The sequence below is a fragment of the Monodelphis domestica genome, chromosome 4 (genome assembly GCF_027887165.1).
Source record: "Monodelphis domestica isolate mMonDom1 chromosome 4, mMonDom1.pri, whole genome shotgun sequence".
Lineage (NCBI taxonomy): Eukaryota > Metazoa > Chordata > Mammalia > Didelphimorphia > Didelphidae > Monodelphis > Monodelphis domestica.
In genome coordinates, this window is record NC_077230.1 from 121,122,538 (window position 1) to 121,650,959 (window position 528,422).

General features: G+C 36.5%; 2 protein-coding genes, 2 long non-coding RNA genes, 1 other non-coding gene and 1 pseudogene across 10 annotated transcripts; 4 read left to right on the plus strand and 2 right to left on the minus strand.

Moving 5' to 3' along the window:
- Nucleotides 1–489: 489 nt before the first annotated feature.
- EPB41L5 (erythrocyte membrane protein band 4.1 like 5) lies at nt 490–143,028 on the minus strand. Of its 3 annotated transcripts, none has more exons than XM_016433586.2 (25): nt 142,830–143,028; nt 136,508–136,695; nt 102,167–102,271; nt 85,368–85,410; nt 84,027–84,105; nt 79,620–79,664; nt 79,200–79,252; nt 75,325–75,445; nt 75,118–75,205; nt 73,543–73,631; nt 70,190–70,259; nt 66,871–67,040; nt 64,850–64,956; nt 64,210–64,237; nt 59,948–59,990; nt 59,259–59,368; nt 36,960–37,120; nt 27,449–27,546; nt 25,817–25,945; nt 24,931–24,992; nt 19,702–19,795; nt 17,447–17,521; nt 13,632–13,673; nt 13,105–13,232; nt 490–11,004 (listed from the first exon to the last, which is right to left on the minus strand). In XM_016433586.2, exons 2-25 carry the CDS (start codon nt 136,685–136,687, stop codon nt 10,935–10,937), a joined length of 2,190 nt encoding a protein of 729 aa, XP_016289072.1. In that variant the 5' UTR covers nt 136,688–136,695; nt 142,830–143,028; the 3' UTR covers nt 490–10,934. The 3 variants fall into 3 exon arrangements, with proteins under 3 accessions (XP_016289072.1, XP_007494114.1, XP_007494115.1); XM_007494052.3 differs by lacking the exon at nt 142,830–143,028 and adding an exon at nt 142,431–142,562; XM_007494053.3 differs by lacking the exons at nt 490–11,004; nt 13,105–13,232; nt 13,632–13,673; ... (5 more) ...; nt 36,960–37,120; nt 142,830–143,028 and adding exons at nt 52,634–55,809; nt 142,431–142,562.
- A 104-nt stretch (nt 143,029–143,132) lies between these two features.
- On the plus strand, nt 143,133–143,203 carry TRNAG-GCC (transfer RNA glycine (anticodon GCC)). Its single transcript has one exon. It is a non-coding gene; the product is annotated as a tRNA-Gly (tRNA).
- Nucleotides 143,204–168,164: 24,961 nt separating this feature from the next.
- PTPN4 (protein tyrosine phosphatase non-receptor type 4) lies at nt 168,165–427,798 on the minus strand. Of its 4 annotated transcripts, none has more exons than XM_056793751.1 (27): nt 427,055–427,701; nt 368,651–368,805; nt 336,216–336,323; nt 306,348–306,390; nt 306,171–306,249; nt 292,589–292,633; nt 290,829–290,881; nt 288,830–288,950; nt 284,534–284,621; nt 271,386–271,474; nt 267,990–268,053; nt 251,532–251,704; nt 245,354–245,422; nt 231,422–231,547; nt 228,498–228,656; nt 214,507–214,666; nt 211,542–211,625; nt 211,407–211,463; nt 205,858–206,014; nt 197,814–197,980; nt 194,628–194,718; nt 194,473–194,534; nt 191,956–192,102; nt 189,127–189,255; nt 186,828–186,976; nt 178,689–178,824; nt 168,165–177,299 (listed from the first exon to the last, which is right to left on the minus strand). In XM_056793751.1, the coding sequence occupies exons 2-27, from the start codon at nt 368,786–368,788 to the stop codon at nt 177,225–177,227; spliced, it is 2,769 nt and encodes a 922-aa protein (XP_056649729.1). In that variant the 5' UTR covers nt 368,789–368,805; nt 427,055–427,701; the 3' UTR covers nt 168,165–177,224. The 4 variants fall into 4 exon arrangements, with proteins under 4 accessions (XP_056649729.1, XP_016289074.1, XP_016289075.1 ...); XM_016433588.2 differs by having other exon boundaries at nt 306,171–306,270; nt 427,055–427,379; XM_016433589.2 differs by lacking the exon at nt 368,651–368,805 and having other exon boundaries at nt 306,171–306,270; nt 427,055–427,798.
- On the plus strand, nt 229,843–419,292 carry LOC103099397 (uncharacterized). The gene is made up of 3 exons (XR_008911163.1): nt 229,843–230,414; nt 243,926–244,036; nt 419,161–419,292. It is a non-coding gene; the product is annotated as an uncharacterized LOC103099397 (long non-coding RNA).
- Nucleotides 371,828–373,723, plus strand: LOC130453681 (heterogeneous nuclear ribonucleoproteins C1/C2-like; annotated as a pseudogene).
- Nucleotides 427,799–456,434: 28,636 nt separating the features above from the next.
- LOC103099270 (uncharacterized) lies at nt 456,435–479,413 on the plus strand. Its single transcript, XR_008911164.1, has 3 exons — nt 456,435–456,556; nt 456,740–456,905; nt 479,117–479,413. It is a non-coding gene; the product is annotated as an uncharacterized LOC103099270 (long non-coding RNA).
- The last annotated feature ends 49,009 nt before the right edge of the window (nt 479,414–528,422 follow it).

A 528,422-nucleotide genomic window follows, 5' to 3' on the forward strand; every position in this document is an offset into this window, starting at 1 on the left:
CAACAGTAGGCCTTTTTTTCTAGTCAGCTTCAAGACTTACTGGCATTTCTAATGACTTTCTAAAGGGATGTTATGATGATAGTATATATTTATGTATTATATAATATATCCTACTCGTCCTCTCCCCACTCAGGGGTCTCATATGAAATAATTCAGAGGGCTCAATTCTTCTTGCTTTCCTTATGATGCAGGAGAGGAATAAAATTAGCACAGCAGGTCAGAAGCTTAAGTGAGGGTGTAGACGTTACCAAGGAAGAGTGGTAGCCATTTGTGGCTACTGGAATGGCACTGGGATAGGCTACACCATTCCACGGGGAGTAACAAATCTCTTTCCTCTGGGATATGATGGATATCCCAGAGATATAGGTCAAGAAAACAGCCTTGGCTTCCATGAAATATCATGTACCTGATAAAAACTAGTAAAGACGATTTTGCTATTTCTGATCACCCTTACCTTGTTCATCAGAAAAGCCTCAACAGACTTGAAAATGGATCTGAAAGAAGTTTCATTTAATTAGTCAGCATACATGTTAGAAAATCCTAGTGTAAACATTTCATAAAAGATTTATTTTGGAGTGCAGTCACAAATTATAGCTCTTGTTCCAGTGTACAAATACATCTCAGTGTTTCTAATACAGATCACAGAGAAATTCTACTTGTGGTAAATACAAAGTGAAGGGTGCACTTGAGATTTAAAAAACAATAAATTACACTTTGAGAGCTATTACAAACTTTACACATATAAAAAGTAAACATAAAGTAGTAAGTTTTTATAACAGTCTAATACATCGAGCTGAAGATTTAAAAAAAGACAAGGAGTAAGTCAATCTGGGAAAATCCGGTTATGACAGTAATTCAGACAAAAAGAAAACAACAAGGAACATGAAATAGGATTCATAAACTGTTCTCTTTTCTTGAGGCTTCCACTACTGAGGACACTGGAGAGGAAATTCCACTCTGCTCTATATCTATATGGCAATTTAAAAGTTCTGCCACTCACACAAAGTTTCTCAGGAGGCAACCAGTCAGGATTTTGTAGGGATGGAAGAGTCAGGGTTGGAACACAACTCCCATCATGCAAGAACCAGTGTTTCAAATTACAGAAAAGGATAAGGAGAAGGGGAAGGTTGCTCTAATAAATAAATGGGTATCCTTCCACCTGGGGAGATCTAGATTCCCAGCATCTCAAAAGACCTAGGAAAGGCTGAACAAGGGGCAATCAGACCAACAGGAAGTAAAAAAAATTTAAAGCTTGAAGAGAATTTGAATATCATTAAATCTTATTCCTTTATTTTACAGATAAGGAAACTGAGGTCCAACTATTTGGTGGCAGAGTTCTGACCATAATGCAAGGCTCTTGACACCAATTCTAGTGATCTTTGCATTGTATCACACTGACATTTCATTCAAGAGCAGCTCCCCCCAATCCATGGAAAATGGTATCTTAATAGTTTTGCTCTGAGAAGATTTTTGCTTATACACATTAGAGTTTTTTATCTGTCAAAGTGAGATCCAACAACATGCTCCTTCATAGCAAGACCTTGGGGTGACATCAAGATTATTGATAGGGATACAGGCCCAAAGTCAGACTGAGAAATACATGGGACAAGAACTTTGAATGCAAGGAGCAGCTTTAGTATTTTTTTTCCTTTCTACTTGATTTTTCACCCAATAATTAGGCCATATGAAAAGATTAAGGATTAGGGTAAGGATAGAGATGCCATCCCAAAAGAAAAATATTATAGAAATCAGTCCTGCACACCCCCCAAAAAAGTAGTTCTTTATAACCTACAACTTTAGAAAAGGACCTGAGGGAATTTAAAACAAGTTCAAAAAGCAATGCATGGAGCTATCTAACCAATTGTTTGTGTTCTCAATAAGATGGTATAAAAATATTGTGTCCTTTGTTTATGAAGGTTAAACTAGTTGCTGCCCCCCACCCCGCCCAATGCTAAGGCATGTTTTAAGATGGGGAGCACAGCATACATGACAAAAACCTATAAATCTCATTTTAAAGCACTCATTTCAACTTTCTCCCTTTATTCCAGTCATTAAATAGATTGATAGTCAAGATACCACTCTATGACTCAACAGCCAGTCAAGCCATATACTAGATGCTGTACAAATACAAACTACAAAAGAATCAACAAGGGAGTTACAGCAGAAATAAAGATGATGACTGAATTAGAAATTATAAGAACTTTAGGGAAAAGTGACTATCTTACAGCTTATGATCAGGGAGAAAAAACTCACCATAGTCTGATAGATACCTAAGAGCAGGACTTAACCTTTTTTGGATAAGGGACCCTTTTGGTAGTCTAGTCAAACCTATGGACTCTTTCTCAGAATGTCTTTAAAAGTCCAGAATTACAAAGGAAACTAATTATACTGAAATGTAGGTATGAAAATATTTTTTTAAAGTTCATGGACTGCAATCTTTTTTCCTTGCCACCCCCCTTCCCCCACCAAGTTAAAACACTTGTCTTAGATTTTGGGAAAGGGATCAAAGAAAGCACCAGTTCTCCAGAAGAAATCTACCTAAATAGGATAAGAAGCTTTCATGAATGAAATTCTAACTGTGATTGTGAAGAAGAACAAAAGGAGGAGCTGTCTAAGGAGACCAACATGGAAGCATAAGAAACTCTTGTACCAATTTAGATGGTAAAAAGGCAGTTAAAATTTCTTTTCAAATATCAAATTTGTTTAATGGAATGTTATTGTGCTCTAAGAACCAATTAGAGGATGGATTCAGAGAACCCTGAGAAGATTTGTATCAAATGATGCTGATACAAAGTGTAGCAAACAAAACCAGGAGAACAATTTATATGATGACAAAAATAGAAAGACAGACAACTTTTTAAGGATTTCAGATCTCTTAACAATGTAATGATCAATCCTATCTCTATCTCCTAGCAGAGGTGCAGAATGAGACATGTTTTCAGAAACATCAATGTGTGAATTTGATTCACCTGACTACAATTAATTGGTTACACAGAATGGATTTAAACATTTTTTTTAACTGTGAACTTGTACAGCATATGAACATGATCATTTCCCTGTATGAAGAATAAAAAAGAGAATGCATACAAACCCACAAATGTCAATTATGTACAGCTTAAAAATTTGTAAGTATATAATTAACATAGTAATTATGATGCTATCCCGCTTAACTATTTTTGAACTATCTTCCTCTTTCTTCTGTAGCTGTTTCATTGACTTTTTTCCCTTTTGCCTATTACAATACACCTATTTTTTAAAAACCTTACCTTCCATGTTGGAATCAATACTATGTATTGGTTCCAAGTCAGAAAAGGGCAAGGCTAGGCAATGGAGGTTAAATGACTTGCCCAGGGTCACACAGCTGGGAAGTGTCGGAGGTCATATTTGAACCCAGGACCTTCTGTCTCTAGCTCTGTTTCTCAATCTACTGAGCCACCCAGCTGCCCCTACAATCCACTTCTTGTATAGGTCTTCCCTCTCCCAAACAAAAAGAACTAAATGCCTTCCTTATGAAAGGGAACAGAGGTTGGGGTGGGCCTAGGGATGGGGGTTAGTTAATAGTGATGCAGAAAAGAAAAGATCATCAGCACATTAAAATACATAGAGAAGAACAGGAATTTTGGGAGATACTGACAAGCAGTATTGGTACAATTACATTAAACTAAATATATCCTTTTGAAAAGAAGCCTGTATGTAATAGATTCAGTTTCACATATGGTCTTTTTATTTTCCTTATATATAGAAATGTTTACATCAAGTTCATAAAAAAGAAAAGACATGGAAGGCAGCACTGAGGGCAAATACAAGAATGACTACAAGAGTAGCAAGGTCCTAAAAAAAGTTAGCAGCAGCACAAGGTTCAGAGTGACCCAGGGCTGACAAAGAATGTCAAGGTTTTTTTAAAGGATCAATGGGTCAATAATAGATGAAAAAAGAAGAGTGAACCATTTAAGTCTTTTTTCCTAAAAGGAGAAAGATCGTTTGGTAGCAAAGGATAAAATACTTAGCAGGATAGTGGAACACCCAGATAAGTGATACCAGTAAGAGTACCCAGTAAGAGTACACCCAGCTGTCCTCAATGACTTTGGGAAACAAGCCCAAAAGGAATCACTTCTCAGGGATACATATGATTGCAGCCAACTGAAAACTGGCAGCTGTGATTACTGAGATACTCTCAAGTGATCTCTGGAACATTGTGAATGGGTAAGGCACCAAGATAGGATGTGGACAATTATCTTATGTTTCAATAAAGGGTAGAATCTTCAAATTTCAAATTGGACTGTAAATATGATTTTGATTCTTAGCAAAATTCTTGAATGTGTTATAAAAAAAGGGAGGTTTTCTAAACATTTTAAAGGGCAGGCAGTACTAGGAAAGAAGGGAGGGAAGGAAAGGGAAGGGAGAAAGGGAGGGGGGAAGGGACAGACAAAGGAAGGGGAGGAGAGAGGGAAGGGAAGGAGGGAAGAACACCCACAAACAGGTAGGCACTATTGTTATGTCCATTTTAAAGCTGAGGAAATTGAGGCAGATAGAGGTTAAGTGACCTGCCCAAGGTCATACATCTAGTAATTGAAGCTGAATTTAAACCTAAGTCTTCCTGACTCCAGCCCCAGCATTCTATCTATTGCACTAGCTAGCTGCCTCTAACTTCAAGAAACAAGTCATACTTCTGACAAAGAATGCTCTCCACCTCCAGAAAAAAGGACTGTTGGAGTCAAATGCAGATCAAAGCATACAATTTTTCACTTCAGCTTATTTGTTTTTCTTTGGGGAATTTTGATTTTATATGTGTACTCTTTTACAATAATGACCAATATGGAAGTAAATTTTGCATGAAAACATGAAAAAATATAATTGAGATCAAATTGCTTACCATCTCTGAGAGGGGAAGGAAGGGAAAGAGGGAGACAATTTTGATCTTACAATTTCAGAAAATCTATATTGAAAATTGTTGTTGCATGTATTTGTGAAAATACAATATATGTACTGAGAGAGAAAAAGAAATAGGTCATATCAGACAAGTCTCATTTTCTTTCTTAATAAGGATATTAAGAGGAAAATTTTATGAATAATCTCAATTTCATAAAAACCATTTATCTAAGTACCTCATCCTGAGCTGATGAACAAAATGGAGAAATGTGGTCCAGATGATAGCATAGTAAATTCAGAAATGGTTGAGCAAGGAATTGTAAGGAATTACTTGATGCCAACTTTGAGGTCTCAGCAATCTGTCCTTGAACCTATGTTGCTTAACATTCTTATCAATGACTTACATGGTAGGTATATCAAATCAGCCAATATGTACTTATCAAATGTGCAGGTGACACAGCTAGGAGAATAGTTAGTACACTGGATGACAGAATTCCAAAAATTCTGTAGAACGTTTAGAACAATGGGCCAATTCTATTTGTAAAAGGGAATTTAAAAGAGATAAATGTAAAATTCTAACTTGAAACTATTGGCTTTTTTAAAAAGTATACAATGAATTAACATAGTAATTATGATACTATCTTGTTTGAGTTTGTTTCTGACCTTCTATTTCTTTTTCTGTATTTAAGTGTTTCATTAACTTTTTATCCTTTGTCCTAACTATTATAATCCCCATCCCTGTATAATTCTTCCATGTCCTAAACAAAAGAAACAAAATGTCTTCCCTAGGAGAGAAAACAGAGGAAATGGACATAGTGATAATGCAAAAAAGAAAAGATCAATTAAACACTAAAATATATAGGTCTCAAAAGAAAATGTATGAAGTATAGAAGTGTTTATAGGGAAAAAATCTTCATATTTTAGGAGATTATGTGTTTTCTACAATTCAATAGTAGAGTGCATAAAGCTGCTTTTTTCAAAAGTCCAGGTTTTTAAGAAGCATAGTGCAACACTTATCAGACTGGCTAAGTTCCCCAAAAAGGAAAATGGCAAATGTTGGAGGGGATGTGGAAAAACTGAGACACTATTATACTGTTGGTGGAGCTGTGAACTGATATAATCACTCTGGAGAGCAATTTGGAACCAGGCCCAAAAGGCCATCAAACTGTGCATATCCTTTGACCCAGCAATACCACTATTAAGTCTGTATCCCAAAGGGATCAAAGATAGGAGGAAAGGGTCTACTTGTACAAAAATACTTATAGTAGCTCTTTTTGTAGAAAAGAATTATAACTGAGGAGATACCCATCAATTGGAGAATGGTTGAACAAATTACAATGTAATGTGCTGAAATACTGTTGAGTTATAAGAAATGATGACAGGGATAGTTTCAGAAAAACCTGGGAAGATTTATATGAACTGATGCAAAGTGAAGTGAGCAGAGGCAGAAGAACAATGTACACAGTACAAAAGTAATGAACTCATGAAGAAACATGTTGTCCCCCATGGACTCAGAGTACAGATTGAAGCTTACTTTTTTCTCTTTCTTTCTTTTTTGGATATGGCCCATGTGGGAATTTGTTTTATGTGAGTATAAATATTTATAGTAGGTTTTGTTTTTCTTGCCTTCTCAATGGATAGAGGATTGAGAAGGAAGGTGGGAGAGAATCTGAAACTGGAAATAAACTGAGTTTTAAAAAAAGAAGTTAGATACAATGATGTCGCTTTAAAAAAAAATAGAAGTACCAGAGCAAGGAAGATCAGAGTCCCACTATGTTGTGTCAAACTATAAATGGGTTGTGTTAAGTTCTAGGTAACATATTTTTTTTAGGACTTGCCACACTGATAAGATGAAGCAGACCCTGAAAGATATCAAAATAATGAGAGGAGGGGAGACAAAGAATCAGTTGAAGAAACTATGGATGTTCACTATAGAAAACAGAAAATTTAGAAGAGACAATTAATAAAGATCTTTCAAATGGAAAAAAAAAAAGAAAGAGTATTAGTCCTAGACAGGCAGATTCCAGTTTGATGAAAGAAAAAATATTAGAGCTATCCAAAATGAATTGGGATGTCTTGGGAAGCAGGTGAATTCCTCTTATTGAAAGGTCTTTGAGCAGAGGCTAGATGACCACTTGTTGAAATTATTTTCAAAGGGATTCTTATTCAAGCATGAGTTGGAGTAGATAGCTTAGAAAACAGTATGATACAACAGAATGAACACTGGATTTGAAGTCAGAGGATATGGTTCTAAAGTATATTGTCATGGTCCTTATTTTTGTGTGACCTTTAACACCACATGTGATCTTGGCAAATACCTTATCCTCTGTGAACTGTAGCTTTCTCATCTGTAAAATGAGGGAGAATTATACTATCTGGCCTCTGAAATCCCTTCTAATTCATGTGTGAAATTCTGGACATTCTTTTGCAAGGGATTCTTCAGGAACAATCTGAAATAACAAACTGGGGAGAAAGAGGTAGTTTTCCTCAAATTATACAGGTTATTCTACATTTTAGATTCTTGCAAATGTGTTAAGATGTACACATATTATTATCTTTGTATCTAATGGGTTAATAAGCAAAAAGCAAAAGCCAGATCTGCCTGTTGGCATCTGGAAATGACATAACCAGGGTAGAGAATCTTATGGCTGAAGCAGCTTGTCTGCCATTTTTGCCTACCTCAGCCTATTATCTCTGCTGTAAATTACATCCAAGTGTTCTTCCAACTCAAGAATCTGAACAGCTTTCTAAAATATGATGATCAAACAAACTATTTCCCCAGCTCTTCTCTTCCTCTGAATATGAAAACATGCTCTAATTACTCAAATTAATTAAAAGCTTCTGTATGGGGTTTTCATCTTGCTACTGAAAAGTTAATCAGTTATTTTGGATTGATACTTGGATATGATGAAAAGATTTTGGAGGTAAACCTAGTACCCCGACAAGAAATCAAGCTATGTGTTTAAAAATGTTACTAGCCTATTTTCACTTGCAAATATTCTGCTCTTCGTGCCATTTTTTCTACAATCTTAAAATTCTAGATAGAACCTTCAGTTACAAAATAAGTGTCCTTTCTTCCTCTCCATATACAATACATAGTGCCCATTTATCATATCTAAAAGACACTGACTTTTCTCCTTCCCAGTCTCTTCTGTTAATATATGACCAGCCACAGAATTCACATCCAAAAGAGCTAGAGGTACAAGGAGAAGCTATTCAAAGTACGCACACATTAAGAGGGAAAGGATGCCAAACGTTTTGGTGGCAGTTGAAATCTTGTTCCCTGCCTAACAGTTCCCATAAATATTAAGTGCCTGCTATATGCAAGGCATTATAAACTCAACTGCCTGGTCTAATGCTTACTAGTGAATGCTATCTCCATATTTAAGTATTGTGCAATGAGATGCAAAATCTTAAAGACACCATTGTTAAATCTCTCAACTGGAATTCAAATAAATTTTCAAATAAATCTTTTAAAAGGCCCTATCTTGGCCAAATAGGAATTTGAGAAAATGAAAATGCAAGGGTGAGATGATTTTTTCCCCAGCTATCCTGCACCTGTGTTTTAATAGGCCCTAGGTAATACGCTATTCTAGTAAGATCAATATGTGGGTCGTAATATGTATATTATAGATATATGTATAACTTTTTGTGTGACCTAAGAACAAGTCATATCAGCTCTCTGACTTTAGTTTCTTAATCTGTAAACTATAAGGACTGGACAAGATGAGCTCTAAGGTCCCTGCCAGCTGGATTGTTCTATGATTGCTGGAAAGAAAATGTAGTCTGCTTCACACATCTCAAGAACTTTAAAAGCTCAGTGGTCTGTGCCCAAACTGAATGTTCTGGTGCTTCCGGGATTAATCCCAATACCACTGAGAATGGGAGTGTTTTGCCCAATTCAACCTACCAGAGGCTAAACCCCAGATTCCAGGTGTGGCACCCGCTTGGGGGAACCCTCTAGAGCAGTGGTTCTGAACCTCTCTAATGCCGTGACCCCGCAATACAGTTCCTCGTGTTGCGGTGACCCCAAATAAAAACATTATTTTGGTGGCTACTTCAAAACTGTCATTTTGCTCCAGTTATGATTCGGAATGTCAATACCTGATACGCATTATGTATTCTCATTGCTACAAACGGAGAGGTTGAGAACGCTGCTCTAAGCAAACCTGACAGCAGGGAGCAGATCTTTCCTTAAGCCATGGTGGTTCCCCCAGCAAAGCCACAGACGAGTCTTTCGAGGTCACTTACAGAGCAGTGGTAAGGAGAAGTGGTCCATGGGAAGTGTCACGTTTCCCCCAAACAAAGGCAGTATGCGGTACAGGAAGGGGTTTAACCACTAACGCAGCTGAAAACAGCTCCCATCCTGCCAGACGCGGCCCTCTGTTTACCAGGCGCACGCCGGTGGAAGAACAGGCATTTGAAGCCAAAGCCTTTGATGTTCCGGGGGGCTGAACGGTCCAAGCGTTGGACAGTCCCAAAGATGGGCATCGCGGAGAATATTTTCGCGCAGCAGCTGAAAAGAAGCTTCTAGTGATAGATCCCAGGATCCACAATGACCCCAAATTTCAGAGAGCTGGCCACGGTTTCACTAAGATTTTCAAGTCCTTCCTCCCCATGTCCTGGCTCAGCCGGTGCCCGGGATTATCCTGGGAAGGCTGAGAGGGTCTTTGTTTTCCAAGTGAGCAGGCCCTCCAGGCCCAGGCCGGACTCATCCATCCTCTTAGGAAACCTATCCTGGGTGCAGTTAGGCATGGAGAAGTAGGTTTTCGTCTCGAGACTGCTCTGCACAATGACTGGGAATGCCAAGAAACCTCAGGGAAGCTATTGATAAATGCCACATTTCTCACTGCAATGTCAGTTCCTTCCTGGACCAGCAGTTTTTTCTAGATAGGCTTTGGGAGATGGCAGGTGCTCCAACAAGGACTCGGTGGACAAACTCTGTTTGCATTCAGCTCATTCTAAAAGGGAACCTAAACCCAAAAGGGCATCGGTGACTCGTGGCATAATCGTCCCCCTGGAGAGGCAGCCCGCGTCTCCTTATTTCCCTGAGTTTGAGACAGCCAGAGCTCCCGGGGAGACTCCCACAGCAACCCCTGCAGGTAACGTGATCAGAAGTCAATGGTTCTGGTCCCTGTCCCTGTCCTGTGGCTTCAGGGTCGGTCTGGGGCCCCTCCAACATCGGCCCGCCTCTAGAGCAGCCACCACGGACCACACTAGTCTCCAAGGGAACTCGGTGACAAGACCACAGCGGCGGGTGGGTCAGGCGGGAGTGCACGCCTGCCAGGACTTCCAGTGGCTCCTTTTATCCGAGCTCTGGTCAGAAGGATAAGCGCCCCTGAAGCAACATCCACAGGTACAAGAACTGCCTGGACCGGCTCTCCTGATAGACGCTGGCCAGCTCAGCGCCGCTAGTGCTTGTTCCACGGGCGTGTTGGCTCCCCCCCCCTCCCCCCCCCCCCCCCCGAGTTAGGATGCGGGAAACAAGCCAGTCAGTGATTGGGGTGGCTTTCCACAATTTTCCTCGCGCCTTTCCTAGTTGCATACTAGGCGTCCTGGCCTGCCTGGCTACACTACAGGCCCAGGTCCCTCGCCCAGCGCCCTCCCGTTTCCGGCTATTTCCTAGGAAACGTCAATGGCTCTCAAGAACATCAAGATTAAAAGCAAGCTTGAAAGGAAAAGAAAGAAGGAAGGAAAGGAGAAGGGAGTGAGACTCGGTTTGTACCATAAAGCCCCGCTGGGCTCCGGGACGCCATGACTGGGCACAGCCGCCAGATGGCGCCAGAGCCCTCCCGTCTCCAGCCACAGGCCCAGCATCCTGGCCTGGGGACATGGAGACTCTCCCGGGAAAGGGCAGAAGTCACGTCACGGGAGGAGAGTGGGTGGGCCGACGTGGGTGACAGTGCTGGTGGGTGGGGAACTTTTGCTTTCTTGCGGAGAAGGGGAGTCAGAAGGGCGTTTTATGAGTCTGTGATGGGAAGCGGAGCGCTGAGCACATCGACAGCCCCGGGCGGTTCTAGGACGGACTTCCGGGCAGGGCTGCGGGCATCTCCGTGGGGGGCCTCTCACAGCTCCGTAGTGAGCAGACATTTTCGCTGCTTCCTCAAGGCTTCCTCAGCCAGGCCCGGGACAGAGCTGCAAACCAAGAAGAAGGCTGTGAGGATGAGGAGAAGACTCGGCAGAGAAGAGGGAGGAGCCCCTCTTTAAAGACTCCTTCCACCCTTTGTTCAAGCGTACTCGCCTTTGGTGAGTGTGGCGGGAGCAACAACGTTTTCCACATCAAGTACATTTCCCAGATAACACAATTAAGTCACAACATCAATTTCCCCCAAACGCTGATGAAGGTGCTTTCTTGAACATGTTATACCCAACCTCAGGGACACCAATGCAGACGTGCCCTTGTGCAGAATCCCGTGATTTCCCCAGGAGGACGGCAATGGGTCGCAGGTAGCTTCATATATTTTAAAAACACATTTCTGTGGCCCGGGGTTCCCGCTTCCAGTGGCACTCCTGCGCTCACTAGTTTGTTGCTGCTAATCTATTGTGAGCCTGAAAATCAGACTGCCAAGCTAGTTAGATACTTGTATAAAAAGTAAGAGACTTAAAAAAACCTCAGGATGTGGTCAATAGCCGATGGGCACCGTGCTGGAGCTTATTTCTCTCTTAGGGCTGCTCAGAACTCATTCTGGGGAAACTTGCAGATTCCCAGCCCCAATCTAGATGACTGAAGGTGCTGGACAACATCATGGACTGGATTTCTTTCATTTCCTAACTCAGGGCTCAGCTCATTACTGTTATTGCCTTTAATAGTTTTTCCAAGGACTACATCCAGAAGAGATGGAAAAATTCCATCCTGGGAGCTCCATTTACCTCCAGTCCTCCTGGACAGTATCCTGACACACAACTGAGCCTTGCAGCAGAATTCTGCAAAGGGGCATATATGAATTTACAAGAAATTTATTAAAGGGGGTGGGGAGTATCTAAATGACTCAGTGGATGGAGAGCCAGGCCTAGAGATGGGAGGTCCTGGGTTCAAATAGAACCTCAGACATTTCCTAGCTGTGTGACCCTGGACAAGTCACTGAACCCCCATTGCCTAGTCCTTAACACTCTTCTTCCTTAGAACCAATACACAGTACTGATTCTAAGATGTAAAGTAAGGGTTTAAAAAAAAAAAGAAATTTAGGATAGGCCAGTGTTAACTTGTGCTTAGACAGACTGAAGATTATTGACAAAAATAAAATCAAAGTATTATTGGTTTCTCTCAAGATGGTCATTTGCTGAAAGAATTAACGAAGTGCTTTCTCACACTGACCAAAATTCTCTATACTAGATGCAGAAATCTGAGGGAAGTAGGCATGTAGAGTCAAGAGAAGTGAAAAGTGAAGGCCATCAAGACCAGAGATCAAAATAGGAGTGGTTAACGTGCCAATAAAGGCTAAGAACAAGGGCCTCAAATACCAAAAGCCATTTTAAGTGTAGTTCCTATCTATGCCAGGGACCAGGACTGGGCAATATCAGCCTTAGAGTCCTCATTGTAGTGCTGTCTTTACTCAGCCTGACAGTCCTTCCTTCTCTGATGCTCAAATATCCTATATTGCCCCTTCACACACATCCCAGCCCACCCCCAGCCTATCAAGGGGCAGAAGGAAGGCGGATCAGCGATTCCTGCCGTCCCCAGGAGCCGCAGACTTAGCCTTGCCCCTGGCTCCATGCCCCATTTCTGAGGAGGTGTACCATGCCCATCCTCAGTCCAGTGCTGACCCTCGGATAGCTCAGTCTGCCCCATGCCACTCGGACACCCGAGGGGACCATCTGACCCGCCATTGCCCCAAATCCTCCAAGTCTTGCCATCTGCTCGGCTACTTACTCCCTGGACTCCCTATCCTATGAACTGAACATAAACACGGATTCCCAGTTATGCGTCTCCTCCCATTAGAATGCGAGGTCCTAGAGAGCACGCAATCGTGTATCCCCAGCATTCGGCACACAGCAGGTGATGTGTAATTGCTTCTGTTTCATCACTTCCAATAGCTGTACGTAAAAACTGCACATGTGTTTCAAGTCAAGGCGCCCTCCATCAAGTATAAGCTTTAGTAAGAAATCATTGATAGCACCTGACCCAGAGAGGCAAGCCGCTAAGTGTGAATGGAAAACTAACGGCCAGCTGCACTCCCTGGTACTCCCTCCCATTCTGAACAGTCCCCTATGAAGAGCCATAGGAAAAGGTCTCACGTGGTCACAGCATCCACGAGGAAGGGCCCTGGCTGAGACACCAAGGAGAGCCCCTCTGGGTCACCACATTCCTCTTTCCTTGCTGGAGTCACTTCATTCCCTGAGATTCCATTGGAAAGGGTCCTGGTCTTTGGAGAAAATACAACAAACGAAAAACTGGCATCAAAACGGCCCCTGGTAAGAAGTACTTGTCTACATGGTCGTCGGTCACCGTCAACGTGATCCTTGAGAAGAAGTGTGAGGGTGAAAATCTAAGAGATATTTTAATAATTAGTTTTGCCTAGAGGGCAAAGTCCCTTCAATGATGATACTTATCTTAAATTTGGCATTCTAATCTGCTACCTCAGAGATATTTTTGTGGATTCCTCCCAACACTTCTGCATAGTTACAGCACATGGAAATGTTAAAAAACCAAAAACTAACCCAGGTCACCTAAATCATTATGAAATTTTGGTCACAATATTTAAGATTTTTAAGACATCCTGTAAGCTTTTCCAGCACCCATATTACAAGTATTAACAACTCACTGGTACAATCCACCGAGGTGTAACTGAGGATAAGGAAGACACCTAAAAGAATAGAAGGAAAACATTTTTTACTAAGGCACTGAAATATTTTTTTATTATTAAATGAATAATATAATAGGAAAAAATCCTTAAAGTTAATAATCAAGTTTTTAAGGGAATGTTCCAAGGACAGAATGAAATCCAAGATCCCTTCCCATAACAAATAGCCCACAATGCATGTGACATTGCCAGAACTGTAACAGTTCCTGGTCTTTTACTGGCATAACATAGGATTTCTACTACTCTACAAAGACTACAATCTATTAATTTTCCTGGTATACAGCATAAGATTTTCCTTTCTATGATTTTAGCCTATTATAATTAATTATAGTCTCCTCAATAGAAGTCAGAACAAGAACGTTAGACAAATACATATAAATGGAGGAGGGGGAAGAAAGGAGAAATCACCTATATGGTTAGTTTTCTAATCATCAATCATGGCTAAGGAAAATTATAAAGACCCTAAATACAAATAACTCCAGTTTCAAAGAAATTTTTCCTGTGTTTGAATTAGAGAATACCATTTCTCCTTACTGCTACTTCAATCTAGTCCTAGAATTGATGTCTGTTTTGTCATCTGGCATCTCTCTTTTGGCCTGGCATTGGAAAACTATACCCATGCTGCTCTTTGTTTCAGTTCTCTAAGTCAAAATGCATTTTATTCATAGAGATTCTACTACTCTCCCACAGGGACCACTTTTTCCAGTCAAACAATTTTATTTGCCATTTGCAAGAAGGTTTTTCTTTCCATACCTCATTAAGTCATGCCATTTTCCTCAAAGTTCCTTCCTCCCACCCCTTACTTATAAAAATCCATCTTTCCTGAGGGCCTAGTTCAAATCCTACTTCATCCATGAAACGTCTTCCAATCATATGACATGAGCTCTCTTTCCTCTGAATTCATTTGTTCTGCCTTTACCATATATTTATTATGGTACTGGGGAGGACACAAGGTATAAATGTTATATTATAAAATATAGATCTTACTGCCTTTTAGGAACTTACAGCCTGGTAGGGTAGACATGAGCCTATGAAGTATAATTTTTTTTTAAAGGTAGTAGATGATAACTGTGTTATGTGGTTTAAGTAAAGTGCTAGAAAAGCCCCCCCCCCCAAAAAAAAGGAGAGAAACCATATCTAGCTGGGTTGTTGAAGGTAGACAGAAGAACTTTTCATCTATACTTCAAATAATGAAGATGATATGATGTTCTTCCTATATGAAGAAGCCATTTCAAAGAAGATATTCCAGATAGTCTTTTTAGTAAGGGTGAGGTATTACACTCAGCCTCACTGCATAATTTACTTTTTTTAATCCTAGGAATTCTCAGATTTTGAGGTGGGCAGAGAAGGTGATCGAGGAAATAAATACTGAATTGAAAAGAGGAAAACAGATTTTATTTACTTTCACCATTAGAAAATATCCCCATTAAGGAATAACTCTGAGTGACCAAATTCATAGGTCAAATCCTCATTCTTGACCTCCCTATTGCACTGACCACCTTTGTTCAAACTTTTTATCTTAAATTATCCTGATTCTCCTTCTAACATCCTTTAAAAAAAAAAAAACCTATATAAAGGAATTTTCCCTTCCGGGTACTGTTTCCTGCCTTCTCATTTTCTCTCAATATTTATGGGTATTCGTTTCCATGACTTCAATAATCATTTTAATATAGTTGGTTCTCAAATCTTCATCTCCAGCCTTGATCTTTCTTTTAATTCTAGATTGTATTTTCAACTACCCGCTAGATAGCTCCACTTGGATGTCCAGCTGCTATTTAAAATTCAACACACTCTAAAACCTCAACTTCCTTTAAAAAATCTGAGGAGTAATTTGGAACTCTAACCAAAGTGCTATAAAACTGTGCATACTCGTTGATCTAATAATACCTCTACACTTCAGTCTTTCCAGCACTCAACTCTGACCCACACAGTGCTGCTAAACAAAATTATGCCTACCTCTGGTCATGTCACTGACCCAAGTCCACATACACATAAGTCTTATAAGTATAAGGACCTCATCTACTGAATGAAGTCTGAACTCCTCAGACCAAGTTTCAAGACTCTCCATACTCTGGGCCCAACCTTTTTGTCTGTCCTTGTTTTTCTATTCTTCCCTTCATTCTGAGCTCTAGCCAGAATGAATTATTGAAAGCACCTTCAACTGTCCCGCTCCTTTCAACTGGAAAATGCCCTTGATTCCCCAGGATTGCTTTTTTTTTTCAATAAAAATGTTTTTCTGCACCATCAAGCACTTTTTTCTCTCTCTCACCTCCCCCCCTACATCCCACTGGAAAAGAAAAATAAAACCTAAATCCTTACAACAAATATGCATTACTGAGCAAAACAAACTCTCATATTGGCCATGTTCAAAAAAATGTATCTCCTTTGGAATATCTAGCCCATGTCTTCTCTGTCAGGATAAGGGCTAGCATTCTTCATTATTAGGCCTCTGAATTGTGGTTGATCACTGCATGAACCAGAGTTCTGAAAGTCTTTTAAAATTGTTAATTTTTTCCAGGCTGCTAAAGCATAAATTGTTCTTCTGGCTTGGCTCTCCCCAGTACTATTTGTTCAGTTCTGTCTAAGCCATTAAGCTTTCCCTAATTCCCCATGCCAGATGAAACCCCTTTCCTCTGAAGTCCCACAGAACACTGGCATTTTGATATTCTTTTTATTATAGTTGTTTTTCAATTATATCTCCCTTTCTAGATCAAAAGCTCTATTAGGACAAGAGTCACATCTTATGCTTTTTAGGAGTCAGTATAGTGTACTACAAATGGTAGGTAATCAATAAATATGTACTGCATTGGCCTGATACTTTGTTTTACCTGTACGGAATATATATTGATTTAGACCTACTATATTAGACATGAAAAATTTTATATAAATATTGACTCTTTTACTTCTGTAACAAATGGCATCACTCTTTTTCTCCACATTAGAAACCATGTCATCTCTTTAGGAAAATAGGATTATTACAAATAATTTATGAAATGGCTTAAGACTTTGTATTGAGAACCTTCCAGTTGACCTCAAATTGATATTGTTCTCAATTAGGAGGGAAAATTTCCTAAGAAATAGGGCTGTCCAAAAGTGGAAAGGGCTGCCACAGAAGGTAATGGGTATCCTTTTCCTAAAGGTCTTCAAGAAGAGGTTTTCCACTAGTTAGGGCTGTCACAGAATTCCTATTTAGGCAGAAGTTGACATCTTTTTCTAACTGTGATTTAGCTTGGTCCAGGGGCTGTGTGTATCTCAAAGCCCACCTTTACCCTGATTTGTCAATATTGCTTCTTTTTTCATAGCACTTACGGTTGAGGACAAAAATAGCTAAATAGTTTTTATCATAACTCCCTTATGAGGTGGCTGACCTATATTACACGTAAGGAATCTGAGTTTCTAAGAGGTTAAGTGGCTGTTCATAGTCACATGACTGGTCAAGTGACAATCGAACTGGCATTCCGAATATAATACTCTTCCCACTATCTTATGAGCCAATGAAGCTCATTACACTCCATCTCATCAGTGCTATGAAGCTTTCTGTAGGCCTTATTTTCTCATCTAGACCATAAGCTACTAGAAGACAGGATGAATATATTAAATTTTTCTTTGTGCTTATAGCACTCTTAAAGAGATGGCTAGACACGACAGTAAGAATAAAATAAAGGTGATTGATTTGACTAGACCTTTTTTCTGATAAAAAAGCTTAAAAGAAGAATGATAGAATTGTTTGTTAAATAGATGTCCCCCTTTGTATGATTATTGTGAACCATAGTTACCGGAGGTACAGCAGCTAAATCAATCAGATTCTCTGTTAGGGATGATAGCAGGGCATCCAATTCATCAGTGGCACTCTATGTAAGACAAAAAAATTATTACAAACAATTTACTTCCTAATTTCCCCCATAATTTATTATTCTGACCCAGGTTGGTTTGGGTTAATCCTACTAAGGAATCCTGGGTTCAAATCTGGCCTCAGACACTTCCCAGCTGTGTGACCCTGGGCAAGTCACTTAACCCTCATTGCCTAGCCCTTACCGCTCTTCTGCCTTGAAACCAATTCCTAGTATTGATTCCAAGAAGAAAGGTAAGGGTTTAAAAAAAAAAAGATGATATATAACTTTTAGTAACTTCTCAACTATAATACTATGCTTAGGGTCTTACCTCTTGGACATTAGAAATTAGGATGGCAGGCAGAAGGTCAGAAAAGATTTCTAAAAGCTATTAGATCAAAATGACACTGTGAATTCTACTGTTTATAAAACTCTACTGGATGTTTATTCCATGAAGCCTCAGGATCTCTCCTTCAGGTACCCACAGAAGATATAACACTATCCTTGAACTCCTTTTCCCTCCACATAGATAAACAGATAGCCCAAGGCCATGGATGAAGTTCAGTTTTTGAGTACCTTCTTTAATTATCTCCACCAAACAGAAAAGTTCCAACTACTTTTTAGTCATTTTGTTAATAACTCTTGTGCTCTAATCATCTTTCATACTATCAGTGAATAGCTCATTTATGTTCTTATGTATACATCTAATCTTGGCACTCCTCAAAAATCTTCAGTGGCTCCAAATTTTCTACAGGTGCTGCAGTCACACCCACATAATGTCAGAGGGCTTAGAAGATCCCTTAGGAGAGACATTGAGCAGACCCCAGTGGAGCATTTAAGGGAGCCCACTGACAAAAGTAGTGCAAAATAAAAAGGCATCTATGTGTTGATATTTGCATCAGTTGAGTAAGTATGCACATCAAAGAAATTAAAGATACATCAAAATACTAAAGTTTAAACAGGTATCCCATTTTTTTCTAAACTATAATCTCCAAAAAATCTCTCCCAGCATCTGATTACCAGATAGTGCACAGTGATCACAGGAAATGATTTTTGCTGCTGCAGTCTGAAATTATAGTCAGTCAACAAACATTCACTGTGCTAAGCCCTGGGGATACAAAGAAAGGTAAAAAATATTGTCTGTTCTCAAGGAGCTCACACATCTGTTGATCTCTAAAATACTATCTTTTGGGGATAATTCCTTTGGCACCTCCATTACTCATTCAGTGAACTAGCATTTAATCATATATTTTATTGAAGAAACTTCCAGAAGAGGAATTTGCAAATAACATACTATCTGAAAATACCACAAGTAGTTATATAGATGATCACAGTATTCTGTATAAATTAGAGTGCCAAGGGAAATGAAAATTTAATAAAAATCTTTGAAATTTCATCTAAGTAATTTAGTTCTATACCCCAGAGTTTGGAGAAACTCAGAAGGTAAGTTAGTTTAGTATGGCTTAGTGCAGGAATTCTTAACTTTTGAGGGGTTATAGGCCCCTGTAGCAGTCTGGAAAAAGACTACGGACACTTTCTCATAATAATGTTTTTAAACTTACAAAAGAAATCAATTATGTGAAAATATAGATACCAAAATATTAAAAATAATGTTCAAGTTCAGCCATTTTTCAAGTTTAAAACTTAATGAATCCATTTGGGGTTTTCTTGGCAAAGACATTGGAGTGGTTTGCCACTTCCTTCTCCAGCTCATTAGATGAAATTGAGGCAAACAGGGTTAAGTGACTTTTCCAGGGTCATATGGCTTAAGGGTCTGAGGCCAGATTTGAATTCAGGAAGATGAGTCTTCCGGATTTCAGGTCCAGTACTCTATCCATTGTACAGCCTACCTGCACCATTAAAAAGAAATTCTCAAATACCAGGTTAAAGTGGTAGTTTATATAAATCATATATATATATGTATATGTATATATATACACATATATCCATATATTCATTCATTTGTTTATTCATTCATTTGTTCATTCATTCATTCATTTATTTATTTATATGATAGTTCCATAATAGGAATGATACCAGTCTGAAAGTCCTAAGATTTGGACTTTAAGTCTTCATTAAATTACTTAATCTTTCTGAGCCTCAATTTGTACATCTGCCAAATGAGGTTTTAGATCATCTGAAGTTCCCTGCCAACTTTAAAATTTGACAAATTCTTGAGTCTAAGAATGTTGTTCTCTTACCTTTAAAATGGAATTCTCTTCCACAGCATTTGGATGTGTGAGAATCATTGTGTGTTCTGGACTGAGGACTTTGTTGTCTTCTTTTAATACATTGCTGGGGAAGAAGGAGAGAAATGTCTTTATGTGCCCCAAAGATCCCATGAAATCAAGAGTAGGCAAAGTCCTTTATTCATGAAGTACAACAGGTCAGCGGGGCAGTGAACACATGACTAAATGTGGCCAGAGATAGGCCTGGAATTCGTTTGTATAAAAGACAACGCTCTCTCCTGTCACTGTAGCTGTGCATGCCTGTTGGGTGCTGGTCCAGTGAGCTGCTGCACTAGAGAAGCTGCTGAGGGTTTCCAATTCCATGGTTGGTTCTAGGGGTGATCTCAGACCCAATGGAGAGTACTATTGGGAGCCTTACGGACAATTGGCCCTGCTCTGAAAGCTACATTCCCCCTGGAGGTCACACCTGGATGATCACAAATCTGTCCCTGAACCACGCACCACGCACATCTCCCAACACCCTCTCCCTCTACCAGGCTCCGTCCTGAAACCTGCTTCATCCAACGCACTGTGGCTCTGCTTCTAATTGCCATAGGATGAAGCTACCCATTTCCTCAAAGTCAAAATAGAAGATCTGGAGGTTTCTGGCCCTGTAGATAAGCAAAGACGATTTTCCATGGTGTTGACATTCTTGACCCTTCCGTCAGAAATGGAGTGGGAAAGAGTTCAAGTATTTACATTCCAGAAACCAGTCACTATGTAGGAATGTGAACACTCTCAAGAACTGAGAGCTTTTGGTGTTTCCTTTAAGAGCAGCAGCTCTGCCCAGGAGCTAACGGTGGCAACGAAGAGATGATGTATTGGCCTTTGCTGATGCAGAGGACCCAAGAAAAGTGCATGTGGGTGATAGAATTCAGAACATAGTCATTCCTCTCCAATGATGCAGTCCTTCTTTTTCTTTGATTTTGATGCTGGTCCTTGTTTCTAGTTTGCCTTTCTTTCTAAATTATTCCTCCAATTTGCTTCCCGGAGGGCATCATTACAGAGCAGTTTGAACGGGCATATTTTCACAGGAGTCATAGGATCATCAGTCTTTCACCACCCCAAGTTGTCTTTTGTGCTGGCATCACAGGGAGGCTGTGACCAATCTCTGATGGCTACCCACCAGTGAATTTTCAATGGTATTGAAGCATTGCCCTAAGACACTCTGAAGAATGGATGCTACCAACTCTACTGTAGTTCAACAGGTACCATGATGTGTTAGGTGCACACTGCTGCACTTTTATGCAGAAGGAGGTTCTGTTATTGCAGTGATGAGCAGATTTTCGGGGACACAGCTGGGTCAAGAAAGGCCTAGATGCTGGGTAGATTAAGAAGGACTAAGAGAGCTCAATAGAGAAATAACTAAGGGTTGTAAGGAAGCATCTGACATTAGATCTTTTACTTTTATCAGATTCACGCTCACTTCAATCAAGATAGATGAAATTTGGGGTCAGAAGACTTAGGTTCAAATCCAGGCTCTTTCATTTACAACCTGGACAACCTCAAGCAAGTCTTTTCACCTCTTCTCTATCTCAGTTTCCTTAAATATTAAAAAAAAAAAGGTTGGATTAGATCAGGGGTTCCTAACCTGGGGCCAAAGAATTTATTTTAAAAATTTCTATATTTTATATATATATATATATATATGTATGTGAATATATATGCATTTTTGACAACTATTTCAACATAATAGTTCTATTATAATACTAAATATTTTATTTTACACATTTAAAAACATTGTTCTGAGGGGGGCAGCTGGGTAGCTCATTGGATTGAGAGCCAGGCCTAGAGATAGGAGGTCCTAGGTTCAAATCTGGCCTCAGACACTTCCCAGCTATTGTGAATTTTAAAATTATTCCACCCTAATCAGACCATTCTTTAGAAAATTTGATTTAGCTATTTCCTGATCAATAACAATAGAGATACTTGGAATAACAGAATCGGGTCTTGGAAACTCTAAATTTCTCCTTCTTTGTGTAACAAGATTTGGAAGGTCTGCATCAAACTCAAGATTTAATTATGTGAGGAGATGACCTTCAACAGATATGTGCAGAAAAAAGGACAGACCCCTGGGCTGTCCTAAGTCAAGCTAAGTCCTCATTGGTACAAATGAGACACAGAAAAGTGATGTAAAAACGTCCATATAAGACACATCACTTCCTATCTCTTCCTCTTTCCCTGGAGAGGTGACTCTGGCTGGCAGCGTGCTAGGCGTTCCAACATCTTGGGAGTGGTGGCAGTTCTTTGTATGGGTTTTGGCGGTGACTTTTGTCCTTGACCTGATTCAGGTTCAGGCATCTTACCTGAGCCCCTTTTGGAGTTCAGGTTGATTCCTTCCTCCTTCACACTCCAAACCCTTACTTTCTAGATCTTCTAATCTTCCTACCTGGTACCAGCCAGGCGGGGGGGAGTGCAGGGAATCCTTCACCCTTTCCTTCTCCCTTCTCCTTAATCTCCTCCACTATCAATTAAATCACCATAAAATTTCCAGCTGAGTTTTGGCTGTTTCTTTTTTTTCTTTTTCTTTTTTTTATAAAACCCTTACCTTCTGTCTTGGAGTCAATACTGTGTATTGGCTTCACGGCAGAAGAGTGGTAAGGGCTAGGCAATGGGGGTTAAGTGACTTGCCCAGGGACACACAGCTGGGAAGTGTCTGAGGCCAGATTTGAACCCAGGACCTCCCGTTTCTAGGCTTGACTCTCAATCCACTGGGTCACCCAGCTACCCTCTTGGGTGTTTCATTTGGATTTTATAAATAAAATCCTTGGTGACCAAATATAATTATTATATTCAGTCTCAACCATAATTTTAATCTTAACATTGTGTGACCCATTGCCTAGCCATTACCATTCTTCTGTCTTGGAACCAATACTTTGTATTGGTTCCAAGACAGAAGGTATGGGTTAAAAAAAAAAAGCATTATTCTGAGAAGGGGTCCATGACACAAAAAAATTATGAAGTCCTAGACTAGGTGGTTTCTAAGCTCCCTTCTACTTCAGAATCTATTATTTTATGATACTTTTTGGTCATCCTTGCCTTCAAGGGATACACACACATACACACACACACACACACACACACACACACACACACACACATTCTCACGCACATATGCACATGCATGCACACACACACACATATGCATGTCTGTCACTGTTTTAGCCTTCATAAACAAAAGCACAAGTTGCGTAACAGATGCACGCTCTGTGCAGAAAAACGTGGTTAAAGTGATCGCAATATGACAATTACAAGATGCCAAATATGCTACATTACTGTACAACAGTTTTATGCTATTTTAACCAAAGACAGCACCATATATAATGCCAGAGACTGAGCAAAAGAACAGGATAGGAAGAGATTAGAGCAGACATATTTTCTGGTAGAAAAAAATGGACTTTTATATAACATCTTAAGATGTGCCAAGTGTTTTACATACATTTTTCTCATCTGATTATACTCAGCAGAGTAGTATTGTATTTTCTCGCTAGGCAAAAGCTGCCTTCTCTTCCATTAAGAGACCATAAGAAAAAATGACATAGCAACAAAAAAAAAGTTGGCATGTCAGAATATCCAGGTTAAATGTCCTCCTCTGCTCTCTGCTCTAAGAGAGAATGGCACAGAGGAGAGAATACTGGATCCGAAGGCAGTGAGCTAGGTTCAAGCCTCCTTCTGCCACTCCTTCCATGGGACTTCTCCACTCTGCCCTTCAGTTTCCTCATTTGTACAAGGAAGGGATTGGCCTAGATGACCTCTAAGGGCGATGTTAGCCCCAAATCCCAAGTCCTTGGCTGGGTCACTTTAGGCAAATCATCTTACTTCTCAAGGTGAAGTTTCCTCACCTAGCAAAGTGGCAGGATTGGACTGTCCTGAAGATTCCTTGACACACGTCTAACATCTAGCTCTAATTTCTCATCTAGCCATTTATCTCCAGGACTATAATAAAGCCTAAAGCTTTTTCCTTAACCCAAAACATAAAGGGAAAGAAGGTGTTGCGTGTGAGGACACCAAAAAATACAATGGAACTATATTTCCCTTCTTGTATCTTACCAAAAAACCCAAAACAAAACCAAGCAAAAAACCCTCAAGGAAATGGGCATCTAAGAACCTAGTTGAGAAGGAGAAAAGAACATAATGAAGTTATTTTAAATTAGTTTTTGAAAATCTATCAGTTTGGTAGACTTCCTGGAACTGCCAAATGCCATTTCAATTCTCTACTGATTAGATGATCAGCCAGGCAATATTCCCTTTGAGGGTAGCTGTGATGTGCAAAGGCCTGTACATAATTTTTTTTCCTACTACTTAAGTGCAGTGGCAAAAATAATTAGAACTAGTTAAAGATAATTAGGAAAAGCATTCCTGAAAGAGGCAAATCTAGAGCAGGGTTTTAAATAAGAAAATCTCGCAAATTGGCCAAGAAATAACAAAGAAAGGAGAATGTTTAAAGAAAAAGGCAGAAGGAATAGGAATATGAAAAGAGGATAAGGGAGGGGGGATAATGACTACAATAGAGAGTTTATGTTTGAAAGTTATAAAAGAAACAATAGTGATAAGATAGAAAAGGCACCCTGAACAACTAAAGTGAAGAATATAGATTTCATAATACAAGTAGAGCACAGAACTGACACAATTAAAAAGAAGAAAAAGAGTCGTTTTAAAGAGAAAGGAGGACAGATTGGGGAAGGTAAAAAAATAGGGATATCAAGAAGAAAACATAATAAACCTATGAAAAATTAAGCAAAATATTGTGGTTACAAAGAGCTGGATTCTAGTCCTGTCTCTGACCATGGATGGCTAGGAAAAAGTCACTAAACCACTCAGTGTACCCAAGCAACTCCAAGACTAAAAACAATAGGCGGAGGAAGGTGCCATGCTATGAATTTCTTACAAGATGAAATCATATACTCTCACCTACATATATGTTGTTTTTAGAAGTCATCTTGTTTGAACCTTGCCGTAGTCTTCTGAAGTACATACCATAGAGAAAATGCTATTTTCCCATTTACAAATGAAGAACTGAGTCAGAGAGATTATGTGACCTGGTAGGATAGTAGGTACAGAATTGGACAAGGAGTAGATATTGCAGAAGTATAGTAATTGGCAAGATATGATGATGAATTGAATCCAGGATGCAAAGAAGAACATGTAACATTTAAAATGGAAATAAGAGGTCAATTCTGTCTGTTTTAGTCAGAACTATACCTGAAAACATTATCTTGAACATTGGAGTTTTTATGACTCAATGTTTCATCTTCTCTTGTGACCTAAAAAAAAAAAAAGAATTATAAAAATCTTGGTTGAGGTAGCTATGAAGGGAAGGAAAGTCTTTGACATCCCTCTAGGTTTTTGTTAGACCAATAAATAAGACAGCATTATTCCTTGGTTGCTGTTTTTTAAAAAGGTAATTATTTCATAAGTATTAGAATTTAATGTCAAATAATCCCATTCCAAATGAAGTAGTAAAAAAATCTGCTAGAATGTAAATATATCATAGTTTTCCTGAATCTCTGCTCTAAGGAATAAAAAACTAAAACTATAAGAGTAAAGTTAAGAAAGAGAAAGAGGAATAAGACAAGCTGAATGATTAGTTACATGGCTGTAATGAGTGAGGTAAAGTTTAGAAAGTACAATGATCCAGGCTTTAGCTTTTAGAGACACATTATAAAGACATAAAAATAGCTGGTAAGCAGTATAGCAGCAATTTTTATGTAGTTTTCAGAGAGTATGGTAAAGTTTTGTGCTGTCTTTTTTCTAGACAGATAATAGGTTTCCAATAGGAAATGGAATTAAAATATGGGGGAAAGAAACACATTGATAGGAAAGGTATCAAAGACAGTATGAGAAAAAGATTCCCATATACTTTGACCTCAATGAGAGATCACATCCAGTCCATGTCTGCAATCCATGAAAAAGACAATGACATTGAGATAGGAGGAAGGAGCGGAAAGAGTGTTTGGCAGAAGAGCAGGGATAAATGACAATCTAAAATAAATTTTGATGAGTTATTGATTTCATTCAGAATACACTAAAACCACATTGGCAAAGCCTCCCACACACCAAAGTAAAAAAAGGGAAGATGCCTTCTTACCTTATGAACCGCTTCCACTTGAGCTTTTAGGATGTTGCTCTTGATGTCCGGAGGAATCCTCAAAGAAGATGATCCAGGACTCTCAATGACATTATTAAGACATTTCTCTGTCAACTTCACAACTTCTTCCTAGAAATTAAGAACATAGGTTAGCATCCCTGAAAAGAAATATTTCATTCTAGACAGACATGACAGTTAGATTTATGAAAGCTCAGGCATGGAAGACTGATAATCACCCACATGAAGGAGCCATGCCTCTTTTCTGAAATACTTGATTCCCAGAAGTTCTGAACAATTAATCATAGAAACAGAAACTGCCAAGGAGTTTTTTCTAATTTTTTGCCTTCAACCAGACTGACTAAATCACCCAAAAAAGCTGTTTTTCCCTTAGGCAGTCAAGGATTCAATAGGATAATAAGAATAAAAGAATGGAATTTTTCTAGTCATAGAAAATGAGTCTAGACAGAGTACCATTAGAACTGATGCACAGTGAAATAAGCAGAACCAGGAGAACACTGTACCTCATAATAGCATTAATTGTGAAAATTTGGCTACTCTCAGCAATGCAATGATCTGGGACAAATCTGAAAAGACTTGGGATGGGAAATGCCCTCTCCTTCCAAAGAAAGAGTCAAGATAGATGCAGATCAAAGCATATTATCTTTTGTGTCAGTGTACTTATAGTTTTATTTTGAGGTTTTGTTTTTGTATGAGTGTGCTATTACAACAGTGACCAAGAAGTGTGCTCTGCATGATAATAAAACTTTTTAATAAAAAAAAAAAAGAATGTATCATAGAAGACCAAATTCATGTCTCTCTCTCTTTTTTTTTTAAACAAGACTGGTGGATCAAGATAATACTATAGCATAGATTAGCCAGCACTTCACAAAATGTCACGTACTGGTAGAAATGTTGGAGAAATGTAGGCTAGAGAAAAAATCCAGTTAGACATATTCAATAAAGACTAAGTAATAAATATAGCACATCTGCCTAACTCATTGGGACTGGAGTCTCAAGAAAAGCATTATGGAAGCTGATTATTTTATTCCAGGTACAACACCTAGCCCAAGCCCCATGATTAAGCAATAGGGTCACAAATAGAAAAAGATAGTCCTTGTTCTCAATTAGCTTACAATCTAATTGGAGAAGGCAATGAATGTAGGACAGCTCAGGTAGATGGAAAGGCGTAGAGACCTCAAAGATAAAACTACAAGTCCAACCCCAGGATCTAGGAATGCTTGTCCCCCCAGAAGCATCTCACTTTTCCTGGCAGGGAGAGATATAGGCCCAAGGGTCAGAGAGAAGAGATTTTTGTTTCCCATAGGCAGAAGAGAGAAAGAGTCAGTATATGGCCAAGAAGGGAAGAAAGGAAGGAAACAGTGGCACAAAGGTTTGAACTAGGTTCTGGTGAAAGGAAAAAGCCAAAGTTGAGTCTTGCTGGATGCCAGTTCCACTTTTTCTTAATTTCATTAGATAGCTCCTCTCCTTTCCTTCAAGGAAGCAGCTCTCCATGAGCACAGTGCTTAGAGAGATTTCTCAGCTAAGGCAAAGTATAAAGCATCACATCAGAGAGAGAAAGATCCCAAGAACTTGTAGAAAATGCATAAGTGTACAAAGGGGAAGCTTGGTTACCTGTTTGTTCACATTAATGTTGATATTGGGTTTAGAAGATGTTGAAGAACAGTTCTCCATCTCTAGTAGTTTGAGTTTCACAGAGGTATCACTGAATTCTGGGGAGAAAAAGTTGACAAATGACTCAGCATGCCAGACTGTCACAATTGTGTGTGGGACTAATATAAACTGCTCCTTTCCAGCTACTAGACATCATCAATTAAAGATAATTACCCCATTTACCATGGATAAATAGATTTTCTTTTTACTTAGAATGTAACTTTTTATATCTTGATCTTTGAGAGCTAACCATTAGGGAAATACATAGGTAGGTATAAGTAATCATTAGAGTCCTCTTCTGTATGGTGCTTCACGGTTTGAAAAATGCTTTTATAGTGTGTATACTGTATATGAAGATGCCACAAAACCAGGTCAAGATTGATTGATTGAATAAACATTTACTTGTAACGTTGCTCATGAAACAAGGCAAGTAACCTAGCTTTTATCCACTTCTTGTTCATTTACAAAAAGTTTGGGAGGATATGATCAGTCTTGGTTTATACTCCCACTACCCAATACACAAATTCACAATTCTATGAGTCTGTAAAATCACAGAATTATGATTTTGGTATTAGAACTGACAGAATGTTAGAGGCTATCTAGCTCAACTTTTCACCGAAGGCAAGAATCAAGTTACTCTCTATGTTGTAATCCAGACTTCCTGTATCATATGCCCTTAGGGCTTCATCCTAAAGCCTCACTTCATGCCTGGAGTTCACATACTGGAAGTACACTCTGTCCTTTTGGCCTCTCTATCTGAGTGGCTCCTTCCAGAACCCCCATTTCAGCAGGGCATCCAGGCTGACACAGCTCATTCTTCTCCATGTTGCACTCTACTTCCTCTAAAATGCCCCACTGCCCAGGGCCTTTGGCCCCTTGCCCCCACCCATTAGAATGGAAGCTCTTTGAGGGCAAGGACTGGATTTCTACTCGTACTTGTATTCTCAGTACTTAGTATGGTACCTGGCACATAGCAAGGGTTTAATAAATGCCCACTGACTTGAACAACTGAATCAAATTTTTAAAAATTTGGTAGGTGACCCAGACTCTGCCTTGTTAATGGCAGCTTTTATTTTTCTATCACTTACAATTCCAAATACATCCTTCCCCTTTTCCCCTCTCAGAGAACGATGCCTTATAACAGAAAATCATGAAGATTAAAAAACAGTTGAGTCAAATGAACACATCAATCAAGTCCAACATTCCATGCAGTGTTCCACAGCCATCATTCCTCACCTCTGCAGAGGAGAGGGCAGTCTAGTACATCTTAGGGGCCAAGTTTGGTCATTATATTTACAAGGCATTCAGCTTCCATTTTTGTAGTTCTTCTTTCATTTTACACTTTTATTCTCATTATGTCTACTGTTTTGTTGGTTTTATTTATTTCACTTGGTATCTGTCCACATAAGCCTTCCATGTTTCTATGTGAATCTTGTTGTATTCAGCAGTTCTTACAGTATAGCATATTCTATTACATTCACATACCACAATTTGTTTAGCCATTTGCAAATATGGGCATACATTTTATTTATTTTTAAAACCATACTTTCTGTCTTATGATTAATATTATGTATTGATTCTAATGCAAAAGAGCAGTAAGGGCTAAGCAATGGGGGTTAAGTGACTTGCCCAGAGTCACCTACCTAGAAATTGTCTTGAGGCCACATTTGAACCCAAGACCTTCCACTCTAGGCCTGGTTCTAGGCCTAGCTCTCAGTTGGCTGAACCATCCAGCTGTCCTCTATATTTTATTTCCTTTCATGGCTACTACAAAAAATAGTCCTATAAATATTTTGGAATCTCTGAGGAACAGCTTTTGATCTAAATATCCTCCCCATGTCTTATATCTTTTCAGGTTTAAACTTATAACTTAAGATATTCCTGGTTGCCACTGTCATGCAGGGCCCCATCCCCAGGACTACTGCACCTTCTTTGGTCTCTCCCCACTGTATAATTGAAAATCTGTTACCCTAAAAAAAAGAACCTCATTCGCCAGGAGCCCACTGACTTCCTGTCATTATGTACTTCCTGTAGATAGGGGATATTAGGCGGAGACATGGAAGGTCCCACCTCTTTACTTCCTGTCCCAAGCTTGGTGGTGGTAAGGTGGGTGTTTGAACTGGCTGATCAACCATGGGCATGTGGTTTTTATTTTGTATCCTCTTTATTCCTTAATTTCTAATGATCATTTAATGAACCTCATAAAATATAATATATTTATTAAAGATTAATTTTTACACCACTCTGGTCCCTCCTGCACTGGGCTGCTGTCAAAGGGACTGCCAAAACCCAGGTTTGACCACACACCCTCCCATCTCCCACTTGATAAGCTCCAGGCACCCTGTTACCGCCCCACCAGAATCAAATGTAAAATTCCATTTGGCTTTCCTACCTTTGGGGTATGAGGGATGTTTCTGTAAGAAATTATCTTCCCTGTACATTCTACAATCTAGGGGCTGTGAATCTTAAAACTGCTTAGACTCTACTTTGGAACATTTGGTTATGGCTATTCCCCATTTAAACAATGGAGGTACTAGATCAGGAATGTATTGGGAATTTTAACATTACTCCACCCATACTTAGGTATACTTTAGGGGAAGATAAAGTTGTAAAACTCCTTACTGAGCAATGAAAAAGTCCCTAACTCATACTTACAGTGAGGCCAAAACCTTAAGCTAGGTCTATTTTTAGATCTAATACAAAAGGGTACTAAGTACCTATGAAGGTCAAATTAATCACTAAAAGGTCAAGCAACTTACAAAGGGCAAGCTTAGCAGAGAGGTGTGAAGTTTTAATCTACTCAGATGTGAACTAAGAATAGTCAGTTCTGTGGAAAGCGTCTACTGTGATTAGTAGATGTGAAAATTTAGGGGAGGTGGCATAAGAGAAATTTTTCTTTAAAAGGAGCTGGCTCTCTCAACTTAGGTAGTTAGTTGGATCTTGGACTAGTTGGAGTAGCTGGGCCTCTGAACTTAGTTGGAGTTTTGCTTGGGACAAAATCTTGTTGTGAGTGGATAAAAGACTGACTTAGTTTTCTCTCTTAAAGAGAAAGACCTAGGCCCTAGGCCTTTTCCTACTATTTCCTCTTACTCTGTCTCTCTCCCTTCCCTTAATTCCTTCATTCGTATTAATTAAAATCTCCATAAAACCCAGCTGATTTGGGTATTTCATATTTGGGAATTTTTCCCATGATGACCACTTATTTTTTATTTAAATCAAGACACTAAAAATTATCTTTACCAGTGTGGCCAAAACCTTACAGTTTGGCCATTTACACATCTTTGTGGTCACAGGGCAATAGCCTTGTGGCGGGTCCTGGCACAAGGCATGCTGCTCTCCCATCTAGGCTTCCCTTCCTAGATCTGATGCCAGGTCCTCCTGATTCCAGGTCCAGATCCCCATTTCCTCACAGCCACCTTCTCCCAGAGGCTCATCCATACAGTTTGTGTTTTTGAACATTACTTCCCCATTATGATGTGAGCTTCCTGAGAAAGGGATTGTGCTGGCCTTTCTTGCGATCCACAGTTCTTTTTCTTTGTTTTTTGTTTTGTTTTTCCCTCCCCTCCCCCAACCTCCACCCATATCTGACACGCAATTCCCCTGGGTTTTACATGTATCATTGGTCAAGACCTATTTCCATATTATTAATATTTGCACTACGGTGATCTCTTAGAGTCTACATCCCCAGTCATATGCCCATTGACCCATGTGATCAAGCAGTTGTTTTTCTTCTGTGTTTCTTTTACCACAGTTCTTCCTCTGGACGTGGATAGCGTTCTTTCTCATATGTCCCTCCGAATTGTTCTGGATAATTGCATTGCTACTACTAGAGAAGTCTATTACATTTGATTGTACCACAGTGTATCAGTCTCTGTGTACAATGTTCTCCTGGTTCTGCACCTTTCACTCTGCATCAATTCCTGGAAATCGTTCCAGTTCACATGGAATTCCTCCACTTTATTATTCTTTTGAGCACAATAGTATTCCATCACCAACATCTACCACAATTTGTTCAGCCATTCCCCAATTGAGGGGCATCCCCTCATTTTCCAATTTTTTGTCAACACAAACAGTATGGTTCTGAATATTCTTGTACAAGTCTTTTTCCTAATTATCTCTTTGGAGTACAAATCCAGCAGGGCTATAGCTGGATCAAAGAGCAACAGTCTTTTAGTACCCTTTGGGCATATTTCCAAATTGCTTCCCATAATGGTTGGATCAATTCACAATTCCACCAGCAGTGCATTAATGTCCCAATTTTGCCACATCCCCTCCAACATTTATTACTTTTACTTTGCTATCATGTTAGTCAATCTGAGTTGTTTGATTTACATTTCTCTGATTATAAGAGATTTAGAACATATTCTCATGTGCTTATTAATAGTTGATTTCTTTATCTGAAAATTGCCTATTCATGTCCCTTGTTCATTTATCAATTGGGGAATGGCTTGATGTTTTTGTACAATTGACTTAGCTCCTTATAAATTTGAGTGATTAAACCTTTGTCAGAGGTTTTTGTTATAAAGATTCTTTCCCAATTTGTTTCTTCCTTCTAATTTTGATTGCATTGGTTTTGTTTGTAAAAACCTTTAAATTTAATGTATTCAAAATTATTTATTTTATATTTTGTAATTTTTCCTAACTCTTGCTTGGTCTGAAAAATCTTTCCTTTCCCAAAGATATGACAAGTATACTATTCCATATTCGCCTAATTTACTTATAGTTTCCCTTTTTATATTAAAATCATTCACCCATTCTGACTTTATTGTGGTGTAGGGCGTGAGGTGTTGATCTAGACCTAATCTCTCCCATACCGTTTTCCAATTTTTCCAGCAGTTTTTGTCAAATAGTGGATTTTTGTCCCAAAAGCTGGGATCTTTGGGTTTATCATAGACTGTCTTACTTACCCCCAAGCTATTCCACTGATCCTCCCTTCTATCTCTTAGCCAATACCATATTGTTTTGATGACCACTGCTTTACTGTACATTTTAAGATCTGTTACTGGTAGGCCACCTTCCTTTGCATTTTTTTTCATTATTTCCCTTGATATTCTTGACTTTTATTTTTCCAAATAAACTTTGTTATTGTTCTTTTCTAATTCAGTAAAAAAGATTTTTGGTAGTTTGATAGGTATGGCACTAAATAAGTAAATTAGTTTGGGTAGGATTGTCATTTTTTTATGTTAGCTCATCCTACCCATGAGCAATTAATATTTTTCCAATTATTTAGACCTAGTTTTAATTGTGTGGAGAGTGTTTTGTAGTTCATATCGTTCATAAGTTGTGTTCATATAGTCCCTGTGTTTGTCTTGTCAGATAGATTCCTAATTATTTTATAGAGTCTAAGGTGATTTTAAAGGGAATTTCTTTTTCTAACTCTTGCTGCTGGAATGAGTTGGAAGTATATAGAAATGCTGATGATTTATGTGGTTTTATTTTGTATCCTGAAACTTGGCTAAAGTTGTTGATTACTTCCAATAGCTTTTTAGTTGATTCTCTAGCCTTCTTTAAGTAGACCATCATATCATCTGCAAAGAGTGATAACTTGGTCTCCTCATTACCTATTTTAATATCTTCAATTTCTTTTTCTTCTCTAATTGCTACTGCTACTGTTTCTGGTACAATGTTAAATAATAGAGGTGATAATGGGCATCCTTGTTTTACTCCTGATCTTATTGAGAAGGCTTCTAATTTATCCCCATTGCAGATGATGCTTGCTGATGTTTTAAATATATACTGTTTATTATTTTTAGAAAAGGCCCATCTATTTCTATACTTCCTAGTGTTTTCAATAGGAATGAGGGTTGTATTTTGTCAAAGGCTGTTTCTGCATCTATTGAAATAATCATGTGATTTTTGTTGGCTTGCTTGTTGATATAGTCAATTATGTGAATAGTTTTCCTAATATTAAACCATCCTTGCATTCCAGATATAAATCCTACCTAATCATAAGGAATAATCTTCGTGATCACTTGCTGGAGTCTTTTTGCTAGTATTCTATTTAAGATTTTTGCACCTATGTTCATTAAGGAGATTGGTCTGTAGTTTTATTTCTCTGTTTTTGATCTACCTGGCTTTGGAATCAGTACTATATTTGTGTCATAAAGGGAATTTTGTAGAACTCCTTCTTTGCTTATTATGTCAAATAGTTTGTATGGTATTGGGATTAGTTGCTATTTGAATGTTTGATAGAATTCACTTGTGAATCCATCAGGCCCTGGGGATTTTTTCTTAGGGAGTTCTTTGATGGTTTATTCAATTTCTTTTTCCCACAGGGGGTTATTTAAGTATTCTGTTTCTATTCTATTTCATCTTCTCTTAATCTAGGCAATTTGTAAATATTCATCCATAATACCTAGATTTCCAAATTTATTGCCATATAATTGGACAAAATTGTTTTTAATGATTTTCTTCATTTCCTCTTCATTAGAGGTGAGGCCTCCCTTTTCATCTTGGATACTGTCAATTTGGTTTTCTTCTTTCCTTTTTTTATTGGGTTGACCAGTACTTTGACTATTTTATTTGTTTTTTCAAAGTACCAGCTTCTAGTCTTGTTTATTAATTCAATAGTTCTTTTACTTTCAATTTTATTAATTTCTTCTTTAATTTTTAGGATCTCTAATTTAGTTTTCATCTGAGGATTTTTTTTAAACCCTTACCTTCCATCTTGGAGTCAATACTGTGTTTTGGTTCCAAGGCAGAAGAGTGGTAAGGGCTAGGCAATGGGGGGTCATGTGACTTGCCCAGGGTCACACAGCTGGGAAGTATCTGAGGCCAGATTTAAGGCTAGGACCTCCCGTCTCTAGGCCTGGATCTCAATCCACTGAGATACCCAGCTTCCCACCATCTGAGAATTTTTAATTTGTTCACTTTCTAGTTTTTTAATTTGCATGCACGATTCTTTGACTTCTATCCTCCCTAACTTGTTAATATATGAACTCAAGGATATGAATTTCCCCCTTAGTACTGCATGGCTATATCACATAGATTTTCAAAGGATGTTTCATCATTGTCATTTTCTTCAATGAAATTATTGTTTCTATTATTTGTTCTTTAACTAATAGATTTTGGAGAATCATATTATTTAATTTCCAATTAATGTTTGATTTGTCTCTCCATGTACCCTTACTAATTACTATTTTTATTACATTATGATCTAAAAAGGTTACATTTATTATTTCTGCTCTTTTGCCCTTGTTTGCCATGTTTTTATGCCCTAGTATGGTCAATCTTTGTGAATGTACTATGTGCTGCTGAAAAGAAAGTATATTCCTTTTTTGTCCCCTATTTATTTTTCTCTATATATCAATTAACTCTAATTTTTCTAAGATTTCATTCATATCTCTTCTTTCTTATTTATTTTTTGGTTTGATTTATCTAGATCTGATAGAAGAAGGTTCAGGTCTCCCACTAATATGGTTTTACTCTCTATTTCCTCCTTTAGAAATCTGGATGCTATACCATTTGGTGTATGCATGGTTAGTACTGATATTTCCTCATTGTCTATAGTGCCTTTTATCAGGATGTAATTACCTTCCCTATCCCTTTTAATCAGATCTATTTTTACTTTAGCTTTGTTAGAGATCATGATTGCAACTCCTGCCTTCTTTTTCTCATTTGAAGCCCAAAAGATTTTGCTCCAGTCTTTCACCCTTAATCTGTGTGTCTACCTGCCTCATGTGTGTTTCTTATAAACAACTTATGGCTGGATTTTGGTTTCTAATCCACTCTGCTATTTGCTTCCTCAGTTCTTAGCATGCTATCTGGAATGCAGCAAGAACTTACCTACTAACTGCTTGTAACTGACTGAGAAAGCACTCGTAATAGGAGGTAGGGACCAGAGGGGCACTGCCATGTAGCTAATCTGGTTCTTCTGTTTAGTTTCTAAAGATCCAAAGATAATGACAGCAGAGGAAGCACTTCAGGAACAAGTGACTAAGTACTATGTTTTCAAAATCTCACAATAGACTGTTGTCTTCCTCTTATAAAAGAGGAAAATTACTTTGAAAATAAAAAATTCATTAACAAAGTTAATTTTTGCTTCCCTGGCTTTAGATTATTCACTCAAATTAAATATGATTATCAAAAGAAGTAGCCAGGCAAAATACAGATATCCTATTTTCACCAGTTAAGCAAAGTTTGTTCTTAGATATTGTCCTTGCAATGTGTATCTCTGACCCAATCAATCAGTGAAGATAACTAGAAAAAGTACTAGACAGTAGAGGCAACTAAGTGGCTCTGTGGATAGAGCTAAGCCTAGTGACGGGAGGTCTTGGTTTCAAATCTGATCTCAGACACTTCCTAGCTGTATGGCCCTGGTAAAATCATTTACCAATCCCCTGAATGCCTAGCCCTTACTGCTCTTATGCCTTGGGGCCAATATTTTGTATTGACTCTAAGACAGAAAGTGAGAGTCTTAAAAAAATGTGGCTAACAATAGATATGGAAGATGGAGAGCAAGGCATACATTTTCAGCTCTGGCCAAGATGTTTATTTACTTTCCTCAAAAGTGCTTATTTGTTACAAAAGAGGATTCTTTTGGTAGGGAGAAAAGGAATATGGCTGAGAATAACTGTTTTAGTAACAATTCTACAACAGAAGGACAAGGGAGTTAAGTGACTTGCCCAGCTAGGGAGTATCTGGGGCCAGATCTGAACCTACATCCTCCTAACTCCACACATGCACTTTATCCACTCTGTCACCTAGTTGCCCCCCAGAGATAATTTTTTTAAAAGAATATTCATGAAGTTTTTGTTTTTAAAAGTTTTTGTGTATGGGGGCAGCTGGGTAGCTCAGTGGATTGAGAGCCAGCCCTAGGGACGGGAGGTCCTAGGTTCAAATGTGGCCTCAGACACTTCCCAGCTGTGTGACCCTGGGCAAGTCACTTAACCCCCATTGCCTAGTCCTTACCGCTCTTCTGCCTTGGAACCAATACACAGTATTGACTCCAAGACTGAAGGTAAGGGTTTAAAAAAAAAATTTTTTTTTAAGTTTTTGTGTAGTATGTAAACACACTCCCTACCCTTTTCAATGCTATAATCACAGGAAGCCGCCATGACCTACTGACCTAAAACTTAATGATACAATATGAAAAACACAAAAATATTTAATGATTTTTAGAATTTTCAATGTTGACAAATAAGGGAGAAGCTCCAAGAAAGCATCAGAATGTCTGGACCAATGAATTCAAAACTCTACTCATAAGGCATATTGTGCCTATTTTCCCAGAGCCCTTCAATAGTTGTCATTTTTCTTTTTTGTCAACTTTGAGGTCTGACAAGTTCTACTCGATCTGGAAAGAAATTTGGAGCTATGCTCACAAAGTCACTCAGCTGTACACATACATTTTGGCCTAGTAATACCACTCCTGGGCCTCTACAGCAAAGAGAGCAAAGAAAGAGCTAAAAAGACTTGCATATACAAAAACATTTATGGCAGCTCTTTCTGGCAGTAACAAAGAACTGTTACTTACCACCACACTCGACAATAGCTTCCTTGAGACCAGGCTCACTGGCAGCCATACTGATTTCTTCAGGGGCCACAGATGTTCCCTGGGTTCCAGGAACTCCCTCAGTCTTCTCAGCAGTCACATCTAACAACTCACTGTCGTCTAGTAAATCAGTCAGAGGCAAGCTGTAATGATGGTAAGGATAGTATGATATGCTACTATTGATTAGGATCAATAAATTTCTCAAAAAGACTTAAAATGTTAATATTAACAAATATTTGTTGTTAGAGTACAGAGGTTATTTTAGTCTTCTTGTCTCCTTTATAAAAAATAGTACAAGATTAAAAAAAAAAAGAAAACTCTGACACTCTAAGCACAAGACTTTTTACCCAAAACAGGCTTGGCAACAGTTTTCCACTGACTTCTATTTTGAAATTTTTATTATTGCTGAAGAAAATTTATTTCACTTGCATAGCACCGAGCTCTTGAAATTCAAATGTGATATATGTCATATTTTAAAATAAAAAACTAAAATAAAAAGGTAGATTCACCTGATAGACCTGTTGATGGATTTTGTGAATTAGTTTAACCTTTCTGGAAAGCAATTTGTAAGGATGCGAAGAAATTGACAAAAACATGCACCATTCGACCTGGAGATGCTACCATTGGGAACATGTCCCCAAAGAAGTAGAAGAAAGAAAGGTTCCATATAAGCCAAAATATTCACAGCAGCACTTTTTGTGGTAACAAACAATTGTAAACTAAGTAAATGTCCACTGATAAGAGAATGGTTAAACAAGCGGTGGTAAAAGACTGATGGAATATTACCTCGGCAAATAAAACATGACTATGAACAATTTATTTAAGTATGAGATGATGTGAAATTATGTAGAATGAAGTAAAGAATATCATGAAAGCCACCTCTTGAAAATGTAAGTTCTCTCTCCCCTCTGGCAGCCACCACTCTAGCGCTGGACCTCATCAATTTAAGCAAATCTTTCCCACTCCAAGCCACCCTTCATTCAGCCTCTAAAATGACTCTGATCCAATCCTGCCACCCTACTCCCCCCCTTTACTCAGTAAAGTCCAGTGGCTTCCTATTGCTTCCAATTTGAAATCCTTCATTGCCTGGCTTCCTCCTACTTCTGCAGTCTTCTTACACCTTGTCCCTGTGACCAGGGCCATGAGACTCTTCCCTTCACAAGCCTCTTCCTTTCTTGGCTCTGGGCGTGCTCTCTGGCTGGAATGCTCTCCCTCCTCAATTCCAACAACTGATGGACTGCCCTGGCTTCCACTGAGTCCCAACCAAAATCCCATCTTCTCTTGGGATTTTAATTCCAGAGCTTTCCTTCTTTTACATCTGTTCTACTTATCTGGTATAAAGCTTACTTTGTCTGTTGTTTCCCTCCTAGACTGTGAGCTCTGGGAAGGCAGGGACTGTCTTTTGCCCCTTTTTGCAACCACAGTACCTGGCAGAGCGCCTGGTCCACAGCAGCAAAACCAAATAAAAGATGAACTGTGTGTGCCCACAGTAGGTTCTTACTGACTACCAAGGGCTGCAATAGAAATTCAAAATGCAGAGAGAAAGGGAATGCTGCATAATGATAATGACCAAGAGGCTTCCTAGAAGAAAAGGTACAAGGGGCTCCATTTCTTGTTGCAGAGCCAGTGGAGGGCGGCCTATTGATCTTCTGTCAGATGCACGCATTGCTGGCCCTTTCTAAAGCAGAGCCCGCAGAAAGGCAACACGAAGCCATTTCCCAGCCCCAAACAGCTTAGAAGGTCGGTTCAAGGACTATAGTGCACCAGGATAGAGGTGGAGCACGGGGTGCCAAGGCAGGCCCCACCAAGGCAGCAGGCCTTGGGCACAAATGAAGCAGCCGAGGCTTCAGGAACTCTCAGTCACAGGGGGCAAGGGGTGGGGGTGGGGGTCAGAGGACTGCTCAGAAGGAGATTACAGGGGTCCCTTTGCTGGCTCTGGGTGCAAGACTCTTACCACATCACCTATACACAGAACCAGGTTGCAGTCCTGGGGCCCAGCTGCAGGGTAAAGAGGAACCCCAGCATACACCAGCTCTTGCAGTCACAAGGGAGCAGGGAACCCTGGTCACAGTTCCATGGGTGAAAAGAATGCTTGGGGTAACTTGTAGACTAGAGCACAAGCTGGGTAAGTATTAAACATACCTCTCCTGGGGCAGCTGGGTAGCTCAGTGGATTGAGAGTCAGTCCTAGAGACGGGAGGTCCTGGGTTCAAATCTGACCTCAAACACTTCCCAGCTGTGTGACCCTGGGCAAGTCACTTGACCCCCATTGCCTAGCCCTTACCACTCTTCTGCCTTGGAGCCAATACACAGTATTGACTCCAAGACTGAAGGTAAGGGTTTAAAAAAAATAAAAAAAACATACCTCTCTTTACACTATACCACCTTGGAAGAACTGAAAGCAGATAGATCCCTAGTGCCAATTCTGAATGCAGATGCACAAAAAACCTGAAGCTTGGAACAGTGCTCCCTTCCCCAAAGTGACAGAAGCCAACCTTAAAAGCTTTTTAAACTAAATGAAAAGAAAAAGATAGAAAAATAAGCAAACAACAACAACAACAAAAAAAGAAATTCAACATAAACAGTTATTTTGGTGACAGGGCAGACTCAAACTCAGAATATAGTGAAGTCAATACTGCTATATCCAAAGCCTCTAAGAAAGATGGGAATTTTTCTGAAGCCCAAAAAGAGGAGGAGCTCAAAAAAGGATTAAAAAATCAAATAAGAGAAGTAGAAGAAAAATCTGAAAAAGAAATGAGAGTGCTACAGGAAAATCATGAAAAAAGAGTCAACAGCTTGGTAAAAGAGTCACAAAAAAATACTGAAGAAAGTAATATCTTAAAAAAACAGAATAGGTCAGTTGATAAAAGAGGTACAAAAATCCAAAGAGAACTCCTTAAAAATCACAAACGGCCAAATAGAAAAAGATATACAAAAATACACTGAAGAGAAAAACTTCTTGAAAGACAGAATGGACCCTTTGGGGGGAAAAAAAAAGAAGTACAAAAATCCACTGAGGAAAAAACTCTTTACAAAGTAGAATTGGCCAAATGGAAAAGGAGGTACAAAAGATCACTCAAGAAAATCATGACATAAAAATAAGAATTGAGCAAGTTGAAGCTAATGACTCCATGAGACACAAAGAAACAATAAAAAAGTCAAAGGAATGAAAAAATAGAAGAAAATATAAAATATCTTATGAGGGAAACATTTGACCAGTAAAATAAATCTGAAAAAAAATTGGGGGGGCTGCCTAAAAGCCATGATCATAAAAAGAGCTTAAACATAATTTTAAAGAAATCATTAAGGAAAATTACCCTGATATTCTAGAACCAGAGGACAAAATAGAAATTGAAAGAATCCACTAATCACCTCCTGAAAGAGTTCCCAAAAAGATAACTCCCAGAAATATTATAGCCAGATTTCACAACTCCAAGGTCAAGGAAAAAATATTGTGAGTGATCAAAAAGAAAAAATGCAAATATCATAGAGCCACAGTCAAGATAACACAGACTAAACAGCTTCTACTAAAGGATCAAAGAGCCTGGAATATCATATTCCAGAGGAATATTGAATATGATGGGATGATATAAAATAAAGTTAAATTAAGGTGAGAAAAAAATGAATTCTCTGGAAGGAAGGGGAAGGGGGAAATAGAATGGGGTAAATTATCTCACATAAAAGAAGCATGAAATAGCATCCACAGTAGAGAGGAAGATGGGAGGAAGTAGAAAGGGAAGTATGTGAACCTTACTCTCATCAAAACTTGTTTAATGAGGAAAGAACATATGGATATAGCTATCTTACTCTATAGGAAAATAGGAGAGGAAGAAGGTAAGGGCTGGGGATGATAGAAAAAAGGGCAAAATGGGGGAGGGAAAGGTCAGAAACTAACTAGGGGAGGAAATAATGGAAAGTAATACACAGTAACCATAAGGGTCCAAAATTTTTTAAGTGTAATAAAGGCCTCATTTCTTGAACACATAGAGAATGGGTTGAATATATAAGAATATGTCATTCCTCAATAGATAAATGGTCAATGGATATGAATAGATAGTTCTCAAATAAAATAATTAAAGCTCTTTATAGTCATGCAAAAAATGCTCTGAATCACTATTAATAAGAGAAATGCACAACTCTGAGGTACCACCCCATACCTAGCAGATTGGCTATTAAGACAGAAAAGGAAAATGACAAAATGTGAAGAAGATATGGGAAAGCTGGGACATGAATGACTTGTTGGGGGAGTTGTGAACTGATTCATTTATTCAAGAGAGCAATTTGGACCTATGTCAAAAGGGCCATAACACAGTATATACACTTGGATTCAGCAATACCATTATTGGGTTTGTATCCCAAAAAGTAAAAAAAAAAAAGGGGGGGGGAATTTATATGTACAAAAATATTTAAAGTGGTCTTTTTAGGGGGGCAAAGATTTGGAAAGCGAGGAGGTATCCATCAATTGGAGAATGGATGAGTAAGTTATAATATGATTGTAATGGAATATTGTTGTTCTATAAGAAATGATGAGCAGGAGGAACTCAGAAAAACCTGGAAAGATGTACACAAACTGAAGCAGAGTGAAATAAGTGGAACCAAGAAAAAACTTTGTACATTGGGATAGAAATACTGTACAAACAATAAACAACTGTGAATAATAGCTATTCTCAGCAATACAATGATCCAAAACTATTCCAAAGAATTTATGAAAGAAAAAAATGCCATCAACTTCCATTGAAAAAGAACTGTCTAAATCCAAACTAAAGCAAATTTTTTTTTACTTTCTATTTGAGTTTCCTTCTACAAAAAGATTAACATGGGGAAATATTTTTACATGATTGCACATATAAAATGAAATGAAAATGAAGTCAATGTCAAAACAAGAAATCATTGAAAATAAAACCTGCTTCCCTCTCCCTCTCCTCCATCAATAAGGTGGTTTAAGAGAAAAATTTCAGCCCATGTTTGCTCAAAGGGAAGTAAAGTAGAAAAGAGCACATAGAAGAGATCCAAGATCTAGCCCAGTATTGTGTCATTTAATATTTAGCTGTATGGACTCACACAAGTCAGTTAATGGTTCTGTTCCAGTTTCCTCATCTACAAACTGAGAGAACTAGATGGACTCAATGACCTCTTGGGTCCCTTCAACTCTAAAACTCTACAATCCTATGAATTCACATCATCTGCTCAAGTATTTAGTTTTCAGACCCTAATATTATAGGGATAAGAGATTTGACAAGTTTTTCTACTTACTCCTATCTCAAAAAGGACTTCAGGGCAATCTGTTTGAAAGCATTCAGGTCCCAGAGGAATCTAAGAGGAAAGGAGCAGGCATGGAAACAGGTGAGGAGAAAAGAGGGGGGAGCTGAAGCAGAAAATGAAATATGAACTTTCAGCAAGGTTTTACAAGGTCTCCAAAAATAAAAAGTAACTACTTATGATCTTGCTACAAAGCACTCTAGTGCCCTGCTCTGAAGAGATGGCTAGTAAAATTAAGAGTTCTCAAAATCAAAACCTTCTCTCCCCCCATCTTTTGGATTCTAGACCAGGCAATGACCCCCCTAGGAAACTCATACTCCACTGAAGGGCCTTTGAGATGACATACAAGGGCCACAAGGGCTTTGCTAATTTTGTATCTCAACCACACTTTGCCTTAAAGACTTTCTCAGTGCCTGTTATCATTCAAATAGTTACATAATAAAATACTACCACTATTTGTATTAGCTACCTCACAAGATTAGGCTATTTTAAACCACAAAAACAATACATAAAAATGAGTTAAAACTTCAAAAAGAGCTGTGATTTCATCAGCATAGATACTTTCCTCTACCAATACAGACAGCCATTTATGACTAAGCAAGCACAAAAGTAGCTGTCTTCCCCACTCTCCTGGGGGAAACAAACAAACAAAACAAAAACCAGGAAGCCCCAATTCAGGAATTTAAAATGGAATTAGGAGAAAAACAAAGAATACATCAGAGTTGGGTTCAGAAACAACAAGAGAAAGAGGAGGGAATTATGGGGGAGAGTAGATTAAAAAAGAGATTAGTCCTAAACAAAACACTCTAAGGAAATATAAAAATATTTGAGGTCCTTTTTGAGGTGTCAAAGAACAGGAATTGGAGGGGGTTCCCATCAGTTGAGAAATAGTTGAAAGATGTATGCCGCATTCAGAGAAGAGTAGTACCTCTTGGGTGAGGGCTTGCCAAGCCCTTTTCACCATCTTGGCAAGTTGGCTAAACTGGGATGAGAGTAACTTGATGGGCCTCAAACCTGTCAGTGATTTAGGGAAGTGTCTAGTCCAGGCATGTGATAACTCAGCCCAGCAGGGGTGGATAAGAGCAATTTGTTCCAATGGCCATGAAGGCAACAGAAGCAGATGCTGTGGACTGCTTGGTGGAAGTTTGGTTAGACACGGAAGAAACCAAGGTCATCCACCACGTCCTGAGTCTTTACCAGTCATCTTGACTTTGGTCTCGCCAATGTACTCGGATGACTTGGAAGCGAGGATGAAGCTGATGACTGTGCAAACTTCACAAATCCAATTTATGTGAGAATCATTTTGGTCATCTTCAAGTACACAGGATAACAATCGACCAATAAGAAATGCTGAGCAGTAATTATTAAGACTGGCTTAGAAACAGAAAAGTTCAGTGGAACAGAACAGATATACAATAAGCAGTAGTAAAAGATTAAAGTAACCTTGTGTTTGGCAAAGATCTTTAACCAAGCTTTGGGGATAAGAACTTGCTATCTGATAAAAACTGTTGGGAAAAGTGGAAAACACTTAATATCTTACACCAATTACTACGATAAGATCAAAGTAGATACGTGACCTAGACATAAATTGGAAGAACATAGACTATATTACCCATCAGATTTATTGATACAAAAAAGAAATTATGAATAAGAGATAGAATGAGATATAAATGGGTAATTTTGATTACATTAAATTTAAAATGTCTTGCGCAAATAAAACTAAGATAGCCAAGATAAGAAGGAAAGCAGAAAATTGGAGAAAAAATTTTTAGTTTCTTGGATAGAAGCCTCATATCTAAACTACACAGAGAACTTTGTCAAACATTTAAGAATATGATTCATTCGCCAAAGAATATGAAGTTTTTGAAGAAATCAAAGCTACATAAAGCCATGTGAAAAAAATTCACAAGATCATTACTTACTAGAGAAATACAAATCAAAATAACTAAGATATCATCTCATACCTGATAGACTGACAAAAATGATAAAAGAGCAAAAAGACAAATGCTGGAGGGAATGTATATTGGAAATCAATATGGAAGTATGCCAAGAGTTATAAAATTATGCATACCCTTTGACCCAGCAATACTGTTATTAGGTCTGTTTCATAAGGTAATCAGGAAGAAAGGAAAAGAATCTGTATGTTCTATAGTAATTATAGCAATTTAATTTGTAGTGGCAAAGAAATGGAAATCAATGGGATATTCATCAATTGGGAACAAAACAAGTTGTGGCATATGATTGTGATGGAATGCACATTAAGAATTAATGAGCAGTTTAATTTTTTTTTAAAAACCTAGAAGGCAACTAAGTATTACATTAGATAAAAGTGACAATCCTGAGGTTGGGAGAACTTGGGTTCAAATAAAACCTCAGATGCTTTCCTAGCTGTGTGACCCTAGGCAAGTCACTTAATCCCACTTGGCTAGCCCTTACAGCACTTTGCCTTAGAACTGATACTTACTTTTGATTCTAAGACAAAAAGTTTTTGTTGTTTGGGTTTTTTTTTAATGAAAACCATGCATGAAATTACAAAGAATGAAATCAACAGAACCAAGGGAACATTATATACAGCAATAGAAAATTTGAATAACTGAATATCTATAGAAAAAGAAATAATAGAAATATGAATGATATAGCTTTATGTATCTATATACATAGATATATAGTCAAATGATACCTTCTCTAATATGGGATGGAGACAGAGGGAGATATCTGGGAGCTTGAAAGTAACAAATGCAGAACAATTTCTACAACGGCAATAATAACACAACCTTGGAAGAATTGGGAACTCTCTTCAATGTAATTGCCAACTGTGATTCCAGAGGATTAATGATGAAATATATCTGTTCCTTTGTTGAGAGGTGAAGGACTCAGAATGTGAGACATATGTAGGGTTTGGAGGAAGGAAATGACCAACATAGACATTAATTTTGCTTTATTCATATTTGCAATACTTTATTTTTTCTCTCAAATGAAGTGAGGGGAAGAGGAAAAGGTAGATTTTTTTACTGATCAAAAAGAAAACATCCTAATTAAAAAATAATAAGCAAGAGATCTTGGAATATAATATTCCAGAGAAAAGGTAAATAGGGTTTAATAAAGAATAACTTCCCAGTAAAGCTGTGTATAATGCAGGGAGGAAAAATAGCTTTAATAGAATCTAAGATTTTTAAAGAATTCCAATGAAAAGCCAGATCTAAATAGGAATATTGAAATAACAATTACAGGAATCCACAGAAACCTAGAACAGAAATTTATTTGAGCAAATTGATGGAGCATAGGATGATGAAAGGTTAATATTCTAATAGGGGGAGAAGAAAACAATAGCAAAACTAAAAAGAAAAGCTAAAACTTTTCTTTTAGAAAAAGAAACTCCAGTTACTCATAAGTATTTATTAAGCTTTTAGGCAGCGTACTAAGCTCTGGGGATACAAAGTTAGACTACAACTCCTGCTCTCAAGGAGCTCAAAGTGGTGAGACAACATGAAAACTATGTACAAGCAATGACCACTCATTAACTGGTGAGGTGGGTATCATCAGTAACCACTTTACACCACTAAACTGTGAGGGTTTTGAAAGCAGAAATCATCTAAAGCCTTTGTTTGCCTCCAGGTCTTAAACAGTACCTGAAACATAGTAGGTATTGTGCTAGCTGACTAAGTGATGCTCCCACTTCCAACAACAACAAAAAAGGGTTGGATCTTTGAAATATTTTTCAAAATGCAGATAATTATAAAACAGATTTAACTGGAATAGTTTATTCTAGTTCTTATATGATACTTCTTATGCTGTAGAAATTCTTTATCTGGTGTTTCAATTCAAAATAAAAGCTAATAAAGAGAAAGAAATAAGTTGTTAGACTTGGAAAACTAGTTTTGGTGCAAGAGTGTAGACATCGGTAATTTGGTGTACAAAATTTTCTGGAGAGACCTACGTGAAATGATGCAGTGTGGAAGAAGCATGCATGCAAAGGACAAAAAGCTGGAGATTGATCATCTGTCAGTCAAATGAAGATTCCATTTGGAATGTGACTGGGAAACAGTTGGAGGCAAGAGCCATGGATTGAAGGTCTTTGGCTAATGGTGGTGGCTGAAGGAAGAAGCTGGTTTTATCTCTGGGATTTGGGATAATCAAGTTGCAGGTGGCCTGTCTGATGTGGAGGCAGAAGAAAGGACCTTATATCTCTGGTTCTGTTTCATGCTAGTGACTGAATTGCCATTTCTCTCAATATCCTCTAACATAAGACTCACTGTAGAGAAGAGGGATATCCCACCCCTCTTACCTCCATCCTCCACCCTTGTCCTGTCTTCCCCAAATAAACCCCTTGTTTGACAAAGAAGATTAAGAACTATTTCTTAGCTCACAGTGACTTGAGGGAGATTGAAGAAGGGGGGGAGGGGAGGCTGAAAGGCTTCTGAAGAGGGAGGTACAAAAGGGAGGAGGCAAAAAGAAGATAACTAATAATCCATCAAAACACACTCTCAAAATATCATCTATTACAGCAGGGTGAAATAAGCAGAATCAGAAGAACATTGTACACAGTAACAGCAATACTACATATGATCAACTGGGAAAGACTTGGCTACTTTGAGCAATAGTGATCCAAAATGAGTGGGATAAAGCATACTATTTCTTACATTCGTTTATTTATAACCATGAATATTATTTTGTAATTTTGGTTTTATGTGTTCACTTACAACAATGACTGATATGCAAGTATGTTTTGCATGATAATACATGTATAACCAGATTAAATTGCTAACCATCTCCAAGAGTAGGAAGGGAAAGAAACATTTTGGATGTTTATATTTTTGGAAAATATGCTGAAAATTACTGCATATAATTTGGAAAATATTTTTAAAATACTGATTTTACAGAGGGAAGTTCTTTTTAAAACTGCTACAAGCTTCAAAAAGGATCTTTGATTTTGCTTTCTCAGAGAAAATAATGGATGCTCCTGAGTATTTCTCATCTATATTTAGTCCCTTCCCAAATCCTTAACTGCAGTGATCTAACTTTCTACTTCCCTCCCTTCAATGTCCTATTCTGTTAGCCTTCCCTGCAACCTGACAAGATTCTCCCTCCCACCCTTCCTCGTTCCTGTTCAATTCTTAGGCTCCTTTGTGAGATCATTATATCCATCTCCCACATACTGAGGGTAGGACAGAAATATTCTAAAGCTCTGTCCTGGTTCTTTTTTGGGGGGTGGGGAAAGGGAAGTGGTGGTGAATGTGAGGAACATCTTATATTCTTTTGGAAATCTCATCAGATTCCATGGATTCAATAACCACCTCCAAGTAATTTGTCTTCCAAACCAATTTATATTCAGATGCAACTAAACTGCATTTCCCAAGTCAAATAATTGTTTACTAGCATCTGGACATCCCATAGGCATCACAAAATCAATATATCCAAACAGGAACTCCCTTTATCTTGAGAACACTGTGCTCCAGTTACATAGATCTCCAAACTCAGAATTATCCCCAACTCTTCACTTTCCTCTATGTCCCATACATCTAATCACCTAACAAAATTTGATTCTATCTACACAAAATTCCCCATATCCATAGTTTCTCTCCACTCATACAGCTCCTTATCACCTGGACTACTATAATAGTTCAACTACTTTCTCTGGTCAGTCTCTTTGTTTCTTCAAACTACTCTTTCTAAAACTGGCAAGTTGTTCTTCCTAAAATACATGTCTGACCATATCAAGAGTTTTCAGTGGCTCCTATTGTCTCTAGGGTAAAATAAGAACTTGTGAGTCTAACATTTCATGCACCTCCATGAACATTATATTCTAAACAAAGTGAGCCATCAAGATATTCTCCCAAGTCAACATTCCATTTCTTTATATTTTGCATATATGTTGGACATGGATTGAATGTCCTCCTTCCTCACCTATTTTTTAATAGAATCCCTAACTTCCTTCAAGGCCCAGGTGTCATTCTCCATATGAAAATTTAACTGGTTCTTAGGACTATAAATCCAAAAATAATCTTGCATTATTTAAGGATGCACGTGTTGTATTCTCACAATAAAATGTAAGCTCCTTGAGGAGAAAGACCTTTTAATTTTGCTTTTAGTCAACAGAGGTTTGCACAAAACAGACATTTGAGAGACAAGCCAAAATTGCCAAGTAGGGGATGGTATAATAGAGAGAGAAATCATGAGTCATTTTTGTAACAAAGGTCAAAATAGGGAAGTGGAGAACTAGAAAGGCAGCTTCTGAAATGTATTCCAGTGGAGGGATTCCATTGGGGATTGCCTACTCAGACCTATTGTGTTTCACTCTTGTCCTCTGTGGTTTTTATCATAACAATCTGAATTCCTTAGCTATTGTGATATTCCATGATTCACAAGCATATATCATAGGAAGAATTTTGGTGTAAAAAGTTTAGAGATTACAAAAGTACTAATTTGTTAAATAAAATCTAGCTGCTCTCTTCCTCTTGTCCTACTCGGTATGTTTTATTATTTTTCTGCAATATCTAAGATATGTATACTGATATTTCAGTCCTATAATGTATCCAACTATACAGCATGGTTTGAATCAAAGGCAGTCTGACTCCAGACAGATCCTGGCTCTGCGACCCTGGACAAGTAACTTAACCTTGTGGGTTTCAGATTCTTCTGTAAAATTTGGAAAAGGAAATAGCAAACCACTCTAATATCTTTGCCAAGAAAACCCCAAATAGGGTCACGAAGAGTGAGATATGACTGAACAACAAAATTTTTATATACTCTCCTTCAAACTTGGAGATGAATTAGTTTGGTAAACTCTCAAAGCACTTCTTTGGTATTCATTTAAGTCAGGAGTAAGTGGATGATTAGGAACGAAAATGGAGGAAGAAAGTCCCTTAGCAAAGGTAATGTTCAATACAACTTATATAAATTACATCTTACCACTCAGGAATGATGGTGAAAAATAGAGGTGGTAGCATAAAAGCATAAAAGCTTAGGATGAAGCAAACATTTTCTGATTATGTCAATCTGTTTTGCTTAACAGTAATTTGTTATTATACTTGATATTGTTCTACTTGATATCAGAGAGTCACTGGAAGATGGCATTGAAATGAGAATAAGAAATTTTAAAAGTTACTTTTAAATCACCCAGGAGAGGGAATAAGATAAAAATAATTATTTATACCAACGCTTTCTTCTCAGAATTAGTGCTGAGATCATTTTTAAATAACAAGGGAATGTTTTCTTTAGATTAAAATTCTGTATCATGCTTTTGAAAATTATTCAAGGCCAAAGGTTGTAGAGCAGCATCCGCTTGGATGTTACCAAAAGGAAAAAAAAAACCACACACAAGAATTTTATTTATTCAGCTTGTTTTAAAGGAAAATCAGGTGTCAAATCAGTTTCATCCCTGAGAAATTTCTTGCTGACATACTTAGCTCTGAAAAAAGGTCTTCTCACAGAAAAGGAGGGCAGCTTTGACACTGTTTTGAATTTGTTATAGACACTGTTTTGAATTTGTTATACACTTTTAAATAAGGCAAGTTGCATATAATAAATTTAGTTTCATATACAATTCTCTTCTTAGTATAAATGTTCATGTTTGTTGGTCAAGTTCAGAAAAAGAAAAGAAAATGAATAAGTTGAACTAAAAAAAAAGAAGAAGAAGAAGAAGCCGGTTCACCCAGTTGGGTTATTTCTTGTTTTTGCTACTATAAAGTTTCAACACTGATAAAGAAACAAAATGTAAAAAGATCATTCTAACAGCAACCCCCTAAAATGTAGAATTACAGCTTCTAATGAGGAAAGCCACTGACTTGACCTTACTAAGGAGAGCAGAACAATTCTTTCAAGAGGAAACAGGAAAGTTAATAACTTTGGCTGATGTGTACATTATTTTTCACTTACAAGAAGAAACTAAGACATAATGCATCATAAACAGCAGGAAGCTTTCTCTTTACTTCTGTGAGGTCTGAGTTCTTAATATTCTTTGTCTCTATGACCCTTTTTGTCTATCTTTTTTTCAGCACTTAGTAATATAACTTTTAACTCACTTTGTCTACTACAATAAAATGTATTTCCTAATTGTGTCTTGTCTCTTTCAGGATGGAATATTAGGGCTACTCGTAGGGTAGATTACAGATTCCACCAACAATAAACTACATTTCCAGCCTGGGCTGGTTTACCCCTCCCTCTTTAGACAACCACCTGGCAGACCTCCGCTCACAGAGAACACTATATTAATGCCATACAGTGCTGACACCTAATCATCTTAGCCCCACTATAGAACAGAAATCCTCTAGCTTCAGCTGGGATTACAAGCATGCACCAACATGCCTCAGTCCAATGGAGAGGGGAATGGAAGGAGCAAGTATGGAAGGAATGGAAGGAATTTCCTACTATGTGCCAGGCTCTGTGCTAAGCACTTTACAAATGTTATCTCATCTGATCAGTTTCACAATGACTTCAAAATACCTAAAAAGGTCGGTTGAATTTAAGGTTATAAGACCTAGAAGGAATCTTATTTGGTCAACCAGTCTATCACCCTAATTTTCTAGATAATAGCAGCTTATTTTTACATAACAATATTTATATAATATTCCAAGTTTACAAAGCATTTTCCTCGAAAATCTGTCAAGTGACATTTTGTACTCTTTGGAAACTGAGGTTCAACTGATGATTGGGAGAGTGACTAAATCTAAGTGCAGTGTTCCTTCTAATTCACCAAATGGAACATATCACATTCTACAAATGAGTTAAAAACACATAAAAGGGAATGATAAGGAAACACTTTCCAAGGATGGATTTGGGATCTAGCTTTCCCAATAGCCTATTGCACACAATCTAACACCACCAAGTTGGTATTATCTCAGTAGTTCTGTAATCCAATTTGTTTAAAGTGAGTGGGCAGGGTGACATTCAGTGGGGGTTAAGTGACTTGCCCATGGTCACATAGGTAGGAAGCTTCTGAGGCCAGATCTGAACCCAGGATCTCCCTTCTCTAGGCCTCAATCTCTCAATCCACTGAGCCACCCAGCCGCCCCCAGATTGGTCTTTGTTCATTAGGAAGAAATTAGCTGAAAAAACTAGTTTAGCAGAACCCATAGTTTCTTTTTTTAAACCCTTACCTTCTGTCTTAGAATTGATATTGAATATGGGTAAGGGCTAGGGTCATTGGGATTAAATGATTTGCCCTGGGTCACACAGCTAGGAAGTAGATGAAGCCAGATTTGAATCCAGGACCCCACATTTCCAGGCCAGGCTCTCCACTGAGCCACCTCACTGCATGCCTTTGTATATTTTACAACCAAATTGGAGAAGAGGAGGCACAAAGGAAAAAGATAATACATATAATAAACACTGCGATGTAAGTGAAGAGATCTGTCACATGGAAAAGAGCATGGTTTCAGACAACAACTAAAAATTAGATCATGAGTTGGCTCTCTATCCACTACACAATGCTACCTTTCATATAAAAAATAAAATAAAATTAAAAAAAACCAACTCACTAATAAATGTATATTAATGCAATATATGATAATGGAAGATTTTCAAAGCACAAAAAAGTCAAGATATAACTCCCTTTTTTGCTTATGAAATTGGAATGTAGTAGAAGATGACTTTTTAGGGACTTCCAAGTATTATGTGAGATAAAGTGCCTTGGTTGTGAAAAATAACTGTTCCTGATTCTCCACCTGCTACAGTAACAAAGAATGATTCCCATCTTCTGCAGTTCACACCTGTGAACTTGTTAAGACATTATTTGAAGAAAAAAAGGAACAGAAAAAGATTATCTTCTACTTAAATGTGTCTATACGTGCAGTCTCGGATGCTAATACCATGTTCAGTTAAAAACTGGACAAGGAAAGACAGTATATAAAGATATACTTACTATTTCTCAGTAATACATAAGCGTTCCAACACACCAACTGAGTAATAAAAGTATCAATAACAACGCATACTCAGAAGAACATATAATTAAGAATTTAGTTCATGTGATCAGTTCAATGTTCCACCCCCAAAAGGTTTGCCTATCAAGCTCTTTCAGGAGGAAGGAGTCTGCTTCTCTGTCTTTCATTTGTTCTAAAATGTCAGTGCATAAAGTTCCATCCAAAGACATATAGAGTGATGTTGATGGTATTGTTGCTCAGTCATTTCAGTTGTGTCATGACTGAGGTTTTGTGACCCCACTTGGGGTTTTCTTGGCAAAGAGTGGTTTGCCATTTCCTTCTCCAGCTCATTTTACAGATGAGAGAACTGAGGCCAACAGAATTAAGTGATTGGCCAAGGGTCACATAGGAATTAAGCCTTTGAAGTTTGATTTGCACACAGGTCTTCCCAACTTCAGGCCTAGCTGCTCTTCTGCCTATGCAACCTAGCTGCTCACAGGGTGATATCTTTCTTCTGTAATTCAAGAAAGAACTCCAGAAGGGATGTCTAGGTTATATTTATTATTTTTAAAATATTTTCAAGCATATGCCATAGAATCAGATTTTAAAGAGTTGCAAGGGACCGCGGAGGCCAACAAACCCAACTTTCATATTTCTACATAAGAGGAAACTTAAGAGAGGTTAAATGATTTACCCAAGGTCCTGAGGCAGGATTTGAACTTAGATTTTCCTGACTTCTAGTCCAGTGACCAGATCTACTACACCAAGCTGATTCTCTTAGACAGTTAACATCTACATAATACTTTCAGGTTTGCAAAAGTTTTATAAATAACATCTCACTTTGTCTTCCAAGTGAGATGAATGGGAGATAGTGCTATTATTAGCTCTATTTTTCAGATGAAGAAACTGAGGTGGAGAGAGTTACACAGCTAGTAAGTGATTCTAAGTCACACATTTAAACTCTTCCTGGCTCCAGATCCAGTTTCACTGAGGTACTTAGCTGCCTCTAATATGAAACTCATTTTCTATAAAGTAAAGGGCAAATGAATAAAACCCTACTTTTCTCTTTGTAAAATCACCCCCCTAGCAATTTGTAACAAAGATGAGCAAAAGCAGGAGGTAAAGTTTTCAAATATTTTGTGATAAACATAAAATTGAAATAATTGCAATCATTAGAAAGCAAATGACATTTGTTTTATATATGCTGGCAGGCAAGTAACTGAATCACTGTATCCTCTAACTCTTACTATCTATAAAGTAGGAATGGTCTATCACTAACTTGATTCACACAGACATTAGGATTTATAATTCTGCTAAATTAATTAAATCAATGCAAATTTAATCCCACTCCAGGCTTCCCTGAAAACAGCAATGCTTAAGCAGGGCTTAATTTGATCATAACCAAATAATTAGTTGCAGGAACTCATGTTTGATTTATTCTCTTGGTTCAGATCAAGCCTAAGGTTAGGAAATAAAGCTGGGAAGCCATATAGACCTGGTTTAACTACCAACTAAGACATCTTTTTCATGCATTAAGTAGTTTTGGTTTCTGAATAAACAATTGGTCCTTTGCTGATCACATTAATTTGAATAGCCTCAAAATTTCATTTAAAAGTCATGCATAAAAATGTTCTTCATTTAGAAGAAATTATAACTGTGCATTCATCATATTATTCAGTGTGTCCCTGAAAGATAAAATTAGCAGCTTCTCAAAAAAACATACTGATGATGGTCCATAGCAGCATGGCCAATCCCTGGAGAGATGGTTGTGACATAAGCTTAGTCTTTTATACAAAATTTGAGAAAAGCACACTATGGGGGCTCTTTCCAACTGTAAGAAACTAAACTGATTCTACACAGGTGTTACCATCAGAAAATACCACTTTCTAATTATTATTACCTCTCTTTAGTTATGCCCTTTGTTTACATTCTGCATTCTATTTGCTCTCTGCTTATATCCATTAACCCAAAACAGAAGCACTCTAAAAAACCCTGCCTTAAACCTAAAAGGTAATTTTCAGGAGCAGAAGCTTTTCATAAGATAGATAAGCAACATTTGTTTCCATCTCCTCCTGAATTTAAATTTATTGTTACTTTATTATTTTGAAGTATTATGAATTCTCAGAACATGATATACTCAAAGACATTAAAAAAAAAACCTTCAACTATTGCTTTCAATGAGACATTTCCAACTCAGTCCTAGCATAGCCTGAATTAAATTTAAAAGCTACTGAGAAATATTTTAATTGAAATAGAACTACAACATAGACATTAATTGTGATGCTAATTTGGTTTTCTAATTCAATATGTGGCCTGGCTTATAGGGATTCATTTCTATTTGAGTTATATATCACTGTTTTAGATTGTCAATTAGCATCCATTAACAGGATAATCAGAGTTAATGATATAAAAGAAATTTAGAGAGAAGGTAGTTTTTAAGTAATCATAAAAAAGTATACTTTCTTTAACTGGAGAAAAAATGGCCACACATTCTCCAATGTAGGTAAGAGAGAAAGCCATGAGTTCAGAATATCTCTGAATTAAATTGGAAGAAAACTATCAGATATAGTTGATTTGCTTCTAGCAAATGAACAAAATGAGTTTGACAATTAATGCCAAGGATTTATAGAGAATTCTAATAATCAGAATCAATGATCTGTTTCCATTTTAAAACTTTTTTTTCTTGTTAAAGTTTAAGAGGGGATACACAGAATACCTATCACAGTACATTCTACTGGACCTGACCAGCAGTCTCACCAGTCAACCTGGTGCTAACATGAAGAAAACTTTGTTGACCCCTCAAAAAGGTAGGAAACAAAAAAAGAAAATTAGTCTTCAATTAATATGATTATTCAGCAGTAAATTTATTTCACTAACTGAAATAGTTTGTCAAAATAATGGTTAGGAGTAGATTAAAAATCTCATTTTAGACATTTCTAAATGGTTGATTACAAGCAGCATTTTAATTTTTTAAATTAAATCACATTCTTTCCTTCAAAATATATATATTATAAACAACTAAAATAAAAAATCTTTTAGGTACACAGATAAAATAAATGCCATTTCTTCCAAATTTTAAGGCTTTTTGCTTTCTTCTACCAAGTAAGAAATCTATGATTTTTTTTTAAATTATGAGGTGAATGGCCCATCTTGTATGTGTATCCTTGTGTTTGTATATGTATACACATACATACATACATACACATATGTGTACATACATACACACAAAGACCTTCTGCTAAGGCACTCAATAAAGACCTAATACACTTAAATTAAAAAACCGTTAAAATAATAATATGCAAACCCTTTTCAATACAAGAACACTTAGCATTATTATTTGTGTCACATAACGTCTTATTCCCTTTCTCCAAAGGGCTCAGTACAAAAAAGCACCACACACAGGGAAACTTGGCACTTAAAACTGGCTTCCCCTCAACTTCCCTCAGTTTGATTTAAGGCATCTTGGTAAAAGAACACCACCAGATGGCATCACAAAAGCAGTCCCAATGCCTTAAATCAGGCTAACCACCAATTAATTATATGTCAGTCATGGCTGCATGGACAGTATAATCAACATCACGATGGACTCCTGAATTCTTCACATTGCGTTCATGGACAAAATCAGTGTAGTTTCTACAAGCAGCCTGGGGTGGTGGCAAGGCCCCTGTGCTCCACTGGGTTCCACCACGTTGACAGCGATCACTGGCATCAGATAGCCTGGATGGTTGGGGAGGTGGAGGGGAGCACAGTTAGTCATTAGAAATAGACAGGGTGGAAAGTACAAGAGGTAAAAGATCAGGTGACAAAAGGGGTTATGGGAAAAGCAAGAGTGTGCAGAGTGAAAACAAAGAGACACAAACTCCCATGTATCAAAGTAACCCCTTTATTACTGCCACATTACAGATGTCTCTATCAATGCCAAGACCAGTACTAAAAATTAAGTACACACATGGCAGTATTAAAGGAATTGACAGCTCAAAAATAGAAACAAATTTCTATTCCATGCAACTACAAAATTTAAAAAACAGTAGCATCTTACTCATTTTAAGGAAGAAAAATAGATACTCTTGGTATAAGGGCAGGTTTCTCATTTCACCAAAGAGCAAAATTATCACATTGTACCTGTACTTGATGTCATTTAAATTAAGAGCTGAAACAATATCTGGATGTTTGATAAAGATTATTATAATGTCCAGTCTTCTAATTGTGATTTTTGCCACAAAAACAAAAGATGTGAAAGAAAAGTCTTTTGAAAAAACTAACAAGAAGCTGATAGATGAATTTAGGAATCTTTATGCAGTAATAATTAATTTGTAGCACATAAATTATACTACAGCAAGTGAATTTTGAATTTCACAATTATCAATGATATGCTAAGGAAAGTCACAAAGAGTCAGCATTTCAAGGTTAACATTGGAGAATTCCCTCAAACTTTATTAAAAGAAAACATGAGGTAGGAGTTATCAAGCACAGCCAATGTCATAAGATTCTCTGTTCCTTTCCAGAAAATGAAGGTTTGTATGTGCATTAGTATCCTTTAACATGCACTATTCTATTGAATCACAACTGAAAAGTCAAGAAGAAAGGATTATGTAAGACTTAATATGTAAGATCCCTCCTTAATACTGATAATAGTCCTCCTTTAGAAATCTACTACTCCTTTCTTTTAAAGACAAATTTTTGTACACTAAGAAATAAGAGGCATAAGATAGAATAGATTTTTAAATGCATTAGAATCTCTATTTTCAAAATGGGTCCCTATAATTTTAATACAAAGTTACAGTAAAACCAATGTTATTCCTCAGATATTCAACAAATGATGTGGAGTAAACTTCACTGGAAACATGTTCATCTAAACTGAATTTAAATCCTCAGACTATGATTTTTTTTGACAAATCAATTTAGAAATTCAAGAGCTTCAAAAATGTTCCTTTGTGTTTAGGTACCTAATTTATTTTTTATCATTCTATGAAAGTCATTCACATGAGCCTCATTTTCCCAAATGTTAGTAGTTTTAAAATCTGATCTCCTGCATTCTGACCTTTAACACACCACTACAGTAGTACACAGGGGAACAGACCTTTTATTATTTAACAAAGAGAAAGAGAAACTTAATGGGTCACACGTCAGACAATTCTACCACTGTCATTCCTAATTTTTGTAGTGTGCATATTGCATTTCAAAATCCTACCAATGTACTAATTTCTAGAGGAGGACTATTTTTATATGAAAGAAACAAAAACTGACAATCAACAATGAAAGCATGCAAAAGAAATGAGCCAGTTATGGACAGTAAGCATTTTGGATTAAAGGCAGAAAAATCCATCAGCTCCCAAGAAATGACAGCATACATTCAGTTGCATCCCTCTAATTAGGCATGAGAGGGCTCAATATGTTTTGTCAGTATCACCACTTTGCTCCATTCCAGTCTAGTAGATCTCAGCACAATGTACAAAGATGACACACAGCTCCAAATTGTTCTTTTTTTAAACCACTGACACTCAAACTCAATACCTCTCCTCTTTCTTACAGTCATTTCTATTTAACTCAGCAAGAATTACAGATCATATTTAGCAGAATTATGGATCTATAAATTAAAGTTTACCACCTCAATAAATATTTTAGTGTTATAACAAAGGACACATCTCTATCACTATAAAAGTAACTTGCCTCAAAAGAATGACCTAGTGTCTATTTCAAGGGAAGTACTTTTGAGTGCAGGTTGTTACTTGTCAATGGGATTAAGTACTAATGAATATCCTAAGAAATAAATCCAATATGGCTGTGTTTTAGCCTTTGGAAAGGACATCAAGGAATAATTTAAATGAACTTAAAGGGAGGGATGATGAGGAGAGGCAATTAAATATGGGATTCAGTAGTCTTAATTCTAAATCATTTAGCATGAAAAAGAAGCCTAAGTCAGACCTATTTGGAGCTGAAGTCAAAACATCCCCACCTAATGAATTACCCAGGGTCCGCAAAGCACCTTGCAGTTAGGCCAAAAGAAAAGTTTAAAAAAAAAAATCAAATGGAGAAGACTGAACGAAAATAATCACCAACCACCGTTCGCCCACCACCGAGAAGGAAGAGCCGCTTGCATAAAGAGCCGAATGAAACCTTGAGATCACCACAGACAACCCATTAGGTTTCAGATACTAAATAAACTAAGAGCAAGAAAGACAAAGAAAAATCCATTTGATTATCGATTTTGCTGTCACAGATTAACATAATGGAATACATGCAGCACCCAATATAAACCACCCAAATTTAATCTTTCTAAGGAAGCTTAGCTTGCTTTCATTTCATTTGCTTGAAAAAAGAGAAGATCCATTGATTATACCCAAAAGACAAACTATTCATATCTATGTGCTTATTATCAATCAAGGAAAAAAAGATGTAAAATAGACAAAATGCAAACAATTCAAAACTTTGTTTTTGTCATTTTTTTTAAACCCTTACCTTCTGCCTTAGAATCAATCCAAGTACTGGCTCCAAGACAGAAGAGCAATAAGGGCTGGTCAAATGGGGTTAACAGGATCACATGGATAAGATGGGTCTATGGTCACATTTGAACTCAAGACCTCCTATCTCCAGGTCTAGCTCTCACAGTCTACTGATTCACTTCACTGCCCCTCTCATCATCTTTCAATTGCCTTTCATTTTGTAGAAAGTAATATTCCTGATTCTACATAGTTGATTTTGTAGCCTCATTTTCTCCTGAATAAAGCTTATTTTCCACTAGCTTCTCCTTTGGAGAACACTTGTAAAAATGTATATTCGTGTTACTTTGAAGAAAAAAAATATGTAAATAATAAGGCAGTTATCTATCTGGAAACTTTTTTTTCTTTTTAAACTTGGGTGAAGTAGTTAGGAAAAGGCGCCATGGGAGAATATCCTCTTGGGATATTCTGCAGTAAACCCTCCAAGAACATGTCAAGTGAAAGCTATGGGCAGTTAGCAATTACTTAAGATAAACATATTCTAGGATCCTTCTCACCTATAAATTTTACTTCCCTATCCTCCCAGGGTTAAACTGTTCACTTTTCTATTCACAAATATGAGTAGTTTGTCTTAAATAATATCTTATTATTAAATTCAGAGTAAGGTTAAATATTTGGATTGCATGCATAAGTTAACTTTTTCTCTGGAATCAAGGCTTTACAAACCATTTTCTGTCATGGTGGCTCATTCCTGGACTCCTTGGAAGATTCTCTATCTCCACCAGAATAGGACCGGAAGGAATAGAAGAGATTACAGGCAATCTTGTACCCCTAACCTAAGGGAACAAAACATGAAAATAATAATTTTACCTAAGTGTTTTAGATCAAGCAGCCTACATAGAAGACAGGAAAGAAGAATGCCTCTAACAGATATACAAACATCCAAAAGTTGAATACTGAATAGTGACTGAATGCAAGCAGTGACTTAAGATTTATAAAAACTAAGAGGAGCTTCAAAGAACTATTTTTTTGGTCTGGTGCTTTATTCATTGTGTTGACTAGCTGCTCTTTCAAATACTTTTCATCTAATCTCTCTTTGCAGAGGTAAGAAATTTCAAATATATGTTTACAGAGGGATCCTTTCAATACTAACCAGACACCAGACATAATGGTAAAATTATTAACTTTATAGAAATAGAAGTTGACACATGGAGTGACTTGCCCAACCTCAACCACTAATATTTCAGAGTTGGAATCAGATCTGATGTCCCTAATATCTGTCCACTGATTTTTTTCTACTAAATTGACATACATGAAGATGTAATAATAAAATAACATATAAAAGAAAAGTAAGTATACTGGCCTAAGAATTATTGTTATTTAGTATATTTCAAGAATCCTAAAGATGATCTTACTTGTTGAGATCCATTATTCTGGGTTGAAACATTCTTCTGGAGACTACAATTGAAAAAAATTCAAAATTAATTTTTTTAAATTTCAGGATGCATTTAGTTTTTAATAGTTCTATATCTATATTTTATTTGCATCAACACAAGCAATAAAAGTAGCAGATAGATTTTTTTTGCAGCAAAGTTAATTATTATAATCTCTACTTTAGAATATATTAGCAGGAATCATTTGCTTTTAAGCCAAGACTTGATTCAATTGGCAATGATGTGCTTTCTTATATCTAGGGCCACAACAAATTCCTGTAATCTCTCTTCTCTTTTCTTAAGAGATTTCTAATGGACTAAATAGATTTGGACTATGATATTACCAGCAGGTGCCACCATCTACCAAATCCATAATGTTTCAAATATATTTTCCTACAGCTACCCAAACAACTTCTTATGATAATCCTTTGCCAAATGTCACCATTTCACCATTTCAAGGTATCCATTCAGTTTCTCCGCTATTTCCCAATGTGCTCAAGGATCACCCTCACTGCTTTTCCCTTCTCTCCCTGTTCCTTATACCAGCCAGTGTTAGCTTCAGATCCTGAGAGTTTAGGGTGTGCATCTTCCTTCCAATAAATGATTTTTTAAAAAAAAGTAGAACTGGTTCTAAAATTGATCCTTGGGGGAACCATCAACTGTTTATACTTATTTAACCATAGAAAAACCCCTTAAGTCTTCCTTTAATGGCTTATTTCATTATAAAGTGCAGGTTTTATAGCTGCCTTTGAGGTCCAATAATTCTCATTTTTAGAGATGAACTACAGGAGACTAAAGAAATTAAACAAGTTTTGCAAGAACATCCAGGGAGTAAATGGTAGAAGCACAATCTGAATCAAGGTTTGATAGTTCCAAATATAGGACTACTTCTACCATACCACATTACCTTCCTTTCTCCCAAGCCTTTAGTTACTACCTAAAGTCATTTTGATATAAAAACTTGCCACTTCATTTCCTCCAAAACAAAACAATAGCTGGATATAATATTATATATATTCTCTATTTTGACAATTCTGAAAGTTTAAATTATTTTCCTTAATTCATTTGTATTAATTTTCAAATAAAAACATTTATTAAGTACCTACTCTCTACCAGATTCTTGGCTAGGGGATAATCTCAAAATGGCAGAGGGGGAGTCAGCATTTTTGTCCAGGTTAGAAAATGTGCCAGACCAAATTGTGATCAGGAAGCCAAGAAAAAGTTAGTGAGTAACTTTTCTGATTCAAGGAAACTTAGGAAGATAGACAAGAGCTCTATGGACACCCAGGGCAAGGGCTAACTAGGAATACTGGAGCAGTGGGAGAAGTAGCAACAATAACAATAAACATTCTAGCAATCAGGGAAGGGGATTAAGGCTGAACACCAGAGCTGGTATCAGAAGAGAAGAGATCCCAAGGGATCAAGTATTAGGACCAGGAAACAGTGCCAGCCGATTCCTATCACCCATTACCCTCTTCTGGGTCACAGTTCCAGGATGGAGGAATGGTTGCAATTCCAAGCAAGAGAGGTCCAAGTCATAGTCCTATGAAGTAAGAGTTCCAAAAACCTAGCTACAAATCCATTCTAATAATACTTCTATAATATTTAAAAGAAACAATTGCCACTACTCTAATTTTACTTGACTCTAAACTGTGGGGGTCCAAAGAGGATTTCCCCTTTTCTAAGTCTATCATGTAAAGAGAAGTACTGTTTTCTTCTTAACTCCATTCTAACCCATTTTTCTCATTTATATACTTTACCAACTACATATGCAATCAAACCCACAATTTCCCTCTCTATTTACCAACAAGGCTGGTTCTCTTCCAAATTCAAGTGAAAACGGCCAGATGCCAAAATGGGAACAGTTTCATTAAGCTAGGTAGTTTAGATTAGAAAATAATCATAACAGATTAATAATCATGAAAGAAGCAAGGGCATGAGAGAACAGATAAAGGTGTAGCCTTCACTGTATGAGTTTTTTAAAATAGGGGATTCAAAATCTGACCTCAGACACTTCCCAGCTGTGTGACCCTGGGCAAGTCACTTGACCCCCATTGCCTAGCCCTTACCACTCTTCTGCCTTGGAGCCAATACACAGTATTGACTCCAAGATGGAAGGTAAGGGTTTAAAAAAAAAAATAGGGGATTCATTCAACCCAAACAAAATGTTTAGGAAGTTTTTAAAATCAAACTTTTTTTATAAGAGCAACCTTCTGTTTGCCATGGCTCAATGAAGCAAAAATTTATATACATATGTATAATATAAATGTATAATAATAATGGAAACTAGCCACTACCATTATCTGAATTCAGAACCAAAGAGATACATAGTGATTCACATTCCCCTCTCTGATGATGTGAGTGATATTCATATACTACATGGAATAATTAGAGTGTCTTCTCATAACTTCCAGAGAAATCATTTTATCTGATAATGGTTTGTGGGTCTAAATCATTATACTTGATTGAATATAAACACAGGAAAAAAAATAGGAAACTACTATCCCTTTATTTTTTTTTTTTACAAAAGATGTAGTTCTTGAGCATTTTCAGGCAAATAAAACTTTAAAGAATTATGACAAAAATAAACCAACCAGAATGACAAGCAATTTACTTACTTATTTGACAAACCTGACAAATTAAATTTTAGGGAGAAAGAAAGTACTTGGAGGAAAAAAAGAGATTGCACTAGGAGGCATTGTAAAGCAGTATTTTCTTGTGCTAGTAAAGAACTGTAAACAAAATAGATGCTCCTAGACCATGGAACAGATGACTAAATGTGGTACATCCGTAACTTGTTCAGCCTCAGTTTTTTTATCTCTAAATTAGAATGAGTACCTAACTCATAAAGAGGACCAAATAAGTTAATATCAAGTGTTTTGCAAACCTTAAAAGTACTCATTAATACTAAAGCATGTAAATACCTATATATTACTCACTTTTTATTCTAGACCAATTACTTTTTATTTAGTTGTAATATGAAATTATAGAGAGACTCCATTCATACTATATAAAATCTACCTTCTAATTAAACAGGAGGCATTCCTAACAGTATCAGCAAATGGGAACTGTTTGCTTCAGACCATTTTCACAGAATCCTAACATTTAGAAAATAAATACATGATTCTCAGATCCTACCTGGATGATATCATCAGTGCTCCGATTGCTGTGGCCTCCTGAATTCCAAGAGGATCCCATCCTTTCCTTTAAGAGCTCAGGGTCTAGCTGAAAGTTTTTCTCTCAACTCCTGTCCTCACATACAATACTGCTACTCCATAAAACACTTTAATTTCAGTTCTTCCAAGTTAATAATTTCCCAAGAACTGCTCACCCAACTCACAAGTACATCATTTCCATGTGCTCACAAACTCTAAAATTCCCTTATCTGATGGCAATCTATTGTCATTCAACTTCTCCCCATGACCTGCAACCCCAACCCATCAGCTCTATTACTATCTGTCCTCATGCCTAGAATGCTTTCCCTCCTCACCTCTGGCTTCAATTTCCTGCCAAATCCCATCTTTTATACAAAGTCCTTCCTGATCCCCTTAATTCTAATGATTTCCTTCCTCTGAGTATCTCTAATTTATTCTGGATATATCCTGTTTATACACACATTGTATGTATTGGCATGTTGCTTCCCCAATTGGTTGTGTATTCCTTAAGAAGATAAGACTATTTTTACTTTCTTTGTGTTCCCAATGCTTAGCAAAGGGCCTGGCACATAATAGGTGCTTAATAAATGTTTCTTTACTATTACTGGACATTAGTAGAATTTTATTTTCCCCCCTAAGTCAGGCTGCACTGTGAACATGAACATACTCCCTTTTTTGCCATCTAATCTACTGCACAGGTCTCACCCCCAAACCTCATAAAAGTTACTTTTCTTTCTGTTACTTTAGTTCAATAGCACATAGATTGTAGGACGGTTCCATAGGGAAAATAAATATTGATCAGATATCAAGAGGCAAGTAAGCCATTGTAAATAACCACCTAAGTTCTAGAAATTTATCTAGAAGGAAGAATTAAAATCTGCTTACCTGGAAAATAGTCATGTTGTTCTTAGCACAGTGCCTGACACATATTAAGGATCTAGTATATCATGCTAACTCTTGGATGACCAAATTTAATTTTACATATGCTATCAAAATACCCTTAATTTACAGGATTCATTATTCCCCATTCCCCTACTCCCCAGCTCCAAAAGCAATCATTTCAATCCCAAAAGTTGATATATTGCTCACCTGGATTCATCAGGTTTTGTTGCATTTGCTGGGAGTAGGAAGGAAAAAAGATTACCTTCAATTAGTCTCACGATCATTATTTAACTTAGTTCATCAAAACAAAAGCTTTACTTGAAAACATAATTGTAAAGAACAAGAGTTAGCTATGATAAAGAACTAGGCACAACCCAGGGAAGAGTATTCTTTTGACAAGTATATAAAAGTTTTCATCTCTAACAGAGAAATCAGACAGGCATGTTAGGGCAGTAAGGGAAAAAAAAAACCCACTTAAGTGATGAAATGGATTCATATACAAAGGCCATTACTTACTATCCCTGTGACCAGAAGGTTCCAGCCTTTGTAAAATGGGGTCAAATACAATCTTTCCCATCTAGCTCAATTATAATAATTAAATTAAATAACACTTGAATATGCTTTGTGATAATAAAGATCTATGCAAATATCAGTATTTCATATGGCCTTTTCATCTCTGTCTAGCATGGACAATTCATTATAGTCAAAAAGAATTTTAGTTACAGAAATTCAGTGATAAGCCTCATTAAGCATCATCCTATGATGATGAAATCAATACTTTAAAAATAAATTATACTAGCTACGATGTTGAGTAATGATGGTGCTAATAGAAATGGTCATACTCTACCTTTCATCTGCAGTGTTCGTCGGGAATAACGTTTGCTGGGTCGCCTTTCAAAGGACGTGGACCTTCTTGCTTTATTGGTTTTTGTGGTCTGATACTCGGTTTTCCCACTACATTAGAGTAAAATAAATTGTGAGACACAACAGCGAATCCACAGTTGAGAATAACCTGATACATACAAGATAGACAGACACAATTGCCAGTTCATTTTCAAAGCCCCAGATCAGGTTTCATTTTCTTTGCATTCAAAGGATGACCAGCAGCCCTGAAGATATGTGGCAGGCCAGGTGACAGTGGAGAAAGACTCCAGAGTGATACTGCAGATCTGACTCTAGGAGAAAAGAACTATGAAGGGCAGGAGGAAGAATAATTTTCCAGGAACATGTAAACACACAATTACTTTGTTTCAAGGGCAAACAAAAGGAGGTTCCTAAGCTTTGCCATGTTCTGTGGAATGGGGGCGGAATGCCAGTGGCAACAAACAGGTAGTTAAGGATTCCTGGGGCAGGTCATGCTAGGGTTGTGAGGACATGGTGGGGTTGGACACATGAATAAGGGCCACAGACCAGGTGCAGAGAAACTTCAGGGACTTTTCTACTAATGCTCTGAATTTGTTCCTACACTGGACCTCAATTTGTATCCTACTTATACTTTGTCTATTAATAAAAAATACATTTTTTCAAACTGTTCATTGATTGCTAGTAGGTGAGCTGATAGAATAACCTACAAAGTGAGCTAAATTCTGATGTTCTCAGTGGAAACCCTGAGTAACATGTCACTTCCCTAAATGAAGATTTTAGTACTGAGAAGAGACCAAGACTGCAGATAACTGGACTTTGTTTAATTGTTAATTAATTATGGCTTACAATTATTAACTTGAACATTCACTCTTTTGACATTCTCGTGGTGAATAGGAAGGCAATCGACATTACCATGTTTCAGGTCATATTTATCTCAGGGATGACTTTAAAAATTGACTTCTCTCAAGCACATAGGCCTCACCCTTACCAAGGGATGTAAGAACTTATGAATTTTCGCTTTTGGATGGGAGTGAGGAAGAGACAGAAAATGAGTTAGCTTTTTGTAGGCCCCAATAAAATCAGAGCCATCACCTGGTTAGAGCTAGACAAATAGCTCCTACCACCCCCTCCAGCATGAGACCCCCTTCACATATACTGTATTTACTGCCAAGAAATTACCGGTGCAAGAATTCTATGAGAAACTCTATTAGATTGACATACTGACATATTGAATTATTATCCTATAGAAAACCCTTTCTAAGTTTCGGTGAGGACTGTCTCTATCTTGTAAATTATTATTAACCATTGTCCCTGCAAAAGGCTTACCTAATCCTTTAGCCTACGTCATTTTCCCTATACTCCAACTCATTAAACTTTATCATTGTTCAAAGAGATCTTTCTATGTGGTTTGTTGTCAGTCCTGTCAGCTTTTGAAGTCACTTTTCCTTGTGACAGTAGAGAACTGGTTTTAAAGTCAAAAGAACTGGGTTCAGTTCCCACCTCTGACACAAAATTGGCTATGCAACCCTGGGTAAGTCATTTAAATGCACTAAGGAAATCATAGGTCTAGTCCCTATCCCTAATGCCTACTGAGAAATATTTAAGGAAATCATTTTCTTTTCCCAACTTCTAAGCTACTAACTGTAAAAAAGACTTACTTCTGTTTGAAAATTTCCAGTAAAAAGAAACTCTAGTTTATAAGCCAGTCCATACTGGTTGTTTTAAATAATGAGCAGGAAAATATTCATGATTCTTTAAAGTAAATTCTAAAACCACAAAATTTAATTCTTTACTTCTGTCCTTTGTCCTCTGAGTCACTAAATGAAAACCACTTTTCTTCACCGCTCAAAAATAAGAAGGGGGGGGGGGGGGGGGAGAGAGACTTACTCTGGGCCATACATTCCATATCTATAATGAAGTGAAATGAATTAGTTCTCCAAGGTTCTTTCCCACTACAACATTCTATGATTCAATCAAAGATATAAAGTATAACAAGAAATTGACCTGTATCTGAATCGTGAACCTAAACGAATAAATCCTGATCGATTAGACCCCTTCTGTACAGGTCCTCTGAGACGGAAGAAGGCATGATGTTCCACAGCACATTTCCATAAATGTTTGCAAGCTTTTGGGTGTTCTAGTCTAAAGACAAATGTGTGCTCCTGTTCTTTGCCCTGGAAAAATAAAAAAAATTATGCAAGAGAGGTGTTTCATTAGGGCAAAGGTGAATCAATTTTTATTTTAAAATCTAGTTTGTTCTCTACTAAGACAAACTAAGATAAACACTTGTTTGCAAAAGGGAGTTTAGAGTAAGTGGTTCATGTTTCTAAATAATATATAAATACAATCTTTCAAAATATGTTCTTCATTTCTCTTTGCACACGATAAAAAAAAAATTCTCCATGGCACTAATGAGTAGTAAAATTGAGACCATTATAAAAATGAGATAGTATCATCTAATTCAATCATATTCTTCTCAATTAATTTTCTTGAAAAGAGGCTGTTAAAATGAAAACATACAAGATTAACAATAATGTCTTAAAAAGTTCAAATTAGAGGTAATATTAGTATCATTTGACATTGATGCCATATATAAAAGGCAATTTACTAGGTTTAAAAAATACAATGGTTTAATATTTAAACAATGTTTTCAAAAAGACAAATTTTATGGCCTATGGTTGATTGCTTGATTCTATTTTCAAGCTACGGCAGACTCAAAATGGCTATTGGCATTGTTTCACTATCATTTCGTTACTGGATACTCTTCTAAACAGTGTTAGCTTTCTTGTAAAACATACCACAGTAAGTAATATGTCTTAAAATTCCCTAAAACCTTGGAGAGTTAAGAGATGAATGCCTTTTATTTTACTTACAAATTAAATAAATGCACAGTTCATACAATGGAGCTAAAGGATATAATAGTTATTTAGTAAAATAAAGCTGTTTCCTAGATCATTAGTCATTTGGGGAGTTAAAATTATAATCCATATAGCTATTAAATAGAAGTTTATTAGGATATTGCCCTTTAAAGAAATATAATTTGGCAAGAATCATCTTTATATTAATTTTACTTTTGTTTTCACTACATTAGTATTGATCCAAGAGTATCTAAGTTACAGTGCATGAGTCATTACACAAGAAATCAACCCAAATAAGTACATGCTAATTGTACAGAATCCAAAACTTAAAAATTAAAATGCAGAATACATTTCAATTATTCTTTATGGGAAGAAAGGAACAAAAGTTTTGTACAAAGTACAAAAAAATTCCTAACCCTTAAAAATAAAAGGTGTTCTGTTTATGCACAAATTTAGGTCGTCAGTTGTTGAATAGTGATCATAGCAAAAAATTACTCTAACTTGAATTGGTGATTGGAAAGTATTCTAATGACACATATCAGTCCTGATGATATCTTTACTAGGATGTGGAAGAGAATGAATAGGGTTACTCCAGGTTTTTATCAGGAGGATGGCTTTTAAAAAGGATCTGAGAGATTCATCACACAGAATAATGGGGAAAAATAATCACCTCACTGAAAGTCTAGGTTACTTGCATGACCAGATCATCTGTGTATAAATAATATTTATCAAGATTAAGGCCATGCCTAAATATAATTCAGTTACCAGAAGCAAAAGTCAAAAACCTCTTTAGAGCTCTGGGGCAATATTTTAACTTCACAGAGCTGAAAAAAGTATTTAAGAGATTGAATACTTTAATACTTTATTTAACAAATAAAGAACCTAGAGACTAGGAAGACTAAAGGATTTGATCAAGAACAAAGAATTAATAAAGGAGTTGGTATAAGAACCCCAAAAGTTGAGTTCTTGTATGTTGCCTTCATTTTTGTGTGCCACTGACATAAAGGTCAAGGAAAGAATATAAAAAATTGCTAATATGTTAAATAAGATGATGTCAAGAGAGGGCTATTAGATTTAGCAGCCGAGATCCTTGTAATTCTGAGGTTTTGTTTTTCATTCTTGGGGTCTAGAGAATAATGAGAGAGGGGGGGGGAGGGGGAGAGGGGAGAGGGAGGGGGAGAGGGAGAGAGAGGGAGAGAGAGAGAGAGAGAGAGAGAGAGAGAGAGAGAGAGAGAGAGAGAGAGAGAGAGAGAGAGGGTGGGGGGGGGAGATATCATGGCTATGTCTATAGATAGCAATGAAAAAACTATTAGATAAGAAGGGCGACAAAGTGAGGGATACAAGGAGAGACTACATAATGACTGAGTAAATAAAGCTTGTGGCAGATTGGATTAAGGAGCACAAATGAGTTAGCCCTGGCAAGACAGGTCAATTTGGGATCAGTGACTAGTGAAGGAGAGATTAGAAGACTAAGTGAGGAAGACAGAGGCTCACAGCAGATGGGTCTCATTTCCTCAGTAAAATAAGAGGTAACATCCTCTCCTGAGAGGAAAGAGGTGGTGGGGAGAGGAGTCTTGGAATAGCCATTATGGGAAATGTTATAAAATATCTTAGGAAAAAATATAACTGATGAACAGAAACCCAATAGTACTATATAGTAGTATTCAATATTATCATGTGAAGAAGATATGAAGGGAAAAAATAAAGAGTGTATCACTAACATCTACAAATGAGAGAGAGAGAGATGAATATAACTGATGAATAACATTTTTTTGCAATGAGAAATAAATAGGTAAAAAAAACCAGTACAGGGAAAATATTTCTATGGAATATGGAAAGGTGACAAGGTAGATTCAAATAAAAACTTATTTTGTATTTGTTTAAGTTTCTGACATTTCCTAAAAAAGGTTACTTGGTAGGTGATGGAAAGGATATTGGATCTGGAATTGAATGGCTAAGATTTAAATTTTGGACTAGATGATAAATCTATGAACACATGAAAGTTCCTTAAACAATTCAAAAGGGCATTTACATGTATTACTAAGTGATACAATTGGTTTTCTCATATATTTTATTTTTTAATAGGGGTGTTAATCTAGGATAGTTTAATTAGAAGAAAATATAAGATCAGATCAATAGTTCCAAATCTATGAGCTGAGACAACTAAGGGAAAGAAGAGAATTCTTACCATAAAGTGTCCTCTATAACTGTGTTTATCTAGAATTATTCTCTTTACTTAGTACCAATAAAACACTCAGACTGAACACAAATATCATCCAATGAGAATTCTTGAAACTTTGTTCTGTTACCATGGGCTTGGCATATATAATATTATATGCTTTTATCTTTTTTTCATTCATTAAAAAATGGTCCATGAACCTGAATGCCTAAAATAAATGGGAGCCACTAAGAAAGATGATGTTTAAGCTACTTCTCAGCTCTATGGCAACTTATTAAACTCTTACCTGTTCATCATCTTCCACAACGACCAAAGTTAATTTGTTTTTCTTGAAGTCCAATCTAGTAATCTTGGGCCTATGAGAATAAGAGGAAGGTTCTTATAAATGATCTAAAGACTTTTGGCAGACAGCAATATAAATAACTTTTTTTCCTTTTTTTTTTAAAAGGCGATGGGGGGGTTAAGTGACTTGCCCAGGATCACACAGTTGGTAAGTGTCTGGGGCTAGATTTGAACCTAGGACCTCCCATCTCTAGGCCTGGCTCTCAATCCACTGAGCTATCCAGCTGTCCCCAGTAACTTCTTTTTTAACTGATAAAATGCAATGGCTGAACTACATGATCTCAAAAGCGCCCTCCAACTTCAGAACTCCCTTTATTGTAAGTAAATTTGACATTGTCTCTCTCCAGGAAACTCCACAGCAGTTCTTACACCATTTGGAAAGTTATCTGGATGGTCACTATAAATCCAGGATTAGAAAAAGATGGGGGGGGGGGGGGGGGGCGCTGAGGTACGTATGTTCACAGAAGGTTACAGTAGGGTGGCAAGGAGATGGCTATGGAGTGAAGTTAAAAAGTAGTTGGAGCTCACCTAAATGTAGTGAGTATGGTTAACTTTCCAAAACAAAATACTTGGGTACTCCCTTATATATGCTACCTCTCCCTAAGCTCCTTTAGGCAGGGCCTATCTTTACCTATATATTTGTATCCTCTATTTACAGAGTATAGAAAGTAATAAACATACAACCTGGCTTTGTAGACATTATAAATAAAAAGTATAGAAACATGCATATTGTGAACAGGGACAAGGAGTTACAGTCTTAAAGAGCTCCCTAGAACAGAGGTATTATCAAATTATAAAGAGATCACAAGACACATATTGGCTTAGAAAACTACAAATCAACATTATCTATGCAGTACTGAACTTTTATTTATTTTGTTAAACATTTCTCAATTACAGTTTAACCTGGTGCAGGTTACCAGGGTAGCTTTCTGGAGAATGATTTCAACACCTTTAGCCTAGGGCACTGGAAAGTGCAAAGTGATTTGCCCAGGATCCCACAGCCAGTATAGTTCACACAAAGGCAGGATTTAATTCACCAGGTCTTCCTGGACGCAAAAGTCTTTAGGTAAAAGGGGAAAGAACAAAAGTCTGGGGACCATGAATTAATAATCAATGTGTGGACAAAACTTATTTTGTTTATAAGATGACAAAAAAGTACTAGAAATGCTACAGAGGGAAAAAATATAGATGCAAGAGAAAGAATAATCCTATAAATATAATCTTTTCATGTACCAAAATGCTGAATATTCTCGTTTATCATCTAAGCCTATTTGTCTCAAAGCTGATACACGGTGAAAAGAGTACCTAAATTTGGAACTGTTGGACCTGAGTTCAAATTCCAGCTATGTGCCCTGGGGAAAAGCTACTGAACATTTATTTATGTATATTATTATTAATATTACATTATCTATTATTTATAAAATGAAACATTTGGAATAGGTCTCTACTACATCTGCATGTATAATGCAATAAGGTTCTTTCACTCAACATACTGCGTATTGTTTTAGAGTCTATGGGAGCATTAATATCTCTAATTTAATTAAAAAAAAAAGAATAAAAGAAATTTGCTTTATGTCCAGGGCTGAGCAAACTATAGCTCCCTGGTCTACTACTGTTATGGCCAACAAACTAAGAAGAATTTTTTAAAATCGTTTTAACTTTTATTGTATTTTAAAATGTAAAAAAGAGCTACAGAAAAAGGTTGTTGACCCTCCAACAGTACCCAACTTTTTTCTTTTAATGTGTATATTATGTTTCTTTATAATTGAAAATGGAAAGTTACTTCTTAGCACGCTAGATAAATGTTTTTGCATCCAAAATAAGTGAGATATAAAATCAAATACAATAATGAAATTTGTAGAAGCTTTTATAAGGAAAATTAGTAAAGAATATAATTTAGTACTAAAAATAAACAATAAAAAAACGTTCCTTTAAAGATAACAACGTTTTGCTAGAGGTTTAAAAAAAATTTAAAGGTTTAAAGAGAGAAAATGCCTTATAAGCTCATTTTTGGAACTTGGTGATTTTTTTTCCATTTATACCCTTCAAATCTTATACTATGCACCACAAAAAAATAAATTGTCATTGACCATAATAGTCAAGTGTGCAAATCAAGCTTATCCTAGAATCAATTTGTTCTTTTAAAAGTCTGCAGTTCTTTTTTTTTTTTAAACTCTTACCTTCCATCTTAAAATCAATACTGTGTATTGGTTCCAAAGCAGAAGAGGGGTAAATGCTAGGCAATGGGAAGTGGCTTGCCCAGAGTCACAAAGCTAAGAAGTATCAGAGACCATATTTGAACCCAGGATCTCCTGTCTCTAGGCCCGGCTCTCAGTTAACTGAGCCATCCAGTTGACCCCAAGTCTGCAGAAGGACCATATTGAGCTGTGCTCCTCTTATTGATGCCTGTACAGAATGTCTAGTTTCTACTCACTCAGAGACTGAACCCAGCGGTGCTCCTTTTCTCTGCCCCTGGCATTCTGTTCCACATTCCTTCCTACCCCAAAGAGACAGACCATCTTGCTGTCTCTGGACCCTACCTGAGCCTGGAGTACTGTTTCACCCTGTCTTCTGTTGGTTTTGCCATGTCAGGATTTGTTTTGAAGCATTTGGGGTTTGTTTGGGGTTGTCTAAATATAGGTTTAGTAGTGAGCTTGCAGGGCTCCTTATATTACTATCTTAGGTCTAAGAAGCAAAAATATTTGTTTAAATATTCCTATTTCATATTAGCCATGAGACATTTTACCCACATGTGGATAAGATAAGGGAGAGGGAAGGACAGAGAAGGGTTGAATAAAATTTAATAGAGGCACGGTATAGGTTAGTGGACTGATTGCTAAAGAATCAAAAATGTTATGCTTATAATACCTCTTAACACACATTAGCTATCTAACCAAGGACAAATCAATTAACTACTCTAACCCCAGGAAAATCTCACTATAAATGGTTTGATATCTATAACAGTTAAATTGATAAAATCACAGATTCTGGATATTTTGATATACTCTTTTTAAATCTTCATGTCTCTGTAATCATCTTCCATATCTGAACCAGGAGTGAAACCAGAACAGTATATTAATTGGTCACATGTATTTTCCTTCCCTCTCAGCAGTTTTCCCACTTTGGTAAATATATTAAAGTTAAAAAAAAATGTTAAGTCAAAATAACATCTTTTATCTTTTAAAGTAGTTTCTAGCATCAGGGAATGTTCATACATCATTCAAGTAATAAAAAATAAATAAATAGATAAATAAATAAAATGGGTGAAATATTTTTAAATGTTTTCAGTAAGCTTACCAAAAAAATAATCCAATTTTGGTTTCTCCTTCAAATACTAGGACTCCCGTTGGGGTGAGTCCTAAACTATAGTCATTTCCATCTCGAGCCTAATTTTATAAAAGACAAAAATAAGCATGTTTTATTATTATTACACATGAATAAATTTTCATATATTAATTGTATGTAATATAACAAAAAATGTACTGTCAACATGGAAATCTAGAGATCCCCAGTTTACTTAGTGTAAAGTAGAAACCCCAGGTTTTGATCTTGTCACAGGAGAAGTTTCCCCCTGAGGGAAGGTCCACTTCACCAGACAATAGACATCCACTTCAGGTGGGAGGTAGACTCCATCCAAAGTCAAGCAACTTTTGTCTCCAGAAGCCTTTCCCAGTATATCACGCCCCCCCCGCCCCCCCTTAGAGGATCGAACTCAGGACCTTCAGTTTGGGAGACTGATGTGTTACCTACCGGACCAAAGCTGAAGTGTATATCTATTGTCTGGTGAAATCGGACCTTCCCTCGGGGGAAACCTCTCCTGTGACAAGGTCAAAACCTGGGGTTTCTACCTTTACACTAAGTAAACCAGGGATTTCCATGTTGACAGTACCCAAAGAGCCACATTATCCAGAGGAAAGCAAATTATATATATATATATACATACGCGCGCGCGCGCACACACACACACACACACACACATATACACACACATTATTCCAATATAGTCACATCTCAAATGAAAGCACCTTAACAACCAATTTCAACCACACTTTTTATAGATCCCTCCTGTATTCTATTTCCCTCAGTATATCATGGATATTATTAAAGGAAATTTTCAACGAGAGGAAGATAATACAGTTGTTGTGTTCATTGGTCTGGCAAGTCCCTCAAAAAAAAAAAAAGCACTGCATTTTGGTTTTCAGAAATTATTTTTCCTTTGAAAAGAATCTTATTTCTGAACTAAGAAATGAAAAGAGTTTGACAATGTGACTGACCAAAAGCACTTAATAAATGCTTTCCCATTAATCCATTCAACTTTTCACAATGGAAAAATTAATTATAGAAGCACTTGCAGGTTCTTATGGGTCTAATATTATTTATCCATAATTTGCAAAATGGCATTTGGATTTCAGATATTATTTCATTTTTTGCTAGAACACTGACTTTTAAAATATCATCTATTTTGGTATTTAACAGAGGAATTATTTTTTTTTAAATATGCTGCTCAGCCAAAGAGAATATGCATGCATATAACTTACTTTAATGCTTCAAAGATCTATAATTTTGTGGATATTAATTGTATTACCTCCATAAATGCAGATTATAACCCCTTTTAAATTTGCAAATGGTCTCAGACAAGTGCTGGAACCAAAGAATTCATCATACTGTAGCTAACCAGAAATAATCCTCTCCTAATCTAGGAAGGTTCTTTGACAACAAGAGAGCATTAACTGGCCCTTATTTGATATACACAATACACTGCAATTATTTCATGTGAGTCACATGACATTGTTTAAAATACCATAGAATTAAGCATCATGTCAATAAATAGTGACATAAAAAGAGAAGAAAGTATTTCAAAGCTCTACTTGCCTTTACTACGTGCATATCCACTCCATACATTTCTAGCCACTTGGCTTTGTTCAGATAGTTGGTCTCAGCCTGTGCTGGTGTTTGACCCCTGAAATTGGGGGGAGGAGAGATGACAAACAACAAAACCTGAGTAATGACTCAAAATATACACTAAATAACCATTTAGATACATGAAAAACAATGGTCAATGTGTACTGGTGCGGGTACCTGTACTCTTTCCATTTCTCAAAAATGGCTAGTTCCATCTCTTCTGTCTGAATGGGCACAAATCTGAATTCAGACACGAGGTCAGGGCCATGCTCAGCAAGATCATAGTCACCAAGTTCAGCTACAAACACAAAAGTTACACAGTTAAAGTGTCTGGAAGGTCAGCATTATTGACATAGATACAACTGAAATTGCAGACAATGTTTACTTAAAAGTAGTTACATATCTAACCAGAAGAGATATGCAAATCAAAAAAACTAGATAGAAAGCATTTCTTTTATTTTGGTGCAAACATCCATTACAAAGAAGTCTACCTTAAATAACTCTAGGCCTTCCATTGGTAAATAAACCTTTCAAAAAGTAACTTTTTGGAGAAATCACAACCAGTATCAGAAACTATACAAAATTCTTAAGTCAAGTGATGGCCATCAGCCTCTATTAAGTACAAAGAAGCAGCAGGGTTTAACAGAAAAATCTTTGGCTTGGAGTCAGATAATTGATGTCTGATTATCCTGACTAAGCTAATAAGCTTCTCTGTACATCAGTTTCCCTATCTATAAAAAGATATACAGAAAGCATCTGGAAATGCCAGGGAGGAAGGGAAGAGGCCTGGAAGCTGTGCCCCTCCCTCAAGATGCACTCCACCTCCTGCAGCCCAGGGTCCAGCAGCTAGTTTCCATACTGGGAGTTAGAGCAGGCAGGAGCATGCTGACTGGCTTCTTGGGGCAAGGTTAAGCTCAGGGGTCATGGTACTCTAAGGAATGGCTGCACTCCTCTTTCCAGAAAGCTCTATCCTATTTGTCCTTAATCAGAAAGCCACTGCTGAGCTCCCATGGGGGAAAAACTCCAGTGATAAGCACACTGACATTGTGGCCCAGAAAAAAAAATACGTCGGAACCAGAAGGGTGCATGGGTCTCATTTAATCTGGTGACTGTGGAGACTGCACCCTATCATGTTCATGATTAATGCTTCTGAGCCCACTCAGCTATTTTTATTCTGTCTAGTATCCTTTCTGCAGAATAGCTAGCCAAAGCATTTGTCCTAATCTTCTTCAGAATAACCATAGATTATTTGCCAAGATTCTATATCTACCCTGATGCTAAAGTTCCATTCTGATACCTCATCACAGTATGGAGATAACCCTGGAAGGTCATGTCAAGTGGGAAAGCCTTCAGAAGTATGCATACAGTGGTTTGTTTGTTCTCTTATCATTTGAAAGCCAAAGTAATTTAAGATCATCAGAAAGGCATACAATAAAGTATAAAATTTTCAACAATAAAAATACAGATGGAAGAAAGCATCAACCAACATAAACAAAAGCACATATGTAAGACACAATTCCTGGGGCAGTTAGATGGCTCACTGGATTGAGAGGCAAACCTGGAGACAGTAGGTCATGTGTTCAAATCTAGGCTCAGACACTTCCTAGCTATGGGACTCTGGCCAAGTCACTTTACCCCCACCCCAGCCCCCATTACCAAGCTCTTACTGTTCTTCTGCCTTGGAAATGATACTAAAATACCATCTGCCCTTTGATCCAGCCATAGCACTGCTGGGTTTGTAGCCCAAAGAGATAATAAAGAAAAAAGACTTGTACAAGAATATTCATGGCTGCGCTCTTTGTGGTGGCCAAAAATTGGAAATTTTTCCCTTCAATTGGAGAATGGCCGAACAAATTGTGGTATATGTTGGTGAAGGAATAGTATTATAGTATTGTACTCAAAGGAATAATAAAGTGGTGGAATTTCATGGGGACTGGAACAACCTCCAGGAAGTGATGCAGAGTGAGAGGAGCAGAACCAGGAGAACATTGTATACAGAGACTGATACACTGTGGTACAATCCAATGTAATGGACTTCTCCAATAGTGGCAATACAGTGATCCTGAACAACTTGGTGAGATCTAGGAAAAAGAGCACTATCCACATTCAGAGGAAAAACTGTGGGAGTAGAAACACAGAAGAAAAACAACTGCTTGATCACATGGGTCGAAGTGATATGGTTGGGGATGTAGACTCTAAATGAACATCCTAGTGCAAACAACATCATTGAAATAGGTTCTGATCAAGGACACAAGTAATACCCAATGAAATTGCGCTTCAGCTACGGGAAAGGTGGATGGAGTGGAAGGAGGGAAATAAAGTGAGTATTATAACCAAAATAAATAAATGAAATTCTTAAAAAATAGTGATAATTGATATAAAAATACTTTTTCAGTTAGACTTTTCCTTCACTCTTTAGAAGTCTTCCAATAAATCTATAAAATACTGTCAAAATTTAAACATTTCCCCTGAAAGACAGAAAAAACTGAAGCACAGAATGCATAAATTAGAACTAATTTTTCTTAGATTGCTTTTGACTAAGATTGCAAACCAATACTTTGAAAAGCTAGACTCGGTTCACTACCACAGAGCAACTTAATCACTGCCCACATTAATCCAACAAAACTTAAAACAATTTCAATAAACATGACATTTATTTGACATGTAAGTAAAATTGTCTTTTCCTTTTTTGGAGGTAGGGATTAACATGGGTATGGATTCAGTCTATGTCAAATCACAAAGAGTAGTCAAGATTTGCACACTCATTCTGCTTATCTTGAATATAAATTCTAGACCTGTTATTAATGGTTTTAATTATTAATTCTCAATTGCACAGCAAAGAGAAGTAATATATCCTAAAAGACATCACCAAAAAGTCACTTAAATGACTCAGAGTCAACAACAAATACACCTTATATTGCCTGGCATTAAGTAAATCTAGAAACACACACAAAATTAGAACCCATAAACTTCTAAATAAATGTCAAATCATTAATTGAACAATAACATAACATCTAATATTAGCATAACACAACAGAAAGTTTAAGATTGAATCAGAGGGCTCTGTCACTTAAGTAGTACTTGAGTAACCCAGAGCCTGTTATATAACTACTTTGTCTATCTGTTTCCTCATTTGTAAAATGAAATGAGATCAACTTGAAGTTTCCACTTGGTTCTAAATCTCTAACCCTGTGACCTGGAGCATTACTCTCACTCTGGTTCACCATCAGGGTACACCAGAAAGCCTTTTGGATTTATTAGCAAGTTACTCTTACAAACTCATATATTATGGCCCCCCAAAATTTAAATACAGAAAGCTTACATCAAATTCACTTTGTTGGCATATGTACTAAATACTAGGAGGATAGAACTCTGATTTGGAACTACTGCAAGTCTATAAAACACACCACTGTTCCAGAGCATTGTCAAACTACAACAGAAGTATAGATTACTTATAAGACATGTCCCAAAAGTCTTGGTGCAACTTGAATTATTAAAATTTCATTCCTTTTAATAAACTATAGTAGTCCCCCCTTTCCACAAGGGATATCCCAGTGGATGCCTGAAACTCAGAATAGTACCAAATACTATATAGCTAGCTCTGGCTTTAACTTGAAACACCTATGTTACTTACTTTTACTATACAATACTGTGCTCTTGTTTCTCACCTCTATGCCTCACAGCCTCCAACTCCCAGCATCCCACCTTGTCCCCAGATCCCAGGGCTCACTTGTCCATGAGTCTTCTGACCTGACACTCCAGGTGCTAGTGTTCTGGTATAGGTAGCCCGCCCCTTTCCTGCCTGCCTTATCCCCCTGGAATTCAGAGTTGAACATGGGTAGCTGAAACCACAGATTCGGGGGTAGGGAGAGTTGGCAGTGAAAGCAAAGGAATAGTTATTATCCTTAAATACATGTCTAAACTTGAAATAAAATACAATTTTTAGAACACAATTTCTTACAGATTCTTTGCTGTTATTTCTTTAAATTCCTTGGCACAAACAAACAACCAAAAAGGCTAAGAGAGAGCTTTGATAAAGAGGAACAGCTCACCTTGCAATGTATAAGCTGCCAACTGGACTGCTGTGTCAAAAGGACATTCCAATCTGAAAATAAAACAATCTTCTTTAATTAATAAATAGTTTGTTCTTTTAGGGGAGGCTGAAAGGGCAGGATGGAACAAACAATAGAATCTTATTACAGAAAAGAATTTCTCTATCATATTCTTACAGTAGAATTTGAACTTTTTTCCTCACCCCCAAATTTTGACAACTATGTTAAATGAACATAACTGGTTTCCTTTATGATCCTATGAATTTTTTTTATTTTATGCATTTAAAAACATGATTCTAAGACAGGGCCCATAAAAGGATTAAAAATTGCTGAAGTCCTTGACACAAAAAAGTTAAGAACACCTCTTCTATAGAAAAATTATTTCCAAAAACATAAAAGAACCAAGCAGCTAGTACTTACTTTCCACTGAGAATATCTTGTTTTAACTGAAGAACAAATAAATACCTAAGAGAAAAAGAAAAGGCCAACAATTTGCATTAACCAAACATTTGTTTTACTAAGCAATAATCCTATCCCCCTAGGAGAGAAACATTATTAACACACATATTTTAAAAGTAGAGTCCAGGCTTTTTTCTGAGTTCAGACCAGTGCTCAGATACATTAGAATAGGATCAAAGACTTAAGAACTAGAAAAGTTCTTAGTAAACTCTTTCATTATGCAGATGAAGAGACTGAGGTTTAAAGAAGTTCAACAACTTTCCCAAGGTCCCAGAGACAGAATTTGAACCTTATTCTTTGGGTTCTACATCTATTATTAACCACTGTTCCATTCTGTCTCTGAGTTACTTGGAAAATTTGCTCAAAAGGACATAATAATGAAATCCCAAAATAATGTATACACCTTGATATAATAGAAATGAAATGTGTACCTTTTATTATCAAGTAAATACATAAATTTATTTATTTCAAGTTTTTGCCTCCTCTAAAAGGACAGGCAAAAGTAAATTATTTTAATAGAAACTTTTAGCATTATATTTTAGTCTTCTAATTTAAGAAAATGACTCTATAACCAAACATCTATATGTGCAACATGTGTCATAATAATCTTTATTTTCATCTCATTTTTATGAATGAAAGTTGCACTGGTCATTCAAATAAAGACACTGGACAGTCAAATTCATAGGTTATCAGCTCCTTATATACATCCTTCCCTTTGAATCACAGCATATCAAATCATGTCTGTGATTTGGTTAAGTTTCCTATTTGAAGAACTAAATGATCACCTCCCGATAATCAAAATGCCATGAATAAATGAAGTTATGATTTTAAAAGCATTCTTTCATTGCCTAAAGATGTGAGCAAGCAAAATTCTAGGATTCATATTTATTAAATGGTAATCCTGAGAGGTATTCTGTCAACTTTGTGGCCACACTATAAAACAGGGAACAAATACCACTATATAATCATAACATAATTGAAAGAAATCAAATCAGGAGGCAAATCAAAATGGTCTGAAACAAATGGGCTTTCCAAATTTAGAAACTTTTGCATTCAGACTACTATCATTGACATCGTCTCACTATTGTCATGCTTCAGCCTATTCACAGTGGTACTTTCTCATGTTGTCTCTTTGCTTCTTTAAAAAAAAAAAAATCAATCAAACAGGGGGAAGCTAGGTAGTTCAGTGCACTGAGAGTCAAGCCCAGAGATGGGAGGCACGAAGTTCAAATAAGGTGGCTCTCAATCCACTGAGCCACCCAGCTGCCCCCCCCCCTCTTTTTTTTTAAACCCTTACCTTCCGTCTTCGAGTCAATACTGTGTATTGGCTCCAAGGCAGAATAGTGGTAAGGGCTAGGCAATGGGGGTTAAGTGCCTTGCCCAGGGTCACACAGCTGGGAAGTGTCTGAGGTCAGATTTGAACCTAGGACCTCCCATCTCTAGGCCTGGTTCTCAATCCACTGAGCTACCCAGCTGCCCCCTTTTAACTATTTGATCTTGGGCAAGTCACTTGACCCCCACTGCCTAGCCCTTACTAATCTTCTGCCTTGGAACCAATACACAGTATTGATTCCAAGACAGAAGGTAAGGGTTTAAAAATAAATCAATCAATCAAACAAAAAGCATCTATTAAGGGCTTCAAAGTACCAGGCATTTTGCTAGCTGCCAGGGATAAAATAAAAGGTAAAAACTGCCTTGGGTCTTGAAGAATTTATATTCTAATAAGGGGAGATAGGTGTAAATAACTGGGCACATAAGATACATATATAGAGTAGATGAATGATATTCCTGAAAGATAAGACACTAGCTAGTAGAAGACATGGCATAGTAGAAAAAATACTGGGCCTGGAATCAGAAAAAAATCCTTAATCCATATCTAGGCTAAGACACTTAAACTGATTTCTTCCTCAGTTTCTTCTCTAACTCTAAAAGAAAGATAAGCTTTTTTTTTTGAGTCCCCAATTCTCTCCTTCCTTCCAGCTCCTCCCCCATTCACTAAGAAAACAAGTTCAATTAACCACATTAAATCATACAAAACACATATGTACACTATCAATATTGTCAAAAAAGGCAATAAAAATAAAGAAAGTAAAAAAATTATTTGTACTTTAGAATTCACCAGTTCTTTCTCTGGAGGGGGAAAAATCATGAGCCCTTAAGAACTGTCAGATCACTGTATCGGTCAGAGTAAGTGTTTCACAGTTAATCATCATTACAATACTGCTATTACAATATACAACGTTCTCCTCATTTCACTTTGTATCATTCATATAGGACCTTCCAAGTGTTACTGCTTAAAAATAAAAATGAGTCTGTAAAACTAATAAGGGTAATGGATTGATTATTAATTATAAACTGAATTCAGATACTCTGCTGAGCTCACAAAGTATTCTCAGTTTATATCAGTGAAGTGAAACTCATAAATGAACTTCTCTTCAGGGTCAGGTGCAACGACGCTAAAGAGACTCTTGTTATAAGAAATAAAATATTTATTGAAATATATAAGGATAAAAGGATTTCTAACTCTAAGTGATTCTAACTCCACCCAAATAAAACTCCCTGGTTCTGCAAGGAACTACTTCTCCTGTGTACACAGGCCACACTAATCCTTCGCAATCTGACTAACCCAAATTTTCCCTATTCTACAATAAACTAACACTCCTATCCTTATAATTCTTAACTTCCCTCGCCTCCAAGTTATAGACCAGGCCTTTCTTTGGACTTCTCAGAGTTAAACAATCTATAAAGACAGTAATAGATAGTCAATAGTGTTTCCCAAGTTGGATGGACATAGACACACACACAGACACCCTCCTTTAGGTCTTTACCTCAGACAGTGAGAGAGAGGCAAAGATATTATCAAAGCCATTAGAGCAGGTGTCTCTCTGTGTGACTCTGCCAACTGCCAGAGACCAACTGCCACCGCAGCAAATGTCACAGAAAAAAACATTAAACTGTCAACATTTGAAATTAACGCTCTCATATGCTTCAAACTCCAATTCTTTCTCAAGCCAGCTTCTCTACTTCTTATCTCTAAACTAATAAAACAATATTTATTTTCTAATATCATTCTTATAATTTAAACCATCTCCCTCATCATTTCTTCTACCACAATCACATGCCACAACTTATTCAGCTATTCCCCAATTGATGGGCATCCCCTCAATTTCCAATTCCTTGCTGCTTCTAGAATTACTCTGTGTGTATGTTGTATATGCCTAGTTATTTACACCTCTGTCTCCCTTAAGAGTGTGAGTTTTCTTGAGATCAGGAACTGTTTTACCTTTCATTCTATCCCTACTACAAAGAGCTGCTATAAATATTTTTGCATATATAGGAATTTTTCATTTTTCTTTTCTCTTTATGGGATACAGATCTAATTTGGTATTGAAGGAAATCATCACCATGCCATTTCAAAGTATATCACTCAGCTCACAGAATCCAGACACAGCAGTCTACAAGTTGCAGTGCAGGCTGAAGTGCATTTCTCCAAAGGAGCTCAATGACTCAAGGACAAAAACACAAAAGTCAAATAATATGCCAAGTCATTTCCTAGAAAAATGGCTCCAGGTACAATGTCCCCAAAGCAAGTAAAACCCTGCAAGCCAAGTGTATGACCCCAGAAATAATACAATACTGCTGTTCTAATGAAAAACCTTAAAGCTCTCTAATGTTTTATTTGGGGGGGGGGGGGGGGTGACTCAGCAGAAAGCCAGGTCCAATTTTAGTTTTTATTTTTATACAATTAGTTGAACAAGTAGGAAGGCAGGTCTGGGGGACTGAGCTTGAGTCATGATAGCAGGAAGAAGAGTTTTCCTCTGTAGTAGCAATAAGCAGGATGCTCCAGTTGTATATAAATAAATGCTCCAGAATAATGCTCCAGAAATAATGCTCCAGAAGTTGTATATAAATAATGAGACAAAAATAAAATCTAAGACTGAAAATTCAATTTTCTAGCTACTTCACACTATTTCCTGTAAAATCGTATTCATAAATCCAAATTAAGTGAAGACACCCTTGTGTTTCTAACAATATACATACAGAACTTTTTAATCCATCTACAGAACATTAAACCAATCTACTGGGATTAGGAATAAGGTCTAGGCCTATTGATGAATGGTGAAAAACGGGAAAAATTCATGTCATTTTTGTTCTATTTCACAATTTACCTCTCAAGCAAGAAGTAAAAGCACCTCTCCCAGAAATTCACTGAAACTAGGAATAATTTTAAGAGGTGAGAAGAAAATAAATGAGAGCTAAATTTGTAAAATCAGCACTATTGGAAAAACCTGGATGTGGAAAAGGTCATCCTGTTGTAATCCTTGCAACAGAAATCAAAAATATAAATTAAGTTTGTAGACTTATTACCTTGTCAGCTCTTCACGAAGATTGTTTGGTTCTGAGGAGTAAAACTTAACACGGAGGTGCAGACAATATGGTGAACCAACTAGAGAAGGGAGGAAAAGTCAAAAACAACAATTCATCAGTCAAATCAGGATTCTTTTCCTTTTTTTTTTTTTTTTAATTTAAAAAACCCCTTGGAACCAATACTGGTTAGGGCTAAGAAACGGGGGTTAAGTGAATTGCCCAGGGTCACACAGGAAGTGTCTAAGGCCAGATTTCAACCTAGAACCTCTAGTCTCTAAGCCTGACTCTCAATCCACTGTTTCACCTAGCTGTCCTCAAAATCAGAATTTTTAATCACTAGGTTTGAAAGAACCAGTGAATACTGTAGAACAGATCTTTGTCATGTTTTATATCGATTAACTTTGATATGGTTAATAGCAATGACACAAAATATTATTTGATAAATTCACTACTCCTTAATCCTCTCACATTAAAAATTGGTTTTGCCAAGAATGGGCAACTCTATACGAATCCTAATATTTCAGTGGTCTATATATCATACAAAAGCTTTAAGTTTTGGCAGTATACTTAGAATCCTGTCAGTCTGTATTCACCAGGGCTCTTAGGAATGCTAATCTTATTAGTGTTCATGGCAAATTCTCTCACATGCATTTAAACTTACTTCAGCTGAAGGGAGTTTTCTTTTGTTTTTGTTATTTTTTTAAAAATAAGATGAGTAAACTATTTTGAGATGTTTAAAGTTACAAAATATAGGACTTGTATTATGGCTTACTCTCCACCCCCAGCTTCTTTTAAAGAGTAAACAAAATTTTAAATTGTTTTCAATGTTATTCTTAATAAAAAATTATTAACAACTTTAAAAGTCTCTGAAGATATTTTGAAACTACAAAAATCGGAAACAAAAAAAAAGAAGAAAAAGAAAAAAGCTCCAGTGGGAGCAACTGCTAGATTTTTAAAGTATTTTATAGGAACTACTGGATAGAGAGCAATCTCAATATCTTCTCTAGCTAATTTTTATAAAATTTCTAAGGAAACCATCTTTCTGATAAGGAACTTCTCTCCTTCCTGCCACTCCTCTCCTTTCCCTTCTCCAACTTAAGGATTTTCAATCAGAAGCTCAACCAAGGATTAACAAAGTACCATAGGCATCACCTTCTAGGATCAAACCATAAAAACAAAGATAAAGAAAAGTACTCAGAATGATTTCAAATATGCTATACCCTTTTTCCAGGTATCACCTAGCCATGTGTTAAGCTAGAAACCTTTGGAATTCATGGACTGTAGAAAATAAATTAGGTTCCAAATTGTCCCCAAAAGACAAAAAAAAAAAACACAACTTACTTTTAACTTGTTTTTTGATGCTTTTTGTACTGTCCAACCAATGCTGAAAGAAAAAAAAATTAAAGTATTAGACAATAAAAATAACTAGCATTTATCTTGTACCTTCTTCTTAAAGAAGATAAGCCTCATCTTTAATAAGAATTAGTATTTTGCTTCTAAGACTGTCTTTAACATAGACATCCCTGGGTGTCAATTTACACTGACAGAGGGAATATACCCATGTCAAGAAGATAAGTTTACAGCAAAAATGAAGCTAAAAGAAAAATTTCAACATATCCATTTGGTAGACTACAATAAATATATTTTACAAAAGAGATATGCAATGCAAATTGCCCAGTGTCCACAGTAAATTAATGACAAATATGAAAAAGAAGTTTCTATCCTTCACAAGATAAAGTCATATGTGGGGGCAGCTGGGTAGCTCAGTGGATTGAGAACCAGGCCTAGAGATGGTAAGTCCTAGGTTCAAATCTCGCCTCAGACACTTCCCAGCTGTGTGACCCTGGGCAAGTCACTTGACCCCCATTGCCTAGCCCTTACCACTCTTCTGCCTTGGAGTCAATTATACATAATATTGACTCCAAGATGAAAGTAAGGGCCTAAAAACCAAATAAATAATAAATAAAATTTTTTGAAAGAATATTCTATTCTCACTGACTCCTTTTTGTTGAATTGAAAAACATTAAGAACATGAAGCTGTGTGAAAAGATACTTTTCAAGGTTTCTTCTAAAATACTTTTTTATATCTAAGCCTTTCATAAAGCTATAATTCACTAGAATGAGATGCATTATCTTTCCCAATGCACTTTATTAAATAATAAATGCTTTTCCCCAGTTTGTTTTCTAAAATTTTCAAAATATTTATATTTTATGTTCATTTTATTCAATGTATACTGTAGTCAATAAAATATCTTTGTTTTCTGTCTTTTATTGGTCAAATATTAGTTTTCTAATGTGTTTGAAAAGTATAAGACATTTTTCAACAGCTATTCACTTCAGTATACTCCTTGATCCTTTGCCACTTGTTTTTTCCATGTAAATTGCATCATGATTTTGTCTAGACCTATGAAGAAATCCCGTGCCACAGCCTCTCAAAATGTTGTATTCTGATTAATCTTTTGCTATCCATGTCTCCTCTTACTTCTTTCACCCTATTGCTCTCTCTATTCTCTGGAATTCTAGCTAACTGATAGCTCTCGCCTTCCTGTGACCTGTAATAGATAAGGTCACACAGCTAGGAAGTATCTGAGGCCAGATTTGAACCCAGGACCTCCCGTCTCTAGACCTGGTTCTCAATCCACTTAGCTACCCTATAGCATGTATTAATTTAAATAATGCTGATAACTTTATTTTCACTCTGTCAGATTGCTCTTTGAACATTATTTTTTAAGGGTTACTCTTTAGGGGGTTGCTAGTAATTCAGGAAAGGTATAGAAATGTACTTAGGGATTTTCCTTGTGTAGTTGTATAACTATTCTAGTTTATTGTAGACACTAAATACTTTTATTACAAATCTAATGCTCCTATGGGGGGGGAGGGGAATGTTCCTTTGGTTAGAATGATTTTTTCCTTAGTACTGTATTATTTTAGTATTGAATAAATATTCAAAAATAAATCAATAATTCATGTGATACAAAAAAAACCATGTAAACTCTCAATTCACATGCTTTCAGATCTTGCAGGAAGTACCTGCCAATTCAACTGAACTGATCTCACACATGTATTAAGGTATATATTATGTGCACAGGTACCGAGTGTAAGAGAGAAGTTGGAAAAGAAAAAATCAGATCCAGCAAGGCAAAGGAACAGCCCAAGCAGGGGAAGGGCAAGGAAGACTCAAGATTCCAGAAGGAACAGAGGAGCTGAGAGGATTCAAAACTTGACTTCTGATCAGCTCTCTCCTGGAATGGAGGGTCTTGAGAGGAGGACCTCTGAGACGGAGGATCCCTTTGGACACAGACTATCTTCAAGTGAACCCCTGAATCTTCGGTTACAACTGAAGACAAAAGTAGATTGGGACTTTATACTAAGAAGATTTCTCTTTCCCCAAAGTGTCCTGAACTTCAACTCATAGCCAGATTAGCTTAGGAGGAAAGACAAACCCAACAAATGACCAAAGGAGAGTCAGGCAGACCACAGCCTAAATCCCTCAGGATGGGGGGGGGGGTCCCCTAATCTATAGGGATTCCTATCTCCCACTTTCCTCAACCAAACACCCTCATCCTCCCTTCCCTGTGTGTCCTCAAGAATAAAGTGTTACCCTTTAGATCAAGTTTGCCTGCTTTCTGATATCAAAGGAGACTGAATATTGGGGGGGGGGGGGGGGGGAAATCATACTCTTCCCCAAAAGGAAGAATAGTTCAAGACCAGGGCTAAGGAGTGAACTAGGTCTCAAAGGGAAAGGTGGAAGTTGGGATATTGGGAGGAACCAGAGGCAGGAAATGTATCTTCGTCTCAAACACAGCTATGATCAAGAAGGGAGGTAGTGGGTCATTTCTCTAAGACCTTCTCCAGTCCTTAACTTCCACCTCCCAAACACAATCTGAAGAGACATTTTCTGTCCCTCAGGAAGACAAACTGTGTTATCTTCCCTAAGGGGAAGAAAGGGGAGGACCAATCTCTTCCCTCTCTCCATTTCTTCAGTTCTCTCACCCTCTCTCTCCAGTTCTCCAGTGTGTAAATGTGTGACCTCCTTCTGATCATATATTACACTGGAATACAGTCCTTAATCTCTAATTCTACTGGAAAAGGATTAAAAAAAAAAAACCACACACATACAAAATAACAGGGTGGGGGGGGAGACACAGACCAACAACTAAGAATATGAGAGGGAAAGATTAAGAGGTGGCAACTGAGTTAAATCTTCTAAGAGGTTTGAAGGAATATATTCTAAGACAACAAGGTTTTCCTATGTAAAAACCACAGAAGAAGATAGAAAATCAAAGTCAAGAAATGGCATGTTAGTCACATCACCTGAAAACAAAGTATGTTGAGGGCACTAGTGTAATAATGCTGAAGCAGTAGGCAAGAGCCATAATGCAAATGGTTTTAAATGTCAAGCAGACATTTCTATTTTATCCAAAAGGGAACAAGAGTAGCCAAAGATTTGGGGACAGAAGAACAATGTGAATGGCTTGTGCTTTAGAAAAATTACTTTAGTAGCTGTGAGGAGTATGGATTAAAGTACAGAGAAACCAGAAGCAGGAAAACCCATTAGGAAGTTAAGTACAGATAAGAAGGGGGGTAAAGACTTGAACAAGTGTGGTCATTGTGTGATTGGAGAAAAGGGGATGATGTGAAAGATCCATATAAGTGGAAGTAGACTGCCAACTGGATGAGAAGGAAAACCATAAAAGACAATGTGGAAGTTTTAAACCTGAATGACTAGAGAGGTGAGAACCTCATTAGATGTATAATAGTCAGGGGAAGATGTGTACTTGAAAAAAGGTTGGGGGGGGGGGGGAGTTCTTTTGAGGAGATACAGTTTAAGGAGTTTTTCTGTTAGTCTGTTCCCTCAACAATAGGCACTATTCTTCAGAATCATATTTGAAGATTTTTCAGTTTGGCAGAGCTGCTAACATAACCTCTATCTGAAAACACAGAACTAATTCCTAGACACAATGAGGCAAAGAATGATTTTCAAAGGTCCTATCTTTGGGCAACAGGTCATAAAAAGAGTACACACAAACACAGCTCCCTACATTCCTGTAACACTTAAAAAGAACTGAACGTGGGAAGTACATGCATATTAGACTCAGGGAAGATAGACCAGAGGTTGAATTTCACCAATTCTTACTGTTTGGTTTCAGGAAAGTCACTTAATTTCACTGAGCCTCAGTTTCTTCTTTTATAAAAAATAGAACCTGCAGTATAGTATTCACTTCCTTAAAGATTGTTAAAATATAGGCTGTTCTACAAAGCTTAAAGCATTATATGAATGTTACTGGGGGGAGGGGGGTCAATTACTTGAGACTACTTACTTGTCCTTTCTAAAGGGGAAAATGTTATAGTTAAACTTGGCTTTACATATTTGCTTTTACCTTTCTTTTCAGTAATCTTCTTTAATGTTATTCTATCAGATTACAAGGAACATGCTGTATTCTAAATGTTTAGAAATGAAGAAAGAGAAATCCAGTCTTTTCAAGGAATAAAATTCAATCAGGAACTGAAAAGGAGGCTGCCAGATAATTGAAATTATTCCTTTTCCATTATTATCATCATCATCTTTCTTCAAGAAAAGCCCTTAAGAATGAAAAAATAAGATCAGATTCAGAAGTGGAAGAATTCCCAAGTGACATTCTCTTATAGAAGGGCTGGGAGTTCATGTTTGCTTATTCTCAAGTCTGTTTTTTTTCATCTCCTCCACATTCCAGACCCAAGCTGTTTAGAGTAGAGACAGGCACTGAGAGTACTTTCCTTAAGTCAGTGTCTTTAAGACTTGTGTTTAAATTATGCCAAAAGTATTTTCATTCTAATTGATGAGGATATATATAGCTTTTGGAACCATATATGTTCCAGCTTCCTTCATTATACTTTCTTATAAAGGAATAAATCTGCTTTTAATCTCATTTCCAACAATCATGTTGATCATTAAAAAAAAAAACTCCTATACAACCTAAACTGAAATATAATAAGGACAAATTTTAGTTATTCACATCTTAATAAGGTCTGAAATGTGATAAACTGGAATTCTTTCTTGTTCTAGAATTCTTTGTTGTTTGTTTTACAGAAATAAGTATTTTATAATTACAACATTCCCAAATTACACATTGTATACAGAATAACAAAACCAAAATTGTTTTTTCAACTAATAAAGGGAAGTCTGCTAATAAACTCAAATTAAATGCTTAAAGCTGAAAAGGCTCAGTCATCACTGCAACCAACCCCACTTTAAATACTGGCTCCTCAAGCAATTAAACATTTTTTAAGCTTTAATTTTTATTCTGAAGCTAAATATGACTTTAGTACAAGAAAAAAAGGATAATTCCACTGGGCAAATGATCTGCTTTTTGTTATTTCTGCACGTCCATTTGTTCCAGATTTTAATCATTAGTACTTAATAGGTTTTGGCTTTCTGTTAACATGGAACCTCTTTTCATTGAATTTCCTTTGCTCTTTCCATTTAAAAAAATGTGCATATCATTTAGGTTTCTTTATAAGGAATATTAAAACTTACTAAGGAAATAAAAAGCAGACTAGAAAAGATTTTTACAAAAGTATTTCACCTTTTGGGGACAGAGAATTCACTGTATTTAAATTTGTTTTCTTTAAAAAGGTTTAGTGAATTCAGAAGACACTACACAATGTCTTACCAGATCTTTGTAAATTTTACAGGCAAATCATGTATTTTCATCTGATTGTTTACTAGAAACATTTCCACTTACTATTTCTTAAATTTGCGTTCATTAAAACACTTCCCCATATAACCACTGCCTCCTCCACCTACTTTGCAAAAGTGAAAAAAACTAAGGATGTGGAACAATGCACAAACAATGTTAAAGACTTTTTTAATGCATTATTTTTTTCATGAACTTTCTTCTCCCCTTTTTTATTCTTTGTTAAATGGATGGCTCTCTTGGAAGAGAAAGAGATTTCTGGGGAAATGTGGATGAAATTAAAATAAAGGAGTTAATAAAATCATATTTCAGAAATAGTGCCTCACTCTGGAAATTATAACCTAAAGTGAGGAGGGACCAAATATTTAAAATGATCTCAAGATATAAAACAATATATTTATTATCTTTGTTCTAAGATAGAATTTGGTGAGGCATTAAAATGTAATATTTTTAAGGTATAAGGTATAAGGTATATTAGAATAAGGTTTGGAATCAAGGGTTTTTAAATGAGAGAAGGGACCTTACAGGTTATAGTCACCCCAATCAACCCCCTTATTTTGCAGATGAGAAATCAGGCCTAGGGAAGTTGAGGAACTTGCCCAAGGCCACAGGGTTAAGTGGCAAAGTTGGGATACAAACCCTGATTCTAAAGCCAAACTAAGTCAATGCTTTCTATTATAGAATGCTCTCTCTAATCAGTGCTCTAAGTCTGTTTCCTTATCTATAAAAATCTATATCACCCTGCTGCACAAGGTTGTTGAGGATCAAATGAGATAATGTGTGTAAAATGATGTATAACCCTCAACATATTAAGGCAATCTATTAATGTTTTACTAAGAGACAACAGAAGCTTTGTAGATTATATTGACCTTTATCTTTGGTGGGGGCCCAGACTTAAAGTGCGATATCATATTGATGATACGAATCTGCAAGTCCTCTACAACTCACAAGTAAGAGCCACCCAGGGAACGCTAAGAAGTTAAGTCATTTTCCCAGATTAATAATTAAGACAACTAATATGTGTATAACTTATAAGACATTCATCTTGTTTAATTGATTTGAACCCTGTTGATCATCTGTAAATAACTGATAGCAGCACAATATAAACTAAAAGTCAGCTTTCATGAATACTAAAACATCTCAACTGAATCTATAATCTCATGGATTTGCATGTTTGCTACAATATAAATATAGATCCATCTATATCTGGCCATTCTAATTTGACTAGGGTCCTTGTTTTCCCGCAATTATATTGCAGTTCCACATGCTGGCAATGCCATGGATACCACTGGAGCTCCAATCAGGCCACCTTCAGGATAAGACCAGCCCTATTCCATTCATATATTTTCCTAATGACTTTCTTTACTCCATTTCTTTTCCAAATCTTCATTTGTCATACATTGCAGCCTATTCTTGTTTCTTGTGGATTTTTCCACTGCACTCAGTGTGGTAGTCATTTTTTATTTTTTTACAGATTAGTTCCATGACTTACAGTCATGCAACAATCCTGATAAAATAATGCTAATTTAAAAGACTGGCCCTTGTTTATGGGAGAAGTTCAAAAATAAGAGATTCAAGGTTTCACTGAATCTACCAGATCAAGTTGAGGGGAGAATCCATTTTTTGTGTTCTACTGTGTTTGTGTAAATACTCTTTTGGGGGGATTTCAGAATTAAAAAAAAACTATTTAAAAGAAAAAAAGAATTTAGTTCACTTAAGTGCTTTGAAATTTCCTGAAAGCAATTGAGTATACTCTTCCAATTGAAATTCTGGGCCCAACTAATCATCAATGTGATCAGTGTCTTAGACATATATATTAATGAGTAAGCTCTAGAAACTAACTCTATTTCATAATCTTGATTATACATATTCTTCATATTCTTGGTATTTTTTAATTTTATTTTTTATTATAAATATCAAACAATAAACATGAACTTTGAAATATATAAAAAAGAACCAAGAAAGGGCTGTATGTAAAACCATCAATTATCATGTACACGTTTTTAGATACAGTAGCAACAAAATTGTCATTTGTGTCCTGTTCTGAACTTTTTGTTTTCTTATGTATTTTTAATGTTTTACTCATGCTGTTTTTGTGGTAATTTCAAGGCCCCCAACAGAAGCAAACTTCATAGGTGAAAGCTTTAGATTCTATAGTCTAAGGCACTGGAAATTTTCCCCGACCTAAATAATTACTCAGCACTATATCAGTCCTAAGTTAAGTCAGTTCTTGTAATTAAACCTGTGTAAAATAGAGGTTTAATTTTCTCTTAATAACTTTATACATTCAAATTTAGACTTAGTTAACTGCCTTGGAGAAAATAGAAATCAAAGAATGCGTTTCAACATTACTTTTTATAAATAAGATACACTCTCAATGCCCTATAAGTATTTTATTCCATGATGGTTTTGAATCTTCCAGCTGATAGAAACAAATGACAACCCCTTATTTTCAGATGAGGGAGAGGATTTTAAAATTTTGCTTAGTTTAGAAGAAAAAAGAAAAACAGCACAGCAATGAAAGTTACATGCTATTTAACAAGAAAGTCAAGTAAAGGATTCTGTTTCATGCAAAATTCTCTTTTGGGGGGGATTCTACTTTGTAAATAGAAATGCTTATTTTATTTGAAATTTCAGTTTAAAATTTTTTAAATAAAATTCAAGACAAAACCAAACTCCCTTTACATCAAGACCTTTTCCCAACTCTGCTATCCTTATGAAAAATCTCAGTCTTTATTAAGTTAAGAGTTAATTTTAAAAGGACTGGCAAAATATACTGAAACTCAAGCAATCTATTAGCAGAGAATTCTATGTTGTTTACAGATAGTACATAGCATTTCAATAATTGAGATTTAACACAGTAATACTGAATAGTTATTATAATGATTAAGCAATACAAATTTGTGAGAAGTTCCCCAAAAGTACTATAGCTACAATAAAATTCCAATTTTTCTGCAAATCCTGGCAGGATGATTTCGTTCTATAGAAAAGCTTTACTAAGCACTCTGTTATTTCCATTTTTTAAAATTGTTATTTTCTGTCTTAGAATAGATATTACTAGGCAACTGAAATTACATGATTTTTCAGGGTCAAACAGCTAGGCAATGTCTGGCAAACTCAGGACCTCCTCTCTCCAGGACTGTCTCTCTATCCACTGGGCAACCTAGCTTTCTCCTTCCTTAAAGGAAAAGACCTATAAAACTACAAGAAATTCAGCAGGCCTTAGCAACCAATGTGAACCAAGAAAGTGCCAAATAGGTTATAAATATTGTACTTCAATGAATCTGACTACTAAATAAGGCCTTGTGAAAAAAATTGTTCATAAATAATATTATCAGCTGCCCACAAAATACAGGTTATTCACCAACAAAAGCAGCAAAATAGTCTTAATTAGTTCATTTTATCTGGCTTTTGACTAGATTCTCTACAGACCCGGTCTTTTTAACAATGGTCACGCTTCACCTTTCAGACAAAAGGGGGGGGGGGGGGCAGGGGGAGAGAACAGCAATCTGCTCCTAAATTCACCATTTTGCTCAAATTATTAGATGAAGCACTACCTAATTACATAATATTTTTTGTAATGTTTTAAAGGGGGGGGGTGTATTTTTTATTCTTATTGAAGCTAACTAAAGCCAACTCCATTAGTTATTTTCTCTACTTCCCTCCCACTCCTAACCACACCTCTATTTTGAAGTTAGAGATAACACTTAAGTACTGTTTTCCCAGTGCTTTTGTCAGGATTATTATATATTTATAAGATGCTTTGCTGATTACAAATGCTCCATATATTACTCAGATGAATAAAAGGGCATTAGTGTATTATGGAACACTTTTGCTTAAGAATAAAAAGTTGTCAGTTCATTCATCACAAGTTTATGTGCCTGAAAACCTGGGTAGATATTACTGTATTACTGTAGGGAAGATATTACTAACCAAATTAGAGGAAGAGCATTAAGACTAACGAATAAAATTGAAGTGATTTATATTTTCAAATTGTCAGAAGTGCTATTTAATAATGAGCACTTTTTTCAGTCATTTTTCACAAAATATGGTGTGGATACAATTCTTTATTTTTAACTTAAGTCTAATTACATGACTGAGTAATTTTGAAGACCATATTAAAGGAAACTGGTTTCTTGTCATCCTTTAGGCAATTTAAAAATTACTATTTGTTTTTCTACCCATTAAGCATGACAAATGCAAAACCAAAGTTTAGAAATGATTGTATTCTTTATTAATTATGACAAAAGGATGTAGGGAGGTTTCAGCAAATCTATAACCGCAGGCTAGAATCCCCCTCTTATAAATAATATTCAATTTGCTACTATGTCCGACCCCAGGAAAATTTAAGACTATAATTTTCTGGGACCTGATACCTCCAATCTCCCAAGATAGAGATGGCTAATATTGTTCCCTCGCCTCCTCTTTTTGAGAGCTCAAGCATAACATCAAAATAAAGGGCTGGGGGGGCAGCTAAGTAGCTCAGTGGATAGAAAGCTGGACCTACAGACAAGAGGTCCTAGAGTCAAATCTGGCCTTTGACACCTGGGTAAGTCACTTCATCCCAGTTGCCTAAACCTTACTGCTCTTCTGCCTTGGAACCAATTTTTACAGTATCGATTCTAAGATGGAAGACGAGAGTTTTTTTTTAAATCCTTGGTATTCAAAGCCTATTATAATCTACCTTCTCTCTAACCTTTCTAGTCTTCTTTAGACCTTAGAAACCCATCCCACCTCCAGTATACACACTCTTCATTCCAGTCAACATTGGCATCCTTGCTGTTCCTCCATCAAGACACTACATTTCTCAGCTCTAGGCATTTTCACTGGCTATCCCCTAAGCATGGAATGCTCTATTCTATCTCTGCCTCCTGACCTTCAAATTCCAGCTAAAATGTCACCTTTTACAGGAAGCCTTTTCCAAACCTACTTAATTTGTAGTGCCTTCCTTCTGCTAGTCATTTCCTATTTATCCTGCACATGATTTGTTTGTACGCAGTTGCTTTCATGTTGTCTCTCCTATGAGACTACTCAAGGGCCAGGCCTATCTATTATTGCTTTTCTTTGTAGGCCTCATGCTTAGTCAGGGCCTACCACAGAGTAGGCACTTAAATGCATATTCACTGATTGGCTCTTGAGAAGGGTAAGACGGTGGTCTTTCTTTTCATCTCCAGTACTTAGCACGGGCCTCACAACACTTAATAACAGCAGGCTTGCTTATTTGAGTGAGGAGCTAGCAACTGGCACAGGGTCCATGAAGGGTGAGACTCAATGAGGGCATATTGAAGAAAGAGATTATTCACAGATTGGAAAAAGCAGGTTAAGAGCAGGAATGGAACAAAGTACAAATTCTTTAGAAAAATACATGGACTGGAAAAGCACGAAAAAGCAACTACACCAAAGGATCATGAATCCAGAATTGGAAGCGATCTCAGAAACCTTTTAGTCTGGGGGTGCTAAGGACCATATACTGCTCTCAAAACTCCAAAGTAACACACCCAAACCATATTACAATGTCATTAAGAAGTATTAACAATTTAAGAATATAACTCAGATCATGTCAATTTGTGGGAATCATGCAGTCTGTCAGGGACCTGTATTTGAATGACATCACTATTCTAGCCCAATACTCTCATTTTGGAGGAGGGAGGCTATGATACACTCAAGATAGCACAGGGGAGGGGAGCAGCTGGGTGGCTCAGTGGATTGAGAGCCAGGCCTAGAGATGGGAGGTCCTGGGTTCAAATCTGACCTCAGATACTTCCCAGCTGTGTGACCCCATTGCCTAGACCTTACCACTCTTCTGCCTTGGAGCCAATACATATTGGCTCCAAGAAAGAAAGTTAAAAAAAAAAAAGATAGCACTGGGGATAAGTAATGGCAGGGATAGAACTTGAATCCAGGTCTTCTGACTCCAGAGCTGGTGCTCTTTCCTTTCTAGTCAGAAACCTCCTAATTTGGGTCCAAGTTGTGTACTCTTAAATGCCTTATTTTTATCTTGATATCCAATAAACAATAGAGAATAAGCAGGCGAAGTTCTTTTGAGTGGAAAAGTGGCTTGATCAGAGCAATTCCATATTCAATTTCTTTCATTTCTCTACTAGCACATTTCTCCCATATCTTCAACAAAATCTTTATTCCAACCTGTCACCCCATCTCCACTTTCAATCCTCACTTTCACCTACTTTCCCCTCCTTCAATCTGGCCTTCCTTCATTCCTATCACCACTTGACCCACTGCTTGGCCCTAACTTACCAAGAAATTACCAAGCACAAAATCCATTGTCCTTCTCTGACATTTTATAACACAGCTGATCAGTTTTCTCTTCAACTGTTTTTTGTTTGTTTTCTTAAAGCCCATACTTTCTATATTAATAACTCTTACGAAAGAAGGGCAAGGATAGGCAATGAGGGCTAACTCATTTCCCCAGGGTCACACAGATGGGAAGTATCTGAGGCCAGAAGCAAATCCAGGTACTCTCAACTCCAGGCCTGGCACTCTGTCCACTGTGCTCCTTGGTTGCCCCTAACTGGCGGCTCTTTATGGCCTATAACTATAACTCTGCTTACATTCTTCAAGATTCTACTGTGCCCCTTGGCTATATCACCCATTTATGTAACTTGAACTTGTCAGTTCCACATAAGCAGTTCTGAGGTCTAGAACTCTATCTCAATGCTATACATGGTTTTCTCCTTACTGCTTGGACATTTCCAGCTCAGAATCAAGATAACCAATATAGAAAGTCACATGGGCAATGGAAGGACTCTGGATTTAGGGCAGGGGATCTAGGTTCAAACACTAGCTCTGCCAAATGTTACCTGTGTGATGTTAGGCAAGGTATTTCACTGCTCTTTGCCTCAAATTCCCTGATCTGCAAAACAAAGAGGTTGGATTAAATGACCTTTAAGGTCCCAGTTTTAAATTTCTAATTTTATGGTCTTTCCTCTAAAACCTCTTTATAACCTATTCTGCAAAATCTCTGAGCCATCTTTTTCTCTTTCCTCATCCACAGATAAGAACCCCTAGGAAGTCATCTAGGACTTGACTGAGAGTCCATTCCATTTTTTGGAAAGTTTACAGATAAAGGAAAGGGAATAAGTATTTATACAGGTCCTACTACATGCTGGGCATTGTGCTAAGCACTTTACAATTTCTCTTATATAATTCTCAGGATGATCCTTTGAGGTAGGTGTTCTCACCGTTACTTAACAATTGAAGAAACTGAGACAAAGAGAGGTTTGTCCAAGATGACAATAACTTTTTAAAAAGCATTATTATATTTGTTTGGCCAACCTATAAGCAACTTATATTTTTTCAGTTACTTAGATTTTTCTTTATTTGTGTGAGAAGTGTTTTATAACCGTGTTAATATAGTTCCTAGGTTTTTTTGGCAGGTAGTTTCCTGAGTATTTTATTTTGGATACAGTTATTTTATAAGATTTATGTGAGTTTATTTTGTTTTATTAAAAACTTTGTCAAAGTTGTTAATTGTTTGAAATAGCTTTTTAACTGATTCTCTAAGCATGCCATTATATCATCTGCCAAGAATGATAGTTTTGTTTCTTTGCCTATTCTAATTCCTTCAATTTCTTTGTCTTATTGCTATAGTATTTCTGGTACAATATTGAATAATAGTGATGATAATGAACATCTTTGCTTCACTCTTGATCATATTGGGAAGGTTTCTAGTTTATCCCTATTACATGATACTTGCTCTAGTTTTTAGATAGATTCAAATTATCTTAAGGATAGCTCCATTTATTTCTATGCTTTCTAATTTTTTTTTAATAGGAATGTTTTATTTTGTCAAAAATATTTTAAGATAATCATGCTTTTTTGTTTTTGTTATTGATATTGTCATTGATATTGTCCATTACAATTAGTTTTCCTGACATTAAACAATGCCTGAATACTTGGCTTAGTAGATGTCAAAGGTAAAAAGTTAAGAACAAACAGGAAAGGAGTAGCAATGTGGTATAGTAGAGAAGGCATGGACTTGAAGTCAAGATTGTCTAAGCTCAAATAGAGTGCAGAAAGGCATGCTGACTTCTATACCATGTAAAGAAAATCTACATGATCAGTATAAGGCAGCAGGTGGTACAGTGGAGTGGATAGAACTGAGTTCAAATACAACCTCAGACATTTACTAGCTGTGTGACCCTGAGTCTTTCTGTGTCTCAGTTTCCTTATTTGCAAAACTGTATTCAATGACTCTTAAGGTGCTTGCAATTTTAGATCTAAGATTTATGATCTATAAGTAACATCATGGGCAAAGGGAAGGAAGCAGAAAGCATATACAAATGACAAATTGAATTTGGTATGCATAATGTTATAGATAAGGATGAAAAGAAATAAGATTTCACATAATGAATGGCCTTTCTTGAATGCCTATCTTCACTATCTACACAATCCAATTCACCTTGCACCTATGTGAATGACAAGCCTAGAAAGAAAGGCTGGAGCCAAACTGAAGGACTTTACATATCAAATCCTGAAGTCCATAATTTATCTTAAGAGGTAACAGAGAACCACTGAAATATTTTGAACTAGGGTGTTTTCTTTGCTTCAATTTGGCAACTGTATGGAGGAAGGCTTGGGGAAGGAATCTACTTCAGGCACAGCATCCAACTGGGAAGCTACTATAACAGTCCTAAAACAGAGGGAGAGCTATGTGACGTGAGCGATGTTGTGGAGATAAAAGAGAAAAGACTTGGAACTGGCTTGATATGGAAGAGCTAAGAGAAGAGCTGAAGACAAGTCTGTTGTTGCAAACTGGGGTGAAAGGAAATGATAGCACACCCCAACAACAATAAGGAATTTAGAGAGGGTATATTTTGGAAGGAAGGTTAACTTTTGTTTTAGAAACATTCGGCTAGAGATGCTTACTGTTATCTTTCAAAATGTACAGGCACTATATTAGGCAGTCAGGACTAAGGCTCAGAAGGGAGAATAGGCTTAGATATGAAGATCATATCAATAAAGATGATTAATTGAACCAATGGATACTGAACCAATGGATGAAGTCTAGGGAGAGGTCTAGTTTAAAGAAAAAAAAAGAATTAAGAAGAGTCTCAGAGATAGTCATAGTTAGGAAGTCTATACAATACTTTGGCAAAGGATCTCAAGAAGAAGAGGCAAGATAGGTATAGGAGAACCAAAAGAGATCATAAAAATTCAAAGGAAAGAAATGTTTGACAGGTGGATATTCCATGTCAAATATGCCAATAAAATAAAAAAGTATTCAAATGATAAATGCTTACTGTGGAAATAGGAGTTATTTGTGATTCAGCTTTCCAGACACAACTCTAATGCTACCTATGTGACCTCAGGCAAATAAATTCTGTGACTTAGTTTCCTCATCTATAAAGTAAAGGTTTGACCTAGATGACTTTTAAGATTTCCTCAGCTCTAAACACAATAAACTTAACAAAGGTGACACTTACTAATCATACCTCTTCCTTTATAGTTTTTATAGAAAGCTGTGAGTCATCTGCCCCTGTACTCACCCATTCTTCTCACCTGAATGGCAGACTTTCTTAGCTTGAGCTAGAAATAAATCTTATTTGATTCTTAATTGTAAGCTAACTAGGTCATTGTTACACCAAGGCACAGAAATAAGAATTTATTCTAAATCACCTGGGAAAAGGTCTACATGAATTGAAGCCACAAAATCCTTTTCAAAGAGAAAGACAGTGTTTAGTATCTAGGTAATACAGAGCATAGTGCGAGCCCTGAAGCCAAAGCCATGAATTGAAATCCAGTCTTAGCCACTTACTACCTCTGTGATATTGTCATTTATTCCATATATGGCTATAAAATGGAGTTATTGTGAAGATAAAATGAGACAATACTTGCAAATCTTAAAACCTAAAAAATCTTATAAATGCCAGCTATTATTATTATTATTCTCTGGCCTATATTCCTAATCTGACCTAGCAAGAATTGACAAATATGTTTCTATTCAGAAAAAGATCATTCTGCAAAGCACCCTGAAGGTAGAGGATGTCTGAAAAAATTATTATATATGAATATGGAACATAGCAGTGTATTAGAATGTAATGAAAGAGGAATGCATGAAAAATGTGGGAAAATTTATATGAAATGATACAGTGAACAATAATTTTGTATTCTTTTGTACAAAAATATTTATAGTAGCTTTTTTTTGCAATACCAAAGAACTAGAAATGAAGGGGGTGAATAGAAAACAAGAAATGGCTACAATGTGGTACATGAATGTAACAGAATACTACAAAGTGCAAAGTCAGAGAAATCTGAGAAAACTTTTATGACAAGATGCAGAGTAAAGTGAAGAAGACCCAGAAAACAATGTATAACAACCACATCATTTAGGAAGACAACTATGAAAGACTTTAAAACTCTGATCAATGCAATAGCCAAACCAGCATTCCAAAGAAGTTGAGAAAAGAGGCAATGAATTCAAGATGTAGAATAAAGCATGAATTTTTAGACGCTACCAACACATATTTTTGTATGATTATGTATATTTATAATAAGGACTGTGTTTCCCCAATGGGGTGTGGATAGAAAGAAAAGATAGGAATGGGACAGAAAAGTAAGGGGGGCGGGGGGAATAGGATTGCTGGGAGAACATTTTTTAAATAAATAGGAGACAGATGTAGGGCCAAGAAAAACAAAAAAACAAGCAGGACAACTTTGAAAGTTACAAGTCTGTATTATATAATTAAAAGGAAAAACAAGCTATATTTAATAGCCGTAATTTCTGCTTCTCCATTTAAAAAAAAAAGGAATTTAGTGTTTAAGTTTGGAATAAAAAATATATTTTTTTATAAAATTAATCAAGGGCACAAAATGATCAAAATGGGCCACAAAGACCATAGTGGATCTGAAAGGGGAAAAAAAAGACTCAAACAGGGGGCAGCTGGGTGGCTCAGTGGACTGAGAGTCTGGCCTAGAGATGTGAGGTCCTAGGTTCAAATATGGCCTCAGACACTTCCTAGGTGCGTGACCCTGGGCAAGTCACTTGACCCCGATTGCCTAGCCCTTACCACTCTTCTGCCTTGGAACCAGTACACAGTATTGATTTCAAGACAAAAGGTAAGGGTTTAAAAAAAAATTAAAAAATTTTTAAAAAGACTCAAACAAAGAAAGTAATATGGGTATAAGAAATAAAGTAGTAAAAAGATGGGAGAGGAGGAAAAGGAAGAATGAGGTAGAAAAGGGACTCACAGTCATACAGAATTCCCAGTAAAGACATATCCTCTCTCAATGCAACTAGCATTTGCTTTATACCTGAGAATCATAGTTATATCAATATCTAAGAGGTCACATGGCTTGACCAAGGTCACAAAGTCTTCTTGACTCTTAAGATCAACTATTTTACACACTACACCACAGCAAAGACAATACTGCTTGATTTAATTATCATTTGAAAGCTCAAGCTCTTTTTTACATATGGAATTCTAGAGATTAAATTTTACTCACTGCCACTTGTGCTGAATCCATGAATCTCAGTCCAAAGTAGTCACTTTCAATCAAGTCCAGATGGTACATGATCTGGTCAAAGAGAGCCTGTCCTTTGGCTTTTTTCTGAAATACCAAAAACAAATTATTATAAAGTGTGAATTAACAGAATCCTTACCTTTAACAAAAAAGGGAATATAAATTAACTATCTGCAATATCTTTGAAAAAGAAGTTTTTGAAATCAGTCAGAAAGTCAAAAAAATGGATTGGACATGGGGAGAAAGGTACAAGAAATAAAGAGATAGAGAAATATAGGATATTTAACCTGAAGATGCAAGAGACTTTCATAAAATGCAGACATAAAAATAATTTTTAAAATTGAAAACTAGATTATAACACATATGAAATGACTTATGTATCTGGATAGGTAAATAGCATTCCCCACTATAAGTCTTTCAGGATTGGCCCAGAGTATTGCATTGCTGAGAGCAGCCAAGTTTTCACAGATAATCACTGTCTAATATTGCTATTATTGTGTGTAATGCTCTCCAAGCAGTAGTGCTACTACCAGATGGATCAAAAGGTATATATTCTTTTATAACCCTCCAGAATTGCTCTCCAGAATGGTTGGATCAGATCACAACTCCACCAACAAAGCAATTTTGCCACATCCCCTCCAACTTTTACCACTTTCTTTTACTGCAATATTGACAGCTCCGATAGGTGTGAGGTGGTACTTCAGCATTGCTTTAATTTTCATTTCTCTAATCAAGAATGATTTAGAACATTTTTTCATGATTCCTGATGGCCTTGATTTCTTCATCTGAAAATTGTTCATATTCTTTGACCATTTGTCAACTGGGGAACAGCTTGTAGTCTTATAAATTAGACCTTTATCAGAGACATTTGTTATGAAAAATTTCCCCCCAGTTTGTTGTTTCCCTTATAATCTTAGTTAGATGTATTTGTACAAAAGCTTTTTAGTTTGTGAATTTTAAAACTACTCCACCCTACTCAGACCTTACTTTAGAAGATCTGAGTTAGCTATTTCCTGATTAGTAACAATGGAGATACTTGGTTTAACAGAATCAAGTCTTGGGAACTCTGCATTGCTCTACCCTACTTAGTTTAACAAGGTCAGGAATGTCTGCACCATACTCAAGGATTAAATATCTGAGAAAATGGTCTTCAACAGACATGTGCAGAAACAGCGGACAGACCCCTGGGTCGTCCTAAGTCAAGCTAAGCTATCATTGGTACAGATGAGACACAGGAAAGTGATGTAAAACCGTCTATATAAGGTAAAACCGTCTATATAAGGCACGTCACTTCCTCTCTTCGCCCTATTTCCCCACAGAGGCATCCCTGGCTGGCATCATGCTACGCATTCCCTCTTGGCATGGTGGCAGCTATTTGTCTGGGTTTTGGCGGTGAGTTTGCCCTCGAGCTAATTCAGGTTCAGGCATCTTGGCTGAGCCCTCTTGGAGTTCAGGCTGATTACATCCTCTTTTTCTCTCCAAAACCTTACCTTCTAGAGCCTCTAATCTTCCTGCCCAGCACAAGCCAGGCAGGAGAAATTCTACACCCTTTTCCTTCTCCCTCCTTAAATTTCTTTCCACTATATTAATTAAATCACCATAAATTTCCAGACTGACTTGGGTAAATTTTTGTTTGTTATTTGAGATATCCATGGCAGTCAATAATTAATATAGTTTAGGTCACAATGCTAAAATTATGCTTTACAAGTTTAACAATCAAAATTATTCATTTTATATCTTTTCCTACTCTTACTGCATCTGGTCATAAATTCTTCACTTCTCCAAAGATCTGCCAGGTAAACTATTCTTGTTCCCCCAATTTAGTATCACTCTATCTATCTATCTATCTATCTATCTATCTATCTATCTATCTATCTATATGTATCTGTATCTATATATATATATATAATATATCTATTTTGACTTTATCTTAGTATAGGGTTGTGAGATTGGTCTATTTTCTGGTCTAGTTGGTCTAGTTTCTGTCGTACTGCTCTCCATTTTCCCAGCATTTTTTTGTTAAAGAGCGAGTTCTTATTTGAAAAACCAGATCTTTGGGTAACCACTCTTTTCAACAAGAGAATATGGAGAAATCTTTCTCTCCTCAAATTTTCCTAGAGCACTATGCCTGTTATCTGTTTTATCTCCATCACCCATACCTAACTTGAGTTAGTTATCTGTATGTTTTCTCCCTTATTCTCTCTTCCTCCTCTAAAATGTAAACTTCTTGTGGCTTATATAATTAGAATTTGCTCCCCATGTTCCTCCTCACATTATGTACAAACATAGGGAGGATATAAGTTTTATCTGTCTGTGTCTCTCTCTCTCCTTCCCCCCCCCCCCCATTGTGGCTCGGAAAGCGGGCTTTATGTCAAGCAGGGGAATCTACAAACATGGGTTTACTTTTTGTTAGATAATTAGATTTGAACTTCTATTCTTTTGATTTATTTTATAAATTATAATAGTTGTAGTTATTGGATACTGATTTAAATCTTGGACTGTATCATGATTTAACTTTAATAACAATGCCTAGCACAAAGTAGATTCTTAATACTTGAAAAGGCGTCAAGCACTGGTGACTTTATGAATCTACTGAGGACATTAGCTTTTCTTCAAAGCCATGCTCTGAGAATTCCTTAAAATATGAAGGAAAGGGGCAGCTAGGTGGCGCAGTGGATTGAGAACCAGGCCTAGAGACCGGAGGTCCTAGGTTCAAATCTGGCCTCAGCCACTTCCTAGCTATGTGACCCTGGGCAAGTCACTTGACCCCCATTGCCTAGCCCTTACCACTCTTCTGCCTTGGAGCCAATACACAGTATTGACTCCAAGACAGAAGGTAAGGGTTAAAAAAAAATATGAAGGGAAAAAAGAACATATTCGTGTTTTTTTTAATCTTTTTTAAATAGGCCTAAATACAAGAAGTCCTGGGTTCAAATTTGACTTCCTGTATCCAAAGACAAGCTTCCTACTGGGCAAGTCACTTAACTTCCACTGCCTAATCTTTATTAACCCTCCTACCTAGGAAACAGTTCTTAATATTGATTCTAAGACAGATGGTATGGGTCATTTTTTAAAAAATAACTGTTTAGGATGGGCCATATTCATTTAGCACAAGACAGAACCAAAATACAAATTCCTTAAGCATTTTAAAAATAGGAAGTTATGACACTGTTTTTCACAAGTTATCTACCAACTACTGATATTATTATAGCACTTTGATTACCAAGCAATTCACATCTAATTTAATTCTCACAAGAACCATGTGATATGTGATGTCATTATAATAACTATCATTCTACAGACACTGTAACTCAAAAAACTAGTAAATGGTAGCACTACACAGTGAAACCCAGGCTTTTAAGGCTGGAAATATGTGTTCTTTTCACTATAGCTTAGCTGATCTGGAAGTTTGGCAGATAAAAGTACATTTGTGCACATATCTCCATCATTTTCTCAAATCTTGTGTGGCAATGGAATATCCCATTCTTCTTGATTTTTGTTGTTGTTGTTGTTTTTTAACCCTTACATAGAATCAATTCTGTGCATGGATTCCAAAGCATAAGAGTGATATGGGCTAAGTAACGGGGGTTAAGTAAAGTGCCTAGTGTCACAGATCTAAGTATCTTAAGGTCAAATTTGAATGCAGGTCCTCCTGACTCCAGGCTTGATGCTTTATCCAATGTGTTACCTAGCTGCCCCTAACACCTTCTAACAAAGAGGCAATGAACTCAAGATGTAAAATGAGGCATTTCTGAACATGTCAGAAGTGTGAATTTGATTTGAACATATTTATTTGTTAAATAGACTGTGATCTTTTTCCTTTTTTAGAGGACTTATCAATAGGGTTGCCATTCAATTTGGAACTATGCCCAAAGGGCTTTAAAAGACTGCCTGCATTTTATACCACTGCTGGGTTTATACCCCAAAGAGATTATAAGGAAAAAGACTTATACAAAATTATTTATAAGCCACGTTCTTCGTGGTGGCAAAAAATTGGAAAATTGGGGGGGGGGGCCTGAAAATGAATTCTTCACATGGCCAGAGGACTTCAAGAAACATGGTTAAGAGAAGCAATTGGGAACTTTTGAATGACTATTAGGAACTCTCAAAGCCATGGAAATATGAGGGAAAGAAATCCATCCAACATGTCTCAACATCAGGCATTTACTTCTCTTTACCACATCATGTCCTCCAGCTATCTATAGAAGTCCCTACCCCCATATTTATAGCCTCACTCTTTGTGGAGGCAAAAAACTAGAAAATGAGGGACTGCCTCTTCAATTGGAGAATGGCTGAACAAATTGTGGTATATGTTCGTGATGGAATACTATTGTGCTCAAAGGAATAATGAACTGGAACAAACTCCAGGAATTGATGCAGAGTGAAAGGAGCAGAACCAGGAGAACATTGTACACAGAGACTGATACAACACAGTGTAATGAACTTTTCTACTAGCAGCAATGCAGTGATCCAGGACAATTATGAGGGACTTATGAGAAAGAATATTATCCACATCCTGAGAAAGAACCTCGGGAGCAGAAACACAGAAGAAAAACAACTGCTTGATCACATGGGTCAATGGGGATACGATTGGGGATGTAGACTCTAAATGATCACCCTAGAGCAAATATCAATAATATGAAAATCGGTCTTGATCAAAAACACATGTAAAACTCTGTGGAATTGCTCATTGGCTACAGGAGGGGATGGGAGGAAGAGAGGGAAACAACATGATTCATGTAACCATGGAAAAATATTCTAAAATAAATAAACTCGGTCATGGAAACATCTTAAAATTCGCAGAAGGAATCAGAAGGAACTTCAAAGAAGTACACAGACAAGAACAGTAGCTTTGAAAGAAATAGGTTGAAATTATAATATACTTTTCTTTCTATCATCTTATTTTTTAAAATCCTTACATTCTGTCTTACAATCAATACTAAGTATCAGTTCTAAGGCAGTATAGCCTATTGGGGATAACTGACTTGCCTAGTCACACAGCTAGAAGTGTCTGAGGCCTAGGTCTCTATCCACTGACTATTATAAACTTTTCAGAAATCAAGTTGCACATAACAGATTGTGGTTTCTCAATGAAACCTATCTTTCTGTTGTACTTTGTATATAGAAATGTCCTTTCTTTTTTGGTATTTGCTACATTCTAAATTTTACAAATTTAATTTTTAAAAACTGGAGTATGTGATAAACTGTCATGTTCCATACATGAATAAATGCATCTTGGTGATGATATAACAAAAAGAACACTAATCACAGGGCTTTCATGGATAGCTATAAACTTTGAAACAAGTCACTCAAATTCTCGGAATCCTTTTTAATACTAGTATAAAATCTCATCAATGTGGACATTCCCTCCAGTGGCAAAGATTTCAACTTATCCATGCCTTGCTTGACATTCCATGCCATCTTTGCCCATATCTCTTTTGAAAACCTTGCATATAAGGTTTTGTCCATCTGACAGAGAGTTTCCTTTAAATTCTTAGCCAAATCTTCTATAAAATGAAGACAAGGCACTTGCAGAAATAATGTAGTGTTGAAATCTTTGCCACCTGAGGGAATGTCCACATTGATTAAGTATATACTCTGTTCTCAGCACAGGACTTTATAAGTAATGTAGTGCCTTGTCCTCATTTGGCAGAGGATGTGGTCAAGGATTTAGAGGAAACTTAGTGTCAGATCAGTGAAATCTTATATGCAAAATTTTCAAAAAAGTTATGTTTTATCTTGATAAGCATCAGCTGGGCAGTTATTGACTGGGCAGTTCATTTAATTTAATTCTGTCCTTACTTTACTGCCTCCTATAAAAATACTACCGAAGAATAAAGGCATGCCAATCTGCTATACATTAGGAAGAGCCCCATTATCTAGCTGCCTTTTCCCTGTAAAATGGCCCAAACCACTACCATTAATATCCATCATACAAAAATATTTGAAGAAAACTAAGCACTACAAATTTGTGTCTATTTCCTTACAATGCCAATAGACCATAACAAGGAGTTTGATCCAGCAATACCACTACTAGGTATGTATCCCCAAAGAGATAATAAAAAAGGGTTGTACAAAAATATTCATAGCCATGCTCCTTGTGGTGCCAAAAAATTGGAAAATGAGGGGATGCCCCTCAACTAGAGAATGGTTGAACAAATTGTGGCATGTGATAGTGATGGAATACTATTGTGCTATAAGGAACAATAAACTTCTTGATTTCCATACTTGCTGAGCAAAATGAGTAGAACCAAAATGAGGAGAATATTGTACACAGAAACTGAAACAATGTGGGACAATCATATGTAATCAACTTTGCTACTAATACCAATGCAATGATCCAGGACTATCTGAAGGGAAAGAATGTTATCCACATGGAGAGAAAGAACTGTGAGAGTAGAAATGAAGAAGAAAACATGAGTAATTACTTGTTTATATGAGTATATTAGGACAGTGATGGCAAACTTATGGCACAGAGTGTTCTCTTTGGGCACATGGCTGCCCCTCTCTGCCCCGTTAGAGTTTGTTACTAAGATACTCCCTTCCCCCTCTCCACCATACCTGAGGACATTTTTTCACATCCCTCACCCTCTGCCTAGCAGCCCAATGGGAGCACACAGGGGAGAAAGTGGGCAGCTCACAGGTGGCAGAGTTGGAGGAATACAGTGTTTGGACTGCTTCCTTACCACTCTCTAAAGACATTCCTCAATTCACCCACCCCCTCCACCCAGCAATTCAATGGAAGTACTTTCTCCCTCCCCATGTGGGGTAAGGAGGAATTGGGGCCTAGCACTCTTTCTCTAAAAGGTTTGCCATTTGATAGGGGGTTTGGTTTTTGTTTTAATTATTCTATTACAAAAATAGGTAAAAGTGGTAATACATGTATAACCCAGTGAAAATTGCTTGTCAGAAGGAAGAGGGGAGAGAACATAAATCATGTAACTATAGAAAAATCTTTTAAAATTTAAAGAAAGGTATATGAACAGGCAGTTTTCAGATGAAAAAAACCAAAGCCATTCATAGTCATCTGAAAAAATGTTTTAAATCACTATTAAAGACATGCAAATTAAAACAACTCTGAGGTAACATCACCACCATCTACCCTCAGACTGGATATAAGACAGAAAGGAAAATGATGAATGTTGGATGAGATATGGCAAAAGTAGGACACTAAAGCATTTTGAGGAGTTGTGAACTGGGCAAACCACTCTGTGGGACAATCTGCAACTATGCCTAACAGGCTATAAAACTGTGGGAGACAGAGAGAGACAGGAAAAAAAAAGAGGAAGAGAGAGAAAGAGGAAGGAAGGAAGGAAGGAAGGAAGGAAGGAAGGAAAAAAGGAAGGAAAAAAGGAAGGAAAAAAGGAAGAGAAAGAATGGATCTATGTGCACAAAAAATATTTGTAGCAGCTCTTTTTGGGTTGGCAAACAGTTGGAAATTGAGGGGATATCCATCAATTGGGGGATGGCTAAATAAATTGTTGTATATGATTGTAAGATATAAGAAATTAAAAAGATGATTTCAGAAAAACCTGAAAGACTGGAAACGAACTGATGCAGTGAATGTTGGATGAGTAGAATCAGAACATTATACACAGTAAAAGCAATACAACATGATGAGCAACTATAAATTCTTAGCTCATAGCTAGGATAATTCTGAAGGATTTATGATGAAAAAATACTATTTACCTCCAAAGAAATAACTCCTAGACTCTGCAGATAAGAGGATACTATTTTTAATTTTATTTAGTATGTTTCTATTTTAGATTTTGGTTTTATATGTATATTCTCACTGAAAATCTTTTTTCTTTTTTTTATTTAGAATATTTTTCCATGGTGGCATGATTCACGATCCCCCACCCCATTCTTTCCTCCTCCCTCCTAAAGCCAATAAGCAGTTCCACTGGGTTATACATGTGAAAATTTTTTTTCAAAGGTATCTGCCTTTAAGTAAACTCTGTTTCACTTCAATTTATATGCAAGCAAAGCAAGATTCATTGGACAAGATTCATTAGCAATGCAAGTGGGTGAGCTAGCTTGCTATTATAATTACCCTCTCTAATCATATCATGTCTACCATAACAAATTATAAGCTATTTGTTTTCAACCTAATTTCTATCAAAGCAAACAAGATACCAACAAAAAAATCATAATGGCTCTTCAGTTAAAAAAAAAAAACAATCCAAACAGGAGCCAAAAATCTGGCCAGATGATTTTTAATAGGCTTTTTTAGAAGTCCTTCAACCCAGTCCCTCTGCACCTTGCTGAATTTACATTTTATTCTATTCCACATACAATCCTCTCTCTAGATTCCATGTTTGGTTTTTTTTTCCAATGGCTGTCCCTCAGGACTTAAGATATAATACTCTTGTCCCCTTCCATCCACAGCCCAACTTTTCTAGCTTTCTTCTAACTCTGCTAAAACCCAACATTCTTCAAGAAACTTTTTCTGGTGTCCCTCAGGGCTCTACAGTCAGGTTTTTCCTTTGTCTTTTGCTCAATTTACCAATTTTAATACTATTTTACTCCTGGTGTCAAGTATATTGTTCCAAGACTGCAGTGGAGTCTGTGCTGGTGTTTGAGGTATGTCTGGCTGCCTTTAGAACCCACAGTATGCCCTTGAAAGGTTGGCTTGCTATGGGAGATGCTTACAGCTGTTTTGCCTAGCTGGATTCTACTAAATCTGTTGTTCAACTGCCTGGATATCTCCAATTCTATGATAATTTTCTACAGGAGGGCTTGCCAAGCTGGTACACTTCCCTAGGGCCACACTGGGTGGGCTAGTCCCTCTGGGCCATTCCTTAGAGAATTTATCTAGTACTTATCTTATATGTACACAGACAGTTGTTGGCATGTTTTCTTTGCAATGTGAGCTCCTTGAGGAGGATACAACTAGTTTTTTGGTTGGGGGGAGGGGGTGGAGTTTGTCATTTTTTGTATACCTAGCACTTAGCACAATGTGGTACATAGTATTTAATATATGCCTGTTGACTTGACAACTGGACTAGATAGCCTCCAAGTTTCCATCCACCCCTGTACCCCTTTCTCCTCTAGTCCCCTCTTAAACTCTTACTTTCTACCTTAGAATCAATACTAGGTATCATTTCCAAGGTTGAAGAGCATTAAGGGCTAAGCAATGGGGGTTAAATTACTTGCTCAGAGTGACACAGCTAGGAAAAGCCTGAGGCCACATTTGGGCCCAGGGTTTCCCATCTCTAGATGTGGTTCTCCATCCACTTAGTCATCTAGCTGCCCTAATACTTCTGCACTCCTTGAGTTTTTTGTTTGTTTTTTTTTTTAATTTAATTTTATTGTTTAAGAAAGAACATGATAAGGGGGCACCTGGGTAGCTCAGTGGATTGAGAGCTAGCCCTAGAGATGGGAGGTCCTAGGTTCAAATGTGGCCTCAGACACTTCCCAGCTGTGTGACCCTGGGCAAGTCACTTGACCCCCATTGCCTAGCCCTTACCACTATTCTGCCTTGGAGCCAATACACAGTACTGACTCCAAGATGGAAGGTAAGGGTTTAAAAAAAAAAAAAGAAAGAAAGAACATGATTCCTTCCCCTCTTCCCACCCCCCTCCCATAGCCAATTCCACAGGGTTTTACATGTCTTGGTTGATATTTGCACTAGGGTGATCATTTAGAGTCTACATCCCCAATCATATCCCCATTGACCCATGTGATCAAGCAGTTCTTTTTCTTCTGTGTTTCTACTCCCACAATTCTTTCTCTGGATGTGGATAGTGTTCTTTCTTATAAATCCCTCAGGATTGTCCCAGATCATTGCATTGCTGCTAGTAGAGAAGTCCATTACATTCGATTGTACCACAGTGTATCAGTCTCTATGTACAATGTTCTCCTGGTTCTGTTCCTTTCACTCTGCATCAATTCCTGGAGGTCATTCCAGTTCCCATTGAATTCCTCCAATTCATTATTCCTTTGAGCACAATAGTATTCCATCACGAACATATACCACAATTTGTTCAGCCATTCCCCCAATCGAAGGGCAGCCCCTCCCCTTTTCTGTTTTTTTTTTGGCACCATAAGGAGCATGGCTATAAATATTTTTGTACATGTCTTTTTCCTTATCTCTTTGGGGTATAAACCCAGCAGGGCTATGGCTGGATCAAAGGGCAGGCAGTCTTTTAAAGTCCTTTGGTTATATTTCCAAATTGCTTTCCAGAATGATTGGATCAATTCACAACTCCACCAGCAGTGCATTAATGTCCCAATTTTGCCTTATCTGCTAGGTGTGATGTGGTACCTCAGAGTTGTTTTGATTTGCACTTCTATTTGCAATTATATTCATTTGCAATGAAAAATCATTTGCAATTATTTGCAATTATAGGAGATTTAGAACACTTTTTCATGTGCTTATTGATAGTTTTTATTTCTTTATCTGAAAATTGCCTATTCATGTCCTTTGCCCATTTATCAATTGGGTAATGGCTTGATTTTTTTTGTACAATTGATCTAGTTCCTTATATATTTGAGCAATTAGATCTGTCACGTTTGTTATAAAAATTTTTTCCAATTTGTTGCTTCCCTTCTAATTTTGGTTGCATTGTTTTGTTTGCACAAAACCTTTATAATTTAATGTAATCAAAATTATTTATTTTACATTTTGTAATTTTTTTCTAACTCTTGCTTGGTCTTAAAATCTTTCCTTTCTCAAATATCTTACAAGCATACTATTCTGTGTTCACCTGACTTGTTTATATTCAAGTCATCTACTCATCCTGAATTTATCTTCGTGTAGGGTGTGAGATGCTGATATAAACTTAATTTCTCCCATACTGTTTTCCAATTTTCCTAGCAACTTGTCAAATAGTGAATTTTTGTCCCAAAAGCTGGGATCTTTGGGTTTATCATAGACTTTCTTGCTGAGGTCACTTATCCCAAGTCTATTCCACTGATCCTCCCTGCTGCCTCTTAGCCAATACCATACTGTTTTGATGACCACTGCTTTATAGTACATTTTAAGATCTGGTACTCCTAGGCCACCTTCTTTCACTTTTTTTTTTCATTATTTCCCTTGATGTTCTTGATCTTTTGTTCTTAATGTCTCTTTAGTAAACATTCTTCAGGGTAGTCAGATCAACCCCAAGTGTTGACCTTGGAGTTTTGACTCAAATCAAGATATTTACTAGCTAACCTAACAATCTAACTAACAAATTGAGTCATACTGTCCCATCAAACCTCACCATATCCTTAAGTTTTGAATAATACCTATGTAAGCCAGACTGAATTGCTTACCAGCATTAAGAGGGAGGAGGGAAAGAAGGAAGGGAGACAATCTGGATCATTTAACTTTTGAAAAATGTGGAGATTTGTTTTTACATGTGTAATATATAATGGGGAAAGGGGAGAATGGAAATGGAATCTCTTCCTTTTAAAGCAGGGACAGAGTGAGAGGAGGTGATGTTTAGTCAGAGGAGAGAAAGAAGACGGATTTTGTCTTTCCCCCCTCAGCCCTCTCTAACTAGAACCCCTTACTATAGTTGCCTTCAATTCTTACTGGCAGGCTCTCTGGGATCTTTGTTGGAAGAGGCTTCAAGTGGTAAGCTTCTTTCTTCTGGGGAGAGAAACTCCTTCTCTCTGCCCCCACCCCACCCCACAATTAAGGCTGTCTTCTAATAAAGCCAGAGCCAGTTCTGGGTCCTATTCACTGAGTTTATTCAAGGGAAGCAGGAAAGGGAGAGGGCTGAATGGTAAAGACTGAGATTCAGGAGGGAAAGAGGGAGAGGAGAGGGGGTCCTATCTAATAAACAACCTTCCCCCCTAAAGTAGCTCAAGTCTGATAATCTGAACCCCACAGGGGTTCAAGTGTCCCCAAGTTCAAGGTTCAAAAGGAGTTGTAGAGATCTTCTTTGTGGACTGCTTGTCTCTCAAAGTCCTTGTCCACTAACTGGGGTTCAGGAGGATCTGGGATCAGGAATTCAGAGAAAGATCACTGACTTTGAGATTTGGTCAGAGTCAAAAAAAAACCAAAAACCCTCTGCCCAGGTACTCTCCACCAGGAGTCTGGTTCAAATGTGTGGATCAGCTTTTTCTCTGCTCTCCCTCCAAGGTTCCAAGTTCCTTTTTGCCCATCCCCCCTTCGCTGCTTGAAGGATTTTTTCCCCCTCTTTAAATTTTTATTTGGTCATTTCCAAACATTATTCATTGGAAACAAAAATCATTTTCTTTTCTTCCCTCCCCCCCTCCCACCACCTCTCCCATAGCCCACACACAATTCCACTGGGTATCACATGTGTTCTTGATTCAAACCCATTTCCATGTTGTTGGTATTTGCATTAGAGTGTTCATTTAGAGTCCCTCCTCAGTCATATCCCCTCCACCCCTGTAGTCAAGCAGTTGCTTTTCATCGGTGTTTTTACTCCCAGTTTATCTTCTGCTTGTGGATAGTGTTTTTTAGAACTCAGCAGATTGTTCAAGGACACTGCATTGCCACTAATGGAGAAGTCCATTACCTTCGATTGTACCACAATGTATCAGTCTCTGTGTACAATGTTTTCCTGGTTCTGCTCCTTTCGCTCTGCATCACTTCCTGGAGGTTGTTCCAGTCTCTATGGAATTCCTCCACTTTATTATTCCTTTTAGCACAATAGTATTCCATCACCAACATATACCACAATTTGTTCAGCCATTCCCCAATTGAAGGGCATCCCCTCATTTTCCAATTTTTGGCCACCACAAAGAGTGCAGCTATGAATATTCTTGTACAAGTCTTTTTCCTTATTATCTCTTTGGGCTACAAACCCAGCAGTGCTATGGCTGGATCAAAGGGCAGATGGTATTTTAGTGCCCTTTGGACATAGTTCCAAATTGCCCTCCAGAATTGTTGGATCAATTCACAACTCCACCAGCAATGAATTAGTGTCCCTACTTTGCTGCATCCCCTCCAGCATTCATTACTTTCCATAGCTGTCATGTTAGCCAATCTGCTAGGTGTGAGGTGATACCTCAGAGTTGTTTTGTTTTGGATTTCTCTAATTATAAGAGATTTAGAAAGGAAAGACCCTTCTATTACTATGCTTTCTAGTGTTTTCAATAGAAATGGGTGTGAGATATTGAGATAGTCATGTGATTTTTGTCAATTTGCTTGTTAATATGGTCAATTATGTGGATGGTTTTCCTAATATTGAACCATCCTTGCATTCCTGGTATGAATCCTGCCTGGTCATCCGACCCTTGTGATGACTTGCTGGAGTCTTTTTGCTAGTATCCTATTTAAGATTTTTGCATCTATATTCATTAGGGAGATTGGTCTAGAGTTTTCTTTCTCTGTTTTTGACCTGCCTGGCTTTGGGATCAGTACCATGTTTGTGTCGAAGAATGAATTTGGTAGAACTCCTTCTTGGCCTATTCTGTCAAATAGTTTGTTTAATATTGTGATTAGTTGTTCTTTGAATGTTTGATAGAATTCATTTGTGAATCCATCTGGACCTGGGAATTTTTTCTTAGGGAGTTCTTTGATGCTTGAAGGATTCTTGCAGCTCTTCCAGGCTTATTCTCAAAGTTTCCAGATTTCTCTCTCTTACACATGTAATTGGCAAAATACATAAATAAATAAAACTCATATCCATAAAGAGGGGAGTACAAGCTCATACCTAGAAGAGAAGTCAAAGGGACTAGAGCAATTCTGGAAAATACAGGACATGATCTACCTAAGGAACATTCTATATCATGCCTCATCTTCATTTTGGGTTCTCCCTTCCCCTATTGGGCAAAGCCACATTTGGCAGGCTGCTAGCCAAGCTGTGCTGGTTCTTTAAGCAAAAGCAGACAACCTAAACCTGTCAACCTCAGAGTTATTCAAGTGTACTGTGACAGAGGCTGACACTAAAAAAAAAGTGCCAGACTGAAAAGTATTTGAAATTGATCACCTAGACGGGGGAAGAGCCTCAGGAGTGAAATCCTGAGGAGAGAAGACTCTGGCTGGAGGGAAGAGCAGTGAGGGACTGTTAGGTTTTAACCCTAATTCAAAAGAATGGGAAGGACATGTGAAGAGACAATTTCTCAAAGGCTGTGATAAGCACTTGAGAGATTTCAGGAATTAAGTTTCACAGCATCTCACTTAATGAACTTAGAGACACTGCCACCTATCTTCATGATAACAAAGTAGATCAAAAAAGATCCCCAGTCCTGGGGATGGGTTTAGCACCGATCAATATCAAACTTCCAATGACTTTCTATTCCCTGAACCAGAGACTGCAAAACAATTTAAGGGAGTGGGAACAGAAGAGTCTTTGATAATGAAACCTCATCCAAGGAGTTCTCAAACTGAAATTAATACAAACACAAACCTTCCCTCTGAGCAAGCTGTTAGCTCACAGACAGCAGTGGTCCAAAGTGATACAAATGCATTACAAGCCCTGGGGCAAGAAAGTAAAGATGATAATAGGAAATCTGTGTATGTAAACACCATAATAGCTCATTTACAAGAAACTCCAGAACCATATCTTGGGGCAAAAGTGGGAGAAAAAAGCACAAACCTCTCACTATATATAGGGGCAGTGGATCTGTACTGAAGTCCTTCCCAGAAGATACCATCATAAAGGGAATGGTTTCTATATCAACAGATTCACAAGAAGGAGTCGATACACAAGAACATGATCCAAAAGATATGGTAGAACCTGTGCACTCCAGTAATATATTAGCAGATCCACAAGAAGCAGTAAACCCACAAGAATCAAATTTGTCACCACAGAACACAGAATTAGAGCATATTACTGGGCAATAGATAGAAAAAGAATTGGGAAATACAGAATAACAACAGGTCACTGAACAAAAGCTAATGAAAGAACTGGAGAGTACAGAAATCAGCGACCAGGAGTCAGACTCAGACCCAGATGATACTGTACCAAATGGTACAATAATAGTTGAACAGAAAAGTGATGAAGGACAGGAACCCTATGAATACATCAAGCTCTATGATAAAGTTCACAAAGATTTAGATGAATGGGACACAAATTGGCATAGTGAACACCTGAATTCAGAACAAATATTTTTTCGGATTCTGATTCTGATGAAGCAATTGAAAACATAGGAAACTCAGAGGAAGAAATACTGTATATTACAGGAGTAGAAGAATTTTGTGAGAATATGACTTAGGAAACAGTGATACTGAATTGGAAGTAATATGATAAAGAACTTGGTGCCGGGACTGGTTTGAGTTCTATAGGATAGCAAAAAACACGAAACCTTATAAGAACCCAGGCTGGTACTAGGCATAAGATCTGACACATGATCCATGAAGAAACTTTAATCAAATCAGAAAAACCCCTAAGCCCATAATGATAATCCCTAGCTGAAAAAAAAAAAAAAAACTGAGACAAGTCCATAAACCGCAGTATAGATGAAAAACATCCAAGATGCTATTGGAGCATTTTACCCAAACAAAAATTATTACATGAAACCAAATTAGAATAATACCAAAGACATGCATGCACACATTAATCTTATATACATGCATGATCCTGTAGTTCTGGATACCTGAGATCATCTTTCAAGGTGAGATGACAGGCAGGTATATATCCTATAAAGGAGAAGGCACCCCGGACCTGTGACAAACAGACAACTGGAAAGAACTTTCAATCAAAGACACTATGGGGAATGAACTTCAGGAAAATGGATCACGCAAGATTAATCGCTGATCATATTAACTTCACATATGGGGAAGTACATCTGCATGTACATTGGAATAAATATGCATCCACCATGACATCTAGAACACAAACAAATTTCATACTGACATTAGGGGCTGTGCCATAAATAAGGACAACCCATAAATTATATATCTGCAAATAAATCTCTACTACCAGAAGATATATATGTACATATGTATTTAAATAATATGTGACATATGTAAATGTGTACAAATAACAGGCACGTATATATGTAACATAATAATGATCTAATCCAGTAATATAGATAGAAAGGAGAGTTAAAATACAAAGGGACAGAGTAGTTTAGGGTGGAAAAATGAATATTGTAACTAGAGAGGTAACACAGGGACAGAATAAATCAGATTTCATTGGATACAAGTTAATATATATTATATATATGTACCTATAAATGTTATGAATTGTTACATTGGAATTAACATTATATAAGGCATAGGATAGTTCAAGTTTACTTAAGAGTTAAATTTTATATTGATTGCAACAGGAATGACTTTTGTATTAAGAAATTGTTATATTGTAAAACTTTGTTGGCACATAATCCTAACCCTTTTCCCACAACTTGGTCTTAGTATAACATAGGACCTTAGATTAGCAAGTAGATTAGGATAAAATTTATTAATTTGGGAGGGGGGAAATTAGATGGGAACAATAAGTTAACTTAGATAGATTAGAACAGACATAGAAGATAAGTAACTGGCTGTGGGCCAGGGTGGCACCACACGAACAGGAAATGGAGGATTTGTGACAGAGGCTGGCACTAAAGAAGTGCCAGACTGAAGAGTATTTGAAATTGATCACCTCGATGGGGGAGGAGCCCCAGGAGTGAAATCCAAAGGAGGAGGAGACTCTGGTGGAGAGAGCAGTGAGTGTCTAGATCTTGAGATGTTGAAGAGAGAAGTTGGGAAAAAGACTTTCTCCTGAGGGTTACCCACTTTTCCTGTTGGTGACTGGAAATCTTTCCCCCCAACACTTCCCAATTGAGGGGACTTTCTTTTTTTTTTTTTGGTGATTTCATTTGTGTACTCTTCTTTTTCTTTTTCTTTTTTTTTTTAAATATATTTTATTTGATCATTTCCAAGCATTATTCGTTAAAGACATAGATAATTTTCTTTTCCTCCCCCACCCCCCACCCCCCATAGCCAACGCGTAAGTCCACTGGGCATTAGATGTTTTCTTGATTTGAACCCATTGCTTTGTTGATAGTATTTGCATTAGAGTGTTCATTTAGAGTCCATCCTCTGTCATGTCCCCTCAACCTCTGTATTCAGGCAGTTGCTTTTTCTCGGCGTTTCCACTCCCATAGTTTATCCTTTCCTTATGAATGGTGTTTTTTTCTCCTGGATCCCTGTAAGTTGTTCAGGGACATTACACCGCCACTAATGGAGAAGTCCATTACGTTCGATTATACCACAGTGTATTAGTCTCTGTGTACAATGTTCTCCTGGTTCTGCTCCTCTCACTCTGCATCACTTCCTGGAGGTTGTTCCAGTCTCCATGGAACTTCTCCACTTTATTATTCCTTTTAGCACAATAGTATTCCATCACCAACATATACCACAGTTTGTTCAGCCATTCCCCAATTGATGGGCATCCCCTCGTTTTCCAGTTTTGGGCCACCACAAAGAGCGCAGCTATGAATATTTTTGTACAAGTCTTTGTGTCCATTATCTCTTTGGGGTACAGACCCAGCAGTGCTATGGCTGGGTCAAAGGGTAGATATTCTTTTGTTGCTCTTTGGGCATAGTTCCAAATTGCCTTGAGGGGACTTTCTGAAGAGAAACCTGAGCAGACTTTACCTCAGCTCCTGTTGACCAGGGGTGATTCAACCTGACTTTCTCTCAGGGGGGCTCATGCTGCCAAAGGCCAAGTTCCCCCCAAACTCGAGGAGAGAGGAAAAGGGTTTAGAGACAGAGACCCCCTTTTCACACTTTCCTTTTCCTATTATTCCCTGCCTATTGTTCCTTTTGTATTCTCTGATTGATTTAACATTAAAAGTTAGCTGTTCCCCAAGCTGAGTGTGAGTGAACGGATCAAGGGGAGACCTTTTGGTCTCAAGTAGTGGAAGGGAGACAAGAGCGAACTGGGGAGAGCAGCTTTAGCTAAGCAGGGAAGGCAGAGGGGGGAAATCTTCAAATCCCCTCTCTTCTCTCTGAGCCAACCCATTATATCTGCTGTCTCCCCTGAACTCTGCTTTGAGAAGGGGGTTCTCTTCTCTTTCCCCCTCCCCATACAGAAAGTTCAAACTTCCTTTGGGGCACTTCTCTTCCCTTTTTTATCTTTTTTTAAGTCAGTACTCCACTGGCCAGGCTCTGGGATGTTACTTCTTTCAGCAAAAAAAAAAAAAAGTTCCCCAAGTCTAGAATCCAGAACGATATACAGGTCCATCCCTGAGTCCTGAAGGGATTCCTCTCTTAATTCAGATGGATGGCAACAAGGGGCAAAACCCCATAGCCAATTCATACAGCAAAGATTTATCTTTTTTCCAATAAACTCTTTCTTAGAGCAGAACTCTCCTCCATCAGATCGCCTCCCAAAAGTTTCTGTCAAGCTTGACTTGTTCTACTCATCTTGTCTTGGGATAAAACAGTTATTCTTTACTTCCTTTGTTGCTTTTTTCTGCCTTTGTTTACTGACTGGCTTCTGCCTCAAAGCAATATTTCCTGTGATGAAGTGACCTTAGAGGGAGAATCAAAAATTTACATTTTTGTCAGACCCAACACTGTATGTCCAGTTACCTCTAAGAGTTCCAGTAATTGGGATCACTAAAACCATCACATATTGGAAACAAGATACTTGAACCATCTTTGTCTTCACTAAGTCCCTCTCTCCCATGGTCTGCTTTCTCTCTGATCCTTTTAGTAGTTTCCTCTTAGAGGCTGCTTTTATCAATATTTCCCACACAAGTAAAGTTCCAATAAGAAAGGGGCACTATAAATGTATCTCCTTTCATTTTCATATCATCTTTGTGAGGTAGGAAAAACAGACTGTGCCTCTATTTTGCTGATGAGAGGAAACTAGGACCTGGAGATCACACACTTGAAACTCAAGACACAGATTTTCTAATCCCAAAAATCAAAATCAAGGCTCTTTCCTTTAAACTGACAAATCAGAAATTGATTAAGTATATTAAAAAAAAGAATCATATTACAATACCTTTAAACCATCACTGATCTGAATATTTGGGGTCCTAAAACATGCTGATATATCCCTGAAAGCTACTTGTGGGGTGGAGGGTTCTTAAATGTAACAGAAATAAAAAGGGTAATTCTGGAAAGTTCTGGAAGGAAAAAAAAGTATTTTGAAATACATATTTAACATGTTAGAGTACCTCTCCCATATTTACATCATTTACAACATGTAGAACTTCTTAGTTTTACCAAATTTGTAGAATACAATAAAATGTATATTCAATTTCTGAGAAATACATAAAAATCATACAACTATATACTATAACTTAATGAACTCATGGAAATATTCTCAAGATTCTATCCAAATAATTTTAATTATTGAAATATTGAAGTTACCACACTATATTATTACTTCAATCTTAATTATATCATTAAGAGTCTTCAAAACACTGATCAATGCAATAACAGACTTTAGAGGCCTAACAATGAAACAAGTGATTTTGAAGCCTTTAGGGAGATGGTGGTGTATAGGTATAATAATGTATGTATTCTCAAACATAACCAATGTTTTGATTTGATGGGATTTTATAATGGGAGTTGGGGGGGGGGGGGGGTAATGTGTGTTAAGAAACAACTGGTCTTTAAATTAACTCACTTATACTATCCCCTGCATGGGGAACACTATAAACTAATCTAATTGCAGAAAAGCCAAAAAATTACTATAAGCAAGACACTGGTATGTCACAAAACATTTAAATTTATATTGTAACTTGTTCTCTCTCTTGTATTGGCAGATTTAAAGGTCAGTTAATTTTATAACTCATCAAACCAAGTGAAGAAAAGAGCATCAAAGACAATGACAGACTCCAGATTAAAAAACCACAACTTCCTTATTACTTCCTTTTCCACACAGAAAATTCAAAATGTAATTTTAAACTTTCTAACCACCACTTTCTCAATTCTATCCCATAACTTCTCACATAATGCTACAGTGAAATAATTTAGTTGTCCTGAAAACCAATCCAAAATTAAGCAGGAAATGTTACTACAATTTTTTTAAAAACCTAGAGATTACATTATATTTCAAAAATATTCCAAAAGGGCACTACATTGTAATGAAGTGATGAATTTAGTCAGGTTGACCTCAATGCAAATATTTTCTCAGGTATTTACAAGTGGATATTACATATCACATGTATGATCATGGTTAACTCCTTACTCTGTGTCTCAGATTCCTCATCTGTAAAAAAGGGAGCCGGATTTGATGACCTTTAAGGTTCCTTCCAGCTCTAAACTTATGATCCTATGATCACTTAAAAAAAATATGCATTGATTGGGGAATGGCTGTGCAAGTTATGAATGTAACATAATATCACTTAGCAATAAAGAATGACAAAGTACAGCAGGGGAAAAAAAGGTACAATGACTACAATTATAACTGTAAACACGAAGAGACTAACTTGAAATGCCAATCACAAACAACAGTAAATGTTAGTACAATATAATCAAAATTAAAAGGCATATTTTTTCTTTCTGCTAATGACTGACAAACTACTTTTGGGAAATGTCCTGTGAAAAGAGTTAAAAGTCATCTAAATTCATTCTGTCTTGCTGCATCCAAATATATAAGGCCATCCAAAAGAACAAAATGGAAAGAGTACTAAATTACTTCCTGACAAAGTGGTAATGTACTTAATATGAAGAACATGTTTTGGGGTATGATTCACTTGAAAATTAATTTTGCTTGATTATGTATATTTGTTATGAGTTCTCTCAAGTGGAAAGAAAGGTGCTTCTTCCTATCCAAGTAATTCTGAACCCCTATCTGACACTGTAGAAATCCTACTCATGATCACTACTGCTTCACTTTTTTATCCCCCTCAGTACTATATCTCCAAGTGCCCCATTCCTTCTACTGTGCTCTCTATAATACCAGTTATATAGTTAAGAAACTTCTATTAGGCTTAAACCTCCTTTCCCACTTCCTCCATTTTCTGGCTCTCACCGAGATCTGTATCCCTCTTGTTGACAAGGCATTCCTGGCCAATCTTTCCAGATGCACTTTCACCTCTGACTCCCAGGTAGGGGTTGGAATATTCCTGTTCTCTATTGCCACTATCTACCACAAATTGGAATTCATTCAACCCATATTTGAAATTTCAAATATGATATTGATATGATATGATAGGGTGATATATTTGGGTTTTGGTACTAAAATACTTTCACTTTTGTTCCTGAATATGAGATTAAGGAGAGAAGGAGATATTATAGATATAGATAAGGGATTTATTTTTTGAGCATCTTTGGTCATAATTAAGCACTGCATCCAAACCATGCTTTTCTTTTAAAGATATGCTGCATTAGACTGCAAAAAAAAGTTGGAATTCTTGTAACATTTGTAAAAAATTTAAATGTGCTAAATTTCATTGGCTGCAACCTACTCCTGTGTAAACAACAAAATTAACAAAATTATTGTCATAGGTGCTCTGAAAAAAAAAATTAGCTACAATTGAGATTCTGGCAGCTATCACCTACTGATCTCCTAGTTACTTCCTTTTTTTTTTTAAACCCTTACCTTCCATCTTGGAGTCAATACTGTGTATTGGCTCCAAGGTAAAAGAGTGGTAAGGGCTAGGCAATGGGGGTCAAGTGACTTGCCCAGGGACACACAGCTAGAAAGTGGCTGAGGCCAAATTTGAACCTAGGACCTCCCATCTCTAGGCCTGGTTCTCAATCCACTGAGCCACCCAGCTGCCCCCTCTCCTAGTTACTTCTTGACTTCAAAGTCTGACTGACAGTCATTTTCTCTATCTCTCCCTATCTGAATAACTGCCCTCAAACTATGAGAATTAAACATAAACACTGGCATTCCCTCAGATACCCAACTTCTAACTTCCTCAATCTACTCAATTCCTGTGACTAGTACTATTCCATCCCACCTTAGCTGCAAACCAAGATGGTCAGGTCAGACCCTTAATCTTGGCATCATTCACAAATGTTCCACTTCCATATTCATGAAATCTAAAATTTTGTCATGATATTTTTTTCATTCCATATTTCCATATGCTTTACCCTTGTACCTCCTCTGTACCATGACCTTCAATTCTTCCAGTCCTCAGGTCTTTCCTAGCCCACCACCCCCAGTAATAACTATACTCTCTTCCTTTCCCTATCTTAATACACTGATGATTCAGCTCAACTCATTCTCACCAAGTCTTTTCACTCATCAAATCAATTATTCAAAACCTATTCTTCTCTTTTACCTCCTCCTATTCTCAAAGCTGATGATCTTGGGTCATACTTTACTGAAAAAAAAAAAAGAACATTAGCTGCCTCTTTCATCACATCCATGCTGAAGAGGAAGGACTTTTCCTTCACAAATCCATATACAGATACCCTTAACTCTATTCAGTCTCATCTTCTATAACAGATTGCCTACTCTACCATACTCAATTTCTCTCTAATCATAAATTTCTCCCTATTTGTATTCTCCAATGTTTTATACCCCTTTTATAAAGCTGTACTTTCTTTGTACAGCTCTTTGTGCTCTTCTCTTCTTTCACTGTAAGGAGCTAATGAATCTAGAATACAGTAATTGCTGTCAGATGTGGTCTCCGTGTTGCTTAGTTCCTGGAGACAACCCAGGATTCCGAGCTCAAAAGCATTGGTAAAAGATGGCATATCTAAAAATAACTGAGAATAGAAATGGCAATGCTTCCAGGTTAGCATTCTCAACTATCATCCGGGTAAGCAATTCCTATATAGATGCAATGTAGAAATTCTTGCTGCAGGAGTCATTCACACTTACTGAAAACCCAGAAAAGAAAGTTCTCAACCCCAAAGTTTTTAGCACTGGTAAATGGTTCAACATCAGAAAATGATAGGATTTTATCAATGGAAATGACATTTAAGAGACATCACCATCTGCTTTGCCTCTGTGCCCTAAAGACCATGGGACCTTTCCATCTGACTTGCTGCTCAACACTTTCTATGTGGTGACCTCACCTTTAGAATATGAGCAACTATTTTACACAAAGTAAATGCTTAATAAAATACTTTATTAATTTACTCATAAAAAAGGAATCAACTGAAATTAAAAACTTCCACATCTGTTTTTATTTAAAAAAATTTTTTTTTACCTCTGCTATTTTCAAAGGCCCCAAAGACACAAGTTGGCTTACACTCCTATTCTGTCAAAGGACCATTTGCCTGGACTTCAAGGATGTCAGTTAAATTCTGAAAACAGGAGTGGGAAGTTAGTTATCTCATGCTGCTTTTCCCAGCTGGAGAGCAGTCACTACAAAACAAAGTCTTGAAAGATTATGCACTGAACCCTTAAACACGGGGCTATTCCCGGTTAATAACCACTAACAAACCCAAATAAAGATTCTTGAAGATTAACAATGGTTTCAATTTTTTTAAAAAATCTTAATAATTTAGGAGTTTGGTCACCAAAGTGAGAATCTAGAAGAATAGTTATTAGGACAATCATCATTTTAAAAGACCCTAGGCAAAGTTTTATTATTTAACCAGTAATAGAGAACATTATTTCATGAGAATAGCAAATAACTTAGAAAATGAAGAAGTAGCAAGTATAGCTACAGCACTTTGATTTCAGTAAGGCTTTTAATTTTTTCCAGAAAGACACTGTCCCTGACAAACTGTGAAAGTATAGTCTTGATGATGCCACCAAAAGATGAATGAAGACTTGACTAGATTGACATCCAAAGTTATAAATGGTTTAGTTGTATAAGATTGGTACCAAGACCTGTTTATTTGTTATATCTTGACCAAGGACTCTGGAAAAGTCTGCAACAGAAATGAAATTCAATGGAGTTTCTAACAGTTTGAAAGACAAGGAGAAAAAAAACAGAAATGACTCTCATGTAGAAAAATGAAATCAATGAACTTAGGATGCAATTCAACAAATGAAAAATGACTGACATATACAAGGACAAAAAAAAATACCAAAACTATCCCATCATTTCTAACCAATTCCCACTTAAAAATGTATTACATATGCATATATACATATATACCTATCCTCTCTTATCCTTCCTCCCCACTGATTCATTTTATTTAAAATAAAAATCTCCAACAGATGTAGGAGAAAAAGCAATGCCCTAGCTACCATACTATTTCCTTCATTGCTATATGTCTTTATTGATATTTCCATTTCTTTTGCCCACTCGCATCAAATATTTTCTACAAATACCCACCCTAAGCAAAAATTTCTCCATCTTTTCAATGCCTACCACAAGAGCAGATATACCAATCAACCAATGGGAACAAGATTTGATACATGAAGCACTTTTGGATAAATGTATAAAGATTACAAGCTAGTGAAATAAGGACACCATATTTAACAAAATTGCTAGGAAACAGTAATACACTGTCAAAAATTAGATTAGCCCTCTTTCTCATACCAAATATATACATGACTCATGTGAAAAGTTACATTATACATATACACAAAGCACCATAAAAAAGTAGGTGCATGGGGACTCAGTGGATCGAATTAGGCCCAGAGACAGGAAATCCTAGGTTCAAATCTGGATTCAAACGCTTTCTAGCTGTGTGACCCTGGGCAAGTCATTTAAACCCCCCACTGCCTGACCATTGGAACTAATACACAGTATTGATTCCAAGATGGTTAAAAAAAAAAGTAGTAGTAGGTGTAAGAAAGAAATTACTTTTAGATCTTTGAAATAGGGAGAAAATTCATGACCAAGCATGGAGTATAAGATCATGTCGGATAAAATAGACAATTCTGATTACATAAAACTTAAAACATTTTTGCAAAAACAAAGGCAGCTAAAATTGAAAAAATTAACTGGGGGGGAAAATCTTTGCAGTAAGTTTCTCTAATAAATGTCTCATGACCAAAATACATAATGTGTTGATTCAAATATCTAAGAACAAGAACCATATCCCAATAGATTAATAACCAAAGTATACAAACTAAGCAGTTTTCAAATGAAGAAACTCAAGCTGTAAGCAAGCATATAAAAAACTATTGCAAATCACAAATAAGGAAGAAAAATAGAGTTGTTTTAATTCAATTTCATAATATTAGTAAAAGAGGGCAAAAAAAGAAAAATGACACTTGTTGAAAGACTGGGAGGAAACAGGTTCATTTAATGCCCTGCTAGATGTGTGACCAGGTACATTCATTCTGGAAAGCAATCTGGAACTATGTCCAAAGTGCATAGTTTGATTCAGCAACAATTACTGGGCCTAGAATCCAAGAGAAAAAAGATCCAATGTACAAAAATATTTATATAAATGTTTTTTGGTGGTGAAAAAGAACTGGAAACTAAGCAAATGCTAAATCTGTGAATGACTGAAGAAACTGTGGTAGATGAATTTAACAGATTACTGTACTGTAATGTAAAAATTGGTATGGCTAAATATGAGTTAAAAATATAAGATTGTGGTCACCATTTATGAAATTAATTCTTAAGTCACAAGTCTGTTAGCCGCTCTTAAATTAGTTTAATAGAGATATAGTAAAAGAGAAATGTAGGAAGGAAGAGAAAGCATTGCCTAGGTAGGTACCCTATAATTTCTGTCTGAAGGCCTGAAGAAGTCCAGCTCACCACCCAGCAAGGGCTCCCTCAAGTCCTGATCTCCACATGGATATGTGGTAGTCTCTTAAGCCAGGAGTCCCAGTGGTGTCTTCAGCAAGGGTTCCACCAACATAAGCCTCTTCCTTTGGCTCCAGTCACTCACCCAGCAAGCCTCTCCAGCACAGAAAGCTCCAACCCAGCACCTGTCCACAAGAAAAGCTTCTCCCCGAAAAATGAATCCTCTCTACAGAAGAGCCAAGGGGAGGAGAATGGGGGGGGGTGCTTATGGACTTTGGAGGTGTGAACCTTACTAATAAGTGACTCTTTACTTGGTGTTAAGTAGGGGTACTTTAAGTTCTTCATTGATTAAATCAAAATAGACAAAGGGAATAAAGAATTCCCTTTCACAGTAGGAAATGAAAAAAGGTTGACTGAAGAAACCTAGAGGAGGCTTACATGAAATGATTCAGAAGTGAATATTATCAGACCAATTTACAAAATAATCACAATAATGTAAGTACAAACAACTTTGAAAAGCTTATGAATACTGCTCGATGTAATGGCCAACCATGATTTCAAACAACAAATGATAAAAAATATTACCCATCTTCTAACAGTGAGATGGTTTCAGTGTAGCATAAAAAAACATACATTTTGGGGGGCAGCTGGGTAGCTCAGTGTGTTGAGAGCTAGGCCTAGAGACGGGAGGTCCTAGGTTCAAATCTGGCCTCAGACACTTCCCAGCTGTGTGACCCTGGGCAAGTCACTTGACCCCCATTGCCTAGCCCTTACCACTCTTCTGCCTTGGAGCCAATACACAGCATTCACTCCAAGACAGAAGGTAAGGGTTTAAAAAAAAAAACCATACATTTTGGGGGCACTTTTGTTATAAGAATTTTATTCTGCTTTGTTGTTTTTTTTTTTAATTGAGGGCAGGAGGTGGGAAGAAGGGGCTAGCAAAAGACCCTCTTTTTCCCTGCCCCCACCCCAAAACCAGAAGGAACACCAGAAGGTATTACAGATAAGCAGGAGCTTTGAAAGTTATATTCCAAATTACACACATGAAGCAAGCTCTACTTAAAAAGATTAAGTCTTATGTATAATCCTCTCCTGTTCTACCATGTATGTTCTACCACAAGATTCCATGAATATAGAAAAGATTATTTTGATGGTCTTTCAAAAATTCAGAGTAAAACTGCATTAAAATTTAAAATTTAAATCTGAATAGACTAAAACGGAATCTGAATTCTAGCCACTTGTAACTCCAACTGTCATGCTCTTGAAGGGCAGTGACTTTCAGCAAATTCCATTTGATGGTTTGAACATTCCCCTAATGAAATGCTCCCATTTTGTTTTTCTCCTTCCAATGTAAAAGCTTAGGGAAAACACCAATCTGGAGTATAAACTTCTTTATAAAAATATTGCAAGAAAAAGGTGGAAGATTATGAATAACATCACTTTACAAATTACAAAAAAGTACTAGAATGGTGAACTCTATAGAAAATTTGGGTAACTTCAACTAAGCCAAGTAACTCCCAGATCATTTAAGAATGAAACTAGCAGAAAGAATGCAACGAAATGAAAGATAAGAGTTGCACAGGTTTTTATACCAAAATTCTTTTCTCCATTCAAATAATAGTGAAACCACCACATCTGAACTAACATTTATATCTCTGATGTGCTATATAAAAGGAAACAGGAATGGAAATGAATAAAATAAAGAATAATTGTATACCAACAATATGAGATACTGAGTACATATTCATAAAAAGGATCCATGTTAACAGTCCCAAGATCATTAAAAGATTGAGTCCTTTAAGGCTTTTTTTTTTTTGAGAGCAGGACACCAAAAAATCATGGACCTTATTTAACAACAAAATCAATAACAACTAATCTACAAATAAGTCTAATTTTATAGAATGAACATGTTCATTTTAAGTATATCTGATGAAGGTATAAGAAGGAAAAAAGATTTCTATATCATATTTTTACAGTCACATAACTGCCTAAAAAGTATAAAGAATATAATCCTCCTGAACTTACTGGTTTGTTGACAACCTTAATACTGTCTATCCATAAGCACTTGACTTAAAGACACCCTTAAAGAATCTTGTCTAACAAGAGGTCTCCTGGGAACATGATAAAAACATTCAAGAGTCTCCAAAATGCGTGTCAGAGAAAACTGTTTAAAAACAAAACACTTCTGATCATTAATAATAGGAGGGGCATAAAAAATTTTGATTGAGTCTTATCCTCATCATGGACTATGCCCAGTAAAGAGTTCAATCAAAGGGGACAGACAGATTTCCTAAAGATACTGAGTCTTCAAGATGCCCTGGCTTCTTGAAGTGTATGACTGCTCACTCCATCAATCTATAGGACCCTGAAGAGCATTCTAAATAAGTCATCATTCATAACAATCCAGTCTTGTACTAAACCAGGTGAATGAAAAAAAATTCTTGTCCAGATCATGATACACAAATCACTTCTCATACCACACTAATTATATCCATTTGCTAGAAGTTAATTTTGACAGTTCTGAAGTAAATGGCTGCTTATTTTGAAGGTCATAAACTGTCATATCTGTGTAACATATGGACAACAAACTCTGGCATGCCGGGTAACATGATAAATGTATTTTAAGAGTAAAGACTAAATCCAGAGAAGTAGAGAAAAGGACAGATTTCAGAACATTATCTTCTAACCTTGAAGCTGATGGATTAAATTGTTGCTTTTGAATAGTCTAGTTTAGCAGAAGAATAAATGAGAGGTAAAAAAAATTAGAAATTATTTGGAGAGGATCAACTACTATAGTTGAGATATCATGCCCAGTGAGGTGCTAGTAAAGCAACATGTTGATAAGTCTAATTTTCAAGAATGTAGATATTCATTGAAAGCATACTTGATGAAGGAAAGTTGGGGCAACAAGGTGGTTCAGTGGATAGAGAGCCAGGCCTGGAGATGGGAGATCCTGGGTTCAAATGTGGCCTGGCACTTCTTGCCACTATCCCAAAACAATCCTTTTTGCATACCTCAGTTACATTAATTTTATGACCTTCCAATTTCATCATGTCACAATTACTTGTATTCCATGTTGACACTTGAAAATCACCAAAAGTACAATTTCCATATCCTTTCTGACTCATAAAACCATCTCATCTCTCCAAATTTCATTTCACTTTTTCCCTAACTCAAATCCTTCTTAATCCATGAGCAATAACTTCACTGTACTCCCAAATATACACTGTGATCATTCTATACCTTTACTACCAATTCCCATCTCCCCTATAATCTAAACAAAACCCTAGTCCATGTAAAAGTCCAAGTCAGGAAGCTTTCCTTTATTATTAGTGATCATGAGTATTTATAGCACTCATAGTCTACACTACAGAAGAAACACTTTGCTTCTATTTCATATGAATATTAATATTAGCCAACCAAAGAAACTAGATTTAAGAACACAAAGTTAAGACTTTCATATTTTGTCATTTCATGAACCCAAGTTTTCCATAAAATTCAGAGTTAAATTTTTTTAATTGATATCTTCTATTTAAAGAAGGGAAGATAGCAAAAGCTTAGAAAAAAAATCACAGCCCTTATTTTTAAAAGACGAGAGAAAATACTGATACATCACCATAAGTCTAATTTTCAAGAATAATGTAGATATTCATTGAAAGCATACTTGATGAAGAAAAGTTGGGGCAACCAGGTGGTTCAGTGGATAGAGCCAGGCCTGGAGATGGGAGATCCTGGGTTCAAATCTGACCTGATACTTCCTACCCTGTGACCCTGGCCAGGTCATTTAAACCCAATTGTCTAGCCCTTATCAATCTTCTGCCTCGAAACTGATGTTTAATATCAGTTCAAAAACAGAAAGGGTTTAAAAGAAAAGGGAAAAAAAGAAGAGCCAAGCTTTCACATATTACATTTTATAACAGATCATATCTTTACAGTCACACAATTGTAAGAAACAAAGATTCCATTACATATAAGAGAACTTCTGTTATACATAAGGAACAACTACTTCTACTTATTTAAAAAATATAGGGGGGGGGGGGGAGGAGAGGGCACCTGGCTCAGTAGATTAAGAGCCAGGCCCAGAGATGGGAAGATCCTGAATACAAATCTGGCCTCAGACACTTCCCAGCAGTTTGACCCTGGGCAAGTCACTTTACCACCAGTGCCTAGACCTTACTGTTCTTCTGCCTTGGAACCAATGTATAGTATTTATTCTAAGACAGAATGTTAAAAATATGTATGTGTGTGTGTGTACACATACATAATACACATAAATAAAAGAAGCCTGTAACCAAATTACTATTTGTGTCCTTTTGATTTCATTTACAGCAAGAAATATCTATGCTGAAAGAACAGCCAAGGATCTCACAGGGTACAAAGGGTTACTTTTTACAGATGGTCTAAAAACTATCTGAGGATTTCAAAGTAGACACTAGGAATTTTAGATTGTAATCTTTGTGAAACATGAACAGTTGCCATTTAACTATGCAGGTAAGCGTCTAGTGCTGGTAACACAACTCCACAAGCTGAAGGCACCAAAAAAAAAAAGTCCAGCAGCCTGCCTGAGGAGACAAAGGAAATATTAATTTCCAGAGAAAAGCTCTTTCACCTTTCCTATTCATCACTCTTGCAATGGAATTGGGGGGGGGGGGGGAGATCACAAATGGTCCTAAGAACTGAATGATGGCACTAATTTGATTTACATGACAGAAATGCTTTCCTTAGTATATCAGACTTGGGGATGGGAGGTAGGGAAGGAAGAGTAGTGTTAACAGCCATGTCTGTCATCAAACATTGACTACCAAACACACTATTATTGCCTAAAAATTAAAACCTTTTTCCTAGGGGTAAGAGAATTGAGGTAAAACTAAGGAGATGGGTTATCTATGGCTGAACTCTTGTTTTCTTATTTTCCTGAACTTCACACATAACAAGAAATACAAGCCTGCATAAGCCATGATGATGCACGGCACTATCCCCCAGCTTTTTTTTCCTTGGGCTTTTTAGGTTGAAAAGTAAAGAGTAAAGAGCTAAATAAGGTGAGAATTGTTATTTCTCTTTTTAGGAACTAACAATTTCCCTGTCTTTTTAGATGAAGTAGCTCTCTGAAGCCCATTTTATTAATCCCTTCTACAGTACTAGAAATCACTTACAGGACTGAAAAAAGTAATTGTTTAAATTTTACCAAGAGTTCAATAAAAATTCTTATTGTTTTGTTTCAAGCAAGCTTACAAAGAAAAGGCCTGCTGGCATTTGAGGGAAGCCATCAGACACAGCACAATCCTAATGGGTCACTTGATTCACTGCTTCAGGAACACTGAGCTCTTTACCCAGTGTTAAAAAAACAAACAAAAAAAAAGGTTACTTTCCACATTCTCCCCCACCACTATCAGCAACTTCATCAGTAATACTGAGACTTCATACTTCACACATTGGGTAATTAAAAGAACTATTTTCTATCTCCTTGCTTGTGCACAGCAACTTCAGGCTTTTCACCATCTTGGTTCAAGCTGTCACAAGACAACAGTACTCAAAACTCCCTTACAAGAAAAGTATTCAAAGAAGAGATGAATATGAAATTACCCAACTTGCCAAGAATGTTAGAATGTGAACCACTCAGAGCCCTCAGAAGATCTTAAGTACCCCACTTAAGCAAATACCTATTTATGCAAACCATCACAATATTCAATAACCAGATTTTTTTTTTACCATAAATACACAAACAAAATGTTCACAAAGATTACTTTAGGGCACTTCAAAAATCTCAATTAAAGGATCATGTCCAATATATTTTGGGAGTGAAGTACACTTTATTTTCATTTTTTTTTTAATTATACAATGTCCAATCCTAGTTGACAGTTTTAGGACCCTTTCTTCCTCCTTCCCCCTGCTATTATTATTCTCACTCCTCCCTTAACCCCATCACCATTCTATTTGTCTCCTTAGCCCACCTCACTCCTATTCCAATCTCATTCTCCCCTACAAGCCTAACTCAAACTTCTAACTAATTAAGCTACAGACACTTCTGCCTCATCTCACCAAGGGACCAAAGCACAGCTTCAGGAATCATCACCCCAAAGACTCCATTTCTCCCATTCTAGCCCCACCTACTAAGCAAGGAGCCAGTCTTTCTTGTCAATGCAGCCACAAGAAGGAGAGAAAGAAATAATCCCTTTTGTAAATATGTTGGATGAAACTAAGGCAAGGAATGGTAAGAAATTTGGAGCCTAAAAAAATAAGAACAAAGGAATATAACTAGAGGAACAGATCCTATTACAGAGCCAGAGGGAAAGTGTGCTATTTACTGTACTTTCTATTAAATTATATGTTAAGTAGTCTTTCTATATGCCAGCTACGAACCTAACAGGCACATCATTATATATGTTTATTGGAAAACTATTCCAAATCAGGTTTAAACACAATCCATCATTTAAATTGCAGCAGCATGATTGGGGGGAGTGGGGGAATAGACCTGGGTTATGAGTTGAATCCTGAATCTGTTTATTACCCCTATGTCTTTGGCCAAGTCACCTTACCTCTCCAGGGCTTAGTTTTCTCTTTATCTGTAAAATGAGAATCTTCTAATCAAATCCCTTCCTCCAATTCTAACATTCTATGATCCTCTATTAAAACATTTTCAGTTGGTAAAAATATTACATTGATTACATTCCATTCACAAGCCATATAACTCAATATTGATTAAAGATCTAAGTTCAGCACCCTGTGTTTATATAAAAAGACCGAATACAAACTCTGTCGTTAAAAGAACTCACAAATCTAATGGGGGGAAAAGTCAAATACATAAAGAAGATAAAAGGGAGTAAAATTAAGTTCAAAGGAAATATCTGGCTTTTGCCTGAAGACTCCAATAAAGATTAATCCTCTGGAGAAATGTTAGGGAGAATTACAGTCAAAACATAAATAATCCTATACTAAGAGGGATGGAGATTTGAAAGAATGATTCAGGAGGCAATAGAGTACAATAGATAGCCACTTTTGGAGGTGGGGCAACCAGCATTTAAGTCTCATCCTTGGCATATACCAGCCATCTGAATCTGGACAAGTCAGTATGTCCCAGGAAATTCTAGGGCTATCAGAGGCAGAACAGTTGCCAGTTTGCATTTGTAGTGGGAGTTTACTCCCTGGATGCTCCCTAATCTAATGAAGTTATCGTTCTGTTCAAAAACAAAGTACAATAACAACTGAACTGCATAGCTCTGTGCTCCTCATCCAGCAAAAATTACAGAAATTTTAATAAAGTGAAGGGGGGAGAGGGGAGAATATTTCCGCAGTCCTTATTTGTGTCCTACTGCAGTGGAAGGAAAATTCGGAGTGGAGCTTGAGCCAGACTCTGGAGATCTCTCAAAGTGGGGGTTTAACCTTTATTTGGTAGGCAACAGGGAGTTATTACAGGTTTTGGAACAGAACACATATTCATTCTGCACATATGGTCAGATCCAGATGATGTATTGACTGGTTTACTAAACCTGCTTTTCAAATCTCTTTTTAAATCTTTATTGGAAAAATTAGATCAGTAGTAGGGTAGAGGTGAATATTTAGAAATAAATGTAAGAACAAAAGAAATTTTAAAAATTTAAATTTAAAAATGGGAGGAAACTAAGAAAACATCTCTTGAAATTTGCTTCAAAAACTATTTGAAACTTGTACTTAAGTACAATTTAACATCACTTCCCTGCTATTTAGGCCAATAAAAAAAAAAACAGCCAGACTCAGTTCTGAATTCAAGTCCTACAAAATGCTAAATGAACCATTAAATTTCATTAAACAATTTACCAAATATTAGACATTTTAAAAACTAGATGTCCCCATTCACCTCAAATGTAGCATATAAAAAAAAACTCCTCCAAAAAATGTCCTTCTCAACCTTCTCTCAACTGCCCTGTTTCTGCTGACAGTATCACTCTCTTTCCAATCTCCCAAATTTGCAACTTGAATTATTCACTATTTGCCCTCTCCTTACTTCACACATCTTATCAGCTATAAAATCTCACTGTTTCTAATGTATTATAATACCTCACTGACTTCTCAGTACTCACACAGTCATCACTGGCTCAGACCCTCATCATCTCTTTCCTAAATGGTGACAATGGCTTCCTCCTTAATCTCTGTGTCAAGTCTTTCCCTATTCTAATCTATTTGCTACACAGTTACAAAAGTAATTTTTATAACTCCAGCCCACTACAATAAAATATGAACTTCCTTTGTTGTGTACTTAAAGCCCTACATAGTCTGGTTTCCACTTATCTTTCCTGACATAGTCCAAGCAAGCTGATCTCTCTGTCCCTGGGTACTCTTATCTCTAGTAATAGTTATCACCCTTGCCTGGAAATGTATTCCTTCTTTCCTTTCACCTCCAAAAACCTTATTTTCTTCAAGGAATCAGGCTCAGCTTGAACCACCACCAAGAAGCCTTATCTCCCACTTCCCTACCTGGATGCTAATCACTATTTATTATGTATACACTTGACTATGTACAAATTGTCTCCCCCACATACCCCCCAAAAGAATGTAAACTGCTTGAAAGCAGGGACCATTGCATTTTGTTTTGTATCCCCAGCAACTAGCACAGTACACAGTCCAAAATCCATAGCTGATGGCCTAAACTGTCACCTTAATGGGTTATAAAGGGTTTTCCTGCTATTAATATATAGCACCCTGTTGAAGAACTCTATGGAGCCATTTTAGCAAGTCAAATTTTCAGTGTGGCTCAGATTTACAAAGTTAACTACATCTAATAAAAAAAGTCCCCAAAAGCTAATTTCTATTTCTCTCCATAGTTTTAATGAATTTCCTATGATAATTAGATGTCATTTACTATGGCATATTGATCCAAGACAATACCCACAAGAAACAATCCATACAAAAGTGAAAAAAATCTACTTGGATGCTACATACCGGCAGATCCACACTAACATCAGTTCCATCTAGCAGCGACACCCTACATGTAATAATGGATTTGGCATCTCCAGCTGCAGGAATGTGTGTAGCAGCTCGCTGGGCTTCTCTTAGACGTTCCTTCTCAGCATGCTTTCGCATTGACCGGCGCCCAAGTGTTCGACGGAAAAAACTTAACATCTTCTTTGCTGAAAAATCAAAAGTAAAAAGAAAGTTAGGAATTAGTAAGGCATATCATATTTTCAAAAAAAGCCTAAACATCTGACAATAACCTTGCTGATGATTAACTAAGGAAATGACAAAGAACCTCAATTTATACACAGGCTATCATGCATACCTCCTTTGGAAATTTCAAATCTCCCCCAAAGAAAAAATGTTGAATGTGCCACTCAACATGTCAGTTATTTTGCACCCACTATACCAAAATACTATGTGAGGTGCTAAGGATACAAAATGAAAAAGAGCACAATTCTGCCTTCAAAGAGTTAATGACTTATTGTATTATACAGCTGGAGCGGTCATCTGATTCCTACAGTGTCAATAATATCTGTTTTGTTCCAAGACTGTAGTCTTCACCTTTAACCAAAGGCAGACACATTGAATATAAATGGAATCAACTATATCGCAAAAGGAGGTATGGTTATATCACTGAAACCCATAATTTCTATGCAACGTACAGGCCATTCCATTAGGAACCTCCCAACTTCCTATAGAAGAATCCTACATTAAGAATGAGCTCTAAGAAGCACATCAATATTTACTGAATGCCCATCACACCAGAAGCCAACAAACCAACAAACATTTATTAAACCCCTATGTGGTAGGTGATAGGGTAAGGGCAAAAAATATCTAGTCCCTGCCCGGAAAGAGCTTACAGGTTCAAGAAAAGAACATATACATATATAAGAGCAAAGTATATGGCAATTGGATAAAGAAGGTACTGGCAGCTGGGAGCAGATAAAGAAAAATAATGCATGAGCCAAGTTTTGAATGAAACAAGAAATCTAAATAAAAGACAGATTTAATGTGAGTGCATCCAGGGCCACCTGTGTATGAAGATAATTTTTAAAAAGGACAACATTTCAGGTACTGTACAAAGGTCACCATACAGAAAAGAGTAATATATAACATGAGTTTTAAAAGGTATATTAGAAAAGATTTAACTGGCAAACAAAGGAATTTTCTATTTTATAAAAGGGAATAGAGAGCCATCAGTCTAATGCATAAGGGAGTAACATAATCAGACCTGCACTTCAGGAAAACTTTGGCAGCATATGGAGAGGGATTAGAGAAGACAGAAATTTGAAAAAGGGAGAATAATCTGGAAGTATTTCAAAAGTCCAGACAAGGGTGAATGAGCACCTAAACTAGGGCGGTGCATAGGGAAAGAGACTGATGTAAGAGATACTTTTGTTCAGTTGTGTCTGACTCTTCAAGACACATGGACCCACAGCAGACCAATGTTGTTCATAGTTTTCTTGGCAAAGATACTAATGTCATTTGCCATTTCCTTCTCTAATACATTAAGGCAAACAGAGGTTAAGTGACTTGTCCAGGGTCATACAACCAGTAAGTGTCCAAGGACAAATCTGAACTCAGTTCTTCCTCACTCCAGGCCCAGCACTCTATCCACTGAACTGCCTCTTAAGAGATACTAGAGAATAGACAATTTTAAACAAATAGAGGAATTTATATTGGATCCTAGAGGCAACTGGAAGCCACTAGAGATTTTTGGGCTAGGAAATAACATGGTCAGACTTCTGAAGAGATAGAGGTAAAATGGTTAAGAAAGCAACTGACTGATAAAGTAGGGAGAAGGAAAGTAAGGAGTCAAGGATGGCTCAGAGGTTGTGAATGAGAGTGACTAAAAAAGATGCTGACGGAAATGTCAAAAGGTTGAATTTTTTTTAAACTTTCATCTTAGAATCAATAATACTATGCATTGATTCTCAGACAGAAGAATATGGGTTAGGCAATGGGGGTTAAGTGGCTTGTCCAGGGTCACACAAATAGAAGGCCAAATTTGAACCCAAGCCTTCTGATATGCAAGCCTGGCTCTCAGGATGGACTGAGTTTTCTGATGGATTCTCTTCATAATGAAGAATCTGAAATCCCTACATATCTAGGAAGAAAAATAATTTGTTAAAAATCAAAAGGCAACAAGAGAAAGAGATTATACTTTTATATTTTGGAGGAGGAAAAAAATTCTAGGAAGAAATGACAACTGAGGTGAACACTGAAGGACTGAGGTAAAGGTAAACAGCCTTCCTGATGAATAGAACTATGTGTAAAAAAACAGAACGAAGGAAAGCATGAATCACATTTAATGAATTACCAATAGCCCAGGCTGGCTAAAGCAGAGTACATAAAACAAAGAGGAATATAGTTTTCCAGAGTATAAAAAGCCTTGAATGTCATACAAGAAACTTGAACTTTACTCTATAAAGCTGTAGAAATCATTAAAGGCTTCTGATTATAGGTGTGACAGATCAGAATATTGCTTTAGGGGCATTTATATTTGGCATAGCCTGCAACAGAGAACTGTAGGTGGGAAAACTGATAGTAATATAGCCTAAGTAACTGACAAGGGCCCAAGCTAACATAGGGACAATGGGAAAAGAAAAAAATAAGGCCAAATTACCTAGAGAGGAAGAATCAACAGAATTAATCAGAAGAAGAAGAGGTAGGAGTCAAAGATGATGTAAAGATTTCCACTCTTCCTAACTGTGAAGGTAGTGTAATATTTAACATGAGTAAGGAAAATCAAGAAAATGTATCTTGGAGGAACAAAGAGTCTGTTTTTGGATATTAATAAGTTTAAGGTACTGGAGTATGATATCTGGGTAGATATGTTGAGCAATTAAAAGTAGTGGATCTAAAGCTAATGAGAAAGGATATGGCTGAAGAGTTGAGAGTTTAAGCACAGAGATATATGAAACTGTGAAAACGGAAGATTATCCCGAGAAAGCTAAGAAACAGAAAGGCATGAGGAGAGAAAAAGTTTATTAAGCACACCTATCCTGAACAGGGAGATTGCTCTTCCAATTCTACTTCTACCAGTTTAATTATATATACACAGGTACATAACATATATGTATACAAACACACATATGCAACACATCCAAAAGAACTCATTTTTTCTCTCCCATCAAGGGCACCACTTTTTTGTCACCAAAGGTCCAAAAAACAGAATCAATGGATGCCTCACTCTGCCTCATACCACATATACAATTAGTTGCCAGTCCTACTTCCACAATATCTCTCAAACAGTTCTTTTCTCTCCACTCATGCATATATCACCCCACTTCAAGTCCTCATCAACTTTTGCCTAACTTTTCCCTGTCTTAAGTCTCTCTCAGCTCCAATTCATTCACCACAATTCGGCCCAAAGTGAATCTCTTAAGGCCTTTATTAAAAAATAAAAGTCTGACCATGTCATTTCCCAGTTCAGAAAGCTCTAGAGATTCCCAATTGCCTCTAGGATCAAATTTAAACTCCTCCATTTGGCATTTAAATAAAGCACTGCACAACCTCGCTCCAATCTACATTCCCAAGTTTATTATACAATACTCTTCTTCATGTACTCTATAGTCCAGTTAAACTGGTCCTGTTATTCTTCATACATTCCATATCCTATTTCTGTGCCTTTGCATGCCAGGACTTTACTTCCACTTCTAAAATCCCAGGTTTTTTTTCAAAGTTCAACTACAATGCTATCTCCTACATTAAAGCTTACCTGAAACCTGTAGCAGTCAAGTCAGTGCATCTCCCACTAGTGCAAAAATTTCTTGGATTTTACTTCGTATATTCACATGAATATAAGATGTAAGCACCTTAAAGGCAGGGGCAGGTTTATTTTTGTCTCAGTATCCCCCAGCATCCAACAATTTCTGGCACTTAGTAGAGGATTTTAAAAGTACTTGATTTGCTCAGAAAGATAAAGGACAAAAGTAGAAAAGAATTTCAAAGATAGAATGGTCAATAATTACAAATGTTACAGAGAGGTCAGTGAGTAGGATAACTAAAAATGGTCATTACAACCCCTGGTGACCTTTGAGATAGAAGTTAAATATAGTGGTGGATCCAGAAGTCAGATTGAAAGAGGTTTGGCAAGGAGATGGATGGAATAGACAAGCTAGTAGACTAGGGAAAATAACAAAAGGATAAGAAAGCATTTATGTCAGTCTCTTCACTCAAACAGTTCACATTCTAAAAAGGGGAAATAACAGGTATTTTCTTTAAAAAAGATCTTTTTAAAGGAACAAGACATTTATTACAAGATACGAACTAAAGGCTAAATAAATTTCTTTTAAAAAATACAAAAACTGCTTCAACTAACAAGCCAGAACAGAGATTCTGCCACATTTTCTCTACTGTGGACACTTTTTAAAAAAACCCAACATTTGATGAGGATTTCGATGTTCATTTAGGAGTCAAATGACATTAATGGGGCAAAAAAAAACAAAAAAAAACCAAATGCTCACTGCCTCGTTTTATTTAAAAAAAACAAAACCAGTTGGCAGTCACTAAATTTAATAATCCCGGCTGATAATTTTATTAGAGGATCAAATGAAATCCAGAGGAACCCGTTAAATTAAAACCTCCTAAAATTCAGTTATTTCCCTTCTAATTCAGCGACGTCCCTTTTTACTAAAGTTAAAAATTTTATATACAGATTAAAAAATAAGACCGCCCCTTCTTAGAGCCATGTGCAGTTTTTAAAGCTAAATAAACAGAAATGGCTTACTAAGTCTAACTAGAACTTAGTTGGCTCCAGAGGGACTGGAGTGTGACTGAGCACAGAAGTAATATTAACCCAGCTTTTTCCCTTAGGGACTTTACAGCCTTTGTTTAAGGAAATAGGCAGAGATTCACAGCTAGGATATGCAGCACCAGTAACACCTGAAATGTACCTCTTAATTTCCATTGGTTGCAAACCACTCCCCTTTAAAGCAGCAATATTTGAACAGAGGTATGGGAAGGGTCAACATGTGGCTGCATCTGCCCAGGGACTCCCGCCTACAGGTTTCAGAGCAGACTCCAGGTAACCCCACTAGGGCTAGGCAAAGAAAGACAAGCTAAGGAAGAGCTCACTCACCTACCAAATGAAGCTTCTCTCAAGAGCTATCAATGAAAAGGGGCTACCGACACCCAGCCCAAAGACTCTTTTGCAATGTAAAGAGATGAGAGGGTAGGGGGAGGTGGTCAGAAAGGAATGCAGATTGTAGACAAGGCTTGCCTGGAGCAAAGAAGGCAGGGACAGAGGAAAAAAGGTGGTCCGAGAGGAGGAGGGAACAGGGAAGGGGCGGAGGGTCTGGAAAGAGAACCAGACTGAAGAGTTTACAGGACAAAGAAAAAACAATGCCCCTCTCTCCAGCCCGTTTTTCTTCGGAAGAAGGTGAAGGGACACAGAGGAGTAAACGATTTACCAATACTTGCTTAGTTTCAGGGAGCAGGACCCGGGGGGAGTAGAAGATGGTGAGAAAGGAATTTCAGTAAGGTGTGTGCGGGGGGGGGGGGGGGAAGAGGTTGAGATGAAGGTGAAGGAAGGGGCCAAAGTGGGGGGGGGGGGGAGGCTGAGAGCCTGAGGGGTTCTCGGGAAGGTTGGGGGGAAGGGCTGGAGGGCAGTAGCTGGGGAACTGGGGGGGGACGCTGGGAGGCTGAGAAGCCAGAGAGCGGCGGTGATGTCAGGAAGAGGGGTAGGGCGGCCCAGCAGGAAGGGGCCAGGAGCGGCACTGCTGGAGGAAAGCCGGGAGCGGGGCGGCGGAAAGCTAGGAGGAAACCTCGGGGAGCGGCCTGGCAGCGCCGGGGCCCAGGCGTCCTCCGACCGCGGGCAGGTTGCAAACAGAAGGCCCACTGGCCCGAGCCGGGGGCGGGGACCGCCAGCGGCGTCCCAGGCTGGTAACCCCGGCTCTTCGCTCACCTGGTGGCGGCGGCCGCAGCCGCGACGAAAGAGTCCAAAGAGGCGGTGGCACAACCGGTGGGGCGGGGAGCAAGGAGATCCTGGGCCCGGAGCAGCGAGCTCCGCTCCAGGCAGGGGTCCTGGCCAGCCGGGCGCAGGCGGCCTGGGGGCGGCGGCTTCTCCTCAGGGATTCCAAGAAATGGCGGCCCCGGCCGGCGGCGGGCGCACGTTAATCCCCCTGGGAGAACCTGCGCCTCTCCCTCCTCCCCCCCGACCCCTTTAAGGAGTTCCCCAAGTCCCGCCTCGGGGGCCGGGCCTCTCCTTAAAAGGGTAATGGCGCCTCCCAGGAACACCTCCCCCTGGGGTAGGAAGGGTTCTGGGCTCCAGATTAAAAGGGCGATTCCCGGAGAAGACACGCACCTGAGATGTCCCAGACATCTCATCCAGTTTCTGGGAGTTCCTTCTTCCTCTGGGCTTATTCCTTCTCCTTTACTGGGAGAATTAACACTACCTCGTCCCACCCACACAAAAATACTGTGAGCTGCGTGGAAAAGTTACTTCATCCCTCGGGACTTCTGTTTCCTCATCTGTAAAATAAAGGAAGTTGGACTAGTCTCTCTCCATTCCAATCTATCCTCCCTCTAGCTGCCATTCTATTTGCCAACTGGTGTTCTCAAGACGTTCGTTCTCCTTCCTTTCTCAAAAAGCTTGAGAGAGTAGAAAGCATGGGTGGTTCAGTGGTAGAATTCTCGCCTGCCACGCGGGAGGCCCGGGTTCGATTCCCGGCCCATGCAACTGTTAATTTTGGGGGCAGCTGGATGTTTAAGTGGACTGAGAGCTGCCTAGAAACGGGGAGAGGTAGGTCCTAGGTTCCAAATTTCACCTCAGACAATTCCTAGCGGTGGGCAACTCAATTAACCAGAATTGCACAGTTTTACCACTCTTCTGCCTTGAAACCAATACATAGTATTGATTCTAAGGCGGAAGGTAAGGGTTTAAAAAAAAAGTGACTTTTTCTCATATTACCTTGAGAACAAATTTCAAACTCCTCAGCCTCATCCCAACCTTTCTTTCCAAGTTGTATCATTTTTTTCACCGTTTTACATAAAATTTTAATGTTTCCTTTTTTTTTTAATATCACTGTAACCCATACTGGGTTCTCAAGTATCTGACATCTCAAAAAGCCTTCTAAAAATAACTCTGTATAACAAATAGTATTTCTAAAGACAGGAAAAAGAAAGGGAGGTCACCATGACTAATCAACATATCAAAAAAGTATGAAAAGTACTTGTAATGTACAACACTTGTGGACCTCTCACTTCTGCAGAGGGTGAGATGGTACTCAGATTATGTCATACTGCACTAACTAGATGTGCCCAGAAATTGATAATCTTCCATATCCATTCCTTTATGTGGAATGTCGTTCCCCATACCTGAAATTGGCTGCACCCCACCCCTGATTCTTAGAATTCATAAATTCATTCAACGTTTCAATCACATTACATACCTCTTGATCAAAACCTTTCCTGATATCTTCTTCTGTCCCCACTACTTAGTCTTCTCTCTTCAAATTATTTAGCTCATATTTGTCGGTGTACATGTGTACGGGTGAAGTCAAGTGAAACCTATGGATGAACCTTGTTAGAATGCTTTTACAAAAAATAGAGGAAAACAATTATATTGAAACATGGTTGTTACATTTTTCTTATGTTTAGATTACAGATCAAGAATCTATTACTTTATGTCTATATTTGTGCCACCAGTGAATAGCACAATTGCCTGCACATAGTAGTCACTAAATTAATTGACCAGATATTCCTTAATGTCTTTTCTAAGGATTCCTTTTTTGGCTTCCCAAATTTAGAATCTAGCACACTGTCAATGATACTTTTATATATTTTTAATTCAGGAATTGAGCACATACTGGTGTCACCCTTCTTTTCTTTCAGGTTGTTCAGGACAGAGTTGCTTGCCCAAAGGTGAGACAGTGTATCAAGAAACATGTACAAATGGTTTTCTACAGGCAAAAATTATCATTTGCTATATACCAGAAGTCATGAAGAATATTCTCATAACAACCTCATAAAATTTGATAATCTAAGCTTTATATCTGACCAGCATGAGAAACATTGACAATATTAATATACCCCAAAGAAATCAGAGGGGATACTTACAGAATCTCTTTTTATAATACTAAAGAACTAGAAATTAAAGGGGTTCCCACCAATTGGGGAAAAACTGAACAAATTATGGTACTGTATATGAATATAATGGAAGATTGATGTTCCACAGAAAATAACAAAAGGGACATTTTCAGAGAAACCTAGGAAGATTCATATGAACTGTAGCAGAGAAAATAAGCAGAAGGAGAATGATTTGTAGAGCTGTAATATATTATCAAGAAAAACAATTTTGAAAGCCTTAAGAACTCTCATCAAGTTCAGCAACCGACAATTCCAGAGAACCTATGATGAAATATACTACCCATGCCCTGACAGAGAATGGACATGGCCAATGCAGGAATTTACTCTGTTCAACTATGCATATTTGTTAGAAGTGTTTTGTTTACTTTTCTTAAGACCAGATTTTATCTCAGATCTTCCCAGCTTCAGTCTGTGGATATTAATCAAAGTTTTAAAATTTTAGTTTAATTCCCCAGCTCTGTTACTGGTAATACAATCAAGCATTTATAAACATTTATGAACTGTATCAACAAAGGAAACATTCATTCTGATGAAATCATGGGGCCATTCAAATAGCAATATTTTTAAAAATACCCTCTGAAAGTGACCATAAAGCCTTTGCTTGAGTAGATCCAGTGCAAGGATCTCCTTATCTATTGAATTGCCCCAATTTTTTATAGATCAAATTGTTTTAAAAATTTTTTTTTCCTTTACTGGAGCAGCTAAATGGTTCAATGTATAGAGAGCCAAGCTTGGAGATGGGAGGTCCTGGGTTTAAATCTGGCCTCAGGCACTTTCTGGCTGTGAGATCCTAAGCAAGTCACTTAACCCCAATTGCCTAGCCCTTACTGCTCTTCTGCCTTGGAAGCAATACTTATCCATTCTAAGATGGAAGATACAGTTTAAAAAATTTTATTCCTTTTTTAAGTCAAAGTATGCATCAATGTAATTCATGCCCATTGTTCTCAGTTCTTCTAAAAACTTATGTTTTTAGACATAAAGACTCTTTCATGAAAAGACAACCCTTCTAATATTTAAAGATTATAATTAAATCCCCCAAGACTCCCCTTAACCAGACTAAGCATCCTTCAGGAAACATAATGAAAATGAAAAGAACATTCATGTTGGAATCAACAGACCTGGACAGAACCCCCAACTCTTACATATATAATCTCTGAGCCTCAGTTTACCCATTTTAAGTAAAAGATAGAGACTGGGCCAGTAACTTCACTGGTATAAAGAACTCTCAAACTCCTTTACCATTACAGCATGGCACTTTCTCTGCAACTTGTAACCTAAAGAGCTAATTTATTTGCAAAATAGAACAATAATACTTGTACTACCTACCTCCCACATTTGCTATGAGACAAGTGTTCCATCAGCCTTAAAGCATTAGACACTTGTGAATCATTATTATGATATATTCATATATAATAGTTCCATTAAAAAAATAAATTTTCATTTTAATTTTTAAAAATGTAAACTGTGCCCACAACTGAACATTCTCTTCCCCAAGTGGTGTGACCTGATCAGGGCAGAATACAGTAAGACTTATATCACATCCTGTATTTTAGACACTTTATTCTGTGAATAAGTGTATCCCAAGGTCACATTGTTGACTCAATGTGTTCCCAGTTTACCAAAGCCCCCAGTTCTCTTTCATGGGAACTTTCTAAGTCATTATCTCCATTCCAGGTGTTTCTGCAGTTGATTTTAAGTTCGAGATATTCTATTTACCCCTATCACATTTCACTTTGTTGGAATCAGTCCATATGTAACAATCTAAGATCTTTTTGAAGTCAAATTCTATGATTTAGGAATTAGCTCTCCTGCTCAACTTTTTATCACCTGGAACTTTCACAGACATATTCATAGGTGCCTCTAAGTCACTCAAACACCTCAAACAAGAAGAGGACTGAGCATTGAGCCCTATAGTATGCCACTAGAAACCTCCTTTTTGTGTGTCATACTTTTTTAAGGCACAGATTCCTTTGGCAGTCTGGTAAAGCTCAGTATTACACTCTTAATTGGAGGAAATGCTAAATTTCAGTTGAAGGTTATAAAAAAAAAGTTGTAATTTTGTTTTCCCACATAAGTTTATACATCCTCTGAAATCTATGCATTGAAAGGACCCCTTCTGGGTCAAGAACCTGTTCTAAGATGATACCGTTCTGTTCAATAACACTCTGAGTGCAGTTGAGTGATCAGAACTTCCCTTTCTAATTACACACAAAATTTTAGTTTAATAATCTGATTAGAATTTTGCTAGGGGCTGATCTCATCTCCATTAATAAGCATTTTCTGTCTAGAACCTACTTTTGGGCTCAGTAGGGTATTTGTTCTTCTCCAGTCATCCAGCACTGAGCCAGTTCTCCAAGATTCCACAATCCTCATAAGAGCTTAGCAATCACATCTTTAGATTGTTTTCACTACCAAAAAAAGCAACTGGCCCGTGTGGAGAAACTTGAACTCTCAAACAACTAGGTGTTCTCCTAGTGGAACTTACTTTGCTTGATTAGGAAATTATTTAGAAAAAGTTTATAGAACTTGACACTGAATGCATGAAAATTTAGATTTGAATGATTCAAAGTATAGAGGGTACTTCCTGGGAGACCAAGTGTAAGGCAGAACTGAAGTGGAAGGGATGGGCCAGTAGGTCCACTGTGGGAATAACAAGTACAATGGTGGTCTTTGGGAGGAATTCAAAGGAAGGGAAATAGAATCAAAGACAAACCAGCTATACCATATCCAAGAGGATGTAACCATTGTTTAGGGAAATGTCTTTTGTACTGCTCTGGGCTCTTTTCTCCACATTTCACCAAATATTTGCTTAGGGCTTGGTATAATACCATTGATTTGTCTTTATCACACACACAAAAATGGTGTTAGTCCAAAGAGCATCACTCACATTAGACAAGCTTATATTCTCAGTTTGGGGGTTTTCCCCATAATGTTTTGACAGACTGCTCTAACTTCATGAGCAAAAGAGTCAAAATGCTTAGATTATTTCTAAACAATGGAGGGAAAAAAATAATTTGCAGACAGTGGTGGTATTCTCCATTCATGAGACCAGTTTATGAATTTAGAAAATGGGTTTATGAGCTTTAAAAAAAAAAAAAGCCTTACTTGGGAACTGAAGATTTGCTTTTACCAAGTCTTTTCCCTTTTATTTTTTTCATCATATTTGGTTTATTATACCAGCAATCTCAATCTTAATCTCTTCTCTAGTCCCATAATCCTTTGAAAGCTAAGTCTCTATTACCCAATAATGGAACAAAGATAGAAATTAGTGCTTGAATTAAATATCTATTTTTTGTTTCTTTTTATTTGACTGTTTAAATTTTATGGTTTATTAAAAAATCAAATAAAGCAGGGGAAAAGGCACTCTTCTATGCACTAGGAATACAAAAATGACTTCCTGTACTTGAGAAATTTACATTTTTACTGACAGCATTAGCAGAAAGAATAAGAATTTTAAAACCCTTTCTTAAGTTTTTACTATGTACCAGTCACTGAAGATATAAAGAAAAAGAAATGAGAGTTTTTGCTCTAAGGAGCTCCCATTCATTAGGGAAGATTTAAAAGAATCCAGATGCAGAGTGGATGGAAAGTCTTAAGATCTATTATCAATTTAGACAACCCTGCCCAGGAGTGTGGAGATCTAGCAGCAGGGCAGATGGTAAAGATCAGTGTTTTTTCCATTTTGCCAGAGAGTTTATAGTTCATCCATGTGGTGTTAGCAGCTATGTCACTTTTCATGACTCTTCCCACAAGGTCAGATCATTGGGTCTAGGTAACCTGAGCTCAGGGGAAGAACAAAGCATAGAGAAGGAGAAACCAAAGTACAAAGGGAAGCCAAGAGGGAAGAGCACCCCCTTCTGGTGTTTTTTTTTCTTCCAGATGTGCAAAAGTAGGTTGTCAGACTGCAAGAAGAATGGACTGGGCTGGGAGGATTGGTACTCAAAGCTTGCCAAGCAAGCTCTTTGTCTTACTCTTAACTGATTGCCTGTTCTCAGAGAGGTGATCTTGCTAAGGGAAACTATTTAAACCATCCAAATGGCTCTTCCATAAAATCAGAGACTCCACTAGAAAGGAGGTTAGTTTACATAATCTGCCTTCCTCTGCTTCCCTTGTTTGGAATTTAGAAGACTGAGGTCCAAAGTATTTAATCCAAAATCCAAAGGCTAGGTATTGGCAAAAGTATAACTAGAATTGGTATCTTCTGACTCTAAAGGACTTGTTATAAGAAGACTCATCAATTTTCATCTTCCAAGTCTTTATTCTCTGGTACCTTACTACCACCTATAAACGTTCCTACATTGACTTCATGCTTTCAAAAAAAATCTTCCCTTAGAATTGGAAATTGAGGGGATGTCCATCAATTGGACAATGACTGAACAAGTTGTTTGCAATGGAATATTGATGATGAGCAGGATGATTTCAGAAAAACCTGAAAAGACCTACATGAATTATTGCAAGGTGAAGTGAGCAGAACAAGGAGAAGAACACCGTACACAGTCAGAGAGATATTGTAAGATGATCAATTGTGGAAGTTTAGCTATTCTCAGCAATATAATGATCCAGGACAATCCGAAAGGTCTTAACGATGAAAAAATGTTAACCATATCTAGAGAAAGAATTGATGGAGACCGAATGCAGATCAAAGCATATTATTTTTCATTTGGGGGTGTGAGGGGGGTTATTTTGGCTTTTGTTTTATATGAGTCTTCTTCCACAATATGACGAAAATGGAAATAAGTTTTTCATGATCAAATATGTATAACCTAGATCAAAGTTCTTGCCATCTCAGGGAGGGAGGAGAGGAAAGGAGGGAGAGAATTTGGATCCCAAAGTTTTGGAAAATGTGCATTACATATTGTTATTATACATAAATGAAGAAAAATACAAAATGTTATTTTTAAAATATTTCTTTGAATTGCCATCCTCTCAAGCCAGAATTCAACATCTCTATTTGTCACAGCACAAATTTAGGTTAGAGTTATTTACTCCTGTTACCTCCATTTTCCTCACCTCCCACTCTCTCCCTTGTTATATGGCTTCTGATCCCATCATTCAATTTCGACTAATCCCTCCAATGTTATCAGTGTAGTATACTAAAAAGATTTGGTGGCAATCAAGTGAGGGTTAGATTCTCTGCTATGATACTCATTTGACCTGCCTAATCTTAGGCAACATCCTATTTGCCTGGGTATCTTGCCATCTGCCCTATGACCCTGTGTCAAAGTTATACCAGTTTGTATCACGTTTACTTCAATTGAGAGAGGATCACATCTCCAAAGAGCACACTAGAAAACAGAAGGGAAATTGTTCATAGAGAATGATAGACATTGCATTAAACACTGATATTTTTTCTTTATGTTTTAAAAATTATGTTTTAAAATTCCCTAAACATAATTCATCTATAGTCAGTATGTATAATTTCCTCTAATAGGAGACCATGGATTGTTTCATTCTCACTTTTTGTGAACCCAGTAATTAGCAGAGTCTGGCACTTAAAACTTGATTGATTAAATATTAAGTTTAGGCTTTTATACCAGGGGTTGACAACTAAAGGCACTGGAGAGGAACAAGTTAGAAAAAGAGATCTAGTAGGTCTAGGTTTATGAATTATTCAGCCAGTTTCTTGCTTGGTATGATTTGAGGAACACAGAGCAGGTTTCTTACCCTCAATATTCTTGGATACCAAGTCTATAACAATGCCTGAAACTCTGTCATATGCAACTCACCTACTGAAATGTATATAGATTATAGAAATAGCCAAGTATTTACAGGCTAATTTTTAGGAGGAATCAGTTTATCAAATCTTCCCCAACTTACTGAGAACTTAAGCTCTGAAAACATGAGAAGAGACTGCCAGGTGGGGTGGGATGGAGGCATGAAAAAAATACTCTTAACTGAATTTTCCCCAGGGCTACAGCCATCTGACTATAAAATTTCTCCCTACTTTATCATAAAGGTCTCTTTCGTTTCCTTTCTATTTCTTCCTTCTCTCTTATTTTCTCAGCTCTTTTTCTTTTTCCTCATTCCAGTCCCCTATGCACTGAATAAACTAACACTGTTATCATAGTGTACAGTATATATCCATGTATTTTAAAGGTATCCATGATATTCTGTCTAGATGTGGCTCAGAGAGATGCATGAATAGTTCTCTCTAGTCTCTTCTGCCCACTCTTGTTCAAAGAAGACTTTAATCCCCCAGGAGGGGAACAGGAGTTGAAGGCTATGAGGCCGGTCACTTTGCTCTCCTCAGAAAGAAGATATCAGACTATAATTATATCTATCTCTCTATATATCTCCATATTTTTAGTCTAGAAGGAATAATTTTAGAGTCAAGTTGTGCTCCAGACATTACCCTCTTAATGGAGGAATAATTTAAGGCTTAACTCCCTTCAATGATGATAGCATCATTACTTTTGGAAAGGGCATACCAATGAACTGTGATATGACTCCATTCACCATTCCTTTGACTTCCTAGACAAAATTTCCCTGCTCTGGCCCACCCCCTCCTCAATATGTGCTTCACCTCCTATTAGAATGCAAGCTCTTTAAGGGCAGGGTCTGTCTCACTGTTTCTTTCTGGCACACAATAAAAGCTTGTGCTTAACCAAAGCTTGTTTCCTTTCTTCTAAGAGGTTTTAGAATCTTGTCATTTGGGTGGAAGACCCAAGCTAGCACTAAAGAGAAGAGAAGAGCTTTGCTTAATGATGTTTATAGTATTCTACCATGTGCCAGTGACTCCAGGGCTCAGCAGCCTTATATAACTCCTGAGCAGTCAAGAGGTAGCATATTATCCCAGCCAGCATACCCAAGGTCCCACAATAATCATGATTATATCACTTCTTTGTAGTTGTTCAGCTCTAAATTTCCAAAGCATTTTCCCTAGGTTTTGGACCTTCCTTTGATACTCTCAGCTGCCTTCCTGGCTATTGTTATTTTAAAAGTGTCTTACCAGAGATTGATTTGGCTCTTGTTCCCAGAGTGGGAGAAAGAGATGAGAGAGAAGAGAAATATGGAAAGAGATGATCACAAATTAGTGTTCATGGCAATGGCAAAATGTGCCAAGAGGAATAGGGTTGTGAAGTGTGTGATGACAAAATCATGACCTTAAGGGCAACTAGGTAGTGCAATGCTGAGAATCAGGAGGAGCTGGATTCAAGTCTAACCTTAGACTGTGTGACCCTGGACAAGTCACTTAACTCCAATTGCCTAGCCTTTGGTATGAGCCACTCCTTCCCCATGAAAGAGGTAATCTTCTGATACTGAGACAAAAGGTAAAATTTTTTTAAAATAAAGCAAAAAGAAATGTTGGCCCTGGAAAAGAGAATAGGGAAGATACCTGTTTTCCTTCCCTAGAGAGTTAGGGGGATTATGGGCATAGGGTGTTCTGTATAATGTTAAACACAATCAGTCAAATGGTTTTGCTTCACTCCTTTACTTTTTTCTAAGGAAAGTTCACTGGGTCAGGGTGAGAGTAGAATGGAGATGAATATCCAGAAATGAGTGTAACATGTGATTGTAACAAATATAACAAATGATTGCAACAGGCTTCAATAAAACTATATTTTGATGATAAAAAATAGTAAAGTCAGGATCATCCTTTCACTAGCATAAAGCTTCAGAGGATGATTTTTTTTTCCATTTAAATACGTTTATTTAGTCATTTTAGAACATTATTCCTTGGTTACAATAATCACATTATTTCCCTCCCTTCCCTCCCCCCACCCTTCCCACAGCCAATGCACAACTTCATTAAGTATTACTTTTGTCCATGATCAGAACCTATTTCCATGTTGTTGTTTGCACTAGGATGTTCATTTAGGGTCTACATCCCCAACCATATTCCTTTGATCCATGTATTCAAGCAGTTGTTTTCCTTTGGTGTTTTTACTTCCACAGTGTTTCCTCTGGATGTGGATAGTGGTTTTTCTTGTAGATTCCTCCAGGTTGTTCAGGATCACTGCATTGCCACTAATGGAGGAGTCCATTACATTCAACTGTACCACAGTGTATCAGTCTCTCTGTACAATGCTTTCCTGGTTCTGCTCCTCTCGCTCTGCATCACTTCCTGGAGGTTGTTCCAGTCCCCATGAAATTCCTCCACTTTATTATTCCTTTGAGCACAATAGTATTCCATCACCAACAGATACCACAATTTGTTCAGCCATTCTCCAATTGAAGGGTATCCCCTCATTTTCCAATTTTTTGCCACCACAAAGAGCACAGCTATATTTTTGTACATGTCTTTTTCCTTATTTTCTCTTTGGGGTACAAACCCAGCAGTGCTATGGCTGGATCAAAGGGCAAATAGTCTTTTAGCGCCCTTTGGGCATGGTTCCAAATTGCCCTCCAGAATGGTTGGATCAATTCACAACTCCACCAGCAATGAATTAACGTCCCAACTTTGCCACATCCCCTCCATCATTCATTATTTTCCTTTGTTGTCATTTTAGCCAATCTGCTAGGTGTGAGGTGATACATCAGAATTATTTTGATTTGCATCTCTCTGATTATAAGAGATTTAGAGCACTTTTTCATGTGCTTATTAATAGTTCTGATTTCTTTAACTGAAAATTGCCTATTTGTGTCCCTTGCCCATTTTTCAATTGGAGAATGCTTGATTTTTTGTACAATTTGTTTAGCTCTTTATAAATTTGAGTAATTAGACCTTTGTCAGAGGTTTTTGTAATGAAGATTGTTTCCCAATTTGTTGCTTCCCTTCTAATTTTGGATGCATTAGTTTTGTTTGTATAAAAACTTTTTAATTTGATGTAATCAAAATTATTGATTTTATATTTTGTGGTTTTTCTAGCTCTTGCTTGATTTTAACATCTTTCCTTTCCCAAAGATCTGAAAAGTATACTATTCTGTATTCGCCTAATTTGCTTATAGTTTCCTTCTTTATATTGAGGTCATTCACCCATTCTGAGTTTATCTTGGTGTAGGGTGTGAGATGTTGATCCTAACCTAATCTCTCCCATACTGTCTTCCAATTTTCCCAGCAGCTTTTTATCAAAAAGTGGGTTTTGGTCCCCCAAACTGGGATCTTTGGGTTTATCATAGACTGTCTTGCTGAGGTCATTTACTCCAAGTCTATTCCACTGATCTTCCTTTCTGTCTCTTAGCCAGTACCAAATTGTTTTGATAACCACTGCTTTATAGTATAGTTTGAGATCTGGGACTGCAAGTCCTCCTTCCTTTGCATTTTTTTTTCAGGATTTCCCTGGATATCCTTGATCTTTTGTTCTTCCAAATGAACTTAGTTATGTTTTTTTTTCTAATTCAGTAAAAAAAGTTTTTTTGGTAGTTCAATGGGCATGGCACAAAATAAGTAAATTAATTTGGGTAGGATTGTCATTTTTATTATGTTAGCTCATCCTACTCATGAACAATCAATGTTTTTCCAATTGTTTAGATCTAGTTTAATTGTGTGGAGAGTGTTTTGTAGTTGTGTTTGTATAGTTCCTGTGTTTGTCTTGGAAGATAGATTCCGAAGTATTTTATTTTGTCTAGGGTGATTTTAAATGGAATCAGAGGATGATTTTAATGAGGGAGGCAGGTGGAGAAAATGAGACCTAAAATGTTAAATATATGTCAGGAAATCATTTTAGGAAGGAAACCATTGAAAATTTTACCCTACTCCTATTGGCTGTTAGCTTTCAGTTTGACTTCAGTGGTAAAAAACCCTTAAATGATGCATATGGAGCAGTTCTGGGACTCTTCCAAGAAGTCTGGTTTCTCTAAGTCAGATATTTGATTAAGGGAAGCCTGGCAAGAGAGGAAGAACACTGTATTTGGTGTCAGGGGGGAAATTTTGATAAATAGTGGGACTACAGCTTTTTTTTTTAAACAAGTTATTTTTTCTAAGACATCATATAGAAATTTCCTTTTTGGCTAGATTCAGACCAAAAGGTGGAAGTCTCTTAGTGAAGACAATTTTGCATCTCTTGGCAATCTATTCATGGCATACTTTTAGTGCCTTTCATTCATTTAGAGCAGTGGTTCTCAACCTTTCTAATGCTGTGACCCCGCAATACAGTTCCTCATCTTGCGGTGACCCCAAACCAAAAAATTATTTTGGTGGCTACTTCAAAACTGTAATTTTATTAGTTATGATTCAGAATGTAAATACCTGGTATGCATTATGTATTCTCATTGCTACAAATCAAACATAATTTAAACATAGTGATTAATCATAAAAACAATATTTAATTATATGTTGAGAAATATTAATCCAGCAGGAGGCAGCCTGAGCGCTGGAGTGGGAGGTAAGTCCTGCCTGGGGAGAAGGTCCACAGACGCTGCCTTCTTCTTCCTGCCATCTCCTTCCAGCTCAAGCTGAGGTTTCACTTTGCTGGGGTTACTGGGCTCTGTTATGGGATCCAGGACTCGGTCTTAACCCCTCCCATGCCAGCACCCCGGTGGGTGCTCTCTCTGGGTCTCTGATTGAGTCCAGTCTCCAGGCAACAAGGTACAGGCAACAGGGTAAATCCATCGCCCCTCATAGGGGGGAGGGCTGCTGATAGGTAACTAATATTAGTACAATGTGCGGGCAGCAGGGTCCCCATTCTTTCTGAGATCTTGCTGTAAAGTAGCTCAATTTCTCAGCAGCTAAAGTCATCGGAAATATGTATTTTCCAATGGCTTTAGGTGACCCCTGTGTTTTGGTCGTTTGACCCCCGCCAGGGTCGCGACCCACAGGTTGAGAACCCCCTATTTAGAGCCTTTCATTCAATAAGGTCTAAACTTTATTGCCTTCAGCTGTCTCTTACTAGCTCTTTGGGGAGAGTGGTTTTTTCAGAGCAATGAATCTAGGCTTGAGCTGCAGAACATAGAGGGTTTCTTGCCTTCCTCATTTAGAGACTTTCTTATGGTTTTTGTAAATGTCTTTGTACAAATTGGAAAATTTTAGGGTTCTATGAATCCCATGTGAAAAAGCACAGTAGTATCTTTCACTTCAGGTATATCGTATATTGTTCTTACCATTGTCCACAGTAACCAAATTAAGGTCAGACTAGAATTCATAATAAAATCTCCAACAGGCTTATGTCTTCTTTCTCTTTTTGTCTAGGTTTGCCTAGGGTGAGAGCAAAAAGAATGTCCCTTAATGAGCAGGAAGGAGACCCAGTCACGAGCTAAAACACCTTTTCTGTCCTTCATAGCATTAATATAGACAACCTCCCTATTCTCCAACCAGGTCATCAGCAGAGACTTCAGTAGCCATCTCTTTATCATAAAAAGTCTGGGAAAGAGATAGATGTTTGAACTTCAGCTTTGCACAGGCCTAGATCCACCCCTAGAAAGAACCCTGCTCATGGAGTTAGGGGGGAGTTATCCTTCCTTCCTTCCTTCCTTCCTTCCTTCCTTCCTTCCTTCCTTCCTTCCTTCCTCCCTCCCTCCCTCCCTCTCTCTCTCTCTCTCTCTCTCTCTCTCTCTCTCTCTCTCTCTCTCTCTTTATTCTTCTTTCTTTCTTTCTTTCTTTCTTTCTTTCTTTCTTTCTTTCTTTCTTTCTTTCTTTCTTTCTTTCTTTCTTTCTTTCTTTCTTTCTTTCTTTCTTTCTTTCTTTCTTTTTTCTTTCTTTCTTTCTTTCTTTCTTTTTTCTTTCTCACCTCCTGTCTTAGAATCAATACTGTGTGTTGGTACTAAGGCAAAAGAGAGGTAAGTACTAGACAATGGGGGATTAAGTGACTTGCCAGGGTCACACATCTAGGAAGTGTCTGAGGCCAGTTTAAAACCAAGGACCCACCATCTCCAGGCCTGACTCTCAATCTACAGAGCTACCTAGCTGTCCCCTTAGTTTTTTGAAAACTCCTCTTTTGAAAAAAGTATTAGATGTATCAGCCAGATCAAATTACCTTCCTTACCCCAAACTTATGAGAAAATTTGTTATTACATGTAATTGGTAAAAAATAAAAAACAAAAACAAAAAAATGACTATGTTAGGGAAAATAAATCAATAAATATCTTTTGGGGAGGGAAGAATTAGACTACCTCAAAAGTGTTTAACCTAGGTTTTGTTTTTGTTTCTTTTTATAATATTTTGGTAATTGTATTTTTAATATAATTGGTTTCCTCTGTAAATCTACATATGTTATTTTATGCTTCCAACAACATTCTTCTGAGAAGGGATCCATTGGTTTCTCAAACTGCCACAGGGCAGTAAAAAAATTTTAAAAAGTTAAAAACTCCTAGATTGGATGATTTCTAGGGTCCACTCTGGTTTCAAGTCTTTTAAATCTCATATTCTTTATGGTCTTATTTGATTGGCATGATGATACCCTATTAAAATTAACTTCTATCTTTGCCCAATTGGGCAAATAGTGTATCAGAAGAGAAGCACTTTCTTATCTACCCAGTCATTTATCCAGGAATTAGTATCTGAAATGGTCTCATTTGTAATTTATCCCAACCTCTCAGCACAGTTTTATTAAATACTTTTGTGAGTTTTGTAGGAAATACATTAAATTAATTCACACTAAAATGTCAGTTAATTATCCAATACACCTTTCCCTAAAGAAGAGGTATGCATAGGGAGAGAGAAGCAAGAGGAAAGGTATTAATATTCCCAAGTTCTTATCCTTTTTCTTTTTCTTTTTTTTTAATAAAACCCTTACCTTCCATCTTGGAATCAATACTGTGTATTGGTTCCAAAGCAGAAGAGTGGTAAAGGCTAGGCAATGGGGGTCAAGTGACTTGTCCAGGATCACACAGCTGGGAAGTGTTGGAGGCCACATTTGAACCCAGGATTTCCTGTCTCCTTATCCTTTTTCTAAAGTTTAATCATATAATCTATAGATTTCAGGGAAATAGTCACCTGAAAATTTTGGAAATTCAGAATTGGAAGGAAGTTGGGAGGTGACTTAATCTAACCCTTCTCTGGAACAGGCCACATCCCTAAATCTAGCTTCTTATCTCCAGTGACAGGCTTATTACTTGACTCTGTTTAAAGACTTCCAGTGATTCACAGCTTAACCCCGAAGGCCCAAGTCCAAAATATTCCTCAAACCAGCCTTTATTGCTAAGCAAGCAAAGTATTTGCGGGGTAGGAGGGAGAAGTGAGATGTCCTCTCTTGCCTCAGCTCTTCATCAGATTGTTGAACCGGATTAGTAGACTCGGTCATTCCATTCATATCACCACTTTAATTTTCATATCCTACATGAGATTTATATCGGTTTTGGGGTTTACAAACTTGGCTGCCTACATAATCTTTTTGATCTTTGCAATAACCCTGAAGTAGGTCCTATTATTATCGCCATTTTCCAAATGAGGAAACTGAAGTTGAGAGAGGTTAAGTGGCTTGTCCAAGATCACACAACCGAGGCAGAGTTTTTCTAGTGCTATGTCTACCCTGATCCTTGATTGCCTGTGAAAGGGAAGACTACAGAGTTGAAATGGAATGATGGAGACGCAGGAGTGACCACAGGACGGTGGGAAGGTTGGGGCCAGGGGCTGCTGGGAAAAGAACTAATGGCCGAGGAGTTCAGTTCTGAACCTTGGACTGAAAGCAGCCCTTTCCTATCTCAGGATTTGAAACCCGCCATTTCCGGAGGATTTCCCAACCGCATGCAATGGCCACTTTGACTGTGAATTGATCCCGTATCTCTGTTATCTCAAGATGGGTGTGGACTGACTGGACACTCAGCTGCCCGAGAGGGTTTGCCCTGGAGGGCAGGCTGAGGCCGTCCTGAAGGCAGAAACATCTCCCTCTGGGGCAGCTCCACCGGAAGACATTCGTTATTTCTTTAACGTTAGATTAGGCGAGCCGCATAGGAATCAAGAAGACCGAGAAGGCTTCCAGGCTGCGGCTTTTGGAGCAGTCTGTGTTTTAGCTTAGGGAACTCCTGTTTGACCTCTTCCCTAAGCCCATCATGGTTATCCCATCCCAAACAGGTAGTGTTTGTTTATGCCGTAGCCGTCCGATCCGTAGAGAAGAAAGGAAGAAGGGTGGTGGGTGGGTGGAGGTTTAATGGGGCGGAAGATCTCTTTCAGGTCCAGGTAAAGCAAAGTCCTGGCCCGAAAGCCATGGATCTTCCTTCCGCGAGGGGTTTGATGGGAAGGACACCCGGGTGGTCGGGTACACAAAATGTCCTGAGACCACGTCCCATCCTGACTCCCGTGGTGTTCCTGTCTGGTCCAGCCCTCGGCGTTACCTGCGCCTCCGTCTTATAGGTCAAGGACAGAGGGCAGCCATCAGCTCTCTGTCCAATCAGGGAGGGAGTATCCTTGGCGGGTCAGTTCATCGATACCTTCTGACTAACCTTTAAAACCGTCATCTCAGGGGTTCTCCTTTCCTTTTAACGACTGTAATGAACAAAGTTCATTATATTAACAGCAACCAACAGGCAACTGGCTAGTTTCTGCAGGGAGAGACCTGAAAAAGGGATAAACGTGCCAGGTCTTTTTGGGTCTTTTTTAACCCTTCCCTTCCATCTTGGAATCGATGCTGGGTATTGGTTCCAAGACAGAAGAGCCATAAGAGCTAGGCAATGGGGGTTATGTGCCTTGCCCACCTAGTGTGTGGCCATGTTTGAACCCAGGACCGCCTGTCTCTACGCCTGGCTTTCAGTCCACCAAGCCACCTCGCTGCTCCCAACCTATGCCGTGTCTTGAGAGAAGAATACCTCTCTCTGGGATCGCAAGCCCCTAAAATGACTTCGAAAGAGTTAGCAGATCTGGTTAGTGAAAGACAGAGATGACTGATTTATGGGAGACGACCCTGATCTCTGGCCCTGTCCAAGGGAACCAGGAGTCCCCATGGCACATCAGGCCACCTCTCCAGTGGGCGTGGGCGTGCTCTGCCCCCACGGACAGGCTACTCCAACTGCCCCAGAGAGAGGAAGTCACCAACCAGCCCTTCCACGAAGTTGGAGGACCTCCAGCGGTCATCATGTTCCTTGCAATCAAATCCTCAGCTCTGCCCTCGGTATTGTTACAGCCTCCAGATTCCCCGGACTGCTTTCTGACTTGCCGCGCACCCGAGGACCTGGAGGGCTCCCCACCTGTAATGCTTCTGCCCTCTTACAGGGCTTCTCTCCCCCAATCACTGAGCGAATTCCTTGACAACTAGGATTGCCTTGCTTTGCTATTTGCATCCATAGTGCTTAGCACATGGCAAGCATTCAATAAACAGTTATTGAGCACCTCCTATGGGCCAGGAGGCAGTCAGATGGGTCAGTAGAGAGACACCAGGACAGGAAGACGAGTTCAAATCCAGCCTCAGACACTCACTAACTGTGTGACCCTGGACAAAAAGCTTAACTTCTGTTTGCCTTAATCAACTGGAGAAAGAAATGACAAACCACATCACAATCTCTGCCAAGAGAACTCCATGGACACCACTGGCAAGTGATGGCACCAGTCATGAAAAGTTGAGCAGGATTGAACAACTGAAGGACAGCCACAATGTGCCAAGAAACTTAGTAGCTTCTGAGGATAGAAACACATACAATAAAGGAAGCAATCTCTACTTGTAAGGAAGTTATGTGTCAGTGAGGGAGAGAGTAGGACACATGTAAATGATAAGTACATACATGCAAAATATATGCATATAGAGAAAGAATATAAAGAGAATAAATACATCTTTAAGGCCATTTATAAATATCTAGGTATATGCATGCATATATAGAGAATATAAAGAGAATAAATACAAGGAAGGAAAGAAATAAGGATTTCTTTAGCACCTACTATGCACTAGTATTGTGCTAAGAGCTTTACAAATATTATTTCATCTGATCCTCACAACAACCTGGGAGATAGATTATCTACATTTTACAGGTAAGGAAACTGAAGCAAATGAGATAAAATTACTTCCCCAGGGTCACACAGCTAGACGTGTCTGAGACCGTATTTGAACTCAAGCCCCAACTCCAGGTCCAGGGCTTTATCCAGTGTGCCACCTAGTTGCCTCTAATACAGGTAACTGAAGGGATTAAGGGAAAGAGATGTTGGAGCTACCTTTTGAAGGGAGGGAGGGACCCTGCCCATAAGGCAGAGATGAGGAGGGAGAGCTCTCCTGGGAGCCAGTCCCTGCAGGGGATCAGAGATGGCAGCCTGGGAAGGGAAGATATGCAGTGAAGCTGGAAAGATCACTTGGGTTGTTTTAAAAGCTAAACAAAGAAGTTTATATTTTATCCCAGAGGTCATAGAAGCCATTAGAAGCTATCTAGTAGAGACATGTCACAGTCAGATCTACATTTAAGGAGAATCACCATGGCGGCATTGATGATTTCTTTCTACCCTGCCTAGTGGAATCAGATGAAAGGGAAAGAGGATTTTGCAGAGGGACCTTTGGGTGGGGATATGTATTGTCTGTCATTCTCTCCTTCCATAACACAGGAAACTACAGCATCACACCTACGTAGGGGGTAGTAGGCAGTTGAAAGACCATTTTACCAGCTCCTTATATGACACTGAGCAAATCATTTTCATTCTTTGGGTCTCGTAGGGGGTAGTAGGCAGTTGAAAGACCATTTTACCAGCTCCTTATATGACACTGAGCAAATCATTTTCATTCTTTGGGTCTCAGTTTCCTTATTTGCAAATTGTCAAGGGTTAGACTAGATTAGTGATTTTAAACTCAGATAGAAATGGTGGTCTATGAGTACAGATCTCTGTAGTCCCATATCAACTGACTTGTTTTAAAATGTAGCGTTTTCTATATTTTCTTTTCTTTTTATTTATTTTGTCAAATATTTCCCAATTATATTTTAATCTGTTTCACATAGCTCTTGGGAGAGTCATGTTTGTCCCTTCTGGACTGAATAATCTTTAAGGTTTTTTACAGAGCATTGCATGATGGAGTCTGCTCAGGCTATCTATCTAGCAGCGATTTTAGACATCAAACACCCTCAAAGGGTGTCTTGATTATTCTTCCAAGATTTAGTTCTTGCATCTGCAAGTGAGAATGACTACAGAAGAGAAAAAAAAAGGGCCTTGGGTTGACAAAGCAGATAGTCCTTTCAGAACTCAGTAACTTAAAAATTGTAATCATACAATCTCTAACCAATTAACTGATTAAATAATTAGTCAATTGATTGATCAATCAACCAATCATTACAGAGTGCCTGCCATGTGCAGGGTGCAGTTTTAGGGGTCACTTCAGTGACCCCTAAAGTAATCATTATCATAAAAAAATAAACCTTCATACTTTTGAAGGGCTGGTCTTTTGGAGCAGATATTCGAGGAAGCCTTGAACTTGCTCTAACAAGTTACTGCTTTTTCTCAAGGTGGTTTGGAAATTCCTCTGAGGATGACCTGTAAACTGCAATATACCGTTCATCAGATCCTTCATTGTGGCAAACTTTTATCCTTTTATTTTATTTTTTGGAAACAATCAAAAGACGTCTGGAATCAAGCTATATGAATAGGTTGTTGAGTTGCCAAGCCAAAATCTTAAAAAATTAAATACATTTCATATAAAATATACAAAGATATTTTAATCAGTGAAAATCTGCCTTTTCTCTCTTCATTGGAGGAATATATTACATACTTCTCCATTGAGAAAGTAAGAACAATAAAACCTGGGGTTTTTATTTTTATCTAAAACCAACATTAGTTAAAAAAATAATATTATGTGACCCATCAATTGATTCTTCAGGTTGTTCCCAAAGAAGCATTCCCAAAACATTGTAAGCAATGGGAACACTAGAGGAAAAGGTACAAAGCTTCCAAAGTAATATTTGGAGAGGACTCTACTTATTTAGATGGATTTGTTCTAATATCTTGAAAAGATCAGCCTTATTAGTCTTCATTAGAGAGCTAATATGTTCATTTATTTCCCAAGAAGGGTTGTAGAGAAAGAAGTAGTTCTAAGCTTAAGACCAGGAAAAGAAAAGAAAACCAACATTTAAACCAAGAAGGTCCCAGGATTGACAGAAATTGAAGATTAAAGGTTATTATTAAAGTATAATATTAAGAGGATGGCTGGAACAGAACACTAGATTCATGTTTAGGCTGAGATGCTCCAACTATTCCTTGGGGTAAAAAGATGCAACATTGTCCTGCTCTTGGACTTTGTAGATAGCATTGAAAATTAAATCATCACTGCTTAAAGGTCAAGGAAACGTGCAAGCAAAAGATCATAGAATCAGAATATTAGAGCTGAAAAGGAACCTTGCTGGCTGCCTAGCCTATTGTCTTCCTCTCTTATTAACGAGGAAGCTAAAGCCAAAAGAGATCAAGAAACTTGGCCAAAGTGATAAAGCCGGTAAGTGCTGGAGTGAGGAATTCAAGCCAAAACCTGAGCCCTGGATCCCCAAGCTTTTTGGTCCAGGTAAGAAGGCAAGAAATAGAGCAGACTCCAGAGCTAGGAGGCCACCTTCATTGAAGAATTCAGATTGGCAAAGATAGAATTGGACTAGGACACTGTTGTTTGCTAGAGATATCATGATTAGAGCTGAGACTCCACAGAAGAAATGTTGTAGAGTAGAGGAGTCCAGATAAACGGCATCATCTCACATGGAGGGAGCTTTAGCGAACTATTATCACCCACAAGGGCAAGGAAAGAATTGTTGCAGGGATGGAGCCCCTCAGAGGCTTTACACATCTTTCATCTGAGAAGAAGAGCCAGTATGATACCAATGGGTGACTGCCTGTCATCTAACAAAGAGGTAAATGGGAAATAAGAAGAGGAGTGGGGAAGGAAGGATGAGGAATAGGATAATACCTAATGGTGCTATTTCAGTTAGTAGCTAAATTGGGGGGGGGGGGGCTGGGATCATGTCAGTTTTCATAGAATAACAGATTGAAATTTTTAAATGTCATTGTATAATCCTCAACAAATGCTTATATGTTACTGAACGCTTCATGTTTGGATTCATAGGCTGTTAGAATTTTAAGGTTGGAAGAGTCTAGATTAATAACAAAGACAGTGACTGGATTGCCATGAAGCTTTAATTCTAGTTCACTTTGCAATTTACTAATTCACTTGTGTGATCTTGGGGAAGTTACTTAATCTCTCTGATCCTTAACTGTCTCATCAATAAAATGAGGGGGAGAGACTGGGTTGGGCTTGGAATTAGGAAGGCTCCTTCTAGATCTGACATTGCATTGCTTGAACCTTTAAACGTTCTATTCCTATTTTCTCAGCTTACGAGAACCTGGAACCTTTCCCTACATGTTGACCTCAGAAATCTGATCTAAATTTAAGCCACTTTGTGGTTGAATTTTCATTTTAAAGTATAGCTCACAAGTCTCTACTGATAGATTTACTTTTACTCAGTCAATCAAGAAGGAAACATTTGGTAAAAGCAGAATATATTTAAACAAATAGGATAGCAAATTAAGTGACAAGAAAAGATCACCCCTTGCTCAGGGGGTACATTTTACCACCACAAGCTGCCAAGAAAATTAAAGGTAGAATAGCATACATGTGGACAAAACATGTGGCTGGGAACATCCTTGGAAGGGAGAGGCATGGCCAGAGATTATGAGTGAGGGGCTACAGGGACACTGGAGTTGGAGTTATAATTTGAATCCTGATTCTGTTGCAATCTATGTGATCTTGGGCAAGCTGCTTAACTTCTTGGGGCCTCAGTTTCCTCATTTGCAAAACGAAATGGTTAGATTAGATGATCTGTAATGGGTCCTTTCCAAGCTCTAGATTTATGACCTACAATGGCTTGGTCACACAAGATAAAAAAAGGTGGGGGGGGGGGACTTTTTGGAGTGACTATACCTAATTAAAAAAAAAAGAACAAGAACCAATTTTCAGATCCTCTGACCTCTCCCTTCTCCTATTTTAAAAAAGAAAAAGAAAATCCCTGTACTAAATATGAAGTTAATCAATTTATCAGATGTATGGATAGGAGAATTTATGAATAACAAGAGTAGAAAGCATTGTAAGATGTAAAATGGATAATTCTGAATACTTTAAATTAAAAAGAGTTTGAATACATGTGGCCAAGATTAGAAGAATAGCAGAAAATTGGGGACAAGAGGACTCATATGTAAAATATAGAGAGAGCATTGTCAAATTTATAAGAATAAGAACTATTCCCCAAATGATAAATGGCCCAAAGATATGAAGACAGTTTTTGTATGAAGACATTAAAACTATATAAAACTATATGAAAAAAATGCTCTACATCATTATTGATTAGAGAAACACAAATCAAAACAATTCTAAGATATCATTTTGTCCCTATCATACTGGCTAAAATAATGAGGGTAAAATGATAAATGTTGGAAGGAATGTGGAAAAAATAGGGACATGAATACACTGTTGGTGAAATTGTGAACTGATTCAACCAATTTGGAAAGCAATTTGGAATTATACCCAGAGAGTTGTAAAACTGTGTACCCTTAGACACAGGAATACCTCTATTAGGTTTATTTCCTAAGGTGATCAGGAAAAAAGGAAAAGAACTGATATTGCTCTAAAATATTTCTAGCAGCTCTTTGTCATGGCAAAGAACTGGAAAATGAGGGGATGCCGTCCGGGGAATGGCTAAACAAGTTTCAGGTGTATGATTGTGATGGGGTACTACTGCACTTAGAAATGATGGGCAGGTTAAAAAAAATAAACAACCTTGGAAAGATCCATAGGAAATTGTGAAAACTCAAATGAGCAGAACCAAGAGAACATTATATACAGCAGCGGAAAAATTGTTTGAAGAATAACTTGTGCATGTCTATCTCTGGAGAAAGAATTTATAAATAGAAACAGACAAGACCCAGTTTTATATATTATACCTGTATCTTTTTGTTAAATGATGCCTTCTCTAATGAAGGGAGGGGAGGGTTGGAGATACCTGGGAATTTTAATGGAACAAATACATTTAAAAAATATTCAAGCAAAACAAATTATCTCATTAGCCTTGTCAAAAAAATATATTTCTCATTTTGCAGGAGGAGTCTATGTCCAGTTTGACCAACTTCAGATGGTTGGATTCAGTTCCCATGTTTGTTTAAGTAACCCATCTTGTTATTCTGCATTAGAGGAGAGCCGAGATATTTTGTTTTGTTTTTTACCTTGAAGAGTTGCTAAGACAAGAAATAGTTGACAATTAAAACTTGCCTGACAAAATGCTGTGCTCTGAGGAGATGCCCTCCTCACTCCCTGCCTAAGGGGCAAGGGCTGTGTGTTCAATAGCCGGCTCTGCTGTCCAATGAGCTGCGGCTCTTTACTGCCACCTGCTGGTGTTCAGCTATTCCGCCGGAAAGAGAACTGCAGGGAGCACAGGGCTGTGGAAGCATCCCCAGAAACTCGGTCCACGACGCCGAGGTGTTGCCCTGTGGCATCCCCAGCCGGGAAGCGGGTGGACTGGAGTTTGGCTCCGCTCCGGGCTGAGTTTTGGCTCCCAGGTCCCGGCCAATGAACGGAATCGTCATATAATGGAGGAATGAGATGCCCTGACCTGAGCTCTGCGCTAGTTTGGTGCCCCGGCTGTTGATGCAGAGAACAATTCTGTAGAGATGAATGCAGACGTTGTTCGTGGTCTAGGCACGCTTTCACCCTATTTATGGAGCACATTTTCTGCTTAGGATAAACTCACTTAAATTTGGTTTGGTTGATACTAACAGAAATCACTTGAACTGGACCAGCACCACTATTTATTTTTTTATTAAAAAACAAAAACAAAAAAAACCCACCCCCCTCCCCCTTAACTTCTGTAGTAGAATTCATACTCCTGCTCACAAGGCAGACAGATGGTAAGGGATAGGCTACTGGTGATAAGTGACTTGTCCAGGGTCACACAGCTAGGACGTAGGTGAGGGCACATTTGAACCCAATACCCTCCCCCCTTCACTCTATCTACTGTGCTACCTTGCTGCCCTAGCACCATTATTTATGAACAAAATCTCCATTGTGAATCTAGCTCTGTATAAAAGCTCCTAAGAGCTTTCATTCATAAGAATGGGAGATTAAAAGAGAAAATAATCCCGCATCTTTAGCTCGTTCACGTGGTCCCGGGATAGAAAGAGGATCACGTGCTAACGAGGTATAGAGGATAAGCTCCAAAAGGAGTTACCAGTACGCAGGATCCAGAGGTGGGGGCATTTCCCTACCCTCTCCAGTGAATGACTTGTCCGCGGTCGCCTCGTAGTTAGAGATGGGCGTTACCCCGGGTCTCCCCGACTCTGAGGCTAATATCCCCCCCCCCGCCCCCCCCTTTAACCCTTACCTTCTGCCTGATAATGGATACTATGTATTAGTTCCAAGGCAGAAGGGGGTGGGCTAGGCTAATATTCTTTTTGGTGTGGACCTGTGACGCCCAAAGGCTTGAGCATTCTTCTAGTCTACCAAATGTTCAGCGGAGTTAAATGGAAATCCTGCGGCCCATGTTTTGGTGAACGAGGAGAGCCAACGTCAGCCTCCTCGGGGTTGCTCAGGCTACTTATTCAGGATGAGAGTTGAGGATTACAGAAGTGGCCGTCTTGTCCGTCGTGTCCCAGTCTTTCAAAGGGACATTTCCAGAAGCCCGGGGCTGACCGGTCACTTCTCTGCCCCGCCACAGCGGCTGCTTAGGGCCTGAGCCGGGATCCACGGGGATTCCTTGGCTTTGGAAGTCTAGCTCCAGTCCGTCAGGATCTCTGGCACTGTCAGGCACTGCGGTCCCATGGAACGGGCCTCCTTGTTTCACACGGCACAGCCTGTTCTCTTTGCCCCTCAGGACAGGTGCTTTACTGGAAGGCATTCCTTCTCCCCTTGGCATCCCCGGTGTCTAGCAGGGCTGCACCATGGCAGGTACTTCATGCCCATAGATTGGGGCTGACAGACCCTTCTAGCCTGCTGTTCCTGTGTCAAAGCACACAAATCGTGGTCAAAGTCGGTGACACGTGACACTTTCCCCCCTTGAGTCTGTTATTCATTTACTCTATTCACAATCCAGCTTACCAAAAAAAAAAAATCATTTCTCTGGCTTCATTCCCTTGATTTTCCCCTCACCTTTAGTCCCGCTACTGATTCCAGAGCGTAACTAAGGGGTTATGTAGCTGGGAAAGTGTATAAAGAGCAGGGCAAATGGCAAGGTGATAAGGCTCGGGGATGCTCCGTTTTACCAGGCTGGATGTATTTGGCGATTCCCCATTCAACCAAAGGCTATGTGGTGGGAAGTTATGCTCTTCCACGCTAAAATGGGCTGGTGGCCTGGAAGGGCCAAGGCATATGGGGAGAGGAGGATCTGGGGATCAGAGTGAAGAGGAGAGTTTGTTGGGCACTGGAAGGAGGGCAGCGAAGGGTCGCTCCTCATCCGTGCTGACTGCGAGGATAGAGTGCCTGGTGGAATATTTTATTTCAGAATTGACAAGTGTTGCTAACTTTGTACTGAGTCTCACATATTCTAATATACCAAGGGTGCATAGTAATCTGTTAGTTATTGATAAGGAATGCCTCTGAAGTGATACCTAACAAGTGTGCGGACTCCCACCTATTAAATGTTTATTGGGTCACTCTCCTATGCAACTGCTTGGGCTGGTAAGAAGTCGGAACCAAATTTACACATATCACACTTTGGAAGATCCCTTCCAAAGGGCAAAAATTTAATGATTATGAATATTGCCAGAATATAATCCTCACATCTCCCACAAAATAACTGCCCCAAAAGTTTGAACTTTAAATTACTAAAGCACATCTTTATTTTGTAATTGAACAATTTTTACAACTATATTTTTCAAGTTTTACCTAAACAACTATTTTTCAACAGAAATTAAATATAGCCACAAAACATTTAACAGCATCTCACGTGATAAAATGAAATTGTCCTTAAGACTAAAACAATATTGGTTAATGAAAATTAGCATTTTCATCCTGGGAACTGCTGGTATTCTGAATATTATTTTGTTGTATTGATGGCAAGAGCTTTCATCATTGCTGAGATGAAGACAAAATACACAAGCCCCTTTTAAAAGCATACAGTAAATAGCTGCAGTGAAAAAAAAGCACAATGATAATTTCATGTTTCATAATTTCATTCCAGTGTTGATCAAATTCAAGTTAATACATTTTTTCAACTAAACTCTTTCAGTTTATTTAATAAGCTCTGAATGCAAATAGTATTCTGGGGTGGGGGGGGGGAAGTTTTTTGCAATAATAGGAAGTCATTTAAAAAAAAGTTAAGTCTAGAGATCCACAGGACTAATTTCAGCTTTGAAATGACCAGTTTATAAACTTGGGAAAGTCACTGGGCAATATCCAGTTCAGTGGAATCAGATAATCAGAAAGGGCAGAAGAAATATGAAAGTATGATCAGGAAATAATTTCTGTTCTGATTAGGATATGAATGAGATTATTCTTTTTATTTACACATAGGCTAGCACCAGAAAAACAACAACAACAAAAAAAAAACAATCAAAACCCATTAGGGTTCTCTACACACAAATACTCTTTTCAAAAATTACTATTTAAAATGAGATCACTGTTAAGTATACAGTGAAATATCTGTCCCAAAATTAAGCCTACACTGTAGAAAATAAAGACTAGTTTTTCTTATTTGATAAGATAACATGGATGGTAACTGCAGTGTCCTGATGCTGTAGGGCTGGGCAGTTTGTTTGTAGCAGATAGTTCTAACATACAGCAGAAAACAAAACAGCTTAATGTAAACTGTTTTAACCCCTTACGCCCCATTTTTTGGCATGTGCCTCAAGAGTAAAAAGGGTTAGGACTTTTTCTTAATTGTACTTTTGTACATTATCTACTTATCTTCAGTTATCAAAACCTAAAATAAGTTACAAATACAAAAAATACATATTTCCAGGTATTTATGCAATGTCAAAATAATGCAAAGCAGAAATGTTCAGAGTAAACAAAGCCTGTCTGCAGCTGAGAGAACCCAGAGTTCAGCAAGGGGAATCCCTTTGCCATTTTTGTGTTAAATAAATTGCTGAAAGGTGGACAACTAAGATGTTACTGACTTTTAGAGATATCCAACAAATTATAAACTGATATTGTCAAGCATTTTTATTTGGGTATGTCTTTAAAAATGCTACATGCTGATCAATTTAATCCTTTTTCCATAATTCTAATCCCCTCCCCCTGAAAAAGAAGTCAGTAGTTAAGCATATATAAAGTGCTACTATTAAATTTACAGTTAACATATGCTGAAATTTGGCTTACTAAGCAGAAAATTATGTGGCACCACTAATTTCAAACCCATCTATAGGAAGAAAAATACTGCTAAAACATTAGAAATGGATGAATGCCAGGAAACTTAAGAAAATGTTTGTAAATTTTCTAGCCCAGTATTCACTTAAGTAAAAAACTTGAACATAACATTTCCAGAGGAGTGCACAGATTTAAGGAACATGAATTTTCCATTTAAAGAACATGGCTGTTTGCAACTCATCCTTACTCTTTAATGCACAGAGTTGGCAAGTTTAAATCTTCAACTCTCTAAAGTCTTTCTGTTGATTTTGGGGATGAAGGCTCCACATAAAAAGGTACTTCTCTATAATTAAACTAGTATAATCAGAATTTGCTCATTCAAATAGGAGTGCCTCTTGGGTGAAAGATTTCACTCAGTAATGAAGCATTTAATTTATGTATGGCAAACACAACATCTAATTCACTGTATTTCTAAAATAATTCTAGGACTGGGAAACCTGATATTAGTTCTACTTTTTAAAGGAATAACTGTAACCAAGACAAAGGAAAAATAAGCCCCACAAATATTTAGAGCATTTCTCTCTCAAGGAAAACCTATTTGTTAAAAAACAAAACAACCAAAACCAAAACCAAAACCAAAAACTGGTCATTAAAACAACTGGAAGCTAACTAAGATGCTAACAGATAACAAGAATGAAGACAATAATGTTTCTGTGAGTAGGGATAAAAACTTACCCTCTAAGCTTTAAAAGTGACATGAAATGATCTACTGGGCTGCTATTTTCTAGAGGAATTGCTACATTAAAAAATCATTCCAAAAGGTTGATTTCCTGTTTAGTTTCTTTGCATATGAGCTAGTAAATCTTTTAGGATTATAAACAACCAATAATATGTTGTGATCATTTGGACAAAATAGTTTTGACTGTACATGACTTCTAGAATTTAAAAAAACCGTACCACTTTATTGCTTCAGTGTATATGAGTGACTTAATTTAAAGTTGTCTAGCTTAAAACCAAAGCTATAATCCTCAAAATGTTTGGATGACTTTGCATGCCAAGTCCCTTGAAATACCGTTTCATGTGAAATACACAAAATGCCACTGGAGAAAATCTGAAAATATTTTTGTTTTTTCATTATCTTTACGTATATATTTCCCTCTATCTTCCAGAGTTCAAGAATACAAATCTCCTGCATTGAAAAACATTACACTAAAATTTTAACAAAAGACACATGGCCCTTAGTTTTCAATTCTAATGCTAAAAGGAAAACAAAATGTAAAATCTGTACACATCTTACACTTCCACAAATTTCAACAATATTGCTCTTATTTACAATACAATGAAAACCACTTAACATTTGTTAAGCTGCATTTTGTCTAATGGGAACATAATAAACTTCATTTTTATTTTCTTTTCCTTTTACCCTCTACTGCTTTAAAAAGTGGTATGAAAATATGTGTAAAATCCAAGCAATAATCTTAATCACGTACATGTCTGAAATGTACATTCATGTTCTTTTATAACATGAATGACATACAAAAAATTCTTTTTTAAAGTGATAATTTATATCTAAAGTAAAAGATTTTAGCAATTTTGACCTTTTTTTGTCCATAATATATATGCATATATATATATATATATTTACACTTGTTAGGCCCTTTATACATATAACAGAGAACTAGGTTTAACTAAAGATTTTATGGTATAATAAGGCTTTCAAATCTCTTTAAAATTTGCCTTGGGAATTCTTAAATGTTTTCAAGAGCTTAAATAAGTATTTAAATTTTCTCCTATACTGTGGCTGTAAGTCACAGCAACTTCTAGATCATTTCTTTGTATTTCTTAAGTATGGTACCAAAAATAGCACAACTAATCAGGGTTAATGGAGAGAATTTTTCAGGTCCTCTGATTACCTTTAATAATTCAAAGAACAACTTCTCTGACTACTAAACTGTCAAACATTTTAATCTGCTACAAAAATAAAGCCCAGAAAAAGAACTAAAAATAAATATACGGTACCAATGCAAATTTGCCTCATCAAAATGAAATATCTAATTTACTGCTGAAGCAATGCTTGTATTTGGTAAGATTGAATTTCTTGCTGTGATGATCCAAGATATGTCTATTGCTATTAAACAAACAAACCTGCAATGCTTCTATAATAAAGGAAAGTTTGGGAGATAGTGGTGCAGATGACGAAAAGCCACTAGCAAAACAATCTGCTTTGGTCTGGAAATTTAAAGATTGAAACAAAACAAGAATTCTAATGTATAGTTTTGGAGATTTTCTAAGAGCAGAGGATAAGTGACTGGTTGATCAGTGGTCATATACCCAATATGTATCAAGTCTTTCTGATTCTAAAGCTGCAGCTCTCCTTTTGTCTACTGGACCAAAAAGCTATGGCACTGGGCTGTTATCAATACAGTCCCAAGTGTATTTTAGAAAACAAGTAATGTATGTTTATAGAACCACAACAGGCTAACGGACCAGATGTGCTATCATTTCAATGGCTTGGAATTTAGTTGTAATCAGTTCTTAACTTTACTCTTTTGGAAATAACATAAAAAGCTCTTCTGGAAAACCACCCACAAAATTCTGGCTATGGAACTGAAGGAGATTCAGTAGAAATTAAAGATCAAAGTTTGTTATTTTGATGAATGGGTTAATATTAAATGACTTAATATATATATTAAGTAACTTAATATATATTAATGAGACAATAGATGGATATGGACATCTATTATACTTTGGCATCAAATTAAGAAGACTACTTTTAAACACTGGTCATTTGACCAGATTTCTATTTCAGCAAATAATTACTGTAATGTACTCAGCCAATAATGCTTTAATTGTTATAAGCTAAAACCATATTAATACAAACTATAAAAATAAAAACATCACCTAGAGTAAAACTGCCTGTAACTATACTCCACATCATTGTGGTATGAACCATTCTTGTGAACACAAAACTCCTTTAGCAAAGGTACATAAGGATTATTTAGATACACAAAATACAAATGCTACATAGTACACACTTATAAATTCTTTTTTCCTTTTTAATTCCAGTATATATTCATGATATGAACATAAATACCTTGATTATAATGGACATCTATATTCTAAATCTCTGTTACAGATTTTTACGTGCTTTATTAAATTAGCCCTCTGTTATAATAAAATTGTAGTCCATAATGTTTTTATGTAATATGTCAACCAGTTTTCACAAAGTATGTCAGACTAAAGACTTTTACAAAGGCTAAAATCCCAGTAGGGAGATAAGTAAATTCATGAATGCGGATACTGCTCACATTTTTGAAGTATAATTATTTGTTCCCTTAAATGAGATCATGATAGCTGTCATCCAGTGAAAACAATGATTGGAGTTAGAAATGCAAAACTGCTATTCACAAAAACTTGTGGAACTTAAAGCATATTATAAATTATTAGCAGGAATATATGATTAGTCATAGGATCATTGTGAGTGATCCTTTGCCTAAGCATAAGATGGTGGATGGCATGGGGGCAAAGGCAGCAAGCCTCTGCTTTTAATGAGGAAGAAACCGAGGCCCAGGGAATTTAAGTGACATGCCCACTGTCACACAGGCAGGAGGTATCAGAGGCAATATTTGAATTCAGGTTCTTGGATTTCAAAGTCAGTGGTCCACTGGACTAAGATGCCTTTCTAGTTATCAGAAGGCAGTCTGAAAAAAGAATCAGACTAGAAGTTTGAAGTTAAGGGCTCAAGACCTTGGTTCTCCTATTGTGTTTAATTCTCTCCCCAACTCCCTCCTCTTGCAAGTTAATTCAACTTGTCAGGTATCAGTTTGCTCATCAGTACAATGAGGGGGCTTAATTAGATGACTTCCAGGTCTAAGTAGAGGGCTTTGGTTCAAATAAATATACTGGATTTGCTCATGTAATAAAAACATGGCCTTATATACGCAAGTGGCTCATCTTTTCCACCTATTTCTGGCATCAGTGAAATATATGTAGGCAGCATACATGCAAAATAGTTTTTTTCCATCAAAACTTGCCAACTCCAAGTGTAATGGCTTAAAAAAATTCATAAAATTAAAGTCAGTTAAAAATTAATTATTCTCTTTTGATTCCCCTAATCAAGAGGATCAACATACTTTTTAACTGGCTAAGTTGGGAGGTCATTAGAAAGGAATTTAATTCTGTTAGTCTATCTACTATGAATGTATACTTGCAGGTGTGTGTATATACACATGAGCTAATAGATACTGCTTTTTCTCTTATTGTGAACATATATTTTAGACCCAAACAATCACCCCATTTTCTATGGGGGGCAAAAACCCTATGAAAGAGAGGTGTAATGGTCAGAATGGGTTTGACTAAATTATAAGAGTAAAGAAAAGCTGTGGTTGCCTTTTATAGAAATTAACCCTGAAATCACAAGACTGTTATTAGCTCTAATAGCTTTATTATAGTAAGATAAAGATAACAAGAGAGGGAAATATAGAAAGGAGGTAAAGAATTACTCCCATAGTCTGTCTCTAAAACTCAGCTTCAGAACCAACCCCACCCTGCCACTGTTTCCTGCCAGATCTTGCCTTATATGCTGTTCCCTTCACAATTCCTCAATTAGCCTGGCACCATTAGGGTGGCAGTGCCGATGGGATCAACTCCCTGGTTGCTGATTGACCCAAATTCAAAACAAATGGAAGGTTAAGTCTAAATCTCTGATTGATCAAATCAAAATACAAATTCCCTTCTCTCGGAGGTGACAGGCTTTTCCTTCCTATGACAAATAAAAGCTCTTTACTGGCCTGATTTCCACTCAGATTAAGAGATGGTAATGAATGGTATTAAAATATTTTCTTTTTAGAAATAGTAGTGGTTTAGGCAGTGGGAGAAGACTTGGTACTTCCTTATAAAATGTTACTTAGGGAAGGTGGTGATCAGAACAACAATCTTGAAATTAGGGACTATAACTAGGACTTGTTTTTGAACTAAAGTATTTGATTTTTGAAAATTTCCGCAAGTATCAGATAAAATTACATATGTTCTGGAAAAAGGACAAAATAGTTATAATCATGAAAATGGCTTTAGAATCCTCTCTGTAGTTCTTTTGTTGAAGGATATTAATTACACTTGTTAGTTCAAGGAGGACATTCTACCTCAGAGACAAATGTAAAATTAAACTTAAGGATACTGCCTGATAAAAAATGTAAGAGTAAATAGATTAATGACAATTTAAACATTTTCATTTACTTATAGGCACTAATGAAGTAGTAAAAACTAAAAAAACAAACCCCACAATGATTATAGCTGATAACAATAGCCCAAGAAGAAACTTTCACTAATGAGAAATATCAGCCATGATATTTACACATGTTCACATGCATGTAATCTCGCCCTTCTTGGTCTTATTTTCACACTGGCTTTCTTTTATACAATGCTAAATTAAAATTTCAGTTTTAAAGGAAAAAATACATTAGTCAAACCTGTTATTTGGTATTTTATAGAGAAAATTATCTGATTACTTGACTGTATTTTTCACTTTTCACCAAGTTCTGTTGGTATTATATAGGAATCAACACTGTATTTCTCTGTGTTTGGTAGAGGACAGAATTTTTAAATAGGTCTAACTATTTCTTTATTGTTCATGTTGGGAAGATGATGTTATCTGGGCACAAAGTAACAGAATTTACCTTCAATTATCAGTTACATTTAACTTTACTATTTAGTATAATTCCTGCAAAACATCACGGGTCCTGATTATTTGAGACTTTTATTAACTTATAATTATTCATATAGATTATACTGAAATTTCTCACAGTGCGCAATATTTTTATCATCCTAAAATGGCATTCTAAAATGCCTACCATTTGAATCTACATTCTACATAATTTATTAAGACTAAACAAAAATCTTGAGAAAACCATTTGTAAATAGCATCTATTCTCAGTCATAATATATGTACATACATATACACACACACACACATATATATATATATATATATAAAATCATCTTTTCATCTCACATTCAAAATAGGTGAGTAAATCCTTATGTATATCAAACTGGGCAATTAAAAAAATCTTTCTTCCCACAGGCTACAAAAAAAGAACTCTGATATTATATCAGTTAGAGATAAAACTCTTCCTTCTGATATGTATATAATTTAAATAAGTAGTACATGCAAACAGGAACAATTTAATTGTACAACACAGTGACGAAAAACTACAGTCATAGTCAATAAGAAATAAAATCTGAAAACAAACCAACAGTGCATCATTACTTATTTAAAAGACACAAAACCAAACACAGCAGTGTGGACAAAGGATGAGTCAGTCAACATGAGTTTTGAAGTAAATTTTGTAGATGGGAAGAAAATAATCGTAATTCATTGTTATAAATTTAGGTTTGTAGTATCAATGTATTCTTCATATTGGCATTAAAAGGCAGGACAGGGATAAAATTAAGAACATCCAATCTGAGAAACCTAGTAGCTCTCACTGAACTGTACCCTCTCCCCCAACGGAATGTGCTGGATTTTAAAATAATTTCACAGCCGCAGAGAGCTCATTTACTAGTAAAATAGCTTTGTTTTTCACAGGAACAAATAAGCATTGAATAAAAAGGAAGGAATGGCATTTTCTTGACCCCTTCTATCACTATATATACTTGCAATACTAGTTACCATTAGAAAATGTGAACCCATTCAAAATGCATAAAAAGATGAAAATGTACACTATACACACCTTCCCCACAGGGTTGTATGAGTGCCTTTTCATTAGCCATTTGGGAAGTCTAAAGGCACTTAAGGGGTTAAGACATAATGCATGCATTCATTTACATAGTGTATGAGAAGTTACATGACTTGAAACAAACCACTTTTATGGACTGAGTCTGCCATGTTCTCCATTGCAAGGCATTCTGCAGGTTCATATTTATACTTTCTCTAAGATGCTGGCAAATGGGCATCTTCCTGACAAAAGAAATTTCCATTTTTATTCTAATAGCCAGTAGATCTATTAGGGGGGAGTGTTGAGTAAAATGTGCCACATCAATAGGCAGTGTATTGGCTAATATTCAGAATATTGCTAATGTTTTTTTTTAAAAAAAAGAACCAGTACACTGTAAATATATGAAACAGAAGAGAATGTGGCTAATGTCTGACATTTACTTATTTTTGTTTCCAAGATGCAAGTGTGTAACACAGATGGTGAGAATTCCAAGCCTTGTTTTCAGCAATTCAACCAGAAGATGACTGAATGAGCATTACCATGACATTTCATAAATTACTCTGAACCCATTTAAGTTCATTCATTTTTTTCCTTTGTTCGGAGCAAAGAATGAAAGAATGTCTTCAAAACATGAGAGTTATAGAGTTTGAGAGACTGACTTTTGTTTCAACATAAAGTGCAACAGTGCTGAATTTTCTAAGTCTTTTGTCAATTTTTCTCAATTCTTCATTGTTTCTCTGATGCCATTGTCTGTAAGTAGTATTATGGCAGCACAGTGGATATAGCCAGTTCTGTTATAATGGACAAGAATGTTTCAACAAAGATCCCAGCCCTTTTGCTCTCTTATTTATACAACTATGTTTTTACAGGTTTAATAAATCCTTCTTCATAAACCTTCAAAATTGCTTCACAAACAAATTTGTATTGACTCTGAAAAAGAAGAAGGAAATCAGTTAAAAAAAAGATAACATCAATATTGCAGGTCATGTTTTCTTATTAGAACATTAACTCAATTCCTTAAGATCCTTTGGTAAGTATAAAAACATTACAACAAAATCAAATGCCACAAAAAGAACTCATTTAAAACATGATGATTAAATTCAATGATCAAAAAAAAAAGGTTGACAGAACAGAAATTTTGTTATCTTTAAAAATTAAAAATCGGGAGGGGGGCGGAAGAAAAGAAAATGATCTTTGTTTCCAATGAAAAATGTTTGGAAATGACCAAATAAAATAATGTTAAAAAAATAAAAATTAAAAATCTTCTCAATATTGAATCACTTTTACTAATCTGTTATTAACTAAATCTGATACTGACACTTTCTAGGGGCTTTTCATTTCCACACCTTTAAATTATATTACACAAAATTAACTGAAAATTCTCTTCCAGTGTCAAGATTCTGCGATTCTCGCTTTAATGAAATTTAATTGTAGTCATCCACTAGCCTAATTTCCAGGGTATTTTATGAGAATGGAAATTTCATGATAATAGAAATAATAATTGCAACAGAGCTATTATTACATTGGAAACTCTCTTAAGATACTTCATTAAGTGACTATATGATTCTTATTGTTCTACATGATCTATATAGCACTTGTAAAAATGGAGATTTTGAACCCTAGACTTCAATCCCCAGAAGTCCTTAGTATTTCCCAGAATTCCCTATAATCTCACCTGAGTCTCCACATAGGTGAGATCACAATTGGTATTTAACTGGCAGTAATGCCTACCATGCTCTCTTCTCTGCCATTGCAATGATGTAGGAAGTTAGTGGTAAACTAAGCATGAGGATTCTGAATTGGCTAATAAACCATGGGCATGGGTTTTTTTAATTTTGTATCCTCGATTTCTAATAATCCTTAATAAACCTCATAAAATATAATATTTTTATTAGTAGAGATATAATTTAATTTTTACACACTGGACTGAGACAGTATATGCATTAAATAATCAATATGCTAGTTTATACAATTTCATTATATATAGTAGACAGCAGATTGGTTTTAATGTCAAGAAGGCCCGAGAGTCAGGTTCTATCTTTGGTATTATAGTGTATGTATAACTATAGGCAAACCACAATCTCTCCAAGCCTGTAATTCTCTCTTAGACAATAAATTACAGTTACTCATGGTTATAAATGGAGAGAATTTTTTGACTGGGATGGAATCAAAGATGCAGACAAAAAATAAATAAATAAATGAAAGAGAATAGCTCCAAAATACCTGAAAACAAAAAATTGCTTAGGAATTAGGGAGAAAGTAAAGTATAATGTGTAATAAGTTATTATTTGTATTAATCACAAAAAGCACTGTACTTACAGGTGTTTGAATCATCATGGCTCTTTGATCTCTCATTGTCCTTACAATATCCAGTGGATAAACTGGTTGATTGCACTCAATGAGACACATAGCTGTTTCCATAGTGATAAGAACCCCTGTTCGTCCAATCCCAGCACTAGAAAAAAGAAAAAAATTGGGTAGAGGACTTGGCTAAAAAATTTCGTGATAAATTCTTATAAATGAGATGAATTGTAGAAACATTTAACTGGAGCTATGATGGTCACGTTTTCTTTCTAAGCAAGGCTCTTTGCAATGGAATTTTAGTTACAGATATATGATTTTAAGGAGGAAATCAAAACAATAATGGTCTAAGATCTTGAACAAAATTATCTTGTTTATTGTTGCCACTTTTCCATAATTAGAAATAATGAACTGGTTAAAAATTTAAATTCATATTTAGCAACTTGATTAAAGGACAAGTATTTGTAGGCAAATTGATTTTAAAATATAAGCTGTAAAAACTATAATAAAATAAGAAACTACTAGTGCCTTCTTTCTAAAATTTCCTTGTAGTTATCTACTTTATGCTTATTCTCTTTATATTTATTCTGCATATGCTTTTATATGTCCTTATTGTCTCCCCTTATTATATATCCATATTGTCTCCCTTGTTAGCATGCAACTAACTACCTTTTGAGTAGGAATTTGATACTTGATTGACTAATACATGTTAGGGCTATGAGGTGACCCCTGCTTTCTATTGATGCCAACTTTAGCATTCTTTCCATCATGCTAAGGCTTTTTTTTTTAATTTTTTGAGAAAATCTGGGTATGTCTATAGGCAAATGAGAAGGTGGCAGCAGGGACCAAGAGAAAGAACATAATAAATATTTACTGAGTGTCTGCTATATGCAAGATACTTTGCTAGGTTCTGAAAATACAAGTCCATTCCATGGGAGACAGGAGGGAGGGATGAGAGACAAAGAATGACTGTCAAGAGTCCTGGAGGAAGACATGATAAAGGAGAAGGGAGTTAGCACACATAGATTAGTTTTAAAAAAGAATATCCTGGGACACTTCTGTTTCATCTGCGACAAAGAAGTGAAAATGAGTGATAATACTTAGAAGCTGAGAAATAGTGGTGAGAAAAAGAGGAAACTCCGTTTGGATCATTTCATTCTCCTCTGTGTCTGGCTTAACAAAATGCCATTTTCTCCATGAACCTCTTTCTTAATTGACCCTAGTTGGAAATAATTCCCCTTCCCCTGAATTTATATAGCATTTTGTTTATACTTCTCATCAACTTACATAACACAGTTCCCATTATAGATATTTCAACTGTAAACTTTAAGAGGGCAGGGCCTATTTTATCTTTCTATTCTCCTACAATGCATAATAGATGGCTCATACACAGTAGTGTTAAGGTCCGACACAACAGCAACTTGTACATAATTGATTTGTAAGTCTTTTACTTTCTCCAAAGTCTCTGGTCATGAACTATTTTTTATCCAAATAGAACATCTTCTTTTAAAAAAGAGGAGTGTCATTAGAAAATTTGAAAACATATTAACTCTAAAATCAAAGGATTGGCAGCTTTCATTTTCAAACTGATAACCACAGGACTAGAATTTGTAGAGTTGAACCTCACTAGAAAGCCAACAGAGATAAAAACAATTGAGCTATTTGAAAATGTTATGTGAATCATATTTATTCTTTTTTTAAGTCATAATTTGGGAAATTTTTAGTCAGTTAATTTAGAATATTTTTCCATGGTTACAACATTCATGTTCTTTCCCTCCCTCCCCTTCTCTCAAACCGCTTCCCATAGCTGACGCACAATTCCACTGAGTTTTACATGTGTCACTGATCAAGACCTATTTCCATATTATTTATAATTGCATTAGGGTGATCATTTAAGAGTCTATATCCCCAGTCATATCCCCTTAACCCATATATTCAAGCAGTTGTTTTTCTTCTGTGTTTCTACTCCCACAGTTCTTCCTCTGAATGTGGATAGTGTTCTTTCTCATATGTCCCTCCGAAATGTTCTGGATCACAGCATTGCTGTTAGTAGAGAAGTCCATTACAATTGATTGTACCACAGTGTATCAGTAACTGTGTACAAGAATCAAATGACATACATGTGAGATGTTGTGGAAAGGAAACAAGACTAACAGTTTGTGTGTGGGAGGGCCAACTGGGAGTGGCAGTTGGGTCTTGTGACTAGCACTTCCTTCCTGCCGGGAGAGAGCTGGCGTCCTAGGGTTGGAGGAGAGTGGAGCTTATTCAGCCCAGTCTGGAGTGGCATGCTCTTCTTGGTTCAGCCCAAAGACACAGGCTTCTAAAGGTTAGAATTGTTCTTGGTTGCTTTCTGTGTACTGCTAAGATTCTGAATTAGAACAATGAGAGTAGACGGGAGTGGGACAAACTCTCCGCCAGCCTCTGGGGCCTGGCCTCAGGTCTGAAACTGAGAAAAACTCCAATCTCAACTAGTTATTAAACTTTATATTATTTAAATTCGCAGTCAGATAAATGGACTATCTTTTCTGGTCATAGAGGGAGCTGAACTTCTTTTCAGTCATCAAGGCAATAAAAAAACCTTATCAGACCCCTGCTGTTTCCTCTCAGCAGGGGGCATCTCCCTCCCCTGCTTCACCAAACAATGTTCCCTCTCTCCCTTTAACTCCTCCTTACCCCTATACAAACCTACCATTATCCCCCTGTTTTCCAATCCCATTTCCTTTCCCAATAAATATTACAGTTTTTGGCAGAGCCAGCTAGGTTTTCCAACGTATTTTGTCAAGAATTTGAGAAGTTGGGCCTGCATACATTTCAAAAGCCTGTGTGACTGTCAAAAGTAACCATTTTGAGAGCAGTGTTGAGTGCAACTAATCTGCCTCATGATACCATGCCCAAAAGAAACCACTCCTCCTGAAGGGAGGAGGGGACTCTTAAAGGGCCAGACTTAAAAACATTTTTTTTTTCTGTTGCAAAAAGCTTTTCAAGATACAAGACGGCAAAGAAACTATTACTTGCCATGGGTACTCTAGCCTGGATTGTATATTTCTTTTATATGTTTTTTGACTTATTGTTTGTCACGATTCCGGATTATATTTATTTTCTGCTTAGCATCTATGAAACTTTGCAATGGCTGAATATAAGTATGTATCGCTTGATTTCATTCATTCCCACATATGCCGGAGCATTATTCATAGTAACCAAATAATACTATGCCCTAAAAATAGGTGTGCATCTAATTTTGGGGAAAAAAGCAAAAGATAATGAAATGGCTGTGACGATTTTAGCCATGAAAGAGGAGATAATGCAAATAAAGGAAATGATGAAGCAACTGACTGAAGAGAAACAATGTGGCAAAGGTATTAACACACAAAAAGACATACCTAAAAATAACAATGTAGTTCAGCAAGAAAATACAGATGGGGCTGAAGGGGGAATACCAATATTGCCACTAAGAGATCAAACAAGCCTACAACCAGATAGCGGTAGAATTCATATTAAAACACATAAACCATTTACAACAGCTGACCTTGAAAGTCTGAAAAGACGGATGCCTTCCTGGTTTTCAGAACCAACGAGATGTTTAAAAGAATTTAAAAGAGCAATTAGGCTTTATGATCCAGATTTCCAAGACACTGAAATTCTTCTCTCAGAATTATTTTCAAAAAGGGAAAAACAACAATTCCTTGATGAAACTAGAAAAAATCCAAATTTAACATCATGGTCAGAGGAAGGAACAGACTTAGAGTTATCTAATAATGAAAATCTATGTTATCTAAGAAAGGCCAGAGAAGATCTATTAGAGGCAATGAAGTTTTTCAAAAAGACCAGATACTTGGGGAAAATTTGAGAGACTGAGACAGGAGAGTGGGGAACATCCATCAAAGTTCCTCGATAGAGTGATTGAAGTAGCAGAGGATGTGCTTGGATTCGAAAATTTAACTGAACAAAATCTCCAACACATAAGGAGACAATTTGTGAAAGGCAGTAACACATCTATTAGATCATATTTTAAACTTCAATGCCCAGATTGGGAAACACTAAGTCTGGAAGATTTAAGAAAAACGGCAACTTACATATTTTCAGGTCATAAAGAAATGCTAGAGGAAAAGGATGAAATAATAAAAGACCTTAAAGCCAAGCTCAAGGAGGCAAATAGCTTAAGTAAATGTAAAGAAATTGAAGAAATAAAAAATCTAGCCACTCTGCAATCGTACAAACCCACAAGAAATTACACACAAAGTAATCAAAGGAGAAATTTAACCCAGATGTTTCCTCTGTGGAAAAATAGGTCACATGGTTCGAGACTGTTATTTAAAGGCACAATTATTCCAAGCTAATAACAAACCGAGGTCTTGGGAAAGCAATGTAAAGTATAGCAGCAATAATACACAAACAAATGCAAAATGTTGTGATTATAACTGCAAGAAATCATTGCAAGCGCCAAATTTAGAAACCATGGAGAGATATATCCAACAAGGAGCAAAACCACATTATTCGCAAGTAGTCTCAGGTGCTGCCAAACAAAGTCAGTTATGAAGCCAGGTGCATGGGGTAACATCAAAAGGGAAAAATGGAAAAGGAAAAGGGAAAAATGAAAAGGAAGGAGACTGCATGCAAATAGAACTTGGTGTGCCAAAAGCACAAAGTAAAACTAAAGAACAGATAGAAGAAGAAATCCAATTAGATAATGATGTAACAGAAATTAAAGAGAAAATTTCTGGAACAGTGGAACAATCTACAAAGAAAGAAGGAACAAAAGTGGCAACAGTCTGTAATACACAAACTGTAAATGAATTTATTGAAGCACATGAGCAAACAACAGAAGGGTCCAATGAGGCGGAAAATGCAATAACAGAGAACATTCAAATTAGCAGACCTCCTGGAGACAATGACTCTGAAAGCAAGAATGCTATCATACAAGAAAATACCAATGACATAATAGAAAAGTTAACCTTAAATCCTTATGCAGAAGAATTCCAACCAATAGTAAGTGCACAAGAAAAAGCAAACACAAACATTGTTATGCCATCCTTAAGTCTCCGTGATAATGCAATTCTATTGCAAACTGATGATGAAAATTGCAAAATGAATGTTCAAAGCAACAGGAAAAGTCTGTAGATGAAGAACAAAACTGGGATTTGAACAAAATAGAAATAGAGGCACCTATGGTCCAAGTGTGCCAACAAAATGAGAACACAGAACCAAGGGTTATGATAAAAGTGGGTAATAAGATCTACCCAGCTCTTATTGATACAGGAGCAACTAAATCTGTTTTAAAAACATCTCCTGAAGACAGCCAAATCACAAGTTACGTCCAAGTTAAAGAGCTTACAAAAGACTTGGGAAATATAGAGATCACCAAGCAAGAGTCAATGCAAGACACGAATCACACAGAATCACTATATTCAATAATGTTTGATTCAGAAAATGAAGAAGACCAAGAACCTTATGAATATATCAAACCTTACGATCAAGATCACAAAACTTTACAAGAGGGAAAGATAGATAATTACATTAACAACTCAAATCAAGAACAAACGATCCAGTCAGAAGAGTTAGTTAAGGAAATAAACTACACAATCACAATAGAAGAAATGCTGGCAGCATTGGGAGTCAAGAATTACGAAGAACTTTGTGAAAAGTATGTGGAAGTGGATAAAGTGGATAGAGACACTAAATTTGCAGTACAAGAAAATCATATACCTGATCCAAAACAAAAGGAAGAAGAAGCAAACAATGTAATGCTCCTATCACATCTTCCTTTCTCTGACATAGAACTTCTCACAAACTAGAATGTCAATTAACAAAATATATACAAGCTTTACAGACAAGAATAGCAGAATTGCATGAAATGGGCTTGATACAACAAGCAGTGCCCCTGGATTACAATTTGCACAACATCAAACCAGGAGACTTAGTATACTTAAAAAATTTCAATAGAAAATTGGCTACAGACATAAAATGGACTGGACCACATGAAGTATTGCTTACTACCCCAACAGCTATAAAAGTTGCAGGGAAAGACTCATGGTTTCACTGTTCCCACGTGAAGCCAGAAAAAGTTCAACACCACTGTAACAGACATCGAAGATAATTAGACAACAGAAAGGGCTGAGAAATGGAAACAAAAACTAATTAACATAAAAAGTACAACACAAAGAAATAATAGTGACACATAATGTTCGAGACAACTTTCCAGCCCAGAGGAAAAGCAACCCAGAGGAAAAGCATCCCAGAGGAAAAGATTTTAAACCAGTCCAGAGGAAAAGCATTAAGAAAAGATGCCAGAGACAAGAAACAAAGAAGAAAAGCTGAAATGGACAGCTAAGACTTTGAACTTTGTAAATTTGTTAATATAAGAAGAGGACAGATTGAAAACAAGACTTATGTGTAAGACTGAGTGTGTTGAAATAATAAAACAAAAGTAATTTCACATATTGGGGAAATAGCATGCATCACTACATAACATGGAAGAAAGAAGAGATCCATCAGTCAACATGAGAAGTGGAAATCTGAAGAAACTTGATAAGTATTAATTCAACACAACACTATTAAACACAAAACACAAAATCACTAACATATTGAGAGACCTTGTTTATATAAACAAATGTCTGAAATTGTATTTATGCAAAATGTAAATATGTATATAGTTTGTTCCTTAAGGTCTTAGGCAAACAGAAAGATCAATAGATATTTCTATTTGACTGACATCATGATGTGGAACAATGTGTATTGTTATATTATATGTAAATAATTTCTATAAATAATGTATTAGTTTTAGTTAACTTAGAGTAAGTAGTATTAGCACTAAGATTCAATTTCTTGTAATAGTTTTGTTCGACATTTTTGTACTGAATTTAATGTAAAACCCCAAAATTACCCTTACCCTTACTTTCCCGCAAAGAATCCTTAGAGTAGGTTTAGTAAATTGGTAACTATAATATAAATATGTGACCTTGGGAAGGTCACAACAAAAAAAGGGACGATTGTGGAAAGGAAACAAGATTAACAGTTTGTGTGTGGGAGGGCCAACTGGGAGTGGCAGTTGGGTCTTGTGACTAGCACTTCCTGCCGGGAGAGGGCTGGCGTCCTGGGGTTGGAGGAGAGTGGAGCTTATTCAGCCCAGTCTGGAGTGGCATGCTCTTCTTGGTTCAGCCCAAAGACACAGGCTTCTAAAGGTTAGAATTGTTCTTGGTTGCTTTCTGTGTACTGCTAAGATTCTGAATTAGAACAAGGAGAGTAGACGAGAGTGGACAAACTCTCCGCCAGCCTCTGGGGCCTGGCCTCAGGTCTGAAACTGAGAAAAACTCCAATCCCAACTAGTTATTAAACTTTATATTATTTAAATTCACAGTCAGATAAGTGGACTATCTTTTCTGGTCATAGAGGGAGCTGAACTTCTTTTCAGTCATCAAGGCAATAAAAAAACCTTATCAGACCCCTGCTGTTTCCTCTCAGCAGGGGGCATCTCCCTCCCCTGCTTCACCAAACAATGTTCCCTCTCTCCCCTTAACTCCTCCATACCCCATAGAAACCTCCCATTTATCCCCATTTTTTCCCAATCCTATTTCCTTTCACAATAAATATTACAAAGTTAAAAATTAGTTGCCTATATAGTTGCCTAATCAGGAACACAATTACAACAACAACAACAACACTACAAAGATAATCAACTCTGAAACACTTAGGAATTCTAGTCAATATAATAACCAGTTACAATTAATTCTTTCCTTCTTTCTTTCTCTGTGCCTTCCTTCCTTCATTTTTTAATATGGGTACTGAAGGAATTTGTTTAGTATCACTATACATATATGTAATGGGCTTTTATTTAATTTAATTTAATTTTATTTTATTTTATGCCTTCTTGATGATAGTAAAGGGTTAGAGAGGAGGGAGAGAACTTGGAACTGAAAATAAAATTGAATTAAAAAAATAGCTGCCTTCTCTGTTGTATAGGAAGTCTAACAATTCTGAGTATTCCTCTAGTCAACTAGAAAAAAGTAACTAGAGATATCTGTAGGCCTTAAGTTACCCTATGATGGCCAAACTGTTAATCATAACTTAAATAATCCATGAAAACATAATAGATATTTTTTGCTTCAGATGACCTATTTATTATTAGTCTGTTCATTCAAAAAAAGACATGAAATAAAATACCTGCAATGAACAATGATAGGCTCTTCTTTGCCAGCTCTCTTATTTCGTACATGACAGACAAAATCAAGAAAGTCACTTGAATCATCAGGGACTCCATGGTCAGGCCAGGCTATGTACTGGATCTGGGTGAGCTGACGACTCTCATTTTTCTTATTACAGAAAAAGAAATTGTGAGCAGATGACTTAGGAATGCTATTCAAATACAAAAAGAGTTCTTGTTACCTTAATTTTGAAAGCAAAGCAAAACCAAGCCAACAAAAATTATGAAATGCAGAAGTGAATTGTTACAAAGCAGGTTTTCCTATATTCTATGAAAAAATTAATGTCACAGAAATAGTACCTATTTTGTCTTTAATAATGCATGTAAAATTAATGTCTGTTCCCATTTGAAAGGTTAGTCCTATTAATAGCACTGATGTTTATGACAATAAGTGTAATAATAATAACTAGTGAGCATTTATATAACACCTACTATATACCAGGCACTGTGCTTTACAAATCTTGTTTGATTCTCACAGCTTTGAGATATAGGTGCTATTTACCCTCATTTTACAGTTGAGGAAACTGAAGTTGCAGGGGTTAAAAAACTTAAGATTATGTATCAGGTAAAACTACATTTGGTTTTGACTATACATAAAAAGTTTTCATTATGATGTCTTTCATAAAAGCAAAACCAAAGAAAAGCTACAAATGTGGAATAAACATTTTATGTTGTCCTTGGAGGAAAAGTAAAGACTTTTCATTTATTAATTTTATGGCATCTCATAAAATGATGACATTTTAGGTCTTAATTCAAGATATAGTATAGTCTATATATCAAGACAGGAAAAGATAGGAAAAGATATTTGATAGGAAAGAAAGAGAAGTACTGAAAAATAGGAAGAAGTTATTATCAGTTTGGGTCTCTGTAAAGGTGATGAACAAGACTGTTTAAAAGTCACTCAGAGTGGTGATTCCTGGACAGAACTGGTAAAAACATTGATGGGAAAATGTTTATGATTATGTGACTTTAGGATCGACACTCAAATTTTTAACTAAGACTTTTATTATCCTAGAATCTGAAAAGTTCAAAGATATTCCAATACAGGAGCATCTCAAAAATGAAAGCCAACTCACAATTTAGAAAAAGGCCCCCAAATTAGAAGGAAAAACCAAAAAATGATGTGTTGATGTTAAAATCAAATGGAAATGGGGTCACTACATAATGGATGCATATTGATTTAGAAAACCACATATTAACATTATCCACATTCTGTTGTTTTAATTTATTTTATTAAATACTTCTCAATTATATTTTAATTTGGTTCCAGATGGATTCATGCTGCCACTTGTAGCCTTGGATGATCAATTTTTTTTACCCTACAGCAGGGTTTCTTACACTGGGGTCCCTAAAACCTACTTAAAAAATTTTTTTTTGATTTAATTTAATTTAAAAAATTTTCCCCATGCTTACATGGTTCTTGTTGTCTCAGATCCCTCTTCTCTCTCCCCTCCCAAAGCTAACAATCAATTCCACTGGGTTATACATATATTATCACTCAAAATCTATTTCCATATTATTCATTTTTGTAATAGAATAATCTTAAACCCCAATCCCTAAAACATATACCCATATAAACAAATGATAAATGGTATGTTTTCTTTTGGATTTCTACTCTCAGAGTTCTTTCTCTAGATGTAAATAGCATCTTTCTCATAAGTCTCTCAGTGTCGTCCTGGATCACTGCATTGCTATTAGTGGCAAAGTCTATCACATTTGATACAATGTTCCAGTTACTGTATATAATTGAAATCTGCTTTTAAAAATACTTTAATAACTATATTTCAATATAACTGATTTCCTTTTATAATGTTATATATTTATTTTAAGCATTTAAAAGTTTAACATTTAAATTTTAAAGCTTAATTCTGAAAAAGGGTGCATAGGTTTCACCAGTCTCTCAAAAGAGTCCTTGAGATGAAAAAGATAAAGAACCTAAGTGCCAGAGGCTCAGTTCCTAAATAGTTTCCACTTCCAGAACTGTTATCTAAATAGCACAAAGAGAAAGGCTGGCAGTGGCTAGGAAAAGGACTAGTTAGTATTGCTTTTTAATTTGTTTAGCAACCTCCATAACACTGTAGTATTACTTCAGACAGCTTTAAAAGCAAGCTATTTTTTACTATATCACCAAGACCTGCTTTTAAGAGATCCCAAGTTATTAATAACATGGTTATCTACATAAAATTTTTTTTTTAAATCAAGCGCTAGATCAAGCCTTTTCCTTGAACAAAATTGACATTGCATGCAATGCATTCTCACCTCTAAGTTATATAGTGTTATGTTTCTGAAGACATAAGCAGAATTCCCTTCTTCAGAATGGCAGGTGACCTGGAAATTCCCATATGATGAACTTTCTGTGAGTTCTGGCCAATATTGGTGACACTTAACCTAAGGTAAAAAAAATCCCATAGGAATTTAGATTTAATTTCATAATTACTTAAATTTAAATTCATAAATGCTGAATCTGATTCAGAGCCTCTTGAACACATATATTTGGAAGAAAGTGCCTTATATCTGCCTCTGATATTACCTGGGAGGCCTTGAGCAAGTCACTTCCCCTCCCAGGGCCTTGGTTTCTTCTTTTATAAAAAAGTGTGAAAGGGAATTTTTTTATCTTAACTTAATCAAGTAGGAGGGCTCCACCCTTTAAGTCAGGAACTTGTGAATCTTTCTGTTAAGAGTTTACCACACCCTCAGGTAGATCCCACAGACACTGCCCTCCCCACCCTCAAGTGTTAGGCAAATTGAGATATTTTTATTGGTTCCTGAGATGTGATAGACCAGCCCACAGTGAAAGAAAGGAGGAACCAGAGATACAGGAAGTGACATGGAGAAAACTGCTTCTAAAAGTCAGCCAAGAGCATTCTGGGGCATTCCTGCCTCTTCTGCATTGGTGTCTCTGAGTTGGATTCTTCTGCATGGCACTTCTGCGTTAGAGAACTTCTGCTTTGGAGGCTGAGACTCTTCCACTCCTTTGGTCAGAGATTGGAATTTTGTAGGGGAATTAGCTAGATTTCTTTGGAGCAGACAAGAGTGGTAGGCTAGACAATTCCCCTATCACCTTCCTCTTTACTAGCTCTACCTTTCTGTAATAAAGTTACTGAAGCTGCTAACAGTCTCATGACTTAAGAGTTAATTTTATAAATGGGGACCACAGTAACTTTTAAAAAAATTCTTATATTTGTCAAACCCATTTTTGATTATTACAAAAGTAAGAGGTTGGACTTTGACCTCAGTGGTCCCTTCTAGCTCTACACGTATAAAACAAGTATCTCCTTTCATTCTCACAATAAACTTTTAAGGTATGTATGCACAAAAAAACTGACCACTTAACCTCCAACTGCCTGGCTCCTTGATGCTTTTCTGCCTTAGAAACAATACTTATTGATATTGATTTTAAGGTAGAAGTAAGGGTTTTGAAAAAATAGTAGGCTTTAATCAGCATTCAGGCTATTGGTTCCTTATATGGTGGTAGATAGCATTTTTCATGAGTCTCTTTGTCATTGCTAATAATATTTAAGTTATTCACAGCTGACCATCTTATAATACTGATGCTATTGTGTGGCTCCTGGTTTTGCTCACTTCACTCTGCATCAGTTCAGACAAGCAGCTGCAGGTTTTCTGAAATTGTCCTGTTTGTCATTTCTTATGGAGCAGTATCATTCCATTATAATCATACACAACTTATTCAGCCATTTCCCAAATGATAGACATTTTCTTGGACTTTTCTATAACCTACAGTCAAATTATTTTTTTTAACCTGTAGCCTTACACTCTTGTAATATCTTGGTTAAAGTTCTCCTAGGATTTTATTGGAGATTTCACTCAGTTGTTGAGTAACCATTAAGTATTAATATATCTACCACCATAGAGCCAGGAGAGGATATCCTCTTGGGAAGATGATCCCTATCCATGTTGGATATCATACTGACCCTTTTTAGTCATTCAACAAACAATAAAGCACTTAAGCTCTGGACAATATTCAAAGCACAATGGACACAGAGAAAGGCAAAAACCAGTCCCTGCCCCCAAGGACCATACATTATGATAATAGTTTTAACTGCTGTGATTAGACTGGTGGTAAAGATGTGAAAGTCTCTCATATAGCAGTTTAGTGGCACTACTGGATGGAGTGCTGGACTTGGAATCAGGGAGACAACCTAAATTCAAACACTGCCTTGGACACTTTACTTTCTGTGTAATCCTAGGCAGTCACGTGTCTCACTTTTGGTTTCAATTTCCTCAAATGTAAAATGGAGACAATAGTAGCACCTACATCACAAGTTGTTGTGAGTATAAAATTATATATATATATATATATATATATATACATATATATGCATACACACACAGATATATAAGCAAAGTTGTGCAAACTTTAAAATACTATACAGATTTTAGCTATTGCTCTTATTATTTAATCAAATTCATGAGAAAAGCAAGCAGTAGTAGATAGAGAGCTGGACTTGAAAGTCAGGAAGACCTGGGTTCAAATTCTGCTTCAGACACCAAGTATGTGATTCTGGGCAAATTACTTAATGTCTTAAATCTAAATTTCTTGAATTTAATGTCCTAAGGTTCATGAAGGTCTGTTAATGATTTTTATGATCCTTTAAAGAGCTTATACTCTAACATAGAATTCAGTGATATCAGTGGATATGATCAGGCAGTTCTCAGATGAAGAAATTAAAACTATAGTCATATGATAAAAATACTCTAAATCACTATTGATTAGAGAAATGCAAATTAAAACAACTCTCATGAGAGTATGACCTCACATCTATTAGTTTGACTAATATGACAAAAATGGAAAATGATAAATGTTGAAAGGGATGTGGGAAAATGGGGATGCTAGTACACTGTTGGTGGAGTTGAGAACTGATACAATCATTCTGGAAAACATTTTGCCTAACAGGCCATAAAACTATTTTTATCCTTTGACCCAGAAATTATGTACCATATATAATATATAATACCATGTCTATATCCCAAAGAAATCAAAGAAAGGAGGAAAGGACATTTGTACAAAAATATTTATTGCAGGTCTTTATGTGGTGACCAAGTATTGGGAACCAAGCTGTGACTTACTCTGCCTCGTTCCACTTGTGTCGTCAACATTACAACCACAGAGGAACCTTGCTCCCAAGTCATCTGCCAAAAATCCATACAAGTGTTTGGTAATGGTCCCTGACATGCAATGTACTGATTTATAATGCTGGAAGAAGGGATTTCCATCTAAAAGGAAAAGAATACAGGCAGAACAATTATGTTATTTAATTATCTCCTTTGGTCAACTAAGTATATAGGTTTTAAGGATGAAAAAGAATATGAAGGAAATGATATGATAAATTTTCTCTGTTTGCCCATGCGTCTCTTTGTAAAGTAAATTACACTGGAAAGGTATGTGTATTATAAGGAAAGAAAAAGATATGTCCTAATGTCTAATTCTAAGAAAAATAGACATGTTTAAAGTATATAGTTTTTGACATAAAATTTCTTGCTAATCAGCAGTCATTATTTTATTATTGCCAGCTTTATGAAAATAATTTTAATAAAAAAATTTACTAATTATAATGTGCTGATGGGTGACTCTTAACCCATTTGATGATAGTACAACAAATCTTTATTACCATTGTCTAATTTTATTAGGAGAGGAATGTTTTTGGCAGTGCTAAGCATCATAACATCTCATTTGGAGAAATCAGGAAGTCAGGCAGGAAGCCAGACTTTATTTACTTCAACAAACACATATTAAACAATTAACATGGGTCAGGTGCTGGGAATGCAAAGACAAAAGAGAGGCAGTGTCTGGTCTCAAGGAGTTTACATTCTATCAGAGGGCAGGAGAGAAACAATGTGAATACAAGGAAATGTGTAATAATTTCAGGGAGAGGCAGGGGGTTAGCAATGAATGTTTCATGTAAAACATAGTACTTGCTATTGAGACTTAAAGAAGGTTAGGGATTACAAAAAGGTAAGGTTATATTCCAGACATGAAGGACAGCCTAGGATGTGAAGATGGAAGATAGAATGTTGTGTATGAGGAAAAGCCCATACACAAATAGGCTGGTTGGGCTGGAAGGCTGAATATTTGAAGGAGAATCATATGCAATAAAGCTGGAGAGGTATGATAGAAAAGATTTAAAAATACTAAACGAAGACATTTTAATTTTATCCCATAGATAAGCAACTTCTGAAGCTGTGGAGTGACATGATCAGAGCAGCTGTAGGAAACAAATACCAATTTGGCAGCTGGTAGAGAAATAACAGAGGAGAATAGCCTTGAGTACGGGATACTGACTGAGGAGATACTGTAGTAACCCTGGCAAAGTGATTAGGATTTCATTTGTGTCCCAGGCTCTACTCCCAAACTCTCTGAATTGTCTCCACCTTGCCAGAGAAGCCTTCTCATCTTGTACGATCCCTCCACCCATGCAGTCTTCTGACCTAAGAACATCTCTGCCCCTCCAGAAACCTCAGGTTTTCTCTATTTCTTTCCTGTTTCTGACTCTACAGATTTTTTCATGTTCTCATTGTGGAGAGACAAAAGATAAAATGTTGTGTATGGGACATGACAATGTAGTCTTTCCCCCTCTTTTTGGCTCTGTTATGTTGTTTTCCCCAAAGAGATTAAGTTCCATAAGGGCAGGCAGAATAGTTAAATAAATATTTTTAAAACCATCTTAGAATACTGGGTATTGGTTCTAAGGCAGAAGAGTAGTAAGGGCTAGGCAATGGAAGCCTCCCTCAAGGTCACTCAGCTGCCCCCAGGGACTATATTTTTGTTTGTATTGTATTGCCAACACAGAGTGCCAGACACAGCTTCCTGATTTATGGTAGGGTGCAATCACATGGGTGGAGAAAAGGGGGCTATTGTGACAAATGTGGGGAAGAAGAATTAAAGTGGAAACTAAATGTATATGGAAGGGGGTAGCTGGGTGGCTCAGTGAGTTGAGAGCCAGGCCTAGAGATGGGAGGTCTTAGGTTCAAAATCTGGCCTCAGACACTTCCTAGCTGTGTGACCCTGGGCAAGTCACTTGACCCCCATTGCTTAGCCTTTACCACTCTTCTGTCTTGGGACCAGTACACAGTATTGATTCCAAGATGGAAGGTAACGGTTTAAAAAAAAATGTATATAGGGATTGAGGGAGGAAGAAGAGTTGAAGATGAGGTAAAGGTTTCAAACCTTAGTGACTGGAGTAGTAGGGCCTTTCAAAGTAATCAGGAAGATGTGCTGAATTAATTGTGTCTCCAAGACATAGGCAGCTGCTCTGGGAAAATTCTTTATTGTCCTAGTTATATCTCATATTGTTATAGATTTAGAACAGTTTTACAGAGAGCCAACTGTGTACTTCTTTGAGATAAGCAATCATTTATGGCTAGTTTCTTTTAAATTTTGTTATATGCTAACACAGACTATGTAGTTTATTAGGAGAATATGTTGTAAGGTTCAAGAATTTCTGCCCGTTTATTTAAATGAATAAGGAACTTTAAAAACAACTCTCCCTAAATGACAGTTCTAGCAAAAAGATTTTGTGTTGAGAAATTTTAAAATGTCCTACCCATTCCAAAAACACCACTGGTATAATAAAAAATTAGACTCACATTTATATAATTTGCATTGATATAGTCATCATTTTCCTTTAAAATGACCCGTGTGGCATCATCTGACAAAAAAAAAAGCATTAAAATAGTTATTTGGCAACCTTAAGTCAGAAAGACTAAAATATTAACATACTAATTAAAAAATATATACTTACAAGGCGAAATGTCTCTGTATCTATTTTTGGAAATATTTTGAGGTAATTTGGCACAAGACATTGTCATTCCAGGCTTTTTCCTATAGAGCTGCTATAAGAGAACAAGTCAGATGGTTCTGGTTACACTACAGGATCTGCATTATCATACAGACAGCATCAATATATGTACATGAGTAATTTCCAGACTGTACTACAAAGAAGAATTATTTTTTAAATTATTTTTTTCACAACCATGTGATAATTTGTGATACTCTTCTTGATGACTTGCTGAAAACAATGTTACCAAAATTTATTAATTTTTAACTATTCTTCATCATAAAATTGGACACTACATTTTGGATTTGGCTCTGCTACATAAATATATGGCTTGGGCATTTTTTTCATTTTCCTTACCTTTATTTACCAATTTTATTTTTTGTAAAAGAATTTGGATCAATAACCTTACACACCAATTACTATAATATTGTGATATAATGCTAATTATAACTTACAATTATGTAGAATTTAAAATTTTCCAAAGGAAAATTTCCAGAGGAAAGTGACTTGTCCATGCTAAACAACCACAGCAGTAAAACAGGTAGAAGAGCAACTTGCTCATGTTAAATAACAACAGAAAAACACAGGTAAATACCATGCTTGTACTTCCTTTTAAAAACCAAATTAAAGTATTCTTTAAGAAAAAGATAACTTACTGTAATAATAATAAATGTATTAATAAGGAGGATATATATAGTTATATACTTTGCTAGATGTTTACAAAGTATTCCAATTCTTCTCCTTGAAGGAAAGAAAGCCCAAGAGTAAACCTCCCTTAACTGGGCTCAGTGCACAAACTGCCTTGGAGACTATATATATATATATATATATATATATATATATATATAAATCTATTTATTTTTAGTATATAGTTAAATATAAGGATTAATATAACAGGATACCTTAACTCTAAGGGAACTAAATTCTCCACCCACTTTTCTTTCACTGCAAGGTGAATTTCTTCTTGGTCTTGGGAATTCACCCAAGCTACTTTTCCAAACTCCTTATCAATAACTAAATCCCCAAACCCTATCTAACTAGGCTAACTAAATCCTTATACATAAGTAAAATTATCTATATTAAGATTGTCTCCAAGTACACAAAAACAGCCAAAATGTCAGAGGCTCACTGAGCAGAATGTGGCTATGAGGTAGAACTCAGAGTACAGGCAAGCAGGTCTTCTGATCTTTCTTCCGCCACACAAAAATTGTCACAGCAGCAGGTATAAACCAGTCTTCTTCCTGATGTTTCCCACAGTGAGAAAAGGAAAAACCCTCAAGATATTTCAAGAGTTTTCTCTTCCTTTCACCTCACAAGCAGGGCTATGGTCAGAGAGAGCAGATGCTGGCTAATCCCCACAGTAGTCAGGGATTAACTTGACACAGAACTCTTCCTACCCTTTCCCCTTCCAATTCCAAGCCTTGCCTGGAATTCTTTTTGCCTCAGTCACTCTCCAACCTGAGAGAACCTTACAAAATTCCTTAACTTATCAATATATTCCTAATTTCAGCTCTATAATTCTGTACCACTAAATTACTAGGATTCGAAACTCTCACTACACTTTCCATTAGTTTCTATTATACTGTCCACACTTTCTATGTCATTGCCTATATTTTCCATTCCATAATTTGCTGTTCTGTAACTATACTGTCCTGATCACACCTTCATAATGCACCCTTTGCATCTCTAGTTTTTGTGCATTCCCACTAGCTACTTGGGAATACGTCAGGGATCTGATTTTATATAGTTTTGCAACTGCATTTAGGTCTGGGGCTTATAGTGAGTTGTGGCAGCATCCAACATTACAGTTGTTTGAGAAATTTGGTCTCTGGTATGCATTACTAAACCAATTGCTAAATCGGTTGTTGTATCCATAATTATTCTGCCTAAATCCACTGTAGTTGTTAAATGTACTGCCTTGGTTTCCCCTGTAACCCTGTCCTGAGAATTTTCTCTGAATCTACAGTCCCTCATCATGTGGCCAGGTCTGTTGCACAGATCAATGATATCATTCTTCTCATCTGATTTTCTGCCTTTGTCATACTGGTATATATATATATGTAGCAACTCTTTCAAGTTTATTTAGTCCCATACTAAGCCAATTTGAACAGCTGCACCTGAAAAAAATTTCTAACAACTGGGCAAGCATTTTTCACAAATTGACAGTCAATATGACTAATGTTGTCCTCAGTCAACAAATAAATTCCTACCCATTTTTCTCCACATTCTATCACACGCTCTAGAAAACTTGACAGGGTTTCTTCCACCTCCTGCCTAAGTTGTTCAAACTTTGACCAGGTCCCCAGGTGCTTAGAATTCAATCTCACGGTCTCAATAATCGCTTCCTTGGCCATGGAAAGGTCCCTATAAGATGAAATGGGGGTGGGTGGGGGTGGGGAGTGACTTGCCCAGGGTCACAGAGCTGGGAAGTGTCTGAGGTCAGATTTGACCACAGGACCTTCCTTCTTCAGGCCTGGCTCTTCATTTACTGAGCCACCTAGGTACCCCAATGATAGTTTAATCTTCGAATAGTTAATTTAAAACTTAAAAATAAAGGTCCACCTTTTTATTTATGAAAGGGATAAATATGTCACAAAGAGTTTTTGTTGGAGCTAAGTAGCAGACTTTTAGTATTATTTTTACTTGGGAAAAGTGATTTTTTAACTTAAAAAAATTATAGTCTTGGGCATTCTAATCAGGATAATTTTAAACTGCACAAAATTCCATTTATTCTTTAATGTTTAAAAAAGGGTTGTTTTTCTAAAGTAGAAAGAAATTTGTATAAATTGTTACAGTGAAATTTATAATAAAACATTTTGGTACTCAACACTTTTTGAAAATCAATTATTCAGTTACATACAGTAAAAAATATAAGATTGGTGGCTATATAAAACTCTTTTCAAACATCTTGAAATATACTAGTATTAAAATATACTGACACAAGGAAATATTATGAAGTTACATAGGATTTAATCCTTTTAACTCTTTCTCAGTGACAGTGAACATTTCAAGAGTTGTAAATTTATAGTTCATGGATATTAAGGTAGACTATTCAAAACCATGGAATTAAGACTGGAAAACTACTAAAGACTTTATGAAGTCAAAGACAAAAAAAAATATTTTCAAAAACACAAGATCCTTGTTACTTACATCAAACTGTGTAAGAATTGTTCCAGTGTCAAGACCCTCAGCAAGTTGGATCATTGATTCCCTCAAGGCATTATCATTTTGATGAACACCATCTAGTGGGGATTTTTCGGGGATATATTGGAAGTCTGGTTCATTCTCAAATTTTTCTTCTACTACATCATATACAGCTACAAAGGAATATGGAAATTATTAATGCCTTTGTCTTGTTGAATATGTTCCTTGGACAAATAGATTAAAGAAATATTAGTTTAAGAGATATATAAAATTTGGCATATATTACCAGTATAAGATAAATGGCCCTAGAATACTGAGTAAAACCTTTATAACCTTTGGTCTAAGATCATTACCAAAATGTAAATTAAAATCTATTCTAAAAATGTATCTCAGAGGGGTGAAAATTCAGAATTTCTTTAGCCTGCTTTGACTGAAGACCAACAACATGACTGGCAGTCAGCATTCTGCACAAAACAAGGAGGAACTTCTGATGGTAGAGAATGGTTTGAGTATGGATAGTGTTCTGACAGCTATTGGTGCAGGAGTCAACAGCTCTGAATCACCTCTAAAGGTTATTCTTTGAAAAGGTTCCAAGGATTCTTACCATGGATTCTAGTGCTTAAGCATAGACCAATGGCTTGCTTTTCCTGAATATAGCTGCCCCAACTCAAAATGGAGAGGAAAGACAATATTAGGATAGGATTTTGGCAGATTTTGATGACTAGAAGAAAGTAGGATTACCAGACTGTGACTAAACTCTAAGACAGAAGAGTAAGGGCTAGAAAACAAGTTTAAGTGACTTGCACAGTGTCACAAAGCTAGAAGGTGTCTGGGCTCTATCCACTGTCCTAACAAGTTACCCCAACATAATAGTACTGTAGAAGTGTCTAGTCCAGTAGCTGGGAAATCTCCCTGTATAAAACCTGAAGGGGGTATTAAAAATTCAACCCCTGCTTAAAAGAGGTCTGAGGTCCTTATCATACTCTTTTTGTCTTTTATTTATTTTTTTTAAGTCATTTTCCTATATAAAGGTAGAAGAGCAGCCTGGAAGACAAGAGGACACCTGGAGTTTTTGCTGGTTCTTTATTAGTATAAACTGCCATGAAGGCCTGAGAAACTGAGATCCAGCTCTTTGCTCTTTAGTTTCCTGTCTCACTAATCTCAGATGATTAAGGATAATATTAACCAGATCTCTTGTAGTGGCATCTTCAGATGGGATTTTTACAGTTAAGGAGTTGACAGTAAACATAGTAAAATGGGAAGAGTACTGGATTTGAAGTCAAAGGACTTGTATTTAAAACCCATAAATTGGATGAGATATTGTTAAGGTTAATTCTGGCTTGAAATGCCACAAACTTAAACAGTACATATATAAAGGCTGAGTAAGTTTTATGATTCTCAGTCTTGCTAATTAAAGGAAAAGCATGACAACTTTAAGGACTATGTAAACCTTTATAATAATTGCACACTTGACTTGAGACCAGATTTCAACTCAAGAAGATGAGTTTTCCTGACTTCAGGACCAGTACTCTATCCACTGCATTACCTAGCTGTACTGTCCAATGCTATATAACCAGTATCAAAGGCAGGAATTGAACCCATCTTCCTCATTCCAAGGTTGGCTTTCTGTCTACTATATCATGCTACTTCTTTCTGTACAAATGCGAGGCATTATTATTTCTGAGCCCTAGTTGAGTCCTAGAGTCTTCCTCTACTTTTCCTCTAAATATTTTCTGGAAAAGCCACAAGGAACAGTAAGGCAGAACAACAAATGATCCTTTAATCCTAGAAGCATCAAATTCCCAAATCTAACTCCCTTCAATTATGAGACTTCATGTTTTACATCTTCCCTAAAGAAAAAAATTCTCTTTTGGGAGGAGCAAACAGCTCTTCTCCTCTGCTAGCTTCCTCTCTTTAGAGGATGGTTTTAGCTCCTAATTTCACAGCGTGCTGCCTAGCAAGTTCTTTAGAAATTGTTTGAGGAAAAAATTCAAAGGTACAGGATCTAGATAATTATAGAATAAACCACAGTATCACACATGGAACAGACTTTTGACTTTCTCATTAGAGGCTTAGAAAAGATGCCTCCCAGACCACACCTACACTGAAACAGCCTTTACATGGCCATCCAATGCAGCTGAGGAAGTCTCCAGGTGTAATGACTTTTTGTGCCACTGGACCCAGGCTTCCAACGCCAAGAGAGTGGAACTGTCTCTGTGCATCGACTTTTCCACTTAAATCTCCTTCACGCACAAGTGTCTTTGTGCACACTCGTCTACATCACAGAAGAAAGCGTCATCATCCTTGGTTACCGAGAGACTACTACTATTGAATCATTCCCGAAATGTAGACTTGACGACACCACACTTCTATTGAATAAACTCCAGGGGGTTCTCTGGTCCCTCCAAGATTAAATATGTAATCCTGTTTGGCATTCTAGGCTCTTCATAATCTCACCTCTGCTTACGTTTCCAATGTTTTTACACCTCACTCCCCTCCTCTGTGTTCTCTAGGATTTAGTGACCAGACCTCTTTCCTCTGTGTTTTCTAGGCTCTAAAGACCAGACCTCTTTCTGTTCCTCACATAAGATACTCTCTCCAGACTCTGGGCACTTTTACTAGCTGTTCCCCATGCCTAGAATACTCTCTCTTCCTAGCCTCTGCCTCCTGGCTTCCTTACCTTCCTTTAAGCCTCATCTAAAATCCTACCATTCCACAAGAAAGCCTTTCTTTCTCTCAATGTTAGTGTCTTCCCTTGATAAATGTCCAGGTTACCTTATATATATAGTTTGTCTGTATACAGATGTTTTCAGGTTGCCATACCCATTAGACTGTGAGTCACTTAAGAGTAGTGACTGTCTTATTTTTTTCCCCTCTGTATTCTCAGTGCTTAGCATGGTGCCTGACACAATGCACATTGAATGATTACTGACTAGTCATTCATTTACCCTATTGCTGTATCCCTGTGCTCCAGGGTCTTTCTCTGCCTCCTCTTCATGTGGCTGCCAGGCTTTTCCATCCACACTGAGGCTGAGCCCTAAGGATTTCTGCACCTTGTTATTCACTATATGGCTTTCCTCTTCTTCTGCATGATGTCTCCCTTATAAGAATTAGATATAATTACAGAAACTCTCACTTTTCTATTTGTATCCCTAGGTACTGGAAAAAATAAGCACTTAATGTCTCTGTCTTTATTCTTCCTTCTCTCCCACCCTCTTCTAGCCACATTACTCAAGTAAAATCAGGATGGAAAAATTGTATCTTATTTCAAAGTGTAGTAAGCAAAGGAAGACTGTATCTATGAAGAGAAACTTGTATGAAGAAATCCTGGCATTAGAAGGAGTAATGGCAGAAGACATTTGAGTAAATATCAATGGAGGGAAAAATAAAAGTGATTATCCCCTGGATGAAAAAGGAAAGAAATTAGTTTGGTAAGTAGATCACAAACCTTGTATAGAGGTTGATGTAATAATTATGAAGTACTTTAAATTTTCAGTTGTCTACTGGAACTCTCTCTGAAAGCAGAGAAGCTAATCATTTCTTGCTTTGCTTTAATGATAATTTCATCCTTCAAAAGGCAGAAGATCTGATAAAAAGAATTCTATTCTGGATGTAATTCTCACCAATAGTGAGTAACTATCTGCTGGAGAGGAAATGGTGAGAATGTTGGGGAAAAGTGTTTGAACCAGGAGAATAATTTATGCAATAACAATATCACTTTAAAGTCAAACAACTTTGAAAGACTTAAGAATATTGACCAATACAAGATCAATTATATTTTCAGATTAGACATGCTATCCATTTCATGAAAGCAGAGTGATGGTTCCAGAAGATATATATTTTTTGGCTAAGTGTAGGAATTTGTTTTGCTTGACTAAACATATTTTTTTAAAAAACATTATTCTGAAATTAGCAAACCAAATAAAATGAGCATTTTCACATACATTTACATGGCAGAATAGAAAAAGACAGTACACAAAAGCTACAGACCTTTATTATGTACAGCTTTTTTTAAATATATAGAAAAAATTCAGCCTTTAATTTTCAAAGGTATCTTGTCTGTCCTTCCTTCTATTCTCATCTCTTCCTTCTTTCCTTCCTTCCTGCCATTCTATGCCTCCCTATGCATACATTGCACCCCTCTTTTGGGGAGGGAGAAATAGGATAACAAAGCCCTAGTAACAAATATACTATGCATATTTGTTACAAAGGTTTTGGCTTTTCTTTTTTTTCATTTTAGGGACAAACAAAAAAAGGATCATTGGAACGTATTTTTTTTTTAATTCACAAAAGAGAAGAGAAGGAAGGTCAGAAGAAATCACAGACAAACAGGACAGCTGAAAGCAACATGTTATATTTATTGTACACTTTTTTAAAAAAGCAAGTAGCTCATAATAGAATAAGCATAGTTAAAATTTTTTGTGTCATGGACTCCTTTTGGCCATCTGGTAAAACTGAATTACTACGGCAGTTTTTGAGTACATTAAGGAAATGCTAAATTTCCATTAAACATTAGTGAAAATAAATATGAAATTTCACAGGCCCTCCAAAATCAAATGATCAGTTAAGAATCCTTTTTGGTGTCAATACAATTTTTTTGTTTCCCACTTTCTTGCATATATAAAGTGCTTGTTTTAGTTGATTTTTTAAAAATTCATCACAAATTTTTAAAAAATCATGTAGAGTAGATGAAAGGAAAGAAGAAAACAGGATGGTTTGACAAGCCCATTAGATTTTGCAGGAGCTTACTTCAAAGATTTCAGATAAAGCATGGGACTAAAATTCTATAAGGAGAAACATGCCCAGAAGTGATGGAAAACTAAGATTTAAAAAACAAGCTTTACTGAGGCCTTTCATTTTTAATGATTTCTGGATGTACTTGAAAAAAATTCCTTTGTAAGGATAACAAAGAAAACTATTTGAGTAGAAATACCCAATAAAGGAACCATGTCTGACAACATATGGAAAAGAAATGAATCTTCATAAAATTTTTTTGTTTTATTGATTTGTTATAAATTAAAAAAAAAGAAAATTTTAGGAGACATAAAGAAACGATTCTGATTGAGAAAAAGGAAAATGGTCTAATGTGGCTACAGTAGAAATTTCCCAACCAATTTAAATTTTAAAAAGACAAAATGCAGAAAGAAATGAAGCAAAGAAGGCAATACAAAATAAATCTAAAAGGGTAACACACTCCACTAAGAACAGCATCAGCCAGTTAATCAATAAGAAGTCTTTTAAGAATGGAAGTTATAAAATAAACATTTATTAAGTGCCTAAATGTGTGCCAGTTATTGTGCTAAGCATGTTACCAATTTAATTTCATTTAATCCTCACAACCCTAGGAGGTGTTATTATGTCTTTTAAACACTGTGTGCTTTTTAGGCACTTACTCAAGAACCAGAACTTTAAAAAGGACTGGAAAGATAAAGGGTTAGAGAAGGGCAAATACTGTTCTAATTTTCAAAAAGTGGAAAAGAATGGAGTCAGAAAACAATAGGTCAGTGAGTAGGACTTTAATTCCTGGCAAAATTCTAAAATGTCAAAGGGATACTTAATGAGCACTTAGAAAATAAAGAGTCAATGTGACTTTAGCATAGTCTTGTTGGATTTTAATTCCTTCTGTCAGTATTACTAAACAGGCATGCCTTCATACCAAAGGTACTACTTCTCTACAGCCCTTTTCAGGGGTGCCTTCCTCCTTTGGTTTCCACCTGCCACCCAGCTCTCACCTGTGGCTCCAGAAGCTTATAGCATGCACAGCAGTCACATTTCTAGAAAACCATTTTGGCTGGCAGGCTGAACCAGGCTGAGGTAACCAATAGACCTCAAAACTGTTGTTGAGGTAACTGCTGATTCACATTCACAGTTTTCCTTTCCACAGGCATGGGAAAGCTCCCTCCTTATGTAAGAGGTGGATGAGAACAATTTGTTCCAATAGCCACGAAGGTTGTAGAAGCAGGTGCTGTGGAGTGCTTAAAGCGTGGTTAGACATCCAAGAAGCCAAGGTCACCTACTATATCCTGAGACATTACTGTGATTTTTGGTTTGTCTCTGGAAGGGGGTGAGGTTGATAACTTTGTGTGTAACTGTCTCTCTTAAACTCTATTTATGCATGTGTCAAAAAGACATCATCCAGTGATGTCATTTTGGTCCTCTTTCAGAACAATGAACACCAAAAACTAACCAACCAAATAGGCATATTAGAGAAATGTTTTAAATATATCTTACTGAGATTTCAGAAAAGCATTTGACAAAGGCTTTTGTGTTATTTTTGTGGAAAAGCAGGAGAAATGTGGCCTACACACTATAGCTGATAAAATAAATAAATTATTCTGAATATTGGAAGATGGCAACTTGGAAGGAAGTTTCCATATGGGATGCCATTAAGATCTATGTTTGACTATTTTTTCCCCATATTTTTGTCAATGGACTTGTTTCCAGAAGTGGAACTGCTTACTTTGATAGGTATAAAGTTTTCTCTCTTTAGAATGTTCAAGTCCAAGTTGGATAATCATGTCAGGTGTATTGTAAAACAAATTCTTTTTTTAAGTTAAGGGTTGAACTATATAGTACTGAGTGAAATTCCTTGCAAACAAATTTTGTGATTCTGTGAGAGGAAATTATTGCTAATATAGGTAATTAATTTTGATGCTTTGAGGACTTTCTTTTCACAACAATTGAAAGTATGAAAAATTTCCAGTAATTCCAAGGTAAAGGAACTAATACCAAAGAACAAAGCTGATTGAGGTTAAAGAGATTAAGCTACCATGGTGAAAGACTTTCAAGATCACTTTCTATATTACTTAGGACCATAAATGCTCAGGGGTCTACCAACATGGTACTATACTAACAGTTCCTAAGCATATCTTATAATATACTTAGTCCAGGCAAAGAAAGAAAGGCTGCAAAGAGAGGGGTGTTTTGGGCAAAATTTTGTTTTAATGTTTCTAACCAACTTACTTTACTATTCATCACACTTCAGAAATGGTGTGTATTTAGTTTGGTCCAGGAGAAGGATTTGAGAAAATTCATCTCTTTTTTTACTTTGCATAGGAAGGGAACTAAGGATTTGGAGTGTAGCATATGTTGTCAGATCTAGTGAGTTTGCTGAATTGCATCCTTCTTTTTCTTTTTCTAAAAAAAAGGGGGATCGATTACCGAGCAGAGGAAAGGGAAGGATATATTTGGAGATGAAGGTGACACAAAATTTAAAGTTATCAACAAAAATGAGATTTAAAGAAAATAAATGATAGGTTTTGGCTCTAAAGCATTCAAATGGAGAGAAATATCGTTTCAAGTAACAACTTGGGTGACTGGGGCAGGACAGCAAGAGATGATAAATATCACATTTTTCTGGTGCCTCATGACCTGATCTAGGAGTCAGTGGGCAACATTCTGGAGAAGACACATGGAAAAGTTAAGGTAAGGTGGCAGGTGAAGAAAATTTTTATTTTACCGAAATTGAAGAGAAATAGCAGTGACAACAGTCCATAGGGGGGAAAGGGAAATCTGGACCTGAGATTTCAAAGGAATTCTCTGGTGTGGAAACTTTCTTCACTTATGCAGATAACTCATTTGCAACACCTAGTCTTAGAGAATTTGTAGCCTTAAAGAGCTGCCTGGGGCACTATGAGGTGACTTAAAGGATGAAGAATTATTTCTGTTGGAGGCAGAGCCATCCTTCTATATAGTATGCCATTCTATCCTTCTATTTATATATAGGAACGAGGCGATTTAAGACTATTTCTGTATCAAGAAAAAAAGCTGGATCTTGACATTGATTTTCTATTTTACTAATGTCTTTTAACATCAACTCTTTCTGAAACTTTTTGTAATGCTGGTTATCTTGACTAATCTGTTATGTTTAGAGGGTTAAAGAATAAGATGCAACTAGAAATCTGTTCACAACTCTATAAAACATATATAAAAACACAACAATATTTTGTCAAAGAATTTTCTGGAGGGTGGATGATCAAGGTTCAATGAAATATATACACAGAGCTGAGAAAATGACGTCTCAAAAGTATATTAAAAAAAAATCACTCACCATTGGGCCGAACTAGGAGCACAAGTTCCCCTGAGTGTCTCTCACAGCTAGCTTTAATAAACATGACAACTTGATCATGCGTATGTTCTGCGATGTCCCTGCCATTAATTAGTACAACTTGATCCCCTTCATTCAATCGAGGGACACAGAGATCAGCCTAAAATATGATGCAAATAAGATTTCAGATTCTCAATTCTTATTTAGATTAAAACATTACATTTTTGATGGCAATATTATCAGGAGAACATTAGATCCAGAAATCTCAATTCTAACTATAAACTAATCTAAATACATCTTATATTTAGATTAAAAACTAGAGCTTAATTATTCCTTGACTGCCAGAGAATTCATTCTTTATTCATGGAAGGACCTAAAGCCGCTCCTTCTGAGGTTTTGTGTTACCTGTCTAGATTTTACAGAGAATTGCTGACCAGAAGCTAACTGTTTAAATGTAGCAGCAGTCAGCTGATATAGTTCGTTATACATTTGTTAAAATTTAGATGATTTTGTCTTTATTCAGGAAAAATCTAATGGATACATACAGTATCTCCCACACAATCTGAAAAGTGATAATATGTGTGATGACTTCTCATAACCCTTTAAATAAATAAATGAAAAACTTTCTCCAATTCTGTTCCTCCTGGTTTCCAAATAGGAGGACTGAACTTATAAAGGTATGATTAAAAGCTAATAAGGTGTTGTCAAGTAAAGATTTTCTCTTTGCCCATGGGGGGGAGGGGAGAAGAACCCTATCATACTTAATATACCTTTCTCCTATGTATGTTACCATCCTTCTTTTACATGGCATGATGCCAATGAAAATTAAATAAGACTCACATTTTATTAAAATCTCATGGAAGAGAACATTAAACTGAAAACTCCTGGGATATCAATTTGAGAACTTTTTAAACTTTCCTACATTGTTGTTTTGAAAAACCTCTAATTATGACAAAAGAATATGTTCTACAAAAAAACAGTTGATATATTACCTATAAAGAGTTCTAAAATCCTTCCTTTCTTCTCAATTATAATGAATGTGGGTGTTTTTTTGTTTTTTGGGGGGTTTTTTTGGCATGTAGTGGGGCTCAGTGACCTTCCTTCATGGAGTCTGAGAAAGATTATGTGATAAAGGGGAGCAGGCTATGTAAGACTTTTTTTCTTTTTTGAAGGCATAAAGCCCTGATCTGTCCTTGACCTTTGGGGAGGGGCAGGGTTTTTTTTTTTTTCCATTCTAGCTGAAGGGGCTGGAATCTCAGACCTTGAGAGTTTTGAAGGGTTAAAAGAGAGAACTACAGGAATCTAGGAGGGGGGAAACCAGGTTGAGTTCTGTAGCCAACACAGTGCTGATCCCTAAGGTGCTAAGGGGAAGCTTTCGGAGTGATCTTCAGGATTCCAAAAATGTAGAAAGGCTTGCCTAGCCATGACACTGATTTTGGACATAAATTTGGTGAGAACTATGCTATGTAAGAACTGTACTAAGTTCTGAACCTAGGAAAAAGTATGCTTTTGAGGTATTAGGGGAAAGGTTTTTATATTTATTCTTACTATATTTTTGAAGTAAATATTTCTTAGTAAAAGACTAAATAGTATTTCTGTTTAGCCTTTCAATAATAAAATTTGTGGATTATTGTGCTCACTCTAGTAAAACATTTGCTTAGTATGAAAGATATACTAAAGCTAAAAAAGATTTATATATTGTAGAAAAGCATCTGCTGTGATTGGTAGATATGAAAATTTAGAGGAGGTGACACAAGAGAAAAAGGTCTTTAAATAGAGGAAAAAAAGATTGAAGAGGACAGTCAGTCACCCAGGCTTGGAGTGAAGGATGGAGGAGCAACTGGAAGACCAACACCCAGACTTCTTTTAGACTGTTACTGATGGTGAGTGAAAAGCTGACTTAGTGACCCCAACTTTCTGGAGGCATGAAGCCTCCAGGTAAGGCCCATCTTCTTGAGACTCTCTTCCCCTGGCTGGGCTTAGAGATTCTAACTGGTATCAGAAGAAGCCAGAATTTTTTCTTTCTCTCTCATTCCTTAATATTTTCATTTTATTGTAAATATTGTAAATAAAACTACCATAAATTCCATTTACTTTAGTAATTCATTTTGGGATTTAGAAATTAAATCCCTGGAGACCACCTAATTAATATATTCAGAGTCCAACCACAATTAATTTTAACATTTATTCAGCTAATATAAATGCTCAAAATTAGGCTATATTTTCTAATAATCAATTGATAAAAAAGCTGGAGACAATAGTCAAGTAATCATTCAACTTAAAAAATAGCAGAATTATGAGTGATGAATGACTCATTTTGTTTTGACAGTCTAAGACTTACCAATATTGGACAGATTATAGTTATATTTTGTAGGCAAAAATGATTTGTGAATGATTTCTTTGAGTATATCTGTTTCACAGTTCTAGAATTCAAAATAAGGTTTGTCATTTAGTCATATTTCTGAGATTTGAATTGAATAAGAATATTAAAACTACAGAAAGCTATTATAATGTTCTCTAGTATGTTATAATAATGGAGCTTGATTTATTTAAACTATCATAATGGACTGTCCAGAGTACTTATTTTCTATGTTATACATCTTAGGAGCACTTAATGACATTACATTTGGTGCTATATTAAATAATGTTTTTTATTCCTATTCTATTTTATGTATTTATATCCTATAAACTTCTTATAAGTAGGAACAGTATTATGTGTTTCCTTTTGTATTAACCATAAAACCTAGGGATAATGTGATAGTCAAGAAATAAGAAGATGAAATTGCAGAAATGATTAAAAGCACAGGGTAATGAAATAAAATGTCTCAGTTATTTGTGCTAAGGCAAGGAACTGGTAGTATAGACAATCAATCCTTAAATATAATCTGTATTTAGGTTTTTTTTGTTTTTGTTTTTGAAAATCCTTACCTTCTATCTTAGAATCACTACTGGGTATTGGTTCCAAGGCAGAAGACTGGTAAGGCATAGGCAATGGGGATTAAGTGACTTGCCCAGGGTCACTCAGTTAGGAAGTATCTGAGGCCAGATTTTGAACCTAGGACCTCCCATCTCTAATCCACTAAGCCACCCAGCTGCACCCCGTGTTTAGTTTTTAAATGCATTATCCCAAAGCAAGTGAGCTCTGCTTGATCACATCCTCTTTCCTCAATTGAGCTATTAAATGGCAATGAAATAATTTCAACAGTTTATTGGGATGGAATAAAGAAAAATCCTTCTTATGGCAGAAGAAAATAATAAAATGCAAAAGTAATGACTAAAAACCTAGAAAGGTAGGAGGGATCAGGTTCAAAGCCTTTACAAGCTAAAGAAAAGAATTTATATTTGTAGAAGTAAAAGGGAGCCAACCACTGGAGGCTGCTGAATAATGGGACAACAGTCAATATATATATTTTTGGAAAATCACTTTAGCATCAGAGTAAAAGGCAGATTGTGGTAGGAAGAAGGAAAAAGCTATTTCAACAGTTTTGGGTGAGAAGTAATTGAGGGCCTAAACTAAGGCAGTCATGGCATGAATGGAGAGGAGATTTTTGCGAGAGATCCTCTGTAAATAATAATTTCGAAAGCTAACATCTATCTAATGTTTACTTATATGTGAGGCACCATACTACGTGCTTTACAAATATTACCTCATTTAATTCTCTATCACAGGTGCTGTGTGGATGCTACTAGTAATAGGGATGTAGGTGCTATTATTAATACTCCCAGGTTATAGACAAAAAAACAAACAGAAGGTAAGTGACTTGCTCAGGGCCCCACAGCTAATAAAATGTTTGAGGTCATATTTGAACTCAGGTCTTCCTGTGTTGGGCCAGGCACTCTATCCACCGTGCCACTGAACTACATAAAATAATAAAATTTGGCAAATAATTTGTCACGTGGGGTGCAGGAATGTCAGGAGTCAAGAATAACACTGAGATCACAAATTTTAATGACTGGAAAAAATGGTGGTGTTCTCAATCGTTTTAGGGAAGTTTGGAATAGGGGTGGGTTTTGGGGAAAAGGTAGTAAGTTCTGTTTTGGATATGCTAGTTTTAGAATGTCTATGGAATATCCAGTTTTAAATATCCAAAGGGCAATTGGTGAGATGGGACTGATGTTTAGGAAAAAGACTAAGGATGGATATGTAGATCTGGGAGGTATTTGCATAAAGATGATGGCTGAAGTGTACATAAGGTCAAAATGTGTGAGAAGAGAGCAGAGAGCCTAAGACAGTCTTGGCCCATAGTTACTAAGCATGACACATGATGTGGTGGCATTATCAAAGAATATGAGAGTGCTCAGAGAGGAGGAAAATCAGGAGAGAGCAGTTTCATGAAACCTCACAGAGTGGCCAACAGTATGAATGCTGTAGAGAGGACTAAGACAAGTGCTTTAGAGTAGCAAAACAGCAAATCTAACATTCTTTAAAAATTTTTTATTATTTTGTCAATTTTTTTTCTCTGAACCTCTGATAGCCTGTGCCACCTGATCCTCCTTCCCACTGAACCACTTTTTAAAAAAATGCACAGAAGAATAGAATAGATTAGAATTAGAACAAATAGAAGGAATCCCAATCAGAATACTTCTATAAGCAATGTGTGGAATGAATTCTATACTTTTTTAAAAAGTAAGGGATACAAAGTGAACTAATAGTTGGTTTCAAAAGCAATCCTTTTTTTGTCTTATGTTGTATATGAAAATTTGCAAAATAACATGAAATGTTAAAATAGAGGATGTTTGATTTGCTAATTAAGACAGTATTAGTAAGTTTGGAGAAAGCAGCTTCAGTTGTGTGATGAGGTTTCATAGAAGCCAGATTAACTGCAGTGATTATAGGGACAGAGAAGATGAGGTTCCGATTATAAAATGTTTTCTTCATAGTTTGCCTGAGAAAGTGGAGATGACAGGATTTAGTGAGAGTTTTTAGAAAAGGTTAACCATTGGGTATATTTCTGGACAGAAAGAAAGGAGAGATTAAAGATTAGAAAGAGAGAGGATGATCCTGAGGGCCATATTTTGGAAGAGATGGGATCAATGGTACATGAACACTAGAATGAAGAGGAATAGGTAACAATGTAAATAAGAATTTGAAAATAAGATCTGGTAAAAGTAAACTATAAATGAAGATTATCTGTTTTCCAGTAACTAAGAGTCATGTATCTAAGAGGAAATATGTTCCAATTTATTTTTACTTCCACTATTTTTTTAAAGGTAAAATAATCTAATTAATAATGAGAAATGCTAATAAATTATTTTACATGACAAATTTCAACTTGCTTTTACTTGAAGCGCAAACCTCACAGAGTTGACTTACCTTTTGATAGATGTGGTCAGAAAACTGAGATGGAAATTCACACAGATTTTTTAAAAATTTACCCCAAAAGAAAATGAAGGAATGTTTTCAATAGCATAGATTCAGTTAAAATTTCCATTGATTCATTGACAAATTTAAAGAAAAAATGGTTAATTTCCCTTTACTACAAGAACAAAAATAACCAAATAATATGCCTTTTAAACAACCCCCAAGAAATGGATGAATTTAGAAAACTTACTGATGTTCCTGGAGCCACACGAGAAACTATCACAGGCATCTTCTGATCATATCCACCCTTAGAAAATGTGGTACAGTTAGTGTCAATTACATGATGAAGAAAAATTTAACATAAAAATAAAGTTAATCCAATTACCTTTACATTGAATCCAAACCTTCCATTCTCATCGGGTTTCATTTTGATCACAACAAGATTATCATGAGGAATACCACCATTGGGCTAATAAAGAAAAAACGGGGGAAAAGCATGTTTGTATTTCTCTGACCCAGATATTTTATAAAATCAATTAATTAGTCAACAAGGGTTTTTGTTGTTGGTGGTGGGTTTTGGTTGTTAAGAGACAGAATCATCTCTCTATCTTACCTAGAGTAGAAAGAGTTATGCAACCCAGTAGGTTCACCCGTACGTATGCAAGCTAGTGGTCCCTCTCCCATAGGCTCTCTATATTAATAATGAAATCAGTGCAGACACCCCCTCCGTAAGCATAGCTCATTGAGGCCAAGTGACCAAATGGTAAGCTGGTCTTCTTCCTAGATAGGATTACAGGTGTGTGCTACCATATCAGTCTAATCAACAAGTATTTATTAAGTGGCTATTATGTACCAGGCATTGTGCTAGGCACTGCTCCTTCCTGGCTTCTCTTGATTTTCCTTCTACTTATTCCAACATTCCTTTTCTCAGGTTCCTTTACCAGAATGCCATTACTATCCTACTTAGTCAGCATAGATGACTCTGAAGGCTCTAATGCAAAAGACTTCCCTTATTTCTTTCAATATTTCCTTTCTTCATGATCTTATCAAGTCCTAGAAATTTGATTATACAAATGATCCTCACATCTATATATTTAACTATAAATTCTTTTAAGGAGTCCAGACCACCAATGGTCTGCTATTTATCTCCAATGGAAGCATCACATTAAGATGTACATCTTAAATGTATCAGATCTAAAATGGAACTTATTACTTATTTTCTTCTGATAAAACCATACCACCTCCAGACTTAAATGTTTTTCGGCTAAAGACTTCACCATATTTTTTAATCATTTAGCTTTGCAACTTCAGTTACATGACACTTCTCTTCCTCAATAAACAATCAAGTGTCAAGCCTTGTTAATTTGATATCCACATTTTCCTCTTTTGTTCTTTCTTAGACAACTTCACCGCTCTACACCACCTCTCCCAAGGATTATCGCAATAACCTTTCATCTAGTCTCTCTATTTACAGCCTCTCCTTTCCTCAATTCATTCTCCACAGCTGCCAAAGGAATTTTCCTAAAATATAGGCAATGAGTTGCTGTACTCAAAAATCTTCAGTCATTCCTTTCTATCTTAAGAGAAAATGGCTTAGCATTTAAAGTCCTTCACAAAGTGGTTCTAGCCTCCATCTCCAAATTTATTTCATATTTTTCACAAACACAATGGCCTCACCAAATTGTCATGTTTGGTGAATCAAACATTGTCCTGTTTCTGTAGCTTTGTAGAGGCTCTCCTCCAGGCCCAGGGCACACTTCCTTCTCATTTGGGTCTCTTAAAACACTTAGGTTACTTCAAATCTAAGCTAATGTTACCACCTTCCTCTTTTTAATGCTTTTTTCCTTTTTCAAAATATCTATTGTTACTCATGATAACATGTTGTATAACTTATTCATTTATTTAAAATGTTGATTCTAAAGCAGAAGACTTGCCAGGGTAACATAGCTAGGAAGTGTCTGAAACCAAATTTGAACCCAGGTCCTCTTGATTCTGGTTCTCAATCCACTGAGCCACCTAACTGCCCCTGTTGTATAACTTATTCGAATATTAGCTATTAAAAGAAGGAAGTGTTTCTATTAAAAAAACTTTTTTTTATTCGCAACACCTATTATACTCCCTTTTTCAGAGTAGGAGCTTAGATTTTGTAGAACTCAGTGCAAATGCTATTTTTGGCCTTCCTCATATGTGATGGCCTTTTTCTATTTTCTACATATGATCATATTTATCCATTTCTACATTATCTTTATATCTTGATGCCTGCTAATAGAGGGAAACTTGAAATTCAGTAAAATATTTCCCACTTAATCTATTAATGTGTAAATAGAGACAAAAATGCCAAAAGAAATGCACAAAATTAAACTTGTTAAAATTTCTAAGGTTAATGACCATCCAAAGCCGTGAGATGGTGATTAAGACTTTTTAGGTATTTGGACAATTTATATAATGGAAGATGAACACTCCTAGGACTGCCAATGAATTTTAATTCATTGCTTAAAATTATAATAAACTTATAATTTTAAGCAATGAATTAAAATTAAAAGTACATAAATTAAATTTCTTCCCCCATTCATATTTTTTTTAAACCCTTACCTTCCGTCTTGGAGTCAATACTGCGGAAGAATGGTAAGGGCTAGGCAATGGGGGTCAAGTGACTTGCCCAGGGTCACACAGCTGGGAAGCGTCTGAGGCTAGATTTGAACCTAAGACTTCTCGTCTCAAGGCCTGGTTCTCAGTCCACTGAGCTATTCAGCTGCCCCTCCCCTCCCAAATCATTTTGAAAAGAGTATAACTTTATTTGGGAATGATAAAGTCACTGTTTATATTAACCTCTGCCTTCTGATTTTCCTGGTTTTACTCAAGATTTACTTCAAATCAGACCTGCAAGAGGCCTTTCCCAGAACCCCCTACTGCTAGTCTCCTTCCTCTGAGATTATCTTTCATTTCACTAAACATCATATTTGTACAAGGATGTTGTCTTGTCCATTAGATTATGAGCTCCTTGAGGGCTGGGATCACATTATTTTCTTTCTTTTTATTCCCAATGCTCATCATAGCACATGTAAGTGTTTAATAAATGTGTTGACTGATTTCATAGGCATCTGAGATGTGCTGGGAACATTCTACATACTATGCAACAAAACACAACAGGCTCTGACTTCAAAACCCTGAAGTTTGATAGGAGGAATAGGACCTGTAAATTGGAATTTCAAAAATTCATCTGCATTGTAAAATGGTGGAAAAGTAGCATGACTATAATCAGATCCATTTATAAGCTATGCCACACATTTTTAAATACACAAAAATAATGGTAAAAATATAAAATTTATACATGTCAACTAATAACTGACTGTAGATTTTTCTGGTGAAGTAGGAACATCAAATGTTTCATTAATATGGTTGTCCAGGTCTTGCTGGGAGTATGAGAAATTAATCTGGTTCCAACTGTTCTTCTTAGATTGTTTAGGTGGTAAGGCAGGAGGCTGCCCATCTTCAGAGTTCTCTTGAGATCTAGAATAAAGAGGGGAAAAAATAGGAACGAGAAGACAATTTCCTGAAAATAGTCTAGTAGGCAGCACATCAAGTTAAAAAGGAGAGCCAACCAACCTTGTAGTTACAATGTTTACTAGAGGTGGCTTCAACATAGTAATTCAGCATTATCTAAATGAAATCCTTTAACTTTTACCTTCAGATAATATAGATCTAATATGTTTCTTTCTTGATTAAGTTCTGATTTTCACATATTAGTTTCCATATAAGGTAAATCTGCATAAAAATACATTTTAAGAGAAAAATTTTTGAATAAGGTGAAATACTTTTAGAATGTTCTTGGAAAAAATACAGGGCTGGGATAACATTATTTTCTTTCTTTCTATTCTCAGTGTTCATCATAGCACATATTAAATGTTTAATAAATGTGTTGACTGATTTTAATAAATGTGTTGAATGAGGTTGATTTTTTTTCTCTCCAGGGATTTGTCTTCCTTCACTTTTAAAAATTAATAATTTGTTTTCATTATTAATTTAATTGACAAAAATGAAAAATTTAACAATCACAAAAGAACACATGAAATTTTGAACTCCTATTATGTAGTTTAAAGATCCCCTTCTGGACTACTTTCTATTCTCTTCTGCTAAAGTCTTGGAATCTAGAGAGAATCAATTTGTAAAAAGGAGAAAGATAATAATAAAGAATTCTGAGGCCAGAGTCAAGGTCAGCATCTAGAACATTAGGCTAAACTAGAAGACCCAAGCAAGGTTTAGAGATGAAAGTAGGTTCAGGGGGTTCTGAAATTGACTACAGTGAGCACAGGCAGAAGACTAGAAAAGAATATAGGCAAAAGACCAAGAAGTAAGGAAAACAGACCCTCACACAAAATATAGGCAGAAATATATTTGAGGGATCAAGAATTCAGAGTGAGCATGAGAAGAGAAAATAGTTAGAAAAAGAAATAGCGAGATTAGGGAGAAAATTATTTTAGGATATTGAAATAATAGAGCATATTCATAAAAAAAGAAATAGCTCCCATTTGGATAGTACCTAGATCCTTATAGAAGATTTTACTTTCAAAAAACTGATGGGTAGTAGAAATTCCAATTTCCAATTTTAATTTTAAGAATGCAGAAACAGACTCAGGTTAGTTAAGTAATATTCTTGCAATCAAATGGCCACTAACTGGCTCAGTCAAGTGTAAAAACAATCCCTAAATCTAATGTTCTTTTATATTATAAACTGGACCTGAATTCTGATCTTGGGTAACATATTTTCTGCTCTTTGCCTGGCACATAGAGACTTTCTGTGCTTTCTTCATCCATACACTACTTTGATATGGAGGTTTGTGTTCTCTATTGTAGTGGCCACTCCCAGGGACAGGATCTGCTGAAGGAGGTGTGGGTAGGAACTCTTCTACTTTAATACTTCAAAGATCATTGATGTGGGTTCCTCCAAATGAATAACATTCCAAAAATTTATACCTTCTCATTCTAGGTGATTTATTATTCAAGAACCTCATCTGCTTTTTCACTTGTTCATATACCTCCATCAATCCACCACAGGTAGTCCACCTAGAAGCCTTTCTCTTTGTGTTTTAAGATTACATGGGTACTATTCCAAAGATAACAAAGAAAGGGAAAGGAAAAGTATAGAAATGAATAAGCCAAGCCAAGTCCTAAGTACTTTATAAATATCTCATTTGATCTTTACAACATTCCTGTGAGGAAAGTACTATCATGACCCCTATTTTACAGATGAAGAAACCGAGGCAGACATATTAAAAATGATAGATCCAGGGTCACACAATTGCCTGAGGCTTGATTTGAACTCTAAGCTCAGCACCTAAATCACTCTGCCACTTAGCTGCTCAAAAAGAAAAAAAGCATCCCAATATTCAAATATATTTATACAAGCTTTTTTTTTTTTAATTGTAGTCAAGATCTGGAAACCAAGAGGTTACCTATCAACTGGGAAATGGCTGAAAAATTTTTAATGTATACATTTACTGGAATAAGATTATGCTATTAGAAATGACAAAAGGGATGGGTTCAGAAAAGACTTCTTTGAAATGAAGCAGGGTGAAAGGAACAGAGCCAACCCTGAACAATTTGCAGGGATCTAGGAGAAAAAAACACTATTCATAAGCAAAGGATAAACTATGGGAGTGGAAACACCGAGGAAAAGGAACTGCCTGAATACAGCGGTTGAGGGGACATGACAGAGGAGAGACTCTAAATGAACACTCTAATGCAAATATTATCAACAAAGCAATGGGTTCAAATCAAGAAAACATGTAATGCCCAGTGGATTTACGCGTCGGCTATGGGGGGTGGGGAGGAGGAAAAGAAAATGATCTATGTCTTTAACGAATAATGCTTGGAAATGATAAAATAAAATATATTCAAAAAAAAAAAGAAAGGAACAGAGCCAAGAAAACTATTTTGTAAGAAGAATACTGAGAAAGAAAAATAAATGCTTGTTAATTTAAAAAAATTGTTAAAAAAAAGTATTTGTGTGTTTGTTCTTCAGTGCTGAACTCAGGCTGTACAAATGTTAGCTCTTGTTCTTGCTCTAAATTCTGACCATATATTTCTTGGATAATATCTTTTATGCTTTGTCTTGGTTGCAAATAGTTTTTTAAAAAGCTAATCTTATTTGCACCTATTTCCACTGCCCTTTGAGTACCTCATGATTCTGATTCTTCAGAGTTTGTGGTATTCATGATTCACAAGCATGTTGTTGTCTATCCTTCATTATGGAAGAGGATCAATGACATCACAAAGTGATGTTGGATTTAAGTGTGGCAGAATTGCACACACTGAGCTTCCCTCAGACTCATTGAAGTCCAGTGGCTGGACAAAAGTCATGACACCTGTCAATAATCTAGGATGAAGCGGATGGCCTTGGTGTCTTAGGTTTCTGCAACTGCTTTATCACCCATTCTGGCAGGAATAGTCTTCACATGCTTGGGGTAGATGACTCCCTATTCATGGATAGGTTTGAGGCATATGGGATACTGGGTTGTGGTGTGGCTGCTACCAGCTTCTTGGAGCCACTTGTGAGAGCTGGGTCAAAGTTGGACATCACAGCCCTCCCTGAACATGATTCACAGCCATAAATATTAAGCAAAATACTGATGTTAAAAATGTGTAAATTTACTATAAATTGTACCATTTTTCTTTTAAAAAAGGAAAATTATGAAAATCCATTTTGGTCTCAGCCTTTGATCGGTTGTGAGGACACCAGAGGCTTTGAGGGCCTCGTGGCTTCCTGGCTTCTGGGAAGACACTTGCCTCTTGTCCCATGTGACTACATCCAGAAGATTGATTTCTGACTCAGACTGAGATCAAGTCTGTCCACCTAGGGAGACTCAGATGGAGTGATAACACTGGAGTTATAAATTAGGGATTAAGGAAGTAGCAAGGATCTGGATGTGGGGATTTGCCTGATGGCACAGCTTGTGCATGGCCTCTGGGCTAGGAAGCAGTGTGCTGGCTTTTGACTTTTCCTGGCCAGGGAACTCACCCACAGTCTCTCTTGGCTACCAAAAAGACATGAGCTAAGTGGTAAAGTCAGATTAATTAGGCACAGCCATGTGAGTATGTACTTTTCTCTCCAACTTGCTTTCACTATCTAATAAATAACTATAAATTAATATATAATCTCCAGGGAATTTTAATAACAAAAAAGAGGTGTTGATTAGTGTGATATGTTTGAAAACACTATATAGCTTTCCAAACAGAATTCAATGTTATATTTTTTGCATTTTGAGGTCCAGCTCATTGTCCATTTGCCATGTCTGTCTAAGATATATGCTGGACCAACTTCATATGCTGAAGTATTCATATATTTGGAAGTTTCCATCCAAATGCATATTGAAGGTCAGATAATGGCCATTCTTCATCCACTTTGTTTTTCCTATGGAGATGAACAGACTGAGCTCAGGTTGTAGTATATTCTAACAGGATTAACTCAAATAATTTCAGTTGGAATTTATAGAAACATTCATGGAATACTGTTAGCACTGGATAATGGGAGGCTATAGATCAGGGAAAGTTAAAAGGTATCAGGACTGAAAATGAGACTGGGCTGGTGGGTAGATCATTGAAAGAGAGCATAACTAGGGGGTAGGAAGAACAATTAATTTATAAGTTGGACATATGGGTACTATGTATCTTAAGGGTAGAACCAAATCAGAATTTGAAGGATTAAGTCAATCTAGAAGATAATATTGAGATTCACAGTAGGTGATCTAGAGAAGGAATATCAAATATCAAAACAGGGGTTCCTAAGTGCCTCAGTGGAAAGAATCAGAAGGTTCCATGTGGACCACAATACTTCCAAGTATGGTTGAAACAGATTAAAATGTACTTGGGAAATGTTAAGTAAAAAAATAAGTAAAAATATTACAAAACATAGATTATGTTTATATGTGATTTTCTAAGTCAGTATGCCTCCACAGGGTTTCTTATGTATAATGTTTAGTGGTTCTTCTTTCTAATTAAGTTTGATACAACTGCTTTAGAAAAGGAGGGGCACAGAAAGGCATGGTCTAGGACAGGACAGGTGTCAACAGCTAGGAAGAGGCTATTGGGAGGAAAGGAATCCAAATATAAAGCACAGATTATGATTCAAGACAGGGATAAGAAAAGAGAAAGCAAACAGGACTATGAAATGGAACGGGATGATCTCAATGTATGGAATACGTGAACAAATCAATATAGCAGAACACAGTAAGTACTGTGTCTTCTGCCTTGGCTTTCCATTTCTGATTTGGTTAAGTAAAGGCTACCAGGTTTGGACGATAGTCCAGATTGAAGCAGTATTAAGTGTGGGTGGTTGAAGTGGGATGCTAAATCTTTGAGGCAGAGAGCTAAATCTTTAGGACAGCCTCCACAATGCTAACAAAGGTTCCCCTTCCAAGCAGTTAATGATTTTAAGACTTTTTTTTCTTTTTATTAAAATCACATATAAAAAGTAAATGAGATACAGTGGATAGAAAGAAATGACATTGGAGTCACAAAGAACTTAAGTTCTTTGGCTGACAGACACCAATTGTGTTATGACCAACTGGGAAATTGCTTCAGGAGAGAGATAGAATGATAAGCTACAGAGGAATAGCCTATCTAAAGTTTCTTACAGTAATGAAGTCACAGGTACTGACTGAAAAAAGAGAAAAAGTAACACATAATGCCTGTTAATTAACCTGAATTCTAGGAACCAACTCCTGACTGATTTGTATTATAACAACAAAACAATTAAATTTGCATCTTTTCATGCCTTAAATTCCTAAGCAGTTATGTTGACATGAACCTAATAATAAATGAAACTTTTATTTTTTCAAGTAGCTGTTATTAGTTATGTTTCTAAGATATATATTCAAAGAGTACTCACAAACCAGCGTAATCTGTACAGAAGCTATGTCTCTCCATTTAACATGTAGTCATTCTGCAGCTTACTTTTTAAAAAATGATCTGGGTATCTGCTTTAACCAGTGATGAGTTTTATAGGCAAACTAAAAATTATAATGGGGAATTATAATTAAGTTAAAATAGTATCACTAAATAGGCCAGTTCTAATAGAAGTTCCTATTTTGGGGCCAATGTAAAAAAAATCTTTCAAGTGTAATAGGGTGAAGAGACATTGTGTACTTGGCAAGGCAAGAATAACAAGGCATAGCAGTGGAGGGGGCAGAATGGAGGGTGGGGTGGTGAAGGTGACTCTAATTAAAAAAGAGATTAAGGCCTACCAAGAAGTTGTCAAATAGGGCCAAAGAGCCAAGCCCTACAGAATGAATTCCTCTGCTGCACAGTTAATTGTCTAAGTCTATCTTACTCACTTGTAAAAAGAAGTAAAGTATTTTCAATTAAAAAAACCAAACTATATCCTAAAAAGTTATTCATTCCTTTTGCATTTTTATCACATTTATTTATAAACATAAAAAAGCATTTTGGCAAAACCAATATACTGACCATTTCTTTTTCTTTTCTTGGTATCCTATTTATTAACAGTATAATAAAGGGGCCAGCTGGGTGGCTCAGTGGATTGAGACCCAGGTCCAGAGAGGGAAGGTCCTAGGTTCAAATCTGACCATATAACTTCCTAGCTATGTGACCCTGGGCAAGTCACTTGATCCCCATTGCCTAATCCTTACTGCTCTTCTGCCTTACAACCAATACACAGTATTGATTCTCAGACGGAAAGTAAGGGTTTAAAAAAAAACAAAAACAATGGTATAACAAACAATAAAACAAAGATCAAAATGATACTTTTACTTCAGCTGTGAGAAAGACTACAGTCAAAATCAATTTTAATTATTACAACTGCTAACTTCTCAATCCTGTAAACAGCGTCTTACTGTCCAGCTCTCTCAGGATGCTAATTAAAACCTCTTCCCAAGAATTCATGTTTCTTTGCAATATAAACTTGGATCTTTTAGGCAGTAAGTTGTCTTAGAATACATCTTAAATGCAAATGTGCATCTTTAAAGGATCACCTGTCATAAGGTGGATAGCACAATTTAATATCAATCCTCTGGAATCATGGTTGCTTATTAGATTGATCAGAGTTCTTGAATCTTTCAAAGTTGTCTTTGTTCATATAAGTTCATTCAAGTATCCCCAGGTTTCTCTGAAATTGCCTATTTCTTTGACTCCCCTCTCTCATTTTAAGTCCAGTCTTTTACTAAATCCTGTGCATTTTACCTTTGTAACATCTCTCATATATGCCTCCTCTCTACTGACACTGCCATTACTGTTGTGCAGGCCTTTATCAGTTCAAACCTGGACTACTGCAATAGATTTTTAGATAGTGTCTCTGTCTCAAGCCTCTCCTTGTTCCAGTCTACCATTCAGCTATCAAAATGATCTTTCTAAAGTAGAGGTTTGACCATATTGAGCCTATATTAAATAAACTCCCATGGTGTACTATTACATCCAGGACAAAAAGGGCCATAATCCCTATTTGGTTTTAAAGCCCTTCCTACTGTGAATCTTAAAACTACTCAGACTCTACTTCAGAAGATCTGATTAAGCTATTCCCCATTTTTAACAATGGAGGTACTTGATCAGGAATGTATTGAGAATATTTAAAATTACTCCACCCTACTAAGGCAGTGCATTAGGGGAAGATAAAGTTGCAAACTCCTGATTGAACAATAAAAAGTCCCCAACTCACACCTTATAGTAAAGCTAGAACCTTAAGCTAGGTCTACTTTTAGAACTAATACAAAAAGGTGCTAAGTACCTATAAAGGTTAAATTAGTACCTAAAAAAGGTCAAGCAATTTATAAAAGGCAAGCTTAACAAAAGAGGTGTGAAGTACTCAGAGGATTTAATCTAACCAGAGAAGGTGAGAACCAAAGAAGATGAGAACTAAGAATGGGCAGTCATGGGAAAAAGCATCTACTGTGATTGGTAGACGTGAAAATTTAGGGGAGGTGACATAAGAGAAAATTTCTTTAAAAGGAAGGGGTAAAAGGTAAGTTTGGAGTTGGAGTTTTTAGTTGGGGTTCGGAGTTGAAGTGAGGACATTTTGAATTGAGTTCGCAATTGAATTCAGTTTGGAGGCTAATTTCAGTTTGGAGTGAAAGAGCTTGCTTGGAGATGATATTGTGGTGAGTGATAAAACTGACACGCTCTCCCTTAGGCTCCCTTTTCTACTACTTGACTTCTCTGTCTCTCTCCTTCCCTTAATTCCTTCATTTATATTAATTAAAATCTCCATAAATCCCCAGTTGACTTGGGTATTTTCATATTTTGGGAATTTCCCATGGTGTCCACATATTTTAGATTTTAAGTCAAAACACTAAAAATTATCTTTACCAGTTTGGCCAAAACCTTTACAGTTTTGGCATTTACAATTTTTAACATTCGCAGTTTTAGCAACCACGCTTTGGCAGTTATACTACCTTTATTGTTCTCTTAGATTTTTCTCTCCTCCTCTGCTTCTGGGGCACCTCCTTCCTTTGGTTGGTACTGAGCTTTGATGAGTTCCTCTCATATTTTGAAGAGGGAAGTCAGGAAATTCACCTCATTGCTTCCTGCCTAGCTGTTCTGAATTCAATAATCTCCAGAAAAATAGTCATTCTGCAGAATGAATTCAATTTAGTATTTCCCACATCCTCAGATTATTTCTCACCCTGGCTACAGGATTCCATCACCCCCTTGTAACTGAATATTCTCATCTCCTCTCCATTTTTCAGCTATTCAATTGTCTTCCTCTCTTAACTTGTGAGTTCTATGAGAGCAAGGAGTATACCTTTGGGCTTTCTTTGTATACCTAGAGCTCAGCACAGTGCCTGGCACAGAGTAAGTAATTAATGCCTGGAATTCTCTCCCTGGCTTCCCTGTCTGCCTTCATGTCTCAGCTAAAATATTACTTTCAGCAAGATGCCCTTCCAAGTGCCCTTTAATGCCAATGGCTTCCTTCTGAAATTGCCTATAATTTGACATTTATCAAGCATAGTTTTTTACATGTTTTCTCTCCATTATATTGTGAGCCTCTTGAAAGCAAAGGTCTGCTTTTGCCTTTGTATCCTCAGTGCTTAGCATAATGATGGGCTCAGAGTAGGGGATTAATAAATATTGTTAATCTGACTTCTTATATATAGCACAATAATATCCTATTACGTTCATATATCATAATTTGTGTGACCATTTCCCAACTGATTAGCATTTTATTACAAACTCAAAATATTCTTCCTCTTTAATGAAAAGAAAGAAGAAAGTGAATTTCCTCTCTGAATTTATCTCTCTTGGTCAAAAATGGCTATTTTAATTAAATGACATTCAGTTTTATTTTATTATTTTCCCCCCTGTCATATTTTAAAAGAAAACTTTAGGTTCCCAATAGATAAAGTCCTCCTTTATAAGATCAGGATTAATTTTGATTTTAAGGTGACTCAGTGGATAGAGAGCCAGGCCTGGAGATGAGAGGTCTTGGGATCAAATCTGGCTTCGGACACTTTCTAGCTGTGTGACCCTGGGCAAGTCATTTATGGCAACTTCCCAGTCTTTATCACTCTTCTACTGAGGAATCAATACAAAAATAAGGGATTAAATTTTAAGTTAAAGTATTTACATTTTGGAAATACATTAATAAAATATTTCTTATAAAAGAGGTAATTCTTTTAAAACATCTCTTATTTTGAGATATTCTCCTCTAATAAAGGTTAATGAAAGAAGGAAGAAAGGAAATAAGTATTTAAATGACTTGATCTGTCGGGCCTGGTATTATGTGATTTATAAATACCATCTCACTGGATCCTCACAACCACCCAAGGAGGTTGGTGTTGTTAAAATTTCCATTTTATAGTTGAGAAAACTGAGGCACACAGATTCTGAGTTATTTGCTAAGGGTCACACAACTAGTATTTCAATGAATTTCTGTCTGGGTCTTTTTGATACGTGGTCCAATACTCTATCCACTACTTTTATATGCCTTTGAATGCCACAATAACTCATCTATATTTAACCTCAGGCCTCAGAGAAGGTTAGAAGAGAGTCTTTTCAAATTTTAACTTTTTAATGCAAGTTTGTTTATATTGAAATACAAAAAACTCAAAAGCAATGCCTCAAATTTAGTATTGCATTAATTTATATATCCAAAGTCAAAATTCCCCTGAACTAAAGATACATTTGGCAAGGCTTTCTGAAGATCCTAACAACTCCAAAATTAATCTGTTAAGCTATTATCACAGTGCCTTATTTTCCCTTTGCTCTCTGTAGCTGGAAGTTCCATAATCTAGGACCCCTAATACTCAGCACAAGAAACGAGTAATTAAGACTAAGGCAAAGAACTCATAGATGGTGGGGATGTGAGGAAGTATCGAGTTAGAGGGCTCCTCAAGAATACAGAATAATATGGTTTCAGAAGCTGGCCTGGGTTGGAGCTGGCTTGTGTGTGGTAAGGGCTCAAGTCCATAGCTGGGAGAGCTGGGATCTCATTAAGGATAATATATGGTCTCTGTAGTCCAAACCATAATAATATTTGCATATGTCTACAAATGATGTCAGCAGGTATCACAGTAAATATAACTGAAGAGACACTTTATATTGATGGACAAATAAGTTATTTACACTAAACTACTACAGTACTGGAAGGAAATAAGGTTGTTATAAATCATCAGAGTGTACTTATAATTTAGTTAGAATGGTATACATAATTTGGTTCATTTTTTTCAAATGGCTTTTGATTGCTTGGATATTAATGGTAGGGCTGGAGAGATAACATGGCTAATGTAGGGCTTTATTTTGCTTGATTAAGTATATATTTCTTAAGGTCTGATTTTTTCCCCCCACTTTCTGAGGAAAAAAGATAGAAGGAGGAGAATTCTAAGTTGAAAGCAAAATAATTTTTTTTTTTTAATTAAAAGCAGGCAACTTGGAAAGACCTTAGAATTCTGTACAATGTAATGATTCAATGATCATTAACCTTTGATGAGTCATGCTAGCCACCATCTTCCTAAAAGAGATGTGATGGATATAAAATGCAGTATAAATTATACATTTTGGGACATGGTGAATATATTTGGATTTGCTTTGTCGTTTTTTCTCTTTTTCACTGTGGAGAAAGGGGGATCTAGAAATAGTGCTGCAAAAAAAAAAGGAAAACACTGATGCATCTTTAAAAAAGTACACAAAAAGGGACAGAAGTAGTTCAGAGGGAAACAGACAGGCAAGACTATTTTGAAAATAATGGAAATATTCTTTTATTGGTGCTCATTAATTCCATAATTTTAATTTTTAAAAATAACTATAAACTAAGTCTTTCAATATTGTCTGTCTCTATAATGTTGTGGTTGTTATGAATCATTTTCCTGGTTCTGCTCACATTTACATCAGGTCTTAAAGTTTTTCCAGGTTTTTCTGAAATCATACTCAATCATTAATTGAATTACTACATTTTCTGTGTTGGAGCAGCGTTAATTACTATATCCAACTATAATGAAATAGTCTGAACTCATGAAATTTCAAACAAGGATTCATTTTCACACTGGTTAATATGTGGTTAATATGTAACTAGTACATTTTTATGGTTTAGATGATATATTATTGCTTACTTATTTTAGGTTGTTGAGCAGAAAATACTTTTGTAAATTGTAAAATATATAAATACAGTATTATGAAGCAAATTAGAATTCCTAGAGAGATACTATACATTCATCTAAAATACTGGCAAAATTAAAGCATTTCTAAATGTACTGAAATTTAATTGAACAAGTTCTTTCATAACTGTGAATATGGAATTGATTCTCCCCTTGCCTACTTTTAAATTTAATCAACCAAAAGTGAAAACACCCCTACTTAAAACTAAGTAGGGGAGGGATTCACTGCCTATATATTTTGGTCACTTCCTATGAGTCTCTCTCAGCAGCTTTGGGAGCTTTTGGCGGAGTTTGGCATGCTTGCGGCTTTGCGGATCCTTGGAGCTTATTGGGAGGAGCTCTGTAGTGTGGTTTAGGTGAGATGGTCTCCCTGAGTCGATCTTGGTGTGATAAGACTGACTCCCCTTTTCCTTGACCGTCTGAAGGCACTAGCCCCCAAGGAGGCCCCTCATCTTGGAGGAGGCCTCATGGCTGGAAGCTGAGCTAGATTTAATCTTCTGAGAAGGCCCCTGGGCTGAGGCCTTTAAACTCCCCTTGGCTTAGGCCAAGCTGGGGCTGATCTTCTACCCTTTCCCTCTTCTTCTTAATTTCTCTCTTCTATTGTAAATAAACCACCATAAAATCCCATACTGACTTGAGTATTTCATTAGGATTGAATTTGAATCCCTGGTGACCACTAATATAATATAATCAGTCTCAACCCCAAATTTTACCCCTAACAGTCGTTATGTGTCAGAATTACACATAAAGTCAGTCCTTCTCTAGGTTAAACTAGTTGGCATATAATGGGATTGAACTGGGGCCTCAACAAAAACCAAGTGCCCTACATGATTTAGAGATTTTTCTTTCAGTGTATTATCCTATGCTTTATCAAATAATTATTTTGTATTCTTTTCAGATTTAGCAAAAGAATAAACCTTAAAGAAATAGCTTAAATTCCACAATGATTTCTGTACAAGGTATTATGCCAGGTGCCAGAGATACAAAGACAAAAACAAAAGAAGCTCTGCTTTCCAGGAATTTACAAAGCGATGGAATTTACACATTTGTTGTCACATATTTAAATTCCAGAAAATAGTATGTGCAGAACACTACAGAAAAACAGTCTGTGGCACATAGTCTGTTAGGTTAGTTATGTTTGAAATTTCTCTTCTTTTAGGGAATAAAGTTAATTAGTATTAATTTATTATAAAGTATTTAAATTTTTACATTTACTATCACATTTGGAATTTTCTTATCTTCACTCTATAATTGAGGAAAATGAGATTGAAAATAACTTTCTCATAGTTATCTAGAGAATATAAGAGTAGAGGTTTGACTATAAATTCAGAATTCTTTCCTTTATATTATATTTCACATTTGAAGTTCAAACAGACTGTTAGATTAAAAACCGAATAAACAAAACTCAAATTAGTTTTATGATAATATTCAGACTGAGGGAAATCTTGAAGTTTTAATCAAACTTAATTTAGGTCCTGACCTTTACTGTTGAACTTTTTGTTTATTTGTTTAGGTCTGAGGAGGTGAACATTGAGATCTCTATCTATAATAGTTTCATTTCCTAATTGTCCTTGAAATTTGATTATTCTTTCTTTCAATTATTTCTGTATTATGCCATTTGGTACCTATACCAGTTATAAGGAGTGAGAAGAGGGAAGAGCTCAGTATGATTTTTAGGTGGAAAACCTGGGGTAGTCCTCAAAGAACAGCATATTCTTAATGGAAATAAGAAAATTAGGAAGAGAAGGCAGGTTTTGGGAGTAAAGGTAAAATGGTTTAAAAAGTCTAATAGGGAAATGCTGAGTTTGAGACATCTATAGTCCTACAAGATGGGAATTGCCAGATACAGTTAGTTAGAAATCAGGACAGTTAGAAACACCAATCTGGGCATTGTCTGCCCAGAGCCTCCTTACTGGAACCAATGAGAGCTGATAAAATTAGGAGTGTAGAGAGAAAAGAGAAGAATTTTTGGGACAAAGTCTACACCTGCCAAGTCTGATTACCCAATTCCTCTACAGCTGCCCCACAAGATATCCCTAAAGCACAAATCAAGCCTTTTTACTCTCCTCCTCAAGGACCTTCTGTAAACCTTTTCCAGAGAGATAGCTTAAGAGTTTATGGTGATTCCAGAATACTCTTAGTCTGTATGTAAGACATATGAGTTAGTAAATTAGTATTTAAGTTTTTTGATGTATAGGTATGCATTTATTATAGGACAGGTTGAAGAGGTAATTGTAGTGGTTAAGTACATACAAGGTTTTATCATCATATAGCAATATCTAGGTGCAGGGATATAAATATAAACATTCTGCATCACTGGTTCTTTTCAAGACAGAGTGTGGAAGACCACTGTCTCATATTTTTCCTGGCTACTCAACACTTTTCTGATATATCTCTTTCCATTTTCCATGCATGTAAAAAAATCAGAGTTGCCTCTATTCCAGGACACTTTCCCCCTTTTCTCTTATAACATTAGTGCTATGTTACACCCACAACAACCAGGAGTGTTTAATTATTATGCAGCTATAATCTGACTCAGTAAAATGATAGGAAAATTTCAAATTCTATACTAATAGGAATCCTTATATACAAATAAATTCACGTGAGGCACACAATTAATAAAAATGTTAAGCAAAATACAAATGAAATGCTACATTAGGTAGCATACCTTATCTTAACTTATGGAATTTCAGACACTAAAGAAAATGTTGGCAAAAAAATTGAATGAATTAAGAGCTTACGGTGATGATTCCAGAATGATGCTATTAGCCTGTGTTGATGAAGGAGATCTATGGTTCACAAAAACTTCACTCGGAGAGGTATGGACTATATGGTCTACCAAGTGTCCAACTGAGGATGGTCGTAGTCGAGTTCCCTCTTGGGTAAATGCAGAGTTTCGACTAAATAAAAATAAGATAAATTTTTTAAATTATATTTTTTAAAATTATAAAGTTATACCCAAAAGTTTTCTTTTCAAAAATTAAAGATTCTAAGTAAGTAATATCTCTTTTAATATTCCCAAATTTTCATTTTCTTAGGACTTATTTTAAACATTAGCAACTGACAGTCAATCATCATGGTAAAACTTTGACTATCATCATAACAGAAATGAACATGATGTTATTTATTAAATCACTGACACTACTTTAAACTTTCTACTTAATAAATTTTAAAAAATTATTTGTATCGAAATTGTGTTCCTCTGTCCCCCTGATTTAAGGGGCTTTGTTTCTTCCTCTATCTCATTCTTCACTTTTTTGAGTGAATCCCACATTCTGGAAATGTGATCTTCTGCATAGAAGCATTTTCCTTTAAAAAAAAAATGTGTTTTCCTCTAAGGTAGTTCAAATTTTTTTTTTTTTAGTTTCAACTACTGAGTTTTGTGTATGTGTGTGTTTGTTTATAATAATTGACCACATGGCCTAGCTTCCCTGGGACAAATAAAAAAAAAATCTATACTTGATGGGGGGCAGCTGGGTGGCTCAGTGTATTGTGAGCCAGGCCTAGAGATGGGAGGTCCTGGGTTCAAATCTAACCTCAGACACTTCCCAGCTGTGTGAACCCTGGGTAAGTCACTTAATCCCCATTGCCTAGCCCTTACCCCTCTACTGCCTTGGAACCAATACATGTCATTGATTCTAAGATGGAAGGTAAGTGCTTAAAAAAAATCTATACTTGATGAATGAGTAAATAGGAAACATTAGGCTCAACTGTATACAAATGATTAAGTACTGAGATATGGCCATTTATAATACTTCTAAGAGCCTAGAGTTTATCCAGGGAGGCTTATAACTGAGGTTCTTTTTTTCTGGAACACAAGAGAATTCCAAAGGATAGAAATTCCCCAAGTCCTAATATAGCTCTATATTATACATATATTACATATATATATAGCTCTAATATATATATATTATATATATATATATCTAAGAGAATACTCCTGCTACTTGTTCTGAGATTCCCAAGGCTCACTTCTTCCTGTACTATGGGTACACTAGCAGATTATTACAGTTAGCAATTATTTACAATGACTGATGATTAAGTTAGTTAATGATAGAATTGAAAACTGCCTGCAGCAAAATGAAGATTCACAATTTGATATACAAAGCAAAGGTTTGAGTTAGTTTAAGGAAATCCTTTCCCTTACTTCTGGGAAATAATTTAAAACTCTCTCTGTTTATTTTAAGTTAATCAATCAAGAATTTGAAGTACCCCTACTTAACACTTAGTAAGTCATTAACAGAAAAAGTTCACACCCCGAAGAGTACAAGCACTGCCCTCTAGGCAGTGACAGGTAAATTGGGAGGCTGTGATTGGCTCCTGTGAAGTCGGAGAGAGACAGGAAGTGAAGTGGAGTAACTGCTTATAAAAAAGCCAGCCCAAAGATTCCTGAGGAGCATTTTAGGAGGAATTTGGTTGAAAAGGAGGTTTTTTTCCTGTGATTCATTCTCTGAGGCACTTTAGGAAGACCCATTCAGCATTGGTGAGTTGGGCTGAAGAAGCATTCTGTGCTGCATAGATTCAGCATTGTGACTGGAGCTGAAGGAAGAGTTTATGCTAGTGACACCCTAGTTGAAGAGGCTACGGGACTTCCACGGAGAGATCAGAACTTTGTCGAGGTGCAAGCTGAATTTTCTTCGGATAGGAACTCAAGGGTGGTAGGCTAGAAAATATTTTCAAATTCCCTCATATGTTTCCCTCCTTTTACTATATTTATATTATATTAAATTATTAAGAGCTACTAACAACATTTTGACTTTAGAAGTTAATTTTATATGCCACGACCACAATCCTTTTTTTAAACCATTATTATTTTTGTCAAACCAAATTTTTAATTATTACACTTCCTTAATGGACTTAAGTAGGGAAAGAAGAAAACTGAATAAAGGGCTAATGTATTTTCATTACTTTGTTCAATTTTGTCCAACTTTGTATTCCCATTTGAGGTTTTCTTGGCAAAGACACTGGAAGGATTTACTCCAGCTCATTTTACAGATGAGGAACTGAGGCAAATGGTGTTATAAGTGACTAATCAAGGATCACACAGCTAGTAGGTGTCTGAGGCTAGATTTGAACTCAGGAAGAAGAGTCTCTCAGACTCCAGGCCTGGTGCTACACTGTGTCACATAGATGATTGAGGTGATGGTAAAAAATAATAACATAAGATTACAGTTTTACTTTTATAGGGCAGAAATTAATCTTAGAAAATGTGTAATAACGGAAACAGTGAGAAGCTGCAATAACTTGAAGAATCGAAGTCAGAGTTCCTGACCTTTTTAAAAGAGAGCCATTATTTTGAAGTTATAAGATCACTTTTGAGTTGGGGTGGTAGTACTGTTAATGAGAGCTGCAGCTGATTCCCTTTCTCTAGGATAGAAACTAGCAACTCATTTGGTTTTACAAAGTAAGGCTTTGGATCTAGTGGTAGGTAGTTGGTCACTCATGGTATAAAATCAACTATTTTGGGAAGGGTGAGATTTTTCTTTTCACCTATTCATGATATGATGGCAACTACTGAGCTAGATCAGATGATGTATGCAACAACAAATATACTGTATTGAGCTAAAATTGTAGTCCTACATTGTACTTTGGAAGATGGATAGCACTGATGATTAATATTTAAGAGGTCTGTACTAATGTAAACCTGAGGTCGTGTTTTACTTACTGATTTGGTGTTCCAGGTGGAGAGCGTGATGGTAAACTTTGTGTTTCTAATCTTTCATCAGACAATGAATTTCTACTCACTACTTCCCAATCCATCAATTTCCGTGCCAAAGGTTTACTTGGGGATCTGCAGAAATAACAGGAAATGGCTAAAATTGTAAAATAGGACCTAATTATCTACCCAAACCTTAAATGAAATCATAGTATTTCTTTCAGGTGAATGAAACATTCTCCGGAAGTAATTACATGCAAGAAATGAATGTTTTCAGTATTTTTCAGTGTTCTTTGTCCTCATTGTGACATCTTATCATCCTCCCCCCCACCCCCCCAGCCCTAGTTCTTTCCCATACCATCACTTTGTACTGGCTACATTCTCCTCTCTTCCATATCCTGAACTTTGGTAAACCAATTCAACTTTATATCATTCTTTTCTCTGGAGTTCCCTGCCCTGTTATCCTATTATCAGTTCTGCGTTAGTTTTCAGTTACTCTATCATCTTCTGCCTTCATTCCTATTCACGTACTGATGAATGAAACTGGAGAAAATCATGAAACCAAGTAGACTGAGTCCACTACAAATTTAGGTTAAATAATTTCAACTTGGCCCTCACTGGGGTAAGGTAATCCTTTTACACCTCCATAACTGACTCACTATTCCACTCACCAAAAAGGTTTTCCAAACTTTTTTCATTTCTCCTCAAACCATCTCTTTACTCAAAAAATTGAGACTATTCTTTTAAGATCTTCCTCTTTTGCCATCCTCATCTCATACCACTCATAGATTTCTTCTCCAACACTCTCCTTTTCCTCCCATCTCTATGAAGAAGTGGCCCTTCTACTTGTCAAGGCAAACTCTTCTATATATACAAATGACCCCCTTTCATCACTTCTTACTTACTAGATATTTCCTTGCTGCCTCCAAAGACATCCAGGTTTCATCTATCCTGAAAAAACTTCACTTGATTTCTGCCATCCCAATTAGTGAGAAGGCTGGTGCTTTAACTTCCTTTTCTCTCACTTATTAATATTCTTTAGACTGCCTTCTGAACACATGCTAATCATTCAAGAGAAACAACTCTCTACAAAGTTATTAATGAACATTTAACAGCAAATTTAATGACCTTTTTCTCAGTCTTCATCCTTTTAAACCTCTCTGCAGCCTTCAATACTGTCAAATAACCCACTTCTCTCTTGTGACAATGATTTGTCTTGATTCTCCTCCTAGCTTTTTTGGATCATTATTTATATCATGGTCTTCTGACTGTAGGTGTCTCCCAAGGCTCAGTCCTGGACTGCCTTCTCTTCTTTCCATATACTATTTTGCCTGGTGATTTCATTTCTTCTTATGAACTTAATAATGGTTTCAATACAGATAATGCAGATCTATTTATCCAGTCCTAACCTCCTCCTTGATTTCTAGTCTCACATATCTAACTGCCTATAAGGACATTTTAAAACTGGATATTTTTTAGACATTTAAAAACCAAGATATTCAAAACTGAAATAATTTCCCTCCTAAATTCTTTTTCTCTTCCCTATTACAGTTGAGGGGGTGCTACCATCTTTCAATTCAGTAAGGCCATTCACTTAACTCATCATTCTCTCACACACTTCCTGTACTCCCACCCATTCTTTTGCCAGATCCTGTCACTTCTACTTTCACATTATCTCATAGATATCACCTTCTTTCCTCTAACACTGCTGTCACCCTGGCCCAGACAACTCCAAGAGCCTGGTGTTTGGTCTCCCTGTGTCATTTTTCCCCACTCCATCTTCGACTCAGATGTCAAAATGATCTTCCAAAAGTCTAATCATGTCATTCCCCCATGCCATAAACAACTGTGATTTCCTATTACCCTCAGGATAAACCTAAAATCCTGTTTAGCTTTTACATTCCTTCATAACCAGGGTCCTTGCTATCTTTCCAGTCTTTGCATATATAATTCCCCTTCAAAAATTCTACAATCCTGTGAATATGACCTCTATTCTGTTCCTGAAAGAAGCATCATCTCCCTACTAAATATACTTTCACTGTTTGCCTCCCTGGAATTCTCTCTCTCCTAACTTCCAACTCCTGGCTCAACTAAAATTCACTTTCTTTTAATTTTTTTTGAGGGGTGGGGGTTATCATATTGCACTTAAAAAAATTTTTTTTTCCATGGTTACATCATTTATATTGTCTCCCTTTCCTCTTCCCTCCCCGCTCCAAGAGTTGAAAAGCAATTCTACTGGGTTATACATTATTATCTCTCAAAAACCCCAATCATATATCCATATAAATAAGTGATAAAGTTTTCTTCTGTATTTCTACTCCAAAAATTTGCTCTAGAGGGTAGATGGCATTCTTTCTCATAAGTCCCTCAGAATTGTCCTGGATCATTGCACTGCTATTAGTAACAAAGTAGCAACAACAACAAAAAATGTATTGCATTTGATTGTCCCACAATTTTTCAGTTGCTATGTATAATATTCTAGTTCTGCTTATAAAATTCCACTTTCTATAAAAAGTTTCTCCATGTACCCCTTAAATGTAAGATTTATTTTGACAACTTTGTGCCAACCTTTCAAAGCACTCTTAATCTGGGTCTGTGAAATTCTGTTCTTAAAAATTATTTTTTAATAATATATATCCTTTGTAATTATATATTGAAAGAATTTGGAGAAGGGGACCATGGACATCATCAAATTGCCAAAAGACCTCATGACATATAACAAAAGGTTAAGAACTGCAGCCCTAGAGATTAGGAATCACTATTCTGTGGCAGGAGTCAGCTCAGATTATTCTCAGACATTGACAAACAGTTCCTGAGTTATGGAAAGAGTTGAAATGGCAAATTTTACCTTTGGCAATTTCCTATTTCTCCCATCAGTGACCCCTTCTTTTCTCCTGACAAGCGTCTCCTCCTTTTTCTAGCATTCCCTTTCCTTCAACCTCATTCATCCCAGATCTCACTTCTGTGCATTCCTTTTAAGTAAATTGATAAATAAGGCATTAGCTAACGAGGTACAAGCCTTTCCAGGAGTGTATGCATTTGGTCAAAGGACCACAAAGTCTCTCAGACCCCAAAGAGAGTATGTTAACATTCTGTCTTTTCATTTGTAAGAGAAAATATTAACCTGCATGAAAGTCGTATTGCTAATGATCTACTGAAGATCTCTCTATTTTTTTTTTAAACCCTTACCTTCTGTCTTAGAGTCAATACTGTGTATTGGCTCCAAGGCAGAAGAGTGGTAAGGGCTAGGCAATGGGGTTCAAGTGACTTGCCCAGGGTCACACAGCTGGGAAGTGTCTGAGGCCAGATTTTGAACCTGGGACCTCCCGTCTCTAGGGCTAGCTCTCAATCCACTGAGCTACCCAGCTGCCCCCGATCTCTATATTTTTTATAACGCTCCTTAAAAGTTATCCACTTCATATCATTGGGTTTTTATATTTACTATCTTCTTATGGATATTTATGGATATGGATTTTTTATGGAATTTATTTGATGGAATTTTTTATGGAATTCTTATGGATATTTGACTTCAGACTTCTGGTTTAGATACCAAAAGAAACTTCATGACTGTACACAAATACAAAAGATATTCAACACCAACCACATGTTGAGATATATTTGCTCTTTCCATTACTCAGCACTAATAAAGGCTATAATTCCCAATCCCAATTTTGAAACAAACTAACCATACGGATATGCTTTTCCCTCCCATTTTCCTCTCTAATACATACATACCATACTCTCTTTTTTTTCTATAAGCAATAAAATACTGCTTAAGATTATATTTGCTATCTAAATACAATATATCAAAATCTTAACATCCCAAACCCCTGACTTTTTATTTATTTTGCTCATTTTTATAGAGATTAAAAAAGTAGGAACAAAGATGAGTCAGCAAAGTACTGGTTTTTTTTTTTACTGATCAATGGTTATCATTAAAAAAATGCTCTGATAGTGGGCAGCTGGGTAGCTCAGTGATTGAGAGCCAGGCCTAGAGATGGGAGGTCCTGGGTTCAAGCTTGGTCTCGGACACTGCCCAGCTATGTGACCCTGGGCAAGTCACTTAACCCCCATTGTCTAGCCCTTACCATTCTTCTGCCCTGGATCCAATACTTAGTATTGATTCTAAAGTGGAAAGTAAGGATTTAAAAAAAAAAAGGAAAAATGCTCAGATAAAAAAAAAATTTGACAGCTATACTTTCAAAGTATAGTTTTATATTGGAGGAGTAATGCTAACTGTAAATGTGAGAAGTTGACTAAATTAAAGTGGTGCTTAGAAGAATAACTTCTCACTATATTATGTACTTATTTAGGGAAGAATACTAAAAATTTCAAGTTATACTCTTACTTGGAACATTCATTTACCCTGCCTTCATCAGAAACTGGATTCATTGCCCAATGTTTAGAAAATTTTCAGGGGCAGCTAGGTAGCTCAGTGGATTGAGAGCCAGTCCTAGAGATGGGAGGTCCTGGGTTCAAATCTCAACTCAGAGGCTTCCCAGCTGTGTGACCCTGGGCAATTCACTTGACCCCCCCCCCCCCCATTGCCTAGCCCTTACCACTCTTCTGGAGCCAATTGGCTCCAAGACAGAAGGTAAGTGTTTAAAAAAAAAAAAGAAAATTTTCATTCTCTTATCCTTTCAATTCCAGTTACATAAAAATCTCCATAAGAATAAACCATCTCCCTTCCCCCAGCAAATGCCTATGTGCTCTTCAACCATACTCCTCTAAATGTCCCACCCTAGATTTGATCTTCCCTTCCACTGTGTTCAAAATTTTAAAACTTCCCTTAATTTGAAGACTTCATCCTCCCATGATCCTTTCATCTTCTGGAACTCATAGACAAGCTGTTCCTTTAGAAAATACTTTCCAATACTGGTTGAACCTTCTTTCATACCTCAAAACTCTCTGGTCCCAAAATGGGAGTGAGAATATTCTGTGTTCACCACTGACACAGATTCTAAATTACTAACCTTTTCTCTTTTAAATTCATTCTATCACTGTAGATCCTTGCTACTGTATCTCTTCAGCCACAATATTCTTCTTCACAACTCTAAACTCCCAAATCCTTAATCTACTCAACTCCCATTTAGCTACTCATACACTTCACTCAAGATACAAAATAGGACAATCACACTCTTGATCTTGGCATCTCCTAAAGTATTTCATTTCTGTAAAAACTCCAAATTTCCTATATAAATTGTGTAGTCTTTTATCCTTCCTGTCTCTATCCACACTTTATTCCTCCTAAACCTAAACATAGCCTTGATCAAACACCTCTATATGCATGATTAACCATATTCCATTCTATCTTCTCCAATAAATTGCTTCTTTCAACAATCCTTTCACTACTTTTTAGTCTCTACACCTGCCTACAAAAACATCCATGTCTCTCACTATCCTTAAAAACTCTTACTTAATTCAACCATTCCCAATTGCCATCATCTCTCTCTCTTCCCCCTATTTTTGGCTAAACTTCTTGAGAAAGTCTTTTATACTCCGTCTCCATGCATAAAATCAGTTCCTTATTTCAATCCTGACATTTAGTGATAAGTTAAAGACCTACTAATTGAACTCGATAACAACATTAAATTTCTGGGCAGGAGTTAAAAAATATAGCTTTTGTCTCCTTTGGAGGTTAAAGATTCATCTGAAGGAAAACAAAACACACTCACCTTATGTATACTAAGAGAATCAGGATTCCTTATTGCTGTTACTAACCTAAACATAATCTGAATTCTTTTGTATGAAAAGTAAATTTCAAGCATTTATTTTATTAACAGTTTTAACCTCAGGGACCCACCCACTCAAGTTTGCTGTCTATATTTCCTGTTATGTGTGGAAATTTCAGAGAAAAAATACCACATTGTATTTGTGACTTTGCAGTGTGGTAAGATCTATTTTCTGACCATGGCACTCTTTTTCTGCTGTGTGGGTATATTCTTTTTCTCTTTCCTCAGACAATAAAATATATTGAACACGGCTTGAAATATTTCTAGGAAGCTATAAAGCAAAAAACAAGTGAAGCAGAATATATTTGCCTAATTATTGTTGAAAATTAGTATTTTACAAAAATGTTAAGCAGAAATTTACTCTAGACTTTTGGAATATCAGTAGATATCAGTCAGATAAGGGTTCTATATCTTGTCAATATTTTAGTGAAATAAATTAATTTAGCAATTGTTAAAGCTATGGAGTATTCTTGAAGGTACAATAATTTCATTAGTTATTTCATAGAAAGTTTACAAGAAGAGAAGTTAAGGACCAAGTGTCATTGTCTAAAATAATGGATCCTAATTAAGATAATTTGAGTCCTACATTGCAACAAAAAATCTATTTAAAAAGATTTCCAACCTTTAGCTAATAGCCTACTATTCCAAGTGGGGCTTAGGGCAAATATATTATAGCACAATTAAATAATTAGGACAGTCCCCTAGAACTTACTCTAATGGATCTTGATCTGTACTGGTAAGACATTGAACTTGATTTATTTTGGTTATAAAAAAAATCTGCCAAGTTAAAGGTGAACTATTTTATTTAGTGACTACAAAACCAGCAATGTCTATTGAAGAAGTTCCAAATAAATAATAATTTTAAAAAAATATTTGTATATTTATGACAAGTTGTGATTTAAAAAGACCTCACTTATAAGGAAATATATTAAAAGTATTTTGTAGACAATATTAGCCTTGAAATATCATTTGATGCATATGTTTTGAGATTCAAAGAATTTTCAAAAGCAAGCCATGACATGGTGCATTCATCCAATTTTGTCTTTCATACAATTCTGTCAATTAATACTTATTGACTGCCTACTATGTGTAAGGCAGTATGCTAGGTAGGCACTTTAAGAGTTTTTACAATTAAAAAAATGTGATCTCTGTCTTTAGAAATGTATAATTTTTCCTGGGAGCCCACTAACTTCCTGTCATTACATACTTCCTATAAAGAGAGGATATTAGTGAGTGGGTGATCCTACTTTCTACTTTTGCTCTTACTTGGGCTTGCAGCCAGCATGGTGGTGGTCATGGGCATGTGGTCTTTATTTTGTATTTTCTTTATTCCTTGAATTCTAATGATCATTAATACATCTCCTAAAAATATTTTTATTATTGAGATTTAAGTTTAATTTTTACAGAAACTTTTAGTAAAGAGAAATGTGACATTCATACAAATGATTATAATGCAAAACAGAATGTGGCAAGTGAATAATAAAAGTATAAATAGAATACAATGAGAGCTCAGTGGAGACAGATTACTTCTGGTTGGGTGTATAGAAAACTATATTGACATTTGAGTTCAATTCAATGAAGACTGAGAACACTTTCTTTCTTTTATTTTTTTAAACCCTTACCTTCTGCCTTGGAACCAATTGGTAAGAGTGGTAAGGCCTAGGCAATGGGGATTAAGTGACTTGCCCAGGTTCGCACAGCTAGGAAGTGTCTGAGGAGAACAATTTCTTTAAAAAGGATTTTCACCTTTTTTAAAGTGGTAATGAAAAGGGCATTCAAAGTCTGAGAAGACATGAGTCCCAGATTTTCCCCAGTGATCAGGCTGACTTACCCTTACTTTCTCTGTTTTAGAATTAAAACTAAGTATCATATTCAAAGCAAAAGAGTGGTAAGGGAATGTAATTGGGGCTTGAATGACTTGTCCAGCCACATGGCTAGGAAGTATCTGAGGCCATATCTGAACCTAGGACCTGCCATTGCAAGGCCTGGTTCTCTAACCACTGAGCAACCTAGTTGCCTGGATCAGGCTGACATAATACTTCAGAAGTAGTGGAAGAGAACTGAATGCAGTAACTAATCATATAGATTATTGCAGCATCAACAGCAATAGCATATGTGACAAAGATGCATAATCAAGTCTGAAAAGAAGAATACGGCAAAGCCAATATACTGATTAAAAAAATGACATCACATATTGCTGTTACATAGGTAAAGAATACACTCTGTAAAATACATATGCAGTCCACTCTTCCAATACTCTTAAAAAAAAGTGCCACAAGGCATTCTGTTAATTCTACCTCCACATTATCTCATGTATATAGTTCTCTTCTATCTCTACTACCCTGATTATTTCTCATCTCAGCTTGGCAGGAGTCTAATTGGTCTTCCTCCTCCTCTCCTCTCTAATTCATCCTCCATATACAGGTATCAATAATCCATCCTCCATATACAGGTGTCAAAGTGATATTGCTAAGGCATAATTCTTACCATGTCACTCTCCAGCTCAATAAACTCCAAAGGCTCCTTATTACATCTAGAATAAAATATTTTTCTGACTTTTAAAATCCTTCAAAAGCAAGCTCTAAATTTACTTTTTTAGCCTTTTTACATTCTTTGGTCCAGTCTAACTCACTTTATTACTTTTTCTAACACATGACATTCCATCTAATATCCTTGTGCCTTTGCATAAATTATGTACAAGCCTGTAAAGCCCTTCTGTCCCCTCTTCTACTCCAGAGAATCCCTAGTTTCTTTCAAAGCTCTACTTAAATGCCATCTACTCTATATCTTTTAACACCTGGTGTCTCTCCGTCAGGTATCCAGACATTTAATAAGTCTTTATTTCTTTATTTTTGTCATTTGGCTTCAATTTAAAAAACAATTAATTTAAATCCTTTCCCATTACAAGTAAAAACAGTTTCAAATATTTTCAGAAGAATTTTGAATCCTGAATTCTTTCACAATCAAATGTAGATTTTACATGTATTATTTGCATATAAAACATTTCCCCATATTAACCCTTTTTTGGAAAAGAAAGAGACAAGTGAGAGAGCTACTTTGGTAGTCTAGTCAGAGGTAATGAGGATTTGTATAGTGTGAGTGGCTTTGTGAGTAGAGAGATGGGGAAACAAATGAGATTGTACAACAGGTTAGATACACGGGGATAAATGAGAGAGAGGAATTAGGAATGACACTGAAGAATGAGGCCATGCAAAATAGAACTTGCTAAAAATAGAATCATTTTTATGTACTTAAAAGAGCTAAGGCAACACTATTCTGGTCATCAAAAATTGTTAATGGCATTTATAATTCAACCTTTTAATAAATAATAAATGATTTGCTTTACAGAAAGAAAGGAATGACACTGAAATTAGGAGCTTGAATGACTAGAAAGATGATGCTCTGTACAGTAATTAGAAAATTTGGAAGATGAGGGGGAAGGTTTGATGTTAAAAAGCTGAGCTTTATTTTGGACCTGCTGAGTTAGGATGTCTAATAGAACATCCAATTCAAGATGTCCAAGAGGCAGTTAGTGATGCAGGTGAGTGATTGGCTGAATATCTCTGACTTATTTACATCAATATCTACCTTATGTGTATTTGTTACTGCCCTCATCTTGGAGCCAGTATTACATATTTATTTTTATATATACATGGAACCTGGCAAGCAGTTAATATTTACTGACTGACAAAAAGGTAATTTATTTATGTTAAAAGAATACAGAAGAAAAATGTAAGAAAATCTTATTCTTTTATTTGTAAGCAGATAAAACATCAAACCATTTTAAAATTCTATAAGGTCTTTCCTCCACTGGGCTCATAACATCAGTTTCAGTGGTTTAGGGTATTGGTCCTGGCACAGTTACAACAAACAAACAAACAAACAATAAATACATTGGAAGTGCTCTTTAGTTTCAAAACAGGGGCGGGGTGGGGTAGGGGGAAGTTATTACAGTCAAATCTTCAATTTAGGTCAATAAAAACGAATTATGTAAAAAGATTATACACTTCATCTAACTACTCAGAAAAGTACAAAACTTTATGTGCAATAAGCAATCTCCTATGACAAAAAACCTCTTGTACTAAGCCTCAGTTATGGGTAAAAAAAAAAAAGTTCTTTCAATCTAAAACCTGTGTCTGCTATAGGAAGGCTGAAGTCCTTACTTGTTTTAATTCATAGACTTTGCAATTATAGATTACAAATGATTTTAACAATTATTAAAGAAAGTTGAATTATACATACCCTGCTGAATTTAGAATTTAGGATAAATAACATTTAGTGTTTTGTGAGAAATAGGTTAGAATAGCATAAAATCATGAACCTTTCTAATACATTTAGCAAACTTCTCAAAACATAAGGCTCAGAGGCATCTAGGTGGCTCAGTGGATAGAGAGCCAAGGCTGGAGATAGCAAGTCCCGGGTTCTAATCTGGTCTCAGAGACCTTCCTAGCTCTGTGGCCCTGGGCAAGTCACATACCCCCACCAAATTGCTTAGCCTTTCTTGCTCTTCTGCCTTGGAACTAATATATTTAGTATTGATTCTAAGACAGAAGGTCTTTTTAAAAAAATTGTGGGCTCAAAACTGAACTTTTTTGCTGACACAGGTGAATTGTGAGCTCATTTATGCTAGTGTTTGGTAGCAAATATAATTATTCCATTCTGACATAAAGCCATAATTCTATGCCATTTATGAATTAAACTGAGGCCAATCACCTTCAATTCACAATGAGTAAGGCTTTAAATACTTACGATTAATCACATCCCCCAATTCCCTTATGGAACAAATTACCATATCTAATTTTCTCAATTCAAGTTGCCTTGGCCTCCCACTTCTCTAAGTATGAAAATTTCCCTCCTAGACTATAAGCTCCTTAAGGGCAGGAACTACCTTTCTGTTGGTGTCTCAGTCTCTGACTTATTATTTAAGTTTCTAACTTCCAATTTAATAAGTAATTATTGATGGCTTAGTAAATGCCAGCAAATAATAAAATTCCTTGTGCATAGTGCATGACAACAGAAAAATAAATTTTGCCAAATCATATAATATTAATTTTCTAAATTCTGGAAAATATTTACCATACATGGATAATTTAAGTTTAAAGGACTTTAAAATATCATTTTATTGTCATCATAATGAACAAAAATAGTACACTTCCATGTCTATAGGAATAAATTCCAGCTCTGAAAAAATCCTACTCTCACTTTTTCCCCTTATGTCTGCTAGGCTACAGAGAAGTGCTTGACAAAGTCAATGAACCAAGGATTTGATTCACTACAAACATGAGATCTCATTTTAACTGATCCCCTCACTGCTTCTCAGAAATAGACCTATTAATCTCTTCTTGATTATACTACTATATACTAGTTTGGCAGCAAGGTGATGGACCTGAAGTCAGAAGACTTAAGTTTGAATTGAATCTCAGACAATTAATATCTAAGAGACGTCATGGATAAGACACCACCTCTGTGCCTCTGTTTTCTCTTCTGTAAAATGAAGAGGTTGTACTTCATGACCCCACAACTTCTAAATATGCCCAGGCACACTTTTAACTGCAATATATATAATACTACTTTTCCTTCCTGACTTCTACCCCTTTCTCAGCAAATAATCACACCTCCCACTTTGCTAAGATGACAGCTATATCCTATTTAAGCTCCTCTTCTACCAAGAAACATAAGCTCTAATGTTGATCTTGTTCTCTTTCCTCCTGAATGCAGAAGAGGTATTTACATTCCTTTCCATGGTTAATATATTCCATCTTATTTCTTTTCTTACTTCCACTGGCAAACTTATTAAATGTACTCTATATACTCTTTGTTGCTACCTCTTTTCTTCTTACTCTTCCATAAACCCTAAAACCTGGCTTCTGCTTCTTCTATTCTATTAAAAGATCTCTGAAACATCACCAAATATTTAATGTTTCGTTGTTCACGTCATCTTCCAACTTCCAACTGGCTTATCGGAGTGACTTCTCCATTTCTATTAATGGTACAATTATTGTTCCATTTTTCCAGAATAATTACCTCAAAACTATCTTTGGACTCTCAAAATCATCTAAAAGTTAACATATTCAAATGAGAAATCATTATCCTTTCCTCAAAACCCAGCCCTACTATAGCAGTCACAGCATCAGAATCTTTCCAGTCACCTAGGTTCATAACCTCAGTGTTATCCATACTATTTAATCTCATCCAACACATACTACCAAATCTTGTCACTCTCTACAATATTGCTCAAATCTGTCCCCTTCTTTCCATTCACACAGCTAACACTACAGTTCATACTCTCAACAACTCTGGACTAGAATACTGACTACAGTGGCAGCTACGTGGTCCAATAGAGAAAGTTCTTAAATATGGGGTAAGGAAGATCTAAGTTCAAATCCAGTCTCAGAACCTACTAGTTGTAGGATATAGGCAAGTAATTTTAAACTCTGAATCAGATTCTGCATCTGTAAAATGGAGATAATAATAGCATCTACTCCCACAAGATTGTTGTGAAGATCAACTGTGATAATTTCTGCATAAAGTACCAAACACACAGTAGGCTCTCAAGAAATGCTTGTTCTTACTCTAATGCAAATACTATCAACAAAGCAATGGGTTCAAATCAAGAAAACATCTAATGCCCAGTGGACTTACGCGTCGGCTATGGGGGGTGGGGGGGGGAGGAAAAGAAAATGATCTATGTCTTTAACGAATAATGCTTGGAAATGATCAAATAAAATATATTTAAAAAAAAAAAGAAATGCTTGTTCTTCTTCCTTTACCTCACCTATAGGATCTTCCTACCTTAAGCCTCTCCCCTATCTGAACAATCATCCAAACAGCTGCCAAAGTGAATTTTCTAAAGCAAACAACCAAGGACTTCCAATTACTTCTAGGATAAACTGTAAGTTGCTATTTGACACAAATTTATTTAAAACCTAGATCCTTCCTATCTTTCTTCATAAATATTACTCTCCTTCATGAACTTTATAATAGAGCCATGCTGGTCTCTTTAATATTCCTTACACATGATTCTTCCTGTTTCATCACTGTACCTTTGCAATGACCCTATAGATTATGAGCTGAGGGCAGGGCCTGCCTTTTACACTTCTTGGTAGGTGCTTCATAAATGCTTACTGTCTATATCTTATATCTGAAGTGCAATCTCTTCTAATCTCTGGCTATTGGAAACCTTCATTTCCTTCAAGAACCAGCTCAAGCGCCACTTTCTATATATGAAGTCTTTCCTCTCTTCTGACTGCTAGTGCTGTCCTTCCCAAAATTGCCTTGTACACATTTTTAATATATTTTACATTTGTGCTTATATATATGTGCATGTGTACACACACACACACACACACACACACTACCTTCACTGTTAGAATGTAAACACCTTGAGGGTTTGGGGACTATTTCCATTTTTCTTTGAATATTTAAAACTCATCACAGTATCCAAAACACATTAGGCACTTAGTAAATTCTTGCTGATCGTCTGAACTGTGATTTCATTGTCCTCCAATTCAATAACCATGCCTTCTTAGATTATTCCTTCATAGTATTTCTTTTTATTCATTCTTTTACTTTTCATTACCATGGCGAACAGTGTATCACCTTATATTTTGAATGCTGCAACAGACTTACTCTTTTATCTAAACATTTTTGGTTTGTGCTTTAATACCTATAAGATTACTACAAGTGTCCATTTTATGTACAGCTATAAAGTTGATATACAATGTATGTTGTAGTTTCTTGCCTCATACTTTTGCAAATATTATTTCCTTCACTTAAACGGTTCCTTCCCTTCTGTCAGTTAATTGAAATCCATCACATTCTTAAGTCATGGGCTCAAATTCTACCTCTTCTCTCCTCCATGATTAATCAGCCTAATGTCTTTTTGGATATTTACAGAAGTTATTATCTGCATAATTATTTTCACAATCACATGCTACCTTGGTTTATGAACTTTATAAATATCTTGTAGTTTTCTCTAAATCACTGGTTACTTAATTTCACATGTATTTTTTAACAGGTATCCCAGTTTTTCAATTAAATGTTAAGTTCTTTGAAGGCAGGGGATACTTCTTTAAGTCTCCCACAATGCCTTTGGAATAGTATGTTTTAAATAAATATTTGCAAATTTGTAGATTTCTAGAATAGCCAAAAGAAATAATGTTTCTATAAGTAAAATTTTCATTTAAGGGCTAAAATATCAATATCTTACCTTGCAAATACCCTGTCTTTATTTGCTTTTTCTTTGCCATATTGTACAGACTGGACTTCTGTTCTCCCACTAAAAGAAACAAATTTATACAATAATGAAAAAAACGGCACTAACTATGCACAATATTATTCTGCTAAAAATCCTGCCACTTCAAAAATCTATTTTTCTTTTTTCAAACAGTAGATTTCATACAAAAATGTTAAAAAGAATGTCATATACTAAACATAAAGATCCAAATATAGCTAAAGCAAATAGTCCTAATGTAAAATGTGCAGTGACAAGGTCAGAAGGAATCATAAATAGTACCCGGCTAGAAAAAATTGCAGCAGTATCTTTAGTTGCCAATTCCTCCATCATTTTCACTTTTATTTCACATATGAAAAAAGCCATTTGTGTGTTATAATGGTATTGGGCTTTTGGATATATTAATGCTATTCTTTTAAAGCAACAATTCAACAGAAAGAACCAGTGGGGGAGAATTAAGAGTTGAAAATTTTATATAAACATACCTTTTACATTAAACAAATACAATTTGGAATTTCATGTTAAAGCAATAATGGATTCAATCTATATGTTATCTTAAAATCTGTAGGTAAGGAACTTTGAGGCTTCCCCTTAAGTTTTAAGATAATATATGGCAGCGATGGTGAATCTATGGCACAGGTGCCAAAGATGACACGCTGAGCTCTCTTTGGGCACTCAGCTTGTTGCTAGAAAGGCAGACAGACTCAGGCAGAGCTGCTCCCATCCTCCTCTCCACCATCCCTGATGACATTTTTTTCACATCTCCCACCCCTCCATCCAGCAGCCCAATGGGAGTGCTTCCTCCTTTCCCATGTAGGGTAAGGGGGAGGGCATATTAAGCATGTGGTGGTGGGAGGGGCCCAGCACTCAGTGGGTGGTGTGCGGGTATGGCATTTGATCTGGGGGGTAGGGTGGGGCCAGGGCCCAGCACTCCATCTCTAAAAACTTTGCCATCACTGATATATGGCAAAATCTTATCTACACCCAAACTGTAAACACCAAAGCTTATTCTTTGAAGATCATGATGTTATTAAGTAAAGTTACATAAAATACTTGGCTGGCACAAAAAACATGCCATTTTCAATTTTTTATTTACCTGTACAATCTGGTACCAAGGTACTTCCCTTAACTCAGGAAAAAAATACCATAAATATATCCAACAACCAAATATTATATTATCACCTTGTTCATCCATATAAGAAAGAAAAGTAAAAGCTGCAAAGAGTTTTCTATTCCTATTTTTCAAAAAATTAAAAAAAAACTTTTCTTTTTGATTCTGGGCCTCCTATACCATGGAGGCAGCTAAAGTTGCTTTACTTTTGGAATAATTTGTTATGGAAAGGTTTGAGAAGTTGTGGAAATCAGGTACTTCAGGGAATTTTCTAACAGACTGCTGTCATATCTAATAATATAAAATTAACATTTTACTTGATGCTGATACTTTACATTATTCTTTGAGGTTAGATTATCTCTAGATGAACAAGTAAAACTAAAGAAGAGTTCAAAGCAAGGACCAAAACATAATTTACTTTTGTACTTATTGAGAAATGCTCTAGTCTATGTCTATTTCATATTACACTTGCTTTTGATTTTAAAAATATTTAATAATATAGATAGCTATATACTTTGTAGGGTTGTTAGCATGCATGTGGGTGGTACTTTGTTAAAGGTTTTCCCTATATCTAAGATATCACCATGTGAATTTTGATATTCTGGTTTGTAACATGATCAGTTACACTGACTTCCTAATGTTAATACTATCCTTATATTCCTTCTTTAAATCCAGCTTGGGCATAATGGTATTTTTTACATGAGTTTCAGTAGTTCATTTTACAAACTTTTATTTAAAAAATTAAAATTGATATTCACTGGTGATATTGGCTTATGGTTCTCTTGTACTTTAGTCTTCTCTGGCTTAGGTATGAGGTCTGTAACAAAAAGAATGTGGTATGTTGTTTCCTCAATTTTTGAAAATAAATTTGTACTATAGGAATGAATTCTTCTGTAAAAGTTTGACAAAATTCCCCTGTAAATATATTAGGACCAGGAAGTTTGTTGAGAGTGAATAATTTAAGACCTGCATTGGGCCTTCTCTTAGTCTGGGTACTTTATATTTTTGAAGGTGTTTTCCTATTTTGGGTTTTTAATTTTGTTAGCATATAATGACAGAGAATAGTTTAGGATTATTTCTTATATTTCTCATTTTTTTCACTCTATTGTGTTCATGTTGTTTTGTTGACATAATTTTCTGTATTCTTTTTAATTGATTGGTTAAAGGTTTATTAATTTTATTAGAATTTCTTTTCAAAGAACCAGCTTTAAGTTTTATTTATCATTTAAATATTTTTCTGGTTTGGAGCTTATCTATTTTTTTCATTTTTTAGCTCTTCTTGTGTTTACTGTAGGTTTATTTGTTAATTTTCTAATTTTTTAAACATACAAGACCTCATTTTCCATGATCAATACTTTCCAAGACACTTCATGTAAGCTGAAAATCATACAAGTATTTCTTATACAAAAATACCTAGGTACTTTATTACTTTGTTTAGACTTACATAATTAGTCATACTTTGGAGCCATTATTAGCTAAGATAGCATTAATGAACCAAAGAGAATCATTGCTCTGAGATGAATATGATGTTATAAGTGAGAAAGCTGGACACAAAGACTGATGCAGGAGATAAAGTTTGGTGCAAAATAATGTAGTGACTCAATGCTTCTCAAAATGAGAATGAGAGTGAGTTAACTGTTGTAAAGACTTTAATCAGCTTGGGAAAATGGTGCAGATTTAGTGTAAAATTAAAATATTTTTATTTTACACATTTTTATTTTTTTATTGTCAATCACTTTTACATAAAACGAGGTCATTCTCTGTATCCTGTTGATTAATCCTCTCCTTTTATATTTTGCCAGTGTGCCCTTATGAGTACGCGATTTCCTCCCTGAGAACAGCTTTAGCTGTATCCCAAAAATTATGTTGTTTTATCATTATAATTTTCTTTAAAATAATTATTATTTCTGTGATTTGTTCTGTGACCCTTTCATTATTTAGGAATTCACTGCTAAGTAGCTATATAAATCTGTGACTTTTCTTTGCACTTCCTGAACTGATTACTGTTTTTATTGCTATGGAATATAAGGAATGTATTTACTATTTCTATCTTAAAAAAATTTTTTTTAAAACTCCTATCTAGGAATAAATACTAAGCAGGGATTCAAGCCCAGGATCTCTCCTGTCTTTTAGCCTGGCTCTCTCTCCACTGAACCACCTACTTCCCCTATTTCTTCATTTTTAAACATGCATTAAAAAAATTTTTTTTAGTTCCAAATTTTCTCCCTGCTGCTTCCCCTATCTACCTTCCTTGAGAAGGTAAGCAATTTGATATAGATTATATGAGTAAAGTAATGCAAAGCATATTTCCATATTAGCCATGTTGCAAAAAAGAAAGGCAACAGAGACAAAATAAAATAGGAAAAATAAAAATATTAAAGTATGCTCTCATTTGCACTCAGATTCAAACAGTTCTTTCTCTGAAGGCAGATAGCATTTTCCATCATGAGTCCTTTGGAATTCTCATAGATCATTGTATTCTTGAGAATAGCTAATCATTCATAGTTGATCACTGCACAATATTGCTATTACTGTGTATAAAGTTGTTCTGCTCACTTCATTTTCTGAAAGCACTTTAGCTTGTCATTTCTTATAACATGATAGTATTCCATCATAACATATGTTACAATTTGTTCATACATTCCCCCATTGATGGACATCCATTTGATTTTCAATTCTTTACTACCACAAAAAGAGTTGCTATAAATATTTTTGTACATACATGTCCTTTTTTCTTCTTTATTATTATAATTTTTCCCTATCTCTTTGGGAAAAAGATCTAGCATTAGTATTATTGAGTCAAAGGATATGCATAGTTTCAAACTGTTCTCCAGAATGGATGATTAGTTTACAAGCCCACTAACAAAACATTAGTGCCTCACTTTTCCTACATCTCCCTAACACCTATCTTTTTTGTCTTCTGTCATATCAGCCAACCTGATGAGTGTGAGGTGGTACTGTTTTAATTTGTGAGCTGTTTTAATTTGTATTTCTCTAAATGATTTAGTGAATTTTTTATATGACCCCAAATAACTTTGACTTCTTCTGAAAACTATCTGTTCATGTCCCTTTGAAACTTTATATCTGAGGAATGACTTATGTTTGATTTAGTTCTCTATGTATTTGAGAAATAAGGCCTATACCAAAGAAACTTGCTATTAAAAATTTCCCCTAGTTTCCTGCTTTCATTCTAATCTTGGCTTCATTTGTTTTTCCTGTGCAAAAAATATTAATTTAATGTAATCAAAATTGTCCACTTTAAGTCTTAGAATGCTCTCTATCCCTTGTTTGGTCATAAATTCATCCCTTATCCATAGATCTTACAGGTAAACATGTTTTATGTTTCCCTAGGACATGTTTCCCTAATTTGCTTGTGTTTCCCTAGGACATGTTTCCCTAATTTGCTTGTGGTACCTATCATGCTCCATGTCTAAATCATCTACCCATTTTGACCTTATCTTGGTATGTGGTGTGAGCCTAGTTTCTGCAAAACTATTTGCCTATTTTCCCAATAGTTTTTGTTAAATAATGAGTTATTGTCCCAAAAGTTTAGGTCTTTGCATTTATCAAACAATAGATTATCCTTGTTCTCTATTATCACAATATAATACCTACTCTATTCTACTGATTCATGATTCTATATGGATGGCTTTTTATTTGATTTAATGATTATTAAATCATAATTTGGTTTAAGACCTGGTATGGCTAAACTATTTTCTTTCCCATTTTTGCATTGATTCTTTTGGTATTCTTGACCATGTTCTTATAGGAGAGGATTTATTTCTAAAATTTTGGAGTATTTCTGGGTTTTTATTTGAGGTTCACATCTGTCCCTCAAACCTTCTTACTCATTCCTTTGTTCCTGGGAAATTCTAAGAATGCTCCACCCTAAAGTTTCTCCCATTGTAGGGTGATAGAAAAAGATTATGAGTTCAATCTTACTTGATAAATAAAAATTGGCCTAGGCCAGGTGTGTCTGGTAGCAGCAGAAGCGGGTCCTTAAATCTCCTATGGAGGAAATGGAAAATGCCATGCATAACCAGACTTGTTCACAGACAGCAGGGATGTGATTTTCCACCATTACTCAAGGAAATGGAGAGGGATGTCTACAGTAGGGCTGAATAATTAGCTTTTAAAAATGCATTTAGTGATAAACAAAGCATAATTTCACAGTCTTTGATCACTAAGAGAGATCATTCATCAATTGATTCATTGGTTATTACTAGTCAGATCAATAAATTAGTTTTCTTACCCTGAAGCCAGTATCTCAGAATTTCTAATCATCACAGATGAATTTTGTTATTATTTTTTTAGTTCAATAAATCAATTTTTTGGTAATTTGATTAGTATGGCATTGAATAAGTAAATTAATTTAGGTAGAATTGTCATTTTTACTGCATTGGCTTAGCTTAGTCTACCCAAGAACAATTAATACTTTTCCAGCTGCTTAGACCTGACTTTATTTGTGTGAAAAGTGTTTTGTAATTGTGTTCATATAGTTTCTGGATTTGTCTTGGCAGGCAGACTGCTGCATATTTTATATTTATATAATCTTAATAATATTTATATTTTAAATGGAATTTCTATTTCTAACTCTTATTGCTAGACTTTGCTGGTAATACATAGAAATGCTGATGATTCAATTCATGTACATTTATTTTATGTCCTGCAACTTGAGTAAGGTTAATTATTTCATCCTCTAAGTATACCATCATATCATCTACAAAGCAAAGAGAGCTTTATTTTTTCATCACCTATTCTAATTTCTTTTTCTTTTAGTATTGTTATCTAGCCTTTCTAGTTCCATACTGAAAACATGATAATGGACATTCTTGCTTTTTCATATTTTTCAATTTTACAAAGAAATATTAGGATTTGAAATCTATAACCAAAATTCACATAAGTAAAATTAGATTTTCATATGTTTAACATTTAAAACTCATGACCAAATACCAAAAATATTTTATGGCACCATAAACTAGAATTTGACTTTGAAGAAAGTATTAATATCAAAGCTTTAATCATGAAAGTAACAGTACTTACCAGTATCGGAACTTTGAACCCAAAGTAAAATAATGTGCAAAAAAATTCTTCTGAGGTGGCAGTGGTCTATCCAAACGGAAGAATGTGTGATGTTCTACACATGCTTTCCACAAATTCTTACATGCTCTATAATTTACCATATTGAATCCCAATAATGTTTCTCTAGATTCATGCTGTAGAGAATGATACCCCCCCAAACAGAAAAAAAAAACAGAAAGCAACTTGACAAAATGTAATAAATATTATTTATAATTATTAACATGAAACTTAAAATTTTATTTATTTTAATTCTTCATTAATTTTTATATCATTATTATTTACAAATTATATGAAATAAATTTCCACACAAGTTCTCCTAAGTTATAATCTTATAAGATCAAATTTATATCCCTTCCTCCTTTTCCTTTCCCCTACAGGTACAGGCAGGTGATTCAAGCTGGGTTATACATGTGTTATCATACAAAAGATATTTCCAAATTGTTCATTTTTAAAAGTGAGTAATCTTATAAAAAACCCAAACCCCAGAAAATAAGCCCAAATAAACAAGTGGAAAATCATATGCTTTCATCTGCATTCTGACTCCAACAGTTCTTTCTTTGGAGATGGCTAGTGTTCTTTGTTATAAATCTCTTATAATTTTCTTGGATCACTGTATTGTCAGTAATAACTAAGTCTATCAAAGTTGATCATTTCACAATAATTGATATATAATTGAGTAGGATTTACAGTTAAGCTGTTAGAGTACCAATACTAAATGGACAAATGAAATAGCATATTTAAATGTTTACAGTCCTAAGCACTGTGATAAACTTTGGGACTATGAAAGAAAAATGCAAGACATGTTCTTCTGAAAGAAGCTAGAACTCTAACAGAAACAAATAACACATAAGATCTGATGGAGGGGCCAGAGAAACAGAGGAAGAACCACTGCAAGTAGGCGTGCCTTTTCCCCATTCTTGCACTTTGCTCCTTCCCTGACAACCTCTGCAACCTACACACCATCTGAACAAGTAGAAAGAAAAGCAAGAATTGTAACACTATCTGGAGGATGTTTATGGTGATTCAACAAGTATAATGATTCTCGTGATATGGAAGACCCCCCAAGATATTTCATTGATATTGCCAGTATGTACTAGGGTCTGACATAACATATTGCCTTCTATATTATTCACTCCAGAACCAGTGACCAATCTACCCTGCCACAGAATCCATATAATAGATCCCAGACATTTCCATCAATCTTTTTTCTTTTTAAAACCCTTACCTTCCATCTTGAAATCAATACTGTGCATTGATTCCAAGGCAGAAGAGTGGTAAGAGCTAGGCAATGGGGGTCAAGTGACTTGCCCAGGGTCACACAGCTAGGAAGTGTCTGAGGCTGGATTTGAACCCAGGACCTCCCATCTCTAGGCTTGGCTCTCAATCCACTGAGATACCCAGCTGCCCTCTCCATCAATATTAAAAGCTGAACTAGGAGTCACAATCAGGATATCTGACAAAGCCAAAGTAAAAATAAATCTAGTTAAAAGAGATAAGGAAGGTAATTACATCCTGATAAGGCAGTATAGACAATGAGGAAATATCAGTACTCAACATGTATGCACCAAATGTCATAACATCCAAATTTCTAAAGGAGAAACTAGGGGAGCTCAAGGATAAAATAAATAGGAAAACTATACTAGTGGGAGACCTGAACCTTCCTCTATCAGAACTAGATAAATCAAACCAAAAAACAAATAAGAGGTAAGAGAAGTAAATTAAATCTTAGAAAAATTAGAGTTAGTAGATATGTGGAGAAAAATAAACAGGGACTAAAAAGGAATACACCTTCTTTTCAGCAGCACAGGGTACATTCACAAAAACTGACCATGTATTAGGGCATAAAAATATTGCAAAGAAGTGCAAAAGAGCAGAAATAATAAATGCAACCTTCTCAGATCACAATGCAATGAAAATAATTAGTAAGGGCACATGGAGAGGTAAATAAAAAGTTAATTGGAAATTAAACAATACGATTCTCAAAAACCGGTTAAAGAACCAATCGTGGAAACAATTGATAACTTCATTGTAGAAAATGACAATGATAAGACATCTTTTCAAAACCTATGGGATTCAGTCAAAGCAGTACTCAGGGGGAAATTTATAACCTTGAGTTCATATATTAACAAATCAAGAAGGGCAGAAGTCAATTAATTGAGCATGCAAATTAAAAAACTAGAAAGTGAACAAATTAAAAATCCTCAGATGAAGACTAAATTAGAGAGCCTAAAAATCAAAGGAGAAATTAATAAAATTGAAAGTCAAAGAACTATTGATTTAATAAATAAGACTAGAAGCTGGTACTTTGAAAAAAAAATAGACAAAGTACTGGCAAGTCTAATTAAAAAAAGGAAAGAAGAAAACCAAATGGACAGCATCCAAGATGAAAAGGGAGACCTCACCTCTAAGGAAGAGGAAATTAAGGTAATCATTAAAAACTATTATGTCCAATTATATGGCAACACATATGGCAATCTGTGAATCTTAAAATTTCTCAGACTTGTGAATGTTAAAAATTCTCAGACTCTACCTTAGAACATTTGGTTCAGACCATTCCCCATTTTAAACAATGAAGGTATTTGATCAGGAATGTGAGAACTCTAACATTACTCCACCCATACTTAAGCATACTTGTGAATTACTCAAAAGTTTAGTTCACTCAGGTGTGAATTAAGAATGGTCAGTCCTGTGAAAATGTCTACTGTGATTGGTAGATGTGAAAACTTAGGGGATGTGACATAGAAGAAAATTCTCTTTAAAAGGAGGTCAGAAAGGCCTCTGAAAGGAATTTAGCTTTGGAGCTGAATTGGAGGCTGGTCTCTCTCTCAGTGGCTGAAGTTAGTTGAGCTTTCTGAGCTAAACTGGAGGGTCTCTCTGAACATTAGAATCTTGCTTGGAACAAATCTTGTGGTGAGTGGATTAAAGACTGACTGGTCTCTCTTAAAGCTCAGGCCTAGGCCAATGGCCTTACAAAAATATAAATTGCCTAGACTAACAGAGGAAGAAATAGATTACCTAAACAACCCCAAATCAGAAAAAGAAATTGAACAAGCCATCAAAGAACTCCCTAAGAAAAAATCCCTGGGTCCTGATGGATACACAAATGAATTCTATCAAACATTCAAAGAACAACCAATCCCAATATTATACAAACTATTTGACAAAATAAGCCAAGAAGGAGTTCTACCAAATTCATTTTACAACACAAATATGGTACTGATCCCAAAGCTAGGCAGGTCAAAAACAGAGAAAGAAAACTATAGACCAATCTCCCTAATGAATATAGATGCAAAAATCTTAAATAGGATACTAGCAAAAAGACTCCAGCAAGTCATCACAAGAGTTATTCACTATGGTCAGGTAGAATTCATACCAGGAATGCAAGGATGGTTCAAAATTAGGAAAACCACATCATTTACCATATTAACAAGGAAATCAACAAAAATCACATGATTATCTCAATAGATGCAGAAAAAGCCTATGATAAAATACAACACTCATTCCTATTGAAAACACTAGAAAGTATAGGAATAGAAGGGCCTTTCCTAAAAATATTAAACAGTATACATCTAAAACCATCAGCAAACATCATCTGAAATGGGGATAAACTAGAAGCCTTCCCAATAAGACCAGGAGTGAAACAAGGATGCCCATTATCACCTCTATTATTTAACATTGTACTAGAAATACTAGCATTAGCAATTAGAGAAGAAAAAGAAATTGAAGGTATTAAAATTAGCAATGAGACCAAGCTCTCACTCTTTGCAGATGATATGATGGTTTACTTAAAGAATCTTAGAGAATCAACCAAAAAGCTAGTCGAAATAATCAACAACTTTAGCAAAGTTGCAGGATACAAAACAAACCCAACATAAGTCAGCAGCATTTCTATATATCTCAAACCTATTCCAGTAGCAAGAATTAGAAAGAGAAATTCCAGTTAAAATCACCCTAGACAATATAAAATACTTGGGAATCTATCTACCGAGACAGACACAGGAACTATATGAACACAACTACAAAACACTCTCCGCACAATTAAAACTAGATCTAAACAATTGGAAAAACATTGATTGCTCATGGGTGGGATGAGCTAACATAATAAAAATGACAATCCTACCCAAATTAATTTACTTATTTAGTGCCATACCACTGAACTACCAAAAAACTTTTTTACTGAATTAGAAAAAAAAAACATAACAAAGTTCATTTGGAAGAACAAAAGATCGAGGATATCCAAGGAAATCATGAAAAAACTGCAAAGGAAGGAGGACTTGAAGTCCCAGATCTCAATATACTTGTCATATCTATGGGTAAGAAAAGAGCTAGAAAAAAAATCACAAAATTGATGTAAAATCAATAATTTTGATTACATCAAATTAAAAAGGTTTTGTACAAACAAAACGAATGCATCCAAAATTAGAAGGGAAGCAACAAATTGGGAAATAATCTTTATTACAAAAACCTCTGACAAAGGTCTAATTACTTAAATTTATAAATTTACAAAGAGCTAAACCAATTGTACAAAAAATCAATCCATTCTCCAATTGAAAAATGGACAAGGGACATGAATAGGCAATTTTCAGTTAAAGAAATCAAAACTATTGAAAAGCACATGAAAAAGTGTTCTAAATCTATTATAATCAGAGAGATGCAAATCAAAACAACTCTGAGGTGCACATTGGCTAACATGACAGCAAAGGAAAGTAATGAATGCTGGAGGGGATGTGGCAAAGTTGGGACATTAATTCATTGCTGGTGGAGTTGTGAATTGATCCAACCATTCTGGAGGGCAATTTGGAACCATGCCCAAAGGGCGCTAAAAGACTATTTGCCCTTTGATCCAGCCATAGCACTGCTGGGTTTGTACCCCAAAGAGATAAGATAAGAGATAAAAAGAAAAAAGACTTGTACAAAAATATTCATAGCTGCACTCTTTGTGGTGGCCAAAAATTGGAAAATGAGGTGATGCCCTTCAATTGGGGAATTGCTAAACAAATTATGGTGTATGTTGGTGATGGAATACTATTGTGCTAAAAGGAATAATAAAGTGGAGGAATTCCATGGAGACTGGAACAACCTTCAGGAAGTGATGCAGAGCGAAAGGAGCAGAACCAGGAAAATATTGTACACAGAGACTCATACACTATGGTATAATCGAACGTAATGGACTTCTCCATTAGTGGCAATACAGTGTCCCTGAACATTCTGCAGGGATCTAGGAGAAAAATCACTATCCACAAGCAGAGGATAAATTGTGGGAGTAAATACACCGAGGAAAAGCAATTGATTGACTACAGGGGTTGAGGGGACATGTCTGAGGAGAGACTCTAAATGAACATCCTAATGCAAATACCAATAACACGGAAATGGGTTTGAATCAAGGACACATGTGATACCCAGTGGAATGGCGTATCAGCTATGGGAGGGGCGAGGGGAGAGGAAAAGAAAATGATCTTTGTTTCCAAGTAATAATGTTTGAAAATGATCAAATAAAATAATGTTTAAAAGGGAAAAAAAATAGTAGGAATATGAAGGAACACGTATCTATGCTACCCTTCTTAAAATGTAAATCCTTAATCATCAATTAACCCATTCCAAAATGTTCACATATCTATCTAGATCACCTATCTAGATTTCTCTAATCCCAAATCTTCACATTTCAGAATTTCTTCTCAGCTCTTATCTTTTCATCAGGAATACTTTAAAAGCCCTTTGTTCTATTAAAGATCTTTTTGTTCCTCTTTAGGATTATATTCACTCCTTCAGGTTAAATTATTATTATTATTATTATTATTATTTTACCATAAGCCTTCATCTTTTGCCTTTTTGAGAGAAATTCCACTTACTAAGATTTTTGTCTATCATAATTAAAGCAAAGAACATGAGTGGTGTCCCTTGTTATCTGAACCCTTTCTGGTTATTTGTAGTGGGTTTGCTTTTTTTTTCCCTTTGATTTGGAAGCTCAAGAATCTGACTGAAAATTCTAAGTGTTTTCAGTACAGATATTATCAGTAGATTGTTTATATTTTCATTTTACCCTTTAGTTCTAATAGTCTGGGCCATCTACTTTTATGGTTTCTTGAAAGATAGTGTTCACTTTTTGTTTAGCTATGGTTTTTTCAACCTCTACCTCTTTTCCAAATTTCTTACTCTTATTTTTAACATTTTAGTTTTTCACTGTGTCCTAATATTTCTTATTATCTCATGGAACCATTGTTTTCTTTTTGCTCCACTATATCTTTCAGAGTTCCCAGACCGATTAAGGTAATATACTTAAAGGTATAAATTATTCATTTTCTTTCCATTTTTTCTTCTATGCTTCAGATTTTATATTTTAATTTCTAAATTCTTACTTAATTTCTTTTAGTCACATTTGAAATCCTTATGACCAAATTTTTTTCTTTTTTTTTATCGTCAGGCAAAATACACTTCCATCGTGATCATTATTGTAAGAACACACTCATACATAAACAAAACCACAAAATAAAACTAAAGATATCCTGATGTGAAAGACAACTCCACTAGTTCTTTCTCTGGAAGTGAATAGCATCCCCCATCGTAAGTCTTTCAGGATTTTCCCACATCACTGCACTGTTGAAAGTAGCCAAGTTTTCTCAGATAATCATTGTGCAATATTGCTGTTATTATATACAATGTTTTCCCAATTTTGCTTTGCATCAGTTCCTGCAGATCTTTCCTGCTTTTTTTGAAATCATCTTGTTGATCATTTCTTACTGCATAATAGTATTATATTACCAACATGTACCACAATTTGTTCAGCCATTCTAATTGATGGCAGTCTCTCAATTTCTAATTCTTTGCTCCCACAAAAAGAGCAGCTATACAGATTGGCTAACATGACAGCAAAGGAAAGTAATGAATGCTGGAGGGGATGTGGCAAAATTGGGACACTAATACATTGCTGGTAGAGTTGTGAATTGATCCAACCATTCTGGAAGGCAATTTGGAACTATGCCCAAAGGGTGCTAAAAGACTGTCTGCTCTTTGATCCAGCCATAGCACTGCTGGGTTTGTACCCCAAAGAGATAATAAAGAAAAAGACTTGTACAAGAATAGTCATAGCTGTGCTCTTTGTGGTGGCAAAAAATTGGAAAATGAGGGGATGCCCTCTAATTGGGGAATGTCTGAACAAATTGTGGTATATGTTGGGATGGAATACTATTGTGCTCAAAGGAATAATGAACTGGAGGAATTCCATGGGAACTGGAACAACCTCCAGGAATTGAAGCAGAGTGAAAGGAGAAGAACCAGGAGAACATTGTACACAGAGACTGATACACTGTGGTACAATTGAATGTAATGGACTTCTCTACTAGCAGCAATGCAATGACCCAGAACAATTTGGAGGGACTTATAAGAAAGAACACTATCTACATTCAGAGGGAGATCTGTGGGAATAGAAACATAGAAGAAAAACAACTGCTTGATTACATGGGTCGATGGAGATATGATTCAGGATGTAGACTAAATGATCACCCTAATACAAATATTAATAATATGGAAATAGGTCTTGATCAATGACACATTTAAACCCCAGTGGAATTGTGTGTCAGCTATGGGAGGGAGTTTGGGGGGAGGGAAAGAATATGAATCTTGTAACCATGGAAAAATACCGTAAATTAACTAATTAAATAGAATGTTCAAAAAAAAAAAGCAGCTATAGATATTCCAAAATTTTTTTCTCCCACTTTGAGTTGGTCTCTTCTGGGTTTTCTAATTTCCCTTAGACCATTGTATAATTTGAGTCAATAGGTCACCAAGCATATATTAAGCACTAACTATGTGCCAGGCTTTGTGCTCAGTATCAGGGATATGAAGAAAGGCAAAATTACAATATTTGTTCCCAAGGAACTCATATATAATGGAGACAATATCCAAATAACATACATATAAGAAAAATATTGTTTAAATGGATGGAAATTTTAGGGAGAAAAATACTGAGGAGACCATTAAAGGCCTATTTCAGAAAGTCGTATCTGAATTCTTTTTTAAAAATAGATTTTTACAACTGTGTTTTGATATACTTTAAATTAGGTACCTCTTTGTCAACAACCACTTTGGGTTCATAATACTTGGCAGTCTAATTTCTGGTTCAAAGGGTATGGTTATCTTAGTCTTTTTATTGGCATAACTCCAAATTGTAGAGTTGAATTTTTAAGGAAGCAATGGAAGTAAGTGGGTGTGGGGGAGAATATTACAGGCATATCTGATTACTAAGTCATGGACTGTGGAGATGGAGTGCTTGTACATAAAAAGCTTTCAAGCCAGTCAGCAGAATTGTAGACTAGTATATTTGGTGTTTTCATTAGTTTACTCATATAGCCAACCTTTTGGTTCTTGAATTTGAAATTTGTACTAAGGGCAGGATCTGCCTTCAAAAGCATTTTTGGGTCAGTTGGGTAGTTTCTATTTGGTACTCATTCCACTTTAGTTGAGGTGCTGCTATCCTAAGGAAAGGGGTGTGGATGGAGGTTGCATGAGGCTCTAATCTCTGTTTCCAGCTCTAGCTTTGATCTTTACTTCCTGCTGGTCCACTGTGGAAACTGGCCTCAGTCCAACAACCATGGTCATCATCTCTACATTCTCCAATCAAAAACAAGTTTCATTTGGTGCTATCACTTAGACAGATCTGAGGTACCCATATCTTCCAATGTTTCTTGTGCTAGTTTCCCTGGCATATCTCTATCCAATCACTCTAAGTTTTAGGCTGGTATGCTATTGCTTATATTATCTTCTCTGGCATAGACCTTCAGATCTATTTCTCAGAGCTCATTCTGCTTTGTTTGTAAAAATGCTCTCTCCCAATTTCCACTAACTTCTGACCATCAGTTGTGCAGATCTGTACTAGATGAAGGATCTCATTTTCTGTTTCTCTTCAATTTTCTTCAACATGAGTAGGAGACAGGTTTAGATTTCGTGTTCCATGTTGCTATCTTAACTGGGACTCAACCCAAACATATTCTTCATTGTCACTATGATTTCCCATCTCTCAATGCCTTATTCCTTCACCAACATTTTAACCTTATTTTCCTTCCTTCAGTCTTGGTTCTAAGGCTTACCCATTCAACCAAACATTAGGTTCTACTGAAACCATTGCCCTGTTATTCTAGACAATCAGACCATAACATTTTTAGATATATTCTTTTTGCACTATAACAATATTTTAAAAATGAACAATTTATAAAGACTCAAGCCATCTGATCAAAACAATGATCAACCCAAAGATTAAGACTGTTACCCACTTCCTGACAAAGATGCCAGAATAAATATACAAAATAAGACATAGGTGAGATTGGATGTGGCCAGTGTAGCATTTGTTAAAATTGACTATGCATATTTAAGGATTTATCTTTTAGTTTTTTCCAGTGGATGAAGAAGTGTAAATAGGGAGAGAAAAGTTAGATAACTTAAAAAAATTTTAAGTTGCATTTTTTGGAAGGGCTTCTCACACTACCTTTCTCAGCATCCTTGACAATATATGCAACACTGTGCTTTTGTAGGCTTTCTGCCCATTTCTCTACCAAAAAGAGAAAAGCATTTTTTATCATGTATTCTCAAAGCCCAAAATTGGTCAATATAACTAATTTAGTTACCATTTATATTCCTGATTGTTCATATTAGTAAGCCTTATTGCCCTTGTTTTACCTATTTTCTCCACTCTATATCACTTCTCTTATTTTTCCTACATAAACAACAAGCATTTACTAAACACTATGTTCAAGGTGCTGGGCTAACTGCCAGGAATACATAGAAAAGCACAACAGTCAATGTTCTCTAAAAGTTCATAATCTAACAGAGGGGATAATTTAGCAAAACAAGACATACACAGGATAAACTGGAGATGATCAACAGAAAGAAAGCATGAGCATTAAGTAGAATCAGGAAAGATTTCTTAAGTTGGAATTTTCGTTAAGACTTGAAGGAAGACAGGAAAGCCATGAGGAGGAGTTGAAGAGGGAGAGCATTCCAGGAATGGGGAATAGCCAGTGAAAATGCCCAGAGTTGGGAGGAATGTTTGTTTGAGGTAGGGGGCAAGACCAGTGTCACTGGACCAAGGGGTACTTTACTTGGGGGAGAGGGGTAGAATAAGATATTTTTTTAAAGACATTAAGGGAGCCAGGCAAGTTGTGAAGAACACTGAAGAACAGGATTTTATATTTGATCCTGGAGATGACAGAGACTTCCTGATAGGGCAGTGGGAAAGACTGGCACTTTTAGAAGATCACTGATATCTAAATGGCTGATTGAAAGGTATGGGGAAAGACTTGAAGAAAGCAGATAAATCAGAACACTACTGTAATAGTCTAGAAATGAAGTGATGTAAGCCTACACTATGGTGACGTGTATATGGAGGATGTTGTGCAGGCAGAACTGACATGATTTGGTGACGGATATGGTTACTGAGAGAGTAGGTGAGGATGTCACCTAGTTTGTGAGCCTTCCTAAGGATGGTGATGCCACCCACAATAATAGGAGACGGTTGAGGTAAAAAATAATGGGTTCAGTTTGGAATATGGTGAGTATAAGAGGTCAATGAGATAGCTAGTCAAGATGTCCTTATAGGCAGTAGAAGATTTGAGACTGGAGATCAAAAAGGATGTTACGGCTAAATGAAAAGGTCTCAGTCTCAGCAGCCTAGAGGCTATAATTGAATCCATGAAAACCAGTTGCCAAATGAATAAGTATACAAGGAGAAAGGAAGAGGGTCCAAGAAAAAACCTTGAGGGAACATACACAGTCAGTGGGCCTGACTTTGACTTGGATGATGATCCAAAAAAGGAGATTGAGGAGAAACAGTTAGATAAAAGGAGACTCAGGAGAGAGTAGAATCAAAAATCTAGAGAAAAGAGAGTATCAACAAGAGGGCAAATCCAAAGTGTCAAAGGCTGCAGAGAAGTAAAAAAGAATGAAGACTGGGAAAAGGTAATTAAATTTGCAATTATGAGAACAGCGGTAACTTTGTAGAATATGTAACAGTTGAATGATGAGAAAGACTGAAGAATAGAAGTAGAGATGCCAATTACAGACATATTTCCTAAGGAGTTTAGCCATGAAAGAGAGTAGAACCATAAGATGTTAACTACATGGGGACAGCTAGATGACTCAGAGGATTGAGAGCCAGGACTACAGATGAGAGGTCCTGGATTCAAATCTCGCCTCAGACACTTCTAGTTGTATGACCCTGGTCAAGTACCTTAACTCCTATTTCCTAGCCCTTACTTCTATTCTGCTTTGGAACCAATTCACAGTATTAATTCTAAAATGAAAAGTAAGGATTAAAGAAAAAACATTAATTACTGGGGTGGCTGAATCAATCAAGGAATTTTTGAGAATAAGGGAGACCTGAATGTTTGAAGGCAACATGTAAATAGCCAGTAGACAGAAAGATTAACTGAAGATTAGTAAGGATGGTATCATAAGAGGAAGCAAAATACTGGAAAAGCAGTCATCTAATTTTTGCTCAACTGACAAGCAGCCATAGACTTCTCCAGGATGCCAAATGAACTCTCCAACAATGAAATACCACTTTCTAAAAGCTGATGCAGATGCAAAATCTGTCAAGAATTTTGTAGGAGAAATTTTGCCTTTCAAAGTAAGGTTAAACTATAAACAGCCAACATTCCTTTCTAGTATAGGATCCCATAATTCTACAATAAAATTTTGTTTTATCCTTAGATTTTTTTTAATTGAGGAAAATTTATAATATGTTAAAACTAGGAAAGAAATAAGTAAATTGTCCAGTAAATGGAATCAGATGATCACTTCCTAGCTATTTCCATATTATAATACCTGTATTCTAAACCATTTTCTGTATCCTCCTTCTAATAGAATCTTGCACTCTAGGATGCTGGGCTTTGATAGGTGAGGTTTTTGCCTTATCCTGACTGGAACTGAGCTTCCATGCCATTTCCTGGACATTTCCAAACCATATAACTTCTCCCCCTCCCCTGGATCTTCTCCATTAAAATGTAAATTGTTTGTTTGGGTTTTTTTGGGGGTATTACAAATGTAACAGCATTTGGCATACAGTAAGTACTTAAATGCTTTATCATTCATATTTATTGAATGTGCTTTAGAGCACAAGCAGGGTTTGAATTATCCAGTTTTTTTGGCCTAATATATTTAATTAAAAAGCCCTGGCCTGAGATTAATTTGAATAGATTTCTAGAAAATGAAAATTAAGTGGTTTTTGGCTATTATGTTTCACAAAGCAATGATGGTTTTTATTTTTTGTTACCTTTACCAAGTATCAAATGAAGTGTCCTAAAGCTAGTAGCACTTCATATGTATTTGATGAATTTTAAAGTAGATGTTGGCAAAGTATAGGAAAAGAATATCGATTTGTATTTATTTGTATGATACTTTAAGAGTTGCAAAAATACTTCAAATATACTATCAATTTAGATCCTCACACAGATCCTGTGAGGTCACAGATTCAAAGGAGCATAGAATTAGAGCCAAAAAATTGAATCATTTCATATTTCTTTTTTACATAAAAAGGTGTCTATTTAAATTTAATCATCAATAATAATCAATATACAAAGAACAGGGAAGAAACAGATCTACCACATCTAATGTTTTACTAAAAATATATTTACTAATCCAGGTATTAAAAATATTTTTAATATTCAAGTGTATCACTGTCCACCAATCTGCCTTGCCTTCCCTCTCACCCCTGAGTAAAAAGAGTTCCTTATACTATATATGTATACTCACATAAAATAAGATATTGGTCACATATGAGCAAGCATGTCTAATTCTGTATCTTTAGTATATCATTTCTCTACCAAGAGGTATGAAATGTGTTTCATCATCAGCCTTTTAAAATCAGGATTTTGGTTTTTTTGCTTTAATCAAAATTTTCAGGCCTTTCAGAGATGTTTCTTTTCATGTTATTTTGGTCAAAATGTAATTTGCTGTTCTGGTTCTGGTCACCTCACTTTGAATCAATTTATACCCCTTTTCATACTTTTCTGAATTTATCGTATTCCCCATTTGTTACTGCATGAGAACACTTTATTCATATACCATAATTTGTTTGGTCATTTTGCAATTAATGAGTACCTATTATTTTCAGTTCTCTGCTGTAAAAAATATTCTTGTACATATGAAGCCATTCCTTTTATCTGTGACCTCCTAGTGGCACATACTTAAATTGTGGTTTTGATAGGTAAAAGAATATATACTGGTAAGTGACTTCTTTTTATATTTCCAAATTGTTTTCCAGAATCAATTATACAACCAGTTCTCAGTTACAACAACAGTATATATTCCAAGTGTGCCTATCCTCTCACAGCCTCTCCAATAATTACTATTTTTTAAAAAAATCATCGGTGTCTATCTGAATTAAGTGAGATAAATAAAGAACTTCATTTTAAAGATAAGGAAATTGAGGCCCAGGGAGGTCAAGTGACATTCAAAAGGTGTGGCAGGTATTACTAGTCCAACTGAAATATGAAGAAACTGAAGATCAGAGAGATTAAGGGACTTCTCCATAGTTATATAAGTAAGACTGGTGGTATTTCCTGACCTCAAAGCCAGTACTCTTTGTACTACAATGCCACTTTGATCTGTCTAACTGACTAAAGCAAGAGAATCACAACACCAAGGAGAAAAACAGTTCATTTAAAACTCATACTCTGATGCTATAAAAATGTGACAACCTTCTTATAAGGATGATATTGACTGAACATCATCAAAATTGGTTTGTTCGTTGAATTTTTAAAATTATTATCCATAAAATATAGGGGATAGACTAAATGATCTTCCAGATACGTCATATGATTCTAATTCTTAACTGATCCCTTTTAATTAAAGACCTTCCTAATTTGCAGTAAAAATTAGATTTTGTATTCTGAGCATTAGCTTTAAAGGTAAGATATGCCAAAACTGAGTTTCTTTGGAGAAAGGAGTAGTCCAAGAACTATATGAAACAATGCAGGGAAAAGAAACTAATGATTAAAAATAACATGTAATGCCCTTTTAAAATAATGAAGTAGATTTAGTAATTTGGTGAGGGAAAAAAGTTTTTTTGAGTGGAAACAAAACCTCATAACAATAGAATTATAAGAATTAAAATTCAGTGGTTGGCATATATGAGGCAAGTATTATTTAAAAGAATTTCGGACTTTTATCAATGTATTTGTTCCCTGTATTGGTAATGAATGCAATCTATCCTTGCCTTTTCATTCTGAGTAACCTAAGGCCATATTCTTTAATAAAATGATTAATTTAAAGCTAGAAGTTATGTCTTGTAGCTCAAAGTGCTTGTTTTATCGGTAAGAAAAATGATGCCTAGAGAAGTTAAAGAACTTGCCTAAAATCACAAAGGTAATAAATGGCAGAAGCAAGATTTGGACCCAAGTTTTAAAAATTCAAATATTTCAATAATGTGCTACACTGCCTTTCCATATTCTTTGCCCCCTTAAAGTCAATAATGACATTATGAAGATGTTATCTGCTATTAAAAAAAATCCTTTGTGAAAATCTGTTCAATTTTCCTCATTTAATACCCAGGAATTCAGGGTATAAGTATAGTCAGCCCTCAATATATTGCGGTTCACTTATCACGGGTTTTAAAAAAATATATATTTATTCTGTATCATGGAGTTGCAATTTATCCTGGAATACTATTGGCTGATGGAATGAAAGGCGACCAACTACAGCACTGTGTTCTTTATCCAAGACACTAATTAGCTTAGTGTGACTGTAGGTTAGTAAGTGTAGAAAAGGTTTATAGAAGAGTTGGAAGGATTTCTAAAGCTTTAAAATATATACAAATAATAAAATAAATGTAACTGCTACTTGGAAGATTTTCACCTATCGTGGGAGTCTCTGGAAAGTAACTCCCATAATAGGTGACGGATCACTGTATACATAAATCTCAGAGATTTTTCTAAAGTTAAAAAAAAAACTGTCGACAAATAACTGATGTCTTATAGGTTTTATTTTTGAGGTATTATATAACCTGTGATTATAAATGAATTTATATTATAAACTGATAAAGTCTTTGGGTTTTATACTCTGAATGGAAAGGTAATCTATTTCCTAGCTAAATTGATTTCTGAGCTCATTTAGCCTCTTTGGTTAATCCTTGAGGATAATGGTGATATATGATATATATGACATTTCACTTCCAATTTATAGGAATATCAACATAGCTTATTTAAGTATTTGAGGTTACATCAGTGAACATTTCTCACTTTTGTCACCTTTTCCTAATGCAATTTTAAATTTGACTCTTTCTTTATCTAAATAACAGTCTAACAACAGGTTGCTGATGTTGATAGCCCTCTCACAGTAATTCACTGTTTTCTGTTTATAACCAAATTCTTTTTTTGTGTCTGTGATGTCACCCTGTCTTTTACATGTCTAGCACCTTCCAATTCTTTCCGAAAGAAAAGTATTTATAGTGTATATATGTGAAGCTTCTGATTAGTCTACAAGCATTTGGCCTCTTTCATTTATTTAATCTCAGCAATATTTTTCAATTTTTCATAAACTGTAGGTTTACAGATAATAAACCTCAGAGGTAATGTACACTAAACTATTTGTTTTACAAATGGGGAAGGTAAAACTTTGAGAGGGAAAGGCCTTGACAAATGATATACATGCAATAAAATTGTCAGAATCTGAACCCAAGTCCTGCCTCTAAAGTCAGTATTCTATTATATTCTTTTGCCTCCCATTTGCTAACTTCCACATTAAAAGGGGAATTTTTGGTTTGAAGAATTTTGTCAAGTTGTACATAGGATACCTCAAACAGCAATTTCCTTCCCAATGTTTTCCTTTGGCTTCCACTTATTTGAAGGACTGCCAAAAAAGATGACCAAGTATCCTTTCAAAATGTTTCAAATTCTTTGGTTTATGGGGAAAATCTATGGGCAATTCTTGCATTTACTATGCAAATGGTATATAATTTCCCATTTCCTTCCTCCTGGGTTCTGTTTCCCATGAGAATATCAATATTGGTATGCTTCTGTTTTTCCCCAAATAATGTCAATTCTTTGCTCTTCACAGATGGCCAAAAAAAAACCCTATGCAGCTTAGATCCTGTCATTTTTAACAATTTTTAAAAACTGAATATGTGATTTCAGTAGTATAAAGTATACCCAGGGAGAATCAACTGTCTTTAAAGCCATATCATAATAAATATTGCATCCTAACTAAAAAATTCTCATCAGAAGTCACATACTGTTGGTATGAGTTTCAATTGCATCACTAATTAAAATTTACATATACATTCATTCAAAAGAAGTTATAGCCAGTACAATTAAATGAACTTCCTTTACCCAGCAGAATGGGAAAAATTTATAAAATGAAAATGGTTACATTCCTCCCTAAAAATATACCTTAATTTATACTTTGATTTGGCAAAATAAGATTGGTACTTACCAATTCTTTTCTAAGTTGAATAAAAAACTGCTTGCACTTAAATGAAATTTTTACAATCTTCAACCTATAAAAAATACAAAATCAAACTGGAGTATTCAAGACATGCAGGGGGCAGCTGGGTATCTCAGTGGATTGAGAGCCAGGACTAGAGATGGGAGGTCCTAGGTTCAAATCTGAACTCAGACCCTTCCCAGCTTTGTGACCCTGGGCAAATCACTTAACCCCCATTGCCTATTAAAAGAAAAAGCATATATACAAAAATGATTAGAACAGGAAAACAATAGATTCATTCTGTGATAGCAACCACACAAAAGAATAATTTCTAGTCACATTGAATACATTTTTTAAAATAAAACTTTAGTTGTTTAGAAGATTATTAAAAAAGAAACAAACAACTGTTGGTTGAAATTGTCTTATGACCTGACTAAATAAATGCTAAAGTAAAGGAAAAGAAATAATTTACTAAAGTTCATGATTGTATATGGGCTACTAAAATAATGAGTATGATTCTATTTTGCTATTGTAATTTGTGGAGGAATTTAAACCCCTTTTCCAAAATATTAGATTTTCTACAAATGCCCATAAGTAATCTAACAAATTTCAAATCATAAATGCTACCAAATATAAACTTTAACATTTTGTAGTTTACATTTCTGAAGGACAGGATGCTAAGCAAGTAACCCAAATGTAGTTAAAAGAGGCAAATGAAGTAAAGTCTTTGTGGGGGAAGGGGGTCTGCTTTTTTCCCTTGAAATAATAACTTTTTAGCTAAGGTTATGAGTAAATATAAGGCATGTATATAATATACATGCATATATATTATATATATACATATAAATATAAAGCACGATAGCTTGAGCGTCCGAAAGGATTTAGGCATTTCTTTTGTCACATCAAAGTAGGCACACAAATTCCTAGACATAAAAGACAGAGAAAAACATAAACCTTAAATCCTTAAGAAAAGCACAAAGACTATACTTGTATATAGAGGCAGATAGATTAATCAATGAATAGAGCATGAGAGCTGGAATTCAAATCATGCCTCAGCTACTTACTGTGTGACCCTGTCCAAGTCACATAACTTCTTTGTCTTAATCCACTGGAAAAGGAAATGGCAAGCCAGTCTAGTATCCTTGTCAAGAAAACCCCATGGACAATAGCTGTCAACAGGGTCATTAAGATACTTGAATATATGTATTCATATTTGCTATGTTGTATAGTAGAAAGAGCTCTGGACTTAAAAGTCCATATGTCCACATACACACATGCACTCACACAAATATTTATAGCTTTAGTTTTTGTGTTTTACCCTTTACATCCAACAAATAAAAATTTATATGCTCCCAAGGAACTTGGAGCTAATTTAGTTCAACCTCCTGACATTATTTTGTTTCATTGATCTTTTTTATGATAATTATTTCCCAATTACAAACCCTCTCCCCAATTCTTCCTTCTAACAAAGTAAAACAATTAAGTGAAACCAAAAATAAAAAGGCTATATATGGAACATTTTGTACTCATTCATTGTGCCCATCTTATCTACTGAGGGCAGAGAGGTGGTGTTTTGTCATCTTTTCTTAAGAAATGATATAAATGGCAGCTATTGGTATTATTAACACTAACAAAACATGCAACATGATTCAACATAATAAACACCTTTGGAAGGCTCAATCTTTACACATATATACATTACTATTTTATAAACATGGATAGCCTAGCACCATTTATCTACACAGTACAGAGTATAACAGATGGTACTGTTTAAAAATATTAATTCACTTAAAAGTGTTTCTGAAGTCGTAATAACTTGTTATGTATTTTCTTAAACAGTGATTGTCTTTCTTCTGATTAGAGACTCATGGATCTTATTTGTGTAAAAGGTTTTCAATTTATATAATCAGACTTAATATTTTGTCTTTTATCATTTCATTATCCTATGCCTAATTATGAATTATTCCCTTATCTGGGAAAGATATAGCAAGATATAATGTTCTATTCTCTAATTTTTAAATGGTATAACCTTATACTTAGATTGTAAATCCATTTTAAATTTATTACACTGTAATGTAAAATGCTGATGTAAGCCTAATTCTTATCAGTTTTCCCAGAGATATTGTTTGTAATTTTAAAAAAAGCAGCCCTTGCTCACTAGTTTATTTTATATGTATCACTATTTATGTATTTCTAGGTGTTTGCTTATCTATTTTGTTCTACTATTTAACTATATTAGTAAAAAATTGGATGAAGGTATATAAGATGTTTATCAAGTTTTTAGATTAAATGAATTTTAGGGAGAAATAGTGAACATACTAGATTACAATTAGGAATTAGAGATCTTGAGAGACTATATGAAAAGATAGACTGAATAAAAGGAAAAGGGGGGGTGAGTTTAAATTTGGATTAAAAATTAATTATGCAAAATCAAACATAAGCATAGGATCATAGATTTTGAGCTTGAAGCAAATATGAGTGCTTGCAACCAAAAAAGAAACTAACAAATTTAGATTACATTAAAAAAAGAATTCAGATACACCTATACACTCAAGGAGTTGGTCAAGTTATATTAGGGATCGTTTGTAACTATGAGTACCACATTTTGAGGGAACATGGACAAACTGGAATATATCCAGAAAGAAGTTATCATAATGATGAGGGGCCTAGAGAGTGTGTCATATGAGAATGAATGTAAGGAACTAGGAGTGTTAGGACTGGAAAAGAAAAGACTGAAGGAAAGATATGTTAGTTGTCTTCAAGTATTTAAAAAACTTGTGTGAAAGACTTGTTCTACTTACCCCAACCCACGAAGGCAGAACTAGAATGAATGGGTTGAAGCTGTAGAGAGGAAGATTTAGGCATGAAGCAAGAAAAAATTTCCAACAATAAGTGCTACCCAAAAGTAGAATGGGTTGCTTTGGTATGTAGTGAATTCCTTTTTAATAGATATAAAGCTGAGATGAGTGTCTGTTAGGGATATAGTAAAAGGGATTCCTATTTAGACATACATTGAAATAGATAACCTCTCAAGTCCCTTCTGGACTTGATGATTCTGTAAAATGGGATGGCAGCAAATATATATGACTAAGATTGACCAGTTTTCATAGTGTTGTGTTGAATTCCCTGGATGTAACCACAGGATATCAGGAAAAATCTTAATAGCATAACATAAAAAAGTCTATTTAAAGGAAAAATAAATTATTAAAAATTATCTACAATAACCTAGAGTGATGATAAGAAGCAGAATCAGTGGACACTTCAACTTCCTAGTCATGTTAGAAACTAAAAATGTGGTTAAATAGAAGTTTCAACTGACAAGCAGAATTCCAAAAACTGAGAAAAAATTCAAAGATGATCCAACAAAATAGATATAAAAGGAAAGGCACTGATAGAATTTCTTACCATGGAAAGGTGTTCATTCGTATCCTGTTCTTGTTAATTAGTATTCCTCCTGACATTACACCAATCATAATTTCATTATTACTTTGATCCTTTAAAAAAAATACAAAATATCACAGAAAGGAAATAGTAGGCTTTAATTATAGGATCAAATTTTATTTAAGTAAAAAAGGCTATTTTAAAAAGCAGTACAAAAGAAGTTACTTATACTAGTCTGGTTTAATAATTTTGTTCTAAGTATTTTGCCTAATTAACACGAAATGGCAAATGCAATCACAGAAAAATAAAATGCTATTTTTAATACTTAAATTGAAAGTTCTTGTTTCTAAAATTCATAACATTACTGAATTTACTGAAAATGTGGTTTACTAGTTTTAATCCTTTGGTGTTAAAAAGTAGACCCCAAAGGTCAAAGAACCATATCCACCAAAGCATGGTGAAGGAACACAGGAACTATGTATTTTTTCTCCAGTATTTCCCCATTTCCCATCCCAATTATATAGAGGAACTGCACAACAGAGGATGAGGAGACCTCTCTCAGAAGTGGTAGATGACCTTAAACCATCTATGTTTCAATATCCACTAACCATATAATGTCATGGAAAACATTCTATATTAAACAAATTGGGGGGGGGGAGAAAAAAGAAAAAAATTATGCTACATTTTGCACTCTAGGCCTGTCAGTGCTCTGTGAGCATTTTTCTTCATGAGTCCTTTGGAATTGTTGTGAATTACTGTATTGATCAGTTACTTACTCTTTCAGAGAGATCTATACAGTATTGCTGTTAATATGTAAACTTTTCCCCTGTTCTCTCTTCATTCTGCATTATCTCAACAAATTTAAGCTTTTTTCTGAACTCATCACTTTCATAATCTTACAGCACGATGGTATTTCATCACATTCATATACCATATCTTGTTCAGCCATTTCAGCCATTTTCCAAATGATGGGCGTGACTTCAAGCTCCATTTTTTTTTTGCCACCCCAAAAAGAAGTGTTACAAATATTTTTGAACATAAATTTTTTCCTTTTTTTTTTTATCTTTAGAGTATAGACCTAGTAATGGTTATTAATGAATCAAAGGATATGCAGAGTTTTATAGCTTTTTGTACACAGTTTCACAGTGTTCTTCAGGAAAGTTGGACCAGTTTACAACTCCACCAACAGTGCATTATTAGTGTACCTATTTTCCTATATCCTCTCCAGCATTTACAAAGTTTCATTTTGGTCATCTTAACCAATCTGTTGGGTGTAGTGATACCTCAGAGTTGTTTTAATATGCATTTCTCTATTAGTGAGTCCAAAGATTTTTTAATGTTATTCTTGATAGCTAAATTTTATTTTTTTCTGAAAATTGTTCATTTCTTTTGATAATTTAATCAATTAGGAAACGGCTCTTATGTTTGAGAAATGAGACTTTTATCAGAGAAATTTGCAATAACCCCCATTCCCACCCAATTAGAATTCTTCTAATTGCACCTGCAATGGTTTTATTTATACATAAACTTTTAATATTTGTATAAGCAAAATTACCCATTTTACCTTTAGTAAGCATCTCTGTCTCATGTTTGGTCATGAACTCCTCTTGCATTCCAACAGTCTGATAGATAATTTCTTCTATGCTTCCTTAAAGTGCTTATATCACCCTTTATGTCTAAGTCATGTATCTATTTGACCTTATCTTGGTTATATGGTGTGAGATGCTAATTTAGGACTCATTTCTGCTAGATTGCTTTCTAGTTTTCCAAGCTTTTTTTGCCAGATAGTGAGCTCTTGCCCCCAAAATGGAGATCTTTGGGTTATTCAAACAATAGGTTACTGTGCTCTTTTGCTTTTGTATATTATGTACCCAATCTATTCCTTTAATCCAACTTTTATTTCTTAAAAAGTTCCAAATTGCTTTGGCTACTATAGCTTTGCAGTATAGTTTGAGAACTGGTACTACTGGGTCATTTTCCATTCCCCCCCCCTCACTGATTCTGTTGGTGTTCTTGACTTTTTGTTCCTCCAGATGAATTTTACTGTTATTTTTTCTAGTTCTATAAAGTAATTCTTTGGTAATTTGATTGATATGGCACAACAATAAGTAAATTAATTGAGGTTTATTGTCATTTTATTATATTGGCTTAAGAAACCAATGAGCAACTAAAACGTTTATTATTTATGTGAGGAGTATTTTGTAATCATGTTTACACCATTCCTTTGCTTATCTTGGCAGGTAGATTTCCAAGTAATTTATGCTATATGCATTTATTTAACTGAATTTTTTAATGTCTTCCTGTTGGATTTTGTGGATGTGTAGAAATGCTGATGAGTACATGGGTTATTATTTTGATTTGCTAATTGTTGCAACCAGTTTTTTAGTTGACTCTCTAAGGTTTGCTAGGTAAACTGTGACTACCTGAAAAAAAGTAAGTTTTGTTTCCTTGTTGCTGTATGCTTCAATTTATTTTGTCTTATTGTTATAGTTAGTGTTTTTAGTACAATATTGAATAATGATGATAATGAACATATTTGCTTCATTTGTGATCTTACTAGGAATACTTCTACCTTACTTTCATTACAATGTTTGCTCTAGGTTTTAGATAGATTTTACTTATCATTTTGAAGAAAGCTCCATTTATTTCTATGTTTTCTAGCATTTTTAATAGCAATGAATGATGTATTTGTCAAGAGCTTTTTCTTTATCTAATGAGATAATCATATGACTTTTGTTTTTATTATTGACCTGGTATGTTATCTATATAATTTTCCTAATAATTCCCAGGAATTCTTCTTTACCTATTTTTTTCAACATTTACAAAGTATTGAAGTGAATTGTCCTTTAAATGTTTGGTAGAATTTTCTGGTGAATTCATCTAGTCTTGGTCTCTTTTTTCCTTGAAGAGCTCATTACAAATAAAATTTTACTATCTCATTGGTGAAATCATAATCTTTCCCCTTAATTGTAATAGGAATAACAATTGTTATAGGAATAGGTTTGTTAATCAATATTAAATGTTTATCTCAAAAAATAAAATGTAGATGCTCAGGAAAAATGAGAGTCCAATGGGAACCAACATTAGAGACTTAATGCTAACGTGGAATTGATCCAAACAGCTATATCAGCTCTGAAGCTATTTCTCCAGATTTCCCACAAGTACACATGAAAGTCTGATAATGTTTTGCCAAAACCCAAGTATACTAATCTTCAGCATTTTTTTAGTCTACCAAGCTTGAGGAATACCACTGTGCAAGCCAGCAGCTAGGTCTCAAGGCCTGTGCAAACCAGCAGCAAAACCCCAATCCTCAGAACAAGAAGCCAGGCATAATGTCTTCTCCAATCCAGGAGCAGAGTCTATCTTTTAATACATAGCAAAAAGTTACAAAATTAACCGTATAATAAACCAAAAAAGAAAAAGAATCTAACCATAGAAAGTTACTAAGGTAACAGGAGTGATCAAAGCAAAAACTTAGAACAATGTTAAATGGATACATGTAAAGGCTCAAAGAAAAATATGAATTGGTATCAGGCCCAAACAGAACTCCTGGAAGGACTTTAAGCATCAGATAAGAGTTAGGAGAAAAATTGGGAAAAGAAACAAGAATAATAAAACAAAGTAATTAAATGAGAGTCAACAGTTTGTTAAAAGAAGCACAAAAATTGGGAAGATATAAGAAAATTCACTTAAAAATCAGAATTAGCCAAATGGATAAGAAGAAACACAATCTTAATGAAGAAAATAATTCTTTAAAAATTAGAACTGGAGTCCTAGAGACGGGAGGTCATAGGTTCAAATCTGCCCTCAGTCACTTCCCAGCTGTGTGACCCTGGGCAAGTCACTTGACCCTCATTGCCTAGCCCTTACCACTCTTCTGCCTTGGAGCCAATACACAGTATTGACTCCAAGACGGAAGGTAAGGGTTATTAAAAAAATTTTTTTTTTAATTTAAATTAAAAAAAATAGAATTGGGCAAGAGAGCCTAATGACTCCATGAGACATCAAGAAAATCAAATAAAATCTAAAGAAGAAAAAAATAGAAGATGTGAAATTTCTCACTCTATAAGCAAATGACTTAGAAAATATACCAAGGAGAGATAATTTAAGAATTACTGGGGTACCTGGAAGCTATGATCAAAAAATGAGACTGTGGATTGTATTTCAAGAAATAATTAAAGAAAACTATCATGATATCCTAGAATCACAGGGCAAAACAGAAATTGAAAGAATCTACCAATCCCTCCAGAAAGAGATCCCAAAATGAAAACTCTCCCAGGAATACTACAAATTCCAGAGTTCTCAAGCTAAGGAGAAAATACTCTAGGCAGCCAGAAACAAACAATTAGGATTACACAAGATTAAGATTCTACATTAAAGGATTGATGGATTTAGAATGATATTTTGAAAGGTAAAGGAGATAGGCTTAAAACCAAGAATTACTAACCTAATAGAGTGTGTATATTTAATGAAATTGAGAACTTTAAAGCATTCCTAATGAAAAGACCAGCAATGCACTGAAAATCTGACATCTAAACAGAAGACTCATGAGAAGTATAAGAGTAAGGAGAAATCATAAGGCATTCAATAAAGTTAAACTATTTATAGTCTTACCTGGGAAAATAATACTGTAACTTTTAAGAACTTTACTAATAACTGAGCAATTAGAAAGAATATACATAAAGAGATGATGTGACTAAATTGATGATGATGGGGTGGAGCCAAAAAAAAATTGAAGGATGAGAAAGAAGACTACACTAGGAGAAAATCAGAGAGGAGAAATAAAGTAGAATGAATTATCCTCAAATAAGTAAAGGCACAAATGAGTTACTATAATGACGGGAAAGATGGGGAGTGGAGATGATGGGCAATATTTAAACCTTACTCTCATCAGATTCGGCTCAAAGAGAGAATAACACATTCAGTTGGATATAGAAATCTATCTTACTCTATAGTGAAATAAAAAGAGACAGGAATAAGAGAAGAGGATGGGGACTGATAGAGAGGTACTGATAGAGGGGAACTGATAGAGGGGAAGATGGACTGGAGGAAAAAGTGTTCAAAAGTAAATACTTGGGGGCAACTGAGTAGCTCAGTGGGCCTGGCCCAGAGACTGCAGGTCCTAGGCTCAAATCTGGCCTCAGATTCATCTTAGCTGTGTGACCCTGGGCAAGTCATTTGACCCCCATTGCCTAGCCCTTACCACTCTTCTGCTTTGGAACCAATACACAGTATTGACTCTAAGATGGAAGGTAAGGGTTTAAAAAAAAAAAGTAAAATGTGAGAAGGGACCCAGAGAAAGGAGAAAGAGAAGAATAAACAGGAGAAAAATAGGATGGAGGAAAATAAAAGTTAATTATCATAACTATAAATGTGAATGGTATAAACTCATCCATAAAATGGAAGTGGACAGCAGAATAGATAAAAAATTATAATCCTACAATATGTTGTCTGCAGGAAACATATTTGAAGCATAAAGAAATACAGTAAAGGTAAGGGACTAGAGCAGAATCTAGAATTCTTCAGATGATGTAAAAAAAGCAGGGGTAAAAATGATATCAGACAAAGTAAAAATAGATATAACTAAAAGATATATGGAAGAAAATTATATTTTGCTATAAAAGTTATGATAGACAATGAAATAATAGCAATACTAAACATATACATCAAATGGTATACAATCCAAATGTTTAAAGAAGTTAAGTGACTTACAGGGGGAAACAGCAAACCTATATGCGTAGAGGTGGGGTGAGGGGGAGCTGGGTGGCTCGGAAGATAGACAGGCCTGGAGAAGGGAAATGCTGTGTTCAAATTTGATCACAGACACTTCCCATCTGTGTAATCCTGAGCAAATCATTTAGCCTCAATCACCTAGCCCTTGCTGCTCTTCTGCCTTGGAAAAAATACTTAGTATCAATTCTAAGACAGAAAGTAAGGGGTTTTTATTAAAAATAAATAAGCAAGAAAGAGGTTAAAGAGGTGAATAGAATTTTAGAAAAATTAGACAAGATAGACCTCTGGGAAAAATTGAACAGAAATAGAAAGGAATATACCTTTTTTCTCAGCAGTGCATCCTACTTACACAAAAACTGATCATGTATTTATTAAGGCACAAAAACCTCACAAACAAAAGGCATAAAAGCAGAAAAATGGAAGTGTAAGTTTCAGATCATAATGCAATCAAAATTACATTTAAAAGTAGGCCAAGGAAAGAGTTAAAATTAATTATAAACTAAAACAAGCTAATTCTAAAGGACAAGTGAGCCAAAGAACATCATAGAAATAATTTCATTGAAGAAAATGAAAAGACAAAATACCAAAATTTATGTGACACAGTCAAAATGGTACTTAAAAGGAAAGTATATCTCTAAACCTTTATATCAATGCATCAGAGAAAGAACAGATTAATGAAATGGGCATGCAACTTTTTAGTTTAGCTTTTTTAAGCTAGAAAAAAGAACAAATGAAAAATCCCCAATTAAACTGAAAAATTTGAAAACCAGGTGAAATTAATAAAATTGGAAGAAACCCATTGATTTAATAAATAAAAGTTGGTTTTACAAAAACAACAACACAACAATAGAGAAAGTATTGGCTAGGTTGATTTAAAAAAGTTAAGAAAAGGGTGAATTTACAATCAATGAAAAGATTATTATTTATTTTACCCAATTATATGGGTAAGTCTGATAGTCTAAGTAAAATGGACAAATATTTTTTAAAAATTTAAACTGTCCAGATTAACAGAAGGAGAAACAGAATATTTAAACAATCCCATCTCAAATTTGTGAACTGATCCAACCATTCTGGAGGTCAATTTGGAACTATGCCTAAAGGAATATAAAACTACATACTCTTTGATCCTGTAATACAATTCTTGGGTCTGAACACCAAAGAAATCATAAAAAGGGGGAAAGGACCTATTTGTACTAAAATATTTATAGAAGTTCTTTTTGTGGTGTCAAAGAGTTGGAAATTATGGAGATGTCAATCATCTAGGGAATGGCTGAACAAATTGTGGTACATGCTGGTAATGGAATACTACTGTGCTATAAGAAATGAAGACCAGAATAATTTCAGAAAAAGCTGGAAACTATATGAACTAATATAGAGCAAAATAAACAGAACAGGAGAACGCTGTACACAATAACATCAATATTGTACTATGATAAAATGTTATACGATAAATGATAAAGTATTAGCTATTCTCAGCAATACAACGATCCAGGACAATTCTAAAGAACTTATTACAAAGAATGCTATCCCACCTCCAGAGAAAGAACTATTGGAGTCAGATTCAGAATAAGCACACCATTTTCCACATTAGCTTATTCATGGTTTTATTTTGGGGTTTTGATTTTATATGAGTATTCTCTTACAACAATAATATGGAAGAATGTTTTGCACAATAATACATGTACTCAGATCAAATTACTTATCACTGGGAGAGGAAAGGAAGAGAGGGAGACAATTTGTATCTTATAATTTTGGAAAATGTATATTCAAAATTGTTATTGTTTATAATTGAAAAATAAAATATCTTTGAATAAAAATTTAAAAAAAGAAAGAAAAACATCCCTGGGGCCAAATGGATTCACAAGTGTATTCTCCCAAACATTTAAAGAATAATTAATCCCAATACAACATAAATTATTTAGAAAAAGAGCTAAAGAAAGAACTCTACCAAATTCTTTTATGTAACAAATATGATGCTGATATCTAAACCAGGAAAAGCAAACATAGAAAGAAAACTATAAATCAATCTTCCTAATGAATATTGATGCAAAAAATTTAAATAAAATACTAGCAAGGAGATTAGAGCAATATATCACAAGGATCATTCACTATGACCAAGTGAGATTTATACCAGGAATGCAAGGGTGGTTCAATATTAGGAAAACTATCAGCATAATTGACCATATCAATAACAAAACCAAAAGAAATTATATTATTATTTTAATAGATATAGAAAGATCTTTTTAAAAAATAAAAATTCCATTCATAGGAATAAAGGAACTTTCCTTCTAAAATCATCAGTAAATATTATCTGTAACAGGGACAAGCTAGGAGCTTTCTCAATAAGATTAAGGGTGAATGAAGCAAGTATGCTTATCATCACCACTATTGTTCAATACTGTTCTAGAAATGCTATCCACAGCAACACCAAGAAATAAGAAATTGAAGGAATTAAAATAGGCAATGAAGAAACAAAACTATTATTCTTTGTAGATGATATGATTGTATATTTAAAGAATCCACACTAAAAATTTGTTGAAATAATTAACAACTTTAGCAAAGTTGCAGTATAGAAAACAAGCCCACATAATTCATTAGCATTTCTATACTACCAACAAATCCCAGCAGCAAGAGATAGAAAAAGAAATTCCATCTAAATTAAATATAGATATTACAAATCTACCAAGACAAACCCATGAGCTATATGAACACAATTACAAAACACCTTTCAAACAAAATCAGTTCTAAGCAATTGGAAAAATATTCACTGCTCATGGTTAGACCTTATGACAATCCCACCTAAATTAATTCAGTGCCATACCAAACTCCCTAAAAATTATTTTATAGAATTAGAAAAATAAAATTACTCTTGAACAACAATAGGTAAGGAATATCAAGGGGATCAAAGAAAAAATGTGAAGGAAGGTGGTTTAGCTAAACCAGATCTCAAACTGTGTTACAAAGCAGTAGTTGTCAAAACAATCTGGTACTAAGGAGAGATCAATGGATTAGATCACACAATATCTAACTAACAATCAAACAAAGGACCCAAGCTTTTGGAACAGGAACTCATTTTCTGACAAAAGTTGTTTGGAAAACTAGAAAACAATATGGCAGAGACTAGGACCAACAACTCACATCATATAAGGTCAACATGGGTATATGACTTAAGACAGAAGAAGTGATACCATAAACAAATGAGGGAACGTAGAATAAGAGATAGAGATCATTGTAAGGCATAAAAAAGGATAACTTTAATTTCATACTAAATTTAGAAGGTTTTGTACAAACAAAGCCAATACAACCAAGATCAGAAGGTAGTTGGAATGCTGGGAAATTTTTTTATATCAAGTATCTCAGATAAAGGTCTCATTACTCAAATATACAAAGAACTTATATTTTACAAAAATAAAAATATAAGTTATTCTCCAAATGATGAATTGGTAAAGTATACAAACAGGCAGTTTTCAAAAAAGAAACAAAAATAATCTATAATCATATAAAAAATAATCTAAACCATTACTGGTTAGAGAAATGAAAATTAAGTCACCTCTGAGGTATCACATCACACCTATCAGATTGGCCAATATGACAGAAAAGGAAAATGATAAATGTTAGTAGGGATATCAGAAAATTAAGACATTAATATACCCCCTAATACTTAAAGGATAAAAAATAAACTACTGTTTTGTAGTTTAAAGTTCTTTATAACCTGGCCCCATCTAACCTCTCCAGTCATAACATACTACCAAAGATTGTTAGCTCCTTGAAGGAGAGCTATATTGAAGGCAGTGACTATATTTTTTTTTTCTATTTTTTGTATCCCTACTGCTTAGCAGCACAATGCCTAGAACATAGTAAATACAACATTTATTACCTGATTTTTCTTTGGCTATATTATAGACTGTATAGATTGGTTTTCTTATTGTCCCTTATAAATGGCATGCCCAACCACTCATTTCTGCATCTTTGTATTGTCCATTCTCTGTGTTTGAAACGCTATCCCTCCTCTTAGCATCCCTAGTTTTCTTCAAGTGCCACATTAAAAAAAAAAGACTTCCCCTGATTCCATCTGGATACTAGGCTAGTGCTATCTGACTATGTCACCTCTAGCTAGTGGGCAAGTTCCTTGAGTACAGGTATTATGCCATTTTTTTATTCCTTAGATATAGTACCAGTATTGCCTGGCAACAGTAAAGTGTTTAACCAACGCCTCTTGATTGATTAAAAGGAGGAAAGGATTCTGAGAAGTGGATATGAGGAAAGAGTGTATTGTAATAGATTTGAAGAATACAAATTGTTAATTCTTACAAATTTCTATTTCAACTTCCCAAGTTTTTTTTTTTACTTTTTCATAATGAAGGCAAACAGTAAAACTTTCTTATTTAAAGTACTAATTTTTTGTATTTGTTGAAACCAACAGTTTTCCCTGTGAAAATTCATTCTTACCAAATCTATACTGCTATTACTGGCTTCCTTGTGACTGGCTCTCTCTAGGTTCTCATATTTGGGATTTCTTTCACCATGTCTTTTCCACATATAATAGTGACTCAGTTCACTGACACCATCTTCCTTCAAGTTGACTGGATAAAATTTGGAATTACTGAATCATATTTAACTTTCTCATTCAAATCCAAGGCTCTCCCTCTGAAATTTAATCTCCTTTGATCTGGTGATTTAGATGAAAATAAATCACGTTATACACTATGATACTATTTTTAAGATGTCTTTTAAAGGACTACTTTATATTATTTAATTCTAAATAATAAAAAATAATGCATTTAATGAATTCAGGGGATATCTTTCAAGATATGAATTCAACCCTAACACAAGACATCACATTCTCTTAAAAATCCAAAAACACTGAATGAAAAATGCTGAGATTAGTAACTATGATTACTTAATTACCTTAAATTAGGGCAGTTATCTAGAATTCAAAGTATTTTTCATGTAAAAACCCAGTGTCTAACTTTACATTACTTTTGATTTCATCATGATAAAAAGCAAAAAATATCTAGTCACACAAATATTAACTACAACAAACTTTCAAAAGTTAGTTATAAACAAGAGACTATAACTAGAGGACAATAGGATAGCCACACACTTTCCCCTTTCAACAGTGATTTCAACTCCTATACTCCCTCCCATCTATGGGATTGTTATACTCTTCCATGAATGTTTTATGTCAAATATTTTCCTCAGTAACATCTTATATCCTCTCAAGGACCTTTCTGTTAATTCTTAAACTATCAGTAATCAGTTATGGTAGAATATTCTAGAGACGGTGTGACATCAGTAATGTACTTAAAAGTTTACAAACTTGAGATTCATTCCTAGCTCTTAAGAGTTACTAGTTGGGTAACTTTTACTGCACTGGTATTAAAAAGTTGAGCTCCTGCTAGATGACCAATTTCCATTCAGTTTGATCTTCTTCTTCTAACTCCATTGCAGTTTAGTTAATTATTAAACTGTACTGTTTATCCAAGATTATACAAACCAACAGACTAATCCGATGGACAAGTAACAATTTTCTTCCACTTAGTTTTTCCCAAGACAGAGAACTTACCTCTTTCATGTGACTAAGGGTATTTTAAGGAATGTAGGTGTGATCTCAATCAGCAATTTTTAAGTTAATCAGTCAAAAACTTAAACACCCCTACTTAACACTAAGTAAGGGAGTTCGCAAGTCACTGGCTAAAGTGGGTGACAACTCCTAGGCAGTGCTAGGAAAATTGAAAGACTGCAATTGGTTCTGGTAAAGTGGAGGAAGGGACAAGAAGTGACTGAGAAAAAAAGACTATAAACAGTCCTGAACTTCCTGCCTATGGGACTTTCACCTTGGCTTGGGACTCTGGCTCTTTGACTGCTTCTTAGAGGACTGCTCCTGGATCTTCTTCTTTGGACTTCGGTTTTGGAGGACTTTGCCTGGGGACTTGGCCTTTGGTCTTCTTTGGAATTTGTCTTGGGTAGGTGAGTAGCTGGCCTTCCTTTCCTACCTTCTGAAGAGATTGGTTCTGGAGATTCCTGCTTTGGCTCTGGAGGAGGCTGCACTGGTGGAACTCTAGCTGGCCTGCTGGTACACCACTGGCCTGCGGGGCTAAGTCTCACTTTACTGGAGAAGGGCTAGTCTCTTTAGCTACCTTTTCCCATTTTCACTCTTTCTACCTCTTTGAAAATAAAGCTACTCAAAGTCATTTTTTACTTAAGTTATAATATCTTTAAATTGGCGATCACAATATTACTTTAGAATTCTCATATTTAGCATAAACCCTAAAATTTATATTCTTACATAGGGTTCCCAGGGGTTCCAAGTAACTGGACTGATGTTAATTAATTATAAATAGTAGCATTTGGAGAATCTCAGCATAAATCAGAAATCCTTCTATTAGGACCTTTAAAGGACATCTTCATGACAATAACAGTATATTTTTCTGTTTAACATTTTTATAAATGTTGAGGCTCTACTACCTTGATATATTATCTTTATACTGTCTTAAAATTTTTGAAATAAATAATAAATAATGCAGTATCATTAAACAGTCCCTCAGTCACCTGTGAGATGGACCTCAAACTTCTTTCTTAAAGAGGGAAATGAATGAATGTTATATATCGGAATCTAACAGATGTATAATTAGTAGATGCCTGAGGAAAAGATCATAGTTTTGAGGAGCAACCAAAACTTAACAGAAGGAAAAGGGAAGGAACAAGTTAGAATGTGTATAGCAGAGAGGCTATACTTAATTTTTAGATATGGTCAAACCAAAAATAGGTCGTCTTATTTTTCTTATGCAAAACATAATTTGGCATTCATCTGATTTATTAGTTAGATATAGTAAACCAAAAAAAATTTATCACATGGACCTAAACGAGAAGAGTTCAATGCATTGAATCAAAGAGATATATAAGGGATCATCTCTAATCTCACATCTTACAATTTAAGACTTTTACATTAAAGTTTTTGGCAAATTTTTCACTATCTTATGTGCCAGGAAAATCTACAGAAAAGGAAGAATTAAATCTAGCTGAAAAAGTTTTTCTATAATCTTTTCAGATTGAGATTTCATTCAAAAAGGAATATTTGCTGAAAGGATAAAAAAAGTGCTTCTCTTGTTTGCGATATTCTTTTCACACACAAAAAATACTGACTGGTTATTATAACTAATCTATTGTTCAACTAACCAAAACAAAATCATTGGAGGGAATGAACTTTCTTCCATTTGCTTAACTGGATATTAATTTTGAAGCTCATGTTAAAACCAATGTTAAATTGAATGACAGCACATGCATACAATGAGTAAAATTTTCAGTGCAGCTGCAAATATTCTAAATATCTTAATGCTATCCTGTAACAAAATATTTTATTTTTTCCTACTAATACAAAAGCAATTTTAGACTAAATAAAGCAGTATAGTTTAAGAATAACAATATTTCATCCTTACCCTTGCATAGTGCAATTCAACTCCATATAGTTCTAAGGTTCGAGCTGTGTTCAGATAATTAAATTCTGCTTCTGCAGGAGATAATCCTCTGTAAGAACAACACTAGATTAAAAATCAGCTAAGTCTCAAATATAAATATAATTTGTATGTATGCTCTTTTCAAAGAAATTTAAAAATTCATTGAAATCTAAACTGTATCTGAACCCCCATGACCATTATTTGCTGACAATTTTAATCCAGGAGAGAGTAAATACTACACTTCTTCCCAGGTGGCAACTTTAACTACCAAAAAACATAATAATCAAGAAGGTTTTTATTTACTGTTTTTTAAAAGGTTTTCTGGCTATTAAAATGGCTAGCTTCAATTCAAAGGACCTACTATGTTTTAGATAATCATAGGCTCATGGATATAGAGCTAGAAAAGCCCTCAGGACCCATCTAGTGCAACATTCATTTTACAGATAAAGAAACTGTAAGATTTAATAACATGACCAGGATCACATAAGCATTGAACATCAGTGACAGAATTTTAACTCAAGTCTGCCAACTCCAGAGCCTTACATTCTCAAGACATATAGCTTATGTTTTCAATAACTTAGTACTAGGAAATTGAGATTCATATAATAACTACAATAGAAAATAGGAAGTATGTACATAGAAGGCTTACAAAAAAAATTGCTCATTTAAAAATGAGGGTGTGTGGAATAAAACAGAATATCCTAAAACTATGTCCTATGTGATTAATTTCCATTCAGAGATTATGTACATTTTAGCAAAGCTGGTTATCTAATAACTGAAATGATAGTATATTAAAAGCAACAAATTAGAAAGGGAAATGCATAGTGCCAGATACAAGGCACCAGACAGATACTTACTTCCAAGGAAGGATATGAAAAAAATTACTGTATTAATAGCTCTGCAAAATAACTTAAGGGTCATAAAAATGATCTTAAATCATCAAGAAAAGGTATATTTGAGAAAAATGAAGATATATTCTAGAAAAATTTCAGTTCAAATGATTAAGAAATTTTTAATGGTCACATAATCTTAAATTGCCTAGAAAATTTACTTATATGAAATATCAGATTTACTAATAATGTAATATCTGAAATACATTGAACAACCAGTTTGAAAATGTCTTTCTAAACATCAAGGAATAAAAACAAATACTATGCCTGCATAAATCTTGTTAAGACTTCAAATTTTTATGAAATTTTAAAAATCAAGAGCATTAGCAAATCAATACCTCCTTGTATTTGCCAAGCTATTCTAAAAGGCATTCTTCTAAGTAGGGCTATCTTTTAGAATACAAATTTTTGAACAATACAAAGCCAAGTGTCCAGAGAGAACTGATCCATTACATCTTTCTCATCCCAAGGATACACACTAGACACTACATATGGTTAAGTAGCAAAGTGATTGGAGTTATTCTTCTTAGTTCCTCCATGATTCTTCCTTTGCTCATATGCTATTATATGTAAAAAAAGTAATCAATAATATACAATTTGACTTTAAATTTGCATAGTATTAAAAATACATGCATTATGCAATACTAGGTAAGTTTCACAAATATTTATTTAAAATCTATGACAGTCTCATACAATGAAAATGCTACTTATTAAGATTACTTATAAATTTAGAATCACTCAATATTCATTTTTTCTTCTTTACTCTCAGGTTCTATAACAGAGAAAACCGGGAACTTGCATATAACTGCTAAGGAGGAATGACATGAAATGTCCCATATGTTGTATGAAACTTTATGAGTATATATAAAAATCTGAAGTAAATTTAACCTGGGTAAATAAACTCATTTTGTTTAAATAAAGCTAGTATGTTGGAAGTGATACTACTTAAAACAATTGTAGTATCTAGTGTAAATCCTTGGGATGAGAAAGATGCAATGGATCAGTTCTCTCTGGTCACTTGGCTTTGTCTTGTTCAAAAACTTGTATTCTAAAAGATAACCCTACTTAGAAGAACAACTTTTAGATAGTTTGGCAAATACAAGAGATAAAGATTTGTTAATGTTTCTGATTTTAGTAAACTGGATTTGTTTTATTGCTTCTCAAAGGATAGCTATCCTCTTTTATTTCCAGTTCTTTCATAAAATAAAAAATGCTACTTGGATCAACACCTCACACCCTACACCAAGATAAACTCAGAATGGGTGAATGACTTGAACATAAAGAAGGAAACTATAAGTAAACTAGCTGAACATAGAATAGTATACAATGTAAGACCTGTGGGAAGGGAAAGACTTTAAAACCAAGCAAGACATAGAAAGAGTCACAAAATGTAAAATAAACAACTTTGATTACATCAAATTAAAAAGGTTTTGTACAAACAAAACCAATGTAACCAAAATGAGAAGGGAAGCAACAAATTGGGAAACAATCTTTATAACAAAAACCTCTGACAAAGGTCTAATTACACAAATTTATAAAGAGCTAAATCAATTGTATAAAAAAATCAAGCTCTGCAATTGATAAATGGGCAAGGGACATGAATAGGCAGTTTTCACCCAAAGAAATCAAAAGTATTAATAAGCACATGAAAAAATGTTCTAAATCTCTGATAGTCAGAGAGATGCAAATCAAAACAACGCTGAGGTATCACCTCACACCTAGCAGCTTGGCTAACATGACAGCAAAGGAAAGTAATGAATGCTGGAGGGGATGTGGCAAAATTGGGGCATTAATTCATTGCTGGTGGAGTTGTGAATTGATCCAACCATTCTGGAGGGCAATTTGGAACCATGCCCAAAGGGTGATAAAAGACTATCTGCCCTCTGATCCAGCCATAGCACTGCTGGGTTTGTACCCCAAAGAGATAATAAGGAAAAAGACTTGTACAAGAATATTCATGGCTGCGCTCTTTGTAGTGGCCAAAAATTGGAAAATGAGGGGATGCCCTTCAATTGGGGAATTGCTAAACAAATTCTGGTGTATGTTGGTGATGGAATACTATTGTGCTAAAAGGAATAATAAAGTGGAGGAATTCCATGGAGAGTGGAACAACCTCCAGGAAGTGATGCAGAGCGAAAGGAGCAGAACTAGGAAAACATTGTACACAGAAACTGAAACACTGTGGTACAATCGAATGTAATGGACTTCTCCATTAGTGTCAATACAATGTCCCTGAACATTCTGCAGGGATCTAGGAGAAAAAACACTATCCACAAGCAGAGGACAAATTGTGGGAGTAAAAACACCGAGGAAAAGCAACTACTTGATTACAAGGGTTGAGGGGACATGATTGAGGAGAGATTCTAAATCAGTGGTTCTCAACATTTCTAATGCCATGACCCCGCAATATTCATGTTCTACTGACCCCAAACAAAAAAATTATTTTGGTGACTACTTCAAAACTGTAATTTTGCTACAGTTATGATTTGGAATATAAATACCTGATATGCATTATGTATTCTCATTGCTATAAATTGAGAGGTTGAGAACCGCTGCTCTAAATGAACACCTTAATGAAAATACCAACAACATGGAAAAGAGTTTGGACCGAGGACACGTGATACCCAGAGGAAGCATGCATCGCCATTGGGGGGGGAGGAAAATGATCTTTGTTTCTAATGAATAATGTTTGAAAATGACCAAATAAAATAATGTTTAAAAGGGGAAAAATGCTATTATGAATATTTGTATATATGGGTCTTTCCCTGTTTTTAAAAATATATAGTTTAATAGCTACATTGCTAGGCTAAAGGGTGTGGATTATAAAAAGTTTAGTAAAATTCTGAATACAGTTTAACTTTGTTTTCCATCATTCCAACGTAGTGATGGGCCCGATCCCCTCCTCCCTGTCCCCCCAGCTCTCTATTGTCTTAATTCTTTTAGGTTATCTGTGCCAATGTATAGGTTTAATGTAGAATCTTGGTTGTTTTTATTGACAATTTGTGATTTTACTTACAAATTTTGATTTTTTCCATATGGTTAATGATACCGTGCATTTCTTCTTTTGGGGAACTACTTATTCATTTTTTTTAATGAGGAATGGCTTTTTTCATATACATTTGAATCAAATCCCTATATATCTTAGGAGTCAATTCTTTATTAGAAGTTTTTTTTTTTTAAAAACTTTTTTAAACAGTGAACCTTTTCCTTTTCCTCTTATTTATCTGCACTTATTTTGTTCATTTGATGCCTTTTCAATATTATGCAAATTGCTTATTTTATTCCTATCAGCATTCTTGTTTGAATGACAGTATTTTAAATATGCAGCAACACAATACCTGCATTCAATAAAAAGGCTCACTAAAATAAGTACAAACTCAAAACTTACATATGTTGCTGATGCAATTTTGCGACTTCTTTTTCAAAGTCTTGAGGCTGACCAGGGATGAAAGAGTAATCAGAGAGGTAGCCAGGCAAGTTTTCTGAATGGTCGTAGTCTCCCAATTCAGCTGACAAAAGAAAAATGCTCACATTTTATTTAGCTATTTAGATAGACTCTCTTAGTCAAAACAAATCAGGAGGAATTAAAATCATTTCTAGGAGGGAAAAATGTTCACTTTAGTAATTGAAAAGGATCTATATCCCTGTCATTTTTCAATCTCTGTCAAAAACCATTTAAATTACATCCTACCTTAACTTTAAGGTACACTTTACTAGTTTTAATACTGAAAAGGTTTTCTATAGGATAATAATTTCCATGACACTAAGAATATAAAATGAATGATTGAAAAATATTTATTAAGTGTCTACTATGAACCTAGTACTGGGAATCTAATACAGATGTGACCAGAAAAATAACAACTTATTGTTGTTATAACTATCTTATTGTATAACTATGTTAATATTTTCTGGTTTGGGGGATTGAGAAGTGTTAGGTAAATGTATATAGCTGTTGGAGAATAGGACTCTTGGATTCATTGTTCACATGTAAAGAGAGCAGCTTCTATTGAAAATTATTGACTATACCCCCAAAGTCAACCATGTATCCCAAGTTGATCTGAATGTTGTTCAACACTCTCCTCAGGGAGGATCTCAGGGAGAATTGTATAATTGTCATAAAACTAAAAAAAAAAATCTTTTGAGAAAGAAACATTTCATTAAAGAGCTCAATGACTCGTTGAATCTAGAAGATGAATTGTTTGAAGAAGGTGCCATAAAAATACCTGTAGAAACCTCCACAGCATCAGAAGATCCAGGATAAACTTTGGAGTATAACTGATTGAATTTTGGGGGGTTGAACACAAGTATTCTGAATGGGACTGCCCCCTAATTGTCTTATTGTCAATGTGCCTAGCAAACATTAGTTTGCTCTCTCTCACTATCTCTATTATTTTTTTACTTCCCTCTTACCTCTATTGTAGTTTAAAATGATCCATTGAGGAGTCTAGTCTCCCAAAGGATCACAGAGGAATTGTGAAAGAGAATTCTTTACCCTATTGTCTATTCTGAGTTAACACTAACTTAAGTACCTCACTAGATTGTGAAGACAGGATTAACTCTCCTTTGTCTACCTTTTAAATTGAATCAAAAAAAGACTGAACACCCTACTTAATGCTAAGTGAGAAGCCACCAAGATACTTGGAGAGCTCCACCCTTTTTTTTTTTAACTCAATCAGTCAGAAACTTTTGTGAGTTCACACTCCCAGAAACTGTTCTATCAGGAAACTGTGAACTTTTTTGATGAGAAATTGACCTTCCAAAGGTGAAATGTCAATTCCATAGACACTGCACACTGGGCAGTACTAGGCAATTTGGAAACTGTGATTGGCCCCTGTGAAGAAGGGAAGAGACAAGAAGTCACAAAAAAAGCAAGCCTGAACTCCCTCAGAGGATACGGTCTTTGAGAAAATAGTCTGAAGAGATTGTCTTCTAGAGATAGTCTTCTAACTGGGGACAGTCTTCAAGAGAGATTTGCTGGAGACTGCAACTTGGATCGAGGGCTTGGAGTTTGGCTTCAACTTAGACTCTGACTCTTGGACTATTGTGTTGGGTGAGTGAAAGGCTGACTACTTTCCTAGTTTCCTAAGACATGAGCTTCCATCTTGGAGGAGGCCGCGTGGTTATTCACCACCAGACTTCCTGGTTGAGGTAAAATAGATAATTTCTCTATCCCCCACACATTTCTCTTCTTTATTGTTTCCTCTCTATTTTTAAATAAATTTCTGATTTAAGATATAATAAATATTGGTGACCACACATGACCAGAAAAATAACAACTTATTGTTGTTGTAACTATGTTATAACTATATTGTTGTATAACTATGTTACTATTTTCTGGTTTGGGGGGACTGAGAAGTGTTAGGTAAATGTATAATTATAATACTTACATTGAATAGCAAAGGAAGCCAAAAGGGCAGCAGTATTATAAGGACAGGGCAATCTGATAAAAGGAGAAGATTTTTCAATTATTATTCATATTTTAAAACAATGATTTGCAATTCCTGGTGACTTGGTATTTAAAACAAGAACATTCTCAAGGTTTTCTAGTAAAATCTTTATTGTGCTTTCCTCCAATTTTTTAAAATATAAACTTTTGAAGTCAGTAACCACATCATTGTGTGTTACAAGGATGCCAAGTGGCTAGTATTAGATCAGTATGGCTTGAATTTTATCAAAGAAACTGAAGGCACTCTTACTAGAGTGTCATGTTATACTCTGGTCTCTTAAAATTTTGGTTTTGGAAATGCCTTTTTCCCCTGGCAATCAGCATGCAGTGTGTGCATTACTTATTTTGTGTTACAGCATTTTTATTACTGGTGCAGTGGACAAGAGGGTTGAACTTGAAGTTAGCAAGGCCTGGGTTTGAATTTGGTTTCAGACAACTTACTAGCTCTATGACCCAAGGCAAGTTGATTAACAACTCATCCCTTACACCTCCTCATCTGTAAAATGAGAATAAGAATAGCACCTACTTTATGAACTTGCTATAGGAGTTAAACAAGTTTAATTAATAAACATTTGTTAAGTACCATTAAATTCTGGGCAAAATACTAGGTGACAGAGGATCTTAAAAAAAAAGAAAAGAAAAGAAACAATTTTTACATTCAAGGAGCTTATAACACAAGAGACAAGATCTATATCCATCCATCTATCCCTCCACATACACACATATAAGTATATAGAGAATAAAAATAAATTAGAAGGGCACTTGAAGTTGGGAGAGGTATTTGTATTGGAAATTATTTTTGAAGGAAGAGATGGCTTTTTTGAAGTAGTAGTGAAAAAAGAATGTATTCCAGAGATAGGAGATGGTCAGTATAAAGATAGGAAATGGAATGCTTGGGAGATGAAGCCATACTGCCTGGACCTTAAAATGTGAGAAGAGTTTTACTCCTTGAGATTAGGAAGACAAAGGGGGGCCAAGTTGTGTAAGGCTTTAGAAGTCAAGCAGAATAGTTTAAATTTTATCTCAGGGAACTATTGGAATCCATTTACTAGAAGACTAACATGGTCAGATGTGTGCTTATGAAGAATCACTTTGGTATATTTATGGAGGATGCACTAGAGTGGCGTGAGATTTGGGAGGGGGAAACTAATTAGAAGGCTGCTGAAATAATCCAAGGTGATGAGTACATGAACTAGGGTGATGATAATGTGAATGAAGACAATGGTGCAAAACTGCCTGGATAGATGGGATGGGGGAGAGTAAAAAATTGAGGATGGTAACTAGGTTATAAAGCTAGGACACTGGAAGAGTGCTGGTACCTTCAAAAAATAGGGAAGCTTCATAGAAGGAGTAGGTTTTGGAGAGAAAAGGAATGAGTCTGGTTTAGAACATGTTGAGTTTGAGGTAATTTTGGGACACCTAGCTGAAAATGGAAGTTGGTGACCACCAACTTTTACAATAAGAGTGCAGAGAGTGAAAAGAGCACCAGGCAGAATCTGGACAGACAAAGCATATATAATCACTTTGCAAACTTTAAAACACAATATAACCATTAGTCATTATTAAAGAGAGGAATTAAATATTCAAAGTTTTGCACTCTGATATATTTTAAGCATAAAACTATGTGAGAATATTTGTCAATACCAATCAGAAAATAAAAAATAAGTTTACCACAGGATTGAAACAGCAAAAATAGCTTACCTTCCAGTAAGAATATCTTGTTTAATTTGCAAAAAATACTGGTATCTTTAAAAAGGAAAACAAAAAGAAAAAAATCACTCAACCTAAAGACATATAATTAATTTGAAAGGTCACTTTTTATTTCAAACTACATTTAGTCCAACAAAATGGGATTAATTCATTTTGCTTTTTTAATCTTACATATTGAGATTGGCATATGTAAACTAATAAAGTGTTAAAACTATATTAGGTAAGCATGGGAAATTTATTCTGACAGACTAAGTTTAATATAAAGAAAATGATTATTTTCTTTAAAAGCTCCCTGGAAATTAAAATTTTGTACAATGAAATACAGACTCCTACCAACTTCCATTATAAAACTGAAGGAAATTTTCTAGTACATTATCAATATGGGAAAACTGTGGAGGCAAATAACATGGAGGTTAACAGCTTCTTGGGTACAGGATTTAGGGAATTCTATATAAAGCAAAAGAGAAGTTGGAGTGCCAGGAGTGGCAATATACTAGTCAAATTATAGATAAATGGTACCACTTCTCTTACAGAGAGAAAGAAGACTTTAAGAGCTAAGCAGAGAAGCCTATATTTTTATCAAGCCACTGAGGTTGGCTGAATAGGAGAGTCACAGTCAGAAGAGCAATCAAGGACAATTACTTCAGCAGCAGTGTGTAAGGTTGCATAGAGCAGAAAGTATCTTGAGGCAGGGACTCTCATTTTTGAGTTATCACAACTTCTGAGATATGTGGTGAGGAATTGAATGAGGGGTATAAATGAAGAAAAGTGTTGGATATGAAAGATGATAGTTCTATTGATCTGCTAGAGAAGAAGTAGTCCTCTGTGACATCATTCTAATTTTCAAAAAAGGAGTTGTGATGTGAGAGGGGAGATCTTCAAGAAGTAATAACTAGAAAAGTAAACTAATCAATATTTGCTGTATATGTTAACATCTTTATAGGGAAAAAAGAGAAAATTATTGCATATTTTTAATTTTATTTAATTTACTTAATTCAGGTGTTGTTTTTTTTAAATCCTTGTCTTCTATCTTAGAATTAATACTGTATATTGGTTGTAAGGCAGAAGAGTAGCAAGGCTAGGCAATGGAGGTTAAATGAATTTCCTAGGGTAACACAACTAAGAAGTGTCTGAGGTCAAATTTCAACCCAGGACCTCCTATCTCTAGGTCTGGTTCTCAATCCACACAGAACCATGTTTTTGCAGATGGTGATATAGCTACAGATTCTGGATGAAATATGCATTTTCAGAGATGGCCAGAGTATTGATTTATTTGGCTATACTATATACATCTTTGTTAACAAAGGTAGCCTTCTGGTATGGCTTGGTCAGAACATCAGTCAAATGTTTGCTGACAGAATAATATGTAAAATTTTGTTATTATATTGTCAAATATGATACATCAACTTAAATTGTATGAAACATGAATCCACTGCTTCTTTTACAGTATTTTTCTAATTTTTTGTGAGATAAAATGTTTATATTTATTGATAATTATGTTCAAAATAAAAGGAAAATTTTTAAAAGATTCTATAATATAGAGATTTTGTCAGTAAATTTTAATTAAAATATTTCTACTAAAAAACCAAAAGCTTATTTGATGGCTTCAAAAGAAACTAAACCCTCAATTCTACTTTCAAATTTGATAGGGCTCTCATTTTAGTAGTTTTGGCTTAGCTTTCTCTATCAACAAAAAATATTTTGATGACCTCACAGAACTTCAGCAAATAAAAACAAATCCATAAAGTATATTGGATTGCTGTAAAGGAAATACAATAAAACCCATTAATTCCAACATAATTAAACATCTGTGATAACATGGGTTACGCCTAGGATATCTGCTTTAACTATTAAGGAAAGTTAAGCTTTTTTTGTTGTTGTTCAACAAAAGTATAGAATACAAGATAATTATTAGGGGGAAGGTAGGTGGTTCAGTGGATAGAGAGCCAAGTCCTGAGATGGGAGGTCCTGGGTTCAAATCTGTTTTAGACACTTCTCAGTTGTGTGACCATGGGCAAGTCACTTAACCCCCATTGCCTAGCCTTTACTACTCTTCTGCTTTGGAACGAATACATGACATTGATTCCAGGATAGAAGGTGAGGGAGAGAGGGAGGGGAAGAGATGGGGTGGAGAAAGGAAGGAAGAAAGGATGGAGGGAGGGAGAGAGAGGTTATTAGAAAAAATTTACTCATCCATAAACATTTTTACAAATAAAATACTACTTTACTGTATTTCTCTTATTTGGATGTGTTATAAGTTTTCTTTTGCAATATGTGCAATATGAAAATATGTTTCGCAGGAGTTCACAGTTATCATTTAGCAGACTAGACATCCTTGGTGGTGTAAAGATTCTAGATGAGACTCCCTTGCATCTATCTACATTCCCCAAGGATAGCAACTTTCCTTGAGGTGAGAATAGAACAGTGATTAACAGAACTGGAATTCTAAACTTAACCCAATATAGGCAAATTGAATGAGACAAAGAACCACGACTTGGGTAGTTATGGAACAAAATCAATTAACTTAAAAATAGGGTCAATAAAAAAATGATACTGAATCAATTTAGTATTCTCAATATTAAGATCACACATCCATTATGAATGTATTGTGGTATGTGGTTCAAGGTTTGGGTAATAAGTCTGATTTTTGCCACACTACTTCACAGTTTTCTAAACAGTTTTTATTAAAAATCAATTTTTCCCCCTAAGCAACTGTGTTTTCCATTTTATCAAATACTGGGTTACTGAGTTTTATCATTTCTGAATCTCCCTTGTCTAGTCTGTTCAACTGAGTTAGCTATACTTTAAACAACATCAGATGGTTTTGATGCCTGTTGTTTTATTATATACTTTGAGGGCTGAAAGTGCAATTCCCCCTTAATATCTACTTCTTTTCATCATTTCCTGTAAAATAGGAGAATTTTCCCCCCTAAATCATTATTTTTTATCAAGTTCTCTAAAACAGTCCCCTAGCAATTTGATTCATACAGCATTAAAAGTATAAATTTAGGTAATATTGTCATTTTTATTACATTAGCATAGTTTCACCTCCATATATTTAAATAATTCCATATTTCTATAGGAGCACTTTGTAAAATAATTTATACAAGGTTTTGTGTCCTTTGGTGGGTTGTTTCCCAGGTATCATATACATTATGCAATAAGAATTCCACTTCTTTTACTGCTTCTTGTGCTTTGTTATTCTAGAGAAATGTTGCTGACTGTTGAAAATTGTGTACTTTGCAACTATGCTGACGTATATAATGAATTTATTTACTTTTATGAAATTGAGTTAAGTATTTGCTTTCTTTATAGACTTCTGATAGTTTGAATATTTTTTTTGAAGATACTCCTCCATTTTTGTGTTGTAAGTTTTTTTGAGCAAATAATTTATTTCACCTGGTTTTGCTGTGATTTGACCTTGCTGAGCTGCTATTTTACTGATATGATTTTCTTTAATCAGAAATTAGCTACGGGTTTTTCAATTTTATTGATCTTTGCAAAGAACTAACTTTTACTTTTATTACTCATTTCTATGGATTTTTTGTGTCTAGTTGTTCTGGTTCCACTTTAATTTTTAATATGTCCCCCTTTGTGCTTATTTTAGGTTAATTTCTTGGATTTCTCATTTTTTAAAATGGCTATTCGGTTCACTGTTTCTTTTTCTGTTTTGTTAATATAAAGATGTAGTATTTCCCTGGAAGACTGCTTTAGGTTCATCCCAGAAATTTTGGTATGTTGTTTCATTATTATCATTTTCTCTTATATAATTACTTTTCCCAATATATTTTTTAAACATTATTTTATTTGGTCATTTTCATACATTATTCATTGGAAACATATCATTTTCTTTTCCTCCCCCCTCCCCCTTACACCCCTTCCCTAGCAGATGCGTGATTAGTCTGGGTATCACATGTGTCCTTGCTCTGAACCCATTTTCTTGTTGTTGGTATTTGCATTACGGTGCTCATTTAGCCTCTCTCATCCATCATGTCCCGTCAACCTCTGTAGTCACGCAGTTGCTTTTCCTCGGTGTTTTTACTCCCTCAGTTTGTCCTCTGCTTGAGGATAGTTTTTTTTTCCTCGTAGATCGCTGCAGATTGTTCACGGATATTGTAAAGCCATTACTGGAGAAGTCCCATTACTGGAGAAGTCCATTACTTTCTCTTGTACCACAATGTGTCAATCTCTAAAGTTCCCCTGGTTCTGCTACTCTCACTCTGCATGACTTCCTGGAGGTTGTTCCAGTCTCCATGGAATTCCTCCACTTTATTATTCCTTTCAGCACAATAGTATTCCATCACCAACATACACCAGAATTTGTTTAGCAATTCCCCAATTGAAGGGCATCCCCTCATTTTCTAATTTTTGGCCACCACAAAGAGTGCAGTCATGAATATTCTTATACAAGTCTTTTTCCTTATTATCTCTTTGGGGTACAAACCCAGCAGTGCTATGGCTGGATCAGAGGGCAGATAGTCTTTTATCGCCCGTTAAGCATAATTTCAAATTGCCCTCCAGAATGGTTGGATCAATTCACAACTCCACCAGCAATGCATTAATGTCCCTACTTTGCCACATCCCCTCCAGCATTCATTACTTTCCTTTGATGTCATGTTGAACAATCTGCTAGGGGTGAGGTGATACCTCAGAGTTGTTTTGATTTGCATCTCTCTGATTATAAGAGATTTAGAACACTTTTTCATGTGCTTACTAATAGTCAATTTCTTTAACTGAAAATTGCCTATTCATGTCCCTTGCCCATTTTTCAATTGGGGAATGGCTTGATTTTTTGGTACAACTGGTTTAGCTCTTTATAGATTTGAGTAATTAGACCTTTGTCAGAGGTTTTTCTTCTGAAGATTGTTTCCCAATTTGTTGCTTTCTTTCTAATTTTAGTTATATTTGTTTTGTTTGTACAAAAACTTTTTAACTTGATGTAGTCAAAATTTTTTATTTTTCATTTTGTGACTCTTTCTAAGTCTTGCTTGGTTTTAAAATCTTTCCCTTCCCAAAGGTCTGACATGTATACTATTCTGTGTTCACCTAATTTACTTATAATTTCCTACTTTATATTCAAGTCATTAACCCATTCTGAGTTTATCTTGGTGTAGGGTATGAGATGTTGAACCAAACCTAATCTCTCCCACAGTCTTACAATTTTCCCAGCAGTTTTTTATCAAATACTGGATTTTGGTCCCAAAAGCTGGGGTCTTTAGGTTTGTCATATACTGTCTTGCTGAGGTCATTTAGCCCAAGTCTATTCCACTGATCCTCCTTTCTGTCTCTTAGCCAATACCAAATTCTTTTGATGACCATTGCTTTGTAATATAGTTTGAGATCTGGGACTGCAAGGCCACCTTCCTTTGTATTTTTTTCATTATTTCCCTGGATATCCTTGATCCTTTATTCTTCCAAATGAACTTTGTTATGGTTTTCTCTAATTCAGTAAAATAGTTTTTTTGGTAGTTCAACAGGTATGGCACTAAATAGATAGATAAGTTTGGGTAGGATGGTCATTTTTATTATGTTAGCTCGTCCCACCCATGAGCACTCAATGATTTTCCAATTGTTTAGATCTAATTTTAATTGTGTGGAAAGGGTTTCGTAGTTGTGTTCATATAGTTCCTGTGTTTGTCTCAGCAGATAGATTCCCAAGTATTTTATATTGTCTCGGGTGACTTTAAATGGAATTTCTCTTTCTAATTCTTGCTGCTGAATTGGGTTGGAGATATATAGAAATTCTGATGACTTAATGTGGGTTTATTTTGTATCCTGCAACTTTGCTAAATTGTTGATTATTTCGATTAGCTTTTTGGTTGATTCCCTGGGATTCTTTAAGTAAATCATCATATCATCTGCAAAGAGTGACAGCTTGGTCTCCTCATTGCCAATTTTAATACCTTCAATTTCTTTTTCTTCTCTAATTGCTACTGCTAGTGTTTCTAGCACAATATTAAATAATAAAGGTGATAATGGGCATCCTTATTTGACTCCTGATCTTATTGGGAAGGCTTTGAGTTTTTACCCATTGCAGATGATGTTTGCTGATGGTTTTAGGTTATACTGTTTATTATTTGTAGGAAAGGCCCTTCTATTCTTATACTTCGTAGTGTTTTCAATAGGAATGGGTGTTGTATTTTGTCAAAGGCTTTTTCTGGATCTATTGAGATAATCATGTGATTTTCGTTGGTTTGCTTGTTTATATGGTCAATTATGTGGATGGTTTTCCTAATTTTGAACCATCCTTGCATTCCTGGTATGAATCCTACCTGATCGTAGTGGATAACCCTTGTGATGACTTGCTTAAGTCTTTTTGCTAGTATCCTATTTAAGATTTTTGCATCTATATTCCTTAGGGAGATTGGCCTATAGTTTTCTTTCTCTGTTTTTAACCTACCTGGCTTTGGGAACAGTACCATGTTTGTGTAATAAAAAGAATTTGGTAGAACCCCTTCTTGGCTTATTCAGTCATATAGTTTGTATAGTATTGGGGTTAGCTGTTCTTTGAATGTTTGATAGAATTCATTTGTGAATCTGTCTGGACCTGGGGATTTTATCTTAGGGAGTTCTTTGATGGCTTGTTCAATTTCTTTTTCTGAGATGGGGTTGTTTAGGTAATATATTTCTTCTTATTTTAGTCTAGGCAATTTATATTTTTGTAAGTATTCATCCATGTCACTTAGACTGCCATATTTGTTCCATATAATTGGGCATAGTAGTTTTTAATGATTGCCTTGATTTCCTCTTCATTGGATACTGTCAATTTGGTTTTTTTCTTTCCTTTTTTTAATTGGACTGACTAGTACTTTGTCAATTTTATTTGTTTTTTCAAAGTACCAGCTTCTAGTCTTATTAAATCAATAGCTCTTTGACTTTCGATTTTATTAATTTCTCCTTTGATTTTTTAGGATCTCTAATTTAGTCTTCATCTGAGGATTTTTAATTTGTTCACTTTCTAGTTTTTTAATTTGCATGCCCAATTCATTGACCTCTGCCCTTCTTAATTTGTTTATATATGAACTCAAGGATATAAATTTCCCCCCGGGTACTGCTTTGGATGCATCCCATAGGTTTTGAAAAGATGTCTCACCATTGTCATTTTCTTCAATGAAGTTGTTGTTTCTATGATTTGTTCTTTAACTAGCTGATTTGGGAGAATCATATTGTTTAATTTCCAATTAATTTTTGATTTATCTATCCATGTGCCCTTACTAATTATTATTTTTATTGCATTGTGGTCTGAGAAGGTTGCATTTATTATTTCTGTGCTTTTGCACTTGTTTGCAATGATTTTGTGCCCTAGTACATGGTCAATTTTTGTAAATGTACCATGTGCTGCTGAAAAGAAGGTGTATTCCTTTCTGTCCCTGTTTATTTTTCTCCATATGTCTACTAACTCTAATTTTTCTAAGATTTCATTTGCCTCTGTCACCTCTTTCTTATTTATTTTTTGATTTGATTTATCTAGTTCTGATAGGGGAAGGTTCAGATCTCCCACTAGTATAATTTTTCTATCTATTTCATTCTTGAGCTCCTCTAGTTTCTCCTTTAGAAATTTGGATGCTCTGCCATTTGGTGCATATATGTTGAGTACAGATATTTCTTTGTTGTCTATACTGCCTTTTATCAGGATGTAATTACCTTCCCTATCTCTTTTAACTAGATTTATTTTTACTTTGGCTTTGTCGGATATCATGATTGCTACTCCTGCCTTCTTTTTATCATTTGATGCCCAATATATTTGGCTCCATCCTCTTACTTTCACCCTATGCGTATCTACCTTCCTCATGTGTGTTTCTTGCAGACAGCATATGGTAGGGTTTTGGATTCTAATCCACTCTGCTATTCGCTTGCGTTTTATGGGTGAGTTCATTCCATTCACATTCAGAGTTATGATTACTAGCTGTGTATTTCCCAGCATTTTGTTTTCGACTCCTGGTCCTGCCTTTTCTTCTTTCACTATTTCCTTCTACTCCAATGTTTGTTTAGAGTCAGTCCCCCTAGTTCCCCCCCTTATTTTACTTCCCTTTCTACCCTCCTCCCTTCTTATTCCCTCCCCTTATTTTCGCCTGTAGTCTTTTTAAAATTTCCCCCCACCCTCTCTCCCCCTTGTACTGATTCTTTCCCCACCAGTCCGTTTTTTACCCTTCTCCTCCCATATAGGGCGCAGATCTATTCTCTGCCCAAATGGATTGGATTGTTCTTCCCTCTTTGGGTCAGTTTCAAAGTATGTAAGAGTTGAGAATTTCCTATCTTCAACCTCTTTACCCTTCCAGTGTATCAATGTTCTCCACCCTCTTGCCATGAGCTTCTTTGTAACATATAAATTTACCCCCATTGGTTTCTTTTCCCATTTCTTTTAGTCATAACCTCTTTTTATTTGCTCTAGTTATACACACATGTATATGTATTTATGCATGCATATATCTATATACCTGTTTATGTCTTGTCCTTTCATCCTATTCAGTTTGTCACTGTTCCCTCTGAGTGTAATTCTTCTAGCTGCTCAGGTGACAGCAACAGTTTTTAAGAGTTACCAATGACCTCTTTTCTTATAGGGATACATATCATTTTAACTTACTGAGTCTCTTAAAAATTTTTTGTTGTTGTTTTGTTTGTTTTTGCCCCCTCTTTTTTAATTACCTTTTGATGATTCTCTTGAGTTCTGTGGTTGGACATCAAATTTTCTGTTCAGGTCTGGTCTTTTATTTATGAATGCTTGGAACTCTTCTGTTGTGTTAAATGACCATACTTTCCCCTGTAAGAATATAGTCAGTTTTGATGGGTATTTTATTCTTGGTTGTAGACCTAGTTCCCTTGCTTTCCGGAATGTCGTATTCCATGCCTTTCGGTCCTTCAGTGTGGATGCAGACAGATCCGGTGTTATCCTCACCGTGTTTCCATGGTATCTGAATGGCTTCTTCTTGGCAGCTTGTAATATCTGTTCTTTCATCTGATTGTTTTTGAATTTGGCTATAACATTTCTTGGTGTTGTCAGTTGGGGATTAAATACAGGGGGTGAACTGTGGATTCTTTCAATCTCAACTTTTCCCTCTTGTTCTAGGATCTCGGGACAGTTTTCCTGGATAATTTCCTCTAGTATTATGTCCAGGCTTTTTCTTTTGTCGTGGTCTTCTGGTAGTCCAATTATTCTTAAATTGTCTCTTCTTGAACGATTTTCTAAATCTTCTGTTTTGTGAATGAGATGCTTCATATTTTCCTCAATTTTTTCATTCCTTTAGTTTTGTTTTCTAGTGTCCTGCTGCCTTGTGAGGTCACTTGATTCTAGTTGTTTTACTCTGGTTCTTAAAGAGTGGATTTCATCTCTGGCTTCTTGGTTGTCTTTTTCCTTCTGGTCTGATTTTCTTTGAAGATCGTCTTTCATCCTCTTTACCTCATCTTTCATCTCCTTTGCCTCATCTTTCATCTCCTTTGCCTCATTTTCCAGCTGGATGATTTTGGCTTTCAGGACACTATTTTCTTGTTTTAGTTCAAGTGCCTCTGTTTCCAGATGACTTATCTTAATTTTTAAGTTCTTTTCCCAATTGTCTTCAGCCTCTCTTAGTTGTGTTTTGAGTTCTTCCACAGCCTGTATCCAATTCGCTGGGATTTCTAGTTTATCGTTTGCTGATCTCTCCCTCTCTGTTCCATTTGCTGAGTAGTAGCTGTCTATTGTAGTTTCTTTCTTCTTTTTCTGTTGTTTGCTCAAATTCACCCCTTTACTCCCTGTATTTGTCTATGCTCTTGTTCCTCTCATTTTTTTGTTTTTTGGGGACTTCTATCAGTCTCCCCTCTTGGAGCTTTAATACTGAAGATCTCTTGGTGTAGTCTCTGGGGGAGGGTTGTTGGGAGTTTGAGCTTCCCTGTCCTCTGAAGGCTTTTGATTGGCTTAAAGTCCAGCAGTCAACGAGGAAGGGTGGGGAGCCTGGGCTTCCCTGAGTTCTAGAGACTTTTGATGGGATTAAGTTCAGCTTGGTTGGGCTGGGTTAGCTCTGAATTCTAAACTTCCTGGACGGCTGGAGCAAATATGGTGGATCTCCAAAGCTCTGGCCAGGCTGCCAGGTCTATGCTCCTTCTAGGCTGCCTTCTTGACTCCGCCTCTAGGTTTCTGTTCTTTCAGAAGACCCTGCTCTCTAAGGGGGGAGGGGTCCTGGCCTCCCTGGGTTCTGAGGGCTCCTGATGGGATTAAGTTCAGCTGGTGTCAGCCGAATGATCCCCAAACCAAAAAACCTCCTCTTCCACAATCTGTGTTGAATGCCTGGAGACTGGCCCAGGTTGCTTTCAAGGTAAGCCCTTCAGAGTAACCCGTTTGCCGGCCCTGAGGTTTCTGTCCTTTCAGAAGCTCTGAGGGCTCCTGATGGGATTGGGTTCAGCTGGTGCCCTAAAGCTGGAACCTCCCTTGAGACTCAGATGAAAGGACCCAGCCAGGGGGTTACAGGCTTCCCCCTTCTCTCTGTTTCCCTGCAGTCCGTGTTGGGCAGCCCGGAGACTGGCTCAGGTTGCTTTCAAGGTGAGTCCTTCAGAATAGCCAGCCCTGAGGCCCTTTTGCCAGCCCTGAGGTTCCTGCTGCGGCAATGGGCTCAGTACTCTGGGTTGGGGGGATGGGTCCTGGGACCCATGAGTGATATAGGGTTCTGGCTTTTGGGGGGCCATACCTCTTGTTCCAGGAAGAGGGTTCCCTGGGACTATCCTGTTGTTCAGTTTGAATTTCAGTGTCCTGGGAGCATTCAGTTTGTGATTGGTAAGGAAGGGTTTTCAGAGGACTGAACTTACGCTGCCTCTAAGCCGCCATCTTGACCGGAAGTCCAATATTTGTTTTTTGAGTCACTCATTATTTAGGTTTTCATTGTTAAGTCTTTCTTTAGTTTGTGGTCCCTTAACCAGTTATTTTTATTGTGTTATGATCTTTAAAAGATCGTAGGAACTATTTCCTCTTTTTTTTTTTTAAATCTTTACCTTCTGTCTTGGAATCAATACTATGTATTAGTTCCAAGGCAGAAGAGTGGTAAGGGCTAACCAATGAGGGTTAAATGATTTGCCCAGAGTCACACAGCTGGGAAGTGTCTGAGGTCATATTTAAACCTAGGACCTCCCATCTCTAAGCCTGGCTGTCAATCCACTGAGCCACTCAGATGACCCCTTATTTCTGACTTTTAATATTTGTTAGCAATATCTTTGTGCTTTAGTTCATGTTTTTTTTTTTACAAATAGCTCCACGTGGTATAGAGAAATATGTGTGTTCTTTTGTTGTCTCCTTTCAAAGAGAGTATAAGTTTTTCAACTCCAATTTCTGTCGCATTTTGTTCAGTTCCATATTTCCCCTTTGGTTTATCTTTCCATTATTTATCTAATTCTGTTATTTTCCTAAAGTTCCCATCCCAATTCAGTTTTTTTGTCTTCTTGTAGCTCAGATAATATTTCCTCTATAAATCTGGATGGCAAAGCATTTGGAGTATATATGTTTATTAGTTTTAACACTGGATTTTTGTTTATGATTTGTTTATAATTCCTTTCATTTCCTTCTTTACATCTTTTTATTTTTTGAAAGTCTGCTTTTCTTTTGTCAGATAGCATGTCTGCAACTCCTAGTTTTTTTTTTAGATTCACTTAATGCATAGTAAATATTTTCTTTACCTTCAGTTTTACTTTGTCTACATCCTTGCTTTTTTAAACATTTTTATAAGCTTTTATAAAGCATCAGACTGTAGGGGTTTATTTTCTTATTCAATGTTATTTTTCAATTTATTAGATTAATTCATTCACATTTACAGTTATAAATTAAAATAAACCCAGAGGTTAATTTCTCTAAGTCCTTAATTTTAGATGTAAGGAAATCATAGAGGTGAAGTGACTTGCTCAAGTTTACAGAGATACAGTGACAGAGCTAGGATTCAAACCTAGATCCTCTAAATTTAAATCCTTTTTCTTGGTTGGGTGCCATGCTATTATATAACTGTACAGAATAATGGGCAACACACCTGTGATTTTAATGTAATAAGGTATCCAATCCCCCAGGTATCACTAAAACTTTGTGTAGTGGTATGCCCAAGTCCCCGAGTGAAAGAACCCTGGAGAATTATAGCAGAATTGAGAAAAGTGACTGCCCAGCAGCATTCACTTCATTAGAACATATCTTGACTCTAGTATATCTCTGGCTATATATTAAAAAAAATACTGATACATTTTTGTTTTAAAACAATACGCAAATCCCAACACAAACACTTCTCTAATACTGTTAAAAGGGAACTAAAATAAGTCTTTTAACTTTCACAGTATTTTAATAACATGGATCAGGGTACATTTTAAGCTGGAATGCAGCTAGATGAGAATGTCCAATATGGTAAGAGAATTTTAAATCCTAAGAGAAATAGCTGGTTTGAACCCAGGTCCTCCCAAATCCAGGCCTGACACTCTCTCCATTGAGCCACCTAGCTGCCCCTCAGAAGACCTCTTTCAAACAAAAGAAAACAATAATTTATCATACATTCCCCTCCCATGCCTTCAATATAGAACTACTTAGCTGCTCCTGTAAATAGCATTTCATGTTCTCCTCAGTGAAGGTAAAATGGATGTCGAATATACTTTTTTTCAATACATACTTGTGAACCTTAAAAATTCTCAGACCCTACTTCATAAGGTTTGGTTAAGACCATTCCCCATTTAAACAATGAAGGGACTTAGATCAGGAATGTGAGATCTCTACTCCACCCCTACTTAAGCATGCTTTAGGGAAGAAACTCCTTGCTGAAGAATGAAAAATATTTAAACCCATACTTATAGTAAGGCAAAAGTTCTTAAGTTGTGCCTATTTTTAGATCTAATACAAAAGGGTGCTAAGTACCTATAAAGGTCAGGCAACTTGTGAATTTACAAGGAGCAAAGGGGTGAGAACTTACTCAGAGGTTTTCTGGTGTGAACTTAATTAAAAATTTAAGCCTTCTTAGGTGTGAATTAAGAATGGTCTGTCCTTTGGAAAACGTCTACTGTGATTGGTAGATGTGAGAACTTAGGGGAGGTGACATAGGAGAAAATTCCCTTTAAAAGGAGAGGCTCAAGACAGTCTCAGGACTGTCAGAAGAATCTCTCTCTGGAGATGGAGCTGGTTGGTCTGGTGTCTCTCTGAACACTAGAATACTTGCTTGGACAAAATCTTGTGGTGAGTGGATAAAAAACTGACTGATCTCTCTCTCTCTCTCTTTCATTTATTCCTTAATTTTGTAATAATTAAAATCTCTATAAAACCCAGCTGACTTGGGTATATTTTTATATTTGGGAATTTTTCCCTGGTGACTTTATTTTTAATATAAAAAACATATCTTTGTGGTCACAATTTAAGCCAAATAACTCTTATATCTACTACAGTTTATGCCTTCCAGTATTTTAATTATTACATACTGCTATGAGAAAACATCATGCTATAAGAAAACACTAAATTCTTTTTTTATGATAAGTAGCTCACATTTTCAAGAGATGAGTAAGGCCTATTTCAAACGAGTAGAGAAAATAAACTGATTTTCATATCTGATGTCAGTTTTCAGATAACATAAGAAAATAAGATCCTTTAACCCACCTTGTATATTCTTCTTGTAGCTTGTTGGGATCACTTACAAAAAATTTGACTCTCAAGTTCAAACTATAAGGAGATCCTCCTAGAATTAATAGAAGTATGTCTAATTAATTAGGTTATCTTAATTCTTTATCTTTACAAATTATATTTGGAAAACAGCAAATAGGTATGTGTGCTCACTTTTCAACTGCTTCCTTATTGGTTTGTTTGGATCCAGCCACCTCTGAAAAACAAATGAATAAATAATTTTAAGATTGATTTTCTTCTTGATTTTCTTCTCTCTGTCTTTCAAAACAACTCTGAAAAGTAACATATCAAATCTGGCAAATTTATTCCAAGTTGAAATTAACACTGAAACTTGATAAAATAGCAATTACTAAGTTTAAAACAACACCGCTCAGGAAAGGAAATTATACTATAGTGATTCTATTAGTTAAATCTATTTATTTGGATTTTGAATCTGAATTTCTCAGATGATAACCCAGAAGGCTTAACATGTGTCAAAGGCAATGTTTATTATTTAATGTAGAGATCCTCCACTTTATTACTCACAGATTGTGAGCAATCTGAAGTGGTTTTGGCTTAAGCAGTTTCTCTATTACCTTAAAACAATTTATGAGCTAGTTATGGTTTACATTCTTTTATTCTGATCAAAGTAGCAAATCTTTTTTTGTAGGTGGTTCGAAATCACCAGACACACACACAGGTGTATACACACACAAACACACACACACACACACACACACAAAGTCGCTTCACCAATTTACTCACTTTAAACACATTCCATTTTAGGTAAGACAGTAGTTAGAGAAAATGATGTCATTAATGAGGCTAAAAGTTACAGTACTTTAAAAATCTCAAATTCTATTTCTGGGTACTCACAACTATTATCAGAAGAAAATGGTCCAATTGGCCACATGTTTCAGTAAAAAGTAGCCAAAGATAGTAGATGAGGAAGTACTTTTTAAGTGGAAGGAAGAAAAGGAAGGAAGCCAAATGAAAAGTACTAAACAAATACTAAGAGCTAATATTATTTTAGAACTCTAATTTTTCATTTAAGCTACATTCTAGCCTGTAAGTTACTCAAAGGAAAGTTCATGTCTTTTAAGTCAAATCAAGTCAAGAAATATTATTATTAAAGGCCAGCTAGGTTGCTCAGGCCTGGAGATGGGAGGTCCTGAGTACTGACCTCAAGACACTTCCCAGCTGAGTGCTCTGGGCAAGTTTTCTTAACCCCAACTGCCTAGCTCCTTACTGTTCTTCTGCCTAAATGATACTAGTATCAAATCTATGACAGAAGTTAAGGGAAAAAAAAAACATATATATGTATATATATACATACATACACACGTAATATATATGTAATTAAGCATGTGCTAGGAACTGTGCGAAACCCTCAGAATACAAAGAAAAAGCAAAAAACAGTCCTTGCTATTAATGAGCTCACAGTTGAATGAACATGCAAACAAATATACAAATAACCTAAATACAGGATAAGGTGGAGATAATCTCAAAGAAAAGGCACTAAGATCATGGAGGACTGAGAAAGACTTCTTGTAAAAGATGGAACTTTACCTGAGACTTGAAGGAAGAAGTCAGTAGGTGGAAATGAAGAGAGAGGGTTCTAGGGATGTCATATGAAAAAAACAGCAAGGAGGTCAGTGTCACTATATCAGATCATATGGGAAAGTATAAGGTGTAAGACAAGGAAAGGTGGGAAGGACAAGGTTACAAAGGACTCTAAAAGTCAAATTCAGAATTTTAGAGTTCCTAGAGGAAAACGGAAGGCACTGGAGTTAATTGAATAGGAGACTGATGTGATCAAAATTGACCTTTAGGAAGATAATCTGTTTTAATAGAAGTTAAACTGGAATAGGGAGAAACTAGTGGCAGGCAGAGCAACAAGCAGGTTACAGCAAAAGTCCCAACCTTAGGAGATGAGGGCCTGCAACAGAGGGCTAGCAATTTCAGAGGAGAGAAGAGAAGATATAGGAGAAATTCCATGAAGATAGAATTGACAGGATTTGGCAACCTGCTGCATATAGAGAAAAAGCGAGTTGAGAGAAGAATGGAAAGAGGAACAATGACATATAGGTTGTAAGTCTTGGTGACTGGGAGGATAGTTGTTCCCAAGACAGGAGTAAAATCCTATAGGTATTTCTTCAATGCTTTAAAAAGTAATACTTTCCCCTGTCTATTAAATCCCTTGAAAATCATTTTGACTCTCTCCTCGAATGACTGGAAACATAAAAATATTCCTCATATACAGAATTGGTTCCCTTCAGTGGCTATATCAAAATCCAGATTCTCTGGAATATTTTTGTCTTACTGGAATGAATTGAAAACAACACTGGGAAGACAAAAAATCTAGTTTTAAATCTTAGGTCTACTTCTATGTGTCCTTAAGCAGTCTCATTTCTCAAGCATTCATTTTCTTCTTCTATAAAATGAGGTTTTAACACTTCTAGTCTGGAGGACCAAAGTAGCAATTAATAAGAAACATGACCAGGAGGCACCTGAGTGGCTCAGTGGATTGAGACTCAGGCCTAGAGACGGGAGGTCCTACGTTCAAATCTGGCCTCAGACACTTCCCAGCTGTATGACCCTGGACAAGTCACTTAACCCCCATTGCCTAGCCCTTACCACTCTTCTGCCTTGGAGTCAATACATAGTATTGACTCCAAGACGGAAGGTAAGGGTTTAAAAAAAAACAAACAAAAACAAAAAATCATAGGACCAGCTTGACAGAGAAGAAAATTTCAATGAGTTCTCAATACTGACCTCTTCCTATAACTGGGTAAGTCTTTCTAAGTGGTCTATATTAACAGTATTCTGACATATCCAAGGGTAATAAAAAAATGAAGTTACTTATGAAGAATAACAACATAATCATGTAAGTGATATAGGAGAGTAAGTACTTAAAAATTTTAAGTATGCTCTGTTTCACTAATGATGTAGTCATGAGATATGCTGGTTCTGCTTTTAGTTGGAAGAAATTAAGGGAAAAATAACTGAAGAATAGACAAAAATGAACATAAAAAAGTTTATTTTAAAAAGATAATAAAGAAGGAGGACTAAAAAGCTGTTTAGTCAGTGTAACTGTTACAGATAGCTGTGGCTACAGCATAGTAAAACTTATAGCAAACTTTTTATAAATCTCAAGTTCTTTTTCTATTTCCCCCCCAGTTTTGTACTTCTGCACTGATCATCCATTTATCCTTCCTAAATGCCTGGAATACATTTTTTTCCTCACTTCCACACATCACAGAATCCTTCTACGAGACACAAGTTCAAGCTTTTCCTGATTTCCCACCCCTCAAACTGTTAGTGCTATCCATTCCAAAAGTCTTTGTATTAATTCTAATTATATTTATTATGCATATATTTGTATGATATGATTTTCCCTATTAGAATTCAATATTCAGGATATAAATTATTTCATTCTTAGTATTTGTATTCCCAGTACTTCACAGTACTTGGCACAAAGTAATACCTTAGTAAAACTTTATTTTCTTGATTATTTCCATAAATACCTTCTGGCAAAATGTTGGATTCATATTGAGTGTTTTTGGCTGTGAAGCCTTTCTTTTTCCAGAACAACACTAAGATTCCTATACAAACACTGTTCGAATATAAGCAGTGCCCTGTACTTTTGGAAAATGACCCACAGATTCCCTAGAGAAAAAAAAAAAGGCCAAATCAACTTCTTTACATTTGAATAACTTTATTTAGTCAATTTAGAACATTATTCCTTGGTTACAATAATCACATTATTTCCCTCCCTCCCCTCCACCCACTCTTCCAGCTGCCAATGTACAATTTCAGTGGGTATTACCTGTGTCCTTGATCAGAAACCATTTCCTTACACTAGGATGTTCATTTAGAGTCTACATCCCCAACCATATCCCTTCGACCCATGTATTCAAGCAGTTGTTTTTCGTTGGTGTTTTTACTCCCACAATGATTCCTCTGAATATGGATAGTGTTTTTTCTCATAGATTCCTCCAAGTTGTTCAGGATCACTGCATTGCCACTAATGGAGAAGCCCATTCCATTCGATTGTACCACAGTGTATCAGTCTCTATGTACAATGTTCTCCTGGTTCTGCTCCTCTCGCTCTGCATCACTTCCTGGAGGTTGTTCCAGTCTCCATGGAATTCTTCCACTTTATTATTCCTTTGAGCACAATACTATTCCATCACCAACATACACCACAATTTGTTCAGCCATTCCCCAGTTGAAGGGCATCCCCTCATTTTCTAATTTTTGGCCACCACAAAGAGCACAGCTATGAATATTTTTGTACAGGTCTTTTTTCTGTTTATCTCTTTGGGGTACAAACCCAGCAGTGCTATGGCTGGATCAAAGGGCAAACTTTTGCCCTCCAGAATGGTTGGATCAATTCACAACTCCACCAGCAATGAATTAATGCCCCAATTTTGCCACATCCACTCCAACGTTCATTACTTTCCTTTGCTGTCATGTTACCCAATCTGCTAGGTGTGAGGTGATACCTCAGAGTTGTTCTGATTTGTATTTCTCGGATTATAAGAGATTTAGAACACTTTTTCATGTGCTTATTAAGAGTTTTGATGTAATTGAAAATTGCCTATTTATGTCCCTTGTCCATTTATCAATCGGAGAATGTCTTAATTTTTTGTACAACTGGTTTAGCTCTTTATAAATTTGAGTAATTAGACCTCTGTCAGAGGTTTTTGAAATGAAGACTGTTTCCCAATTTGTTGCTTTCCTTCTAATTTTGGATGCATTCGTTTTGCTTGTACAAAAACTTTTAAATTTGATAATCAATTTAATTTGATAATCAAAATTATTGATTTTACATTTTGTGATTTTTTCTAAGTCTTGCTTGGTTTTAAAATCTTTCCTTTTGTGGAAAGGAAACAAGACTGACAGTTTGTGGGGGAAGGGGCAACTGGGAGTGACAGTTGGATCTTGTGACTAGAACTTCCTTTCTGCCGGGAGTGGCAGTTGGGTCTTGTGACTAGCACTTCCTTCCTGACGTGTGGGAGTTCCTTCCTGGTGTTGGAGGAGAGAGGAACTTGTTCAGCCCAGTCTAGTGTGGTGTGCTGCCTCTTCTTGGTTCAGCCCGAAGATTCATGCCCAATCACTTCTGAAGCTTAGACCTGTTCTTGTTTGCTTTCTGTGTACTGCTAAGATTCTAAATTAGACAAAGCGAAGACTGATATACAGTAGACGGGAATGGGACAAACCCTCCGCCAGCCTTGGGGACTGGCCTTATACTCTGAAGCTAAGAAAAAACTCCAATTCCAACTGGTTATTAAACTTTATATTATTTGAATTCATAGTCAGATAAGTGGACTATCTTTTCTAGTCATAGAGGTAGCTGAACTTCAGTTCAGTCATTCCAGGACAAACAGTCCTTATCGGACCCCTGCTGTTTCCTCTCAGCAGGGGGTCTCCCCTCCTTTGGTTTACCGAGTAATATTCCCTCTCTCCCATCTCTCCTCCATATCCTGCTACAAACCATCCATTATCTCCCATTTTTCCAATCCCATTTCCTTTACCAATAAATATTACACTTTCCCAAAGATCTGAAAAGTATACTATTTTCTGTTGACTTTATTTGCTTATAGATTCCTTCTTTATATTCAGGTCATTCACCCATTCTGAGTTTATTTTGGTGTAGGGTGTGAGATGTTGATCAAAACCTAATATCTCCCATACTGTCTTACAATTTTCCCAGCAGTTTTTATCAAATAGTGGGTTTTGGCACAAAAACTAGAATCTTTGGGTTTATCATAAACTGTCTTTCTGAGGTCATTTATCCCATCTATTCCACTGATCCTCCTTTCTGTCTCTTAGCCAGTGCCAGATTATTTTGATAACAACTGCTTTATATTATCATTTGAGATCTGGGACAGCAAGTCCTCCTTCCTTTGCATTTTTTTTCCCATAATTTCCCTGGATATCCTTGATCTTTTGTTCTTCCAAATGAACTTTGTTGTGTTTTTTTTCTAATTCAGTAAAATAGTTTTTTGGTAGTTGAATGGGTATGGCACTAAGTAAGTAAATTAATTTGGATAAGATTGTCATTTTCATTATGTTAGCTCGTCCCACCCATGAGAAATCAATGTTTTCCCAATTGTTTAGATCTAGTTTTAATTGTGTGGAGAGTGTTTTGTAGTTGTGTTCATAGAGTTCCTGTGTTTGTCTTGGCAGATAGATTCCCGAGTATTTTATATTATCTAGGGTAATTTTTTTAAATTTTATAATATTTTATTTGATCATTTCCATGCATTATTCATTAAAGACAAAGATCATTTTCTTTTCCTTCCCCCCACCCCCTGTAGCCGACATATGATTCCACTGGGTATCACATGTGTTCTTGATTCTAACCCATTGCCATGTTGTTAACATTTGCATTAGAGTGTTTGTTTAGAGTCTCTCCTCTGTCATGTCCCCTAAACCGCTGTAGTCAGGCAGTTGCTTTTCCTCGGTGTTTCTATTCCCACAGTTTCTCCTCTGCTTATGAATAGTGTTTTTTCTCCTAGATGCCTGCAGATTGTTCAGGGACATTACACCGTCACTAATGGAGAAGTCCATTACGTTCAATTATACCACAGTGTATTAGTCTCTGTGTACAATGTTCTCCTGGTTCTGCTCCTCTCGCTCTGCATCACTTAATGGAGGTCGTTCCAGTTTCCATGGAATCCCTCCACTTTATTATTCCTTTTTGCACAATAGTATTCCATCACCAACATATACCATAATTTGTTCAGCCATTCCCCAATTGATGGGCTTCCCCTCGTTTTCCAATTTTTGGCCACCAAAAAGAGCACAGCTATGAATATTCTTGTACAAGTCCTTTTCTCCATTATCTATTTGGGGTACAGACCCAGCAGTGCTATGGCTGGATCAAAGGGTAGACATTTTTATCACCCTTTGGGCATAGTTCCAAATTGGCCTCCAGAATGGTTGGATCAGTTCACAACTCCACCAGCAATGAATTAATGTCCCTACTTTGCCACATCCCCTCCAGCATTCATTACTTTCCTTTCCTATCATGTTAGCCAATCTGCTAGGTGTGAGGTGATACCTCAGAGTTGTTTTGATTTGCATCTCTCTGATTATAAGAGATGTAGAACACTTCTTCATGTGCTTATTAATAGTTTTGATTTCTTTATCTACAAACTGCCTATTCATGTCCCTTGCCCATTTATCAATTGGAGAATGGCTTGGTTTTTTGTACAATTGATTTAGCTCTTTATAAATTTGAGTAATTAAACCTTTGTCAGGTTTTTATGAAGATTTTCCCCCAACTTGTTGTTTTCCTTCTGATTTTAGTTACATTGGTTTTGTTTGTACAAAAGCTTTTTAATTTGATGCAGTCGAAATTATTTATTTTACATTTTGTGATTCTTTCTATGTCTTGCTTGGTTTTAAAGTCTTTCCCCTCCCAAAGGTCTGACATGTATACAATTCTGTGTTTACCCAATTTACTTACGGTTTCCTTCTTTATGTTTAAGTCATTCCCCCATTTTGAATTTATCTTGGTGTAGGGTATGAGGTGTTGATCAATTCCTAACCTCTCCCACACTGTCTTCCAATTTTCCCAGCAGTTTTGATCGAATACTGGATTTTTGTCCCAAAAGCTGGGATTTTTGGGTTTATTGTATACTGTCTTGCTGAGGTCACTTGCCCCCAGTCTATTCCACCGATCCTCCTTTCTGTCTCTTAGCCAGTACCAAATTGTTTTGATGACTGCTGTTTTGTAATATAGTTTGAGGTCTGGGACTGCAAGCCCCCCCCCCCCCATTTGTGTTTTTTTCATTATTTCCCTGGATATCCTTGATCTTTTCTTATTCCAAATGAACTTTGTTATGGTTTTTTCTAAATCAGTAAAGAAATTTTTTGGGAGTTCCATGGGTATGGCACTAAATAGATAAGTTTGGGTAGGATGGTCATTTTTATTATATTGGCTCGTCCTATCCAGGAGCAGTTCATGTTTTTCCAATTGCTCAAGTCTAGTTTTAGTTGTGTGGAGAGTGTTTTGTAGTTGTATTCATATAGTTCCTGTGTTTGTCTCAGGAGATAGATTCCTAGGTATTTTATTTTATCTAAGGTGATTTTGAATGGGATTTCTCTTTCTATTTTTGCTGCTGAGCTGTGTTGGAGATATATAGAAATGCTGATGACTTATGTGGGTTTATTTTGTATCCTGCAACTTTGCTAAAGTTGTTGATTATTTCAATTAGCTTTTTGGTTGAATCTTTAGGATTCTTTAAGTAGATCATCATGTCATCTGCAAAGACTGATAACTTGGTCTCTTCCTTGCCTATTTTGATGCCTTCAATTTCTTTTTCTTCTCTAATTGCTACTGCTAGTGTTTCTAGTACAATGTCAAATAGTAGAGGTGATAATGGACATCCTTGTTTCACTCCTGATCTTATTGGGAATGCATCTAGTTTATCCCCATTGTAGATGATATTAGCTGATGGTTTTAGATATATACTGTTTATTATTTTTAGGAACGACCCTTCTATTCCTATACTTTGTAGTGTTTTCAATAGGAATGGGTGTTGTATTTTATCAAAGGCTTTTTCTGCGTCTATTGAGATAATCATGTGGTTCTAGTTGGTTTGCTTGTTGATGTGGTCAATTATGTGGATGGTTTTCCTAATATTGAACCACCCCTGCATCCCTGGTATAAATCCTACTTGATCATGGTGGATGACCCTTGTGATGACTTTCTGGAATCTTTTTGCTAGTATCCTATTTAAGATTTTTGCATCTATATCCATTAGGGAGATTGGTCTATAGTTTTATTTCTCTGTTTTTGACCTGCCTGGTTTTGGAATCAGTACCATGTTTGTGTCATAAAAGGAGTTTGGTAGAACTCCCTCTTTGCTTATTATGTCAAATAGTTTGTATAGTATTGGGATTAACTGTTCTCTGAATGGTTGATAGAATTCACTGGTGAATCCAACAGGCCCTGGGGATTTTTTCTTAGGAAGTTCTTTGATGGCCTGTGGGATTTCATTTTCTGATATGGGATTATTTAAGAATTCTATTCTGGTATTAGATATATACTGTTTATTTAAGAATTCTATTTCTTCTTCTGTTAGTCTAGGCAGTTTGTATTTTTGTATATATTCATCCATATCACCTAAATTGGAGTATTTATTGCCATATAATTGGGCAAAGTAATTTTTAATGATTGCCTTAATTTCCTCTTCATCAGAGGTGATGCCCCCCTTTTCATCTTTTATGCTGTTAATTTGCTTTTCTTCCTTCCTTTTTTAAATTAGACTGACCAGTACTTTGTCTATTTTGTTTGTTTTTTCAAAGTACAAGCTTCTAGTCTTATTTATTAGTTCAATAGTTCTATCACTTTCAAATCTATTAATTTCTCCTTTGTTGTTGTTGTGGTTCCCCCCCCCCTTTTTAAATTACCTTTTGATGATTCTCTTGAGTTCTGTGGTTGGACATCAAATTTTCTGTTCAGGTCTGGTCTTTTATTTATGAATGCTTGGAACTCTTCTGTTGTGTTAAATGACCATACTTTCCCCTGTAAGAATATAGTCAGTTTTGATGGGTATTTTATTCTTGGTTGTAGACCTAGTTCCCTTGCTTTCCGGAATGTCGTATTCCATGCCTTTCGGTCCTTCAGTGTGGATGCAGACAGATCCGGTGTTATCCTCACCGTGTTTCCATGGTATCTGAATGGCTTCTTCTTGGCAGCTTGTAATATCTGTTCTTTCATCTGATTGTTTTTGAATTTGGCTATAACATTTCTTGGTGTTGTCAGTTGGGGATTAAATACAGGGGGTGAACTGTGGATTCTTTCAATCTCAACTTTTCCCTCTTGTTCTAGGATCTCGGGACAGTTTTCCTGGATAATTTCCTCTAGTATTATGTCCAGGCTTTTTCTTTTGTCGTGGTCTTCTGGTAGTCCAATTATTCTTAAATTGTCTCTTCTTGAACGATTTTCTAAATCTTCTGTTTTGTGAATGAGATGCTTCACATTTTCCTCAATTTTTTTCATTCTTTTCGTTTTGTTTTCTAGTGTCCTGCTGCCTTGTGAGGTCACTTGATTCTAGTTGTTTTACTCTGGTTCTTAAAGAGTGGATTTCATCTCTGGCTTTTTGGTCGTCTTTTTCCTTCTGGTCTGATTTTCTTTGAAGATCGTCTTTCATCCTCTTTACCTCGTCTTTCATCTCCTTTGCCTCATCTTTCATCTCCTTTGCCTCATTTTCCAGCTGGATGATTTTGGCTTTCAGGACACTATTTTCTTGTTTTAGTTCAAGTGCCTCTGTTTCCAGATGACTTATCTTAATTTTTAAGTTCTTTTCCCAATTGTCTTCAGCCTCTCTTAGTTGTGTTTTGAGTTCTTCCACAGCCTGTATCCAATTCGCTGGGATTTCTGGTTTATCATTTGTTGATCTCTCCCTCTCTGTTCCATTTGCTGAGTAGTAGCTGTCTATAGTAGTTTTTTACTTCTGTTTCTGTTGTTTGTTCAAATTCACCCTTCTTTACTCCCCGTATTTGTGCTCTTGTTCCTCTCATTTTTTTGTTTTTGGGGACTTCTATCAGTCTCCCCTCTTGGAGCTTTAACAGAAGATCCCTTGGTGTAATCTCTGGGGGAGGGTTGTTGGGGGTTTGAGCTTCCCTGTCCTCTGAAGGCTTTTCATTGGTTTAAAGTCCAGCAGTCAACGAGGAAGGGTGGGGAGCCTGGGCTTCCCTGAGTTCTGGAGACTTTTGATGGGATTAAGTTCAGCTTGGCTGGGCTAGGTTTGCTCTGAGTTCTAAACTTCCTGGACGGCTGGAGCAAATATGGTGGATCTCCAAAGCTCTGGCCAGGCTGCCAGGTCTATGCTCCTTCTAGGCTGCCATCTTGACTTCACCTCTAGGTTTCTGTTTTTTTCAGAAGACCCTGCTCTCTAAGGGGGGAGGTGCGTGGCCTCCCTGGGCTCTGAGGGCTCCTGATGGGATTAGATTCAGTTGGTTCTTTCAGAAGACTCTGTTCTCTAAGGGGGGAGGGGTCCTGACTTGCCTGGGCTCTGAGGGCTCCTGATGGGATTAGGTTCACCTGGTTAGGGTTGAATGAGCCCAGAAGCAAAAAAATTCCTCCTCCACAATCTCTATTGAATGCCTGTAGACTGGCCTGGGTTGTTTTCAAGGTAAGCCCTTCACCGGCCCTGAGGTTTTTGTTCTTTCAGAAGCTCTGAGGGCTCCTGATGGGATTAGGTTCAGGTGGTGTGGGCCTAATGATTCCTGAGCCAAAAAAAGGAAGGAAAAAAAAACCAACCTCCTCCTCCACAGTCTGTGCTGAATGCCCGGAGACTGGCCCAGGTTACTTTCAAGGTAAGCTCTTTGGAGCAACCCCTTTGCCAGCCCTGAGTTTTCTGTCCTTTCAATAGCTCTGAGACCTCCTGATGGGATTGGGTTCAGCTGGTGCCCTAAAGCTGGGACCTCCCTTGAGACTCGGATGGAAGGACCCAGCCAGGGTTCCCCCTTCTCTCTGTTTCCCTGCCGTCTGTGTTGGGCACCCCGGAGACTAGCTCAGATTGCTTTCAAGGTGAGTCCTCAGAGCCCCGAGGTTCCCGCTGCTGCCGTGGGCTCAGCACTCTGGGTTGGGGGGAATGGGTCCGGGGGCCTTCCTTCTGGCTACCCCTTAGATCCGAGTGATCTCGGGTTCTGGCTTTTGGGGTGCGGTACCTTTTGATCCGGGTCCAGGAGGAGGGTTCCCCAGGTCTATCCTGTTCTTCAGCTTCAATTTCGGTGTCCTAGGAGCACTCTGTTTGTGATAGGTAAGGAAGGGTTTCCAAGGTCTGAACTTTTGCTGCAACTTTGCTAAAATTGTTGATTGTTTCAACTAGCTTTTTGGTTGATTCTCTAGGATTCTTTAAGTAAATCCTTTAAGAGTGATAGCTTGGTCTCCTCATTGCCAATTTTAATACCTTCAATTCCTTTATCTTCTCTAATTGTTACTGCTAGTGTTTCTAGTACAATGTTAAATAATAGAGGTGATAATGGGCATCCTTGTTTCACTTCTGATCTTATTGGGAAGGCTTCTAGTTTATCCCCATTGCAAATGATGTTTGCTGATGGTATTAGATATATACTGTTTATTATTTTTAGGAAAGGCCCTTCTGTTCCTATACTTTGTAGTGTTTTCAATAGGAATGGGTGTTGTATTTTATAAAATTCTTTTTCTACATCTATTGAGATAATCATGTGATTTTTGTCAATTTGCTTGTTAATATGGTCAATTATGTGAATGGTTTTCCTAATATTGAACCATCCTTGCATTCCTGGTATGAATTCTACCTGGTCAGAGTGAATAACCCTTGTGATGACTTGCTGGAGTCTTTTTGCTAGTATCCTATTTAAGAATTTTGCATCTATGTTCATTAGGGAGATTGGTCTATAGTTTTCTTTCTCTGTTTTTAACCTACCTGGCTTTGGGATCAGTACCATGTTTGTGTCGTAAAATGAATCTGGTACAACTCCTTCCTTCTTTCCTTATTTTGTCAAATAGTTTGTATAATATTGGGATTAGTTGTTCTTTGAATGTTTGATAGAATTCATTTGTGAATCCATCTGGAATGGGGGATTTTTTCTTAGGGAGTTCTTTGTTGGCTTGTAAAATTTCTTTTTCTGATATGGGGTTATAAAAATGGGATTTGAACCCAGGACTTAAGAAGTCCTTGCTCTAGTTCCCAGAATGCCCTCTAAAATCACTGAGATTCCCACCTGGGAGAGATCAAAAATTTGTATTTCAACTGGTCTTAAGGCCTACTGAGTCTCTTTTCCTACTTCCACTTCGGAGCACACGCGGCTCTCTACCTAGCAGGCAAGACGTGAGTGGTTGTGAATGGGCTCTCTGGGCCTAGACACGTGCTTTCTTATTTTGTATTTTCTTTATTTCTTAATCTTAAATAAACCTCTAAAAATATAATAATATAAGCAGAGAAACTAATTTTAATTGCTACAGGGTTGTTTAGGTAATTTACTTATTCCTCTGTTAGTCTAGGCAATTTATATTTTTGTAAGTATTCATCCACATCACCTAGATTGCCATATTTGTTGCCAGATAATTGGGCATAGTATTTTTTAAAGATTGCCTAAATTTCCTCTTCATTAGAAGTGAAGTCTCTCTTTTCATCTTGGATACTGTCAATTTGGTTTCTTCTTTCCTTTTTTTAATTAGACTGACTAGTATTTTGTCAATTTTATTTATTTTGTCAAAGTACCACCTTGTAGTCTTATTTATTAAATCAATAGTTCTTGGACTTTCAATTTTATTAATTTCTCCTTTGATTTTTAGGATCTCTAATTTAGTTTTCATCTGAGGATTTTTAATTTGTTCGCTTTCTAGTTTTTTGATTTGCATGCCCAATTCATTGACCTCTGTGCTTCTTGATTTGTTAAGATATGAACTCAACTATATAAATTTCACCCAGAGTACCGCTTTGGCTGCATCCCATAGGTTTTGAAAGGATGTCTCATCATTGTCATTTTCTTCAATGAAGTTATTATTTCTACGATTTGTTCTTTAACCAGTTTTGGAGAATCTTATTTTTAAATTTCCAATTAATTTTCTATTTACCTCCCCATGTGCCCTTACTAAATCCTGTTAGGACTGAATAGGGTGGAGATTGATTCCAAGTATCTCCATTGTATCAATTCTAAAATCAATCATGACTCAAAGAAATTCCTGTTCTATGCTTAAGCATAGGTCAAAGTCCTTTCCATTGTTCAGCAAAGGGCCCCTGTCCTAAAGTAATCTTAAGAAGGGAAGGAGAAGGAACCTCCCATGCCAATGGGGTTCACACTCCAATAGTCAAGACCCACTATCAATAGGAAATTTTTCAAGTATGAAATTTCCCAATGGTGAAATTTCCAACATTTATAAGTCTAAGAAATTTTGAGGTTTAAACTAATTATTATTTTCATTGCATTGTGATGTGAGAAGGTTGCATTTATTATTTCTGCTCTTTTGCACAATCTTTGCAATGTTTTTTTATGCCCTAATACATGGCCAATTTTTGTGAATGTTATCATGTGCTGCTGAAAAGAAGGTATATTTCTTTTTGTCCCAATTTATTTTTCTCCACATGTCTAAGAACTCTATTTTTTCTAATATTTCATTCACTTCTCTTACCTCTTTGATTTATCTAGTACGGATAGAGGAATGTTCAGGTCTCCCAGTAGTATAGTTTTTCTATCTATTTCATCCTTGGGCTCCACTAGTTTCTCCTTTAGAAATTTGGATGCTATGCCATTTGGTGCATATATATTGAGTACTGATATTTCCTCATTGTCTATACTGCCTTTTATCAGGATGTAATTACCTTCCCTATCTCTTTTAACAGATATCATGATTGTGACTTCTGCCTTCTTTTTATCAGTTGATACCCAGTAGATTTGGCTCCATCCTCTTACTTTCACCCTATGCCTATCTACTTTCCTCCTGTGTGTTTCTTGTAGACAGCATACGGTAGGGTTTGGGATTCTATTCCACTCTGCTATTTGCTTGCGTTTTACAGGTGAGTTCATTCCTCACATTCAGAGTTATGATTACTAGCTGTTTATTTCCCAGAATTTTGATTTCTACTCCTGGTCCTGCCTTTTCTTCTTTCACTATTTCCTTCTACACCAATGTTTGTTTGTATTCAATTCTCCTAGTTCCCATCCTTATTTTACTTCCCTTTCTATCCCCTTCCCTTTTTATCCACCCCCCCTTATTTTCACTTTAGTCTTTCTAAAATTACCCCCCCCCTCCCCTTTGTACTGATTCCCTCCCCACCAGTCTGTTTGTTACCCTTCTATTCCCCTATATGGCACAAATCTATTCTCTGCCCCAACGGATTGGATTGTTCTTCCCTCTTTGGGTCAATTTTAAAGCACGTAAGAGTTGAGTATTTCCTATCTCCAACCTCTTTACCCTTCCAGTGTATCGATGTTCTCCCCCCTCCCACCAGGAGCTTCTTTGTGACAAATATTTCTTTTAGTATTAACCTCTTTTTTTAAAGCTCTATTTATATATATATATGTATGTATATATACACACATGTATATGTATTTATGCATGCATATATCTATATACTTATTTATGACTTGTCCTTTCTTCCTATACAGTTTGTCACTATTCCCTCTAAGAGCAATTCTTCTAGCTGCCCAGGTGATAACAACAGTTTTTAAGAGTTACCGATGACCTCTTTTCTTATAGGGATACATATCATTTTATCTTATTGAGTCTCTTAAAAAAAGTGTTTTGGGGGACAGCTGGGTAGCTCAGTGGATTGAGAGCCAGGCCTAGAAATAGGAGGTCAAATCTGGCCTCAGACACTTCCCAGCTGTGTGACCCTGGGCAAGTCACTTGACCCCATTACCTAACCCTTACCACTCTTTTGCTTTGGAGCCAATACACAGTATTGACTCCAAGACGGAAGGTTAGGTTTTTTTTTTAAAAAAACGTTTTTTTTGTTTTGTTTTGTTTCTCTTTTTCCCCTGTTTTTAAATTACCTTTTGATGATTCTCTTGAGTTCTGTGCTTGGACATCAAATTTTCTGTTCAGGTCTGGTCTTTTCTTTACAAATTCTTGGAATTCTTCTATTTTGTTGAATGACCATACTTTTCCCTGTAAGAATTTAGTCAGTTTATTCTTGGTTGTAGACCTAATTCCTTTGCTTTCCAGAATATCATATTCCATGCCTTTCAGTCATTCAATGTGGATGCAGCCAGATCCTGTGTTATCCTCACTGTGGTTCCCTGGTATCTGAATGACTTCTTGGCAGCTTATAATATCTTTTCTTTGGTCTGATAGTTCTTGAATTTGGCTCTAACATTCCTGGGTGTTGTCAGTTGGGGATTAAGTACAGGGGTGATCTCTGGATTCTTTCAATCTCTACTTTTCCTTCTTTTTCTAGATCATCAGGGCAGTTTTCTTGTAGTATTGTGTCCAGGCTTTTTCTTTTGTCATGGTCTTCTGGTAGACCAATGATTCTTAAATTGTCTCTCCTTGAATGATTTTCTAAATCTTCTGTTTTGTGAATGAGATGCTTCATATTTTCCTCAATTTTTTTTCATTCTTTTGGTTTTGTTTAATAGTGTCCTGCTGCTTTGGGAGGTCACTTAATTCTAGTTGCTGTATTCTGGTTCTTAAAAACTGGATTTCGTCCCTGGCTTTTTGGTCATCCTTCTCTTTCTGGTCTGATTTTCTATGGAGGTCATCTTTCATCCTCTTTACCTCATCTTTCATCTCCTTTGCCTCATTTTCCAGCTGGTTGATTTTGGTTTTCAAGACACTATTTTCTCGTTTTCGTTCAAGTGCCTCTGTTTCCAGATGACTTATCTTAGTTTTTAAGTTCTTTTCCCAATTGTCTTCAGTCTCTCTTAATTGTGTTTTGAATTGCATTTTGAGTTCTTCCAAAGCCTATATCCAATTCGCTGGGATTTCAGATTTATCGTTTGCTGATCCCTCCCCCTCTCCATAATTTCTTTTTCTTTTTGTGTTGTTTGCTCATATTCACCCCTTCTTTGCTCCCCATTTTATCTGTGCTCTTGCTTCTCTCATTATTTTCATTTTGGGGGCTTCTGTCAGTCTCCCACTTGGAGCTTTGACAGAAAATCTCTCCATGCAGTCTGTGGGGGAGGGTTGTTGAGGTTTGAGCTTCCCTGTCCTCTGGAGGCTTTCGATTGGATTAAAGTCAAGCAGTCAATGAGGGAGGGGTATGGAGCCTTGGCTTCCCTGAGTTCTGAAGACTATTGATGGGATTAAGTTCAGCTTGGTTGGGGTGGGTGTGCTCTGAGGCCAAAACCTCCTGCAAGGCTAGAGCAATATGGAGGATCTCCACAGCTCTGGCAGGCTGTTAGCTCTATGGTCCCTCTCCAGCTCCTTCCCTGCCGTCGGTGTTTGATGCTCTGAGTTCTGAAGCATAGCCCTGCCCACAAGATATACCCTCCAGACCAGAGCCTTTGCTCGCCCAGAGGTTCCCGCTGCCGCTGGAGTCTCAGAGCTCTAGGTGGACAGGGGGAAGGGGTCCTGGTACCTTTCTTCCTCCTTCCCTGTAAACCCAAGTGTTCTCGGATTCTGGCTTTTGGGGTGGCATACCTTTTGAATTGAGTCCAGCAGGAGGGTTTCTTTGGCTCTGTCTTGTTGTTAGGTTTGATTTTCAGTCCCCTAGGAGCACTCAGTTTGTGATCAGTAAGGAAGGGTATTCAGATGTCTGAACTTCTGCTACTTCTAGGCCGCCATCTTCCCAAATCAACTTTTAATATGTCTCCTTTTTAAAAAAATCTTCTTTTCTTTCTAATAAAGTCTTATTTTATTAGTACATAGTGAGACAGAAGGGTACAGTAGGTAAAGAGCTAGCATCAAAGTCAGGAAGACCTGGGACTCCTGACAGTTAATGGCTGTGGTACTCTGAGCAAGTCACTTAACCTCAAGGTCCCTGGTGAATCTATAAGATTAAATGTAGAAGTAGGTGGTGATCTGCACTAATAGTGGGGATTTCTTCATGGAGACTTTTCTATATAAGTTAAATGGGTACAATTTGTTAAAAACATACTAATACTTGATATCTTCACCATATATAAATATATATGGTAGAATTTTGAACTTTATAGAATTATCAAATGAAAAGATAGTCTACGTTATTAAAGAAATGAATTTTTAGAAATTGGTCTCTTCTATAATAAATTATTTCAATTAAAGTAAATAGCTCACTACCATGAATATGACTATGATGGTAAGGAAGATGGCTTTTCCTTTCCTTTCTGGTATTATTGTAATAATTCTGATTAAGCTTCTTAGCATAAGGGACTGAAATAGCTGAAATTATGGCAACATCACTATAATATACAGCTTCCTTATCTGGCTCTCAATGAGAAGAGATACAAAGTGAGAAGCATGGTGAAAAAAAAGTATTAGAAACACTAGGAGACACTACCGAACAAAATATCCATTTAATTTCTGACTTGTATTTTAAGATTGTGATGACTGCTTATTTCAGTAGCTATTTCAGGCTAGAATCTAACAAAACATGAGTATCACAGAAATGTCTCATTTCCAGCCTTTCAATTTCTCAATTCTATAAAAAATGTTTCCATCAACTTGATCTTTTCTCCATTTATTTAAAATCAAATCACAGAGAATCTTGGAGAATAGAGTGCTAGATTTCAATTTTGAAAAAAAACCTAAGTTTAAATCATACTTGCAATATAAGATCTCTAAAGGTATGGATAAATCACTTTTCTAAGTCAGTACAGTACACTTTTCTAATCAGTAAAATGGGAGTTATAATACTTGGATTACCTATTTAAGAGGTTGTTATACTCATGAAATGTGAATATATGTTTAGGAATTTGCAAATTTTTAAGTTTCCTCAGTTGTGTGTGTGTTATTTTTGTCAAACATCTGTATAATTATCCTAAAATCCAAAGATCTTTTAAAGTAATTTTTGGAAAAGAAAATTTAGGAAAAGAAAAAAACTAATAGTCCAAACCAAGAAAGTGGATCTTCTGGAGATGTCATATGGATGCTACAGAAAACACACACTACATCAAGAGATCCAGAGTGAATATAGTGAACCGAACTGAAGGAGGTTGAACTTAGCATTTATTCTGATTGTAAACCCTTATGTCAAAGGGGGAGTTTCCCCAATTATTTTTGTCAATGCATCTATCAATCATTTTTTTCTTTTCCTTCTGTCTTTCCCGCTTATCCCCCAAATTGTTGTAATTCCTTCTATATAAGTTGCAATATTTTAGACCCCTCTAGTAAGAGAATATTTAAATTTATAGGCTTCATATGTAGAATGACTCATTGGGGAGGCCCTGACATGTTAATTTCCTAGAAAACCCAAGGAAGGAGATTTAACATGCTGGTATCCCAAAGAATCAGAGGGAGGGTTGTGAGAAGGAAATTTACCCTCCCCCATTTCTGGGGTTGCACATGTAAAATCTACTGTCGACTACCTGAATACCTGGTGTCAGCCTGAACGTGACCCTGAAGGCTAGGACAGGAATAAAGGTGTCAAGAGGTTAAAGAAAGGGAAGTTCACTCTCTTTCTGTCTTTGGTACTCTGCTAAGATAATTCTGGGCAGTCAGAGGCAGGGGGCAGTGGGGGGAGGGGAGAGGGGAAGGAAGAGCTCTGTCAAGAGGAGACACAAGGAAAATTTAGATTAGGTCCCCTTTTCTATCTCTTTCATCCCTATCCAAATAATCCTAATAAATGTTATTATGTTCAAAGGACCAACTCCTATTTTAATCAAAACATCTCTCAAGAGTCCATATCAAACAAAATCCTAGGAATTTTCTCTTTTAGGTACTAATCAATTTTTTTATCTTACATTTTCAAGAAGTTTTATTGATATTTTCTGTCTTATGTCAAGAATAATTATCCCAAGTATGTCTCCCCTTATACCTTCCAAAAGACCATCACAATGACAAACAAATTTTTTATAAAGGGGGGAAAAATCAGCATGACTAATTGATACACTGGAAAATCCTAAAAACATGTGCAATATGTAATCTCTGTGAACCTGCCTTCGTGAAGAGACAGATTGAGGGTGACTTCCTATATGTCTTTTTTTTTTTTAACCCTTTAAGAAGAGTGGTACAGGCTAGGCAATGGGGTTAAGTGACTTGCTCACGGTCACACAGTTGGGAACTGTCTGAGCCCAGATTTGAACTTAGGACCTCCCATCTCTAGGCCTGGCTCTCAATCCACTGAGCTGCTTCCCCATACATATCTTTTTTCAAGAACTTTTGATCTTTATAATTTTGTTACATTTACTTTTGACATTTTTGTTTATAGGGTTTATTATTATTATTATTGCTATTTATATAGTTATAATTACTATGTATATTTTTTCTGGGTTATTGTATTGATTTAGAATCCTGACTCCTACAGACTGCATTTCCCACAATCCCCTTTTCTTTTTCCTGTCCTGCATCATTGGTTAATTTGGTATTCATTTTCAACTTCCTTCACACTGGTGCTATCTCTGGCTTACAGCAGCATGGAGGAAGGGAGCAGTTATTTTCCTTTTGCTGGTTTTTAAAATTTCTCTCTGATCTAAGTTGATGTTAATACATAGCACTAAAATAATACTTGAAGTATCAAATTATTAATTTTAATCTTTCTATTTTGGTGATTCTAAAAAGGGACTTTAGAACTCGGAGTTTTTTTTGTTTTGTTTTGTTTTTTTTAAGCTGGCAGTTTCTGCCCTGGCTGCAGCCAAGCTCTCTTTCCCCACTACTGCTTCCAGCAGCTGTTAGCAATTGGCATTAAAGCAATAGCTTGCCCAAACCGGGCAATTTAAAACTGCTACAGGTTTGCAACAAAAAGCTGCTGCTGACAGCAGCCAAACCCCTGGTGAACGGGCCCTCCACCCTGTCATTTCTAGCCTCTGCCCAGCCAAAACAGTACCAGCCTAGCTCCAGCTGTAGTCACTGCTCCTACCAGCCATACTCCACATTTTATTGCTTTACTTCAGTGCTCTTTGCTGGTGAGTTGGTGAATATTTTTCAATCCTCTCCCCCTCCTCCCACCCCCAGTTCCAGGGCAGCAAGGGAAAGAAGTCCTTTTCCCTGCTGGGCAGCTCTTTGCCTTGGCAGGGAGGGTCCTGACACACTTTCACTCACCCCCCCTCCCCAAGCCCCAGGCCAGTGCAGAAGGGAAGTCCCTTTTTCCCCGCTGGGCACCTGGTTACCTATTAGCTTCTGCCAGGTTTTTTGCTTTGGCAGGGAATGTACTTGCCCTCTTTCAACAACCCCAGCTTCCTCCCTGCTTTACCAAACCTGCCTTACTTCCATCTCTCTCAGTCTCCACCCAGTTTTGTGGTGATATCCTCCATTTTGGTTTCTGGCAGTCCCTAACCACACTCCTTACCCTGAAACCCACCCCTAACCATGCCCCTAACCCCTCCCAGTTGTAGTGTTGCCTTTTGGCCAGGAGGACAATATTGAGCACTGATTTTTTTTTCTTCTAATTTTTTCCTCTTTTCTTTTTTTTCTTTTCCTACTTAGCTACAGTGGCTGTTTGCTGTCACTAGAGGGCAGCAACAAATAAAATTTTTAATAATTTTGTCCTTTTGAAGAATAAGAATCCAACAAAATCATAAAAAGTAAAATAACATAAGCTAAATACCCCTCACCTTGCCCTACACCCACTACTTATAATAATAACTAAAAATATATATACACATTTTTTTATAAAAATGCTAAGCAGCATAAATGCTACTATGCATGAAAGTCTTCTGTTTCTTGTCCAACTAGAAGAATTTAAGATTCCAAACTGCCTCCTTCTCCTTGTACTCCTAGGAAATTTTATTTTTATGATCTTCAATATTAAGACAAAAAATGCTACTATACGAGAGATTAAAGCAGAAATGCAGGCCAATCTTTACATGATTGTACATCTTTAGTGTCTATTGTTGATAAACCTTGTAATGATTTACTCAACACCCCTATGAATAATTCAGATTTAATATTATTTGTTTCTTCATTTATGAGGGATGGCATGCACTATACAGGCGCTGTGGTAGTTACTGAATTTGATATTCTGTGGTTAGCTTCCTTGCCCTCAAATGTAAGCACACAGGGTAAAGAACTCACAGTTTCGAAACAAACCTATATCACTGCAAAGGATAAAAAAGTCACAATTTATACAGATTCCCAACTGCCTTTGGCATATGTCATGCCATTGCCATGCTATGGCTTCAGAGGGGATTTTTAACATCAGCTGGAAAATGTATTGCCAATGCAAACCTTATTACTGAACTTCTTTTTGCTCCTCGAAGCTATAGTGGTCATTCACTGCTCTGCACAAACAAGTGGCACTGACCCTGTCTCCAGGGGAAATAACCAAGCAGATATTGCAGCAAAATCAGCAGTTTTAGAAAGTCCTGAATTAATTATGCCACTAACAATTACTGATAATTTGGATCTATCCCTTTCTTAAAATGACAAGTGGAAAAATGGAAGCAGAAACTTAAAGCAGAACAGATAAATGGAGTATGGGTATCATCAGATGGCAAACCCTTGCTCCATAGTGCTTTCTATAACCAGATTTGTCAATCCATTAAAAAACATGGCCATTTTGGGACCCAATGCATTGTAGACTCTGTTAAAAGTGTATAGATAGCACCTGGAATAACTACAATTGCTTTCAAAGTATGTACAGCTTATCCTACTTGCCAGGCCTTTAATCAACACACGTGTTGAGTGTTGAGGAAAAGCCTTTGGTGGGCATCCTCTTGCTTACACACCATTTGAGCAACTACAAAATGACTTTATCTCTGCCAAAAGCTGGACAGTATACATTTTGTCTGGTCATAGTCAATCAACTGACCCGGTGGCCTGAAGCATTTCCTACTGATCATGCCACAGCGGCTTTTGAAAGAAATTATTCCTCATTTTGGCCTGCCAGCACATGTTGATTCAGATAAAGGAACTCATTTTACTGATTCAGTCTTATCTCAAATTTATTCATGTTTGGGGATAACTCCTAAATTTCATACACCATGTCATCCCCAGAGATCCGGCCAAGTTGAATGAATGAATAAAGAACTTAAAACCATGATTGGCAAATTGTGCACAGAGGCTCATTTAAAGTGGCCTGAAATTCTACCTCTGGTCCTATTTTATCTCAGAAGCAGACCCAGAGATGATTTACACATCTCACCATTTGAGATGCTATTTGGACATACACCTATTCAGGCACAACCATTTTCCCCTGCTTATACTTCAATGTTAAGAGGGGATACAACCATTACTACACATATCAGACAATTACAAACAAAATTGTGATAACCCAACAACTCTGGAGCTGCTGTTCAAGCAGGCCCCATTGATTTCTTGCTTCATGATTTAAACCCAGGTGATAGTGTGTACATAAAGAATTTCAAACATACTGGGTTGACTGAGCCTGTTTATGATGGACCATTCCAGTTCCTACTAACTACACCAACAGCCATAAAAAACTGGAGAGGGACTCATGGATTCATTGTAGCCATGTAAAATGAGTACCTTCTGTTGATGTTGAATAATTTCTTGCACTGATTGTGTTTGACTATTGATTGTGATTGGACTTCTTTATGACTGGATTTGTTCTATTTTGTTGCACTTTATTTGGTTGATCCTTGTATTTGCATAAATTGCCTTGTAGGGAAACACATATACTACCTCAAAGAAGAAAATCTGTATTAGTGACTTATGTCACTAATTAGTGACCTGATGTGCCTTCTGGAACATTTTGTGGCTTTTCTAATTTTTTATTTTTATTTTATTGAATGTATTATTGCTTTATCTACCTCATTTTCACTCACATTGTTTTATCTACCTTATTTGCACTCACTGCAGATCATGGTAAGTCAGAGGAAATGAATATTATTTTTTTAAAACTAGTCTCTATATTTTACCTCTGTAATTATGAAATATACACATTTTAATATTTTGCTTTCTTCCTGCATGTGTCATACAGGATTTTTATTTTTCCCCCCTTCTTTTCTCTCTTTTTTTTTTTGCTTTTGAAACATGTCACTAGTATTGAAAAAAAAAATTTTTTAAGTATTTTTACCTTTTACAATAGAATAACCAAAGATGTCTATTTACCTTACATATGAAAGCATACCCCAAAAGGCTTTGACTATGGCAACCTGCCTATAGTTATTTAAATATTCTGAGACTTACTCAATAACTATATCTAATCCAGGGACAAGAGACCACAAAGGAACAAAGAACTTGACCTGCAAAGTGCGAAATGAGCACAAAATGGTTAACGATACCAAGCCAATCCTATGGGGATTGATGACATTATGCACAATGATCATGTGTGAGACTTGATGTTGTGGCTGTTTAACTTGCGTTAAATGCAGGGCTTCCTTTTACCACCCTATATCAAGCATATAACATCGATTGCTCTGGCTCCCATTATGCCAGAAAAAATCAAAGAAAAGGATTGAATTAGGGAATTCTATTTCCCATTTGTCTCAAAATGTAGTCTCTATTTTCTCTCATGATATGACAACTTACTTTAGTCCAGGCTGTTAAATGGCATTAGTGAATGATTATTGTTGCACTCTTATGGAACATGGATCACTACAAAAATCTGTTGTGATTTGTGAAATTTTTTCCTTTTCCCCTTCTTCCCAGAATTTTTTCAAGTTTTCTTTTTATATTTTATTTCTGACTCAAAGGTTATTTTTTAAAAAATTTCTTTTGACTTCTTTGATATTTTTTGATAGTTGGTCCATATGCCTTATGACTTGACCATGTATTCCTGTGTAATTCCTATATGTATCCCTTTATCCTCGTCAGGGGGAGAATGTATTATTATTTTCCTCAGGAGGTGACTAGGTTATTGTTGTGAACTTTGACTTGAATTTGAGCCTAATTTAGAACAAGAGACTACCTCCCAGAATCTAGAAGGCATCATGAAGATGCCTGCAGAGACCACATGCTGCACCAGAAGATCCAGAGTGAACTTTGAGATATGGCAAATTTGAATGGGGAGTTGGAGGGGGGTGTTGAAATGCTTTTGTTTTGAATGTACACTCTTATGCCAAAGGGAACTGCCCCCTAATTGGCTTTTTGTCAATGCACCTATTGTTGATTTTGTTCCTTTTCCTTTTTATTTTCCTCTTATCCCCAAATTATTGTAATTTTCCTTTAAAAACTGTAATATTTGTATATACCTCTAGTTCAAGTTATAAGTTAGCTATGTTTTCATGATCCATTGGGGAGACTGGTCTCCCAAAGTATCACAGGAGGAATGTATTGATTTAGAATCCTAGAGACTACATTTCCCACAATCCCCTTTTCCTTTTCCTGTTGTGCATCATTGGTTAATTTCTATTCAGTTTCAACTGATGATCTCTCTGGGAAGCTCTCTCTGGCTTGTAGTGGCATGGAGGAAGAGGGCGTTTTTTTTTCCCTCTAGTTTTTTAAATTTCTCTTTGATCTAAGTTGATTTTAATAAATAGTATTAAAATAATACTTGGATTATCAAATTATTAATTTTAATCTTTACATTATTTTTTAAACCTAACTCTACATCAGTTCATATACATCTTTCCATGTTTTTTCTATATTAACTGGACATACCATTTCCTACCAGATGCAAATATTCCATTATATTCACAATTCCATACATTTTGTTTAGCTATTCCTCAAATGATAGGCATCTACTTTTTTTTAAAAACCATTACCTTTCTGCCTTAGAATAGATTCTAAGTACCAAGGCAGAAAAGTAGTAAGGGCTAGGGCACCGGGATTAAGTGCTTTGCCCTGAGCCACACTGTTAGGAATGGTCTGAAGCCAGATTTGAACCTACAACCTCTGGTCTCCAGGCCTGGCTCACTATCCACTGAATCACCTCATTGCCTCACATCTACTTTGTTCACTTTGAGTAATCACAAAAAGTGTTGCTATAGCTATTTTGGGGGATTTGAGCACATTGTTCTTTTTAATAGCTTCCTTGGGGTATAAGTTAAGTAACTTAATCATTTGGTTCAAAGAGTATGGATGCTTTAATCACTTGTTCTTTCCAAGAAAATTAAACCATTTCACAGATACACCAGCAATGATTAGTGTGCCTATCCTTCCACGATACCGCCAACATTGTTGCCATTTTTTGGTCTTTTTTTCCTCCATTTTTGCAAGGTATAAAATGAAACTTCAGGGTTATATTGGTTTGCATTCTCTTTTTATTAGGAATTTGGGGCATTCTTTCACATACTTCAGAATAGATGCAATTCTTATTAAAACTGTTTATTCATATTAGGGAATGGCTATTAGTCTTATTTTTTAATTGTTTATATAGTTTGGAACATCAAAACCTTATCAAAGAAACTGATACAAAGATTCCCCTACTAATTTTGCCTGTATAGCTTTTCAACTTCAAGTAATCAAAATTTTCTTTTTTATCTTTGTTGTCTGTCTCTTCTTTGGTTAAAAACACACCAACCTATAGCTATGAGAAGTATACAATCTTTGTATCTTTTAATTTTTCTATTATAGAATTGTTAATATTAATGTTACTCCCTTATTTAGAATGTATTATGGACTGTTGGGATAAGTCTTATTTCTTTGTTAAACTTCTTTCTAGTTTTCAAAGTAGTTTTTTTTATAAAGTATGAAATTTTTCTCAAATAATTATGTTTTCCACTATATGAAACATTAAATTATTAACTTCTATTGTTTCTGAGTTTTCCTTGTCTAATTGGTTCCATTGATCTATCTTGCTTCTTTAAATAATAACAAGTATGATAAATGTTGAAGGGGATATGGAAAAATGAGGAAATTAATACACTGTTGGTGTAACTGTGAAATGCTCTCCAACTAATTTGGAGAGCAATTTAGAATCATGCTCAGAGAGTTATAAAACTGTATATTCCTGCATACCTAACAATACCACTTTTGGATCTATTTCCTAAGGAGATCAGGGAAAAGGGAAAAGAACATATATGTTCCAAAATACTTATAGCAGCTCTCTTTGCGGTGGCAAAGAACTGGAAATTGAGGGGAGGTCCATCAACTGGGGAATGGCTCAACAAGTATGACTGTGATGGAATACTACTATTCTATAAGAAATGATGAGAAAGTTAATTTTTATTTTTTAATATAAACCTTTACCTTCTGTCTTGGAATCAATACTGTGCATTGGTTTCAAGGCAGGAAGTGTCTGAGGTCAGATTTGAACCTAGGACCTCCCGTCTCTAGGGCCGGTTCTCAATCCACTGAGCCATTCAACTACCCCCAGAAAGTTAATTTTTTAAGAGCTTAGAAAGACCTACGTGAAATTAGGAACAGCAAAATGAGAACCAAGAGAGCATTATAAAAAGCTATAGAATTAACAACCTCTGAAAGCCCACCCCCAGAGACAGAACTGGTAAACAGAAACATGAAAGACACAATTTATATATACATTTTTTTTGGTTGGGTGATGGTGGGGGAAAGGGATAAGGGATGACAGATACTTGGGAATTTCAATGTAACCAACCAACCAACAAAAAAATGAATGAATAAAAACTAAAAAACAAACTAACAATACCAGATGGATCTGATGAGAGCTTTATTAGAGTCTAAGGACTGAAAAGACTTATTCCCCCTTAGCTTCTACTTTTCATTATTTTCTTTAATATTTTAGAACATCTTATTTTCCAAATTAATTATTATTTTATCATGTTCTGCAAAGTAACTTCCCTTGGCAATTTGAATAATGTAGCATTAAAAGTATGAATTAATAATTTGGGTAGTATTGTCATTTTATCACATTGGCACGGACTGTTATAAAGAATCAAATATTTCTCAGATATTTAAGTTGCTATTTCTTTTTTTGAGGAGTATTCTGTAATTTAATTATACAAATATTTTGGATGCTTTGATAGTTTGGTCCCCAGATATTTTATACATTTTGTAGTTGTCTAAAATGGGACTTGATTTTATATTATTATTATTTTATATATTTTTTTTTTAATTTTAAACCCTTACCTTCCGTTTTGGAGTCAATACTGTGCATTGGCTCCAAGGCAGAAGAGTGGTAAGGGCTAGGCAAAGGGTATCAAGTGACTTGCCCAGGGTCACACAGCTGGGAAGTGTCTGAGGTCAGATTTGAACCTAGGACCTCCCGTCTCTAGGCCTGGCTCTCAATCCACTGAGCTACCCAGCTGTTCCCTTGATTTTATATTATTGATTTTTGTGTTTTGTTATTATTGTGCAAAAGGGCTATTGATTGTTGAAATTTTATTTCGTAGCCTGTAACTTCGGTGAAGTTATTGTCTCAATATTTTTTGCTAATTATTATGTAGGATTTTCCTGGTAAACAGTCATGTGATCAGCAAGTAGGGAGTTTTATCTTTTCTTTACTTATCTTATGCCCTCGATTTCTCTCTCTCTTATAATTGCTGTTAGTATTTCCAGAACTATTTCAAATGATAGTGGGGAGAGTGGTCATCCTTGTTTCACTCCTGTATGTGTTAGAAAAGGTTCTAGTGCTATGATGGTGAACTTATGGCACAGGTGCCAAAAAGGGCACACAGAGGCCTCTCTATGGGCATGTTTGCAGTTGCCCACCAGAGTTCTTTACTAGAACGCCAGAGAGGCTTGGGGCAGAATTGTCCTCCTCCCCCTCTCCATGAGTCTGAGGACATTTCTCCCATCACCTGCTCCTCTGTCCAGCAGCCCAATGCGAGCATTTCCTCCTTCTGCTATCTGGGGTAATGAAGGGGGCTCACCGGCAGCTTGAAGGTGCAGTTTGGGTACTCAACCTCTAAAAGGTTCGCTAATACTGATCTATACCTAGAATCTGCCAAACTATTTTCCATTAGTCCCAGCAATTTTTACTAAATACTGATTTCTTATCTCCAAAAACCTGGATCTATACTTTTGTCAAATACAAGGTATTATAATCTTTTACTACCATTTGTTCATGCCCTTTCCACTGTTCTACCCTCCTATTTCCTAGCCAATAACATAGTTTTGATATTTACTACTTTATAACACAATTTAAAATCTGATAGTCCTAGAATTCTTTTACATTTTAATTAATTCTTTTGATAGACTTGATTATTTTGTTCTTCCAAATGAATTTTGATATTTTTTCTAGTTCAAAAAAATAATTTTTCAGTAATCTGACTGGGATAGCATTAAATAAGAAGATTACTTTAGGTAGGATTAACATTTTAATTATATTGGCTTTGTCCTCCATGATCAATGAATACCTCTTCAATTATTCAGACCTGGCCTTATTTGTATAAAAAATGTTCAAATTATGTTCATGTAGTTCCTGGGTTTGTTTTGGCAAGTATGCTCCCCTGTTCCTTGTTCTATCAATTGTTATTTTAAATGGAATATCCCCATCTCTTCTTACAGTACTTTGTTAGTAATATGTAAACATGCTAATGATTATATGGATTTGTTTTATAACCTGCTACTTTGCTAAATTTATTTGTCTTTTTCTTCTCTTATTGATATTATTAACATTTCTAATACTATGTTAAATAATATTGGTGATAGTGGACATGCTTGTTTCACTCCTAATCTAATAAACTTCTAGCTTATTCTCACAGTAAATATAATACTTGCTGACAGTTTTAGATAGATGCAATTATAATACCTTTTAAGTTAAATTCTACAAATCAAGATGTGTTGGTTAAGCTGCTATTCTTCTTTAACTACCTAAAATATTACCTTCAAGTAGAGGTCAGAAAAAAATAGGGTATTGTGTTGGGAAAATAAATCAGTCTTTAAAAGCATTCTTGTATACTACTCTTTCAACATTGTCTATCATTTTTAGTTTTATTATTCTACTAGGATTTTATGAAAGTCTTTGTCCAACTCATCTATACTTATTATGACTTACAGATTTTGATCATATCCCACTCTCAGCATTTTAAATTCCAATCTGAAGTGATTTTTAATATTCATTTTTCATCAAAGGATTATAAATAACACAAAACTTCAAAAGTCATTATCAAGTCTCATGCACCTTTAAAATTAAACCTCATTTGACAAATAAATTATTATAACAGGTATAAGAACTAGAAAGATGACTTAATCTAAACCTCTCATATTACAGATAAGGTAACAAAGCTCATAGAGGTTAAGTAACTTGCTGAAAGCCATGCAATCATTTCTTATATAATCTCCATTTGTTAAATTTAGGCTCAAAAAATTTTCTTTGGAAACACCTACTCAGTCTGCCATAAAGTCAATATTAAAAACTATTTTGCTTAAAAAGTTTTTAAACATAATTTATGACCTTTATATAGCTTGTTTTCTCTGTGTCAATGAGCTGAATTCAAACTTGCTCTCTTATAGTATTAAGTACTATGAAGGTTGGAAAAGAAAGTAAATTTAATAATTATACTAGAATATTAAAATCAGAAAGAAAATAGCTCATTAAGCATTAGAATTAAACAAGAAAATAGGCTAATAAATGGGGGAAAGTGTACAGGAAACATCTATTAAGGCTACTAAGACATGCAGTTTTTAAAAATAAAAAGGAAGACCAAGGGAATAAAAAAGCTTCAGTCAGAACAGATTAGACTTACTGGATTGTCTGTAGAATCATCAGCCAACTGTAAACCAAAATAATCTCTCTCAGTTAAATCAAGATGTTTGAAGACTATATCCAAGAGAACTTGTCCCTGATCGTGTTTCTAGAAGAAAAATGAGAGAAAAAAATCATGCCCTAACATATATTTTGAAATTCTAATCTGGCCATTTTGCACTATCCCATTAGGGATTGGGGGTTATTTTCATGCGAATTCTATCTACAAAAATGAGAAAGAAAAATGAATATGCCAAAGTAATATGACATTATTAAACTTCCCAACATGAAAATACATTTTTAGTAATCAATTTTGGATAAACCACATGTAAAGAGATGTTAGCTTTTGGACAAACAAAATCAAAACAGTTAGAATCTGATAAAAGAGTAGGGAGGGAGAAAGATCTTTGCATCAAAAATTTCTGACAAAAGTATGATATTAAAGAAATCAAGGGAATTGACAAAAAAAGTTATTCTTCAATATGTGTGTTTTAAGGGCATGCCCATTTTCAGAAACACAAACTCTTACCTATTATATGAAAAAATGCTCTAGGTCACAGATAATGAAATATGTAAATTAAACAACTCGGGCTTCAATTCTAACTGATCAAATTAGCACAGATAATAAATGATGAAAATAGTCAAGCATTATAGGAGCTATGAGAAGACAAAAACACTAATATGCTGCTGGTAGAGCTATACATTCTGATAATTATAATGATGAAAGAAATGTTTATACTGTTCATATTCTATAATCCATAGATCCTACTCTCAAGGAGTTCAAAGACATAAATAAAGGCCTCATGTAAACCAAAATATCAATAGCAGCACTTTGTAAAAAAATAGTAGTAAAAAATCAGAAACAGAAGAACAACTGGTTGGAAAATAGCTCTTGACAAAGTGGGGTATATTGGTATAATGAAATATTATTGCAATATAAAAATAATAGACTTTAAGTACTCTATTTGGCATTTGAAGTCCTATGTGAGTAGTCCCTTTCTTACTTTCTAACTTACTCATTTTCAAACACTCTACAATCCAGTGACACTACCCTATTTGTTATTCTCAACACTAATATTCCATCTTCCAACTCTGCTTTTTTTAATTGGCCTGTCCTCTAAGCCTGGAACTTGCACTTTCTTTACTTCAACCTCCTGGCTTCCATAGCTTCTTTCAGAATTCAGTTCAAATTCTGTTTTCTGCAAGAGGTCATCCCCTGTGGCCACCTCACCCCCAACAAAGCTCCTACTACTAGCATATTCTCTCTGAGATTATCTTGCAGTTAAACTGAATATATATGTACAATATTTTTATATATTGCCTCTTTAGAAAAGGAGTTCCTTGAGGACAGGGACTGTGCTTCTGTCCTTTTTTTGTATCTTTATAACTGGCACAATGACTGATACTCAATAAGAGCTTAATAAATGATTGTCCTTGTTATCATAATTAGTATTTCCCAAAATCAAGTGTATCAGTAAAATATCCTAATTATCTACCTGTCATCTCTCTCTCCTCATGTGACCAATCATCTATTTTTCTCTTGGTCTCATAAAATTCCTCGATGATGTCCTCCTTTACTTCTTTGGAGATTCACATTGGTTAATATGTTACAGGTTGCGTCCACCCACCATATGCCTTTCTATAACCCTGTAAGTAATATTGATCTTCAGTTCTTTGAAAGCGATAGTGTCAAATGTCATATCAACAAAGAAACTGGCAAAATTTTGTTATTAAAAAGATAGGCCTTCGGTCCTACAGGAGCCTTGCAATCTAGTATGTGAGCCTCTTCCTCTTTAGCTCTGGGCTCAGCTCATTGTCCACCTGACGCATTTGATACAGATATATATAGCACTGTATAAGCTCTTATAGGCTCTCCTTTCAAATATATGTTGAAGCTTACACAACAAATATTCCTTATCCATTTCTCCTTTTCTGTGAATAAGAACAAGCCAGATTCCTCTGAGTGATTACAGGTCTTTTACAGGAGATTCTGCCATACTTTAGGGGTTGATGTAATCTGATCGATATAATTAACAAGCATCTGGGGGACCTTACCATACACAGAGGATTCCTCTTCAATTGGTATCTTGGATAGTATCCATCTCCCAGTTTTATGCTTTGCCCTATTTTTATTATCAGGTGGTCACTGAAGGTTATTTCTGTTGTTCCATTTGTTCCATGCTAAGCACTTTACAAATATTATTTCATTTGATCCTATTAACATGGACTTCTGAAATGTATGCTAGACTCCCTCCATGGTCTTGAGTAAGAACCCTTATTCTAATGGAAAATCTTCAACTTGCTCTAAGTCATGAAATAATTTCAAAAACTGCCTCTCACATTAAATAATTATTAAGAAAAAAAATCATGAACCTCTGAAAGGTAAACAATCCAGTCTGCTCTCCTTCTTCTTTTCAACTCTGGACCCAACTAACTATTCATCTGTCCCAGGGCCTTGAGTAAGAACCTTTAGTCTAATAGACAATCTGTTGAACTTGGAATCATGAAGTAATTTCAAATTCTGCTTCTCAAACTAATTGTCATCAAAGTCAAGTTCCATCTTCACTATCTTCTATAAAATGGGTATAATAATATTTATACTTACACCATTGGAAGGAAGGCCTATATTTAGTTTGGGGAGAATGAGCATTAGGGAGTCAATATTTTACTTATGTCTTCTTTTTTTTTAAAAATTAATTTTTTTCAATTAACAAGTATTTATTTTCTTTTCCTCCCAACTCTCCCACTCTTGGGGGGCGGGGGTGGGGGTAAAAAGAAAAGACTAAAATCCTTGGAACATATACTCATGGTCAAGCAAAACAAATTACCAAATTCCTCACATCCAAAAATTATTATGTCTCATTCTTCTTCAGACAATTCCTTTTCTGTCAGGAGATGGGTAGTACTATATTAATCCACAGTGACTATGGTTGGCCAATAAATTGAACAGTTATTAAGTCTTTCAAAATTGTTTGATTTTACAATTTTGCTGGGGTTTTTTGTATAAATTGTTCTTCTGGTCCTGTTAACATCACCCTTCACTTATCTTTCCAGCATTTTTATACTTTGTATTCCCCTCTATATACTATGTAATATTCTAATTATAGTAACCTACACACTGCTCTTGGAATATTTCATGTCATTTCTGGACTCTGCATTTTTACTGTCTCCTCTTCCCAAAAAGGTCTTTCTCAACACTCTACTCCTGGCTTCCCTGGTATCCTTAAGACTTGTCTTAAATCCCATCATCCCCAAGAGACCTTTTTTGTTCCTCCTACTGCTAGTGCCTTTGCTCTGAGATTATCTCCCATTTACAATGTACAAATCTTATTTGTATATGAATGGTCTTTTTTTTAAGGAAAAAAAAAAACCTTACCTTCCATCTTGGAATCAATACTGTGTTTTGGATCCAAGGCAGAAGCGTGGTAAGGGCTAGGCAATGGGGGTTAAGTGACTTGCCCAGGGAAGTCTCTCAGACCAGATTTGAACCTAGGACCTCCGGTCTCTAGGCCTGACTCTCAATCCACTGAGCAACCCGGCTGCCCCCCTGAATGTTCTTTTTACACTCAACATGTCTGAAATTCATTATACTTTCCCCCAAATCATTCCCCTTTCCCAAATTCCCTATTGTTGAATATGGCAATACTATTCTCCAGTCATCTAGACATGAAACCTAGGTGTCATCCTCACTTTCCATAACAAATTGGTTACCAAGATCCGCTGATTTTACCTTTGTGATCTTTCTTAAATACAACCTCTTCTCTCCTCTGACACTGTTAACACTGGTGGTACAGGCCTTCATCACCTTCTGCATAGTCTCCTTGCCTAAAGCCTCCTGACTTCAGTCCATCTTCCATCCAACTATAAAAGTGACAATCCTAAAATACAGGTCTGAGTCTATTTAATAAACTGCATTAGCTCCCTATTCTCTCTAAGACAAAATATAATATCCCCTGTTTTGCTTCTGAAGCTCTTCATAGCCTGGTCCTTTTCTTGCTTTTCAATCTGCTTATACCTTACTACTTCCATGTACTTTATGACCTAGTAACACTGATCTCTTTGCTGTTTCTTTTATGACACTGCATTTTCACAATCCCCCATGAATGAAATTTTCATCCTCCCACATTTGACTTCTAGCTTCTCTGAATTTCTTCAATTTCCAGCAAAATTCCTAACTTTTGCAATAAACCTTTTCAGATCTCCATTAATACTAGTATCTTCCCTCAAAGATAAATCTCCATTTTATCCTGTATATTATCTTGCATGGTTGTTCACTTGTCTCAATTAGATTATGAATGCCATGGGGCGGATCTAATATTGCCTTTCATTTTATCCCTAGATAAGCAAAATACCTAGTACAGAATAGGCTTTAAATAAACTTATTGATTTGACTTATTGACTTATCTCTTATAAAAATGTGAGGATTTTGAGGGTAGAGACATAGCATCATACCTGGTTCACAGTACTCATTTAATACATGTTAATTCATAGATTCATTCACTCTTTATTAGTATAAGGATTCCCATCTGAAATGTTTCTTTTGTCATTTTTTTATAACACAGTGGGAGCAGCAAGGTAGCACAATAGATAAGAGTGCTGATCCTGAAATCAGGAAGTCTTCCTGAGTTCAAACTTTGCATCAGACATTAGCTGTGTGACCCTAAGCAAGTCACTTAACCCTGTCTGCCTCAGTTCCTCATCTGTAAAAATGACAGCATTCCTGACTCTTTGCCAAGAAAATCCCAAATGGGGTCAAACTAAGAGTCAGACATAACTGAAATGATTGAACAAAAACAATACAATAGTATTTCACTATATTCACATATCACATGTAACATTTAAATAGGCTTTTCAGGTCTTGGAAGTACTTCACATATATTAACTCAATTAATCTCACCAACAACCTTGAAATTTCTGGGGAAGGTACGTAATTGTCTAAGGAGACCATGTTTCAAACCACAATCAGACTAAAGCAACTAAACTTAGAAATCAGGAAGTGATATTATAGGGGCACTTTTCCTTTTACAAAAGGTACAAAATAGGATTCTTTTATTTGCTCAGGAGGCCATCAGTTCTAACAATGATAAGAAACTATGTTTAAAGACCATCAAAAACAATTTTAAACAACTATCTTTGTTTATAAATATTAGAATTACTAAAATAGGCTAACAGTTGCTTCAGCTTAAAAGGTATAATGACTTTTTCAACTTAAATGTGCACATACAGTATAATCAAGAAGAACAAGGAGTTCCTTCTAACATTTCTTTTGTCAACAATCTGCTCATTTATTTATATTCACTTGAAGTCATTACCAATTTAAGATAAAGTAATAATATCTTTATCAATCTACCTAATTGTTTCTTCAGTGAATGAATGAAGTGGGTATACAATGCTTCAATTAAAGCAAGAAAATCATTAAGTTTTATAGCTGAAAGGGACCTCAGATATCTTGTTCAGATCTCTAGCCTATAAAATTGGATTTACTGTACAATATCCAAAATTACCATTAGAAAGCTTTCTATTTTAATCTAACAACTATTAAATGCCAATTATGTGCAAGTTACTTTGTCAGAATATAAAGGCCAACAAAAAATAGAAAAGTTGCTTTTAAGAAGCCTATAGACTACTAGTCTCCAGTGTGAACTAAAAATGGACACAAAAAAATCAACATAAGGCAATATGAAAAGGAAAAGAGGACTGAAATAAGAAAGGGAACAAGTAGAACTCTTAAAGGAAGACTTCATAGAGTTGGCACCTTAAAAGAAGAAAAGAACTGAGAAACTGAGACAGAGAAGGAATGCATTGCCATCATGGGAAATGTCTGATGGTGGGTGACAGGATGTAAAAAAAAAACAGCTAGATAGTTTGGATGGGGTATAAATTGCATTCAGAGGAGCAATAATAAATAAGGCTAAAAAGATTAAGAACAGAATGTAGATGGCTTTATATGCAAGGCTGAAGAATCATAACTTGGAAATAGCTGGCAAAATAAAATATCTTAACAAAAAAAAGAAAAAAGACAACAAGAAATTATTGAAAGATAATGAACAAGAATATGACAAGGTGAAAGAGACCTCCACTTCAGGAAAATTATTTTGGCAGCTATATTAAAGAAGTACTGGAATAGAAACATAGGGGCTAGAAATGAAATGAGGAGGGTACAGCAATAGTCTAGATGACAAATGATGACTTGAACTAGACTAATGACTATTAGAGAGAAAAAGTGGTCTACAGCAAAAAAAAAAAAGTTAAAGAGGTAAAAATGGCAAGACAACACTTATTCATACCTTTCTCTATGACTGGATATGAGGTTGGGGTAGAACTGAGGATAACTCCAAGGCTTTAAATCTAGGCAACTGGTAGGATGGTAGTGCTCTCAAAATAAATGGGACAGTTCAAAGGAGAAGGATTTAGGAGCAAAGATGAACTCCATTTTTAATATGTTGAATTTTAGGAACTTGTCAGATATCCAGGTAGAAGAATTTAGCAAGCAGTTGGAAATTAAAGAATGGACAGATAAGAAAGATTAAAACTAGATGTATAGATATGTGCCATCTGGATAGAGATGAGAACTGAATCACAGGAAAGGGGAAGACGGTCCAGGACTGAGACTTGGGGAAGCCTCCAGGGATGTTCTCGTTTATATGAAAAACCTCTTACTTGTGAATCTAAATAGCTCTCCTGGGTTTAAGTACCATTTTTTGAAGGTGGTACTTTATTATGTTGATGCAGTTTTCCAGATCAGTATGTATACAGCCCTGTTCCTCTGGCATCATGGGGTCACCACAACTTGTGCTTGAATTTGAATTTAAGTGAAGCAGAAATGCTTTCAGTCTTCAGTCTCACACTCTCTCTTTTAGAATCATCTAAGCACCATTGTGCTTAGATGGAATTTTTCTTGGCTACTCAAGTCATTCTCCCACAGCATCTAGGATTTGGGGACCTGCCTAGTCCTGGGTATTGAGACAAAGATTAAGCTTACACCTTTGTCAAGAGAAACTGGACTACCTAAAGTACTATTGAATAGGAATTCTCTCTTACTACAGGGCTCTGAGACTACCAAGCTCACATTTGCTAAGGGTTTTGCTTAGTTAAGGTTTTTGCCTCGCTGTCCAGGCTCAGGGAATGTGGGGTATGGGGTCATTCTGATATTAGATCCCTTGCCATATGTTTTGGGAACTGCTAGAGTTGTCAGCTGTAGGACTTTTGTTTATTAATATCAATAAGCCCACTAAGTACCCACAGAGGTGACTCTATTGAGCTAGTTATCTCAAGTAGTTTTAAGGATACTTGGCAAATATAATTTACATTTGTGGAAAAATAATGAATCAATAAATTTGAATTCTAAATATTATATGCTCTGATATCTCACTATTGCTAATTCCTAATTCATGCTATTAATAGGAAAGGCTAAAAAAATAATTAAGCTTAATATTTATAATACTGGGAATGGAGAGAGAAGAAAGAAGAAAGGAGTTCCTTTCCTTAATCAAATATTTTTCTGAGTTAGACAACAAGGCTCAGTAGAAAGAACACTGGCTCTAGTACTAGTGTGATCCTGACAAATCACTTAACCTCCCTCTCTCAGATTTCTGATTTGTCAAATAAGGGGTTCTGCCATCTCTTCCAGTTCTCATATAACTATTTATCCTTATAATTTCTTCAAAGGATTTTTCTAAGGTAAAAGCCAATATTCACACATGTAGAAAGATACATATATCAGCGGGAATTTTACAATATTTTAATTTCTCATTTCCTTAAATAATATAGAATTAAATACATCTCGTTTTTAAAGGACTCTATTTTTTATATATAGACTCAAATTGGGTAAATTAACAGAAGTAAATCATACATTAATAAATCAAATGATAATAGGTGACTAAAAAATCTGAAATGATGAATACTGTATAATTTCACAATATCTAATTATAAAGCTAATCAAAAGTAATTAGCATTACAATTACATATATAATTAGTATCAAATAGTACATTATTTAAATTTTTTTAACATGAAACAAAAGACTTTCTAGAACATCTAGAACTCAAAAAAGACAATAATGGTCTTATATTGTATTTTATCTTATATAATATTATGTTATGTCTTATATCCAACTCTAGTATCAATCAAGTCAACTAACAAGCATTACAAAATAAATAGAAAGTAGTTATGGGAGAGAACACTAGCAGCTGGAAGATTAGGAAAGGCTTCATGTAGAAGGGAGTACATATACAGAAACTATAACTAAGTAAATGAAAAGAGTAGCCATTTTAAGTCATATCTGGGTTGATCATTTAAGTTCTAACTTAAAATAAATGCAGACAAATCCTGGTGAAGAAAAAGGTAATATCCTAAACTATCTAGAATATAAAATGAGTTTATCTAGTAAGAAAACTTAATAATAAATATCAAAATATTTTAAATATTTTATATTTTTTTTATTCATATGATTGTAACTAGGCTTATTTTTTGGTGAAAAACATCAAACAAAAAACTATGCTTCTGAGTGATGTTAATAATTGTAGCTACATTCAGGATATGAAATTCCAAAGAAAAGGGAAAACTACATGTATACAACTGGTTACTTTAGCAAAACAAGATGTTTCCAGATTTAGAAAAAGTCAATTTGGGTGGATTAAACAACTTTATAAAGTTCCTGAAATTATCTTTTTAAAAGACATCTCTATATGGGAGCCAAGATGGCAGAGTAGAAGGGTTATTCAAATTGAACTCTCTCAACATCTCCCTCCAAACAACTTCAAAATAACATGCCAAAAAATTCTGGAGCAGCATAACCAACAAAAAGTTGAGGTGAGACATTTCCAGCCTGAGAATTTAGGAAGACAGAAGAAATCTGTGACCCTGATGTAAGGGATAGCTGGGAGCACTGTGCAACAGCAATGACATTAGAAGTATTGGAAGTATCAACAGTGACAGCTCTTGGAGTTCTGGAAGCTGTTATCAACAAAAGAAATGGTATTGGGGGCGGGGGGAGAGTTAGACAATTGATCACATAGAGATTCCAAGGGACCCCTATGCTGACACTGGGTACAGGATGAGGAGATGTCTGACAACTCCACTATTCATTATCCAGTTGCAGTTCCAAGAGCAATACCTGATTTTGCTGATTTCTCTCTTCTGATGGAAGAGTTATTATTAACAAGAAGAGAGAGGGAGCAATTTGTAGAAGAAACTCATACTAATCCTACTTTAACACCATGGCAGGTTGATTTTGAGAACTTGATTTGAATTCAGTCCATACTTATAGAGCTTTAAAACAAGCAAGACAGTCTATAACAAAAGTAATGAAGGCAAACGCAAAGAGACCTGATCAGTGGTCGAAATTTGAGCATATAAAGCAGAATATTTGGGAGTCATCTGCAGCATTCCTGCAAAAACTTATGGAAGCTGCTGAATTGAAATTAAGGCTCTATGTATTATCTGAAGAGAAAATTGCACACATAAGGAGGTTGTCTGTCAAGAATACCTGTACTGTAGTAAGGAATATTTTAGAAACAGCTGTCCTTACTGGGAGACAATGAGTCTAGAAGAGTTAAAAAGAAAAGCCTATTATGTATTTTCATCTGATAAAGATAAGAGTACAGATGATAAAGATTCTATTATTGAAGATCTGAAAAAACAATTACAAGATGCAAATAGAAAAGTAAAAGATAGTGAGATCAAGGAAATTAAAGCAGTAGCAGCATTGAGATCAGTACAACCTAAAAATCAATATATTCCCAGGTGTGATATGGAAATCACTTTAAAAGACTGATATATATTAATTTAAGGTCGCCAAGGAATTCAGCTATGTAATTCCTAAATGAAAACTCAAGTCAGCAGTCAATCTTTTATGGAGTAAAACAGGAGGAAGAAAAGTATTAGAGGGAAAGAGAGAGAGGGGGAAAAAGGGGGAGAAGGGAATAGGGCTTAAATACCCACTCTGCTTAGGCTGGGCCAAAGGCCCAAGGCCTTGGATAACCGGGGCAAAGAAAAGAGATCAGTCCCTATCACTCACGTGAACAAAATGGAGAAATAGTCTGAGGGCCTCCACTCCAAGCACCAGGCTCCAACAACCTCCTCTCTCCACACAGGAAGTCCCCAGAACTCCTCAGCTGTCCTCTACCTCACTTCCTGTCTCTAACCTGTGCCAATGGTGGCTCTAGCTTAACCCAGGACCGCCCAGAGGTCTGTCCCCTTTGCACATGTCTATTGAAGGTCATATTCTCAAATAATTAAATCTTGAGCTTTGCTGCAGCCTTTTCTAAATCCCGTTACCTTGAGTAGGGTGGAGATTGAAGTTTCCAAGACCTGATTCTGTAATTCCAAGTATCTCTATTGTTATTGATCAGGAAATAGCCAAATCCCATCCTCTAAAGAATGGTTTGAACAGGGTTGAGTAGTTTTGAAATTCACACAGGGAAAGGAGGTCTGAGGCTCTTTGATGTATTTTGTGTAATTATCTGGGTCATTTTGTAAGGGACTGTCACTAAAGGGGACAATTCTCTAGACAACTGAATAGAGAAAATGGCTTTAATAATGGATATAATAATGGATGGAGAGAAAATACTAATGGGTGGAACAATCATTTTAATAATGGGAATAGATATCAAGGACAGGTTAATGGAAATGTGTATCACAATGCTTGCTGCCAATGGGTTCAAGCACCTGATCTGAATACTATGCAGGATTAGATAAAGTCTGGATCTAGACCAAAGTATAGCCAAGTAGTCCAGAAGGGAGATCAGAACAAAGGCACATGTTCATTATAAAGGTGTGCCCAGAGTTCTCAAGCGTTGGGTAAATCAATTCAGAATGGATTTAAAGTTAATGGTACTGGAGGTAATGAGAATAATGTTAATGGATCAGCAAATAATGAATTAAAACAAAAGGAAATATAATTGATGTTAATGAATGTTGGGAAAAGAAAATTATGATGTAATAATACTTGAAAATTCTAAGGATTGTGTAATAATGAAAAATAATTGAAAATGTAAAATGGAAGAAGAAAATGTGATTGTAAATGTGAACAATGGAACTGACGTAGAAGTTAAGGGGACCAATGAGAGTAGTGTTAAATCTGATGAAGGTGATAAAAAGGCAAAATCCTGGCAAAATCATGCAATTCAAGCAGATGTGTGTTTGGATGGATAGGAGATGACTGAGCTTTGCACTGATGTCACTGTGTTAGCTCCAGTGTTGGAAACATTCCAACCACCAAATACCATGGAACCATATGTGTCTGTGACTATTGGAGACCAGATCTTTGATATTCTAGTTGATACTGGTGCAAGCAAGTCAGTGTTACAAATTCCTCCTGACAATGGTAGAGTTATTGGTACAATGGAAGTAGTGGCAGCTAAAGGAAGACCACAAAGAGTAGCCAAATTGCAACCAAAGATGGTTTCTTTGGGTCCATTAAGTGTAGAGCATGATTTTCATTGAATGCCAGATTGCCCAATAAGAATCTATTAGGAAGGAATTTGTTGTATAATCTGAGGGCAATGATCCACTGTACTCCTAACTAGAGAAATTTCATTACAGCTTCCAGAAGAATCGTTGAAAGCCTTTCCATTGCTTTTCTTAGATTCAGTGAGTATTGGGCATGAATCAGGTTCAGTTTTTCCAATACCTAATGACATTCCTAAGGATCTCTGGTCAAAGTGTTCTACAGATGTGGAATTTTTAAAATCTGCTACTCCAGTCAGGATGAGGACTAAGGGAAGGCCCGTTCCTTGCGTACCTCAATATCCCTTGACTAAAGAAGCAATTTAGGGAATAAGGCCAATTATAGAATTCCTAATCCAAAATGGGATCATAATACCTTGCTTCTCAGAATTTAATATACACATTCTTCCTATTAAAAAGCCAAAGTTAGATGATAATGACAGACCTGTGTGTCCTTTTAAACAGGATTTAAGGGCCATTAATGATTATGTGATCAAAACTCATCCTATTGTCCCAAGTTCAGCTGCTATAATTTCTTCCATTCCAAGCCAGGCAAAATATTTCACTGTAGTAGACTTATGCTCAGCTTTTTCTCTCAAATCCCATTGAAGAAGAAGATTCCCAACAGATCTCTGCTTTTACTTGGGAAAAGACACAGTGGACTTAGACTTCTTTGCCTCAAGGGTTCTCAGATTCACCTAGCCAATTTTCACAAATTTTAAATAGAGACCTTGAGTATAACATTCAAAGAGAGCAAGCAAATTGGTACATTTTGTGGACAATATCTTCCTTGCGTCCCCAACTGCAAAAGTGTGTCTTAGAGATAGCAAGATTCTTTTGTTGGAATTGTACAAGTGTGGGTATAAGATCTCTAAGGCAAAATTAACAGTGGGTTTTGCCTAGAGTGCAATATCTAGGTTTTGTTTTATGAGAGAGTTCAAAGGAGTGAGTGCAAAAAAGAATGGCTGATATCCAAAAGCTGAATACTCCAAAAACTGTTAGGAAGGTGATTTAGGGGATGGGACCAGATGGATAGGTTTGGGCCAGTTATCAGAAGACAACAAGTTTGGGAAGGCCAGTGCAGGCAGAACCTGACTCACACACAGACCACTCACAATGACATGGGAAAATAGGTTTTAATTAAAATAATAATAATAATGAGGTAGAAGCATATGGGATGACCTAAAGTTAATTTCCTAACTAATACCCTAGGATCTAATATCTCTTCACAAAGATTTATTCAGAGTGATTTCTCCTATGTTAATCCTCTCCTCACTGCCTAAATTCCCCAGTCCCTGTTCTTGGCTAAGCTAAACAAAAACCCTGATTTTAAGGAAAGGGTCTGTTGTAAGCCTGATAGGGTCCAGGGAAGGGCCTATATCCAAACGGACCCAGAACTAGTCTTACATTACAATCGACAGCTTCTATACAGGCAATGAACAAAGAGCAAACGGAACAGAGAAGGATGAAGGAAAATCAAGGAAAAACACAGAAATTCCAGTGAATTGGACACAGGGTTTGGAAGAACTCAAAATACAATTCAAAACACAATTAAGAAAGGCTGAAGACAACTGGGAAAGGAACTCAAAAAGTAAGATAAGTCACCTGGAAACATAAAACAGTGTCTTGAAAGCCAAAATTAATCAGCTGGAAAAATAAGGCAAAGACGACGAAAGATGAGGCAAAGAAAATGAAATATGAGGCAGAGAAAATGAAAGATGACCCCCAAAGAAAATCAGACCAGAAGGAAAAGGATGACCAAAAAGGCAGGGAAGAAATCCAATCTTTAATATCCAGAATACAACTAGAAGCAAGCAACTTCACAAGGCAGCAGGACATTATAAAACAAAACCAAAAGAATGAAAAAATTGAGGAAAATATGAAGCACCTCATTCACAAAACAAAAGATTTATAAAATCGTTCCAGGAGAGACAACTTAAAAATCATTGGTCTACCGGAAGACCACGACAAAAGAAAAAGCCTGGACATATTACAGGAAATTATCCAAGAAAACACTGTCTTGATATTCTAGGACACGAGGGAAAAGTGGAGATTGAAAGAATCCACAGATCACCTCCTGTACTTAATCCCCAACTGACAATATCCAGGAATGTTATAGCCAAATTCAAGAACTATCAGACCAAGGTAAAAATATTACAAGCTGCTAAGAAGTCATTTAGATACCATGGAACCACAGTGAGGATAACACAGGATCTGGCTGCATCTACACTGAAGGACTGAAAGGCATGGAATATGATATTCTGGAAAGCAAGGGAATTAGGTCTATAACCAAGAATCAACTACCCAGAAAAACGGATTATATTCTTATAGGGGAAAGTATGGTCATTTAACAAAATAGAAGAATTCCAAGCATTTGTAAAGAAAAGACCAGACCTGAAAGGAAAATCTGATGCCCAAACACAGAACTCAAGAGAATCGTCAAAATGTAATTAAGAAAGAGGGAAAAAAGAAAAACAAAACAAAAAACAAACAAAAAACTTTCTTTTGAGAGACCCAATAACTTAAAATGATATGTGTCTAGAACTAAAAAAAAGGTTATTACTAAAAGAAATGGGAAAAGAAGAATAGGTGAAGAGGTTGGAGATAGGAAATACTCAACACTTATATCCACTGAAATTGACTCAAAAAGGGAAGAACAATCAAATTCAATAGGGCAGAGAATTGATTTGCACCCTATAGTGAAGTAGATGGATAACAAATGGATTGGTGGAGAGGGAAGCAGTACAAGGGAGGGAGAGGGTCAGGGGGTACTTTAAAAAGACTGTAAAGAAAATAAGTGGGGAATAAGAAGGGAGGGGGGTGGAAGGGGAAGTAAAATAAGGGCGGGAATTAGGGGAACTGATTAAAAATAAAACACTGGTGTAGAAGGAAATAGAGAAAGAGGAAAAGTCAGGACTAGGAGTGGAAATCAAAATGCTGGGAAATACACAGCTGGTAATCATAACTCTGAATGTGAATGTAAGGAACTCACCCATAAAACGCAAAAGAGTAAGAGAGTGGATTAGCAACCAAAACCCTACCATACACTATCTACAAGAAACACACATGAAGAAGGTAGACATGCATAGGATAAAAGTAAGAGGATGGAGCCAAATCCATTGGGCATCAACTGATAAAAAGAAGGCAGGAGTCACAATCATGATATCTTGACAAAGCCAAAGTAAAAACAGATCTAGTTAAAAGATATAGGGAAGGTGATTACCTCCTGATAAAAGGTAGTATATGCAATGAGGAAATATCAATACTTAACATGTAACCACCAAATGGCATAGTATCTATGTATCACTATACTAGTGGGGGACCTGAACCTTCCTCTATCAGAACTAATGTAACATTTAAAAGAGTGGTTGGCATAAACTGTGACTGCGGAAATATGGTTTCAAGACAGTGACCTGAGTTAAAAATCAAAAATAAAGTGGTCGTGATGGGAAAATTCCCAAATATTAAATATACCCAAGTCAGCTGGATTTTATAGAGATTTTAATTAATACAAATTAAGGAATTAATGAAAGGGAGAGAGAGAGAGAGAGAAAGAGGAAATAATGAGAAAAGGGCTAGGCCAGCCTAGGCTTAAGCCTTAAGAGAGAGATCAGTCAGTCTTTTATCAACTCACCAAAAGATCCTTCCAAGCAAAACCCTAGTGTTCAGAGAGACCCTCCAGTATAGCTCAGGAAGCTCCACTTCAGCTTCCAAGGCTGAATTCCCGTTCAGCCTTCAATTCAGCTCCATAGCTGAATTAATAAGTTCAGAGGCCTTCTGACCTCATTTTAAAAAGAATTTTCTCCTATGTCACCTCCCCTAAGTTTTCACAGGACTGACCATTCTTAATTCACACCTGAATAGGCTAAAACTTTTGAGTAATTCACACCTGAGTAGACTAAAACTTCACACCTCTTTTGTTAAGCTTGTCCCTTGCAAGTTTGCAAATTTCCTGACCTTTTAGTGATTAATCTGACCTTCATAGATATTTAAGCACCCTTTTGTATTAGATCTAAAAATAGACCTAGCTTAAGGGCTTTTGCCTCACTATAAGTATGAGTTAAGTACTTTTTTCATTGTTCAGTAAGGAGTTTACAACTTTATCTTCCCCTAAAGTATGCTTAAGTATGGGTGGAGTAATGTTAGAGTTCTCACATTCCTGATCAAGTACCTTCATTGTTTTAAATGGGGAATGGTCTTAACCAAATGTTCTAAGGTAGAGTCTGAGAATTTTTAACATTCACAAGTCTGAGAAATTTTAAGATTCACACTAGATAAATCAAACCAAAAAATAAAAAAGAAAGAGGTAAGAGAAGTGAATGAAATCTTAGAAAAATTAGAGTTAGTAGACATGTGGAGAAAAATAGATAGGGACAAAAAGGAATATACCTTCTTTTCAGCAGCATATGGTACGTTCACAAAAACTGACCATGTATTAGGGCACAAAAACATTACAAAGAAGTGCAAAAGAGGAGAAATAATAAATGCAACCTTCTCAGATCACAATGCAATGAAAATAATAATTAGTAAGGACACATGGAGAAGTAAATAAAAAATTAATTGGAAATTAAACAATATGATTCTCAAAAATCGGTTAAAGAACAAATCGTAGAAACAATAACTTCATTGAAGAAAATGACAATGATGAGACATTCTTTCAAAAAATCTATGGGATGAAGCCAAAGTAGTACTCGGGGAAATTTATATCCTTGAGTTCATATATTAACAAACTAGAGAGGGCAGAGGTCAACAAATTCGGCAAGCAAATTAAAAAATTAGAAAGTGAACAAATTAAAAATCCTCAGATGAAGACTAAATTAGAGATCCTAAAAATCAAAGGAGAACTTAATAAAATTGAAAGTCAAAGAACTATTGATTTAATAAATAAAACAAAATAGGTAAAGTACTGGTCAATCTAACTAAAAAAAGGAAAGAAGAAAACCAAATTGACAGTATCCAAAATGAAAAGGGAGACCTCACCTCTAATAAAGAGGAAATTAAGGCAATCATTAAAAATGATTATGCCCAACTATATGGCAATAAATATGCCAATCTAGGTGATATGGATGAATATTTACAAAAATAGAAATTGCCTAGACTAACAGAGGAAGAAATAGACTACCTACACAACCCCGTATCAGAAAAAGAAATTGAACAAGCCATCAAAGAACTCCCTATGAAAAAATCCCCAGGTCCAGATGGATTCACAAATGAATTCTATCAAACATTCAAAGAACAACTAATCCCAATATTATACAAACTATTTGACAGAATAAGCCAAGAAGTTGTTCTGCCAAATTCCTTTTACAACACAAATATGGTACTGATCCCAAAGCCAGGCAGGACAAAAACAGAGAAAGAAAACTATAGGCCAATCTCCTTGATGAATATAGATGCAAAAAATCTTAAATAGGATACTAGCAAAAAGACTCCAGCAAGTGATCAGAAGAGTCATTCACCATGATCAAGTAGGATTTATACCAGGAATGCAAGAATGGTTCAAAATTAGAAAAACCATCCACATCATTGACCATATTAACAAGGAAATCGACAAAAATCACATGATTATCTCACTATTGAGATAGTGATATATTGAGATATAGATGCAGAAAAACCTTTGACAAAATACAACACTCATTCTTGTTGAAAACACTAGAAAGCATAGGAATAGAAGGGCCTTTCCTAAAAATAATAAACAGTATATATCAAAAAGTATCAGCAAACATCATCTGCCATGGGGATAAACTAGAAGCCTTCCCAATAAGATCTGGAGCGAAACAAGGATGCCCACTATCAACTCTATTATTTAACACTATTTAACATTAGCTATAGCAATTAGAGAAGAAAAAGAAATTGAAGGTATTAAAAAGGCAATGAGGAGGTCAAGCTATCACTTTTTGCAGAAGAAATGATGATGTACTTAAAGAATCCTAGACAATCAACCAAAAAGCTAGTTGAAATTATCAACAACTTTAGCAAAATTACAGGATACAAAATAAACACACATTAGTCATCAGCATTTCTATATAAATCCAACACATCTCAGTAGCAAGAATTATAGAAATTCCATTTTAAAATCACCATGGACAATATAAAATACTTAGGAATCTATCTGCTGAGACAAACACAGGAAATATATGAACACAACTACAAAACACTCTCCACACAATTAAAACTAGATCTAAACAATTGGAAAAATATGGATTGCTCATGGGTAGGACGAGCTAGCATGATTTACTTATTTCATGCCATACCCACTGAACTACCAAAAAACATTTTTCCTGAATTAGAAAAAAATATAACAAAGTTCATTTGGAAGAACAAAAGATCAAAGATATCCAGGGAAATTATGAAAAAAAATGTGAAGGAAGGAGGCCTTGCAGTCCCAGATCTCAAACTATACTATAAAGCAGTGGTCATCAAAACAATTTGGTTAAGAGACAGAAAGGAGGATCAGTGGTATAGACTTGATCTAAGTGACCTCAGCAAGACAGTCTATGATAAGCTCAAAGATCCTAGCTTTTGGGATCAAAATCCACTATTTGATAAAAACTACTGGGGAAAATTGGAAGACAGTATGGGAAAGATTAGGTTTGGATCAACACCTCACACCCTATACCAAGATAAACTCAGAATGGGTGAATGACTTGAACATATAGAAGGAAACTATAAGTAAATTATGTGAACACAGAATAGTATACATGTCAGACCTTTAGGAATGGAAAGATTTCAAGACCAAGCAAGAATTAGAAATAAATCACAAAATGGAAAATCAATAATTTTGATTACATCAAATTAAAAAGGTTTTGTACAAATAAATCCAATGTAACCAAAATTAGAAGGGAAGTAACAAATTGGGAAACAATCTTCATAGCAAAAACCTCTGACAAAAGTCTAATTACTCAAATTTACAAAAAGCAAAATCAATTGTAGAAAAAATCAAGCCATTCTCCAACTGATAAATGGGCAAGGGACATGAATAGGCAATTTTCAGTCCAAGAAATCAAAACTATTAATAAGCACATGGAAAAGTGTTCCAAATCTCTTATAATCAGAGAGATGCAAATCAAAACAACTCTGAGGTATCACCTCACACCTAGCAGATTGGCTAACATCGGCTAGGGTTATTTAAATAGAAAGTAATGAATGCTGGAGGGAATATGGCAAAGTCAGGACATTAATTCATTACTTGTGGAGTTGTGAATTGATCCAACCATTCTTGGAACTATGCCCAAAGGGCACTAAAAGACTGTCTGCCTAAATGTACAAGAATATTCATTGCTGTGCTCTTTATGGTGACAGAAAATTGAAAAATGAGGGGATGCCCTTCAATTGGGGAATGGCTGAACAAACTGTGGTATATATTGGTGATGGAATACTATTGTGCTCAAAGGAATAATAAACTGCAGGAAATCCAAGTGAACTGGAATGACCTCCAGGAATTCATGCAAAGTGAAAGGAGCAGAACCAGGAGAACGTTGTACACAGAAACTAATACACTGTGGTAGAATCGAATGTAATGGACTTCACCATTAGTGGCAACGCAGTGATCCTGAACAACTTGGAGGGATCTACGAGAAAAAACACTATCCACTTTTTTTTTTTAGCCGAAAAATTGTGGGAGGGGGAGCTGAAACACAGAAGAAAAACAAATGCTTGGATACATGAGTCAAGGGGATATGGATGGGAATGTAGACTCTAAATGAACATTCTAATGCAAACACCAACAATATGGAAATAGGTTTTGATCAAGTGAAATTGGGCATTGGCTACAGGAAGGGTAGGGTTAGGGGAGGGAGGGGGAAAATATGATTTTTTGTAAGCAAGAAATGTTATAAATTGACTAAATAAATTAATTTAAATTTAAAAAAATTAACAACAAAACAAAATAAAATGAATTTTTAAAATGAGGAAAAAATGAGAAAACATCACATATCAAAATCCCTGATTTGGAAAAGAGATAAAGAAGATAATATAAGGAACATAACACTATCTGGAAGCCATGATAAAGAAGAAAAGCCTAAAATCTGTATCAGATTGCTTACTGTCTCAGGGATAGGGAAAGGGTGAAAGGGAGTAAGAGAGGGAGAGTGGGAATGAGGGAGAGAATTCAGAATTAAAACATTTTTTAAAAGAATGTTTTAAAAAGAATGGGAAAATATTATTAATCCTAAAAAAGCTAGACATCATATTTAAAGAAATCATAAAACTGTCCTAATACCTTAGAACCAGACAGCAAAATAGAAATTGAAATAATTCATCAATTATCTCCTGAAAGAGATCCCAAAATGAAAACTATCAGAAATATTATAGACAAATTCTGGAGATTTCAGATCAAGAAGAAAATATTATTAGCAGAAATAAAATCATTCAAATGCCACAGACCCATTATAAGGATCACAGAAGTTTTAGCAGTTTACCACAAAAAGTATCAGAGGGGTTGGAATATAGTATTCAGGAAGGCAAAGAAGCTTGGACTACAACCAAAATTAACCTACGCAGTAAAACTGAGTTTAATGTCTCATGGGGGGAAAATGGATATTCAATGAAACAGACTTTTCAAGCATTCCTGTTGAAAATATTGAAGTTGATTAGAAAATTGGACAAGTCTCAGGAGAAACATAAAAAGAGAAATCATACATGTCTTAATATGGTTAGACTGCTGATGCTCCTATATGAGAAGATAATAAAAGTGACTCTTAAGAATCTTATCATTATTAGACTAGTTTAAAGAATTTTACATAAACAAAGGACACCAGTGTAATTTGAATATGTGGGTATGATCTCCAAAAAGAGATGCACTGGGAGAAGGAGGAAAGGAGAGTTAAGAATGAGTAGAAAAATATTGCATAAAAGAAAAGCACAATATTTAAATAACCCTAGTTTAGAAAAAGAAATTGAATAAGCCATAAATGAGCTACCTAAGAAAAAACCCACAAGGACCACATGGATTCACAACTGAATTCTACCAAACATTGAAAGGACAATTAATCCAATACTTTATAAACTGAAAGAAAATAAAAAAGGTGCCCTACCAAAGTCTATGACACAAATATGATCAATTAATACCTAAAACTAGGAGAGCAAAAACAGGGAAAGAAAACTATAGGCCAATTTTCATATCATTGATGCAAAAATTTTAAACACACCACTAGCAAAAAGACTAAAGCAACATATCACAAAGATTATATAGAACTGACCCGATGAGATTAATACCAGAAATGCAAGGATGGTGCAATATTAAGAAAACTATAAGAATAACTGACCATATCAATAACAAAAACAATATATGATTATCTTAGTAGATACAAAAAAAGTTTTTGAGAAGGTATAGCACTCATTTGTACTCAAAACACTAGGAAGCACAGAAATAAATGGAGCTTTTCTTAAAATATTAAGTAGTATCTACTCAAAAGCAACAATACACATTATCTATAATGGTGATAAATCAGAAGTCTTCCCAATAAGATCAGAGTTGTAAAAGCAATAGCAATTAAGGCAAGCAAAAACAAAAACAAAAAAACTGAAGTAAAAAAGAAATAAAACTACTACCCTTTACAGAGGAACTGAATATATATGTAAGAGAAGCCAAGAGAATCAACTAGAAAATTAGTTGAGATAATTACTAACTTTATGTAAATTTGCATGATATAAAGTAGATCCACTCAATTATAAGAATTTCTATGTATTAGCAACAAAATCCATCAGAGAGAGAAAATTTCAGACAGTATAAAATACTGAGGAGTCTACCTTCCAAGACAAATCTAGAAACTACAAGAACATAATTACAAAATTATTATTATTTAAATTATTAAGGGGAACAAGGACTAGTAATAGTGATACCAAAAAAAATGAGTTATAGAAAGATCTCAAATTCAACAGTGATACAAGTAGGGATAGGGAAAGAAGAGTTATGGTTAAAATGATCCTGAATGAAATGGGGATTAAAAGAGGGGGAGGCAGAGAAGAACTGGAAACTAATAGGGTGGCCTTTACTTGGGTGATGGCTGAATAAATTAAAGTGTGTAGATAAAATGGAATTATTATTATGCCAACAGAAAGTACAAAAAAAATTTCAGAGAATCCTAGAAAGCAGGATCTGATGAAGAATAAAGTGAGCACAATTAAGAAAATGAGTTATAAAATAAAAATAAGAATTTAAAGAAAAACAACTTTGACAGCCTTAAGGATTCTGATAATAGCAATAACTGGCCAAGACTCAAGAACCTATGATAAAAGATGTTATCCAAGACAGAGAGGTGATATATTTCTGGACATGTCCAGTATGTAGATTTAGTCTACATTATTGATTATACTTGTTATGACTTTTTTCTATTTTTAATTGTCACAGAGTAATAGTTTAGAGGGCAAGAGCAAAGAGATAGTGATACCAAAAAAAAGTAGCAAAAAATAAAAGGGAGCCCACTGAAACATTTTTCAAAAGAGTTATATAGAAAGCGTAGATGATTGGTACAGTTTTAAAGGTGAATCTGTCATGTCTGTCTATATGTATAAATATATATGTATATTTCAAAAGCAAGCAACATAGATTCCATTTTACATACAATCCTCTTTTTGCATATGAAATTTAAATCTAGAATAAAAAAGAAAAGGAAAGAAAAGAAAGGTTATCGAGACCCAGGTGAACACTAAGGGCAGAAAGTTTTTATAGAATGGCCAATATTTATGGGCATTAATGAAAAATATGTTAACCCCAAATTTATGTTTACAGCATAAAATGAGAATTATTATAATGGATTATAATTTCAACATAGCATAATTTTCCACTCATTGATTATGTCCCATGAATGAAATAGTACAAAGTAACTGTTGGCTGTCTGCTGAGAAAATCTGCTAAACTTGTGATGGTAAAATTTCCTATGTTATTGTGGGGGTTGGGGGGTGTTGATATATGCAAAAAGAAACTGATTAAAATAAAGAAAATTAAAACAAAAACAATTTTTCTCTCTAAGTTTTTATATATGCTCAGTCTTAACATTCAAAACAGATTTGAGTATCCATCTGCCTCTGTAACAAAGATTTTAGTTTGTTCCCTTCATGTTCCATTAATGTTCCATTAAACTGTAATATTCTCAAATAATTTCCTCCCCTCTTAACAGGTAATTTTGCATTCTTCATTCCTGGATTTACTAATAAAATATTTTTGGAGTTAAGAGTACCTCATTCACCCCAAAAAGTAAAATTTTATGTGTCTTGATTTTAGTTCCTACTTACTCCAATGGTTTCCAAGAAAGCCATCCGACAAACCAAAATAACTAAAAGAATTGGAAATGTTTTCTCTTCATTATGACAGATAAATCCAACCACCAGGAATTAAAAGCATTTAAAAAAAAACAGAATGAGAAACAACAACACACTGAGACTATCCATCTGCTGTCACTTATTCTTGTTCCATTATTGGTCCACCTACCTTCTTTTCAGGCAAGCACATCTTTCATGTCCATAACAATAATCATAACAACAACAATCAGCATTTATGTATTGCCTATGAGCACTTGGTATTAACTCATTAGAGCATCATAACAACCCTGGGAAGTTAGGTGCTATTATTATCCCCATTCTATAGTTGAGAAAACTGAGGCAAACCCAGGTTAAGTGATTTCCCCCAAAGTCACAGATAGTGCCAGAAAGTCAAAGTTAAACATGTGTCTTCCTAAGTCAAGGCCCCAGAGATCTATCCACTGAGCCACCTAGCTGTACTTTTACAACATTCTGGAACAAAGGGTTATTAATAATGAAGCCAACTTATAGCTTCCCTGAGCCTTATCACTGCCCTCTGTAATTCTGATTTTTCAAAGATTGGGATTTTCTATCTTCAGAGTACCATGATTTGAATTCAGGTAGATAAGTCTTCCTTATTCCAGACCCAGCACTCTAACACTGTGCCATCTAAGGGTCATTATTGTTATTTTCAATGAATTAATAAATTCATATTCTTAATTTATCAGTTTTATTTCTAGTATGATAATTATTGCTATATATATACATATATATATTACCCACATAAAAAAAAAACTCTTTAAGGTCTTCAATAATTTCCAAGAGTGTAATGGTCTAGTGCAGTGATGGCAAACCTTTTAGAGGGATGGGTGATGTGAGAAATGTCCTCAGGCCTGTGTGGAAAGCTCTGGTTTTCTAGTAACAAACTCTGGCGAACTCTCTGCTGGGGTGACAGCATGTGTGCCCACAGAGAGAGCTCTGAGGGCCCCCTATGGCACACATGCCACAAGTTCACCACCACAGGCCTAGTGGATTGAGAGGTAGCTTTAGAATTAAGAAGACAATACAAGTTCTGCTTCTAACAGACTGGCTATGACAACTCTCTATGATCATAAGTTATAAAGAAGGTCATCCCTGGCAAAGGGAACTTTCATTCATTTGTGAGCTCCCTACTTCCCTCTATTAATGAAATCTTAGGGCTGATCTATAAACACACACACACTCACAGTCACACATTCACATGCACACTTTTTCACTCTCCATTCTTCAAGTTCCAACTAAAAGATTATCTTCAACAGAAAGCTATTCCCAAATCCTCTTATTCCAGTGCCTTCCTGCTTTTAATTATTATTTCCTAATTGTTATATATAGATTATGTATATTTATTTGCTTGTCTTTCTCCTGAGATTGTGAGTTCCTTTAGGGCTGGGTCTTTTTCTTCTTTTAAAGACCCACCATTTAGCACAATGCCTAGCATAATAAGACACTTAATAAATGCTTACTGGCATACACACATATAAATATGCATATGTACATGAGTATGTATGTATATATACATGTAATACATCTATGCATTAAGGATACTATGATTATTGATATTTTTTTAGTTGTAAACAATTAGAGCAGTTAGAAAGTTTGGTGATGATGATGATGATGATGATGACTGATAAAACAAATTTCAACATTGTTATTAATACCAAATATAAAGAATTGTCTTAATGGTTAAAAATGAAAAGAATATCAATTGCCATAATTTCTTCAAAGCATTACTTTTTAACAGGATCTCATGTCAAATAGAAGTAGTCACAAATATTTTTTAAAAATAAAATTATGCCCTCCCATTTGAATTACAAAAGTATATTTGACATTTCAATTATTCCCATAACTAAGAAACAAATTTGCTTTTAAAATATCAACAGAGGATTATATCACTTATTTAAAAAACCTAAAATATTATCTTATTAGACACATTGCAATATTTGCAAATTGCTTTTTTTTAGTGGTACACTTTAAAGAAAGAAGGTTCAAGATTAATCCTTTTTGTGAAAGCATAACTAACAAAAAAAGTCTAGAAAGGAACATCAGGTGAATCATGACCTATAAAAATAAAGTATTTAAACTAACATTTATTTTCCAGGCAGGATTAACAAATCAAGTAGCATTTGCCTGCACATTTTTGACTATCTGTATGGCAAAGATAATAGCTTAAAAAACAATGATTCTAAAAATCACACTAAACAGATGAAATCAGATTTATGACAGGTATCACAATTCAATTTACTTCAACCATCAAGATCTTTAATTGTACTAATAGGGGCACTCCACTATTAAGAGGGGGTAAAACCTAAGTGAATTAAAAAACAACAAAATTAGAAAGAAAAGTGGTAAATGGTCTTTGTTTATAAAATCCTGAAAATACAATCTTGGAATTTTTATATATAATATATTATAACTTATAATACAGAATTTATTTATTTATATATATTTTTTTTATTTTTTATTTATATTTATATATTTTAATATATATTATAACTTATAATACAGAATCTATAATACATATATTATAGAGGAGAGCATTAAAAGAAGTGATTAAGATATAAACAAGATATGTAATCAATATATAAAATACATAAATTAGTACAGGTATAATATAAGGATAAGTGATAAGGGACAGAGAAAAATTCATAGATTGTCTTTAAGAGGAAAGGAAGAAAATTTGGATATAAGTCCTGGGAAAGATTCTGGAAGGAAAGGAAGATCTTGGGAGTTGATCATTTTCAACTGTCACTCTGGATCTGGTTTTCCATTAAGCTGAAAGGAGGAATCTTTGCTCTGGCATCCCCTGGGAAAACTATCTTGCAGAAAGATTTAGGGATTCCTGGGTTATCACCTGGGACTCTGGATTACCTAGGAAGCCAACCCCAGGCTTGAGAGGGGATCCAGGCTACTAGTGAGTCCTGTCTCCTCTTAGCCTTCTTAAAGACAATATGGGTAGTTAGATTAGCAGATAGTCAAATAGCATTTGGGGTTTTAGAGCAGGGAGTGGATAGGCAGGGCCCACAGACACAAGGAAGAGTACCTCTTGCGAGGTGTGTAGAAGTTGGGTTGAGTCTAGATCTGTATTTTTAGGACCCTACCTACCCTTTTCCTTTATTCCAATTGTTACAATAAACTTGGTTTTCAAAGCCCAAGGGTTTGTGCTTTACTGGTCCTGGGAAGGTCCCTAGGTGGGTGTTTCTCATCTCCCATTCATCCAGGCCTTTCCCAAACAATCTACCTCCATTTGGTAGGTATCATATCTTTCAATACTATATCTGATATATGTACTAATAAAGGTGATAAATAACATTATGTAGTATTAAATATCCTATAATAGTATAGATTATGAAAACCTAAAGAAAGCATTAACAAAGGGATCAACAGATATATAACATATATATATATATAAAATATATATATAACAAAGGGATCAACAAAGCATATAAAAATAATATATGTAATAATTATTACATAATGTATAATATATAGTATTTACATGGTATTTTACATAGTATATATTACATATATTCCTTATCATCTATTGAGCACCCTCTTTCTCCTTGAAACTCTCTTCCCTTTAGGTTTTTATAACACTGCTTTACTTGTTTTTACTCCTACCTATCTAAAACTCTCCTTAGACTCTGTAACTATATCTTCATCCACTTCACTCTCATTAACCATGTCCTAGGCCCTCTTCTTTTCTCCTTCTGTACTATTTCCCTTGGTGATCTCATCAGATCTAATGGATTTAATTATCATCATTGCAAAGGATGCTCTGATCTCCATCTAATCCCTAAACTTTCTCCAGTCTCACATTTCTAGTTAACTACTCAACATTCAAATTGGATGTGACTCAAGACTTTGTAAACTTACTATATCCAAAAGAGAACTCGTCTTTCCCTCCTAAACCTCTAATCTTCCTAATTTCTCTATTATGTCAAGGGCACTACTATCCCAGTCACCCAAGCTGGCAGTCTTGGTGTCATTTATGACTCCTCACTGTCTCTCTCAATCCCCTACTCCCCCTTAGCCAAACTGTTGCCAAGTCCTGTTGATTCTACCTTGGTAACATTTTTCTACACACATGGCTACTACTATCCTAGGCCCTCATCACCTCATGCCTACTTGCAATCAGCTTTTGGCTAGCCTCTGCCTCAAGTCTTTCCTAATTCTAATCCATCAATCTTCCTAAAGTACAGGTCTGACCCTGTGGTTCCATATCACCTTCAGGGTCAAATATAAAATCTCCTAGATTTTAAAGCCTTCCATAGCCTAATCCCTTTCTATATTTCAAATTTTTCTCATAACTTAGTTCTGTCTGGATATGCTTATGATCTAATGATATTAGCATCTTCCTTGCTTATTTTTTTCCCCCAAGACACTCCAACTCCTGACTCTAGATATTATCAATGGCTATTTTCCATACCTGGACCTCTCACCCTCCTCCTTTCTACCACCCAATTTCCCTGGCTTCCTCCAAAGCCTTAACTAAAACCCTAACTTCTGCAAGAAGCTTTCTGGTCCCTCTTAAACACTAGTACCTTCCTCCTGACATTACTTCCAATTTAGCCTTTACATGTGTTGTGTGTACATAATTGTTTTGTTGGTTTGTTTGTTTGTTTTTTAACTTTTAAGCCTAAGAGAGCCTGAATATGGCAATAAGAATTTAAGTTCTTTGAGGGCATGGACTACTGTTTTGTATTTGCATCTTCAGCTCATAACATAGCACTTGGCATACTGTGTGCTCTTAATGAATGCTTTTTTCATTCATTTGCCATAATTTGTTTAGATACCACCCCCCATCAATAGATACCTATTTTGTTTCAAGTTGTTTTCTACTATAAAAAGTAATGCTTTAAATATTTTGACATAGGGTCTTCCTGACACTGACCTCTTTGCCTCCCATACTTCTGAGCTGAGAACCTTGTCTGTAACTCTACTAGAAAAATGAGGTTACATCAATTGGGGGAATGGCAAAAAAAAAATATAATACATAAATGTAATGGACTATTACTGTGCTGTACGAAGTGATATATCTGATGAATAAAAAGAAGCACAGAAAAATGTATATGAACTGCTGTGACACAAGCAAAGTCTAGAAAACAACATTCAATTACTACAACATAAAAAGAATCACCACAAAGCAAACAAAAATAAATGTATACTTGATAATATCCCCCCCACTCCTCTCCAACAGACTGAAACTTCAATCATCACCCCATTCCCAACCCTATCTCATCTTTAACTTCTATCTATCTTCTTTCCTTACTAGTTTCAAAGTTTTCCTCAACCTCAAAAAAACCCTTCACTAAACCCTGCTAATCCTTAAGGTACTGTCCCTATCTCCCGCCTTTCTTTCTCAGCCAAATTTCCTTGAAAAAAAATTTTATATTAGGTGCATCCATTTCCTATCCCTCTGCAATTTGGCTTCTGATCTCATCATTCAAATGAAGTTACCAAAGACATAATCACATATCTGATGGTCTTTTATCATCTCTAACATTCTTGACTGATTTACTCTAAATTTGACACAACTGACCACTCTCTCCCCCTTGAGCTATGATGATACTACCCTCTCCTTGTTTATCCAATCACTCTTTCTACATCTCTTTTACTGAATCATCATCCATATTACAGCTTGCAATTGCAGGTGTTGGTCCCCTCCCCAAAGGTTCAATTCTAAGCTCTCTTTTTGTCTCACTCTACACTCTCTCAGTAACCTCATTAAGTCCTATGCATTTAAATATTCTTGCCTCGAAGATGACTCAAAAATCAATATACTCAAAAACATATACATGGAGAAATTTAATGCATGTTGGACATTTCAAACTGGATATCTTAATATCTCAAACTCAGTATGGCCAAAACCTTTCCTCTTCCCAATTTCTCTCAAAAGTACCACATGTAAGGGGCAGCTAGGTAGTACAGTGTACAGAGGGCTAGGCCTGCAGTCTGGAGTACCTGGATTCAAACATGGCCAGACACTTATTGGTTGTGTGACCTTGGGGAAGTCACTTAACTCCAATAGCCCACTCCTTATTATTCTTCTTAGAACTGATACTGAGACAAAAGATAAGGTTAAAAAAAAAAAAGTACTACATATCTAATCAGTCTCCCTCTTCCCATGGACTCAAGTGTCCGATTTCATCTGTCTACTTAGGTTCTGTGCCTGTGTTTTCTCCTTTTTCTAAGTAGACACTGACTTAACACAAAACCATTTGGAAAGGTTTATACCACCAAATATAAGAATTTTAAAAGGTAGGAAGAACTTAGTCAATGTTCTTTTTCCTTTTAAAAGAAAAATCCTACAACCCAGAAAATAGCATTCTTTAATTCACTATATGATCATAGGTAAGTCACTTCCCAAGACTAAGTTATAGATGAGTTATAAACTAATTTATAACAGGGAATGCAAGTTCCAAGCTGCTAGTTCCTTACACCTACCAAATCAAATCACAGGTCAAGCCCAATCTATATCAAGACTACAGAGCTAACAAGTCAGGGTGGGGTAGAAAGGGGATGGTAGTGGGGTGTGGGGAACTAGTCATGTTAAAAAGTAGAGGATAGCTAAATAAGTAACAATGGATAATACTGTATTGATATATTCTATTAGCACTTATCTATCTAAAAGCATATAAATTATCATAAAGACATTTACCATACATTTTTTTTCTTCTCATTGGGATTAAAGTCTTGATCTGACTTGTTTCAACAAGAAATTGCTATAATGTACATACAGTTCAAATATAATAATGTAAATTAAATGGAAGAGTCAATGACCTCTCTCTCCATTCCTTTTTTTAATCTAAAAACTGAGGAAATTAGACCAAATCATTTCTAAATTCTTTCCAAGATTTAAAATGTCTAATGACCATATTTTTCTAACCTGAATTTAGGAAGCAGAAATGAATAGTCTAATGTGTCCTGGAGATTAAAATACTTTTCAAGCAAATAAACATTAACATCCTGAGGGCTGAGTCCAATATCCCAAACATAATTAGAAAATATTTATACTAGTTATGGAACACAGATGATCAAATTAAACCTGAAGCAAATTTATTCAATTGATGGGAAAATTGAGAAAAATCATATTATGAGCCCAGAAAGTTTAGAGGTTCATCTAGTCTGACCTCATAAAAATGAAGAAACAAAAGTAAAAGAGGCACATAAAAATTAAGAGTGAATAAATACAACTCTTACAAAAACCACCTTAAAGAAACATGGCATTCTTCTAAAGGCTAAATACTCATAATTTATACCCTCAAATTATTGGGAACAATGCAAGAAAAAAAATTTTAAATGGGAAGGTACATAAATAGCTTTACATATAAAAATGCATAACTAACAATTGTTTCATGGAATTAAGTAACGTTTCCCTTATGTCTTTGAAAAATCTGTATTTTAATTAGAGATTAAAGTTTATTAATATATATTATGGGTGGCATATGCCTTCCTCCTTGCCTTTTTGCTATCCCTCTAGGCTGCAAGAAGTCTTTCCCAATTCTTCTTAATCTTGCACTTTTTCCCCCTAAGATTACCCTTGAGTTAGCCTCTAAACCTCTTATTCCTACATAGTTTTTTGCATATTCTTGCCCTCATTACACTATGAGCTTCTTGAGAGCTGGGGTTTGTTTTTTACCTTTCGTTGTATCCCTAGTGTTCAATATAGTACTTTGCACAGAGTAAGTGCACAATAAATGTTTGCTGACTGACTGAATCTTCTTCACAACAGTACAGTTTTCAGAAATGCCAAAAGGGCCACATTATAAAGAACCGCACAGCCATCAATTTAAGTTTAGTTTTTACCTTTTTTCTCTCAGTGAGACCTATAAACTTCTAAAATATTTACAACACAAAATAAGACAGTAGATTAGCAACTCTAAGAAGACAACATAAAACAAGTTTCTGGTGACAAAAATGATTTCGTAAATCCTAAAATACTATATAATATGAATTATTTTCTCTATTCTAAGAAACTAAAAGCTAATTTTACCAAATTAAAAAAATTTAATACTAATTCTGTCACATTTTATTACTAGGCACTAGAACATTTCATCACATTATACTGCATTTTTTCCTTTTTAAAGTCCTATTGGCCATTCTTTTTGAGTATTATATAATGACTTTAAGTTGTACAAATTCCTGTTGCGATTACAGCCTGGGTTCTGGTTTTCCCACCCAAATGACTTAATCATAATGATCCCCAATCTGTGATTCTTTGCTTTAGAATAGATCCTTACTTGAGGGCTGGGTAGAGCAAATTCCAGGCACTAATAAATGTAATAGACCTCCAAGAAAAGATTCAGTGAGAAACTTTTCAACATAGTGTAAAAAAAGTGGGGCAGCTAGGTAGTTCAGTGGATTGAGAGATGTGAGGTACTAGATTCAAATCTGGCCTCAGACACTTCATAGCTATGTGACTCTGGGCAAGTTACTTAACCCCCACTGCCTAGCCCTTATCACCCTTCTGCCTTAGAACCAGTATTAATTCTAAGACAGAAGGTAAAGGTTATTAAAAAAAAAAACAAAACTTTTTTTAACATAGTGTAAAAGTGTTTTCAAAATTTAAGTGACAGTTTTAGTAAACAGTATTCTGGAATTTACAAATCAAAGTTATTATTTATAAGACTAGCTGATATAAAAAAATCTGTATTTTATAAAGTACTTTTCTGGTTTACAAAAGTTATTTTCTACTAAAAAATCAAAAAAGCTATTTCATTTGGATCCTATTTAGAATTTGTGATTATGTCCCATTAGTGAACTTGGGATATGGTGAGGTATGTACATACTGGGTACTCAAAAAATTTTCAGTTAATGAAGAAATAATTCACATAAGGACAAGGCTTTTTTGCTTAATGTCTATCATTAAATATGTTAATAAAATAGTAATAAGCATATAGAATATTTTTGAGAATTGTGTTCATGAATCTTCAATTCATATTAGAAGAATTATTTATATATAACTGAGAGATTAATTCTAAATCATTGCTAAACTATTCTTTAAATAGAGTTTTCTCCAATGCACAACATATTTATTTAGACTGGTTTGAATTACTGTACTCACTTGAACATAAAACTATTTAAATATATTATTTCATCACTGTGGTTGTTCCTACCAATGATGTCACGGTAAACCCATACAAGCCTGCCTATTCTGTAGGAATCTTCTCATTCAGTTCTTCACACAAGTTCACAAGAGGCATCTCACCTTCTTTGCTTCTTTTTATTTTGAGAATACCAATGAGTAACATGGGTTTTCCAAGACTTTTCTTTTTTCTATCAACATTTAACCAGTCCATCTTTTGTAATTGTACATTTCTTTTAATCTATTATTTTGTTACTTCTTTGTAAATCATTATTTTTATGTGTTGGAGCTTACTTGGGTATTTCTCTACTGATCTTGATGAATCAGTCTATGAATTAGATTAGCTTTTGTAAATGATGCTCCTATTAAGGATTGAAGATATTTATTTTTAATTCTTTAAGTGCTATAATATTACATGACTACAGCAACACAGCACCACCAGTAGCAGGTGGGTATTAAGATTTACCTTTATTACTAAAATTTTAATTATATTTTTCTTTTTTTTTTTAATTTATATTTTCCTGAATTCAGACTGGCTTTTCCCTCAATTATGCCAGGTTAAACATACATGTTAATTTGTATTAGTAAGTAAAAAAGCAATAAGGTGTATATGTGTGATACTTACATTGACTTTGAAAGCTTGTACAGTGTTATCCAAGAGAAGGATATTGCAGACCACTTCTGTATGCTGTCTGTCTCGTGCCAGCTCAGATGCTCGTACATTGTAAGTTCTGCCAGCTGGCAATCGGAAGCGTGCGGTCATTACTGTCCACACACAGTCTTTGCAAATAAGGGAAAAAAAAGATAGTACAGTAAAGAAAGATAAAACATTTACCTTAACAGAAAAAAAAGTTAAACACTCCCTATTTAAAGCAAACAGAATCCCAGTTTGACAATAATTTTCAAGTAAGATTTTTCAAAAACTTTTTTTCCTTTCATTTTTTACAATTAACAGCATATTCTTTTTTTTTTTAACCCTTACCTTCTGTCTTAGAGCCAATTATTGGCTCTAAGACAGAAGAGTGGTAAGGGCTAGGCAATGGGGGTCAAGTGACTTGCCCAGGGTCACACAGCTTAACAGCATATTCTAGTAGAATATTTGACTGAATAAAAGTTCTCAGCTCTCTCTCCTATAGTTCAAACTTCTTACTGCTTCATATTTATATATTGAAATAGTCTATATCCTTGCTCTACACCAAACCAATTCACCAAAATTGAAATGGAGATATCAGAACAAGGGCAAAATAAATCAAGAAAATGTTCAGAAATGATTATACCAAACTTTATGCTAATAAATCTATAAGTCTAAAAGAAATTATTATCTAAAGAAGCATAAAATACTACAATAAACAAAGTAAGAAATGGATAAACTAAATAGTTTATCAAGAGAATTATTCAAGAGAAATAAGACAACCTTCAAGAGTTGCCCTACACAATTTGGAACCATGCCCAAAGGGCGCTAAAAGACTGTCTGCCCTTTGATCCAGCCAAAGCACTGCTGGGTTTGTATCCCAAAGAGATAATGGGGAAAAAGACATGTACAAGAATATTCATAACTGTACTCTTTGCGGTGGCAAAAAATTGGAAAATGAGGGGATGCCCTCTAATTGGGAAATGGCTGAACAAATTGTGGTAAATGTTGGTGATGAAATACTATTGTGCTCAAAGGAATAACAAAGTGGAGGAATTCCATGGGAACTGGAATGACTTCCAGGAATTGATGCAAAGCGAAAAGGAGCAGAACCAGGAGAACATTGTACACAGTGACTGAGACACTGTGGTACAATCAAATGTAATGGACTTCTCCATTAGTGGCAATGCAGTGACCATGAACAACTTGGAGGGATCTACAAGAAAAAAACATTATCCACATTCAGACGAAAAACCCTGGGAGTAGAAACACAGAAGAAAAACAACTGCTTGAATACATGGGTCAAGGGGATATGGCTGGGGATGAAGTCTGCTAAATGTACATCCTAATGCAAACACCAACAACATGGAAATAGGTTCTGATCAATGAAATTGCATGTCGGCTGCTGGAAGGGTGGGGGAAAGGGTGGGAGGGAAAAATGTGATTCTTGCAACCAAGGAATAATGTTCTAAATTGACCAAATAAATTAATTAAAAAAAAAAAGAAAAAGAGTTGCCCTACAAAAAGAAAATATCTGTCCTACTCCATAAAGAATCGCTTTGGGAAAAAAAATTATATCACACTTTATTTTTTTTAAAAGCCTTAAAGAAGTACAATTAATTTCAATGAATATTAAGGGATTATTATATACAAACCACTATGATGGCTTACAGTGGTATGCAGACAAAAATGAAAATATTCTAAAATGAAAATATTCAATTAATCAATCAATAAGCATGTATTATGTATTAGGAACTATGACTGTTGTTCAGAATACAAAGAGAAAAATTAAACAGTTCCTGCCATCAAGGCACTAATCATCTATTACAGAAGATAACCTATGCAGACAACATCGTGCAGTACAAAGTATACATATAGGATCTGAAGTTATAAGGCCTGGGTTTTAACAGATTAGGTGTATAATATACTAAACAAAAGAGCACAGTCACTTTGTGATTGATAAACCTAAAGATCTCAGCTTTTGGGGTAAGAATTCACAGTATGACAAAAACGGTAGGAAAAAATGGAAAGTAATCTGGCAAAAAATAGGCATTGACCAACATTTCAAATCTTAAACAAAGATAAACTCAAAATACATGCATTATTTTAAACATAAAAGGTGATATCATCAGCAAATTAGGAGAGCAGGAAGAAATCAACCATCAGTTCTATGGATAAGGAAAGAGATTAAGACACATTCACAGAGAAAAGTCTTTTTACAAGTGGAAGATAAATATGTGTAAAACATCATATATTTTGTTGGACTAAGGTTAATATGTTGGCTAGTTCTGCTGAGATGATTTTTAGTCTTTTAAAAAATTCTTCTTTAGTAGGAGAAAGAGGAGATATATTGGGAAATCAAGGTGAAATATAAACAAAAGATATCAATAAAAAGTTGTGAAGTGGGGGTAAACTGTGATTATAAAAAGCTTAATATGAGAGACCCAATTAAGGCAAATGTTCCTAAGACAATATAGGAATGGAAATAGAAATTACATCAGACAGAAAGTGTAAAAGATCTGTTAAGATTTTCATAGTACAAACTTCATCAATGTCAACAGAGCGACTATGTTTGACTCAACATTACAGACCCTGATACAGAAGAGGAAAAGTTACAACAGGAAACAGAGATAGAAAATACAGTTCACTTAGATCAAGTACATATAAAGAAGGTAATGTATTTCTGAGGATGTTGAGAGATTTAAGGTATCTAACAGAAGATTCCAAGAGAGGCTTATAAATTAAACAAGTATCTAAAATGCCATTCTTTATTGTTTTTTTTAAGGCAATTAAGAAAATATCATAACTCATAAGACTATATATTCCCATCAACAATTTTTTTCAGAATAAAGTACACAAATCAAGAATATCACTGATAAAGGAAAAAGAAGGGAATAAGTAATGATCATCTATAACTTTGTAATATGAAGAGTGAATCAAACTCTGTGTATCAATCAGGGACTTTTAAGTTAATCAATCAAAAACTTAAGTCCCTCTACTTAGTACCTTATTCATGAAGTATGAGATTTCACAAGTCACTTGTTAGAGTGGATGACAACTCCAGAGGCCACTGCCCCCTCCTTGGGCAGTGTTAGGCAAATTGAAAGACTGTGATTCAGTGAGGAGATGGAGACAGAATGGAGAAGTAGTAGAAGTAGTAGTAGCAGTTGAAGAGGAGATCTGAAGCAGTTAATTTCTTTACAGATCGGGGAGGCAGAGATTCAGGACCCAACCTTTCTCTCCCCATCAGTGAGATTTTTTTGATCTTCAGCTACACTTTTTGGCTGTCTGACCCCTTGCGATCAAATACCATGGCCAACAATGTCACCAATAGGACTGATTCTCGTTCCACGAACTACCATGTCTTCACTGGGAAACTCAACACTCTAGATGTTAAGAAGATTGATGTTGAGGCCATCTTCTCAAAGTATGGCAAGATTGTGGGCTGCTCTGTTCATGAAGTGTTTGCCTTTGTTCAGTATGTTAATAAGTGAAATTCAGGTGCTACTGTGGCAGGAGAAGATGGCAGAATGATTGCTGGCCAGGTACTAGATATTAATCTGGCTGCAGAGCCAAAAGTGAACAGAGGAAAAACAGGTGTGAAGTATTCTGAGGTGGAGATGTATGGGTCAGTATCAGAATACCCTTCTCTGTCCCCGCTACTCAGCTTTTCCTTTGACCTGGATTATGATTTTCAATGAGATTATTATGACAGGATATACAGCTACTGTGAAGATTAAATTTAACTCTCCCCTGATTATAATAATAAAATTAATTAACTCTCCCGATTGTGAAGATTAAATTGTAACATCCTAAAGATGAGTATGGAGATCTGCCCATTTTTAGATCTAATCACCAAAAGTGTAAACATCCCACTTAATCATTGAGTGGGAGGTCTTTGACCCACATGCGCAATAGTGGATGACAAATCAGAATCAACTGACTGCCTTCTGGGCAGTCCTAGAGCAGAGCGTCAACTGTGATTGGTAGATGTAAAATTAGGGGAAGACACAGGAGTGACAGGAGAAAAATGTTTTTAAAAGGGAGTGACAACTACCTTAAGAAATTCAATTCCTCATGCTTTTGAGTTGAGGCTGGTGAAAAGGGACAGAAGGATCTGCTGACTGAGCCTGAGGCCCTGTTCCTAACTGGACTGATATGTGGTGAGTGAAAAGCTGACTCTTAACTGCTGGTTTTTCTCTGAAGAGACCAGTCTCAGGAAAGACCTAATCTCTTGAGAAACTTCCCAGGTCCTCAGCTTTGCTGAGGCCGGATGAAACTAACTCTCCCTACAAGAAGGAGGGGGTGGGGGGGTGGGGGGAGGGAGGTTTTGCTGGAGATAAATTACTTAGTGTTTAGGCTAGATACCTTACCTTATCCTCTGATTTCTTACTTCACTCTTTCTACAGTTTGTAAATAAATCTCTTTGGAATTAATTAAATTCCTGGTGACCACTCTCTTAAATAATCCAGTCCAACCCTTTTATAAATAACCCCTCTTTTCCCTTACACTACCCAGCATGTGTACCAACTCTTTCTCCCATTGGTCGGGCAGTAGTGCCCTCAAAATGCCAACGTGTATCAGGAAACACTTCCCGCAGGGACAAGAGTGGCTTTAATTCCAAGAGTGGGAAGTGGGGTTCTTCATCCAAATCTGGCAAATTGAAAGGTGATGTTCTTCAGACAATTAAGAAGGAGTTGACCCAGATAAAACAGAAAGTGAATTCTTTATTGGAGAACCTGGAAAATTTTGAGAAAGAGCAAAGCAAACAAATAGCTGGAATTGATCCATTTTAATGAAAAAGAAGCTAAAGAAGGAGAGGATGACAGAGATGGTGCCAATGGCAAGGACAACTCTTAAACACATGTTGGGATTTCAGAACTCTTGTCTCATTATTCCTAGGTGCTTGTCTTTGATCAAACTTTTCACCAGATCCTCTCCCTTAGTATCTTTCAGCACATGTTCACTGTTGTAACTGGCTTTATCCTACTTATGTTCATTAATTCTTCCCTGCACCTAGTCCCTTTCCCACTTCCTTCAGTTCTCCTAGAAGTTACATTAAGTATCCTGTAATTTTACTCTTTTAATTTTGATACTTCTTTATGACTTAACAATAAAAAGAATGTATGGTTAAAAAAAAAAAGACATCTGTGATTGGGTCACTTTAAGTGACATGGAAAAAGGACTACAAAAAATCCTGAACTTCCTGTCCAAGGAACTACTCCTTGAGGCTTCTCCCTTAGAGTTCTTTTTTGGGGTCTCTGCTCTTTGGATCTTCTCCTTTGGACTTATTCTTTGGAGTCTCCGTTCCTTGGATCTTCTCCTTTGGACTTATTCTTTGGAGGACAGCTCCTTGGGGCTTTTGGACTTTGACTCTGACTTGGGGCTTTGGGCCTTTCAATTGGAGTTTTCGGCTTCGGGAATTCAACTTTTGGCTTTGGAGCTTCTTTGAGTCAGAGACTTTCTTGTTGGGTTCACTGCTACTTCAGTGAGCTCAGTTCACAAGTGTTTTTCTGCATTGGATCTTTGCCTGGATCCTGCCCAGCTTGATGGTGAATGACTAGGATAACTATGTGGAGAATGGAACTCTGGCGGGAGTGAGCTTCATTTCACTGGATCAGCATTTAGGGTAGGCTAGGCAATCTCCTTATCTCTTTCCCTTTCATATTTCCCAATTTTTTACTAATATTCCAATTAAACAAAAGTGTTAAAAGATGCTAATAGTTTTCCTGACTTAAGGGATAATAATCATGGACCACTTTTTATAACTCTCTTATTTAGTCAAAATCCCAATTTAACCATTATAGTAATCCTGTAGAACACTGTCCATGTGGTTTTCTTGGCAAACGTACTGGAGTGGTTTGCCATTTCTTTTTCCAGTGGATAAGCAAAGAAAGGTTAAGTGACTTGCCCAGAGGCACACAATTATTATTTGGAACTCAAGTCTACCTGATTCCATGCCTACCACTGAACCACTTGGCTGCCTCCTAACTGATTAAAAGGTGGTTGAGAATACAAAATTCCATAAAGTTTATTCTTTATTGACTATAAAATGAATTTAGTTTAGTAGAGCAAACACTGACAGCTATTTTAACAGTGTTTCCTATGCATATATGTAAAAGACAATCTAATATTTCTTTAACATTATAAAAAAGATGATTCCCTGAATTTCAATCAGATGGTTTAACTAGCTCTGACTGTCAATATCAAAGGAAGTATAAAACAGTAAGGGTGATATATAATTAAATGTGTGCACCAACTATGGAAGACAGTCTAGATGGTGAGCTCTTCAGACATTGTTAAATTACATCTACTAATAACACTATGTTTATTGAATTATATAACGTGGAACATTATACAATCTCTTAAATTAGATGTATATACATCTATGTGTGTACGTGTATTTGAACTACTATCCTAGGGTAACTCAATGGCCATGTCTGCCAGATGTTTGTCTTTTTTATATGCCAGAGTCCTTCCCCTAAGTCTCTGGATAATGTATGGATACCAACGTCAAAAAGACCTGTTATCAGATATCTCTTGTTCTCATCATATAACTAGCCCACTTTGCTTTTCAGTCACATATCTCTCTGACATTCTTTATTCCTCTTTCTGTATACAGTACACTTCCTTGATACATATTAAAACCTAAATTCAGGCTCATTAGATGTCTCCAAACTGCTTTTTGGGTGACTCAACTTTATATCATCATTAGGTTCTTAGAGGAACAGCTAGATGGCATAGTAGACAGAACACTAAGCTTAGCATTAGGAAGATCCATCTTCATGAGTTCAAATCTGGTCAACATACTAGCTGTGTGATCCTGGTCAAGTTGCTTAACTCTGTTTGCCCCAGTTTCTTCATCTATAAAATGAACTGGAGATTACTGAATTATTGATATTATTATTTATTATTGAGATTATTTTGAATGAAATGAAAACAATAATTTCATTCATTAATGACAGATAATTATGATACAACACATCAAAATTTGCTGAATGCAGCAAAAGCATACGTAATGGGAAAATTTCTATCACCAGAAGCTAAAAATTGGATAAAAGAAATAGGAGATCAACAAACTGGACATGTAACTAGAAAAACAAGATTTCATTGAGGAAAATGACAATGGTGAGACATCCTTTCAAACCTTATGGGATGCAGCCAAAGTGGTAATCAGAGGTAAATTCATATCCTTGAGTGCATATATTAACAAATTAGGGAGGGCAGAGATCAATGAATTGGAAATGCAAATCAAAAAACTTGAGAGAGAACAAATTAAAAACCCCCAGAAGAAAACCAAACTAGAGATCCTAAAAATTAAGGGAGAAATTAATAAAATCAAAAGTGATAGAACTTTTGATAGAACTATAAATAAGACCAGAAGCTTGATCTTTGAAAAAAAAAAGACAAAATAGACAAAGTACTGGTCAATCTAATTTAAAAAATTAAAGAAGAAAGGCAAATTAACAGCATCAAGTATGAAAAGGGGGGCCTCACCTCCAATGAAGAGGAAATTAAGCCAATCATTAAACACTGCTTTGCCCAACTACATGGCAATAAATATACCAACCTAGGTGATATGGATGAATATTTATAAAAGTATAAATTGTCTAGACTAACAGAAGAAGAAATAGATTTCTTAAATAATCCCATATCAGAAAAAGAAATCCAACAGGCCATCAAAGAACTTCCTAAGAAAAAATCCCCAGGGCCTGATGGATTCACCAGTGAATTCTAGCAAACATTCAAAGAACAGCTAACCCCAATACTATACAAACTATTTGACATAATAAGCAACGAGAGAGTTCTACCAAATTCCTTTTATGACACAAACATGGTACTGATTCCAAAGCCAGGCAGGCCAAAAACAGAGAAAGAAAATTATAGACCAATCTCCCTAATGAATATAGATGCAAAAATCTTAAATAGGATACTAGCAAAAAGACTCCAGCAAATGATCAGAAGGATCATTCACCATGATCAAGTAGGAATTATACCAGGGATGCAGGGCTGGTTCAATATTAGGAAAACCATCCACATAATTGACCACATCAACAAGCAAACCAACAAAAATCACATGATTATTTCAATAGACGCAGAAAAAGCCTTTGATAAAATACAACACCCATTCCTATTGAAAACACTAGAAAGCATAGGAATAGAAGGGTCGTTCCTAAAAATAATAAATAGTATATATCTAAAACCATCAACTAATATCATCTGCAATGGGGATAAACTAGATGCATTCCCAATAAGATCAGGAGTGAAACAAGGATGCCCAGTATCTCCTCTATTATTTGACATTGTACTAGAAACACTAGCAGTAGCAATTAGAGAAGAAAAAGAAATTGAAGGCATTAAAATAGGCAAGGAGGAGACCAAGTTCTCACTCTTTGTGGATGACATGATGGTCTACTTAAAGAATCCTAGAGATTCAACCAAAAAGCTAATCGAAATAATCAACCACTTTAGCAAAATTGCAGAATACAAAATAAACCCACATAAATCATCAGCATTTCTATATATTTCCAACACAGCTCAGCAGCAAGAACTAGAAAGAGAAATCCCATTCAAAATCACCTTAGACAAAACAAAATACTTGGGAATCTATCTCCTGAGACAAACACAGGAACTATATGAACACAACTACAAAACACTCTCCACACAACTAAAACTAGACTTGAGCAATTGGAAAAACATTAACTGCTCATGGGTTGGACGAGCCAACATAATAAAAATGACCATCCTACCCAAACTCATTTATCTATTTAGTGCCATACCCATTGAACTTCCAAAAATTTTTTTTTACTGATTTAGAAAAAACCATAACAAAGTTCATTTGGAAGAACAAAGGATCAAGGATATCCAGGGAAATCATGAAAAAAAATAATGAAAAAAAAATACAAAGGAAGGGGGCCTTGCAGTCCCAGATCTCAGACTATATTATAAAGCAGCGGTCATCATTTGGTACTGGCTAAGAGACAGAAAGGAGGATCAGTGGAATAGACTCGGGGTAAGTGACCTCAGCAAGACAATATATGACAAACCCAAAGATCCCAGCTTTTGGGACAAAAATCCACTATTTCATAAAAACTGCTGGAAAAATTAGAGGACAGTGTTGGAAAGATTAGGTTTAGATCAACTCCTCATACCCTACACCAAGATAAATTCAAAATGGGTGAATGACTTGATCATAAAGAAGGAAACTATAAGAAAATTAGGTGAACACAGAATAGTATACATGTCAGACCTTTGGGAAGGGAAAGATTTTAAAACCAAGCAAGACTTAGAAAGAGTCACAAAATGCAAAATAAATAATTTGGAATACATCAAATTAAAAAGGTTTTGTACAAACAAAACCAATGTAACTAAAATCAGAAGGGAAGCAACAAATTGGGAAACAATCTTCATAAAAACCTCTGACAAAGGTTTAATTACTCAAATTTACAAAGAGCTAAATCAATTGTACAAAAAAATCAAGCCATTCTCCAATTGATAAATGGGCAAGGGACATGAATAGGCAGTTTTAAGATAAAGAAATCAAAAGTATTAATAAGCACATGAAAAAGTGTTCTACATCTCTGATAGTCAGAGATGCAAATCAAAACAACGCTGAGGTATCACCTCACACCTAGCAGATTGGCTAACATGACAGCAAAGGAAAGTAATGAATGCTGGACGGTGACAAAGTAGGGACACTAATTCATTGCTTATGGAGTTGTGAATTGATCCAACCATTCTAGAGGGCAATTTGGAACTATGCCCAAAGGGCGATAAAAGACTGTCTGCCCTTTGATCCAGCCATAGCACTGCTGGGTTTATACCCCAAAAAGATAATAAGGAAAAAGACTTGTACGAGAATATTCATAGCAGCGCTCTTTGTGGTGACCAAAAATTGGAAAATGAGGGGATGCCCCTCAATTGGGGAATGGCTAAACAAAGTGTGGTATATGTTGGTGGTGGAATACTATTGTGCTAAAAGGAATAATAAAGTGGAGGAATTCCATGGAGACTGGAACAACCTCCAGGAAGGGATGCAGAGCAAAAGGACCAGAACCAGGAAAACATTGTACATGGAGACTGATACACTGTAGTACAATCGAAGGTAATGGACTTCTCCATTAGGGTCAATGCAATGTACCTGAACAATCTGCAGGGATATAAAAAACACTACCCACAAGCAGAGGATAAACTGTGGGAGTAAAAACACCGATGAAAAGCAACTGCTTGACTACAGGGGTTGAGGGGATATGACTGAGGAGAGACTCTAAATGAACACTCTAATGCAAATACCAACAACATGGAAATGGGTTCGAATCAAGAACACATGTGATACCCAGTGGAATCGTGCATTGGCTATGGGGGGGGGGGAGAAAATGATCTTTGTTTAGAAGGAAGGAAGGAAGGAAGGAAGGAAGGAAGGAAGGAAGGAAGGAAGGAAGGAAGGAAGGAAGGAAGGAAGGAAGGAAGGAAGGAAGGAAGGAAGGAAGGAAGGAAGGAAGGAAGGAAGGAAGGAAGGAAGGAAGGAAGGAAGGAAGGAAGGAAGGAAGGAAGGAAGGAAGGAAGGAAGGAAGGAAGGAAGGAAGGAAGGAAGGAAGGAAGGAAGGAAGGAAGGAAGGAAGGAAGACAAGTAAAACCCCCAATTAAAATAAAAATAGAAATGCGGAAAATTTAAGGTCAGATTAAGCTTAAGTTTAAAGGGTTAAAAACAAAAAACTTTGGTTTTTGAGGGAGAACAAAAACACAATATAATAGATAAGTCACTGATTTTTTAAAAAATGAAAAAAAAATCAAATCACCAGAGTCAAAAGTGAAAAAGGTAAATTAAGAACTAAAGAAGAAATAAAAGCAGGTATTAGGAGATATGTCTAACTAAACACCAATTTAGAAAACTATGAATTATCCAGATTAAAAGTAAAGGAAAAAGAGTAATAACTAATGGTATCATTAATAAAAGAAATTGAACAAGTCATAAAAGACCTGGGGGGGGGGGGAGAATAATATCAGATTCAAACCTATTATCATCAAAACAATTTGATACAAGATACAAAATAAAGCAGTTGATCAATGAAATATATTAGCTATACAATATATAGAAGCAAATGAGAAAAGTAACCTAGTGCTTTAGAAATCCAAAGATCACAACTATGAGGGCAAGGACTCACTATTTCAGAAGAAATGCTGAGAAAACACAAAAGTAGTCTGGTAAAAACTAGGCACAGGGGCAGCTGGGTGGCTCAGTGGATTGTGAGCCAGGTCTAGAGACAGAAGATCCTAGGTTCAAATCTAGTCTTAGATACTCCCAGCTGTGTGACTCTGGGCAAGTCACTTAACCCCCATTGCCTAGCCCTTACCACTCTTCTGTCTCTAAGACAGAAGGTAAGGGGTTTAAAAAAAGGGGGGGGGGCAGCTGGATAGCTCAGTGGATTGAGAACCAGCCCTAGAGACGGGAGGTCCTAGGTTCAAATCTGGCCTCAGACACTTCCCAGCTGTGTGACCCTGGGCAAGTCACTTCACCCCCATTGCCTAGCCCTTACCACTCTTCTGCCTTGGAGCCAATACACAGTATTGACTCCAAGACAGAAGGTAAGGGTTTAAAAAAAAAAAACTAGGCACAGACCAACATATCATCTTAAATTAGCTGAAAATAAGTACATTATATAAATGAAGAATTATATCAAAGCAAATTAGGCAACCAAAGAAAAAAATTAACTGTCAGATTTATAGATAGGGAAAGATTTCATAACCAAAGGAGAAACAGAAAGATTCACAGGAGAAAAGATGGATATTAATAACATTAAATTTAAAACTTTTTGTATAAGACCCATGAAGCCAAAAATTTTTAGAAGAAAAGAAATTGGTGAGGTAGATGTGGGGAGTTATAAGCAAGTTTCTTAATAAATATTTCATTTTTCAATATAGGGATCTAGGTCAAATGTATCGAGACAAGATCCATTCCCAAACTGATAAATGGTCAAAGGATACATACAAGCAGTTTTCAGAAGGAGAAATCAAAGATATCAAATGATAAGAAAAATGTTCTAAATCACTAATAATTAAAGAAATACACATTTAAGTAACTATGATACCATGTCATACCTATCAGATTGGATAAGATAACAAAAAAAGGAAAATAACAAATACTCGAGGGGATGTAGGAACAGGGAACACTAATGCACTGTTGGTAGAAAGGTAAAATTATACTCCAACCATTTGGGAAAATGATTTGGCTATGCCCAAAAGACCATAAAAATTGTGTATACCCTTTGACCCAGCACTACCACTACTAGGACTCTATTATAAAGAGATTAAAGAAGAATGAAAAGAATATACATGTTTCAAAACATTTATAACAGTTCTTTTTGTGGTGGCCAAGTATTGGAAATTGAGGAACTGCTCATCATTTGGAGAAAGGCTAGACAAGTTGTGATATATGAATGAGATGGAATACTGTTGTGCTATAAGAAATGATGAAGGGGATAGATTTAGAAAAATCTAGGAAGACTTATATGAACTGATGAAGAGTCAAGTAAGCAAAATCAAGAAAACAATGTGCAGCAATACTGTAATAACAACCAACTGCAAAAGACTTAGTAACTTTGAACACTAGAATAGTCAACAATTCTAAAGGCCTCAGTACGAAAAATGCTATCTCACCTCCAAACGGAGAACTGATAAGACTCATAGCACAGACAAAAGCATGCTTTTTTCTCTTTATTATTTTTTCCTTTTTTCTTTTAGAACACTGCTAATGTGGAAACATGTTTTATATAACTATATATAAAATATATGTTTGTGTATACATTATATATCTATATGTATACACATATATAATTGCCTTCTCAATGGAAGGAATAAAGGTGGAGGGAGAGAATTTGGAATTGAATATATAAATTAAAAAATTTAAGTATAAATAAAATAAACTGGTATATCACTGGAACAGATTAGACTCATAATATCATGAACAAATGATTACTTGTCAAATGAACTTAGTGACTGATAAACCCAAAGATCCCGGCTATTGGGGTAAGAATTCAAAATATAACAAAGAGTAGGGAAAAAATGGAAAGCAATCTGGCAGAAAATGGGCATTGATTAACATTTCAAATTTTATACAAAGATAAATTCAAAATACGTGCATTATTTAAACATAAACGGTGATATCATCAGCAAATTAAGAGCAGGAAAGAAATTACCCTTCTGATCTATGGATAAAGAAAGAATTTAAGACCAAACAAAAGACAGAGATTCATAGGAGGTAAAATAAAAAAATTTGTAGGAAAAAAACCAATGCAATTAAAATAGGGAGAAAAGTAGGAAATGGGTGGGGTAATCTTTGCAGCAAATTTTTCTAAAATGTATAGGAACTGAGTCAAATCTACAAGAATAAGAAATATTACCCAATTGATAAATGGTCAAAGACACCAAAGAAGTCATATGAAAAAATGTTCTAAATCACTAATAATCAGAAAAATATATACAACTTGGAGACACTATCTATCTCATACCCATTTGACTAAAATAACAAAAAAAAGGAAAAAGGAAAATGATAAATGCAAAAACCAAAACAAAATCAGGTACACTAAAAGCACACTGTTGGACTAATCTAACCTTTCTGGAAGGCATTTTGGAACAGTAATCAATCAACAAACATTTATTAAGCACTTACAATGTTGGTGGTACAATGGATAGAGTGCTGACCCTTAGGTCAAGAAGACCTGAGTTCAAATCCGGCCTTAGAACACTATCTAGGTATATAATACATGGCAAGTCACTGAACCCTGTTTGCCTCAGTTTCCTCATCTATAAAATGAGCTACAGAAGGAAATGGCAAACAATTCCAATATCTTTAACAAGGAAATCTCAAATGTGGTCACAAAGAGTGAGACATGACTAATCAATAACAAAAAGGGCCAAGAACTATGCTAAGTGCTAGGAATATAAAAAGAAGCAAAAGACAGTTATTCTCAAAGAATGTACAATCTAATGGAAGAGACAACATGTAAACAAATATAACGTGAGTTATAAAGAACACATAAAAAATAAAAGAAAGGTGGCATTGGAATTAAGAGTTTATTGAAGGCTTCCTAGAAAAGGCCAAATATATGTGTGATTATGGAAATCTCTCAGGAGATGACAATAGTCTGGGGCTTAATGTCAACAAGATGTCCTCTCTTAAACATGAGGAGCTCTTACTATTTATATGGATTCCTTCTTCCATATAGACTGTAAGACATCCTCTAAAATAATGACAAATGTAGGTAGTAACCATATGTCTCCCTATTTTAAGCTTTGTTCAACATTAATAATCAGATAGTTGGAGAATCTTTGTAACCATGACAGCTAGGTTAACACAGTGGCTAGATTCCCTGGACCTCTTCAGAGGACGAGTATAATTCAAATTCTACTTCAGATAATTCTACACTATAAGACTATCGGACTTAGTTTCCTAACCTATAAAATGGAAATAATTATATCTACAACCCAGGATAGTTGTGGGAATCAAATAATAACTTTAAAGTGCTTGGTAAATCTTAAAAGTGCAACATAAGTGTCAACTATTATACCTTCAAAGAAATATTGTATGATTGGTTCTGTATTATTTGTCATTTAAAGAAGAAATTCTTACCTGCCTTTTCAGTCTTAATAATGCTTCCCTTTGAATGTCCAAATAAAGCATAACATATGATTATAATGGAATACTGTCAAGCTATAAGAAATTATGAAGAGGATGATTTCAGAAAAACCTGGAAAGACTTACATATACTGATGCAGAGTGAACAGAACCAAAAGAACATTGTACATAAAAATAACAATACTGTATGGTGAATGACTGTGAATAATTTGTTTTCAACAATATAATTATTCAAGACAATCCTGAAACTCTCATTATGAAAAATGTCATCTGCCTCCAGAGAAAGAACTATTAGGAGTTTGAATCCAGACCAAAGCATACTATATTTCATTTTCTTCATTTTTATTTTGTTTTCTACCATAAAAGTACTAATATGGAAAAAATATTTTATATGATTGTACATGTAAAATCTCTATCAGATTGTTTACCATCTCAGTGAGAGGGAGAAAGGGTGTGAATTGGGGACTCAAAAATTTAAAAGAAAACCCTTATGTTAAAAACTCTTTTCACTCATAATTAGAGGGAAAGAACTTAAAACAAAAAAAATTTAGAATCATCAAAACAGAAATTATAACTGTCTCCATAGGAGCTGGAGGTATCACCAAGGATGATAATATATAATTGAAAAGAAAAAGGTCCAAGACAGTGCCTTAGAAGACTTAGAAGGCATGACCTGGATAAAGATCCAGGAAAGGGCACTAAGAAGGAATGGTAAGATAGACAGGAAGAGAACCAGAAGAGAATAATGTCATAGGAATCTACACCCTATATTGCTTAGTACACTAATGGGCAACCTTTTGAAACTCTTTAGGAACCCGTGCCAGTCCCCACACACACACCCCAGACTGGATGCCAGTACTGTGTGTCTTGCCCCCTGACTGCATGGAGGGATGTGGCCACCAAGAATACCAGTGTACAATTAGAGGAATATATGTCATTCCCTTCCTGAAGGTGACAGGATTCCCAGTGCAATTTCTACACAGTGCATGAATAACCAATCCAACCTTAGCAAAGCACTTAAACCACTGGGTCTGGGGATATTTAGTAAAAGTGAAAGGTAGCAGCTAGAACAGGAGTGGATGTGAATTTCCTGGAAGCCTCAGGCATTTGGTAGGCCTTGAGGCACCAAGATCCTGGGCTAGGGGCAGGATGGGGTAGGAGCTGGAGCCACCTGTTTCTGGGGGAATAAAGGGTTTAATGCAAGAGACATGAGTCCATGTATTGCTGCAGACCCCTTGATTAAGCTGCCTAACTGTATGTGAAACCTTCTTTTGGATTACAGGTATCCTACAGCATGGAGATGTTTTGAGATCACTTTCTATCTAGTGTATAATTTCTATTTTAGAGAGGTTGGAGAGTAGGGATCAGAAAAAATGTCTAGTTTCCCACCTTCTTGGTCACATGATCACTTCTTATACTTTACACAATCACAATATTTTTCAGGAATATACTTCACACTTTCAAGCTTTCACGTGTCATTTTCTCACATAAATTTTTGGCATTCAAGATCAACTTCAAATGACAGCTCAATTGAGGCTTATCATTGTTTTACCAGGTAAGAAGTCTCTTTGGAAGCCTTCTCAGAACTTGTTTTTATTTTCTTTCCTTACTAAATTGTAATCCTCTTGATCAGGGGTTCCAAAACTACAGCCTGCAGGCCACACGTGGCCCTGTGAGTCCATTTATCCGACCCCCACAGTACTTCTGGAAGGGGCACCTCTTTCACTGGTGGTCAGTGAGAGGAGCACTATATGTGGTGGCTACTTCCAGTGGCATAACCCTTTGCATGGCGCCTTGTTCTGAGAATGATGCGCAGTGCAAAGGATTATGTGGCTGCACAATTGAAGACATCAGCATGGTGAGTGGCTATCTGGGGGAGGGGATTCCCCAGTGTGTATACTGCTGTGCTGTATAGTGGTGGTGGTGATGGGCCTGTGCAAGGTGTGACAGGCCCATCACAGCCAGCGCTGCAGCCTCCGCTATCCCAGACAGCGTATACAGATTTGTTCATAGTTTGTTTTTTTTTAATAGTCCAACCCTCCAACTTCTGAGGGACAGTGAACTGGCCCCCTGTGTAAAAAGTTTGGGGACCTTTGCTCTTGACAATAATCATGTTTTATTTACTTAATTAAATATCAGACAAAACTCATGGCAGACACAATGTATTAACTTACCTTTATTCAGACTATTGATTTGAACACAAGTCACTTAAAGTATAAGGCAATTATGCAAAGCTGTTGCTGCAGGGCAGTGATGGTGAACCTTTTAGAGATGGAGTGCCAAGCCCCACCCCCACTCCCCAGACAGAAAACTGTGCCGGCTTTCCCCCCTCCCCTCAGACTACACTTCATGCCCTGCCTCCTGCAATTCCCATAGAGGAGGGAGAAAGCGCTCTCATTGGGTTGCTGAGTGGAGGGGTGGGTGAAGTGAGGAAAGTCCTCAGCAAGTATAGAAAGGGGGAAGGGTGTGGCCTAAGAGCTCCCCTCCCCTCCAGCTGTGCTGCCTATGAGCCACCTACCTTGCCTGCTGTACGCACCCATTGTGTGGCTGGTCAGAGGGGCAGTGATATGAAAAAATCATCAGGCACATGGAGAGGGGGAGGGGAGCAGTTCCACCTGAGTCTCTCTGCCTTTCTAGTAAAGAATTCAGAGGGCGGAATGGTCACTTGCCCACCAAGAGTGGGCATCTTTGGCACCTGTTCCAGAGGTTCGCCATCAGTGCTAAAGGGACAAACAAATGTAAGTGGAAAAAAGAAATCAGAAGGGATAAGGGAATGGAGAAAAGCAGGGAAAATGATAACATCCATTAAAGTTTTAACCATAGTTTGTATAGCAAGTAGGACCAAAAGGAACTATATGGTTAGCCATTCTTCATATTTTAGAAGTCAGGTGCTGCTCAGTTAATACAATAGCATAATATTAAAATATCTTTCTTTACTTTTGCTCTTAATTTTTTCCTTTCAATAGATAGTTGGGGTAGTGAATACATAGGAACATTAAAAATCTAGCTACACATATTACATTTGTAAAATGTATTATATGCAAGAAGCACATGGGGGAATTAAAATTGATGAAAAACAAATTAGAAAAATGGTAAATGAAACAACAGATACTCCTATTTGAAATGACTCATATTTATCAAAGGAACAAATCTAAAGATAACAATATATATATATATATATATATATATATATATATATATATATATATATAGTTACTGTCTCCTTTGATTCTGTGAGCTCACTTCTCCATCTTTCAGTTCTTTCTGGGCCTAGTAGGCTGCAAAAGTCTGCCTCTGCTCTGGAGCCACAAAGAGGATAAACAGTCTCTCTTTCTTCTCTTTTGGATACTCTTCACCAACTTAACTTTCAAACTCCAACCTGCTTCCTCTTTTAACTACCAGTATGATTTTCCCAGGTTTCCAGAATAATTTCAGAGAGCAGGAACTAACCAGCTTCTCAGAGCCAAGGTTTTCTCCAAGAGCTCCCTCTGGCATTTGGAAAACCAACCACTTCAAGCTTCCCAGAATTCTCAGAACCCCTCACCAGGAATTCTGCCTCAAGATTCCAACTAGGCCAACAGCTTACTCAGACAGGATCCTCACTCTGTCATTAACTACTGAACCCCAAAATTAACCTTAAATCTATTTTAATCCTAATAAAAACTGATGCAGAGTGAACTGAGTACAATTAGGAGAGTAATTTTTATGATTATAGTAATATCATAAAGACAATTCTAAAAAAGAAACTGATCAACACAATGACTAAATACAGTCCCAGAAGACTTATGATAAAACATGCTACCCACTTCTAGATAGAGAAGTAATTGACAATGCAGATTGAAACATTTTGGTAGGCAGGGGTATGGCTTGGGTGTGAATTTATTTTGTCTGTAAACACTTGAAATATATTTTTTCTTGCTTTTCCAGTAGAGGGAGGAAATAAAGATATGAAATTAAAATAAAATTCAATTTTTATGAAAAAGGTAAACAGATGGGAAGCTAGTAGACCCAGTGCATAGAGACTTAAGCCTGGAGATGGGAAGTTCCAAGTTCAGTTTTGGCCTCAGACACTACATGACCCAGATTAAGTCACTTAAGCCCAACTGCTTAGCCCTTACCCACTCTTCTGCCTAGAACCCATACTTATTAGGTATTGATTCTTTTTTTTTTTAAACCCTTACCTTCCATCTTGGAGTCAATACTGTGTATTGGCTCCAAGGCAGAAGAGCTGTAAGGGCTTAATCCCCATTGCCTAGCTGTGCTGAAGAGTATATACACAGTTTAAAGGCATTTTAGGCAAAATTTCAAGCTATTTTGCAGAAGAGCTGGGCCAGTTCACACTTCCAAAATGAATTAATGTACCTGTTTTCCACAACCCACCTATCATTTGTCATTTCCTTTTCTGTTAAGGTTACCAAGCTGCCAGATGTGCTATGGCATATCAGAGATATTTTATTTTTTTGATTATTAGTGATTTTAAATAGTGATATTTGAGCATTTTTTCAATTGTCAATTAATAGCATGGATTCTATTTTCTGAATACTGCCTATTAATAGGCCATAACCATTTATCAATTAGGGACTGGCTCATTTTCTTATAAATTTTGATCTTAGAAATGAAACCTTCATCAAAGAAACTTGATGCAAAGATTTTTCCCCCTCCTGATTTCCTGCTTCTCTCTTAATTTTAGCTTAACTGCAGAAACCTTAACTGTATATAATAAAAATTATCAAATTTTACATTTTGTGAATGTATCTCTTTCTTGTTTGGGCATGAAGTCTTCCTCTCTACTGTGCTTGACAGAATTTCTTCTATGTTCCCCTAATCTGTTTATGATGTCACTCATACCTAAGTCAAGTTTCCTTTTGGAGCTTGTTTTAGTACATTGTGTGAGATATTGGTCTACACTTACTACATTCTTACCAGACTTCTTTCCAGTTTTCCACAGTTTTTGCTGAAGAATGACTCCTTGCCCTAATAGCTGGGAACTTCAGGTTACTATGCTCCTTTGCTGGTATAATGTGTACCTATTCTGTTTAACTGATCAACCTGTTTCTTACCCAGTACCAAATTGCTTTGATGTGATTTGTACCATAGCTTGAGATATAAAACTGTTAACCCCTTTACTTCCTTCTTTTCCCCATGAACTTTCTTTATATTCTTGACATCTTATAAAAAGCTCTAAAGTAATCCTTTGGTACTTTGATTGGCAACACATTGAACAAGTAAATTAATTTAGGTATTATAACTTTTGTTATATTGGTTTGTCATACCCATGAACAAATAATAGTTCTTCAGTTATGTGGATCTTTTTATTTGTGTAATGAATGTTTTGTAATTGTGCTCATATAGTTCCTAAAGTTTCTTCTTGGCAGACAGATCAAGTATTTTGTACTGTCCATAGTTATTTTAAATGGAATTAATGTCTCTTCCTGCTGAGTTTTGTAGGTAATATACAGAAATTCTAAAGATTCGTGTAAGTTAGTTTTATACCCTTAAGTCTCCTAAATTAATTACTTTAATTAGTTTTTAGTTGTCTCTCTAGAGTTCTTTTGCTAAAGGGAATGTTTTATTCCTTGTCTACCTTAAGTTAATCAATCAGGAACTTGAAGTACCCCTATTTAACAAAGAGAATTCACACTTACTTAGTCATTAACACAGAAAAGACCACAAGCACTGCTTCCCTTGCCCTAGACAAACTGATTGGTTCCAGAGATGTGATAGACCAGCACACAGTGAAAGGAAAGATAAACCAGAGAGACAGGAAGTAACATGAAGAAAACTGCTTATAAAAAACAGCTGAGGGCATTGTGATTCACTTCTGCCTTGGTGGCTCTTGTTGAGGGAGAACTTCTGCATTAGTGTCTCTGCGTTTGGAGGGTCTTCTGTGTTGGAGGGATTCTTCTGTTTTGGACTTCTGCTTTGGAGACTGATTCCTTCCTATATTTCCCTCTTTACTATCTCTACTCTGCTGTAATAAAGCTACTCACATAATCACAGTTTAATTTTTATAAACGGTAACCATGATAATTCTTTTAACTCACAAATTTAGTCAAATTATTTTTAACCCTTGCACTTTAAATAAATAAACCATCATTTTATTTCCTCCAGTCACTCAGGCCCCCAAATTTCGGTGTCATCTTCAACTCTTCACTATCTTTCATCCATCATATCCATTTTGTTGCCAAGGGGCTGATTTCACCTTTGCAATATCTAGAGTTTCTTTGGACACTGCTGCCACTTTGATACAAGCTCTTATCACTGTATTCCTGGAATATTGCAATAGCATGCTAGTGGTCTATCTACCTCTCCAATCTATTCTCCATTTAGTTGTCAAAATGACTCCTAAAGCACAGACTCAACTATGCCACCCTCTTTTCAATAAATTCCAATAGCTTGTCTCAGCTCCAGAATTAATACAAAATCTTCTGTATGGCTTTCAAAGCCCTTTATAATTTAGGCCTCATCTACCTTTTCAGTATTTTTGCACTTCTCTGCCATGCTCTCTTTAATTCAATAAGACTGGCTTCCTCACTATTCAACAAATAAGATGCTATCTCTAAGGCCCTGGTATTTTCTCTAGCTGTTCTCTGTGCCTGGAATGGTCTTCCCATCTCATCTCCATCTAGTAGCTTTCTTGGCTTTCTTATTTCCCAACTAAAATTCCATTTTCCACAAGAAGTCTTTCCCAATTCCCAATTTCCTCAATTCTAGTGCATTCTCTATTTATGCTATTTATAGTCTGTACACATTTGTTTGCTTATTGCCTTCTCCATTAGATTGTAATCTCCTTGAAGTCAGGGACTATCTTTCACCTATTTTTGTATCCCCAGCACTTCATAGTGCCTGAGTTGGCACATGGGGAAATGTTTATTTATTGTCCAGAAGGAGACAGAAGCACACATGGCATAAAATCCAGAGTGATTGGATTCAGTACACTGCTTATCACCTTTTTTTAAAGTGGGTGAATCAAAGAGAGGGGAAAGTATACAAGGAAATAAAGTGGAGGAAAATAACAACTGATCATAAAATAGCACAATGGATTGGAATCTTGATCCAACAATATGCATTTTACAAGAAACACGTGAAATGCCTGTAAAAATAGAAACATGTAAAAATAACTGGTTACAGCAAAATCTATTGTGTTTCAACTGAAAAGGAAAGAGGTAGCAATCATGATCTCAGTCAAAGCAACAGTAAAAAACAGAAAAAGAAACTCCATTTTCCTCAAAGGTATTATAGACAATAAACATTAAGACAACATATAAATGGCATACCATGTAAATGCTTAAAGGAAAAGCTAAATGGGTTACTTGGAAAAATAGACAGGTAAACTTTAATACTAAGGGGACCTTAACATACTTCTTTTAGAACTAAATATATCTCACTAAAAAAATAAACGAAAAGTTAAGTACTTGATTGTATCTTTACAAAAAAAAAAAAAGACCATGTTTTAGGGCCCTCAAATACCCAACTAGAAATTCTGAAAACTCAAAGATTAACAAAATTGAAAAGTTAATACATTTATTGGTTAAATAAATAGCTCTTGTGGGGGGGATTAATAAAACAGATAAACTGCTAACTAGTTTGATTTTAAAAAGAAAATCAAATTATCAGTATCAATAATTAAAAAGGTAAATTCACAACATATGAAAAAACCCTAGAAAACAATGTCCCACCTATGCCAATAAGACTTAACAAAGAAACTGAATAAGCGAGAAATGGGCTGCCAAATAACTAGGCCTCAGAACCAAAAGAACTTACAAGCAAATTCTATCAAACATTTAAGGGAAAAACAAATTCTAACATAAGCTATTTTTAAAAATATGAAAAATAAGGAGGCCTACCAATTCCTTTTATGCTTCTAATATAGTCTGGATACCTAAAATAGTCAAGTTAAACCAGAGAAAGAAAACTATTTAAAATTATACCCCTAAGTTAATATTGATAACGGATATCAATGAAAAATTTAAAATAAATTAAAATATTCTGTTCTGATTTCTATATTAAGGTCTAATTCTATTTCTAAACTATATTTAACCCTTATTCTGCTTCTAATTGCAATAAGATAACTGCAGTAAGGGAAAGAAAGGATGCCCAGTTTCACCATTACTATTTAACATAGAATTAGCAATACTAGTTATGGTGATAAAAAATAAGAAATTAAAGCCAGTCCTAGAGACGGGAGGTCCTAGGTTCAAATCTGACCTCAGCCACTTCCCAGCTGTGTGACCCTGGGCAAGTCACTTGACCCCCATTGCCTAGCCCTTACCACTCTTCTGCCTTGGAGCCAATACACAGTATTGACTCCAAGACGGAAGGTAAGGGTTTAAAAAAAAAAAGAAATTAAGGCAATAGGCAGAGGCAAAGGTCAAACAAAATCACAGCATTTTGCTGATGATATGATTTAGAGTACTCTATAAGGTCAACTTAAAAAAATTAATTGATACAATAATCAACAAAATTACAGGATATAAAATAAACCAATATAAAGTATTAGTTTCTCAAAATTGCCCAGAAAATCCAACATGGAGAAATGGAAAGACAGATTCAGTTTTTTTAAAAATCATAGGAAACATAAAATACTTGAGAATCCACTTGCCAACACATAAAAACAGATCTATACAAGTAATCACAAAACATTCTATGGTGGTACCTAGACACAAGAGTTTAGTTCCATGGCAAAGCTCCTAAATCAATTTGCTCATGTGTCAAATCGAATTTCCCCATTTAAATTAATGGAAATGCAATTAATCTGTTCTGCCCCCTCCCCAAAACCACACAAACGTTTTGTTTTATATGCTTTTAAACATGAAAATGTACTTTATAAATAACAAATAAATATATTTAGAGATAATAAGAAAGAATGTAAAGAAATAAACTTGCTTATGAAATGTTATTTACCCTCAAGGTTCAGGTGAAGATACTGGCAGATAAGGTATTCATTTCCTGCACTATCACTTAACATAACTTACCCTCTACACACTTAATGCTACATTTAAATGCAAAACTGACTTTATACATTACTTATGATATGTAACTTTATTGCTAAAATTAGTCACTTTTTAAATCATTTTTATCATCATTTTCTTCATTGAATTTTTGCTGTTTTGCCACACTTTCCTCAATTTCACTTACAGGCCATTTCAACAAAAACCTTTCCATGAAAGTTTCTTTCTTCATTCCTTTTCAGAACATTTTGATAATGTCTGAAACAAGTGTCATCACACAGCTCCAATGAATGACCTGTTGCAACTTTTTCGGGGTGTGTCTTTTCAGTAAATTGTTAAAATTTCCCCAAAATTCTCAACATTTCCTTAATCTCGCTTATATTGTTCATCTCATCTACCTCGGGCTCCTTCCCACTAATTTTCTGCAAAACCTGAAGCTACTGTAACTCCTTAAATTCCTCTGTCATCAGGACTCATGGTTAAAAGTTAAGAAATTTGCCCCCCAAACTGATAAAAGACAAAAATAAAGAAGAAAGCAAAAGTAATTCAATACAGATGCTCGCACAGCCAGAACTAGCCACTGAACTAAATGAGACAGCCTCATGTAACTTGTGAAACCGAACTTTCAGCTGACTATCTAGTGGAGGGTGCCAGAAGCTCATGATCCAAATATACACTCTAGACTTAAAGCAAAAAATCCCAATTGTGACTGCTCGCATCTCAAATTGCTTGTGTATCAAGGTACCACTATATATACCAAGATAAATGTAAATAAATATTAATTACTCATTATTGTTTGAGCAATAACAAAAAATTGCCTAAAATACTTACTCAATGTCATAAAAATAAAGCTATCAAAAGACTATTTTATAAACTTGGAATACTAATAAAACTCATCTAGAGGAAGAAAAAGTCAAGAACCTCAAAGGAAATAATGGAAAAAAAAGTGGGAATAAAGGGAAACTAGCAGTGCCAGATCTCAAAATATATTTCAGTAATCATCTAAACAATGAGGCAGATAAGAAACAAAAATTAATCAGATTATACAATATACATATATTGTATAATGTAATATATAGATTAACATTTTCCACAGCCTAGTGTTTGATGAACACAAAGATCAAAGCTATTAGGATAAGAACTCCCTATCTGACAAAAACTGCTAGGAAAACTGTAAAGCAGTCTGACAGAAACTAAGTATACATCAACTCAACATATCATATACCAAGATTAGCTATTAATAAGTTTCTTACTTAGCCAGGAGGACCTCAGAAATAAATGAGAGAAACACAGAGGAAATTACTTATCAAATCAATTGAGAGGGAAGAGTATGATCAAACAAGAGACAGAATCAAAGAAAGCAAAATGGGCAGTCTTGATTACATGAGATGTAAAAAGGTTTGCATTAACAAAACCAATACAGTACATCTAAAACTAGAAGTAGGTATCTTTGCTCCATGTGTTTCTGATAAACAATGATAAAAAGATAAAAGAGAATAATTGATTTAAAAAAATTTTAAGAATAAGATCCAATTCTCAACTGATTAATATTTAGATATGAACAGGTAGTTTTCAGAAAAATAAATTCAAGATATCAATTTCCAAATTGTTAAAAGATTAATACAAATTAAAGAAACTCTGAATTTCTTCCTCATACCTGATTGGCCCATTCTGGAAGGCATTTTGGAATTTAAATTGCATACCCTTTGACCCAGAGATACCTTTATATGGTTTAAACTCCAAATGAATCAAAGAAAGAGAAAAAGGAGCCATACAAACAAAAATATTTCAAGTTCTTTTTGTGATAGCAAAGAATTAGAAACTGAGGGAGTAATCATTAATGAGGGACTGTCAATAACAAATTATGATATAAAAACATAATGGAATACTAATGTGCTATGAAATTAAGAAGATGATTTCAGAGAACTGAGAAGACTTATATGAAGTGATTCACAGTAAAGTAAGCAGAACCAGAAGAACAACTTATACAGTAAAATAATATTGTAAAAACAAACATCCTTGAAGGCTTAAGTATTCTGATCAAAGCAGTAGTCCAACCATTACTCAAGAAAACTCATGATGAAACAAGCTACTTGTGTCCTGACACACAAGCTTATCAATATATACAACCAAGACATATCTTTTTTGGACATGGTCAGTTTGGGAATTTGTTTTGTCTGAGTATGTATTATTTTTTATGCTTTGTCTTCCTTTCTTTTACAATGGGAAATAAGGTGAGAATTTTTGTTAATTGAAAAAAATATTCATTAAAAACATTTTATTTTGAGACTAAGAAAATTATTAATAAGAGAATTTTTAAAGCTAATGTGTCTTTCTCTCATATATGGGAAAGAAAACATCTAGGTAATATCTCCATTGATACCAGGTTTTTTGATAGAATCATATAACATTATAAAGTCTAGGTAGTTGGCCAAACCTCAAACTTAATCATATACTTGGATGAAAAACTTGTGTTAAATGAAATCCATCTATTTTGTTCTATGTTTATGTTTTGTAGATCACAAGTCATCTGAAATTCACTGTTCAGAGATTAGAGGAATCTAAGCCTGGCCACCCTACAAATCAATCCTCATACAAAAACTAAAATAGCTAAAAAACAAGAAAAGAGGACATTAAAAATCAATAGGCAAATGCCTGTGAGAACCAAACATTCCCACCCTTAACCCCAAACCGTTATGTTGCTTTGTATTTATATATTCATATGTGAAAATATGTGATTCTTGCCCAGACTGTGGGAATATTTATTTAGTTTTAAAAATTGTTAGAAACACCCTTCAAATAACTAGCAATAATGGAAATTTCACAACCACTCAATTAAAAAGTCATTGGCATTTAAAAGGCAGGAAAGTATTATTTTGTTATTAAAACCATGTAAACAAAAAAAATCCCATGTAAACAATATTATGAAAAGCAACACACCTTTTTCTTTGGGGGGGTGGATGTCAGAGACCAGTGCCCCATATGCTCTTGAATAATTAGCTCTATGAATATTTTTATAATGGATAAATACGGATATTTAAAAGTGTTTGATTTTATGTATAAATTTTTATTAATATTGGCTCCCTTCAAAACTACAGTAAAAGTTAATTAGTATTCCATTTGTTCAGAATTTGAAATAATTCAGATTAGATGAAAAATTACCTTTGCATTAACTTCCATCCTATTATTTATGAAAAGGCTTTGCTAAGGTAGGTCAATAGTATCAACAAGAGTTTAAGATTGGGGGCAGCTGGGTAGCTCAGTGTATTGAGAGCCAGGCCTAGAGATGGGAGGTCCTAGGTTCAAATCTGGCCTCAAACACTTCCCAGCTGTGTGACCTTGGACAAGTCACTTACCCCCCCCCCCCCCCCCCATTGCCTAACCCTTACCACTCTTCTGCCTTGGAACCAATACACAGTATTTATTCCAAGATGGAAGGTAAGGGTTTAAAAAAAAAAAGTTAAGAAAAAGTATAAAGATACTTAAGGGAACAAACTGTTCTCAAGAACTTTAGCAATATATCTATTTCTTTTACCTCACCACTGACAAATTAATTATAAACTCTGGCTATCTGTTCATTAAAACAACTCTCTCAAGAGATCTAAGAGAGCAAAGAACTGAAATTAATTTTTATTTAGTCTCAGCCTAGAATTTCAAAGGATTATAGATTTAAAGTTAGAACTGTATTCACAGGTAATTTTACAAATGAAGCCCAGGTAAGTACCTTGTCCAGAGGACCAAAGGGTCTAGGGCAAAGCAGTCTTGTACAGTAGAGAAAGAACCAGACCTCAAGTTGGAAAAACTTAGGTTTTCCTAAGTTTTCAGAACTCAGGTTCTGAAATGTTAGCTGAAACCATAGACTCTTAAATTTTCAGGCTCTCAACCACTTTCCAGCTACCTAACAAATAAAGTCCATATTCCTTAGCCTGGCATTCAAGACCCTCAGGAAGCAGGCAAATCTATCTTTCCAGGAATAGCAATTCTCCCTCTCTTGTAGCCCTTTTGCTCAAAGCAGATTACTAAGAACTTTCTAGAACTCATCCCACATTTTCCCACTTCTGCTTAAACATTCCAGATACTCCTTCCATCTTGGATGCTTCCTTCACAATCAATCTCTCAGTCTTAAAACTATCAAAAGAATGTAACTGTTATTACTAAAGAATTTCTAAGAAACCTGGCTGCATTTCTTTATGTGATTTCTCACCCTGCCTATTCATCATAAACATATTTTAATTTAAAAAAGGAAACAACTCCTAGCTTTCAGCTTTCAAGTTTTTTCTATTTCACAGACCTAATATACTTCTTTTAGTAATAACTCATTTTGTTTCCTAGAAACCACTTAAGCTAAAAAACAAAAACAAAAAATACAACCTGTCCCAGAATCACCTTGTATCCAAATGATCTTTTTTCACCTATGACTGTGATCACACAAATGTTTGAGTGAATCTTATAATCACAGATCTTTAACTGTTCATTTCTTCACATATGAAGATACTTTTTAGTATCATCCTGGCAGCATCTACAAACCAAATATATTGACACTCCCACATTCACTTTTCACTAAATAGAAGTGATTCTCCTTGTGTTTTATGATAATTTATTGAAACTCAATTATTTGAAATTGTTCATTTTATTGAAGGGATCAACTACATTCTCATATTTTTGAAGAGGCAGACTAGTCTAACAGAATCAGTCACAGCATCATTTGAACAATAATTAAAAGAAATCCAAAAGGCAAAACCTTCAAATATTATCAATGAAAACTTTTAAGTGTCTAAAGTGTACATGATTCTCCACTAGATTGTTTAAATAGAACTGCTATGATTTTGAATTAGTTGCCTTAATAAGTTTGTGAATGAAAACAACTACCAGAAAAGATAATTTTTTAACAAGCAAGTAATTACAAAATAATTTTTATTTAGCTGTGAATACAGTTTGTAAGGACAGAAAAGATAACACAAATTATTTTCTAATGTTATTTAGATATTTGTAAAAAAGATTTTGTATTCTCTTAATATCATTTTACAATTACACAGCATTTTAAGACCTTACAAAATAATTTAATATGCATTCTCCTTTGATCCCTTCAACAATCCTATGCAGTAGGAAAGATGAAAAAGAACCTTAAAAACAGAGAAATTAAGTGACTTGCCCAAGGACACAAAGCTAGTTAGTGGCAGAGCCTTGAATAATCCTACTTCAGTGCTCCTTTAAACATAATAGTCATAGTTCTCAGAAAGATAAGGCTTCCTAGAAAAATGCTGGAAAATACAAGTCAAAACAACTCTTAAGATTTCATCTCACACACATAAAATAGCAAATATAGCAGATAGGCAATAGTGTGATAAGACAAGCATACTAAAATATGCTATTTTATTTGAAAACTCTTATCTCCTATCCTAGAATGGATACTGAGTATTGGTTCCAAAGCAGAAGAGTGATAAGGGTTAGGCAATGGGAGTTAAGTGACTTGCCCAGGGTCACACAGGTAAGAAGTGTCTGAGGCCAAATTTAAACCCAGGACCTTCCATCTTTACATCTAGCTCTCAATCTAATGAGCCACCTGGCTGCTCCCACTACTACACTACTGGTAAAGCTACTAATTGGTCCAAACTGTCTTGGAAACCAATTGGAATTATGCACTTAAATTCATTAAAATATTTATAACCTTTGACCAACTTTGATTACACTCCTGTTCAGTGTGATTACACTCAAGGAGCTAAAAGATAGAAAGGCACCCCATATACAACAAAATATTCACAGCACAGTTTTTGGGGGGGGTAGCAAAAACTGGAAACAAAATGGACTACTCAGGATCATGTAACTATTTGAGGCAGAATGAAATCCTGGTGTGTCTAGTTTTTCATTGAAGGATATTGAAACTGTCCTTGATATTTGATCAAGTCAGGGTACTAACAGGACAAGCAGTTAATATCACTTCTGGTTTATCTGAGTACAAAAAAACTATAAGGTCCTTAAAACCTCATCCTGAAGATTTGACTGACAGATCATCATGGGCAACTCATAGCAGGAAAGCTTCATTCAAATGAATTAATATTGGTGTCTCCAATGTATATCCTTGTCCAATAGCCTTTCCTTTTTAAGGCTAAGCCAATCTCCATTTGTCATCTGTTCAATTACCCACAAATGTCTCTTTTCTTTCCAATATGAAACTTAAGTTATCAGGCCTAACTAGGCCTCAGAATGGCATAGGCTAGGATACCAGGTCTTCCTGACTTCAAATTCACTACTCAAAACAATGACTATAGTGTGGAACTTTGCATCTGATTATTTTTGCCTATTTCTTCATTACCAAGAAAAAGATTCAATTAAGCAGAAGGCATATATGAAGAATTGAGTATAATATAAAATTTTAAAATAAACAATAAAATTTGGGAGAGTGATGTAAAAGAACAGACCTAAAAAGAAATGGAGGATTGGCAGAGTTAGGAGGAGAGAAATAAGACAGATGAAAAAATGGCTGTAGGGAATCAGCATAAGGAAATCAAGAGTTTAACAATGTTTCTAAAGATCAAAAGCCAGCAATATATTGGAAAGGAAAGAAAATGTGAAGAGTACCTTTCCACTTCTTTAGATTCTTAAATCAGTATTAAAATAGAAAAGTAAAAAACTATATTAGGCTAAAAAGTTTATCCTAAAGAGTATTATCTTCTCTTTAAAAATTTCCAGGGTGGCATTGATAACTCTATGGATCTTATCTACTTTATACAAAGAGAATCATTCTGAAGTAAACAAATATCCTTTGCTTTTCGGGAGAGACAATAAAGAAATTTCTATAAAAAGAAAGTCTTCAAAAGTTTTATGGATCCAAACCATATGTGTGAAATCAGAATTATAGTGATGAGTTGATATAGGCCCACCTCAGAGAATTAATTTTCTCAGTCACTTGAAATAAGGTTCATTCAAACAAGACTGAGGGCAGCCTACCTAGTATCATATACTGTGCCTGCTGAGAATCTTAGTCCTTAATTTTTTTAATAGCAATTTACAACTTTACCTTATACATACTTCCCTAAGAATTTTTTTCCATCCCTAGAATCCTTTAATCTCTACTTACAATTCCCAGTACTCTTCTGCTCCTTCTTCTTTTATCCAATTATTTATAACACCTAAGAACCCTGAACTACAAAACCCTATTTCTACAAGAGGATCACATAAAACCTGGTAACTTCTATAATAATAAATTTTGGAGTAAAGTGTTCCAAAAGGCACATGACATAGGCTTACAATCCAGAATAATTTACCCTACACAAAGCTAGTATAATTTTACAATGGAAAAAATGGATCTTTAATGGAAGAAAACTTTTAAACTTCTCTGTTGGAAAAAAAAAATAAAGTGTGTGTGTGTGGATAACTGAGTAGAAATTTGAGTTTTGTACAAACACAAAAGTCCAGAAAAACTTAGAAATGTAAATTGAGGAATCATGATGATGTCGTGCTTATATTCTAATAAGGGAAAGGAAACAAGGGTCCTTTCAGAACTTTAATATAAAGTAATATTATAATAAAGGATAATCAGAGAATTAATTAAGAAAAGCAGAGAACCTGGGAGTAGACTGGTTCTGTTCAGAGTTTTAAGAGAAGGAAAGAGAAAGGAGAGTAAAAGAAATACCCTAGGGTAGAAATTGCTATTTCTCATCATTGAAGTATGAGAATCAAAAAGTGTTCAAACATAAAGGATGGGATGGAGTATAAAATACTTCATTTATCTTAAATAGACAAAGGAGACTTGAACAGATATCAAACACACATAATCAACAAGCTGAAAATCTAGACATTTTTTCCTATCCTCTCAAACTCTCTAAAGGAATTTATGCATCAGAGGTAAAGCAAATCAACTGTTTCCATAAACTAGGGCACTGAACCCAAATATGTTAAAAATCAATCAACTGGGGGCAACTGAGTGGCTCAGTGGATTGAGAGCCAGACCTCAATGTCTGACCTCAGACATTTCCTAGCTGTGTAACCCTGAGTAAGTCACTGAATCCCCATTGCCTAGCCCATATCATTCTTCTGCCTTAGAACTGTAAAAATGGAGACTTGAATCCAGGACTCCAGTCCCCAGAAGTCCTTGCTCACTTCCCAGAATGCTTTGTAATCACACTGAACTCCTACCTGGGTGAGATCACAAATTATTATTTAAAGGAGTTCTCCACCTACTGAGGCCGCTTTCCTACTTCTGCTTCAGAGGAGACCGGTCTTTTCATGATGTAGGTGAGGTTGTCTAGGCCTCTCTGGGCCTAGACACGTGCTTCTCTTACTTGTATATTCTTAAATTCCTTACCTTTAATAAACCTCATAAAAATATAATACTCCTTGCAGAGAGAAACCAATTTCTACCTGCCTCACTTTCCCTAAATTTTAACTCTTACAGAACCAATACTTAGTATTGATTCTAAGATGGAAGGTAAGGTTTTGTTTTTTTTTAATGCAATCAACTAATAACAGAGAAGGCCAATATTTCCATATATTGAACAAGGGCTCACTCGGCACCCCCTCCTTGCCCATGATAGTCCCAAAGAAAAGATTGCAAAAATCCCTCAGACTCTCAACAGAATTCACTCTGCTCACCCACCTTCTTCCTTTCTGTCCCCCTTTTCCCCCACACCTAACTAATAAAACCTGGCCAGGCTGTAACTGCTTCATGTACTTGAACAGAATTCTACTGGAAAGTGAAGAAAATGGAGCAGGTCATGGTGTCTGAGCTTCTTTAACAGAACTCAACCACCCTCTCATTCCTCATGCCAGTGTCACAAGAACCAAAAGGAAAATATTAGTGGAAATAGCAAAAATGAGATGTGACTCAGCAGAACAAAAAAAAAATGGACAGTGAAAACAAAGTGAAAGAACAAGTCCATAACATAAGACCTAAAAAACCAAATGATAGCAGAGCAAGAAAAAGTGACCAACCTTTAAAAGGGATACAGAAGACCAAACTATAATAATTAACACTTGGGAGGGCAACAATAAAGAAAAGGACCTGAAGAAATAATTTAAGAAATTTAAGAAAATTTCCTGGAAATAATAACATTGGAATTGGGGAAAAAATTCATTCATAACAGGGAAAAAAACCTAAAATTCAAATCTCCAATGTGTCTCAAACTTTATAACTAGAGATAAAGAAAAATCAACCAAGCCTCAAGAAAAAAAAACAGAAAACACCAATCAGTATTTCATCATACTTCACAGCTAAAACAACTGTAGAACAAAGCAAGAACACAAACATATTTAAAACTTAAAGACATAGTTCAGAGTCAGCTTTCCAACAAACCTAAGCATCTTTTTTGAAAGTAGAAGAAGGGCATTTAAAAATTTACAAGCCTTCAGAGAACTTCATCAATTGTGCTGTCAGGTGGTGCCTTATTAAAGATATTCAAAAAAAGGTTTCTAAAACATGTTCATAACTAGTTATATTTTAAGTAAAATTTACAAATTTACTTAAATGTTGTTCCTGACTTCAATTAAATCCAATAATCATTAATTAAACTATCCTTTCAGTCCCACAAAAAGACAGAACAAATCAAGCAACTGGACATTCAATTAAGAAAACAAATAAAAAATCCTCAACTAAAAAGAAATTCTGAAAATTAAAGAGATTAAATATTATTGAATGCAAGAAGAATACTTAATGGATAGCTTTAAAAAATTTAATAAAGGAAATAATTAACTAATCTGATTTTTAAGATGGAGAGAAAAATAAAATTTTTCATAACATAAAGAAAAAAGAAACAATTAAAGAGGAAATAAAAGAAATTAGAAACTACTTTGACCAATTATATGCTAACAACTGATAAAACAGTAAACATATTTATAAAAAAATATATAAAATTCCTAGATAAGAAAAAGTAAAAATGATTAAATAACCAAAATCCAGAAGAAACTGAATAAGCCAAAAATAAATTCCCAAAGAAAAAAACTCCAGAACCAGAAGGATTTACAAGTGAAATGGTTGTGGCAAATAGCAAGCATTTAATAAATGCTTGTTGCCTGACTTACAAAAACACAATTAATTCCAAAACAATTTAAATTGCTTGTTATAATAAGAAAAGAAAGCACAAAACTGAAGAAAAAACACAGTCCAATATTCCTAATGTACATTAATTAAAAAGCTTAGTTTTGTTTTTTTAATGTTAGCAAGTAGGCTATAACAAAAGATTATATAGTATGACAAGGTTGGCTTCATTATAGCTACAAATGAGAGTTGGTCTAGCATAAAGAAGTCTATAAATCTAAATCATGCTAATAAAAATCAAAAAGTCCATATAACACATCAATATATTCTGAAAGGGCTTTTACCAAAATTTAATGCCCATACCTATTAAAAATTATAGAAATTGGGGGCAGCTGGGTAGCTCAGTGTATTGAGAGCCAGGCCTAGAGATGGGAGGTCCTAGGTTCAAATCTGGCCTTAGACACTTCCCAGCTGTGTGATCCTGGGCAAGTCACTTGACCCCCATTGCCTAGCCCTTACCACTCTTCTGCCTTGGAACCAATACACAGTATTGATTCCAAGATGGAAGGTAAGGGTTTAATTAAAAAAAAAACTATAGAAATCATAAGATTAAAGGAGACCTTTCCATAATATTGTAAATAATAGCAAGTATTACAGGTGTGTAATAGAGAAAAGTTAGATGCCTCTCCAAAAGATCAAGGATAAAGGATGCCCACTGTCATTCCTACTATTTAAAATGGCATTAAAGCTAGCTTTAATAAAACAAGAAAACAAAAAAAATTAAAACAAAAAATATAATAAAATAAACTGAAGAAATAAAAATAGGCAAAGAGAAAGTAAGACAGGTGGTTTTTGCAAAGAAAATAATGTATTTAGAGAACCCTAGAGAGGCAAATAAAAAAAAGTGAAACAATTCCAGCAAAGATGCAGGATATAAAATACATACATACAAGGTCAACATATATTATATATTATTAGCCATATATTATTACCAACAAAACCCAGTAGGAAAATGAAATTCTACTTAAAAATAACTATGGAAACTATAAAATTTTTAAGTGTTTCTACAAAACTTCATCCAGGAACTATAGTTTTGTTTTGTTTTTTTTTAATAAAACCAGCTCCTTGTCTTATTAGTTCAATGTTCTTTTTTCTTTTGATTTTATTTACTTCTCCCTCAATTTTCAGGACTTCCAATTTGTTGTTTAATTGGGGATTTTAAATTTGTTCTTTTTCTAGGTTTCTAAAAGTTGTATGACTAATTCATTAATCTGCTCTCTCTCTCTCTCTCTCTCTCTATATATATATATATATATATATATATGTATATATATATATATAATTTATGTAAGCATTTAGATATATAAATTTCCCCGTAAGGCCAGCTTTGGCTACATCCCACAAATGTTGATATTTGATGCCTCTTTGCCATTAACTATATTTTTGTGAGTTATAAACACTTTTTCTACAAATAAAAACAAAATAACTGGAGAGATATTAATTGCTCATGGATAGGTTGAATCAACATGATAAAAATAATGGCATTGAAATTAATTTACTTATTCAGTGTTATACCAATCAAACTACCAAATTAATAGTTTATAGAGCTGTAAAAAATTCCAAAATTCATACAGAGAGGCATTTTTTTTCATTTATTCCCTTGATAGTTTTTTTTTTACCTCTTGTCCTTCCAGATGGATTTTGTTATTTTTTTTAACTCTATAAGATAAATTTTGGTAATTTGATTGGTATGGCACTGAATAAGTAAATTAACTTAGGTAAAACTGTCATGTTAAAATATATTGGCTCAGCCTACCCATTAGCAATTAAAATTTTTCCAATTGTTTAGATATGACTTTATGTAAAAAGCTATTTTGTAATTGTATACATATAGTTCCTGGTACAAACAAGTAATAATTAAGACAATTTCGTACTGTTTAAAAGAGAGGTCAATTAATTTAACAGTATACTACATACACAAACAAACAGTAGCATTATTAGTTCAATAAACCCAAAGATTCCAGATTATTAGAGGTCAGATTCGCCATTTGAAAAAAACTGTATAACACTCTGGAAAGCAGCCTCACAGAAATTAGGTTTAATTCAACACATCACATGATATAAGCTCCAAATGGAAACAATACCTAGCTATAAAAAGGTCACAAACAAATTAGAAGGTCCAATCATTCTGGAAAGTAATTTAAAACTATGGCCCCAAAGCAAAATTATACATATTCTTCTACCCAGCACTAACATTATTTGGTCTATAACCTAAAAAGATCAAAGATAAAGGATATAGGTGTATGAAAATATTTAGACAACTATTTTTGTGGGGGCAAAGGACTGCAAATTGAGGAAATATTCATCAACTAGATCTGAATAAGCTATAGTACATGAATAAGTTACAGCATATGAATGTAATGGAACATTACTGTGCTGTAAAAAATAATAAAGAGGAAGAGTCCAGAAAAACCTGGCAAGACTTAGACGAACTAACGAGAAGTGATGTAAGCAGAACCAAGATCATAATTTATATAATAACAGCAATAATGTAAAGACTTGTGTCAAGGAAGCTCATCCCCTCCCCCGCCTGAGTAAATTTACCTGTCTATCAAATATTTCTGACATACCACAGTTGCGTCAGGGTTGAGTAGGTGTGTACTGTACATCAATAAAAATTAAGGTTTGGGGAAGAATTGGGAGACCAAGGAAGAGGAATACTGAGAACCACAAGGAGAAGAGAGAGAGAGAGAGAGAGAGAGAGAGAGAGAGAGAGCAGGCAGGTGAGGGGGGGAGGAGAGAAGAGACATGCAGGCTAGGCACCGTGCGGTCAGGTTACTTATAGTACGTTGTCTACCCTTCCAATAAACTTTATTAAAAATATATATATATGGGTAGAAATATTTATTTTAATTATTACAAACGTTAAGAACTCTGATAAACACAACGAGCTACTACAATTCCAAAGGATTCACGATAAAACAAGCTAACCACTTCTAGATGAATTCTGAGTGCAACCTGAAGCATCTTTTTTCTTTTTTTAAGGGTAAATAATATAAGAATTTATTTTGTATAACTATGTATTTGTAGGATTTTGTTTTTCTTGCCTTCTCAATGGGTTGGGGAAGGCAAGATAGAGAAAATTAGTAATAAAAAATTGAGTATTAAGAAATTACTTTTGAGAAGTATGAATAGGGAAGAATTCATTCCTTAACAAGTGGAAGTGAGGATGACAAAATGGGCAATTTTGATTATACAAAATTGAAAAGCTTTTGCCCAAACCTAATGTACTAAAAAACCAGAAAAGAAACAAGAGAAAAAAATGTAATAATTTTCTGTTAAAAACTGCATGTCCAAGATATATAAGGAATTGATTCAAATGATTAAAACTAAAGAGCCATTCTCCAATAAATGTCAATGGATATAAACAGGCAGTTTTCAAAGAAAGAAATCTAAAGTACCAACAAACATTTTTAAATGCTCTAAATCATTAGAGAAATATAGATTAAAGCAACTTTGAGATTTCATCTCTCACACTCAGACTGGTAAAGATGTCAAAAGGCAAAAATGGAAAAATGGTGGAGTTGTAGGAAAGCAGGAATACTAGTACACTATTGGTGGAGCTATGCATTGGTCCAGTTGTTCTAGAAGCAATTTGCTACACTGCTCCAAAAGTTAGCAAATTATACATATTCTCTCTAAGCCAACAATACCATTTCTAGGTCTATAAAGATAGATAAGAAGTTACTATATATACACAATATTTATAGTAGTTCTTTTTATGGTAGCCAAAAATTACAAACTAAGGGAGTCTCCTCTTATTGGGAAATAGTTAAACAAATTATGGCATCTGAACATAATAGAATATTATTGTCTCACAAGAAATGGTGAAATGTAGTTTCAAAGGAAACAGAGGCAATAGGATCAAAACAAAGTGCATAGATCTATACCACTTGGACTATGCATGTGTATACTTTAAAAAATTTATGTTTTTTAATTTGTTCAATGGGATGGGTAAGTGGGTGTGAAGGACAGGTTTACAGAAACAATGTGAGGGCTTCTATAGGGGAACATGCAGACATGCGATAAAGCTGTTACAAATTCATATTTACAATCCTCTTTTCTGTATTTAGCTATATTTTAGGATGTTTGGGTGTGTTAAGTTTATTTTTAAAGATTTCATGAGTTTAAGAATTTAGAACTCTGATAAATTTAATGACCAACGATAATTTCTGAGGACTGAGTTGATGAAGCTAGGGGATCATGAAGAGCCTCATAAAAGTAATTTCATCTGATTTCAGAAGGAAGAGGTAAGGAAGAAATGTATTCCTGGCATGAGAGATAGCTAATTAAAAGAGCAGGTGGGAGGTTCAGGTATGGGGAACAATAAAAATAGGCTACTATGGCTGTACCAAAATGCTGAGTAGTGAAGAGGGGAAAGAAAACTATCTTTTTGATCTTTTTAAAGCTTTATTAAAAGGAAAAAAAAAACCCACCTGAGTTCCCAGGCTGAAATTAATTAACAACCCCACCCCATCTGAATCTTCTCAGATTCAAAATTCCCTCCTAGGTAGGTGTGGGATTGGTCCTTAAATAGACCAACCCATGTCTGGAAATAAGACGTGGCCTGGTTCATTCAAGACCAGGAAGTAGTAAGGGAGGGACCTCCGGGATGCACCCCACCCCCAACATTTTAAAACCCACAGCAGAATGGAGTATATAAAAAAGACTGGTGGGGAGGCAGACTGTGAGGTTGTAGAGAGCCTTAAGTGCTAAAACAACAGTTTTTAATATGATCTTAGTATGTAATCTGCTCTACTGAGGATTACTAACAATCACTTTAGAGACCATGCTGAGGATGAATTAGAGTAGGAGAGACCTGAAGCAGAAAGAAAAATAACTACAAAGATATTGCAAAAGGACAGGCCTGAGATGATGAGGGACTAAACTAGGGTCTTGGCTCTGGGAGTGGAGAAAAAGGGTGGTGGAGATATAAACAATATATTTCAAGTGGCTTAATGTATAGGGAGAGAGTGAGGAGTCAAGAATAACACTAAAACTGTGAACCTGGATGATTAAATGATGCTAATAAAGATGTAAGTATGGTAAATTTTAGTCAAGTGAGAACTCAATTTTGGGTTAGAGCAGTGTGTCATAACATAAAGAACCCTATATTGCTTCCTACTGACATTGTAATACACTCTGTGCCTTAAAAAAAAACAAACAAAAAAAAAAACCAACCTGGGGGCAGCTGGGTGGCTCAGTGGATTGAGAGCCAGGCCTAGAGACCAGAGGTCCTGGGTTCAAATATGACCTCAGACACTTCCCAGCTGTGTGACCCTGTATTGATTCCAAGATGGAAGGTAAGGGTTTAATTAAAAAAAAAAAAAACCTTCAGTAGACCCTGTGATTTCTGCTAACTAGCTACATTATAGCACTGCTCTGTTCTCAACAAAACTCCTGGGAAAAAAGGAATGTATATAACCATATATACTCTGCCTCCAATTCAACTTTATTAATTCTTTTCTAAACATTCTGCAATCTGGCCTCTGACCTTATCAATTCAACTAAAACTGCTCTTTCAAGTTACTAATGATTTAGCCCAAGAGTCATTGAATTACAAAGGTTCAGATCCATTGCCTGGTTTTGTAAAGTCCAGCAAGCTAAAAATGATTTCTACATTTAAAAACTACAATAAAACTGTATTTAAAAAACATAAAAACCATTCTTAGTTTACAGACTATAAAAAATAGGCCTTCAAGATCCTAAATTTGCAGATCCTTGAATTCTAATCCCCAAATCTAATGATATTTCTCAATATTCATTCTTTATCTCTCTGTAGTATTTGAGACTGTGGTCCAACCTGTCCTGCCTACTTCTTCCTTGCTGGGTTTTTGTGATAATTCTCTCTTGATTCCTCTCTCCTCTTACCTAATTGTTCCTTCTCAGACCCTTTTGCTGGAATGTCACAACTACATTATAATTTTATCTCAAGGCTCTTTCCTAGGCCCTCTCCTCTTTTTCCTCTAATTTCTCTCAGAATAATTAACCGTCACCTAGGAAGAACCAGGTTCTGAGGAGATAAAATATGGGACAAAAGGGAGTTGAGGTAGACAATGAGCTTAGTAGAGAAAGGGGAACAAAATGAAAGGGGGTAGATAAAGAATTGGGAGCCCAAGTGGGGCAACATCAAGAAGATAATAAATTTTGGAGAATTTGGTAAGGCAATTGGGTAAGAATGGGAGCTCTAAGTCTACTCTCAACTGACCTGAGAATTTCATTATCTACAGTAAGAAACACAAAGTTACTTGCCTTGCCCCATTAGTAAAATGATTCAACCCTTAGAGAGAGATATATTTAATCTGGCTACAAGAAATACAAGTATATTCCTATGAAGTATCTTGTACTAGTTGCTAATCCCTGCTGCAGTAGAGAGCCAAACTAGCAATCAAGAGGTAAGAAATGTAATATAATTCTGTAGTCATCTATTAAATGGATCCCTTTCCTCCACTATTCTATACCTCAAGACCCCCTGATATAATCCACCTTTATTCCCGCCTTTGAAGATTTAAGACATTATCTCATCAAAGACAATCCTTCTACTTCTATCCCTGATTCTATCCTGTTCTTTCTTTTCCTGCATATTATACCTACCATAATCCCATCCACCCTTAATTTTCAAATTCTCTGACATTCATTCCCTTGTTGCCTCCAAGGTATATGCCCAGGTCTCTGAAGAAAAAAAAAATACTCTATCTAATGACCTTCTCAAGTTAATATCCTATAATTCTCCTTTAGTCTTAAAAAACAAAAAAACTGCTTAACCTCATTGCCTAACTTCTTCTCCTCCCCCCCACACTGGTCCTTTTCAAACTGGCTTCCCATCTCATCACTGAATGAAATTGCTCTCTCCAGAAGTTACCAATAACCTTAACTGTCAAATCCAACAGTCCTTTCACCAGTTCTCATCCTTCCTCAACATCTCTGCAGCACTGGGACTGCAAACTACAGTTTTGTTATATTAAAAATCTCTGGGTTTTTATGACTGATCTCTCTCTTGGTTCTCTTCCACTCTCTAAAAGTTGCTCCTTTCTTGGCCTCCTTTGCTGGATCATCAGATTCCCTACATCTAGGGACACCCCAGAACTCTGTCCTAGGTTCTCTTTTCCTCTTTCTCTACACCATCAGTTCTTATAGTTTCTCTCTGTGCAGAGGACTCCTAGTTCTATATATCAGCTTTGGGCTCTCTTCCAAATTCCAGGACTACATCAACCTCTTAGGTATTTTTGAAATAAATGTCCCACAAGCATCACAAACTAATATGTCTAAAATACATCTTATTAACTTTTCCCCAGAACTCACCCTTCTTCCTAATTTCCCTATTTCTGATGAGAGTATCACCATCCTTCCTTCCAGTCATTCAGGTTCACAACCTCCATCTTTCTCAACTTTTCACTCTCCCTCATTCTCAATCCACAACCAATTGTAGTCTTATAAATTCCATATTCTTCCTAGTACCCTTAGGCCATAACCTCTTATGTGTAGTACTGACTGCCTCTGAATAGGTCTCCCTGTCTCAAGGCTCCACTATTGGATCCATCAGTTCCAGTCTCTTCCAAACTGCCAAATATCACTGCTAAAGTGATATTCCTCCATGCCCAAAGGGCGCTAAAAGACTGTCTGCCCTTTGATCCAGCCATAGCACTGCTGAGTTTGTACCCCAAAGAGATAATAAGGAAAAAGACATGTACAAAAATATTCATAGCTGCACCACTTTTGTGGTGGCAAAAAATTGGAAAATGAGGGGATGCCCTTCAATTGGGGAATGGCTGAACAAATTGTGGTACATGCTGGTAATGGAATACTATTGTGCTCAAAGAAATAATAAAGTGGAGGAATTCCATGGGGACTGGAACAACCTCCAGGAATTGATGCAGAGTGAGAGAAGCAGAACCAGGAAAACATTTATACACAGAGACACTGTGGTACAATCGAATGTAATGGACTTCTCCATTAGTGGCAATGCAGTGATCCTGAACAACTAGGAGGAATCTACGAGAAAAACCACTATCCACATTCAGAGGAAACACTGTGGGAGTAAAAACACCAAAGAAAAACAACTGCTTGAATACATGGATTGAAGGGATATGGTTGGGGATGCAGACTAAATGAACATCCTAGTGCAAACATCAACAACATGGAAATAGGTTCTGATCAAGGACACAAGTAATACCCAATGAAATTGTGTGTTGGCTGTAGGAAGGGTGGGTGGAAGGGAGAGAGGGAAATAATGTGATTATTGTAAACAAGGTGTGATTATTGTAACCAATGAATAATGTTCTAAATTGACTAAATAAACTAATTCAAATGAAAAAAAAATAAATTGATATCCCTGAAGTGTGGTTTGACTCTCATTCCCTTGCTTAAAAACCTCCAGTGGTTCCTTTTATTTCTATAATCAAATATAAACACCTCTCTAAAACACTTCATACCCTAGAGTAGTCTACCTTTCCACACTCATTATATATTTTTCTCCTTTACACATGCCACATCTTCTAACCAAACTGGCCTGCTTTCTGTTCCCCATTGTTAAGATTAAAATTCTCTGGAGACTATATCCTAATTTATGTGTATTAAATAATTTTTAAAAGCAGGTCAGAGAATGAAAAGGCACCAAAACACATGTGATAGGGTGTTCCCTTTGCAAGCCTCTCCCTCACCTGGCTGGCCATGCCAGTTTATCCATGGTTCCAAGGCAAAAGAGCCCTACTTTCTTTCCTCAGTTTAATTTTATGCTCCTTTATAATATCAATTTTTCTGAGCTCCTCTGATTTGGTAGACTCCAACCTCAGTCCAGATCAGAGGTGGGTCTTCTGGATGCCAGGAGTCAAGACAAGTGTCTTCCGAATGTCAGGGTGCCACAAGGCCTCTGGAATATCCCACCCCACCCCCAAGGGTGTGCTTGTGCATGTCTCCCACAATCTGAAGTAGTTTGTTGACAGATAAGCAACTGGCTTGTTCTTAATTCTCAAAGGGTAGGGTTGAATTACAACTTAATTCAATCATAATGGGCTATTTTAAAATCCGTATGAAACTATCCAGTTTCAAAATTTAAAGTCAATCTTAGGGTACAGGTAAAGGTACGAGCTAGTGTCAAATTCTCATATATGTATAGAGTACACAATCTCCGTCCTTATGGCTTCGCACAGACTGTCTCTCCCACGCCTAGAATGCACTCCCTATTCCTCTCCACATCACAGAATTCCATGCTTCCTTCAAAGTTCAGTTTTGGTATTATGTTCCATATGAAGCCTTTCCTGATTCATCTCCCCTCCGTGAACTGCTAGTCTTCCCCAGAAATTACCCTGCATTGAACTCTATATACTCATATATGTACATGTTATTTCCCCCAATATAATGTTAAGTTCCTTGAAAGCAAAGGCTGTTTCACGTATGTCTGTTTTCCTAGCACTCTAGCATGGGTAAGCTTTTTATATGCCTGCTGTTCGAATGACTCTAGTCAATACACCTTTAGGGCATCAGTTCCAGCATATATAAAACAAAAGTGCTATTCCCAATAGCTTCTAATGCCCCTTACTAGGTTTTTATATATTTGAGAGCCTATGTTTATGAATAAGGATAATATTACACTAAAATAAAAATTTTTAAATAAAGTCTTTCTTTTTACTCAGGCAAATTATATAAAGCACTGCCTCAAACTTGGACAGCAGTTACCTTTCCAAATGACAAATGTGTTCATTTTCAGTGAAATATCAAAATTATGCATTTACCTTATTCTGAAATTAATAACCTCCCTCTCAATCACGAAACTACAAATACAAACTCCTTAGCTACCACAATCATTTCTAGCCTTATTTTACATGATTCTCAATTCTATTCTATTCATTCTAGCTAGACTAGACTTCTCTCAGATGTCTTCCTACTATATTCCGTCTGTCCTTTCAATAGGCTGTCCTTAATGACTAATACATACTTCTTTCTTTTCCTTCAAGTCTTATCCTGTGTACCCTTTCCAAGAAGCTTTCTCAGATCTTCCCCAACCCTGAACAGCCCACACACATACAAACACACAAACATGTTCTCTTTGAACTCAGATTTTCTTAAAGAATTTTCCTTTACATGTAGCACTGTATTTTGTAGTGGAATTATGTGTGTATGAATTATTTATTTCCTTTATAGACTGTAAATTCCTTCACAGAAGGTACTGTTATTTTTCATTGTTGTATCCCCTGCACCTAAATAATGCCCTGAAATGAAGAGAAAAATTATTTTCAGAAATGTTGATTAGTTATAATCTCAGAGAAACACAATAGAAGGGTCTCTAATCTTTACCACTAAAACAAGAATTATGGGGCAGCTGAGGGTTTTGGGGAGATTTCAACATGCTCATCTCCCAAAAGAATCACAGTGGGGATTGTGGGAAGGAACTCCTTCCCCCATTATGTTGCTTTGTTTTGATGTAATCAATCATCGACCTGGAAGTTGGTTACCATTGAGATGCGCAGGGACAGACAGGCTCTCAGAGAAAGAAAGTTGAATCTGGAAACTTCTTCTGCCTTGGAACTGATACTATCAATTCTAAGACAGAAGATATAGGTTTAAAAAAAAAACAAGAATTCGGCATTTATGAACACTGTCATGAAGGTCTATGCATAGTGTTGCCCTTTGCTTGTTGACACTAAAATAAAGTTTAAAAGGGGCAGATAATTAAACAAAATATAACCTTATAGAAAGGCTTTACAGTTTGCATAATGCTTTTGTATTTAAAATGTTTTTGTATTTAATACTAAAGTCTATAAGATAAAGTAGGGCAGATATTTAGTATCCTCATGTTATAGAGGAAACCATGGTTCACAGAGGTTGCCCAAAATTAGGTGATAAAGTACAAAAGAGCCAAGGCTTGTCAAATTCAAGGTTTCTCATTCCATGTCCAGTGCTGCACTCAAAAGTTAAATTCCTCTGGGAGAGGGAAGACTTAAGCTATATCAAGAAATGAATGTGATATAAAAACAAAACCCATCAATAAACATAAAAGTTTTTTGTTTTTTTAATTTGGCCTAACTCCAATCTTCATCAGTGGAGAATAATCAATGATGAAATCATAGCTTTTTCGAAATTAAAAAAAAAGTGTTATAATTCATTACGAGTCTTATATTCCAAGGAAGCTACTGATATGAAGAAAATTCTCTTATACTCCAAAAAATATTTATACTATTTGTAGTGGTTCTTTTGATGATAACAAAGAAATAGAAACAAAGTGGATGACTATCAAATGGCTATATAAATTGTGGTACTTAAATATTATTAGGCTGTAATGTGTGATGTATACAGATTATATACACAAAGAACTATACAAAGTGATACAGAGTAGAGACAAAAAAAATACACCATGACTATAACAATGTGAATAGAAATAAAAATCAAACTAGAAACAACAAAAATCAAAATAAATGTAACACAATTATAAAAATTAAGCATGACTAAAGATATGAAAGGACACTCCCAACCTCCCCTTTCATGGAGGTGAGAGGTCCACAGATGGTACACATTGTATGTTGACTTTTTTCTCTCTAAAAAATATTATATGGGATGGTTCTCTGGGAGTGGAATGGGAATGGAGAGAGAAACCTGGAGCTAATGATGATGTAAAAAACAACACATCAATTAAACACCCCCTTCCCCCCAAAAAAACCCACATAGTGTTATGCTTTGGGCAAATATTATGAATGACTCAATGAAACCTTAGTAGATTTGAAGTTCCTTGACTGGATCCATGTCAAAAAATATCTTTATAGCCCCATCACCTAACACAAAGTATTACAAAAAGTAGACATTTAACAAATGCTCTAGAAGTAAGTATCTGACATATGTGTGAATTATATAATACTTAAAAGCTCAAAGGCCAAAGGCGTGGCAGTGCTGAACAAAAACTTGCCATTCAAGTTGCCATCTCCTTTTTTATTTAGTCTTATGACAATACCATAAAAAATCTGTGCTATAGCTAATTTTAGTGACAAAATACCAAGTTTCCCATGACTAGGAATATAGCAGGCTCCTTTGCACAAGGTGAAACCCAAGCAATCCTGCACATAGCTGTTTTGTCTGAAACAAGAAAGGACCTATTGAGAAACAGTAATCTCAATCAATTAGTTGCATCCACAGCATCAATCCTAACCACAACTCTATACCTAGCTCAGGTCTCAAAAAAAAAATGTTTTTAATTGGGCTCTTTGGGTAGATAAGATTTTGGGAGCTGTTCTTAGAATTTGTCCCAAGCAGGAAGAGAGGAGAGTTAGGCTCACCAAAGTCAGTACATGCAAAGGACTGCAATACTTAAGATTGGGACCCAGAAAAATACTCCAGTTCCCCTTTCTGCCAAAAAAAAAAAAAAGATAATTGTGAGAGCCATTTGGCAGTGTTTTACATAATGGGAACCCTAAATGAAACATAGGAAAAATACACATACAGGTGCCCAAAGTACAATGACACCACTTGAATCTACTTAAAACTAATAGAAAAACATTTCCTCTCAATAATGTGGTTGAAGGCAAGGGCAATAGAATTATCAAAACTGATCAAGGTAAGCATTTGTCTAGTTTGTTATCAACTTTTGTAGACACTGGACTGTGGAGCTAATACAATAAAAATACTCATTAAGGATAAATGTAAATTACAGAAAACTTAAATTTGATAACATAATGAAAACTAAAGGGATTCTTTCAAATTATAGACTTGAAAATGTAATGCTTTCTAAACTACATTTTCTTCTCAAATTCACAGACAAAAAGATTTGTGGTCCGTGCAATGAAAACAATACAATTTCCACTAATTTTGAGAGTATCCCAAGGCTCTCTCTTAGGCCTTCTTTATCTTTTCTTTTATACATTTTCATGACCTCATCAGTTTTCATGGGTTTAAATGCCATCTCTATGCAGATAACTCCTAGATGTATATAACTAGCCCTAGTTTTTCGGCATTCCAGTCCTCAAATACTGAATATTTGAAATTGTATATCTCTTGGGCATTTAAAACTCAACAAGTCCAAAACAAAACTCAATGCCTTTCCCAGGAAAACTCACCATTTCTTGCAAACTACCCTATTACAGTCAAGGGATTCCACCCATTCTTCCAATTTCAAAACCTCAGGGCCAATTTCAACTTATTTTCACTCACCCCAATATCCAAATAGTTGAGAAATCCTATCATTTCTCTCCCTGTAACATCTCTGAATGTCCTCTCTTGTCCATTCCCACAGCTACTTAGTTCACAGATCCTGATCAGCTAATATCTAGACTACACTGTAATCTTTTTTGATTTCCCTACCTCAAGCCCCTTTTGTTAAATTTATGGATTGAATCAGCAGATTCTTTATCAGCCTCAACTCCAGTAGAATTCCTTCTTACAGGACACTCCACTTCGAGTGTGTCTCTTTCAAACTCCCAGAAGAACCAACCACAACAACCAATCCTATTCTGGTCCTTGTCTCTTTCTTTTAAAGACCTTTTTTCTTGTGTCACTTCCCCTAATTCCACATCTAACAATCACAGCAGACGCTCTGCTCTAGGAACACCAAGAAAGCAGTTAGTTAATTCTAATTTGTTACCCGCTATTGCACACATGGGTCACAGACCTCCCACTTCATGATTAAGTGGGATATTTACACCTTTGGTGATTAGATCTAACAAGGGCAGATCTTCCCACTCAACTTTAAGTATTGTGCTTATTACATTTTGGGGGATTAAATCAACAAATAGATGAGGGATTGTAATTTAATCTTCACAATCAAGGAAGAGCTAAGTACCTTCATTGTTACAATCAGGGGAGAGCCAAATCCAATCTTCACACTTTCCACTAAAATCTATCTTCTACACAGTCACCAAATGTGATTTTTCTAAAGTACAAAGTTGATGTTACCTCCTACTCAATAAACTCCAGGGGCTCTTAGTAATCTCTAGGATCAAACAGTCAATAAACATTTAGCAAGCACTGACTATATCCCAAACCGCAAATTAGTGAAGATATATAAAGACTGGCAAAAGACAGTTCAGGCTCTTAAGAAGCTCACAGTCAATGGGGGAGACTCTATGCAAATAAACATACAAACCAGTATAAATTGAAGATAATAAATGACAGGAAAGGCACTAGAATAAAGGGAGCTCAAGGAAGGTAATAAAATTAAAGAAACTCAAGAAAGGCTTCCTGTTGAAGATAGGATTTTAGCCAGGATTAAGAAGAAACCAGAAAAGCCCAGGCAGTGATGAGAAGGGAGAAAGTTCTAGGCATGAAGGGCAGCCAGTAAAACTGTCCAGACTCAGGTTATGAAGTGTCTTGTACTTGGAACAGCAAGGAGACCACTGTTGCTGGATTATAGAATATGCAATCACAGAATCTCCTGGAGAAGGAATATAGGAGGTAGCAAATTATTAAAGAATTTCAAAAAAACTGAGAAGAGATCCTGGAGATAAACACTAGAGATAAAGAATAGAAGGGCTGAGAAGGGCTGAAATGTAGAAGATCATTTTAACAACTGAGTAGAAGATGAACTCAAGTGAATACTCTTCTAGCACTTAAACCACATTAAAGTCTCATCCTTTCCTACCACTTTTCCAGCCTTCTTACACACAATTCTCATTCTATAATCTAGTTTTAATGGTCTAATCATTCAGCATACATAGCACTCCATCTTTCCTCTAGGTCTTTGCTCTGACTGTCCTCCATGCCTAGAACTTTCACCCTTCTCATCACTGCCTCCTGGTTTTCTTGGCTTCCTATAACTCTCACCAGCCTTGAATGCCCCATTTCTTATCTTCTACCCCCGGAATGCTTAATTTCATTAAAGACTCAAATCAAGAACTACTTCTAAAATATGTAGATATACTTAAATGCACATATATAAATATAATACACACAAACACGAAGGTTTCCCCATTAGAATGAAAGTTCCCTCAAGGGCAGAAACTGATTTATTTTTTTTTTCTTTGCAACTCCAGTGCTTAGCACTGGTTGGACACCAAGTAAGCACTTAGGAAATGTTTATTGATTGTCTCCACCAGAGTGAATTTCTGGAAACCAGGACAAATTGTAGACCTATTTCTCCATGGGAAAAATATTACAATTTAAAGTTTCATTTCTAAGAATTCAGAAACAAAATTAATTCTAAGTTCAACAATGAAGATCCTATGTATTCTAGCAGACAACTTGAGTTTGTAGATCTAGCTGAAAAAAGATCTTGATGATCATAATGTACAGTCCCTTTACTTATACACAAGCATAATGAAGTCTTAACAACTGAAAAATATTCTAATATGATATAAGGAATGCTTAGTACTTGTTCAGTACTGTACAGAGCCAAACAGATGTCTGAGCCACTCCACTAGAGACCTTCCTCCCAGTTGGCACTGTATCACTAATATCATGCACTTAGCACAGTTATTCAACCAATTCCAAATGTGGTACATCTATATCTTTTCCCCATATCTCTTTCTCTCCATCTATTTCAAAATCAAGTCAATGTTTTGCTAAAATTTAAGTAAGTATGACCTTGGATTGGTTTTGAGTATCTTCAAAACTTCTTTCATCTCTAACAAGTCTGATTTAGAATGTTAATTTTCTTATTTATAATTATAGAGGTATTATATAGCTATTATATAAAAAGATTATAGATTTGGAGCTAGAAGGAATCTTAGGGTAGGAGTCTTTTTAGGGTCCCTGAATTAAAAAAAATTTTTATAATTGTATTTCAATATTATTTATTTCCTTTCTAAAATTATGTATTTTATTCTATGTGTTTAAAAAATGTATTCTCATAAGGAATCCACAGTATTTACCAGACTGAAAAAGGGGTCCAAGACAAAAAACAAGTTAAGAACCACTGCTTTATGATAGTTCCACTTGATTTACTCAGATTTAACAGTTTTTAAATGTCAGATCTTGTATTGGAAACTAGCTTTTTGGAAGACAAGTTCAATGATCCTTCTACTACACTACAGCACCTCTTTTATGATTCAAATCACAAACATTAAATACCATGGTACAGGGCACTGTGCTAGACTCTGGAAATATGAAGTGAAAAAAATGACAGCACCCTGGCCTTGAAGAATACACTCAAGAAGTATACATAATAGAGAAATCATATCATCAAATAAATATAAGATAAAATATAAAGGCAAAGAAGTCATACAAAATCTTATAGGAAAAAAAGCATCTTTGAACTCATTTACACAAAGAATTTATTTGAGCTACACAAAGTCATACAATGACCTCATGTTTTTCATTTTCAGCAAAAGGATGCCCAAACAAAGACTAAACTAGAATCCAGAACTCCTGATTCCTGGATTAGCGTTCAATGAAAGTCTAATAAATCCAATTCGTTACACATGTATTAAGGATCTACTGTTTGCAAAGCACCATGTGACAAACACACACAAAAAAATCTCAGTCTTCATAAAGTTTTCTGCAGAAATTTACTGAAGACTACAACATATGCATTAAGTAAATACAAATTGTATACAAAGTAATATATCAAGAGCATTATCAAGCATTAACCACTGAGGGGGTTGGTCAGGAAAGGTCTCATCTCATATAAAAGGTGGCACTGACCTGCACCTTAAAGAAAAATGGAGATTCTCAAGAGATGGAGATGAATTCAGTATGCATTCCAGGCACAGGAGATAGCCTTTACAATGACAGTGAAATGAAAATGGGAAGTGGAATTTTATATATAAAGAACAGCAAATATGTCAGATTTAAATTCTACACTGAGAAGTTTTTATTTTAAGAGGCAACAAGGAACCACTAAGTAAGAAGGCAATGTTTCATTTTTGTCTTTATATCCTCAGCTCTTGGGAAAAAGCCTAGCACATTTGAAGTGCTTAATAAATGCTTATTAACTAACTAAATCTATGTTTTGGGGATATTAATTTAGGAGCTGTATAGAGGATGGGCAGGAGAGGGAAGATGCTGAAAACAAGGAGACCAACTGAAACAGTCCAGGTGAAGGATGATGAGGGTATCGATCAAAGTAGAGGCTATATGTGAATCAAGATGTTGCGGAGGGAGGTAAGCGACTGTTATCAGGGATAAAAAATAGATAGGGAAGAAATACAATCCAGGACAACTGAATTAAGGACAGAGGGAAAGAACCCATATGCACAAGAACAGTTATATTAGCAATTTCTGTTGTAGCAATAATCTGAAAATAAGATATACATAACAAATAGGAAGTGAACAAACTGTTATATAAATGTACCTGAATTTTATTGTGCCATAAAAATGATGAATATGAGATTCAGAAAAATATATTAATACTTGTATGAATTGATACAAAGTAGGAAGCAGAATCAAGAGAAAAATATTCATAATGAACACATATAAAAGGAAAGTCTAAGACTTCAGAATTCTGACCAAAGTAGAGGCCAACCATGACTTGAAAGACTGATGATGAAATTAACCTTCTGCTCCTCAGTAAAGAGAGACTAGATCCATGTTGGCAAACCAATGGCATGTGTGTCAGAGCATGCTGGAGGCCCCCCCCCCATTCCCTTCCTCCTCCATATGTGCCTGAGGACATTTCATCATCCACCCCTCTGTCCATCAACCCAATGGGAGCACTTCCTCCCCTGATTGGGGGAAGGGAGTTGGGGGGCTCACATGCAGCATGAAGGTTGCAGTTTGGGCACATGGTCTCTAAAAAGTTCACTGTCCCTGGACTATAGCAATGATCTTGAAAGTGGGTACCAGGCTCCCGTTGGGGCCTAGGATCTCATATTAAAGTATATATAACCAACCGGCAGAAAGGTGGGAAAACATTTTACATCCTATCCTCACCGCTATATCCAACTGTGATCCTGGTCTCACACAGAACCAAGCCTTCCCTTTTATTCCTCAATATTTCCACACTCCACTACTCTTCTCTCTCTTACTCTAGTGCAAGTACCCAGCCTTCTCTCTTCTGAATGAAGCACTGGACTCCTAGGGCAGCTATTATCTAAACTAGATGCTGTCCATAAAAGCTGCATACTCACCACAAGGGAAAATCGCACTTTCCCCTAGCCCCTTAGAAAACAGGGGCTATTCCATTATTGCCTCTCCATCTCTGTGCCTGGCACCTAACTGGCATTTAATAAATTTTGCCAACAAAGTGAATTTTGAAAGAAAAAGTTTATTGAATTAGCTTTGGAAAGTCTGATGTCTAGATCCAGCCACAGATTCAAGAAGTCATCTCTCTTTTTCCTTTCACTTCTAAACTCCTTAATTTACACTTGCTGCCTCCACTCCAGCAACATCTACAAACTTCTTCAACCCACTGCCAATTGTTTGTGCCTATGACTACTGAAAACAGACATCCTGAAGATGACTAATAACCTTCTAATTGCCAATGCATAAAATCTCATTTTAATTCTCCCTCAAATTTCATATTTTCTTCCTATACCAAACAGAGTGCACATTTCTTAAAGACAGGAGAAACTTATTTTTAAATTCCCAACACCTAGGTTAGTGCCTTGTACTTGTTGGATGCTTATTGAGTTAAATGAAAGAAAGGGCAAAAATATAAAAAATAAGGGGAGAATAGGGACTGATAACTTTATAGAATGAAGGAGAGAAGTGAACAGAAGTAATCAAAGATAATAATGAGGCTTCAAGCTTGGATGACTATGAAATTAATGGTACTATCATCAGAAAATAGGAAGTTTTTTTAGATTGAAGGAAAGAAGAATTTATTAAATACCTTCTATGTTCCAGGAACTATGATAAACATTTCATAAATATTATAATATTGGGTTCCGTTTTTGAAACTTTGAGGTTAAAGTACCTCAGAAAAGTAGAGATGTCCAGCAGGCACTTAGAAACTTGGGAAGAGTATCTAAAGAATCTAGACATACAGATTCAGAAGTCTTCTACATATATAACTGATAGGGGGCAGCTGGGTAGCTCAGTGGATTAAGAGTCAGTCCTAGAGACAGGAGGTCCTAGGTTCAAATCTGGCCTCAGCCACTTCCTAGCTGTGTGACCCTGGGCAAGTCACTTGACCCCCATTGCCTAGCCCTTACCACTCTTCTGCCTTGGAGCCAATACATAGTATTGACTCCAAGACGGAAGGTAAGGGTTTAAAAAAAAAAAAAAAATATATATATATATATATATATATATATATAACTGATAAGTGAAGAAAAGTGAAAAGGTTAAACATAGGAGAAAATATCCAGAAAGAAAAGGACCCATAGGACAAAGCTTCCAGGAACAATCAAACTTAAAGAGTAGGAGTAAAATAAACCCAAAAAAGGAGATATAAAAGGTGAAACAAGAGAAAACAATATTACAGAAGCACACAGAAAGGTATTAAGAAGTGGATATCAACACTGTCAAATACTACAAAATGGTTAAGGTGGCTAAGGACCTGAGAAAAAGCCACTGGATTTGGAAAATAAAAGGCCAATGGTGAGCTTGATGGAAGCAGTTTCAGTAAGTAGGGAAATGTATGGTATTATTTAGATATCATTAAAGATTTGGGGCTGCAAGGTTTATAGAGATCATTTCATCTAACCTACTAATTTTACAAATGAGGAAACCAAAGCCCAAGAAGAGTTAAGTATGCCTGGGTCAAAGGTGGTAGAGAATTAAATTCAGGTTTTTTTTTTACTCCAAAGTCAATACTCTTTCTACAAGACAATGAAGGTGTTAAAAAGTGAATTTTTAACATGGTAGTTTAGCAAAGAAGGGAAAAAGAAAAAAGATGCTTGCTAAAGAGAATAGTATTGTCAAGGATAATTTCTAAAGCTCCTTCCAGCTCTAAATCATAAAACTTTATGGTTTTTAGTTTAAAAATAAATGAAAGATGATCTGTTGAAAGAAAGGCATTAAGAAAAACAAATTTCTATTCCCATTGATTCATCTAAACATGAATGTATTTTCACTGCTACCCAAATTTTCTGGGCTTCAATTAATATCTGCTAGTGGAAAGCATAGAGTATACTATAAGATAATAAAAATTCATCCACTCCTAACTGCCATATACCAATCAATCAGTGGATAAGCATTTATTAATCATCTACTATGTACCAGGAACTCTCTGAAGCACTGGGGATACAAAAAAGGGGCAAATGCCAATTCCTGCTCTGAAGTTCACAATCTATTAGAGAAGATAAGCAAATATATACAAGCAAGCTATAAATGGGATAAGTAAGAAATATTAAAAGAGGGAAGGTCCTAGAATTAAGTGAAATTGGTAAGGCTTCCTGTAGAAGATAGGATTTGGGGGCTATTTTTCCTTCATTTTTAAAAATGACCAATGACTTCATGGGGTGATATCTTTGACTTGTGAGTGGACTGAATTTAAGTGAGGCCGAATGGAGCAAAGTTGTTAGCCTCACTCTCTCCTCCAGTTATCCAAGTCCAGTGGCAAGCCAAAAGTCAAGACAACTTTGATGATGGCCTACGATGCAGTGGATGACCTTGGTGTCCGTTCCTCCAGGGGAAGTCCTCACATGCTTGGGATAGATATGCATCCCCCTAACTCACTGAAAGATTTGAGATTTGTTGGTTACCCTCAACCTGGTTTAGCTAGTCAGACAGTTTTATCCATTTTGACTTGAATCTTGGAAAGCCAGGAGGCAGAGAGGAAAAAGAAGAGTATTCCAAGCATGGGGAACAGAGAGTGAAAATGTTCAGAGATAAGAGATGGAATGTCCTGTTTGTGGAACAGGAAGGACAGTGTCACTGGATCAAAGAGAACATGGTAGATAGACAGTAAGATGAAAAAAGACTGGAAAGGTAGAAGGAGGGGAAGTTATGAAGGGCATGAAATACTAACAAAAGACTTTGTATTTGATCTTGGAGGTGCAGTGAAACACTGGAGTTTATTAAGCAGGAGTGAGACATTGTTAGAGCTGTGCATTAGGAAAATCACTTTGGCAGCTGAATGAAGGATGGTTTGGAGAGATGAGAGAATTGAGGCAGGCAGACTCATCAGCAAGCTTTCTGCAAATAGTCCAAGCCTGATGACAAGTGTCAGGAGTAGGGAATATATTCAAAAGATGCTATAAAGTGAAATCAACAGGCCTTGGTAACAGATTGAATAAGAAAGAGATGGCAAAGAGTTGAGGACAATACCTAGGTTGAGAATCTGGGAGACTTGGAGGATAGTAGTGGCCTCTTCACAGGAATAGGGAAGTTTGGAAGGCGATAGGTTTAAGGGAAAAGACAATGAGTTCAATTTTGGACATGCTGAGTTTAGACATTAAGATATCTTAAAGGCAGATGACTATATGAGACTGGACTGGAGATAATGAGTAAAGAGATCATTGAATCCACTGGAGTTAGTGAGATCATTAAATGAACTAGTATAGAGGAAGAAGAGGAAAGGATTTGGGACAGAGCCCTCTGGGACACCTACATTTAGTAGTAATGACCTAAATGAGGATCCAGCAAAGAAGACCTAGTAGGAGGCATCTGACAGGTAGGAAGAGAAACAAAAAGAATGGAGGGACAAAAACTTAAGAGAAAACAAAATATGAAGAAGAGGATGATAACGGTCTCAAAAGTTGCAGGGAAGACAAGACGAATGCCTGATTAAAGGCCATTGGATTTGGCAATTAAGAAATTATTGGTAACTGGAGAGTACAAAAATACAGTTTCCATGGACGGATAAGGTTGGAAGCAGAATTGTGGAGTTAAGAAAGTGAGATAAAAGTGGCAGCAAAAATTGCAATCTGCCTTCTCAAGGAGTTTAGTCACAAAAAGCAGATGAGATATAGGAAAATAGCTGGGACAGAAGGATCAAGTGAGGATTTTTGGAAGATGAGGGAGACTTGGGTATGTCTGTAGGCATTTGGAGAGGGGCCAGTAGACGGGGGGGGGGGGGGGGGGGGGGGGGGGGGGGATCAGGAGGGCTTAGTAAATGTAAACAAACACAAATACTCTACTAAAAACTTTCTGTCAACATCATTTTACTGTAGGAGTATAAGGCTATGCCAGTGAACCACAAGTATTGGAGGGTTTGACCAAGCAGAAAGGCTTTTAAGATTCCCTCCCTCCTCCCCACCCAATCAATGAACTATCTTCAAAAGAAGTTTAGCTATTTTCTGAGTTTCATCTTCAGAAGGTTAATCCAAAGGTGCTGTGAATTGTATGAGTGGAGGAAATATCAACAATGATGAAATCACTGATCTTTTGAAGTACCCACAAATATATATATATTTAAAATAATATGCATACTTTATCATATACTAGTAATAAATCACATATTAGTATTAAACTAGTTCCATACACTAGTACCATTGTACCATATACTAATAAAAAACCATATGCTAGTAATAAACTTGAGTATATAATACACTACCCACCAAAAAATAAAAATAAAAAACTTTATTTCTCATAGACTTGATTCCAACAAATAAAGTATCTCTCCAGAATGTCAACAAGTAAAATAGATTTTACTGCCCTATTGGCTATTAATTTTTGGTAAAGGAAACTAAAATATACTTATACATATACACCAGAATCAAAATGCCCATAGAGTTTTATTAAGCATAAAACAAAAATTTGTGTTTATCCTAATACATTTTAAATATTTTACATATAATGGTGACCAAATAACTAGACTTACATCTTTGAATAACAGCTTAAATTGTGAGATTCCATAATATTTTAACAAGTCCTCAACAACAATAAAGTGTATATTAGTGACAGCAGAATAGTTTAGAGGAACTGTATTGAGGCTGCATCTGAAGTACGCCCGACCCAGAAAGTATTTTTAGCAAATGTTCAATCAATGTTGTATTTGCACATAGCCTAAATTAGAAATTAGAAATTGGGTGGCATAAATTTAAAGTAACATGGTTACATGGGATTTTTAAAAGCTATTTGATTAGTATCTAAAAGATTTAACCACCTAATAGTTTGAGACATATTATACTATATCTAACCCTAACCACAACCCAGAATCTTTGCACAACTAGAATTCAGTAATGTGAAAATCATATCATTGCTGCTTTTAAGAAAGCATCACACCACAAATAAAGATTTCAAATTCTAAAACCTATTAGATATAACTCAAAATTCACAGACCTGAAAAATAGTCAAGTGTCCTCAAAACTAACATATAGTATTAAAATATTACCTTAAAATGTACCATTTGAGGCTTATTTATTATGCAACTGCATAATAAACCTGATCCACTAAATCCCCTCTTTCCATGAATGAAGAACTATATTTCTCATATAATAAAGCACTGATATCCCTGAGATTATGAGGAATATGCCCATAGATTGATGCAGCAACCATCAGTTTGATTAAAACAAACAGCTTTTTATGATGAAAAATGTAATGAAACAAAAATAACTTTTGGTTAAATTGGGAATGAATTAAGTGGCTAAAAATATGGTGCACCCACTAAGTTAGAGAGGCTGTTGTGCAGTAGAGGCTTCTATAACAATAGTCAAATATTTGCTCAAATAAAAATGGTTTCCAGTCTAAATTTAGGTTATATTCATATTACCGAATCAAATTCAAGATTTAGTTAACATATCTAGTTAATTACAACAGGCACATAATGGTCTTAAAAGAAATGTATTGTGGACATCGAGTCCAACATTCTCTTCCAAAATCCAGTCCTTCCTTTAAGGATTTAACTCCAAATGCAGAGAAAGTCAGAATAATAAAATGCTTATTTTAGTTGTGTTTTTTACAGTTCAACAACTCTCACTTCTACTGAAATTATTGCTTCAAGATTCAGATGCATCGAAATTAGCGGGGCTTTTTGTTCTCTTTCCTATGCATATTTCCTCTCTAGCATAGTAGCTAGAGTTGTACAGTTTAAACTGAGGCCCAAGATTTTGTCACTTTAACAACTGAGCCAGCGTTACTTAGCCTTGGATTAGATAAACAGCTGAAATATTACAAGTCTTAGAACAAGGTCTTTTAAAATGCCACGAAACTTTCTTTTTGTGTGATGTTGCTATATTACAAATACCGCAGTCACCAGCTCTGCATGTGCATACGTAACTGTAGAAGCCTTCAACTTTATGGAGACTTTAGGAAATGCACAAGCACATATCCTTAGCTTAGCCTCAACTTTTTTTGGAGGGGAGCACAGTTTCTTAACCATTCGTACACAGCAGTATAAATGTATGACGTATATAAAACAAATGTTAGCCACATTCTACCCCGGCATCAATGCTTACTCAAGTCACTAAACAAGTGGAAATATATGAAGTTTTAAAAATAAATGTAAGACACATTCAGCCTTGTATCAATGTTTAATTCAAGTCACTAAGCAAGTATATGAAGCTTAAAAACAAAAACATTCAACTCTTGAGCATCAATGCTTAAAACAGATGACTAAAAAAGTAGAAGTATATATATGAAGCTTAAAAACTGTTAGCCCCATTCTATCGTTGCAACAATGCAATCAATTAATTCAAGTCAATCAACACAATACCTATAAGTAAAGGAAAATTCTAAAGATGCGTTAACCCTATTTTAAGTCTCCAAGATCCTTGCATCCATCCTTCCACCTCTTTTCTCCCTCCAAGCGGCCCAAGGCAGATTCCGAAAAACTGTTTTACTTGAAGAGGGAGTGAAAAAGCCCAGGGAAGTATGGAGATGGGGGTGGGAAAAAAAAGTGATGGGTTTTTTTTTTGTTGTTGTTGTTGCTTTTGCTTTCCTCATTAGCTAGACCACTTCCACGGATGCTTTCCTACCTGGAGTACCTACTTTAGAAACCCACACACACGTAGTGGAATACCCCGAAAATCACACAAATGTTCCACGGTGCTCGTGGGATGGGAAAAGGGGGTGGGGTGGAAAAGAAAAAGGCTTACCTTCATATATTAGTCGCGTCCTTTCGGATGGAGAGAGGAAAAATAAAAGAGCGTCCGGTCCCCCCCCCCACGGGGGAAGAAATGAGGTTCCCCCCTTCTGGTTGGCTCTCAGTGTTCCCCAGGCAGCAGGAGAGGCCACCAGCCCACTGGCCTTAGCAGCCAGCACCACCTCATACTGCGGGGTTTGCAGCAACAGTAGCAGCACCACCGGGTGAAGGGAGAGCAAGAGGGGGAGGGGAAAGGGGGAAGAGAAGGGGGAGGTGGAAGAAGCAAAAAGGTACCCTTTACCACTCTCCCTCCAACACACACACACATACACAACAAACTAATTTACAACACCTTCCTCCTCAAAAATGAGACCAATAAATGAGGGGAGGGAACCCAGGAGACGAGGTGGGGGTGTGGAATTCGCAACACCACCGTCCCCCCCCCCCGAAAAAATTCCTAACCCTGTCTCCCCAGATTCTCCCCTTAATTCTGCCTAGAAAACCCAGGAGTCTGGTTTAGAAAGAGGACGCAGGAAAGCGGGAGGGTGTCAGCCAGAGCAGGGTTGGAGCGTGAGAGAGCGAGAGGAGGCTCGGTCACCACCACCACCACCCCCTTCCCCTTCCTCTTCCTCCTCCTCCTCCTCCTCCTCCCTCAAGCTCTCCCCGTCTCCCGGGGCCGCAGCATAGCAACCGAACATGGCCGCTGCGCAAGCGCCGCCCGCTCAGCCAAGGGGAGAGGGCAGCGGGAAGGGGAAGGAGCACAGAGAACGAAGAGGGCGGGGAGGAATAGAGAAGGGGGAGAGAATCTCGCGAGAGGAGAAAGCCCTTAGCCCAATTCGGTCCCAGACTTTGGGGGAGGAGCGAAGGTTGCGGCAAGCTAGAGAGAATGTAGGGACGCGCAGGTGCGACCCGAGTGAAATGGAGAGAGGGGGAGGGGAGGTCCGTAACTCCGCCCCTCACTCTGCGAGCTTTGAGGTGATTTGGACAGATGTTCGGTCTCCGCCAGCCACAGCCAAGGGGAGGAGAGGTTGCGGGGCAGACTGGGGTTAGGCGATCGCTGCAGCCCCAGGGAACCCGAGTCCTTGTGCCAACCGTTCAGTTCATCAGAGCATACAGCCCTAAAATGAAGAGACGAAACAAATAAAGCCAGAATTTAAAAACACATCAAACTCATTTTTATAACCGAAATTAATTTGTCGCTTTCACTATGACCGCAGGGAGCTTCTCCAAGTACCTAATAAGTGAAGGAACCTACAGGATCTTGGTCCAACCCATTTGGGGAAACTAAGCCCCCCCTACAGAGCAGGTTCGTTGCCCAAGGTCACGTTCCTATTGCCCTCCAGATCTAGAATTCCAGCTTAGATCCCATGATTCCCAAGTCCAGGAATTACCACACAATCAACCTGTTCCCTTTAGAACTGATAAAAAATCTATTAAATCCTGCTAATACTAATTGCCTTGGACCACCTGCAGTTGTGATACATATACAAATAGATGTAGCACATTATGATTTGCTTTTGTCACCAGAGTCAGAAAGAGCTGGATTTGAACCTTCCTGCAGATAACTAACCACAACCATAACTCTTCGGGACAGGCAACTCTAAGCCTTTTAGATGGCAGAAAGTTGCCCACTGCATCAACAAAATTCCCTATATTGACAAAATTCAACAGTCTGTGAACCAAAAATAAAACCAAAATACATCATCAGGAAAACAGTATCAAATGCATTTGTTCTTGGAGCAAACCAAGTGTCATACTGGTATCTACAAAATATTAAAAGAACCAAGGAGCTGCTAGGTAAGTCAGTGGATTGAGAGCCAGGCCTAGAGACAAGAGGTACTAGGTTCAAATGTGACCTCAGACACTTCCTAGCTGTGTGACCCTGGACAAGTCACTTAACCCTCATTGCCTAACCCTTACCATTCTTCTGCCTTGGAACCAATACACAGTATTGATTCTAAGATGGAAGGTGAGGGTTTAAAAAAAAAAAAGAACCAGAAGAAGGGCCTGTTGTGTTGGATGGTTCCCAAATAGAAGATTTGTGAGAATTCATGAATAAGAATTGCATAAGATAATAGCCTATTTCAATCTGTACCAATGAAGGGAGTAGTCACAACTGTAAGATCACAGACCTATTGAGGTCCTCAAGTATGAAGCATCATTTCCATTAAAGTATTACTGCAATGGTTCATCTTGGCTCAGTGGTGACTTTAGGTTCTGAAACTCAAGGTCAGTATTGCACAAGCTCTGGTAGGTTCCAAAGATTTGTGGTACAAGCCTCACCTTGTACTAAACCCAGCTAAATTCAAAAAGTAAACTAAGATATGCCCAATGACTCACTGCCATTAATCCTCCTGGAGCTATTTGCATGTTAAAAGGCTAATTGGTCGAATTTCTGTAGGGGAGATATTTTGAGTGAAGGTGGATCTTTTATAAACCACTTAAATGGCAGCAGGTAGGAAATAGCCAGATCTGCCTCCCTGTAAGGCTAGCTCCTTTTAGAGGTTTGGTCTTCTAAACTTATGTCAAAGCAAGGTAGATAATCCCCATTCTCCCAATGTACACAGAGCAATTCAGCATGGTTATATAAATATAGATATAGATCATAAGATCATAGACCTAGAGCTGGAGGGGATTTTAGAAGTTGTCTAGTTCAACCTTTTAATTTTATAGATGAGGAAAATAAAGCCCAGAGAATTAAGTGAGTGAAGGAAGGATTTATTAAGCACCTACTATGTGTAAAGCACTGTGCTAAACCCTGGGAAGACAAATAGAAAAGACAGTTTCTGCTCTTGAGGGCTTACATTCCAATGAGGAAGACAACATATATGGAAGGATCCCAGTGTCTGCCCCAAAGTACACAGTAATGCCTTATATTGTTTTCTGTTGTTGAATCATTTGATGGTGCCACGGACGTTGATGGCAGACTCTTCTTTTCTGGGTCTTTAGTAACTTTGGCTATAGCTCCTCTAGGAACAATTGTCAGGTTGCATCTTCACAGTCTGGGTTGCTTTCCAGTATGATGACTTCAACGTCTGGGTTGCAAGCCAATGTCTAAGACTGCCTCATTGGAATCTATAGGGAGATGGTGGTCAATGTGGTGGGGGTGTGATAGAGTGCCAGCCTGTTCACTCCTGGGGCCCCTCCCCCATTGAGGTGATCAATTTCATATACTATTGAGGCTGTCACTTTTTCTCTAGTGCCAGCCTCTATCACAGGGGTGGTTTGGTATAATGCTTCCAATTTCTTCCTCATGGGACCTTGCTGTTTCAGCTAATCTTTTGCTGGCCTTCTATAGGGCATTTAATTGGCTTGCTTCAAAGTCACATCAGTGTCAGAGTGAATTTAAACCCTGATTCTTTGACTCCAAATCTTGAACCCAAGACACAGTATTGATTCTGAGATGGAAGGTAAAAGTTTAAAAAAAAAATAAGGTGAAAGAAGATCCTCCATAATTTTGCTCTAATGCAGTTCCAGAATTATTCCCTAATAGTTAATCTTTGGCTCCACCAAACCTGGTCTCCTCACTATACCTCTAATTCTATCCAACTTAACTAACATTGTATTAAGCCCTGCCTCTATATCTTTATCCATATGATCTCCCTTGCTTAGGCTTCTCTCTCCATCTAAATCGTAATCAACCTTTAAGACTCAGCTGAAGTCTCATTTCCTCCATGAAGCTTTCTAAGACCACAGTGATCTCATCTTTGACTGAGAATGAATAGTACTTACTGTCCATACCACTCATTTAGCTCTTAACATTTACTGACTGTATTATCCTCTAATAAATCAGGAAGTTCGGAGGACCTGGACTCTAGTGCAACCTCAAACACTTCTGTCTTTGTGACCCAGGGCACATCACTTACCTCGATGAGTCCCAGGTAAAGATGCTGACCTGCATTAGGAGAGGCATTTTCTCCCAAGGAGCTCCCAACACTGATGAAATCACCAGTCTAATTAAAAGCAACTTTAAAAAGTATTCTCTAATGTAGATCTATTTTTAAAATTTGGGGGTTCAAATGCAGCCTCTGACACACATTAGGTCTGTGGCCCAGAATCAATCACTTAATGCATGGGGCAGCTAGATAGTACAGAACATAGAGCACCTGACTCCAGAGTCAGGAGAACCTGGGTTCAAACCTGGTCTCAGACATTTCCTAGCTGCAGGACACTGGGCAAGTCACTTAATCCTGATTGCCTAGTCCTTGCCACTCTTCTGTCCTAGAATTCATCCTTAGACAGAAGGTAAAGATTTAAATTTAAAATAATAATATTTTTATTATTTGGACTTGAGATCTGTGTACAGAAGGCAATTCTAGGACTTGTCTACAAAGTCCTAGAAACCTGCTAAACTATTCAGTACTGGAAGTTAATTGACGCTTCTAATGGTTTCAAGTAAACTAATCTTGTCTCTCTAAAACCTCTTAAGTGGGAACTGTATCTTTTACTTATTTTATATCCCCCATTGTGGGCAGTTAGATAGAGCACTAGGCCTGGAGACAGGACGACTTAAGTGCCTCCTGTGTATGTAGGGCACAGCTAGGTGGCACAGGGGATAAAGTGTCTGGCCCAAAGTTAAAAAAAAAAAACCATTTTCCAGACTTCAAATCTGACCTCAGACTCTTACTAACTGTGTGACCTTGGGCATATCACTTAACCTTGTTCACCTCAGTTTCCTCATCAGTAAAATGAGCTGGAGAAGGAAATGGTAAACCACTCCAGTATCTTTGCCAAGAAAACCCCAAAATGGGGTCACAAAGAATTAGACAGGATTGAAAAATGATTCAGCTCAATCCCTCATGGTGCCTAACACTCTGCTGGAAATATATATTTTTGAAGTGAATAGAGTCATTGGATGATCATAGGATCATAGATTTAGAGCTGGAAGGAATCTTGGAAACAATTTAGTTCAGATTTATTATTTTAAAGAAGAGGAAACTGAGACCCAAAGAAGTTAAGCAACTTGACCAACATCTCCCAAGTAGTAAGTGACTAAGGCAAGATCGGAATCCAGATCCTCTGACTAAATCCAGTATCTCTGCCATGTTGACTGGGATAGCTCCACACCACTCAATCCAAATACCAGAAAAATCTAGACCTGTTAACCGTTATGAACCCTATAGTAAGGAGCGTTGCTTTCTTATTATTTTCCTCTTTTCCCTGCATGCAACACTTCTAACCACACCAGAGAGGCTATTCCTTCAAGGGCAAATGTCCTCAAATTAATGTTCCAAATAACGGCATATTGCAGTCATTGGGTGGGTGACTTTTCCTAGCAAAGGCTGTTTTTGTTTTTTTTTTTTTCAGAGAAGGAACTAAATAAATGTGAATGGATAATTCCCAGAGATTTAAAGGGGAGGCAGGAAGTCCCCAGTACTCCTGAATCCCTGTATGAATAATTATCCCCAAAACTCACATTTGAAGTTGACCAAGTTCTTTCAATGTCAATGATCCTGTAAGGGATATCCACTGGGATACAGAGACACAGAGATTTCTACTGTTCCCCCCTCCTGCCATTAATTATAGGGTATAAGACACAAAAAGAAACAGCTATTGCCATTTTGATGGCACTGATAAGTTTGGCAGTGTTTGAGTCAGTAGGTTCCACATTCATGCTTTTAAGCTTAATAGTGACTTATCAAATTTTCATTTTATCCACCTCTATGATCTTTCTCCTACCCTTACTTTCCTCTTTTAGATCCTTGCTTTCCTTTCCCTTTTTCTTTCTTTCCCTCTATTTGCCCCTCTCTTCTTTTCCTCCAAAATCCTTTATCATAATTTTATTCCCTTTTCTCTGATTTCCTACCCGGGTGACAATCTCTTTCCCCTACCTTTCTTTGACCCTTAGAGTAAAAACAGTTCCATCTTCAGTTTCCTCTCCCTCTCTGACCCTTAATTTCTTTGTTCTCCTGAACACTTATTTCCTCATCTCTTTTCCCACTATCTTCTTCCCTTTTTTCTTAATTGCAATAAATAAATGTTTATTTATTATTCATTACCCTAGTAGTCAAAGACCTGTAATTACACTGATGTAGGAACTCCACCTACCAACTCAGACTCTGTCCATAATTTATAGTCTTAGAGAATTGCCCTAGAGACCCTCAGAGGGCTTAGGTAACTTGGCCATGGTCACAAAGTTAAGATATCAGAGGCAGAATTAAAACCCAGATCTTCTCAACTCCCAATTCAGAACTCTATCCACAAAACCATGCTATTGAGCATTTTTTCTTTGTTAAAAATATTTTTTAATATTCACATTTAACACTTGTTTACAATACAATAAATTTATATTAAATAAATGAGCACTGGGAAATAAACCATCCAGAGACTAAGTAACTTAATCTTAAAGAATGGATAGAGTCAAAGGGAAATTTAGAAATTATAGATAATTTCATTAAAGATAATAACAACAATAAAATAATATTCCAAAGTTTGGGGATACAAAAAAGTTATTAGGGGGGAAATACATCTTTACCTAATTTTACTAATAAAAAAAAGAAAGAATTGACCAGTGAATTGGGAATGTGCCTGAAAAATAATAGAAAACCAACAAATTTAAAAATACCAAGATCAGAAGAGAAATCTGAAAAATCAAAGAAGAAATTAACAAAATTGAAAACAAGAAAACTATTGGAATAATAAATAAAAGTGGGAACTAATTTTTAAAAAAGAAACAAAATAGATAAATAACAAATCAAATTTAAAAGAAGATAAAAGAAAACCAGAATTTAAGTATCAATAATGAAAAAAGAGAATTCAGAGTATATGAAAAGAAACAGATGGTATTATTAGATATTATTTTGCCTAACCTATACTAGTAAAAATGATAACCTATATGAAATTTAAAACTTGACAAAAAATATAAAATACCCAAGTTAGCAGAACAAGAAATAGAAAATCTAAACAGCCTAATTTCAGAGAAAGAAACCAAACATTCCATAAATGAATTTCCAAAGGCAGAAATAAAAAGAAGGATCAGCTGGATTCACAAGTGAAATCTGTCAAACATTTGAAGAACAATTAATTCCAATACTGTGTAAATTGCCTCCAAAAACAACAAAAGGGATCCTACCAAATGCTTTCCATGACACAGATATGTCACAGATACATAATTTTTTTTTATTTTAGTAACTTTTTATTGCTAGAAATCAGTACTTGGGTTCCCAGGCTGTTCTGAAATTGTGCAGTTGAGAGTTAGCACAATCATTATAAAAAACCCCAAATAAAAACAACAAACCAGGGGGTGAACTAAAATCACGGAACAATTAATGAAGTGCACGGGTCAACAGAAATATTAACATGTGCTTAACCATCAATTTTACAAATAAAATTAGATACTAATAAGAAGTGACAGGGCTATTACTGGCAAGAGAAGAACTATGTACAACAATGCCATTCTAGCAGAACTAAGGGCCCTCCCCTACCATAGGGAAGAACATAAGTTGAATTTCAATCCCCTGAACCTCCTCGACAGAATATTTACTAGATCACAGAGTCACTGGACTAGACATCAAACTCTCACAGCTCAGTAAAGAACAGTGATGAGAGCACAGCAACAGAATTACAGATAAGAAAGTTTCCTTCCAAGATCAAACAAATTTAAACTTTTCTAAAGTGCTCCAATACTTCAGTACAAAAAATAGAAAACACTGATTATGAAGATGGCACAAACAAAACTGAATGTGTCCCTCCCTCCTTCTCTCTCTCTCTCTCTCTCTCTCTCTCTCTCTCTCTCTCTCTCTCTCTCTCTCTCTCTCTCTCTCTCTCTCTCTCTCTCTCTCTCTCTCTCTCTCGTAATCATTTGGCAGCTAGTCTGGCATTCAGGGAGATTTGAGACCAGGAGAATAAGAGCAATAGTGATAAGGGTCTGATTGTCAAACCTAAGTGAACTGCAAGATGGTGGTACCTGTGACAGAGAGGGAAGTTCAAAAGAGGAATGTTTTTTTGAGAAAAGATAGTTCTATTTGGCCATAATGAAAGATACCTACACTATAATCTTATCTAATAATAATACAATTATTTTTTAGCACAACAAAGATACAATGTTTTGGATGAGGCAATGCAGAGATCTGGGATGTCTGAGGATTGAAAATAAGTGGGTCCACATCCAGAGAAAGAACTGTGGGAGTAGAAATGCAGAAGAAAAACATGGGGATATGATTGGGGTTTAGCATTAAAAGATCACTTTATTGCAAATATGAATAATATGTAAATAGGTTTTGAACAATGATACATGTATAACCCAGTGGAATTGCTTGTCAGCTCCAGGAGTGGGGAGGGAAGAGGGATGGGAAAAATCATGAATCATGGAACCATGGGAAAATACTCTAAATAAATAAATTTTTAAAAAATAGATGGGTCAGGGCAGCTAGGTGGCTCAGTGGCTAGAGAGTCAAGTTTGGGGATTGAGGGTTCCTGGGTTCAAATTTGAACTCAGATACTTTCTTGATGTACAATCTAGGGCAAGTCATTTAATTTCAGTTGTCTAGTTTTTACCATTCTTCTGCCTTGGAATCAATACTTAGTATTGAATCTCAGATAGAAGGTGAGAGTTTTTAAAAAAGAAAAAGGTAGGTCGCAGATGGTGTTCTAAAGCTTCCACCATCTTAATTGTCTTCATTATGTCTAAAAACAGACTTTAGATGTTTCATTTGCAAATGTATGTGTTATATAAATTACATACGTATGTTTATATATAAATATATGCTTTGACTATTCAAATGATATACTATTTACTCCAAATTCTTATTTCTTTTCACTCCTAAATATTATTACGCAGACTTCGAATTTTGTTCTGGATATAGAGGCTTTCGATTTTCTATGGTTACAGTTAGTAGTACTAGATCTGAGAGCCCTCTTAACAAATATACCATGGACAATGTGTTGGTGAAGGGAGTGAGAAGTAGGGATGGAAATAACTCTGAAACAGGATTGGAGGGAAAGGAGGACACAAAGTGGGACAAAAAATGGGGACACTTAAGGGATCTTGAGTGACATCTAGTGGTCTCTGACCCTTCTTTAAACATTTTGCTATTTAATTTGATTCAACTAATATTTATCATCTAATGTCTACTTTCTATGATACACTGTGCTAGGTCTTGGGAGAGATATAAAGATGAATGGTCCTTGCCTTTTAGGAGCTTAGAGTAGCATAGGACAAGTGCATAGGTGAATAAGAATGAGCTTTGAAAGGTGGTGGTAGGAGAGATGACTTCCAGCTAGAAACATCAGGCAGTCTTTATGGAGAAAGTAGGAATGGAGAGGGGGGGGGAGGAGAGAGGGGGATTGGAGAGGGAGGGAGGGAGACAGAGACAGAGACAGAGAAGGAAAGAGATAGAGACAGAAGGGGGGAGGGAGGAAGGGAGAGAGGGGGGGGGAGGGAGGGAGACAGAGACAGAGAGAGACAGAGAGGGGGGAGGGAGGGAGGGAGGGAGGGAGGGAGGGAGAGAGATAGAGAGAATCTTGATGACTGATAGATATAGCATAAATATATATAAATATATATATATATATATATATATATTGAGGTGGGAAGGATCATTGGAGCTGGACTAAGGAACTTCTTTTTTGCTATGTGGATTTTGTTGTTATTGTAATTTGCTTTTTAACATATAAAAATTACATTAAAAATAATCAGTCATTATGTATTTATTACTCATTAGGTACCAGGTACTGTGCTAGGTATTCAAGGTATAAGTACAAAGAATGAAACAATCCCTATTCACAATGCACTTGCTTTGTAATGAAGGAAAAAAAAATATATATATATAATATAAAGTAAATAATATGTGGATTCAGCCAATCTTAGTTGATCTTCATTCACTTGTTCATGAACAGGACTAAGGTCACCATGAGGTGACCCAGCATAGCTAGCAATTGGACAGGGGGATAAGGGATTCGGCAAAAAGTTGAACTGGTTAACATCAGGGGTCAAGACTATAAAAGGAGAAAAATGAGGCTAGTTAGTACCTTCTTAATCAAAACTTCTGAGCAAAGGACCATGTCTCAGCCCTCCAGAAACTCTCCCCCGAACTACATTCTAAAGCACCAGGTTTTTTGTCACCAGGAATTTTTTTTCAGAACTGGACCACCAGACACTAGGCCTAACCAAGAGACAAGGGCATATTCTATTTGTTCATCATCTCCCAACATCTTGGGCTGAGACAAAGGAACAGACAATGAATTTGAGCACAGTTGGATCTCCAGAGATTCACTCATCAAATATTCACCAACCTAGTCTTTCTTCCCTGTAAAAGTGGACCTTTTCTCCCATTTATCATAAAACCTTTATTGTTAAAACATAGCTAAGTAGCCCCAGAACTATTGGATTGATGTTATCACTCAGTCTTGATAATTTTTGGAAGCATACAGCACACCTAGTGGTTTTAAGGAGTCTCAGACTTATAGATTTATTAACATGAAAAAAGACAAAGTAAGCTATAAGAGCTTAATAAAACCTACAAATAAGTGCAAAGTAAACCTGGGGAATGTGCACAATGCATCTTAATACTGGTACTATGGCCTATATTTATTCGATGCCTATCTTTCCTTTGAACACATGTTTTAGAAACCTTCAAATTATTTTTTAGAGCCAGTGAGGTTCAGTATTCATCTTTTGTGAATTATTAAGTTATCCAAAAAACGGACCCAGGATCTTGAAAAGATATTTTAAACTTCACTTGAGCTTTGTAAAACATATTTTGCAATAAGAATTAAACTGTAAAAATGACTTCTTTTTTTAAAAAAAGACCATGATTTCAGATCCCAGAGTATGATGAGACTGCTTCTCTTTCTTTATGTGAATATTTTTACTTTTTTGGACTATGTTTCTTTCATAAGATATCTGTGGATAATGTCTGCAGAATCTCTGAGATCATAAATTTAGAGCTTCAAGAGATCTTGGAATCTTCTAGTTCAGTTTTTCATTTTACACATGAGCAAACTAAGGCCAAGAGAGATTAGATGGTTTCCCAAAAGTTATAGAAATGGCAAGTAGTAGAGCCAGGATTCACACAAAATCATATTGTGCCATTATTAGCCATTCCTTATTTTCCATGTCCTTCCATAAAAGAATACCCTGGGGAAAATGCAAAGTGTAGGGAGGGTCTCTTCTGATTAGACTCTCTCCCCATCTCTATTTCTTAGAATCTTTATCTTCATTCAAAGCTCACCATCCTTCTAATAACCGAGGCTCACAACTTCAGGGTCATCCTTGATTCTTCATTCTCCCTCACATTCAAAGAGTTGATTGTCAATTCTATTTCTAAAACATCTTTTGAATTCCCTCCCACCACCAATTACATACCATAGCTTCTCAAACTCCACTGATGTGTTTCCCATTAACAGATCAATAAAGATGAATTCTCTTAATTCTTAATCAAAGACATTTACTAAATAAAAGACCAAGAGTGAAAAATAACACAATATTTCACTATAAACCTGGAAGATACTCTCCCATTGATACACAACAGTGTCAGTGGTAGAGGTTGGGAAAGAACTTTCAGCACCATAGATAACATGTGCCCTTGAGATCCTTTGTTTTCCTCATGAACAACCTGCACAACAATTCATTGATGAGTGGGACTGCTTCTCCATTGATTGAGAGTGAGCTGAGATGGAGTCAAGACTTCCTCTGATAGAATGGACAGATGAGAACAATTTGTTCCAACAGTTAAGGAGATGCTATGGAGGGCTTAGAGCTTGATCATCCACTGTATCCCCACCCATCACCAGTCATCTTGACTTCTGTCCAGCCATTGAACTTCTATGTCTTTAGAAGAAATAGTAAGGCCCACGATTTTGTGCAATTCTGCCTAATTTAAATCCAATTTATCATCATTTTATCAATTTATTATCATTACCCCGTGATGTCATTGGTCCTCATAGAAAATGAAGCACAACCAACAATAACAAATAGAAACCAAATCTTGTAGACTCATAGACCAACAGAGGTAAAAGGGATCTTTAAGAGCACTCATTTCAGAGGCAGAGAAATTAAGTGTCAGAATAGGGGCGAGAACCCAGTTCTCCTCATTCCAAGGCCAGGGTTCTTTCATCCACATTTTTGGAATTTAGGCTGCCTCAGATACCTATTTTAGACCCTGTAGGCCAATTGTTGCTTCTCTGGTTATATACCTGGTGACAAACAGCTGAATCTGGTGGAGACCTCTTAGTCCTTCCAGATATATTTTCCATTCTGACTCACCAGAGCCCCAGTCTCCATGCTGCCTTCAGGGAAGTTTAAATAGTTTGAAAGGGCAATGTTTCAATGGGAAAAAAGACTGGCAAAGGGAAGAATTTCCAGGATCCAGCTCTTTTCTCACAAGATGACTTTTTGTGTTTTTTCCCCTCTGTTGATGTAGGGGGCAGGTAACCTAGGGAAGACATTTTTCTTTTATTGATGTGCTTTTGCTCTTCTCTTGATTTTTTTATATTTTTAACTTGTTCCTGTCAAGTTCCTGTCCTCAGGCTTGGATAGACAATGGCATAACCACTAGACCTGAGTGATGACAGCCAGGGAGAAAATCTCAATATGACCAAGTGGTAAGGGTTCCTGAATTCCAGCCACCCAAGTAGAAAAAAGGAAATCGTTTCCTAATCAGTGTCAGTTCTGGGATTGTCTCTCTGGTGACCCCAAGCTTCAGAGCTCTGGAAACCAGAAACCTTTCTAGAAAGAAAAGGAGAAATTATTAGGCAGCACCAGTTTTGAGATTGTCTCCATAGCAATCAAGCTTGAGAGTTTTGGGATTTCGTCTTTTAAAGAGAGAAGAGAGTTAGAGAGAGGCTTCTGAGCAGTGTACTCTTGGGAAGTCAAACCAAAAATCTTTTATTAAGTGCCTACTCTGAGCCAGGTACTGTGTTTAAGAGCTAAGAATACAAAGAAAGAGGGAAAAAATGGAAAACAAAACCTCCCTGCTCTCCTGAAGGTCACAGACCAATGAGGGAGATAACATGAAAACAACTATGTAAAAATACGCTATATAGAGGATAAATTTAGGGCAGTCTCAGAGGAAAAATTAAAGATGACTAGGGGTGACAACATGCCCAGTTCTCCTCTGGTGAGTGGATTCCTTGCCAAAAGACTTTTGAGATCAGAGGCTTATGATTAGAGTCCCTATACTTAAAAAAAAATTACTAAAACCCTTACCTCTTATCTTGGTATGAATTCTAAAGCAAAAGAGAGGTAAGGGCTAGGCAGTGGGAGTTAATTGACTTGCCCAGGGTCACACAGCTAGGAAGTGAGGAAGATGTAAATTCAGGAAGATGTGAGTTCAAATCCAGCCTCAGACACTTATTAATTGTGTGACCCTGGACGAATCATTTAACCTTGTTTCCCTCAGTTTCCTCATCTGAAAGATGAGCTAGAGAAGGAAATGACAAACTGCTTCAGTATCTTTGCCAAAAAACAAAACAAAACACTAAAACACCCCAAAATAGGGTCATAAAGAGTCAGACATGACAGAAAAAACTGGACAATAAAACTTTTCCTAATTCCCCTTAACTTGATCTACTATAACCATACTTTGCCAACTTGCTGGGTATAGAGTGAAACCTCAAACTTGTTTTGATTTGTATTTTTCTTCTTATTGGTGATTTGGAGCATTCTTTTACACAATTATTATAAGCCTTAGGTCTTTCCACACAAACTCTTACCTAGTCACATCTCCCCTATTTTGTATTTGTACAGTTTTTTTAAACTTTACATTACATTTCATCATCCTAGATTTGGCTTAAGTGTTCAGCTTGTTGAAGCATTTTTGGATCCTAATTTTCTTACCCAACATATTAGCTGAACTTTTTAACTTTGTATCATTTCCATTTTAAATAAGCATGTTGTTAATGTCTTCATACTAGTCATTGATGGAAATATTGAAAGGAAAATGGAGAGGAAATTAGGTGGCTTAGTAAAAAGATAGCCAGGCCCAAAGACAGGACCTTCTGGGTTCAAATATGACCTCAGACCCTTCCTAGCAGTGTGACCTTGGGCAAGTCACTTAGCCCCAATTCTCTGGGCTCTTCTTCCTTGAAATCAATAATTAGCATCAATTCTAAGCAGAAGGCAAGGATTTTAAGAGAAAAAAAGAAAAAAACATAAAAAAAAAGAATTGGGCAATGGACAGTATACCTATATCGTGTCTTAGATGTGCTTTCAGGATGACATCAATCTGTTAATTACCATTTTTTAGGTCTGGTCACTTAACCAGTGAAATAATAATAATTATTATAGCTGACATTTATACAGTGCTCTGAAACTTGAAAAAACTATACTCACTGCTGTAATGTTATTATAAGAAACTTTTTTCAAACAAGTGACTGAAATCTAGTTATTCAGCAAAAAAGAAAGTTTTTTTTTTATTTTGTTCTTGGCAAAGTCATGCTGAGTTATAGTGAACATTGCTTTCTTTCCTAAACGTTCACAAATCATTCCCTTAATGACGCATGAAGCATACCAGATGTTTGCCAGCATTCAAAGCAATGTTCAGTGACCTATAGTTTGAAGAATCAAACTTCTATTTTTTTAAAAATCAGGACAACTTTTACCTGTCTAGTCCTATGCCATTTTTTGTTGTCACTGTTGTTTTTCAAAGTTCATATCCCTATGCAAGGATCCTAACCAGGGGCATTATTTTCCCCATTTGAACTTTAGATTGCAAATGAATATGAAGACTTAGGTGAGAAATTTAAGACCATAGGGACTACAGGTTGTGAATTCTTCACTGTTGCACCTTTGAAGGCAAGGGATATAGAAGAAAAAAATTAATTTGAGAACTGAGCAGCTGGCTAAACACATAGGAATTGAGAATAGAATTTGGACTTCTGGAATCTGATTGACAGAATCCAAAGAAAAGCATACCTAACAAGGGCTGGAATGAAAGCCTTTACCAGGTTTCTTACAAGTCAGATCAAAAGGTCTTTAAACTGAAAAAAGTGTAGGGATGTGTGTGCAATATTTTGTCTATGTAAATTATTTGTGACTACATGGTCTGCTAGATGTGGCTCACAGAAAGTTAGCCCTAGAGTCCCCTTTTCTCCTAGGGAGATTCCAATTCTTGCCAGCAGAGTAAGTAGGAGGTTGGGACCCAACGTGGTTATTTTGCTCTCCTCAGAGAGAGAGGGAGCTAGAATAGGATTACATCTACCTGCCACTTTACTTATTTTAAAGAACCTTACCTTCCATCTTAGAATCAATATTATGTATTGGTTCTAAGGCAGAAGAGCACTGAGGACTAGACAAAGGGGGTTAAGCTAGTTGTCCCGCGTCACACAGCTAGGAAGTGTCTGAGGATATCTGCTACTTTAAATATTGTTAGTCCAGAGGGAATTTTTAGATTCAAACTGAGCCCCTAATCACTATCCCTTAATGGGGAAGGAGTGTCCTAAGCTATATATCCAAGGATTAAGTCTCTTCCCACCAAATGTCATTTCTACAATGAACCCATTTAATAAATAGAAAATGAATCAATTTACCCAAGCTGGTAGCAAATAGAAACCAGAGAATGCATATGTATGAGAATACAAACAGATGATATACAAAATGAATGAACTCTCCAACTGGGAAAGAGAACATCTCAGTTTACCTGAGGGAGAAATGGAGGAAGGTAATGAAGGAAGAAGAAGAAGAAGAAGAAGAAGAAGAAGAAGAAGAAGAAGAAGAAGAAGAAGAAGAAGAAGAAGAAGAAGAAGAAGAAGAAGAAGAAGAAGAAGAAGAAGAAGAAGAAGAAGAAGAAGAAGAAGAAGAAGAAGAAGAAGAAGAAGAAGAAGAAGAAGAAGAAGAAGAAGAAGAAGAAGAAGAAGAAGAAGAAGAAGAAGAAGAAGAAGAAGAAGAAGAAGAAGAAGAAGAAGAAGAAGAAGAAGAAGAAGAAGAAGAAGAAGAAGGAGAGAGAGAGAGAGAGAGAGAGAGAGAGAGTCTCAGATCTTATCCAAGAGAAATTCCTTGAAGCCCTTAGTGTAAAAAGCTGGGTAGGAACATGATTGAGTTGCTGGCTCTCTACATGTCAGCTTCTTCCCAGGGACTTTCTCTCCCTCTAGGGACTCAAAGAAAGTCTGGAACCAAGTGTCTTCTCTTCCTGCAGGCTCATGATCCTCTCAGGAATACAAGCATGATATCAACTTGTGTCTGATATAAGAGATCATTGGGAAGTTGTGCTCTCAGTTATTTTCTATATAAAAATAACTTCTGAACTAAGTATCTTGTCTTAAGTTTGCAAAATAAGGAAAAAAAATTCAAGTTGCCCTTATAAGCCAGAAATAATACTCATCGCAACGAACGTCCAAATAGCCAGTTATTAATGTTAAAAATCATAGCAGTCTATGAGTCTACTATTAATGAACAAAAACAAGCTTAAGGCTTTAGTTAAAGATGGTCAAATGACCCCACTAGAATAATTCATAGTTTGGCTAACTTGTGAAAGCCCAAGTATGCAATCATATTAGATATAATGCTAATGAAGTGGACTTCATTGTCCTGATTAATGAGCAGATGGTACTAAATATGGAGGTGAAAATGCTTGGCATAATGGCTGGAAAAAAAAACAGGAAAAAAAGTACCTCCTAGAACAGCTTGAAAGGGACTTGCCAATAATTCCCCTGAAAATCTAAAAGAGAGAAAGGATCCTGATATTTTATTTGAGTCTTCTTTCCTTGTAAAAAATAAGTCACCTGGTATAATCAAAAGGCAATTTGGATAGCCTAGTTTGTGATTTCTTTAATTTGACCTAACTTCATTCAATAGTTTTAGCTGTCATAGTTATCATTCCTATCATCAATAAACACTGCTGGGAATTAGAGCTTTCAAAGAGAAACAAGATAGAGAAACATGAAGCTCAACCACTCTTTAGGTCTAAGTACATCAGAGGAGTAATGTTCCTGGGCACACCTTAAAATCCTTATGCCCAAAACAAAATTTATTAGTTTTCCCATGTTAGCTTTTAGAGATTCCAAAACCTTCATGCTTCTAACTTTGTATTTTTCATTAATAGTATCATTATTTTTGCACTTACCCAAGCATGAAAACTAATTGTCATCTTGGATTCTTCTTTCTCCTCCATTCCAATCAACTTCTCAATTCTGTTTTAACTTAAATTATTATTTTATCTATGCTTTTTCCTCTTTCTTCTCTTTCTCCTTTCTTTCTTTTCCTTTTCCCTTCCTCCATTCCCTGTTTTCTCCTTTCCTTCCTCCTCCTCTCAGTATTTTTTCAATGTCTTTGTCTCTTTGCACAGCCAAAACAAAAGAGCAGAATAGAAGGTTAGCACAATTGTCTCCCAGAAATAAATTGGTTTTTAGGGCACAATAGTTATTAGTGGGGGTGGGAGGGGCAGGGTGATTAGCCAAGTCAATGAGGGATGATAGTAGTTCAGCAACTGGTTAGTTTTTAACTTGTATTAACAGTTACTTAGAGTTGACTCAAGTGTATAATTTAAAATCCTACATAAAAATTACCTTTGCTGAGAGTGACTTAAAATTATTTCAGTGAAACATCCTCCTTCCTAAAATATGTGAGCTGCCTGCTCTCTGACCCACCCACGCTCTGATTTCCTCTAAAACTCCTTTAAGTCATCAAGAGACTTTTTACCCATTTATGCTTTTCTTGGAACTGTTAAGAATAGTACAATTCAGCTGTGCTTTAGAATATTGGGTTGTTGTTTTTTCTGTCTCACATAAACGGTTTATGAGTTCATTTCAAATGTTCTTTCCCTAGCCTGACCCTTGATGGAAATTCAGAAATATATTAAATATATTTTGGAGCTTCTAAAAGAACAATGTCAAAGGTGCTCTTGGGTTTGACTCTCAGAATGGTCTAAGACAAAGGCTAGAAGGATAGGGTAGGGAACTCAAGTTAGGGATTGAAAGTGGCTAGGAGGCCCACATGAGCATCCTGAGGGTGGGAGTGGTAATTGGGTGGAGGTGGAAGGGTTCACACTGGGAGGGAGAAAGAAGGACCCAGAAAGGAAAATGGAGGCAATATTGAAGATTGGATTCATCTGTTCTTCAATATTTTGTCCAACACCCTCTTTATACTGTGAGGTGTGTATAGTGTTCAAAGACCAGCACCTCTGCTGGGAGGGCTTGCCAAGCACTTTTGAGGACTGTTCATTTGCTTTTGATGTCAACTTGGCACTCAACTCTCACCTATGGCTCCAAGAAGCTGGTAAGCCATCTCAGTGAATGAGTTAAACCAGGTTGAGAGTAACTGATGGGTCACAAACTCTTTGGTGAGTTAGGGGGCTGCCTACTCCAAACATGTAAAGACTTCCCCTGATGGAATGGGTGAATGAGAACAATTTGTTCCAAAGATCATGAAGGAGACTAAAGCAGGTTCTATGGAGCCCTTAGAGTTTGATCAGACATTGAAGTTGCCAAGAGCATCCATTCTAACCCTGGGCCACCACTAGTCATCCTGACTTTTGTCTTGCTAGTGGACTTGGATGGCTGGAAGAGAGAGTGAGGTTGATGACTTTGGGTAACTCTGCCTCACTTAAATTCAATTCATGCACAGGTCAAGATATCACCCCATCACTGATACTCTTCAAAAATAAAGGATAAACCACATTTCCACTATAAGCTCCTGCTTTTTAGTTCCTAAGTCTCTCCACTCATACCTGAATTGGATCACCTAACATCTTCCCTCCCTATACTGGTTTCAGAGAACAGCATGCCTGCTACTTTTTCTGCAAGGGCTAGTTTGTCATCAATGATAGCTTAATAGCTTATTCATCCCAGGTACAATATTTGTATTTTTTAAAAGAAGCCTTCAAAAACTTTACCCAAAGAGTGGAGAGTGTAAATGAGTTCCATTAATTAACTTATGCATCAGAAGACAGCTGGGTGGCTTGGTGGACTGAGAGCCAGGCCTAGAGACTTGATAAACCCAAAGATCCAAGGTTTAGGAGCAAGAACTCAACATCTGGCAAAAATTGTTAGGAAACCTGGAAATATATATGTGTTTATATATACATATGTATATATATACACATATGTGTGTGTGTTTGTTAAAATGGGGAAATGATTTAGACATGAAAGGTCATAAGCAAATTAATCTTGGGATTTTGGAAAATTTTACCTGTCAAATCTATTGTTAAGGGAAAAGTTTATGACCAAAAAAAAAAAGAAAGAGGATAATTTTGATTACATTAAATTAAAAAGGTTTTGCACAAACAAAACCAATGTAGGCAAAATTAGAAAGAAAACAGGAAACTAGGGGACATTTTTATAATAGGTTTCTCTGATAAAAGTCTAATTTCTCAAATATGTATTCAACTGAGCCAAATTTGTGAAAAGAAGAACTATTCCCCAATTAGCAACTGGTCAAATGATATGAACAAGTAGTTTTCAAAAAAAGAAATCAAATATATGAATAGTCACATAAAAAAATGCTCTAAATCACTACTGATGGGAGAAATTCAAATTAAAACAATTCTGAGATACCACTTAACTTTTATCAGACTGGCTAACATGAAAGAAAAGGAAAATGATAAATGCTGGAGGGGACATGAAAAATAGGAACACTAATGTAGACTTGATTGAATTATAAAATGGTTCAACCATTCCAGAGAACAATTTGCAACTTCAAAGGGCTATCAAACTGTGCATGACCTTAAATCTAGCAATACTACTACTAGGTCTGTATCCCATTTGTGAACTTAGAATTTACTCCACCCATACTCAGAGACTGCCTTAGGGGAAGATAAAGTTGTAAACTCCTGATTGAACAATGAAAGTCCCAACTCATACCTTACAGTAAATCTAGAACCTTAAGCTAGGTCTATTTTTAGATCTAATACAAAAAGGTGTTAAGTACCTGTAAAGGTTAAATCAAGTAACTTATAAAAGGCAAGCTTAACAAAGAGGTGTGAAGTACTCAGAAGATTTAATCTAACCAGAGAAGGTAAAAACCAAAGAAGGTGAAAACTAAGAATGGGCAGTCCTGGAAAAAAAACGTCTACTGTGATTGGTAGATGTGAAAATTTAGGGGAGGTGACATAAGAGAAAATTTCTTTAAAAGGAAGGAGTAAAAAGTCAGGAGACAATTGAATTCAGTTTGGAGTAGAGGGAGATTCTAAATTGGAGTTCAGGAGATTCAGTGGAGGACTGGAGCTTGCTTGGAGATGGTCTTATGGTGAGTAATAACACTGACTAGCTCTCCCTTAGGCTCAGGGAGGCCACTTTGGCCTAGGTCTTTTTCTACTGCTTGGCTCAACCTGAACCAGAACAGTTTAATTCTCTCTCTCTCTCTCTCTCTCTCTCTCTCTCTCTCTCTCTCTCTCTCTCTCTCTCTCTCTCTCTCTCTCTCTCTCTCTCTCTCTCTCTCTCCTTCCCTTAATTCCTTCTTCTTTATTAATTAAAATCTCCATAAATCCCAGCTGACTTGGGGTATTTTCATATTTGGGAATTTCCTATGGCAACCACTTATTTAGATATTAAGGCAAAACACTAAAATTATCCTTACAGTTTTGGCATTTACACAATGATACCAAAAAGAAAGGAAAAGAAAATATATGAATAAAAATATTTATAGCAGCTATTTTTGTGGTGTTAAAAAATTATAAGCTGAGAGCATATCCAGTAGTGGCTAAAAAAGTTATGATATATGTGTGTAATCAGAACCTATTCCCCTGGACTTAAACTCCCAGCATCCCACTTTCCTTCTCACATTATGTGCTGATGTAGGGAGGATATAAGTTTTGTGTAGCACCACTTCTCTCTCTCTTCCTATAATCATGGCTGTTGCCAGTGGGCTTTTTGAGCAGGCAGGAGATTTTACTCACATGGCCTTATTTTTGTCAGATAATTACATTTTTATACTTCTATTTCCTTTTAATTCCTTCTACTTCAAGTGATTATTAATAAACTTGATAAAATGTAATGCTTGGATATTAATTTAAATCTTACATATGATTGTGACAGAACTATTGTGGTGTAAGAAATGATGAAAGAGATAGTTTCAGAAAAGTCTAAGAAGACTTTAGTTGATGCTAAGTGAAGTGAGAACAAGGAGAACATTGTACCCAGTAATAATAATAATGTAATGATGATGAACTATGAATGATACTCTAATCAATAGAATGATTCAAGACAATTTCAAAGGACCCATGATGAAAAGGGCCATTCAGAGATAATTAATAAACTCTGGGTACAGTTGAAAAATCCTTGTTTCACTTTATGTTTCTTGCTTTTTTTTCTGCATAACATGGCTAATATGAAAATATGTTTGGCATGGTTTCAAATATATAATTGATATTTTGCTTGCCTTCTTAATGAGTATGGGAGGGGCAAGAGGAAGGGAAAAATTTGGAACTCAAAAAAATTTTTAAAGGATGCTTAAAATAAATCAATTAAAATTTAAAAAGTAATACGTATCCAGGAAGAAGAAAACTGGAAGGATAGTCTAGGTCAGTGATGGAAAACCTTTTAGAGACCATGTGCCTCTCCTAGAAACTAAATTATGGGGAGGAGCCCCCCACCATCTTACTCTAGACAAGGGAGGGAGGAATCACTAGCTTGGGCTGCTGGGTAGAGGGGCAGATGAAGAGAGAAATGTCCTCAGGCGTGGTGGAAAGAGGGAAGGGAGCAGCTTAGGCCAAGTCCCTTTGCTTTATACTAATGAAGTCTGCTGGGCCAGCTTGGGTAGGATGGGTGAGAGATAGCGATGATTATCAGTGGTGAGTCTGAGGGACTGGGAGGATTGTGTTGCCCTCTGTTATAACAAGGAAGGTAGGAGGTTTGCAGGGAAAGTTTAAGATGTCTCCTGGACATCCAGTTTGAGATGTCTGGAAGGCAGTTCAAGTGAAGTAGAAGAGAGAGAACCCCAAGGGACACCAATAGTTAGAGGGCATGATCTGGAGGAAACATTTGAAGCATGGTATTCAGTTCATTTTTTTAAAACCCTTACCTTTGATCTTAGAATCAATACTACATATTGGTTCCAGAAGAGCAGTAAGGGATAGGCAGTGAGGTATAGGTGACTTTCCCAGGGTCATAGAGCTAGAAAGCATCTGTGGTCACATCTGAACCCAGAACCTTCCATCTCTAGGTCTGGTTCTTAATGCACTGAGCCACCTAACTGCCCCCGTCTAGTTCTTTAAGTTATTTAACTTAAGTTGTTTTTTTTTAAGTATGTTAACAAATTTGAGTGCATCTAGAGATTAAAAAACCAATATTGTGATGTCCTGCAGACCATGCAATATGAAGAAAATCTGAAAGTATTAAGAATATTTAGCCTGGAGAAGAAATAATTCAGGAGTGGCCTAATTGTAGCTTTTAAACATTTGAGAAACTGTCATGTCGAGGAAAGTAGGAATTCTCTGTTTCTCCAAAGGATGGGCAGCAGATTTTGGTTCATTGTTAGACACTACTTTCTAACAATTAGAATTCTTGCCTTCTCCCTGGAACACTGCCAGAGAGGAAAGGAGGGCATGCTGGGGCTAGTTCATTTCAGCAGCTAATCCCAGGGCTCCTCTTCTTCACAGGGTAAGCAGACCAGAAACAATACATGCACATGTTCAAGTCCATGTGGAGATTGCATTAACAGATCATTCTACACATGCTCACAAAAACTGAACTCATTGTTCAGGCCCTTGTTACATTGTTCAGGCCTTGTAAACTTCTGGGGGGGGCGGGGGAAAGGGGATGCAAAGGCCTTGATCCTTAATCCCTTCACCCAGACTCACATTAGCTGGGAATATGAACCTTTGTTTTTTACCTTTGTATTATTGTTATTTATTTATTTATTTTTTCCCACTTAGGCGAAGGAATATTGAAGACAGAAAGGACTGGGCTCCCATCAGGTGAGAATGGAGAGGTGGGAGGATCAGAGGCCCACGGAAAATGCCAGCAAGGCCCTGAGGAGTGACCTACAGACCCTAGTCCAGTAGAGGCCTGGCCCTCAAAAATGATCCTCCAGACTCAGCCTAATGGAATTAATCAGACACGGTTGCCAGGACACCATTTTCCAGACCTACTATATCCACTTGACTACCCCAGATTTGAAACTGAACTTGGTGGGATGAATGCTTGTAAAATTGTTTTAAGTTTGAGTTTTCTCCTCAGAAAGTGAAGTGGCAGATGGGATGTTGTACACCTGGTTAGGAAGAGTGTTTTGTACTTCTGCTTTTGCTTTATCCCCTTTGGAAAATTTATTTGATATAAATTATGATTGGTTGACAATTATGACATAAGGGAATAGTTACTGCAGCTGGCAGTTGACATTAGGGGAACACACCAAAAAGGGGGAGCTCAAGCCAATGGAGTTAGTAAAAGACACCCCTGAGCCTCCAAGGGTATCCCTGGGATCCTGAGAAGGGGAGTTTCTTGCCATTGGAAGCCTGGTTCACTTTTGAGAGGGGGAGTTAGGATCAAAACGTTCCAGTTTGTAAAGGTTACGTATAGGACTCATCTGGGATTAAATTGTACCCTTAACATTTGTGAGGACCCTCTGGAGAGGTTCTTTATATCTGCTTTAGTAATTGGATTTCTTAGTTTTTAGGACTCAGTAGAAAAAATGTGCTCCTTTTTCTCTTTAACTTATACTTGATTTAAGATACAGTACAGTGTATCAATAGGATGCTAGCATGGGAACCAGAAAGATCTGAGTTTCAGTCCTCTCTCTGGCACCCCTTATAGGACACTGTGCAGGTCACTTAACTTCTAAAATACTCCAGGGGACTGCCTAAAAGTCTAATTTGCAGGGGCAGCTAGGTAAGCACAGTAGATAGGGCACCAGACCTGGAATTGGGAGGTTGTGGGTTCAAACAGACCTTAGCCATTTGGCCCTGGACATGTCACTTAAATTGCCTAGCCCTTACCATTTTTCTATCTTGAAATCAATACTTTTTCTCGATTCTAAGACAGAAGGTAAGGGTTAAAAAAAGACTATAATTGCTAAAGTGTTGCCAACCTGCATCAATGAAGGGAGTTTCCACACCCAGAGGCCCCACAAAGAAAAACCAAACAAACATAAATTTAAGAGTTCCTTCCCTAATAAAAAAGGGTTGTACAAAAACATTCATAGCCGTGTTCTTTGCGGTGGCAAAAAAATTGGAAAATGAGAGGGTGTCTCTCAATTGGGGAATGACTGAACCAATTGTGGTATTTGGTGGTGATGCAATACTATTGTGCTGTAAGGAATGATGGATTTCTATATGAACTGGAAAGACCTCCATGAACTGAGGTGGAGTGAAATGAGCAGAACCAGAAAGTGAAACATTGTGGGAGAATAGACTAGACTTTGCTACTAATAGCAATGCAATGATCCAGGATGATCCTGAGGGACTTATGAGAAGGAATGCTATCCACATGGAGAGTAGAAATGCAGAAGAAAACATATGATTCATCACTTGTTTATATGGGTACATAATTGGGGGGGTTCAGTTTTAAAAGATTACTTCATCACAAAAATGAATAATATGGAAATAGGTTTTGAGTGATAACGAATGCATGTGTAACCCAGTGCAATTGCTTGTCAGCTCTGGGAGGGGGGAATGAAGAGAGGAAGGAGAGAACATGAATCATGGAACCATGGAAAAAAATTAAATGAAAGTTTCTCCCCACCTCTTTCCCAGAAATATATATATATATATATATATATATATATATATATTTTTTTTTTTTTTAGTAAGTATTATAGAAAACCCTCTAGGGGGCAGCTGGGTAGCTCAGTGTATTGAGAGTCAGGCCCAGAGATGGGAGGTCTTAGGTTCAAATCTGGTCTCAGACACTTCCCAGCTGTGTGACCCTGGGCAAGTCACTTGACCCCCATTGCCTAGCCCTTACCACCCTTCTGCCTTGGAAACCAATACACAGTATTGACTCCAAGACAGAAGGTAAGGGTTTTAAGAAAGGAAGAAAGGAAGAAAGAAAGAAAGAAAGAAAGAAAGAAAGAAAGAAAGAAAGAAAGAAGGAAAGAAAGAAAGAAAGAAAGAAAGAAAGAAAGAAAGAAAGAAAGAAAGAAAGAAAGAAAGAAAGAAAGAAAGAAAGAAAGAAAGAAAGAAAGAAAGAAAGAAAGAAAGAAAGAAAGAAAGAAAGAAAGAAAGAGAGGGAGGAAGAAAGAGAGGGAGGAAGAAAGAGAGAGAGAAAGAGAGAGAGAGAGAAAGAGAGAGAGAAAGAAAGAGAGAAAGAAAGAGAGAAAGAAAGAAAGAAAGAGAGAGAGAAAGAGAGAAAGAGAGAAAGAGAGAAAGAGAGAAAGAGAGAAAGAGAGAAAGAGAGAAAGAAAGAAAGAAAGAAAGAAAGAAAGAAAGAAAGAAAACCCTCTGAACTGGAAATTCAGAGTCTTGGTGGTTCTCAGCCCAGACCTGCCACTCACTAGTTGTGTGATAACGTCTGAAACATTTGCCATTGGATTCGAGAAATCATTTTATTTTACAGATGTGAAAGATTCTTTGGACAAATCAATTGTCCTTTCTAGACCTCTCTAGTTTTTTCCCAATAATTATATGTAAGGTTAATGGGAAAAAGGAAGAGAGATCATAGGATATTAGAGCAGGAAGGTATCTTAGAGATTCGCTAATTCAAATTTCTGTTTTAGAGATAAAGAAATTCTCTTCTTCTTTCCCTACAATGATTGGGAAAAGCCTATCTAAATTGTCTTTAAAAGAACAAACCAGTCATTTTGGAAATAAATGCTTAAATTCAGTCATGCAATCATCCTCCACTTGAAAACAATCATTTGACTGAATTCAATAGGCCTTTTCCCCTCCAAACCCCTCTACAATGGTGAGACCCAGTTACTATGCAAACCCTGATCCTGCCGGGGTAGTCACCGAGCTTCAGCGGCATTTCATCTATATTATTACATTGCTTGGGAATGCCCGGATGAACAGTAATCACCTAAGAGCAGGCTAAATAGCCCTGATATATCTCCCAGACAGTTCATAGCAGACAATGCCGAGGCGCAGAACCCCAGAACGCTATAGAACAGAGGAATGTCAGAGCTCTTTCTCTAAAAGAACTGGGTGAAAAGGCATTTTTCATTCTATACCTGAAGGGGAAAGAGAGCCGTCCTAACTGCACCTTCTTCATTGCAGGAAAGCCTACTTAGGAGGGAGAAAGGTTAGCCCAACATCTGCTGTCAGAGCCATCAGCAAATTGGGATGATTGATCTGGGCCTGGGCTTTGGGTGGGTGGGAGGAGGAGCATTTGTTGCTGCCAGGAACAGGCACCTGGAGTGAATTAATGAGGCAGCTTGCCGCCATCCATTGCAGAAACTTGGCCTGAAACCCTGAGAGCACGAGCCCGATGGGCCTTAGGCAAAATTGTGAAGTAGGCAGGTTTTGTCTTCCATGTGTCCTTCATTTCAGCTTATTCTTTGAGATCACCCCCCTTCCCACCCTGCCCCCAAACCTCCAGCTACCCTGGAGCCTTGGCCCTGTTCTTCCCTTCCCATCTTGTACTCTCCTATTGGTCCCCGGCTGACTTGTTGGAACCTGTTATTGACATGTTTTCTCCAAATGAAACTTTTCTGGGTTTCATCCCCCAGGACCTACAGTCAATTAACTGCACTCACAACAAATTGGTGCCGATAGAGGAGTCTAGAAGCCCATGCCCAGATAACATGTACATCACGTTTTTTTTTCTTTAAAAAACATCATTACAGATGCGTTTTGTTTAGACATGTTTGATATTTGACAAGAAATACCCAAATGATGCTGTTTGCAAAAGCTAACATGTACACTTAAACTATGGTTATCCGGAAACAATGTCCCTACTTTAGAAAAAAACAATCAACCTATTTATGACTAATCAAATGGGAATCTTAAGCCATGGCAGACCATTGGGGTAGATCAATAGCATTAGATTATCAGCAGGTAGTATATTTTATAGGATCATGGCATGTAATAAGAAGAGGATCAGAGGATCATTGGACCACAGATTCGGAGTTAAAAGGTGGAATAGAGGGAATCTCATACAACATCCTCATTTTAGGGTTAGAGGGGACGAAGGTCCAGAAAGGGCACACAGATAGATATTAAGTGTCAGATCTAGGATTTGAGTCCAGGTCCTCTAACCTTTCTGCTATCACATTGCTGGTGTTTTTGTACAGATAAGAGCCTGTATTTCCACTTCATTCACATTACTTAAATTTGCACATAAATATGTGGGGGAGGTATAGACATATTATTTATATTTATATACACACATACATATATATATATATATATTGTTGTTAAGACTGATGACATCATTGGAGATTTCTTGACTTGGGCATGAACTGAGTTTAAGTGAGGCAGAGTTGCACAAGGTCTTCTTTAGCCTCACTCTCTCTTGCAGTCATTGAAATCTAGTGGCAAGACAAAAGTTAGGACAATTGGCAATGGCCTGAACTATAGTGGATGACCATGTCATCTTTGGTGTCTGACCAAGCTTAAGTGCTCCACGTGTCTGCTTTAGCCACCTTCATGGCATGTATATACAGTTTGTGTGTTTGCACATACATGTTTATATTTATAAAGATCCATATAAAACTACAGATGAGGGGTTAGCCTGGTATATAGTCAAAGGGCTTGGCTCTTAATCCTCTGAGCCACCCCGCTGTCCCCCATATATGCATTTTATATATTCATCCATAGCATATATTTACATATATGTGTAAGTATGTGTGTATATACATGTACACATATTTATATTTGGAGTTTGGCTACCCACATAGGTTAATTTGATTAGAAATTTAAGTTTTCAATTAGGGAAAATAATGTCACTGTTCCCAAAGATAATGAATCAGCATGTACATCATAAACTTTAAGTTTTGTCAACCCAAACCCAAAAGGTATATGGTTTTCTGTTATTGAGAGTTCTGGCACCCCACAGTCTCTAAAGGATCGAGATGGAAGATCATCCATACAGCAAAGGAAAGGCTTTCAGGAGTATGCTGATAAACACATAACAATCAGTTCTTTTTCAAAAATGTATTCTAGGCACACTTTTCAGTTGAATTTGCATTATTGACATTTTCTCCATCGCTTTCTTAAATCTAGACAATCAATAGGATAAATCAAGCCCTAATTTGTAGTTTGCTGACTTCTGAGGTATAAATGTTTATACTGAAAATGTAACCACGTACTCCTGCTGTTGAGTGCGAGCAAGCTGCAACCCATTACAAATGAAGTATTATGCAGGAGAGGTGGTGTAAAGGATGTCACTCAAAAGCGTATGACTGAAAAAAGAAGATGGATTGGTCACACATAGCCAGCGAACAGTCACAAGCTTCAGTAGCATCCTTGAAATGTCAAGATAATTGGACTGTAATCACATTGGAAAGATCCCTGAGGTGAACTTTCAGAGAGATTGTCAAGAATGACAGGATGGGCAGACGTGGATGGGCTAAGATCTGCCTTGTTGGAGAGAATATCTACTATGATAAGAGTACACATCCTTTTTGATGAATTTTGTCCTCAAAGAGTTAAGGGTTTTTGACATTTTACTCTCAAAGGGTTTTAAAAAATGTACAAATGAGACATTTCATGACTTTACACAAATGAACAGAAAATCCCCCAAATTTTAATTCCACTAATCAATCAATTCTTTCTTTTTATAACCTTACCTTCCATCTTAGAGTCAATTCTGTATATTGGTTCCAAGGCAGAAGAGCTTTTAAGGGCTAGGCAATAGGGGCTAAGTGACTTGCCCAAGGTAACACAGCTAGGAAATGTCTGAGGGCAGAGTTGAACCAAGTACCTCTTGTCTTTAGGTCTGGCTCTCAATCCACTGAACCACCTACCTGCTCCCTACACAATCAATTCTTTAGGAAAAATTGGCTATTTGACTGAAAAATTGTGTTTGAAATATAAATAATTTGACAAAATTCAATCTCCCTCATCCCCCCAAACTCCAAATCTTTTTAGGAATAGACACTGCCTGTATATTCAATAACTTCTTTTGTAGACATTTGGGAAGCATAGAAGTGTGATGATCTTTTTTGCACCCACTAATACAAGACTTCCAATTAAAAACTGAAGTGACTCAGTCTGTGTAAATGGCACACCCATATTTTCAGATGAAGAGCATTTAGAGTACTGGATCTGGAGTCGAGAACATCTGAGCTTAAATCCTGCCTCTGACTCTTAGATATGTGACCCTAGCCAAGTTCCTTAAACTCTCTCAGTATCAGTTTCCTTATCTAGAAAACAGAGATAATTATAGCACCCACTTCAAGGGTTGTTGTGAGAATCAACTGAGATAAGTTATCTTATCCAATTGGACCCAGTGAAGGAATTATGTTTTTGTTCAGGAAAAAAGACCTGGCAAGATGCAAGGTGACCATTGAGATGCTTGGCCAGCAGCCTTGAGATGAAATCACACACACACACACACACACACACACACACACACACACACACACACACACACACACTGTGAGGTAGGGGGTTGCTTGGTACCCTTTGTCCACAAACAGGTTGAGTCCTGCAAAGAAGATCAGAGATGCCTTTTACAAGGTACAGAGAAAAAGCAGAACTGACTGGAAGCCAAGGTGATGAGAGAGTCGTGGGTTGCCATCAGAGCGCACATACATCAGACAGACCTGGTGATGCTCGGGAGGTGGCTGGGGACCAGATGTATCATCCTCTTCTCCTGAGGCTTACAAGCAGTGTATTGTGTCCTGATGCCTTTCTTGGGGTCTGGGGAGCCCTTGGAGTTTTGGTAAAATGACTGTGGAAGATGACTTCTCTACAGAAGGTGACATTTAACATTTTCCTTCTTGTGATAGGCGAACACAAAAGTCACTTTTGCCAGGTGATTTGTGGACTGACTCTGTGATTTACCAACTCTCCACTAGATGCTACACCAAGACCAGCAAACCTTTAATGAAATCCAATCAAGTTTAAGTGTTTGGAAATCTGGAATGGAGCCACCACTGAAAGCAAACACTGGTTGTAAGTCTAAGTAGAAGTTTTTTTTTTTTTTTGACATTCAGTTCTTGAGAATTAGTCATGAAGTCCAAAGCCCTGTGGTAGTTTTTCAGATGAATTTGTACAACATAATTATGTAGAATAGCTCATAAAACAATATACAGTAGCTGGAATGAAGCAAACTGAATCAGCCGGCTTTTCTTGCTCTGGCTCTCTCTGTAAACTTCAGTCACATATTCTCTAGAACTTTGTAGGGGGTTCCATGGTTGCTCCTAAAGGGGTGGGGTGTCAAGTTTTCCCTCTACTCTGTAAACTTACTGAACAGGAACAGGGGTGGTAAAGTGGAAAGAGTACTAGATTTGGAGCTAGAGGACTCGAGTTCAAATCCCAGTTCTGCTATTCACCACCTATATGATTTGTGCATCAGTCCATTAAGTTCCTTTGGATCTCGATTTCTTCATCTGTAAAATGGCAAGGCTTAACTCCATGACCACTGATATCCCCTCCACGTCTAGATTTTTACTTCTATATGAGACACCAGGGATGCTTTAAAATCACTTCGTTCTCCAACTTACAAGCTGAAGGATTGGCTCTATGTTTTAACACACAGAAAACTATTATATATAAGAACTAAATATAATCAGATGAAAAACTGGTCAGTTGACCCATTTTGTCTACAAGATGCCAAAACACCTATTTGGCTGATTTTTTTCCCCCATTGACTCAAATCTATTTCTTTTCCTGCTGAATTTTTTGAATATATCCCTTGATTTGCTATTGTTTACTCATAAATCAAGGATGCTTACTTACTTACTATGCTATCCAGTAAGAACAATCACCTATAAAGATAGCCTCATAAGGAGGGGTAGCATGATACAATTGAAAAATGCTGTATTTGGAGTCAGAGGACCTGGGTTCAAAACCTGGGTCTTTTTTTTCCCCTTTGAACCATTATTACCTAGGAAAAATATCTGGGGTGGGGGTGGGGGGCTTCAGTGCTCTCCTCTTTAAAACGATGGGCTTCAATTGATAACATTTATACCACACAGTGGAATTGCTTGTCAGCTCTGGGGGGAGGAGGGGAAGAGGGCAGGGGAAGAAAACGAATCATGTAAACATGGAAAAATATTTAAAAATAAATTAAAAATGAAAGATGAAAAAATAATACAATAAAAATGCAGTCAATAAAATAAAACGATGGGCTTGAATTGATAACATTTATACCACCCAGTGGAATTGCTTGTCAGCCTGGGGGGGGAGGAGGGAAGAAAACGAATCATGTAAACATGGAAAAATATTTAAAAATAAATTTAAAATGAAAGATGAAAAAATAATACAATAAAAATGTAGCCAATAAAATAAAATGATGGGCTTGGATTAGTTGACTTCTGAGGTCTTTTCTAACTCAAAAATCTATGCTTCTATGATTCTCTGTTGTATGATACTATGGTGATTCCTGAAATAAGTCAAAATGAGATATAGCATATTTACTGATATTCTTTCATGACGTTTATGGTCCACAAATGCTGTGGACTCTCTGTGGAAGACAAGGGATAATCATAATGAGTAATAATCATAATCATATCTGTAGGGCTGGAAGGGATCTCAGAGGCCATCTGGTCTCACCCTCTCTCTTGTGGCAGATAAGGAAACTAAAGTTTAGGCAGGCTCAATGACTTGCTCCAGGTCACAAATAGAATGTCCTAGAAGCAGGATTTGAATCCATGTCCTCTAACTTCATGGCCAGTTAAGTTTTCTACACCAATATACCTTGTCAATAAGTTAACATTAAAAGTTTTCAAAAGAATATACCCATTTACTGGGATCACTGATTCATCCAGAGAAATCACTTACAGAAAGTACAAGAATAATTTTCAAGCTTTCTTTGTTAGGCAAACTTCTTTAAAAAAAATAATAACTCTTACTTTCCCTCTTAGTATCAGTTCTAAGACAGAAGATCAGCAAGGGCTAGGCAGTTGGGGTTGACTTGCCCAGGGTGATACAGTTAAGGAAGTATCTGAGGTCACATTTGAACCCAGGACCTCCTGATTCCAGGCCTGGCACTCTATCCACTGAGCCATCCAAGTGCCCAATGGCAAACTTTTAAGGACTGTGCCAGGCAGAGAGCTACCTGACTTTTCCAAATACTTCCAGAAACTCTAATCTAAATGTTCTTTGTTTCATCCACAATACCAACCTGATAAATAAAGCACCAAGTTATAGTTCTGTGTTGTCTGACTCTTCGTGACGCCATGTGGATTTTTTTTTGGCAAAGATGACTGCTCTACCATTTCCTTCTCCAGCTCATATTACAGAGGAAGAAACTAAGGAGAACAGGGTTAAGTGACTTGCTGAGGATCACACAAGTCTGTGTCAGAGCCAAATTTGAACTCAGCACTTCTGGATTCCAGGATCAAAGCTGTATCTCTTGTGTTTCCTAGTTGCCCAAATCTCATTTAAAATCAAAATTCTCCTTTTCAGATGGGCATTTACCCTGCAGGTGAAAATATCCCTTCAAAGAACTACTCATTTCCCTCCCCATATATTTTTCTATGTGTATACAAGAAATATTTTTCTCTGTGCATACAAAAAAGGAAAGCTAGGTTGATTCATTCTCCCTAATATTTGTATTAATTTACAAACCAAAAAAGCATGATTCTGTCATATATGTCCTATTGAAAATGTTTCAATGTATACACAAATATATGTATCAGTCTATTTCTAGCCACGGTTCTAGGAATACCATCTGAAGAATAATAATAGCAACGATGGTAAGGGATGGATTGTAAAACACCTCCCTCCCCAAAGTCTGCAATCGAGGCTGTGTGCTGTTACTATGTTCAATTTACAAACGAGGAACTTCAGACACAAAGAATCAAATTCCTCAAAGGCACAGAGCTTCTAGGAGTCAGTACTGGAACTAGAACCTAGGGGGGCCTGCTTTAAAACACAGACCTTCCCATCACACTAGCTAGAGCGTTAGGAGACTTCTTTCTAATCCTAGCTCTTCCACTTGTGTGAACATTATCTCTCTGGGTCTCAGTTTCCTCATCTGCAAAATGAATGGGCTGGACGATATTCTCTCTTAGCACCTTTCCAGCTTTAACACGATGAAGCACAAGTGTAGGTTTTGATGAAGAATAACAAAGGAATTGTCTGTTCTGAAGGAAGAACAGTATTTCTTTCCTCAATAGCCCTTTCAATTTTTCTGTCCCTTTCTTCTTTTTTTTTCCTCTGGCTATATTTCTCAGTGGGATTGGATGGAAGATCCATGAGCTACTGCATGTAGCAAAAAGAGAAAGCAATTTTCTTTTAGTGTTAAATGGAGCATCTGATGATGGATAACCAGCAAAGCACTCTGGTCCTTTTTTTTTCCTTGTTGAATGTTTGGCTAATTGATTGTAAGACTCTGGTATCTTGGTGACAGCATGAAATAAAAAGGATGGGTTCTTGGATGTCCTTCCCTTTCAGCTGTGAGAACTTGAATAGAAAGCTATAGGGGGGAAGGGGGAGGGAAAGAGAGGGAAAGAGAAGGAACATCTTTCATGTCCTTCTAGTAGCTGGGAGAAAGTTTGGCTTCGTACTGCTAGCTATATCATGTAATAAGGAATTGTACTTAAATGTGGCATTTCCCTGACCTCTTTGGGTGTGGCGCAGCTCTTAGCACTATTTTTTAAAAAGTCTTTGGAAAAACACAGGAGTTTGATGGAACAGCAAGATAAAAGCAGCCATTTCATAATGCTTGAGATATTTGAATACTGTCTTAAGTAGATTTTTTTTTCTTAAAGAGATGATAAAAAAAAAAAACCTAAATTTCAGTGACGCTTGAAAGAAAGGTGCTTTAAAAGGATAGGCAGGCCCTGTGGGGAGAGACTAGGAGAAGAAAGGTCCATAGGAAGGCTAATGAAACAGTCTGTGCCAGAAGTCATGAGGAGCTGACCCAGGGTGGGGGCCCCCTGTGTGACGTGAGAGAAGGAAGAGCTGTGAAAGACGTTGGAGAGTCGAATGACCAAAATGTTCAACTAATTGGATTTGGGGATGGGGGATGAGGGAGAGAGGGTGTAGAGTCAAGTTTGAGTCTTGGGTGGTGATCTTGGGCCACTGGTAGAATGATAATGTCTTGCATGTAAATATGAGGATCAGATATGGAAGACAACCTCAGTTCCCTTTTGAACATTCCAGCCATAAGATAACAGAAAGAAGCTAAATATTTTTTTTTAATGTACTATTTTTTTTAATAGTTGGAGAAACAGCATGGAGTAGCAATCTCAAAGTGAGGAAGAACCCCAGTTCAAATCCTACCTTTGGCACATTCTGGCTATGTGAACCAGGGTGATTCTTTTAATTTCTGGTTGGTTTGTTTTTTAGGCAACTTTCTAAAGCAATAAATTGTAGAGTAGGTGCCATTCTGTATGGGTGGGAGGAATTTCATCGAGGAGTTCCCTATATCAATGAATTTGTAGGACTAGAGGCTATTTTTAAAATTAAAGGAGAATGAGGGGTATCTAGGTAGCACAATGTATCGAATGCCAGACCTGGAATCAGGAGGACCTGGGTTCAAATCTGTATTCAGACATTTCCTAACTATATGACCCTGGGCAAGTCACTTAACCCTGATTGCTACTTTTTTGCCTTGGAGTCAACTCTAAGACAGAAAGTAAGGGTTTGAAAAAGAAATGAATTGGGTGGCTCAGTGGATTGAGAGCCAGGCCTAGAGACGGGAGGTCCTAGGTTCAAATCTGACCTCACTTCCCAGCTCTATGACCCTGGGCAAGTCACTTGACCCCCATTGCCTACCCCTTACCACTCTTCTGTCTTGGAGCCAATACACAGTATTGACTCCAAGACAGAAGGTAGGGGTTAAAAAAAAAAGAAATGAAAAGAGAATGGAAGGTACTATCTCTCATAACTGCTGTAAACAGCCATCACACAGGGAACAAGTAGAACAATGAAGACTCTGGGGAAGAGCTATGAATCTCTTTAGAAGAGGATCATGAGATATACCTACTAATAATTCCATTTTCCTAACTTATCTTTTATTATGTGATTTATTTGAATGCAATATCAAGAATAGAGTTATTCCCCAGGAGCCAGTAATAACATTTTAGGACTTTTTTCATTTCTTTCCACCCACCCTCCCACAGTCACCCACCATTGTGGTTGCCGTAGGGTTTCTCCCTTCATCTAGGAGCCGAGGCTAAGTCTGAATTTGACTCAGTATTTTCAGCAGGGTTGCTCCTTTCTTCAAGCTGCTCTCAAAGCATTAAGAACGAAAAGCAGAGGGATGACTAAAAAAGGATACTGGCTGCGAAAGCTTTGCCAGATGGTCTAATACCCATGTCTTTTCAGTAAATTCCTCTCAAACATATGTACACATACAAATACGCCTTCTGTTGGAGGCAAAGAAGTAATCTTCTAGCATAATAACCTGAAAAAAATTGCTGTAGTATGAAATCAAAATCCAGTTCTCTGGTAGAAAGCCGATCTCTAGAGAAGAAAATTTTGTTATCAACATGAGATTTTATTACCATGATTGGAATATTCTCCAGGTTTGATTGTGCCCTGCCATCCAACTAAACAGTCTTATGTGGCATGATTAGACTGTAAAGCAGATATTAGCCCTACTCCCCTGAACCCGGCTAATAAAGAGATCTCCTGGCACATTTTTTTCAGGCTTGTGTAGATTACTACATTCATTCATTCATTCATTCATTTATCCAGCATTTTTAAAGCAAGATACTCTGCTGGAAGTTAGAATACAAAAATATTCAAGGCATGGTCCTTGCTTTCAGGGAGCTTAGTTCAGTTGGATTCAGAATAGGTCCCAAGCTTTAGCCTGCCTCATGAGCTTCTTTTTTCCTTTCAAATCACTATCCAAGAAGCTTCACCTTTTTCTGTCCTCCATTGGAGTCCAATAGCACTTTCCTCAGTAACTTGATATAATAATTCTATTTGCATCCTAAACAAAGAGGACATATCTGCAACCATCACCCAGGAAACATTCACACACACACACACACACACACACTCTCTCTCTCTCTCTCTCTCTCTCTCTCTCTCTCTCTCTCTCTCTCTCTCTCTCTCTCTCTCTCTCTGGAGCACATTTTCAAACTGAGGGGTATTTGAGATCCCAGGATCTTAAATGAGGGCTGGAAGAGACTTCAGAAATCATTTGAAAAAACCTGCTCACTTTTATAGAAATGGAAACCTACATTTGCCCAAAGTCATTCAAGGAATAAATTGCAATGAGTCCCAGAAACTTTACACAGAATGAAAGGAGTCCAGGACTACTGAGGACCACTGTTTCTTTATCAGCTCATGTGTTGGAGAACATTTTTAACTTCCTCATGAGTTCCAGCTTTCCCTGACTACACCACAACCTGTTAGGCAGTTCATCATTGTAGAATGATGCTCAATTTAGATAACACCAGTGGCTTGTCATCAAACAAGACTATCCTTAAATTTGTTGTTGTTGTGCAGCCATTTCAGTCAGGTCCAACTCTGTCCCCACTAAAAACAAACACACAAACAAACCATTATCTTTTGTCTTTGAATCCATGGGAAGTATTAGTTCCAAGGAAGAAGAATGGCAAAGGTTAAGCACTTGGGGTTAAAAGACTTGCCCAGGGCCACATAGCCTTTTTTTTTTTTAAGGAAACCTCATTTCCTTCTCCAGCTCATATTATAGATTAGGAAACTGAGGCAAACAAGGTTAAATGACTTGCCAAGAGTCACACAGCTAATAAGTGTCTGAGGTCATATTTGAACTCAGGAAGATGAGTCTTCCTGACGTCAGCCTCAACACATTGTGCCACCTAACTGCTAAACAAGAATTGGTGCTCAATACTTCCCAAAATATATGTTTCTATGCAAGTCATTCCCTTGTCTCTACAGGACCATGCTCTCATACTTATTTCCACAGGCTTCTGTTAATACAAAGAGAGATGCCCATCTTCATCTTAGGGGCAGTTAAATTATTCCTAAATCCCATATGCATATAATTTCTACTGAACTTTTCCCTTGATTGCAGTCACTCCTGATGTTCTCTGTAGTTCTAAGTAAAGACAAAAATAGTCAGTACCCTCAAAAGTTCCCACCAAACACAATTCTCCTGAAGCAATGCAGAAAAAGAATAGAAAGGTCAGTCAACCAACCAACATGCATTTATTGAGTGCCTACTCTACACTCAGCTCTATGTTGGGTACTTCTAGGATATGATCCTCATGAGTCATGGTTCCTTATTTCAGGGACATTACCATCTATTTAGGCAAAAGAACATTATAGTTCTCCACCTGCCCTGTATTTGTTTAGCCCAGGGTTTTGTGAACATATTGAGTTTTCTGTAGCACAGCAGTTAGCACTTGATTATATAAAGTGGGTTTCTCTTTTCTAGTTATTGCAAGTTTAGAAATCTGCAAGAGCCCTTACAGCTAATCAAATGGGCCCAACTACAATTTATTAAGCAAATACATTTATTAAGCACCTACTATATGCTCAGATCTGTGTCAGAAATTTCCAGTCTACTTAAAGGGAAAAGAAAAATACATAGAGGCAGCTAGGTGTTTAGTGGATAGAGCACCAAGCCAAGAACCTCAGGAGGCCCCCAAGTCCCGCCCCCCAAGTCATGATTAAGGGCTTTCCCATCTTGGAACCACTCATAATTGGGTATCAAAAGAGCAGCCTCTCTGGAACTCCCCTTTCAGTTTCTGCTCCTCAAAATTGAACTCTCCTTGAATGAATTAGGAAGAAAACAACATGCTCTTTCCCTCTCACACTGGGAGATACCTGCTGTGCTTCCTCAGAGGAGAAGGAAGAGAGGTTCTCTCTTTACTCTTGGACTGTGAGTCATTTTAGAGCTGTGAATACTGAACTAATTCTTTTCATAAATAAATTTTTTTAAGCAAATGGCAAACCTGGGTTCAAATGTGACTTCAGACACTTCCTACCTGTATAACCCTGGGCAAATCACTTAACCCAAATTGCCTAGCCCTTACCACTCGTCTGCCTTAGAACAAATAATCAAAGATTCCAAGACAAAAAGTAAGGATTTTTTTTTAAAAGAGAAATACAAAGACCATTAAGCACTTATTAGGTTTACTGAGAGATTGTCATATGCCCAGCTCTGTACTGAATTCTGTAAACAACCAAGAAGACAAACCCACAGTTCTTGCCCTTCATGAATTATTACTTAGCTGGTGAATCACCTCCCAATTAGACAATAATTTTTAAAAGATTATGATATGTCACCTAGTCTATATATTAACAAACAAATCACTTTTTAAAACTATATATTCAGTTCCATTCAATATACATGTATTATATAACTACTGTGAGCAAGGGCAGCACAGTGGATAGAGTGTTGGGCCCAGAGTCAGGAAGATTCATCTTCCCTAGTTCAAATCCAGTCTCAAGACACTTACTACCTGAATGACCCTACGTAAGGCATCTAGTCCTGCTGGCCTCAGTTTCCTCATCTGTCAAATGAACTGAAGAAGGAAGAGGCAAACCTTCTAGTATCTTTGCCAAGAAAATTTCAAATGGGGAGACAACTGAACAATAAAAAAAAATGTGAGTAAACTGAGAGTAATCCAAACAAGTCTGATTCCTATGATTTGTGGTTTGTGTTAAACATAGCCAATATATCTTTGTGAATTGAGATGTGCCTAAACTCTGTGTTGTAGTGATAATAAAAATTCCCATCCTGAATACTATTGTGCTAACAGGAATAATAAACTGGAGGAATTCCATGGGGACGGGAACAACCTCCAGGAATTGATGCAGAGTAAAAGGAGCAGAACCAGGAGAACTTTATACACAGAGACTGATACATTGTGGTACAATTGAACATAATAGATTTCTCTACTAGCATCAATGCAATGGCCCAGGACAATTCTGAGGGCCTTATGAGAAAGAACACTATCTACATCCAGAAGAAGAACTGTGGGAGCAGAAACACAGAAGAAAAATAACTGCTCGATCACATGGTTCAATGGGGATATGACTGGGGATGTAGACTCTAAATGATCACCACAGTGCAAATATTAATAATATGGAAATAGGTCTTGATCAATGACACATGTAAAACCTGGTGGAATTGCTCGTTGACTATGGGAGGGTGATGAGAGGAGGGGAGGGAAAGAACATAAATCATGTAACCATGGAAAAATATTCTAAATTAATTAATTAAATAAGCTTTAAAAAAATTCCCATCCCAACCTCTGCCACTGCAGGTGCCATGAGAATCACAGGCTAATATTGAAACGCCACAACCCGTTAGATATGAAATTATTGTGAAAATTTGACCACAAAGAAGTATCAGGCAGTGTTGGTAGAGATCAAGAGAATGAAGCCTGCAGATATCTGACAATACAAATCAGAAAATAGTGAGGCTTCCTTGTACAGCCCCATTTGTATAGTATTTTGTACTTTTCAATGTGCTTTTATTTCCCTTTTCTTTTGATCTCCACAAATAACCCTGTGGGATAGGTAGGACAGTTATTGATACAGCCTGAGCAGACTGTACTCCTCCCACAGAGAAGAGGCAAAAGGTTGACAGAAATAGCTAGAATGATGAATAGAAAGGAAATTCACATATTGCTGATGTTTGCCAAGGTCAGAATAACAAAGAAAAAAATTTTAAACTACATTTTAAAAATACATTAAAATTTGTAAAAGAATGATAGATAGATCCAGGAGTGCCTGAGTTCAGTCCCTACTCCATCCCATCCCACTCCATCAAAGAAATTCTACCATCCTTTGTATACATTTATTTAGGGTATTCAAGCTGGTTTATTAGAAAGGTGCTTGGGGGGTCTGTTGGTATTTTTGAAAAAGATCTGGGCTGTTTTCCAGGTAACAGTGTTACCTGTAACACATTTGGCTGTTTCAGTAATACCTTATCTATAATTCTTGCCAGGAGTAGGTTTTTCTGGACCTACTTAGTGCTGCTCTGCCTCTGCCTCCCAAGGATCAGAATAGACAGCTGAGAAACTGGAGGGAGTGGGGGGGTGGGAGGGGCCACTGGAATTGATACCAATATATATCTTTGCAATCCTTTATGATGTATGCCAATAATGGAAGGTCTAGATAGAGTATAACATCATGAGCTAGAAGGGACGTCAGAATCCATACATCTTCAACCCCTTTGTTTCATAAATGTAGAAATTGAAAGCCAGAAAGGTTAAAGGACTTTGCCCAAGGTCACAATTCCTGACCATTTGAGAAGCTTTATAGGTAGTTTCAAGTCACTTAATGCATTAATAAACAAAATTGCCAGATGATCACTTTGTGCTAAATACTTAGGAACATCCCTGAATAACTTATTTGGTACCAGGAGGTCTATGAAGAAAAGAGCTCCTACACCCCTGGATTTCTTCTTCTTCTTCTTTTTTTTTTTTGGTAGACATGTGGTGAAAGGGGAAGCCTGGGAGGTGGGATGTGAACACTGGTCTCCTTACTCCAGGCCAGTGTGGTCAATACACTCTGTAAAGCAGGGGAGCTTGACCTAGGGACCATGAATTTGTCTTTTAATATTTTGGTAACTATGTCAATGGGGTAGTTAAGTGGTACAGTAGTTAGAATGAGGGGCCTGGACTCATCTTCCTGAATTCAAATCCAATCCTAGACAATTCCTAGTTGTATAACCTTTGGCAAATTACTTAACCCTGTTTGCCTCAGTTTTCTCATCAGTAATATGAGCTGGAGAAGGAAATGGCAAACCACTCCAGTATCTTTACCAAGAAAGCCTCCAAAGGGGTCATAAAGTATCAGATACAAACTCCTAAACAACAAACTATTTCAATATTACTTGTTTCCTTGGGTAATATTAGGAATTTTATTTCTTTTAGGTATTTACAAATATCATTCTGAAAAGAAATTCATAGGCTTCAGTAGATTACCAAAGAGGTTCATGACAAGCAATTCATAACAACTCATGCTTTTGAGTTAATAATAATTAAAAAAAAATTTAAAAAAGGCAAACTGGGTCAAGTAACTTGCCTGGGGTCACACAGCTAGTAAGTGGTCAAGGTTGGATTTGAACTCACATTTTTTTGACTCTAAGCCCAATACTTTATCCACTGTGCTAGAGTTGGTTTTAAATAGCATGTGGGTACACTTCTATTACTTGAGATCGAGAATAGCAATACTTTTGTTGTTCCTCTTTTTGGTAAAGATATGAGGAAACGAGGGGTCCAGAGAGGTTAAGGGATTGCCCACAATCACATAATAATCCCAGTTCTACATATGAATCATGCCCTTTGCTAAGTGGATTAATCTTTCCACTTCCTCTTTTGTAAACTAGAGATGTTATCTCAGAGGCCTGTCAAAGATCAAAGAAGAAACTGAATATAAAGCATTTTATAAACCATAAGAAGTGATATGTGTCAGAGGGTGGTTGTTGTTGTTTGTCTTGTGTTTTCTTTTTTTAATTAGATGATTTTCTCTTTCTTTTTTTTTTAAACCCTTACCTTCCATCTGAGAATCAATACTGTGTATTGGTTCCAAGGCAAAAGAGCAGTAATGAGTAGGCAGTGGGGGTTAAATGACTTGCCCAGAGTCACACAGCTGGGAAGCATTTGAGGTCAGATTTGAACCCATGACCTCCCATCTCCAGACCTGGCTCTCAATCTATTGAGCCACCCAGCTGTTTTCAAAGAGGACCAATGACTTCATTGACTTATGCAATTGCATTGAATTTAAGTACTAGCAGAGGTGCACAGTCTTTCTGAGCCATCAAAACCCAGGGGCAAGACAAAAGGCAGGATGACTGGTGGTGGCCTGGAATGCAGTGGATGACCTTGGCTTCTTTGATGTCTAACCAAGCTCTAAGGGCTCCACTTCATGGCCATTGGAACCAAATACTCTCATCTGCCCATTCCACCAGGGAGAGTCTTCTCATGCTTGGAGTGGACACCTTCCTAACTCATGGAAGGTTTGAGTTCTAATCAGTGACCCTCAACCTGCTTTAGGTCTTCTGCCAAGGTGGGTTTACCAAGGTATGCCACTGAGCATGCTAGCTTCTTGGAGCTGTAGGTGAGAGTTGGGTGAAAGATGGACACTAAAAGTGGATGGGCAGCCTTGAAAACGGCTCAGCAAGCCCTCACGTCAGAGGTGCTAGTCCTTGTACACCCCACATACCCCACTTCTCTGACTATCCTCTCCATAAAGAAAAACAAATTACTCTAATTTTAAAAATTATTTTGTTATTTATTAATTTATTATATATTTATTTTTAATTTATTATATTTTATTTTCATGCAAAACACACCTCTATATTGGTCATTGTTGTAAGAGTACACTCATACATAACCAAACCCCCCAAATTAACCATAAATACACTGATATGAAAGACAATTCCAACAGTTCCTCTGGGGGTGGATGGTATTCCCTGGCATAAGTCTTACAAGAATGTCCCAGATCATTGCATTGCTGAGAGCAGTCAAGTTTTCACAGATAGTCAATTGATGTTAATTTTTAAAGAGCTTATTGACAAGGGGCAGCTAGGTAGCTCTGTGGATAGATGGTCAGATTTGTAGATGGGAGGTGCTGGATTCAAATCTCACTTCAGACACTTCCTAGCTGTGTTACCCTAGGTAAGTCACTTAACTTTTATTACCTAGCACTTCTGTCTAGAAACTGAGAGTATCAATTCTTTTTTTATCTTTATCTTATTCCAATAACATATTTACACATCAGTTTTCCAAAGTTACATAATTCATGTTCTCTCCCTCTCCTCTTCCCTCCCCCCTCCCAGACCTGACAAGCAATTCCACTGGGTTATACATGGATTATCACTCAAAACATATTTCCATAGCATTCATTTTTGTGAGAGAATAATTTTATAAAATCAAACCCCCAAGTCATATACCCCAATATGAGAATATCAAATCTAAAACAGAAAGTAGGATTTTTTTTTTAAGAGTTATCAACACGTCCAAATATAGAAGGAGAATCAGGGGTATGTCCTGTATTCTCCTGATTTCTGGTCAGGGCTGCACTGATAAATATTTAACAACTAGCTCTAAGAAAAATGTACGCTACACCCACTTTTATGCATCAGCATTTTCTGCATCGCTTTGTTAAATCTAGATAATCAAATAACAATAAATCAAGTCCTGATTTGTAGCTTTTGCCAGTTTTTAAGGTGTAAATACATACCTAAAATTTGAACAATTGATTCTACAAGATGGGTAAGAGCTGGGCGGCTAGCATATGATAAGGGCTCAATAAATGCCTGGGGTTGGAACAGTTGGTGAAGTGCTATGAAGCAACATTAATTCACTCAAATATTTTTTCAAATGTGGAAATCCTTAAGGCAATAGGATCTAGGGTGGGGTAGGGACCGTATTGTTCTCCTTAGCAGTCAGGGTAAAAGGAAGACCAGAAGGAAAAGCAGGGTCGGTGGTACTCTTCCGCAGGAAATGAGGTCCGAGATGTTGGAGCCCTGGGGCAAGCCCTGTCCATCCCATACTCATTACATTTTCTGTCTAATGCAAACCCCCCATTTTGTAGAGAAGGAAACTGAAGAGAGGTGAAGGGATCTACCTGATGTCCCACAGTGAATTATTGACAAAATCAGAACTAGAACGTAAGCCTCTTGATCCCAAACCCAGTGATCTTTGCATTGCATCATAAATCTTTCAGACAACATTTCTTCAAAAATCTTCCTTTTTTCGAATGGTAACACTGTAGCTGACACCTTACACAACACATTAAGGTCTTCAAAGAGCTTTTCAACTGTAATTTGTTCTTCATAACAACCCCGGAAGCGATATTCACATACAAAAAAATCCTTATTTTCTAGACGTGGAAACTGAAGGATCCGAGAGGTTCCGGGGCTTGGCCAGAGTTCCTGGCCCCAAACTTGTGGGTAGGAGGACTAGAGGAAGAGGCGGACACTGTGGTCTCTTCCTAAAGGAATGTGTCCCAGGGACGTGGGTGCCTTGGGGCAAAGCCCTGTTTATTACGTACTAATTAGTGTTTTGCCTCATTCAACTCTCATTTTGTAGATAAGGAAGCTGAAGAGAGGTGAAAGTCTTTCTCTTCAGTCTACCACATTTCTAACTGTCATCATCCATAACAACAAAAATGTTAAGTGCCAACTTTGCATGAGGCATTGTGTTAAGCAAGAGAATAAAAAAAAAAAAAAAAAAAACCAAACTCCCCCTTACTTTCCCTTCTGCGGGCTTGAATGAGTGAGCTTTGTCTGCACAGCCCCCTTCCCCCATCAATCAGCTCCTGGCCTCATCCACAGAGCATTTCTGTGTTTAAATTTCTGCTGCAGAAGCCGCACACTAAAAGCCATTCATGTGGAACTCCATCATGAAACCCACAGGTACAACTTGGTGAATTGGCGTCATGTAATGAGGTGCTTTTGTTCTAATCTATGAGGATTTCCTATGATTGTCTCTCTGTCCCCCCCCCCCCCTTCGTAATCTCAATGAAGATGCACTATTTGGGGTGGTTGTTGCAGCTAGATTGTTCTGTTTTGTCCCACAGGACCCATCAAGACAGACACGAGTGCTCTTTCTCCCGGATTTCCAAATAGCTTTCCTTGGTTTATTGGCTCTTTAGGGTCCTGCCATCTTCAGTTTGGCCTGAAATAGAGAGCTTAACATGCAGTCCCTTCCCTAGCAATAACAAAGGCAGTACTTGTGTGTGCAGATATACCAGGTTAGAGACAAAGAAAAATCTTATATTGATAGCATGTGTTTCAACTCCCAGGAGGAAAAGAAATGCCAGATCTTCGCTTTTTCTACCTCATCTATGAATTTCTGGCTGGAAAAGCCATTGACCACCTGAATGCCACTACCAAGCTCTATACACTATTCTCTGAAGGGGGAAAGAGTTGTGTGCCCGTTTTAGCTCACAGGGGTGCTTTTTGGACTCATTCCGTTCATTTTTCCCCCCTGTTGGTTGGAATAGACCTTCTTGGTGGCATCTTCTATCAGGTCTCAAATGGCTTTGACTAGGGAGGAGGATTTAAGGATCTTTAAGGATCTGGAGAGCATTTGCTTGTAAAGGATTTTTGTTTCTGTTAAATATAATAATATATTGTGAATTTTTCCCTTTGGAGACCATCATAATATTAGAATGCAAGACTGCAGGGAAGCTGAATTATTGTTCTTATCATTAGCTAAGGACTCTGATAAAATCAGAGATTTAAAGATGACTCAAGTACACAGCAATGTAAATGTTATATATAGTAGATCTCCCCCCCCCCCACACTTTTTAAAGCTTGGAGACAATAATCACTAGTTTTAGTCTTTAATAATCTACACACAGAACAGCTAAATGTATTTGGATACATTTGAAGGAATTCAGATCCAGAAGTATTGAGATCAATTAATTAACAAATATTTGGTATCTGTTTATTATGAAACAAGAATCTCTAGTTTTAGTCTTCAATACTCTGCGTCTGGGATAGCTAAATATATTTGAACATAATCAAAGGAATTTAGATCCAGAAGTATTACAATAAATCAGTTAGAAAGCACTTGCTGTCTGCTTATTATGAGTTCAGAACAATGTTAGGTACTGTGGGAAATGAAGAAGAGAGGTAGGTAGGACAGAAAGTACTTTGATGGATCTGCCATCTTATCCACAAAGGTACAACTTCCAGCCAGGCTCATCACAAACTCATTTATGACTTCTTAACATTTGTGACTCTTGTTCATTTCATTCTGTAAGTCCTCCAAAGGGAGATCACTAAGCATGCATTTTGCTTTTTATTATCACAATGCTGCTATCAGCATTTTTGTACATAGATTTATTCCTGGGAGGGTCAGAAATATTCTTAAAATAGTTAGTAGTAGGATCTTTAGGCCAAGGGGTATGAATACCTTCAAAACTTAACTTGTATAATTCCAAATGTTTTCTTGAATGATTGAACCCATTTATAATTCTACCAGTGATATTCTCACTTCTCTAGCAATGAATTTTCCCATATTTTGTCATGTCTACTACTTGGATTAATATGATGACACTGCAAATTTTTTTCAATTGTTGTTTATGTGATATTAGAGATTTTTAACATTTCTTTTTTTTATAGTTTATATTTATATTTTTTCTTTTGAAAACTACTTTTGCAGTCAATCAGCAAATATTTATCAAACACCTATTTTGTTCCAGGCATTATGCTAGATGCTGGGGATGCAAAAGAAAAGGTAAGAGAGTTCTGGCATTCAGGTTATTTATATTCAGTTGCTTGCTAATACTCAATTTCATATTTTTACAAAGCAATACTACTAATAATCTTACACTGTCCCTCTTTATTGTATTGTTGGTATTTGAAAATGGCATTGAATTCAGATACCATGACTCCCTCCCTTGCTTGTAAATAAAGTGCTTTTTGACTAAGATGATTTCTGGGCTCTTTTGGCCTCCGCATTGTGGTGACTATCTTACATCAATTAGACTTCTGTATGAAATAGTAATGGAAGTATTTGACAAAACTTGCCATGGGCATAATGCAGTTACAACCTCTCACTACAGAGTATGAGTAGTAGTAATATCCTCCACCATTAGTACGACTTCCCAAAGAGACTACATAACAAGGGTTTGGCATCTAGTCATCTATTTTTTGGAGAGCCAGGGCCATTTTGTTAGTGAGAGTGCCAGTTACAATCATAATATCTGACTGAACTGGCCCAGAATACTACCCCAAATCGAGAAACTAGGCATAGATAAAAATCTCACAATATATACTAAGATTAACTCAAAATGGGTATATGATTTAGACAAAAGGGATGATGTCATGAGCAAATCAAGGGAGTAGGGAAAAGATTACCTATCAAATCTATGAATAGGAGAAGAGTTCAAGATCAAATAAAAGGTAGAGAGTCTTGAAGGAGACAAAATCAATATTTTTGATTACATTTAATTATAAAGTATTAAGTATTTGCACAAATAAAACCAAATGCAGCCAAAATTAGAAGAAAAGCAAGAAACTAGGAAAATGTTTTTCCCAAAGTTGATGGTGTAATTTCTCAAATATAAAACAAACTGAGACAGATTTGTAAAAACATTTTCCAATTGATGAATGGTTAAAGGATATGAACAGGGAGTTTACAGAAGAAGAAATCAAAGCTATTAATAGTCACATAAAAAAAGCTCTACATCACTATTGATTAAAGAAATGCAAATTAAAACAATTATGAGGTACTACTTCATGCTCATCACACTGTTTAAGATGACAGAAATGGAAAATGACAAATATTGGAGGGAATGTGGAAGAGTAGATACACCAATGTACTTTTGGTGGAGCTATGAACTAGTCTCACCATTCTGGAAAACAATTTGAAACCATGTAGGTAAAGTTTAGGTGTACTATGACCCAGAAATACTACTACCAGGTTTATTCACCAAAGAAATAGAAGAAAATGGAAAAGGTTCCAAATATACAAAAATATTTAGAGTAGTTCTTTTTGTATGACAAAGTATTGAAAACTGAGAAGATGCCCATCAATTGGAAAAATGTTATTTGATGTATTATATGTTTGTGCTGTAAGAAATAAAGAAGGGGATAGTTTCGGAAAAGATTGAGAAGACTAATAAGGGTTGGAGGCAGCTGAATGGCTCAGTGGATTGAGAGCCAGACCTAGAGACACGAGGTCCTGAGTTCTGTAATGAAGGGATTTGGAGAAGAGATAGTGATGATGGAGAGAAAGAGGGAATGGGGGTGAGAGAGTGAAGAAATCCTTCTTCTCCTCCCTTCCTTTCTAGGAGGTGTATTTTAGTTTTACAGGGGAGATAGCCAAGTCCTGTCTCCTTGAAAGGGTGTGTGTGTTTCCCCATAGAAGGGACCTAAATCTTAAATATCATGTGATTTATTGGGGTTCAAGCAGGGAAGGGGCATCAAGGATATCAGGTAGGAAAGTGGGTAAACAGGGAAACCCTACAAAATTTCCCCTCTAGCAGAGTGGCCCTTCAAAGTCTAGGGATTCAAGGCTTCTCAGTCTTGATCCCTCTTTCTTGCCAACAGCCTTTTGGCCCCTTCTCTTAAGCTAACTAAAACTTGAATATAGGAGTCCAGGGACAGGTAAGAGAGAGAGAGAGAGACAGAGAGAGACAGAGAGAGACAGAGAGAGAAATTCTTGGAAGGGATCTGTGGAGGACTCTCTTCAAAAAGCCCAATCTACAAACCCACCAAGGACTTTAGACTGCTTTCGCTGAGAGTTGAGTGGAGGTATTCAGGGGTTCAGATGAGACAATAGATCTCCAAAGAAACAGCTTCTTCTCAACCTAGGAAATCCACCACCCTCCTTAGGCTCCCAGCTGGAAGTGAAGTTGCAGGTTGGATCTCTCAAGCTTCTGATTCTCTCTTAGAATTCTCAGTTTTTTCTTCTTGCTCCTCCCCCACTCTGTCTTTAGCTAGTCTCTGTCAGAGACTGTTCTCTTCTTGAAGTGGATTGTCTCTTCTCTTACCTTACAGTTCAAATCTGGATTCAGACACTTACTTCCTATGTGACCCTGGGCAGGTCATTTAACCCCCATTGTGTAGCTCTTATTGTTCTTCTGCCTTGGAATCAATACAGAGAATTGATTCCAAGACAGAAGGTAAGTGTTTTTAGAAAAAGACTAATATGAACTGATGTAAAATGAAGAAAGCAGAAATAGAAAAACACTGTACACAATAATGCAATATTATAATGATTATCAACCGTGAAAAACTTTGCAACTCTGATCAATACAATGATCAATGACAATTCCAAAGGCTCATCATGGAAAAATGCTATCCACCTCCAGAGAGAAAACTAATGGTCTCAGAAAAGCATTTTTTCTCTTTATTTTTCGTGTGTGATTATGTGTGTGTGTGTGTGTGTGTGTGTGTGTGTGTGTGTATTTGTGCCTTTTCCATCATGGCTTATATGGCAATATGTTTTGTATGACTTCATATGTAGAATGAGTATTATGTTTCTTACTTCTCAGTTGATGGGGAAGGAGGTGGAGGTAAGAAGAGAATTTGACACTTAAATTAAAATTCAAAATAAGTAAATAAATGAGAAAAAAGAAAAAAAAAGAATCTGGCTGGGTATGGTGGCTTATTCCTGTAGTGTTTGCTACCAGGGAGGCTAAGACTGACATATCTTTTGAACTAATGAGTTTTGAATTGCAGCGGATTGATCCAATTAAGTATCTGAACTATTTGATCTTAATGCAAAGAGTCCATAGCAGTGAGGCAAATAGGACCAGACAGGAAGGAAGGTAGGAAGGAAAGAAGGAAGCATGGAAGGAAGGAAGGAAAAAAGAAGGAAAGGAAAGGAAGAAAAAAGAAGAGAAAGTAAAGAAAGGGAGAAAGGAGAAAAAGAAGTAAGGAAATGAAGGATAAAAGGAATAAAAAAGGAAGGAAGGAAAAAGAGAGATGGAAATGAAGAATAGAAAGAAGAATGCTAACAAAAATCAGCATCTTTATAGTTTATCTTCACCCAGCTGTGTAATTGAAAATCTGTTACCCTAAAAAATAACTACATTTCCCAGGAGCCCACTGATTTCCTGTCATTACATACTTCCTATAGACAGGGGATATTAGCCAATGGTTTGGGGGGGCCTCGCCCTCTTTGACCTTGTCAGTGAGCATGGGCATGGTGAGTGGGGATTTTGAAATGGCTGATCAGCCATGGGCACGTGGTATTTATTTTGTATTCTTTTTATTCCTTGATTTCTAATGACCATTATTAAATCTCCTAAAATATAATATTTTTATTATTGAGATTAATTTTAATTTTTACATAGCTCTCCTTTTTCATAGTCAACAACTTATTTGAATAGGTCAGCTCGGAGCCATAGTACTTGTACATAGTGTCATTTTGTCATCTTTATATTTTTAATTAGATGTTGATTTTGATTTCTGCCCTAACTAGGCAATGGTCTGACAGCATCAGGATAGCTGATTTGTAAACAGTGAACTTCAACTCTTTCAGGAACAAGCTGGGGAAACAGCTGTTTCCTTGCTATGAATAAAGAATTAGTTTTGGTTTTTTGTGATTTGTTGCTCACCATGTCTAGTAAAGCCTTCAAATTTTCTTCTTGAAAATATTCATGATTGACAAGCATGAGCCTTTTTTTTTTTGCAGAATGCAAAACTTTGGCCTCTTTAATTCCTTAATCCTGAACCAAACACATTATTTCCCAGTCTCTTCAGTGCTTGCTTTTGCATTGGAATCACTGAATATCAAAGTTTATGTTGACTTAATTTCAAGGATCTTATCACAAGTATTTCCTAGAATTTCTGACTTTTATCTTCTTCTGCCTCTTATATGAGTCCATTCATAAACTGCAGATAATCTCATTGTGGCTTTTTTGTTCCATCCTTTGGATCAGAATCTCTCTTCTTACCCCATATCTATCAGTCAAAAGAGTGGTATGGTGGAGAAAGCCATGTGTCTGGAATCAAAGGACCCAGAGTCTCTGGCTCACTAATTCCCTGAGAGTCTTTAAATAAATCTCTTCATTTCCTTAGCCCTCAGCTTTCTCATTTGTAAAATGAAGGAGTTGGATTGAATGATCCCTTAGGTTCCATTCAAATTCTGGACCCTAGGAATTCCCTTCCTTCAAGGCCCAGCTGAGACATCTTCCTGCTGGTTGACAGTGAGTTCTTCCTTTTTAGATTTCTCACAGCGTTTTCCCTGGGCCTCTCCCTTTCCATTGTACTGTAGCCACTTCTTGGCCCTTCACTGATATTCCCCTAATTCATGGTTATTTGTGTGTATCTTCTCATTTCACTCCTGCTTCCCCATCCTTTATATTGTAGGGCCTGTGATTTGCTGCATGGTGTGCTTGTGATCCGTGTTTGCTGAATCAAATGCCTTTGTTTATATGTCAGAAGGGCTTGTCAAATCTCTCCCTCTTTCTTACTCCAAAGAACAAAAAATGATAAAGAAAATCTTATTTACCCCAAGGCAAACTGTCAAATTTTACCCAATTCTGAGCCTAGCTCATAACAGATTGCTTGGCAAGCTCCCCGGCCACACACCACCCGGGTTTCTTGCAGCCAAGGAGCTCTTGGCAAACTGGTCATCAATAAATGATTGTTGAGTTGAATTGAATTTCAGCTCACAGCAACAGTGGCTCAGGCTGCTTCAATAACTTCAGGGAGTCTTCCAGGGAAAGAAGTAAACAATTCATCAGCCATTTATTAAATGACAACTGTGTGCAAGGTGCTGGGGACATAAAGATAGATGACATAGACCCTGCACTCAAAGAATTTATAACCTGACGCAGGGGAGGGAGAACAAGGACACAAATAAATATGATCCTGGAGAGAGTAAGATAAGGGCAAAGGAGAGGTCCAAGCAGAGAACTATAAGATATTTGTGGAGAGAAAGAACGCTTGTTCAGTTTCAATCTCTCTCCTGTTTTCCAGTCTTTTATCTCCAACTGCCTACCAGACATCCTGGACTGGATATTTTGTAGGTATCTTAAATGCAACATATCCAGAACTGATTCATTCCTTTCTCCCAAACCCTCCCTTTTTCTAAACTTCCCTGGTGTTGTCATGGGCATCACTATTCTCCCAGTCACTCGGGCTCACAAGCTAGGTGCCATCCTGGATTTCTCACTCTCTCATTTTCATATATAATCAGTTGCCAAGCCTTATCCATTTTACATCATCTCCTCTGACACTGCTTCCACCCTTGGCCAGGCTTTCATGGTCTTCCTGCCTCAGGTCTTCTCACTGTACTTAATCTGCCATTTAGCTATCAGATTTGATACTCCCTAGTCAATCCACTCAAGTGATTCCCTTATTACCTGAAGGATTAAATATAAAATCCCCAGAGAGGTATTCAAATTCCTTCCCAACTTGGTCCTCTCCTGCCAGCCTTCTTATCAGAGTTTAAGATATCTACAAAACATCCAGTATACATCCAATAGGCACTTGGAGTTAAAAGACTGGAAAACCTGAAAGAGGCTAGAGCTGAATAAATGTTCTCTCTCTCCTCAAATATCTCATAGCTCTCTGCTTGGGCCTTCCCATTGCCTCTTTCTTACTCTTTCCAGGATTGCATTTATTCAAGTCCTTATTCCTACATGCTTTGTGATCCAATGACACTGGCTTTTTTGCTATTCATTGAATGGACACTGACGCTGTCTATCCTTCCTGCCTGGAACTGTTTCCTTCCTCATCTCCATCTCTTTCTTGCTAAAATCCCATCTTCCCCCAAGAAGCCTTTCCCTATCCTCCTTAATGACTTTCTATTGGTCTCCAATTTATTCTGTATTTTGTTGGAACACAGGTTACCTACATGGTGTCTCTACCTTTAGACTATAGTCAAGATTGCACAAGCCTGAACAGCTACTACTATAAAGGAGTTTGGAGCATGGAAGCTGCTATTTCAAAAGGAGGAGATGCAGTCCTACAATCAAAATTACTTTAGTAAGAGTCTATAGGAGAAAACTGGATCTTCAATGAAGTGGATGAATTCTAAGCATTGCTCCAGAAAAAGCTAAAGATTAGAAACTTTGAAATGCAAACCACAAGAGTCTAGAGAAGCCAAAAAAAAAAAAAAAGGAAAATACAGCTGAGCAATCAGAAGAGGATGAATTGTTTACATTTTCTGTGTGTGTGTGTGTGTGTGTGTGTGTGGGGATATAAGTGTTCTTTCAAAACTCTGTTATCAGAGGTCATAGAAGGAGCCAAATAGGATGAGGGCCAAGGAGTGGTTTTCTTTATTTTGATGATCTTAAAAGATGAGGCTTCATTAGGGAAGAAAGGAGAGAGGGGAACTTATTTCACATAACTATAGTATGCAAATAGAAGTCCAGGTAAATGAAGGAGGATGAGGGAAGGCAGTGCCACTTGTACCTACCTCACTTCCTCTGATTTAGTCAAAGGAGGATATTATACACACACCTCCTTTAAGAGTTTGGTGTAAAAATGATTACTAGTGAAAATACTTTACATCATTGCACTTTTAAAATCTATAATAGATTGTGTGCCACATCAGGGAAAATAGAGAGGAGGGAGGGGGAGAATTTGACTGAAACTTTAAAAAAGTGAAGGCTAAAATTTTCTTTTTGCATGTAATTGAGGGGAAAAATGGAAAATGCTAAAAAAGACACAGACAGACAGATTCCTTATTTCAGAGGTCCTGTCTTAGAAGCATGATTTCCCTAATCCACTCTGAACTGGGGATATTTGCACTCATTAGGGAATGAATGTTTTTATATGTTTTTCTATTGCTTTATTTTGCAATACTACTTTGATTAAATATTTTGTCATGTCAAAGAAAGAGTTTGGTATAGAAAAACACTCCACTCAATAGGAAGGAGTGGAAAATAGGTAAGGAAGGAAAGGGTAAATAAGTATATTCAGAGTGGTATTAATCATAAGCAAAACAACCTCAAAGCTTGGAAAGGGGATCTCCCTTCTAAATCCTAAGATTCTCCTAAAAGGAAAAAGGGGTAAAAACCTGTGGAAAAGAGAGTGAAGAACAGAGATTTAATCAGATTAGAGGGATAAATCAAAGACTTTGCACTAATTAATAGGCATTTTTGACACCTAGTCCCCCCCTCCCCCCATCTTCTGCTCCCAATTTTCTCTGCAAAATGCTATCTCTCTGGATTCTCCTCTGGCCATTTTAAAGTGATTCAATTGTCTAGGGAGGAAAAAACCCCTAAAAAATAAGCCAGCTTGAGCCACATACTTACACCACCCTACCATGCCAGATATTGCAAATTGCAAATTAGTTCTGAACAATTGATTCATGGTCCTTGCCAATCAGCCTGTCCTCCCAGCTACATGTGGCCAGAGAATAACAGATTAAATAATAATAAAAACTTAAAGAATTTTTTAAGAGGGTAATTTAGAATAATCCACTGAATTGCATGGTGAGAAACCCTGGTGTGAAGGAGTAAAGATACCCAAAAGTATATTAAATGGATATCTAATAGCCAGACCCTTGAAGTCTTGGCACCTAATGCTAACTCCCCATTTTCCTCTCATTTCCCCCTCTACTCCCACTGCTGGAATTCCTATGGAGTACTTCATTTTGCCTGACTCCTCTCCCAGCATTCTGTCTGTTGACCCTGACCTGACCAGCCCAGCTTGTTGCTCCTGCTGGAAGATCTTGGTTGATTGCCAGTGGCTGCTTTTAGTCATGGCCAGCTATCCCCAGCTGTTTGTTTCTTTAACAGATTTTTAGATTTGGTTCCCATTAGAATGGGAACTTAGCCTTTTTGGCAAAGATTTTCTGCACATGATCATCTCCAGAATCTCTAGTGCCCAAGGGGTTCCCTCTGTCCCTTGGGTGCTCCCCTTCCATATATTTTTCATAGGAGCACTTTTCAAGGCTATTGCTCAGGAGGCTCTCTCACTTAGAACCTCTCTCCTTCCCCTGTTGCCATCAGCAGCTTCCTTCTGACTTCTTTCTGCTGAAATTACTATTATCCAAACCATATCTGCTGCCTCTCTTGGACATCTGGGAGTGGTGGGGAAAGAAGTGGAGAAAGTGGAACATAGAAAAATGAGTAAGAGGTAGAAAGAGACAGGAGAGGTCAGAGATGGAGAGCTAGAGAGACTGAGACCCCACTGGCTTCAGGATAAAGACTAAACCCTTTGGATGGCACCTAAAGTCCTTCCCAACCTAGCTTCAATTTTTCTTGCCAGTTTCATTCATTCCTACACATATTTGTTCAATGAACATTTATTAAGTACCAGTCACTGGGTGCTAAACTGCATGATAGGTACTACTGGGATAGGTAGAATATTTTGATAGGATCTAGTACTTGTTTTCATGGAGCTTACAGGGAATTAAAAAGAAAACAAAACACTACCGTCTTCTATAAATAATGTCATCATCCAGAATCCTGATATTACATGGTTGTATGGTACTTTCATGACTGAATAGTTAATTGACTTTATATATTTTAAAGTCTTTTTTCTCACACTAAGATATCATGTACCTGATATCTGTATCAGAGAGTTATAAAACAAAGTTCTATGTGAGACTAGAGGGTTGTTGACAGGAGAAAGATATTTTAGCTGGGCTTTGGAGGAAAAGTAGTAGTTCAACAGGTAGAAAGAATCAGGAGCAAAGATAGGGACATAGGCTATGTTCAGAATAGAGTAGTGTTGTTTGGCTGAAGAATAGATAGATGGGGGAAACAATATGAGACTTACTACAAGGGTGGGGTAGTTTACTACACTGTGGAGGGTCTTGAAGGCCTGGCAATAGGGAGTCAGTGATGCCTTTGGAGAGGGGGATGACTAGTTGATCTCTGCAGAAGTAAAATCAGTCTGACAGTGACATGAAGGACAAGTTGGAGTAGGAAGGGAGCAGAAACAAGACCTGTTAGGATACTATGGCAATATTCTAGGAGGATGAGGACAAGGAAGGTTTATAACCAGGAAATATCACTGAGACTAGAGATGAAGCAGGTACAAAAGATGTGATAAAAGTTGACTTAGTGGGACTTTGTAACTGATTGCATATGATAAGTGAGGGAGATGAAAGAATCATAGACAACACTATTGCTATGAATTTGGGAGTTGGGATAAAAGATGAAGTGGAATGGAAATAGGAAAGCCAGAAAGAGGAGGAGTTTTTGAGGGAATGATGTACATTCCAGTTTTGGATAGGTTGAGTCTATTGAGAGCAGGCAACCAAATGGAGATATTCTGAAGGCATTTGAAAAGTTGTTTCTACAACTGCTGCTCAGTGGAGAGGTGAAGACTAGAGTTTGTTAGTTATCTGTACAGAGATAGCATCTGAAGCAATGACAATGAAGATTGCTAAAGGAAGTAACATGGAGAGAAGAGAAAAGGGCCAAGGACAGACCTAAGGAGAATACTGTTAGGAGAAGAGGCTCAGATTGCAGGAGAAATTTTTCACAGCAGGAAAAGAGCCATATGTGACAAAATAATCATATCAGCAACTTCATGATGACAAAAAACTAGAAAAAGACTAGATGGAAGCACTCATAAAAAATAAAGGTAAGAAAGAAGAATGGATGAAAAATATGAAGAAATGACTGAACAATATATGGCAAATAAATATAATAAAGTATATTATTGAACTGCAAAGAATGATGACTGAAAAATTCAGAGAAAGAAGAGAAATCAAATGGATCTACTAGCTATTACCTATATTTGACGATCTCCTTCCAATTTGGTGTCTTTACAAGGGCTATCTCCCTCATCTGTAATATATTATCTTTTCCCTTTTGCCTTTTAGCATCATCAGCTTCTCTCCGTGAATGGCTCAGAAGCCTTTTCCTGTATGAGGACTTTCCTGATTTCTCCATTTTTAGCACTTTCTATTTCTCAATGTACATATACTTTATATTTGCTTCTCAGTAGTATCTCCCTGGTAGAACGTATGGTCCTTGAAGGCTCACACTGTTTTGTTTCTTGTTTTTGTGTTCCTAACTCAAATCCCTACACATAATAGGTTTATAGCAAATGTCTGTAAGAAGGGATACAGTGAAAAGAAAGCATGGTCTAAAATACATGGAATGATTACGACAAGTAAAGATAACACTAATAGGTGATAACACAACTCAAAGCCAACAAACTGTGGCAGAACCTTACTATCAAAGTCAAAATTCAAGTCCTTTCCTGTTAATCAGGAAATTAAAAGAGGAAGGTGTCATGTATTATCATTTGCAATTAGGATCTCTGCTTAACAGTTGTTCCCCTCCACTATGTCCTTTATGTGTGAGGGTGGGAAGGGTCCTCATCTTTTTCACTTAAAGAATTGTTGGGGTATTTTTGGGGATCCATCCTAACCCTTTTCATATTCTGGATCCTCAGTGTATTCAACTTGTCCTTTTTGCTAGGCTAAAAAGTATAGGATACCTGCAGCAGAGATATAACAAAGAGATGGTATTAATTCAGACAGTGAATGCGATAGAGTGAAGGTCCTAGGATTATAGATTCTTATATGTCACCAGGGCTAGTATATTTCCTTACTTTGATAGATATGTGAAATCACAGATTCTCAGTTAGAAGGGAGCTCAGGGACCATCCAATCCAAGAGATATTTGAATAGGAATCCCATCTGACATAGGATTCATCTTGCCTTCACTTGGATACCAGTAAAGTTTTTCTACTACCTCTCAATAAAGTTATTCCACTCTTGGTCATTTGTTAAATATTATATATTTAGAGATATAAAAGGAATCTTAGGGTCATCAAGTTTAACCCCTTCTTTTTATAGTTGAAGAAACTGAGAATCAGAGATAAATGACTTGCTCAGGGTCTCACAGGTAGGAAGAGGACCTGGAATATTCAAAGTCCTCTTCACTACAAATACAGCATTCTCTACACTATCCCATACTTCCTCTAGTCTAGACGAAATGTGCTTTTCTGCAACAATACTTTGTGGAAACCCATTGCTCCTAACTCTATCTTATTGGTTCAAGGAGAGCTATTTTCACATAAAACCTTTTTCTTTAAAACCTTACTTTCTATCTTTATAACAACTCTTAACACAGAGGGGCAAGGGCTAGGCAAATGAGGTTAAGTGATTTGCCCAGGGTCACACAGCTAGGAAGTATCTGAGGCCAAATTTGAACCCAAGTCCTTCTCACCCCAGGCCTGGTGCTCTATACATTGAACCATCAAGTTGCCCCTCATAAAACCTCTTTCAAACAATGGAAAACAACAATTAATGATCCATTCCTCTCCTATCCCCAAGCCTTCTCTTCTCTAAATATTCCTAATTCCTTCTGTTGATCCTTATATTCCATAGCTGAAAGACAGTGTGGACAGAATGCTGGACCTGGAGTCAGGAAGACATGAAGTCAGGTTCAAAATCTGCTTGAGACCTTTATGCTTTGTGTGTTCATGGGCAAGTCAGTGATGCAACCAAGACTAGAAGCTAGATTCTTGCCTTTTAACCTTTGCTGTGATTTTTCTAATCAGCCCTGTTAAGGGTATAACCAAATAAGCACTTGTAGGACGATGCCGTCACAAAGAATAGGATGCAGTTTTGGGAATGTAGCCATAGGAAGGGAGAACACGCCACAAGTTGGCAATATATATGAGGGCCCTCTGCTGCATTTTCTTCTGCTCATTACCAGCCAAGATACCTAGTCCTGATGTTGGAACCATCTTAGTAGCCTACCCCTGAACGCCTGCCTGGACCTATCAGGCAACTGTTATACCATTGGGGGATAAGCAGGCCCCATCCTATCTTTGGATAAAGTAGGCAGCTTCCTAAAGGGTGTGATTTGAAGGACTCTGCAAAGTCTCATAGCATCTCCACTGTGGTCTCTGATAATATATTAATTTCTTATACTGGACTTCTTTTTTTCCAATGAGTAGATCATGAAGGCCAAAGAATATTCTACAGGTATCCATAAAATATGAAAAAAATTCCCACAACACATTAGAGGTAGATCTTCATTGGAAGATATTTCTTTTAGGATTTTTAAACATTCCAAACTTTAAAAGCACCAAATAAATCAAGAATTTTCATATAGGATTGTATATGAAAGTGACTCTACGTATAGTTTCCTTTTCTTTTAAATTAGACAATAAGTTCAATGCTCAACTTTCAAAATTATTCCACTTTGCTTTGATTTATTCTAATTTTCTTTCTGTTCTCTTCTGTGCATTAAAAAGTATTCCAATGAACTTTTCTTTTTTTTTTTTTTGATACCCTTAAGTAGCCCATCTTTCTCTTCCACTCCCACTCTTCCAAGTTGACAAAGACAAAATTCTTGGAACAAATATGCATAGTCAAGCAAAACAGACTCCCACATTAGCTTTGCCCGAAAATTATATTCTATTTTGCATCTTGAATTCATCACCCCCATGTTAGGTAGGTAGCATTCTTTATCACAGGTCATCTAGAACTGAAGTTAGTCATCACATCAGTTAGTCCTTAAGCCTTTCACATTTACTTGTCTTTACCACATTATTTTACGAGCTGATCTACCTTTGCTCATGACTCTGCAACAGTCCATATAAAGTCTGCCCAGATTTTTCTGAAACCTTCCCCTTTGCCATTCCTTACAGTACAAGAACATTCTGTGTATACCACAATACGTTCAGCCATCCCCAAACTGATGGGCATCCCTTGGGTTTCCAATTCTTAGCTGTTACAAAATGCTGCGTAACTCTTTTTATATACATGGGTCCTTTTCTTCTTTCTATGATCTTTTTGGGGTAGGGGCCAATTGAGGTTATATAGGACAGACATGGAAAAGAGTAGCATATGCTTGGAAAATGTAATATATTGCTATTTTTACTGGTAAAAAGAGAACTACACCAATGAGATCATTCATCTATTAAAGGAAAATAACAACAATACTTTTGTATTGTTATTGCAGTGTATTGAAACAATACGATGACTACTATTACTTTAATAGATACATGATCTTGTGAGTGTGGTTCCTTTTTAAAAATCAGTACAAATATTATAAAGATATCTTTATGATGAGATAATAATCATTATGATTGATTTAATATTTTTGTAGCACTTTAAGATTTTCAAAGTACTTCACTTCTTTGGGTAAAGGTTTGACTATAAGTTCCGTGAGGGCAGGTACCATGTGTTAACCTGTCTTTGTATTCTCCATGACATCCAGCACTGGTTTGGGCACTCAGTAGTGCTCGATCAATATTGGTAGAATTAAAGGCTGTTTCAGTGTAGGTGTGGTCTGGGAGGCATCTTTTCTAAGCCTCTAATGAGAAAGTCAAAAGTCTGTTCCATGTGTGATACTGTGGTTTATTCTATAATTATCTAGATCCTGTACCTTTGAATTTTTTCCTCAAACAATTTCTAAAGAACTTGCTAGGCAGCACGCTGTGAATTTAGGAGCTAAAACCATCCTCTAAAGAGAGGAAGCTAGCAGAGGAGAAGAGCTGTTTGCTCCTCCCAAAAGAGAATTTTTTTCTTTAGGGAAGATGTAAAACATGAAGTCTCATAATTGAAGGGAGTTAGATTTGGGAATTTGATGCTTCTAGGATTAAAGGATCATTTGTTGTTCTGCCTTACTGTTCCTTGTGGCTTTTCCGGAAAATATTTAGAGGAAAAGTAGAGGAAGACTCTAGGACTCAACTAGGGCTCAGAAATAATAATGCCTCGCATTTGTACAGAAAGAAGTAGCATGATATAGTAGACAGAAAGCCAACCTTGGAATGAGGAAGATGGGTTCAATTCCTGCCTTTGATACTGGTTATATAGCATTGGACAGGACAGCCAGGTAATGCAGTGGATAGAGTGCTGGTCCTGAAGTCAGGAAAACTCATCTTCTTGAGTTGAAATCTGGTCTCAAACATTTCTTAGCTGTGTGGCCCTGAGTTAGTCACTTCACCCTAATTGCCTCGTTTTCCTCCTCTGTAAAATGAACTAAAGAAGGAAATGGCAAACCATTCCAGGATCTTTGCCAAGAAAACTCCAAATGGGGTCATGAAGAGTCAGCTGAATAACAATAACACCGGGCAAGTAACACTTAAATTCCTAGTGTCTAATGCAATTGTCTAAGACTACAATTTACTGCCTATCAGTTTACAAGTAGGTTCACATCTTTTACCTCTTTTTTAAAAACCCATACATTCTGTTTTAAAATGGATACTATCAGTTTCAAGATAGAAAAGTGATGAGAACTAGGCAATTGGGGTTAAGTGACTTGTCCAGGGTCACACAGACAAGGCTATGTCCAAGGTCAAATTTGAACCCAGGATCTCCTATCCACTGAGCCACCTAGGTATCCTTATTACCTCTTTTCATTCTCAAAAGAACTTCTGAGACAGGCAGGGCAGTTTATAGGTGAGAGAACAGAGGCTTATAGAAAGGGAAGTCTTTGCAGTGGGGGACTCTGGGGATTTGTCAATGGCCCTTAGGCACAGGCATAGTTGTCCTGGGTAAGCCTCAAAAGTACAGTTGTTAATGTTGATGTAGCAGGGCCTCACCAGGGGCCTGGTGCATGGTAGGCATTTAATAGTAGTCTTGTTTATTGATTGATTGAATATGAGTCACCATTGTGACATGATGGCCAAAAAAGCTAATTCTGTCTTTTGCCACATTAGGAGGGCATCTGCAACAAGGGTAGAAATTTTTCCATTGTACTTTACACTAGTGAGGGCATCTCTAAAGTCATGTGTTTAATTCTGGACTCCACATTTTATGAAGGATATTGACAAACTGGAATTTATTGGACAGGAAGGAAGCTGGGATGCAAGGCTCTATTGAAGAACTGAAATTATTTCGTTGGGGAGAGTGCTTGTGGGAATCATGGGAATTATTTCCAAATTCTGGAAGGGCTTTCACATAGAATAATAACATCTAGCATTTATATAGCATACAAAGGTTTGCCAAGTGCTTTAGATCTCGTTTGATCTTCACAATAACCTTGTGAGGTGAGTGCTATTATTATCATCATTTTACAGATAAGGAAGGGCAACTAAGTGATACAGTGGAAAGAATGATGGGCCCGGAGTCAGGAAAATTTGAGTTTAAATCTTGCCTCAGACATTTACTAGCTATGTGACCCTGGGCAAGTCACTTAACCCTGTTTGCCTCAGTTTCCTCATCTGTAAAATGACCTGACAAAGGAAATGGCAAACTACTCCTTTATCTTTGCCAAGAAAATTCCAATATGGGGTCATGAAGAATTAGACATGACTAAAACAACTGAACAACAACACAGATAAGAAAATATGGAAAACAATTTTTGTTCACAGTTCTGGAGCTAATAAGCATATGAGGCAGAATTCAAATTCTGTTCATCCTGATTCCAAGTCCAGCCTTCCAGCACTCATCACACTCCTCTAGCTGCTGGTCTTATTAGGAAGAACTAGGAATGATGGATGGAACCGACAGAAACAGGCTTGATATAAGTGTAGGGGAGAAGGAGAATCTTCCTACTGATTAAAATCTTTTCAAGTTAAATAGGTTGTCTTGAGAGATTGTAGGTCACTTGTGATTTTATAGTAGGGAATTAATTTCACCTTGCTAACAGAGAAGGAGTTCTTGGTCAGACACAGAAGGGATTAGACAGCCTTTTTGTTCCTTTGGGATTCTGAGGTCTTTCAAGATGCAAAGGGAACTACCTTCTTAAAGGTCACACGACTAGTTAGGATTAGAACCAAGATCTCTTGACTCCCAGGCTAGTAGTGTCTCCATTACACCATAAAGGAAGTAGGAAGGTGACTTACTTATGAAAGAAAGTAGAGATACATGGCAACGGGGGATAAAAGAGCAGAAAGCAAACATAAGAGTTGCTCCATCTTTTTGGCTGTCAGTTTTCTCACCTATAAAATGGACTAGATGATTTCTAAGGTCCCTTCTGTGCCTAAATTCTATAACCCTTTGACCAGCATTGTGGTGCTCTGGAAAAAGCCCAGACTTGACTGTCAGGACATTTAAGTACCTCCTCCAGATAATTTCCATTGCTACTACAGGGACTAATTTTATCATTTAGCATAACAGCCATAGTCAGCTCTCAATTACCCACATCTCTCTTATCTGCTTTACAGATTAACTTTTAAAATCAAACCCATTTCAATCAACAGGTGCTGATGGAGCAGCTCCATTGAGTTACCCTGCATAACACATTCCACAAACCTCTTCAGTGATATGGAAGTGGGAGATATTTTAGGACTCAAGCAACAAACTTGGATCTAAAGTCAGAGGGACATTCAGAAGCGGAGGACAAAGGCAGGCAATCAGGCAGGCAGCATCATGGATCTGAGCAGTTGTTGCACTTGGAAATGCAACTGATGTTGTCCCCCTTTAATCAGCATTCTTATGAATGATTTTCCCTACTGAGAGCTGAAATAGGCCCAGGATGCATACTACATGTGTGGGATGTGCTTGAGGAATTCAGCATGATCTAGAAGTCAGTGGAACTGGATTCAAATCCCAGCTCTGCATAATGGCAGGCAAGTCAGTCCCCCTCTGTAGGTCTCAATTTCCTCTTTTATCTGATCTCTAAGGTCCCTGCTAGCTTAAAATCATATAATCCCAATATCAGATGAAATAAAATATGATTATGAAGGCAAATCTTTTTAGAAGAAAAATATGTGCCAGGTGTTCCAAAATTAAATCATCCCCCTTTTTTTGGGTTTATTTCTTTAAAGATCCATGCCATGGCTTGTCTTTGTGTACAATTAAATTTTGCAAATCAACTAAAGGGTTTAAATGTCCAGGAGGGCCGAGTACAGTGACATCCAAATAGGAGACACTAAGGAAATGGTTTGCAATAATGATAGTAACAGGGGAGGATGGGGAATTCTTTTGAATTAATCTTATAGAGATAATTTACCTGCCAAGAAACAACAACACTCTATATAATGGAAAGAACTCTGGCCTAAGTGTTAGGAGATCTGGGTTCTTGACTCAGTACTATTCCTATTTTGATGCATGGCATTGAACGAGACCCTTAAGTTCTCTGGGTATCAATTTATTTCTCTGTAAAGTGAGGGAGATGATCTAGATGCCCTCCCTCTAAGGTCCCAGCTCTAAATCAATGATCTTCTGATCTCTAAGAGAGCTCTATTAGCTCATTAATCTGAAGAGAAATAGCCCTTTGTTTTCTGGCTGATTTCTATTTCCACAAACTGTTCTCACCTTTATTTCATACTCCTCTTTGTGTCTGTCCTTTCTTCCCTCTCCTGCTTAAAATTCATTTTGTGACCCATTTCAACATTAATGCTTGGTCCCCAAAGCCAATGAATCAGCCCGCTTTCTCATTGTGCTATACCACTCAGCAGCTGTAGCAATTCCTTTAATGATACTGAAGTTGACCCTTGAACTCTTTCCAATTTGATTCTATCTTTCTGCTTAATGAGGTGCCCTGAATTGTCCGCTGCATTTCCAGGTGCAAAAATTGCTAGGATTTGTGTTGTTGCCTGGCTCCTTTTGTTATTTCAGAATGTCCTTCTGCTCTAAACTTTCTGGTTTATTGCTTAAGGTTGGCAGCATTTCTCAACTCGTCATCACCTCAAAAGACCATTGGGCTATAAATTTGAGCTAGAAGGAGTAACCTTAGAACTCATCCAGTTAATTCCTTTAAAATTAAAAAAAAAATTTTTTACTGATGAGGAAAACAGAGGCTGGGTATTTCAAATTGTTAATTTTCACAATTAAATTGCACAAGAGTGAAGCCATGGCATGATTTAATTTCACCTATGTCTATTCATCTTTTCATTGGGAGTCTATTAATGTAAGACCAGGGCTTTGTATAATTGACTAAATGAATCACTCAAATTCTCTTCTCCTCTTCAGTTGACTAAAGAGTATAAGTAGGGCAGGGACTTTGATGATGGTAGGAAGGGAAGACAAAAGCTGGCAGCTCTACCCTGACCTTCTCTCCTGCCTCAGCCAGGGACATGATGGGAATTAGTCATTTTTATCCCAGTGTCATTCTTGCTACCCTTATGGAAACATTCCCCCAGAACAGTGGTAGTGGTGCAAGTTACCAGGTACATCCTATGCAGAGGCAGCAACATGGTGAGATGTGAAGGAAATTTCCTCCAACATATATCTACCACAAGGCTGCCAAGGTGCCTTAGACACAATTTGGATTACACTATTTTGACTCAGTTATAGATAAGGTTAAGGACTGAAGCTTTGATTCCATGGGTTTAGGGAATTTCCAGATAAGGAAACTCCCTTTCCTGAAGAGTTTAGCACCCTTTCTCCAGTTTAGAGTGTTAGAGTTGCCTGGAGACACTGAAAGGTTAAGTGGCTTGCTCAGACTCAATCACATAGTCATGTTTATAATTATAACCCATGCCTATAACTATAATATTCAAACTGGGAGGGTTGACACTTATTAAGTCATCTTAATATGCCCATTGTTACATTAAATATTTATTAAGTACCTACTATGTGCCAGGCATTATGCTAAGCTCTGGGGAGACAAAAAGAAAAAGAAAGAGAGTCCTCGCCTTCAAGGAACTTACAGAGAATACTCAGAAAAGGAAGTTGGAAAGGGTGTGGGTAGCAGGGAATGTGCCCTACTCAGGGGCATGGTGGAAGGTGGAGAAGCCAGAAGGGAAATGAGATGTCTGATTTGAGAGTTCTCTCCTTAAATGGAGGTTGGGAATGTGTGGCTTCACTCTCCAATGGGAGAGACAGAGGGTAGTGATGAGGTGGTGTGCCAAGGCTGAATAACAGTTGGCATTGATATAATACTTTAGGGTTTGTGAAGCACTGTACTGATCCTCACAGCAGTCCTGGAGAGTAGATGCTATTATTATCCCTATTTTACAAATGTAGAAACTGAGGCTGAGACAAATTAAGTTACTAGTCTGGAGTCACAAAGCACATATCTCAGGCAGTATTTTAACTCAAACTTTCCTGCCTCCAAAGTTAATATCTTAGCCATAATCACCTAGTTGTTATTAACATAGATGAATTCACCAGATTAGCTTACTATTAGGCAACTAGGTAGCAGGCAGGCCTGGAGTCAGGAAGACTCATCTTTCTGAGTTCAAATCTAGTCTGACACTTACTAGCTGTGTGACCCTGGGCAAGTCACTAAACTCTGTTGGCTTTAGTTTCTCATCTGTAAAACGAGCTACAAAAGGATGACAAATAACTTCCATATCTTTGCCAAGAAAACCCCAAATGGGGTCATGAAGACTCAGAAAAGACATCTACTGACCAATAACAAAGCTTGCTATCACTTTGGAAAGTAAATCACAGTGTTGATATAATACAGAAAACAAGACAGATGAGTTGAATTGGGACAGGTAAAGGGAACAGGCTTTAGACATAGGCAGAGACACTGAGGTGGGGGGGAGACTCTGGGTGTTGTGGAAGAGCATTAATGCTAATTATAGGGATGGGGATCATGTTGGGCTGGTGAAGTGCTCTTTGGTAAAAGAGATAGCAAAGACCAGCTGTGTAAACAAAATCACTTGCCTCAGATTGCTGTAGACCTGAGGTATCAGTATCAGACTCAAAATATCCAGAGCCAGCTTAAGATATATAATTGGAAAATGCTTCAGAAAGAACTCCACAAAAATACAATTCACACGATAATGTTAACTTGTGGTTTTCGAAGTCAATGTGGATTGGTAAGGATCCCTTTCCATTTGAGTTCCACCCTCCTGATGTAGACTACAGAGTCCTAGATTGGCATCCAGGGTCCTTAAGGCAGGCTGGTCCTGCCTCTGTGACTAACTAGCTTTAGGACTTTAGGTAAATCCTCTCTCTGGACCTCTCTCCTTATCTATAAATTGAGGGTACTGGCCTGGGATATCTCTAAAGTCCCAAATATTTTATGATTCTGGATTCCCCTTTTTCATTTCAATGCTTGTTGTTTAATTGTGCCTGACTCTTTGTGGTTCCATTTGGGGTTTTCTTGGCAAAGATAGAATGGTTGGCCATTTCCTTCTCTGGTATATCCCTATTTTATAGATGAGGAACTAGGCAAATAGGAGGTTAAGTGACTTGCTTAGGGCCACACAGATAGTAAGTGTCTAAGGCTAAATTTGAACTCAGATATTCCTGATTCTATCCCCAGTGCTCTATTCACTGTGCCATCTTAGTTGACTCACAATGATTTTGTTTCAGTGCTACCTTTTAATATATTTCCTTTCTCCTGGCAGACTCTCTTTGCTTTCTCTTCTCCTCTCACCCAGAGCACCCTTTCCCATACTCCCCCAAACAGAAAACCTATAGATGGGAGATCCTCAAACATAATTCCATCCTGCTGTCCTGCCCCATAGCTTGGATTCAGAGGGTTTGTTTCCATCACAGAATACTGAAGCTGAAATGATCTCTGAGCTTTATTGTGTTATTTTGTATCGGGCAAGCTAATTGGGAGCCCTGTGAAAAGTTTCCAAAGCTAAAACATTAGGTGAAACAATTACTAAAGCATTAGGTGAAGCAAACCAGTGTTTCCACCTGAGCCGACAGCTTGTCTTTCAAGTTTCAGCCTGAAAGAGATGCTTTTATAGCCAGGTTAGCGAACCTTGGTTAATGAGCTTCACACAGAATTGTTGGCATCGACTACATTCATCTCTAGAGCTTGTTGAGGGAGGGCTGGAGAAGGGGCATATCTTGGCATGTGCCAATGAAAAGAGAACCCAAAGCCAGAACCCAAAAGGCCCATTTTCCAGTCCTCATTCTGTCAATGACTCACTGCCACTTTGGGCAAGTCACAAGCTCTCTGGACAGCAGTTTCCTCTTCTGTCAAATAGGAATAATACCTGACCTGCCTACTTTCTAGAGCAGTGAAGCTCAAATTACATAATATCTATGAAAAGTGCTTTGGAAAGTAAAAAGCACTGTATAAACGAATTGTGCTATTTCCCATTTGAGGAACGTTTATCAGATCTCAGCTGGGCATCAAAAACTGGTTGGCAAATATTCCTTTAAGGATCTGAGGCCGGTAGGGCTTAAAGGACCAGAAAAGGCCATCAAAGGGCTCCCACGTCTCCTCTTCTGAAAATCTGTTGGTTTGAATGCCTTCTGAACTGCTGCTATTTTATCTGCTGACTCTGTGCTGGAGTGGGTTAGAATCAAGCCTCTGAGTCAGGACATCTTCTTCTTGGAGCCCCTTCCTAAATGGATCAACTCAGCCCCCACTTCCTTCTTTTGTTGTCTACTAGATAATACCAATATTACCCCATTCCCATCAATTTGCAAGCATCCTGGGTCCTGGATCTCAATCTCTTCCCACCCCTCAGCATGTACACGCTTCCACTTCCCTGCTTGGGGTGGTTCTCTGCTGTCCTCTGCTGACACTGATAAACAGGAGCAGTGGTATTGTCCTCTGGCCCTATTAAGTCCTGGCCTTGCTTTAGAATATATTACTGGTAATTTCAGCAGAAAATTTGGGCCAACCTAGTTCAAAACCAAGTTTTCCTAGGCTCAAAATGTGAGAAGAATTATTTGATCAGAAAAGAAACAGCAGAGGACGGAGTGTGGTAAAATGGAAAGATAATTACAAATCTTGAAGTCAGAACACCTGGGTTTGGCTCCAACAGAAAATAGCTATCTGAACTTAGCCTCAGTTTCCCCATCTATGAAATAGTAGCAATAATACTTGTATTCTGTCCCTCTTAGGAAGAATGTGGTTCAGTGAAAAAGAACAGAGAATATGGATTCAGAAAGCCCGAGTTCAAATCTTAGCTCTGTATTTATTGCATGACCTTGAGCAAGACAATTAATTTCTTTGAGTCTCAATTTTTTCATCTCCAAAATTATAGGGTTGCACCAGATGGCTTAGTCCCTTCCAGCTTTAAATTTATACTCCAATGATCTTGGAGGTTTGTCTCCATGATCAGGAAGACAGGACAACAGTTTTGTCCAGCAGGAAGCTAGCAGCTGTTTCCAATAACCCTGAAAATAGCATTGGTTTCTCTGCCCCTCTTAGATTTCTGTTGCGAGTCTATGAAAGGAAAACTAGCCCAAATTGATGCTCTGGTGTTTGTAAAACTCTGGTCCTTCTTACCATGGAACTGAGTGCTAGGGCAGAAAGTAAGAAAGCCAGATTGACTTCTGTGTCTCGCAGATGTGCAACTCTGAGGAGTCTCGTTACCTGAGTGACTTTTCCTGTGTGCTCTTATTTTCATCTTGCGTATATTTCTGGGATAGATTCTTGAACACTTGGCTACCTCTGGCTCAGAATACATTCAAGGACTGGGGAGTGTCTTAAGATCAAGGATAACCAGGACCTTCAAAATACCTTCTGAGCTCATCTTCTGCCTGGCCACAAGACCCAGGGAGTCAAAAATAGTGAGACCCTTATGGTTGTGAGTTTTAAAAAATTTTAAATGCTATATAAATAGGAATTGTTATCATTAAAAATGCTGTCATGTTTCCACTGCCACTATCCAAAAATGGAAGAAATAGGTTAAATGTCATTAGAAAATAGTTCTGTTTGCCATAGTGCCTGCAGGAATGGCATCTGCTGCCACATGTCCAAGCCATCTGGCCACAGAATAGCATAGATCAGCTGTGTTGATCAAAGATCAGATTCTGTGGCCTAAGTACACCTCTGCTAGTAGAGCACACCACAGCAGAGCATCCTTACTCAGCCTTCTGAGATCTTGGCCCTCAATGGAGTTTATCATAAAAGTCCTCAGGAATGCTGATAATTTACCTTTGGTGTCAAAACTGGATAAAATACTTAGTCCCATCCACAGTCAACTTGGGTTTCTGGTAAGGAAGCAGGGAGGGAAGATGGCTCATTCTGACCTAGATCTATAAGACCAGAGATATTCTGTTAGGGGATATGGTCAGGCAGCTAGAGGGCAAAGTGGATAAGCTCATGATCACATTCAGATCTGACCTCAGGGACATAACAGTTGTGTACAACTCACTTAACCTGTTTACCTCAGTCTCCTCATCTGTACAGTTGGATAATAATAGAACCTCCCTCTCCTAGAGTTTTTGTGATGACCAAATGAGATAATATTTGTAAAGTACTTAGCTTAGTGCCTGGCCTGTAGTGGTAGGTGATGTTTTTGTTGTTGTTCCGTTGTTTCAGTCATGTCCAATTCTTTCAGAGTCCATTTTGGGGTTTTCTTGGAAAAGATACTAGAATGACATAACCAGAAAATCAATTGTTATTAGCTTAATCAATGTTTGGAGTGTAATTTTTAGAATTAAGAACAAAAACCAGAACTGTGATTTTATAGTAAGAATTTAGTCCCAGACAAAATTTAGTGTATGCATCCAGATTAAGAATATAGTCCCTGGGGGCAGTTGGGTGGCTCAGTGGATTGAGAGCCAGGCCTAGAGATGGGAGGTCCTGGGTTCAAATATGACCTCAGATACTTCCTAGCTGTGTGACCTCAGATACTTCCTAGCTGTGTGACCCTGGACAAGTCACTTAACCCCCATTGCCTAGCCCTTAACACTCTTCTGCCTTAGAACCAATACATAGTATTAATTCTAAGACAAAAGGTAAGGGTTTTAAAAAAAAGAAGGTATTCCCAACATAAAAACTGAGTTATAATTTCAAATATGTATATTATTGAAGGGGCAGAGCCAAGATGGTGGCTTAGCAGCAGCAGAAGCTAAAACCTCTCTGACAATCCTTCCAAATATGTATATTGTTATAGTAATTTTAAATGTGTGTTACCATATTAATCAAAAGTGAGTTACTATGCTAATTCTAGGTGTATAAATCTATTTTATAAAGTACTTTATATCAAACTAATTCCTATACGATTCTATAGGGACCAGAAGGTCACCCAAAGGTCATGAGGAACAGAAGCCCTTGGAGGGATGGAGTCTCGGAGGTCAAGGACCCTTAGAGGAAGTTGGGATGTACTACATTGGAAAATCCCAGGTCAAAAGTGATCTGACCTATTACTGACCTATAAGTCACTATTATTCATATCAAAAGTGATACCTGTAAGTCCTCACCCCAACTCTATAAGTTCCTCTTTTTGCCTTTAAAAACCTGTCAGTGTCAATGCTTAGGGTCTCAGGTTTTAAAATGGGAGGAAACCTGCCTACCTCTAGCCTGTGATTTCTCTGTCACAATAAAACCAGATCTTTACCAAGAAGGGGAGGTGTGGGGGGTGCCCCACATCCTGCATGAGGATGCAGCACAGATGGCAGCCTGTTGAGTATGTGGTGAAGGTGATTCTTGTAGTGGGGGGTGCCCCACATCCTGCATGAGGATACAGCACAGATGGCAGCCTGTTGAGTATGTGGTGAAGGTGATTCTTGTAGTGGGGTTGGAGAGGAGCTAGGTTTGAGGGGAGCATAGCTCACAGCATGGCACATAGCTAGAGGGGAGCGGGGCTCTTGGGTCACTCTCCTTACCCTCTCCACATGTGCCTCTCATCACCTGTCCCTCTGCTCAGCCAGCTGCCCAATGGAAATACTTTCTCCCTCCCCTGTCTGGTGCAAAGAAGGGGCTATATAACAGATATAGTTGCTTATCTGTTTTGTTATCTGTATCCCCACCCCACACTCAGAAGAAAATAAACCCCTTGAAGGAAGGACCTTTTTTTCATTTTTGTCTTAGCAACCTCAATTCCTGGCATGGTGTTTGCATATAGTATACATTAATTGTTTGTTGGATTGGCTTGGATTGGATTGGGTTGAGTCACCTTAGAGTTAAGTATAGAGACTCTCCCCATACATCCTCTTTTAAAAAGCAGAAGATATTCTTACTATGAGTCACACTTATTAAAATGCATCATGAGTTAATTTTTTAGATGCTTCCTTCTTTTTAATAATTTTATTTTCTAAAATATGTCAAAATTTCTTTTTAAATTTTATTTTCATAAGACCCAAAATAAGAAACTATGGTTGTCTGGGGAAAGAAGGGTTGTTAAAAAGAGGAGAAAATGGAAATTGAAAGTGGAGGGGCAGAGAACACTACAAACAAAATTCATTGGTTCTAAGATAATGGGGTTAAGAGTTAGTTTGGAGGGAAAGGAAGTTAGGTGGCTCAGTATATAGAGGGCCAGGTCTGGAAATGGGATGTCCTGGATTCAAATCTGGCCTTAAACACTTTCTCTGAGCAAGTCACTTAATCCCAACTGCCTAGCCCTTACAACTGTTCTTAGCCCTTATAACAATTCTAAGAAGGTAATAGAAGGAAGGAAGGAAGGAAGGATGAAGGAAGGAAGGAAGGAAGGAAGGAAGGAAGGAAGGAAGGAAGGAAAAAAGGAAGAAAGAAAGAAAGAGAAAGAAAGAAAGAAAAACTTAAGGAACTCTGTTATAATGACTAACCATGATTTCCCAAGAACTGATGATGAAACATTTTACATACCTTACAGAGATGTAAAAGACTCATGACATAGGCAATATGAAAAATTATTTTGCTTGACTACATATCTGTTTTCTTTAGTTCGGCACACCATGTTCTTGTTTGATTTGAGTCCTATGTACTGGCTGACACCTGCCCATCTACTCAAATAATGTTTCTTATAACCCATGATCAGTTTGCCTTGCTGGACACAACCCCTTTGTGGATTTTGCTTCTGTACTTGGCCTGTTTCCCCCAGTTTATCTCAGTACCCTGAACTCTGACTTTGGTTATATAACCACATGCCTTTTTTGTCTACACTCACTGAACTCTTAGTGTTGACCTTTTGCTTATATGCTACTCTCATTCATGCCAAACTGATCTAGCATGAAATCATATAGTACTTATTTTTGGAAATGAGAAATCTAAGACCCAAAGGGGTTAAAGAACTTGGTCAAGGTTATTCAGTGCAGACAGAAAGATATAAGATCTGACTCCCTTGTATTCACATTCATCCTCCAAGTTGGCTAATTCCTTGAGGTAAGAATAGATCAGAAAGTGACTCAGTGGAGAGAGAACTAGGCTTAGAGATGGGAAGTTCAAATTTGGCCTCAGAAACTGGGTTCAGTCTTGGTGGGAGCAGAAAGCCTGGCCTCTAATGACATCTTGAGTTCCTTTAACAATCTTTGTTGTGTTACACCCTCACCCCATCATCCCAAGGAGGAATTAATTAAAGCTTAGGTTTGGCTAATGTCTAGGCCAGTGATGGTGAACCTATGGTCAGATGCCAAAGATGGCAAGCAGAGCACTCTCTGTGGGCACATGGTTGAACCCCCCCCCCCACGCCCAGAGTTCATTGCCAGAAAGGCAGAGGGGCTTAGGTGGAGATACTCCTCTCCCTATCTCCACTGTGCCTAATGTCATTTTTCACATTGTCTCTCTGTCCAGTAATTCAATAGGAGAACATAGGGGGTAAGGTGGGTGACTCACAGGTGGTAGAGTTGGAGGGGAGCAGAGCACTCAGGCAACTCCCCTCCCCATCTCTACACTGGCTAAGGACATTCCTCACTTCACCTGCCCCTCCACCCAGCAGCCCAGTGGGAGTGTTTCCTCCTTCCCTTGTGTGGGGTAAAGTGGGGCAGAGCAAGCCAGACACTTGTGGGGGTGGAAGAGCACAGCACATGGTCTGGGGGGTGGGCAGGCACAGCACTTGCTCTGGGGGTGGAGTAGTTTCAGGGCCTGGCTCTCCATCTCTAAAGATTTACCATCACTGGTCTAGGCTTTCCCTAAAGGAGGGAGTAGAAAAATACTCAATGTGTATTATGAATCTGGCATATGACAGATTTACTTCCCCTACACAAAAGAAATGATGAACACTCTCAAGAACCATCAGTATATACTGACAGAGTTAAAATAGGTTGCTGTAACTTATAACTACTAAGTTATACTTCCATGATTTTAAAATCATTAAAACATAAAGCATTTTGTGGAACCAATGAATGTGCTTTTTTTTACATTTCACCTCAGCTTTGAGAAGCTCCAAAAATTCCTTCTAAGTTTATGTTTTCTTGCAAACAGAAAAAGAAAAGGTCAGGGCTTGAGCTTTTCCTCCTGACCATGGTACCTTCTCCTATGCAGAAAATTCCCTGACATTGGCCAACTGTCAGCAGTGGACTTAAAACTTAAAACTCAGAGACTTCTGGTCAAGATGGCGGCTTAGAGAAAGCTAAAGTTCAGATCTCCGGAAAACCCTTCCCGACCGATCTCAAACTATAAGCTCCAAAGGCGCCGAAATTCAAGACGATCAACAGCATAAACCCTGGGAATCCTCCTCCTGGACCTGGACCTGGATCAGAAGGTACGGCCCCCCTCAAAAGCCAGAACCCGAGACCACTTGGACCTAAGGGGTAGGAGCGCAAAGTCCAAGGCTCCGGGAAGCCGCAGCCCCACTCAGAGAGTAGGGTCACCTGAAACAACAACAACCCTCAGGGCCTTCTATCCGAGTCCCAGTGAAAGTCACTGCCCTCAGAGCTCCCCCACACAGAGAGCAGGCTTGTCTGAAACAACAGCAACCCTCAGGGCGGGCAAGACAGCCTCACGGGCTGGATCCTGCTATCCAAGTCTCAGTGAAAGTCACTGCCCTCGGAGCTCCGGGAAGCCGCAGTCCATCCCCCCGCAGGCCGACGAAACAGCCTCACGGCCAGCTATTCTGAAGGCAACTTCCAGAAAGCAACCCGACCCAGAGAGCCGGGGGAGAGTGTGGCCCCCTGGTCCGACCCTTCCACTCCAGTTCCAGTGAGGCATACTCAGTTTAACCCAGGGAAAGCTCATAGAACCGACAATTGGCCCAGGACTAAAGCCTCTGAACACCAGACAGAGATAAGAAAAGCTAATCCTCCACATTCAGAGATGGCAAACTCCACAGAAGCACAGAAGTCCCAAAATACCAAGAAAAATAAGAAGAAAGGGGCGACTTTGGACACATTCTATGGAGCCAAAATACAAAATACACAGGAGATAGAAGATGATATACAAGAAAATGCTCCAAAATCTTCCAAAGGAAATGGAAACTCTCCACAAACCTATGAAGAATTTGAATCAGAAATGACCAAAAAGATGGAAGCCTTCTGGGAGGAAAAGTTGGAAATAATGCAAAAGAAATTCACGCATCTACAAAACCGGTGTGATGAAACTGAAAAGGAAAACCAGGCTTTAAAGGCCAGAATCAGGCAGCTGGAAGACAACGATCATGTAAAAGAGCAAGAATTAATAAAGCAAAGCCAAAATACCAAGAAATTAGAAGAGAACATAAAATATCTCACCGACAAGGTGACAGATCTGGAAAATAGAGGGAGAAGAGATAATTTAAGAATAATTGGACTCCCAGAAAATCCAGAAATAAACACCAAACTCGACATGGTGATACAAGATATAATCAAAGAAAATTGCCCAGAGATTCTAGAACAAGGGGGCAATACAGCCACTGACAGAGCTCACAGAACACCTTCTACACTAAACCCCCAAAAGACAACTCCCAGGAATGTAATTGCCAAATTCCAAAGCTATCAAACAAAAGAAAAAATCCTACAGGAAGCCAGAAAAAGACAATTTAGATATAAAGGAATGCCAATCAGGGTCACACAAGACCTTGCAAGTTCTACTCTGAATGATCGTAAGGCATGGAACATGATCTTTAGAAAGGCAAGAGAGCTGGGTCTCCAACCAAGAATCAGCTACCCAGCAAAACTGACTATATACTTCCAAGGGAAAGTATGGGCATTCAACAAAATAGAAGACTTCCAACTTTTTGCAAAGAAAAGACCAGAGCTCTGTGGAAAGTTTGATACCGAAAATCAAAGAGCAAGGAATACCTGAAAAGGTAAATATTAAGGAAAGGGGAAAAATGTTATCTTCTTCTTTTACTCAAACTCTCTTCTATAAGGACTACATTTATAACAATCTATGTATACTAATATGTGGGGAAAATGTAATGTATAAATAGGGGGTAAAGAAAGACCAAATAGAATAATCTTTCTCACACAAAGATTCACATGGGAAGGGGAGGGGAAGAAAACTCCTATAAGAAGGAGAGGAAGAGAGGGTTTTTTTTTACTTAAACCTTAATCTCAGGGAAATCAACTCTGAGAGGGAAAAACATCCAGATCCATTGGGATCTTGAATTCTATCTTACCCAACAAGGGTAGGGAAAAGGGAAAACCAAGGGGGGGAGGGGGAGAGGGAGAACAAAAAGGGAGGGAAAGAGAGGGGGGGAGGGGGAGGGAACAAAAAGGGAGGGACTAAAAAGGGAAACATCAAGGGAGGGGACATGGGGGACTGATTCAAAGTAAATCACTGGACTAAAAGGTAGAGCTGAAGAAGAAAAGGTTAGAATTACGGAAGGCTATCAAAATGCCAGGGAGTCCACAAATGACAATCATAACTTTGAACGTGAATGGGATGAACTCACCCATAAAACGTAGATGAATAGCAGAATGGATTAGAATCCAAAACCCTACCATATGTTGTCTTCAAGAAACACACATGAGGTGGGTAGACACCCACAAAGTCAGAATTAAAGGATGGAGTAAGACCTTCTGGGCCTCAACTGATAGAAAGAAGGCAGGAGTGGTAATCATGATATCTGATAAAGCCAATGCAAAAATAGACCTGATTAAAAGGGACAGGGAAGGTAATTATATTTTGTTAAAAGGGACTCTAGACAATGAGGAAATATCATTAATCAACATGTAAGCACCAAATAATATAGCACCCAAATTTCTAATGGAGAAACTAGGAGAACTGAAGGAAGAAATAGACAATAAAACCATACTAGTGGGAGACTTAAACCAACCATTATCAAATTTAGATAAATCAAATAAAAAAATAAATAAGAAAGAGGTAAAAGAAGTGAATTAAATCTTAGAAAAATTAGAATTAATAGACATATGGAGAAAAATAAATAGGGATAAAAAGGAATACACCTTCTTCTCAGCACCACATGGCACATTCACAAAAATTGACCATACATTAGGTCACAGAAACATAGCACACAAATGCAGAAAAGCAGAAATAATGAATGCAGCCTTCTCAGATCACAAGGCAATAAAAATAATGATTAGTAATGGTACATGGAAAACCAAATCTAAAACCAATTGGAAATTAAACAATATGATACTCCAAAACCGTTTAGTTAAAGAAGAAATCATAGAAACAATTAATAATTTCATCGAGGAAAATGACAATGGCGAAACATCCTTTCAAACCTTTTGGGATGCAGCCAAAGCGGTAATCAGAGGTAAATTCATATCCCTGAATGCTTACATTAACAAACAAGGGAGAGCAGAGATCAATCAATTGGAAATGCAAATGAAAAAACTCGAAAGCGATCAAATTAAAACCCCCCAGCAGAAAACCAAACTAGAAATCCTAAAAATTAAGGGAGAAATTAATGAAATCGAAAGTGATAGAACCATTGATTTAATAAATAAGACAAGAAGCTGGTACTTTGAAAAAACAAAAAAAATAGACAAAGTACTGGTCAATCTAATTAAAAAAAGGAAGGAAGAAAAGCAATTAACAGCATTAAAGATGAAAAGGGGGACAGCACCTCCGATGAAGATGAAATTAAGGCAATCATTAGAAATTACTTTGCCCATTTGGAACTATGCCCAAAGGGCGACAAAAGAATATCTACCCTTTGACCCAGCCATAGCACTGCTGGGTCTGTATCCCAAAGAGATAATGGACACAAAGACTTGTACAAAAATATTCATAGCTGCGCTCTTTGTGGTGGCCCAAAACTGGAAAACGAGGGGATGCCCATCAATTGGGGAATGGCTGAACAAACTGTGGTATATGTTGGTGATGGAGTACTATTGTGCTCAAAGGAATAATAAAGTGGAGAAGTTCCATGGAGACTGGAACAACCTCCAGGAAGTGATGCAGAGCGAGAGGAGCAGAACCAGGAGAACATTGTACACAGAGACTAATACACTGTGGTATAATCGAACGTAATGGACTTCTCCATTAGGGGCGGTGTAATGTCCCTGAACAACTTTCAGGGATCCAGGAGAAAAAAAAAAACACCATTCATAAGCAAAGGATAAACTATGGGAGTGGAAACACCGAGAAAAAGCAACTGCCTGAATACAGAGGTTGAGGGGACATGACAGAGGATAGACTTTAAATGAACACTCTAATGCAAATACTATCAACAAAGCAATGGGTTCAAATCAAGAAAACATCTAATGCCCAGTGGACTTACGCGTCGGCTATGGGGGGTGGGGGGGAGGAAAAGAAAATGATCTATGTCTTTAACGAATAATGCTTGGAAATGATCAAATAAAATATATTTAAAAAAAAAAAATTACTTTGCCCAATTATATGGCAATAAATACACCAATTTAGGAGAAATGGATGAATATATACAAAAACACAAACTGCCTAGACTAACAGAAGAGGAAATAGAATTCTTAAATAATCCCATATCAGAAATTGAAATCCAACAAGCCATCGAAGAACTTCCTAAGAAAAAATCCCCAGGGCCTGATGGATTCACCAGTGAATTCTATCAAACATTCAGAGAACAGTTAATCCCAATACTTTACAAACTATTTGACATAATAAGCAAAGAGGGAGTTCTACCAAACTCCTTTTACGACACAAACATGGTACTGATTCCAAAACCAGGCAGGTCAAAAACAGAGAAAGAAAACTATAGGCCAATCTCCCTAATGAATATAGATGCAAAAATCTTAAATAGGATACTAGCAAAAAGACTCCAGCAAGTGATCAGAAGGATCATTCACCATGATCAAGTAGGATTCATACCAGGGATGCAGGGCTGGTTCAACATTAGGAAAACCATCCACATAATTGACCACATCAACAAGCAAACTAGCAAGAACCATATGATTATCTCAATAGATGCAGAAAAAGCATTTGATAAAATACAACACCCATTCCTATTAAAAGCACTAGAAAGCATAGGAATAGAAGGGTCATTCCTAAAAATAATAAACAGTATATATCTAAAACCATCAGCTAATATCATCTGCAATGGGGATAAACTAAATGCATTCCGAATAAGATCAGGAGTGAAACAAGGATGCCCATTATCACCTCTACTATTTGACATTGTACTAGAAACACTAGCAGTAGCAATTAGAGAAGATAAAGGAATTGAAGGCATCAAAATAGGCAAGGAGGAGACCAAGTTATCACTCTTTGCGGATGACATGATGGTCTACTTAAAGAATCCTAGAGATTCAACCAAAAAGCTAATTGAAATAATCAACAACTTTAGCAAAGTTGCAGGATACAAAATAAACCCACATAAATCATCAGCTTTTCTATCTATCTCCAACACAGCTCAGCAGCAAGAACTAGAAAGAGAAATCCCATTCAAAATCACCTTAGACAAAATAAAATACCTAGGAATCTACCTCCCAAGACAAACACAGGAACTATATGAACACAACTACAAAACACTCGCCACACAACTAAAACTAGACTTGAGCAAATGGAAAAACATGAACTGCTCATGGATAGGACGAGCCACTATAATAAAAAATGACCATCCTACCCAAACTTATTTATCTATTTAGTGCCATACCCATTGAACTACCAAAATACTTCTTCAATGATTTAGAAAAAATCATAACAAAGTTCATTTGGAAGAACAAAAGATCAAGGATATCCAGGGAAATAATGAAAAAAAAACACATATGATGGGGGCCTTGCAGTCCCTGACCTTAAACTATATTACAAAGCAGCAGTCATCAAAACAATTTGGTACTGGCTAAGAAACAGAAAGGAAGATCAGTGGAATAGACTGGGGGAAAGCGACCTCAGCAAGACAGTATACGATAAACCCAAAGATCCCAGCTTTTGGGACAAAAATCCACTATTTGATCAAAACTGCTGGGAAAATTGGAAGCCAGTGTGGGAGAGACTAGGAATAGATCAACACCTCACACCCTACATCAAGATAAATTCTAAATGGGTGAGTGACTTAAACATAAAGAAGGAAACCATAAGTAAATTGGGTAAACACAGAATAGTATACATGTCAGACCTTTGGGAGGGGAAAGGCTTTAAAACCAAGCAAGACATAGAAAGAATCACAAAATGTAAAATAAATAATTTTGACTACATCAAACTAAAAAGCTTTTGTACAAACAAAACCAATGTAACTAAAATCAGAAGGGAAACAACAAATTGGGAAAAAATCTTCATAGAAACCTCTGACAAAGGTTTAATTACTCATATTTATAAAGAGCTAAATCAATTGTACAAAAAATCAAGCCATTCTCCAATTGATAAATGGGCAAGGGACATGGATAGGCAGTTCTCAGATAAAGAAATCAAAACTATTAACAAGCACATAAAGAAGTGTTCTAAATCTCTTATAATCAGAGAGATGCAAATCAAAACAACTAGCAAAGGAAAGTAATGAATGCTGGAGGGGATGTGGCAAAGTAGGGACATTAATTCATTGCTGGTGGAGTTGTGAACTGATCCAACCATTCTGGAGGGCAATTTGGAACTATGCCCAAAGGGCGACAAAAGAATATCTACTCTTTGATCCAGCCATAGCACTGCTGGGTCTGTACCCCAAAGAGATAATGGACAAAAAGACTTGTACAAAAATATTCATAGCTGCGCTCTTTGTGGTGGCCCAAAACTGGAAAACGAGGGGATGCCCATCAATTGGGGAATGGCTGAGCAAATTGTGGTATATGTTGGTGATGGAATACTATTGTGCTAAAAGGAATAATAAAGTGGAGGAGTTCCATGGAGACTGGAACAACCTCCAGGAAGTGATGCAGAGCGAGAGGAGCAGAACCAGGAGAACATTGTACACAGAGACTAATACACTGTGGCATAATTGAACGTAATGGACGTCTCCATTAATGGCGGTGTAATGTCCCTGAACAATCTGCAGGGATCCAGGAGAAAAAAACACTATTCATAAGCAAAGCATAAACTATGGGAGTAGAAACACGGAGGAAAAGCAATTGCCTGAATACAGCAGTTGAGGGGACATGACAGAGGAGAGACTCTAAATGAACACTCTAATGCAAATATTATCAACAAAGCAATGGGTTCAAATCAAGAAAACATCTAATGCCCAGTGGATTTACGCGTCGGCTATGGGGGGTGTGGGGGAGGAAAAGAAAATGATCTATGTCTTTAACGAATAATGCTTGGAAATGATCAAATAAAATATATTTTTAAAAAAAGGAGAGAAAAAAAAACCTTAAAACTCAACAGGTTGTCTCAGAACCTGAATACTCTCATCTCAAGATTGATGCCCGCCCATCCATACTCTGGGAAGGAACCCAAAGCAGAGTGGTAATAGCCACAGGCTAAGGCTCAGCTGAATCCTGCTGCTTTAGCTGCAGTATGGGAGCAATCACCATGCTGCTGGTGTAGAGGGAAGTGTAACCCTTCTTTCTTCTTTATGGGAGAATTACTTTCCACAGGACAGAGAGAACTGAAGGGAAAAAAAGAATGTTGGATGCTGTCTCTCCTTTTTTAACTGATACAGCATCCCACTCTCCTGCCACTGTCAGAGGCAAGGACTAGAGTTTGCTGCACCATACCAAGACTCCAGCTCCCTTTAGGGCTGAGTCACAAGTGGGATGGGCAGCTCTGAACATGCTATGTTCTTGCTACACGAGCAGAATCCTTTGCACATAGTAGGCATTTACACAGATCAGTATTTTGAGGAGAGGTGGAACTTCCTAATAGGGCCTGAGTGAACCAAAATTAAGGCTATGGTCCCAAATGTCCTAATTTTAATTTTAGCCCAAGCAGCCATTCAGAAAATACTTGAATACATGAATGAGACTCCTTACTCCTCAAATATTTCCCCAGGTTTATTCTAGTGCCTGAAATTCCCAGCAATATTGAGAAATTTACAGCATATGGGAAGGTACTTAAGCCCCTTTTAAAATTCAAATATGATAAAGAAGAGGTATCACACTAAGGCAAAATTAATGCCTTTTCATGAAGCATTTATTAAATTAACCTTGGAGGGTTGTTGTTGTTGACACTGTTTAGTCATTTCATTTCTGTCCTACTCTTCGTTACCCCTTTTGGGGGTTTTCTTGGCAAAGATACTGGAGTGGTTTGCCACTTCCTTTTCCAGCTCATTTTATAGACAAGAAAAGTAAGGCAAATAGAATTAAGTGACTTGCCCAGGGTCATATATCTAGTAAATGTCTGAGGCTAGGTTTGAACTCAGGTATCCCTAACTCCAGACTTGGCACTCTATCCACTGCATCACCTAGCTATCCTAACCTTAGAAGTTAGGGAATAGGTTAGAAATGCTAATTATTAATCAAGGCTTTCAGGAAAGGTCAAATGTGAGATTTGAGGAAGGTCAGGAAGAGCCAGGAGTTCTGCCTGCTGATCTAAGAGGAGTTTGGGGTGGTTTCCCTGTGGTTGGCGTTGGCCAGCAGGAAAACATTGGATGCCTAAGAGGGGAAACTAAGACACTGGAGGACAAGATACCAAGTCCTGAAGGAAAATCTGTCCTTTCTTCCTGGTTCTCTGGGGAGATTTGGGGCTCCTGCTCCAAGAGCTCAATGTTAGGATTGTTGCTGGTGGGCTCCCTTGGTGGGTGTCTTGAAGCACCCCCAAATAAGGAGTATTGAAATATCTGCTTCCTTCTTTTCCACCTTAGCCACCTGCTGGCCTTTTCTAGAAGCCAATGTGCCATGGCTCTTTTTCTTGCTCCTCAGATCCAAGCCTTGGCTTCCCCAGCTTAATGTTTCCTTATGATGAATAATTTAGCAACTCTTCCCCCTTGCTTAGTTGGAAATCTTGTCATGAAACAAAACAAAAACGACTAATATATATGCAAGTGGTTTTTTTTTCCCCCTAGCAGATGCCATAATTTCTTCAGCTTAAGCAACCAGATGGCTTTGAATAGTCATATGACCTGCAGTATAGTATGTTTTGGTCTCTGTTTTCAAAAATCTTGGTGCAAAGAGATGGTGAAAGTAGAAGAGAAATGAAGTGGTAGGGGCCTGGGAAGAAGGAAGCTGCATGGCCAGACCCCAGGGGGCCCAGGTCGGGTCGATAAGGTGGAAAAGCTGGTCATAATGAGGTTTAAGACAAGTAGCCAAAGCTCTCTTCCTTTTGAAAACTCTATAGACCTCCCAGTGCTAACAACACTTGCAAATACTTTCTCAGCAGGAGCCGGGTGACAGACTGAGATGCTGGGAGCACCTTTTCTTCCCCAGAGACTGGCATGGCACAATTAGCATGCCAGAAGGGCTGAACAGAAAGAAGAAATTAGAAATCCCAATTATCAAGGCTTGCAGGAACAGTGACTGAAAGCCAACTTCTATTTCCCCTAGGGGGGAACATTTTTTTTCCCCTCCAGAATTTAGAACTGATGGCTCTTTTTGGATACTTCCTTATCCTGGCAAAGGAGCCACCTGCCTATTTTGAGTCAATAAGAGCTTGGAAACTTGTGGCCATACTACTAGCTCAAAGTTTCCAGACATAAAAGAATAGATAAGCTCATTTAAACAGAGGCCCGGCACTGCCTGTTTTCCAGCCAGTGCTGAAGGATTTGGGCATTTTGAGGATGATGAAATCATTCCCTTACTGGCTATTGAGCAGGAAGGACTATTGAATCAATGGGTCTTTAAAAAGGTGTGACCCTGACCTTAGTTTCCCCTCTTCCTGGCTTTCAAGACTATTTGAAGTTCTGCCAAGAGGGAAGGGGCCAAATGGAAACAGTTCTCATGTGATAGCTAGAGTATCGGGATGGCAGGTTAGTCTAAACCTGGGTCTTGGCCCTCCAGCTGCCTTTTCCAGTTTGTTTCCTGAATTAGGTAACCTAACAATAGTCCTGAGAGGTGCAAATTCAGTTTTGGAGAAACCTTACGGATTAAATAAATTAGAGAGAACCTAGATCTTGTTTGGTCATAAATTCTTAGTCATAAATTATTCCATGCTCCCCTATTTGCTTATGGTATCTCCCTTCATGTCTAAATAATGGACTCATTTTGACCTTGTTGTGGTCAATGGACTAAGATAATGGTCTGTTCCTAGTTTCTGCAATACTCTTTTCCAGTTTTCCTAGCATTTTTCTCACTACCTTAGAGAAGTGGGATGTGTGTGGGATAGTCCCAACTCTGTCATTACCTTGCTGTATAATTTGGGGCAAATTACTTCATCTCAGTTATCCTATTACAGAAGGGAAACTATAATACTTGCCCTGCCTATGGCAGAGTGCTAGCCATTAGGAAGATCAAATATTGTCTACTGGTCTAAGTTTTAGAGATTTCTGACTTTTCTGCCCTTCCAGTCTTTATCAGTGTTTCTTTCCTCTACTTGCTGCCCTACCTCCTCCACATTTTGTATCTGCTGACCTCTCTGGTTTTAACTCAGCCGAGCAAGATGCCCTCCCAAGACAAGCTCATCACTTTTAAACTCCCCACTACGCTGTGAATTCAAGCCTGAATTGACTCCACTTCCCCTCAGTTTTTTCTCCTTTCTCTCTGGCGAGCCAGAGAGCAGAGTACCAAAGTCTTCTCAATTCCTTCCTTTATGGAGGGCAGAAACTGTACTCTCAGATCATTCTACTTTGCATCTGCTTCCCTGCCTTTCAACTCTATGAAACTCCCTGATGTCCCATTCTCCACCCCCTTTCCTACCTCTTTTCTGTGTGTTGTCTTTCCCTTTAGATTATAAACGTGTAGAGGGCAAGATTATCTTTCTTTTTATCAATTGTATCTCCAGCACTTAACACAGTGTCTGGCATATCCACAGTTTTTTTTTTAACCTTTATCTTTCATCTTAGAATCAATACTGTATATTAGTTCCAAGTCTGAAGAGTGGTAAGAACTAGGCAGTGGGGGTTAAATGACTTGCCCAGAATCACAAAAGTGGAAAGAATCTTTGGCCAGATTTGAACCAAGGACCTTTGGTCTTTAGGCCCGGCTCTCAATCCACAGAGCTACCCAGCCATACCCCAATAGGTTCTTAATAATAGGTTCTTATTGGTTTGGGCTGGATATAAGGTTTATCCTGTGACCTCCTGGTCTTTTTTGGATATCAACTTACTTTCTCCTAAGGTGCTGAGAATGACTTAAAGTGTGGTTCCTCTCAAGGGAATCTTTACACAAGGCTCTCTTGGGTACTTGAAGCCTTCTCAGATTCAAGGGAATGAATTTCTAGTGCGAGAGGCAAGAAGCAGTATGGTATAATTGAAAAGAACATTATATTTAGGATGCCAGCTCTCTGGAAAATTACACACGTTAAACTTTTAAGCTTAATCTACTTTATTAATTAACACTTCCTCCATCACTTTCTTAGACAACCAATAAAACAATAAATCCAAACCTGATTTGTACCTTTTGCTGATTTCTAAGGTATAGTGCTCACACTAAAAATTTAACAACTGGCTCTCCTAGTTTTGAGCTGACTCTAACATACTCGGATCAGAGGACTGTGTGACCCTGGGCAAGGGGCTCTCCCTTCCTGGATCTCAGTATCCTTGATGTGGGCTGAAATGACCCCCAAACTCTGCCAAGTAGTTAAAAGAAGCACAAAAGAAAACAGAAGCAATAACTAGTTGATTAGTATGGGGCCATCTTTCAGACATAGAAATTGCTTAGATTTGCAATTATGAGAAAATTCCTCAAAATCAATCTTTAGACGTAACCTAGATCTTTGTTTGGGGTTCTCTGAACAGCAAGTACAGGTGGTGTTTCAGCTTCCCAGTTACAGAGGACTAGGTTCCAACAATGCTCAGTTTCCACAATCATTGCCTTCCTTGGAGTCTGCAGAAAAGAGCAAAATTGGACTGAAAGTTGCTCTGAGATACTTAACATTCCATTAGCATCCCATTTACATTGAAGTTTGCTACTCCTCCCTCCCTCAAGTTGGCAAACAGTGAATTGTGAGTAGAGCCCCAAAGACTAAAGTGAACTATGGATAAAGTTACACCAGTTCCTTGGAGACATAGGGGAACAACTACCCAAATGAATGATCTCTTCCTTAATAATCAATCAAGATAAAAAGATTCCAGAAACCCCCACCCATCTTTGCTTACCTTCCTTACATAAGATACCAGCTAACTATCTATAGTCACACTATTACCATATTATCTTATAATAAAGCTCATTTCCTTGCGATGACATCCATCTGAGCTGTCAATCAATTCTTTGGACAAGACCCCAAACAGCCTTGCCCACATCATCCTCATGTATAAAATGAAAAGGTTGGATTAGATGGCCTCTAAGGTCTCTTCCTAATCTACATAATCCTATAATTCCAGACTGAGATTGGGCTCATCTAGTGTTCCTCAAGAAATAGCACATTGAGGTTTTATTCCTCAGATGGTGCTTTTCTTGCTGTATATTTCCAAACTGTCTTAGAGTCATCAGATCATTGATTCAGAGCTGGAAGGGATCTTAGAGGCTATGAAGTCCTCAAAGCTCTTTTGATGGATGAGGGACCTGATGCCCAGAGATGTTAAATGACAGTCTTGCCCACCCAGGGAAGTAAGGGACAGATTTGAGTCTACAAGGAGAAATAACTTCTCCCAGGGCAGCCCTTCTAAGAGCCTGCCTTCAGTGTCCATCCCACTAGAAGAAAATAATCTGATTTGATTCATTCCATTAAGGATGATTAACTAGACTTTTCAGAGTTCTCTATTGCTCTGGACATTCCCAGAGGAAGTTCCAGAAGGCTTCAGTGTACAGCCAGTTGTTTTTCCTGCTCATTCCACAAGAGGGAATTGTAGAAATTTTCTATTGGACCTCCTGAAGAGCCACAAAATTCAGAATTAGCACTGGTTTAGCAGAAGAGCTACAAGAGCCTCCTTTGTAAGTCTGCATTGCAAAGTGGTCTACATAAGCAAGATCTAAACTATATGAGCCTTACTCTTGGCTCCAAGGCAATATGGAGAGATTGGACAATAAATGGAAGGTGTGATTTGAGGGACAATAGGCAAGCCTATAGGTAGAGGCCAGAGTTCTACACAATCCTCAGGGATAGCTGGTGCTATAAGGGACACTGGCCCTTCTCTTCCTTCCAATCCAAGTTGGCAATTTTCCATTAGACCCAGTCAGCAAGCAGAGCCAATCATATCCACCCAATTCCTCTCCTTGGTCCTGACTCACAGTCCTCTTTCCTGAGTCCTTCTGGATATTTAAGGTAGGCTTATCCTCCCAGTCCCTAAGGGGGGACTGTTAAAAAACAAAACAAAACAAAACAAACAAAAAAAAACCTCTTACCTTCTGTTTTAGAATTGATACTAACTATAGGTTCCAAGGCAGAAGAGCAATAAGGGCTATTCAATGGAGGTTAAGTGACTTGCCCAGGGCCACACAGCTGGGAAATGTCTGAGGTCAATTTTGAACCCAGGATCCTTCATTCCCAGGTCAATATCCACTGAACCTCCTAGCAGTCACATCCTTTCATTTTTGAGCATATGGGTCAGTCCTTTTCTACTTTCTTTGGTCTCTTTTGGGTATAGATCTAGTAGTATTATTGCTATATCACAGAATATACACAATTTACCTCCAGGAACAAATACAAAATCCCCTGTTTGACTGACCTGGCTCTCTATCTACTGAGCAATCTAGGTCCCCCTACCCCAGGCCATTCTTAAGGTCACATCTGTCTCCAACTATAGAAAGAGAGGGAGAGACCATAGCATCCTATCATTCTCAGAAGCATCTTATTACCGTTGGCAGCAACAGCTGTAGCCTTTGTGAGTCAGACCATGGACCTGAGTCAGGTCCCAGGAGCTGTGGGTTTCCAAGGGTTTTCCTGTTCTTTGTCTTAGGGCAGCCATTCCATCTCCACAAAGGATAGTGGTTTACTTGCCTTTTCATCCTGGAAATTCCCTTAGTTTGTTTCTTTTTTTTTCTCAAGCCCTCACCTTCCGTCTTGGAATCAATACTGAGTAGTGGCTCCAAGGCAGTAGAGTGGTAAGGGCTAGGCAATGGGGGTTAAGTGATTTGCCCAGGGTCACACAGCTAGGGAGTGTCTGAGGTCAAATTTGAACCCAGGATCTCCCTTCTCTGGGCCTGGCTTTCAAATTACTGAGCCACCCAGCTGCCCCCTTCCATTTAACATATATTTAGAAACTGTATATAATGGAAATTTACATTTTCAAAAACTATCCTCTTTTCTGTTCTTTGTTGAAATTCATGTTTGTTGGTGGTTTTTAAGTTCATTATTTAAAAAAAGGTTTCCCAAGGTCACAGAGGTCATGAATAGTAAAGCCAGACTCACTTCTGAATTTCCAGTCCTAAATCCATCAGACTTTCCTCAGGGAATTGAGTGAAACACACTGACTCTATCATGGATCTCAATGCTGAAACTAATCTAGTTCCTTTTCTATTCAGTAATGTGTCTAGCCCAACTTTTGTCCTGTGAGAAAACTTTATTCATTTGTTGGAATTGGGAGAAAACTTTATTACATTGTTTGAATCTAACCCTGGTGGCTAGAAAATTGGACTTCCTGTAACTGCTGTTTAGAGGCCTTTAACCAAGGACCTAGGTCAGTGATGGTGAACCTTTTAGAGGGGCAATTGATGTCCTCAGGTGAGCATGGAGAGGGGGAGGGGAGCAACCCAGTCACCCAGAATCCCTCTGGCTTTCTAGTAATGAACTCTGATGAACTCTGTGCTGGGGCAAAGGCAGGCATGCCCACAGAGAGGGCTCCTTCTAGCACACATTCCAAAGGTTTTCCACCACAGACCTAGGTTATATGGGACAAAAATGCAAGTCAGATTCTAAGATGAATGCAAAAAGTTTTCTCATAGGGGAAGGAGAGAACATGAATCATGTAACCATGGAAAAATATTCTAAAAAATTAAAGTTGAAAAAAAGTTTTCTCATAATCATACATCTATATGTCTTACCTGAAAACTGGCCCCATACTGATTAGTAAGTTATAATATCTTCCTTTGGTTGTATACGGGCACGTGGGAGGAGAGGGACACTTTTTTCTGAATTCAAGGGATTGCACCCATTCATGCTCCCTCTCCCAACTTAGAAAGCCCTTAATCTTTCTGCCAATTAGAAATAATATTACCTAATGTTGTATGGTTTCCTTTTAATTATTTGACCTTATTTGATTAATCATTTTTAATGTATAAAAGTCAGTCTCAAGGACTAACCCTAAGCTGAGGAAGGAACTTGGTCCTGATTTTTTTGGTAATTGTCATGCATTGCTTAATAAATTGATATGCTCAGAAGATAGAACCTTTATTTCCTCAGTCATTTCCTCTTTTACTTGTTATGTTCCTCCACAACACTCTATCTCTCATAAGGAAGTAGCAGGTAATTTAAGAAGAGAACTAACTTCAGATTCAGGAGTTCTGTAATTAGCTAAGGAATCTGGACTCCAAAAATGTCTTATTCCTGTTAGGGCAAATTAGAAATTCAGTAATGACAATCTACTACCACTTGACTTCTGAAAGCTTCCCCCCAAAACAAAACAATTGTCTTGTCAGCCCCAGACTACAGATCCAGAAATCAAGATTGTGTCAGAAGGACATTCATCTAGTGTTATGCTGTGCACATTAATAACCAAGTCCTCCTCTCTGCCAATGTGCCTCCACCTCTGGCATTCAGCATTGCTTTTCCATAGTTTTTTTTTCCCCTCTCCTTTTTTCATAACCTTAGAAAGGCTGCCATCTAAAGATCACAATATGAAATAGCATTTTTACACAAATTTCTCTGGATACATACCTATACAGTCATATACTGTAGTTTGTGTGATGGAAACTACAATATCCACAAAATTAGATCTAATGGCAGGTATCCCCAGACAAAGACAAAGTCTTTGTTCATTTACTATAGTCAAAATGCTAAATGAGCTTAAGTTAGGGGAAAAAAATGGATTCTTATTTTTACTAACTTCTAACTGCAAACTTGCCATTTCTTTGCCATTTCCTTGATCTTTTGTCCTTCCAAATGAACTTTGTTATTTTTTTCTAATTCAGTAAAAAAGTTTTTTGGAAGTTCAATGGGTATGGCACTAAATACGTAAATTAATTTGGGTAGGATTTTCATTTTATTATGTTAGCTCGTCCCACCCACGAGAAATCAATGTTTTTCCAATTGTTTAGATCTAGTTTTAATTGTGTAGAGAGTGTTTTGTAGTTTTGTTCATTTAGTTCTTGTGTTTGTCTTGGCAGATAGGTTCCTAAGTGTTTTATATTGTCTAGGGTGATTTTAAATGGAATTTCTCTTTCTACTTCTTGCTGCTGAAATGGGTTGGAGATATATAGAAATGCTGATGATTTATGCGGGTTTATTTTGTACCCTACTGCTAAAATTATTGATTGTTTCAACTAGCTTTTTGGTTGATTCTCTAGGATTCTTTAAGCAAACCATCATATCATCCGCAAAGAGAGATAGCTTAGTCTCCTCATTGCCAATTTTAATACCTTAAATTTCTTTTTCTTCTGTAATTGCTACTGGTAGTGTTTCTAGTACAATGTTAAATAATAGAGGTGATAATGGGCATCTTTGTTTCACTCCTGATCTTATTGGAAAGGTTTCTAGTTCATCCCCATTGCAGATGATGTTTGCTGATGGTTTTAGATATATACTGTTTATTATTTTTAGGAAAGGCCCTTCTTTTCCTATACTTTCTAATGTTACTGATTCAGTCTTATCTCAAATTTATTTATGTTTGGGGATTACTCCTAAATTTCATACACCATATCATCCCCAGAGCTCCGGCCAAGTTGAATGAATGAATCAAGAACTTAAAACCATGGTTGGCAAATTATGCATAGATACTCATTTAAAGTGGTCTGAAATTCTATCTCTGTCCCTATTTTATCTCAGAAGCAGACCCAGAGGTGATTTACACATCTCACCATTTGAGATGCTATTTGGACATATACCTATTCAGGCACAACCATTTGCACTTGCCTATACTTCACTGTTAAGAGGGGATACAACCATTGCTACATATATCAGATGATTACAAACAAAATTGAAAGAATTCCACGACTCTGGAGCTGCTGTTCAAGCAGGCCCCATTGATTTCTTGCTTCATGACTTAAACCCAGGTGATAGTGTGTACATAAAGAATTTGAAATGTACTGGGTTGCCTGAACCTGCTTATGATGGACCATTCCAGATCCTACTAACTACACCAACAGCCATAAAAATTGGAGAGAGGGACTCATGGATTTATTGTAGCCATCTGAAACGAGTACCTTCTTGATGGTGAATATTTGCTTGCACTGATTGTGTTTGACTATTGATTGTGATTGGACTTCTTTATTGCTGAATTTGTACTATTTTGTTGCACTTTATTTGATTGATCCTTGTATTTGCACGAATTGCATTATAGGGCAACACATATACTACCTCACAGAAGAAAATCTGTATTAGTGACCTATATTGACTTTATGTGCTTTTTGTAACATTTTGTGCCTTTACTAATTTTTTTGTACTTTCTTGAATGTATTATTGTTTTATCTACCTCATTTGCACTCACATTGTTTTATCTACCTTATTTTCATTCACACTACAGATCATGGTAAGTCAAAGAGGAAATGAATCTTATTTTTTGAAAACTAGTCCATATACTTTACCTCTGTGATTGTGAAATATACACAATTTTTACATTTTATTTTCTTCCTACCTGTGTCATACAGTATTTGATTTTTTCCCTTCTTTTCTCATGTTTTGCCTTTGAAACCCATATTATTAGTATTGAAAATATTTTTTTAACTATTTTTACTTTTTTGCAATAGCATAACCTAAGATATCCATTTACCTAACATAAAAAAATACCCAAAAAGCTTTGGACTATGGCAACCTGCCATAGTTATTTAACTATTATGAGACTTTTGCTTGATGACTATGTCTAATCCAAGGACAAATGAACCACAACAGAGCACAGAACTTGACTTTCAAAGTGCCAAATGAGCACACACAAAAAAGGTGAAAGAAACCAAAATAATCCTATGGGGATTGATGACATTCTGCACAAATAGCACAGTGAGTTGATCATGTATGAGACTTGAGGTTGCAGCTGTTTAACATGTGTTAAATGCATGACTTCCTTGTACTACACTCTGTATCAAGCATATAACATCAATTGCTCTGGTTCCATTATTCTCCCCCCCCCAAAAAAAAAACACACAACAAAGAAAAGGGTTGAACTAGGGAATTCTATTTCCCATTTGTCTAGAGATCTAGTCCTTTTTTCTATTTTCTCTCATGATGTGACAACTTATTGTAGTTCAGACTGTTAAATTGGGTTAGTGACTAACTGTTGTTGCATGCTTATGGGACATGGATTTCTACAAGAACCTGTTGTGAGTTGTGATATTTTTTTTCATCTTTTTCCTTCTTCCCAGAATTTTTTTCAAGTTTTCTTTTTATTTTTTCATCTGACTCAGAGGTCTTTGATTCCTTGATGGCTTTTGATATTTGATTCATATGCCTTATGACTCGGCCATGTATCCCTGTGTAAATCCTACATGCATCCCTGTATCCTTCTGGGGGGGGGGGATATATTATTATTTTCCTCAGAGGGGACTATGTTATTGTTGTGAACTTTGACTTGAATTTGAGCATAATTTAGAACAAGGGACTACTTCCCAGTATCTAGAAGGCACCATGAAGATGCCTACAGATACCACACACTGTACCAGAAGATCCAGAGTGAACTTTGAGATTTGGCAAATTTGAACCTCGGGGGGGGGGGGGGGTGGAAATGCTTTTGTTTTGAATGTACACTCTTATGCCAAAAGGGACTGCCCCCAATTGGCTTTTGTCAATGTACCTATTATTGGTTTTACTCCTTTTCCCTTTTATTTTCCTCTTATTCCACAAATTATTGTAATTTCCCTTTAAAAACTATAATATTTGTATATATGTCTAGTTTAATTTATAAGTTAGTTATGTTTTCATGTTCCATTTGGGAGACTGGTCTCCTAAAGGATCAGAGGGAGAATGTATTGATTTAGAATTTTAAACTCTAGAGACTACATTTCCCACAATTTCCTTTTCCTTTTGCTGTTTGTGTGTCTCCTTAAGTAGATGGACGTTTTGGAGTTGCTGTTTCTGCCCATGCACACTCTCTGGTTGGTACAAGCAGTAAGGAGGTAGTGTTTTGGGTGCTTATAGTTCTTTTAAAATTCCTTTTTGCTCTAAGTCGATGTTAATAAATAGTATTAAAATAATACTTGGAGTATTGAATATTAATTTTAATCTTTACAGTTGCAAACTTCTTGTATTTGGGGGGTTTGCTAAAGGCTGAGCCCCAAAATACTCAATTCTGAGGTAATTCTAGGAGAATGTCATTGACTATTTTATAACCTAGCCAAAGATTAGTTCCAGTTTCATTTTCACAGATGACATTTAATCCAAGAACCACTGTAACCTTAAAAAAACTAACAAGCAGAAAATATCATTTGATGACCCCACAGGCTTAGAGGTCAATAAAATATCAGATCATATTGTTCACCAAAATATCTCTACAGAGACACACATTCATTCTGTTACAGAAGTTGAGAGGTTCACCAAAAAAAATCATGTATAGAAGATGGGCTCAAAGCACGCAAAGAGAGGGGAAAAAATAATGCCTCTTTTATCCATACTACTAGGCACTAGTCAAACCTCATCTGGGGGACAATGTTCACTACTTATAGGTATTAGAATAGGGCTCTCACCAAGAGGCTACGGACAGACAAGAAATCTGCCAGGACAATGATAGGGATCTGAGGAAGCATGTAATGACAAAATAAAATTTAAAAATTTAAAAAATGCAACAAAATTTAAAAATTTGATTCAAAAAAATTTTTTCGTGCCTGTGATTTTCTTGGTAGTAGAATTTAGAAGGTTTTTTTTAAAAATGTAAAGCTAAGGTAGTTACGTAGCAAAGTGGATAGAGTGTTGGATTTGGAGTCAGGGAGACCTGAGTTCAAATTCTACCTCAGATACTTGCAAGGGAGGTGACCACCCTGGTAACTTATTCAACCCCTTTTGGACTCAGTTTCCTCATTTGCAAAATAGAAGATAATAATGGTACCTAGCCCATAGGGTCATTGTGAGGATCAAGTGATATATTTAAAGTCCTTTGCAAATCTTAGGTGGCAAATAAATGATGTTATTATCAATAATCCATTTTATAATCTCGTTTTCAGATCCCTCCTTTTCTTTTCTTTTTTTATTTTATTAAACTCTTACCTTCTGTCTTTGCATCAGTTCTAAGACACAAGAGCAGCTTCTCTTTCTTCCTCTTTTCTCCTCACCTCCTCATCTACCTTCTCCTCTCCTCTTTCTGGGTAATTTTGCAGGCATTTCCATATATGGCTTCTACCAGAAGCTTTTCCAGACTTCTCTTAATTCTAATGCTTTTCTTCTTTTAATTATTTAGTATTTGAAAAGAAGAAAAAAATTAATTTGAACTTTTATTGGAAGGACAAATACTGAAAGTTAAATTCTTTTTCCGCATAATGAGAAGTCAGAATTCATTGGAAAAGACCCTGATGTGGGAAAGATTGAAGGCAAAAGGAAAAGGGGACAGAAGAGGCTGAAATGGATAGATAGTGTCATAGAAGCAAAAATTATGCACTTGGAGAAACTTTGGATGATAGTGGAGAAGAGAAGATTCTAATGTGCTATGGCTCAGGGGTCATGAACAGTTAGATACAACAGCGAATCAACAAAAAGTTTGTCTGATATCTAGCTTGTTTGTACTTTTTGCTTTTTGCTTATCATTCTCCTCCCTTAGATTGTGAGCTTCTTGAGGGCATTGATATGGAATCCAATAGGTGCTTAATAACTGCTTATTGATTTAGTTTGTTGTCAATGATCACAGTTGATGCTGTAACCTACTCCTTGATGGTCTACAACTATTCTATAATTTATAATCTTAGTAAATTATTTCACAGTCTCTCAGTGCCCTATGAAACTCTTCTCTATTACATAAGTATCCATTGCATAATATACAGAAAAAAAGACAAGCATGTTTAGGGCAGTGATTGGGACCTTTTTAGGAGACGTAGTGCCCAAACTGCACCTCCCTCCTCCCCCCACCACCTTACAGCCTTATCCTGGCATTAGGCTAGTAGGCAAAGGGCCACAAGTTAGAAATTTCCTCATGGAAAGGGGGAGGGCAGAAGCCTGGCCAATTGGCTCTCTAATAAGAACTCTGGCAAACTCTGTGCTGGGGATAGGTTTGCAGAAGTTTTAGGGATACAAAATAGCCCCAAGCTGTTTTTTTATATTTGTTGTTGTTACTGGTAGGGAAAGGAGAGAAATTGGTGGAGAAAGAGAAGGAAAAATTAGTGTCTGAAGACATAATAGAGGAAATTTATTTCTAGTATTATTCTCTTCTTTCAGCCAAAAATATGCTTTTGGCTTGCTTTTCCAGAACTTCCAAAAAAGTTAATCTAATAATTTCAGAGTTTGCTTTGCTAAATTGCACAAAGTAGCTGAAATATTGAAGGACTTTGATGATGAAAAATGCTATCCACCTTCAAAAAAAGAACTGATGGAGTCTGAAAGCATATTGGAGCATACTGATTTTTACTATGGTTTTTTTTCATCTGTGCCTTTCTACACATGCCTAATATGCAATTATGCTTTGTATAGTATAATCTCTATCAAATGGCTTGTCTTCTCAGGAATGGTAAAGGAGAGGGAGGAGAAAATCTGAAACTCAAAACATTTTTTTAAAAAGTTGAAAATTATTTTTGCATGTGATTGTGAAAAAGCTGAAATATTTGTCCAAACCTCTTATGAATTGATTGTGAAAAAGCTGAAATATTTGTCCAAACCTCTTATGAATTGATTGTGAAAAAGCTGAAATATTTGTCCAAACCTCTTATGAATTAAATCAAGTTATGTTTCTTTGTCTCTTTTCTTCTCTGTCTTTTCTTCAGTCACAAAGTCTAATGATGATTACTGATTTGGAAGAACAAAATCAAAGAAGAAATGCTAAAGACAGTTGTCAGTATCAGGAAAGTGCAGAAGATCCTGTTGCTGGAGGACTAAGGTGACACTAGTGTAAATTGCTTGGGTAGAACAGTTCAGAGCTGAATGGGAAATACCTGTTTAGCAGTCCCACAAATGGTCTTTATCTTCTAGGGACAATTTGAATGTTTCTATATGTGCACCTCTGAATTCTTTGCACCTTGATGTAGTTTCTTTTCTTTAGAAGAAGAAATAAAAGTTGTTCCATATCTAGTACCCCTATTATACACTATTATACCTGTTACTAATTATGGAGCGCTCTGGACATGAGGCATACCTAGGCTTTGCTTTTTAAAAAACTGATTAAAAATTTTTTTTTTCTGAGGAGGTGTCCCTCAAATGGGAATAGCTGAACAAATTGTGGTATATGATGGTGAGGAATACTGTTGTGTTATGTAATAGTTAAAATAGTTAGCACCATAAACTGTAGTGATTAAGATAGTGGAGGATATAAATTGTAGTAGATATAAGAGTGAATGGTTTAAATTGTGACTGCTGAAAATATGGTTTCAAGACAGTGTCTTGTTTTAAATCAAATATAAGGTGGTTGCCAGGGAAATATTCCCAATTATGAAAATATACCCAAGTCAACTGGGTTTTATAGAGATTTTAATTAATTAATACAATGAGGAATTAAAGAAAGAGAGAAAGAGAGAAAAGGGAAATAATGAGAAAAGGATAGGCCAGCCCAGGACAGCCCTGGCCAACCCAGGTCTAAGCCTTAAGAGAAAGATCAGTCAGTCCTTAATCACTCACCACAAGATCTGTCCAAGCAAGGATTCTAGTGACACCAGGCCAGCATCATCTCAGCTGCCTCCATCAGCTCAATGCCTGAATCTGAATGTGAATCAGAATGTCCCCAAGAGTCCCGAGAGAGACCCTTCAAGGCAGCCTTGGCCAGTTGCCTCCTTCAATTCAGCCTTTCCCAGCTGACTCTCCCAAGAGAGAGCTTTTCATCTCCTTTTAAAGGGAATTTTCTCCTGTGTCACCTCCCCTAAGTTCTTACATCTACCAATCACAGTAGACATTTTTCAAAGGACAGACCATTCTCAGTTCACACCTGAGTAGACTAATCTTTTGAGTAATTCACACCTGAGTAGACTAGAATCTCTGAGTAAGTTTCTCACCTCTTTGCTCCTTGTAAGTTCACAAGTTGCCTGACCTATAGGTACTTAGCACCCTTTTGTATTAGTCCTAAAATAGGCATGGCTTAAAGAACTTTTTGTCTTACTATAAGTATGGGTTTAAGTACTTTTCATTGTTCAGCAAAGAGTTTACAACTTTATCTTCCCCTAGGGCAGACTTAAGTAGGGGTGGAGTAGAGGTCTCACATTCCTGATCTAAGTACCTTCACTGCCCAAATGGAGAATGGTCCCAATTAGGAATGGTCCCAATGGGGAATGGTCCCAATGGGGAATGGTCTTAACCCAACCTTATGAAGTAGGGTCTGGGAATTTTTTAAGGTTTACAATCCTAACCTTATGAAGTAGGGTTTGAGAATTTTTAAGGTTTACAGTTATAAGGGTTTGATTTCTATATGAACTGGAAAGACCTTCATGAACTGATGTGGAATGAAATGAGCAGAACAAGGAGAACATTGTACACAGTAACTGAACTGGAACAACTTTTATTTCTTCATGTTGGATTTTGCTAAAATATAAAGAAATGCTGATGATTTGTGAGGGTTTATTTTATATCTTACTACTTTGTTGAAGTTCATAAACATTTCAACTAGGCTTTTTGTTGACTTTCTACATTTTTCCTATATAAACCATCATATCTGAAAAAAGGGATAATTTTATTTTCTCTTTGCATCTTTCTATTTCTATTTGCCTCAGCTTATGCCTTTAATTTCTTTTTTCTTGTTTTATTGTCATAGCTAGTGCTTCTAGTATTATACCAAATGGTAATGGTGATAATGGATGTCTTTGTTTTATACCTAATCTTATTGGAAAGGCTTCTAGCTTCCCCCTATTACAGATAATGGTGGTTTTTGGTTTTAGATAGCTACTAACCATATTAAGGAAAGCTCCATTTATTCTCATGTTTTCTAATTTAAAAAAAAAATAGGAATGGACATTGTATCTTGTCAAAAACCTCTTTTTTCTGATATAATAATACTTTTGTTATTTTTTGTTATTAAATTGATAATATGATATCAATATCATATTTGTGTCATAGAAGAAATTAGATAAAAACCTTAATAACTTTTGTTGGCTTCTCTTTGGTTGGAAGTTTCGGCAGACACATATTGGACTTGGTCACTAGTGGAGGATTGAAGGATAGAACACTGAATCTCTCCCAAAGCCTTGTTTTATAAAAAACTCAAAACCTTCCTGGTAATTCTATTCTCCATCAGCAGTTCTGCTTAGCTTCCACTTTATGAAACATATCATCTGGTTCTCCCCTCCCCACTTTTCTGCTTTTTTTTTCTTTCCATAATTAGATTAGAAGCTCCTTGAAAGTCTCTTTTTCATACTTGTTTCCCTAGCATTTAATACAGTTCTTGCCACACATTAGGCACTTCAATTTTTATTGAAGTAAAATCTCATCTTAGTTTCTCACTATTTACAGAACTTTGGTCAAGTTCTTTCACCTTGAACCTGCATTTTCTGTCATCAAATGGGGAGCCAATATGGCATAATGCAAAGAATGCTGGATTTGGAGTCATAGGCCATGTGTTTATAGTCCAGCTCTTTCAACTATCATTAAAAAAAAAAAACAACATAAAACAAGCTAACTTTTATCTTAGAACTGATACTAGGTGTCTGTTCCAAAGCAGGAGAGTGGTAAGGGTTAGGCAATTGGGGTTAAATGACTTGTCCAGGGTTACACTGCTAGAAAATATCTGAGGTCACATTTGAAACAGGCTTAGCTCTATCCATTGAGCCACCTAGCTGCCTCTCTCTTACCTATTATTTCTGTGACCTTGGGCAAGTTACTTAAGCTCCCTGGGCCTTAGTTTCCCCATTTATAAAATAAGAGGGTTGAACTAGATCACCCCTGAGATCTCTTCTATATCTAAATATATGATTGTATTAGAGAGGTTGAAGGACTGAAAATACTTGGCTGATTGGTGCCTTTGTGGGCAATTTAAATCTGAGTGAGTGAGCTTTTTATGGCCTTTGCTTTGAGGGAAACTGGCAGCAGAATCCTTTCTACAGTTTTCTATCTTCCTGTGATCACTGCTCTTGTGCCATTGCTCTAGCATAGAATAAATTCCCTACCTGTGGTTTTGGGCAGAGGTTGACAGTTGGAGGTATCTTGTTGGGAGTAGGGCTGGTGGCAGGAGTGTTCTGGAGCCTGCCTGGGAGAACCATTTGCTAAATTTTTTAGGGTGAAAATTTATACTTCTTGATGCTATAGATCAGGACTTGGTTATTATTTTGCTGACCGACTAGACTTAAGAATGTGATAGAGAAAATGTAATAATGAAGATTTAAGATTGGTTTATCTTCCAAGTTGGTACCATTCCAGGGTTGAGCACTGACCTGGGCCTCCAGAATTTGATTAATCTTACAAATATTAATAAAAACCAAATCTCTCATCTCCACTGCCAAAAACTTCACCTGAGTTCACCCTATATCCCATTACCATCTGATCACTAGTCTTTTCTTTTTTTTTTTTTTGCATCACCCCTTAAATTCTGTTATTTCTCCCACACCCTTCCTGCATTCTCTGGTCTTATTTTTTTCTACGCAGTCCAAGATTGTTTAGTGATTAAACAGGAAATACCAATGCATTCTGAAGTACTAAGATTATCAAGAGCTTTGTTTTGTTTTTGTTTTAGCTAGGAAAGGACAAAAGATTATTTAAAGAGAAACAAACTGGAGACTGTAGAGTGAGATGAGCTTTGGTCAAGTGGCTAAGGAAGTTAACTGTGTAGGCATTCAAAGGCAGAGTGGTAGAGAAACTTTAGAGGCTGTTTATTCCTATCCTCTCATTTAACTGAGTAGGAAACTATGGGTAAGTTAGGTCTAGTGATTTACTCAAGGTCACACTGGTGTCCAAGATAATCACTTCTTTCAGTGGTAGAGTCAGAATTTGAGCTCAGACCTTCAGACACAAGATCTATCTTCCCCTCTGAAACTTGTTGCTTCGCCTTCCCAAAACCTTTCCAACTCATGCCATAGAATTTAAGAATATATCAAAGGATTGATCTATGTCAATTATAACCCAGTGAAATTTTTAAAAACCCATAAGACAAAGAAAATAGGGTTAAAATGAACATTTTAATTTCAAAGTAAAATTGTAATAAAATTTTCATTGTCAATTGATGGGCCTGCTTCTTCCTACTTCCTTCCTATTCAGCTCTCTCCACTGCCATTTCCTACCTCAGCCAACAACAATTTTAAAAACATATTTTTATTTGGCAACTAAATTGCTCAGTGGATAGAGATTCAGGCTTGGAGATAGGAGGTTGTTTACCTCCCTTCTACCTTGAAATTTATACTTTGTATCAATTAAAAGACAGAAGGTAAGTGTTTAAAAATGCATTTAACTTAATCTCCATTACCTAGCCCTTACCATTCTTTTGCCTTGGAAGCTATACACAGTATTGATTCTAAGATGAAATGTAAGGTGATTTTTGGGTTTTTTTTAAGTTTGGATGAAAAAGGAAAGAAAAGTTTGTTGTCAGCACTCTTTCTTCTCTGTCTTCTTCTGAATTTCCTTCTGGTCTTTTCTGTGTATGTTAAAATCTTTTCATTGATTCTCTTGATTGATTGATTCTTCTCTCTTTTTTGCATTATAATCCCTATTAAAATTGTTTTAATATTTAATTTTATTTAATTAATTAATTTAGAATATTTTTCTATAGTTACAAGATTCATGTTCTTTCTCTTCCTTCCTCCCAACCCCTCTGGTAGCCAACACTCAATTCCACTGGGTTTTACATGTGTCATTGATCAAGACATTTCCATATTATTGATATTTGCACTAGGGTGATCATTTAGAGTCTACATCCCCAATCATATCTCCATTGACCCATGTGATCAAGCTGTTGTTTTTCTTCTGTGTTTCTACTCCCACAGTTTTTCCTTTGGATGTGGATAGCGTTCTTTCTCATAAGTCCCTCCAAATTGTTTTGGATCATTGCATTGCTGCTAGTAGAGAAGTCCATTACATTCAATTATACCACAGTGTATCAGTCTCTGTGTACAATGTTCTCCTGGTTCTGCTTCTCTCACTCTGCATCAATTCCTGGAGATTGTTCCAGTTCGCATGGAATTCCGCCACTTTTATAATCCCTATTTTTTATACCTTTCCCCATATCATTTATTTATAGCCATTGTCCCTCAATAAAAGCTCTCCCTTACTGTGTGTCCCTGCGCAAGTCACTTGACCCCCATTGCCTAGCCCTTACCACTCTTCTGCCTTGGAGCCAATACGCAGTATTGACTCCAAGACAGAAGGTAAGGGTTAAAAAAAAAAAAAAGCTTTCCCTTATAACTGTAAGAGAATTCTTAAGTGGCTTGCCCAGGGTCACACAGGTAGGAAGTGTCTACAGACCAGATTTGAACTTAGGACCATCTGTGTCCAAGTCTGGCTCTCTATCCACTGAGCCACCCAGCTGTCCCTCCCTCTGTCTTTGATTTCCTTGGGATATATATCCATCAATAGTTTCACTGAGTTAATGAGTATGTATGATTTTGTTATTTTGTCATTTTTTCTTACAAAATCACAATTTATTTTCCAGAGTGGTTTCACCAACCATTTTTCCAGAGTTTCTCCAAAAATCGCCCTTTATCAACCAAGCAATCAACAAGCATTCTTAAGTGCCTACTATGTTCAAACCACCATGTAAAATGATAGGTTACAAAGAGAGTATTTAGAGCAGCTATTGTGGTACATTAAGAATGTTGGATATGAATGAAGTCAGGAAGACTTTAGTTCAAATATGACCTCAGATATTTATTAGCTATGTGAATCTGGCCTTGTCATTTATCCTCTGCTTACCTTGGTTTTCTTGACTGTAAAATGAGCATAATAATATAGCTCCTACTTCCCAGGGGTGTAAGGAGGATTATATGAGATAGTATACATAAAGTACTTTGCAACTCTTAAAGTACTATATAAATGCAAGCTATGATAATTATCTTTTGTGGTGGCAAAGAATGGGAGACTGAGGGGGTTCCCATCAGCTGGGGAATGGCTGGTGAGAAAATTTAATCATGAATTGCACTATTTATTGGTAATATTTCCATGTGAAATAAATTTTCCTTAGATTTCCAAGGTCAGGCTGAAATAGTCTGCTTCCAAACTAAAGTGACTCCCAGCCTCCTGGCCCCCACCTAAGCTATGAAACTAGGTTGGCATCTTTTATCTTTTTATAAGACCTTGAAAGAATTAAAGACAAGGCTGATCAGCCATGGTGAATAGGTAAGTTATGTTTCCCTAACATTTTCCTTAGTTAGGCAAAGA

Coding starts and splice junctions, on each gene's coding strand:
- EPB41L5 (XM_016433586.2), bottom strand. CDS start 136,687: ATGTTAAGTTTTTTCCGTCGAACACTTGGGCGCCGGTCAATGCGAAAG. Junction 25,946..27,448: donor ACATTAATGTGAACAAACAG/GTAACCAAGCTT, acceptor CTTAATTTCTAG/GAAGAAGTTGTGAAGTTGAC. Junction 11,005..13,104: donor CTCGTGGATGCTGTGACCAC/GTGAGACCTTTT, acceptor CTTGGTTTGCAG/CTCTGTCCCGGGCCTGGCTG.
- PTPN4 (XM_016433588.2), bottom strand. CDS start 368,788: ATGACCGCACGCTTCCGATTGCCAGCTGGCAGAACTTACAATGTACGA. Junction 306,271..306,347: donor AATAAGGAAGCAGTTGAAAA/GTGAGCACACAT, acceptor CTAATTAATTAG/ACATACTTCTATTAATTCTA. Junction 177,300..178,688: donor CCATGATGATTCAAACACCT/GTAAGTACAGTG, acceptor CTTCTTTTTCAG/AGTCAATACAAATTTGTTTG.